This window comes from Pristis pectinata, chromosome 6 (genome assembly GCF_009764475.1).
Source record: "Pristis pectinata isolate sPriPec2 chromosome 6, sPriPec2.1.pri, whole genome shotgun sequence".
NCBI lineage: Eukaryota > Metazoa > Chordata > Chondrichthyes > Rhinopristiformes > Pristidae > Pristis > Pristis pectinata.
Genome location: NC_067410.1, coordinates 7428278 through 8004993, shown reverse-complemented (window position 1 = coordinate 8004993; position 576716 = coordinate 7428278). Strand labels below are relative to the sequence as shown.

The 576716-nt window shown below is 43.1% G+C and overlaps 4 protein-coding genes and 1 long non-coding RNA gene across 12 annotated transcripts; 2 read left to right on the top strand and 3 right to left on the bottom strand.

Moving 5' to 3' along the window:
- Positions 1-42437: 42437 nt before the first annotated feature.
- LOC127571614 (cytokine-inducible SH2-containing protein-like) lies at positions 42438-57705 on the bottom strand. 4 transcript variants are annotated; one of them, XM_052018160.1, is made up of 3 exons: positions 57028-57705; positions 44916-45157; positions 42438-43333 (listed from the first exon to the last, which is right to left on the bottom strand). In XM_052018160.1, the coding sequence occupies exons 1-3, from the start codon at positions 57045-57047 to the stop codon at positions 42852-42854; spliced, it is 744 nt and encodes a 247-aa protein (XP_051874120.1). In that variant the 5' UTR covers positions 57048-57705; the 3' UTR covers positions 42438-42851. The 4 variants fall into 4 exon arrangements, with proteins under 4 accessions (XP_051874120.1, XP_051874122.1, XP_051874119.1 ...); XM_052018162.1 differs by lacking the exon at positions 57028-57705 and adding an exon at positions 55925-56940; XM_052018159.1 differs by lacking the exon at positions 57028-57705 and adding an exon at positions 53825-54798.
- Positions 57706-82176: 24471 nt separating this feature from the next.
- On the bottom strand, positions 82177-150847 carry arih2 (ariadne homolog 2 (Drosophila)). Of its 3 annotated transcripts, none has more exons than XM_052018244.1 (16): positions 150702-150847; positions 142186-142296; positions 136383-136730; positions 117919-117986; positions 115723-115786; positions 115476-115623; positions 112058-112179; positions 100590-100699; positions 95998-96115; positions 93405-93455; positions 93287-93308; positions 91218-91369; positions 90651-90794; positions 87865-87933; positions 86965-87048; positions 82177-84284 (listed from the first exon to the last, which is right to left on the bottom strand). In XM_052018244.1, the coding sequence occupies exons 3-16, from the start codon at positions 136620-136622 to the stop codon at positions 84207-84209; spliced, it is 1470 nt and encodes a 489-aa protein (XP_051874204.1). In that variant the 5' UTR covers positions 136623-136730; positions 142186-142296; positions 150702-150847; the 3' UTR covers positions 82177-84206. The 3 variants fall into 3 exon arrangements, with proteins under 3 accessions (XP_051874204.1, XP_051874205.1, XP_051874202.1); XM_052018245.1 differs by having other exon boundaries at positions 142186-142281; positions 150702-150834; XM_052018242.1 differs by lacking the exon at positions 142186-142296 and having other exon boundaries at positions 150702-150845.
- An 837-nt stretch (positions 150848-151684) lies between these two features.
- LOC127571622 (uncharacterized) lies at positions 151685-161098 on the top strand. The gene is made up of 3 exons (XR_007956495.1): positions 151685-151881; positions 157303-157410; positions 160424-161098. It is a non-coding gene; the product is annotated as an uncharacterized LOC127571622 (long non-coding RNA).
- A 17827-nt stretch (positions 161099-178925) lies between these two features.
- LOC127571372 (rab GDP dissociation inhibitor alpha-like) lies at positions 178926-230160 on the bottom strand. The gene is made up of 11 exons (XM_052017687.1): positions 229988-230160; positions 206930-207037; positions 202299-202398; positions 199744-199878; positions 196653-196851; positions 194654-194785; positions 193838-193937; positions 187665-187836; positions 186985-187129; positions 186357-186411; positions 178926-184145 (listed from the first exon to the last, which is right to left on the bottom strand). Exons 1-11 carry the CDS (start codon positions 230030-230032, stop codon positions 183996-183998), a joined length of 1341 nt encoding a protein of 446 aa, XP_051873647.1. The 5' UTR covers positions 230033-230160; the 3' UTR covers positions 178926-183995.
- A 12752-nt stretch (positions 230161-242912) lies between these two features.
- prkar2aa (protein kinase, cAMP-dependent, regulatory, type II, alpha A) lies at positions 242913-510105 on the top strand. Of its 3 annotated transcripts, XM_052017160.1 has the most exons (17): positions 242914-243137; positions 247563-247655; positions 252275-252402; positions 255581-255671; positions 256992-257109; positions 259365-259441; positions 302049-302280; positions 351849-351884; positions 402227-402282; positions 418541-418624; positions 458727-458833; positions 487386-487539; positions 500226-500327; positions 502191-502265; positions 504844-504909; positions 506602-506740; positions 509614-510105. In XM_052017160.1, the coding sequence occupies exons 1-17, from the start codon at positions 243015-243017 to the stop codon at positions 509745-509747; spliced, it is 1815 nt and encodes a 604-aa protein (XP_051873120.1). In that variant the 5' UTR covers positions 242914-243014; the 3' UTR covers positions 509748-510105. The 3 variants fall into 3 exon arrangements, with proteins under 3 accessions (XP_051873119.1, XP_051873120.1, XP_051873118.1); XM_052017158.1 differs by lacking the exons at positions 242914-243137; positions 247563-247655; positions 252275-252402; ... (1 more) ...; positions 256992-257109; positions 259365-259441 and adding an exon at positions 301620-301827 and having other exon boundaries at positions 302039-302280; XM_052017159.1 differs by lacking the exons at positions 302049-302280; positions 351849-351884; positions 402227-402282; ... (6 more) ...; positions 506602-506740; positions 509614-510105 and adding exons at positions 259953-260062; positions 261312-261436; positions 264251-267932 and having other exon boundaries at positions 242913-243137; positions 259365-259437.
- The last annotated feature ends 66611 nt before the right edge of the window (positions 510106-576716 follow it).

Here is a 576716-nt window from a genome sequence, read left to right as displayed (position 1 = left end):
TGGAGAGAGTGCGGAGGAGACTCACCAGGATGTTGCCTGGATTGGAGGACTTTAGTTATGGGGAGAGATTGGATGGGCTGGGCTTGTTTTCCCCGGAGTGGAGGAGGCTGAGGGGTGACCTGATAGAGGTGTGTATGATTATGAGAGGCATAGATAGGATAGATAATCAAAATCTCTTTCCCATAGTAGGAGTAAAACAAGAGGGCATAGGTTTGAGGGGGAGTTTTAAAGGGGAAGTTTTTTTTACACAGAGAGCGGTTGATATCTGGAATGCACTGCCAGAGGAGGTGTTGGAATCAGATGCAATCACTACGTTTAAGAGGCATTCAGACAGCCACTTCAATGGGCCAGGCATAGAAGGATACAGTCCTAAAGCAGGTAAATGGGGTTAGTGTGGATGGACAGAATGGTTGCCATGGATACGGTGGGCTGAAGGGCCCACTTCTGTGCTGTGCTATGACTCCTGATTTAAGAAACTCCTGTTTCTTTGACAACACTTTAGATCACCTCCCAATATCCATATATCACCACATTGTCAAATTTTGTTTGATAATCACACTGGTTGAAGGGCCTTGGATCAAGTTGCAACCAAAGATGATTTATAAGTGTGATTGTTGCCTTAAGGCAGTAACAATGTTCATGGCTACGTGACTGTTCAATCGGGTCATGGTGTGCACAGTCTGGCTTGTTCCAGGGTATTTCAGGTCAGTGGATAAACATCCTCGACTGCTGCCAGGCCTGAACAAGCTGGGTGTTAACTTGGGCCTAATTTTAGCAACATGTCTTCTGGCTGGCTTCTCAGTTGCTCAAGTCCTGCAAACCAATCACGATTACTGGAAGAGGCTGTTGCAATCAGAAGTCAATCATCATGGCAATAAAGGAAATAAAAGGCACATGTTCTCTGGAGCTGCTCAAGTTACTAAGAGGGGTGTTGTTTATATTGATTGAAGTAAAGTGCAGAGAAATGCTGGACATCTAAAGTAAAACGTGTCAATGTTTGGTGCAAGCAAACCATGCAAAACACAATCAGACCCCATTTACAGGATTGGCTGTGTAGTTGGCCAAATTATCTCCCCACATACTCCAACAATTCTTTCACAAGAGCAGTGGAGATAAAGGCTCCATTCAAGCTTAACAGGACTTATAATTATCCATTTTAAACCCTCTGGGAATGAACATCAGCTTTAATAACAGGCATTAACTCACATCGCTGCCTTTAATGACTTTTAATATCCTTGAGTCAAGAGGCTATGGATTCAAAGCAATATTCGATCATAGCTGATGCTCCAATGCAGTAACAAAGGCAGAGGAGCCATTCTGCAGGTGGAATACTGAACCAAGGGTGATCTCATAATGCCGTTCTAGGGAGTGCTGCAGTCTCTTGACTACCCAGTCAGATTAACTGGTCATATATTGTAATTTGGTCCACATTGTATGAATATTAACTGCTGTACTCATCTTGGGCATTATTGGCAAGGCCAGCACTTGTTGTTCATCTCTAAATGTCCTTGAGAAGGTGGTGGAGAGCCACATTCTTCAACCAGCTCTCATTGCATTCAATTCTGGTCACCCCATTATAGAAAGGATGTGGAGGCTTTGGAGAGGGTGCAGAAGAGGTTCACCAGGATGCTGCCTGGATTACAGGGCACGTGCTATAATGAGAGGTTGGACAAACTTGGGTTGTTTTCTCTGGAGCGTCAGAGGCTGAGAGGAGATCTGACAGAGGTTTACAAGATTATGAGAGACATAGGCAGAGTAGACAGACCAGGGTCGAAATGTCTAATACCAGAGGGCATGCATTTAAGGTGAGAGGGGGTAAGTTCAAAGGAGATGTGAGGGACAAGTTTTTTTACAGAGCGGTGGGTGACTGGAATGCACTGCCAAGGGTAGTGGTGGACACAAGTACGATAGAGGTGCTTAAGAGGCTCTTAGATAGGCACATGGATGTGCAGAGAATGGAGGAATATGGACATTGTGTAGGCAGAAGGGATTAGTTTAGTTATGCGTTTAATTATTAGTTTAATTACTTCAGCACAACATCATGGGCTGAAGGGCCTGTTCCTGTACTGTGCTGTTCTATGTTCTATCTTCTATATTCTATGTTCTGTGTTCTAACCACTGCATTCCCTCTGATGAAGGTGATTCCACAGTGCTAGTGTGGAGGCAGTTCTAGGAGTTAGACCCAATGGCGGTGAAGAAATGCCACTATATTTCCAAAACAGGATAGTGTGTAACTGGAAGGGAACCTTCAGGTGGCGGTGCCCCTCCTATACCTCCTGCTCTTCTCCTTCACAGGTTTGGAAGGTGCTTCAGAGTGGCATGGATGAGTTGTAGATGGTGCACACTGCAGCTATTCCGTGTTGGCGAGGGAGGGAATGATAGTTAGAGTGGTTGACAGAGAACCACTCAAGCGGGCTGCTTTATCCTAGACGATGTCAAGCTTTTTATGAACTGTTGGAGATGCACTCATCCAGGCAAGTGGACAAGTGGAGCTCCTGAAACATGCCTTACAAATGGTGGAAAGGTTTGTCTTGCTGCATGTAGGCATGGGTTGCTTCATTTCCTTAGGAGCTGTGAATGGAACTGAACATAGTGCAGCCATCATTGTGCAGCTGGTGGAAGAAAGGGCTTTGGGACATCAGGTTACAGTGTATAGGACACTGGTGAGACTGCACCTGGAATACTGTGTGCAGTTCTGCTCACCTAGCTATAGGAAGGATGTGATTAAGATGGGGAGGGTGTAAAAAAGTTTCACAAGGATGTTCCTGGGACTGGAGGGCTTAAATTATGAGGAGAGACTGGATCAGCTAGGACTGTTTTCCCTGGAGCTGAGGGATGAACATAGAGGTTTATAAAAATCATGAGGGCCATAGATAAAATGGATGGTCACAGTCATTTTCCCTAGGGAGGGGAGTCTGAAACTAAAGGGCACAGGTTTAAAGTGAGAGGGAAAGACTTAAAGGGGACCTGAGAGGCAATTTTTTCACAGAGAGGGTGGTGGCTACATTGGAACAAGCTGCCAGAGGAAATGACAGAGGCGGGTACAATTACAAGGGTTAAAAGGTATTTGGACAGGTACATGAAAAGGAAAGGTTTAGAGGGATATGGGCCAAATACAGGCAAATGGGACTAGCTCAGGAAGACACTTTGGTCAACATGGACGAGTTAGGCCGAAGGGCCTGTTTTCTGCACTCTATGACTGTGAAATGGCTGAAGATGATCGTAGTGGAAAAATATTCAACTGCAGCTTTCTGAAAGGAGATGGATAAATGTCTGACAAGGCAGAATTTGCAAAGCAAAAAGGAGATGGCAAGGGAATGGCACCATCAGGATTGCTTATCAATCAAGCCGGTGAATGGCCTTCTTCCATTCTATGAATCCGTGACTAAATTTTATTTCTCAGAACTTACAGTTGACCCAATGTGCGGCCTGTGGATAAGAGTGTTCCAGATATTTACAAGTCGCTGTTTGAAAAATGATTCCCAATGCAAAACCACTTGGCTTTAATGAAAGTCGGAAAAAACAGCAGGAGAGACAACTTCTGTGGAAAGAGAAACTGTCAACATGGTGACACTCCATCAGAACCTGGAAAAGAGGGAGATACAAGTTAGTTTTCAGCAGGAGAGAAGGTGCGGAGGGATGCGTGGAACAAAGGGGATGTCTGTGATAGGATATGTTGAAATGGCTTGCTGAGGGTAGTTACCAGCACATTGAGCTTCTTGGTGTGGGTACCATATTGATTACGGTAAAGTTGTGGGACTTGCCCAGCTACCAGTCTTATACAGTAGGAGAATAAAAATTGAGCCAACATGATATGAAGATGGAAAATGCTGAAAAACCATCTTTCCCGGTTCTCAACAGTGGAGCGATTGAACTCAGAGATGATCCGAGAGGCTGGAATCAGGGATTCACACAGAGATCTCGGAGGGTCAAGGCGTAGGGATGGAAAGGTTAAGGAGGTGAGGCATGGATGGGCTTGCAAACAGAGATAAGAACTTTAAAATGGAGCCGTTGGTCAGAAGGGAAGCAACGTAGGAAAGCAAGCACATGGGTGAATATTCGAGCTACCATGTTGAAGCAGAGCATGAGCGGCTGCAAGTTCAGACTCAAGGATTTCACAGAAATGGCAGTTCCAACATGTCTACCTAGAAGGAATAAAGACTTGCATTTATATAGTGTCTTTCACATCCCTTTCAAGACATCCCGAAACACTACACAGTTAATGAAGTTGTAATATTGTAGTTCTGATGATATGCCACACCATTGTAACGAAGGAAGTGTCATACCCCAGTTTCACACCACAGTAGGTCTGAGGGACAGTCACACATGCGATTGCAAGTATACCTGACACATATGAAGGGGGAGAAGAACAGAATCTTCTGTGTCCCTTTCAGTCTGTGGATTAGACAGCAGGTAAGGGGACACCCTCCGCCATGAGCATTCAAATTGGTCAGATACAGAATAAAGCTTCCACTACTCCGCGCTAGAATGTGCCTTGGTGTCCTACCCCTTGCCCCTCCCCACCCCTCCACCAGCTGATCGAGTAGTCATTCTCCTTCCACGCAACCCCAGCTGATTCCCACGCAAGTATCTTCCTCAGCAGACTGTCACTGACCAATGACCGAAGCTGCAAAAAAATTCCCTCACAGGTGGCTTTGTAAATATTCCAGAAATGATAGTGTTCCTGGAAATCTGCGGTTGCTGAATCCCCTTCCAGGAAAATTAACAAGAAGGCTTTTTTGTTGTTTGTTTGTTTAATGAGATTAAAATGAAAAGAAACCACAGCTTTAATTGAGGCTGGAAGGCAAACAATGATTGGTAATTGTGAGATGCCGGTACTTGACAAACCGCAACTAGAAAACACTTGTCTCCATGACAACTGATTGCATTTTGGAGTATATAGCCAAGGCCGTCAGCAGTTGATGATTTGAGATATTTCTCTGGAAGTGAAAAGAGACATACTTTTTGCTTCTTTCACATCCTTACAGACAAACATAACTTAAGCGCTTGTGAGAAAGTTGAACTCTAAAATAGTACCATAGCCAATTTGAATTCAGGAAGTTCCCATAGACAGTGATGTGATAATAAACAGATGCAAGCAATGTCCAGATTACATAAGGGAATCGTTCCTCAGAACTATCCATAATCCAATTTCTCCATAAGTCAGAAACGTTATGTTTTCTATAGTAACCAAATATCATATCACTTTACATACACTTGCTGTAATTCTTCCATTTCGTTGAATAATCACCCTAACACTCCCATTATTAAACTAATGAAATGTACACTGTATCCAGTCATTCATGAACACCATGAAACATTTTATTATCGCTGGTTTGAAAAGTGCTTTAAAATGTATTGGAAGATTTGCCAAAGCCAGATCATCGTAAATCAAGTCATTCGTAACCCAGGGAGCCCTCGTAATCTGTTTCAGTATTGTCGACTGAGAGATAAATATTGGCCAGGGCACCAGGGTAAACTCAGTGAAGAAAAGTTATCGAGATGAAGTATTAACTCTGTTTCTCTCTCCACAGATGATTCCTCACCTGCTGAGTGCTTCCTGCATTCTCTGTCTTTATTTCAGGTTTTCCACAGCCCTCGTACAAGGAGAATTCCCCTGATCCTCTTCGAGTATGTGCTATTGGATTTTTTACATCCATTTGGGTGGGCAGAACAGGCCTCTGTATAATGGTTCATACAAAAGGCAGCCCATTTCATAGAATGTAGAACATAGAACAGTACAGCACAGGGACAGGCCCTTCCGCCCACAATGTCTGTGTTGACCATGATGCCAGTTTAAACTGATCCCATCTATCTGCACATGATCTATATCCTTCTAATCCTGCCTGTTCACATGACTGAATACCTTAAAAACATCACTATCATATCTGCTTCCACCATCTCCCCCGGCAGCGCGTTCCAGGTACCCACTACCCTCTGTGTAAAAAACCTACCTTACGAATTCCCCCCTCTCAGCTAAAAGCTCTACCCCCTGGTATTTGGCATTTCTACCCTGGCAAAAAGACTAGCTATCCTATCAATGCTTCTCATAACTTCGTATACTTCTATCAGGTCCCCCCTCATCCTCCAACACTCAAACCATCCAAGTTTGCCCAACCTCTCCTTATAGCTAATACTCCCCAATCCAGGCAACGTCCTGGTGAACCTCTTCTGCACCCTCTCCAAAGCCTCCACATCCTTTCTGTAATGGGGTGACTAGAACTGTACATAATACTCCAAATGTGGCCTAAGTAAAGTTTTATACAGCTGCAACGTGACTTCCCGATTTTTAATGCCCTGACTGATGAAGGCATGCCTTATGCCTTCTTTACCACCCTATCAATTTGTGCTGCCAATTTCAGGACTTGCACCCCAAGATCCCTCTTTACATCAATGCTCCCAAGGGTCCTTCCATTCACTGTATACACCCCTCTTGCATTTGACCTCCCAAAATGCAACATCTCACGCTTCTCTAGATTAAACTCCATCTGACATTTCCAACTGATATATTCCTGTTATATCCTTTGAAAACTTTCCTCACTATGTACAACTCACTGATTTTCATGTTGTCTGCATAAATGATCTAGATGAAAATGTACATAGTCTGATTAGTAAGTTCCAACAGAAGTCCCAGCACTGATCTTTGCAGAATACCACCGGTCATGACCTCCAGTCAGAGAAGTACCCCTCCATCACTACCCTCTGTCTTTTATGTCCAAGCCAATTTTGTATCCAACTTACCAACTCACTATGGATCCTTCGTGAGCAGCCTACCACAAGGGACCTTGTCAAGTGCTGTACTAAATTCTAAGTAGACAACATCCACTGCCCTACCCTAATTAGTCACCTTCATCACTTCCTCAAAAAAGCTCAATCAAGTTTGTGAGACAGGACCTCACCCCTCAAAGCCATGCTGATTTTTTTCTAGTAAGTCCATTCTTTTTTAAATGCAAGCAAATCCTATCCCTAAGAATCTTCTCCAATAATACCCCTTCCACTTACCGGCCTAGTTTGTCCCTGTTGCCCTTCTTAGGAACAACATTGGCTATTCTCCTGTCTTCTGCTACCTTGCCAGTGGCTAAAGAGTCTTCAAAGATCTCAGTCAAGGCCTCAGCAGTCGCCTCCCTTGCCTCCCTCAGTATCCTGGGATAGATTCCATCAGGCCCTGGGGACTTATCCACCTTAATGTTTTTCAAGTCTCCCAACACCTCCTCCTTAACATCGACATACTCTGATCTCACCATCATCCATGTCCTTCTCCTTGGTGAATGCCAATGCAAAATACTCGTTTAAGACCTTACCCACTTTCTCCGGCTGCAGGCATGGATTCCTTCCTTTGCACTTGAGTATTCATGCCCTCTCCCTGGTTACCCTCTTATTTTTAAGATATGTATAAAATGCCTTGGGAATTCTCCTTAATCCTACTCTCCAAGGACTTTTTAGCCCTCCTGATTCCTTATTTAAGTTCTTTCTTGCTTCCTTTATATTTCTCAAAGGCCTTGTCTGCAGCACTCCCTCAGTACTACACTGGACAATCAACCAAGACTCATTTTCCAGAGTGGAACTTGAACCCACAACTTTCCAACTCAGACATTAGATGAGAGACTTGGGCATCCCGAGCCCAGGTGTACACTACTCTTAAAATCTAGCATTTAAGGTAATCTACTTTAGATGCTAGATTTTAAAACTTTTACTCTCTTTAATAAGCTAGATAGTAGAAATCAAAAATATACCTCCAGAGCCCTTGACATTTGGTTTGTAAATGATGGTGCTACCATCACTAAGATGTGGTTCTCTGTAACTGTCACACTTTATTCTGCATTCTGTTACGGTTTTCCCCGTACTATCTCAATGCACTGATGTGTATGGATGGTTTTTTCACTGTACCTTGGTACATGTGACAATAATAAACCAATTTACCAATTTACAATGGATGGCACTGTGGAGAAGCAGATCGTTCAATCCTGACCTCTGGCACTGTCTGTGTGGAGTTTGCACGTTCTCTCTGTGACGCTGTGGGTTTCCCCAGATGCTCTGGTTTCTTCCCACATCCCAAAGACGTGCGGGTTGATAGATTAATTGGCCGCTGTAAATAGCCTCTTGTGTGTTTGTGGGTTAGTGGTAGAATATTGGGGTAGATGGGGTGGGGGGAGGACTTAATGGAAATGTGGAGGAATAAAATAGGATTAGTGTTAATGGGTACCTGATGGTCCCCATGCACTCAGTGGGCCAAAGGGCCTGTGCTTTATGACTCTATGTCTCTAAGAGGCCCCCCAGATGTTCCCTAGTTAGTCATGGATTAGTTGTGCAGACAGCAAGTGTTGGTGCAATTGATCTGTGCATGCTGAGTAAGAGAGAAAGAGGTATTTCACAGACTCAGGATTTCCTGAAGCAAGCAGCAGCCAATGAAACAACTTGCGCGCTGCTGTAGCGCAGGAAACTCCCCGATCGTATGAGGTAAGTTCTCACGATGAATAACCAGATAATCTGCTTTTGGCTGGTGTGACTCACGACAAATGTTGGTCAATATACCAGAGAGAACTTTCCTGCTCTTCACATATGTGGCAAGAAATTTATTATGGCCGCCTGAGACAGTGCCTCAGGTTAATGGAGACACAAGAGACTGCAGATGCTGGAAGCTGGAGCAAGAAACAAACTGCTGGGGAACTCAGCGGGAGAGAGAGGAATGAGGCAGGGTCTCGACCCAAAACACCGACCATCCCTCTGCCTCCACGGATGCTGCCTGACCCGCTAAGATCCTCCAGCAGTTTGTATTTTTGCTCTCAGATTATAACCAGTCCAAAGGCAACAGCTCCTACAATATCATAGAACATAGAACGGTACAGCACAGAACAGGCCCTTCGGCCCACAATGTTGTACTAACATAGCTATTCCTTCCTCTCTACACAATGCCCATATCCCTCTATTTTCCTCTCATTCATGTGCCCATCCAAGCCCTTCTTGAAAGCCCCCAATGAATTTGCCTCCACCGCCCTATCAGGCAACACATTCCAGACATCCACCACTCTCAGTAAAAAATGTACCCCTCACGTCTGTTCTGAACCTACCCCCTCTCACCTTAAATGCATACCTTCAGGAACAGACAGAATGGGCGAGTTGGACAACAGTCTTCATGACTGTTCCTGGGCGTTAACATATCAGGTGACCTGTCCTGGGCCCAGCACATGGATGCGATCACAAGGAAGGTGCACCAGCATCTTACTTTCTTGGAAGATTGTCAATTTGGCTTGTCACTGAACAGTCCAACAAACATCTGCAGATGTACTGTTGAAAGTAAACTGACTGATTGCACCATGGTCTGGTACAGCAATTTGAACGTGCAGGAATGTAAGATGCTGCAGAGAGTAATGTACTCAGCCCAATACATCATGGGCACATCCCTCCCCACCATTGGTAGTATCTACAGGAGGCGCTGCCTTAAGAAGGCAACATCCATCATCAAAGATTCCAACCATCCGGGCCATGCCATCTTCTCACAGCTACCATCAGGCAGGAGGTACAGAAGCCTGAAGTCCCACACCACCAGGTTCAGGAATAGCTACTTCCCTTCAACCATTTGATTCTTGAACCTGGTAGTGTGGGACTTCAGGCTTCTGTTCCTCCCACCAACAAAACCCTAATCACTACCTCAGTGTAACAACTTATTGACCACTTTGATCACTTTGCACTACAATAGATTTGGTTTTTTTTGTTCTTATTGTATTCTTTTTTGCATAATTTATATTTATGCTTTCCATGTGAATGTTATGTCTCTGACTATGTGCCTGTGATGCTGCTGTAAGTTTTTCATTGCAACTGTGCACACATGGACTTCTGCAAATGACAATAAACTCAACTTTGACTTTGACTCAGAATCAAGAGAGAGGCCCATTTAACTGGAAAGGTAAATGTTTTGCATATCTTATGCAAGAGTAATTGTGCCAAGCCCATGCCACCCTGACTGAGAACAGCCAACATGCGATTGACTGAGGAACAATCCCGGAGGGCTCAAGTTTTTCCTTAAGTTATGCCTTCATTAGTCGGGGTATTGAGTTCAAGAGCTGCAAGGTGATGTTGCAGCTCTATAGAACTCTGGTTAGACAACACTTGGAGTATTGTGTTCAGTCCTGGTCACTTCATTGTAGGAAGGATGTGGAAGCTTTAGAGAGGGTGCAGAGGAGATTTACCAAGATGTTGCCTGGATTGGAGAGCATGTCTTATGAGGATAGGTTGAGTGAGCTCGGGCTTTTCTCTTTGGAGAGAAGGAGGATGAGAGGTGACTTGATAGAGGTGTACAAGATGATAAGAAGCATAGATCGAGTGGACAGTCAGAGACTTTTTCCCTGGGCGACAATGGCTAACACGAGGGGGCATAATTTTAAGGTGATTGGAGGAAGGTATAAGGGGGATGTCAGGTGTAAGTTTTTTACACAGAGAGTGCTGGGTGCATGGAACGCACTGCCTGCAGAGGTTGTGGGGGCAGATGCATTAGGGACACTTAAGAGACTCTTAGATAGACACATGAATGATAGAGAAATGGAGGGCTATGTGGGAGAGAAGGGTTAGGTAGATATTAGAACAGGATAAAATGTTGGCACAACATTGTGGGCTGAAGGGCCTGTACTGTGCTGTAGTATTCTATGTTCTATGTTCTAAATTCCCAACTGAATGGCTGGAGGCGTTTATTTCTGAAGTGCACTTGCTGTTATAATGCGGGAAGTTCTGCATTAAGAACATAAGACATAGGAGCAGGAACAGGCTGTCTGATTCTTTGAGTTTTCTCCATCATTCAATAAGATCATGAAAATCAGAACACTGCACATGCTGGAGATCTGAAATAAAAACAGAAAATGCTGGAGGCACTCAGCAAGTCAGGCAGCATCTGTGGATATAGACACTGTTAACCTTTCAGGACCCCACAGGACATAGAGTTATATACTCATACAGCATAGAAACAGGCCCTTCGGCCCAACTAGTTCATACTGAACAAGATGCCCTTCCAAGATAGTCCCATTTGCCTGCATTTGGCCCACATCCCCCTCTAAACCTTTCCTATCTATGCATCTGTCCACAGAGAGTGGACAGTTGATTTTAGAAGTTGTTACTGTACCTGCCTCAACCACTTCACCTGGCAGCTCATTCCATATACTGCCCACCCTCTGTGTAAAAAAGTTGCCCCTCAGGTTCCTATTAAACCTCTCCCCTATCACCTTAAACCTATGCCCTCTAGTTCTTGATTCCCCAACCCTGGGAAAAAAGACTGTGTGCATTCACCCTATCTATGCCCCTCATGATTTTATACATCTCTATAAGGTCACCCCTCTGTATCCTACATCCTAATAAAAAAAAGTCCTAGCCTGTGCAACCTCTCCCTATAACTCTGTCCCTTGACTCTTGGCAATATCCTCGTAGTTTTTTTCCTGCACTCTTTCCAACTTAATAACACCCTTCCTATAGCAGGGTGACCAAAAACTGAACACAATAGTGCAGCCTCACCAACGACTTGTACAACTGCAACATAGCATCCCAACTTCTATACTCAATACAACACACTCAAAATGCTGGAGGATCTCAGCAGGTCAGGCAGCATCTATGGAGGGAAATAAACAGTCGACATTTCGGGCCGAGAGAAACGTCGACTGTTTATTTCCCTCCATAGATGCTGCCCAGCCTGCTGAGTTCCTCCAGCATTTTGTGTGTGTTGCTCCATATTCCAGCATCTGCAGAATCTCTTGTGTCTCCATTCTATGCTCAATGTCCTGACTGACGAAGGCCACCGTGCCAAAAGTCTTCTTTTCCACCCTATCTACCTTTGACCCCACTCTCGAGGAAACATGTACCTGAACTCCAAGGTCCCTCTGTTCTGCAACAGTCTCCAGGGTCCTACCATTCACTCTGTAAGTCCTACCTTGATTTGACTTTCCAAAATGCAACACTTTGCACATATCTGAATTAAACTGCACTTGCCACTCCTCAGCCCACTTAGCCAACTGTTTAAGATACCACTGTAATTCATGACAACCACTGTAATTCATGACAACCATGTCTAAAATACCATCTATTTTAGTGTCATCCAGGGACACCTAGGTCCCTTTAAACCACCCAAACTCTCACCATTTAAAACCTGAGACGTGATGAAGGGTCTCGGCCTGAAACATCAACTGTTCATTTCCCTCCATAGATGCTGCCTGACCTGCTGAGTTCCTCCAGTATTTTGTGTGTTGCACCATTTTGTTATCAAAGTATATGATTTCACATTTTTCCACATTATATTGCACCTGCCATGTCCTTGCCCACTCCTGAAGCTTGTCTACATCCCCTCGAAGCCTCTTTACATCCTTCTCCCTATTCACAATCCTACCTGATTTTAGATAATCAGCCGAGGTGGAAATATGATATAGATCATGAAGAGCAGGGGCCCAAGCACCAATCCCTGTAGTATCCCCCTAAGTCACACACTGCCATCCTGAGAAGGATGTGTATCCCATTCTTTGCTTTTTGCCTGATATCCAATTCTCAGTCCATCCAGTATATTACCCCAACTCCCTGTGCTCTACTTTTATTAACCAACCTCCTCTGTAAGACCTTATCAAAAGCCTTCTGAAAATCCAAATACCCCACACCCACTGGTTCCTTCTTATGTCGTCTACAAGCCGCATCCTCAAAGAACACTGTAGATTAGCCAAACATGACTTTTCCTTCATAAATCCATGCTGACGCTACTCAATCCTATTGTCCTTTTCAAGGTGTTCTGTTATAGATTCCAGCTGCTGGCATTAGGCTAACACACCAAGGCTCCGAGACCTGGGACTCCACACTTCCCTCTGCAAGATGGCAACTGCCACGCCCAGGACCACAAGAAACTGCAGAGAGTTGTTGACACAGCACATCATGGAAACCAGCCTCGTTCCCCATACCTCTCGTTGCCTTGGTGAAGCAGTCAGCATAATCAAAGACCCCACCCACCTGGGTCATTCTCTCTTCTCCCCCCCTCCCATCAGGCAGAAGATAGAGGAGCCTGAGGGCACATACCACCAGGCTCAAGGACAGCTTCTATCCCACGGTGATAAGACTATTGAATAGCTCCCTTATACGACGAGATGGACTCTTGTCTACTGCAATGCACTTTCCTTTAGCTGTGACACTTTACTCTGTATTCTGTTATTGTTTTTACCCTGTACTACCTCAATGCATTCTGTAATGAATTAATCTGTACGAAAGGTATGCAAGATAAATTTTTTCACTGTACCTCAGTACAAGTGACAATAATAAACCAATACCAATACTTCCCTATTTTCTCTCTCCCTCCCTGCTTAAATAGTGGGTCACCTTTGCTGTTTTCCAATCCATAGGAACAACTCCAGAATCCATAGAATATTTGAAACTGATAACTTGAGCATTCCCTTTCTCTTCCAAAACTCTGTGCATCAATCAGCTCTTTGGGATTTGTTGGCTTTCAGTCTTACCAACTTCGCATGTTCTAATTTTTTCCGAACACTTATTTCTATCAGTTCCTCATTCCCACTAGACCTTTGTTTCCCTGGTATTTCTGGCAAACTTTTTGTGTCTTCTTCCATGGAAACAGATTCAAAGTAATTGTTTAATTTTTCTGGCATTTCCTTATTTCCCCATTATAAGTTCTTCTGTCCCTCTCAGTAAGAGACCCACATTCACCTTCACTTGTCTTACGATTCATTTTCATATTTCTTGCCAGACTACCTCACATTTCTACCTTGCCTTTTTTTTTAATAAATTTCTTGGTTCTCCTTTGCTGAGTTCTAAAATGTTCCCAACCTTCAGGCCTACTGACATTCCAGGTCACTTTATAAGCGTTTTCCATGGATTTAATGCCATCTTTATTTTCTGAGGGTTGACCTTAAATCATGGAAGGGCATTGGTCACAGTCTTTTTCCCAGGGTAGGGGACCTAAAACCAGAAGACGTAGATTTAAGGTGAGAGGGGAAATATTTAAAAGGGGAAACTATTTCACACAGAGGGAGGTGGGTATGTGGAACGAGCTGTCAGAGGAAACTGTAGCGGTGGGTACAATAACAATGTTTAAAAGACATTTGGGCAGGTACGTGGATAGGAAAAGGTCAGAGAGATGTGGGACAAACACAGGCAAATGGAATTAGTGTAGATAGGCATCTTTTCTGTCATGGACAAGTTGGGCTAAATGTCCTGTTTCCATGCTGTATAACTCTGTGAGCACCAAACAAAGGGAGAAATCTAGCTGGGGTTTTCACTTCGTTTGATGTCAGCATAGTTTTAATTTTACTACATATGATTAACAATATGAAATATTATAATCATATAGAACATCAAACAGTACAGCACAGAACAGGCCCTTCAGCCCACAATGTTGTGCTGACATAGCTAATCCCTCCTACCTACAGAATGCCCATATCCCTCTATTTTCCTCTCATTCATGTGCCCATCCAAGCCCCTCTTAAAAGCCCCCAATGAATTTGCCTCCACCATCCTATCGGGCAACGCATTCCAGGCATCCACCTCAGTCTGAGTAAAAAACGTACCCCTCACATCTGTTCTGAACCTACCCCCCTCACCTTAAATGCATGCCCTCTGGTACCGGATCACTCAATAATGGGAAAAAGATATTGCTTGTCCACCCTACCTATGCCCCTCATAATTCTATACACCTCCAACAGATCACCCCTCAGCCTCCGCCGCTCCAGAGGAAAGAGCCCAAGTTTGTCCAGCCTCTCCGGGCAGCAAATATATTTAAAGTTTATATAAAGTTTATATCTAAAAATATATATTTAAAGTTTAAGCAGAATCATTTGTATGAAGGGATTTATAATGAAAATCCATGATCTCAAACACAGAAACTTTAGCAGTATTTTTGATGTGACCAGCTATTGGGAAGTGAGGGGAAATCTCTTCTCTTCCTCTTCCCCATTCATTTCAAAGCATCGTCATCATCCATTAAGAGAATAAGTGATGAAGAACTTTAGAGATCCCCAGAACAAAGTTCATCAGGAAGCCCCAGTAATTTTGCAAGGTTGCTGGGGACCCCCTTCCTCATAGAGTTCCCAGGCGTGGGGGAGGTTTGCACATAGTGAGGAGCATCTGAGGCAGACAGGCTCCGCAGTGAGTGAAATACAATGCGATGAAGCCGCAGAGGAAGAGTACAGCCTTGCTGCCTCTAGACTCTGTGGATTCCTTGGGACTGTGCCCTTTGAGGTGGTGATTCTGAAAAACACAACTTAAAGGGAGACCCTGTTAATGACTACAGATATAGTGGGTGCTTTTTAGATTTTTGACCCAAAGAGCAATGAACTTTGCCTAGGGTGCAACTTCCTTTAAAACGTAAAGTTTTCAGAAGTCCCTCTGCTATTACATGGAGGTATTCCCTGTTCTAGATCTCAGTATGTAATTGCAGAGCAAGCTGGCATGACAAATTTCACAATGCCTTGAAATGTGGTCAGTTGTGCCTCTGAATCACAAGGTTGTGGGATCGAATCCCACTCCAGAGGCTGTTGGACAAAAACCTCGCCTGACCCTCTGTTACAGTGCCATGGGACTGCCGCTGTCTTTGAGACGAGAGGTTAGACCAGCAGAATATAAAAAACATCACTGCATTATCTCTAAAGATCAAAAGGGTCCTGGCCAATATTAATCCCTCATCCAGAAAACATTATTTGATCATCAACATGTTGTTAACAGTGGGAACTTGCTGTAGGGACAAAGAACATAGAACATAGAACAGTACAGCACAGGAACAGGCCCTTCAGCCCACGATGTCTATGCCGACCATGACGCCAATCCAAACCAATCCCATCTGTCTGCACATGATCTATATCCCTCCGTTCCCTGCCTGTTCATGTGCCTGTCTAAAGGCCTCTTAAATATTGCTATTATATAAACGTCACCAAAGATTCTTACAAATTGCTACAGATATACAGTGGAGAGCATTCTGACTGGTTGCATCACCGCCTGGTATGGAGGCTCCAATACACAGGATTGCAAGAGGCTGCAGAGAGTTGTGGACTCACCCAGCTCCATCATGGGCACAACCCTCCCCGCCATCTAGGACATCTTCAAGAGGCAGTGCCTCAGGAAGGCGGCATCCATCATTAAGAACAGTCACCATCCGGGACATGCCCTCTTCTCGTTACTACCATCAGGGAGGAGGTACAGGAGCCTGAAGACCCAAACTCAATGATTCAGAAACAGCTTCTTCCCCTCCACCATCAGATTTCTGAACAGTCCATGAACACTATCTCATTGTTCCTTTTTTTTTTGCACTGTTTATTTATTTTGTAATTTATAGTTTCCTATGTCTTTACACTGTACAGCTGCCGCAGGACAACAAATTTCATGTCATACAAGTCAGTGATAATAAACCTGATTCTGATTCTGTACCTTCTACCACCAGTTCCCCTGGCAGCCCGTTCCAGGCACCTACCACTCCCTGTGTAAATACTTGCCTCGTAGATCTCCTTTAAACTTTTCCCCTCTCACACTAAACCTATCCCCTCCAGTATTTGACACTTTTACCCTGGGAGAAAGACTCGATCTACCACATACCAGATTTCATTTAACATCTAAGGCAGCTGCAAGTTGATTTCACAGCAAAAGGCACTGCTCATTTTTTTCACCCGGGGGGTGGTGTCATTGATATCTGGAACGTGCTGCCTGAGAAAGCGTTGGAGGCAGGTACTCTCGTAACTTCCAAGAGGTGTCTGGACAAGCACTTGAATTGGCAATGCATAGAACGCTACTGACTATGGTATAGTTATGTACTTGATGGTCAGTATGGACATGATGGGCTGAAGGGCCTATTGCTCTGCTGTATGGCTCTATGACTCCAATGTACAAACATTCAATTAACATATCTTCACTGTAACATCGTTGACTTTCTGGAGTATATATCTTTGTTTGATGAATCTATTTTACCTTTAAAAAGTAATGCACCATAGGAATACACTGAGCCAAGCTGTCTATAATGCATTTTATCCAGCTTTTCTGATTTATTGTTCCCCAGGATCACAAGCCTTTTGTAAGTCAAGAAAAGGGTTACATAGAACAGTACAGCACAGAACAGGCCCTTTGGCCCACAATGTTGTGCTGACATAGCTATTCCCTCCTACCTATAGAATGCCCATATCCCTCTATCTTCCTCTCATTCATGTGCCCATCCAAGCCCCTCTTAAAAGCCCCCAATGAATTTGCCTCCACCACCCTATCAGGCAACGCATTCCAGGCATCCACCCCTCTCTGAGTAAAAAACGATATCCCTCATGTCTGTTCTGAACCTACCCCGTCTCACCTTTAATGCATGCCCTCTGGTTATATAAATTCAAGTCTTTCTGTCCTTTCTACTAACCCTTAACTGCCTCTTAATTTGTGGAGACTGAAACTTAATACTTTCTTTGGCAATAGTTAGCCTGGACTGATGCTGCTCATCACTTAGCCAATGGGGAACATACAGACGATATAGACAGATGTTCCTGTTAAGTGTAAACAAGAAAATGTTAAGTAACTCTGTGTTAGGATGAATGCAGGTCGCAGGGAGAGATGATTGGATTGATTCATGGGAATCGGGGGATTTGAAAGTCAAAGCAAAGAGAAGTTATCAGAAGAGAAGGCCAAGGAGGTTTGAGAAGAGGCCAAACAAGGTTGAGCTTTAGCATAGAACATCGAACAGTACAGCACAGGAACAGGTCCTTTGGCCAAACTAAACTTGTAATTAAACACCTAACTGAACTTATCCCTTCTGCCTACACAACGTCCATATCCCTCCATTGTCTGCACATCCATGTGCCTATCTAAGAGCCTCCATTACCGCCCCTGGCAGCGCATTCCAGGCACCCACCATTCTCTGTGTAAAAAACTTGCCCTGTGCATCCCTTTTGAACTTACCCCATCTCATCATAAATGCATGCCCTCTAATATTAGATATTTCAACTCTGGGAAAAACATACTGGCTGCCTACTCTGTCTATGCCTCTCATAAACTTATAAGCTTCTAGCAGGTCTCCCCTCAGCCTCCAACGCTCCAGAGAAAACAACCCAGGTTTGTCCAGCCTTTCCTTATAGCACGTGCCCTCTAACCCAGGCAGCATCCTGGTAAACCTCTTCTGCACCTTCTCCAAAACCTCCACATCTGTCCTGTAGCAGGGCAACCACAATAGCCAAGTAGAGTCACAATAAATTTGAAACTCAATTCCTTTCAAACTCTGGCACCATCAGCCATGACTCCATTGGTAGTCATTTTGCTTCTGAGTCGAAAGTTTCTGACTTCAGGATCACTCCAGAGACTTGGGGTCTCTGGGGCGGCACAGTGCTACAGTTAGCACAACTGCTGCCTTCCAATGCCAGTGACCTGGGTTCGATCCCGACCTGCAGTGCTGTCTGTGTGGAGTTTGCACGTTCTCCCTGTGACCTTGTAGGATCCCCCAGGGTGCTCCGGTTTCCTCTCCTGTGGGTTAATTGGCCAGAGTAGATTGTCTCTAGTGTGTCTGTGAGTGATAGAATATGGGGGGAGTTGAGAGGGAAGAAGTTATGGGGAAAATTAGTGAAGGATCACTCTGCGAAATGGCACAGACACAATGGGCTTCTCCTCTGTCAGAAGGAAATATATTGTGGACACAATGCCAGCTTAGCAACTAGTACTTTCAGAGGGCTGCTACACTGTCAGAGGTGCATTCTTTCCCATTATCTACTAAATCAAGACCTCAGCTGAATCCTTGATAGTATTTTGAAGACAAGTATGCATATCCACACCAATATTTATGCCCAACCAATGTTTAACAACAGATAATCCAATTACCATATCGCGTTTGCTGCACACAAATTGTCCTGGTCCAACCACATAGATGCCACGGCCCAGAAAACGCACAGGTGCCTCTACTTCCTCAGGAGGCTAAAGAAATTCAGCATGTTCCCCTTGACTATCACCAGTTTTTATAGCTGCACATTAGAAGGCATCCTATTCAGATGCATCATGGCTTGGTACGGCAACTGCTCTGCCCGAGACCACAAGAAACTGCAGAGAGTTGTGGACACGGCTCAGCTCATCACAGAAACCAGCCTCCCCTCCATAGACTCTGTCTATACCTTTCACTGCCTTGACGAAGCAGACAGCATAATCAAAGACCCCACCCACCCCGGACATTCTCTCTTCTCCCTTCTCCCATTAGGCAGAAGATACAAAAGCTTGAGAACATGTACCACCAGGCTCAAGGACAGCTTCTATCCCACTGTTGTAAGACTATTGAATGGACCTCTTGTACAATAATATGAACTCCTGACCTCACAATCTACCTCGTCATGGCCTCGCACCTTATTGTCTACCCACATTGCACTTTCTCTGTAACTGTAACACTATATTCTGCATTCTGTTGTTACTTTTCCCTTGTACTACTTTAGATGCACTGATGTGATGAAATGATCTGTATGGATGGCATGCAAAACAAGGTTTTTCACTGTACCTCGGTACATGTGACAATAATAAACCAATTTACCAAACTGGAAGCAGTGTTTCATCTGTCACATGTAATTTGGTCCATGCACAACAATTGTTCCTTTAATGTTATCACCCTTTTAAGGATTGCTTCATTTGATTGGCTGCTGGGCAGTGCTTGGGAACAAAGGTTTTCAGGTGATGCAACAGATTCTTCAGATGCTGGAATCCGGAGCAAAGTTTTCAGGTGGCAGTTTGAACAAGTAACTGTAAATGGCTCTGTAATCTGGTTCATGAATAAAAGCACATTATTGATAGTATAAATGATCTATTTCTAGTATTAGTAGAAGTCCTAAATTGGGGTGAGGCTAATTTTGATGGCACTAAACAGGAACTAGCAAGGGTTGAACTGGAGAGGCTGCTTGCTGGTAAAGGGACGTCTGGCGAATGGGAGGCTTTTAAAAGTGAGATAACAAGAGCCCAGGGTCAGCATGTTCCTGTTGGGGTGAAGGTCAAGGCTGGCAGGATTAGGGAACCCTAGATGACGAGTGATTTTGAAGCTCTGGTCAGGAGAAAGCAAGAGGCAGATATCAGGTATCAGCAGCTAGGATCAAGCAAGTCCCTCAGGGAGTATATTGGGGATTGTACACTTAAGGGGGAAATCAGGAGGGCAAAAAGGGGACATGAGATATCCTTAGTAGATAAGCTAAAGGAAAAGCCAAAGAAATTCTGTAAGTATTTTAAGAGCCAAACTAGGAAGAGAATAGGTCCCCTTAAGGATTAGTGTGGTTGTCTATGCAGAGAGTCACGGGAGATGGATGAGGTCTTAAATGAATACTTCTCATCTCTATTTACCATGGAGAAGTTCGTGGATGCTGGTGAGTCAGGGAAGACAACAATGATGTCCTGAAACATATTGATATTGTGAAAGAGGAGGTGTTAGCAGTCTTGAGGTGCATAATGGTGGATAAATCCCCGGGGCCTGACCAAGTATATCCTAAGACCTTGTGGGAAGCAAGGGAAGAAATTGCTGAGGCCCTGGCAGAGATTTTTGTATCTTCCTTAGCCATGGGTGAGGTACCAGAAAACTGGAGGGTGGCTAATGTTGTCCCTTTAGGGCTGCAAGGATAAACCAAGGAACTACAGGCCAGTGAGCCTAACATCAGTGGTGGGAAAGTTACTGGAGAGGATTCTGAGAGACAGAATCCATCTGCATCTGGAAAGACAAGGACTGATTAGGGATATCAGCATGGTTTTGTGTGTATTTAACAAGATGGTACATTGGTCATTACGGGTACAAGCAAAATTCAGATTTAATTGTCAATAAACCAACTGGAAATCATGATAATCTGTTCTGCAACCATTAAAAGCTGTTCCGTTCCAAGAACAATACCAGTTTATCCAATGAATTCAAATTCATTTCCATTCCTTTTTTTTCACAACGTTCATTTGAAGAGGTAATCCTGACCCAAAAACACTGCAATGTTGACAGTTTAATTCCAGGAATCCTTTGAGGCACAACAGAGTTTAATAAGTTACTTTATTTTAAGTCACTAGCCTGGAGCCAAATTGTTGAACTCCCAGTAACATTCTTCACTGCTCTTCCAGACTGAGTGGATACAGGGCATTCTGAACTTATAATTTATAGGCTCGTGTAGAATTCTTCCCCAACTCAGTCTTTAGTCTTTGGTGATCTTGGTTCTTCTTTTTCTTTACAATATTTTTATTAAATCCATGAAAAAAAATACAGAGTACATGCATCAAGAAAGAGAATACATTGTGTTAAATCGTACTTAGGATTACAATGCTCTAAATCAATAATCACATATAGTAGTTAGTTAATAAAGGAAGAAAAAATTGAAATATTTTATTACAAAAAAAATCTACCCCCACTACCAAAACCCGAAGCTGTTAGAAGAAACAGCAAGGAAAAACCTTAAAAAATGTAACAGTGTCAGCCAACATCTGCGTTTAGTCCCCAAATCAGAGATTTTGAAAATAATTCAAAAAGGGTCCCCACAAGGTTTGAAAGTCTAGGTTAGATTCAAAAATTGAACAGTGAATCTTCTCTAGATTCAAGTATGACATCCTGTAACCTCAGAGCTCAGAAATTTCTTCCCAAAGTCTCTCCAAGCCATTCAACGGGAGCCACCTCTTCGGCCAAGTTTTTTTTTCATCTGCCCTCATATTTGTTCACTTGGCTGAGTGTTAGATTTTAGACTCATCCAGCAGAGAAACAGGCCCTTCAGCCCAAGTCATCCATGCCGACCAAGATGTGCATCTAAGCTACTCCCATTTGCCCGCCTGTGGCCCATATCCTGCTAAACCTTTCCTATCCATGTACCTGTCCAAACATCTTTTAAATGCTGTTATTGTACCTGCCTCAACCACTTCCTCTGGCAGCTCGTTCCACATACTCACCACTCTCTGCATGAAGAAGTTGCCCTTCGAATTACTATTAAATCTCTCCCCTCTCACCTTAAACCTATACCCTCAAGTTCTTGATTCCACAACTCTCGGAAAAAGAATGTGTGCATTCACCCTATCTATGCTCCTCGTGATTTTATACACCTCTAGAAGATCACTCCTCAATCTCCAAAGCTGCAAGGAATAAAGTCCTAGCCTGTCCAACTCTCCCTATAACTCAGACCCTAGAGTCCTGGCACCATTCTCATAAATCAAAGACCCCACCCACCCAGGACATTCTCTCTTCTCTCCTCTTCCATCAGGTAGAAGATACAAGATCCTGAGGGCACGTACCACCAGGTTTAAGCACAGCTTCTACCCCACTGTGATAAGACTATTGAACGGTTCCCTTATACAATGAGATGGACGATGACGTCACTATTACCTTGTTGTGACCTTGCACCTTATTGCACTGCACTTTGTCTGTAGCTGTGACACTTTGTACTGTTATTGTTTTTACCTGTACTACATCAATGGACTCTGTACTATCTCAATGTAACTGCACTGTGTAATGAATTGACCTGTACGATCGGTATGCAAGTTTTTCACTGTACCTCGGTACAAGTGACAATAATAAACTGATACCAATACCAATACCGAATATTCTTTGCATTCCTTCCAGCTTAAAGATGTCTTTCCTATACAGGGTAACAAAAACTCTACAAGATACTCCAGGTGAGGCCTCATCAATGTCCTGTACAACTGCAATATAACTTCTCAACTCCTATGCTCAGTGCTCTGACTGATGAAGGACAGTGTGCCAAACACCTTCTTCACCACCCTGTCTACCAGTGACACTACTTTCAGGGAACTATGTACTTGAACTCTTGGGTCCCTCTGTTCTATTAAACTCTCCTGGGCCCTAACATTTACTGCGAAAGTCGTATCCTGGTTTGACTCCCAGGATAGGACTTTCACAATGAACAGAATTCAACCTTCTTTTTGACTGGAACTCCCAGGTCAACAGTATCGTGGGAGCGCCTTCACTACTAGGGCCACAGCGGTTTGGGAAGCCAGCTGTTCACCACCTCCTCAGTGTCAACTGTGTCAAAGACGGCAGCTTCCTGTGAAAGAACAAAATAAACATAGTGGTGGCCAAAAATCAAAAAAAAACTGCAGATGCCGTAAATCTGAAATGCTGGAAACACTCAACAGGTCAGGCAACATCTGTGGAAAGAGAAACTGCTAATGTTTCTTGTACAGGACCACAAGAACACAAGAAAATAGAAGCAGGAGTAGGCCACTCTACCCCTCAAGCCTTCCTTGCCTTTCAATATCATCATGACTGATCTATTGGACTCAGCCCAATACATCACGGACACATCCCTCCCTACCATCGGCAGTATCTACATGAGGCGCTGCCTCAAGAAGGCAACATTCATCATCAAAGATTCCCACCATCCAGGCCATGCCATCTTTTCGCAGCCACCATTGGGCAGGAGGTACAGAAGCCTGAAGTCCCACACCACCAGGTTCGAGAACAGCTACTTCCCTTCAACCATTCGGTTCTTGAACCAACCGGCACAACCCTAATCACTACAGTTCAGCAACCCTATGGCCCCTTTGATCATTTTGCACTAAAATGGACTATTTTCATTGCACCTGTGCAGACATGTACTTGTGCATCTGACAATAAACTTGACTCTGACTTTGACTTTGACTATCCTAAGCCTATTCTCCTCTTCTGTGCTGATTCCCCATTGCCCTCAATTCCTTGATCTTTCTAACTTTTATCTCCTTCCCCTTCAAATACCCCCGATGATCCAGCCACCACAATCCTCTAGGGTAGAGAATCTCAGAGATTCACCACCCTCGGGCCAGAAGTTCCAATGCACCTCAGTTTTAAATAACCGCGAGGCCAGCACTTATCACACATCCTTATTAGCCCTTGATTGCCATGACTTTAACCCGGTAACAAAGAAAGGCAATATTTAGGCTACAGATAGGTACAATGGGCAACATAGGCATGGTGGGTTGGAGGACCTGTTCCTGTGCTGTACAACTGTATAACTCTTATGGCAAGAAGGAATTTATTACCTCCACTGCAGTAATGTAGAATTATAATGATATGTCAGCTTGTCCATTCTTTCCTGAGAGTGAAAATTTTGCTCTTAAATCTCTTTAGCATGGAATGTAGCTCTAAAGTGGACCCTGGAAGTGATGTCTTCTCATGGCCTTTCCTCTCTTCTTCTTTGAGGCTGGAGGAGGTCACAGAGTTGGAGCCATGTTCAGTGCCTGCAGAAACTGGAGACAACTTGTTGGCCGGGGAGATCTGATCACGTTCTCCAGCAAGGCTTCAATCAAAGGCTTTTGCACTTAGCAGGTTATGGGTAGTTTGCAGGGTTGCAACAAGAGTGTGATGACTTCAGACGATCTCCTGGGAAGACTGTGGTTTTCTACCAAAAAGCACGAAAACCCTCCCCGCCATGCACCTTGGCGGGAGATGCATGAGATTCTGAGCACTTCTGACCCACGTACTGCCTACAGAGTCACTTTCACACAGGCATTTAAGAAGATCAAACAACTAGAACGCTTTGCAACTCGAATGGTTAATCTGATTTTGCATGATGATTCATATTATCCCCTGCAAGTATATTTCTCTTTTTTTCAAAAATATATTGTATTCACAACATATGCAGTAAACACAATCAGGACATGTCCTTCTCAACATTCATTGTGCTATCAATTCAATACATTCTCCTGTATCGACACCTCGTTAAATAATTCATTCTTGGGCATTTCCCTGAACATTGGGTCCTGTCATAAAAGCCAGTGGGGAAGGTTGTCGTTAACAGCACCAACAACTTGTATTCTATAGCACTAGCCTCCCCTCCATGGACTCTGTCTACACTTCTCACTCTCACTGTAAAGCAACCAACATAATCAAAGACCCCACCCACCTTGGTCATTCTCTCTTCTCCCCCCTCCCATCGGGCAGAAGATACAAAAGCCTGAAAGCACGTACCACCACGCTCAAGGACATCTTCTATCCCACTGTTACGAGACTATTGATACAATAAGATAAGATATTTATTTATTAGTCACATGTACGTTGAAACACACAATGAAATGCGTTTTTCTGCGTTACTGAGAATGTGCTGCGGGCAGCCCGCAAGTATCGCCACTCTTCCAGCGCCAACATAGCGTGCCTACAGCTCCTAATCTCTTCGGAATATGGGAGGAAACCAGAGCACCCGGGGGAAAGTCACGCAGACACGGGGAGAACATACAAACTCCTTACAGACAGCGGCGGAATTGAACCCGGGTCGCTAGCGATGTAATAATGTTACACTAACTGCTACACTACTGTGCTGCTCGATAAGATGGACCGTTGACCTCACAATCTACCTCATTGTGGCCTTGCAACTTATTGTCTGCCTGCACTGCGCTTTCTCTGTAACTGTAACACTTTGCATTCTGTTACTGTTTTCCCTTGTACTGCTTCAATGTACTGATGTAATGAAATGATCTGTATGGATGGCATGCAAAACAAAGCTTTTCACTGTACCTTGGTACATGTGACAGTAATAAACCAATTTACCTTCTAAGAGTCCTTGATGAAGCTTGGGATGTTATGTTGCAAGATGTTAGTGAGGCTGCATTTGGAATATTAAGGTCAGTTTTGGTCATTCTGCTATAGGAAAGAAGCCATTAAGCTGGAAATAGTGCAGAAAGGACTTTCAAGAACGTTGCTAGGACTCGAGAGACTGGGTTATAGAGAGAGGTTGGACAGGCTAGGGCTTAATTCATTGGAACACAGGAGAATGAGGTGTGATCTTATAGAGGTGTATAAAATCATGAGGGGCATGGATAGGGTGAATGCACACAGTCTTTTTCCCAGGGTTGGGGAATCAAGAACTAGAGGGCACAGGTTTAAGGTGAGAGGGGAGAGGTTTAATAGGAACCTGAGCGGCAACTTTTTCACCCAGAGGGTGGTCTGTGTATGGAACTGTATGGAAGTGGTTGAGGCAGGTACATTAACAACATTTAAAAGACACTTAGACAGGTACATGAAACCTTCACTGACTCTCAGCACAATCCAGCCTATTCTGGCCAAACCACACAAGGAAATAGTCTTCTTCTTGTATCCATCCACCAACAGTATCACTTAAGAAGCACTTGGATAGGTACACGGAGGGGTGGGGCCTGGGGGGATATGGGCCAAATGCAGGAAATTGGGACTAGCTGGGTGGGCACCGTGGTGAGCATGGACTAGTTGGGCCGAAGGGACTGTGTCCTGTGTCATGAGGGGCATAGATAAGGTGGATGTTCACAATCTTTTTCACAGGGTAGGGGAGTCTAAGGTGAGAGGGAGAAGATTTAAAGGGGACCTGAGAGACAAGTTTTTCACACAGAGGGTCGTGGGGATATGGAACGAGCTTCCAGAGGAAGCTGCCGAGGTGGGGACAATTATAATGTTTAAAAGACACTTGACAGGTACATTGGATAAGAAAAGTTTAGAGGGATATGGGCCAAATGCAGGCAAATGGGACTAGCCTGTTAGATATCTTGGTTGGCATGCATGAGTTGGGCTGAAGGGCCTGTTTCCGTGCTGTCGAACTCTATGACTCTATAACACAGCGGTGGATGGTGAAGTAAACTGAGGAATGATTAAGAGGCCAGAACTGAAGGAGTGTCAAGATCTTGTGGAGATGTAGAGTTGGAGTAGATGACAGTGATAAGTAGAGACAGAGCCATTGAGAGACTTAACAACAAAGGTGAGAAGTTTAATATGAAGGTGCAGCCTAACTGGTGCCATTGGTGTCAGTGGAAGTGGTGAGTGAACAGGGTGTGGGTCAGAACACAGTCAGCAGTGTTTTCCAAGTTTATTGAAGTGTGCAGAGCTTTTACAGAAAGCCAGCAGCAGAGTCATGAAACTCACACTAATCAAGATCACGTTAAGCATGTGCAATTATGTGGGGGGAAGCTGGAGATCACAACACTTTTACTGCCCATCCTAACCATTGCTTGTTGGGTCTGAAGTCACACACAGGTGAGGATGCCAGATTCTCTCCCCAGTAGAACATTATTGAACCAAATGATACAACATTAATAGAACATTTTGGTAGTTTCGTTATTACTAAAGCTAGTAATTAGATTATTATCTGGGATTAAATTCCACAGTTCTCATGGTGGGATTTGAACTCAGATCTCTAGTATAATCCTTTGGGTAACTAGTCCAGTCCAAGCACCCAGACAGTGCTCCCTAAGGGGGCTTGACAGGGTAGATGTTGAGATGTCTTCACTGATGGGAGAGTCACAAACAAGAGGACGTGGCTACAAAATAAGGGGCCAGTCATTTTAAACTGAGGTGCATAGAAATGTCTTCTCTCAGAGGGTAGTGAGTCTCTGGACTTCTCTGCCCCTGAGGGTAGTGAGTGTCTGGACTCCTCTGCCCCTGAGGGAGGTGGAGGCCAGATCATTAGATACAGGAGCCTGAGGGCACATACCACCATGCTCAAGGACAGCTTCTATCCCACTGTGATACGACTATTGAACGGTTCCCTTATACGATGAGATGGACTCTGATCTCACGATCTACCTTGTTGTGACCTTGCACCTTATTGCACTGCACTTTCTCTGTAGCTGTGACACTTTACTCTGTACTGTTATTGTTTTTACCTGTACTACATCAATGCACTCTGTACTAACTCAATGTAACTGCATTGTGTAATGAATTGACCTGTACGATCGGTATGCAAGACAAGTTTTTCGCTGTACCTCGGTACAAGTGACAATAATAAACCAATACCAATACTAATACCAATATTTAACATGGAGATCGCTAAAGATTGGGGAATTGAGGGCTATGGAGAACTGGCAGAGAAGAGGAGTTGAAGGCAGCATTGATCAGCCACGATCATAGTGAATGGTGGGGTAGGCTTGAGGGACCGAGTGGCCTACTCCTGCTCCTGTTTTCTGATGTTCTTACGTTCTTGTGTTTTTACTGTATCATTCTGTTCCTCCAGAAGCAATCAAACGTAAATCCCTGTACACAGCTCTGGGGTGTACAAAAGAAAATTTCCTATTGCTCTATCTGGTTTTGGTTCTTGCCTTTTAAGTGTGGGTGGATATCCTGTGGAACCTCGCCCAGAGCTACAATGTTCAATCATCCAATGACTCATCGATCCCTGACAAGTGAGAGACGGAGGGTTCCTTCTGCTCCCTGTTTCTGGGGGAGGTTTATTGGAGTGTCTGGAGGTGTCAAATTTAACTCCTTTAGGCGAGTTGTTGTGAACCAGAACATGTTGCTCGAAAGGTCAGTGGAAGCAGATGCAACAACAAATTTGAAAGGGCAATTGGATAAATACTTTGCAAAGGAAGAAATCTGTTGTATGATGGAAGAAACCAAAGGATATATTGGACAGAACACACAAAGTGCTGGAGGGAAATGGACAGCCAACATTTCGGGTTGAGACCCTTCCTCTGGACTGGGGATATAGATTGGATAGCTCCTTCAAAGAACCAGCCCAGGAACAATGGGATGAGTGACCTCCCCTGTTTTGTATGATTCAACGATTCATTGATGGAGGTCCAAGTCATGATTAATAATCACCTAATTACTTTCCACCCTCCAGCGGTCAACGTGACGCTATTACAGCGCCAGCAACCGGGGTTCAATTCCGGCCGCTGTCTGTAAGGAGTTTGTACGTTCTCCCCGTGTCTGCTTGGGTTTCCTCCGGGCGCTCCGGTTTCCTCCCACATTCCAAAGACGTACGGGTTAGGAAGTTGTGGACATGCTATGTTGGCGCCGGAAGCGTGGCGGCACTTGCGGGCTGCCCCCAGAACACTCTGCGCACAAGGTGTATTTCACTGCGTGTTTCAATGTACATGTGACTAATAAAGATATCTTATTTTCACCCTCCCTTCGTCAAGTTTCCCTTATTTAAGTTATTCTGGGCTCTTCAAGTGTTCAAGGAAGGATATCTGAGGCTGAACAAGCAGAAACTTTGAATATTCAGAGCCAGGATGAAAATAGAGTCATACAGCATGGAAATGGGCCCTTCAGCCCATCAGTACTGACTATCCGGCATCCATTTACACTAATCCCATTTTTATTCTCCACACATTCCCATCAACTCCTACCACTCACCTACACACTAGGGACAATTTACAGCAGCCAATTAACCTACGTCTTTGGGATGTGGGAGGAAACCGGAGCACCCAGAGCAAACCCATGTAGTCACAGGGAGACCATGCAAACTCCACCCACACAGCACCGGAGGTCAGGATTGAACTCAGATCACTGGAGCTGTGAGGCAGCAGCACTACTAGCTGCACCACTCAGTTGGATGAGGGGCTTCTGAAGTTTAGACCCTGGCTACCCTACCTGTTGGATTCCAGTAGGGTAAAGTGTTTACAGGCATGGTAGTGTAGCGGTTAATGTAATGCTATTACAGCGCCAGCAACCCAGGTTCAATTCTGTAAGGAGTTTGTATGTTCTCCCCGTGTTTGTACACTCCTCTGGGTGCTCCAGTACGGGTTAGGAAGTTGTGGGCATGCTATGTTGGCGCCAGAAGTGTGGCGACACTTGTGGGCTGCCCCCAAAAAAACTCTACACAATAGATGCATTTCACTGTGTGTTTCGATGTACATGTGACAAATAAAGATATCTTATCTTATCATAAAATATTCAGGTTCTGGTGAGTTGGACAGGCTAGGATTTTATTCCTTGGAGCATAGGAGATTGAGGGTTGATCTTATCGAGGTGTAATAAAATCATGAGGGGCATAGGTAGGGTGAACACACACATTCTTTTCCCAGGGTTGTGGAATCGAGAACTAGAGGGTATAGGTTTAAGGTGAGGTGGGAGAGATTTCATAGGAACCTGAGGGTCAAGCTTTTACACAGAGGGTGGTCAGTATATGGAACCGGCTGCCAGAGGAAGTGGCTGAGGCAGGTACATTAACAATACTTAAAAGACATTTGGACAGGTATGTGGACAGGAAAGGTTTAGTAGGATATGGGTCAAACACGGGCAAATGGGACGGCATAGAGTCATACAGCACAGAAACATGTGACTCCATGACTTGTGCTGTTACAACCCATCTCAGTACTTGCTCCACATCAGGATGAGTTGTTTAGGGTTCTCCGTTCTTGTTCCACATTTGGAGATTCGCCCTCAAACAGATCAATTAGAGAGACCATCCGAGATTGCTGTATTTACAGCAAGGGTCAGTTCAGGTTGCAAGTGCAAAGCAAGTATAAGTCCTTGGGCTCCAGATGGGTTCAGATTGGCTGTGGTTAGGTCAGGGTCAGGTCAGGTTTTAATTTTATACACGGGCCGGTCTCTACTTAAGTTACTGTCGCAGACTGTATCCAGCCTCTCGAGCCTGCTCTACCATTCAGTAAGGTAGTGGGCAAACTTTCACCTCAGTTCTGTTTTCCACCCTATCCCCATGTCCCTCAGTTTGTAGGGAATTCTAGAGATTCACAACCCTCCAGGTGAAAACGACTCTATGACTCTAGTGGTCAACGGTGGAATAATGAAACTGAGGCATGATTCTCCTTATCTCAGTCCTAAATGGCTGACCGCCTACACAGGAACCATTTCCACCAATCCTAGACTCCCCAACTAGCCTCTGAGCATCTAACCCTGTCCAATAAGAGGCCCTTCTCACTGAATCCCTGCTCACAGACAACCACGTTGTCTTTGACAAGGCACCCAGATTTATCAAGGGACATTCAGTGGATGCCTACAGTGAGGTGGGCACCTGGGAATGAGGGGCAAACTAGTTGCTGCCAATTTACCACAATCATTCATTTCATAGGGAAATGTGTTTTCCTACTGAGATCGACAACAATAAGCTAGGGATCTGAAAGGAAATGAAAGACAAGGCTTATAGGATCATAGAGTTATACAGCATAGAAACAGGCCCTTCAACCCAACTTGTCCATGCTGACCAAGTTGGCTAACTGAGCTGATCGCATGTGCTTGTGTTCGCCCCATATCCCTCTAAACCTTTCCTATCCATGAACCTGTCTAAGTGTCTTTTAAACATTGTAACTGTACCTGCCTCTACAGCTTCCTCTGGCAGTTCCATACACCCACCACCCTCTGTGTGAAAATGTTGTCCCTCAGGCCCCCTTTAAATCTTTCCCCTCTCACCTTAAATGTGTGTCCTCTTTAGATGCCCCCAACCCTGGGAAAGGACTGTGACCATCCATCTTATCAATGCCCCTCATGATTTTATAAACCTCTATAAGATCACCCCTCAGCCTCCTTCACTCCAGGGGAAACAGCCCCAGCCTATCCAGTCTTTCCTTATAAGTCAAGCCCTCCAGTCCCGGCTACATCTTTGTGAACCTTTTCTGCACTCTTTCTGGTTTAATCACATCATTCCTATGGTATGGTGACCAGAGTGTATGTCCTCTAGTTTTAGATGCCTCTACCCTAGGAAATAGACTGTAACCATTCACGTTATCTATGCCCCTCAGCCTCCTAAGATCCAGGGAAAAATTCCCCAGCCTATTCAGTTTTCTCCTTAAAGCTCAAACCATCCAGTCTCAGCAACATCCTTGTGAATCTTTTCTGCACCCTTTCCAGCTTAATGACATCCTTTCTATGGGTAGGTGGCCAGAACTGAGCGCAATACTCCATGCGGTCTCACCAACTACTTGCACGGTTGTAATATGACCTCCCAACTCTTGGACTCAGTGCCCTGCCCGATGAAGGCCAGAGTGCCAAATGCCTTCTTCACCACCTGTGTTGCCACTTTCAGGGAACTATGTACATGTACCCCTAGGTCACCCTCCAGGGCACTGTATTTACTGTTAGTCCTGCCGTGGTTTACCTTCCCAAAGTGCAACACTTCGCACTTGTCCAAGTTAAATTCCATCTTCTGTCCCTTGGCCCACTTCCCCAGTTGAGCTAGATCCTGTTGTAATCTTAAACAACCTTCTTCACTGTCCGCCTACCACCAATTTTGGTTTCATTTGCAAACTTACCCACCATGCCAAATACATTCTTATCCAAAACATTAATAAAAATGACGAACAACTTGGGACCCAGCACCAATCCCTGCAGCACACCACTGGTCACAGACCTCCAATTGGAAGAACAACCCTCCACAACCACCCTCTTACTCCTACAGTACTACCAAACCTATTTTTAATCCAATTGGCGAGCTCTTCCTGGATCTCATGTGATCTCAACTTCCAGTCCATGCAGGACCTTGTCAAAAGCCTTGTCAATCCTCTTGGTAACCCCTTCAAAAAACTCAGTCTAAGTAGTGAGATGTGATTTACCACATACAAAGCCAGGATGACCATCCTTAATCAGTTCCTGCCCTTCCAAACGCAGGTAGACCCTGACCCTCAGAATCCCTTCCAGTATATGTTAGGCTCACTGGCCTATAGTTGACTGGTTTGTCCTTGCAGCCGTTCTTAAATAAAGGCACAACATTAGCCAATCTCCAGTCTTCTGGAACCTCACCCATGGCTAACAATGATACAAATATCTCCACCAGGGCCCCAGAAATCTCTTCACAACCTCCCCACAATGTCCGCAGATACACTTGGTCAGGCCCTGGGGACTTATCCACCTTTATGTGCTTTAAGGTGAAAAACACTAGGATGCTGGAGGAACTCAGCAGGCCAGGCAGCATCCATGGAGAAAAGCAAGCGATCAACGTTTCGGGTCAGGTCCTGAACCGCTGTCCCTTCTGGTGAAGGTATCCCACAGCGGTGTGGTAGAGGGATTTCCAGGATCTAAACCCAGTGACAAAGAAAGATCAGCAATGAACTTCCAACTCAGGATGATGTACAATGTGGAGGAGAACCTGCAGGTTTTGGTGTTCCCTGGCATCTGAAGCCCTTGTCCATTGAAGCAAAGTTGTGAGTTGGGCAGGTGCCATTGGAGTAACTGCAGTACCTTTGGTAGGTGGTGCATATTGCAGCCACTGAGCGCTAGTGGTGAAAGGAATGCTTAGGCTGGTGGGTGGGGCGCTGGTTAAGTGGGCGATCTCTTCAGACCTCCTGAGAAGTCAGGCAGTAGTGTAGTGGTTAGCGTAATGCTATTACAGTGCCAGCAACCCGGGTTCAATTCCCGCCGCTGTCTGTAAGGAGTTTGTACATTCTCCCCGTGTGTCTGCGTGGGTTTCCTCCGGGTGCTCTGGTTTCCTCCCACATTCCAAAGACGTACGGGCTAGGAGTTTGAGGGCATGCTATGTTGGCGCTGGAACAGTGGCGACACTTGCGGGCTACCCTCAGCACGTTCTCAGTAATGCAAAAAGATGCATTTCACTGTGTGTTTCGATGTACATGTGACTAATAAATAAATATCTTATTATCTTAACATTGAACCTCTGACCACCCAATCCTAATCAGTATTAAATTTTCAGTTTTCCAGATCTAGCCAATGGAATGCCATAAGGGAAATTGCTCATTCTGGCAGGAATTCTTTTTAAGAAAGCATATGATCTAAATGGTGAGAGATTGCGGAGCTCGGAGATGTAGAGGGGTCTGTGTGTGCAAATGCTTGATTCACAAAAAACTGGCATATAGATGCAACAGGTAATTAGGAAAGTGACCGCAATTGTTAAGGGAATTAAATACCACAGTAGAGAGGTCATGCTTTAATTACATAGGGCATTAGTGAAACCATATCTGGAGGACCTTATTTAAGAAAGGTGTTCACACAATGTGTTGGAAATGGTTCAGAGAAGATTTATTGAACTCGTACCTGGAATGGGTGGCTTGCCTTATAAGGAAAGGTTGGGCAAGTTAGGCTTGTACTTGCTGGGGTTTAGAAGAGTTGGAGGCAACTTTATTGAAACAAGATCTTGAGGGTACTTAACAAGATGGATGTGGAGAGCGTGTTTCCTCTTATTGGAGAGTCTAGAACGAGGGGTTGCTTTATAAAAAATAAGTTGCCCATTTAAGAAAGAGATATGGAAAAACATTGTTTTCTCTCAGAGGGTCATAATTCCTTTAGAACTCTTACTCAAAAGGAGGTGTAACAAAGATTGAATATTTTTTAGGCAGAGGTAGTAAGATTCTGAATAACAAAGGGGGTTAAGAGGTTACCACAAGTAGACAAGAGTGCAGAACTGAGGTAACTGTCGGGTCAGCCACAACATTATAAAATGGCAGAGCGAGCTTGAAGAGGCAGACTCCAGCTCCTAATCGGTATGTTCATACATTTGAATGTCCATGTTTGCTTCACGGATGAGCGGCTTTCAAGAGATCGTTTCAATGGGAATTAAGTACCAAAATCGCAGCATATCCCAACGCTGGGAAGGTCAGCAAGTTCCCCTTACTGAGAACCATTGGTGAGCTATCAATCATCAAAGATCCCCACCATCCGGGTCCTGCCATCTTCTTGCAGCTACCATCGGGCAGGAGGTACAGAAGCCCGAAGTCCCACACCACCAGGTTCAGGAACAGCTACTTCCCTTCAACCATTTGGTTCTTGAACCAACCTGCACAACCCTAATCACTACAGTTTAGCAACACAATGACCACTTTGCATTGAAATGAACTTGTTTTGTTCCAATTGTGTTTTCTTGTAAAAATTGTGCATAATTTATATTTAATTCTTGTGAATGCTGTTTATCTGATGCTATGTGCCTGTGATGCTGCTGCAAGTAAGTTTTTCACTGCACCTGTGCACACATATAATTGTGCACATGACAATAAACTCGACTTTGACTCTGAGGTAGCTGGGTTGTTCCAACCATCTGCATCAGGTAGATTCACCTGACAGCTCCTTTCAAACATTAGCCTCACGAGAAAGAGAGTACTTAACGTACAATGCCATGCTGTTAAGGGAACCTGAAGTTTCATTCGAAATCTGAATCAATAAATTGAGGTGATATTGTTAGGTCATGCTGGAATGTGGTCAGAGTTCACCACCAGAGTGAATACATCGAAACTGTGGTCAATATTTTCTGAGAAATTAGATATGAGCAAATTCTGGCTGGTGGTGCATTGTTTCCAGTTCACTGAAAGCACCTGTGGCAGGACCTGGTGTACCATCTGCATGCTTCCAGGCTAGAAGTTAAACCAGCAAAGATCAGCTGCTGTAAACACAAGGATTAGCCAAAGTTAGCATACTCCAGGCAGAGAGGATGTTTACACTGATAGGTAATCCAACAATGTGGGTTGTAAACCGTTGACCAGCATGGGACATAGAACATACAACCTGAAAACAGGCCATTCAGACCACTAGTCCAATGATGTTTAGACTCCAGGTAAGACTCCCCCAACCCCTCTCCATCACACATTTGGGATTACCTTCTATATTTCTTCTACCTGTAACTGTTCCTAATTTGAAATGCACCTCAGTATAAGTGACCATAAGACACCGGAGCAGAATTAGGCCATTCAGCCCACTGAGTCTGCTCTGCCATTCAATCATGGCTGATTTATTTTTCCCTCTCAACCCCATTCTCCTGCCTTCTTCCCGTAACCTTTGATGCCCTTACTAATCAAGAACCTATCAGCCTCCACTTTACTATACCCAGTGACTTGGCCTCCACAGCCATCTGTGGCAATGAAGTCCACAGATTCACCACCCTCTGGCTGAAGAAATTCCTCCTCATCTCTGTTCTGAAGGGACATCCTTCTATTCTGAGGCTGTGCCCTCTGGTCCTAGACTCTCCCACTACAGGAAACATCCTCTCCGCGTCCTCTCTATCCAGGCCTTTCAATATTCGGTAGGTTTCAATGAGATTCCCTCTCATCCTTCTAAACTCCAGTGAGTACAGGCCCAGAGCTATCAATGAAGGGCATGGATAGGGTGGACAAGCAATATCTTTTTCCCATTATTGAGCGATCCAATACCAGAGGGCATGCATTTAAGGTGAGAGGGGGTAGGATCAGAACAGACGTCAGGGGGACATTTTTTACTCAGAGAGTGGTGGATGCCTGGAATGTGTTGCCTGATAGGGTGGTGGAGGCAAATTTATTGAGGGCTTTTAAGAGGGGCTTGGATGGGCACATGAATGAGAGGAAAATGGAGGGATATGGGCAATCTGTAGGTAGAAGGGAATAGCTATGTCGGCACAACATTCTGGGCCAAAGGTCCTGTTCTGTGCTGTACTGTTCTGTGCTGCCAGCACATCCTTCCTTAGATATGAGGCCCAAAGCTACTCACAATGCTCCAAATATGGTCTGACCAGTGCCTTATTAAGCCTCAACATTACATACTTCCTTTTATAGTCTAGTCTTCTCGAAATGAATGTTAAATTTGCATTTGCCTTCCTTACTGTCAACTCAACCTGCAAGTTAACCTTTGGGGAATCCTGCACCAGGACTCCCAAGTCCCTCTGCACCTCTGATTTCTGAACTCACTCCCCATTTAGAAAATAAGTCTATGCTTTTATTCCTTCTACCAAAGTGCATTCCCTACGCTGTATTCCATCTGCCACTTCTTTGCCCATTCTCCCAACCTGTCCAAGTCCTTCTACAGACTCCCTGCTTCCTCAACACTACCTGTCCCTCCACGTATCTTTGTATCATCTGTAAACTTGGCCACAAATCCATCAATTCTGTCATCCAGATCATTAACATATAGCATGAAAAGTAGTGAATCCAACACCGACTCCTGCGGAATTTTAATTGCTGTGTATTAATTTTGGGTCAAGTTTGCCACATACTTACTGGTCTTAATTAAACTCAAAGCACAAATGGACACCATTCAACATGTGACAGACCTCTGACCAAGCTATTGATAATCCCCCATCCAATTTCTTACCTTGTAGCCCTACAAATATCCTTTTTGAAAGTTGCCATTGAATCTGTTTCCATCTTTACAGACCAACAGAACAGATTGGTGTATCTTCGCACGTCCTCAATAGCCTATTTGACAATACTAAATTTGAGAGATCTGGTTTCCAATCTCCCAGCCGGTGGAAGCAGTTCATGTACACTGAGTGTACTGACTCGAAGGCGTTGGGCAGACCACATTGCTTACATGCTCCCGGAACAGACACTATTCTGAGCTTTGTCAGAAGAGGAGATTAACAGATGGGCACAACCTTCCCCACCATCGAGGACGTCTTCAAGACGTGGTGCCTTAAGAAGGTGGCATCCATCACTAAGAGCCCTCACCATCCGGGCCATGCCCTCTTCTTGTTACTACCATTGGGGAGGAGGTACAGGAGCCTGAAGACCCACACTCAACAATTCAGGAACAGCTTCTTCCCCTCCGCCATCAGATTTCTGAATGGTCCATGAACCCATGAACACTACCTTGTTATTCCTTTTTTTTACACTATTTATTTATTTTGTAATTCCTAGTAGTTTTATGTCTTTGCACTGTACTGCTGCCACAAAACAACAAATTTCATGTCATAAGACGGTGATAATAAACCTGCTTCTGATTCTGGGACTCGATTATTTGCAAGGGCTTCTTGGAGGTAAACAGCATCGCCACTAAATGGTGGGAATTTCTGCCCATCAGCCTTCCAAGTGAAGAAGATATCCTCGGGGAGGTATTGGGAACTTTGAGGCCCATCATCAAGAGCAACAGAAGCCTTGCACAGAAGGCAGAAGGAGTTGTCCAACTCATAAACTACCCACACATCCACCCCACCAGGCACCTCCCGCCCTTCTGTGGAAGACCCTGCGATTTCCTGCTTTCCCCAGACTACGATGGGAACTGGAAACCATGAGGGGTCGGGTAGAATGGCTTGTACCCAACTAAAGGGAAGCTTCTTAAACACCTGAAGGAGCGAAACAATGACAAAGCTACTAGGGCCGCTGCCCCAGCGACCCCAGTTCAATCCCGGCCTCCGGTGCTGTCTGTGTGGAGTTTGCACTTTCTCCCTGTGACCGCAAGGAAACTAAATGCTCCGGTTTCCTCCCACATCCCAATGATGTGAGAGTTGGCAGATTAATCCGGCACTGTAAATTACCCTTAGTGTGTAGTTGAGTGGTAGGATCTTGGTCAGTCGATGGGAATATAGGGAGAATAATAAAAAAAATGGGATTAGTGTAGGGTCAGTGCGAATGGGTGCTTGATGGTCACTGCGGACTCAGTGAGCTGGAGGCGCTGTTTCCATGGTGGATGACTCCATGAAGGAGAAAAGAATAGGTGTGTTAATGGAGTTAGATGAATAGTGAGAGGAGGTTTGTTTGGAGCACAAACGCCAACAGTTGTTCGACCAAACGATCTACTTCTGTTCTGTGAATACTGGGTAGTTGTAAATGGTAAAAGGCATGTTAAGGCCTTGCAAGGGAACTCCACGAGTAGCCATGACTGCAGTCCGTGTGTGTGAACGTGCTCACACTGGCATAACAGGAGGTCCGACCTCAAGTCCGCTTGGACAGTCCCCATCCACCTCATTTCACCCCTGGCGGTTGACTGAAATAAGCTGCCGGCCATTTTCTGAGGGACTTCAGTTGCATGGAGGAACTGGAGAAGCTGGGATTGTTTTTGTTGGAGCAAAGAAGGATGGGTTGATGGGGGATATTAAAATTGTCCGAGATTTTCATGGAAATAATAAGGAGAAAATGTTTCCATTGCAAGAGGTTGAACATAAGGTGAAGGCAGCAAGGATCAGATGGAGCTCTTGAGGAATATAGGGTAGCAAGGAAGGAACTTAAGAAGGGGCTGAGGAGAGCAAGAAGGGGACATGAAAATGCCTTGGCGAGTAGGGTTAAGGAAAACCCCAAGGCATTTTTCACTTATGTGAAGAGCAGAAGGATGACGAGAGTAAAGGTCAGACCGATTAGCGACAAAGGTGGGAAGGTGTGCCTGGATGTTATGGAAGTTGGTGAGGTCCTCAATGAATACTTCTCTTCAGTATTCACCAAGGAGAGGGGCCTTGATGACGCCGAGGACAGTGTTGGTGAGGTTAATATTCTAGAGCATGTTGATATCAAGAGAGAGGATGTGTTGGAGCTGTTAGAAAATATTAGGACAGATAAGTCCCTGGGGCCTGACAGAATATTCCCCATATTGTGCTGTACTGTTCTATGATTCTATGATAACACTAAGAGGAAAACGATAATTGGAAAAAAGTTCAGGAGGGGATGGTTTATCCATTTAGTGATTAGGTGCTGCTTCATTCTGAGGGAATGCTACTGGCTGTCAGCATGTGTGGCAAACCTCAGCACTAGAGCCAGGCTCAAGAGGGGGAAGATTGCCTGTAGCCAATAAAATGGAACGGGGCATTGATGAGATGCTGCTTAGGTCCTCTTCCTGCCGGTGAAGTCCATTGACTTCAGCAATGTAAAACTGGCAGCTGATATTCCCACAGCCGGCATTCAAAGCCAAACTTTTCTTGCATCTGATGAAATGGAATTTGTTTTGGTATCAACTGTAAGGAAGTTAGAAAGGATTCTAAGAGATAGGATCTATGAGCACTTAGAGAATCATGGACTGATTAGGGACAGCCAGCATGGCTTTGTGAAGGGAAGATCTTGCCTCACAAGTCTGATAGGGTTCTTTGAGGAGGTGACCAGGAAGATTAATGAGGGTAGTGCAGTAGATGTGGTCTACATGGATTTTAGTAAGGTGTTTGATAAGGTTCCGCATGGTAGGCTTCTTCAGAAGGTCAGAGGCCAAGCGATCCAAGGAGGCTTGGCCGTGTGGATTCAGAATTGGCTTGCCTGTAGAAAGCAGAGGGTTGTGGTGGAGGGAGTACATTCGGATTGGAGGGCTGTGACTAGTGGTGTCCCACTAGGATCGGTTCTGGGCCCTCTACTTTTTGTGATATTTATTAATGACTTAGATGAGGGGGTGGAAGGGTGGGTTAGCAAGTTTGCAGATGACACAAAGATCGGCGGTGTTGTGGATAGTGTGGAGGGCTATCGAAGCTTACAGAGGGATATTGATAGGATGCAGAGCTGGGCTGACAAGTGGCAGATAGAGTTCAATCCGGAGAAGTGTGAGGTGGTACACTTTGGAAGGACAAACTCCAAGGCGGAGTACAAGGTGAATGGCAGGATTCTGGGCAGTGTAGAGGAGCAGAGGGATCTGGGGGTTCATATCCACAGATCACTGAAAGTCGCCTCACAGATAGATAGGGTAGTTACGAAAGCTTATGGGATGTTAGCTTTCATAAGTCATGGGATCGAATTTAAGAGCCACGAAGTAATGATGCAGCTTTACAAAACTCTGGTTAGACCACACTTAGAGTACCGTGTCCAGTTCTGGTCGCCTCATTATAGGAAGAATGTGGAGGCGTTGGAGAGGGTGCAGAGGAGATTTACCAGGATGCTGCCTGGATTGGAGAGTATGGATTATGAGGAGAGACTAAAGGAGCTAGGGCTTTACTCATTGGAGAGATGAGGGGAGACCTGATATCCAAGATATTAAGAGGAATAGATAGAGTGGACAACCAGTGCCTCCTTCCCAGGGCACCAATGCTCAAAACAAGAGGGCATGGCTTTAAGGTAATGGGTGGAAAGTTCAAGGGAGATGTCAGAGGGAGGTTTTTCACCCAGAGAGTGGTTGGGGCATGGAATGCTCTGCCTGGGGCGGTGGTGGAGGCTGATACATTGGACAAGTTCAAGAGATTGTTAGATAAGCATATGGAGGAATTTAAGTTTGAGGGATATGTGGGAGGAAGGGGTTAGATAGTCTTAGGTGTGGTTTGAGGGACGGCACAACATGGTGGGCTGAAGGGCCTGTATTGTGCTGTATTGTTCTATGGGTCTATAGTTGTATGGAAGTGGTGGAAGCAGACCTTACTACTGGCCACAGATGCTGTAAATCTGAAATAAGATCAGGAAATGCTGGGACCCCTCAGCAAACACTCTTAACTCTGTTTCCCTCTCCACGGATGCTGCCTGACCTGCTAGAATTCTCCTGTATTTTCAGCTTTTAATGTCATAAGCAAATTGAATTTCTGTTTCAAAAGGAAATGGGGAAAGAGCAAGATTAATTGAAGAGTTCTTTCAAAGGGACATCATTGTTACTTCAGGTCTTTGCTGTATGTCTATATTCCTACATGAAATTTAAAGGGACAAAGTCAATTAAAGGTGAGGGTCAAGAATGGAGAAAGGTTTAGAGTCATAGTCATAGCACAGATACAGACCCTTCGGCCCGACGAGTCTATGCTGACCACAGTGCCCACCCAGCTAATCCCCATTTCTTGCAATCAGCCCATATCCCTCTAAGCTCCACTCCTCCATGTACTTACCCAAAGTACGTGTCAAACCAAAGCCTAAAGATTTGGGTATAAGAACCATTAAGCAAAAGTGACCAGAAATAAACCCGAGGTGTCCAGTCAAGTGATGGAGTAGCCAAGCATCTGCCTCAGAGTAGATCAAGACCCCTCAAGATTTCTCCACCATTCAGTGAGATCGTGGTTGCTCAGAGAAGTACGTGCAGACTCCTTGCATTGACTTCAGCTGGAAGCTGAGCCTTAACTTGACCATCTCCTTCAGAGTCCCTTTCAGGTTTACTAGTAGATTCGTAGAGGTACGCAGGACAGGAAGAGGCCAGTTGTTCTAAAGAGACTTCTTGGCTGGGTGAGTGTAAGGAAGCAAAGTGAATGAGACGTTAACCTTTTGTATTTTCTGATCCACTGGTCTGGTTTTAATGGCCAGAGGAGAATTTGCCAGGTGATGTTTCCAGGCGTGGACTTGCTTTTCCCCAAAGACGACATTGCTGCAGGGAGGAAGGTCAGAGAAAGTCTGGTCATAATTTCTCAGGCTAGGGGTAGAAATGTTGATGGACCCACTCTACCACCCTTTACTGAGTTCTGGTATCGTGGATCACCGCATTGTGTACTCCTAACCTATGAAGTTAGTGAGGGTCACTTTGACCACTAATGAACGTGCATCAGCCAGGATGGAGGTGATTGGATAATTCCTCTGTCAATCAAGTTGCAGCCATATCACAGTAAGTGACTGAGATTGACTCTATACACATACACTATATGTAATTATTCTGCACTCATTGCATCTGTCTGGGAGAAATTAGTCTACTTTTACTGGGAGGAGTTTGTTTCCTCTGCTTCTGAATTTCCTTTAAAGCAGTCAGTATTCAACCAGCTGATCTCCGCTGACAGAACACAGCCGTCTAATTGATATTACCCATTTTAGACCATTAATTACTTATCACGTGAAATCCTCAAATAGAATTGGGTATTATGGAAGACCATTTGGCCCATCCTGACAATACTAGCCCTTTAAAAAGCTATGCAATTCATCTCTCAGGTCTGCTCTCCCCCCGCAGCCCTTTATGCAATTCTCTTTGGACGTTATTATTGAATCTGCTTCTGCTACCCTTTCGAGCAGCACATTTGAGATCACAGCAACTCGGTGCATTAAAACAATTCTCCTGATCCCATCTCTCCTCCTTTTGCCATTAACCAGGAACATGTGTCCTCTGGTCCTAGTGCTCTACTCTCATTGAAACTGGTTTATCTATTCCACCAAACTCTTTGTGATTTTGAACACTGTATTAACTCCTCAGTGCCCCATGAAGAGAACAGCCCCAAAGGATTTGTGAGACCTTATTTCCCGTCGTAGACCGTCAAACAATGAGACCCTCTTAAGTGATCCTATTTCTTTACAATAGAGCCTCCAGTACAGTAAGAAATAATTGCCTTCACAGTGAATAGACCTCTCAATACAATTTCAAAGTGATTTAATAATACTTTATTAGAAAATATTGCATTTGCTTTTGGTCATTTTTTCTTAAATACACTAACCTTAAAAATGTTCAAAGTGCATTCCTTTTAATATAAAGGCTGTAGAGTTGTGTTTAATTTTTTGCAGATCTGTATTCTGTTCCACATTAATTACATCACTTGATCCACATATTCTGAATATGCATTGGTTCACATTTTAGTTATTGAACAAATCCGCGGGTCTAGTCCACCAAGGCAATAAGTCTATTCAATTGTCCAGTGGAACAACTCAGTACAATATGTGGCATTAATCTGCTCCATGTCAAAGTTATTAAAGCACCCATGAAGTGACCGCCTCTCAGCCAAGAATAAAAAGAAGCACCAATGTTGCACCAATGTCCCCAACACCCCTTCATCCCAAAAACCTCAGAGGAGGAATGGGTACTCTTCCAAGTACCTCTGGACAGGTTTTGGTAATGGGAGTTTGTCCACTTGTCGTGTGGCCTTGTTAATAGTCAATCTGCACAAGTGCTGGAGGGAGGGGAAGGAATCCTTCCTGTGAAGGGGCTTGATGAGTTTCAGGTGGATGGCAGTGTCCTTGGGCGGAAGGGCCGTTGTATCCACTGCCTTGTCGTATCGGTCCACAATGCAAGAGGTGACGTAATGCTGGATGAGGCTGAGGACCTCCCTGAAGGCCAGGATCCTGGGTTTGGCCAGGTAGTAAGAGTCCAAGCAGAACTTGCCATTGCTGTACTCTATGCGGACGTTGGTGGGACCACGGCTGGTCTTCACCGACAGGGTCAGCAGGTAGCTGGGGTGAGAGCTGTCCCGGATGAGGAAGGTTCCCTCCGGCATCTTGTTCAGCTGCTGCTTCGCCTCATTGGCGGTGAGTGAGCCCCAGTACCATCCTGCAGATAAAACGCAAACAGGTCACTTTACTTTACTTCCCACCTGTCCTTGCATCGTGAACAAGGACTCTTGTTAGGAGGGCTGGCCTCCCAAGTTTATCAAGATGTGGTCTGTACAGCGCCAGCGACCCGGGTTCAATTCCAGCCGCTGTCTGTAAGGAGTTTGCACGTTCTCCCTGTGTCTGCGTGGGTTTCCTCCGGGTGCTCCGGTTTCCACCAACATTCCAGAGACGTACGGGTTAGGAAGTTGTGGGCGTGCTATGTCAGCGCCAGAAGCGTGGCAACACTTGCGGGCTGCCCCCAGAACACTCTACACAAAAGATGTATTTCACTGTGTGTTTCGATGTACATGTGACTAATAAAGATCTGATCTGATCTGACCTGTTGTCTGGGAGCCCTGCTGCCAACCTTCCCCCGGCGAGACCCCAGCTCGCCAAGGCTCTGTTCACCCACACAGTCACTGTCCAGGAGCCCAAAGGTCTCAGACACTCAATGAATCAGAATCAGGTTTATTATCACTGACTTGCATGTTGTGAAATTTGTTGTTTTGCGGCAAGTCATGTCACAAAAATAAATAGTGCAAAAGAGCGATAACGACCCTCACCGCCCCTGATCCTCGTTATCCCAGACCCTCGCAGGGATCCACCACTGTCCCAGCCCACAGTTTAAAGCCATCCTGACACTGGTGCAGTTGAAGGCAGTGCTGGGATCACACACTGCAGACTGGCAGGTAGCAAAGATCTGGACAAGAATGCAATGCCAGTGTTTGCGCAGATTCCTCCGCAACTTCCAGCACCGAGCACTGTCTCAGCAGGACTCGATCTGAGGAATGTGAGCTGTGGATCAAAGTCTTTTACCCCATCTCTTAAAGGGACACAGCCCTCCAGAAAACTTCTCCTCACTGTAACTAAACCTTGCTGGAAGGCTTCACTTATGTCACAATCAGAGACAATGGTTCCTGAAGATCTGTGTTTCCCCCAGCAATCCCAAATCCAAGGATCCGGAGGGAAATGTATTTGGATCTAGCCTCAGCCATGTCCCAGAGATGTCCATTGGAGCATCAGCCAAATGATTGCACATAGGAGCACAAGAAATAGAAGCAGGAGTAAGCAATTCGGCCCCTCTTTCCCAGTCTGCCATTCATGGCTGATTGTTACCTTTCTGCACTAACCCCATATCCTTTGATTTGTATAATTATCGAAAGAAAAATACCAACCACTGATTATACTCAGCGACTAGAAGCCTCCACAGCCCTCTTGGGTAGAGAATTTTGGAGATTGACTGCTCTGAAGTTTGTCCTGAGTGGCCAAACCCATATTTTTGGACAATGACCCCTGGTTCTGGACATCCCAGCCAGAAGAAACATCAACATGTCAAGCACCAGCTACAGGAGTGGGCTCAAACCTATGACTTCCCAAGTCCAATGACTGATACTCAGCTGAGCAGGGTTGTTAAAGTTTGGAACACAATAGTCAAAGGGGGGAGCAATAGTGGAAAATGTAATGTTATTTTCAAAAGAGAGTCGGATAAAGCCTCGGTAAGGAACCATTTGCAGAGCAGCGGCTGGGGTGGAGGTTCTGACCTGACAGATTCAGCTGGCGAAGAGTGGTGGTCAGGCACAGCATGTCGTCCTCAGGGTCCCTCCTCGCAGCAGGTTCCACACTCAGCACTCGTCCTGGCGCTACAGAGGCATTCTCCTCCTGGAAAGTCATAAGGGACACGTTCCTGGGGATCTGGTTTGCCTGTTGCTCCAAGATCATGAATATGTCGGATCTTGCTCGGGGTGGATTGATGTTTCCTGCTCCTTGTTGTGCCGGCAAAGGTCTTTAGGGATAGGGAAGGGGTGGGGGTTGGAGTGCGGGGGAGAGAAAAAATGTTTCTTTTCAATATGAGTATCAACATAATAAATACAGCCCACTTACACTCCCCATATTGTGAGAGCAGCAATGTAACATCCACAGCCTTTGTTTCTTGAGCAGCCAGGACCCCATCTCCCAAACCCACCAGTTGGACATTGTAGGGTTCCCATCACTTGAATTCACCCCATCCCATCGCTGCTATAAGACCATTGAACTGTCCCAGAGTACGATAAGATGGACTCTTGACCTCACAATCTACCTCGTTATGGCCTTGCACCTTACTGTTGGCCAGCACTGCACCTTCTCTGTAGCTGTAACATTTTATTCTGCATTCTGTTATTGTTATCGTTTTACCAGGATGCTGCCTGGATTGGAGAGCATGTCTTATGAGGATAGGTTGAGTGAGCTAGGGCTTTTCTCTTTGGAGAGGAGGATGAGAGGTGACTTAATAGAGGTGTACAAGATGATAAGAGGCATAGATCGAGTGGACAGTCAGAGACATTTTCCCGAAGCGACAATGGCTGACACAAGTGGACATAATTTTAAGGTGATTGGAAGAAAGTATAAGGGGGATGTCAGAGGTAAATCTTTTACACAGAGAGTGGTGGGTGTGTGGAACACACTACTGACAGAGGTTGTGGGGGAAGATACATTAGGGACATTTAAGAGACTCTTAGATAGACACATGAATGATAGAGAAATGGGAGGGAAGGGTTAGATAGATATTAGAGCAGGATAAAATATCAGCACAACATTGTGGGCCGAAGGGCCTGTACTGTGCTGTAGTGTTCTATGTTTTCCTCTGTACTACCTCAATGCACTGATGTAATGAAATGATCTGTATGGATGGCATGCAAAACACCATTTTTCACTGTACCTCAGTACATGTGACAGTAATAAACCAATTTACCCAATTAAATCAATTTACCAATTTCAACTTCCCTGAAAAGACACAGCAAAAGCAACTCAGCAGAACCGCATTTTATAATGGATCAAAGAGGAAAGGAAGGTATAAGGACTTAGGGACGGAGAATAATTGGACCAAACCTCATCCGAAGCATCCAATCTCACGCACAATGGTGCCTCTGGTAAAGCTGCTGCCTCACAGTGCTACCCTGGGTTCAACCCCGACCTCAGGTGCTGCCTGTGTGGAGTTTGCATGTTCTCTCAGTGACCGTGTGGGTTTCCTCCCACATCCCGGGTTGGGGGCTCAAATGGCTGCTGCAAATTGCCCCTAGAGTGCGAGTGGGTGGTAGAATCTGGGGAGAGTTAATGACCGTGGGTTACCTCTGGGTGCTCCAGTTTCCTCCCACATCCCAGAGACGTGCAGCTTGGTAGGTTAATTTGTTGCTATAAATTGTCCCCAGTGTGTGGGTAAGTGGTAGAACCTAAGGGTAGTTTGATGAGAGTATGGGCAGGATAAAATGGGTTAGAGGAAGGAGTGAAGGTCTTGGGATGTTTCTTTATATTAAAGACATAATATAAAAAGTTTTTGTTCTCCATAAGGTTGGAGTTTGGGCTCGACCAGGATCGATAACGTTACGTAGTCCTCCCCAGGAGTGTACCCTGTTCAGGGGATGATTGAAGGCAGGAACAGGCATTGGGTAAAATGACCTTCATGGAAGTTTCCCCAAATCCATCCTGAAAAATTCTGAAAATGGATCTTCCTTATCAGAGGCTGACTAACCAGGCCAGCAGGACTTGAGGAAGAGAGGACAGCCAAGTTCCCGTCATCAGGTTTCACCACCAACGGAAGGGGAGGCAAGTCCAGGACAGAGGAGACACAGGGGGACTGCAGATCCCGGACTCAGGAGAAACAAACAATCCACTGGAGGAACTCAGCGGGTCAGGCAGCATCTGTCGGGGGGGAGGAATTCCCTACCGCCCACAGATGCTGCTTGACCCGCTGAGTTCCTCCAGCAGATTGTCGATTGCTCCCGAGTTCAGGACAGACACTGACACATGCGACGTAAACTCAGGCAGCAGCAGCCCGCCTAACATGGGAGATCCAGTGATTCGTGAGACACAATCCCACTCCCAGCAGTCCCAGAACCCCAGCCCTGTGCATCTAGACAAACAGTGATAGTTATTCGACATGCAAGGCTTCACAGCTGAGCCGACTCACGGCTTCCCTTGTGTCTGCACACTTTCTGGATGGTCCCCTGGATGGTGACTACAGTAGAAAGCTTGGATGATGTTTCCCCTGCAGTTATCTTGCAGCTTTCATGGATTCAGGGCTGGTCTCAAAACAGTTTACAGGCCAGCCAAGAAGCATTTGTGAACTCAATTTATTCATTGCGTCCTAGTTTTCATGTCATATTTCAGATGAGACATTAAACCGAAGTCTCGTTCAATCTCTCAAGTAACACAGTGGCGCAGCCGGTAGAGCCACTGCCTCACAGCCCCACAGACCCGGGTTCAATTCTGACCTCGGCTGCTGTCCGTGCAGAGTTTGCGCGTTCTCCCTGCGACCAAGTAGGATCCAAGTAGGGTGCTCCGGTTTCCTCCCACATGCAAATTGGAGATGATTTGGCCCCCTGTAAATTGCCCCTAGTGTGTAGGTCAGCAGTAGAACCTGGGGGGAGTTGATGGGAATAAAAAGTGGGACTAAAGTGGGATTAGCGTAAGTGGGTGGTTGATGGTCAGCATGGGTTTGATGGGCCGAATGGCCCGTTTCTGTGCTGCATCTCTCCGTGACTCTAGCTTAAAATATCCCTTGGCACCAGTTCAAAGAAACAAAGGTGGAATTATCCATAACATTCCATTCACTGTTAAATGCCCCAATGACCTTCCCTGAATTTAATCACCTGGGGGCCGGCCGTTCGTTTGCCAATGGCGCCAGACTGCTGGCCATTACCTCAGTGCTGGTTGTGGGATCTTGCTGTGCACAGACTTTTGCTACGTGGCGGCAGTGACTGAACTTTGAACGTTAAATCTTTGGCTATAAAATGCCTGGTTGGGACAACCCAAGATCATTGAGCAGCATAATGTTAACGCCCACCTCTGGAGCATCATTAGTCTTTCAATGGAGGAAATGCGACCAACAATGTGTGCACAGCAAGATCCCACAAGTAACAGTGCGGGTTTTTTTTTGTTCTATAATATTGGTTGAGGCAGAACTGTCAGCCAAGGTGCTCTTCAGCTGGTTCAAAGGCTCACCTTGGCAGCAACTTCAACATTGCAGCACTCCCTCAGTACCGTCAGCCTAGGCCTTCACAAGTCCTCTGGACAGGGACTTGAACTGTCAACCCTCTGACTCAGGGACAAAAGCACAATCCAGGGAGCCACACTGACACTAAGTGAGGAGCACTGCCACTTATGATGGCACGTGCCCTTGCTGAGCTCACTGGCGGTGTTGAAATCAAGTTCTCTGGACTGCACTGATTTTCACAAAGCCAGTAAAAGATCAGGGCTGAAAAACCATGACTCAAAGTTTCCACTGACATTTAACATTTTGAACTAAAAGGATTAAAATGAGCAGTAGAATGTCAGATCATTGGAAAATGTAAACACGTTCTGGAACAATGAGCCCAGATTTCCACATCACGTCAGATTTCTTCCTTTGCAAGTATTTATCCAATTCCCCTTTCAATGTTGTTATTGAATCCGCTACCAGACAGTCATAGAGTTATAAAGTTGTACAGCAAGGAAATAGGTCTTTTGGCACAACTTATCTATGCCAATCCAGATAACTATCTACATTAGTCTCATTTGCCTACATATGGCTACCTTTCAGATCCATGTAGCTGTCCAAATGTCTTTTAAATGTTGTAATTGTACCTGCCTCTGGCAACTTGTTCCATATACCCACCACCCTCTGTGTGAAAAAAAAACGTGCCCCCCTCTGGTCCTCGTTAAGTCTTTCCCATCTCGCCTTAAACCTATGGCCTCTAGTTTTACATTCCCCAACGCTGGGGAAAAGACTGTGACTGTCCACCTTATCTCTGCCCCTCATGATTTTATAAATCTCTATCAGGTCACCCCTCAGCCTCCTTCGCTCCAGGGAAGACAGTCCCAGCCTATCCAATCTCTCCTTATAATTCAAGCCCTCCAGTCCCGGCAACAGTCCTGTGAATCTTTTCTGTACCTTCTCCAGCTTAATCAGGTCCTTCCAAGAGAGAGTGGTGACCAGAACTGCACACAGTACTTCAGGTGCAGCCTAACCAACCATCTGTACAACTGTAATATGACATCCCAACTCCCATACTCAATGCCTCGGCCAATGAAGGCAAGCATACCATACGCCTCCTTCGCCACCCTGTCTACCTGTGTCCCCACTTTCAGAGAACTATATACGTGTACCCCAAGGTCTCTCTTTTCAACAACACTCCCCAGGGTCCTGCCATTCACTGTGTAAGTCCTGCCCTGGTTTAACATCCCAAAATGCATCGCATCACACTTGTCCGATTTAAACTCCATCATCCATTCCTTGGCCCAGTAGATCCTGTTGTAACCTTAGGCAACCTTCTTCAGCGTCCACCAACCACCAGTTTTGGTGTCATTTGCAAACTTGCTAATCTTGCCACCCTACATTCTCTTCCAAATCGTTAATATATACGATGAATAATAGACGACCCAGTACTGATCCCTGTAGCACATGGCTGGTTATAGGTCTCCAATCTGTAAAGCAACCTACCAATAAACACCCTGTGCCTCCTACCACCAAGCCAATTTTATATCCAAATTGCCAACTTACCCTGAATCTCGCGTATTCTAACCTTCCAGACCAGACTACCATGCAGGACCTTGTCAAAGCCCTTGCTAAAGTCCACGTAGACAATTATCCACTGCCCTGCCCTCGTCGAACCACTTGGTCACCTCTTCAAAAAACTTAATCACATTCATGAGACGTGATCTCCCACACACAAAGCCATGCTGACTATCCCTAATCAGTCCTTGCCTTTCTAAATCAAGTAGACCCTGCCTCTCAGAATCCCCTCCAGTAACTTTACCATCACTTCACCAGCCTGTAGTTCCCTGGCTTGTCCTTGCAGCCTTTCTTAAATAAAAGGCATTATTAGCCATCTTCCAGTACCTTAGCTGTGTCTAACAAAGATACAAAAATCTCTGCCAGGGCCCTAGCAATCTCTTCTCTTGCTTCTTGTAACATCCAAGGATACATTTTGTCAGGCCCAAGGTGCTTATCTAACTTTATGAGCATCAAGACCACCAACACCTCTTCCTCTGCAATGCTGATAGGCTCCAGAATATCACCGTTCCCTCTCCAGAACTCACCAGCCTCCATAACCTTCTCCACGGTAAATGAAGACAAGGAGTATTCACTTAAAACCTCGCCCATCTCTTGTGGTTCCACACATGGACAACCACACTGATCCTCAAGGGGACCCACTCTCTGCCTAGTTACTCTTTTGGTCTTAATATATCTTTCTCTTTCACTTTATCTGCCAAGAATATCTCATGGCCCTTTTCTACCCTCTTAATTTCCCTCTTAAGTGTACTCTTACATCCCTTATACATCTCAAGGGATTCATTTGATCCCAGCTGCCTGTAGCTGACATCTGCCTCCTTTTTCCTGACCAGAGTCTCAATATCCCTCGTCAGCCAGGATTCCCAGATTCTCCCTGCCCGGCCCTTCACTCTAACAGGAACATGCTGGCCCTGAACTCTTTCCCTCTCACATATAAAAGCCTCCCTCTTGTCAGATGTCCCTTTTCCTGTAAGCAGCCTCTCCGAATCAGTGATGTGGAGCAAGCAACAGCTGGACTGATTCTAGAAATTAGTCCAAGCTTTAAATCCCTTTGTTGCTCAATGAAGCCAATTAGATTAAAACAGAAAATCGATGTTGTAATAAAACTGGTACTCAAATCAAATTTTATTCCTTCAGTGATATTTTATTGTTGTAACCTTTCAGACATGAAAGCAACGTAAAGGAGGATAAAACGTCAATAAGCATCAACGAAGCTGAAAAGGGTGTAAATCCTGATCATACTGTATTCATTACTGACTGGAGTATAAAGCATAATTCAATGTGAATTGAAGCACAATTTTCATATATTTTATATTTTTGTAATTCATAATGACAATGAGATCATTCAGTTTCTACAGATGTACGGTGGAGAGCATTCTGACTGGTTGCATCACTGCCTGGTATGGAGGCTCTAATGCATAGGATTGCAAGAGGCTGCAGGGGGTTGTAGACTCAGCCAGCTCCATCACGGGCACGACCCTCCCCACCATCGAGGACATCTTCAAGAGGCGGTGCCTCAAGGCAGCGGCATCCGTCACTAAGGACCCTCACCACCTGGGACATGCCCTCTTCTTGTTACAACAATTGGGGAGGAGGTACGGGAGCTTGAAGACCCACACTTGATGTTTTAGGAACAGCTTCTTCCCCTCCGCCATCAGATTTCTGAACGGTCCATGAACACTACTTTGTTATTCCTTTTTTTTGCACTATTTATTTATTTTTGCAATTCATAGTAATTTTTATGTCTTGCACTGTACTGCTGCCGCAAAACAACAAATTTCACATCATATGTCAGTGATAATAAACCTGATTCTGATTTGGTTCAAGTCTGTGCTAGCCCTCAGAGCAATCCAATCAATCCCATTCCCCACTTTATTTCCCTGCGACCTATACTCTCTCACATGCCTGATTCTCTCGCCTACACCAGGAATAATTCACAGCAGCCCTTTAATTGACCAAGCAGACAGCTTTGGTAGGAAACTAGAGCACCTGGGGGAAACCCACGCGGTCATAAACTCTACAAAGACAGCAGCAGTGGTCAGGATCGAACCCGGGTCACTGGAGCAGTGAGGCAGCAGCGTTATCTGCTGCACCACTGTGCCACCCCACCCGTGATAATGACGCTTACTATGTTACCCAGTGGCTGACATAAATGATCTGGAGTTAGCCTCAGAGTCATGGAGTAATACAGCACAGAAACAGGCCCTTCTATGATAAACCCATTTGCCCAGGTTTGGCCCATATAAGACCATAAGATATAGGAGCAGAATTGGGCCATTCGGCCCATCGAGTCTGCCCCACCATTCAATCATGGCTGATTTTTTTCCCAACCCTCTTCTCCTGCCTCCTCCCCATAACCCCCTTACCAATCAAGGATCTATCAATCTCTGCCTTAGATACACCCAGTCATGGCCTCCACAACCCTCTATGGCAACGGATTCCACAGGTTAACCACCCTCTGGCTGAAGAACTTCCTCCTCATCTCAGTTTTAAAGGGATGTCCCTTTACCCTTCCCCCAAACCTTTCCTATCCATGGACCTGTCCAGGTGTCTTTTGAGATGTGGGTTCAAATTGTACTGCCACACAGCTGACTGAATTAAATTAAATTAATTGTATGATCCTGAAACTTAAAAGCTAAATTTAGAAATGGTGGCCATGAAATTACCAGCCTGTTGCAAAAATTCACCAAGTTCACAAAACTTCCCCATCTCCCAGCCCACAATAACATGGTTGACTCCAAAACTGCCAAGTCATTCAGTTGTACTGAGCAACAACGGGTAACCAGCGCAGCCTGCCAACACCCTGCAGGTCATTAAGAAAAATTACTGGCATTTCCTATGATCCTTCCAGTTGCAGGAGATACTGAAGAGGGAGGGGGAAGTGGAGACACAGTCGTGGTGTTCAGTGCTAGGACAGCGGGAACAGTGTGTTTACTGGGGGGGGGGGGGGGGGGAGGTGGGTGTGTGTGGAGAAGCTAACAAGTGTTTCAATGAGCCAAACAGCCACTTTTTAAATCAGGTCTCTCTCACTTGTAACTAATTAATGCCAGGGCAGGATTGTGCCTTGGTTGTATAGCAGTCAGCACACATAAAAAACTGGTGCAGTTTTACCTTTGGAGCTGTAGTTGGTTAACACTTACGGGAACAGGGGAATTCAGACAACTAAAAAACTAACAGACCTGGTTTGGCTTGTTCCCTTGTTGCATTGTTTGTTGGCACTGAACCCTGGTATTTCACACACACACACACACACACACACACACACACACACAATCAGCTCATGGGCTGCATTTTCTTTCAGGTGCCTTCACCTGTTTAGAAAGAGCTTCAGGACTCATGACAGGTTCATATCCAAGAATATAATGTTACAGCACACCACCATTTTCGACATTGGCAGCTATTCAAAATCAGGGATAAAATACGTCATTTTAATGTTACCTTCTTTCAGTTTACAAAGCCATTGTATAATCCCTTCCACAAAGGAGCCTGCAGTTGTGATGCAGTGGAGCTCAGAGTGAAACTGAGCACTGGTACTAGCAGCGAGTATGAGACAGAGTTCTGTTCACACAGTAGATACCCCGCAGCAGTGCACAACAGTGGTTCCTATTGGCTGAAGGACACCACCAACAGCACCTCACCTACTCCAACCTCAACCCTCTGAACGCACTGCTCTCCACACCAATACCAACCTCACTATCAAACCCGCAGACACAAGGGTGGTGCCGTTGCAGTCTGGCAGACTGACCTCTACTTTGCAGAAGCCAGACAGCAGCTCTGCAACCCTACCCCTGAGCCAGAACCCCACTGAGAAGCGTCAGGCAGGTCTCCCAAACCAGCACTGACCTCATCACCTCTGCAGATCTCGCCTCCACAGCCTCCAACCTCATTGTCCCCACAAACCCACACTGCCCGCTTTTACCTCACCCAGTCCAGATGAAGGGTCTCGACCCGAAACGTCGACTGTCCATCTCCCTCCACAGATGCTGCCTGACCCACTGAGTTCCTCCAGCATCTTGTGTTGCTCCAGATTCCCAGCATCCACAGTCTCCCATGTACCACCAACAGCACAACATCATGGCTGAGTGAGTAGCTGACCTACCCCCAACCCCTAAAAGCTGTTGGTTCAAGTCCCACACCAGAGAAGCACAAAATCTAGGCTGACATTCACAGTGCAGTTCTGTGGGAACACCACACAGTCAGAGGTGCTGCCTTCAAGACATGATGCTGAGTGGAGCCTCCGTCTGACCTCTTGGATACATTACAAGTGCCCTGTGGCTTGATTTCAGGGAAGATCAGGGGATGTGAACCCTGATCGATATCACCAAAGAAGATTCTTTGGCTGTTCAGCTTGTTGCCCTCTGTGGGGGCTTGCTGTGCCTAATCTTTCCCCCTGCTACATTTGAGAAGTGGAACGTTGCTTCTACAGCCCCTTGGGACACCCTGAGGTGAGAATTGAAAAAACAAACTGAAGTAAAAGAAAAAAAAAACAGAAAATGCTGGAAACACTCAGCAGGTCAGGCAGCGTCTGTGGAGACAGAAACAGTGAACATTTCAGGTTGGGGACCCTTCACCTGGTGTAAGTTTGACATGTTAACTGCTTCCATTTCCAGCATCTTCTGCTTTTGTTCCTGAGCTTGGGAGAAACCTTTTTTTTTTCTTTTTCTATAAACATCCACAGTTCACATCTTAACTTTTATGCATCTTCTTCCACATAGTGTTTTACTTTCTACCTCGTCCTTCCCTCCTACCACACAGCCGTGCCGACAGGATCGATCTGTGCTTGTGAGTGGATGAACCGCCCACCGATGAAAAATCCACTCATCCTCATTTTTGCAGGGAAGAATCCATCGTTGACTCCATGTCCTTCCCAACAAGCTCACTCGTGAGAGTGACAGATGCAATGGCCACTAGTGGGGATGTCTGCACTCACTGATTTTTAAGCATTACCAATCGCATTGGGGTAATGTTACACCGGTGCACAATTGCTTTTCTGGCTTGACGAACCTTCCTACACCTTTCAACTAAGGTTAGCTGCACTGTGCATGGACAGAACTTCCATGCCATGAAAGCTTTGCCATGGTAGGAGATGTCCCTGCTTAGCATTCCATACCATCTATAAAATGCACTGTAATTACTCTGGGCTTTGTCAACAGCACCTCCCAAACATGCAACTCCTACCAGCAGACAAGGATGGTGGGCTCGCGAGGACACCGCCTCATTCAGGTATTGGTATTGGTTCATTATTGTCACTTGTACTGAGGTACAGTGAAAAACTTGTCTTGCATACAGATCGTACAGGTCAATTCATTACACAGTGCAGTTACACTGAGGTAGTTACAGAGTGCATTGAGGTAGTACAGGGTAAAAACAATAACAGTACAGAGTAAAGTGTCACAGCTACAGAGAAAGTGCAGTGCAGGTAGACAATAAGGTTCCCCTCTAAGTCACACACCATCCCAACTTGGAAATATATCACTGGTCTCTTATTGTCCCTGGGTCCAAAACCTGGAGCTCCCTCTCAATGGGAGCACCTTCACCAGAAGGAAGCTCATTGCTCATTCTCAAGGGCAAATAGGGATGTGCATTAAATGCTGGTCTTTCCAGCAAAGCCCAGATCATGAAAAATGAAGGTCTGATACAACTGCAGAGATGAAATACAAGGTTTGTACCTAACTTGAGACTTTTTTCAAAAGATGCATACTTTTTCGTTCTGTGTGAAATCTGCTCTCTTAGCGTGCCTGTTCTCTAGAAATGGAATGATGTGTGGCAGTGGGGTCGGGAGAGAAGTGGGGGGGGGGGGGGGGGTGGCGGGCGGGTTGGGAGAGAGAAGTGAGGGTTTAAAAGAAAGATCCGTGAACTCGGAGCTGCGCCTAACAAAGTTTGTTAAACTTTACTGGAAATGAAACCTTCCTTCCCTTTCCCCGCTTCCCGTTCACGATTCAGACCGAAAATTGCAACCTCTTTTGTAATAATTCACAGGCTCAAATTTACATAATTCAAGTCCGCGCAGAGAGTGGATCTTACCGGTTACCAGCCCCGGCAAGTAGCTCCCAGGCAGTCAAAATGGTTTTCAATAATTTCCATTCCAAATTTGCCACCGCTGATTCCCCCAGATCCCAGGCGGGCTCTGTCCACTGCCCTCAATTCCTCCTTCCAACCCTCACGACTTCCTCCGTCATTTCAGTCACTCGCCCTCAGCTACTATATGACACTGAGCTCTGGCTTTTCCCTGTCCTCCTCCTCCAACTTTCACCAACTCTTTCACTTGACAAGCCTCCAGGTGAAGCTTGTTGCGATGTTTGGTTGGGTGGAGGGCGCTGTATGAATGCAACGTGTTGTTGTTGATCCAAAAGTCACCGGCTTCAAAGAGGGTCCCAAATTTCGATTTAGCATGAGGGGGAAGGAGAGGAGGGGCGGGGGTGATCAGAGATCCAACCAATGAGGGAGAACCGGGGGCATCAGTAGAGCGGGGCGGTCTAAGAGCAACACTAGAAGGATATCTACTTCCACAGCCAATGGACAACTAATTGGTCAGCTGGTGACCAGGTTATCTTTTAGTTAACTGGTAAAAGTTGGGTGATGAATGCCGATTGCTGGTAGAGATGTCCCAATGACCAGAACCCAAGGGTCTGCTCCCATCTCCACGGGAGCCCAATTCCAATTTTCTCCGCCGCCCGTGTGTTAACATTACGCAACAAGAACGCGAGTTCACGGTGCTTTCACTTGAATTACCACCGGGCTCGTTCCGCGCTGTAAATTTGTAAAACACCCCACAAACCCGGTTTGGAGACTCATTCCGAAGAGTATTTGTATTATTCCCAAGAAACCCCATGAAATTACTTGAAATGACCAATCCCTTATCAAGTGGCATTTGCCTGGGTTCTGAATCGTGACCTGTGCCTGCTCTTTTGCATTTTTTTTTAGTTAACTTTTGAAACAATTAGCATCATCAAATCCCCAAATTAGTGCCTCTCTTATAGACAGTGTGGGGACATTTAACACCGATTTCACACGCTCGCTGCATCCACCGCACCTGATTGTATTAGGCAAAAAAAAACCCACATATAATGATTCCTCGAAACATGCTTCACACGGGAGACAATTAAAAGGAAAATGTGAATACTCACCCTCGCATACAAAGTAACATGTCAATTCGGTAGGCTTGTTCACTGCTGTAGACGCAAGTTGATGGAGTTTGTTCACACAGTGCGTTCCCCACACTCAAACCTCCTAACTTCACACGGATAATGCTTATCTCCCAACGCAGGGTGGAGGTTGTGACGAAAGAGTGGCAGGAGGAAGACGCTGCAACTATTTTTGTTTTATTTGTAATAGATAATAGTTAAAATAAATAATGTTTACACACCAGCCGTATTTATTTTGTCTCACTTCGCTCTTCTGAAATTCAAAGAGGCAGCTCTGTTGTAAACATCCCAGGTTCTGTCTCCACCAAGTTCAAAGCCAGAATGAACCTTGAGACTGCCAGGCGAAGTCGGCGGTGGCGACTGCCGGTTTTTAGATGCCCTACCAACCTGATTCCAAGAATGAGGAAGGGTTCCTAGAATTGAACGGGTGACCGAGTAACTCAGAGGAGAAAAGCAAAGACTACATTCAGTCCGGGCACAGATAAAAAGGCAACGACGAGCTCTGTCGGATTTGCCATCCGCTGGTTGCGTCTGTCCTTGGCTGAAGTGTGAAGTTGCGTTTAATTCATTGCAAAGCGTACTTTACAGTGACCAGAGTTTCCCCCCCTCCCCAATTCTGAGTCCGGCTTCTGCCCAAGAATGTGTCACAACCGACGACGGAAATGCCTTTGATACAGTTCCAGGAAATTTCCAAGAATTCACAGCTGCGCGTCATGCAGAGGAAGGAGAGCTTGGTGAAGCCAATGAGAAAGCTCGGGGAGTTTTCTACTCGGTTACACCGCGCTGTGCAACACAACCCTGGCCAAACAAACCAAACAGGACTATATGTCAAGTCGCTTCATGCAAATCCAATACAATGAAGGGAAGGGGAGGACGACCTCTAGGGTTTTTTTTTAACCACACGGTGACTTTTTGCACATTGCATCCCTCATTGAGATTGGAGTTGGGGTAACCTTGCACCAAATTTGGGCGACTCAATGGTGTAGCACGGCTGCCCTTCCAGGTTTGATCCTGAGCTCTGGATCTCATTTCAATCATGCTTCACCGCTATTAAAACCTGGTTTGACTGATAGCTTCTAAGGACTCGCATCTTCAGAACCACATGGGCTAACTTCTCCCGTCCATTGCACGGAGAATGATATCAGTATGACTGTGTGGAGTTTGCATGTTCTCCCCGTGACCCTCTGCGTGTTTGCTCCGGGTGCTCCGGTTTCCAAGGACGTGCGGATTGGTGGGTTAATTGACCGCTGTGAGTTGCCCCGAGTGTGGGTGGATGGTTGCGAAATCAGGAGGGAGCTAATGGGCTTGTGAGAGGAAAATTGGAATTAGTGTAGAGGGATGCTTGATGGTCAACAGAGACATAGTGGGCCAAATGGCCTGTTACTTGTATTTACTCATGAAACAGTCTACAGAATCTACCTAAATTGAGTGTCCACCAAGTACAGCAAACATAGTTCAAGGCCCAAACTTCCAATGAATTATTTAAGCACCAAATTGCAGTAGAGCAAAGATAGCCTGTAAGAAACAATATGTCGGTAAGACTCATCCAAGTCATTCACAGCAGTGTCAAGCCAAGTCCAGTCGAGTTTATTGTCATGTGCACAAGTATGGTGAGGTACAGGTACAATGAAAAACTTGCTTGCAGCAGCATCACAGGCACATAGGTACAGACAACACACAGAACATAAATTATACTTAAATTTATACCATACAATAAAAGAAAACACTGTGCAAAAGAAAGACCTAAGTGCAAAACAAAACAAAGACACAATCAGAGACAATTTCATGGTGGTTCAAGAGGTGGTCTCTAGTGTTCTGTTGCTAAGGTAACGTTAGAGCAATGTCAAGGTTAACTTCCAATCTGTGCTGGGGTGGCAAACTAAAAATCTCTTGTCATCTGTGTCATCTAATGGTTGACCCTTATTTTGAACCGTGGTTCGAGACACCCCAATCAGTGAAGTATCATCCCCACATCTAACCTGTCAAGCCCTGGAAGAAATGATATGCTTCCATGAGGTCTCCGCTCACTCTTCCAAACTCAGGGGAGCACAGGTGGAGTCTGCTTAATCTCTTGTCACAGGATAAACACTCTAGCCCAGAAATCAGTCTGGCAAACCTCTGCTTCACTCTCTCCAACCTTCCCCAGGTAGAGAGACCAGAAAAGGCTCAGCCTGCCCATCCAACAGAACCTAATGCAAAATGGCTGTCACTGTCATACACACACAAAAAAAGCTGACTTTAAAAGAAAAGGAAACCAGGTTCTGCTTTCTTTGAATGCTATTTCTCACTGGGATATTTTTCTTGAGGTTTTAGCATGCTCACACATTTTAATTCATTTACCAGATGTTTTTTTTGCTGATATAACCCTGTGACTTTTATAGATATTTCATCAGAAAAAAAGATAACAGAGGAAAGACTGACACAGTGGTTTGCAAGGGATCAATTAGACCATCACTGGCTCTCGCAGCAGGTGACATTGTCTATTGTTCAAGCCTCAAGCCAGACATATGTGTTTGCCACTCAGGTTGATTTTGACAGGCCAGTGCTGAGGGACTACTGCTCCATCACAATGCTGCCTCTGGGGTGAGATGTTAAACTGGAACCCTTTCTGCTCTCTCAGCTGGTCACAGAAGAGAGTGACCTCATCAATTCTTATTGATGGACCATAGAAAGCATCCTATCCGGATGCATCACAGCTTGGCATGGCAACTGCTCTGCCCAAGACGTCAGGAAATTGCAGAGAGTTGTGGACACAGCTCAGTCCGTCACCAAAACCAGCCTCCCCTCCACGGACTCGGGAAAGCAGCCAGCAAAATCAAAGACCCCACCAACCCTGAACGTTCTCCTTCTCCCCCCTTCCATTGGGCAAAGATACAAAAGCTTGAAAACACGCATCACCAGACTTAAGGACAATTTCTATCCTGCTGTTACAAGACTCTTGAATGGACCTCTTGTATGATAAAGATGGACTCTTGACCTCACAACCTACCTCATCGTGGCCCTTGCACCTTACTGTCTACCTGTACTGCACTTTCTCTGTAACTGTAACACTACATTCTGCATTCTGTTATTGCCTTTCCCTTTGTACTACCTCAGTGTACTGATGTTTCGAAATGCTCTGTTTGCATGGCTTGCAAAACTAAGTTTTTCACTGCATCTCACTACATGTGACAATAATAAACCAATTCCCATTCCAATTCCAATATTTATCATACAACAACATCATGAAGGAAGAGGTTGTTTGTCCATGTATTCCATTGCCATGTGGGTCTTAGCTCTGCATAAATTGACATTCTGATTCCTATATTAGAAGGATTTCATTGACAGCAAACAACCTTTGAAGTTATGGAAGTTGCTACATTCTCTTTGAACAGTGAGGCTGTCAGAATATTTGCACTGGTGACATTGAGGTCTGAGCCCAGATCAAACAGCTGTGCTCCAGCTGCTCAATATTTACATCCCATGACCCATATTAGGTACCAAACGTCCACAGTGGACCAACAGTTTGATTGACCTGTATCCAATTAGCCTCAAGCCACACCAGGCAAAATGAAATCTCCAAATTATCGACTCTCCACAATTTGGCTTCCAATTGTCCAAGGATTCACCAAAGCACTTCCAGATCCAGACGCCCAATTCAACTCCTTTATTAAGACATATGAACACAAGAAACAGAAGCAGTAGTAGGATACACAGCTTGCTGCTCCATTCAATAAGGTCATGGCTGATCTTTTTCTCAGTGCCATTTTCCTGCACTAACCCCATATATACCCAAACATTTATCAATCTCTGTCTTACATAGAACAGCACAGGAACAGGCCCTTCGGCCCACCATGTCTGTGCCAACCATGATGCCAATCTAATTATCCCATCTGGCTGCACACCATCTGTATCCCTCTATTCCCTGCCTGTCCACACATCTGTCTAAATGCTTCTTAAATGTTGCTCCCATGTCTGCTTCTACCATTTCCCCTGGCAGTGCATTCCATGCACCTACCGTTCTCTGTGTAAAAAATCTGCCTCATAAATCTCCTTTAAACTTTCCCCCTCTCACCTTAAATCTATGCCCAGTTGTATTTGACATTTCCACCCTGGGAAATAGACACTGACTGTCCACCCTTTCTACACCTCTCATAATTTAGTAAATTTCTATCAGGTCTCCCCTCAGCCTCTGACGCATCAGAGAAGACCACTTAAGTTTGTCCAGACTCTCCTTATTGCTCATACCCTCTAATCCAGACAACACCCTGGTGAACCTCTTCTACGCCCTCTCCAAGGCCTCCACATCCTTCCTGTAGTGTGGCGACCAGAACTGCACTCAATATTGACCTAACTAAAGTTTTAAATAGCTGCAACAATGGCTTTTATACCCAATGCTCCTATGAAGGCAAGCATGCTCTATGCCTTCTTTACTATCCTATCTACTTGTCTTGCCACATCCAGGAGCTATGGACTTAACACAGTGTATTCCATGAGCTCCCATGGCCCTTTTTCAGTGGACAATGACAAAGATTCAGCAGCCTGTAGGCGAAGGACTCTCTTGTCACCTCTGTCCTGGGTAGTCAATCCTTATTTTCAACCCTGGTTCTCCACAACCAGTGAAGTATCGTCCCCACCTGTCAAACCCCATTTGAAATTATTTGCTTCATTGAGGTCACCTCTCACTCTTCCAGACTCAGGAGAGCACAGGTCCATTTTGCTTAATCTCTTGTCTTTGGACAAATACTCCACCACAGAAATCAGTCTGGTGAACCTGTGTTTCACTCTCTCCATCACTGTATCCTTCCTTAGAGAGACCAGAGCCCACACAATAATAGTTCAGCCTGCCCGTCCCACAGAACCTCCTTTTTCCTTCCCTTGTCCACTCACTTCCCAGCTCTGTCCAGGACACCTCTAATCCCTCCTCCATACCGACAGTCTCCAGGTTCGTGGTCTCAGACTGCTCCTTTTCACCAGAATATCCAATTCCTCAACAACCCCCAAACCACACCCGAGGCCCTTCAATTCCTCCTTGGACGGAGACCCGATTGGTCCCCCTCCATCACCAAGCTCCTCTGCTTCTGCCTCACATTGACCAACTTCGCCTTCAACTCCAAACACTTCCTCCAGATCAAAGGTGTGGCAGTGGGAACCCACCGGCGTCCAAACAATGCCTGGCTCTTTGAGGCATACGTGGAACACCAGGACACAAGAAAATGGGAGCAGAAAAAGGCCACTCGGCCCCTCAAGCCTGCCCCGCCATTCATGGTTGTCTACCTCAGGCCTCAGGACCTCTTCTGTCCCAGTCACTTCCCTGATCCCTCAAAACGGTATCCGGCTCCACCTAATGGTCCACAACACTCCAGGGCAGAGAATTCCAGAGATTCACCACCCTCCGCCAAAAGAAATTCCGACACACTCGGTTTTAAATGAGCAGCCCCTTATCTTAGAACTATGTCCCCTCATTCGAGACCCTCCCACGAGTGAGAACAGTCCTGTTTTAGTCCCACTCAGGGTCCCTCACTTGCCTCTTTCTCCACCACATTGGTAACCATAGTAATGCTGCTTCCTGCTCTCATACAGGCCTTGATATTTTCATGGAGACATAAGAGACTGCAGATGCTGGAACCTGGTGCAACAAACAGTCAACTAGTTTCATTACCTCCCACCTGTCCTGCACTGTTACCTGGTCCATATCTGACTGTTCTTTTCTCTTTCTGAGCTTCTCTCCATCTCAGAGTGTTGGACAATGTCCAATACCCATTAGAAGCCCTCAGGCTCCAACATGCCACTCCATAATGACTCCATTCCTTTTCCCAGTTCCTCCATTTCCAACACATCAGATGATGACACTTCCCACACCAAAGCCTCATTTCCCTCCACCATGGTTGGCAGGGATCTCAACCACATATTTCTTTCATTTCTGCCTTCCATCCATCCAGAGGTAGGCTAGGGTTCCCCCTTGTTTTCGCCTTCCACCTTACTCGGCTCCTGCACCCAATGGATCACCATCCATGATTTCTGCTACCTTCAACATGATGCCATCATCAGTCACAACCTCTCCCCTGCCTCCACTTTTAGCATCCCAGAGGGACCACTCCCATAGTGACTCCCTGGTTCATTTCTCCACCTCCACTGACCTAGATTCCCTTCTCAACGTCCTTTCCCACGCAACCACAGGAGATGCCAAACCTTCCCTTTCACCTCCTCCCTTTGCACCAGCCAGGAACCCAAACGTTCCATCCCCATGAAGCAACGAATCACTTACACCTCTTCCAACACAGTCCGCTGCACTTGGTGCAGATGATGCCGTCTCCATTACACTGGAGATACCAAGTGCAAATAGGGAGACTGCTTTGCAGAACATCTCCGTTCAGTCCACAAGGGTGATCCTGAATTCTCAGTCACTTACATTCTCCACCCAACCCTCACTCTGACCTCTCTGTTTTTGACGTGTTACACTTTTCTAACATAAGCTTGAAGGAAAATATCTGATCTTCTACTGGGACACATTACAGCTCCAGAGCTCAGAGTTCAACAATTTCAGATAACCAGCCTTTCCAGTTTCTATCAGAACTCACCAGTCTAATGAAGAGGTGAACTCTGTTTCCTTCTCCCCTCGGATGCTGCCTGACCTATTGAGTATCTCCATCATTCCCCCCTATTTCAGATATCCAGCAACTGCAGTTTTCTGTATCTCAGAGCTCCAGCTTGGTGTGCTTGCTCCTCTTCCCGCTGCCCTCCTTCATCACCTTGAACTTAGACCTCCTCTAAACAGGTCATTTGCATTTAACCAGCCTCAGCACCCTCCTGCAGCCAGCAGCGCCGATATTTGCATGGCTCTCTCTCTTAGTCCCTACCCTATCACCGACATTACCTTGCTCTCTCCACCCCTCTCTCTTCTCTGCAATTTAAAACATGCATGCTTCCTAATCTTGTATAGTGAAAGGTCATCTTGAAAAGTTAACACAGTCTCCCTCTCCACAGACGCTGCCTGACTTGTATCTTTAACCATTCTGTTCTTGAACCAACCTGCAAAACCCGAATCACTACAGTTTAGCAACACTGTGACCACTTTGATCACTTTGCACTAAAATGGACTTTTTGTTCTCTGTGTGCTTTCTTGTAAAAATTGTTTAATTTATGTTTTTCTTGTGAATGCTGCTTATCTGATGCTATGTGCCTGTGGTGCTGCTGCAAGTAAGTTTTTCATTGCACCTGTGCACACATGGACATGTGCACATGACAATAAACTCAATGTGACTTTGACATCCAGCACTTTCTGTTTATACTTCAGATTGCCAATTCCTGCAATTTCCTGCTCTTTGTTGACTGTACATAATATTCCACGGCCATATGTATTTACAGAAAGACACCCTTATTCCCGTACTCAAACCGTCTCACAAAAAGGAAGATGTGTGGTTGTTGGAGGTGTACCTTCCCAGCCCTAGGACATCACTGATGGAGTTCCTCAGGGCAGTGCCTGAGAGTCAATCACCTTCAGCTGCTTCATCAGTGACCATCCAACATTAGGTCAGAAGTAGGGATGTTCACTACACAATGTTCAAATCATTTGCAAGCCTTCAACAAGTGTCTGCGTACAGCAAGACCTAGACAATAACCAGGTTTGGGTTGATAGGTAGTAAGTAACACTCGCATCACAAAAGTGCCAGGCAATGACCATCGTCAACAAGAGAGAACTGTGACCACCTACCCTTGGCACTGAATCCCCCACCATCAATATCCTGGGGTCACCATTGATCCAAAGCTCTTCTGGACCAGCCGCACAAATATAAGACCAGGTCAGAGGCAGGGCATTCTGTGGTGCGTGACTCAACTCCTGACAACCCAAGACCCTTCCACCATTCACAGGGCACCGAGTGGAGTCTGATGGAATACTCTCCACTTCCCCTGTTGAGTGCAGTGTCAACAACTCTCAAGAGTCTCGACACCACCATGACAAAGCTGCCCACTTGATTTGGCACCTCAACATTCATCTCCCGTGCCATCAGCACACAGCGGCTGCTGTATGTATCCCCCCGTGTGTTAGTTGCCTAGACTACTCTGACAGCACCATCTCTACCAACATGAAGGACAAGGGCAGCAGGGGAACACCACCACCTGCAGGTTCCCCTTCACATTGCATGGTGCCCTGACTTGGAAACATCCAGCCAGTCGCTACTGGTCTAAATTGGTAAATTGGTTTATTATTGTCACATGTACCGAGGTACAGTGAAAAACTTTGTTTTGCATCCCATCCATACAGATCATTTCATTACATCAGTGCATCGAGGTAGTACAAAGAAAAAACAATAACAGAGTGCAGAATAAAATGTTACAGTTACAGAGAAAGTGCAGTGCAGGCAGACAATAAGGTGCAAGGCCATAATGAGGTAGATTATGAGGTCAAGAGTCCATTTTATCGTACTAGGGAACCGTTCAATAGTCTTATCACAGTGGGATAGAAGCTGTCCTTAGGCCTGGTGGTACATGCCCTCAGGCTCCTGTATCCTCTACCTGATGGAAAAGAGAAGACAGAATGACCCGGGTGGGTGAGATCTTTGATTATGCTGGCTGCTTCACCAAGGCAGTGAGAAGTGTGGACAGAGTCCATGGAGAGGAGGCTGGTTTCCGTGATGTGCTGAGCTGTGTCCACAGCTCTCTGCAGTTTCTTGTGGTCCTGGGCGGAGCAGTTGCCATACCAAGCATCCGGATGATACATCCAGGTAGGATGCTCTCTATGGTGCATTGATAAAAATTGGTGAGGGTCAATGGGGACATGCCGAATTTCTTTAGCCTCCTGAGGAAGTAGAGGCACTGTTGCACTTTCTTAGCTGTGGTGTCTCCATGGTTGGACCAGGACAGGCTATTGGTGATGTTCGCTCCTAGGAACTTGAAGCTTTCAACCCTCTCGAGCTCAGCACTGTTGATGTAAACAGGAGCATGCGCACCACTCTTCCTGAAGGCAATGACCGGCTCTTTTGTTTTACTGACATGTTGTTGTCATGACACCATGTCACTAGAGAGTCCCCGACTCCCTTCTCAACAGCACTGTGGAAGTACCTTCACCAGAAGGACGGCTGTGGTTTAACAAGGCAGCTCACCGCCATCTTTCCAAAACTAGTTTGGAATAGGCAATAAATGCTGGACTTGCCAGTAATACCAAAAAATGAATAAATAAAAAGGCATATACAGTATACCATCTATCTTCCCATTTGCTTGCTGTACCCATACAATAACTCTCAGTGATTCATGCACAAGGAATTCAGGTCCCTGTGAACCCCACCTTTCAATGGATTCACCCAGGTAACTTTCCAACTTGCCCAATACATGTTCCCCCCCCTTCCCCTGTGCTTCAATAAACTCGAGAATTCTCTCCTCTCAACCTAAAACAGCCTTCAATACCCCACTGCTGTCTGACTCACGCTGGCTCCACACTGTCCTTCCTCTCAAAGGAAATATGTTGGAAACGGAGACACAAGAGACTGCAGATGCTGGAATATGGAGCAACACGCAATCTGCTGGAGGAACTCAGCGGGTCGAGCAGCATCTGTGGGAAACATGTTGGAAGTGGTTGCTTTTAAGTCCCCCAAGGGTTCCACCCTCCCCCTTTCCTGTCTAACTCTACAATCCTCCAAAGTCTCATCTCCAATTCTGACCTCTTACACACTGCTGATTTTAATCATGTCTTCAGTTGCCCAGTCCTGATCTTTACAATTTATGACTCAAACCTCTGCCTTTCACCCTATTTTTTGTTGAGGACTAAAACTTATCCATAGAGCAGGCATTTGGTGACCTGGTCTAAAACTTCCGTATGCAGTGCAGTGTCTGCATAATGCTCCCATGATATGCTTCATTTAGTTACAGACAAACAAGCTCTAGTTGCAATGTACTTTAAATGACTTATGAAGGATAAAGGCACAAGATTTTTGTTTCATTTGATTGCATTTCTTCAATACCTTCTTCAACAATAATTAACATTATTGCAAGGAAAGGGGACAATAGCACGATCAGATCTGTCAGCATCAGGCTAGTGAGGAGTAAAAGTCAATGATATCCTCAATCAATGATACCAATAACTCAGAAATGGTATGGAACATTACTTCAAATAAGATGACAACCAGTATTTAAAAAAAATAGAGAAATCAAAAAATCTGACTCCACACACAAAGTACTGTGTGCAGTTCTGGTCACCACACTATAGGAAGGATGTGGCTGCGCTGGAGAGAGTGCAGAGGAGACTCACCAGGATGTTGCCTGGATTGGAGGACGTTAGTTATGGGGAGAGATCGGACAGGCTGGGCTTGTTTTCCCTGGAGCGAAGGAGGCTAAGGGATAACCTGATAGAAGTAGATAAAATTAAGAGTGGAATAGATAGGGTAAATAGTCAAAATCTTTTTCACAAGGTAGGGATATCAAAAACAGAAAGGCTTAGGTTTAAGGTGAGAGGAAGAAGTTTTTAAAGGAATCTGGGAGATATTTTTTTTTACACAGAGAGTGGATGATATCTGAAACACTGCCAGGGAAAGCGGTGGAATCAGATACAATCACTGCTTGTAAGAGATATTCAGACAGATGAGCAAAGTACAGAAGGATGTAGTCCTAATGCGGGTGAGTGCAATTAGTGCAGATGGGTGAAAAGGTCAGCAGGGACATGCTGGGCTGAAGGGCCTGTTTCTGTGCTGTACGACTCTATGATCCCATGAAATACAGTTGGCGGAGACCAAGCACAGTAGTGTAGGGCAGGCACGGTAGTGTAGCGGTTAGCGCAATGCTATTACAGCGCCAGCAACCCGGGTTCAATTCTGGCTGCTGTCTGTAAGGAGTGTGGGTGTCCTCGGGGTGCTCCGGTTTCCTCCCACATTCAAAGACGTACGGGTTAGGAAGTTGTGGGCATGTTACGTTGGCGCCAGAAGTGTGGCGACACCTGCGGGCTGCCCCCAGAACACCCTACGCAATAGGTGCATCTCACTGTGTGTTTCGATGTACATGCGACTAATAAAGATGTCTTATCAGCCACGGTTTCTATTCGTTGCTTCTCCCTGGTGTCCTGGCCAGTCGTGATCCCTCAGCCAACGTTGTCAAAAATATTTTATCCATCGCACAGCACAACAGCGAGCGCACTTCAAAAACGACTTCATTGCCTCAAGAGCATCTGGAGTGTCCTGGAATCATCACCAAAGCCCTGTCACTGGATGGGTAGTGGTGGGCACTGCCATCTGGTGGCAAATCTGAATAAATGTCACTACAAAGTTTTAAATCCACACTGGGTAGGCAGTTATACGGATAAGATTATACTTCACATCAGCTGACAGAATGCAGCCAAAAGTGTTAGTAAACAACTGAAATACCCAAATTGAGTTTGGGCATTTTACAGAGAGTTGTGGACACAGCTCAGTCCATCCTGGGAACCAGCCTCCTCTCCATGGACTCTGTCTACACTTCTCGCTGCCTCAGTAAAGCAGCCAACATAATCAAATATCCCACCCACCCCGGACATTCTCTCTTCACCCCTCTCCCATCGGGTAGAAGATACAAAAGCCTGAAACCATGCACCACCAGGCTCAAGGACAGCTTCTATCCCACTGTTATAAGATTCTTGAATGGACCTCTTGTACGCTAAAGATGAACTCTTGACCGCACAATCTACCTTGTTACGGCCTTGCACCTTATTGTCTGCCTGCACTGCAGTTTCTCTGCAACTGTAACCCTATATTCTGCATTCTGTTATTGCTTTTCCCTTGTACTACCTCAATGTACTTATGTTTTGAAATGATCTGTATGGATGGCTTGCAAAACAAAGATTTTCACTGTACCTCAGTACACGTGACAATAATAAACTAATTCCAATTAATTTAAGTATCACAATCACACAAAAACCATAAACCATAAATGAAGTATTGTTTGCAGTTCTGGTCACCACAGTATAGGAAGGATGTAACTGCAATGCAGAAATGGAAAAAAATATTTTATTTGAATTGATATTTGGTTTCTGATCTTCTGAGGTGCACAGAGCCACGTGGTGTGATTTATATTCATGGAGCAAGGGAAAGATGAGGTAAACTGGGGTATGGAACATAAATCAGGGTGACTTTGAACTCCTTTATCGCTGTGGCTCAGTTGCTAATCTTCTTAACTTTGGGTCAGATGAATGTAAGTTCAAGTCCCACTTCAGAGACTTAAAATCCTGCTCAGTACTTGGGGAATGCTACATCTGCTCTCTTTCAGATAAGAAGATAACCTGAGGCACTGCAGCCTCTCATCTGGATAGAAAAACAAAACTCCTAGTTCATTTTGAAGAAGAGTATTGGTGGTCTCCTGCCCCAACATTTATCCTTTCACAAGCATTCTATTTAAACTGATGTTGTAGATCCACAATATCAAGCCTCTATCCCAGTGGAATATAATGTCCAAGCTGTCCATCCCACTTCAGAAGGTCACTGCTGCCCCTGGGGTCTCTTGCTGACCTCTCAACCACTCCCTTGGCTTGAAGCCCTCTATCTAATCCCAGATCTCAGCCCTACCTGTTCCTGCAGAAGGCCCCATGACCCAAACCAATCAGGTGGCTGGGAATTGGAGCAGTGAACTGCAATGCAGCAATGGATGAGGAGGAGGGAAAAAAAGAAATGATTTTTGTAAATTACTGCAATGAATAGCAGGCAATAGAACTTTTCTACAATTTAGCCCATCTTGAACAGAAGGACACAGTTTTTGATGTGCATCCCACATTTTAGACAGATCCTTAAATGTCAAATAAAAACAGATTATCTGGTCACTAACAGGTGGCTGTTTGTCGAAGCTACATCTGTTCAAATTGCTGCCTTGCTACTGAGAATGTAACAGGGGCTACACTTCAAAGAGGTACTGTAAAGTGCTCTGGGATATCCTAAAGGGCATTTACTTTTAGTGTCAGATTTAAATCCAGCCCTCAACCCTTCACTTGGGTACAATAGCCCTCTGAACAAAACACGATGATGCTGGAGGAAGTCAGCAGGCCAGGCAGCATCCGTGGAGAAAAGCAGGCGGTCAACATTTCAGGTCAGGACCCTTCATCATCTAATTCCAGCATCTGCAGTCTTTTGTTTCTCAGAGATAAACTACGATGTGAATGTGAAGAATCCCAACTATTCCCAAGGTACATAAGGATGTGGTACAGAACCCCAAGAATCTGAACTATTGCCCAAAGTCACTGCGTTCAGCACTCCTTCAAACCTCTCTTTATTGTCACTTCCCCCAATCTCCAGGTTACCACACCAACACACTTTTAAAAACTAATTCCCAGATACTTGCATCATTAAGACATATTATAGTGCAAATCTACTTGCTTTTGAGAAGATGGCAGTGAGGGGTCTCTTTAACTATCTAGAAGTATCTATTCCGATGAGAATTGGTGAGAGAGCAGAGTCACGCAAAGGCCAAAACCAAGAAGGGTGGCAGATCTCTAGCATTAAGCAACCAGTCTGAAGTTACAAGGATTCTACAGCTTCATGCTCTGTTTTGTTGATCCCATTATACTGAGATTTGGACTCTGCATCTCAGGATTGGTCCAGAGCTCTAGATTACAACCACATCCAATCTTTTACTCCTTGTAGCTGCTAAAGAGAGATGTCAAGTATCCTGACAAGCTCTGGGGGCACAGAGAGAGAGGGGGAGAGGGAGAGGGAGAGGGAGAGAGTCAACAACAAGAGGGAAAGAGAGAGATGAAGAAGAGGGAGTGGGGGAGAGTGAGAGAGGGAGAGGGAGTGGGAGAGAAAGAGTGAGAGAGAGGGCGGGAAAGAGAGAGGGGTGAGAGTGGGAGAGAGAGACAGAATGGGTGGGAGGAAGAGAGAGAGAGGGAGAGAGATAGATGGTTGGATGGGTGGATAGCACAGAACAAAGGAACATAGTGAAGGGCAGTCACGTGATCAATACCCGGTCAGTATCAACGTGAGAACATGGCTGAGACAGCTTTACTGCCCTGTGACGTATCCCACTATCCCGGAGAACAGAACAAGCAGATAAGGATGTTCAGTGAAGTGACAATCTGATAAATGACCAAAGTACAAACAGAAACTCTTACAATTAAAGAACCGACAGTTGAGGTAATTGTGGAATGGACCCAGCAGGAATCTGAAGGGGTTAAAGATACACATATTCATATGGATAAGGATTCTGGAGACCAATCACTGAAGAACACCCTTCAGAACTCCTCAAGACTGAACCCCAGCCAGGTCCATCGAGAGTGGGTAATATCTGAATACAGGCAGTGGGTTCTGGAAGTTGTGAAACTGAAGAGTTAAGTAATTGTTTGAACTACATAGTGAATCTTGGAATTGTTTGAACTAATCATGGTTAATATAGAGGTATAGTTATTAGGGAAAGTCTTTGGTGTGTTTTACCATGTGCTGCATTTAATTGGCAACATCCTCCTCATGGTAATAAAATCCAAATTTATTGCACCAGTTCCGACTCACATTCCATCCCGATTTTAAGTCACTGGCTTACTGCAGCACAGAAGAGCTCTTTAACTATTAAATCTTCAGGCTTTCTAAACCCGACTGTGGGTAAATTGATTCCTACCAGCTGGTGACCCTTGCCTTTCCTCCAGTTAGATCCAGCCTCGGTGGGATGCTGTACTGTGACTATTTGCCCTGTTTTGACTGTGGCAGCCTGTCCACTTCCCTGTACTTCCCCAGGCACCATTGGTATGGCCAGCCCGAGGCCACAGTATTGGTTTATTATTGTCACTTGTACCGAGGTACAGTGAAAGACTTGTCTTGCATACCAATCGTACAGGTCAATTCATTACACAGTGCAGTTACATTGAGTTAGTACGGAGTGCATTGATGTAGTACAGGTAAAAACAATAACAGCACAGAGTAAAGTGTCACAGCTACAGGGAAGTGCATTGCAGGTAGACAATAAGGTGCAAGGGCACAACAAAGTAGATTGTGAGGTCAGAGTCGATCTCATCGTATAAGGGAACCATTCAATAGTCTTATCACAATAGGATAGAAGCTGTCCTTGAGCCTGGTGGTATGTGCCCTCAGGCTCCTGTATCTTCTACCTGATGGGAGAGGAGAGAAGAGAGAATGACCTAGGTGGGTGGGGTCTTTGATTATGCTGGCTGCTTCACCAAGGCAGCGAGAGGTAAAGACAAGAGTCCAGGGAGGGGAGGCTGGTTTCTGTGAGGCGCTGGGTTGTGTCCACAACTCTCTGCAGTTTCTTGCAGTCCTGGGCAGAGCAGTTGCCGTACCAAGCCGTGATGCATCCAGATAGGATGCTTTCTATGGTGCATCGATAAAAGTGAGCTGTATCCAGCCAAGCACCATCGCCACTCACTTCTGCCTCAGACAGGAGTGCATTAGATTGTGCTGGGAGGGGCTGACGGAGGTAAATGTTAGATCGATCAATCACAAGGGAAAACATGAGGCTACTTATTTTCAAAGAAATACCTCTGATAAATTTGTCCAGTAAATGGCAGGATGCTTAGGATTATTGATGTACAGAGGAATCTTCAGGTACAAGCCCATAGCTCCCTGAAAGTGGCAACACAAGTAGATAGGGTGGTAAAGAAGGCATGTGGTATGCTTGCCTTCATTGGTCAGGCCATTGAGTATAAGAGTCAGGAAGTTGTGTTGCAGCCATATAAAACTTTGGTTAGTCCACATTTGGAGTATTGTGTGTGGTTCTGGTCGCCCCATTATAGGAAGGATGAGGAGGCTTTGGAGAGGGTGCAGAAGAGGTTCACCAGGCTGCTGCCTGGATTGGAGAATATTAGCTGTAAGGAGAGGTTGGACAAACTCAGATTGTTTTCACTGGACAGTCAGAGGCTGAGGGGAGACCTGATCAAAGTACATAAAGTTAGAGGAGGCATAGTAGATAGTCAGAGTGTTTATTGCCACGGTGGAAATGTCAGATACTTGAGGACGTAGCCTTACGGTGAGAGGGGGAAAGTTGATGTGTGGATAATTTGATTTTTGACACGCAGAGTGGTGGGTGCCTGGAATACGCTGCCATGGGAGGTGGTGGAAGCAGACACTATAGCAACGTTTAAGAGGCATTGAGACAGGCACATGAATGGGCAGGAAATAGAGGGATACAGACCATGTGGACGCGGATGGGATTAGTTTGGACTGGCATCATTATCAGCACAGACACGGTGGGCCGAATGGCCTGTTCCTGTGCTGTTCTGTTCAATGTTCTAAATGATAACTGGACAGCAACCACCCAAAACTCAAAGGTGCATAGAATAGGTGGTATACCCTGCAGAGAAACAGGCCATTCAGCCCGACCTGTGGGTAGGGTTTATGCTCCACTGAGACCTTCCTCCCATCCTTCCCCTGTAAGCATCACCTCCTATTTCCTTCTCCCTCAGCTTTGTCTGGCCTCTCCTAGACTATTCACCTCAACCACTCTCTGAGGCAGTCAGATCCACATTCTGAACATGACCTGGATCACAAAAAGAAAAGCTTCTGAATTCTCATTATGATGTCTGGGTGACTACCTGAAGCCACTGGTCACAGTCGTGCTCCACATTAACACACTCTTTTTTCTCTTGACTGGGGCATTCACACTGAATTTGTATGGGACCATTACGAGACACTTCACAAACTTGCTATCAGATAAAATTTGATGGAGATAAGATCATGATTGACATGTATCCAGTCAAATTTTACACCAGGTTTTGGGTGACTGAATGGCTTCCTACTAATTAATCTTAATAAAAGGAAGCACTTTCATTTAAAATTTTAATGAAAACATGTCAGTCTGGTTAACCCCTACTTCTTGGTGTTGTTAGGGCTTTAATTCATAAACGAAGTCGACATTCCACAATCTGGGTTAGTTGACTCTTGAGGGATTTGACTTCACTAAATCCAAAAGGATATCGGTTTAAGTAGGTAAAAGGCACAATAGCACCACCTGGTGTTCGATGAAGAAGGGGTTTAACAATGACAGAACCAGCTGCATGGACATTGGGAACCATGGGAGCTGAGGATCAGATAGGGCAGGGGAGGGTGTGAGTTAACGGTGATCTGACCAACTGGCAGAAAAGAATCTGTCTTTACCTCTCGCTGCCTTAGCGAAGCAACCAGCAAAATCAAAGACCCCACCCACCCAGGTCATTCTCTCTTCTCTCCTCTCCCATCAGGCAGAAGATACAGGAGCCTGAGGGCACATACCACCAGGCTCAAGGACAGCTTCTCTTCCACTGTGATAAGACTATTGAGGTCAGAGTCCATCTCATTATAAGAAGAGGCCGGTAAGGGTGAGGCTTTTTTCCCTGAAGTGAAGGAGACTCAGAGGTGTCCTTATGGAGGCTTATAAAATCTTGAGAAGCATAGACAAGGTGAATGGTCACAGGCTTTTCCCCAGGGTAGGGGAGTCTAAAACCAAAGAACGTACATTTAAGGTGAGAGGGGAACGATTTAAAAGGGATCTGAGGAGCAACTTTTCCACATGGAACGATCTGGCAATGGAAGCTGTAGCGTCCAGTACAATTACAACGTTTAAAGGGACATTTGGACAGCTATGTGGATAGGAAAGGTTTAGAGGGACATGGGCCAAACACAGGTAAATGGAACTAGCTCAGACAGACATCTTGGTTAGCATGGATGAGTTGGGCTGAAAGGCCTGATTTCCATGCTGTACAACTCTATGACTGTAATTGGCAATATGATGATCGGCTAATCCATTTGTAGATACACTGAGGAATGAATGTTGGCAAGGAGCAGGCAGAACTCATACACTTGTTACCCTCTGCCATGGTTTGAGAGGGTTGCCTGGACCGGGTTTAATGACCAATCTGAAAACTTGTGGGTGTGTGCATGTGAAACAGGTGACTAGCGAGATTAGTTCATGTACATTTATCAAAAGGCCGGTGCAGTGCTGAGGGAAAGGTATGTATGCCATTTCGTAGTACTATCTTTCTCACTAACATTTTTTTTAAATCAGAAGTGTTGCAATCTCACTGCCTCAGGAAAGCAGCCAACATAATCAAAGACCCCACCCACCCCGGACATTCTCTCTTCTCCCCCCCTCACATCAGGCAGAAGATACAAAAGCCTGAAAGCACGTACCACCAGGCTCAAGGACCGCTTCTATCCCGCTGTTATGACTATCGAACGGACCCCTAGTACGATAAGGTGGACTCTTTACCTCACGATCTACCTCGTTATGACCTTGCACCTTATTGTCTACCTGCACTGCACTTTCTCTGTAACTGTAACTAACACGTTATTCCGCATTCTGTTATTGTTTTCCCTTGTACAACCTCAATGCACTGATGTGATGAAATGATCTGTATGGTTGGCATGCAAAACAGAGTTTATCACTGTACCTCGATACATGTGACAATAATAAATCAATTTAAGCAGGGGCAGGTTGAGGTAACACTAAGCAGGCAGTCTTGGTGACGGAATGGGAGTGGGGTCAGAAATTCATTCCAGCAAGGCTGCAGTCTCGTTCCATTTCAGGCAGGTGTCCGTCGGAGGATGAATGGGGAAGAGAGTGGGGGCAGAAACCCCCCCCCCCCCCGAGAGGGAGGTGAGAGATGCTAAGGTTGTGGCAGTGTCACCATTGGACAAAAGGGGCAGTGCTCCAGCAGGTGTTTGAGAATTCAGAAACCTGCCCCACCATTTAATACGATCGTGGCTGATCTACCCTGGACCTCACCTCTTCTTCTGTGCTGTATCGCCACAGCCTTCCATTCCCCAATCTTTCAATAGAGTACCTACCTTCACCTGAAATATATCCAATGATCTGGCTACCACAGCACTTTGGGGCAGAGTTCCAGAGATTCACTACCCTCGGAGAGAAGAAATTTCAACACACCTCAGTTTTAAGTGACCAGCCCCAAATCTCAAAACTGTGTCCCCTCATTCTAGACTCCTCCACTGGTGAAAACATCTCAACATCTACCCTGTCAAGTTCCCTCAGGATATATTTCAATCATTCTACTGAATACAGACCCAAACTGTAGACACAAGAGACTGCAGATGCTGGAAACCTAGAACAACACAAAAGGCGCTGGAGGAACTCATTGGGTCAGGCAGTATCTCTGGAAGGAAATGGACAGTTGACATTTTGACCCAAACGGTTGAGCCTCTCTTGGCAGGACAATCCCCTCATCTGAGGAATTAGCCTGGTGAATTTCCTTTGAACTGCCTCCAGTTGCATAGATCATATTTGGGAGATTGTTGGAGTATTCTTGAAAAAATAATGAATCTTCACCTCTCCACTTCCATCCTACAACATTTGCGTCACCTTGCAAACTGTCATTTACTGTTTTAATTGTTTATTTCAGCTTTGGAGGTGGGAACAGAGTTGATGCGCTCCAGATTGTCTCAGAGTCTTATTTTTGAAGTACGTTCACTATTGTCACATAGGAAACTCAGCAGCCAATTTTTGCACAAGATCCCTCCACACTAACAAGGATAAAAATGTTGCACATCCCCTGCCCTTTCAAAATACTTCTTTCAAACCTTTTGTGCTCACAGGACCCCAGTTTAACATCTGACCCAAAAGGCAAAACCTTTGTCACTGTCAGTTCCACACTGGCTTCCAGTTGTACAAGACATTGGTGAGACCGCACCTGGAATATTTTGTACAGCTCTGGTTACCACACTATAGGAAGGATGGGCAGGCACGGCAGTGTAGCAGTTAGTGTAACGCTATTACAGCGCCAGCAACCCAGGTTCAATTCCGTCCGCCATCTGTAAGGAGTTTGTACGTTCTCCCCGTGACTGTGTGGGTTTCCACCCGCATTCCAAAGACTTACGGGTTAGGAAGTTGTGGGCATTCTACGTTGGTGCCGGAAGCGTGGCGACACTTGCAGGCTGCCCCCAGAACACTCTAAGCAAAAGATGCATTTCACTGTGCGTTTCGATGTACAAGTCCTAAGTGACTAAGCTAGAGGGTGCAGAAAAGATTCACAAGGATGTTGCCAGGACCGGAGAGATTGGGTTACAGGGAGAGACTGGATCGGCTGGGACTGTTTTCCCAGTTTGGAAGGAGGCTGAGGGATGACCTATATAGGTTTATAAAACAATGAGGGGCATAGGTAAGGTGGACTGTTAGAGTACTTTTCCTCAGCGTAGGGGAGTCCAAAACTAGAGGGCGTAGGTTTAAGGTGAGAGGGCAAAGACTTAAAGAGGACCCGAGGGCAAGATTTTCACAGATAGGGCAGTGGTATGTGGAATGACCTGCGAGAAGTGGTAGAGGCAGGTACAGTTAGTGTTTAAAAGACATGGCACAGGTTCATGGATAGGAAAGGTTTTTGACAGATGAGAGTCAAATGCAGGTAAATAGGACTACCGTAGGTAGGCACCTTGGTGAGAAGGAAGAGTTGGGCTGAAGGGCCTGTTTCTGTGTTGTGTCAGCCCGGAGTTTGTGCTCAAGTCCTCGGAATAGAACATGAACCCAGAACCACAGAAGTATAATCGGAATCATAGAAGGTGCAACCTTACCTGAATTGTATCTAATGTCCTTTCAACTGACGCATTGTGATGAAAATCTAAGGCTCAGAGTACTAGTAATGTCTCTTAAATTCACCCCTCCCCACCCCCAGCATAAATCTCTGCACCTTTTTCTCTAGTCTCTCTATCTTCTTATGGAATTTTAAAAGTTTAGAAAATTCCCCAGAAAATATCTAGAATACATCAATTTTGTGCTCACAAAATTTAAAACATCATTTCTTAAAGTTGTAAGGTACATCAGCTTCCACATGATGCTATGTGCCTGTGATGCTGCTGCAAGTAAGTTTTTCATTGCACCTGTGCCACTGGACAGGGAGGGGAAGGGTCAGGTGAGGAAGCCCCTTAACTATTGTAAATATGGGATGGGGGTAGCACCCCAGGGAGCCAAATGAGTGGCATCGGGGCAGTGATTTTTTTAAAATATATAAAAAGGTAACACTAATGATTGATCCATATACGAATGTAAAGGTTTGCACTGTTTTATTGTTGTATATAGTTTATTTTTTTATGATGAATAAAGTTTATTTTGGAATAATTTAAAAAAACTCAACTTTGACTTGTACGGCACTTAACTGTGGGATGGTACTAAGTTGATTTATTTGTTAAAATAAATATTTACTCTTTCTGACATATTCAATGGAAAACTGGCATTGACTCAATCTGTGATGGACAGTGACATTTGCAGTTATTTATGTTGGTGGCAAGTTATTGTTAACTAGGTCGTCTTGCAGGGTAGAACTTGTAAACCACCTTACATCCTTCGCAAGCCTAATAATCTTGAAAAATCTCTGTACTGCTCTAATTCTGGCCCATTGCTCATCCCCAAGTTCTTCAGCACTGGTATCTTCAGGCTTTGAGCTGCAGAATCTGCTGCATACTCATTACCAGCTCTAGCCCTCTTTCTTTATATTTATTAAAGCCTACCTCTGGAGACACAGGAGACAGCAGATGCTGGAATCCAGAGCAACAATTTGCTGGAGGAACTCAGTGGGTCGAGCAGCATCTGTGGGAGGAAAGAGACTGTCAACGTTTCGGGTCGAAATCCCCCTGCATCAGGACTGAGAGTGGAGAGACAAGAGGACCAGTATGAAGGGTAGTGGCGAGAAAGGATTACAACTCTCTACCCCCACCACCCCACCTCCATATCTGGTTCCAAGTGCTGTTCACCTCTCCCCTAATGGTTCCCATTCTCACCTTTACATATCAGTCTCCAGCACTCGTAGCACTTTGTGTTCCTGCTCATCTCCCTCCAGCAACTGTCTCCAACCTTCACCCTCCCCTCCCACCCCACTCCCCATCTTTTTCATCCCTCTCTCTGTGTGCCTCCATCTATCATTCACTTGCCAACTCTACCTCCCCTACCTGACACTACCTGCCTGTCATCTTACACCCCTCCTCAGTCCACCAATCACCTTGCACTGCTTTCTTGTCACTCCCTTTCTCCTCCTCGAACTGGCCATCTCACCTCTCCACTCTCAGTCCTGATGCAGGGTTTTGACCCGAAGCGTCGACAATTCCTTTCCTACCACAGATACTGCTCGACCCAGAGTTCCTCCAGCAAATGGTTTAAAAAAACTACCTCTTGTCCTTCTGCCCTAATAGTCCAATTGTTTTTTTATGATGATCCTGGGAGTCAATTTGGAATACTTTACCATGTTAGCAGTTGAATAGGTACATGCCAGAGTGGGGCTTAGAGGGATATGGGCCAAACGCAGGAAATTGGGACTAGATGGGTGGGCACAATGGTTGGCATGGACTGGTTGGGCTGAAGGGCCTGTATCTGTGCTGTTATTGCTCTATGATTCTATGTTATATAAATGCAAGTGTTGAAGTTCAGATCTGCGACAGAAGCCTAGGAGTTGATGTTTAGTACACTGGGACTTTGAAAGGAAATCAACCAGATCAAGTTGCTTCATCACTTTAAAAGACTGGCAAAACATAATTCAGGGGTGAGAGAGATTGTCATAGAATGTCCACTTCAACTATAAACAACCAGCCAACATCATAATAGGGTGGCACAGTAGTGCAGCAAGTGGAGCTGCTGTCTCACAGCTCCAGAGACCCAAGCTCAATCCTGACCTCAGGTGCTGTCCATATGCATCCCGTCTGTGACCACGTGGGTTTTCTCTGGGTGGTCTGGTATCCTCCCACATCCTAAAGACATGGCAGTTGGTAGGTTAATTGGCCAGTGTGTATTGCCCCTAGTATGCAGGTGAGTGGAAGAATCTTTTGGGGGCGGGGGAGAGAGAAATCTTAATGTAGGATTAGTGTAAATGGGTTAGCCTGGACTCAATGGGCCAAAGGGCCTGATTCAGAGGCGCAAGTCTCTGTATCCATAATTAAAAGTTGCCTCTAAAGATGGGATGCCACTCCTGAATTATATAAAAAAGCATAAAGCATATTTTCATGCAATTTACTGTCCCTGGATAAGCTCCTGAAAGTAACTCCAATACTAATCCACATTATATTCCCTTCTAGAAAGTCTGTAATCCTGACCTTATCTGATATATTACCAAAGGTCGGATGTACTCACACAAGATGTAGGTGCTGACGATAGTCAATTGGTGAACTGGATCAGTTTGTGCTCCATCCCCGTGACCACTCCAACGACATATTGTTTGACAGACTTGGCAACAAGTCAAATTCTTAAAGAAATATCTCACCAAAATCTGGTTTTATTAAGATTCGAGGAAGCCATTTCTCCAGCAAATCTCCTGCATCAACCCAATTAAATCCAATGCCCCTTGCAACCCCAATCAATCCCGGTGTAAAGTCCATAAATCTCATTTAGCTCTGTAACACCACCACAGGGATAAAGCAGCCAGACTCAGCAAGCTTAGGAGGCTAGATTTCTGAAAACTGAGTACAACATAAAAGAGAAACTACAGCACTGTAATTATCAGAATTGAGCTTACTTACGACATCCAATAGAAACTGAATTAGATTGAAATTTAAATCAGTTTTTGTTCCAAATTCATCTGTTGGTCTCTAACTGTTCACTCTCCCAGGAGGAGAAAATTAGAATTTTAAAAATGGGATTAATGTAGGATTAGTACAAATGGATGGTTGATGGTGAGCATGAAGTCTGTGGGCTGAAGGGCCTGTTTCCATGCCATCCCTCTCTTTGACTCTCTATACCCATCACAAAGAACTGTGATAACGTGCAACAGGACAAAGGGACGGAATTTTAACAGCACAACGCCTCGGCTTTCAACTTTTGCTTTAACTTTTCTTTTGAATAGGATTGGATACTGAGAAGTGTAAATGGAGCTCTACACAGCAATGATTTACAGGGCAATGGGGGAAAGAGCAGGCATTGTGAGGGAGGGAAGCGGACCAACTGGATAAGCTCTTTCAAAGACCTGCCAAAGGCTTGGTGGATGAATGTCCTCCTTTGATGCCAGAAGATTTTGCGATAAGGATGCAGGATAAAAAGTCAACATCATCACAGGAAGTGTTTGAGATTTGTAAAGTCTGCCAGATCCTGCTGCTCGAGGCCAAAGGGCCGTGTTTTTACGCAAACTGCTGGTCCTGGAATAAACTGATCATTGATCCAGATTATATTTTCCTTCCTCTCAGCTGCAGGACTGAATTACTTCGAACTCACTACCCTGCCTTTGTAGGAAATGACACCAGAGGTCACACGTAGTCTAAACATCGGGGCACACACACACTCACACAAACTCACACATACACACAGAAACATGCACACACATGCGTGATCATCAGATTGTCTGGACCATTAGGAGCGGTGAGACACTGATATCTGCTGAACCATCAAATCATCTCAGCAGGGGAATCCAGCTGTCTATTGTTCTTGAGGTTCGTTCTTGACCACTAGGTACAGGACAATCTCAGACACAGAACTTCAAGCACTGCTCTTCCACTTCCAGATGAGGATGGTATGGGATTCCCGAAGGTTAGCTCTGCCACTAGTATGGCATCATCTTAGTGAGGGAGCATTCAACGTCTTGTGGGGGCTGGGGATCACTCCAGTCACAGCACGAGAATTCCCCCAACACCTCCAGAAATCTAAATGTTATTTAGAAGGAAGGAAAGTGAGGAGTAGCACCAGACCAAAGGGGTAAAGAAGAACAGGGGAATGAACAAATCAGATCAAACCGCTGGCACAAGCACCACAGCTAAAGGGCCTCCATCTATATTATATGCACTGCCCGGTGGTCACTGATGAGTCGGACTTTGGGTCACTGTTAACAGTTCCTCAGTAATTACAAAAAAAATCAACATTGATTTTTCTCGACAATGCATTGAAGAATAGCAATCACTAGCCGGTGGACCACTAAATCTAATGCTTTGGACGCAGGGTCACAGATCTCATTAATTGCCGTGACTTGCAGTGGAATCGTCAGCATTCAGGACTCCATAAACTTTGTTCGGATGGCAACACTTCAGAAGCCAAGTAGAGATTAATATTCACAACGCTGCAGCAATTCCATGAGAAAAGTGATGGCGAAAATAAAGTTTAAATGTGTGTAGAAAGTGATGCATTTCAAGGCTTCTACAGTAGAAATACAGGGGCAGGGCTGCTACAGGCAGCATATTACGAGATGAAACTTTCAGGAATACACAGACGACAACCTCAACTTCCAGTCCCCCAGGCAGAGGAGGTCAATTGAAACATTTCCCAACACCAGAGAACAGCCCAAAATCAAAATGGAAACAGGAAGCAAAAGGGTTAAGATTTAATCTACATAGCTGTGAGATTTATTCAATGTTATCCATGTGATTCAGCTCACATTCGGGATAATAGGGCAGCAGCTACAAGGTAATAATTCAATCAAGTGGTTTCAGTAACACTGCAAACCTTGAGCATGCATAGTAACAAGCTCAAAATTAAATTACTTGTTGAAATCTTCCAACTAGTTATGCTGCAGAATAGAAAAAACATTTTTATTGCTTGCAAAGAGTTCCTTGCCATTGGGGAAAACCAGAAATTGGATCTCAAGGGAGCTAAACTTCCAAACTATCTTTGAGAGGAAGAAAAATTAAAATCAAACAGTGGTCAACATCACTGCCACACCCTGCATCAGCTGACCCACAGTTACGGTGATGCCTGCCAGTAAGGCATGTGGCTAGATCATCACTGGTGCCAGGTGCCATCTACCTTCACAGAGCATCATCACTGGTCAGCCTCAAGACAAAACAGTCAATATGGAAACAAATGGCAAGATCAAATTCACCCAGCGCTCAGCACAAACGCAGAGCACGGCATCACACTTGGGAAGGTGCCACTTGAGTAGAAAAAGGTCAGCAAGGTTTCAGACAATGGCAAGCCAGTGGAATTAAATAGTCTTTTATACTAGTAACGAGGATACAGTGGTTCTATTGCTGCACAAAGCACAATTAGTTGAAAACATTACAGCAGTTACACAACCTCTCAGCTGCAACGTTGGGGGGGGGGGGGTGGGGGGAGGAGGGAGGGGGAAGAGGAGAGAGGAGAAAAGATTCACATCATAAATAGTTCCCCTACTCACCAACCCCGAGCAAAACAAATATGAATTTTTCACTCTTCTTACCATTGTGGATCAGAATGCTGAATGCACTCGAGGTAGTGTGACAAATATGAAATGTATAAAAACATACTTATATATCCTGGTAACCCACATACACAACCAGGACCCCATTTTACCAATAGTAAGTACATCACTAAACCGTTACAAGAAGTGGGTCTGGGGAAAAAGCTCAAAACTTTTTTTTCTTTTTAAAAAAGGTATAAACTATTTTAAAAATTGTTGATGCTGATCAGATAACAAGGTTGTAACAAACTGCTGTTGCATGGTAGAGTGCGGGGGGGGGGGGGGGGGGGGAGTGAGTCAGGTATTTCATGAAGCTCATGAACATTCATGAATTTCATTGCCAGTATAAGTCATCAGCTGTTCTGCTCACAATAAGAGATACTAACAGCATACTTAGTGAGTCAGGTATTTCATTGCCAGTATAAGTCATCAGCTGTTCTGCTCACAATAAGAGATACTAACAGCATACTTACTTACGTAATTGTCACTTTCCCTTTTGACTGTGGGGAGAATGCAGGGGATTTTTTTTGTGTGCTCTCCAGAAGGTATTAGGAAGTTCACTACATGTCACAAAGACAGGTCACCTCCTTCATCTACATGTAAATTTATGTTGACATCATTCCCCCTCAAATCAAACAGAAATAAAATTGTTCCCAGCCAAAGCAGGCAACTAACGTTAAAAGCAAGATACCAGAAAACCAAATAATTCCCAAACGACTCCTCTTTAAGCAGTTTTCAATTCCCAGCCGTCGCTTAAGCAGCGTGCCTTGGTGCCAGTGTGCACGATATAATTAGGTTGTGCCTCAGATGTCCCAAATATTCTTGTTCTAGTGAAAACTTACATTAAAAGTCTGTGGGGCGTTGAGGCTTCTGCAGTTCTTCCAGTCTCTGTGAAAGTGTTTGTAAAAGCCAAGACTTCTTAAAAGGTTTAACAATTTCCTTTTTCAATGTTAACACATTCTTTTTTTTAAAAAAAAGAAATACATCTTTTTTTTCTCTCTAAAAAAAAAGTCTAACACTATCATAGCTCATGAATGGAACCATCCATGAGTGTTGCTGACTATTCCGACAAACAAAAGAAAACCAAAGGATGACAGATGATAAAAGAAACAAGGAACTAAAGCCAGTATTTCTTCATCTTCCCCAGCCAAGGCCTTATTCAATGTGTCACCACGTCCAAAGGACTCCTTTAGTCTGATGTGTCGTGAAAATCTTTAAGCAGTGTCCTACGCCTCTGTTCTGCTATATGCATTTGATTCTCTAGATCCTGAAATACAAAGGAAATGAAGGTTAATATATGCTCCTATTCCTCCAGTAGATAAATAGTTTATACTTAATCTCTTTTTCTGTAAGAATAGAAAATAAATCTGTGAGTGCGACTAAAGTACAGCGAGGTTTAGCACCAGCGTACAGTGTCCACTGAGAGCCACATCCATAGAGAATAGTTGGTGAGCAATAGGAGTGACTTAACTTTAAATATTTGTTTTAGCTTTACTGTCAGACTTTCTTAACCTTGTCGTTTGAATTTGCAGTGATAAGTAGTTAAAATTTAGACACAAGAGGCCTAAAGTCTTCATGTAATTAGGTAACCAAATAAAATTAATTAACTAAAGTTATTGTTACTTGACCAAAAAGTTGTGGTATACCTGTGGATATAAATCTATCAGTTAGCACCATATTCAGCCCCACTGACTGCAGTCAGATGATCCCAGCAGAAAGAGGCTGCTGGACTTGCAGACTGCATATCCTGTGCCATGTACAAACTCCTGGATGCTTCCCATGTCAGGACAAACACACATGCAGCAAGTATCACCAGCCACAAGAGCTCCAGCTCTGGATTTTGGCCTGGCCTATAACAGACATCACTGCAAGACCAAGTGTTTTATAGAGAGTGGACACCCACAGCTCAAGAAAGTGCAGAGAGGGAGAAATGGATGACTGCCAGACAGACGGTTCTCCAACTGGTATTTAATTCTGAAAACTGATGTAGAAGAGGGTACCCCTACAACTGAGACCACAATAGCAGAGGTGGCTCAGCTGTACAGAAGGGGGAGGTGGGAAAGGTCAAGACAGCAGTAGTGTTAGGGAATTCTCTGGGTTCCCACCTCTGGAGGTATGCTCGCTATAAATCCCTAGGTCTCGCAGTGACATCAGTAATGGTTTTAAGGCATCCGACAGTTGGGAGACAGTGTTTCGATGATGACAGACGTGGTTCGAGGATATATGTAATTTAATTTAAAATATAAATACCTGATAATTACAATATATGACTTCCAATAGAATTATGCTGGGGTGAAGAAGAACCACAACAAATGAAACAGTTACTTCAAGAATTCCCCAGAGAAGCATTAGACATGTCCTAATATTTAACAATTCAAATCTGGCAGAGTCTATTATTTAATTCCAAGGTTGAAAAGTGCCTTAACTTTTATCTTTCCTTCTCTCACCTCAAAGCTAAAGAGCCAACTAACTCTAAGGCTGTATTCATGAGGTATTTCAGATACATTCTGGTACCGTTTTAGTCTCAAGATAAAGCACCAGCCATGTAGGATTGAGATGAGGAGAAATGATTCAACCCAAAGGCTGCGAACCTTTGGAATTCCCTACCCCCAGTGAGCAGTGGTTGCTTGGCCTCCAAGTACATTCAAGACTGAGATCAATAGACTTTTAGGCACCAAGGGATTATGAGATACAAGTAGGAAAGTGGAATTGAGGTACAAGGATCTTATTGAAGACTTAAAGGGCCATCTTGCCCACTCGTGCTTTCTTTAAATAAACTTGCAATAATATTCACTGTGCATAGTAATACTTGAAACCCAGAGATAACTAGTCAAAGTGCAGATTCCGTTTAAAGGCTTGCAGACTTAAATTTTTTTAAGTTTGAATTTTTTTTTAATTTAGAGCGTGGTAAGAGGCCCTTCCGGCCCAACGAGTCTGGACCGCCTACCTGTACGTCTTTGCAATGTGGGAGGAAACCAGAGCACCCGGAGAAAACCCACGCAGACACAGGAGAACATACAAACTCCTTACGGACAGCGACGGGAATCAAACTCCGATCGCTGGCGCTGTAATAGTATCACACTAACTGCTAAGCTACCATGCCACCCAAGGTACGGTAATAAAATATCCAAACAGTGCCAGTTTTATACATTATACTACAGACAGATGGCTTATAGTAGCTATTGCACATCCCATTTTCCTTATGAAGTAAAAATCTGAAAATAGTTGAAGTGCCAAACTCTGCTCAATTATTACAAAGAAAACCACTTCGTCAGTAGTAATACTGTATATTTTGCTAAAATTAAATTCTCATTTTTAAACAAGTTTTTATTTAATTATTTTATATTAATCCATTTGGCTCCACAAAACTCAGTGGAACGAGTGCACATTTTCTCTGTTGGTTTCTTAAATGGTAATGCTGAATGAATGTTATTGTTTTCTTTACAGAGATCTTGTGATTGAAAGTGCAGCATCAACAAGACCCGAGTCAGGAGTGTGATGCAGTACTCTCCAATGGCTCAGAGAAGTGTCACCCCACCAATATTTAAGCAGCTTAAACTCTTACAGAACAAAGTAGCTGCCTTGAATAGAAACCAATTCATCCACAGAAATATTCGCTCCCTCTGCCACCAATGTTCGAGTTTCAATGTGCAAGATGAATGGCCGTTGATCATCAGGGAGTCTCCACGAGCACCTCCACAGCTTAGGTGAAGGGCAGCAGGTTCATGGGAACGCCATCTCCTGAAAGTTCTCCTTGCAAATCATGACATGCTGACGTGGAATTATTTGACTGTTCCTTCCTCTAAGTCCTGAACCAATGCCACTGGCTCCCCACCCCTTCCAGAGTATTTGGGGATGAGCAGTACATGATAGCCTTGCCAGTGACACTTGTGAATGCATAACGACAAGAGGCTTTCAACAGCAATCTAGTTCAACACAGTGCTTACCCCTCGGTCATAACTGTCTGCTCGCTCTACCTTCCAGGACAGATTCTCAATCTCTGCTTCCAGCTGCGCTTGCTGGTATTCAAACTGGAAAAGATAAGTTTCTCAAATCAGTAAAATTGCAAGATCAGTGTTGTTCGGACATGCACAGAATCAATAGTTCACTGCAGAGGATATTACTTGGCCCTTAGAAGGAGCAGTCATGCTTAGTCTCAATGTTTTGCAAGAACCGGTCAAATGCTCGTTTACAATTAATTACAGGAACAGTAACCTGCACCTGAAACTCTGGGGAGATACAACTTGCACATCTGCCCTCAGGAACTTCGCCAATAATTTTGGATTCCTGGCTTTGGCAGACCCACCACAAATATATTTTTTCTTCCTAGTCTGCAGGAGCCTTCCATCATGTAAACCTTCACTACATCACCTCTTGATTTTTTTCTGTTCCAAACAAAACCAAACTGAACTTTTCCAATCTCTCTTGTAAACCAATTCCCTTATTCAAGACAAAGTAAAACTCTCCCGTATCTTTACTAAGGGCTTTACACCTCGAGATGCCTGTAATTCCTTTGCATTAACAGCTACATCATTGATGATAAAAGAGGAAATGGTGCTATAAAGTTTGATGAGCACAAGGGCCTATTACAAAGGGGGGCAAGTCGAGAGCATTTCCATCTTCCCCACTTTGGCTACTGGTCAACAGTAAAGATACATCTCTGTTGCAACACAAAAGACGGCATGGGGCTTGCATGTAATAGAACAATCCCTCAAGTCAGAAAGATTGTACCAGGAACTGCATCTAAAACCGAAATGATCTATGCTCCACATCCAGTTACTAGATTACATTTTGGCAATTGGATAGAAAACCACACCCATCAAAATGGGTCTGACCAAAGCTCTTACCAGTTTCTTCCTGGGCCCAGACTCCATATAGTATGCGTATGGATACGTATACTGCAAGGTGTACCGACACTTTAGAAAGAGGAAAATAGAGAAAAATAATTAGAAACTCCTGGATAGAATCTCCAGGAATATTTTGCCAAAAACAAGCCATTCAGCCAAGCCAATAATGTTTTTATAACCTCTTTTCCGCCTCTTGAAGTAATAATAACTTGCATGGTACAGTGCTCCTATACTTGTGTTAATGGTTGACTGAATAAATTTGCTTGAAACCACACCTTGGAAGAATCTAACTGGTCAGATTTCATTCCACCGCCACAGAGGAGCCGTGGTTTAGATGGCTGACTGCAGACAACCCAAGTCCTGTGAGTGTGCCAAGCAATTCCGAGAGGTTTCAACAAAGGTCATAAACCAACAATTATATCACTCTTCCTTAAACAGATGACATGCACTCTTGCCTAAGTCCAAGTCTGACAGCAAGGATGAACTTATTTTGGCTTCTTTTCTCTGGCATACAGCAAGATTATAGGATTAGCATCCTCAGAAAGGGATTTTCTTTTTAGCAAAACTTTTTGCTCAGCGCAGATAGTCCATATTTCCTTGCTCCTACCAGTTTCTTTTTCAAGTGTTTTGGAATTTTTTTTTAGAAAAAGAGGGCACTACCTTAACTGTTACAATCTCCCCCTTCCTCTCTTGGAGATAATCCACAGAATCTAATGCTTTGCCCCAATTATTTTTCAGCTTTGACAATGCCAAGGTATTTAAATAAGTAGGCACACAAAACGAGCTGGATCTGGAACAGAGAGAGGGACCACGTACTTTCAATCGATGTCATGGCCAGTAAGAAGCAATCAAGCAGTTATCACTCTTGCCCAACACTGAAAAGCAGAACTTGACCGACTATTGCAATAAGTAATGACAGATTGAGCTAGAACCTTTTGCCAAACTTTAAACACCAGAATTCTTAGAAACCAAACCAGAGACACCCGTCAGTTGGAATTTTCCCCTTTAATTCCACTGTAATGAATACTCCAGAAATCAGAATGATTAATCATTGCCTTTTCCGGAAACAAAAACTGAATCCATTTAAATGGCAGTTGTGACTTTGCAAACAGTGCAGTAAAATTAATTCAGACATTGGATGGTGTAAAGCTCCTGTCCATGAAAGTCCATACACCTCCAACACACTGATAGCAGGGCAACAAGGAATGCCTGTGAGGAGTGCAAGAAAGACCCCAATCTACACACAAAGATGAATTTGATGGTTCAAATGGCCTCGCGGTATACTTTTATTTTTTTCCCAAATAGTCATGAATTCTCAGGACATGAGACCCCTTCTTTTGGAAATGCTTTATTTCGTACCTTTAACCTGGGCAACAATCCAAGCAAAATATGTCACTAAACCATGCTGATCTACATAGTCTAAGGTCATAATTCTGCTGGGTCACAGCAACTTTCCCACTGGATAGTACACAAGAAACTTGACTATGGCTGACTCAGCATACACCTGGGATTAAAACTTGGACAATACTGGTGCGTACGATTACAACTGGTAAGTACATTACCAAGTCATCAGACTTGGCAGTGTACTTACCTATCAGATTACTACCTAGATTTAGTAAAATATCCCCAAGGCAAATCACAGCAGCATAATCAAACAAAATTTCAAACAAGCAACAGGGATATTAGGACAAATGAGAAAAGTCTGACCGAAGATGATTTTAAGGAGCGTCATCTAGAGGAAGTTAAATAGTTGGAATGGATTACTGCAACTTTCAACTCTGTGGTAATGAAAATCAGGAACTGGAAGAACAAAGGAGGCTGGACTCCTGTAGGGAGGGCCAAAAGACAGGGAAACCACTCCTACGCAGTCTGGTGTACAGTGAATTCCAAATACATAGGCCTTTAACTAACTAGCAAGCCATGTGGTTACAGCAAACTGCTATCACCAAAAATATATTTAAAAAAACAGATGTTCACCTTGCACAGATTCTGATTCAACATGGGCACCCAAAATTGTACTCACTAATATCTTAGGACACACCAAAATTGGTTGGGCTGCCCTGCAGTCTAGATTAGCAACAACTGAACAAGTCAAAACTCTTATCCATCACAGGACAAGAGGACCAGTGGTGGCACAATGATAGGCAGTCAGGGGGAGAAACCTTGGGAACCAACACTAACTGAATACCACATCAGGTGAAATGTGGGAAAGAAAACTCCGATTGATGACCACCTACTATCTTTCATTACTGATGAATCTGTATTCCTCCATACTGATCAGTATTCAGAAGAGACATTAAGGGACATCAGGGCCAAAGAATACACTCTGGATGGGGAACTTCAATGTTGATTACATAGTGACTTGGTGACACCATGACATAACCCCATGCTCTGCCAGTGACACTCTTCCTATCACCAGGAAACCATAGTTACAATACCAAGTGTGGTGCAGCAATTAGATAAGGTTTCTTTGACCGCATCTTCAACCTTGAAGGACAAAGGCAGCAAGAGGAAGTCATACCAAGTGGCCCTCCAGGTCACAACCCTGAGCTGGAAGTAAGTCATCTTTCATTCACCGATGCAGAGTCAAAGACTGGAACTTGCTAACAGCACTGTGCGAATACATTCATCACACAGATGGCAGCAGTTCACCAGCACAATCCCCAACGTTATCAAGTACAGGCGATAAATACAACCCTACCAGTAGTGCCCACATCCCATGAATAAGAGAAACAAATTATGTACTCATTCAATTGCATAATTAGCCCATTGGACAAGCAACTTACCTTGGCAAGCAGCTTGGCAGCATTCTGTAAATATTGCCAGTCAATCCACGTTCCCAAATTATTCATAACACGTTCCTGGATTTTTTCTTGAATCCGCTGGTATGTCTGTGCTTCTAGCTGCAGGCTCTTATTGTGGTTTTCCCACTGCAGAAATGGAAAAACAAAGGTAAACCTTTTGTTCACCTTCTAAAACCCCATTTGATGCAGTAGGATGGACTGATAGGACAGGATGTTTATTGGAATGAGTGAATCCCACTACATTAGTCAGATAATGAAAGAATGTACATTAGTCAGATAATGAAAGAATACACTTTAATCACCAATACTGCCCCCAGACTTGTGATACAAAGTCATGGCTCTTAAAATCAGAAGTCCAAAGCTTCCCAACATCAAAGAATGGGAATGTGTCTGAATGGGCACAGGCTTCCCAAACAAAACACCCAACACTAAATAGAAAACACGTTGGATCAATGTATCCATTGGATCTTATCCAGCAATAGTCAGCCAGCTTTGGAAACTTGGTGAAAAGAACAGCAATTTTTGACATCCTTTCAAAACAGCTCTTACCCTTTCAAAATAGAACAAGTATTTCTTCAAGGCTTCCCTGGCCTGCGCCTGCTGGCTCTGATTCACAATGTCAGGATTCTCTTTGTACCGACTGCATTCATAATACTCGCTGCCATGGGTCTTCCAGTCTCCCAGGCACATCCAACAGAAATCTAAGAAAATAAATACAACGATGATATTTGAGAGAGGAAAATACTGCAGGGCTTTGAGGGAAAAGCTAGTGAATGTGTCTGGCAGGATTTCTCAGAGATTTTATGATTCCATGAAATAAAAAGCTTGGCTATTTAAAATTTCAATAGTACCTTACCAAGGTACTATTCCCAATCTGTGTTCCCTGTAAGATTTTATTCTGAAGGGCACACCTAAAATCAAGCTCTTCCTCATCCAAACGACTAAATATACTACCCGTTAAGGAACATGTGGAATGGACATGTTCTTGGACCAATTCATTAACTAACTTTAGCCAGGAATGTGGATACTGTACTAGTGCTCAGGCCATCTGTATTACATATGGAAGGTGAAAATCAGATCTACAATACACAAAATCTTAAACCAGTGAAAATATATTTGCAGCCAAATGTACCCATGTAAAGTTCATAAATGCACGTGAAAATGAAACTATAGATATAAGAGGCCGCAGATGCTGGAATCTGGATGAAGGGTCTCAATCCAAAACATCAACTGTTCATTTCCCTCCACAGATGCTGCTTGACCTGCTGAGTTCGTCCAGCAGTTTGCTTTTTGAAATGGAAGTTATCTGGGTGTGGAACAGGACTCCTGAGCTGCATGGCCTATCCCTGCCTCTATTCCTTACGTAGCATCAGTAAACTACAACACAAGTACACATTGCAGCTTCATAAACACTGAACTTAAAAGAAACATGCAACATTAATGGCGGAATTAAGCAATCAAGCTTTGGACTAATTATGCCCAGCTTCATCCTAAGAGTCTAACTTAGTCTCAACAAAATACAAAATCAAGATACATATGCAGTATCTAAAATTTGTTACATATGCAAAAAAAACATTAATTTAAAATGTTTATGGCATTTTAAGTATGAAGATGTAACTTATGCATGTATGCTTTAAAATTTCTAACGTGGCAAATTCTATACAAATGATGTAATTCAAAGTTCTTGATTTATACCACAATGCAAATACGTGGGTGGTTAGTAATAATGGCCTTCTATCCAACCTATCACTGACACTTTTGTTTGATCAACTTTTCAAATACTTCAGTTCCAAAGTAAAACTTCCCAAAGTACACATCCTTTCCAACCACGCCCAGAGGTTATGGAATGAGAGATGACAAAAATACAAACAGAATCGAGGGAACCTATTGAACTTAGATTGCATCATGTACACTAAAATATTATATACATCAGTAATACCATTCAGTACCTGCTCAACTACAGGAGAAAGGTGGTTAAGTTACTGTACTGGCATGAAGGGGTCTGGGCATCAACTCAAAGTATGACAGCTTGGGAATATAAATTCAAATAATTTTTAAAAATTGGAATTCGGAAGCTTGCTTCATTTTCATGGTCACCATCCCCATTGAATAGTCAAAACCCCAAATGATGCACTAGTTTCCATCAATATATGCAAAGATGCCTATATGAAAATCCAAGCTCAAATCCAACAATATAGTTGACTCTCAGCTGCCTTGTCAGTTCAAGGCCCATTAAGGATGACTGATGAACGTTGGTATCAGCAGCTAGATGCAAATTCCATGAACGAATAAGGAACAAATGCTGGACAAGATGCCAGAATATAGTTATTCTTTAAATACAACCATAAACCACTTTGCATCCACCAGATTAAGGATTTATTTCAAAAACAGTAATAATAATACTCCATTGAAGTACTAGTTCACAGAATTCACAATTATCAAGTCACAATTACAAAGTACAGATATCTTAAGATTCTGTTTGTTTCTCTGAGGCATACAGAGTTAATTTCATACACATGACCTATGGTTCTTACCCTTGCAAACTGCCAACAGTTTTAGTGTGCATTTTCTAAATATACATAGTATAATATTTATTATTTGCCTTTATCATGACTCACCATGCTTGCATTTTGAACATTGCTGAAACAAAAAGAAAGAGATGAAAAGTAATAAAACAGGACATTTAGCACATTGGAAAATCTATGAAGCACACTGAATGATGCACCATTCTCTTACCATGTGATTGCACCCTCCATTTTTCTCAATGCAAATATTGCACTTAGGACACTGTAAAATGTTTTAAAAGAAACAATTAGATCCATCCCCCAAAAAATAGGTCAATGCATTACAGTTTTACAAATCAGGATTTGGAATCATTGCAAAATTACAGTATTTTAGTGGCTCAGTATTCCATCTTTTGATAGTGATGACTGAAACTTGACCTGTGAATACCAATATCAGAGATCTGCTCTGAAGGAACTACACATTTCAACACTGAGAGCTAATTAACAATAGGTACTATACAGTAAAACTCTGATAATCCAGCACATTGAGCTTTGAATTTTCTGGATTACTGGATGCTATTTCTATTAATATCCTAACTTACCCTTTTTTTTAAGATGGTACACAGTATTATAATAAATTTTCCGGTGAACCCAATTAAGTTTTGGAGGGGTGTGGGGACCGAGGCCCTTGAGAGTCTCAGGAAGGATGGGAAACGACACCTGGTGAACTACATTTCTGAATAGATCAGAGTTTTACTGCAAACACATTAAACCAGCTACTTCAGCTTACTTCAGATGCACTGTTGATTAAAGAAATACATGCATTTAAAAAGCACCTTTCACATCTCTTTTAAATAGTCCCAAGACATTTCACAGTCAATTAACCACTCCTGAAGTACAGTCACTATGATAACAATACCCAATTGAGTATCCCGTAACTGTCCCCCACTCAAACAAGCATACCATTTTGGATACTGTTAAGAGGGGGGGGGGGGGGGCGGGGGGGTTGGTGTAGCCTCTCATGAGAAAATGAAAGCCATGAATAGATCTGTGGCACCACGACTGGCTCTGTTGTACTGCAGGGTAGATCAAAGAGAAAGCTAGCAATAAGTGATAGGGTACTCTTTAGTCAGGGTCACAGACAGGTGTTTCTGTGGCCCTGAGTGAGACTCCAGAATGGTGTTGCCTCCCTGGTGCCAGGGTCAAAGATCTCTGAGCGGGCACATAACATTCTGAAGGGGGAGGGTAAGCAGGCCAAAGAGCTGGTGCAGGAGTAAGGGCTTCAGGTACATGTATCATCGGGCTATGTATTAAGAGGACAGGATGCACCTAAACTGGAGGGGCATCAATATCCTCGCAGGGAGATTTGCTAGTGTTACTTGGGATGCTTTAAACTAGCATAGTAGGAGGATGGGAACTAGAGTAGCAGGTCAGCAAGTGGAGGGATTGAGAAGACAAAGGTTAGGTAAAATAAGTCTGAAAGGAAAGACAGGTAGATGATCCCTGCCACTTTTTTTTGCTTCTGAATCTTGGACTAACTATAGGGGGCATATCAAGGCAATGGAGTGATGTCATGAATGCCTTCTCCACAAATTCCTCCGAATCCACTGGAAGAATAAGTAAATCAACATCAGTGCCCTCTCCCAGACTAAATTTTGAACAATTTCATTCATGAAGGTCCTACCAGTCACAGTGAATGCACAGCAGCTCTCAAATATTGGACCACCCCATACATGATCTGAAGAAACAGATGACAACTAACTTGATTATGATGACCCCACTGCAGCTACAGTGCAAAGGCTTCCATTATGGGGGAAAAAGAAAGCAAACCTTCTAATTTCATGAGCCACCCTATCAACTGATAATCTGTTAAAATATCCAAAACATTCCTGGTTAAAGTACCATGTCCAGTTATCTTTTGATTATCATTAAGGTTACCGCAAATAACTCCAAAATCTTTTCTGCTTGACCTTGCACAACAGAAAAATATGACAGACAAAGATAGAACTTCAGTCAACCAGGTTCTGAGCAATAACAAAAACAAAAACAAAGCAAAAGACTATCCTCTGCTCAAGCTCTGATTTTTAATTGAGGAATGAAATGGAAAAAAAGAACCAGGATGTTATGACACTCCATAAAGACAGATACTGGCATTCGTGAATTGTCTTGTGTTTTCTTGTTTTTTGGACATAGGCAACAGTGGTGAGGTTACATTTACTGCCCATCTTCAACAGTTCCAAGAAAGCAGTCCTTAGTAGTAACCACCTCACAACCAGTCCACCTAAAGCATTAATAGTCAAAGTGCAGAGTGGAGGATTAGTGTCGGGTTTGACTGGATCAGCCTGAAAGGTTCCTTTTCACTGCAAGGTATCAGTCACTAAGACAATACGGCTGCTTGTTCCTACTTCCACAAATTATCAGGTTCACTGAATTTGCCACAATTCTGGGGACGATAACATAGAGGTTATGTAATTTGATAACTAATTCAGTGGGCTGAGTGAATTATCTAGTAACGGTAATTTCAAATCCTACCAAAGCAGTTTCAGAATTTTAAATTCAGCTTTAAAAATCTGGAAGTAAAAGCTGCTTCAATTGCAAACTAGTTAGATTGTTTCAAGCATCCTTCAGGGATAGTGACTCTTCCCTGCTCCCTGAAGCGGTCGACGAAGCCACTCAGTCGTATTAGTCCAGTGTTATTCAAGGAGACCCATCAGCCCAGGGTAACGAGGGAAAAGCTTTGCCAGCTACAATTAAATGAACAAAAAAAACCTCTGGAACATTAGACCAGTACACGGTCACTACGCACAAAGTTGCTATCTCCTTACATCTTTTGTATGCGCACTGATGTAATTTGCAGTTTCCGAGTCATCAGCACATTTAGTGAGCCACTTTTTAATGGTGGTGCAGTCGGTGGGAGCATGGTACATCTGGCGACACTTGAAGCTGCAAGATAAGAAATGCTGGTTAGAATTCAAATGATGTCACTACTTCCAGATTTAATCAGGCAACAACTCAGATTAAAGTGAATACATTTCCAAAATTTTGTCCTTCAAAGAATCTATTTCAAGTCCTAATCAAGCCCAGAAGCCAGACTGAGAGGAGATGGAGTGCTTCACTGTTGAGGTGGCATGCTGCAGATGAAATATTAAGTTAAACCAAGATTCCATTTGCTTGCTTCGATGATTCGGGTAAATATGAAAGATCACATTGCACTATTCAAACAGGGGCACATAATTGTGGTGATATCTGTATAATACTTCTTGGTCAATTCACAACACAAATACATCAACATGTTTTTCTCATTCTTGTACGTGGGAAATTGCGTTGTCTGAAATAGCTGCTAAGTACACCCACAGTAACTACATTTAAAAACAATTTACTGTACATAAAAAGATTAGATAGATATATGATAAACTACTACATCAATGCAATAACTTTCTTTGCCTTGAAACATTAACTCTTTCTACAGATGCTACCTGATCTACTGAGTACTTGCAGCAGTTTTTAATCACAGAATTCCAGCATCTAATGTATTTTGCCTTTGCATTCATTTTATTTCTGCCTCTCTCAATTCTCAAATGAATTTAAACTGCATTCCTCCTCCAAAATTTCAATCCAAAACTAACTCTTTCCTGCTGGCCATGAGAAAAAACATCTGCCTCTGAAATTTGCCTTGCTGAGGAAAATACACTGAACATGTAGATAATGGTTGCCTTCTTATGGAGACTGGTGGAAAATGTGGACTGGTTTGGGATAAAAGAGACAACTTATGCCAAGTTTATATTTTCCCTATCAATAGAGTCAACGTTTAGAACAAAACAACTTAAGTGATAAACCATGCTGGAGAATTTTTTAATACTTTTAACGATCATGCACATAAGCAACATTTTAACACTTTAACCCAACTGCTGAAGAATCTCCTTGCCAAGGAAGCAAAGTACTCACTTAACTTCAGGATGCTGCCAAACTATAACACATCCTCACCACTGATTCAGCTTCTGGTTCCTGTACTTGGTTAACTCCTGAAGCAAAGTGAATGAGCCATTCTCATCAAAGCCACAAATGGAGGTACCATAAAAACACACGCTTACAGGGGCCTCAAATTCTCTTCAGTATCCAGCAGTCCTTATTGTTAAATGCATACATATGAACATTTGGAGACAAAAGCCAGGATTTGTACAAGATTATTATTATTTGGGTTGGTACTGAAATCAGCCCCCAAAATGAGTTGGTGCATCCAGAAAAGGAGTCAAAAAGGAGGGAAAAAAGCCAGAGTGACGCAGCACAGAAACAGGCCTTTTGGCAGACTGAGCCCACACCAACCATCAATCACCCACGCATGCTAATCCAACATCAAGCCATTTTTTATTCTCCCCCCCACCCACACAAAAGGGGCAATTAAACCTTTGCGATGTGGGAAGAAATCGGAGCACCCAGAGGAAACCCACACTGTCACAGGGAAAACGTGCAAACTCCACACAAACAACCAAAGTCAGGATTGAACCCAGGTCTCTGGCCCCAAAAGGCAATGGCTCTATTAGCTGCCCCACTGTGCTACCCACAACAGTAATCTCAGCAACTCTCCCACAGGTGTCCATTTACACTGACACAGCTTTCAGTGTATTTTTTTAGTATTTGTGAATTGAATCTCTCAATTTCATGTCTTTGTCATCCTCAGGGGAATTAAGTTTACAGAGCTCTGTAGAAAGCAGACTGGAATAGGCCAACTCATGCGACGAATGCTTCAAGAACCAGGTTAATATCATGGGTCCCCTACTGTTCCCACACACCAGTCAGGCAATATGCTGGGAGAAGCAACAAAAAATGTAAACCTTCCACCACACTGCTCTACTCAATACATTTCTAAGTGCAATTAGCAAGAAGCCAATTACACTATAACAGGAGCAGTAGAACTGGGATGGATGTCAACAATTAATATGTACAGGTACAAGGCCTTGGCTGGCCCACACCTGGGTTCTTGCCTCTATATAAGAGAATAAGTTCTGAAAGTACCAAATAAAGGGAAGATTTACCAATAAAGTACCACAGCCAAGATATCAATACTTTCAGTAAAGTCTAAGCAAGCTCGAGAACAACAGGTAAGAGTTAAAGGCAGAGATATTTAAAAAAATGAATGAGGGGCTTAATAGGACAGATGTGGAGAACATTTCCACTTTTATAGACCAGAAATAGGACATAAATAAAAGCTACTCATGCATCAAATTGGAAATCCTTCAAAAGAAAATCAGATTGCAGTGAGAATGTGGAAGTTAGTACCAGAAGTTGAGGCCTACAAGCCCAATCAGAGCTCATTCACCCAACATGTGCAACCTCCTCCAGCTGGGACTACTCTCATGTCCTCCAAATGTCTAATCTGACCTGCTGTGAACCTCCATCTTCAACAATCTCCTCTGGGATTCCCTCAGAGAACCTGTCTCCCACTCTGCCTTTATATATCTCACTCACATCATTCACAGAATATCTCTCTGGAACTAAGCCTTCAGTCAGCTATTACAGATCTCTTCAGCAGACAGTCAATTGTTTCTTTTTGATATGGGGCATGTTACTCAGAGTAGTTAAATTAGTCCACTTTACCCCTGATGATCAACAGAAATCTGGCATTATTTTCTGTTCCAATGTCTAAGTAGTCAATCATTTAACAACTCCGTGGGAGAAAATAATCAGAGCAAATAAACACAGTCAGTGCCCACTGGACTAATGCATAGCATTATCAAGAAAATGCAAGGCAAAACAATACGCTCTTCCGATTCTTCTGGATTGTACTCAAATTGTTACAAGGAAAGGAGCATTGCTTCTCTCCTAAAGACAAGGGGTGACCTAAGAGGTCTTTAAAATGATGGAAGGATTTGATAGCATGGATACAGACAGAATGATTTGACTTATGAGGAAGAGCATAACAAGAAGCCGTAAATAAATACTAGTCACCAAAAAAAATCCAATGGGGAATTCAGAATAAACATCCAAGAGCAGAGAGAATGGGGATCTTGTGATAAGGAGGGGAGGAAACTGAAGGTTATGCATGTTGATGAGAAAAGAGAGCAGGCAGCTCAAGTGAAGCCTGATTGGGACAAATGATTTGTGTCTTAATCCTAAACCTGAGTTAACTCTTGTTACACTGACTCAAAGCACCTATCTTGGAACAACTGGCAGCAGATAACTGCCATCCAACCACAAGCTCACGTCTGGGAGAGAAAGGAATGGAAACTCAAGACAGAAAAACACGTTGGCATCTCAGATCCTTCCAGATCAATTCAAGGGCCCCCAAGGCATTTAAAACTTCAACTTTGAAAATCTATAAAAAGTTCATTATTATCCTGTGTAAACCATGCCAGAAGGTCTCCTACCTTCTCTCCTTCCCCCTCATTGTGTCAGAAACCTTGCATTCAAATTATTTTGGCTGGTTCTTGGTCCAGAAAAGGGAGAGGATGAGAATAAAATAAAGGGATGGAGGGAGGGGGTACTAACAATTAGAAGCAATGGTCATTATTTAAAAAACAGCGCAATTATTAACAATAATATCTGCTGTGCAGTGCAAATCACATACTTGGGCAAAGGCAGCTGTTAGAGAGGAATCTTTCCTGGTCTTGTTGGTGGCATTGAGGTGAAGTGGCGAACAACAATAACATTTGCAACGCCTGCTTTCACCCATCAGGGCAAGAACACAAGAGTTGAACAAGATGTTGGTGAGACCATACTTGGAGTATTGTGAGCAGCTCTTGTCATCTGGGTGTAGAAGGACATCATTAAGCTGGAAAGGGTGCGGAAAAGATTCACAAGGATGTTACTGGGACCGGAGGGCTTGAGCTACAAGGAGAAACTGGATAAGCTGGGACTTTTTTCCCTAGGGGGTGACTTTATAAAGGTTTATAAAATCAATGGGGAGGGGGGAACATAGACAAAGTGAATGATCACACAGTCCTTTTCCCAGGGGAAGGGAGTCTAAAACATAGGACATAGGTTTAAGTTGAGAAGGTTAATATTAAAAAGGGACCAGAGGGGAAACTTCTTCCACAGAGGGTAGTGGGTATATGGAATGAGCTGCTAGAGGAAATGGTAGAGGCACAGACAGGTACATGGATAGGAATATTTCAGAGGGATATGGGCCAAATGCAGGGATATGGGACTAACTCAAGAAGACAACTGGATGAGTTGGGCCGAAGGGCCTATTTCCATGCTATAACTCTAAAACTCTGCACTAACCCAATGTAACTGCACTGTGTAATGAATTGACCTGTACGGTATGCAAGACAAGTTTTTCACTGTACTTCAGTACAAGTGACAATAATAAGCCAACACCAATAATTTTTTTGCATTTCAAGACACGAATGAGACGAATAACTAATTCTTCGTTTCACGGCAGTTTTGACAGGGTTAAATTTCTGCATCAGTCACTTACCAGAAGACTTCATTACAGCGGCTGCACTGCACACGCCGAGCCTTAGGCTCCTGTACCTGGATCACCATCGGACAGTCAGCACCAGGACAAAGCTGCAGCTGGTAATGGCTCTATTTCAAAAGCAAACAAGAGTTAGCAGAGAGAAAGTAGCAGATCCTTTCAGATTCCACTAAAATAGCTTGCATCCTTATTTTTGGAAAATAGCCCAAGAGCATTCTTGGGCCATAACTTATATCCAGTGATGTTTTCAGACAAAGGATAGGCACAGGTTACGTGTTTTTGACAAACTTCATCCAAACCAAATCTAACCAAGATCACTGAAAGGGAAATGGGAAAATTTGCAGAAATGCAGCTCCACAGCATGTTTTAGAACAACACAAGAAATCACTTATGATTGTATGCAGGGGGGAAAAAAAACAAGCATGTTGCATAAAAAGGAGCCACAAAAATTCAAATAGATTTCTTTGGGGGTAGAGTTGCTGAAAGTTTAATTTTTCAAGGCACAGCAACAGCTTCTTACATCCTAAATCTTAACATGATTTTTATCATTGATATCTAGCATGCAAATTTGAACCTAACTATTCTTTCTGACAAATAAAAACACATGAGCTAAGCCTAGCTGAGCATCAGACTGCTCACCAGTCCAATTAACAAAGGTTCTTTCAGTTATGCACAGCATTTTCCAGTTACTTGTCATTGACTGTTGTCTAAATTGAACAATGCTTGTGCAGCCATTTCCACTGTAACAGTATGCACATATTTAGCACATTTAGCATAATAGAGGATCCCAAGCAGTCCACATGATTTCAGATATTGTTTGTTAATCAAGCTCCAGAGATATCAGGGCAATTGACCAAACAATTAGTGGAAGAGTACAAAGGTTTTATGGAGCATCAAGAAACAGAAAAGCACAGAGGTTTAAGGTTACCATGTATACTGCTTAGTCTGAACTTCATGCGAGAAAGGAACTTCATTGCACCCTGGTGTATATGTCAATAAACTAATCTGAAATCTGAATTGCAGAGCATGGGGCCTTATCAGCTGAAGGTGAAGTGATTGAAATCAGATATACACAGCTGACTAGAATTGAAGCAGCACAGATATTTTCCAAGTTTGCGACGATGAAGCAGGTTATAGAAATAGAGAGAGCAAAGCCATGAAGGAGCTCGCAAAAGTCGATGAGAAGTTTTGTGATCAAGACATTGCTCTGCAGGGAGTCAGAGTCACCAAGCACAGAGCTGATTCAGCAACATAACTGCAGATTCTGTAAATCTGAAAAAAAGACTTGACAGCATCTGTGGAGAGAAATAAACAGTAAATGATGATGTTTCAGAGGTGGCTTGTTATGATACAAACTAAAGAGGTTCATTAACAGAGTTTGTTGAATTCCACATTGAGTTGAGAAGGCTGCAACTTGCCTTGCTGCAAGATGAGGTTCTATCCCTTGTGCTTACATTGGGCATTGTTGAATGGCTAAAGACAGAGGTCAGAATTTGAGTGGTAATGGAGTATAAAAAACGACAAGCAACTGGAACCTCAGCATAACCCTTGAGAACAAAATGGTCTTCTGCAAAGCATTCACTTAATTTGCATTTGGTTTCTCAAACAAGATGACATTGTGAGCATGGAAAACAGCACATTAATAAGATGTACAAGTGAATTGCTGCTTCATCAGGAATGACTGGGTGGATCCCAAATGATGGGAAGGGGTGAGATAAAAGGCAGGTGAGCATCTACTACGGGCACACTCAACATTCAAACTTAAATTCCACTATTTCAGATAATCAGTCTTTCCAGCTTGTATCAGAACTGGGCAGTTCTGATCAAAGGTCATCTAACTGTAACATTCATTCCATTCTTCCCTCTTCATGGATGCTGCCTGAATAATTGGTTATATCCAGCACTATTATTTCAGATTCCCAGTAACTACTTTATTCTGCATCTCACGGTTTCAGCACTTTTTCCTCTGCCTCATTCATTTCCTATTTACATCTCCTCCAGAAAGATCATCTGCAATTAATGGCCCATCTCACCATTTGCATAATTCTTAGTCTCCACCCAACCACAGGTATCATCTCCATCTCTTGCCCTTCACTACAACCTAAAACGTACTCGACTTCTAACGTTCCTCAGTTGTGAAGAAGAGTTATTGACCTGAAATACCTCTCCCCACAACTTTAAAAGACATTTAAAATGTAGTCATTTGTATTGGTAGGCAGCAAGGATCAACATGATGCAAATAATCTTATCATTATCATGGCAGTTTGGAAGGTGCTGTCTAAAGTGTCTAAGAAGCTTCGATGGTATTGTGTTTGGCCAACATGTTACTTTTGTAATGGGGCACTATTATCAAGGGCTGTTTTTATTCTGGTGGCATTAGTTGAGACATGAATAATGGGAAAACTCTTTTGTGAAATTAAATGTTGGAGTGAAGCAAGAGTGGGAGGAGGGAAGAGGAAAAGATGTACTTTTGGACAAACTATATTCCCAAATCCTATTTTAAAGTAACTAAACACCAATATGTAAGAGTCTTGGTATTATGCCAAGTAAAACACATTTGAGACTAACATTTTCATTAACTGCTGCAGAGTCCTTGTATTTTCAGCCTTTCAAAACTGGTTTGTGTTGTTATAGTACAATCTGAAGCTTTGCTTAAGGCTGGCAGAGGATGCAGGAGAGTGTCCCCCTAGGGTGCCCATGATACCTGGAAAACCCAACTCCAGCTAATGGTAGCAATGACCGAGTCTGGCAGCATCAGATTTGGTGTCACATCAGCCTAAAGTCAGCGCTCAATTGTTGAAGGAACAGCTCTGATAGGATTTGTTCACCAAAAAAAACAAAACACATTTGCATAATACCAAGACTATTACAAAACTAACACATTTGCCAAACTCAATACCAAAGCTTCTTAGACTCTTTAGACAGCACCTTCCAAACCAAGGACCTCTAACCAGCTAGAAGGGCAAGGGCAGCAAAAGCACGGGGAACACCACCCTCTGGAAGTTGCCCTCCAACCCACACACCATTCGGAAATACATCAGCGTTCCTTCACTGACACTGGGTCAAAATCCTGGAAGTCTCTTCATGATGACGTTGTGGGTATACTCACACCTCAAGGACAGCAGCAACTCACCACCACCTTCTCAAGAGCAATTAGTGATGGGCAATTAAATGCCGGCTCAGCCGGCGAAAGCCACATCCCTTGAATGAATATAAAAAAAAGCTCTGCAAAGAATTTAGTGTAGTGCGATGACGCAGCAGATAACTTTGCTGCCCTACAACTCCCGTCACCTGGGCTCAATCCTGACCTCAGGATTGCATGAGTTTCTACTGGGTGTTCTAGTATCCTCTTGCGTCTCAAACAATGCCTAATGTAAATGACTCCCCAGTGTAGATGAGTGGCAAAACAAAACACGATCTGATAAGCACTTGAGAATAAATTGCAGGATTTCAGGGAAATGGGATTAATAATGAGAATGTTTTGCTAGGAACTATGTAAACACACTCCTGCTTAAAACGAACTAGCAGTTATTTGTCAGCTATGGCGTGGCTAGTTCCTGTGAATCCAAAGGCTGTGGGTTGAAGTCTCACTCCAGAGCACAAAAATCCAGGCTGACTCCATCAGAGTATTGCACAGACAGAAACGTCATCTTTTGGGTGAGAAACCAAAGCCCCACTTTGTCCTCCAGAGTGGATGTAAAAGATACCAAGGGACTATTTCGAAGACGACCAAAAAATTATGCCTGGCATTCGGACAATTATTTATCCCTCAAGAAACCTCAATGATGCAGCTCTACAAAACCCTGGTTAGGCCACACTTAGAGTACTGTGTCCAGTTCTGGTCACCTCATTATAGGAAGGACGTAGAAGCGTTGGAGAGGGTGCAGACGAGATTTACCAGGATGCTGCCTGGATTGGAGAGTATGGATTATGAGGAGAGACTAAGGGAGCTGGGGCTCTACTCGTTGGAGGGGAGGAGGATGAGGGGAGACATGACAGAGGTATACAAAATATTAAAAGGAATAGATAGGATGGACAGCCAGCACCTCTTTCCCAGGGCACCGATACTCAATACAAGAGGGCATGGCTTTAAGGTAATGGGTGGGGAGATATCAGAGGGAGGTTTTTCCACCCAGAGAGTGGTTGGTGCATGGAATGCACTGCCTGGGGTGGTGGAGGAGGCTGATACGTTGGTCAAGTTCAAGAGATTGTTAGATAAGCATATGGAGGAATTTAAGATAGAGGGATATGTGGGAGGAAGGGGTTAGATAGTCTTAGGAGTGGTTTGAAGGTCAGCACAACATGGTGAGCCGAAGGGCCTGTATTGTGCTGTATTGTTCTATGGTTAAATCAGATACCTGGCCATTTCACTGACCAATTCCTGTTCAAATCATGGCAAGGAAACTTCTTCAGACACAAAAATAAGACCTTGATTTAACACCTTACCCCATCAAACAGTGGATATTAAAGTACCAAACTCTCATGCTTTTGCAGTAAATTGCCAATGCATATTATATGCTCAAGGATCTCCATGCTGAGGCTGGAACTCTTAACCTTCGAGGAGGCAAGAACATTGCCACTGACTCACAACATGTGCTTTAAAGAGCATATATTCTTGCACATGAGCGGATAAGGTCAACACAGTGAAGAGTGCTAATCGACAAGGCGATGCTCAAATCTTCCAACTGGAAGATAATCATTTTAAATAGTGGCTACTGTCCTGGGGAATAATTACCTTCAATTATTACTTCAGTAATTATTACACAAGTAATAATTACATCTGTCAAGAACTATGCACAAGATTTATTACTTGTGTTTTTCTATTGTCTCATTCCCAATGCATGTTTGCATTTATCCATACAGCACATCTATGAACACCACTGCATTTTTATAAATCAGGTTCAAAGCGAGGATGTCGTGGGCTCACCTCTACACTGTGGTGAGCTGCCTTCTTGAACAACTATTTTGTCCTTGTGGCTTCAATCTCCAGTATTTTACAAACTGCATCAGAAATTAACTTGAAAGAAAAGTTTTCTTTTGAGACCCTCACATGTATTTCATGGCAAATTTCCATTGAATCAAATTAGAAGGTCAAGTGAAGGTCATATCATGACCAAGGAATAAAGCGATTCGTATGCCAGCCATTGTGGTTGGTGCTGAAGTTCAGAATGAAAAACAGACTGCAGCAACGGTGTTGGGAGTGCAAACATCTGAAGTGGCAGGATTATTTGCAAATTCCCAGAGAGTTCCATTCTGTGCAACTCTTTAAACAGATGGTCCAACTGAGTCAGGCAGCAAATTTAACAGCTCATCCAGTCAGTCCATCCACATGCTTATGACAATTAAAACAAAATAAACTTCAAATAACAAAGCACTGAACAATCAGTGCTGTACATGAAGGAGTTTTGGGTTAGGGGGGTGAGAAGGCCCCATGATTATTGGCCCTTCAGAGATTTCTCTGCTGCATGATCGATTCACTTCTTTTTGCAACTGTATCAGGTCACGTTGTGTGCGAAACAGATTCAGAAAAATGCACCCTTCTTTGGGTTAAACCTGACCTAGGAAAAGCACAACACTGTCACTCTCCAACTGCACAATCCAATGGGCATTTCCACTTAAATACCAAATCATTTAAGTGTTTTATTTGTTGTACACAATCAAATACTCAATACGGACTCCACTCAGCAGAGGGCAAAACTCAACTCCACTGGTCATTAGAAGTTACTAATCAACAGCAGGATTCATCAGCTGCACACACAAAATGCTGGAGGAACTCAGTGGGTCAGGCAGCATCCATGGAGAGGAATGAACATTTAATGGTTTGGGTCGAGACCCTTCATCAAGACTGGAAAGGAAGAGGGCAAAGCCAGAATGAGGTGGTTAGGGGAGGGGGGAGGAGCACAGGCTGGCAGGTGATAGGTGAGTCCAGGTGAGAGGGGGAAGGTAGATGGGTGGGGTGGGGGGATGAGAGAAGCAGGTGATAGGTGGAAGAGCAAAAGGCAGGAGGAGGAGGAATCTGGAAGTAGACCATGGAATAAAAGGGAAGGAAATGGGTAATAGAAGGGCAGGTCATGAGGGCAGGGTAGGGGAACAGTGAGGGGACCACAGGAGTGAGGGGAAATAAATGGGGGGGGGGGGGGGGGGGGTGAAGAGAGGGGAGGAGTTACCAGAAGTTAGAGAAATTAATGTTGAGGCCATCAGGTTGGAGACCACCAATGCAGAATATGAGATATTGTTCCTCCAACCTGCGTCTGGTCTCAATGTGGCAGTAGAGGAGGCTGTGGATGGACACATCAGTATGGAATGGGACGTGGAATTGAAATGGCTGGCCACCAGGAGATCCCGGCTTTTGCGGTGGACGGAGTGAAGGGTCTCAATCCGAAACGTCAAATGCTCATTTCTCTCCATGGATGCTGCCTGACCTGCTGAGTTCCTCCAGCACTTTGTGTGTGTTGCTCCAGGTTCCAGCATCTGCAGAATCTCTTGTGTCTCAGCAGGACTGATCAGCTAATTTTGAGTACATCAGTGCAAGGTGAGGACAAAGCCAAAAACTTCAATCCAAAATCAAAGCTTATTTTATGTTGGGATTCATAAAAACATAACTTTAACAAGACTCAATGGCTCAACAAATCAATTTCACCTTTCCTTTCTACTGCTTAATATGTACACTTCCTGAAGGGCTGCAGAGATAGGGTGCACCAAGATTAAGGAGACTAGGATAACAATTTTCAATCAACGAGCTGAGGCTGATGAATCAGAATCAGGTTTAATATCACTGACATACATCGTGAAATTTGTTGTTTTGCGGCAGCAGTACAGTGCAAGACAAAGACATAAAAATCACAAGTCACACAAATAAACAAATAAATAGGTGCGAAAGAGGAATAACAAGGTAGTGTTCATGAATTCAATTAAGGCCATTGGTTGCTATCCATGACCCGAGTACCATTACTCTACCTGGGCTAAAGGTTCAATGAATATATCTATGGAGGGTTGAAACAGTGGAGAGAGATTTTAGCAGCAATGCTGAAGTGATAATAGTCAGCAATGCAGCAAATGAAAGTTGAAACAATTCAGGTTAATATATGGTAATTAATTTATACTCTTCTAGAAATTTAATAAGATATTAACTCCTCCCCACTCTAACTTTCTGTCATGTTAAAAATCAGTCTGTGAGAGACAGTTAAGGGCTGTTATCTAATCACCTCATTAGTCATCAGAAACCTTGAGGAGAAGTAGATTAGCAGCTGCAAGACCAATGACCACATTTTATTATGCAAAAGCACTTACAGGAGTAATTTGGAGAAAAGCTAAAATCAATGGGCATAGAAGCTAACACATATGCAGTCAAGTCTTGCTGGCTGGCATATTATATCTTTGGGGTTGGAATAGTTTCCTACTTAAATCATGGTAGTATTTACTTCTTATTTGTTCTTGTGATATATTATAAACTCTATTTCTTAAACCTTAAGAGTCAGTCAATTTGGTGACAAAACGTGAAAATCAAACAAAATCAGAATAAATGTTCACAAATCAGCTCCAGATTGATTGCTTTAAAGGAATGGTTTCAATTTCCAGGTCCTGTAGATTAGGTTTTCTGACATGGATCAATCCAACTGAATAGCAAAAATTGGTGAGAATCCAATTGGGTGAAGTGGAGGACAGATCAATAATGAGAGAGATATTTTAAATATTAACGTTATTTTCCAAATGCAAAATGAGGAAGCAAAAAGAATTAAAAAGTGCCTCCACAGACTATTCAGTCTAATTCGATACATGAATCAAAGCCACACTCTTGATATGAGGTCCTTCTGACGTCAGGTACAATTGTCTAATGGAACAAAAGTGTCATATTCACATTTCATCATAGAGCCTCAAATTATGCTGCTCCTACCAAATGTTAACGTACCAGTTATAAAGTCTTTCCATTGCAAGTTCCCTAATCCAGGATTGCTTTATTACTCATTTTCTTGTACTTATCAATTTGAAAAGTACATTAGTCATTTAAAACAGAGAATGTTCGCCAAGTAATATTATGAAGCTTGAAAGCCGACAAACAAGATCTCCAAAATGTAACAGCTCTGAATTGTCTGACAACTGAAAATAAAAATCAGGTAAATGAGAAGGGGCAGACCACTCAGATTCTCTAGTCTACTCCAATTCTTAATAAATGCAATTGCAATCAAACCATTCTTCAATTCTGCAGTACTTTTCTTGTCTAAAGAGCTGTTCTACAGACTACCACATCCTATCAGGATTATTTTCAAGTTTATTTATAAATCTGTCTTATCATCGCTTCTCATATTGCAGTCAACAATACTCTCAAAGGTTGCTTAAAGTCCACAGAGGGTAATTTTAACAGTAAATGCACATAGAAAATGCATTTGTGGCATTGAAACAGAGGAAGATGCACAACAATTTAGAAGCAAGCCAAGCATTTGCACTTGCCAAGAGTTGACAGGCATGACTGGTTAAAAAAACCTCCCGAGTTGTAAATGATGACAGCAATATTTGGTCATAATTTAAATTCCAGCCCTTCAGGGGAAAAAAATTCTGCACTGCATTTAGGTATAGATATGAACGTGGAATCATCAGCGAATCGCTTCTTCCTCATGTCCAGTACTACAGAATTGCAGCTTCATATATCTAGAAGCCATAATTTACAAGTTATCAATTTTGGGATATTTTTATTGTTACTCAAGTTGTGGTGCAGAGTGAAGAGGAGGAAGAAAGCTATCACAGAGGTATTTTGAAGAACACAAGGAGATAGAACCAAGAACAGGCCACTCAGCCCTTTAGGACTACCCCACCACTGAATACAAGCATGGCTGATCTAGCATGCTGGCCTCTTCTGTGCCATTGCTCCACACCCCTCTATTCCCCAAGCTATCAAATGTTTATCCACCTCCACTTCAAATACTGCCACTGATCCAGCTTCCACCACCTGTCAGGGCAGAGAATTCCAGAGAGTCACCACTCTCTGCAAGAAGAAATTTGTACATACCTCAATTTTAAATGACCCTTATCTTCAAGATTCTCCGCTGGTTAAAACAGCCCTCTGTGGATCTTATATGTTTGAATAAGATCACCCCTCATTCTTCTAAACTCCAAGGAATACAGGCCCAAACTATTTAGTCTCTCTTGGTAGAACAACCCTCTCATCCCAGGAATTAACTTGGTGAATCTCCTTTGTACCGTCTCCAATGTTACTTCAGGTTGAAACTCCCTAGTCTGGCATTCTGTGGTCCAGCAACATCTGTGTAGTTCAGATCTATACTGATTAGCTAATTCTACTAAGGTCCAAAAATAATTAAGATCTGTGCTAATCAAACTATCAGTGCAACTTTTGCAATCTCAGCCAATAGCTTTCTGACTTAGGGAAACTTGGGTTACAGAGAGTTCTCGGAACACATACCTGTCCTGTACTTAAAAATTCTCCTGCTCAGAAAAAGATGATCGGGGCAATTTCTGTGCTCTGGATTTTCTGTGGACCGGCACCAGTCAGGTTCCAAGAGTGCCAGACAAGAGAGTTTCAACCTGTATATTTTCTTGTTAGGTAAGGGGACCAAAACCATATGCAGTATTCCAGGTGAGGTCTCATCAACACCCTGTACAATTGTAACAAACTCTTAAGTCTAAGCTCCAATCCCTTTGCAATAAAGGCCAAAGTGCCATTTACCTTCTTAACTACATTCTGGACCTACCTGCCAGCTTTTTGTGACTCGTACATGAGAACACCAAGATAACTTCATTAGTCACATGTACATCGAAACACACAGTGAAATGCATCTTTTGCGTAGAGTGTTCTGGGGGCAGCCCGCAAGTGTCGCCATGCTTCCGGCGCCAACATAGCATGTCCACAACTTTGGAATGTAGGAGGAAACCGGAGCACCCAGAGGAAACCCACACAGTCATGGGGAGAACATGCAAACTCCTTACAGACAGCAGCCAGAATTGAACCTGGGCAATTCGGTAACAGCATTAAGCTAACCACTCCATGACCGTACCTGCCTAATTATCCCTCGTTACTTGATTCACTTTCAGTCTCTCTCTATTACATAATAATCTGCCTTTTCACTTCCCTTACTAAAGTGTACGACTTCAAATTGTGACCTTGCACCACAGCATAGCTTTCTTTGGCTGAAACTTTAAATCACTTTAGTTTTCAATTACCACAATGTCTCCTGCATTGTAATCTGGAGTACTGATTTGTACTAATTAACTAATAACTTAGATCTAAAATTAACCAAGATCTGTACTCCTGTAGTTCCTGTATCGCAACATTGTATTGTATTATTTTGTTTAGGAATTTTTTTTCCAGCTAAGTTGCAAATAAAAGTTTCTCAAGTAAAGAACATCAATTCACAATAAAATCCAACTCAATTGGAGCACCTGAAGAATGGGCGAAAAGACAAGCGTTTTCATAACTCAGATTGCTTGGATCACACACTTGAAAGCCCTTCTATTTCTGATCTACATGTTAATTTGCAAGTTTAGTATCACTTTCGACTTGGGTCTCACAGCAACATCCAGTGTTGAAGCATGCAATTTTCATGTATTCAAATGAAAGGAATCAAGTACAGTCAGTTGCTATGGGGGAAATAACCAGTTCTTTATTTCACTGCAGCTTATAATATTTCCAACAATTTTTGTTGAGTTGTCTTGAATAATTTAATTACCAAAGAAAATTTATGCTATGTTTAATTGCCTCTTGCATTTAGACTACAAAAATGGAAAATGAGTAATCCAGGATAAAAGAAATATATGAGCAATAAATTTAAGAACAAGTATTCTTGAAGTGCTATTGGTGCAACTGCATTCTCATTATCCAAGCTCTCTCCAGAGATCAGTTCTTGCCACTTTACAGCTCCTCCAGGCTCAATCTACTCCTTTCCCAACAGGCACAGTAGTGTATTGGTTAGCGTAACACTATTACAGCGCCAGCGACCCCGGTTCAATTCCCGCCGCTGTCTGTAAGGAGTTTGTACGTTCTTCCCGTGTTTGCGTGGGTTTCCTCCGGGTGCTCCAGTTTCCTCCCACATTCCAAAGACGTACAGGTTAGGAAGTTGTGGGCACGCTACGTTGGTGCCGGAAACGTGGCGACAATTGCGGGATGCCCCCCCCAGAACACTATGCAAAAAATGCATTTCACCGTGTTTTTCAATGTACATGTGACTAATAAAGATCTTATCTAAACACTTTCCAAATTGGTCAATGGGCAATGATTGGGATTTCAATATAACTTAACATGAATACAAGCACCACAACCAAGAAAATATACCCAATTTAGTTTCACAGTATTGTTTATCTTTGCCTCTGATTTTATATATTATCAACTTAAATCAGAAACAGTTACCACTCCTGTGAATTCTGACAGAGATCTAACAAGTTTATCACTTATCATTCAATCTTTAACAGCTCAATGACCACCCCACCGCCCCACCTAAAAAAACTCAATAATCACTCACCTCCACATAATCTCTGAAGAGGTAGCGCCTATATTTTTCTCTTAGTTCTTCATTAGAGATTAAGGGAAAAGCAAAGTCTTCAGGCGTTCGAAGCAAACAATCTTGCGCCATGCAGGATATGCCTAATGAGACAAAAAAACTAGTTTGTCAACCGTTACAACAAATTTGTCAACAGCTTAAAGGAGGATCTATTTTTCCAGAAAAGGTTATTAATTTTTGTAAACCAATCTTGCAAATCCCAGCCAGCTGCATTGCTCTCCACATAGTGAGTAATTCTTTCAAACAGAACATGTTGAGACGAGGTGCACAGCATCCTGCCTTTTGATGGAAAACAACTACGTCCCAAAACAAACACCACAAGAGACACCCATTTGACTCATGGCATTCGTGGCAGCTCTTTGGCGCATACACCATCAATCCTTGTCATGAAAATTATTGTAAACCCCTTCCAGCTCTCCACTCCTACTCTCAGCTGTCCACCCACCTGAAAGAACCAAACACATGCCAGGCACGTCCCAACAGGGAGACTTCAAATTCAGCCAGTTACTGCTCTGTTCAGACATCAGCAAAAGCTTGGAAGTTCCAGCCTTACTGGAAACCAGAGGAGGAGGTATTCTTGCCCTCCTTAGAGAATAAGTCCTATTAGTTGCAACACACACAATAAATGCCGGAGGAACTCAGCAGGTCAGGCAGCATCTATGGAGAAAAATAAGCAGTCGACGTTTCGGGTCAAGACCCTTCATCAGGACATATTAGTTGCAAACTAGCAATGTATTCTTTCTCTGAAATTTATACCAAACAAGGCAGTGCTGTTTTAAACAAGTTAATAGATTTCAGGCACTGAAATGGGGCTCAGCTTAGTGCTCCGTGGGTTTAAGTTATGGCTGACACTTAAGGTCAAGCATCAAGTAATTAATGGACACTGGGACAAGAGATCAGAACATACAACATCTCTGCCAGGAATCAGCATCAACAGGAGAAAAAAAAGGAGAGAAAAGCCAAGGAATTTACAAAAGTTTTTTTTTAAATTGCTTACCAATGGTCACCATCACATAGAATGCACAGAATGGAGGTTCTCATATATATGGGTAACAGCCCAAGAGTTATGAACTTCAGGAAATTTAGAGCAGGTATAAATTAGGACTCTGCCAAAAGAACTTAAATATGCTACAACAGTCAAAATAGATGATTTTTGAAGTTGGCAAGGCCAGCATTTATTGTCCATCAGAAGGTGATAGTGAGCCCCCTTCATGAATCACTGCACTCCTTACTGGTCAGTCAGGAATTCAAGGATTTTGCCCTAATATTGTTGTTCTATGATCATCACATTTTCATGGCAGGATGGTGCGACTTGAGAGGGGAAATTGCAAATGGTTTGTTCCCATCTACGCTTGTAAATAGTAAATATCTCAGACTTGGACACTGCTGTCAAAACAGCACTGGCAAAGAATCTGCAGTGCATTCTGCAGATGGCACTCAATAGGCAAAAGGCCTCATCCTGTGTTGCAACAAATCCATAAGCTGTAAATTTTGTGTCACTGGCACTCCTTACTTGAAATATTGGAAAGTCAGGACCAACTTTCAAGTCCCCACCCAAATGGGGGAACTGAATCAAACTAATGCCTTTCAGAATGCAATAGACAACGTAAAGCCAATGGGTCTAGACAACAAAAACACCGGTCTTATAACACATTTCATGGGTGCTTGTTAGACAGGATTAACTGTGCTGCTTCAGAGTAAATTTACATTTGAAGACTGCAAGTTTTTTTTCCTTTGTACTTGGTTGCTTTATGCTAGCTGAATGTTAACAGGCTTATTATCAAATATCTAAAGTCCAATATTCGATATATAACAAATACAAGAAGAACTAAACTAAGTCTTCTAAGAAACAGACATAATTTGCATTTGCAAATTGGTTTTGTGTTTACTGGATCACAGTATACACATCACAGGGTTTTACTTCAGCAGCTTTGCTTTACCTGTCCCACCAACATGTAGAAACAGTACATATTGGAAATAAACCGAATCATAATATTAGGCATGGAGTTGGAGGAGGGCTTTTGGATCTTTATTTAGATGCGTTCCTGTTATGCAAAAGGAATTTCATATAGTTTTCTAAAAAAAAAGCCTCAAACTTATTTTTTTCCAGGCATCAGATCTCAATACATACTTTCATTAACTTCAGTCTCAAAGATCTTAATTTTAAGATCAATTATTTCAGATAGTGACTGCAGTAAAAATAGTTCCTTCACTGTCTGAAAACAACTTCATCTCCAATTTAATGGCTTTCTTTACGAGTAAAAATACAGTAAATTTTCTTTGGGAATCATTCTGGATAATTGGAGCTCAAGAATTCAGGTCCTTTCAAGGACAACTCAACCAACTGTTTCAGCATAAACATTTCATCTCAGCTCTGGGATCCAAATGGAATCCAAAACCCATCAATATGACAAAAGGACTCATCCAGTTGCAACACCACAGACTGACAAGATGTCATTTACCTCAGCTCACCACCTGCAGCCATTTCTACACACCCCCAAAGTCAAATTTTAAATCCTAAAAGCTGGAATTGAAGACGCAACAGACAAAATAGCCTCATTCGGACCCATAACAATTCTGCGAATAATGGTGCACTCCACTTGGAAACATTGGGAAAGTGTAATTTATCTAACCCCAGGATGAGAAACTGAGTCAAAAAAAAATGGGCAGTGCAGGCCTGTTGGGCTAGAAGGCCTGGTTCTGTGCTGTATAAATAGTTTTATAAAGTTATTTTTTAAAAATAAGTATGTTGTAGCTAATTTAAAGATTATATTTTGACTTTTTAAGATCATTGCTACAGATAGGTAGAGATTTTAGATCATCCATTGTTAATATTAATGTATAATTTAAACAGGGCTACCACCTCTTTAAAAAGCCTGACCAGTGACAGATTTAATAAACATTACATGGTACCTTTTTAAGGATTGATTTGTGATGATAAAAAATACTTTCACTTTAAGCTAAGTTAAAGGCCAAAATAAGCAGCAGGGACTCTGACAATACTGACCACAGCCAGCAGCAACTGAGAACCAAGCACAGGATGACTGAGCCTTTCTCTTGCTTTAGAAAGGCTTTGTTTCCATTTAACATCTCATGCCCTGAAAGTAAAAACAAATTCAGATACTTGGAGAATCTCAGTTATGAACCAAGTCTCGCCATCACGCTGCCAAAAGGAATGCCTTAACCAGCTGGCTACGTAGCAGCGGTCGGATGAAGTTTCCAAAGACATATGGTCCTGCTAAATTTGAAAAGGCATTCTGGGCAGCAACCCATCCGAACGACAGACAGAAGAACGTTTGCAACATCTGAAATTTGCTGGCCAGCATCAGGAAGAATGACTGTCATGACTCTCGAGCAAGCAGATCAAGTCTTGACTCACCGACTCCAATGCCGTCTTTCACCAGCACTGTACTGTGCTGTTCCCAGCAACTGCGGCAGAACGGATGATGGCAGGGCAAGGACAACAAGTTCTCCTTCCGAACATTCTGCAGGCACACCCCACAGTGATGAGAAGAATGGATATATGTCTGGAAACAAATTAAATACACAAGCTGAGTTGACCAAAACTCTTCACCCTGATTGCCTTCCATATCGAAGCATCGCCAAGCTGGGCTGCAAGCACTTACATTTTTTGTGGTTTTTGGCTGAACTCTGGCTTCCACCAGAAGCTGAGTCGGGTTAGATTTATGCCTGAAAGAATGAAAGGATAAGGATAAAACTCAAATGGTGCCTATTTTACGTCTGCTATATAAAATATTTATGAGAGAAATTGGAATCTGAAGTTATTAAAGCAAACAGCGTTGATGTATTTGAGAACCAGGATGCATACATTGCAAACAGAAGATTATGTTAATAGTGTAACATGAAGTGGGGTGGAAGGATGCTCACAAACATCTGCATGGACCACTTGAGCTGAAATATAACTTGACAATAAAGTAACATTTCCACTGCAGTGTGAGCCTGCAGCTTACAAACGAGACAATTCGGGCTGTGGCTTCACCAAGAACAATCAAAGAACAATATCTAAGTTCTTGAATAATAGGTCCTCCCAACCTTGCCTACAAAAACTGAACAATTCCATTTAATGTGACATGCTCTAATAAAGGTTGAAACTCTCTGGTCCAACGTTCTGTGGTCCAATATCTCCCATGGTCCAGCATGTTTTGAATCTGTAGTGCAGATCTGTACTAATTAACTAATTCTAAGATCTAAAATTAACTAAGATCTGTACTAATATGTAGCTAATTAACCTACCAGTGCAATTTTTGCAATCTCAGCTGACAACGTTTCTGATCTAGGGAAACTTTGGGTAATGGACAGTTCTCAGAACCTTTTCTTAAAAAGAACATTTCTCCTGCTCAAATGATGATGATTGGGGGCAATTTCTGTGGTCTGGATTTTCTATGGTTTGGCACCAGTCAGGTCCCAAGGGTGCTGGACTAGTGAGTTTCAACCCATGTAGTTATTCACTGGACAGGGACGGCACTGTCAAGTCCAGTTATTAATTGGTCTTTCCTAATTAGTCGAGGAAGTGGTGTTAAACCACCTTCTTGAACCATTGCAGTCAGTAGGATGCAAGAACTAATGCAGTTTTGACCAAGGGGTATACTGAAGTGCTGGTTCCCTCACTACTGATGCCTACTTGGCACTCTTTTTGTTAAATAAAACCAAAACTCGTACAAGGCAACAGAATAATTTCCTACGGCCTCTGAGTTAGAATCATCAGTCTGTGACAAGCAGCACTATCAAGAATGCTGCCCTTAAAAAAACCAAATGCAGTTGGGAGACACAAAAATTAACCTTGTCCATGTGGATGCATTACCATTACAAGTAACAGTCCTCCTTGAAATCAAGGACAACTTCTCTAGTCCTGCCAGCTCAAATATTGAGCAGTTGAGCAGACAGCAGTACTGAGAAAGAGCAAGATCAAGGGGAGTTTATAGGCCATGTCTATGACAGCCACATGCCAGTCCAACACACTGTTTGCAGGAGAACCAGTATTCTCCACCTCCCTTTATTATCCCATATTTCCTTAAAACAAAAGGTGACAGTTCAGCCCATTAAATCTATGCCAGCACTCAATGCAATTGCATCAACTCCCCCCTCCCCATTACCTTGTAACCTGTTCTCTCTCACATACCATTAGCATTCCAGTGAGCTCCCAGCAGCAATCTACTGAAGAGAAACTTACATTAGCCCTTTGGGGCATGTCTTTGAGATTTGAGAGAAAACCAGAGCACCCCCAGGGGAGAACCCATGCAATCAAAGGGAGAACATGCGAACTCCACACAGACAGCAGAGGTCAGGTTCAAACCTTGGTCATTAGAGCTGCAATACAGCTGCACTACCTGCAGCATCTCTGTGCTATCCTTTGTTCTGCAATGTATTACTCCATTTATACTTGATTTACCCAATCTGGTTTTGTGCTCCATTAATGCACCTTCACCCTTCCCACTGTTTTTCCAAACTTTAAAAATTAAATAATTTATTTGCAAGAGATATTCTTGGTGGAGTAACAAGAGGGAGCTTGCAAAAGAGTCCCCAAAAGAGAGGGGTTTAGTCACTTACTACAGAGTCACCTGTAAATCAAAGTAAACTCACTACTGAAAAAGAGCATAATGTATTCCACAGCATTAACATACTGTACATATGACGTTACTTCAGAGATGAAGCATGAACAGATTGAAGTCAGGACGGTTGACTTTAAACTAGACATTTTTAGCGAACAAAACAAGGATTAAATAAAAAAGACAAAAAAAGAATCAGGTTACTATGCAAACATAACTCACTCTCGAGACAAAATATCAGAGCAAGGATCTTACCTTTCTGAAATATCAGAGGTCTTCCAATGGAAGTTAACTAAAATAAGCTTGGCTACAGATGGTTGTACCTAAAAATAAACAGAGAAGTAAATAACACCACAATACACTGAAGCTTCAAAGCAAACCTCCAGATCTTCCATGGCTACAATGGAAACCAGTTGAATGGACTCATTTGCCACCATCATATTTGAACATACTTCATTAAATATAACATCCAAATATGACTACCAGACATAGTTACCATTATCCCAAAAGCAAGAAAACACTTGCATTTAAATAGTTCTTTACAGATCAAACCAAATAGTCAATGAAGTACTTCTTGAATCACTGTCATTGTTGTAATGTGGTACAGACTGCTGCCAATTTTACTTATAGTAATATGATAATGGTCAGATAATCTTATTTCAGTGCAGTGTAATGACCTCTTAAATGAGAACTGCACAGTTTCCTTAACTTTTTGAAGATTTCCAAACGTACAGACATTTATTCATTGGCTTTAATAGACGCTGAAAGGAGCATCCATTAAAGCCAATTAATAAACATCCCTACAGAATCCAGGCTGATACAAAGAAAAGCTCAATTGGTTTTAAGAGTGCTGGGTGAACTACATACTTAGCAGCAGATTGCCAGTCCTTTTACGTAAACAAAATAATTTGACATCCAAATGCCATGATAACCCACAACAGAAGTTCTTGCTTTGCGGTAAAATGGTTGGATTTATAACTCCTGCAAGGACAGGCTACCAGAAGTCTTGGTCAGCAATCTGAAGTATGATTAAAGCCGGTAACTTGGTATGCAAAACACCAACATGTTGTACTCCCCAAGACAAGCATCCACTGCAAAACACGGACGTTATCAAACATTCTTTGTAACTGAATTATGAATTTAAAAAAAGCAATACTGTGTGTTTAAGGGAAACTAAGCCTGAAGGTACTTTTCACTCAGCATTTTTCACTTATTTCAAAGACCGAAGTGGAGAATGTGCAGGAACTCATTTTGCCCAAGGTTCACGCACTCCAAGGATGGAGACAGTTTGCAGAACTGATGCCTCAACATTTAAAGTAAAGACAAACAGCTACACACGAGTAAGTTTAATTTTCTACGTAATTAAAAAGAATGAGTGCAGTCTTCTCCATCTGGGCAGTACAGAAAATAACAAGCTTACAGCTGTAACCTGAAGTCTGGTTCTAACAAATCACTCAAGTCTAAATTAATCCTCCCCAACAGACTAAAAACCAGGACTGCTGCAAAATTAATTAAGAAAATAGAAACCAATCACTTCCACTTGCTGAGTAAATCACACCTGAGTGCTCTTTTACGCCATTCAACAGGCAAAGGACATGATCTTTGTTGCTTACCAAATCCAGAAAACATGCCAGGAACAAAAATCAGGATCTGTACACGACGAGTGTGCAGGGGCACACCAGAGGCAGTACCAGGCTCATTGAAAAATGAAGTGCCAACCTGGTCAAACCAGAACTACTGTGCTCAACAACAAAAACAGCATGCTGAGCAATCTCAACCAAAGTAGCAGATGAAAGTTTTGCAGAACTGACACATCTACCAATTTTCCTCAATGAATATTTGACTTACAAACTTTTGTTATAATGCCACTGACTCTGAGGACAGCAGGTCTTCAAGTAATGAACTATTTTTTGCTACAATGAACAGCAAAGTACACGATACGTTTTGCTCAGCTTCTTCAATCTACAAACTTTCATTTATGTTTTCCAGGACTGCATCCTTTTCATAAATCAATGAATGACTTCAGTTGCGATTGATGGAGGGGGGGGTTCCCAGGATATGCCCAATTTTATCAGATTGCTTGTTTTGGCATTCAGTGTTGGATGACCAAAGAAAAATTCCTCCAATAAATTTTGGGATGAAAGACCTCAAAGAAAGCCCAGACAGTATGGTGTGCAGCTAATAGAGCCACTGCCTCATAACACTGGAGACTTGGGTTCAATCCTGACCTCGGGTCCTGTGTGGAGTTTGCATGTTCTCTGTGATCCCAGTGTTCCAGTTTCCACCCACATCCCAAGGACATGCAGGTTAGTAGGTTAAATGGCGACTGTAAATTAACCCTAATGTGTAGTGAATGGTAGGACGAGGGGGGAGCTAATGAGAATAGGGGGAGAATAAATGAAAAATTAGATGTAATATTACTATAAATAGGTAAGCTGATGGTTGGCATGGACTCAGTGGGCTGAAGGACCTGTCTCCATGCTGTACGTCTCACTGATCCTATGACTAAAATCGAATCCTTAACTACCAACTGCATCTTTCTCTGCTGAAACTACACCAGTCTGTAACTTTGGTGCACATGACAGAGATAAATTTCGGTCCACATATCTGCACCATCAACAAAATTACTCATTTCCACCTGTGCCTCCACCCTACTTCAGCTCATCTGCAGCTGAAACCCTCATGTTACCAAACTTGACGATTCCAACATTCTCCTGGCTGTCTTCCCACTTAGGTTGATAGATGTTGGTACTGGTATATTTAAATATCCACAAATTACAGGAGAAAGAAAGGACTAGACCATGCAGTCCCTCAAGTCTTTCCTGCCATTTAATGAGGTCATGTCTCACCACTGACTGAACTCCATTTGCCCACTTTTGTCGCATATATTTAATTCCTTTGGTTAACAGAAATTTATTGATCTGTTTTAAAATGAATTATACCAGGATTAACTACCATCTGAAGAAGAGTTGCAAATTTCTACCGCACTTTGCATATATAAATGCTTCCTAACTACACAACAGAAATGCCTAACACTAATGGAGATGATGCTCCCAAGTTCTAGACTTGCCAAATGGCAGGAACAGTTTATCAAAACTAGCGAATTCCCCAAATCACATCACCCCTTAAACCTGTAAAGTTCCAGGAAAAACATTTTAATGTTTATCATCTCGAGGGAGGCCAAGCTGCAATGAGGTGAAGAGAGCACAGTTGAGAACTGGGACAGAATGAATGCTGTAAGTTTTTATTTCAATAATAAAATGAGAAGAGCCTGTAGAATAAAACGTAGGAAGGGATACACCAGGGACAGAAGTGGCTGAGTAACATTTACAATCAAGTCCCTGCAAAAGTCCAGAACAACTCCCAAACATGTGGCCTGCAAAAAGAAAGTGTGCTGCAAATGACTGAACTTCCTGATCGTGCTTTCAGAAGTCCGTCAGAATCTTGAGCTGCTTGATACTAAAGCATGCGATTTACCTCAAAGATATATTCTCTACTCTTGCAACATTCATTTCAATGTAATGACTAATTTTACAAATGAAAATAGGTTGTCAAGAAATCAAAAACCTGCAGATGCTGGAAATCTGATAAAAAGATGAGAAATGCTACATTTAACAGGTTTGGCAGCATTTAGGAGAAACAGAGAGAAGCAGAGTTAGTATTTCCAGATGATTAACATTCATTAGAATTGGTAGAGATTAAAAATGAAAAACTTTTCAGTTGCAGACAAAGGGGTGCAAGTGGAGAACAAAAACAGAGGAAGTCTCAGAAAAGCTGGGGGTAAAACGTTAAGTTCCTCTCCTTTTCCAAAGACCCTTTTAGATGAAGCAGTCACTTACTTGCAGTACTTTTACTTTAGTATACTATATTTCATACACACAATATGGTCTCCTAGACAATAATGAAACAGAACACTGATTGAAAAACTAGTTTGCACAACATCTCTGTTCAATCCGCAGTTCAATTCCAGCTACCAGTCGCTTTAATCCTCCATTCCTCTCCCATTCTGATCTGTCTTTTGCTTCCACCACTGTTCCAACATTCCCCGATGCAAGCTTCAGGAACAGCACTTTTCCCCCACTTGGCACATTCAGGAATGAACACTGAATCAGAATCAGGTTTATCATCACTGACTTGTACGTCATGAAATCTGTTGTTTTGCAGCAGCAGTACAGTTGAAGACATAAAAATGACTATAAACTATAAAATAAATTTCAAATAATCAGCCATTTTCCCTCCCCTCTGCTGATAATTCAGACTTCATTCATCTCTGATTTATACCTCCTTCAGACGTACCTATTTTATCCTCGTTTAGCTGGCAGGACCACCATCTCTCTATGTGGCATTCTCCTGGTTTCCACCCCCCTCACAAACCTTCCCTTTGTTTTCCTCACCTGTTTCCCCCTTGTTCTCAACTTAAATCTCATTTATTTCCTAAATTTACCCAGTTTTGATAAAAAGGCACTCAAACTGGAATGTAACACTCCTTCTGTCCCCACAGATGCTGCCTGACCTAGTGATATTTTCCAGCATCTTTTATTGTTTGGAAATCAACTCCACTCTTGATTAAACCAAGATCCCCACCTGGACACTGAACACTGATTGGATAACTACTTTGCACAATACCTCCATTCAATTCCAGTTACCTGTCACTGGAGTTCTCTGTTTCTCTCCCATTCTGACGAAAGGTCATCGACCTGAAAATGTAACTGTTTATCACTCCACTGATACTGCCCCACTATGCTTCCAGTATTTTATCCCTTATTTCAGATTTACAGCAGTCACAGTATTTGTTTTTGCATATTTATCAGGTCAAGCTGCACATGTATTTTAAGTAATAATAAAACATGAGAATGAGAAAGCAAAAATGAAGGAGCACGAGGAAAACAATTTACAAAGTACTACTTTTCAAACCTCTTACACTGTATTAAATTGTTTACAGTACAGAAGCCAGCAATTCAAGCTAACAAGTGGGAACAGTATCTTTACTTCACAAAAGGTTCCATCCACCTTTCTTCATCCTACAGTATCAACATATCCTTCTAATCCTTTCACCTTCCAATGTTAATCCCGATTCTTCTAAAACGCACTTATGCCAGTCATCTCAACTCCCTGGGCTGCCATTCCAATTGCATTCACTGTTATACATAGTTAGGTCCCATGGGAAACAAGAAGTGCTCAGGAAACTTGTGGTGTATTTTGCAGGTTAAACGTTAGCCAGTTCAAGTAGTATCATGGGATCATTTAGGTTCATTTAACTAAGCAGCCAGATAGCTTCACAGCCAAGTTTAATTCTGTGCCCAGGTCAATCTACAACAGCATTGCACTGAATAGCAAGTGGCTGATTTTCCTGCCGAACACACTGCAGATAATCATTGCTCCTTCTTCTGAGCTAACTCAGTGACACAAGAATTTCTGCTCAGTATTCCCACAGTGACCCCACATAACACATTTATCAAACGAGGCAGTGGTTTAGAAATAACTTTAAAATTGAACCCCTCCTCCACCTTCAGAGATTTATGTGACAGCTTGACAATAAACAGAATGTTTGCATGATTAATGTAATACAGAAACAAATGCTAAACAAGTACAGTTCACCAATGTCGTTCCTTTAGCTATTTTAATTTCTGCACTAAGATACTTTTGCTCCAGTGCCGACGTGTCGTCCCCCAGTGATCTAACCTCAACCCCTTTTTGTTTCGAAAGATCAATGATATGCTTCCCTTCAGCAATATGTGAACATTAACATGAAATATGACAGCACACAGGCTTTCACAACACTAACTCTCTCCTGCCCCACAGAATGCTTCTAATTGTTACATGCCAGTACTGGATCATCAGAAGCTTTCCCCCAGCTGAACACTCCCAAGACCAAAGCCATTATTTTTGGACGACACCATAAACTTTGTTCCTCAACCATCAAATCTATCCCCTCTCTGACCTCTGCCCGAATTTAAACCAGATGGTTTGTTACCCTGGAGCCATATTTGACCAGGAGCTGATCTGATATTCCCTCCATTACCAAGGCAACCTACTTCCAGCTCTATAATGCCACCCATCTCCATATCTGCCTCAGCTCTTCAGATGTTGAGCCTTCATCCCTGCCATTGTCACACGGACAGACACGGTAGTGTAGCGGGTAGTGTAACACTATTACAGCGCCAGCGACCCGGGTTCAATTCCAGCGACTGTCTTTAAGGAGTTTGTACATTCTCCCTGTGTCTGCGTGGGTTTCCTCCGGGTGCTCCAGTTTCCTCCCACATTCCAAAGATGTACAGGTTAGGAAGTTGTGGGCATGCTTTGTTGGCACCAGAAGTGTGGCGACACTTGCAGGCTGCTGCCAGAACACTCTACGCAAAAAGATGTATTTCACTGTGTGTTTCGATGTACATGTGACTAATAAAGAAATCTTATACCAGTCGAAAGCAGTCCTAGTCAGCACCCTCTGGTATTACTTGGTCAGATATGTGACCAGTGCTTCAGATTGACTAATGAGAACAGAAGCTGGCCATTTGGCGCATAACAGCATCTTCCACTGCACTGTCAACATTGCACAGGTTATACAGCACAGAAGCAGCCCTTTGGTTTACTACACCCATCAAGTTAATCCCATTTATCAGCATTTGATCCATAGCCTACGATGCCTTGGTGCTTCAAGTGCTCATCCATCCAGGACACGCCCACTTCTCGTTATTACCAGCAGGATGAAGGTACAGGAGCCTGAAGACCCACACTCAACAGCTTCTTCCCCTCTGCCATCAGATTCCTGAACTGTCCATGAACACTACCTCATTATTCCTTTCTTTTGCACTATTTCATAATTTAGAGTAATTTTTACATCTTTGTACTGCACTGCTGCCTCAAAACAACAAATTTCACATCATACAAGTCAGTGATAATAAACCTAATTCTGAGATGCTTCTTAAATGTTATGAGAGCACTTGGTTCCAGCACCAACTTTGGAAACGAGGTCCAAACATAATACCAACAAAAAGAAAACCAATCCAAGGAAATTTCCAGCCACCATGTCAGATGTCCCTCTTTTACAGAAGGAGCCCAGGAGACGTTGGAGCAGCGGGTCCCCTTCAGGTACGGTGAGGGTCTTTTAAAAGCTTGTGTGTTTTGCGGGCTTTTCTTTTACAGAAGGAGCCCGGGAGCTGTTGGACCTGCGGGTCCCCTTCAGGTACGGTGAGGGTCTTTTAAAAGCTTAATGTGGAGGGCAACTGAAGGGTTAAACAGTGTTGAGTGGTTGATTAGAGGGAGCAGTACTCGAGGTAATTGGCAGGGACAAATATAAGGAGGGGTATCTGAAGAGGAGCAACCAGTGTGTGAGTGGCTCAGGGTTAGGAATAGAGATCTGAGGCTTCAGCTCAAGAGGCTTCGGTGAGCAGCGGGTGAGGACGAGCTTGCCCCCAGAGAGGTAAGGCCAGTAAGTTCCTTTAATTTGAATAATTTAGGAATAGGTAGTGATGGCAGCAGTTAGGGCAGTCGTGTGCTCTGTATGCAGTATGTGGGAAGTCAGGGACAACACACTTGTCCCTGATTACCACACCTGTAAAAGGTGCATCCAGCTGTAGCTCTTGACTAACTGAGTTAGGGAACTGGAGCTGGATGAACTGTGGATCATTTGTGAGGCAGGGGTAGAAAGAGGCAGGGGTAGAAATAGACAGGAGTTTCAGGGAGATAGTCACCCCTAAAAGTCAGGAAAGAGGTAACTGGGTGACTGTCAGGAAAGGGAAGGGGTATAGACAGAGGTCAGAGCACCCCTGTGGCTGTTCCCATCAACAATAAGCACACTGTTTTGGATACTGCTGGTGGGGATGACCTACCAGGGACAAGTGGCAGTGGTCCCATCTCTGGCACTGAGACAGGACCCTCAGCTCTGAAAGGAAGGAGGCAAAAGCAGAGAGCAGTGGTGATAGGGTATTTGATAGTTAGGTGGACAGACAGGATGTTCTGTGGGAGAGATTGAGAATCCTGGATGGTCTGTTGCCTCCCTGGTGCCAGGATCCACAATGTCTCGGATTGAGTTCTTGATATTCTCAGGAGGGAGGTTGAGCAGCCAGATGTTGTGGTCCACGTAGGGACCAATGATGTGGATAGGAAAAGGGAGGAGGTCCTGCAAAGAGTTTAGAGAATTGGGTGCAAAGTTGAAGGAAAGGACCTCCAAGGTTGCAATCTCAGGATTGCTACCCATTGCCATGAGCTAGTGAGGCTAGAAATAGGAGGATTATGCAGCTAAACATGTGGCTAAGGAAATGGTGCAGGAGGGAGGGCTTCATGTTTCTAGACAATTGGGCTTCCTTCCAGGGAAGGTGGGACCTGTTCCGATGGGACAGTTTGCACCTGAACTGGAGGGGGACAAACGTTCTTGCAGGTAGGTTTGCTAGTGCTGCTCCAGGGGGTTTAAACTAGATTTGCAGGGGGAGGGGAACTAGTGTTAGAACAGATAGTGAGGTGGAGGAGGAAATAGGTCATGTGAGGACTGCAGGTATAGACAGAAATCAAAGGTTTGTATGTGCTAGAAATGTTCTCAGGTGCATCTATTTCAATGCAAAGAGTATTGTAGGTAAGGCAGATGAGCTTAGGGTGTGGGATTATGACATTATTGCTATTAGTGAGACTTAGATGCAGGAAGGGCAGGACTGGCAGCTTAATGTCCTGGAGTTCCATTCTTTCAGACATGATAGAGGGGGAGGGATGAAAGGGGGAGGAGTGGTGTTACTAGTCAAGGAAAGTATCACAGTTGTGCGGAGACAGGACAGCCTGGAGGGCTCGTCTACAGAGGCCATATGGGTGGAGCTGAAGAACAGGAAAGGTGTGGCCACACTAATAGGGTTGTATTGTAGACTGTCCAATGTCAGAATTGGAGGAACAAATCTGTAGTGAGATAGCAGACAGATGTAAGAAACAAAGTTGTGACAGTAGGGGATTTTAACTTTCCACATATTGACTGGGACTCCCACACTGTGAAAGGGCTGGATGGCTTGGAATTTGTCAAATGTGTTCAGGAGAGTTTTCTGAATCAATATATAGAGGTACCAACAAGAGAGAATGCAATACTTGATCTCCTATTAGGGAACCAGACAGGTCAGGTGACAGAAGTATGTGTAGGGGAGCATTTTGGGTCCAGTGACCACAATGTCATTAGTTTCAGGTTACTTATGGATAAGGACAGGTCTGGTCCTCGAGTTGAGGTTCTAAATTGGAGAAAGGCCAATTATGTGGAAATGGGAAAGGATCTAGGAAGAGTGGATTGGGATGAGTTGTTTTCTGGCAAGGATGTGCTCAGTAAGTGGAAGGCCTTCAAAGGTGAAATTTTGAGAATAGTTTGCATGTTCCTGCCAGGATTAAAGGCAAAGTTAAAAAGCATAGGGAATGTTGGTTTTCAAGGGATATTGGCAATCTGCTTAGAGGTGTATAGCAGGTACAGGCAACTAGGAACAAATGAGGTACTTGAAGAGTATAGAAAAAAGTAAGAAAATACAAATGGAAATCAGGAAGGCAAAAAGAAGACATGAGGTTGCTTTGGCAGATAATGTGAAGGTAAATCCAAAGGGTTTCTACAAGTATATGAAGAATAAAAGGATAGTAAGGGACAAAATTGGTCCCCTAGAAGATCAGAGTGGTTGTCGATGTGTGGAGCCTCAGGAGGTGGGGGACATCTTAAACAATTTTTTTGCATCAGTATTTATGCAGGAAACGGGCATAGTGGATATGGAAGGAAGGGAAACGAGCAATAGTCATGGAACATATAGAGATTAAAGAGGAGGAGGTGCTTGCTGCCTTACAGCAAATAAAGGTAGATAAATCCCCTGGGCCAGGTGAGATATTTCCTCAGGACATTGAGGGAGGCTAGTGTAGAAATTGCAGGGGCACTAGCAGATATATTTAAAATGTCCTTAGCCACGGGTGTGGTGCCAGAGGACTGGAGGGTAGCTCATGTTTTGTTTAAAAAAGGCTCTAAAAGTAAACCAGGTGATTACAGGCCAGTGAGCCTGACATCAGTAGTAGGTAAATTATTGGAAGGTGTTCTGAGAGATCGGATATACAAGTATCTGGACAACCAAGGGCTGATTAAGGATAGTCAGCATAGCTTTGTGCTTGGTAGATAGTGTTTAACGAATCTTGTAGAGTTTTTCGAGGAGGTTACCAAGAAAGTAGATGAAGGAAAGGCTGGATGTTGTCTACATAGACTTTAGTAAGGCCTTTGACAAGGTCCCATATGGGAGGTTAGTTCAGAAGGTTCAGACACTATCCATGGAGAGGTTGTAAACTGGATTCAAAATTGGCTGCATGGGAAAAGACAGTGGTAGTGGATGATTGTTTCTCAGACTGGAGGCCTGTGACTAGTGGTGTGCCTCGGGGATCTGTGCTGGGGCCATTGTCTATATCAATGATGTAGTAAATTGGATCAGCACGTTTACTGATGACACTAAGATTGGAGGTGTTGTGGACAGCAAGGAAGGCTTCAAAGCTTGCAGAGGGATCAGAACCAAATGGAAGAATGGACCAGAACATGGCAGATGGAATTTAATGCAGACAAGTGAGGTGTTGCATTTTGGAAGGACAAATCAAGGTAGGACATACACAGTAAATGGTAGGGCACTGAGGAGTGCAGAGGAACAAAGGGATCTGGGAGTTCAGATACATAATTCCCTGAAAGTGGCATCGCAGGTAGGGTTGTAAAAGGCTTTTGGCATCCTGGCATTCATAAATCAAAGTATTGAGTACAGGAGTTGATGTTATGGTGAGGTTGTACAAGACATTGAGGCCAAATTTGGAGTGTTGTGTGCCATTCTGGTCACCTAACTATAGGAAGGATATCAGTAAGATTGAGAGTGCAGAGGAGATTTACTAGAATGTTGCTGGGTCTTCAGGAGTTGAGTTACAGGGAAAGATTGAACGGGTTAGGACTTTATTCTTTGGCGTGCAGAAGAATGAGGGGAGATTTGATAGAGGCTTACAAAATTGAGGGGTATAGACAGTTAATGCGAATAGGCTCTTTCCACCTAGATTAGGAGAGATAAGTGCGAGAGGACATGGCTTTAGGGTGAAAGGGGGAACATTAGGGGGAACTTCACTCAGTGGTGGGAGTATGGAACAGGCTGCCATCTGATGTAGTAAATGTGGGCTCACTGTTGAGTTAAGAATAAATTGGATAGATAATGGACGAGAGAGGTCTGGAGGGTTATGGACTGGGTGCAGGTAAATGGGACTAGCAGAATGTTTCGGCACAGACTAGCAGGGCCAAATGGCCTGTTTTTCTGTGCTGTAGTGTTCTATGGTTCTACATCACACCCAGTTATCTCCTTGGCCTTCTAGTTTACATAGTTCTGCACTAAGCTATCAAGGCAGTGAAGGACAATTACAAATTCACATTTGATATCTGTCTGGGTATTTACATTGAGCTGCAATGTCCAATAAATCCACTTCATTCATATGTCTACCTCTCTCTCTATTACCTTTGTGTTAGACTGTCAAATGACAATGTTATTGCAATTAGCAAAACAGAAACAAATGGCCTTTTACTTTAAGAATGGATTTTCTTGCCACAAAATGTTATACAATGTCAACAACAAATTGATTTCTAACTAGTCATCAGCTATTTTGCTCTGGCATTTGAAATGTTGCCTCAAAGTGCATCAAATTTTGTACGGAGTAATAAAGTAGGTCTTTTGCTGAAGCACCTCATAATCCAGCCCTTAGAATATGCATAAAGGTGTCACATAACAGCACCCCTGACAATTTGCCAGTCCTGTAGAAAAGCGCAATGCTAACCACTGACAACACACTGCTCTCAACCTCCATTGCAATCACCTTGGTGGGAGGATTAGGGGAACAGAAATCTCAGGATTATACCAAGGTCTGAAGTGAATGTAGAATATTGAGTCACATGTTCAAGGAACCCCAAACTCAAATACAAAATCAGTTAAAATATCTTTCTCCAAATCAACCACCTGCCTCACCCAATGAACACAGCCCTGGCCTGCTAAGTGTCCAGAGAGATTACAACTTCCTTTCTTAAGTCAATGACAAGTGGAGACTTTGCTGCTGAATATGACAAACGGTTGAAGACGAGGGGTACAATCACTTGAACTTGCAGCAGATTTGATCCTTCCAAGCATCATGACAGAAATGAATACAATATTTTAGCTGAGGAACTATAATTTCCTTACTTTACATTAAGCCACATATCTCTACATCCAATCACTTGAATGCTTTGTGTATGCACACCCTCAGGTTGATTTCTTCCCACTATTTTCAAAGTTGTACAATTCTATTATTGCCTCTCTATACTCTTCCCACAAGAATGCAATAATTAACACTTCCCACTATTACATTTCTTCATGTACTTATGTTTTACCAGTCTATTTATATTCCCTTGACATGCATTTCTGTTCTCAATATTGACAGTATTTCCAAGTTCTCAAAACTCTCACTGGTGCTTGTACTTTGAAACAGCTGGCACATGCTCAGTTTGAATTTCACCATGATCAAATCAGGGAGAGAAGATCTCCTCTGCAGAGGTGAATGGCAGCATGTGACTTGATGTGTTAACAAGGAAAGCTGTAGTCAATGGGAATCAAGTGCAAAGTGCTCCTATGGCTGGAATCAGACCTAGCACAAAGGGAGTAGCAGTTCTTGAAAGTTTATCACCTCAGCCCCAGAACACCGATATTCCTTCTACCCAAAAGGTCAGAAGTGGGAATGCTTGCTGATGAATGTAGTGTTAGTCATAATTCATCAGCTCTCAGCCCATAAATGCCTAAGGGCATGCCAACACAGTAGTTAAGTTACTGGACAATCAGTTTCTGGACCACTGATCCAGAAACACAAGTTTGAACTCCACCATGGCAGATGGAGGAATTTAAATGCGAATAACTAAATAAATCTGGAATTTCAAAAAGCTAAACTCAGCAATGATAACCACAAAACTACCAGATTGTCATAAAAGCCTATCTGGTTCACAAATGTCTCCAAAAAAAAAAGCAATTTCCAATCCTCACATGATCAACTGAAAAATCAAATCAAATCAAACTGGAGATGCTGGAAATCCAAAAATATCAGAATTGTTCTGCAAGTCAGGCAGCAAATGTGGAATCAGAAACAGATTTAACGTTTCAGGTCTAAGACTGCTCGTCAGGACAGAGAGAAAACAAGCCTGAAAGGTGGGGAGGGGGAGAGAATGGGTAGAACAAAGGGAATATCTCTGATTGGATGAGACCAAATGAGTTAATGTGGGAGTCAGAATGAGATTATGCCTCTGGTGTCTGTTGCTCAACTGCAGGGTTGTGGGACATTCCCAGCCGGCCAGACTATACAAGTGGAGAGACAAAATCACAGGGATGACTGGCAGAAATGGCCAGTCCTGAAAGACTTGCTTAAGGTTTACCTAAAGCTGAAGAATTCAATATCAATTCTGGAAGGCTGCAGTGTGCCAAGACTGCAGACAGGTTGTTGTTCCTCAAGCTTGCATTGGGCCTCACTGTAACAGAATACGAGGCCGCAGACAGATGGCTCACAGTGGGAGTGGGAAGGAAAATACATGGTGCAGCCTACTTGTCACTCCAGACCCACCAATGTGGTCGACTCCGAACTCCGTTTAAGTTTGACTGATGTGGCCAGCATTATTTGCATGACACATGCCAGGCTCCAACAAGCGAAACATTCTCCCAACATCATTAATCAGAAACCTGATTGGACCAGTCACAAACACTGCCGTTACAGAAGAAGATCAAGGGTTGGGTATCCTGTGGTAAGTGACTCATTGTCCAGTTCACCAAAGCTATTAAAAGGTGCAAGTCAAGGGTGTGATGAAATATCCCAGCAACTCCAATTCTCATTCAGTTGAAACAGTCTGGAAAAAGTGCTGTTTACCATGAAAACCTATCCTCCACCCTTATACTTAAAAAGAATTCCATCAAGATGAAAACAAACTATGTTTGAGAAAGTGATGTAATGCTAATTTGTGTTGACAAAACTCCTGCTGCTCCCTCTTGGATTTATGAAAGAAAAACAATGTTTAACAAATCTGTTAGTTTCAAATGATCTTCAATAAAGTACCACCCAAAAGGTTATGAAAAAAAATTAAGCACGTGGGATTGGGCGTAATACACCAAAATGGAATGACGATTTGTCAATGAGCACAGGTCACTTTCAGCTGTACTGTGACTAATGGAGCACTGCCGGGATCAGTGCTGGGGTCCCAGCTGTTTACGATTTACCTCAAAAGATCTGAACAGGACAAAGCATAATAAGTCGAAGTTTGCTGATGATACAAAGCTGGGTGGTAATGTGAGACGAGTGGAGTGCAGGGAGGTTTCATGGAAATAAAGGCAGGTCATGTGAATGGGTGAAGACATGACAAATGAATATAATGCAGAAAAAAGTGAGGTTACACACACAAGACGCTGGAGGAACTCTGGTCAGGCAGCATCTATGGAGGGAAATAAACAGTCGACTTTTCAGGTCGAGGCCCTTCTGATGACCCGAAATGTCGACTGTTTATTTCCCTCCATAGGTGCTGCCTGACCTGCTGAGTTCCTCCAGCACGTTGTGTGCATTGCTCGAGATTCCAGCATCTGCAGAATCTCATGTCTCAAAAATGTGAGGTTACCCCTCTTCTTGATAAAACAGAAAGGACATGTATTTTATAAACAGTGGCAGATTGAAAAGTGGTGGTACCCAGGAGGGACTTCATGTTCTTACATATGTATCACAGAAAGTTAACATGCCAGTACAGCAAACAATTTGGAAAGCAAATGGTAAATCAGATCGTAATTGCAAGAGGATTTGAGCACAAGAGTAAAGGCATTTTACTGGGATTGTGCAATCTCCCTACCAAAAGAATACATTTACAACAGACAAGAGTACCACAAAGGTTCATCAGATTGATTCTTAGGATGGTTGGTGGGGTGGGGGAGGAATTGTCCTCTGGGGAGAGACTATGCAGTCTAGGTCAAAACTTTCCAGAGTTTTGAAGGATGGGGGATCACATATCAACACTGACAAAGTTCTTACAGGGCTTGACAAAGTAGATGCAGAAATAATGTTTTCCTTGGCTTGGGTGTCCAGAATGAGGGGTCATTGTCTCAAAATATGCGCTCCACCATCCAGGACTGAGGTGAGGCAAAATATCTTCACTCAGAGGTAAGTGAATCCTTGGAATTTTCTGCACAAGGTGACTGTGGAAGTCAAGGTTCTAAGTATACTGAAGACAGGGATCACTAGATTTTTGGATACAAGGGAAGCAGGAATATGTTAGACAGGAATGGGCACCAAGGTAAAAGATCAGCTCAGATCATATTGAATGGTGGAGCAGGTGCAAGGTGCTGAAGTGCCTACCGATGCTGCTTATGTTCTCTGTCTGAGTAAAGGCCAATGAATACTTAATGGGAAACACAACTAATCTTAACAGCTGCAGAGCAGGAGAAAGCTATTTAAAGCACTGGAGGTTGAATTGGTTGAAACCACATTTGGTTGAATTTATAGAAAATGCTGGGAATAACGTCAGCTAGCATCTGAACAGTAAAATACAAAATTAACATTTGCTATTTGGCAAAATTAAAAGAAAACACAAAATGCAATCCCCAGACACTGCTGGAAAACAGGTCTTGATTTGACCTATTCAATCATCAAAGACCAGCCACTGGCCAATGATCTCACCTCAAAGTAATAAACATCCATCTATCTTAACAGAATAGTGATAAATCAGCAATCCAAATTGAATTCATGCCCTCAGTTTGGAAAAGTGGAACTGATATCAAAGATAATCATTGACAGTAACAATGAAACTAACAATTGCATTAAAAGCCCAGTGGGTTCAGGAACATCCCTTGGGGAAGGAATTCTGCCATTCCGACATGGTCTGTGCTGTATGTTACTCCAGACCCAACATGGTTGACTCTTAACAGCATCCTCAGTTCAGGTATAATTCAGGATGAACAATCATGCCAGCACTGCAAGTGATGTTCACATCCCACAAAAGAACAAATAAAAACCCTGAAGAAGAATATGGGCCAAACGCAGGCAAATGGAACTTGTTTAGATGGGAATCTTGGCCACCATGGACCAGTAGGGCCAAAGGGCCTGTTTCTGCACTGTATGACTTGAAACACAGAAATTGGGAAGCAACAGGGAATAGTATAGGTTGAAACTCTCTAACCCAGCACCCTTGGGACCTGACTCGTGCTGGGTCACAGAAAATCAAGACCACAGAAATTACCCCTGATTATCTTCCTCCGAACAGAACCATTCTTTAAGTGCAGACACTGCTAAGTTACTGAAGTTGCTGTCCATAACCTGAAGTTGCCCCAAATTGGAAACACACTCTGCTGAGATCTCAAAAGTTGGTAAACTGGTTTATTATTGTCAAAGTGGCACACTGAGGTACAGCGAAAAGCTTTGTTTTGCATGCAGATCATTACAACTGTGCACCGAGGCACTAGAAGGTAAAACAATAACAGAATGCAGAATAAAGTGTTACAGTTAGAGAGAAAATACAGTGCAAGTAGACAATAAGGTGCAAGGCCATAACGGAGTACATTCTGAGGTCAACAGTCCATCTTATCGTACTAGGGGACTGTTCAATAGTCTTGTAACAGCAGGATAGAAGCTGTCCTTGGGCCTGGTGGTCCTTGCTTGCAGGCTTTTGTATCTTCTGCCCAATGGAAGAAGGGAGAAGAGAGAATGTCCGTTGCAATGATAGGTTAATTAGCTACAAATTAGTACCGATCTTAGTTACGCAGAGTTTAATCCAGCAAGTGTGAAGTGTTGCACTTTGGGAGGTTAAATGTAAGGGAAAAGCATACAGTTCATGGCAGGACCTTTAACAGCATTGATGCACAAGGGAGATCTTGGGGTCCAAGTCTATACCTCCCTGAAAGTGCCAATGCAAGTAGATGGAGTGGTAAAGAAGTATGGCATGCTTGCCTTCATCAATATGGGTATAGAGTATGAGTCAGGAAGTCATGTTGCAGTTATATAAAACTTTGGTTAGGCCGCACTTGGAGTATTGCGTGCAGTTCTGGTTGCCCCATTACAGAAGGACGTGGAGGATTTGGAGAGGGTGCAGAAGAGATTTACCAGATTGTTGACTGGATTAGATGATATTAGCTTTAAGGAGAAGATGGACAAACTTGGATTGTTTTCTCTGGAGTATCTGAGGCTGAGGGGAGACCTGATTTTATAAAATTATGAGTGGCATAGATAGGGTAGACAGAATTCTTTCTCCTCCAGGGTAGAAATGTCAAATACTAGAGGGCATAGCTTTAAGGAGAGAGGGGGATAAGTTTAAAAGTGATGTGCAGGGCAAGTTTTTTTTGTTTACACAGAGAGTGGTAGGTGGCTGGAACGCAATGCCAGGGGTGGCAGAGAAAGCAGAAACGAGGCTTTTAGACAGGTTCATGAATATGCAGGAAATTGAGGGATATGGATCATGTGCAGGCAGAAGGGATTAGTTTAATTTGGTATCATGCTCGTCACAGACATCGTGGGCCAAAGGGCCTGTTCTTGTGCTGTTCTGTTTTAAGTTCCAGAATTAGTTAATTGATACAGATCTGTACCACAGATTCAAAACATACCAGACCACAGAACGCCAGACTAGAGTTTCAATTTGTACTGTGCATTAGAAAACAACTGTGACATCATACCTCAGCCATGCCAACCATGATGCCCATCTACTCTAATCCCATTTACCCACATTAGACCCATATCCCTCTCCAATTGCCTTTTAAACATCATAATAGTATCTGCCTCCACTACATTAGGTTACTGTACCAAAATCATAGAACTTGACTTTTCCCCATTTCTATTTCTCGGCCCCCTCCCCCAACACAACTACAGGGGGCATTCAAATAAATTAGTAATTACATTTGCCTGCTCCTACATACTAAATTATTAACACTTCCAGAATGTTTCTAAAAGCATTCAAGATATGTCTATTTAAAATATTTTAACTAAAAGCAAGAATAAAGCTAACATAAATACCATAAGGGTATAAACAGCAGTTCACAAAATTCCCATTGGAAGAGGTTTTTGACCAGTGGTACTGAAGTTATGAGTCATACCCTACCGATCACAATTTACCAATATCCTTGATACTCTACCTGCTGACAACAAGCCCAGACACACCAGTCTGAATACCTGGATTGTCCAACTTCACAAATTTTGCAGCATCATGCTATCAAATTCGTGATCTGCCAACTCAACAGGTCACGTTAGTCCAGGAACCAACGGGAAAGAAGTGGATTTATAACGCAAGAAAGAAAAATCACCAGGCTTTGGGGAAAGATTAGGCTACTGGAACTTACTGGGTAGCTCTTTCAAAGCCCTTGCACAAATGGCCTCATCTTGTCATGTATGATTTCAAATCATTGTAAAATGTCCACTTAAGAAATAAGGTGAAAGCACAAGTGGATAAAGATCTGCCAACAAATTGTCACTGCGAAGTGTGTTGACAGCACAGCAAGTGAAAGCAAGAATCTACCTGACAAACTGCCTGTTATCAACTCAGTGCACACACATTTCAGTCGTTGCTACCCAAGGACTGTGCCGTTGTGAAAAGTAACAAATGGAAAAACATTTAAAAAGGCTGAAAACCCATCTGGTAATTGGTTTGCAATCAGAGATCTGATAGTGGACCCCTGATATTTCAAGATAATCAAACCTGGATTTTTTTGTCACAAGTATGTATTAAATCTCTTCCAAAGCCTTACCTTTAGAGTATCTGCCATTGAGTCAACTTGTTCATTTAGTACATTCTCTGACTCCTTGTACGACAAACACGTGAATTGATATTCTTCTGGATCAAAGGCGTCCGCACCCTGCTGTTCCACATCGCTCGCTACCCCATCGTAATAGTCACGCATGTCCCCCTGATCTTCTTCCTCCTCCTCAGAGTCTCCATTATAGTCATCATTACTATCAGAGCTCTGGCTATTCATATCCACCGACATGGTCAAGACTGCTGGAATTTACCACAAATTTTATGATACCCAAAAGCAAAACGCTGTATTTACAAAGTGTCCCTGCTTTCTTCCACTCTTCATCTGTTTTTTGATTAACTGGAAAAAAAGAGAAACAAACTGTCAATAGTATAAAAGGTGAGGTACCCACAATTAAATATTTATTCCTACTTTACCTCCTGTCCTGAAAACATGAATTGTACTGAGGCACAATTCCACTAGTCCCATTTATAATCTACACCAACACATCATCCAAAAATGAAATAAAACTTGCAAACTCAGTTTAATACCTTCCCCATGCCCAGCAAGTTATTCAGTACACTGGCAGCTGGCAAAATCCATGCACAATATTTATTCTGGAAAAATACAAGTCTAAACTTAATTGAGATTTTTACTTGACTTCAAGCCTGAGAGTGAGAAAGACATGAGTTGAAGGCCAGTGTTATAGTGAGGAAAAAAATCTTGTTCAACTTGTTTCGCAATACTGAGATAATGCTGCACAATCAAAATCTGTGTCTCCCTGCTCACGTGGATATAAAGGATTACAGACCGGCTCCAGGTTACGAACACCTGACTTATGGACACTCCCTACACACGAACGAGCTCCTACATTATCAAATTCAAAAGTCCAATGTACAGACATTCATTCTTCTGAACAGCAAAACTAGTTTCCTCTCTCCCTCTCCACTTTTAGTAATTGTTCTTTCTTATCAGATTTATGTGCTTTTGATACCATTTATTCCAACTGTGAAGGTATGGTTACCATATCAAATAATATCAAGTATCCTGACTGGTTGCATCATGGTACAGCAATTTGAATGCGCAGGAACACAAGAAGTTGCAGAGAGTAGTGGACTCTGGCCAATACGTGGCAGGCGACATCACTCCCCACCATTGGTAGTATCTACAGGAGGCACTGCCTCAAGGAAGCAACATCCATCAAAGATGCCTATCATGCCATCTTTTTGCAACTACCATCGGGCAGGAGGTACAGAAGCCTGAAGTCCCACACCACCAGGTTCAAGAACAGCTTCTTTTCTTCAACCATTTAGTTCTTGAATCCAAATCACTAGTTTAGCAACACTATGACCATTTTACACTAAAATGGACTTTGTTTCTTTTGTTCTAATTGTTTCTTGTAAAAATTGTTTAATTTATGTTTATGATTTTCTTGTGAATGCTGCTTATGTGATGCTATGTGCCTATGCTGCTGTAAGTTTTTCATTACACTTGTGCATACATGTACCTGTACATATGGCAACAAACTCGACTTTGACTTTTGTGCATCTTCCAACTTATGGACAGAATCGAGTTATGGATATCTGTAAAAATGGAGCCCATTTGTCACCCAGGGACTACCTGTACATGGTACCAACTGAAGAGCAAAGAGTTCTACATTTTGGCCCAGGTTTGTCCTTCAATTAGCATCACCAGGAACAGACAGTCCTTTCATATGCAAAGTTGACTACATGTTTGCTTATCCCAAGTTGAGTGCATATTAAAATTTAACTTAATTATGAAGCACTGGAGAAATTCTGAGGATGCAGCATTGCACATATAAATTCAAGTTTATTCTTTAATGTAAGACCTTCTCTGGCACGTACCCAAGATCAACTGTATGGATATATCGACATTGTTAAATATGTGCGCAAGGGAAAATTGACTTAAGTATATATTGAAAAAGGTGAGGCAAATCAGGAGGCCAGACTTAAGCATTAATGCAGCATAATTGGATCAGGAGTTCCTGTCATTTCTTGGATCATGGTTTGTTCAGGTGCCTTCACCTGCTCAAACACCACCCTACTAATATTTTTTGCTCAAGATGAGACAACTTCCACAGGTCAAATATGATGTGCCATTGAAGAGATCTTCCCAACCCTTTCTTGCCCACTAGTCTCAGCAACCTCAGGTGGACAAATACAGCATAAGGGTGACATTTTTCTGTCCTTCCCCCCTTCCATATATAACATACACCATCAACAGAAAACAATTGTTTTCAAGGACTTGAAATGTAACTGACACTTGATAACTTATTTTTGACATTTATAACTCTTGGCCATGTGTAAAGACATGTCAATTTTGGCACTGCTAAACATGTTTAAATGTAACACTGGTAGAGCAGCTCAACTGGCAAATAAGAACAGATAGTAGCTGAGGAACACAGGTTAGGAAAGGGTCTAGTTTAATCCCTAACTAATCCAAATCAATCTGTTGATAGAGGGTTTTTTGATTTGGCAAACAGACATCCCTGAAAGTTGCTAGATTTTCCTGCTGGTAAACACCCAGTGACCTCAATTAGACGTGTATGTGTGTAGATGCCTTATGAGGGGAAGATTAGACTCAGCTAGATTGCTTATCCCAGCTAGATAGTCAGCCTACAACCGTTGTTTCGACTGATGCCCAGAAACTGTCACTTTGGCAATGTACCCGGCGGGGCGGGGAGCGGTGGAGTGAAACGAAGGGAAGGAAAGCTGGCCAGAAAACTAAATCATTAAAGCTAGGTGGCACTTGTCTTGAAAGAATCGCAAGTGGTGGCCAATTGAAACTTATAACACTCGTGGCCTAATAATCTTGCACCTACTGGTATATTTTCTTACCTCAATATTTTTAAATCAGGAGAATAAATTGCTGGCAAGTAAGTTATCTAATATGTATCTGTAGAATACTTATCAACAAACTAACTGCAATTTAACAATTTACTTTCTTTTTTATTAAATCATAGTGCCATTCTACATCATGTCATTTCCATAACTACATCCTTGTCCCAATGCCTCAACACATATTCATTTAATTAACACCAAGTCCTGGAAGATTTAACTTGTTTCTCAATCCACAAGTGGATTGCAAAAGAGTTATGCAACTCCAGCAATCAGCAAAACTGATGTCTGATTTTAGCATAATCCATGTGTATTTTGAATTGATAACCTGATAGTAGGCTGCAATGTACGAGAATCTGACTAGGTATTGGTATATTATTGTCACTAGTACCGAGGTACAGTGGAAAACTTGTCTTGCATACCGATGTAGCTTTTACGTCATTTTAAGCTACATCCACTGAAGAATCCAGCCTGAGCAACAACTTAAATACATCTACCTCAGTTTATTTTAAATCTCAGTTGATCTCTTTCTTCCAAATTTTCATCCTCCTCTCCAATTCATGATAGTGGCTACGTATGCTAACTGCAATTAGCAAAATACAATTTGTATTTCCGTGGCATGCTTCTTGACTTCAGAAGATCCCAAAGCACATTCCATCCAGTGAAGTACTTTTGAAGTATAGTTACTGCAAGTACTCCTGTAATGCAAGAAAAATAGCAGCCAATTTGCATGCAGCAAACTTCTACAAAATAGCAATGAAAACACTGACCAAAGAATCAGTTTTCATTGATGCTGACAGTGGGATAAATCAGCAGAACTCCCCTGCCCTCCTCAAAATTCTGAGGACCTTGCACAGCCACCTAAGGGCAGACTGGTTCACCCACAAATTGAGATCTCTGACAGTAGGGCATTCTTCACCAGAACACCAGTTTTAAACAGGCATACATCAGCGGCACTTGAGCCGCAAGCTTCTAAGAAGTGACTGAGCCATACATAGTATCTTGCTCGAGTGGCAATACTTATCGTGTAACCCAAAGCAGCAAAATACTTGCAGCCACTTGAACGGCATCTGAGGCAAATCAACTCCATCACTCACTCCATATCCTCAAATGAGCACTTGCCTGCCAGAACCATCATTGGAATGGGAGCCATGCCTTTTCCCATGCCCAAGCACAGACAATAAACAGGCCATTTGCTTTTTTAGCTGGCTCAGATCCAGCAGCAGTACAGTCCAGAAATCAAACCTTCGATCTCAATGGTTGGAACTTGAGGGATTCAAGTTGACGAATATAACTTTAAGAATAGGTAACAAAGCATTATTCCCCTGGCTAATGCAGCACTGGGAAAGGCATGCCTAACTACTTTGCATGAAAGGGTTAAGATGCACAACCGTACCATGTTCCCTGATACTCTGAATTTCCAAACCTATCACAGAACTCAAGTGGAGGGTAGCTATTAATCTTCATGTCGAAAAGTGAAGGAAGGAAAAGGAAGAGGCCCCCTAAAATTGACATATTCTCAAAGCAACTGCTTACAAAACTAAAATAACAGAAGTTCAATAGGCATAGTTCCTTGAAAAAGAAAGGAGAAGGTGCTCTTTAGATTGCAAAATACAAAAGAAACGTCATCCTATCCATCTGGTCCACATTGGTGATTATGCTCCATGCCGGTCGCTTCCTATCCTGTTTCGTAATCCTACTTGCAGAAACTTCTCTCTCATTCACATAGACCTATCTTCCGTTGAACATCTCTGCTATTCACCTCACTCCATGTCATAACAAATCTCACATTATAACCACTTCCCTGGCAAAATTTCTTGAGAATTGCTTATGAGATGTATGGGTAATACCCTTGTACTTATGCACTCAATTCTGGCCTCTACAAGTGAAAACATCCCTAAATTATTTCATGTGTATGAGAGTGCCTCAGCCTACCTATTCTAATAAGAGGTTGTCATGTCCACAAGGGGAGGTAAATGGGGAAAGCAAACTTATTTAATTTACAAACTGTGACCATAACGTATAAAATGGTTTTCAAGAAAAATGAATTTCTGCACATTCCTATTTTAAATGAAAGGTAAGAAACTTTAACCAAAGGTTTACCTGGACCCGAGAAGAGACCAGCACATATGACAACAGGAATCATTTCCAACAAGTGCAGACTATACCAGCACCACAAAGAACAATTTGTATCGTATAGGACCTTTAACAGATACCAAAGGAGCTTCACGAGACCAAACAAAAACAGAATCCAAGTTAAAAGGTGATATTAAAGCAGATGATTAGAAGCTTAGACAAAGTTTTAAAAGCTGTCCTTATGGTAGAGGGTGAAGGGTGGAGGGGTTTACTGAGGGAATTCCAGAGCCAAGGGATCTGGCAAATGTAGACACAACCACCAGTGGCGGAAAAATTAAATGCATGTGTAATCAAAAAGCCGGAAGAGGTTGCAGAGATGACGTGGAGGGTTTTGAAAATAATGATGAAAAATTCAAAATGAAGGCAATGCATTGCTGGTAAGGCTGATATTTATTGCCCACCCCTAAATGCCCACGAAAAGATGGTGGCGAGCTGCTTCTTGAAGAGACTTCCAGTGCTGTTGGGTAGACAGCTCCAGGATTTAGATCCGGCAATTAAGGCCCACAATTTATTTCCAAGTCAGGATGATGTGCAACTTCCAAGACAGCCTGCAGATTGTGTTCCCAGGTGCCTGAAGCCCTTATCGTCGTTAGATGTCATAAGTTTGGGAGGTGCTGTCTGAGTGGACTGCACTGGTAAATGCAGTGCATTTTGTAGATGCTGCATACTACACCCACTGTGTGCCGATGGTGGAGGGAATGAATGGTCAGGGAGGTAGATAAGGTGCTTGATCGTGGATAGTGTGACACCTCTTGATAATTGTTGGTGCTGGAGTTATCGAGGCAAATAAAAGAATATTCAATCATGCTCCTGACTTGTACCTTGTGGACGTGGAAAGACTTTGGCGTGTCAGATGAGTCACTTGCCACAGGATATCCAGCTTCACTGAGCAGCAGCCATAAATCGGGTGGTTAGCACTAGAGAACAAAGGCCTAATAAATTGGAAGCAATGAGACAGTGATCAACTGATTACAGCGAGTAAGAAACAATGCATTCATTCTAAAACATCTCCAACAGCATCTAGAGCCTCAACAGTACACAGACGAGCTGGTTGTTACTATTGTAATGAGAAGTAACTAGAACATTACAGCACAGTACAAGCCCTTCGGCCCACGATGTTGTGCCGACATTTTATCCTGCTCCAAGATCTATCTAACCCTTCCCTCCCACATAGCCCTTAGTCTAGAGTCAGACTAAGGCAGAGAAATACCTTAGTAATGAGGCCTGGTCATCAAACATACATGGAGTACAAGGTCCCGACGTGGACTCTCAGGAGAAATCACCCCCACTCTCCTCTGCACCTGACTGGCTCAGTACCAATAAAAGATGCTACACAATCGAAGTGGAAGATGGAGATCAAATTGCAGCAATCAATAGTCCAGCTGCAATGAGTTAAAGATGGATGAAATATTTAGTCCTAGACTAGATGATCAATGATTCATTGGAGGGGAAGAGAAGGAAAAGGAGTAAGATGGGTCTTGCAAACAGGATTCAATTCTTTACTGAACCCTGAAACCACAAGATTCTCAGATCAACAGTCAGAGGAAGAATCCATAGTCTGGGATTCAGAAAATGCTAGATTCCACAAGTCATATACAATACAAGCTGTGAAATTGTTCACTGTCTTTGCAATTAAGAGTTTGAATAAAGCCAAGTATATCTTTCACCAGTTGTCAGTAGTGTTACTAATAACACAAGTACAAATTTGGCACTTGCCTTCTACCCCAGCCTCCGCATTCAATGGATCGTGCTTCAGTTTCTGCCAGCTCCAACAAGATTCCGAGCAGAGAAATTCCCTTTGCTCCACCCACGGCCCTTCCCCACCTTCTGTGCTACCTCGACTAACTTGTTTCTATCTTCATCAGTTCCAATGAAGTCCTGGATCTGAAATATTAACCATTCCTTGTTCCACAGATGCTGTCTGACCTGCTGAGTTTCCTAGCATTTTGTGTTTTTATTTCAGATTTCTAGCATCAGCAGTTTTTTTTTAAAAAACTTTAGAAATATTTATTTTTTCTGCTCTCATTTCCCACGATAATTTCTCCTAAGTTTGCAAGAAGCCTGCACTACCTTTGTTTATTATTGTCACTAGTACCACATCTGTAAAGCTTTTACAACCCGTTTTAATACTTCCCACAAGATTCTTGTCAAGATTTAACTCTTTCCTTATCCATTTCTTGGCCCCTCTTGGTCAAATTTTGAAATTACTCCAGTCCTCAGGCTTACTGCTCTTTCCAGTCACATTGAGGCTTTTCCTTTACACGTAATACTACCTTTAACTTCTCGGTCGCCACGACCGGACCACTTATCCTGTTGGGTTTTTGATTCTTGAAAGGGATAAATTTGCGGTAAGCTATGTGTTAATGTGCTCATTCAACAGGGTTTCAACCTAAAACATTGACAATTCCTTCTCCCCTGCCCCCCACTCACCCAACAAATGCTGCATAACCCACTGAGTTCCTCCAGCAGATTGTTGTTCATTCAACACAGTAGTTTCCCAATTCACACCTTGTACCTTTGTAGTTTTCTTTATTTAGTTTTAACTTACTGTTTTCAAATTGAATTAAACCCCTTTCAATCTTGATATAAAATTCTATCGCATTTTGACCATTCTTTCCGGAAGGCCCCTCTACAAGTATCCTGGTATATTTAATTCCCAATCTTGGTCACTGCACGACTACATTTCCATAACGGCTATTAGATCCTACCCATTTATTTCTACTTCATCTTAATTCATCTGCCTTGTTATGAATACCACATTCATTTAAATAAAGAGCTTTCAATTTTGTCCTTTTACCATTTGTCCCTGCTCTGGCACTAATTGGATCCACACACACACGCTTGTATGCTCTGACCCCTCCCAAGAGATTCTGCTTATCATTACTTATCTCGCTACCCTGCACCATCATCTTGTCCTGTCTCTTCTACTTTCTAAAAATCTCATCCCAGTGCACGAATTTTGGTAAGGGCAACAATGTAGCTATATTATACAACAAATTAAATTAAACTAAGATAGACATGCAATGTCATGCATTGCAGCTATCCCTGCCCACCCACCCCCCCAAATATTTATCTACAACCCAAGTTATTCAATCAACTTGGACAATAGTCCCAGCCTGATTCATGTCCCTTCCCCCCACCGACTACTTTCAAATTAATAATGACTGTAGGGCAAGGCAGAGTCATAACCATTCCACCGTTCCCCACCCGCCAGACAACACTGCACCATAAATACCTCAACTAATTGCAACCCAAGACAAAACCAATTACACATTGTCAAACTTATAACTGGATTGAGAATGCTTGAAATATTTAATGGTTTCCATTACTTTTAAAGTACCCTGTGTTTTTTTTAAGCAAGTAGAGGAGGTGCAGCAACAAGAAATTAAAATTCCAATCTCTAAATCTGGAAAAGGTGATGTAGAGATTGAATGAAGACTTTTCTATCCAAAATTAAGAGGCTGAAGACTTCTTTCATTACTTGAAATGTCTGGCAAATCCCAATGGTATCTTTAAGGTCCACACAAAGCAGTAGCACCAACAGCAATTGTTGGCAGTGAGGAACCTCAAGTCCTAAGTGCTGCTATACACACCGTGTTTGCTTTCTAATGTCATGATACAAATGACATCCCAGGAAACAAGTCAAGGGCTGCTACTCAGAAAATAACAATTTGCCAAAAATTGCCGCAAATATTATTTCTAATCTGTTGACTAGAAAGGTATGCTTCAATGCAACCAGAGAAAAGAACACCTACAAATTCTCCTTGCACTGACCCTGGCTGGGAATCTGCCAAAACCCCAGCACAGACAATGGGCACTGGAGATGATTAAAAAAGCGTTAACGTTATCTAACTGTGATAGGATGAAAAGGTTGGTGTGGGATGCAGGAATAAGACCAATTTGGTTGGAAGTGTCGAAGACATTTTACAGAAAAGCTCAAAATTAACCTGACAAAATTTTCCTTCCAACATGGAGACCCTCAAAAGGACCATCACCCATGTGAGCCCACATTTCAAGGTGAAAGCACCTGGAGGAAACTGATAAAAAAAAGCATCAATCCAAAACTTCAACTCCATTAATCACAGAGTCAGAGTTACAGAGCAAGAAAACAGACCCTTTGACCCAACTCGTCCATGCCAACCAAGGCGTCTTCCTGAAATAGTCCCATTTGCCGGTATTTGGCCCATATTCCTCAAAACCTTTCCTATCCATGAACTTGTCCAAATGTATTTTAAACATTGTAATTGAACTCACCTCTACAACTTCCTCTTGTCACCTCATTCCACATACCCACCACACTGTGGAAAAAGGTCCCCCTCAAGTCCTCTTTAAATCTTTCCCCTCTCATCTTAAACCCAAGTCCTCTAGTTTTACACTCTTTTACCCTGGGAGAAAGACTGTGACAATCCATATTATCTAATGCCCTCATGATTTTATAATAAGGTCACTCCTCTGCCACCTGCGCTCCAGAGAAAACAATCCCAACCTATCCTGTCTCTCCTTATAACTCAAGCACTACATTGCCGGCAATGTCCTTGTGAGACTTTTCTGCACCCTCTCCAGCTTAAGCACATCCCCTTGACACTCACGAACTTTATCGATGCACCATAGAAAGCATCCCATCTGGATGCATCATGGATTGAATTTCATCTCATCCACCATAAAAAGCATTCATTTGCTGAACCACAGCAACCAGTTCAATCCGACCTCTGGCCCAGAGTTAATGGCAGCAGGCCACATTCTTTGACAACTGGTCTAACTGATCCTTTGTCTACCTTGTCATCAGGTTAATTACCTGAAGGTGTTGGCTTAGAGGAGTCAGGTCACACACCAAAATCAAGCAGAATCCAGGATTGTGGCACCAGGGCTCCCTCGATTTTTGCAAAGAACCCAACCATCAGGTGTGAGGTCTTGTCAGTGTTGCTGTACATAGTGCAGCTGTGGCCCATACTCTGTGTCACTCAAGCCATTTCCCAGTTTACCTCAAGATTACACTTCTGTGGACACAATCTCCAGAGAAAGGAGGGAAAAATGTATTGATCGTGGCCCTCATCCTGATGGCCCCCATCATATATGGGTGCATCAAGCTCTACACAAATCCTGGACACCCAAACACACGACATGCTGAGGTTCTATAAAGGGTGGACCTAAGCACACTATCACAGAACACTCACTTCAGCTGACCCACACCACGTCACCTGCCCCTCGGAGAAAAGCTTGTGCAGACCACCTTTGACCATAACTCAATCAGGCAGTGGTCTGCACTGAAAGTCCTCAATGCCCTACATACGAAGGAGGAAGATCATGTTGCACCACACTGCCAAGATAATTTGGTGGAAGGCTTCATCACCAGAACTTTCAAATAAGCACTTTGTTTGGAAGAATACGAGAGGATGGACACCAAGTCCCACCCTGTAATGGGTAAAGGGCAGGAAAGGAGAGAAAAGATGGGGCAAAGCGCAGAGAGAGTTTACCTTATCCATCACCAAAAACATTTACTTGCTGAACCATCCATAACCAGTTCAACTGGCCTCTGGGCACAGAATTAATCACAGCAGAAGCAAGCCCATAATCTTTTGACAATGAGATGTGGCTGCGCTGGATGAGACCATCATCCATTTACTGGAATGCATGCTTGCCAAAGGGAAAGGGATGCAGTGGATTTTTGTTCATCCCAAAATGCTGCATTAGAGGAATGTGTGCTCCACAGGCTGTTCCCAGGGACACATACTGAAACAAACACAAACTACCTCTGGTCTGCTGACACATCATAAGGTCTAGGATGAAGTGCTGAGAGACAGTGAAGCTTAGTACAATTACTGCAAAGGTTACACAGGGAAAGATTAAGTTAAGGTCCTCCTGCTACTGAATATTGAGGGGCTAGAGTTCCTGCAAACAAAATATTCCAATGGTTTGCTCAAGAAATGCACGAAAAGGAAATTTGATGCCATGCCAGTATAATGTAAATGGAACAATAGGGCTTGTAATGATATTGCCAACATACAAATATACAGTATATATTTGCAAATTTTACAAATAAAGTAATTTTTAAATAAAAAAATCTCCATTAACTGCCAGTACTACATGGCTACAGTCTGCTGTCTACAAAAGGAACAGCAGTTGCTAGCCAAACTGCTACTCTAACAGCAACTCCCAAACCTGCTCTAACATCTCCCAAAGCTGCAACCAGGAAGGCCCAAGCCAGCAGGCACGTGGGAACTTCAGAACTGCAGAATCCCCTCTAACTTGACTTGGAGAAACATTACCATTCCCTGATCATCACGGAATGATGATCTCCCTCATCCTAGCCAACACCACAGTGAAAGCACATTCTCTGGAAGGATTACAGCAGCTCACCACCACCTTCTCAAGGCCAATTAAGGATGGGCAATAAGTACTGGCCTTCCCAGTGATGTCCAGATCCCATAAAAAATTAAACAAGATAGCTAGAGAGTTGTGGTGCAGTGACCAGATGGACCTGTGATGAACTCTTACATTGCATAGCTTGACTACACGCGCCAGCTTGGCTCACATGAGGTGCAGCTATTTGGAAAGAGCCAGCTCCTTCAGCATCCACCATAGTGTACCCTAATCACTACAGTTTACCAGCACTATGATCACTTAGCACTAAAATAGACTGTTTTGCTCTGTGTTCTTATCTGTAAAAAAAAATTGTGTATTATTTGTTTAAAGATGTGTATAATTTATGTTTAATTTACGTTTTTCTTGCGAATGCTGCTTATCTGATGCTATGTGCCTGTGATGCTGCTGCAAGTAAGTTTTTCATTGCACCTGTGTATACATGTACTTATGAATATGACAATAAACTTGACTTGACTTGACCCTAGCAATGAAAGGCTACATAAAGGAACTGGAGAAAAGGAATACTGAACAGTGGCAGAGTGGAAAAGCATGAGATTTCATATTTTCAGTACAACTGTATAATCCTTGCTAACCAATCACATTACAATCAAAATTTAATGTTGGAAAATAGCCTAAAACCAGGACTGAAAGTCCCTTACCAAAGCAAAATACCAAAGAAATTGTTATACATCATTTCAGCATTTGATAAAGAATCCCAAAACATTACTTCCTTGTCCCTTTTCAGTTGGTTTTATTTAAACTGGTTATTAACTTGTACTTCTGCTGCATTTCTACTCACTTCTGGTAGAAAAGCAATGTTTGCAATGCTTTGGCAAACCTTAAAACATCAGACTCTTTGGCGTAACATAGGCCACTGACAGAAAATAAATCTCTTAGAACAAAGCAGTTTTGCTGTTACTCTGCAGAGAATGCGCTGAGTTAGAATAATTAATGATGTTGGTCTTGCCACAGTAAATCCTTCTTGACAGTACTAATGCTGTTGACACGACGTTTATTACTGCAGTTACAATGCTTGATGCTCAGTGGCATCACAGAAACACTCAGCAGTTCACTGGAACTTTAGAGGTGAGCATTAATCTATCTCACTGCAGACCTTAATGCTCACGGTTACTACTACTTGGTGAGACTTTAAGGTTGTTTTTAAGCCTACCACTGATGAATTTGCATTACCATTATTACATTAAATAATTCTGGCATCAATACTACTGCCATTTGTTAACTCCTGGCACCTCTCAAAAGATCATAAGGAAGAATGCAAGTAGGCCATTCAATCTTTTCAATAGAATGCCAGCTGATCTGATATTCCTCAAGATCATTTTCCTACCATTTTCCAATAATCTTAATTCCTTTCCTTTTTAGAAATCTCAACCTTAAATTTTTTCTTTTAAATTTTAAATATTTTTTAAAATTTAAATTTTATTTACAGCGTGGTAACAGGCCCTTCCAGCCCAACGAGTCCGTGCCGCCCATTTTAAACCCAAATTAACCTACCCGTACGTCTTTGGAATGTGGGAGGAAATCAGAGCACCCGAGGGAAACCCACACAGACACGGGGAGAACATACAAACTTCTTACAGACAGCGACGGGAATTGAACCTCGATCGCTGGTGCTGCAATAGCATCACTCTAACTGCTACACAAGGACTCTGTCCCCCACAGACCTTGGTAACAAGGAGTTCCAAACATTCAACCCTCAAAAATGATGCCTCATCTCAGTCTTAAATAGGCATCCCCTTATTCTGACACAATGGTCTCTGGTTCTGGGTACTCTCAAAAAGAGCAACATCCTAGTATTTACCTTGTCTAACCTCTCCTAAGAATCTTACATTCCTCAGTAAGACCTTCTAAAACCCAATGACCACAGCCAACCTGTCCAACCTTCCCTCACCTGGCAATCCCTCCATACCCAGGATCATTCATGTAATAACCTTTCCTGAAATAGAGGAACCATGACTGATCACAGTACTCTACATTGTGGTCTCACTAGTGCCTTATACATTTGCAGTAAGACTTCCCTACTTTTGTATTTCAACACCCTTGAATTAAAGGTTAACATTTAGCCTTCCCTATTAGCTACTGCAATTATTTTCTAGCTGAGTCCATTTTGTGCATGAGGATCCCCCCCCCCCTCCCATCCCCTTCTGCTGCAGTTTTTCACAATTTTCCCTCATTTAAATAATACTGCTCTTGCTCCTCTTTTCAAAACAAACTTGATATTTCCCCACATTATACTTGGTTCACTAACTTTTTACCCACTGTGAACTTTTGTTCAATGCGAACCTAAACTGTTTGGATCCTCCTCACAACTTGCTTACCTACCAATTTTTTTGTTCTAATTAATGAGATACAAACTGTTCACACTTCTCTGATGCTACCACGTTTAAAAGACATGGAGAGGTTCATGGATAGGAAAGGTTTAGAGGCATATGGGCCAAATGCAGGGAAATAGGACTAGCTCAGGTAGGCAACTTGGCTGGCATGGACAAATTGGGCCAAAAGACCTGTTTCCATGCTGTACAGCTCTATAACAATAGATCCTGACATTACTGGAAATGTCTACTACATTGATGACAGCAACAAGTAAGGATGCTGATGCCCCAACTTATTCAAGTTATCCTTGGTCTTTTAAAGTTACTGGCAACTATTCCCCCAACTGATCAATAATAACGTGGTTGATACAGGAAGTTTTTGTTACTTAGGTTAGAGATGGTTAATGAAATTGTTGTCATCTTATTCTAGTTAGTCATTTCAGCAGTATTTCTGGTGCCCAATACTCTAATCAATCTGATACATCATTGGGCTGGTTGTTAGAAGAACTAGGTACAAGTTTGGTTAATGCAAATTAGTAACACTGCTGGTAACAGACAAGATACCAACCTCACTGCTCTGGTTAATCCGGGAAACGTTTAACTAGTCTAGGTACGGTTAACTAGTCATGTTTCTGGTGCCTTACCTTATTCCAGTTAATCCAGGGCAGTAATCTTGCAGACGATCTCTCTTAATGCTAGTTATAACTAGTACTGGTGACTATGCTCTAGTTAATAACGACCAGGGATTTTCTTCCCCGGTAAACACTGGAAAGCTTTGCTGCGCTGGTTGGTGATCCTGTCCAATGTCGGTTACTGGTAACCAGCCCCGTCCCTTCCTCAGGGAGACGGGCCCTGGACGGCCGCACTTACCCAGCTCGGTGGTCCTCTGGCCGGGACACGGACACGGACCCCACTCCCCCTCGGGCCGGGACACGGACGCGAACCCCGCTCCCCCTCGGGCCGGGACGCGGACCCCGCTCCCCCTCGGGCCGGGACACGGACGCGGACCCCGCTCCCCCTCGGGCCGGGACACGGACCCCGCTCCCCCTCGGGCCGGGACACGGACACGGACCCCGCTCCCCCTCGGGCCGGGACGCGGACCCCGCTCCCCCTCGGGCCGGGACACGGACCCCGCTCCCCCTCGGGCCGGGACACGGACACGGACCCCGCTCCCCCTCGGGCCGGGACACGGACACGGACCCCGCTCCCCCTCGGGCCGGGACGCGGACCCCGCTCCCCCTCGGGCCGGGACGCGGACCCCGCTCCCCCTCGGGCCGGGACACGGACACGGACCCCGCTCCCCCTCGGGCCGGGACGCGGACCCCGCTCCCCCTCGGGCCGGGACGCGGACCCCGCTCCCCCTCGGGCCGGGACGCGGACCCCGCTCCCCCTCGGGCCGGGACACGGACACGGACCCCGCTCCCCCTCGGGCCGGGACGCGGACCCCGCTCCCCCTCGGGCCGGGACACGGACACGGACGCCGCTCCCCCTCGGGCCGGGACACGGACACGGACGCCGCTCCCCCTCGGGCCGGGACACGGACACGGACACGGACGCCGCTCCTCCCGCTCCCGCGGCCGCCGTGGAAACGCAGCGCGAGCGGAACTCACCAGCTCCCGTCACTTCCGGGGACCGCCGGCCGGAAGTCGCGTCGGCGCCCTCGCGCCCGCGAGGCCCGGGTCCGTGCGCGCGGCCCCGGCTCCCGCCAGGCTCGTGCGCGCGGCCGAGTCGCGCTATTGCGGAGTAGGTCGGGGCGAAGGATGAGCTGGTTCCATTCTATCTGGCTGGGAAGTGGGCCGAGTGTCCTGTGGGGATCTTCAGCAGGTGAGGCAAATGGAGCGTGACAGGATGGGGTAGGATGGGTGGACGGGTGGGTGGGTGGCTGGGTGGACGGGTGGCTGGGTGGATGGACGGGTGGCTGGGTGGATGGACGGGTGGCTGGGTGGACGGGTGGGTGGACGGGTGGCTGGGTGGATGGACGGGTGGCTGGGTGGATGGACGGGTGGCTGGGTGGACGGGTGGGTGGGTGGATGGATGGGTGGACGGGTGGGTGGATGGATGGGTGGACGGGTGGGTGGGTGGATTGGTGGGTGGATGGATGGGTGGGTGGACGGGTGGCTGGGTGGATGGGTGGGTGGACGGGTGGCTGGGTGGATGGGTGGGTGGGTGGATGGATGGATGGCTGGGTGGACGGGTGGCTGGGTGGATGGACGGGTGGCTGGGTGGATGGACGGGTGGCTGGGTGGATGGACGGGTGGACGGGTGGCTGGGTGGATGGACGGGTGGACGGGTGGCTGGGTGGATGGACGGGTGGACGGGTGGCTGGGTGGATGGACGGGTGGCTGGGTGGATGGACGGGTGGACGGGTGGGTGGGTGGATTGGTGGGTGGATGGATGGGTGGACGGGTGGCTGGACGGGTGGCTGGACGGGTGGCTGGGTGGATGGGTGGGTGGGTGGGTGGATTGGTGGGTGGATGGATGGGTGGGTGGACGGGTGGCTGGGTGGATGGGTGGGTGGACGGGTGGCTGGGTGGATGGACGGGTGGCTGGGTGGACAGGGTGGGTGGATGGATGGATGGCTGGGTGGACGGGTGGGTGGATAGGTGGATGGATGGATGGATGGATGGGTGGACGGGTGGGTGGATGGGTGGACGGGTGGGTGGACGGGTGGCTGGGTGGATGGGTGGGTGGACGGGTGGGGTGGATTGGTGGGTGGGTGGACGGGTGGCTGGGTGGGTGGACGGGTGGCTGGGTGGATGGACGGGTGGCTGGGTGGACGGGTGGGTGGATAGGTGGATGGATGGATGGATGGGTGGACGGGTGGGGTGGATTGGTGGGTGGGTGGATGGATGGACGGGTGGACGGGTGGGGTGGATTGGTGGGTGGGTGGATTGGTGGCTGGGTGGATGGACGGGTGGCTGGGTGGACGGGTGGGTGGATAGGTGGATGGATGGATGGATGGATGGGTGGACGGGTGGGGTGGATTGGTGGGTGGGTGGATGGATGGACGGGTGGACGGGTGGGTGGGTGGATTGGTGGGTGGGTGGATGGGTGGCTGGGTGGATGGACGGGTGGCTGGGTGGGTGGATGGGTGGACGGGTGGATGGATGGATGGATGGATGGATGGGTGGACGGGTGGGTGGGTGGATGGATGGATGGATGGGTGGGTGGGTGGGTGGACGGGTGGCTGGGTGGATGGGTGGGTGGACAGGTGGCTGGGTGGATGGACGGGTGGCTGGGTGGCTGGGTGGATGGACGGGTGGGTGGGTGGACGGATGGATGGATGGATGGGTGGACGGGTGGGTGGGTGGATGGATGGATGGATGGATGGGTGGACGGGTGGGTGGGTGGATGGGTGGGTGGACGGGTGGCTGGGTGGACGGGTGGGTGGGTGGATGGATGGGTGGACGGGTGGCTGGGTGGATGGGTGGGTGGACGGGTGGCTGGGTGGATGGACGGGTGGCTGGGTGGATGGACGGGTGGCTGGGTGGACGGGTGGGTGGGTGGATGGGTGGGTGGACGGGTGGCTGGGTGGATGGACGGGTGGCTGGGTGGATGGACGGGTGGCTGGGTGGACGGGTGGGTGGACGGGTGGCTGGGTGGATGGACGGGTGGCTGGGTGGATGGACGGGTGGCTGGGTGGACGGGTGGGTGGGTGGATGGATGGGTGGACGGGTGGCTGGGTGGATGGGTGGGTGGACGGGTGGCTGGGTGGATGGACGGGTGGCTGGGTGGATGGACGGGTGGCTGGGTGGACGGGTGGGTGGGTGGATGGATGGATGGATGGATGGATGGGTGGACGGGTGGGTGGGTGGGTGGATTGGTGGGTGGGTGGGTGGGTGGATTGGTGGCTGGGTGGGTGGACGGGTGGCTGGGTGGACGGGTGGGTGGATAGGTGGATGGATGGATGGATGGGTGGACGGGTGGGTGGGTGGATTGGTGGGTGGGTGGATGGATGGATGGATGGACGGGTGGACGGGTGGGTGGGTGGATGGGTGGGTGGGTGGATGGGTGGCTGGGTGGATGGGTGGCTGGGTGGATGGACGGGTGGCTGGGTGGACGGGTGGGTGGATGGGTGGATGGGTGGACGGGTGGATGGGTGGACGGATGGGTGGGTGGATGGATGGGTGGGTGGATGGATGGACGGGTGGGTGGGTGGATTGGTGGGTGGGTGGATGGATGGATGGATGGATGGATGGGTGGACGGGTGGGTGGGTGGGTGGGTGGATTGGTGGGTGGGTGGGTGGATTGGTGGCTGGGTGGGTGGACGGGTGGCTGGGTGGACGGGTGGGTGGATAGGTGGATGGATGGATGGATGGGTGGACGGGTGGGTGGGTGGATTGGTGGGTGGGTGGATGGATGGATGGATGGACGGGTGGACGGGTGGGTGGGTGGATTGGTGGGTGGGTGGATGGGTGGCTGGGTGGATGGGTGGCTGGGTGGATGGACGGGTGGCTGGGTGGACGGGTGGGTGGATGGGTGGATGGGTGGACGGGTGGATGGGTGGACGGATGGGTGGGTGGATGGATGGGTGGGTGGATGGATGGACGGGTGGGTGGGTGGATTGGTGGGTGGGTGGATGGATGGACGGGTGGACGGGTGGGTGGGTGGATGGGTGGATGGGTGGCTGGGTGGATGGACGGGTGGACGGGTGGCTGGGTGGACGGGTGGGTGGGTGGATGGGTGGATGGATGGGTGGGTGGATGGATGGATGGATGGATGGATGGGTGGACGGGTGGGTGGGTGGGTGGATGGATGGATGGATGGACGGGTGGATGGATGGATGGATGGACGGGTGGACGGGTGGCTGGGTGGACAGGTGGGTGGGTGGATTGGTGGGAGGGTGGCTGGGTGGGTGGACGGGTGGCTGGGTGGACGGGTGGCTGGGTGGATGGATGGATGGATGGGTGGACGGGTGGGTGGGTGGATGGATGGATGGATGGATGGGTGGACGGGTGGGTGGGTGGATTGGTGGGTGGGTGGATGGATGGATGGGTGGGTGGATGGGTGGGTGGGTGGATGGATGGGTGGGTGAGGCGTGCACTCCTCCCACTACTTGCACATGGCATCTCCAAGCCACCGGACTGGAGTTCAATGCCTTCTCGGATGGTTCTCAGCAGCCTGAGTCAGCTATTCCTACAAGTCGATGAGGATCTTACCTGTTTTCAAGGAGGCTTTGAGGACATTCTGTGGATCGTCTGATGAAGATCGCGGCTTGCATGTCTTCATGAAACAAATGGAGGATGATGATGGATTTTGAAAACAGCCAAATTTGAGAAGGAGTCTCTATAATCCCTCTTGGGTAATGGAATGAAAGGCATTTGTGAGGTTCAAAGAGCTATGTACGTTGATTGCTGCTCGTACATTTTCCATCGATTTGCAATGAGGTGAAGACCATGTCCTTTGTTTCTCTTTGTGGATGGAATCTGAACCCCTGGGAGGAAATCTCCAACCCCAGGAAGGAGCAGGTTGAGGAGGTTTCTTGCGATGGCCTTCCCCGTGACAGCAGCAAAACCCCATCAGTAGTTACTACAATGGGACGTCCTTTTTGAAGATAGTCACAATTACATTGTCTCTGGCATACCCTCCTTCACACATATGAGAAAGGTAACATTGTGAATTCACAGCTAAAGTTTTCCTTCACCATGCATAACAACTTAAAACAGGAATTTTGCCAGCTTGGTAATTGGTTTATTATAGTCACATGTACTGAGGTACAGTGAAAAACTTTGCATGTCATCCACACAGATTATTTCACCACATCACTACATTGAGATCGTATATCAAGACAGTACAAGGGAAAAGCAATAACAGAATGCAGAATAAAGTGTTACAGTTACAGAGAAAGTGCAGTGCAGGCAGACAATAAGGTGCAAGAGCCATGACGAGGGAGATGTGAAGTCGACAGTCCATCTTATCATAGAGTTATACAACATGGAAACAAGCCCTTCGGCCCAACTTGTCCATGCTGACCAAGATGCCTATCTGAGCTAGTCCCATTTGCCTGTGTTTGGCCCATAGCTCTCTAAACCTTTTCTATCCATGTACCTGTCAAAATGTCTTTTAACTGCTGTAATTGTACCCGCCTCTACCACTTCCCCTCGTTGCTTGTTCCATATACCCACCATCCTCAGTGTGAAAGAGTTCTCCTCGTGTCCCTCTCACCTTAAATCTATGCTCCCTAGTTTCCAGTTTTGGGAAAAAGATGGTGACCGTTCACCTTTTCCATGCCCCTCATGGTTTAATAAACCTCTGAAAAGTCACCCCTCAGCCTCCTATGCTCCAAGGAAAAAAGCTCCAGCCTATCCAATCTCTCCTTATAACTCACGCCTTCCAATCCCAGTGACATTCTTGAGAAGTCCATATACAAGAGGTTTGTTTGATAGTCTTGTAACAGCAAGATAGAAGGTGTCCTTGAGCCTGGTGGTATCTGCTTTCAGGCTTTTGTATCTTCCGCTCAATGGGAGGGGGAGAAAAGAGAATACCCGGGGTGGGAGGGGGCTTTGATGGCTGCTTTACCGAGGCAGTGGGAAGTGTAGGTAAAGTCCATGGAGTTAAGCAATACACAAAGTGCTGGAGGAACTCAGCAGGTCAGGCAGCATCTGTGGAGGGAAATGGACAGTCGACATTTTGAGACCCTGCATCAGGACTGGAAAGAAAGAGAGGAGATAGCCAGTATGAAAAGGTGGGGGGGGGGGGGGGGAAGGCGTGGAGCAAGAGCTGGCGAATGATAGGTGGATGTAGGTGAGGGGGAGAGTGGGAATGATGTAAGAAGCTGGGAGGTGATAGGTGGAAGTGACAAAGGGCTGAAGAAGATTGAATCTGATAGGAGAGGACAGTGACCATGGAATAAAGGGAGGGATTTGAGGAGGGGAACAGGAGGGAGGAATGTGTGGGTGATGGGCCGATCAAGAGGGTGGGGTGGGGAGAGAGAAGGGGTGATGGGGCCGGTGGGGGGGGGTGCAGAAGAAGGGGACACGAGATTCTGCAGATGCTGGAATCTGGAGCAACGGACACAAAGTGCTGGAGGAACTCAGCAGGGGAGACTTTTTTTTGTGATGCGCTGAGCTGTGTCCACAACTCTCTGCCGTTTCTTGCGGACTTGGGCAGATCAGTTACCATAGCAAGCTGTGATGCATCCATTTAGGATGCTTTCTATGGTGCATCTATAAAAATTGGTGAGGGTCAATGGGAACATGCCGAATTTCAGGCAACTGATGGATGGTGTTTGCAACCTCTTCCCAGCTTTGAAACACCAAGGCTGTTGCAGTTGGAATGCACTGGAATGGAGCTGAGGTCACTCCTGTCAAAGATGGTCTTGGTTGAGGAGATCTTCAGTCCTTCCAGTTGACGGTAACTACCTCATTGTCATTGATCAGCTCTCCTCCTGCAGCCCAGTGTTATGACAAAGCAATGCAAACCCAGTCACACTGCAAAGCAGCACGTATGTAGTCCAATCTCACTCCAGTACAAAATACACAGCCCAGTCTCATTCCGGAGCAATGTATGTGCCAGTGTGATACATGTAATCCAGTGCCACTCCAATGCAGTGCAAACCCAGCCTCGCTCCAGAGCAATGTTGTTCCAGAGCAAATCCTACAGCCCCTGTCACTCCAGAGGAACATATGCATCCCTGTCATAGTCTGTCAATGCATGTGTAACAGATAACTGGGAATGCAAGGGTTAATGATGTGCAGCTATTCTTCCCATGCTGTGATATTGCCTCAACCATGGGGTGACTAGTTATGGCTATAAAAATGTCCAGGTGTGGGTGAGAAAGAAAGAAGTTTTTTCAGACATATCTTGTTTTGTTAAAAGCTTGCTGTAAGCTTCTGCCTTAGTAAGTGCAACTTCCCACAAAGTGGGTATAAAAGTAGGGACACTGACCGATAAATCTCCGAGTGGGGATCAGTACAGAGCTCGGGTTACACTGTATCCCTCGCTCCCGCTAGCGTTAAACTAATAAAGCATTGATCGTATGTTTTTTGGTTCTGCTGTTGTTTGATTTATTACAGTGCAGGTCGACTTTCACACATGATCCCAATGGCAGTCCAATGCAATGCATTCCCTCTCATTCCAGAGCAATGCATTTAGCCCAGTGTTGCTCCAGGTCAAATCATGCAGCCCTCTATCACCACAGAGCAATGTATGATGCCCAGTTGCTTTTGGAAATGCAGCCTAAGTCTTGATCCAAGCCAATATGTGCAGCACACTGTCTCTCTAGACCATCATACATGGCGCAGTTACACTTCAGACAATGCATGCACCACCATATTCCTAGAGTGGTCAGTGGAGTCTCCAGACCAATGTCACAAACACTGGTGTCCACCTAAAGTTAGAAATTCAGTCCTGAACACTAAGCAGTCCCATATACCGTACTGCAATGTGTGCACCCAGTGTCAGCCTGGGTAATCCATGATTCCCAGTGTCAAAAAGATGCTGTGCATAAATCGTCCTGAAGTAATCCTTGCACTACAATCTCAACCCAGGTCAATGCATGGTGCCCTATAACAACAGCCCTACAAGTCATAGAGGGAGACAGCATGGAAACAGGCTCTTCAGTCCACTGAGTTCCTGCTGATCATCAACCACCCATTTATGCTAATCCTGCATTAATCAAACATTTTATTCCCCCCCCCCGATTCTACCAGTGTAGCGGTTAGCGTAATGCTATTACAGCGCCAGTGACCCAGGTTCAAGTCCGGCTGCTGTCTGTAAGGAGTTTGTACGTTCTCCCCATATGTCCGTGTGGGTTTCCTCCAGGTGCTCTGGTTTCCTCCCACATTCCAAAGACGTACGGGTTAGGAAGTTGTGGGCATGCTATGTTGGCGCCGGAAGTGTGGTGACACTTGCAGGCTGCCCCCAGAACACTCTATGCAAAAGATGCATTTCAGTGTGTGTTTTGATGTACATGTGAGTAATAAAGATATCTTATACAAGTGGAATTTACACTGGCCAATTAACCTACCAATCCGCACATCTATGGGATGTGGGAGGAAACCGGAGCACCTGGAGGAAACCCACGCAGACACAGGGAGAACATACAAACTCCACACAGACAGCACCAGAGGTCAGGACTGAACCCAGGTCTCTGGAGCTGTGAGGCAGCGGGTCTACTCTCTGTACCACTGTGCTGCCCGTCTATTTGAGTCTCAGGCTGTGACAATACGTGTAGAAAGTCATAGAGGCAAAGAGCTATATGGCACAGGAAACAGACCCTTCGGCCCAACTAGTCCATGCCAACCTAAATTCCCACCTAAGCTAGTCCCACCTGCCTATGTTTGGCCCACATCCCTCAAAGCAGTTCCTGTCCATGTACTTGACCAAGTTCTTTTCAAGGGACATAAAAAGAACCATTGTGACGCCTGCATCGACTTAGACTGTGATTGGGCTGCACATGAAAGCCTGCAGTTACCCTGGAATGATGAAAAGAGGAGCCTGTCGGTTCAGAGTGATGGATGTACATCAGGATCTGCCTGTGTTGATGCAATCAGCCACAATATGGGCTTCGATTGATGCATTGAGTTCAGTGGCAGCCCAGAGTGGTACATTTAGCCCGGTCTCTCCACAGAAGGTTCTTTGCCATCCTACATAAGATATAGGAGCAAAATTAGGCCATTTGGTCTATTGAGTCTTTTCCACCATTCAATCGTGTCTGATTTTTTTTCAACCCCATTCATCCGCTTTCTCCTCAAAACCCTTAACCCTTTTACCAATTAAGAACCTATCAATCTCTGCTTTAAGTATCCCCAATGACTGCATTAATGCAGTCATCTCCACGTCAGGTGGGAGGGAAGCTTTCAATCTGATTGCGTTGCACGCATTGCTTCGGATGGAGACTTAGGCCGCATCTTCTGAAACAACCAGGCATCACATAATGATTTGGGATTATACAGGGCTGCATGATTAGACCTGGAGCAACATTGGGCTTACATGCATTGCTCTGGAATGAGAGGGAATGCATTGCACTGGACTGCCATTGGGATGCATCCATGGACGTAGACCATGACTAGGCTGCACTATGTGTCAGCTCAGAACAATGCACACCGTCCAGAGACAGTAAAGCAATGCATGCAGCCTCTTGCTAGCAATGCATGAGTGTCAGCTGCAAGGTACAGGAGCCTGAAGACCCACACTCAGTGATTCAGGAACAGCTTCTTCCCCTCCGCCATCAGATTTCTGAACGGTCCTTGAACACATGAACACTACCTCATTGTTCCTTTTTTTGCACTATCTATTTATTTTGTAGTTTCTAGTAATTTTACGCCTTTGCACTGTACTGTTGCTGCAAAACAACAAATTTCATGACATATAAGTCAGTGATAATAAACCTGATTCTGATTCTTCCTTGTTTCCCTGTCCACAGGATCTTCCTCACCAAGGCAGGAGATGGAACTACCACCCCCTCCGCATCCAAAGCCCACAACTCCTTCCAGCTAACACACCGACTTACTTGTAATTTCTCCCACTGAGTGTACATTACTTCTGCCGACAGTAGAGGAGAGACCACATGCTTATTGTGGGATTGCTTTGTGTGGCCCAGCCTTCTGGTCACCTGCCACTACAGTTCTGTGCCCCACTCTCGCTCTGTCTCTTTCTCTTCAGCCTCCTCTGCTGTTCAGTGAAGTTCCCCAGAAGCTGAATGTTGGATTAAGGCAATTTACAGCCTCCAGACTCAGTTGTTTCAGACCATGACCATGTTCATGGACAGCAGTGGTTTCTGATGGATTTGTTGTTACTATTTAAAACCTCTCTGTGTAGCAGTTAGCGTAACACTTTACAGCACCAGTGATCCGGGTTCAATTCCGGCCGCTGTCTGTAAGGAGTTTGTATGTCCTCCCCGTGTCTGCATGGGTTTCCTCCAGGTGCTCCGGTTTCCTCCCATATTCCAAAGACATACAGGTTAGGAAGTTGTGGGCATGCTATGTTGGCGCCAGAAGCGTAGCGACACTTGCGGGCTGTCCCCAGAACACTCTACGCAAAAGATGCATTTCATTGTGTGTTTTGATGTACATGTGACTAATAAAGAAATCTTATCTTGCTTCTTGTGCCTCATTCACGTGCCTTGATTATTCAATCTCTCCTGCCTTCCACTCAATCCAGATTGCCCTTTTGTTTATCCTTCCCCTCATCTCTTCCTGCTCTCTCTGTAATACAAGTACACAAGAAGTGGGAGTGGGCCACTTGTCCCACCTTTCAACGTGATCACAGCCGATCTCCACTGGCCTCAACTCCTCTTCTGAGCCATTTCTCCCTACCCCTCTATTCCTCGATCTATCGAATATTTATCCACCTCCACCTTAAGTACTTCCAATGGTCCAGCTTCCAGCACCCACTGGGGCAGAGAATCACAGAGATTCATCATCCTCTGAAAGAAGTAATTTCTATGTCCCCCAGTTATCTTCTGGTACCCTCCCGGAGTTTAGCGAGTTATGAAAAACTTCAACCAATGGGACAACTATCTCTACAGCCACGTCCTTGAAATCCTTCGTGTGCAGTCCATTGGGTCCTGGAGACTTGTCCACCTATAATATTTCTCCAATACATTATCCCTTGTAATTTGGAATTTTGCATGTTTTACTATGTGATTTGAAATTAGCCTGTCTGATATTAGCTATGTCTTCCACAGCGAAGACTGATGCAAAATAATTTATTCAACATATCTCCATTCAATGGTGGGCCAAAGGGCCTGTTTTGTGCTGTATGGTTCTATGGTTTGTGCTGTATGGTAATTAGTAATTGATTTATTATTGTCATATGTACCGGGATACAGTGAAAAGCTTTTGTTTGCATGCCATCCAGACAGATCATTCCATACATAAATACATATATTGAAGTAGTACAAAAGAAAAAGAACAGTAAAAAATTCACAATATTGTTACAGTTACAGAGAAAGTGCAGTGCAGGCAGACGAATAAAGTGCAAGGGCCATGATGAGGTAGATTGAGAGATCAAGAGTTCATCTTTAGCGTACAGGAGGTCCATTCAAGAGTCTTATAACAGCAGGAAAGAAGCTGTCCTCGAGCCTGGTGGTACGTGTTCTCAAGCTTTTGTATCTTCTGCCTGATGGGAGGGGGGAGAAGAGAGAATAACCAGGTTTGGAGGGGTCTTTATTATGTTGGCTGCTTTCCGGAGGCAGCGGGAAGTGTAGACGGAGCCAGTGGACGGGAGGCTGGTTTGCAAGACGGACTGGGCTGCGTTCACAACTTTCTGCAACTTCTTGCCGTCTTGGTCAGAGCAGCTGCCATACCAAGCCATGATGCATCCGGAGAGGATGCTTTCTATGGCGCGTCTATAAAAATTGGTGAGGGTCATCGGGGACATGCTGAATTTCCTTATCCTTCTGAGGAAGTAGAGACGCTGGCGTGCTTTCTTTGCTGTAATATCACATGGCCAGACCAGGACAAAATGTCGATGATACCAATGTGATCACAACTGACCTGCTCTCGGCCTCGTCTGCACTTCTGTGCCAGTTCCCCGTAGCCCTCAATTCCTTCATCTTCCAAAAAACGATCTCCTTCCTCTTTAAACACCTCCAGTGTTCTCGTCTTCACAATCCTCCAGAGCAGAGAATTCCTTTCCCGGTAATTGTCAATGTAAAAGGTCAGTGTAACTGCACTGTGTAATGAACTGACCTGTACGATCGGTATGCGAGACAAGTTTTTCATTGTACCTTGGTACAAGTGACAATAATAAACCAATACCAATACCCAGGAGGACCACCATCCTTCACTCTGTAATGACTCAAGAAGATGGCTCAACTCAAGCTTCTCAAGAGGTAATCAGCTGTTATCAGCCTTCCCTCCATGGACTCTGTCTGTACCTCTTGTTGCCTTGGTGAAGCAGCCAGCATAATCAAAGACCCCACCCACCCGGGTCATTCTCTCTTCTCTCCTCTCCCATCAGGCTGAAGATACAGGAGCCCAAGGGCACGTACCACCAGGCTCAAGGACAGCTTCTATCCCACTGTGATAAGACTATTGAATGGTTCCCTTCTACAATGAGATGGACTCTGACCTCAAGATCTACCTTGTTGTGACCTTGCACCTTATGGCACTGCACTTTCTCTGTAGCTGTGACACTTTACTCTGTACTGTTATTGTTTTTACCTGTACTACATCAATGCACTCTGTACTAACTCAGTGTAACTGCACTGTGTAATGAATTGACCTGTACGATTGGTATGCAAGACAAGTTTTTCATTGTACCTTGGTACAAGTGACAATAATAAACCAATACCAAAACCAAATTGATTAAAATTTCAAACTTTCCTTCATTCTGTTGGAAGTTTGTGATCCTGGAAGCCATTTCTATGTTGGCAGACTGGTTTTTATTTCACATGGCTCCAGGTGAGTCCAGAGTGTGGTAACTGTGGCAGTGCATGTGTGGATGCCCTTGTGTAATATGGCACAGGAAACTTTGGGAAGCTAAGAGAGAAATAAAAGGTGCTAATTTTAAAAATTTAAAAGCAGGTCAGGCAGCATCTGTGGAGGGAAACGGACAATCGACGTTTCAGGTCGGGACCCTCCATCTGGATCCGAAATATTGACTGTCCATTTCCCTCCAGAGATGCTGCTCGATCCACTGAGTTCCTCCAGCAGCTCGTGTGTTGCTCCAGATTCCAACATCTACCATCTCTTGTATCTCCATGGGTCAGCCACTATACTAAAAAAAAGTCTCAGTGGAACACAGCAGATTAAGGGGTCAGTCCCAGAAGTAACCGAAAATGAGAATTAAAGAATTGCTGGCGATCTGGGATGAAAACAGAAACTGCTCTGAATACTTGGCAGGTCAAGAAACATCTGTGTTAAGGAGTTTCCCTTTCCTCAGAGACTGCCTGATTCGCTGAGTGTGTCTGGTGTTTTCTGCTTTCATTCTCAATCTGCCCACGAGCAGATTCATGGCCAGAGTCACAAAACCTGTCCCCATCAACATCACCCAGTGCTAAATGCCCTGGAAAGATCTGGAGGGTGTTGTTTCCTTGCCTGATCTGTTTTAATGGGGGAAATGTCTAATTCTTTTTGACATCATGGGGTTTAATGGGGGATCTGTTTTAATCTGAGGGAAGTTGTTGTACAGGGAATGACCTTCGAATCTGGACAAATGGGATCTGGAGCTCAGGGGCAGGTTAAACCTGAGAGGACTGGAGGTTTCCAACTTGCTGCAGTCTGTGTCTGCATTTTTTGCAGCTGTTGGTCTCTCCCGTCTTCACCAGAGCCTCGTTTTCTGATGGGATTCAAAGTTTAAGATATCTTTATTAGTCACATGTACATCGAAACACACAGTGAAATGCATCTTTTGCGTAGAGTGTTCTGGGGGCCAGCCCGCAAGTGTCACCACGCTTCCGGCGCCACCGTAGCATGCCCACAACTTCCTAACCCATACGTCTTTGGAATGTGGGAGGAAACCGGAGCACCCGGAGGAAACCCATGCAGTCACAGGGAGAATGTACAAGCTCCTTACAGACAGCGGCCGGAATTGAACCTGGGTCACTGACACTGTAATAGTGTTACACTAACCGCTACACTACCACGCCTGCCCTATGACAGGCCTTTCAAGGATACCAGAGGAGATGGGGGAGGGGCATCTCACCCACCCCTCCACCGCCCACACATCACCCCTGCCCAGTCTCTGCGATGACGAGGGAAGGTAGGACCTGGGGGAGAACTGCTCTCGAGCAGCACAAGAGATGCAAAGCTAAGTGCATCATTCTGCTTGCTTGCTTTCGAAAGTCGGCGGCTGTGGCATATAGCCGGCGTGGTACATTACCACCCATAAATACACATTCAGCACAGGTGCTATCCAATGCAGCTCTGTCTGCACTTTGAAAGGAACCGTGGAACCTTAACACAGCACCGTCCACTGGAGAGATGTCCTACATAACAAAAATGACACTGCTTAAATGCTTCAAGCAAAGCTGCAAAAAAAGGTACTGCAGATGCTGAAAACCTGAAATAAAAAAAACAGAAAAGACTCAGCAGGTCAGGCAGCTTCTGTGGAGAGAGAAACAGAGTAACACCTCAGGTTGATAACTACAGAACTCTGAATCTAATTAGTTGCTTGTAAACCCACTGAGAATCTTATATCCTTACCCATTCTGGCTTCTATGTGACTCCAGACCCACCAATGTGATTGACTCTTACCTGACTCCTCAATTTGGTGCAAGTAGGGATGGATATTAAATGCTGGCAATGCTGGGGATGCCCATGTCCCATGAGAAAATAAATTTAAGTATGCCTTGGTTTAGCTTGAGATGATGAAAAGTGCCGTATAAACAACATTAGATTTTTCTTTACTTTCTCCCTCTTCTTTTTGGATGTCTCATGAAAATTAAACAGCAAGACTCTGGATAAACAACACTTTGATCACTCAGCAAAAAACGAGCTGCTGGAGGAGCTACTGTCTACTATACCACCAATCTTCATGTCATCTGCAAAATTATCAACCTAGTATAACGGTTAGCATAATGCTATTACAGCGCCAGCGACCCGGGTTCAATTCCGGCTGCTGTCTGTAAGGAGTTTGTACGTTCTCCCCGTGTCTGCGTGGGCTTCCTCCAGGTGCTCCGGTTTCCTCCCACATTCCAAAGACGTACGGGTTAGGAAGTTGTGGGCATGCTACGTTGGTGCCGGAAGTGTGACGACATTTGCGGGCTGTCCCCAGAACACTACGCAAAAAGATGTATTTCACTGTGTGTTTCGATGTACATGTGACTAATAAAGATATCTTGTCTTATCTCATAGAAACTTTAGCATGGATGTCCAGTCCTTATACACTTCCATTCCCCATCAGGAAGGTCTTTGGGCTCTTTCTTTCTTTCTAGAAATGTTCTAATGCAGAAATCCATACTCCCGTTTGGCCCATCGAGTCTATGCCAGCTCTCAGAGAAATCCCATTCCCACATCAATCTTCCCTTTAACCTATTCTCCTCACATTCCCATTGACTCCCCTAAGACAGCAGCCCAGCAAAGCATCTGGAAAGTGCTGGAGGAACTCAGCGGGTCAGGCAGCATCTGTAGAGGGAAATGGACAGTCGACATTTCGGGTCGAGTCAGTCCAGGAGGGTCTCAGCCTGAAGGGTTCTTGATTGGCCAGGGGTTAAGGATTACAGGGAGAAGGTAGAAGAATGGGGATTAAAACAAAAACAGCCGTGATTGAATAATGGAGCAGACTCGATGGGCCAAATGGCCCAATTCTGCTCCTATATTTTATGAAACGCCAACTATCCACTTCCCCCCCACAGATGCTGCCTGACCCGCTGAGTGCCTCCGGCAGCTTGCTCTTTGCTCCAGATTCCAGCGTGTGCAGTCTCTTGCGTCTCCATTTTACAGCTCCACTGTGGTCTCTTCAAGGTACACCCATGTTGAAGAGGTTTTCCTCCTCTCTTCAACGGGAGTTCTGTGAGACCCTCTCTCTCACTGCTCCCCCTGTGTGATTTCTGCTGCTCTTCTTCTCCCTAGTCCAGACGATGGGCCCTGACCCAAAACATCGACTGTCCATCTCTCCCCACGGACGTTGCCCAACCCGCTGAGTTCCTCCAGCACTCATTTTGTTGCTCCAGATTCCAGCATCTGCCGTCTCTCCATTGAAGTCATTTTAAGCAGACACAGCTGGGTATGCTGTCGAGATACCGGCTTCCAACAGCTGTGTTCCCTACCCAGTGACTCCCGGTGCCAGAGCCATTTCAATGCAACTTAGTTACGTGCCTGTTATACCAAAGCTCAGTGACGCACGGAACCAATGCAACATTCCATTGGAGTCAAACCAGGGCAGTGAATTCCACTGACCTCTGTGCAATCCTCTGAGTACAGCAGCCTGCCAAGAGTCAGGCTGCAACAGCAGACTCAATTAGCCAGGGCAACGCTGGTCTCCAGTCTAAAGTAATGTAATCCTTCAGACAGGACCAGTCAACGGAGTGTGACTGATGTCACGCAATGTAGTTGTACAAAAAGGCAGCAGTTATATTGGGTTCGCTCAGAGCTTGGCTTGGGTTAATGTGAGTTGACCATTGGGTACAATCATCGTACTAGTACTGGGACTGAGCTACAGTTCTGAAAATCTTGACTAGAATTAGAATGCTTTTATCTGATGGCAGGACCTCCAAATGTCAACGTAGCACCAAAACGTACTATCATCAGATTAGTTTAAACCTTAAAATTGCTCATATAAGTTTGCTGTTTATGTTAAAGACCTCCAAACATTGTTCTAATTAGAATGTGTTGTCCAGCCAAACCTCTGAATGGCCACGGAAGAGTGGCTGAGCACAACCAGCCTATCATCAGCCCAGCACTCGAGCCAATGGTGCTTTCATATCGCTGGTTGCATTTAGGATTTGCTCTCCTCTGGGTTTGGAGTCGAAGGCAAGGAAACAGGCCCTTTGGCCCACTAAGTCCATGCTGACCATCAATCACCCATTTACACTAACCCTACATTAATCCCACATTATGGACTCTGACCTCATGATCTACCTTGTTGTGACCTTGCACCTTATTGCACTGCACTTTCTCTGTAGCTGTGACACTTTACTCTGTACTGTTATTGTTTTTACCTGTACTACCTCAATGCACTCTGTACTAACCCAATGTAACTGCACTGTGTAATGAATTGACCTGTACGATCGGTATGCAAGACAAGTTTTTCACTGTACCTCGGTACAAGTGACAATAATAAACCAATACCAATACCAACTCCATCCAGATTCTACGACCTGGGGCAAACTCACACAGTTACAGGCAGAACATGCAAACTCCACACAGACAGCACCAGAGGTCAGGACTGAACTCTGTGAGACAATGATTCCAATTAATGTAGATTAATTAGCTGCACCAACGTGTTGGCCAGTAATCTCCAGGGATGATGGGCGGCACAACGGGGAGTGCTGCTGCCTCACAGTTCCAGCAACCCAACTTCGATCCTGACCTCTGGGGTCGTCTGTGCGGAGTGTGCACGTTGTCCCCATGACTGTGTGTTTCCTCCGGATGCTCTGGTTTCCTCTTTGATGACTGATTAATTCCGAAGACTGTTTCCTCTTCTGAAGACTGATTAATCCGCTTCCGAAGCAGATTAATTAGCTGCTGCAAATTACACCGAGTGCAGGAGAATGTTAGGAGAAAGATGGTGGAGTTGATGGGCATGTGAGAGAGAATTGGTTATTGGGAAGGAAATGAGGGAAGGGATTGCTCTGAGAGACAGCAGAAACCAGATGGACTGAATGGCCTTCCTATATCCTAAGAAATATATGAAAATTAATCTCCTAGACAATGCTAACAGAGAAACTACAGTGTTGTTATTGGTAATTGTTTTGTTATTGTCACGCATACCAAGATAGTGAAAAGCTTTTGTTTGCATGCCATGCAGACAGATCATTCCACACATAAGTACATTGAGTTCCGACAAAAGGGAAACAAAGAATGCAGAATATAGTGTTACAGAGAAATTGCAGTGCAGGTAGACAAATAAAAGTGCAGGGCCATGATAACGTAGATCAAGAAATCAAACGTTTATCTTTAATGTATAAGAGGTTCATTCAAGAGTCTTATAAACAGTGGGATAGAAGCTGTCTTTGAGCCTGCTGGTACGTATTCTCAAGCTTTTGTATCTTCTGCCCGATGGGAGAGGGGAGAAGGGAGAATGACTGGGGCGCGAGGGGTCTTTGATTATATTGGCTGCTTTCCCGAGGTATAAATTCATCTTTCATCACCAGTCCTAAATGAGAGCCAAAACATCTCAACAATTGGCTTCAGTGACTCCAGAGGAAACCAGCGTCGGAAGGGAAGTACAAGATGTTTCCACGCCTGTTTAGCTCTAGTGCTGTGTTGTTCTATTTTAATTTTTTTGGAAAAGTTTAGGGCATTGGTTTCAAAAATATCAGAGATGGAGCTGGAACAACAGCGTACAGCAGTGTTGGGTTTTAGTAGTGATTCTCTTCTACCTCCTTCCAACTTTGGGTACTGGACCAGTTGCTCAGAAAGTGGGCTGCTCTACACTGGAGGAACCGACTATTGACTGAGCGAGCATTTTGCGGAGCACCTCCCTTCAGTCCACAAGGGTGACCTTGAGCTTCCAGTCCCATCATTTTAATCCTCCATCTCACTCCCACTCCAAGCTTTCAGTGCTTGGCCTCCTGCACTGTTCCATGAACCCAGATTGAGCTAACCTCTCCCCATAGACAGAGATAGAGAGGAAAGGAAAGAGTCAAAGTTGGCCTTGTGAAGGTAAGACTAGGTTAGGAATTGGCAATAAAAGCAAAGCAGTTGATTCAGTCACATGCTTAGTGTTCTGCATTCAGTGCTCACGATACGTCACAGTCATACAGCACAGAAACAGGACCTTCAGCTCACCAGATTCATGCTAATCATCAAGAACCTAGATGCATTCCTATCCGGATGCATCACGGCTTGGTGTGGCAACTGCTCTGCCCGGGACCGCAAGAAACTGCAGAGAATTGTGGACACTGCCCAGCGCATCATGGAAACCAGCCTCCCCTCCATGGTCTATACTTCTCGCTGCCTCAGTAAAGCAGCCAGCATAATCAAAGACCCCTTCCACCCCAGACATTCTCTCTTTTCCCCTCTCCCATTGGACAGAAGATACAAAAACCTGAAAGCACGTACCACCAGGCTCAAGGACAGCTTCTATCCTGCAGTTATAAGACTATTGAATGGACCCCTTATATGATAAGATGGACTCTTGACCTCACAATCTACCTCATTATGACCTTGCACCTTATTGTCTGCCTGCACTGCACTTCCTCTGGAACTGTAACACTGTATTCTGCATTCTGTTATTGTTCTACCTCAATGCAGTTGTAATGAATTGATCTGTATGAATGGTATGCAAGACAAGTTTTTCACTGTACCTTGGTACATGTGACAATAATAAACCAATTTACCAATTTACCAAGAATCTTTCAATACTGCCTTTATTAATTGCCTTTACTAGCTGAGGCACTGAGTTCAAGAGTCGGGAAGTTATGTTGCAGCTTTATAAAGCTCTGGTTAGGTTGCATCTAGAGTATTGCATTCGATTCTGGTCACCCCATTATAAGAAGGATGTGGAGGCTTTGAAGAGGGTGCAGAAGAGATTTACCAGGATGCTGCCTGGATTAGAGGGTATGAGCTATAAGGAGAGATTGGACAAACTTGGGTTGTTTTCTCTGGAGCATCAGAGGCTGAGGGGAGACTTGATAGAAGTTTATACATTTGGGATCTGACTGGTACTGAACCACAGAAAACACAGGACCACTGAAAGTGCCCCCTGATTATCTTCCTCTGAGCAGGAGAACTGTTCTTTTGGTGGGACAGTTGTAGGAAATGGATCATGGGGGGGGGGGGGGGGGGGGGGGGGGAGGGGGTTCTGAGAACTGTCCGTAACCTGAAGTTTCTATAAATTGGAAAAGCTGTGAGCTGAGATCGAGGAAGTTGCACTGGTAGGTTAATTAGCTACAGATTAGCACAGATTGTAATTAATTTTAGATCTTAGTTAGAATTAATTAATTTGTATAGATCTGTTCTACAGATTCAAAATAGAATCAGAATCAGGTTTATTATCACTGACATACGTCATGAAATTTGTCGTTTTGCGGCAGCAGTATGGTGCAAGACATAAAAAAGTCCATGTATGCACAGGTGCAATGAAAAACTTACTTGCAGCAGCATCACAGGCACATAGCATCAGATACACAACATTCACTTGAAAAAACATAAATTAAGCACAAATTATACACAATTTTTACAAGTAAAACACAATTAGAGCAAAAAAAACCAAAGTCCATTTTAATGCAAAGTGGTCATAGTGTTGCCATATTGAGGTAGTGATTGGCTTTCTCAGCTAAGTCCCTGCCTACAGTTGATTTCTTTGGGTTACAGTGTTTCTTTGGGTTATATTGTGGTTGTGCACATTGGTTAAAGACAGAATGGTTGAAGGGAAGTAGCTGTTCCTGAACCTGGTGGTGTGGGACTTCAGGCTTCTGTACCTCCTGCCCGATGGTAACTGTGAGAAGATGGCATGGCCCAGATGGTGGAGATCTTTGATGATGGATGTTGAAACATGCTGGACCATGGGAGCAGCCGGCCCACAGAATGTCAGACTGGAGAGTTTCAACCTGTACCTCCTAAGTTCAGGAGTGGATAGAGAATAAACACTGACATTGCAAGTGAACATTTTAAAAAAAGGCTGTTTGGTACTTGGCTGTCCACCAGGCCACTAGTAACTTGGAGATGGACATACTGAACAGAGGGGCGAGGTGTGGATAAGAACATCTGGAATACATCTAAGCAGAGTTGGGAGTCATAACATAAATTCGGTTGGAAAGCATAACCATAGAACAATACAGCACAATACAGGCCCTTTGGCCCACCACGTTGTGCCGACCTTTAAACCACGCCTAAGACTATCTAACCCCTTCCTCCCACATATCCCTCTATTTTTTTTCTTTATAATATTTTTATTGAATCCATGAAAAAAATAGAGTACATGCATCAAGAAAGAGAATAAAAATACTACTGAATACGTTGTATTAAATCGTACTTAGATTACAATACTCTAAATTAATAATCACATATAGTAGTTAGTTAATCCCTCTATTTTAAATTCCTCCATATGCTTATTTAACAATCTCTTGAACTTAACGAACGTATCAGCCTCCACCACCGCCCCAGGCAGTGCATTCCATGCCCCGACCATTCCCTGGGTGAAAAACCTCCCTCTCACGTCTCCCTTGAACTTCCCACCCATTACCTTAAAGCCATGCCCTCTTGTATTGAGCATTGGTGCCCTGGGAAAGAGGCGCTGGCTGTCCACTCTATCTATTCCTCTTAATATTTTGTATACATCTATCATGTCTCCTCTCATTCTTCTTCTCTCCAATGAGTAAAGCCCCAGCTCCTTTAGTCTCTCCTCATAATCCATACTCTCTAATCCAGGCAGCATCCTGGTAAATCTCCTCTGCACCCTCTCCAACACCTCCACATCCTTCCTATAATGAGGCGACCAGAATTGGACACAGTACTCCAAGTGTGGTCTAACCAGAGTTTTGTAAAGCTGTATCATTACCTCGTGGCTCTTAAACTCGATCCCCCGACTTATGAAAGCTAACATCCCATAAGCTTTCTTAACTACCCTATCCACCTGTGAGGCAACTTTCAGTGATCTGTGGATATGAACCCCCAGATCCCTCTGCTCCTCCACACTACCCAGAATCCTGCCATTAACCTTGTACTCCACCTTGAAGTTAGTCCTTCCAAAGTGTACCACTTCACACTTCTCCGGATTGAACTCCATCTGCCACTTGTCAGCCCAGCTCTGCATCCTATCAATATCCCTCTGTAAGCTTCAATAGCCCTCCACACTATCCACAACACCGCCGATCTTTGTGCCGTTTGCAAACTCGCTAACCCAGCCTTCCACCCCTTCATCTAAGTCATTAATATCACAATAAGTAGAGGTCCCAGAACCGATCCCTATGGGACACCACTAGTCACAGCCCTCCAATCCGAATGCACTCCCTCCACCACAACCCTCTGCTTTCTACAGGCAAGCCAATTCTGAATCCACACGGCCAAGCCTCCCTGGATCCCTTGGCCTCTGACCTACTGAAGAAGCCTACCATATGGAACCTTATCAAACGCCTACCCGACATCTTCCTGACATTGTAACCCAAAGAAACCAACTGCTGGTAGGGACTTGGCTGAGAAAGCCCACAGGAGGTTCTTGCTATTTTTAAGACCATAAGACAAAGGAGCAGAAGTCGGCCATTCGGCCCATCGAGACTGCTCCGCCATTCTATCATGAGCTGATCCATTCTCCCATTTAGCCCCACTCCCCCACCTTCTCACCATAACCTTTGATGCCCTGGCTACTCAGATACCTATCAATCTCTGCCTTAAGTACACACAATGACTTTGCCTCCACAGCCGCCCGTGGCAACAAATTCCACAGATTCACCACTCTCTGCATAAGAAATTTCTCCGCATCTCTGTTCTGAATGGGCGCCCTTCAATCCTGAAGTCGTGCCCTCTTGTACTAGACTCCCCTACCATGGGAAACAACTTTGCCACATCTACCCTGTTTAGGCCTTTTAACATTCAAAATGTTTCTATGAGGTCCCCCCTCATTCTTCTGAACTCCAAGGAGTACAGCCCAAGAACCGTCAAACGTTCCCCAGCTCTGGTAATGCACATTGTGAAAGGTCAGAAAGGGTTAGGTCAGAATTTGCTTCCATCCACCTCCATAAAGAATCATACAGCACTGGACTGGCTTTTCAGTAGAGAGCTCCCTAGCTCTTTTCCTCTGACCCTTTCGAGTGTCTTATCCTGTTCAACATAGCTGATTAAGGGCCTCACTGCTGTGGACATTGGCCTGAGAGAGGACACGGAGATTAGTTCACACGTGGAGGATTTTGCAGATGCAGCATTGGTGATATTTTTCCAGTTCCTTAAGGTGTCTGCATTAGGTAGTCCCGGTTTCAGAAGCCTGGAGGACAGCTTGAATCACGATGGGCTACAAGTCGAGGAGTTTGGTGTAAGGTCTGAACTTCAAATGCTCTTTTCCTCAATCGAACATGCTGGCACATTGAAGGCAGTGGTGAGTTTCGTCATTAATTCTGCTTTTACTGAGAGGTGGCTCCGAAATAACAAGAAGTGGTCCACATTTTCCAGGGTCTCGCATGAACCTTTATTGCTGGAAGGAGGTGTGCCGAAGCAGGGGCAGATTAGTAGACGACGCTTGTCTTGTGGACATTGAGTGTAAGGCCTATCCTCCTGAATCAGTAAACAAGCTGAGGATGGCTGGGAATTCGGCCTCCAAGCACTCGTGAACACAAGGATCGTCTGCACCCAGCGCTGCCCAGATCACCCCTGTGGAAAACTTGTCCTGTACTTTTGCCAATCTTAAAACCGTGTCCTCTGGTAAAAATGTGCAGCAAGGTGGACCACAGTTACTGTACATGTATGATATGTGTAATCTGGTACTGTGGCACAGCACCAGATACACTATATAACAAAGGAGGCCATTCAGCCCATTCAGTCAGACCAATCCAACCAGTCCCATTCACTGATTGACATGCTGTTGAGTGAGAAAACAGATTCGATGGGTCTCAAAATCAAGGACTCTGAACACAGTCTGGCAGTAAATGATTTTATTGCCAAATGACGAGCATGGGAAAATGATAACGGGAATAACAGACACACACGCACACAGTTTATAGCGAGCATGGGAAAATCGCACCAAGGGTAAAATACACACACACCTACACAATGAACTAGGTACATACAATCAAGGAACAACAATACGATGCCTGCCACCCCTTGACTCAGTGCAGGCCCGGCTCTGTGCTACTAGGGACACTAACTAAAACGCTCCCAACCCTTTAACAGTGCACACCCCACCAACGCTTTCTCCAGCACCGTTCCACAGTACTCGGCCCGGAATGAAGCAGGGTGGTCCCTCGAAGATGGGAAAAGAGAGCCAACCGAGCACACGTGGCGCCCTTTATAGTGCTGGAGGGCCGGGGTGGGGTGTCCAGCCCAGGTAATTTACAGAGGGCCAATGGCTTGGTGCCAGCAAGGACTAATCGATTACAAAGGCCAATGGCCCAAGGCCAAGTACAAAGGTACTTAAAGGGACCAATGGTCAGGTGTGCGCTGATGGGTGGGGTAGGGACAAACCTTGACTTGCAGTGGTGTGTCTTCTAACCAGGTAGTGGGCAGTGCTGTCACGTGACAGCAACGACCCTCCGCAATACACGTGCCTATAATCTATTTTCTCTCACATGTACATCGACCCCACCCTACCCCTGCCAATTCTGCTATTGCCCACCTATGCTAAGGGTAATTTATAGCAGCCAATTAACCTAACAACTAGTTCATCGATGGGATGTGGGGGGAACCTGGAACACCCGTGTGGTCATAGGGAGAATGGACAATCTGCACACAGATTGAACCTGGGTTGCTGGATCTGTGAGAATCTCGACCTACTGCTCCACTGTACCAGTCACCTGGTGCCAAGCCGGCAAAGTTGCAGCTCAGATCTCCGCCAGCTGAAAGGACAAGAGCAGCAGGGAACACCACCATCCATTTGTTCTCCTCTCCAGGTCACACACCTCCCTGAGTTGGAAATATTCATTGGTGAAGTGGGCAGATGGGATTTAATCCTGATAACTGCACTTTGGGATGACTAATAATGGTAGGCCACAGACAATGAATTGCAGGGCCCGAGAGAACATTGATTCTTAATGGTGTTAGCACAGGTGGATAAGAAGGCAAATGGGATACTGACCTTCATTCTTCTCATTACCACAGCGGCCTGAAGACCCACACTCGCCATTTCAGGAGCAGCTTCTTCCCCTCCGCCATCAGATTTCTGAACGGTCCATGAACCCATGAACACCACCTCGTTATTCCTCTTTTGCACTATTTTTGTAAATCATAGTAATTTCTATGTCTTGCACTGTACTGCTGCCACAAAACAACAAATTTCACTACATATGTCAGTGACAATAAACCTGATTCTCTGAGGAAAAGAATATAGTAGGGAGATTATGGTACAGTTTTATAAAACATTGTATAGACCACAGCTGGAGAACTGTGTACAGTTCTGGTCGCCACACTATATGAAGGATGTGATCGTAGTGGAAAGGTTCACCAGGGTGTTGCCTGGCATGGAGCAATCCAGTTATGAGGAGAGACTGGATACTTGGTCCCAATCCTTGGGTACAATGTTCAGCTTGCTGGCACTCACTTTCCCACAGGGTCCAAGCACCTGTCAGGTTAATGTGACATTGTCAGTTGGTTAGGATAATGGGTTTCCAATTGAATGGTGTGGTCAGGAGTTCCAACGCTGTGAATCTTTGGTGCACAGCTTGTGGTTGCCTTAGGATTTCCACAAGGCCCTAATACCCCCCTACGTTATTTTTTGTGTGGACCTTTCAAGTGAGCAGAGGAAGACTACAACGCTTAAAAAAAACAGGAGGGGGAAGTTGGTGACAAGATGGGGAGGGACAGTGGGAGAGGCTGCAGACTGTTGCAAGGGAGAGACACAAGGACGCTGACATTTTATTGAATTGTTTTAATTAGTGAAATTCAATTAAATTTGTAAAGCTGTGAATACTTTAAATTCAGCAAATCACTAAATGCACACATTTAATAAATTATGGTATATGTGACTTTATAAACATATCAATATCCAGTTATGTGAAGTTGAAACAAAATACGTTTCTTATGTTAGAGATCATCATGAAGACATAAAAGACTGCAGATGCTGTAATCCAGAGCGAATAACAAGCTGTCAGACAACGCAGGGTCTCAACCCTCCGAGCTTCGGCAGCAGTTTGTTTTTGCTTAGAGATCATCACTCTGGCTGTACGCCATCCAAAATAAGTTGTGCATCACCAGTCTAAGTCCTGGAACCCCCCCACCCACCCACACAGTGGGGTACCTTCAGCAGGAGGATTGCATGTAGCAAGTTCTTCACAATTATCGAACAAAACGTGGCAGCAAATGTGTGCATAGCAAGATCCCAGATATATCAATGCAGTAATACCCATTAAAGACCTAGTCACAAAGCTATAGAAAGATACAGCATGGAAACAGGCCTTGGGCCAAGTTCACATGAGATTAACCTCCCATTTTTATGCCAGTCCTACCCTAACCCATTTTCTCATCAACTCTCTTCTGATTCTATCCCTCGCGGACACAGTGGCCAATTAACCTACCAACCTGCACATCTTTGGGACGTGGGAGGAAACCAGACCCTCCAGAAGAAACCCAGGTGGTGACAGGGAGAACATGCAAACTCCACGCGGACAGCACCAGAGGTCAGGATTGAACCTGGGTACCTGGTGCTGTGAGGCAGCTGCTCCACTGTGCTGGCCACCACAAATTGCGACAGAATATCCACTGAAACCCAGGATTCAAGTTCAAGTTGAGTTTGTCATGTGCACAAGTATGGTGAGGTTCTGGTACAACAAAAAAACTTGCTTGCAGCAGCATCACAGACACATAGGTACAGATATCAAAAAGTATAAAATAAATCATACACAAATCATACAAGACAGTAAAGAGAAAAAAAACTGCAAAAGATATTAATGAAAAAAAAACCCACAGAGACAAGTCCATGGCAGTGCAAGAGGTGGTCTGTAGTGTTCTGTTGCTGAGGTAGGGTTAGGGTTGTGCAGGTCGGTTCAAGAACCTAATGGTTGTAGGAAAGTAGCTGTTCCTGAACCTGGCGGTGTGGGACTCCAAGCTTCTCTACCTCCTGCCCGACGGTAGCAGAGAGAAGAGGGTATGACCCAGATGGTGGGGGAATCCTTGATGATAGATGCCGCCTTCTTGAGGCAGCGCCTCCTGTAGATGCTGTCAGTGGTGGGGAGGATCTTCGGTCTAATGCTATCCAAACTGAAGCCATTTCAGCACACTAATTCTCTCATTAATGCCAATCAAGAGATAGACATTATCCAGGGCAGACACACTGACTCTTCCTGTGAAGGGTACCTTGAGCTTTTACAATTGCCCGATAGAGCAAACTGGTCCACCAATTAACAGCCCGTTTAAAAGACAGCACCTCTAACACTGCAGCAGCATATGCTCTGTATTGTACTGCAGTGTCACTCAATGTCAGATTAAAAAAAGCCATAGAAGGAAGCTCAAAAAAAAACAGGCCAGTGACAAATTAGCTGTCTTCATTGTCAGGGAGGGCTGGTTGGCAAAACTTCTTGCAGCAACTATTTGAATAAACAAGATGATTGTCAGCTGCCTTGTCTAAAAATAAATTAACTGAGGGAAGCATTCAACACAGCTGAGGTTTTAGCTTTTCAGATACACACTGCTTGATAGGTCAGTGTAGCAGTGAGGAATTTGGATCATCATACTGGAAGGAGACTGGGTAACCCAAAGATGCAGGTTTAAGACAATTTAGCACAAGTAGCAGAGCAGGAGGTGAGGAATATCTCACTGCAGAACAAATCGATGAGGACTAGAATGTGCTGCTGAGGGGAAGCAGTGACTTGCATCAGAAAGTTGGAAGTATACTTGAAGCATCATTGAGGCTCTCGGCAATGATTGGGGAGGACAGGGGAACTAAGGGCAGAGCTTGTTCAAAGGGATGTGACAGACATGAGGGACTGAATGGCCCCGAGATTCAGTGAAATTCATTTACTGTTAAGAAAAATATGAATTGCTTTTTACTACCACTCTGCTCACGTATAAACCTCTTGTTTTGCCCAGCCCATGTAGGGATAAACATCTTTTCCTCACTAATAATCAAGAACAACCTATGGTCACCCAGTTGAGAGACCAGTTAACACCCTGACACTTACAATGTTTCAGGAAATCAGAGACAGGTAGCGAGAAAATGTCTTCACAAGAGTTTCTACCTCAGGTGACCCTCCTTTCTATCTCCTTCATCTCACCTGATTAACACTGCTTAACAGGCGAACAAGGCTACTTTTAAGCCCAGCAAGGATGAAGATCAGGTGGTAGCACAGCTGGTACAGCTGCTGTCTTACAGCATCAGCAATCTGGGTTCAAGCCTGACCTCGGTGCTGTAATGTGACTGTGTGGGTTTCCTCCCAGTCCCAGAAGCTGGTTAAAGGGAGATTAATTGGCCACAGTAAATTTCCCAGGGCTTGTAGGTGAGTGGGTAGAATCTAGGAGCGAGTTGATGGGAATGTGGGAAGAATAGCCAACAGGGATAAATTGGTTGGAGAATGGGCTTGCTCTGTGAATCGGCATGGACCTGATAGGCCAGTTTCATAAGGAAATATGGAAAATGTGCTTTATATTAAGGCTTAGAAACTAGAAAGGTTATTTGATCACTGTTATCATATCACCACTTTAAAATTTTTCATAACAAAAACCACAGGAAGCACCATCTTAGTTTTAAATACTTTAATATTTGATAATTCAGGTCAGGGTAGGAGAATGTTCTCAGGTTTTTCGTACAACAACAGTGTTTACAGTACAGAGCAATACACAAGCCATCTAAGACTGGCATTTCTACATCAGAGAGCAACGGTGGACACACAGCAAGCATATATTCCGACAGAACTGTTAGATGTGAACCTTTGAAGTTGGTCATTAGCTTTATCATGTTTATAGCACAACTATCTTTAAAATGAATGAATGTAATTAACAAACAACTGACTGACAGGGCACTGTGATCACACAATTCTGGCCGTCAGTGGTCTCACCCTTTTGTTTCCCGCTTTTGATGGTGAAGGGCCCTAATAAATCAATAGACCACATTATCTACACAACACAGAGCCACACCAAGGAAATCCCAACCTGACTTGGGCACAGTATGCAAAGAGTTGAGGGTACGATGAGGTGGAAGGGTGGTGGTGGTGGTGGTGGGAAAATGGTGGTTCTCTTATCATATCCAAAGTTCTCTGCTGCAAACTGTGCTTGTCTGAACTACAAACATGGTCTTGATCCCTTTTCAAACAAATCAGACTGCCAGCGCACACAGTGTCGAAAACTGCAAGGGGAGGTTGCTTTTACCAGTGTCAATTGAAAATTAACGAGGGGGAGAAAAGGTCAGAGGTGTTACAGCCCAGAACTTCTGCAGCAAGGATTTTTCTGCCAGTTAAGTCATGATTTTGAGAAGCGGGTTCATCATTTCAAGGCCTTTGGGTTTGCATTCAGGTAGTGTCTTTCAAGTCCTCTGCACGTAACATATCCAGAACCAATAAGCATATTTCTAAGTGAATCACTATTATATAAGCCAACAAGACAGTTTGAGACATAGTCCCACAAACAGTAAACTTATGAGTAACCAATTGATTCGTTTTTATTGTTCTCTACCATTACATCAGGAACTCTACTCTTAGTCTTTTGATTGGACCACAGGCCTTTGACAATGTTCTTTGATTACCCATTACACTATATTGTGTAGCTGTAGGAGGTAAAGTAGTCTCATTCACTCTAACAACTTGGTTTAAAAAGTAGTTATGTTACTGACAACAATCTATTGGGTAATGACGGGGATTTGTAGTGATATCATACTCAAACTCTCAGTGAGATCTGAGATGGTGTCATATTGCACCATACAAAAATGCAAGATGGATAGGAACATCTGGCCTTCAACATGAAGGTACGCCAACTCTCCAGTGGTACTCAAGTCTCATTTGACTAGATGAGGTGAAGCTGAAGTGGAAGGTTTTGCCAGCAAAGCTTCAGGAGTAGGGCAACTCGGATACACTGGGGAGCTGAGAGGCCAATAAGATTATTTAAACAGTGACATTTTTGACTAAGTCAATATATTAGGTGGAGCAAATCAGGAACCAAATACCAACATCATTTCTCACTCCGACAGGATAAAAGGAATGAAAAATTTTAAACTTTTAGAATTAGTAATCATGTGACAAGTTTAGCCTTTGACACAATGGATGATCTTCCAAAGGAAAACTCCTCCCCGTAACCTTCCTCCGCAATGATGAAACGTTGCTCCACCAAAAGAAATAAACTTAAAATTATTACTATGAGTTAAGCAACCAATTTTCAACTGCTCACATGAAATTAGCAGTACCAATTAAGTAGCTAACAGTTCTCTTCTTGGCTGTTTTTTGTACAGGTGACTAGTCAGAATTTTCAAGTGGTAGAAAACTCACTTATGCAGATGTTTATCCAAGAAAGTGTTTGAACTATTAACTCTGTTGTCATTTATTAAAGTCAAGGTCCAGAGTATTCAGGATCCCCATCTGGGCTATGCATAGACACCATTGTCAAATTAACCAGATTCATGTGGCTTATCTAAATTCACCCATCCACCAAGATCTCTCAGTTGAACATCCAAATATTTCTTAAGCAATCCACACCGTTTTTGTTTCTACAACTCTTATTTCAAGTTAATTATTCTTTCAGGGTGAGATTTCCAATATCTGTCATAAAATTTCCTTGACCTAATTTGAGCCCATGTCCCCTTATTCTATTCTGACAGTACATTACTTCAGGTGAAACCGTTAACTTTCTCTTAACAGTTTGTCTCTCAACAAACTGTTGAGATGTAAAGCCCCAATCTTCCTAAGCCTGGCTCAGAATTAACCCTGGACACTAGGGTTAGAGGTCAGTGGGCATAATGAGGAATTTGGCCTTAGGGCTGTAATGCACAAAATACCATTTCCTCATTAGGAAAGAGAAATGGATGTAATGCTCAGAACCTGTGACCAGAGCAGAGTTTTGATTATTTCCTCCAACTTGGAATTATAGATTCACAGAGAGACAGAACACAAACAGCCCCTTCACCCCATCAAGTCTGTGCTAACCACCAACATTGACCCCAGTTTTTTCCTCTATACACTCTCATCAACCACCACCCCCACCAGATTCTACAACTCACCTATAACACAAAGGGAAATTTGTGGCGAATAATTAACCTACCAGTCTGCAAGTCTTTGGGATATGGGAGGAAACTGGAGCACCCAGAGGAATCCCACATGGTCACAGGGAGAACATGCAAACTCTACACAAAAAACCTTGGAAATCTCACCTTGAAAGAATAATTAACTTGAAATAAGAGTTGTAGAAACAAAAAACCAACAGCACCGAACCCGGGTCTCTGACACTGGGAGGTTGCGGCTCTGCTCGCTGAGCCACTGAGATGCCCAGTATTTGCGATATTTGTCAAGAAGTTGAGCTTGGTGTTTGTTCACCTGTACTGCATGCATATTTATCATCAATTTTAATAAAATTCTGAGATTTCTTTCAACTTGGTCTTTAACTAATTCATCTTGCATTTTAACTACAAAGTGAAACACTTCCCAATGTCTCATTAATGCATCTTGTCCAGGTCACTGCCTTATTAACAGGTCATTCCTACTTTGGTATCACATGCAAAACTGACCACTTTGCATTCAACTTCCGAATCCAAGTTACTGACACAAAAGAAATACTCCAAATCCTACTCTGACCCAACTCCTCCAAATAGTATTCATTGGTTCTTCTCAGTCTATCAAGAGGTCCCCAGATTGTACGGACAAAGAAAAATATATTATGGTTTACTGTAAATTCCCAATTAAGAATAAATCGCAAGTTAGGAAACTGACCAGAGAACCCAGTAACTGAACTAACAAGACAAATATGAAGGTAATCATAATGACGGTAATAAAGTTATCATTCTGTCACGGGAATATTTTGCCTTGCATGTGTACACGGCTTCTTAGAAGACAGAAACAAAGCAGAACTAGTTAATGCTGACTGGAGTTCCTCTGGTTAACCAGTGTGTGGGCATCGTTAAATTACCAGCTGACTGTCATTTCCAGTTTTACTCTACAGGAGATGTGGGGTAATGTATGTGCAAGGAAGTAGGTGTATCCACCACAGGTAAAATGCAAGCTCTCAGCTACAAGGCAATAACTCTATAAAGGATGAGATACTAAGGAGCTATATCCATACACAGACTCAAATCCAGTTATATCACATCATAAACAAGAGAGTTTAATTCTTAATTAAAACAAGTCTACTTGCTCTTTCACATGAGAAAATGTTTCTGCCATTACAAAAATTAGTCGATTTATAAACTTCTTTGGGATCTAGTTTCTGGAACCCACAACAACTCACAGGATTCTGGTCTTTTCTTCCTGCCTCTGCTTCATTCTACATTTCCAGTATTCAGTTAGATCAGCCTGGTGATGAATGGACACAAAAAAAACTTCTTAATTAAAGTGAAACCTGTTTACAACCAGTGCTCAGCCAATTTAGTGTTAAAAATACAAGAAAATAGTGAGAGAAAACTAAAAGAACAAAGTGGCTTTTTGACTCTTCTTTCAAACAGGACATAATCTATGGACTTGTACACAAACTATTGAGGGCACGACTGCATAAATATTTTTCAACCCATGACAAAAGTCAAAGGAATAATGTTAAGTATCCATTGCTGCATCATTCAGTCCTGGGCTGCTGTGTTGCAGTTAACTTGAGCAACTTGAGAAGGACACTTGAGGCAACTTTTTTGAGAATGAGGAGCTTCAGCTTTCCGATCCTCTGCTCAGTGTTCTTCCCTTGGGTAGCTGCAACTTGCCTCCGGCTCACCTGTGCTCAGGGAAGGGTGGGGGGGTGGGGGGGGGGGGGGCGGGCGGAGAATTAGGAAGGGGAAAGGGTGGCCTTCTTTCAGTAAAACCAAGAAGTGCTAGCCTCTGCCAAAGCATTGAAAAAATACCCCAATGCTTCAGAATATTCCCCATAAAAAGCTTCCGTGTTAATATCACTCTTTATTCTTCAATTAGCACTGATGGAAAGGGGATGGTACACACCTCCACAGGCATTAAATTTGAAAGCTTTGTGTATGTTTCCCAATAAATAAAAATCATAGAATGATACAGCATGGAAATGGACTCTTTGGCCCACTGAGTCTGTGCTTACCCATTTAAACTAACCATACATTAATCACATTTTCCCACTGATTAGAAAGGTTCACTGAATATCAACGGTTAACAGGATTCATCAGTGGAGTTACCCATGCATTTGTAGCGTTAGGTACAAATGTATGGGTAAAAGGATGCCTAGTTAGTCGATCCATTTCTGCATGGAGGCTGGGCCAGAGCAGGGAAGATCCACAGCAATGGTATTGAGCACTCATAGGAAGCAGTAAACATTATTCACATACAAATACCAGGCATTTAGTCAAAGGGAGACCTCATCTTTATGTAGCTGGGCCTTGAGACTGATTTCACTGCAATAGCATCACTCATGTATGATACCCACGCAGAATTTGAACAGGATCCCACTGGCCAAACTAAATTTGGAATCTTGACTCATTTCCCCCTCACCCTCCCGCCCCCAACCTGAAGAGAAGCAGAAGATTTGAAAACCAGATCGAAGAGGCAGGAGTTTCTTTGGACAACTGCACGTATCTCTGTAAATAACAATCTAACCCACTAATAGTTTTGTCAGTATTCTCATGTGAAAGCGCTGTTGAAGAAGAGAGCACGACTTGGAGTACATATACTACGCATCATCTCCAAACACATCGTTCTGTTTGCGTTTCATGTTCTCAAAGTCGAAGTCGGTGCCTGTCATCCGTTTGTAGATGCTCTTTATGTCATCGCAGGTGGTCTCAAAGTGGGTGGTTGCATCATAAGAACTAGAGATAAAAATCTGCAAGCAAAGTCAAAGAACGAGCACTTAGATGGTCGTGGAGACACAAGAGAATGCAGCAGCTGTAATCTGGAGCAAAAAACAAACTGCTGGAGGAACAGTGGGTCAGACAGCATCCGTAGAGGCAAAAGGGATGGTTGAAAAAGTCACTGAATACCAATAGTTAACAGGGTTCATCAATGGAGTTACCCATGCATTTGTAGTGTTGGGAAAAAGGATGCTTAGTTTGACCTGAGACGTTGACTCTTTGCCTCCACAGACGATGCCTCAACCACACAGTTTGTTTTTTGCACTTAGATATTCATTCTTATTCTTGTTTGTGACCCTCAGCGAGTTCTATTGCAATCTCAGGTTCCAGATGCCCAAGATGATGTGGTCAGTTGACAATCATCTACAAGATAGTGCTTGTAAGCTAATTGTAAAATAAACAAATATAGTTCTCCTTCAGCAAAGTTTTGACCACCACTTCTTCCTTCCAGAAAAAAAAAACAAACCAAAGCCAAACTAAAACCAAACCAAAATGAGGGGCATGGATAGGGTGGACAAGTAATATCTTTTTCCCATTATTGAGCAATCCAGTACCAGAGGGTATGCATTTAAGATGAGAGGGGGTAGGTTCAGAACAGACGTAAGGGGCCCTTTTTTTTTACTGAGAGTGGTGGATGCCTGGAATGCGTTGCCTGATAGGGTGGTGGAGGCAAGTTCACTGGGGGCTTTTAAGAGGGGCTTGGATGGGCACATGAATGAGAGGAAAATAGAGGGATATGGGCATTCTGTGGGTAGGAGGGAATAGCTAAGTCAGCACAACATTGTGGGCTGAAGGGCCTGTTCTGTGCTGAACTGTTCTATGTATTATTGCAAAGTTTGTGCTTCATTTCATCAGTGTTCAGCAACAACCAACTCATGGCTCACCCAAAGTCTCTCTCATCTTCTTCTCCACTGCTGGGGGCCTTACAAGCTGCAGAATGATGTGTTAACTCACAAAAATGGAAATCATTTGAGATCAGTTTCCTCTTCATAGTTACTGGTAAATCTTTCCATCCCACGTACTTTAAACAGCTCGTTCATTGCAAGATTGTGATTCCTTTGAATTTTGCATCCAATTGCTGTGCAATTTCTTTTCCAGGTTGCACATTTCCTTATGACATACAAGATCATTTAGCCCATTGAGTCTATACTAACTCAGTGCAATCTCATTCCCCAAATAATTTATCCCTGTTAAATATTCTCCCCACAAGTGCTACCATTCAACTACACACTTGGGGCAATTTACAGCAGCCAATTAACCTACCTACCTGTATGTCTTGGCATGTGGGAGGAAACTGGAGCACCCATGAGGTCACAGGGAGTATGTGCAAACTCCACACAGACAGCACTGGAGGTCAGGATTGAACCTGGATCACTGAAGCTGTTAAGCAGCAGGTCTACTAGCTGCTCCACTGTGCCAGTCCATTTAGTACAACAGTAAACAGGGATGAACAATGAGCTCAGATGAGAACTCAAATTTTATTGATGCTCATTTCACCCATCAATATGTCATAGCTCATGGTTATTAAACCCTTTAATGACAACCCTTTCACGTTCTAACCTAGAACATTGTATCAAAGTACAAGGCAGAATCTGCAATCCACAATTTTACACACCAACATAGTGGGCAACTTGCCAACCAATACAATGGTTACAAAATGGTTCTCTCAGCAAATCCTCAAGCAGGTGGTACAAGTTTCAAGATAGTCAGTCACACAAATCTGCATGCCTCCGCTCTCAACAAATATTCAAGCAGGTAGTACAAGTTTCAAGATAGTCACACAAATCTGCATGCCTCTGCTCATCAATTTCTCTTCTTGGCTGGGCTGCTTCTCCAAACCTCTCAATAGAAGGAATGGGGAGCCACTGATGTGATCTCAGCCAGTGCCCGTGACCATTAACCAAAAGGTCTGCGTGCTTGAACTGGTGGTTTTAGTTTTGTGTTTCTTCACAGTAGAGAACAAAGATCAGAGAGCCTTACCAACTGATAAATACCAGTGGTTTCAGATATCTGAATTTAGGTCTTCCAGTTCTATGACTGATGGAAAGCCATGTAAAATGGCTGAATTCCTGGCCACATTTCCATAAACTTAATTTGGAGTTTCAGCATATTCTAGAGTTGCTAATTAGTTAGCTACTTATGGAAGAAACCCATTTTCATTCATGCAAATATCAACTCCCTACCTGACTTGTTTTTCCATCATCTGTTGGCTGGTACAAGTCACTGATTGAAACAAATCTGGAAAGATAAAACCCAAATTAGAGGTTTTGGATGTTTAATTAAATAACAAAACCTCAGCTAAAGAAAACATACAGCAATCTCATGCCTTTAACACAGCATTTCAGGAAGCATTACGAAACCAAAATATGAAACTCATTCTACTAGGGTAGATGAGGACAGACGACCCAAAGATTCAAAAAGAGTTAGGTTTTTAGTTCAAGTCAGGAGGAAAGAGGTGGAGGTAGAGAAATTTAAGAAGCGACCATAGGACTTGACTGCTGAAGTGTCAGTTAACAATGAAGAAGTTAAGTTCAGAAACAATTTAGAGGCCAGAATTGGAGAAGGTAGCCAGAGAGGGATTTGAAAACATGGATGACAATTTTAAAGTAGAGACTTTAAACAGGAGCCAGTATGGGTGATAAGTAAACAGGTCTTGGAATGTTAAGTCACGGCCAGAGTTTTATATAACTCAGAGATGGGGCAAGGTGGAATGATGGAGACCAGGTAGGAAGGCATGAGGAGGTTTTGTGAAACAGACTGCAGTGCATTGATCAAGGGATTGTTGCAATCTCAGACAGGGAAGTGCCTTACGATTTGTCAATGGGTTCCAGAAGCTCCAATGCTGGCTGAACCTCCTTCTCAGGATTGCTGGTCTCCACAGTGGTGCTAACGATGGCAATATACTTTCCTTCAGCTGCCACGTTGTGCGTGTACGACATGAGGCAAACATAGATATCTAAAGAAAGAATTGATTTGTTGATATTTTCCATAAAACATAAGGAAAAGTTAACTCAGCAAAAATTAAACAATCATTCCCAACTTTTCCCTTCCTTTCAACAGGTCATACATTTCTGTAGAAGTACAAGGCAGGCACCAGCAGTCCTGTGACTACCTGAAGCCACTTATCCTCGTGTTTAAGCCTGGACACCGAGCAACAGAACGTTCAACTGCATGGAGTGAGATTCTGAGACACAGGCAAATTATGACTACTGGTGATCCATTAGGTTTGAGAGTTTCAAGTGTACTTCACTCTCATTAACTCATCCAATGAAGGCCAGTGGTGGATTGACGGATTGCTGGAAGTTTGTTGCTTTAGCAGGGGCTGATGATTGAAACTTCGGTCTTTCGTTCTGCACCATTTACCCACCGTGACATCAGCAGAGTCTTTACTGACACTTTCAACTGTGCTGATATTCGTGTAATTGCTACCCAAGCCTACACATTTCCTTCTCCCTTATTCTAGATGTAAATTATGTTCCTTTAAACATTACCTGACTTCCTGTTAACCTGCATCTGTGGAATGATGATCTGACAGGAATTACAATCATTAGTGTTTTTGATTGGATGGCTGAGGATGCAAATGACCCTGATGACCTTCCCGACTTTCTTCACCAGCGTGGGTGCGTAACTGGGATCACAAATCAGCTGCTTGCAACGAGCAATCTGATAATGCAAGAAAAGGAAAAAGACCTGAAATAATAATTTCCAAACAAGTAACCCTGATATTAAAATCCTTGAGCCAGCTGCACCAGAACCGCAAGAAATGTTTCATTCTCATCAAAAAAAAGTTTTATTCTCAAAAATCTACATGATACATAAAGCATGAAGAAAATTCCTTATTTGAACTGTTGTGCTGAATTCACATTTACATTAGAGTCACACTACCTACAAATGGTGAAAGATATACTTGGCTTTATTTAAGCTCTTAATTGAAAGGACAAAGTCCAACAAACTCCCACACTCCACACTATACTACACATCTAGATCCACTAGTCTTTGTCAGTCCTGAAGCTTTCCTTTGTTCTCCAAGTGCCAGACTTGCTCCCTCTTTGCTACTGTTGTCCCCCAGGGTTTCTCTGTAACGCCACGATCTCACGCTGTTCCGGGATTCAGCACGGAGTGAAAGTCCATTTCCAGGACTCATCTCCCTCCTACTCCTCCTGTTCTCCTCCAATGAGGTGGTAACACATATAGTCCAGTATACACAGGAAGTGGTAACAGTTCAGTACAGGTTCCACCCACCCTGTCTTGTTACAGCTGGGCTGTGGGTTGCCACAGTAACACAATCATTTTCCACTACACTCATTGCTTAACATCACAGTCACCATCAATAAGCCAATCAGGTACAGAGGAGCAGGAAATTGATTGTTCCTAATAGTTAATACAAGGTCGTCACTTCCAAGTGGATCTTACATCTTGGGTACTTTGCAGTCTTAACCTAGGCCTCCAGTTTTCCCTTATTGCCACCAGTAACAGCGAGCTCTTCTGCAAGGCCGTGGATGCCAGGAAACATGCCCTAGAATCAACCCACTGTTTATCTCAGTGCAAGCAGATGGCCACATTGCAATAATTTGGCCCGGGACCCTAAATCTCAATAAAGTGAGCCAACTTCACAATTTATAGCTGCTGCTTAGTGAAACCAAGACCCTGTTACATTGGACTACTGTCTCGTAGAGAATCAGAGCATTGTGGAGCACAGAAATGGGTCCTTTCAGCCCACCTCACCTATACCGACCGTGTTGCCCATACATACTGACCCCATTTCCCCACATTAGGCCCATATCCCCCTATGCCTTTCCTATCCAAGTACCTGTCCAAGCATCTTTTAAACATTGTAATTGTATCTGCCTCAGACACCTCCTCTGAGGCAGCTTGTTTCAGATATTCACCACACATGTGAAAAACATACCCCTCAGATTTTTTTCTAAATTTATCCCGTCTCATGTCAAACCGGTGCCCTCTAGTTACCTCAGGTCGTACTAGTTCATCCTATGATTAACCCTGGAGATTCACCCATTCACTGAAGTCATTATCAATCTCCTTGCTTATATTTTTTTGGTATTCTCAGAGAACTTCATAGACTATTAACCATATGCTGCAATCTCCAAACGTTGGTTCCAATTTAAAGCAATGTCCATTCTTCTGTTCTGCGATGGCTGGTTTAACCCTCTGACTACCACAGAACATGGAACTGCCTTTACCCAACAAGTGTTTCACCATCCCAGTAACTCTAATCAATAAATCACACCTGCCTAAAAAGGAATGTCTTTCTCTCATTACTAGAGTATTCAGCAAAGAAATGCACCACTAAAATAGAAAGCTGTCAGCAATTTTACAACACGGCCAAATGTTTCACCTTGCCCACTCCCCTCTCCACACTTAGTCTAGATGCGGGGTTTCAACCCAAAATGTTGACAATTCCTCCCTCCCACCCCCAGTGCTGCTTGACCTACTGAGTTTATTGGTGCACCATTGCACTTCTTTCTTGCCCCATATGTAGATCTGCTTTGGACAAACATTGCTGTGATGAACCACACAACTCCATTCAGCTGTATCGTGTGACCATCAGAGCAGCAAGAGATGAAAATTATAGAGCAACACACCAAGTGCTGGAGAAACTCAGCAAGTCAGGCAATTTCTATGGAGGGAAATGGACAGTTTCGGGTCGAGACCTTTCATCAGGATCTCGACCCGAAACGTCGACTGTCCATTTCCCTCCAGAGATGCTGCCTGACCCGCTGAGTTCCTCCATCGCCTTCGTGCGTTGCTCCAGATTTCCAGCACCTGCAGTCTCGTGTCTCCAAAAGATGAATTATAATTGTGTTAGGAGCTAATTCCTATATTTGCAGGGAACACTTTAACTCACTCTATTACAAAGTTCCCAAGAGGATGTGTGCCAGCAATTTCAGTGCTGCTGTTAGGTTTGTACCAAGCTCTTCAATGGGAAACAAGCCACTGGGAAAAAAAAAATCAATCCACACTGTTCTCACACATTTCCTGGTAGCCGTGTGACAGGATAAAATATCCCCTGAAGGTTAAAAGCAATTTATACTAAGATTAATATGTTTACAACATTCATGTTCTGAAAGTGAACAGAAACAAGCACAGAAGATAGTTGCAAACAGCATAGAAAAATAAACTGAAAAGTGGAGGGAAAAAAAAAATCAAACTGCTGGAGGAACTCAGTGGGTCCTGATGAAGGATCTCGACCCAATACGTCAACCATCATTTTGCCTCCACAGATGCTGCTTGACCTGCTGAGATTTGCTCCAGATTCCAGCATCTGCAGCGTCTCTGAAGGTTGAAAGGGGGTTTGAACAGCAGACAAATAATGAATACATGAATGGGGAATGCTGAAAGATTATAATGCAGAAAATATAAACAAGGAGGTTTTTGGAAAAAAATATTTGACATGATCAACCATACATTTCTACTTCCAGGCAAACTCAGTGCTTTTAAAAAAAAACTCTGAAACACCATCACATTCAGAAAATCCAGAGCCACCTGTAAAAGAAATTAGAGCACCAACACAATGCCAAAGCAACAACAAAATCTACACAGATTTCTGTATCTTGGTACAATTCTCTGAAAAGATCAAGGTGAGTCAAATTCATCTTTTGTTGTAAAGAACAAGTTTCACTGCTCATTAATGCAGTTCAAAATTTGTTTCTCCCTTCCTCACCTTGCCACAGATATAACTATCTTAAGACATGACAGAATAATCATGCTCAGCTAAGGCATGTACCACACACAAGAAGATTCTTAGAGACAGGATTTATGGGCGCTTGTGGAAGCATAGGCTGATTAGGGACAGTCAACATGGCTTTGTGAGGGGCAGGTCATGCCTCAGCTCTTTGAGGATATGACAAAGCACATTGGTGAAAGTAGAGCAGTAGATGTGGTGTACATGGATTTTAGTAAGGTGTTTGATAAAGTTCCTCATGGAAGGATCATTCAGAAAGTCAGGAGGCATAGGGTCCAGGGAAACTTGGCTGTGTGGATTCAGAATTGGCTCTCCCACAGAAGACAGAGGGTGGTGGTAAATGGAGCGTATTCTGCCTGGAGGTCGATGACCAGTGGTGTTCTGCTGGGAGCCCTGCTCTTTGTGATTTTCATAAATTACTTGGATGAGGATGTGGAAGGGTGGGTTAGTAAGTTTGCTGATGATACAAAGGTTGGTGGTGTTGTGGATAGTGTAGAAGGTTGCTGTAGATTACAACAGGATATTGACAGAATGCAGGCCTGGGCTGAGAAGTGGCAGATGGAGTTCAACCAGGAAAAGTGTGAAGTGATACACTTCGGGAGATCAAATTTGAAGGCAGAATACAAGGTTAATGGCAGGACTCTTAGCAGTGTGAAGGAACAGAGGGATCTTGGGGTCCACGTCTATAGATCCTTCAAGGTTGCCATGCAGGTCGATAGGGTTGTAAAGGCGACGTATGGTGTGTTGGCCTTCATTAGTCGGGGTATTGAGTTCAAGAGCTGTGAGGTAATGTTGCAGCTCTATAGAACTCTGGTTAGACCACACTTGGAGTATTGTGTTCATTCTAGTCACCTCATTATAGGAAGGATGTGGAAGCTTTAGAGATGGTGCAGAGGAGATTTACCAGGATGCTGCCTGGATTGGAGAGCATGTCTTATGAGGATAGGCTGAGTGAGGTAGGGCTTTTCTCTTTGGAGAGGAGGAGGATGAGAGGTGACTTGATAGAGGTGTACAAGATGATAAGAGGCATAGATCGAGTGGACAGTCAGAGACTTTTTACCAGGGCGAAAATGGCTAACACGAGGGGACATAATTTTAAGGTGATTGGAGGAAGGTATAAGGGGGATGTCAGACGTAATTTTTTTTTATATATACATAGAGTGATGGGTGTGTGGAATGCACTGCTGGCAGAGGTTGTGGGGGAAGATGTGTTAGGGACATTTAAGAGACTCTTAGATAGACACATGAATGATAGAGAAATGGGGGGGCTATGTGGGAGAGAAGGGTTAGATAAATATTAGAGCAGGATAAAATGTCGGTACAACATTGTAGGCTGAAGGGCCTGTATTGTGCTGTAATATTCTATGTACAATTCCAAAGTACTTATAACACAGAAACATGCCATTCGTTAAACCTGGGTTACTTTAGCATTTTTGCTCCAAACAAGCTTCCTGCATTATATTGGCTCTGTTTAATGCATTCACCCAACTACTCCACATTGAGTCATATGGCATGGAACAGGCCATTCAGCTCACCACTTCCACTCCAGCCGATGGGCACACGTCCATATTAATCCCATCTTCCAGCACTTGGCCCACTGCCTACTATACCTAGGTGATTTAAGTGCTTGCCCCGACACTTCTTAAATGCTGTCAGTGACTCTGCTTCCACCACTCTCTCAGGCAGTGTATTCCCAGGTACTCACCACTCTGTGGTGAAAAAAAGTCCCCCTCAAATCTCCTGTCTCCATTTCACTGCTGATAAGGAGAGAAGTTTCCTGCAGTGTACCCCATCTATACCCCTCATACGTTTTATATAACACAATGCCTCCTCTCAACATGCTCTGCTCCAGGGAAAACAGAGCTAGCTTCTCCAGTCTCTGCTCATAACTAAAACGCTCCATCCCATTCTGAATTATACCCAAATTCTTTTTATTGAGTTTAATGGAGACAGGTTGTTAACATGGTTAGTAAGTTTGCAGATAATACCAAAATTGGTGGTGTAGCGAAGGTGGTCATCTAACATTACAATAAGATCTAGATAAACTGCTTAAGTGGGCCAAGGAATGGAAGATTGAATTTAACCCTGACAAGCGCAAAGGGTGGCATTTTGGCAAATTAAACCAAGGCAGGACATACACAAACGTTAGGGCCCAGAAGAGCGTTGTAGAACAGAGACACCAAGGGATACAGGTACATCGTTCCCTGGAAGTGGAGACACAGGTAGACAGGGTGGCGAAGAAAGCATCTGGCACACTTGCGTTCATCGGTCAGGGTACTGAGTACAGGAGTTGGGATGTCATTTTGCAAGTGTGCAAGTCGTTGGTGAGACAGCACTTGGAGGATTGTGTGCAGTTCTGGTCACCCAGCTATTGGGAGGACGTCATTAAGCTAGAAATATGCGGAAAAGATTCATGATGATGTTACTTGGACTGGAGGGATTGAGTTATAAGGAGAGGCTAGATAGGCTGGAATTTTTTTCAGTGGAGCACAGGAGGCTGAGGGGTGACCTTACAGAGATGTATAAAAATTATGAGGGTGTGTAGATAAGGTGTATGGTCGTAAGTCTTCTTCCCAGGGTAGAGGAGTCTTAAGCTAGGAGACATAGATTTAAGGCGAGAGGCAAAATATTTAAAAGGGACCGGAGGGGTAACTTTTCCCCCACAAAGAGTGTGGTGGGTATATTGAATGAGCTGCCAGAGGAAGCTGCAGATGCATCTACAATTACAATGTTTAAAAGACATTTAGACATATCCATGGATAGAAAAGGTTCAGAGGGACATGGGTCAAATGCAGGCTAATGGGACTAACTTGGATAGATACCTTGGTTGGCATGGATAGGTTGGGTTGAAGGGCCTGTTTCCATGTTGTATAACTATGACATTGGAGTTCTGGCCACCCAATCTTTCTAACCCATTCCTTATAGGCTCTTAGTACAAACTGATACATTCACAACACTTACCTCCCCTTCAGACTTAACACCAACCACACGCCCCTTTTCAAACACAATTTCATCCACCGGTTTGTTGAGCATATAAGTGCCCCCATAGATGGCACTCAGTCTGTTTAAACAAAATGTGAAACAAAGACACATCATAACCAAATCTTCCAAAACAAACTCATTGATACCTGAACATCTATTCATCTCAAGCTTTATAACGAGACTGGCATTTGATGGTAAAATCATACTTTCCACCAGCTTGCAATGCTGAACCAAGTGACTGACTACTGTAGAATAACAACATGACAATTTCCAGATTGTAGCTGGTAGACCCCTCCGTGCAAGCAGCCTGGACATTATTGATCCAGATGGACTCGTACACAGCCCTATATACCTCACCATCATGAGGCACTAAATGAACAAACATTAATGAACCTAAAAATAATGATGTTATAGGAGAAGAACAGAGGCTATTCTGGAAGTTGTATTCCTGATGTATTATTATCGTATATGGAGAAACTTTCCAATTGCTTTAAAAATACATGTCAAAACAGACGCAGTGCCAAAACTAGGTGCCAGAAGGCTAATGTTCAAATTTGCAGCAAAATTAAAATGTTTGATTTTTTAAAAAAGTGGATCTCACATTGGATTTGTTTATGAAAAAGAGAAACCTTGCCTCCATGTGCATGGATATGAAGGGGAGCTGCTGTTTCAAGTCCATCTGGTGGGCTGGGTGTGCAGTTGCAAGCATTTCTTAATCATAAGATGGTGAAATCCACACAAAGATGGCACCACGCAGGTTGCACATTCAATATATTTCACAGGTGCTTCAGTTACCTAGCAAAGCCTTGAGGCAGCTCTCCAAGTCCATACAGTGGATAGAGGTAGGGACTCTTGCTGTATCGAGCCAATGATTCACTGTACAATTTAATTCGATTGATAGTATCCAGGCATGGCTGATCCAAGTAACTGGAAACAAAAAGGAAAAAAGGTCAAACAGCTTCATGACAAAAATATAAAAATCAAACAATTTTTTTAAAAAAAAATGAAGGCACTTATTTCCCTGTTAAATTCATAGCCAAATGCAACACCTGAACAACCGAAGACCAGAAGGATTTTGTCAGCACATTATAATCAATTCAGTTTGCACTAGCCTTTAGCTGGGGGAGAATACTGAACAGGAGATCAGGAAAACTCATTTCCTTGGAAAAATTACAACCATTAATTAGTTGTCAAAAAGAATTCACCAAAAAGAACCTCATTCTTTTAAACACGAGGATAGTATCTTATCCAACACATGATTTTGAGAGAGATGAATTGGGCAGATTCTGGGAGGATGCCTCCCTGTTTGGAGAATCTTATCTATGAATCATAATGGAAATACAAGAGATTACCCATTTAGGACAGAGATGAAAAGAAAGATCTTTACTTGGGAGCGAGCATATCCTTGGAATTCCCCAACTCAAGAGGACTGTTGATGTATGGTTGGCAAGTATATACAAAACTTTTCCAACTTAAGCCTTGAACATTAAAGAATAAATTAGCCAGAGAAATGAGAGAGAGTCGGAGTATCAACTCTTGTCTCGTTAAAATAGAATCAGGGAGCTGCAGAGCCTTTTCCACTTCTATTCTTTGATGTGTGCTGTGGAATCTTTCATATCCATTTGAATTGGTAGACAAGTCATTCATTTAAAGTCTTATCCAGTGTTGCAGTGAACAAGTCATCAATGCCTCCAGTACTTCCCAAGGAAGTTCAACTCATAAAATGTGCTCAAAATCTTGATAAAGTATCCCAATTCATAATCTTCCATACTTAAAAATTGATTATACCATATCAATTAATACCCCAGAGTAGATAGTGTCACATCTCAACTCTATGAAGCAATTAAATCAAAGGATAGTCCAGCCAAAAGTTACTTTGACATTATTTTCCTGGTAGTCAGGAACTGGTATAGACTTCCAAGCACGTCCTTGGTCCAAATCTTTGGTGAGGAAGTTTGAAATATGAAGGAAAGTGCAAAGAGCAGTTACTATCATTGAGGATGAAGGTGTATTTGCAGCTTCAATGTAATTGTCAAAAAGTTGATTTATTGTCATCGGCAACCTTGATGACAGATAATTATACAGAACCCAAGTGTGTGTTCATTACTGCATTGGAGTGCCTGCTAAGTTATTCAAATCACGGAAATTAAGCACAAAGAGCTATCCATATCACCATGGCATTGCTAGCTCTCCAATGGAATTATTGACTACAATTCCCTTATCCTTAGCGTATACTTAAGTAATCCCATTTTAAATGCTATTTTCCTGTCTCTAAGGAAGCACTCATTGCCCAAGTAACTCTATCAAGGGAAGGTTTCAAAAACTCACCACCAATTTGACCATATGTGGAATTGATATATAACCCCATCTTTCAAATTGTAAAGCCATTATCAAGCCACCCTTCATTTTAAGTAACACTTCAATACTCATGTGATGCTTAAAAAGATAATTCCCTGGTTCAACAGTGACAGCATCGTCAACTGATACAACCACCAGAACAGGAGAGGGCGTACTTGCATTGCTGTATTGTGAACACAAATGTGTTGCTCTTTGATTGAAATAATTCTACCTATTTCTGACTCTCTGACCCTTATTTTGAGTTTGTATCTATTAGCTTTTCAGCATTTCATCACCCAAAGTGAATAATAAGGTAGCAATTTAATCAATCACTATTATAAATTTGGCAACTTCAAATAGACTAGCTCGTCTTCAGAGATAAGCGAGATGCAGGAAAGATTTTGGAATAACTACATTTCCACAAGATGAGTTAAATATAATATCAATGGTAACGCACTCATCTGTTCTGTAAAGAGCCAATGCATGTCCTGTGAAATCAATGACATCTTGCCCCAGGTCAAACTTCTTGTAGACTTCTCGCATCGTGGTCTTTTTGGGCTCAATGCCTTGGTAAGTTTTAGGGTCATTCTCATCAAAGCCAACGATAAATAACAAGAGCTTTCGGAAACGGCGTTTTTCAAACATGCCCATAAGATCTGAAGAGAAAAAGGAAAAATTGAGAGTATTTATTGGTATGTTATATGCTGTTTGATCACCTTGTTCTCTTCTCTCTCCCAAATCAGTTGGTCTGAATGCACATGGATCAGTGAATGATGATGAGATAGCAAAAGCAAAAATTTATAGATTTCAGAACTTAAAGTATTATCCTTGTTCACAAAGTTTAAAAAAAGATTCAGCTTCTGCTCTATTTCTCAGTTTCCTCCTTCTGTGACATAAACTTCTGCGACCTCAACATTAATTTTATTGTGGGCAAATCCAGAAAGTAATCTGAAGTGAAGTACAACTCCTGGCAGCAGGTCATAAATTATTCTACAAATAAATTAAAACTTCACAAAATTATATGGAATTCAGATCTGGACCAAAACTACACTGACAAAGCAAATATCTCATTTCTCCCAAGAGCAAAACAGTAAACCCAGGTTAAATTAGCCTTCAAATTAAGATTCCTTGCTCGATTCTCTCCACATACACACTTTCATGACTGCCCCATTCTTCAGTTGTATTATCTAAAAGAGATAAAACTCAAGGTTGACATTATCTTTGCACGCCCTTCCTCCAATTTCACAAGGGTCCCATGCTCCAGGACCTTGGCTTTCACTCAACTTTCTCAATGTTAAAATAAAGCAATGATGAAAGTGGCAATGTGGACTGTAACCTGCTAACACTAAGCACAACACCCTAGCAACACGAGACTAATAAACAATAGAGTCAGAGTAATACAGCACAGAAAGATACCCCACAGCCCACCACACCCATGCCAACCATCAAGTTTTTGATCAGTGATTTTTAAATCTTCCTTAGACACTGGTGAATTGTCAAAGACCAGGAGAACAGCAAATGTGATTCCTTTATTCAAGAAGGGTAGCACAGATAAGTGAAATAATTACTAGCTACCGAGTCTTACGTCAGTGGTGCAGAAGTTATTGGAAAAAACATACATTAACACTTTTACACATCAACACATTGGATGTGAATGTACATGATCAGCAAGTTTGCAGTTGATATGAAAATTGGTGGTATTGTAGATAACAAGCATGGTTAAGGCTACTGCATATCACCAGCTGGAAAGTTGGGTGGATCAATAGCAAATGGAATTTAATCCCAACAAGTGTGAGGTGATGCATTTTGGGAATGTTGATGAACAGGGGGACCATGGGCTACAAATCCACAGATCCCTGAAAGTGGCAGCACAGGTGTACAAGGTGGTGAAGAAAATATATGGAGTGTTTGCCTTCATTGGCCGTGGCACAGAATATCATGTTAGACTAATATCATGTTAGTCCACATCTGGAGTGGTGTGTGTAGTTCTGGTCTTCACACCATAGGAAGATGTGACGATGCTGGAGAGGGTGCAGAGGAGATTCACCAGGATGTTGCCAGGGTTGGAGCACTACAGTTCTAGTAAGAGACTGGATAGGCTGGGTGTGTTTCTCTTACAGCAAAGGAGGCAGAAGGGTGACCTGATAGAAGTATATAAAATTATGAGGGGGATGAGTAGACAGTAAAAATCTTTTGCCATGGTGAAGGTGTCTAAAACAAGAAGACATCGGTTTAAAGTGAGAGGTAGGAGATATAGAGAGGAGCTGAGGGGGAATCTATTCCCACAGAGGGTGATTGGAGTCTGGAATGTGCTGAACAGATGATGGAAGCAGATACTCTCGCAACATTTAAGCAGCATCTAGGCAAGCCCTTGAATTGCCGTGGCTTGTGGGTTAAATGGGATTTGTGTAGACAGGTACAACAGGCAGCATAGACACACTGGGCCAGTTTCTGTGCTGTACAATCCTATGACTCTGAAATTCTGAAGGACAGGATCAATATACACTTTGAAAGGCGGGGATTGATCCAGGATAGGCAGCATGGCTTTGTTGACAGGAGATCTGTCTGACTAATTTGATTGAGTTTTAACAAAGAAGTACATGGACGAGTGAGTGGGCGAGGGAGTGCGAGGGGTTCCCAGTCCCGGAGTGGGCGAGGGACCGTGTGAGCACATGCAGTTCCCATTGCTGGAGGGAGTGAAATGCTGCCTTAGTCAACTTATGGAATCATTTGGACATTTTCCATCAGCAGATATGTTGATGGAATTGCAACCTGGAGTAGTGCCATGAGGGATGACTTCAAATGGCGACATTTAAAAAACAATGAATTAACTACAACAGCAGATTAAAAAAATTATTCCCACTTCCAGAGGGATAAAAAAGTTTTATTCTTGTCAGCAAAGAGCCACTTTAAACAAAATAATGGAAAAACACCAAATGGTAAACAGCAAATTATATGCATAACTTCTATTCCCAAGTGTGGCTGAACGAGGGGGATTTGAGGGGGTGCACAGTACCATTGATGAATTGTCACAATATACAGTTATATATTAACCATCTGATGTTTTGTGTGCAGATAATCACATCCAGAGAAACACACTCATTGCCAGGCACGTTTCCAAGTAGAAAGATCAGACACTCAAGTATTCAGGATGCAAAGCTGGGGACAAGTGACCAATGCTTCAAAAGGAAGAATTAAAATCAAACCATATTTCCGGCATTTCAAAACACTCACAAGCATATAACCGTAATCCAAAAGTTTCACCTCCCAATGGTACAGAACTCCCTTGGCACTGAACTGAAGTACTAGTACAGATTGTGTGCCTGTGACCCTGCATTTTGTTTGATGCCATGTCCTACTCACTGGGAGCCTCCCCACCATCCCCCAGTTAAGGCTGACAAAAATGAGATTTCATTGCACTTCAGTTCAAATGGATTGAAGGGACACTGCAGTCACAAACACTTTGGGAAAAAAAAACTTCTCAAATGAAAACCCTCTACAAAGATAAAGGAGAAGTAAAAGAAAATTATTCAGGTGTTTCCACTCACCAGTAGCTAAAGCTTCAGTCTCTGTAGAAGGAACTTTGTGGATTTTCCCCATTTTGTAGACAAAACTTCCTTCTACGACCTTGAAGTCTAAATAACGGGTGACCTCTGTGTAAAGCAGCATCTTAACAAGCTGTCCTGAAAAGGAGCCACCAGCAGTTTTGTAGAATATACAAGATAGCCCAGCACCACACTGAAAACACAACTCAATTCCACTGTGATATGCAATCAAACATCATATATTTAAAATGACCTTCTGAAGACGAGTTAGGATCAGGAAATTGGCACAATCCATTCTCCCAGAAACAGTATTTGAGCACCAAACAGTGATAATTGAAAATAATCACAAGCAAGGGTGCCTCCAGGGAGGGCGAAACAGAATTAACCTTTCAGCTCAATAACCTTTCGACCAAGAGAATACCATGAAATGTCAGTGATCTGAAACAGAAAAATCAGATTTTCCTCACCCAAGTATTCTTAATATTTTCTGGTTTATTTCAAGCTTCTAGCATCTGCCGTGTTTGCTTTTCAAACAACGATAGCTGTCCTTAATTCATTCAACAGGCCAAGCGGCAGCTGTGAAGGAGAGTGAAGGAGACTCCGGGTTTCCCCCTGGTGCTCTGGTTTCTTCTCAGTTCCCAAAGACATACTGCCACATTAATTGGTCACTGTAAGTTACCCCTTAAGGTTGCTAAGTGGCAAAAACAAAGGCGAGTTGATGGGCACATGAGTGAATAAGTTCTTGTGCTACAGGAAAATAAGGAGTGGTGGAAAAAAAATCAGACTTATTGGATTGCTCTGCTCAGAGCCAGAATGGGCTAAGTGGCTCCCTCCTGTGTCATTACAAGTCTACCAGGGAGGAAGGAGGCTGCAAGTTAGACTTCTAGTTGACAAGAGCAACATTTTTATGTACAGATCCTCCCTGGGTTACTACAGCCATACTGAGTAATTGGAAAACTGGTGGGATGGATTTGTCAGCTGCTGCAGGAATCTTCTACCACCTGGGAACAGGGTTTGTGGATGCATTTCTGACTTGCAAACCAACAATTCGCAGGAACAGAGCTCTGCCGTAACCTGGGGAGGACCTGTAATGGGAAATATCTTCAATGATTTACATTTTTAGGCAGTGGCTCATCAGGTGAGAAAACTGCCATCTTGATACAACATCACCAGAGACAGCAGTTGAGTCAAAAGGAAGACCTGTGGCAAAGGCAGCTCAGAAATTACCACACCAAAGTCATGGATAATCATCAACTGAAAAAAAAACAAAAGAGAGACAAGATATTCAATGTAACTTTCAAAAGCAAAATTGTGAGTATAAACCCAAGGGCTGCCAGTGCAGGAGAATGAAATGTATTCACCCAAAATTCCATATCGAGGAGCTCCTTAGAACATCCTCATCATGTATACCAAGTGACAATGGCTTGCATTCCCTTTGTTATTAAACAGTGAGAGATTGCAGAGCTCTCAAATGCAGAGGGATACTTAGATATTTGTCACAACATCAGAACATCCTAGTTCATGGCTTGCAAAAGGCTAGTGTGCAGACACAGCAAGTATTTTTAGGAAAGCTAATACAATGTTAATGAATATACAAGTGGGTAGGTTATGTTTTTGTTATATAGTGCACTGGAGTACTGTCTCCTGAGCACTGTTGGTCTCCTTATTTAAGGATGGATGTTAGCGCACTGGAAGCGGATCACAGGAGGTTTACCAGACGAATCCCTGGAATGGGTAGGGTGTCTTACAAGGAAGAGTTGGACATGGTAAGGACATCTGCTGGAGTTTAGAGAAGTGGGAGGTGACTTGATCAAACACACAAAAGCCTTTGGGTTCTTGATAGGATGGACGTTCATCAGATGTTCCCTCTTGCAAGAGAATCCAGAACTAGGGCTCACCTTTTTAAAATAAGTCGTCATCTATTTAAGACAAAGACAAAGCAACTTTTTTTGTCCACAAGGGTTAAAAAGTCTTTGGAAGTCTCTTCCTCAAAGGACAGTGGAAGCACAATCCATGAATTTTTTTTTAAAAAGGCAGAGGTGAATAAATTCTTGGTAAGCAAAGGAGTGAAAGGTTACTCTGGGTCAACAGGATTTCAGAGTTGCAGTCACAATCAGATCAGCCATAATCTTATTAAATAAAGGAGAAGGCCAGTGGGGCTGGGTGGTCTAATCCTACTCCTAATTCCTACATTCGCTGCCCAGTAACAAATTCCAAATCAGTAAACATCCTCTAAAGCTGAGACACTTCCCTCTGCTGCAAAAGTGTGACCTCAAATTATGAGATTCGAGTTGTGTACTCAAGAATAATTATACTGTACATTTCAGTTTTGTCCCGAATCACTAAGAGAATATTACATCTCACATGACACCCCCTCCACACAGACACACTCCACAGACTGGGATTGGGGGTTGTAGCAGAAAGAGTGTGCAACAGATTTAGCCAGCCATACCTGTGACAGTATTCCAAGTCAATGTGCTCTTCACTGGTTTTTATGGTAGGATGGATTTTAATTTAAGCTCTGAATTATATTTAAAAAGTTAATAAAATGTTATTACCATTTGCCATAAGGAATTTGGGTATCAGATCAACATTCCAGTCTCTGCCTCTTCCCATAGATTCTGGAGGACCACCAGCAACTTTGAACCTTTTAAACAGCTAAAGGAAGAGAACATATTTAGTTTTTCTTGGTACCTTCTTATATCAAATGCTATGTTGCTTCCTTGTTTTGCACCAAAGCCAGCAACTCCATTTTGAGGTTAACTCCACAAATATGCTTTGAAGAATTACTGAAACTAAACTCAGGACTCAGAAAATGCCTTACAATTAAATATAACCCTGACTGCAAAGCAGGAAATGCAGCACCCAATGTTGTTCATAGAAAGGTTCCACCAACAACAACTTTGAATGTGACAAGTTCTCTTTTGTCATGTTGGTTGAGGGACAACAATTGGTGTTCACCTGAGAGGGCCCTCAGTTAAACATGTGAAAGACAGCACCTCAAACTGTGCAAAGCTCTCGACACACTCTGGAGTGCCCAGTCCAGGTTGTGGTCTCGACCCTAAACATTCTGCTGTAAAAGTGAAAGTATTATCACTCAAACATGGCTGCCATCACAACAGAACCATGACCTGTGTAATGAATTGATCTGTATGAACGGTATGCAAGACAAGTTTTTCCACTGTATATCGGTACAAGTGACAATAATGCACCCTCAACTGTACCATTATGTGCACTTCAATTAAGTCCAGGCGGTCATGAATAGAAGAGGAAGAAGAACAACAGATGTATTAAAAACAGTTCCAATTTAGCAGAACACATTTGAGATTCTTTCCTGCAAATAGTAATTGAAGTTGTATCAAAAAATAAAGCAGCACAGAAAGATTCCACTGGCTTTAGGAATGATCCATCTAATTTTTAAATTTTCCCTTCATAATTTAGGATTCTTTATTTTATTAATTCTTTTGACAAGGACCCGCACTGTGGGCTGATTTAGAAGGTTGGATCACATGGGACCCAGGGTGAGCTAGCCAATTGGATAGAAAATTGGCTTGGGCAAAGGAGTCAGAGGATGGTAGTGGAGAGTTGTTGGAGGCCTGTGACCAGTAGGGTGCCACAGGGATTGGTGCTGGGTTTTGGATGACAACGTTGTTAACATGGTCATTAAGTCTGCGGATGACACCAAATTTGGCGGGAAACTTGGTCAGCATGGATGAGTTGGGCTGAAGGTCCTGTGTAACTTTAATTTCACGCCCCTTCCCATTCCTCACCCCGCCACCCCCGCCCCCCCCCCCCCCACAACCAACCCTTATGTCCCAGCCCTGCAATGCTTCATTCCCTTTTGAAATTTTGATCAGTTTCCACAGCCTCTTCAACCTCAACAGCACGGCAATTCACTGCATAAAAGAAAATCTCATCTCTCTTCTGGCTGTTTTGTCAATTACCTGATGTCTGTATATTCTGGTTATTAGCCTTCCTACACTATCAATGCACGTCATAACTTCTAATGACTAGCAAATTTCTTCTCATCTTTCACTGCTACAAATGAGAAAAAACTCCCAGCTTACTCAGTCTTACCAGGTAAGTGAAGGCTCTTATCATTGGTACCTTTCTAGCACAACTCCTCTGCACCTTCTCCAATGTCTTGGCATCTTTCCAAAATGTGTATTGCTCAGAATCAGTCTCCAGCTCAGCCCTAACCACTGATTTAATAACGGTTTAGCACTTGTTTTGTATGCTATGCCTCCAGTTAAAAGGGCCAGGGATCCTGGGAACTCACAAGCCTTTTCTATGTCTTGCCACCTTAACAGGTTGGTTTTGCTCCTGCACTGAGGGTAATCAGAGTTAAGATCCAACAAAAAATAATCAATCAACATAGCATTAGTGAGCAGGGGTCAGAGATGACCCACTATCTTAATGAATGGCAGTGCAGCTTTATAAAGGTCTAAATGGTGCATTCACATTCTTTAGAGGAACCTTTCTTTAACCCACATCACCAGCTTTGCTCATTCTCCTGCCCCCATAATGAAAATAAAAGTAATCGTCCTTAAAAGTCTAAAACTTCTTTTGATCAGGGAGAATCGCTCAGCTGGTAAATTGCTTTATTATTGTCTTATGTACCGATGTACATGAAAAACTTGTCTTGTATAATATCCATACAGATCAATTTATTACAACAGTGCATTGAAGTAGTATAAGGTACAAACAATAACAGAGTGCAGAATAAAGTGTTACAGTACAGAGGAAGTACAGTGCAGGTAGACAGTAAGGTGCAAGGTCACAACAAGGTAGATTGTGAGGTCAAGAGTCTATCTTATCGTACTAGGGAACCATTCAATAGTCTTATAACAACGGGATAAAAGCTGTCCATGAGCCTGGTGGTACGTGCTTTCAGGCTTTTGTAGCTTCTGCCCGATGGGAGGGGAGAGAAGGGAGCACATCCGGGATAGGTGGGGTCTCTGATTACGCTGGGTGCTTTACCAAGGCAGCGAGAAGTGTAGACAGAGTCCATGGAGGGGAGGCTGGTTTCTGATGTTCTGAGCTGTGTCCACACCGCCCCCTTTCCTGAAGTCAATGACCAGCAGATTTGTTTTGCTGACATTGAGGGAAAGGTTGTTGTCATGAAACCATGTTACTAGGCTCTCTATCTCCTGACTCATTGTTGTTTGAGATACGGCCAACTACGGTGGTATCATCTGCAAACTTATAGATGGAGTTAGTGTAGAATCTGGCCATGCAGTCTTGAGTGTATAGGAAGTAGAGTAGGGGGCTGAGGATGCAGCCTTGTGGGGCACCAGTGTTGAGAATAATTGTGCTGGAGGTGTTGCTGCCTGTCCTCACTGATTGCAGTCTGTTGGTTAGTAAGTTAAGGATCCAGTTGCACTGGAAACTAAAATCAAAATCTTAGGATATATTGACATTTCAGGCACACAAAGCAGCATAGAAACTAAGAACACATATAAGAGAAAGCCCAACTCGGTTCTGCTCTATTAAAAGTTCATGCATGACTCTTGTAATGGATTAGCCTCCCACATATCCTGTTGACCTAATCTTTTCCCTTCCCAACTAACCAACCATTCAGTTTGAGGGACATTTAAATGCTTTGCAAAGGGCAAGGCTTGACAAGATCCTAACTTGGACCTTGTCCATCATATATTGCTCAGGTCAAAAAGCAAGCTGACAAGAGGTGGTACTTTAATGTAAAGATACTGATTTAAAGGAGCACTGCAATGCTGGGAAACTGAGTGGAATGTCATTTTCATGTAGAAACTGCCTAATAATGTAAATTAATGAACACCTTTGTCAAAAGGCACAGGCATCTGAAAGGGAAAAGCAAAGTTGGAATTTCAGAAAGGACTTCGCATGACTGTTAAAGTCAGTATGGAGAAATCCAGCCATGCAAATGTAAGAGGGAGACACCTCGCTCATAATTAGCATGCAGAAACAGATGAGCAGGGAACACAGAACTGACACACGTTTATAGATCTGCTCCTCAAAAAGGTAGCTGGAATAAGGATTAAATTGTCTGCGAAGGTCTATGACATGACCAAGTTCAAAAACAGCTACTTTCCTTTCACTATACAGTTCTTGAACAGGCACAACACTAACTACTAGAGTTGAGCAGCACGATGACACTTTGCATTGAAATGCATTTTTTGTTCTAAACAGTTTTGATTTAGAACTCACCACCTTTAAGGGGATTGGAAATATAGTCAGTCAGGGCTTTCAGAAGGCAAGGAGATAGGCACTTGAAAGAAGATGATCAGCAGTTACCCATGTGGGGAAAACCTGAATGAATACACTACTCTACCAGGAGCTGGCATGGACTCATGAGACTGAATGTATTTCTGTACAGGAGACCCATGTCAATGAGGGGTTGCGTTCCCAGAAAACCATCCATATCATGATTTTCTGTAACACAAAACCCAATTTCCCACTGAATCTCACGTTATAAGTGCGTTCCTACAGGATATTTCTCTCTCAGCAGTAATGATGAATACCACAGCTGCTGGTTCATGGCTTTGGTGGGGGGGGGGGGGGGGGGGGGGGGGGGGGGAGACACTTAGCAGTTTCCAAAGTAAATCTCTTAAAGGGCCAACGACTGTTTGGATACACAAGTGACTGCAGATGCTTATCACCTTCCAGCTTTCAGTTTGAATGGAGACATATACTGTTAAACACCTATCAAATATAGGTAAGTTAGTTTAATGATATAACTCACAACAATAACAGTAGTCGTTTAGGCTTACAGCTTCCAGTTAACCTTGCCTGGTGCTGCCGTGGTTATCCGGAGGATAAATAATATGGAAAACTCTTGGGAGTCGGGGCGGGGGGAGTGGGGGGCAAACTGCTGGACAGCAAAATTAACTTGCTGCACTAAAATAGAAAAGCTACATTATCTGCATTTATTGTTTCTTTTGCATTTTGTGTTTATTTAATCCCCCCCCCCCCAAACATAAATTCCGTACCTTGGATTTTTGGGTAAACGATTTGTGAATTTTCTACGGGGCGAATTTCAGTAACCCAAATGGCCGTAACACAGGGGTTGCCTTTACTGTGACCCTAAATGGCACTAATACGGCAGTCGCTAAAGAGCAAGGTAGTTATTTACCCAAACAGATGTTCCCAGGTTTATTATTACCACTTTAAAAAAAAATCCTTTTAAAGAGACAAAAAGAAATCTCCTTACTTCCTCCAAAGGTGTTATTGAAGCACTTTCCCCTCCATAGTAGGAATTTTTGTCCATATGCAGCACCTTTTTCCCGTTCACTGACATGATTCCAGACAAGATACATTCCTGTAAAACAAACAGAAATTGGGATCAAACATCTGCTTAAGTTGAATATAGACAGGAGAGAGACAAAAGCACAAAATAATAATACGACTGAAAAAATTTGGTTCCATCACATCTTCAGCACAGTGCAAAGCACTTTCCATTCAATTACTTGTTCAAGTACAGATTTTTTTTAAGCTATGAAAATCACCCAAGTAACAACTTGAAGTGTAACTAATTGTTTCCTCAGCCAGCATCAAAACAAAGCTTGATCGCCAGGAGAACAATTGTCCAACAGCTGAAATCATGAGTGCACACAGGAAAAACTGGAAGATATTCAGCCTATTATTATGTGACTATATTGCTTTATCATCACAAAGGAACAAAATTAATCTCTCTCCAAGGGTGAAGAATTGACATTATCATTATCCAAAGAAGAATGCAAAGATATCTTACACTCAATCTCAATTATACATTAGTCAAAAGAGAGCAGCTGCAAAGCATACTGCACTGAAGCACAAGACTTGCTAATGTGCACAATGGTAATAAGGGTCAGTGTCACTCGTACTCAGATCACTTTCCCTTTTGTTGTTCAATGGAAGCTTCTCTGTCGGCAAAATAACTTCCAAAAGCCCTCTCACCCTTACCCCTAAAGTTCAAGCCTGTCCAAAAATCTGAATATAGAACACAGAAGAGTACAGCACAATACAGGCCCTTCGGCCCACAATGTTGTGCCGACATTTAAACCTCACCTAAGACTATCTAACCCCTTCCTCCCACATATTCCTCTATCTTAAATTCCTCCATATGCTTATCTCGTAATCTCTTGAATTTGACCAATGTACCTGCCTCCACCACTGCCCCAGGCAGCGCATTCCATGCCCCAACCACTCTCTGGGTAAAAAACCTTCCTCTGATATCTCCCTTGAACTTCCCGCCCATTACTTTAAAGCCATGCTCTTTTGTATTGAGTATTGGTGCCCTGGGAAAGAGGCGCTGGCTGTCTACTCCATCTATTCCTCTTAATATTTTGTACACCTCTATCATGTCTCCTCTCACCCTCCTTCTCTCCAAAGAGTAAAGCCCTAGCTCCCTTAGCTGTTGTTGTAACAGGAGTCTCAGCCAGAATCATTACTTCATAGGCAAAAATTAACCAAGCAATTTGATGGGTGAGCCACTTGATTCCATTTTCCTCCATGTGGAATGCAGTACTCATGGATTTTGTTTTAAATCAAACACAACTTGAAGAAATAAAGGTGAAGTCATTTTTCAGCATTTCACACACAAATGTAAGTGGCCTAGTTAACAAGAAATTGATCAACTGATTCCTCACATTCCTTATAACAAAAATTGTTGAATCAATTCAAACATAAATAGTGATAAGGCTACAAGTTGCCATGTTGGCAGAAGGATCCCATGTGTCCATTATTTTATCTGCCTCCACCTCACCATCATGTGATTCATTCTCAACCACAGGCATTGTCCTTGGCTAAATTACTGAACTGCTCGCCGTTATTTGGGCAATCCTCCGCCAGGCAAGAAGCAAAATTAAAGGTGGCAAGGCACAGAGCAGGGAATCATCTGTGCTGCTCTTAACTTTCACCCTCAGAGCTGCCCACTGTCAATTATCAGAGTGTAAAGCCCAAAATAAGCCATCTTTACCTTCCCTTCCTATTGCATGCATTGTGAGAATAACTGGTCAAGGATGTCACAGAACTGCTGGAAGCATTCTAAACAAGATTAAAAACTTAGGGGTCACAGTCCATATTAATACTTGCTACACAGATTAATAAAAAAAGTTCTGCAACATGAATTGAGGGAGCTCAGTCACAGATTAAAGAACAAGACCTCTAAGGTTGTAATCTCTGGATTTCTTCTGGTACCATGTGCTAGTGAGCATCAGGTCAGATGAATGCACAGCTAAAGGGGGATAGTGTAGGAGGCAGGGTTTTAGATTCCTGGACTACTGGGACAGTTTCTGGGGAAGGTAGGACCTGTATACCTGAACCGCAACAAGTTCTTATAGGGACATTTGCCAGCACTTTTGGGGGCAGGGAGAATGGTTAAACTAATTGGACAGAGGAATGTGACGCAGTAGGCATACTGTTGATGAGGAGGTGGAGTCACACGTTGAAGGAAAACTAAGTCAGTGCAGTAGGCAGAGAAGATGTGGGCGCGTTAAGGCACATGGGAGAATTGTTTCTACTTTATTGCGAGGAGTCCAACAAGCAAGGCAGATGAACAGAGTACTAATCAGCACCTGGGAGTATGGGCAAAAACAGAAGTTGTTGGAGGAACTCAGTGGGTCGAGCAGCATCTGTGAAGGCAAAGGGACTGCAGATATTTCAGGTCAAGGCCTTGCACCAGGACTTAAAGCACAGAGGGGAGATAAGTAGTTTGAAGAGGTGAGGGGGAGGGAGGAGGCAGGAGTTGGCAAGTGAGATGTGGACCCAGGTGAGGAGGGACTGATGGAGCCAGGTGGGGGAGGGAAGGGTGCAGATAACTGAGACGAGGGAGGTAGTTAGTGGAGACAAAGGGCTGCAGATTATGGATTCAACTTCTCAACATTAAGTGGAATCACTTTAGTGCAAAAAGGTGCAAAGGAAAGGGATTTTTTAAAAGAATACATATGATTTTTGAGCCAATATATAGATAGACCTACTAGAGAAGGGGCAGTAAACTTGGGGAATGTAGCTGGGCAAGTGGTTGAATTGTCAGATGGAAAGCATTTTGAAGATGGTTACCATAACTCTGTGTTTCGAGATAGTTATGGAAAGGGATAAGAATGCAATACTTGATCTCCTATTAGGGAACCAGGCAGGTCAGGTGACAGAAGTATGTGTAGGTGAGCATTTTGGGTCCAGTGACCGTAATGCAATTAGTTTCAAGATAATTATGGATAAGGATAGGTCTGGTCCTCGAGTGGAGGTTCTAAATTGGAGAAAGGCCAATTTTGTGGAAATGAGAAAGGATCTAGGTAGGGTGGATTGGGATAAGTTATTTTTTGGCAAGGATGTGCTCAGTAAATGGAAAGCCTTCAAAGACGAAATTTTGAGAGTGCAGAGTTTGTATATTCCTGTCAGGATTAAAGGCAAGGGTAACAAGCATAGGGAACCTTGGTTTTCAAGGGATATTGGTGAGCTGGTTAAGAAAAAGAGAGAGGTGTATAGCAGGTATAGGCAACTAGGAACAGATGAGGTACTTGAAGAGTATAGGAAATGTAAGAAAATACTAAAAAAGGAAATCAGGAAGGCAAAAAGAAGACACGAGGCTGCTTTGGCAGATAATGTGAAGGTAAACCCAAAGGGTTTCTACAGGTATATTAAGAGCAAAAGGATAGTAAGAGACAGAATTGGTCCCCTAGAAGATCAGAGTGGTCGTATATGCGTGGAGCATAAGGAGATGGGGGAGGTCTTAAACAGTTTTTTTGCGTCAGTATTTACTCAGGAAACTGGCATCGTGGATATGGAAGGAAGGGAGACAAGCACTAGTGTCATGAAACATATAGAGATTAAAGAGGAGGAGGTACTTGATGCTTTACAGCGAATAAAGGTAGATAAATCCCCAGGGCCTGACAAGATATTTCCTCGGACCTTGAGAGAGACTAGTGTAGAAATTGCAGGGGCCCTGGCAGATATATTTAAAATGTCCTTAGCCACGGGTGCGGTGCCAGAGGACTGGAGGATAGCTCATGTTATTCCATTGTTTAAGAAAGGCTCGAAGAGTAAACCGGGTAATTACAGGCCAGTGAGCCTGACATCAGTAGTGGGTTTAATTATTGGAAGGTGTTGTGAGAGATAGGACATATAAGTATTTAGACAGCCAATGGTTGATTAAGGATAGTCAGCATGGCTTTGTGCATGGTAGATCGTGTTTAATGAATCTTGTGGAGTTTTTTTGAGGAGGTCACTAAGAAAGTAGATGAAGGTAAGGCTGTGGATGTTGTCTACATGGACTTTAGTAAGGCCTTTGACAAGATCCCACATGGGAGATTAGTTCAGAAGGTTCAGTCAATGGGTATCCATGGAAAGGTTGTAAACTGGATTCGAAATTGGCTGTGTGGGAGAAGACAGAGAGTGGTTGTGGATGGTTGTTTCTCAGATTGGAGGCCTGTGACTAGTAGTGTGCCTCAGGGACCTGTGTTGGGGCCATTGTTGTTTGTTGTATATATCAATGACCTAGACGATAATGTGGTAAATTGGATTAGTAAGTTTGCGGATGACACTAAGATTGGAGGTGTAGTGGACAGCGAGGAAGGCTTTCAAAGCTTGCGGAGGGATCTGGACCAAGTGGAAATATGGTCCAGAAAATGGCAGATGGAATTTAATTCAGACAAGTGTGAGGTGTTGCATTTTGGAAGGACAAATCAAGGGAGGACATACACAGTAAATGGTAGGGCACTGAGGAGTGCGGAGGAACAAAGGGATTTGGGAGTTCAGATACATCATTCCTTGAAAGTAGAGTCACAGGCAGACAGGGTTGTAAAAAAGGCTTTTGGCATCCTGGCATTCATAAATCAAAGTATTGAGTATAGGAGTTGGAATGTTTCGGTGAGGTTGTACAAGTCATTGGTGAGACCAAAATTAGAATATTGTGTGCAGTTCTGGTCGCCGAACTACAGGAAGGATGTCAGTAAGATTGAAAGAGTGCAGAGGAGATTTACAAGAATGTTGCTGGGTCTTCAGGAGTTGAATTACAAGGAAAGATTGAGCATGTTAGGACTTTATTCCTTGGAGCGGAGAAGAATGAGGGGAGATATGATAGAGGTTTATAAAATAATGAGGGGCATAGACAGGGTTAATGCAAGTAGGCTCTTTCCACCTAGATTAGGAGAGATAAATATGAGAGGACATGGCTTTAGGGTGAAAGGGGAAAGGTTTAGGGGGAACATTAGAGGGAACTTCTTCACTCAAAGAGTGGTGGGAGTGTGGAATGGGCTGCCATCTGATGTGGTAAATGCGGGCTCGCTCTTAACTTTTAAAAGTAAATTGGATAGATACATGGATGGGAGAGGTCTAGAGGGGTATGGGCTGGGGGCAGGTAAATGGGACTAGCCGAATAATGTTTCGGCACAGACTAGAAGGGCCGAATGGCCTGTTTTCTGTGCTGTAGTTTTTCTATGGTTCTAATGATCCAGAATTTAAGGTCCTGAATTGGGGGAAGGCAGATTTTAATATAAAACAGGATATGAAGCAAGGTCTACATCTGACGTGGAAGGCATTCAAAAGTGAAATAATGAGTGCAGCTCAAAGAATCCAGGAAATGTTGGCAAACTGGATCCAAAACTGGCATGGTAATAGGAGGCAGAGGGCAATACTGCAGGGTTATGTCTGTGATTGGAAGCCTGTGGCCAGTGGTGTACCACAGAGATCTGTGCTGGGATCCTTACCGCCTGTTGTATACATTAACGATTTGGAATTGAAAGTAGTAAGTTTGATTAGAGACAGAACACACAAAGTGATGATATTGTAGATAGGGAGGAAGATAATCTAAGGCTAAAGGATGACATCAATCAGCAAGTAAGATGGGCAGAACAAAGACAGATGGAATTCAATCCTGATAAATGCGAGATGATGCACTTTGGGGGTAGTAATAGTGGTAGGACCAACAATGAATGGTAGGCTCCTAGGGAGTATTGAGGAACAGACAGATCTCTGTATAAAAGTCCAAGGATCCCCATGGGTGCCAGCACAGGTAGACAAGGAGAGCGCAATGTAGGGGATACTGGTCTTCAGTAGCCAGGGTATAGAATACAAGAGCAAGAAGGTTATAGTTGAACTTTTAGAACATGGATCAGGCCACAGCTGGAGTACTGTGTACAGTCCTGGTTGCCACATTATAGGAAATAAGTGACTGCACTGAAGAGGGTTCAGAGGAGATTCACCAGGACGTTGTCTGGTCTGGAGCATTTCAGTTCTAAGAAGAGATTGGATAGGTTGGGTGTGTCTTCCTAGGAGCAGAGACCTGATAGACGTACAAAATTATGAGGGGCATGTATAAGATAGGTCAAAGGGATGTTTTCCCCCTAGCAGAGTTATCTAAAACTAGAGGGCATAGTTTTAGAAGGGATCTGAGGAAGAAGTTTTTCACCCTGAAGATGGGTGCACTCTTGGACACACTACCTAAAATGGTAGTGGAGACAGGTACTCTGACAACGTTTAAGAAATATCTATTGAGTAATATATTGAATCACCAAAGGCATAGAAGAGTATGGACCAAAGGCTAGTAAATGGGATTAATTTGGGTAAGTACTTCATGGTTAGCATGGATACGATGGCCAAAGTGCTTCATTACACCATAAGTACATGCTGATAAAACTGGGATGTTCCTTTGTGGCCTTCACCCAGAGCAAAAAGCAGCTTTGGAAAGAAGGCAGAGTGCCTTACAACATCTGAAGCCAATTCAAACATACACTCAACAAAAAAATCCAGATGAAAGCATCTCGAGTTCCTTAAGATCAAATTCTAGTTTTTTTTTAAAAAAACTTCCAGGTATCTGAAAGCACTTCACAACCATGTATTACTTTTTTTCAGTGAACTCATTATCAAGCATTGGTTCTTCATGGCACTGCTTCTTGAAATTAAAAGCACATGTTCACACTGCATTGAAGAGAAAAGTGCTCTGCTCTAAGACAGTAGTGAAAAACAGGCCAGTTAACCCAAATCAAACTTCGTTGCTCTCTTTTTTTGTTCAGTCCAATCCAAGAGAGTTTTAAAGCAGTCTTTTTGCATTGCCCACCACCCCAGTCACTTGGCATGATTTAAGGAGAATGAACAGTGCTTTCAGAGAGAACTGGTTAATGCCATCCCCAAGATGTAGGAATTAAATCAAAATTGTTTTCCGATCGCTATACACACCTATAAATTATATATAATACACACAAACAACAGGCAAAACCCTTTTGGTCATCGAGATCAGATCCTTGAGGCAATAGGAGCAGATTCAAGTGACTTATTTGTCACTGCATTTAGCAAACAGAGGTCTTGAGAACCAGTACAAATAAAAAGCCGATGTGATTATCATGCAGTTAATAACACCAGCTGCTTGCAGTGCTGACCTTTGCAACTCGTTGAATGAAGGATAATCTGCCACCACTAAATTCCTTCCAAGGAAAATGACAAATGGCATCATACCAGATTACTTTTCTGAAAAAGGAACATTCCTCTTTTCCCTCAAATAAATGGAGTGCCTCTCTTAAGGAAGCAAGTGCCTTCTGACATCTTTTCCAATAAATCACCTTAATACTTCAACCAGAAATGTTTGCAGGCTATTCAACTTCCAGAAGATTTATTGCCATTTCAATCCACCTGCAATGCTCATTCATACAGACAATTTCCAGTAATAGTTGATGGACAGCAGTTGAACAGTGATGACTTGAGTCTGGGTGTGTTTTGTGTTTGACAATATGCTCAATCCACACATACTGTAATATTCTTGATTAATATTCTTACCCATCCTGTTTCCAAGCTGTTGGGTCACAGGCAACAGTTCCTTACTACTGCTCCAATAAGGGTTAAATCACCAAACACTAGAAATTCATTTGAAGAAACGTGGCTTACAAAATGCTTAAAATTAAGTTGTTCATCAAACGTTCAGGTTTTGGGGGAAACTAGAAACTTCTCCTTAAATGCCTCACTAATATTTCAGAGAGATAACTGAGCCAGCTTACTCCCTGGGACAATTGTCCCAGAAGATCGGTTATGCCATTAATGTGGCAGGGGAACAGGGCAAAGAGTGAGGGAGGCAATTAGAAGAGTTGCCAAGTTATACGTCACGACGATCATAACTGTTGCCAAATTGGTCACGGGCCATCTATCTGTCATGCAATGAAACAATCACCAAGGTTTATAATGCATTTTTCTGAATAAAATCATCACCACAGTCCAAAATGGCTAAGCCCTCATCCATAATGAATGCTGATTGAGAGATTGGCTAAAAAAAGTTTGAAAATTATATGAAAATCAAGAAGCTTCAAACATCAGAATATCTGAAATAGAAATAGAAAATGCTGGAAGCACTCAAAAGGTCAGACTTTAATTGTGGAAAAAGAAAAAGAGTTAATATTTCAGGTCAAATACCCACTTTACAAAGTTTGAGTTAAAAAAAAATGCAAAACAAAAGCATCACTTCCAAAAAGATTCTCAGGCTAAGAGTTTGAAAAACATCCCACTGAGCCAAAAACAGAACAAAACAGCTGAATAGCTTCTCAAATTTGGGGAAAGTTGAAAAGAGAAAACAAGGTGGAAAGGTTTGGGTAAGGAATTCCAGATGACAAGCTCTAGAAAATCCAATGGCTTGCTCACAATAATGAGGGAGTGAAGGACACAAAAGCAACTCAAGGAGGACAAAGAATATATTCACTAGAGGTGGTTAAGAAATTTCTCATTACAATTTTCCTTATACAACCATTCTTGGATATCTGTAATCCTTAAACTACAATGCTTAATTACAAGGCAACGTCAAAGTCACTGCACACATATGATGTAGGCCAAGGACACAATAGTATTCATACCCAAGATATTCCTGCACACTAACGCAAGCACAATAAAGCACCACTGATAAAAATAATTACTCTTTTATCAGTGAAGATACAGCAACTGAAAATTTGTTTCATTAATGTCTGACTTTCTTGTTGGTTGAGAAGAGAAATAAAGGACTCCAGATGCTGGAATCTAGATGAAAAACACGATGACGCTGGAGGAACTCAGCAGGCCAGGCAGCATCCGTGGAGAAAAGCAGGTGGACAACATCTTGGGTCAGGACCCTTCTTCAGGACTGAAGATAGGAAAAGGGGAAGCTCAATATATAGGAGGGAAAAGCAGAGCAGTAATACGTGGACAAAAGAGGGGAGGCGGGGTGGGCACAGGGTGGTGATAGGTAGATGCAGGCGAGATCGTGATAGGCAGGTGTGGGGGGAGGAGGGGAGAGCAGATCCACCAGTGGATGGGTCAAAGGTAAGGAGGAAAAAAGGGTGTTGAAAGAAAAAAAAAGAGGAATAGGCGAGGAAAAGGAAAAGAAGAGGCATGGTTGGGGGGGGGGGGGTGGGAAGGGGGGTTTGTGGGGATTACTTAAAGTGGAAGAATTCAATGTTCATGCCGTTAGACTGCAAGGTTCCAAGACGGAAAATGAGGTGCTCCTCCAGTTTGCGCTTGGAATTCTCCTGGCAGTGGAGGAGGCCGAGGACTGACATATCTGTGATGGAGTGGGAAGGGGAGTTGAAGTGATTGGCAATGGGGGATGCAGATCGCGGTTACAGACAGAGCGCACGTGTTCTGAGAAATGGTCACCTAGTCTGCGTTTGGTCTCACCAATGTAGAGGAGGCCACACTTGGAGCACTGAATGCAGTACATGATATTAAGGGAGGTGCAGGTAAATCACAGTCTCATCTGAAAAGATTGTTTGGGTCTCTGGATGGAGGTGATCGAGGGGCAGGTGTTGTACCTATGGCTGGGGCGGGGGTGAAAAGTTCCTGGGGTGGGAGTGGGGAGTGGGATGGATTGGGGGGGGGGGGGGGTGGTGGTGGTGGTGGTGGTGGTGGTGAAGAGTGAACTAGGGAGTCATGGAGAGAGCGGTCCTTGCGAAAGGCTGAAAGGGGTGGGGAGGGGAAGATATGCTTGGTGGTGGGGTCCCGTTGGAGATGGCGGAAGTGGTGGAGAATGACGTGTTGGGTATGTAGGCTGGTGGGATGAAATGTGAGGACGAGGGGGGACCCTATCCCTGTTGGGTCTGGGAGGGATGGGGGTGAGAGTGGAGGTGTGGGAAATGGCAGAGATGCAGATGTGTTGGTTGAATTGATCACACAAGCCAACATTTGATTACAGGAAGAAATGCACGCAAGGTAATACAAATGATATGAAACATGACTTCAGGACTGCCAGGCTACCAGAGAAGAAACACAGATACAGGTCCTCCCCAGCTTATGAATGCCCAACTTATGGACAGCCCATACATACGGACGAGTGTTTGGGAGACCAGTGGGATTTGCCAGCTGCTTCAGGCATCTTCTGCTGGGTGGGAACTCAGCTTGTGGCTACATTTCCGACTTGCAAACTGCTCTGGTTACCAACAGTTCACAGGAACGGAACCCTGCCGTAACCTGGGGAGGACCTGTAGATTACAAGAGGAACATCACATTTTTAAGGCAGAGGCACTTTGCCTCAAAAATCTGGACACAAAACAGCTTGTGATACACATTCCAAGGGAAAATTGCTGAATATTATCCTTTTGAACTACCCCAACTGACTGCTAACTGTTTAGCCAAATAGAAACATTTAACAGTAAATGAAAATAAAAGAAAAATTGCAGATGTAGGAAATCTGAAATTTAAAAAAAAGAATAGAAAATGCTTGAAACACTCAGCCGGTGAGGCAGCATCTGCGGAAAGAGAAACAGTTAACATTTCTGGTCTGGAACTCTTCATCAGTTGTTTGTTCAAATCCAAACAAGGGCCAATTCTTTAGCAATCAAGAAGTTCTCTTGACCCTTGCAGTTTTTTTCATATATTATCTGTAAATCAAGCTTTAAATAATCCACTCCCACCACCAACATCACCACAGAATACTTGTATTATGCATATTCTACACAACTTATTGTAGTTACCTTTCCAAGGTATTGTTGGCAGCATGTCCAAAGTCTGCAACCCTCATATCTGAGGCTAAGGAAGGTGCACAGGAATACTGTATCCTCCGTCACCAAGTTGCCATCCAAGTCACACAATGCATTGATGGAATTATATTGCTGTCCATCAAGTCTGGGTCAAAAATCTTACAACTCCCTACTGTGGGAGAACTTGCACACTGCAATCAAGGCATCAAACTGCCACCTCCACAAGAGCAAAGGAGGACAATTACCCTCCCTTCAGCTTTACGGGCTTCTTTTGACTCCTTTTAAGTTCTGAAAAAGGTATCAGACCCGAAACAGTGTCTCTGTTTCATTTCCCACGAATGCAGCCTGACATGTAGAGTATTTCCAGCGTTTTCTGTTCTGTTTTAGTTTTCCAGCACCTGCAGTATTTTTGATTTTCAATAATAATTGCTGGCCTTGATAAAAGTGTATTTGCCCAGAAGAGGTATTCAAAACAAAAGTTCAGGCAAATGCAAAAAAAAAAGACAAAATTTGGGCTGAAGAACTTCTACCTTTTGCTTTAAATATTAAGCAGGGGGCTCAAAGTGGACTTGCATGCAGCTGCTTTTATATTTTTCCAATAATACATGAACAGACGTTGGTACCAAGCATTCCTTGTCTGGCTTTAACATTCTTTATGCTTCATCAATATGTTAATCCTTGGAATTCTCTACTCAAAAGATGGCTGGATGCAAGTAACAGATTACTGGACACTCAGGAGAGCATGGGATATGATAAATCTAACAGGAAAGTGGACTTAAAGTACAGGAACAGCCACAAACTAACTGACAGAGGTGGTTCAAAGGGACATTTGACTTGCTCCATTTTCCATTTCTTACACAGTCCACCATGGGATGAAATAACTCATCAAAATTAATTAAATGTCAGCTCACTTAGCAGTAACTTCATCTGTCTGTAGAGACACTGATAATACACAGGTCTAAAACAAAACAAACTGTTCAGAATGCAAGGAGGTTTCATTCTTACATTTCTATGTCCTCCTGGTGTATCAAATTCTCTCCAAAACTAAACAAGACCACTTACGGGCAAGGTAGCAGACCCCAGACTCTAACATATTGCATTCTTGTTGTATGGTATACAGCTCTACCAATGAATGAAAAGGATGTTCCTATCAAGCTCAGCCAACATGGGAAACGATACAGGAATGAGCAGGTGGAAAAGGCAGGATACGGAACAGCCTGCTTAACCACTCACTTCAGCCACGGAATGAGACAACAGCATATGCTAGAAACACCGAGCAGCGGAAAGAAACAGTTGGCATTTCAAGTTGATGATCTCATTGATATTAACTGATATTCCTGCTGAGCATATCCAGCATTTTGTTTTTAATTTTAGGATTTCCATCAGCTGCAGTGTTTTGCTTTTTCAGCCAGTGAAACATTACAAATAAAGCAAAGCAAGAGCATCACTTTGGACAGAGGAAAGCATCAACAATTAGAGAATACAGCCTGGTCAAAGTTCTGGACTAGCACAATTGATTGGCAATTATGGCTTTCTCAGAAGGGAAGATAAAAAGCGAACACTCAAAATTGTAAACCATCTATTCTCTTAGTGGGTCTGACCAATACAAACAAGTTACTCAACACCAACAAAAAGTGGTGAAACTCCCAGCTCAATAGTGTGGAATATCTCTACACCGTGGGCTGTTGGCATTCAAGGACCAATGCCACGTTTGCAGAAACAAATGTTGCATTGCCAAAAGGCACAAGAATTAACTTTTCAGCATGCATTATTATTTTAATGAAAAAAAATTTACTATAAAAATATAAACACCAAAGGACTATGAAGATTGAAGACTGATAATTAAATGATGTGAGGCAGAACCAAATAAGTAGATCTGACACAGTGCCTGATGTAATCAGGCAATCATTAAACAGTGAACTTCTCATTGGCAAACAAGCTCCTATTATCATATTGCAAAGCTATGTGGTCATGTTCCTCTTTAAAAAAAACTGTTGCACAAGATGTGCCAGTCATTGTAGGAACTGGCCATATGGGAATTAACGTGCTCACAAAGATCACAGTGACACAGCAGCTGATCCAATGTGGAATCAGCTGATCTGAATTCAAACAATAACACCAATGGTTTCTTTTCAACTCAAATGATAGCACAGTTGTTTAAGGCGTAATTTCAATCAAAGTGCTTGCTTTAGAAAACAAACATATGGAATCACCATTAAAGGGTTCGGTTTTAAGACCTGAGACACAAGTAAAAAAAAACCTAGGAATCTTACAGAAATGTTAAATTCGTTTTAGTCAGATCCTTTCAAGTGGCGGCCCTGTACACAGTATCCAATACTTGGCAGTTCATATCCCAAGTGGGTGTGAAATTTACATCCCACCTCACCATCAACTGTCTGACTCTTCTCTTCAAAGTTAAAAAGACTGCAGATGCTGGAAATGTGACAGTAAAGCAGAAAATATGCATTAGTTCAGGTAGCATCCATGGAAAGAGAAACATAGCCAATGTTACAGGTCAGAGTGGTTGCCAGCATTTCGGCTCTTCAACGTTTTCTCCCTCCATTTCGTGGAACAGGTAAACAATCAGCATCTACTGCAAACAGAGCAATTCCCACAGGAATTGAATATGGCTTGCTCCCACACTGCAGCTGCCAGCACGCCATTCCTCTCTCCCAGTCTACCATACTCCATGTCTGTTCAGACAATGTCACTTTCAAAGCCAGTGCTTCTGAAGCATCTATTTTCCTCAACCATCTGGATTCCCCATGGGTGAGGTCCTCAGGGGAGGCCAATCCCTTCCTGACACTTTTCTCTCCCCCCCCCCCCCCCCCCTTTTACCTCACCAGACCCACCATACTATTTCTCCTGTCCACAGCCAACACCACCACCAAACACATCTCTTCTCCTTCCTTTTCAATATTCTGAAGTCATTATTCCTTTTGGGAAGCTCCGATTCACTCTTCCATCTCCACCTTCCTATGCCACTGCAAGAAAATAATTCTTTTAATTCCACCTTTCTCAGAATCCATGAGCCCAAATACATCTCACATGAAGCACCAATTTACTTGCACTCAGAGCAATTTAGTATACTCTATTTACTGCTCAATGTGATGTCCTCAACAGAAATCAAATACAGAGTGGCTAATAGTTTTGCAGAACACCCATAAGAGTGACCCAGAGCTTCCAGTGCCTTTCACTTTCCCCATCCTACTTTGACCTCTTGCTTTACTGTCTGTTCCACAATTCCAACAAAGCTCCACACAAACTCCGAAAAAAGCACCTCAACATCTAACCAGGCACAGTTCAGCCTATTGGATTCAATGAGTTCAAAATGTTTCCAGATAGAGTTTCCAGCATTCCTGTCCAAAGACTAAAGGCATTATTTAAAGGTTTGAAACAAATATTTTTACGGAAAAGGAAAGAAAGTGTCATAGATTTGTTGGAAGGAAATTGAAGCTCTGGGCCTTGGTAGATGATGAAATATTTTACTAAAAGTACTGGAACAGATTAAAACATATGGAGGGATGAGACCATGTGTAGATTTAAGACATTCCAAGAAGTTTAAACACACCCAGAAACATAACAACTAAAAAAAAACAAATAAAACTCAGTGTTGATGGGCAAGCAGGCCTTGATGAGTTCAAATACAGGACACAAAAGTTTTTAATGATCGCAAGTTTACAGAGAGTACAACAAAAGCATCCAGTAAGAATGCAAAGAAACCAGTCATTTCTAGAGGTTATAAAACCCTGCAAGAATGAGCTGAGGCCCGGGCTGATTCATTGATGTCATGGAACTCAGCATTTTTTGTAACAGAGTGAAAATATAGTTCTCAATTCATAATGCAGCCAGCAGCGACATCAAGGTTTCAAATGGTCCAAGTGAGACTGTCAGCTGTCAGGCAAATAGATGGAATGAGCAATGACAGGGGCACAAGACAACAGCTTTGGTCTTCCCAATAAAAACTGGAGGACATTTCTGCTCATCTGACTTCAGGTCTTCGATAAGCGGTCTGACAATTAGAGAGGGATGGTGTTCAGATAGATCTGCATGTCACCAACATACTTGATGCTACCAGAGGGCAGCATGCAGATGTGAAAAAGTGGCTGAAGGATAGATCATTGGGGAAACACCAGAGATAACAGTACTAGTAAAGGATGAAAACCTGCTGCTGATGATTCTCTGGCTACCAGTGGAGTGATCCCACCCGGCAGACAGCAAAGGATGACAAGTTCACAGGGAGAGTTTGGTGTGCGTGCATATAAAACAATTACCATTTACAATAATCAACTGAAGTACGAACCCTGAAAGCAAGTTGAATTGTTAATACTTTCGGAAAAATAGTGACAAATAGCAGGTTATGAGCAGCTCAGAGGGCAGAGAAAACCACAGAATGATAACTTTAGGACTAAAGGCAGAGTGACACAGTTTTAAAAATTAATGACAATCCTGCACCAGGTTTGGTTTCCAAAAACATTTTGGAATAAAATTAACAAGACTGAACATTTTCTAATAATAATTAGTAATAGTGTAACAGTCTTCACTAATTCCACTCACCAAGAGGAGTCTGCTTCAACTAATTTGTTTTCAGTTCCCTTTGTATTATATTTTATTTTATCAAGACAGTGCCAATAATTCTACTGAATACAGACTTCTGATTCATTGTAATTTGTTCAAGGATGCATCGACCATACTCTTATGTTAAGTGCATCCCCAGTCAATGGGTTTCACTTTTTCACCCAGGTTCCACACTGACCACACCCAACATGGCCAAGCAATTGTGTGACAGGGTGGCAAGGATTAATGGATTTAAACATGGGAGAGGAGGAGGAGCCAGACTAGAGAATGACCTTGTTGTCGCATAAACTCCATGCATGAACAGCATAAAGGCATCACTGGTCAGCAATCTTGAATAGCAACCAGGGCTGATGTTCCTCAACACAGCCCCAATGTTGAAACACCTATAGTGCAAGCATTTGTGATACGCAATCTGACTTAAGACCTCCTTTAGGAACAATTTTTCCAAGGATAGGAACTGTCCAACCGGCAAGGACAGCATCTTTAATTGAGTACCTTGCTGGGCCACATCAGAGAGCATTTAAGGCACAACTGCATTGCTGCAGACTGCAAACATAGGCAGAGCAGAGCAGAGCAGAGCGAGGACACCAGAATTATTTCCTTAAAAGGCAGTGAATGAAGACGATGGTGCAGTTAATTGTGTCATAGGCTTCAGTGAGGTGAGGGAATATTGCAACACAACAAATTTCACAATGTATGTCACTGATAATAAACCTGACTCTGATTGACTATCTTTGTCACAGTCGCATAGAATGTGACATGACTTGGATTGCCCTTTCATACAGCAGTGGAGGAAACCTTACAGGGAGTGGGGGGAAATTCAAAGAATAATTCTCAAGAAAGATGAGCATGGATTTGGCCTGTGACAGCATAGAATAGATACAGGAAAATTGCTAAGGCGGCAATTCAGTCTTTCGAGCCTGTCCTGCCATTCTATAAAGATCATACCACATCTCCCCATCGCCCTGGATGCTTTTTGCGTCTAGAGATCTATTTTACTTCTCAAATATATTCAGTGACTTGCCTTCCACCTGTTTGAGTGATGCAGAATTCCACAGATTCATCACTCTCCAAGTGAAGAAATTTCTCATCAAGTCTCAAGTGTTGTAACCCGTATTGAGGCAGTGACCCCTTGTTCCACAAACTGCAGACAGGGGAAACACACTTCCTAAATCCAGGCTGTCAGAATTTAGTATGCTTCAATGAGTTACTCTCTCATTCTTCTGAGCGAATACAGGCCTGGCCAATCCAATTTCTCTTCATAGAGCAGTCCTTCCATTCTAAGAATCCATCTGTTGAACCTTTGTTACCTCCCTCTAATAGCAAGTAAATCCTTTCTCAGGCAAGGAGACCATAACTACACATAATACTTATGATGTGTGTTTCAAACCCCTACACAATTGTTCTGTAACATGCTTTCTCCTGTGATCAAATCCTTTTGCAAATTAAGGTCATCAAACCATTTGCCTTCCTAATTTCTTGCTGCAACTGCACGTTTACTTTCAGTGGCTGGTGTACAAGGAAATCCAGATCCGTTCATGTATCGACATTTGCCAATCTTTCACCATTTAAATAACACACTGCCTTTTGGATTTTCCCAGCAAAGGGGATTACATTGCATCTGCCATGTATCTGCCCACTCACCCAATCTGTCTAATCTGTCTTGAAGTATCATCCTCAACTCAATACAACTTTGTGCCATTAGCAAACCTGCAAATATCACATTCAATTCCCTCATCCAAACCATTGGATGGATTTCTTTATTAGTCACATGCACATCAAAACACACAGTGAAATGCATCTTTTGCGTAGAGTGTGCTGGGGGCAGCCCGCAAGTGTCGCCACGCTTCCGGCGCCAACATAGCACACCCACAACTTCCTAACCCGTACGTCTTTGGAATGTGGGAGGAAACCGGAGCACCCGGAGGAAACCCACGCAGACACGGGGAGAACGTACAAACTCCTTACAAGACAGCGGCTGGATTTGAACCCGGGTTGCTGGCATTGTAAAGTGTTACACTAACCACTACACTACCGTGCCCGCCCGGTATGTATTGTGAAAAGCTGGAGCCCAAGCTCTGAACCCCATGGTAGCTCACTAGTCAGTACCTGGCAGCCTGAAAAGGACACATTTATTCATACACTCCATTTCCTGTCTGTCATGTAGTTTTCAATCCATGCCATTACATTACCCCCAATGCCCTCATGGTACGCTGATTCAAAAGATCAACATGCATGGAATCCCCAGCGACTTGGTAATTTGCATTCAGTATTGGCTTGCCCATAGAAGACAAGGTAGTGGTGTTATTTTGGCTGGAGGTCAATGACTGGTAGTGTTAGATGACTTGAATGAAAATGTGGATGAGTGAGTAAGTTTGCAGACGACACAAAGATCAATGGAGTTGTGAACAACATAGAGGGCCGTCAGAGGATACAGCAGAATATAGATCAGTTGCAGATATGGGCAGAGAAATGGCAGATGGAGCTTAATAGGAGTAAGTGTGAGGTGTTGCACTTTGGGAGGTCAAATGTAAGGGGAAAGTATTCAGTTAATGGCAGGCCCCTTAACAGCACTAATGTACAGAAGGATCTCGGAGTCTAAGTCCATAGCTCACTGAAAGTGGCTGCACAGTTGACAGGGTGGTAAAGGCGGCATGTGACATGCATGCCTTCATTGGTCAGGGCATTGAGTATTAGAGTAAGGAAGTCATGTTGCAGCTGTATACATATGGTTAGGCTGCACTTGGAGTACTGTGTGCCCATATGTTTGCCCCATTACAGGAAGGGTGGAGACTTTGGAAATGACGCAGAAGAGATTTACCAAGATGCTGCCTGGATTGGATGAACTTGGGTTGTTTTCTCTGGAGTGCCAGAGGTTGAGGGGAGACCTCGTAGAAGTTTATCAAATTATGAATGGCATAGATAGGGTAGAATGTTTTCTCCCAGGGGAGAAGAGTCAAGTATTACAGGACATGCATCTAAGGTGAGAGGGGGAGGTTTAAAAAGGAGATGTGCGGGGCAGTTTGTTTTACACAGAGAGTGGTAGGTGCCTGGAACAGGCTGCCAGAGGTAGTGGTGGAAGCAGATACAATAGAGGCATTTAAGAGGCTGTTAGACAGACATGTGAAAATGCAGGGAATCGAGGGATATGGATTATGTACAAGTAGCAGAGATTTAGTTTAATTTGGCATCATGCTCAGTGCAGATATTGTGGGCAGAATGGCCTGTTCTGTGCCGCACTGTTCTGTGCCATATAGTTAAATTTTGCACATTAACCTCAAAGGCCTTCTTAAAATCAAAATACAACTGGTTCTCTCTTATCTATTATTATATCCTCAAAAAAAACTCCAGTAGGTTTGCAAACATTATTTCCTTTTCATAAATCCATGTTCAATGACCCAAGAAGAAAATGCTAGAGTTGGGCGAGAAGCATCGGTGATCCAGATGGGATTTTAAACATTGTCCAGTTGTTTCACTGTAACTATTATTCATGCTCTACTTTGTTTCCCAATTTAATAACCTAATTTTATATCCACCATCTGCCATGATGCGATTTGAGCTTCTACCTCTGGATCATTAGTCCTGGCCTCAGGATAACTAATCCAATAACATAATTACTCAGCTACCATATTTTTGACTCACAGACCAGGATTCAAACTTGGATATTTTGCTGATGAAATTTAATTGAGATTACTTACAATGGATAGCATGCTTATTAACTATACATGAGGAAGCCATTCCCATGTTTGTATAAGGAGAGGAATAATAAGTAATTACTTGAATGTATTATCCATAATAACTGAGACAAAAGGCATTTTTTAAAAATTCATCCAGTCCTCAGAAGGCAAAGGCATTACATGGTTGACTATTGATCTGCACTGATTAACCATTTTCCAGATTCAATTCACTCCCACGCCTGTTGTCCAATTTCAACCAGGACAATAAAACCTTGAGAAGGAATGGAGCTTTTGCAGTCCCCACTTTATTCCCCCTCCACCCCCAAGAACAGAAAAGACCAATAGTTTTCTGTAGCTGAAGTGACTACAATCAACACTCGGAACAAGGCCCATAGACACTATGCTCATGTGGACAAAAATGCCCATTCTTGATACTGTGGAGAAACAAATTCTGCAATACAAGTCACAGCCTTCAAGACATGTTGTGAAGCTGGAGAAGGGCTACACAGGACTCTTCCTCTTCTCAGGCTGTCAGTCAGGACTTACTCCCTCTCCAGTTTTGCAGGTTCTGAAGTGACGAGTAAGGCCAATTTGGGAACCCCAAACTCTTCCACAGATGGGGCAGATTCAGGCCACAGGGCAGATGGGTGCGTAGTTTGAGAAGTAATCCACTCCTTCTGCTACACATCCGGAGCCTCCGTGCACTCTGATAGATAGCCTCAAGGTCCTCAGTACCATCCCCAAGGTATGTGAGAATACAAGACTGCTCAATGCTAAACAACAAAAACAGCATCCAATAGATACAGCTAAGCAACCTCACAATTAAGGATCAGATCAAAGCTCAACAGTCTTACCAGACCTACATTGTGAATGGTGGTGGACAATTAAACAGGAAACAGCTGCAAGGGCCTCCCTTCCTCTACGATGGCAGGGCCCCACATAGTCTGAAGCATTCGCAACCATGCTTAGCCTGAAATGGCAAATCAATGACACATTTTGGCTTCCTAATGAAGCGACTCTCCAGCCAATTTGATTCATTCCACTTAATATCAAGGAACAGCTAAGAGCAGAGGATACTGCAAAGGCTCTGGGGGAAAAAAAACATATTCCAGCAGTAGTAATAAAGACCTGGCCCCCAGATCTAGTTGCACCTCAATCCAAGGCATTTGAGACAGTTCTAGATATCACAACAATCTGGAAAATTGCCCAGTTGTGTCCATTTCATACAAAGCAGGATAAATCCAATCAACACCCAAATCAATCTACTCCCAATCATCAAAGTAGCAGTGCTACCAAGTAGCAATTACTCACCAATAACCTATTCACTGACACCCAGTTTGAGTTTTGCCAGGACTGCATGGGTCAAGATCTCAGCACAGCAAGAGTCAAATTCTAGAGGCAAGGCAAGAGGGACTACTCTTGACACAACTGAAATCAAGTCAGCATCAGAAAACGCAGCAAGGGAAGACGGTGGTGGTTGGTAGGCAATCATCCCAGACCCACGACATCACTGCAGGAGTCCTCGGGGCAGTGTCCGAGGCCCAAACAGCTTCAGTTGCTTTCTTCCATCATTCTACCACAAGGCGAGAAGTGAGGACGTTCACTAATGACTAAGCCACCTTCAATTCCATTCACAAATGCACAACAAATGAAGTGGCCCATGCCTGCAGGCAGCATGACCTAGATGACATTGAGCCATGGACTGTTAGGTGGCAAGTAACTTCTTGTCACTTCAGTGTCAGACAATGCCCATCTCCAACTAGGGAGAAACTAACCCACTTACCCTTGACATTCAAAGACATTACCATTGACCAGAAACTCAAATGGACCAGCCACCTAAATACTACTGCCACTACAGCAGGTGACTCACCTCCTGCCACCTTCTTTACACCATCTGCAAGGCACAAATCAGAGGCATGATGGAATACTCTCCACTAATGTGGGCGAGTACAGCACAAACAACAGACAAGCAGCACAACAACATCCAGGATAAGATAGTTCATTGGATTGGCCATCCATAACCACACGAGACATTAATTCCCTCCACCAGTGGCACACAGTGGCTTCAGTGTACATCACCTACAAAATGCGCTACAGTTATTTACCTAGGCCACTCCGACTGCATCTGCCAACCCCCTCCCTCTACTGCCAAGTACAAAGGTAGCAGGCACATGGAAACATCACCTCCTGTCGATTTCCCTCCAAGTGGCTCATCATTCTGACTTGGAAATAATTCACCACTCCTTCATTATTGTTGGGGCTAAATCCTGGAACTGCCTAGCCACTAACAAGAGAATACCTAGAGTAGAAGGACTAGAAAGACTGCAGCAGATCACCAACCTCAAGGTCAATTAGGTTTGGGAAATATACAAAGGTCTCAAAAAAATGAATATTAACAAAAAAAAAACATGCTAAAGAACCAGAAGAAAATTGGTCCAGGTATGAAATCCAACTGAATTGATTCAAACCACCCAAGCATCTAACTAGATTGCTTCCTTTTGATACAAGAATTGTCATACTATATGCTATCAGAAAGCATAAGTCAACACCAATATTCCTTTCCCATTCAAAAACAACCAATTTATTCACATCCCAACTATCAATGTATACACTATGCATTGAATATAAAGGAGGAATAAAAAAAATCTGTTGAAAGCTGTTGTGTGTTCCTTCTACAAAAATGGCTCCAGCAACATTGTGTGCATGAGTCCATTTTATAAGCAGGCTCCATATCCCAGTATTTGCTTCAGGTAAGACACGGAATTTTCTGCCAACTAAATAAAAAGATGTCCGGCGCAGTACTTCTTCCAATATACAGTCAACTTCAACACAGCAAAGTTAAATTTAAAATATTATGTGGGATCACAGTCATTATAAAACAAAGTGTGTACTTTGCCTAAATGCAAAGCTATACTTACATTGTAGTAACATGATTATTTTTCCCTTCTCTCCTACTGGAAATAGCAATAAAAACATACATAAATAGCACTTTAAGCTCAAACCAATCTGGGGGAAAACATAGGTAATATTCCAAAGGCTGCAATATTTGGAGAAACAACCAAAAGCTTGATACAGTTGCAGGTTTTTTTGGATTTTATGCAGAATGGTTTAAAGGAGAGAATACCTTTGTGTGGGTGCCAAAGGTGGGGTGAAATTCATGGGGGATTCACAGAAAAAAAAACTAGAATCCAAGGAAATTCTTGAGCATGTGAAGAGGGGGTCCATATCAGAGTGTGGTTACAATCATGGGGATTGGCAGGGCCATGAAGAGGTTTTAAGACAAGGATAAGACTTTAAAATTTAAACCCATGGGGGAAAAAAACAGCTAATGATGAACAAATATTAATTGCAGAACAGTTGACAAACTTATTTTTCCAGAATATTTTAGTCACTGATCAGTCTAAAGTAAACTAAACATTCTGTAGTTTTATATCTCAGTTGTTATTTAATTATAATCCCAAATGCAAATGTTAGTGTCTTATTGATTTGTGATAAAATTACCTATTTTACTGGAAGCTTGAACCATATATGAAAATGCTAATTATTTGCAATTAATAACAATGAATTTCAGAACTGCTTACACAATCAATGAAAAAATTGATCCTATCCTGTACAAAGAAAATAATTCAGTATTTAAATTATGCACAAAGAAAAATTTCAAATGGAATTAACTGTACAGAATTTCTGTAATATTTTAATAAATTACAACTGTGGACAGCACAATCACAATAATATTGTGTTCATATACAATTCTGACTCAAAAAATGTGTATTTATTTTAAGAAAAAGAACAGGAAATACCAACAATACTCATCAGGCCTGGAAGCTTTTTTTTTCCCCTTGTCCCAACCTTGATAATATGATTATGAATGGCTAAAGCATTAAGAGAATTCTGCTATAATCCACAGTTGTAACATATTTTTCCTCAAGGAATCCACAATTATAACGTTTTTCTTTCTTGAACCCATCAAGTATCCTTGGGCTGTTTTGTGCATCAGTTAGCCCTGGCAGCAGAAGCTAGGCTCTTGCAATCTTCCATCCCTCCCTCCCTCCATCTCCCCCACCCATCTACATCAAATATTAATACTATTTTAATTATTGACACAAAGCTTACCTTAAGTCCAGTCCCCAGGACAATCACATCATATTCTTCATCCATGGCTGCTGCTGTTGCTTAGTATCCCAGTGACTTCTGAGTGTTTAGTTATTGCCAAAAGACAATAATTTGATGCAAAGCCAAGGACTGAGCCTCCCTTCTGACAGGTTGGAACTGCACCAGACCGCAGCACGCCTTCCAAAGACACCCTGTCCTTCCGCCCCCAGAAAAGAGTTCGGCCCTTAATCGCATCGTTTCCATTGACCTCAGAATAAATGACATTTTCTCCCGGCGCTGATCGAAGCATTTGGTAAGAGCTTTCGAAGTTAAGGATTCAGCCATCCAAGGGTTCTCTTCAAAACTGGAAAATACCTCCCACCGCCCCCTCTCCTGCGCCTGGATAAAATAGTGCCAAGATGTCCTCCGTCAACAGCCCGGGAGGGGGGTTGAAAGCCGGCAGTGCGCATGCCTGAGGCTTGGGGGGCATTCTGGGAGTTGTAGTCCTGGACGAAAGGGAGGGATGAGGTCGGAGTCTGCGTACTGGATTCCCATGCTGCATGGGAGTTGTAGTCAAATGGTAGAGTCAGGGTTTGATTGCAATGAGGAAAAAGTTGTGGCTGAGGCAGAGGGTTCTGTGTTGAAGTCCTCCTCTGGAATACTTGAATACAAAAGGTTGAAGGAGTGCTACGCTTGAGATACTAAATTAAGCACCTAACTGGTCTCAGGTCAATATGAAGAAGAGCAAGTGGTGTGCTGGTCAACATTTATCCAACAAACAACGTCAGACCATTATTACGTTGTTGTTTGTTTCTCCCCAAAATATATTTTCTTTGTAAAATATATAATTAATACAATCAGGGCCGTGAATTCAATGTATCAATGATTCAACACGCTCCCTGACAATGCAATTCGAATTCACAGGAATGTAAGAAGCTGCAAAGAGAAGTGGACTCTGCCCTATACATCACGTCCCTCTCCACCATTGGTAGTGTCTACAGGAGGCGCTGCCTCAAGAGGGCAACATCCATCATCAAAGATCCCCACCATCCGGGCCATGACATCTTCTCGCAGCTACCGTCGGGCAGGAGGTACAGAAGCCTGAAGTCCCACACCACCAGGTTCAAGAACAGCTACTTCCCTTCAACCATTTGGTTCTTTGAACCAACCGGCACAACCCTAATCACTATAGTCCAGCAACACAATGACCACTTTGATCACTTTGCACTAAAATGGACTTCTGTTCTTTTTTGTTCTAATCGTGTTCTTTCTTGTAAAAATTGTGTATAGTTTATGCTTAATTTATGTTTTTCTTGTGAATGCTGCTTATATGATGCTATGTGCCTGTGATGCTGCTGCAAGTAAGTTTTTCATTGCACCTGTGCAGACATGTACTTGTGCATATGACAATAAACCAGACCTTTGACTTTGATCAACACTGCTCATATTTCCTCTTTAACAATGCATCAATAACACGTTTGAGAGCCTGTTATACGAGTTTCAGAGAGAGCAGAGTAGCAGCAGTTAATATTTGTCTCATCTTGGGACATTATGTTTCTTTTGCTGTGTTATTTTTATTTCAAAAATAAACTTTATTCATAAGAATATATAAAGGAAATGCAATACAATGAGTACATGTCTTTCTTTTTATTCATATTGTCATCAAATTAATACATTAATTGTGTCATCAAAACAATACATGCTATTTACAAAGCACCAATGCCACTCATGTGGCCTGTTTGAACAATACACCCACCAAGTGTCTGAGAGGCTGTTACACCAGACCCAGTCCCTCAGTGTCCAGTCGTGGCAGGATCTTAGTTTGCAGTCCAACCTCACAAAGCCTTTGCAGTGGCTGCACCGAGATTCACTGCATCCCTTATCACATACTCCTGCAGCCTGGAATATTCCTGTCAGCAGTATTAACGTAATGATGAATCTGACAAGCTTTGGGCAGACCAAAGTGCACCTTTCACTGAGTTGATGATCTTCCAGCAGCAGTTGATGTCTGTCTGAGTATGTGTCCCTGGGAACATTGATCAGAGGGTCTTTTGTTGCGTAGCTGCTCGGCATGAACCTTAGCAAGGACCCCTGCATCCATTTCCTGTATTTCAATTCCAAAAATAAACTTTATTTGTAAAAAATATATACAAGAAACATAAAAAACGCAGTGCATGGCTCTCTTTACAATCACGGTGCTGTTCACTCTGTATAGTCACAGTGTTATCAGTTCTATACTCTGGTAGCATTAGCACATTTTGTGTACAGAGCACCTTTGCCACTTATGTGGCCTCCTGGGGCGATAATGATGTCAAGTGTTTGAGACACTTCTTGGTTGTGGGAATCTGCTAAAACATAGAACAGTACAGCACAGGAACAGGCTCTTCAGCCCACAATGTTGTGCCGAACTAGTTACATTACTAATAAAATGCCCAACTAAACTAATCCCTTCTGCCTACGCAATGTCCATATCCTACCATTTCCCTCACATTCATGTCCCTATCTAAGAGCTTCTTGAACGCCCCTATTGTATCTGCCTCCACCACCACCCCAGGCAGCACATTCCAGGCACCCACCACTCTGTGTGTAAAAAAACTTGCCCTTCACATCTCCTTTGAACTAACCCCCATCACCTTAAATGCATGCCCTTCGGTATTATACATTTCAACCCTGGGGAAAAGATACTGGCTGTCTACTCTACTGTGTAGAAATTAGCTGCCTGCATTGCTGCTTCTGAGTCAAGGCTTACCTACAGCAGGCACCTCAAGGCACTGGAGGGGTTACCACCAACAGCATCTCCACAAAATTCTCCAAATCCACTGGCAGTATAAGTGAACCACTGCCAGCATCCTCTCCCATGCAAATTTCCCCAGCACTGAGGTTCTAATTACACTCAGCTCCAATGGCAGGCCATGTCATTTGCATGCCTGACACCAGATTCCCAAAACAGACACTCTGAGTTCCTTCACGGTAACAGATTACCTGGTAGACAGAAGAAATGACTTAAAGCCTCTTTAGAAACAAACACAAGGGAATCTGTGGCTCATGATCACTTAAAAGGGTGAAGGAGCACTCTAACTGGCATTGAGAGCAATTCTTTCATCAAAACCTCCAATCTACTTGTGTCAGTAAGTACCTCCTCTCCCAGTCTGCAGGAAGGTCATCAACCCAGTGAAAGATGCCCTTTGGTCTGCCAGAAATTTGTTGGTCTCCCAGCACTGCGAGATGTCCATAGGGGAATGCTGCCCACTGGCACGTTCCAGGCTGCAGGAGTACGTGCTGAGGGACGCACTGAAGCTGGGTGCAGCCAATGCAAGGGCTCGATGGGGAAAGACAACAGTTTAGGGTTCTTCTGCCACTGAAGAGGGAGGGGTGTGGTCAGGCAAGAAAGCCCCTTAAATATTGGGAGACTGGGTAGCCCCCAGGGAGCCAAACGAGTGGCATCGGTGCTGTGTTTTTTATATAAAAAGGTAATGCTAATGATTGATCTGTACAAGAATGTAAAGGCTTGCACTGTTTTACTATTGTACATAGTTTGTCTTTTATTATGAATAAGGTTTATTTTGGAATAAAAAAAAGTCTGCAGGTATCACATTGGTCTCATCAGCAAACTCAGAACCCAAAGAACTGGACTGGAAGCAAATCATCCTCAACCCCAAGAGGCTACCTAAAGCTAAAAATAAAATACAATGGATTATGAAATGTTTTGGAAATGATACAAAAATGGTTTTCCTTTCTTTCAAGGCAAACCATAATGAAACTCCAAATGCTTGGAATACCACCTGCATAATGCAGTGTTGTATTATTCAGCATTCTGCAATTGAAAATAGTTGTTAACGTGAATTACAATACCAAGATCCCCACCATCCAGGCCATGCCATTTTTTCTCAGCTACCATCGGGCAGGAGGTACAGAAGCCTGAAGTCCCACACCACCAGGTTCAGGAACAGCTACTTCCCTTCAAATATTTGGTTCTTGAACCAACTGGCAAAACCCTAGCACAGTAGTGTAGCGGTTAGCATAATGCTATTACAGTACCAGTGACCCAGGTTCAATTCTGCTGCTGTCTGTAAGGAGTTTGTACGTTCTCCCCGTGTCTGTGTGGGTTTCCTCCGGGTGCTCCGATTTCCTCCCACATTCCAAAGACGTCCAGTTTAGGAGCTGTGGGCATGCTATGTTGGTGCCAGAAGAGTGGCGACACTTGCAGGCTGCCCCCAGCACATTCTCAGTAACGCAAAAAGACACATTTCACTGTGTGTTTTGATGTTCATGTGACTAATAAATCTTATCTTGTCTATCTAGCACTACAGTTTAACAGCACTATGGCCACTTTGATCACCAATTGGTATTGGTATTGATTTATTATTTATCATACTGCCCCCTTTCCTGAAGTCAATGACCAGCACTTTTGCTCTGCAGACATTGAGGGAAAGGTTGTTGTCATGACACCGTTCCACTAAGCTCTCTATCTCCTTCCTGTACTCCGATTCATCGCTGTTTGAGAAACGGCCTACAACGGTAGTATCATCTGCAAACTTGTAGATGGAGTTAGAGCAGAATCTGGCCCCACAGACATGAGTGGATAGGGATTAGATTAGAGGGCTGAAGATGCAGCCTTGTGGGGCACCAGTGTTGAGAATAATCGTGCTGGAGGTGTCGCTGCGAATCCTCACTGATTGCGGTCTGTCGGTCAGAAAGTCAAGGATTCAGTTGCAGAGGGAGGTGTTGAGTCCCAGATCTCGGAGTTTGGTGATGAGTTTGCTTGGAATTATAGTATTGAAGGTGGAGCTGTGTTCAATAATCAATAGTCTAACATAGGTGCCTTTACTGTCCTGAAGCTCCATGACTATAGGGCCAGGGAGATGACATCCACCGTAGACCTGTTTCGGCGGTAGGCTAATTGCAGTGGGTCGAGGTTGTCTGGGAGGCTGGAGTTGATGTGTGCCATGACCGACCTCTTGAAGCACTTCATGATGGTGGATGTCAGAGCCACCGGTCAGTAGTCATTAAGGCACATTACCCTGTTTTTCTTAGGTACCAGGATGATAGTGGTCTTCTTAAAACAGGTGAGAACCTCAGATTGAAGCAGGGTGAGGTTAAATATGTCTGCAAGTACCCCCGCCAACTGATCAGTACAATATCTGAGGACACGGCTAGGGACACTATCTGGGCCAGCTGCTTTCCGCGGGTTCACTCTCCGGAAGACTGATCTTATGTCCTCAACGGTGACCACAGGTTCAGTTACATAGGAGGCTGCCAGGCTGGGTGGTAGCAATCCATTTCCCTTCTGTTCAGGATGTGCATGGAATGCATTAGGTTCATCATGAAGGGATGTGCTGCTGTTGACTATGCTGCCCGACTTGGTTTTGTAGCCTGTTATAGCATATAAGCCCTGCCACAACTGACAGCTGGTCTGGGACTCTATTTTGAACTGGTATCGTCTCCTGGCATCTCTAACAGCTTTACAGAGGTCGCATCTCAATTTCTTATAAAGGTCAGGGTCACCTGATTGGAATGCTGCAGTCCTCAACTTCAGTAGGGAGTGGATCTCCCGGTTCATCCATGGTTTTGGGAACACCTATATTGTCCTCTTTGGTACTCAGTTCTCGACACACTTGCTGATAAAGTCTGTGATGGTGGTGGCATACTCTCTAGGCTGGCAGCTGAGTCTTTGAACATGGACCAGTCCACTGACTCAAAGCAGTCACGTAGAAGCTCATCTATTTCCTCAGACCAGCATTGCATGACTTTCTGTACTGGATCCTCTCGTTTCAGTTTCCGTTTGTAAGCAGGGAGCAGGAGCATAGCCTGGTGGTCTGATTTACTAAAGTGAGGGCGAGGGGTGGCTCGGAAAGCATCTTTGATGTTTGTATATCAATGGTCAAGGGTGTTTGGGCCCCTGGTGGGACAGGAGATGTGCTGGTAGTACTTTGGTAACACACTCTTGAGGTTGGCCTGGTTGAAGTCACCTGCAATAATGAAGAGGGCCTCAGGGTATCCTGTTTCAAGGCTGTTGACCACAGAGTATAGTTCATTGAGTGCAGGCTTCATGTCCGTCTGGGGTGGGATGTAGACTGCCATCAGGACAGCTGAAGTGAAATTGTGTCCTTTCTTGTAAAAACTGTATGATTTATGTTCGTTTTTCTTGTGAATGCTGCTTATCTGATGCTCTGTGCCTGTGATGCTGCTGCAAGTAAGTTTTTCATTGCACCCGTGCACACATTTACTTGTGCATATGGTAATAAACTTGATTTTGACATTTTCAGGTCATCTTGCACCATTTGGAAAATTCAACCAGACATATGCTGACATTTGGAGCATTGCAAAAAAAACTTGGACCACGCTATCCTGGGGCTTCTGCTCTCCTGGCACAGCAAGGATTCAATTGCACAGTGCCAGACACCCAGGCAAATTAATTACTCCCCTACATCCTTGGCTGCCAGTCCAACACTGGAAACAACTCCACAAAAAACCCATGATCTCAATGGAGACACAAGAGACTGCAGATGCTGGAATCTGTAGCAACAAACAAGATGCCAGAGGAACTCAGCGGGTCAGGCAGCATCTGTGGAGGGAAATGGATAATCAACGTTTTGGATTGAGCCCCTTCATCGGGACTGAGTTCCTCCAGCATCTTGTGTGTTCCCCCAATCTCAAATCCACCTCAGCCCCCCAACCTGATCTGAGGAGCCCAATGATCTGCACCCCTCCCAACCCACATTTGGAACTCTACTCATTCTCCCCCCCAACAACACAAGTGCTGAACATCCCACCTTCAATGTCTTCCCCAACAGCTGGTTTCCCAGTCTGATCCCCTGCCTTACCCAATAATCTCTGCCACTACCAACTGCTGGCCCTTCCTGATCCACAATCTCCTGTCCCCTGCCCTGACACTGGGCTCCAAGAGTATTCCCCATCCACTGCCCACCCCAACCTTTCCCAGATCCTGGCTACAACCTCCAATTGGACAAGTGGCCAATGACCTCGTGAGCCCAAGATACATGCAACACCCAATGCGTTGCTTCAGATGCAGCTAATATTTTCCTTGGAAGACCAACAACCAAAAGAGTTGCTTTGCACCCCATTGCTATGGCTCTCTAGCACACTCTAATGTTTAAAAAGGCAGAGCGTAATATACCATATAATGTCACCTGTGGGAATGGAAATGCAGGGTGAATTAGGGCCTATAATGTACTCATTCTGAAGTTTCTGATTTGATGAAAGTAGTTCCAGAATGTAATGCCAGGTGTTGTTAGAGATTAGATTTCTTATTAATTTAAATTGCTACCTTCACCAAAGTTCATGTGAAGTTAAATTCTGAAAAACTGACATAATTTATGAAAGAAGACCTAAGATTCAAAAAAACTGCAAGGTATTTTAAATACATGGTGACACTTACTGGAGTGCAGAGGAGGTTCACCAGGATAAGACAAGATCTTTATTAGTCACATATACATCGAAACACACAGTGATCTTTCTGCATAGAATGTTCTGGGGGGGGGGGGGCAGCCTGCAAATGTCGCCACGTTTCTGGTGCCAACATAGCATGCCCACAGCTTCATAATCCGTACGTCTTTTGGAATGTGGGAGGAAACCAGAGCACCCAGAGGAAACCCATGCAGACACGAGGAGAACATACAAACAGTGGCCTTACAGACAGTGGCCGGAATTGAACCCGGGTCTCTGGTGCTGTAAAGCATTATGTTAACCACTACACTACCGTGCCTGCCTGGATTGTTGCCTGGATTGGAGGACTTTAGTTATGGGGAGAGATCGGACAGGCTGGGCTTGTTTTCCCTGGAGCGAAGGAGGCTGAGGGGTGACCTGATGGAGGTATATACGATTATGAGAGGCATAGATAGGGTAGATCATCAAAATCTTTTTCCTTTGGTGGGAGTATCGAAAACAAAAGGGCATAGTTTTAAGATGAGAGGTAAGAGTTTTAAAGGGGATCTGAGGGGTAAGTTTTTTTTTTACACAGAGAGTGGTTGATATCTGGAACGCGCTGCCAGATGAGGTGATGGGATCAGTTACAATTACTAGATTTAAGAGGTATTTTGATAGCCAGTTAAATAGGCAAGGCATAGAAGGATATGGTCCTGATGCGGGCAAATTGGATTAGTGTAGATGGGTGAAAAGGCCGGCATAGACATGATGGGCCGAAGGGCATGTTTCTGTGCTGTATGAATCCATCTGAGATAAACTCCAACTATCAATCCCAAAAGAGGTGTAAGGGCCTCTTCGATACAGACTTATATTGCTCACTGCAAAACGAACAGTGCTAATTACGAATCTAAATGATCATTTCATCTGTAATTTTACACATTTATTCACAACAGGGAAACAATGTAATGCACATTAAGACAGCAATTATGTGCAACTTAAGTCGGTGAAGAGCACAGCAGCAGTTCAAAGAAAAGGTTTTGAGAGACTTGGAAAAGTCAGGACTTGGAAAAACAAATTGGGCAACAATATTTGCAAATAATAATTCATACATGCCTACGTATATTGTCTCTTTAATTAGGCACCTGACATCCTGAGGTGTTTAACAAGAGCATTATCAAAGAGAAAAGGTTGTGTTCTAAAAACTGTAGAACAGGAAAACAATTTTTTTAAAAAATCAGCAGGAGCCAAAAAAAAATACTGCTACAAGAAGAATAGAGGTGAGGCAGCAGCACAGTGGTGCAGCCAGTAGAGCTGCTGCCTCACAGCTCCAGTGACCCAGGTTCAATCCTGACCTCAGGCACTGTCTGTGTGGTGTTTGTACGTTCTCTCTGTGACCATTTGGGTTTCCTCTGAGTGCCCCCAAAAACCTGCAGGTTGGTGGGTTAGTTGGTCACTGTATCTTGCCCCAAGCGTGTGTGAGTGAAAAAATTTTGGGGGTGGGGGAGAGGGGTCAGTGGGAAAGTGGGAAGAACAAAATGGGATTAGTGCAGGACTGGTGTAAATATGCGCTGGATGGTCAATGTAGACTTAGTGGACCAAAGATTTCTATTGCAGTATGACTCTAATTCTCTGACTTTATGAATGAATAAAGAAAGACAAGCTTTTCGCACAGAGGATGAAAAAGATAAAATTGTTTTATTATTGTCACGTCTACCGAGGTACAGTGAAAAACTTTGTTTTTTGCATGCCATCCATACAGATTATTCCATCACATCAGTGCATTGAGGTAGTACAAAGGAAAACAAGAACAGAATGCAGAGTAGAGTGTTACGGTTGAGGGGGTGACAGCTAGAGGGTGATGGGTATATGGAACGAGCTGCCAGAGGAAGTGGTAGAGACAGGAACAATTACACTGTTTTAAAGATATTTGGACAGCTTCACAGCTCAGAAAGATTTAAAGGGATATAGGCCAAACACAGGCAAATGGGATTAGCATAGATAGGCATCTTGGTGGGCATATATAATTTGGGTTTAGGGGCCTGTTTCCATGCTGTATAAATCTATGAATTTCCATGAATCTTAAAGTGCAGCTAAGAAATTTCTCAAGGAAAATCACAGGTAGCACTGGCGAAGTGGTGTAAAAATGAAAAAGAATAGAAATGTTAACTAATATAACTGAAATGGAATAAAACTGCTAGTTCTAAAAGATTATTTAACAGATATTTATTAATAATACGTTAGTAAAGTGTACATTGCCAGAGGACTGGCAAAGAGCTGATACAAGATACATTTAAGAGAGCTTGAAGACTGTTGACCTATCAGCTTAACATCAGCAAAATGAAATACAATAGAATATAATTAAAGAACAGCTATAATTAAAAAAATATATATACTAAATGAACAGTTACTATGGATTTCAAAAGGGAAAGTCTTGCTTGGCCAATCTCATTGAACTCTTTGAAGGAATTACAGACTGATTTGGTGAGAGTAATGTTGTTGATGTCCTTTATACAGATTTCCAGATGGCCTTTGATAAGGTGCCAAACATACACCAACAAAATCCTAGCAGCCAGGGCCAGTGGGGGGGGGGGGGGGGGGGGGGGGGTGGGTGCGCGGGGTGTTGGACACTAAGTAGAGAGTAGGGATAAAGCAGAAGTATGTGCAAGACTTTAATTTTTCCAGCTTTTGCAGGCAGTCATGCCAATGGTGATTTACACCCATAAGTATATGTATTTTTAGCTGATTATTAGGGGAGGTTGCTATTTAGAGAACAACCGGTAGGAAATGCAGTCCCAAGCAGGGGCCAACGGTGGTCACAATTCACGTTAATTATTTAGGCTTGGAATCTAAAACACATCTAACTCGTGGGGTGGGAATGGTTGGTGTGGTGGGGGATTGTCAATAAATTCACGCTAGGCAATTGGCAGATTGCAAAATGCACCTGCAAAGATGACAGCAAATTTGAAGGATAGTAACAAACAGGAAAGTGTGACGGGACTGAATGTCTTTTCTCAAGAGGTCTTTAACACTGATGGAGTACTTATGGGGGGAAGAACAAAACTGAATGCAACACTGACAACATGAGCAAGCAATTAAATAAATCTGGGATTAAAATGCTGGTCTTGCTAATAAGCGCAAAACTATTGGATTGTTTTAATCTGGCTCATTATAGTCCGTCAGAGAAGGATATCTGCCATCCTTATGCAGTCTGACCTTTCTGTGACTCTAGATCCACAGCAATGCATTGGATCTTCCCTCTCAAGTGGCTGAGGAGGCCACTTAGTTGAAGGGGCAATGAGGGAGTGAGACCTTCATCCCACCATCAAATAAATAGAACAGCCTCATCCTTGATTCCAGTTCCCTCCACGGTTTCACACCTCCCTGTCACTGTCTCAGCCTAAAATCCTCAAAGAAATCAACACTCCCCCAATTCTGTTCCCTGGAGCATCTGGAAGTTTAATTTGCCCATTATAAAAGACTATGCCTTCAGCTGCCAAGGGCTTGATCTCTGGGCTTCCCTCCCTAAATTTCACTGTCTGTTGTCCTTCCTTTAAGGTAGGAAACTTTTCCCCAAAAAGAGGTATCTAATACTAGATGGCATAGGTTCGGGCAAAAGGGAAAAAGATCAGAGGGCATCTCAGGAAGCACCCAGTAGACAGTTGGAATCTGGATCACACCGCCTGAGTGGGCAGTGGAGACAGGTACTCTCACAACATTTAAGTATCTAGACAAGCACTTGAATCGCTGAGGCATAATAAGGCTAATGATCAAGAGCTAGCAAATGGAATTAGTATAGGTAGGTGAAAATCAAAAAAACTGCAGATGCTGGAAATGTAAAACAAAAACAGAAAATGCTGGGAATACTCAGCAGGTCAGACCACACCTGCGGGAAGAGAAACAGAGTCAATGTTTCAGGCCAGAGACACTTCCAGTTCTGACGAAGGGTCTCCGACCTGAAACGTTAATGCTGTTTCTCTTCCCACAGATGCTGCCTTACCTGCTGACTATTTTCAGCATTTTCTGTTTTTGTTTTGGTATAGTTAGGTACCTGATCGCCAGCATGGACATGATAGCCTGAAGGTCATGTTTCTGTGTTGTACAATTTCATGGCTTTATGACTCTAGGACCATACTTAAATATCATATTGATCAAGCCTTTAGTCATTTGCCCCAAATGTAGTGTCATTTTTTTTTGTTTGAACACAGTCCCCTGAAGAAAGGGTGTTTTTTGTTTCTTTGAAATGCTACATAAATTAAAGTGTCTCTTGCAGTAAAACTACAGGCTATCAAGATAGTCAGCAAGAAATCCAATAAGGAATTCAGAAGAAAAAAGTATCAGGAGACCAGTGAAAATGCAGAATTTGCTCCAAAAGGGAGACACAAAAGACTGCAGATGCTGGAATCTGGAGCAAAGAACAAATGGCTGGAAGAACTCAGTGGGTCAAGCAGCAACTGTGGGGGGGGGAAGGGATGGTCAACGTTTTAGGACGAGACCCTGAACCAGAACTGAGATAGCCAGTTTGAAGAGGTGAGGAGGACGGGTGAGGCAGGAGTTGGCAAGCGATAGGCGGATCCAGGTGAGGAGGGCTTTATGGGCAGATAGAGTCAGGTGGGGGTGGGGAGGGTGCAGACAGCGACAGGGCTGGGAGGTGATAAAGTGGAGACAACAAAGGGCTGCAGATTATGGATTCAACTTCTGCAATATTAAGTGGGTTCGCTTCAGTGTAAAAGGCGTAACAGAAAGAGAATTTTGAAAGCACACAGGAGAATTATTTGAGCCAATACATAGAGTAAATTTTTCACACAAAATGTAGTTGGTATCTGGAATGAGTTGCCAGAGGAGGTGGTGGAAACAGGAACAGTAACAATTTTCAAGAGGCATCTGGACAGTTAATTAAATGAGCAGGGCACAGAGGGATATTGAATTAATGCAGGCAAATGGGATTAGTATACATAGGCATGATGGTTGGCATAGATGAAGTGGGCCGAAGGGCCTGTCTCTATGATTCTAATTTTTTTTCTCACAAATATATCGCAGTTCCTAGCTATATTGATAAATACTTTTGAACAAGACAATAATTTAAAGGAAAATAAAAACAAAATTGCACCTGCTGGAAATGTAAAATGAAAACAGAAAATGCGAGATATACTCACCAGGTCAGGTCACATCTGTGGGAAGAGAAATTTAAAATGAACAGTTTTCAAATTTTTGGACTTCCAAAATTAAAGTAAGCTTTGTGCATAAAAATATCTTAGTAATATAATTTATAATGAACTGTTCTTAAAATACTCCTGAAAACAATGCAACTGTAGAACTGCTGCAAGATATTAAGGTAATGAAATTAGAACAGATTATCAAAGTGAAATGTGGTTGCTTCCAACTAAGGCAATTTTGTTCATCAGGGGCAATGCCATTTTAGCTTTATGAATCAAACAAAGGGTTTTAAAATCTGAAATTATGTGAAATAAAAAAAAACAGGAACAGCTTTGATTATGCAAGAGCTGTGCTCAGTGTTGGTCGACGCTGCTCGGGGGAAGTATTTGGTGGGGAGGACAGCGCATCGGTGGACGTGGCTGGTGTCGCAGCAAACGGTGTCCGCCGTGTTGGATGTAGGCCCGGTCCGGCGTCGGGTTCTGCCGCCTCCCGTCTCTCAGGCCGCAGAATGTCGGTGGAGGAGAAGCGCGGGCCCCGGCCGCCCACCGTCAACCCCGTCAAAAACTTCTTCGCTGGTGGTTTCGGCGGGGTGTGCCTGGTGTTCGCCGGACACCCGCTGGACACCATCAAAGTAAGTCCGCCCCCCACCCTCCGCCCCATTCCCCCCTCCACCTGACCTTCACGTCCCTCAGCTCCAACCCTCCCCCACTCCCCCCACCCCATTCCCCAGCTCCTCCACCCCCATTCCCCAGCTCCTCCACCCCATTCCCCAGCAGCCTACTCCTTCCCCCAGCTCCAACCCTCCCCCATTCCACCCCACCCCCATTTTCCCACCCACCCCATTCCCCTCACCCCCACCTCATTCCCCTCACCCCCACCTCACCCCCCATTCCCCCCAGCGCCAGCTCACCATCCCGCCTTCCAACCCCCATCCTGCCCATCCAGTCCCCACTCCCATTCCTCCCACTCCCCCCATCCCATTACACCTCCTATCCCCCCAGCTCCTCCACCCCATTCCACAGCAGCCTACTCCACGTCCCCCAGCTCCAACCGTCCCCCATTCCACCCCCTCCACTCCCACCCCACCCCCATTACCTCCCACCCCCAATTCCACCCCTCATTCCCCCACCCCACATTCCCCCCAGCTCCACCTCACCATCCTGCCTTCCAATCCCCATGCTGCCCATCCAGTCCCCATTCCCTCTCCCATTCCCCCCACCCCACCCCCATTCCCCCTCCCATTCCCCCCACCCCACCCCCATTCCCCCCACCCCACCCCCATTCCCCCTCCCATTCCCCCCACCCCACCCCCATTCCCCCTCCCATTCCCCCCACCCCACCCCCATTCCCCCTCCCATTCCCCCCACCCCACCCCCATTCCCCCTCCCATTCCCCCCACCCCATTCCCCCTCCCATTCCCCCCACCCCATTCCCTCTCCCATTCCCCCCACCCCACCCCATTCCCTCTCCCATTTACCCCTCCCAACCCCCATTCCCCTCAGCTCCAATGCCTATCCTGCCCATCCACCCCCCAGTCCCCCTCCACCCTGTATGCCCTTCACCCCACCCTGTCCCCCCCACTCCCCCATCTCCGCTCCGCCCCACTCCACCGTCCCCTGTTCCACCCCCCAGCCCTCGTTCCCTCACCCTCATTCCCCCTCACCCCCAACTACCTCTGCCCCTCATTTCCTCCCTCCACCCTATCCCCCTTCCACCCCACCCCCCATCCCCCTTCCACCTCCGTCCCCCTCCCCTCCACCCCAACCCCCAGCTCCACCCCAACCCACATCCTGTCCTGCCGCACCCCTCCACTCCACCCCTGTCCTGCCACCCCCAAGTCCCCCCTGCCCCCACCACCCCTTTCCCATCCCCACTCCTTCTGCCACCTTGTTCCCCAAACCCCCTACCCTCAAAACTCATGGCCTTCTGGGCAGCAGTGATCCCTGCCCTCTGATATGCTCCTGGGCCAACTACAGTGGTCACCTCAAGGCACCGTAAAAATGCCACCGATGCTTTCTAAAATACTCCAATTCACTGGAAGGATGAGCAAACAAACATTGGTGTCCTCTTCCAGGCCAACATTGAGGCCAACTTAAACTCATTTGGCTATGTTGGACGTACCTGGTTGCTCACATGCTTGACATCAGACTCCCAAATCAGATGCTTTTCTGAGATCTGTCATGGGAAAAGGTTACCTGTTGGAGAGAGGAAAAGACTTGACAATGTGATCAAAATCTCTTTGAAGATATGCCACATCCCCACCAGCTCCTGGGAGTCTCTAGCCAGACTACCTAAGGGAGAAAAGGAGAAGTCAGGATGGTATTGAGAACCTCAAGGCCATCCATTAGGTGCATATGAAAGTTTTGTGTAAGTGGTGAAGGAGCACACCACTAGTTCTTCTCACCCACTCAGTCCATTGGGTACCTCCAACCTCAATCGTGGAAGCGTCTGCTTTTCCCCCATTGATCTCATTGGTCACTTCATAACCCACAAAGCCACCATGGAAGCAAGTGGTCCTGGATTCCAAGGGACTACCTAGAAAGGGCAAGAGTCTTAAGGGGCCTATCAGATGGATGGAGAATTGATGTTTACCTGTGTGGGGAATTTTGATCCAGAAGTCACAATCTCAGAATTTGGACATGGCCACTCATGATAGTTGAGAAGAAATGTCTTCACTCAGTGTCCAGTGAATCTTTGTAGTTCACTCTCCAAGAGTGCTGTGGAGGCTCAGACACTGAGTATATTCAAGACAGAGTAACACACAAAGGTGCTGGAGGAACCAGATGAAGGGTCTTGACCCAAAATGTCGACTGTCCATTTACCTCAATGCTGCCTGACCCTCCAGTGCCTTTCTTTGTTGCTCCCTATTTCCAGCATCTGTAGCCTCTTGTGTCTCCATATTGAAGACAGAGATTGATAAATTTATGGATATTAAGGGAATTGAGGGATATGGGATTGGTGCAGGAAAGTAGCACTGAGCTAACAGATCAACCCTGATATTGGATGGGAGAGCGGGCGTAAGGGGGCAAATTGCCCACGCTGATTTCTTATGTTCTTAACACCGTGTTGTGGGAAGTATTGTTGGAGTCCTGTTGTAATTATTTTGTTGCCTTTTGTTTCTCTGACATCTTCAATTACATTCTGTTAGACTGGAAAATTATTTTAGGAAGAGGCAAAAAACTGGAAATGCTGAAGTTTTCAGGTTTCATATTGATGATTGAAGAAGAAAACAAATTGGCCGGTACTTTTGAATTGTTTTAGGAGGCACAATCTGTGGTTAGCAAAGAGGTAAAGGAGTATTAAATTGAAAACTACAGTATATAAGATAGCAAGGGCTCATAGTAGACTAGAGGACTTAAAAGTTTTTAGAATCCAGTAATAAAAGACTTAAAAGCTCATCGGAAGGGAGAAAATAAATTTTGAAAGAGAACTTGCATGTAGTATGAAAACAGTAAAAGTTCCTGTAGATTTATGAATAGGACAAGGGCAGCTGAGATCAATGTAGATTCTCTAAAGAACAAAGCTGGTGAACTAATAACAGCGAAGAAATAGCAGATATATTGAATAGATTTTTTGCATCATTCTTCACTGTGGAAGACGTTACGCTAATAACCCTAAAATATCAGATGGGCTAATTTCAAATAAGATGGCAGAACTTACAAAAATCTCATTACAAGGGTTAAGATAACTCTGGGCTAAAGGTGGACAAGTCACCAGGACCCAGTGGATTGCCTGCAGAGACAGCGGACTCATTGCTTGAAATTTTTCGTAACTCACTAAACTCGAGGTGGGTACCAGAAGATTGGAAAAGAGCCAATGTGACTCCCTTGCTTACAAAAAAGGAGAAAGGCAGAAGGCAGGAAACTAAAAGCCAGTTAGTTTAAAAGCTATTATTGACAAGATGCTAAAGTCATAGAAAACAGAGAGGTAGAATAAATGGGTCCCTTTCAGAGTGGAAGGAGGTACCTCAATGGAGCACAGCAGGGACTAGTTCTTGGTCCGCAATTGTTTTCTACGTACATTATTGACCTGGAGGAAGGAACAGTACGTAAGGTTTCCAAATTTGCCGATGATAAGAAAATGAGTGTGGAAGAGCATGTTGTGAAAAGGTTACTGTGATTCTGCGATTGGATATAGATCGATTGAGTTAGTGGGAAAAAATACTTTAATGTGGGAAAGTGTGAGGTCATGCACTTTGGTAAGAGAAGTCAAAAGGCAAATTATTATCTAAATGGAGAGAGACTACAAGTGAGTGAAGTACAGAGGGATCGAGGTGTTCTCGTGCATAAATCACAAAAAAAACTAGCAGGTAGGTCCAACTAGTAGTTACAAAGACAAACAGCGTTTTGGCCTTTGTTGCAAACGGGTTGGAATTTAAAAATAGGAGATTTTGTTTGCATTTGTACAGTGTGTTGGTGAATACCATGTCACCTGGAATACCGTGTACAGTTTTGGTCCCCTTGCCTAAAAATAAAAGATATAGTAACATTGGAGACAGTACAAAGGAGATTCCCCAGGCTAACTCCTGGGGTGAGAGGGTTGTCCTACCAAGAGAGTCTGAACAGTTTGGGCCTGTGTTCCTTGGAGTTTCGACGAATGAAGGGATACTTCATTCAAGCAAACAAGATCCTAAGGGGGCTTGACATGGTGGGTGTTGGGGTGTTCTCACTGGTGGGAGAGTCTTGAACAAGGGGACATAACTACCAGTGATTTAAAATTGACTTGCAAGGAAATTTCTCTTTGCAGAGGGTGGTGAACCTCTGGGATTCTCTACCCCAGTGGGTGGTGGAAGCTGGATCATTGGAAGTATTTAAAGTGGAGGATGGATAAATATTGGATAGATCGAGGATTGGAGAGGTATGGAGAAATGGCTCGCAAGAGGAGTTGAGGCCAGCATAGGTCAACATGATCATATTGAATGGTGGGACAGACATGAATGGCCAACGACTTTCTTGCGTTTTACCCCGGATGTTGTTTGCTGATGAGTGAGTCCCTTGTCCAGTCTCCTCAAGCCATCTCTGAAGCAAATCTTAATTCCTTCCTCCTTGTTGTTTAGGTGCGGTTACAGACGCAGCCGAAGCCCCTACCTGGCCAACCTCCCAAATTCAAAGGGACCTTTGACTGCTTCCGCAAGACCCTGGTGAGAGAGGTAACGTGTCGTGTTTCTTACAAAGACATTTTTGCAAATTAGAACAAAAAGTGCTGGCGTTGACCATCAGGTCAGGCAGCAATAGTGAAAGGAAGAGCAGTTAAATGATGGATGATTTTTCATTAGAGCTATAACAAATTTTACAGAGGTTGGGAAAGTGGGTACAGTAGAATAGAACAGAAAGAAGCTATTATTTATATTTACTTTTGGCAAAACAACAAATTCCATTTCATTTAAGTTAGAGATAATAAATCTGATTCTGATCTCGGCAGCAGCAAGGTCAGTGTGTCTTAGACAGTGGAAGGCAAGAGTGATTTTTTTTGGCAAAGTCAAAGTGATGATGATACAGTCAATAGAGTGGTAATTGTGTAAGTTAAACAAAAGGTAGTTCTCAAGGAGTTATAATAGGGAAAACTAAAATTATCAACAGCCACAGAAGTACTGGTTATCATCTGAAATTACCTCAATCGATATCAAGCTGAGAATGTTGTCAAGTATCCAATCAAAGGCAAGGTATTGTTCTGCTGACTGCATTGAGCTTGATGGGAACGGTGTGGAGGTCAGAGTGAGAGTGGACTGGAAAAATGACAAGCAACTGGCCGCTGCAGACTGAACGGTGGTGTTTGGCACTGCAACCCTCCCTTGGATTTTGCCGTCCCACAACTGTATAAAAGTTGCATTAGTTGGTGGAATTTGCTGTGCTCCTCTCTGTCCTCCAACTGACACGGTTCCATGTAATTCTACTTCTGATTCCATAATTCTATTACTTTCAATATAGTGATGGCAAACGATAGGACTGGTCTTCAAGTCAAAGTCCTAAATTGGGGGGAGGCTAATTTCAATGGCGTCAGACAGGAACTCGCTAAAGTTGTTTGGGAGAAGCTGTTTGCACGTAAAGGAACATCTGGCAAGTGGAAGGCTTTTAGAAGTGACATAAGAGTTCAGGGCAAGTATGTACACAAAATGTTGGAGGAACTCAGCAGGTCAGGCAGCATCTGTGGAGGGAAATAAACAATCGACGTTTTGGGTCAAGACCCTTCATCAGTCCTGATCAGAAAGAGAGAGGTTGCTGGGGCCTTGCCAGAGACTTTTGTATCTTTGTTAGCCACAGGGTGACGTATCGGAAGACTGGAGGATGTTTAATGTTGTACCTTTGTTTCAGGAGAGCAGCAGGGATAAGCCAGGAAACTACAGTGAGTCTTACATTAGTGGTGGAAAAGGTATTGGAAGGAAATCTGAGGAACAGGACTTCCTTGCATTTCGAAAGGCAAGGACTAATTAGGGATAGTCGGCATGGCTTTTTGCATGGGAAATCATGTCTCGTGAATTTGACTGAATTTCTTGAAGAGATGACTAAGATGAGGGCAGGGCCATAGACATTGTCTACATGGACTTTAGCAAGGCCTTTGTCAAGGTCCCGCAAGGTAGACTGGTCCAGAATGTTAAAACACATGGGATCCAGGAAGAGCTACCCAATTGGATACACAATTGGCTCAGTGGTAGGAGGCAGAGGGTGGTAGTGGAGGGTTGTTTTTCAGATTGGAAGCCTGTGACCACTGGTGTGCTGCAGGGATCAGTGCTTGGTCCCCTGTTATTAGTCATATATTAATAATTTGGATGAAAATGTAGGTGGCATGTGTTAGTAAGTTTGCAGATGATGCCAAAGTTGGTGGTATATTGGATAGTGAAGAAGGTTGTCTAATGTTATAACAGGATCTAGATCAACTGGAAAAGTGGGCAAAGGAACGGCAGGTGGAATTTAACTCGGACAAGTGCGAAGTGATGCATTTTGAGAAGTTAGCCAGGCCAGGACATACACAGTGAATGGCAGGGCTCTGGGGAGTGTTGTTGAACAGAGAGACTGAAGGATACAGGTTTGAGGTCCTCCGAAAATGGGAACACAGTAGGCAGGGTGGTGAGGAAGGCTAATGGTAAACTTGCCTTCATTGGCTGAGGTTTTGAATATTAGAGTTGAGACGTCATGTTGCAGTTGTACAAAACGTTGGTTAGGCCACACTTGGAGTATTGTGTGCAGTTCTGGTCACCAACCACAGGAATGATGTGATTAAACTAGAGAGGGTGCAGAAAAGATTCTCAAAGATGTTGCCTTGATTAGAGGGCTTGAGTTGTAAGGAGAAATTGAATAGGCTGGGTCTGATATTCCCTGGAGTGAAGGAGGCTGAGAGGTTTCAGGACAGAAGTTTATAAAATTGTGACGCATGGAGAGAGCAGATAGTCGGTGTCTGTTTCCCATGGTAGGGGTGTCTATAACTAGAGGGCATGGGTTCATGGTGAGAGGGAGAAGTTTTAAATCTGAGGTAAACTTTTCTCACACACAGTAGTTGGTAGTGGGAATGAGCTGCCAGAAGAGGTGGTGGAGGCAGGAACAGTAACAACATTTAAGAGACATCTGGACAGGTACTTGAATGAGCAGGGATATGGAATTAATGCAGGCAAGTGGGATTCGTATGGAAAGGCATAATGGTCACCATAGACACAATGGGACAAAGGTCCTGTTTCTATGGTGTGTAACTCTATGACTCTAATTCATGTTGGAAATAGGAAAATAAAACTGAAGATGATGGAAGTTTTGAAATCAAAATTGCTGGAAATTAATTCCCTCAAGCAACTCAGAGTGAACAGTAAATGTAGCCTTGCTTATGTTGACCATGTCCCAAAAACAATAATTAAAACGCTTGTCTCCTCTCTAATGTTTCTTTACCCGATGAAAATGCTTCCTATTTTCGTAGCTTTTGAACTACATTTCAAAGCACTGAACAGTCAACACTGAGCATTTACAGATCTGATTCTTGTATTTTTACTTTGTTCCTGATTTGACATATTAAGAGCCTGAAATCTTGATCCCAAGTTGAAGGTTGGGAGAGTCGTAATTCACCAGAAATGTTCTGTCCACTTAGCACCTAGTGCCAAAATCTGAGAAAACATTGCTCTCTTGGAAGCACTGCCAATTGGGGTGGGGTTGGTGGGGGGGGAATGGTTGGCAGCGGTCGTGGGAAGGGTCCTTAATTTACATCAGTAAATATTTTTTAATTGGAAACTTCTGAACAAAAAGATTTTGTTTTTATTCAGCTAGTTGGCTTGCATTCTTTGGAAGAAAGAGGAGAAAATGGAAGCCATAAAATTTAAGTGACTGTCAACAGTCACTGGGATCTTTTCCCGTGTATTGGCTCTGGCATGTGTCATTGTAAACAGCTGACGGTGGTGGCGGTGTTGCACAAGAGGATAGAAGTAAACAAGCTGCAATGTGGGTGAGAGGTTAAACCTTGCTCAGTGAGGATTGTACACACGGGTTTTCTGCTGATTCCCCAGAGTGCAAGATCTGAGCTATCAGTTTTATCGAGGCATATGACTGGGGAGACATTTTGGCCAATATTATGGTTGAATTATGAAAATAGGGGAAAAAACCAATTAAATCGAAGACAATTGGTCAGTGATGAGTAAATTGAACCATCTTGATAGTCATTAAAAAGTGAAAATCATGGGAGGAAGATTCAGCCCCTTAGAACCTGTAGCTTGAAGTCTCAACCCACAATAAGCTCATGAAGCATTTGCTCTATTTTTCTGTTACAGTGCACCCCAGTTCGTGCTGTGTAGAATCCTGTCCATCTTGGGTGCAAGCCAACCTTTACCACTATAAATACCTTTGTCTGAAGCTGTCCTTGAGCCTTTCCCATAGTTTGTTGACATCATGGCCACCATGTACCTTGTGTCAATTTATCATTCTTTGAGATCAGAGTATTTAAAGAATCAACTTGTACTTTTAAAATAACATAACGTGCAAGAAACAAGCTTGGGGAAAAAAACATACTGAAAGAACTTAATCTGCATACAACTATTAACATCAAGTTAGTTACACAAACAGTCATTTACTGGAATCTATATAGAACATGAATGTCTTGTGACACATGACGGGAGGAGGAGCTGGGCACCAAGGAAGAGAGAGCACAACTGGGGAGGGAATGGAGAATGTACAAATATACTTTTAATTTTTCAAAGTTAGGACAGGGAAGTGATGAAGCACAAGGGAAAGCGAGAGTGTGCTGAATAATTGGTCTCTCATAGTAGAACAGAAATGTAATTTCAAAACAATAGACATGGCATGTAACTGGGGAAGATGCACTTGATCAGCACAATATTATCGCTGTATTGAGGGTGAGATTGAAAGCTGGAGTTTGGGAAGATGTTGACAAAGGTTCAATGAACTTAACCTGATTTCATTATTATAAAAAGAGAAGCATGTGATCTCTTAAATTTATCCAATTGGAAATTTGTGCTAAGTTAGTGAATATAACTTTATGTGTAAGATGGTAATGGAAAGTGGTCTGAGTTCATTCTCAATGTACCCAACGCAGAAGGTCCTGCAGTCACCTCCTTATAGGAAGTTTTATATAGCTGTAGTTTCCATGATAAATAATTAACTTCAATATTGGATCTTGATATCAAAGTGTGACCAAAATCACATTGCCTTTGTGAGAGCTGCCTTAGACAATTATGTAGATCCTCATTTGGAAATAAAATCACAATTATTTTGAGCGACCTTCAGCTTCAGATGAAATTGCAGCAGCCTGCAATCTGAGTTCTGTCCTGTCTTCCTTTAGGGTGTGAGAGGGTTGTACAAGGGAATGGCTGCCCCGATTATTGGTGTTACTCCAATGTTTGCTGTCTGCTTCTTTGGCTTTGGCTTGGGCAAGAAACTGCAGCAGAAACATCCCAACGACATCCTCACGTGAGTAACCTTTGAGATTGGAGCACAATTTTGTTTTTAATTGGTTGTAGGTTTCATAGAATCATACAGCAGTGAGAAAGGTCCACCTCGTCCATGTCGATCGTGATGCCTACCTACACTAATCCCATTTGTGCAATTAACTTCTTAACCATTAATGTAACAGTGTAACAGAAATGGCAAAATCCAGCTTCAGAAAAGAAACAAAAAACATTAAACCATGCAGGATGAGCAACAAGTATGAGTGGAACAGCAAATTTTGAAGTCCACCAGAAATTTGTCAGGTGAATCCAGCAAGATACGAAACCTTTAGATGTTATTTGCCAGGATCCTAATCTTTTCTACAAACTCTTGGATTGTTTGTGTTGGCCTTGATCCTACTATCTTGATTTCTACAGTCCTGTAAACTTTTACCTCCCATGCGGGGTTATTAATGAGTATGGTTTCTGTTTCTGCTAAGGTGGGGCATAGTTCAGACTTTCCAGTGACTCTCCTGTCATTTGAAGAGTGGACACTTGGGTCCGTTGCTGTAGGTCTGCCAATGGTTGTGGAAGTACTTCAGCAAGAATTGTTGCTTTTGAGGAGAATTATGATTGAAGGGGCATCTGTGAGTGGGTTTCACTGTTGTAGGACACAACTCTTAAGGTTTCAGAACTTCCAGTGGAATGGATACAGGGCATGTTTGCTTATTATAGGACTGTTTTGCTCACCAACCAAACGGACTAGACCTTTAACACAGAGAAGGGGATGTTGCCTTCATGTCTCTGGTGTTGTGACGCACCAAATCACCTCAAAAAATTAAAAAAATTTGTAAAAGTGGGAGAATGCCAGAGGAAATAAATCAGAAATGTTTTGATTGAATCTATGTAAGCCAGGAAGGATTAACGGCTTCCTCTCTCTCCATAAAATAACAACATTGGCTGCTCAGATTTGCTGAACCAGATCTGTTATGACAGACAAAGCAAGTGGTCAGATAATTGTTTGATCAACAAGAGAAACAGCTGAAGTCACTCTCTACTGTCGATATGAACATAATGAGCCATACTTACATAGAAACATAGAAACCCTACAGCACAATACAGGCCCTTCGGCCCACAAAGTTGTGCTGAACATGTCCCTACCTTAGAAATTACTAGGCTTACCCATAGCCCTCTATTTTTCTAAGCTCTTAAACAACCCTATGGTATCTGCCTCCACCACCGTTGCCGGCCGCCCATTCCACACACTCACCACTCTCTGAGTAAAACTTACCCCTGACATCGCGTCTGTACCTACTTCCCAGCACCTTAAACCTGTGTCCTCTTGTGGCAACCATTTCAGCCCTGGGAAAAAGCCAGGGCTGTTCTGATTCACTCTGAATGTTAAGTGTACTTGTTCTGATTCACTCCAAATGGGCATTGTGTGAGGGATAAGTGTCCGTCAGTTAGCTTGACATGTTTTGTGCTCGTGATGTGCATGTTTTCCTTGCAAGGTTTGCCGTTCCAATCCATTGCTAAGCAACAGTGGACTGTCGCTGTGGACAGAATTAACAACTGAAGGATTATAAAGCAGGGCCTCAGTGGTAGATAAATCACGCCATCTCTACCTCCTACACACAGAATTGCTGTGCCTAAATGGTGATTTGCAGACACTTTTGGTATTTAAATTATTCCTGACATTACAGCAAAGCTAAACATCATGACCAATTAATTTTATTCCTTCTTTGTCTCTTTTCCTCCACTGTTTAACACCACCTTCCTCCACACCCCACGATCCCTCAACCACTCTGCCGCTCTCCAAACCCATCTTATTGCATGCCTTTTTCTTCCCAAGATACTCTCTTTTTGGGAATGAATTTTTTTGCAAGTTACTCTGTAAAATAATTGGGTTAAACCAGATTTATTGACGTTTGTAGGAACCAGTCATGTTGTGCATAAAAATCATAGACTTGAGAATTTACATTCTTGATTTTAAAAATTCAACACTGATCAGACCGTGCCAAATTCTCAAGAATGTTTGAATCCCACCCGTATGTTAAGTCTTTCTTTCATGCTGCCTAATTGATAATCAACGTAATCAATAAACTGCAGTTATTTTAGTTTTAACGTCACTCCCCAAGCCTGTACCCATAGTGATCTGTCAATGATGTCAGTTTTAGGAGACTCAAGACCCTCTGGAGGAATGCTATCAGTTATCCTTTGAGGCAACTTCATCTTAACCAGAGATGTCCGGAGATATGCAGGGGCCGAGGAAACAAAGGCTGCTTGTGAACTGTGGTTTGGCCGCAATTCTGCCCTTTCTATTTATTTGTAACTTAAAGCAAAACAGGCATGATCAGTCTTCCACCAGCATTTAACAGCAAACGATTTCCGGCTACTTGACCCAAATGACTGTTGCTCATGTGAGGTCCTCAGCCTCGAGATCAGCAGCCCTTTCAATATGTGCATTGTGCAATTTGTTCCAAGAGTACAGGAGATCTCTCTTCCCCTCCTCTCCCTCTTCCTTTCAACGTGTTTCCCCCCTATACCTGAAAGTCGAGTTTATTGTCATTTGCACAAGTACATGTATGCACAGGTGCAATGAAAAATTTACTTGCAGCAGCATCACAGGCACATAGCGTTAGAGATACAGCATTCACAAGAAAAATGTAAAATACACATAAGTTATACACAACTATACAAGAAAGAACACAATTAGAACAAAAAAAAATTCATTGCAGTGCAAAATGGTCATAGCGTTACTATACTGAGGTAATGATTAGGGTTGTGCAGGTTGGTTCAAGAAGCGAATGGTTGAAGGGAAGTAGCTGTTCTTGAACCTGGTGGTGTGGGACTTCAGGCTTCTGTACCTCCTGCCCATTGGTAGCTGCGAGAAGATGGCATGGTCCGGAGGGTGGGGATCTTTGATAATGGACGTTGCCTTCTTGAGTCAGCGCCTCCTGTAGATACTACCGATGGTGGGGAGGGTGTGCCCATGGTGTATTGAGCTGAGTTCACCACTCCCTGCAGCTTGTACCCACACCTGTAACCTCATCACTTGACTGAATTTGAGCCAGAGATTTAACTAAACAACATGTCCTTGTAAACTACCTTTACCAATGAATACGAGGAAAATTTGCTGTTTCTCTTTCCTTGGTGTTCTCATATTCCAGCCAAAGGGATTCAGAGTGACTGATTCTCTCCATTTGTATTTTACTGCTCAGATATCCACAGCTGTTTGCTGCAGGGATGCTCTCTGGGGTTTTTACCACTGCTATCATGGCACCAGGAGAAAGAATCAAGTGTCTTCTGCAGGTAAAATGGGTGACGAGATGAAGAAATTCCTCAAGATGAAAGCATAGAATGACTATTTGGGAATGTTTAACATTCTGAGTGTCTAGTTGCAATGTGATGTCCTTTCCTGATAGTTCTGTTGTATCAGCTGTAGTCAGTTCTGCTGTAAAGTTATCCATCTGTAATGTTAACTCATTTTGTCTCTCTCCACAGATGCTGTCCGACAAGCCGGGCATTTCTTGCGTTCTCCTTTTGGTTCCTTGTTGAATAGTGTGTGTGTGCACAAGGTGGAGATGTTAACTGAGTTGAGAAAGATCAGACTTTTATTCTCACTTTAACTCTAAGTCCCACTCCCACTCTAATCAAACTGTCTGTTGCCTCTTAGACTGTTACAACAAAACTAATGTAAACTTGAATATAATCTCATCTTCCATCTGGGTATGTTGGATTTCTGGACTCAGTATCAAATTTCAACAGTTTGGGATGACTTGCTTTACCTGTTCTGTCAGATCTGGCCAGTTCTGTTGTAAGGTTTGCCATCTGTAGTATTGACACAGTTTTTCTCTCTCCACAGGCAATGCCTAATCTACTGGGTACTTCCAGCAATTTTCTTTTGATTTTGGGTTTGAACAACAGTTCTGACCTGAGTTTCACAGCTTTAACGTGTGCCTTTGTTTGTGCGCACTCTCGAATAGGCCTCATTCTTAACCAAAGAGATAAATGTCGGAATCACCGAGGCCACCCTAACGTCACCTTATCAGAGATCCTATCCATTCCATCACCCAACCCCCTACCCCCACAAACTGCACTCTCTGCAGCGTTAAGCTAACTTGCTTCCTCTCTTTCCCAGTTCTGTTGAAGGGTCTTCGATCTGAAGCATTAACTCTGTTTCTCTTTCCACCGATATTACCTGACCTTTTGAGTGCTTCCAGCATTTTCTGTTTTCATTTCAGGATTTTACTAAGTCTAGTGCTTCAACCAAAAAAGAATTGGTACATCCTGAGATGCAATCTAAGATGATGGTTAAAAAGTGAAATGCGCAAGTAGAAATGTCCTCCTTGTGCTAGCAGACCTTGAGAACTTCGGTGACGCAGCCATTGTATGTCTGTGCATTTGTCTGTGCGCTACTGAGACCAGGAGTTGGAACTTTCTGCCACTATCCTTGCTGTCACTAGCAACTCCAGCAAGACAGGGATATGAGATGAGCAAACCTGACAACAATTCATAAAATAACAATACTCTTCTAAGAGGACAGAATGTATGTGATTGGTATCTTGTGCTGCTTCTTTCCTTTTGGGATTTCCTTTTCCTGATTTATATTTTTAATATGCACATTTTCAGATTCAAGCGACAACTGGAGAGACCAAGTATGCTGGCCCAATGGATTGTGCAAAACAGATCTACAGGACATTGGGCATTCGGGGCATCTACAAGGGGACTGCTCTCACCCTCATGAGAGGTATGGTAACCGAGAGTCATTGGTTCATTTTAGACCATAAGATATTGGAGCAGAATTAGGCCATTCGGCCCATCGAGTCTGCTCTGCCATTCAATCATGGCTGATTTTTGTTTTCAACCCCGTTCTCCCACCTTCTCCGCATAACCCTTAACCCCCTCACCAATCAAGAACCTATCAATCTCTCGCTCTATCTTCTCAATCTATTTTATGCCTATCAATTCTCAATCTAGATTTCACCATTTCCATTCTTGACAATTTTGTCTTGTTAAACCTGAATTATATGTGTCTGTTGGAACTGTATCAGGAAATGATACTTGTTGAATGATTTGTTGGAAGTGTGCCCAGTCTAATTATTCCATCGGTTGTTCCTTTGCTGGCTCCGAGTCCCAATTTGGCTACCTCGCTTATGGTTGGGACCACTGACCACTCTTGGTCACATCCATAACGCAATTGTGCCCTTGCTCCACTCTTTCAGCTACAGAGAAAACTAGTTTGAGCCAGTGTCTGTCGTGTAGGATGCAAAGATCAAGAATAACAGGGTCAGTAAAGAAGTTATAGCTTTGGGAATTGGATAGAAGGAGATAGAGAAAGAATGAAAAGGGTGTGACATATTCAGTGGTTCTTAGTAACATTTAAAATATCGATAAAGCAATTTGGATAATAGCATGAAATATTTACTCACTGTAGAATTCAACTTCAACAGTGATGCAGATTAAAACAAAAACTGTGCTCTGATGTTAACCTTCATTGCAAGCAGGGTGGAGTCTAAAAATGAAAAGATCCTGCTTCAGTTGCCTAGGGCTTTGGTGAGATCATACCTGCAATATTGTGCCCACTTTTGGTCTTAATTTATGAAGGATATACATGCCTTGGAGGCAGCCCGGTAGAGGTTTACTCTTTGTGATTTCTGGTATGAGGAATTTGTATTGAAAAATGGTTGAGCAGAGTCAGCCCATTTTCTCGAGAGCAATGTGATATCATGTACAAGATCCTCAGAGGGTTTTTACACTGTAGATTCTGTAAAGATGTTTCCTGCAGAAAAGGAGTCCAGGATCAGAGTGCATGGTCTCAGGATAAGCTCTGGCCACTTTAGACCAGATGAAGAAGAATTTCTTTTTTCAGAAGATTGAGGCTTTCGAACTCCTCTACTGCAAAGAGCAGTGGAGATTGAGTCACGAAGTATATACGTGGCTCAGTTCGATTTTTGGGTTGTAGTGATATCTGTGATGATTGGGATTGGGCAGGAGAGTGCAGTTAAGATCAGCCGTGAGCCTTACTGAATGCAGAGCAGGGTTGAGAGGGGTTTTATAGCCTATTGTGGCTGTATGTTTGTATTCTTTGCATCATTCTGTGAAGGGTGCATGGACTTCCAAGGGTGTTCATCAAGCACAACCATTTAAACAAGAATTATTTTTTAATCAGTTCTTTTGGAGATTTTTTGTTCATTATGTCCATACTAATTGTTGCGGATTTAGGGTGATCACATTATTGTTACCTTGCAGACAGGTTCTGGAACAACGTCCATTTGGGTGACATTTGTATAATACAATCCATGCTGCTTTCTGGTATTGGGTCTGAACTTTAAAGGATACTAGAAGCACCCTCTCAATCCATGTGCTCGTATGGAAAGGGTACGATGCCGTAATGCCCCATGTTTATGTTGTGGCTATGATTATGTTCAGTATTAATGAGTGAAAAATTGCATCAGGATGTTGTTAAGCTTTTAATTCATGTCTGTGAATGCATTTAGTTTGTGGTTTCAACTGCAGACTAAAGTCAAAGATAGCAAGGTTTGTCAATTACTTTTGCACAGTGACAACGTTTTCCATTGTGTCCTTGGCCAGTGCTTCTTGGGCTTGCCTTGAAGCATGAGAGAGATATGAGTAAACCTGTGAATGTAACGAGTTATACCGTGTTGATGTACCAAGAAGTAATTTAAAGTGGGAAATTGAGGGTGGAGGCTTTCAACTTCTCTTTCTGCTCTGGACTGTCTGCCTCGTCTCTCTGTTTATCTTTGTTGCCAAGGTTATTGTTTCACTGATCAGCCCCCCAATGAGGGCGGAGGAGAGAAGATGCTTATAAGAAAAATGTGGCAAGTTCAAAGAAGCCATGACGATACTAGTATTGAACAAGATTGGGCAGAGGGAGAAGGTCGAGAGCAACAATGTGAGAGGGGTTGTTAAAATAATACAAGCCCTCTTTTTATTATTTCAGCTGCATGAATGTTTTGCTTTTAACCTTCATCCTCTTGTTAGATGTCCCTGCAAGTGGAATGTACTTCATGACATACGAGTGGCTGAAGCATTCACTTACTCCTGAGGGACAGAGGTTAGTTGTCTCTTTTAATATTGCATTTCCACTGAAGGCCTGATTTAATTTAGAATACATATTGATCCCACTTCCCAGATTCCCAGTTCAGGAAAAGAACTCTGGATATTCTTGCTGTGCCGGGTTGGATGTTTCATTGTTCCTGAAGACCTCGCACAAGTAAAGGATATAATTGTCCTTGGCAATGTTTGCAGCCACATTCTTGGAAAGGAGCCGGAGAACAGTTGGAGAGCTGCCCTTCGCTGCTGTTAAGACATTTTGCCAATGACTTGTTACATGTGAACATAAGGAGAGGTTTGTGGGCTAGTGCTTAATTCCCTGCTGTGCACTGTGTGAAAAGCAAAATTAAGAATCGTCAGAAATGAAGACAGTCGTGAGAAAATGGAATGGTTACAAGAATCTAATTGCTCTACCAGAGCCCGCGTAATCTCGACAGGCCGAATGGTGGCCTCGTGTATTATTAATTAAGTGATTCTAATTCCACAAGTCCCTGTGGTTTTTCACCTTCACTGCAGTGTGACTGATCTCAGTGTTCCCCGAATTCTGTTCGCTGGTGGAATGGCTGGAATCTTCAACTGGGCAGTTGCAATTCCTCCAGATGTACTGAAGTCCAGATTTCAGACAGGTCAGTTTATCCTTAACTTCCTTTCTAGTCCCTTCATGACTTGAGCTGAGACTGGGTGTGGGTGGTGATTTGTTGGAAGCAGCCTGGTGTTTGAAAGCTCTGCTTACATGAGCTGTAAACAGAATTGAGTTTCCCAGTTTACATTTTTATTATACAGATATTATACAAAATCTGGTGCAGGCATAATGTTTCCTGGGAGTAGTTAGGGGACAGAAGTAATTAGTAATGGCCCTTGCTCCTGATCACAATGCACTGATTACTGTTGTATCTGGAGATGATATTGTCCAGAAGGTTCTCCGGAAGGCAAGAATGAGGCACAAGTCACACCCGTTTTAATAGATGTTCATAACAAGCAAATAGCAGTAAAGAGCTGTGAACAACTAACACTAACTTTGACTGTACCAAATTCACTCTCACTCACTCTAACAAAGAACTAACTAACTAAGAACCTGTCTTGCGGTCTTTCTTTATACTGAAAACTGGTTCAAGCTGGATAGATGAGGGAACATTCTCTGATAAGGACAGCCTGTGAGACAACAAGGACAGTCTTGATTTACGCTGCTATGACATCTCAGGCTTGCAGACAAAGAAACTACAGAAGTACAAAATCAACTATACTACAAATTACTGAAAATCCACTGAACATTTACAGACAAACGGGTGATTATACCAACATACAAGCAAGCATAAAGAAAGTTGAACTACAAGGACAATAACAATTTAGACCCTAATCCAACACTGCTTCTTAGAAGAGTCCTGACCCGAAACGTTGACCGCCTGCTTTTCTTCATGGATGCTGCCTGGCCTGCTGAGTTCCTCCAGCATCATCGTGTTTTTCATCTAGATTCCAGCATCTGCAGTCCTTTGTTTCTCTAGTATTACTACCTCTTAGAATGAGTGCTTGTGTGTGGACTCGAGGGGAGCACAGGATTAAGCTTTGCAATGTGCAGACACATCACTCGACGTTGATGGATTCTCCTTTGAGGAATGGCCTTTAGAACAAAGCACAGAAAACTGCATGATTTACCAGTATAACTGAATAAATAAGTGACCCTTTGGTTATTTTGTTTTCCTTTTTAAGATCCAAAAAATTCTAGAGGGAGATGTGGGTAGGTTGAAATCAATCAGAAATTCATGTGGTGGGTAATTACCTGTGTAGACAATTTGGGAAGCAAGGCTTGTTTCTATGTTTTTAAACGGTCTGTAGTTCCACTAACTAATAATTTTCCTTACTTTGCTGAACTCCTAGCTCCTGAAGGGCAGTATCCCAATGGATTCCGAGATGTTCTCCGAGAGCTGATTAGGGAAGAAGGCATTGGCTCCTTGTACAAAGGCTTCACAGCCGTTATGATTCGAGCTTTCCCTGCTAATGCGGTGAGGACAAACAATGTATCATCTCAACAGAGGCAGATATAGAGTCATAGAGTTGTACAGCATACAAAAAGGCCCTTTGGCCCATACTTGTCCATGTTAATCAATATGTATATTCATCGTATATACATATGTGTGTGTGTGTGTACTTGCATAATCTCGAGGAGAATTGTATAGCACTCAAAGTGGGAAATATATACTGTATATCCTGTTTAATTGTTTTTAAGTACCACATGGTGTATGGCTTTTTATTAACTGTTTGATGGGCTTCAGTTAGCATTGTGAGATTATCCAAAGCCTTTGCTTCAGATTGGACGGCACGGTAATGCAACTGTTAGCGTAACGCTATTACAGCGCCAGTGGCCCAGATTCAATTCTGGCCACTGTCTGTAAGGAGTTTGTACATTCTTCCCGTGTCTGCGTGGGTTTCCTCCGGGTGCTCTGATTTACTCCCACATTCCAAAGACGTACGGGTTAGGAAGTTGTGGGCGTGCTATGTTGGCGCCGGAAGAGTGGCGACACTTGCGGGCTGCCCCCCAGAACACTCTACACAAAAGACACATTTCACTGTGTGTGTCGATGTACATGTGACTGATAAATAAATATCTTATAATAAAGGAGTTTTGGAAAATTGGCTCTTTTCCTGCTCCCCTTTTCTGAAAGCATCAGTTGAGGGTCACATTGGATTTTATTATCCTTCACCACCACCCCTCAACTCCCAATGTGATACAGGCAGCAAGAGAAGCTTTCAAAGGTGGGATGAAGGATTATTGGTGTATTTTGAAGATTTAAAAGTAAAATTGAATTAATAGATTCTGATCATTAAGCAGCAGGACAGTGGATTCTGCCTACGATATAGAATTATACAGTAGTCCTACCAAGTCCACACCAACCATTAAGCACCTATTTGCATTAAGATAAGATATCTTTATTAGTCACATGTACATCGAAACACACACTGAAATGCATCTTTTGCGTAGAGTGTTCTGGGGGCAGCCCGCAAGTGTCGCCACGTTTCCGGCGCCCACATAGCATGCCCACAACTTCTTAACCTGTACGACTTTGGAATGTGAGAGGAAACCGGAGCACCCGGAGGAAACCCACGCAGACACGTGGAGAACGTACGGACTCCTTACAGACAGTGGCTGGAATTGAACCCGGGTCACTGGCGCTGTAATAGCATTGCTCTAACCGCTACACTACTGTGCCTGCCCCATTAATCACATTTTATTCAACTCCCACCCTTTCCCTTCAGCTCTGCCCAGAACAACATTCACTACAAACTTGGGCCAGTTTGCAATGGCCAATTAACTTGCCAACCCACACGCCCTTGAGATGTGGGAGAGAACTCACACAGTCAAGGGGAGAATGTGCAAACTGCGCACAGGTAGCACCGGAGATCAGGATCAAACCCAGACTGTTGGAGCAGTGGGGCAGGAGTGCTCGTCAGTCTGTTAGTTTTCAGGCTGGATTACTTTATGAAGAGATGTGAAGGACAAATATTTTACATTTTCAAGGACAGAGAATCAGAGAAACAGCTGTACCGACTGCCAAGAAAATGCAGTGCTGATCTGACAGCAGTTATGTTGCTCGGTGATTGCAGAACAAATGGGAGTGACAGAAACGACACCCAGGAGCTGCTCTCGTCTGCCAGGGGGTTGAAAATGAGGAGGTGCCATTCTAGAAACAACAGCCAAGTCAAATCAGTTAGGCTTCTCCGCTCCGTGAGTTGAGGAATCTAGAAAACACAAAACCCTTGCACAAAAGTTCTGTCAATGTTGGGCTTAATGGGAGCTTTTAAATTCAAGGTGGCTCGATATATCAAGCTCAATAATGTGGTTTATTGCAGTTCAGGTGCAGATTTGATTGATCTAACTGGTGGAGCAGGTTCAATGAACTAAATAGCCTCTTCTTCCTACTCGTCAAGACCCCTTCCTTCAATTGTAAAATGTAGTGTTGGGTACCTGAAGGATAGCACTGCTGTTATTCCAGAAGTTGTTCTCATTAGTGTGAACCAACCAAAATGGTGTTCTAGTAGAAGTGTGGCCTCCTCTACGTTGGTGAGACCAAACGCAGACTAGGTGACCGTTTCGCAGAACACGTGCGCTCTGTCCGTAACGGCAATCTGCATCTCCCCATTGCCAGTCACTTCAACTCCCCCCTCCCACACTATCACTGATATGTCAGTCCTCGGCCTCCTCCACTGCCAGGAGAATTCCAAGCACAAACTGGAGGAACAGCACCTCATTTTCCGTCTTGGAACCTTGCAGCCTAACGGCATGAACATTGAATTCTCCTACTTTAGGTAATCCCCTCAACCCCTCTTCCCCACAACAACCACCCCCCCCCCCCCCCCCCCCCCCCCCAAACCATGCTGCTTCTTCCCTTTCCTAGCCCTTTTTTCCCCTCTCTTCTTACCTTTGACCCATCCCCCGGTGGATCTGCTCTCCCCTCCTCCCCCACACCTGCCTATCACTATCTCTTACCTGCATCTACCTATCACCTCCCCGTGCCCACCCCACCTCCCCTCTTTAGTCCACATATCACTGCTCTGCTTTTCCCTCCTATATATTGGGCTTCCACTTTTCCTATCTTCAGTCCTGAAGAAGGGTCCTGACCCGAAACGTTGACCGCCTGCTTTTCTCCACAGATGCTGCCTGGCCTGCTGAGTTCCTCCAGCATCATCGTGTTTTTCGTCATGGTGTTCTGATGACACAGTTTGAGAGAGGTTTTGAAATTGGCTCTCATTTGAAACTAAAATCAGATTTCCAAACATGCCAACGTTCACCTTGGATGTTTTTTGTGCTTTACTTTCAGGCCTGTTTCCTTGGCTTTGAGGTTGCCATGAAGTTTCTCGACTGGCTTGTACCTGGTGTGTGAAAGGGAGCAAAAATGTATCGTTGTTGGAATTCTGAAGTAGCAAACCAGAAAGGTGTGACCAATCTTCAACAAGTTCAATCAGGAATGCGATTTTATCATCTGATAGTTAAAATTAAAATTTTATAATTTTCTCAAGGAATATACTTTATATATGAAACGTATACACTTGCCTTAACAATGTTCAGCAGGTGACTGGGTTCCAAGTAAAGCCCTGGCATCTAGCTGGTTTTGAGCCATAACTTCTAAACAACACATGATACACCTGCATGGAGGTATTATGATCTCGCCACATCAGGCAGGTGGAAAAGTGGTTCTTGGTCATAAATCTCATTGCCCAGGACTTTATTTGCACTGATACCTATTGTCATTGTTAAACCTGCTTTGGGAAATGCTGGATGCACACTATCAGAAAGGAAAAGTTGATTGATATTTTGTCCATTGCCATTCATTAACTAAATTGTTTTGAATGTAACTTTAGGCATGATGTTGACCAGGGTTTCCTTTAACATGATCGACCTTGCATACAGGTTTTAGACTTCAAGGAACATTTACAGATTTGCACTATGGGCAATGCTCTGCAGCTGCACTGTTGGGTCTGAGAGGAGAGATGGGCTTCATCTTCTCAAGATTCTTAAGTGAGAATTATTCCCAGTCTCCTGTACTACAGTTTGTTTGAGCGTAAGGATCTGCGCTAAGTAGTCCTTCATCAATCTGGAACTGAACGGACCAGCCCGCTGTCCCTCAGGAGCAACACCACAGCCTGGCCTTAACATGAACCTGCAAATTCTAACCTTATTGGAACCCACACATGCAAATTTTATTTTATTGATTTTTAACTGCCTCCTTGCATTAGGCTTAACCCTGCTGTTTTTCCATTATGGATTCAAACTTGCCATTTCCACAGCAGTCAAGGTTTTAAGTAGTATTGGATTATTGCTAGAATTTCATGTTGGTTTATTAATTTGTTCATTATTGTGATATCGTCTTGGTGACTAAACATAACTTCCGCTGAGCATTAACATACTTGAGGTTTGATCTGCATTGGGTCCAGTTGGCACAGTGGACAATTGGAGCTTTGGCAGTGGACACTGTTCCCTGAGATGGTTGGTTAGGTTGGGACTGTGTCGAATACCACTGAGCCATTGCCTGTGGAATCATGTGATATGAAATTGCAATTCTGGTTTTGCCACAGGGCACAGGAAGCCCTGTGCTTTCTTACAAACCCAGAAGAGTTGGCGTGTGGCTTCCATCTACGTGAATATGTGCCTTAAGTGCCTGGTAACTACTGCTCAATGACACTACCATTTGTGGAGGGAGATTGAGGAGATGGGATGAGAAAGTTGCAATAAGACAAACTACCCAGTGCCAACACAAAATGCCTTTCATAGCTGTGCTGAGCATGTAGGCTTCTCAAAACTGAGGTGCTGATATATCACCTTCCACAGACAAATTGGTACTGAATTATTGACTTGGTATCATTTGTGGACCATTTCCCCAAGTGGTTCTGTGCTTACCTGATACCCTCATGGTCTATCTAGTCAGATGATGATAAAGGCAGTGAGTCACCAGCAAGCCTGAGAGATGCAGTGTCCCATGATCAGCGAAGCGAATACTGACCAGAGATCAAGGATCTCCACCCATGGGCAATGACCAGCTGGGCCGTTGATCTGGATTTCTGACCCTTGAGAAGGTCCTAATTGCCTCTGCATGAAGCAGGGGGACCGGAGAGCTGGTGGGGGGATGTCAAGGTGATTATGGACAGAGCTAGAATCAGGCGAACCTGTCCACACTATTACTTTATAGAATTTGCTTTCTTTCTGGGTTAGCTTGTGATGCTCCACTTCATAGTTCCAAAATCACGATATGGTGAATTAAATTATGTTTTTAATCAAAAAGTCGCATTTTTTTGAGAAGCATAGACTGTGAAGCACTTGGGGATTTGCTGTCTGCCCCGAGATTTAATTCTCTGTGTTCAAATGCATTAGTGAAATAATTTGAAACTGATACTTGAATGTAATTTTCATTGAATGACTTCAGAACTATTTCAATGTTTTAATCTGTGCCTTTGTTTTAAATATTAGTCATAATTTGTGATTATATCTAAAGCTGTGTCTCTGCTTTACACAGTGGAAAATTAATTATATTTTGTGGATTGCACTTGAATGACCAAACGATGAAGGCTCCCTTATTATTCAGCATAGATCCAGGTGATTAGCTTTAATTGAAACTCGGGATATAACCACTGGATGATAGGATGAAAGGAAAAATAAAGAAATCACTTGGTTTAGCCACTGTTATTTAAGGCCACCTTCTGAACTGTAATGAATCTCTGGGCCATTATCTGGAGATCGTGTTTTCCATTATGAACCAATACTGGTTTCCATTAGAAATCAATGGCCTTGGGAATGATCCTTCCTGTGAAGCACGTGACTTGTTTGCATCGTCTGTTTAAAAGGAAGTGCATGTTTTATGTAATTAACAAGGTAAAATCAGGGAACCCTTCTGCCTGTGATTCCGTTACTCCAAGGGGAAAGATTGATTCTGAGACACCGTCTCCATTGTTGTCCATGCCGAATCATTGTCTGGAATTGTAGCTTTATTCAGTCAGTTGAGGGGGAAGGAACTGCTTTGGCCCCTCTCCATTCGCTCCATAGTTATGCATCTACATCCCCCTCAAAGTCAGGGACCCAGTGACTTATTCATTGGTAATTTTATTACAAAGTCAGCAACTGTGTGGTCCTTGAAAGTGAGTTGTGTGGTTTTCCCTGCTGGATACAGAACCTGGTCTCTCTTCTGCTCTCATCCTGCCAACATCCTGTAAACTGTGTCCAGCCACCTGTTGGTGAATAGTGAGAGTGGGCATGAGCAGAGTCAGGTAGACGTAAAAAGCATAGGGTTATACTACAGTGGTCTAAGTACTGATACCTAGCTTCCACTTTAATGCTGAATATCCCAATAGGTGACTTATGCTGCTTATGAAGAGGGTTCAGATGTGTTTACAAGCTGGAGCTTAAAAGCACAAAATTGTCCCAGTTCAAAGTTAGATTGGCTGGCTAACCCAGGCCCCTACCCAGTGAGCACTGCACAAGTGCCGGCCTTCAAAATAAAACATATTGAAGCCCCTGTCTCTCCTCTTGGAGAGACGCACAAGGTTCCAAGCAGGAGCGTTCAATCTTCTTGGTGCCCAAGACAATTTTATTCCTATATTCGTACAACCAAAACAGATTAGGTGCTGATGTTTCTGGAATGCCAGTATGTTTCTTACATGACAAAAGTGAAGCACTTACTCTGGGATATCCTACAATTGCAAAAGGTTATTTTGAGGTGTCATTTATTTCATCTGGTATCAACTGTAGATTTACTTGGGTGGTGGTGAGATTTGCCTAATTTGTCTAATGTCTAATACGCTATAACTGAAGCAGTGTGACAGTTGTACTAATGCCCTGTGTAACATAATGGTTTAAGTTGCCAAGGCTACCTTTGGATTACCTCTTGAAATTAGGCCAGTACATCCACAGTATTCTTTTGTACAGAAATAAATTACCTCATCTATTACTGAATTAATATGCCTCTGTTGTTTAATATCCTTTCACACCTCAATAAATCTGATTTCATTGTATCTGCTGTGTGTGTTTTGGGCAACTATTGCAAAGTTTTGGTGCTTCCAATGTACCCCTGGATCAGCACTGATGTGACTGAAGTTTAACCAGTAAAATCCATGCTTCACACTGCTTCACAAAATCGCAAGAGGCACCTTAAACCACTCTGAGGGTTCATGGTAGTTTTCAGGCTGTTAATCTCTCCTTAAAGAGAGCACAGGTTTTATTGACCAGGATAACACAGGTCTTCCCCATTTTAAAAGTGCCCTACTTGTGTACAGCCCGTACATGCGAGCGAGGGTTTGGGAGACCAGTTGAATGGATTTGATGGCTGTTAAGGGCCTGCAGGCTTCTACCAGGTGGGAATATGGTTCATGGCTGCATTTCCAACCCGTGAACTGTTCAGGTTACCTGTACCTGAAGTGTCTATTTGTACCTTCCCTGGATGGCAACATCCTTGACAAGGCTACCACTTAACTGCCCCGAATTGTCTTCGAGTAGCTTGTTAGCCCATTTCAGAGGACCTTTCCTACATTCTTTTGGAAAGAGTATCCCAGAGTTGGCCATTCAATTCTCCATCCCACTCTTGGCCTCCTACAGTGGTCCAACAAAGCTCAATCTATGTTTGAGGAAGAGCACCTCCTCTTCGGATTAGGTAGATGACAGCTTTGTGGCCTCGACACTGAATCAGCTGTCCCAGCCTTTCAAATTTCCAATGTCGGGCCTTGTTGCAACTTCAGGCTTCATTCACCTGCAATCCACACCCCATTTGTCATTCACTGCATTGTGCCCCTCTTTTATTGGCCAATTCCTCCGCCACTCTTATTCAAGCTCTCCTCGTCACCAACGTATCATAGCCCCACCTTGTCTGCAACCCCGTGTTACAATAGGGTTCCATTCCTGGTGAAGCCACAAGAGACTGCAAGTGGGCTATGGGCTAAACGCGGGCAGATGGGACCAGCTCGCTGGGTAGCACAGTCGGCATGGACGCGTTGGGCTGAAGATGAATGGCATTCAACTCTTCCTCTCACATCCTCAAAGAATTCGAGCAGGCTTGTCAATATTCGAGATGACGGGATCTGCAACTGATCGGTGAGACAGATCTCTCAGGAAACTTAACTAAGTCCAGGAGGGGGTACTCTGGTCTGTGGAGGCTCAGATTTCTTCCAACTTCAGCAGCTAATTCCAACATGCTGGGTACTGTATGACTCTATAACTAAAGCTTATCTCTAACTTTCTTGAGTTCTGACGAAAAGTCACTGACCTGAGAGATTAACGCTTTTTCTCTCTGTTGATACTTGGCCTGCGGTATTTCAAACATCTATTTCTTGATTTGCAGCATCTTCTGCGTGTTGTTCTCACTATTTTCCCCAAACCAAGGGTGGTGTTTATTGCCGGTTTCTGGTTCTCCTGAGAAGGTGGCAGGTTTTGGGTACTGCACACTGCAGTTTGAAATATTCCAAGTAACTCACTCAGGCTACATCAGTGGGTAGTTAGGAGTCAAACTCAAAGATATAAGAATGTAGTTACCTACAGACCATCCTGAACAAGGAATTTTGTTTTTATAACCGAAAAAAAAATACATTTTCCAAAAAATATATGTCTTGAGTTTTCTTTTGCTCAAAAGCAGGCCAGACTTAAGAGGAGCAGAATGAGGCCATTCAGCCCATCAAATCACCATTCAGTCATGGCTGATTTTCTTTTAACCCCATTCTTCCACCTTCTCCCCTTACCAATCAAGAACCTGTCAATCTTGGCCTTAAATACTTAATTCAAATCTTTTTTAATTTTATTTTTAGGCATTTTGATTTTTGTCCATTTTAAATATTTTAGTGACTTGGACTCTGGGGCCAGACAGTTTATCAGTGACAATATGCCATTTATGCTTCATTTAATAACCAGTTGAGGTATAGAAAATAAATAATGTATTTATCAGTGACCGGGGTTCAATTCCCGTCACTGTCTGTAAGGAGTTCGTACGTTCTCCCCGTGTCTGGATGGGTTTCCTCCGGGTGCTCCGGTTTCCTCCCACATTCCAAAGATGTACGGGTTAGGAAGTTGTGGGCGTGCTATGTTGGCGCCGGAAGCGTGGCGACACTTGTGGGCTGCCCCCAGAACACTCTACGCAAAGATGCATTTCACTGTGTGTTTCGATGTACATGTGACTAATAAAGAAATCTTATAGAGGCAATTCTCCAACTCTGGCCAAACCGTTGTTTTATGATGGTTCAGGCATTCTGTTCATTTGGCACTTGCATTAGGGGAAGAACAAATTAAAAATACAAAAAGTTCCCAGTTTTTCAATGCAGTCACAGAATCATTGTGAGGAAGGAAACATTGAGTCCATACTGTGCGTAAGAACAGTGCGGCTGGTCCCACTCTCCCTGTCATCTCCCCGAGGTCCTGCAAATTCTTTCCTTTCAGGTACTTGTCCAGCTCCCTTTGTGATGCTGCAACTGAACCTGCCTTCACCATGACCCCTGGCAGTGCACTTCAGACGCTAATTCGTCGGATTTCAAAAAAAAAGATTGACGTCATTTTAGTTCTTTTGCTAATTACTTCAATCTATATCGTGGGTACAATAACATTTAAAAGATTTTTGGACGGGAAAGGCTTAGAGGGACAGGGCCCAAGTGCTGGCAAATGGGACTAGCTCAGTTGAGCAAATTGATCGGCATGGACAAGTTGGGCCGAAGGGCCTGTTTTCCTGCTGTTTTGCTCTATGACGCTCTCATCTGGTGCTTGACCCCTCCACCAATGGGGACAGTTTTTCTCCATCTACAGTGTCCATATCCTTAATAATTAAAATATCATTATAAAATCTCCTCACAGCCACATTTATTCCAAAGAGAACAATCCCAGCTCTGAGAGCGATCCTCAGAATGCTGGAGGAAGTCAGATGGCATCCATGGAGGGAAATGGACAGTCGATGTTTCAGGTTGAGACCCTTCATTGGTGTTGGTATTGGTTTATCATTGTCACTTGTACCGAGGTACAGTGAAAAACTTGTCTTGCATACCGATCATACAGGTCAATTCATTACACAGTACAGTTACATTGAGTTAGTACAGAGAGCATTGAGGTAGTACAGCTAAAAACAATGACAGTACAGAGTAAAGTGTCACAGCTACAGAGTGCAATGCAATAAGGTGCAAGGTCACGACAAGGTAGATCATGAGGTCATAGTCCATCTCATCATATAAGGGAGCCATTCAATAGTCTTATCACAGTGGGGTAGAAGCTGCCCTTAAGCCTAGTGGTACGTGCCCTCAGATGGAAGAGGAGAGAAGAGAGAGTGTCCCAGGTGGGTGGGGTCTTTGATTAAGCTGCCTGCTTCACCAAGACAACGAGAGGTAAAGACAGAGTCCAAGAAGGGGAGGCTGGTGTCCGTAATGCGCTGGGTTGTGTTGACAAATCTCTGCAGTTTCTTGCGGTCCTGGGCAGAGCAGTTGCTGTACCAAGAGCCATGATACATCCAGATAGGATGCTTTCTATGGTGCATCGATAAAAGTTGGTGAGAGTCAAAGGGGACAAACCAAATTTCTTTAGCCTCCTGAGGAAATAGAGGCGCTGGTGAGCTTTCTTGGCCGTCTACGTGATTTGACCAGGACAGGCTGTTGGTGATGTTCACTCCCAGGAACTTGAAGCTGTCAACCCTCTCGACCTCAGCACCATTGATGTAGACCTTCATTAGTCCAGATGCAGGGGCTCGACCTGAATCCTCAACCATGCATTTCCCTCCACAGATGCTGCCTGATCCACTGAGTTCCTCCAGCATCTTATGTGTTGCTCCAGATTCCAGCATCTGCAGTCTCTTGTGTCCCCAACACTGAGACCCAAGTTACTCTCAATCAGCTGAGTTGGGCTGGGTACTTAGTTCACATATGTGACACCTGAAACGTGCACTCTGTTGTGGGGGCAGAGAGAAAGATTCAAGGATGTGTCCGTGGCATCCTTGGAGAAATCCAACATTCTTAGTGACTCTCGGGAACCTCTGGTCCCTGACCGCTCAAAGCAGAGAAAGAGCATTTGGGATGGTGTTGAGAACATCGAGCCTATGCATTTGGAGCACACAGAAGCCCTGCTGAAGTAGCAGAAGGACTGCACCATTTCAGAAACATCATCTTCCTGCCCCATCAGACACGACTTGCCCCATCTATGGAAGAGTCTGGGGTTCCCAACATCATCCTCAGAACCCGCAAAACCAGAGTAGAATCAAGTCATCCTCAATCCCACAGAACTGGCTAAGAAGAGAAAAAAATAAATTCTGGGGTTTCAACAGCACTGGCCAATGATACTATTTTAATTCAATTGCTCAAATTGCTCACATACTTGGAGTATTGTGTTCAGTTCTGGCTGCCTCATTATAGGAAGGATGTGGAAGCTTTAGAGAGGGTGCAGAGGAGATTTACCAGGATGTTTCCTGGATTGGAGAGCATGTCTTATGAGGATAGGTTGAGTGAGCTAGGGCTTTTCTCCTTGGAGCGAAGGGGGATGAGAGGTGACCTGATAGAGGTGTACAAGATGATAAGAGGCATAGATCGAGTGGACAGTCAGAGACTTTTCCCAGGGTGACAATGGCTAACACGAGGGGGCATCATTTTAAGCTGATTGGAGGAAGATATAAGGGGGATGTCAGGGGTAAGTTTTTTTACACAGAGAGTGGTGGGTGCGTGGAACGCACTGCCAGCAGAGGTTGTGGGGGCAGATACGTTAGGGATGTTTAAGAGACTCTTAGATAGACACATGAGTGATAGAGAAATTGGGGGGGGGGGGCTATGTGGGAGGGAAGGGATAGATAGATCTTAGAGCAGGATAAACTGTCAGCACTACATTGTGGGCCAAAGGGCCTGTACTGTGCCGTAATGTTCTATGTTCAAATTTAAATTCCCCAGCTCCTGTGGTGGGATTGGAACTTTTGATTCTGTATCAATGGTCCAGGTCTGAACACCAATCTAGCAGTTAGTTCCTGTTCTACCATACTAGGCATTGCAATTCTCTGTCAAAATCACCCTGCTTTGACTGAAGGGAGCTGCAGGAGTTTGTTTCCCCTGCTCTTTAAGTGGATTGTTTACTGAGCAAATTGACTGTTCACTCTGTGTACACTCCAGCTTCTGGTCCTGTGTCAAGTTGAGTTTAGAAGTGGGGATTGAGACTCTGAAATGCAATTCAATCGCACAAGCTTCTTCATCTCTGCAATCTTGCATCGTTAAAGCTGAGCTTCCAATCAAAAAAAACACTTGTTAAGCTCTGTCAATTATCACAAACAGGACTATGGCTTTGATATACTGAGTTTATGCAGAGTTTGAGTAAAATTCATGAATCACGGAATGGTTGCCAATGGAAGAAGGCCATTTGGCCTGTTGAGTCTATACTGGCTCCATCCAGAAAGTCCCACCCTCCTGACCTTTCCCCAGTGCCCTCCAAATTCTTCCTTTCAGATACTTACCCAACACGCTTCGGAACCGTAAAATTAAATCTGCCACTACCACTCCCCTGGCGTTGCATTCCAGACCCATCTACTTGTGTCATTTCCTACCCTCTTTTTGACTCAGAACTTGTAACCTTTGAGTTCAGTGATGCCACTAGGTGCCAGTAAAGATCTGCAAACAAAAAAAAATCCCACTCCTCTCGATGTTTGCCTAGCCTCGAAGACCGAGTGTAAGAAATAAGTGCAGGTGAACCTGTGGACGGTAAAGCACTTCCATGTTAGTTGATGCCAGCCCTTGCAAACTTCATTGTTAACAAACTAATCAGCACAAGTTGAGTTGCTTAACTGGCAACATTATAAAAAGGGTTCTCTGTTATTGTAATGATCTCTCTGCCTCCATCTCACACTGGTCTTCTATTCAGTTTCCCTCTGGTGAAATGCCACACATTTCTCCTTCCAATGTGAGTCCCCCTTGTTCTTCTTTCTCTGACCCTCACCTTCACCAAGTGTCTTCTTGCACTTAAACTTGTTTCGCACTTCCCCTGTGTGCCTCTTCCAACATATTCTTTACTGATTTACCTTCGGAATGTGGCTTGCAGGAGGAGTCAGCCAATGTGTCTGTGGTTGTGGGTCACCTGCAGTGATATTCCAATATTTTATCATTGTTTTTTTCCCCAAGATAGTCCATATAATGTTATCTCAATGCAAGCTGCAGGGATTGAGGGTAGAGAAGGGCTTTAAGGTGTTAGGAATCAAAGGACATTCAAGCTTATCTCCTTAGAGTAAATACCAGATTATGAAATAAATTAATGAACCTAAAGATTGATTCTTGTTTTGTGTGGCAGCCTTTCTTAAAATATCCTTTCCTACGTCTGCCAGGGGATTGTCACGTGCACAGGATTGGAGACCCACAGGTTTGGAAGCACTAGGTCCCGTAAGATATAATCTTAATTTCATTTAAAGGGGAAACTCAAAAGTGGAGACCAAACAGCACAGTCACATCGACAGAATGGACTCCACTTGTTCCGTGGCCACCCAGGAGCTGGATTAATGTTGGCAGCTAGACACATACCTCTCAAGAAATGACACCGCATTAAAAGCCAAATGTGGATCTTTGACACTCACCAATGTTTATTGATGCACCATAGAAAGCATCCTATCTGGATGCCTCACGGCTTGGTACGGTAACTCCTCCGCCTGTGACCACAAGAAACTGCAAAGAGTTGTGGACACAGCCCAGCACATCACAGAAACCAGCCTCCCCTCCATGGACTCTGTCTATACCTCTCACTGCCATGGTAAAGCAGCCAACATAATCAAAGACCCCACCCACCCCAGACATTCTCTCTTCTCCCCCCTCCCATCAGGTAGAAGATACAAACGCCTGAAAGCACGTACCACCAGGCTCAAGGACAGTTTCTATCCCACTGTCATAAGTGGGATATGACAGGCCCCGGTTCGATAAGACGGACTCTTGACGTCACAGTCTACCTCATTATGGCCTCGCACCTTATTGTCTGCCTGCACTGCACTTTCTCTGTACTGTAACACTACTGCCAGGCGCAGGTTGGAGGAACAACACCTCATGTTCCGCCTTGGGAGTCTCCAACCTGACGGCCTCAACATCGGTTTCACTAAGTTCCGGTAACCCCACTCCTTCTTTTTCTTCCCCCCCTCAACCCCCACTCCTTTGTCTTCCCTTATTCCTGTGGCTCCCTTCTGCCACCTTGATGACCTGCCCATCTCCTCTCCTCCCCTCCCCCATCCTTTATTCCATGGTCCACTGCCCTCTCCTACCGGATTCCTTCTTCTTCAGCCCTTGGCCTCTTCTACCCATCACCTCTCAGCTTATTACATCTTCTCCCCCTCCCCCACCCACCTACCTTCCCCCTCTCACCTGGACTCGCCTCTCCCCTACCTGCGTGTGCTCCTCCCCCTCCCCCCACCTTCTTATTCCGGCTTCTGCCCCCTTCCCTTCCAGTCCTGACGAAGGGTCTCAGCCCGAAACGTCGACTGTTTATTTCCCTCCGCAGATGCTGCCCGACCTGCTGAGTTCCTCCAGCACTTTGTGTGTTGCTCCAGATTCCAGCATCTGCAGAATTTTATTTTGCGTCTCTGTAACACTTTATTCTGCATTCTGTTATTGTTTTCCCTTGTACTACCTCAATGCACTGATGTGATGAAATGATCTGTATGGATGGCATGCAAAACAAAGTTTTTCACTGTACCTCAGTACACATGACAATAATAAACCAATTTACCAATTTATCTTGGGGCCTTCGATAGGAGGAAATGGAACCGGAGGTTGAGTTCTTGACTTGCATCCAGTGAGCTGGTTACATGAGGATAGGAGCAAGTAGCAAAGGTTCACCCTGGCAGTGACCAACTGAACCTTAGAATCACAGAGAGATACAGCACGGAAACAGGCCCTTCGGCCCACTGAGTCCGTGCTGACCATCATCCACCCACCTACACTAATCCTACATCTTCACTCAAAGGGGAACTTCTTCACTCAGAGAGTGGTGGGAGTATGGAACGGGCTGCCATCTGATGTAGTAGATGTGGGCTCACTCTTGAGTTTTAAGAATAAATTGGATAGATACATGGACGGGAGAGGTCTGGAGGGTTATGGACTGGGTGCAGGTAAATGGGACAAGCGGAATAATGTTTCGGCACAGACTAGAAGGGCCGAAGGGCCTGTTTTCTGTGCTGTAGTGTTCTATGGTTCTATGGTTCTACATCAATCCCATGTTGTTTTCATCACCTCCCCCCAGGTTCAACCCATCCACACACTCAGGGAAATTTACAGAGGCCAGTTAACCCACCAACGCGCGCACACCTCCGGAGGAAACCGGAGCACCCGGAGGAAACCCAAGTAGTCCCTGGGAGAACGTGCAAACTCCACACAGGCAGCACCGAAGGTCAGGATTGAACCCAGGTCTCTGGCACTGTGAGGCAGTGTCTGTACTTGCTAGACCACTTTTCCACCCCGGGCAGAGATTTCCACATGGTCTGTGTGAGCTGGCGTTGATGGTTTTCTCATACAGCATGCCTCAAGGGAGCTGCATATTCACAGCAGCTATTCTTCTCAGCCGAGTGGACACTACAGCAGGGTCACCTTGCTGGGCATGGCTCAGGAGTAGGACGTGGCAGTGTACTCCAGCAAGGGGTATTCCAACAAGGTTTCAGGCAGACCAAGGTATGTCTTTCACCGAGTTGATGATCTCCTTCCGGTGTCAGTCAGCTGCCTGCAGCCGTTGAAAACTCCTTTGAAGGGGTGGTGTTTATCCAAACTGTCACTGGCTGAAACTGCGGCCACTCGGCGTTGAACAGGACTTTCTCCCCTCGGTTACCCTGCTGCATAAACTTTTACCTTGAGCATTCACTTTCAGATGAAAATCCCATCCTATTGCAATTAAGTGCAGTTATTGTCACTGACACTCCCTACTTCCTTGGTCAGTGACCTGAAAGTATCAGACAAAGAACCAAATAGCTTAAAAGCAGTGGGCATTGTCACCATTCAATGCAGCTCTTTCCAAATCATTGCATTACTACAAAGCTCCTTTTGCTCATGCTATGCACCATGCTTACACCTTGTCATCTGTTAGCTAAGTTTTTTACACAGAGAGTGGTGGGTACATGGAACGCACTGCCGGTAGAGGTTGTGGGGGCAGATACATTAGGGACATTTAAGAGACTCTCAGGTAGACACATGAATGATAGAAAAATAGGGGGCTGTGTGGGAGGGAAGGGTTAGATAGATCTGAGAGCAGGATAAAATGTTGGCACAACATTTTGGGGCAAAGGGCCCATACTGTGTTGTAGTGTTCTATGTTCTATGTTCTAAGATCATTTCATGCCCTTATCTTGCTGTTTATAATTTTGGGCAGTGTTACATAGGAACAGCACAGGAACAGGCACTTCAGACCACGATGTCTGTACCGAACAAATTAAACTAATCCCTTCTGCCTGCACGTGATCCGTATCCCTCCATTCACGTGCCTGTCTTAAAGACTCTTGAACGCCACTATTGTATGTGATTCCGCCACCACCCCTGGCAGCCTGTTCCAGGCACCCACCACCCTCTGTGGTAAAAAAACTTGCCCCACACATCTCCTTTAAACTTTCCCCCTCTCACCTTAAATGCATGTCCTCTAGTTTTGACATTTCTACCTTGGGAGAAAGATTCTGACTGTCTACCCTATCTATGCCTCTCATAATTTTATAAACTTCTATCAGGTCTCCCCTCAGCCTCTGACGTTCCAGAGAAAACAGCCCAAGTTTGTCCAACCTCTCCTTGCTGGGGTTTCTCCCCGGTTTAGGAAGGAAGTCAACGTCCTGAAGACGGTGCAGAGAAGTATTACAGTTCCACAGGTGAGGGATTGCACAGTTCAGCACAAAGACAGGCCCCTCAACCCACAGAGTCCACACGCACCCATTTATACCCATCCGACACAACGCTGGAAGAACTCGAGAGTCAAGCGGCGTCTGTGGAGGCAGAAGGTGTTTTGGGTCGCAACCCTGCATTGGGACTGAGAAGGAAGGGGAAAGATTGCCGGGTCGTGGGGGGGGGGGGGGGGGGATAGAGGCTGCTTGGTAATAGGTGGAAGCAGATGGAGGGTGAGGGGGAGGGGGTGAGGCAGGACCCACAGTCCCTGTGCTCTCCTCCCACACACACTCACCCACCCATATAGTTTCCTTCTCCCATTCCCCTCCCCCCCACCCGTCCCATCTGCCTGTTGTTATATACCAGTAACAATAGAAACACAACGAGCCATGTATAAGTGTTAGAACCTATTTTATTAGTAACTACTTGTAATAATAAGAAAAGTAAAAATATTAGATATTAAACATTAACCCCAAAACTAAACTCAAAGTGTGTGTGTGGCAAATTCCCAAACCCCAAGTCTAGGAATAGTTCTCAAAGTTCAGTTCAGCAAGTCATAAGGCAGAACGTGAGCAAAGGCTTTTGCAAAACCACCGTTGACTGAAGAGAAGATGTAGAGAGAATGTAGAGAGAGTTTACGAAATCCACAGGTTCCACAATTGAACCCATACGACTCCTCAATCACTGAAGATCTCCACTGCTTTATTCCGAAGTATCTGCCACCCCGAAGGCATTCGAGATGTGGCCGCCCACAGAAATACCCGCTTTCCAGTACAGGTTAACGACAAAGTGGACTCCACTTGATTGCTCCAAAAATCCATACATGGATTGCAGTGACAGACACAGCTATAGTTCTTCATCCATTGATGCAGAGACCGTCTCTCTCTCTCTCTCTCTCTCTCTCTCCCTTTCTCTCTCCCTCTCTCTCTCTCTCTCTCTCTCTCACACTGTCATCCCTGGTTCCACCTATCACCTGCCAGTCTCTGTCCCAAAGCCCTCCCCTCTTTCTGTTCCATCCACCCATTGTCCCCTCCCTATCTGGGTTCCACCCTTCACCTGCCATTTTCTATCTCACCCCCTGTACTGCGATGTACTGGCCATCCTTCCCCTTCCCTCTCAGTCCCGAGGTAGGGGCTCGACCCAAAACGTCGACTTGCACCTTTTTGCCTCCACATATGTTGCTTGACCCATTGAGTTCTTCCACCATTCTGCCTTTGCCGTAAAAAAAACTGCTGGGGGAGCTCAGTGGGTCGGGCAGCATCTGTGGAGGGAAGTGGACAGTCGACGTTTTGGGTTGAGACCCTTCATCCGAAACATTGACTGTCCATTTCCCTCCACTGATGCTGCCCGACCCACTGAGTTCCTCCAGCAGTTTGTTTTTTGCTCCATATTTCAGCATCTGCGGTCTCCTGCGTCTCCGTTCTGTCCAGTGTGCCAGATTCAGCATCTGCCCTCTTTTTTCTCTTCCCCCTCCACTAACCCCATTTTATTCTCCCCACAGTCCCATCCACTCACCTGCCCACCAGGAGCAATTGACAGCAGCCAGTTAACTGTCCAAACTGGGTGTCTTTGGGATGTGGGAGGAAACCAGAGCACCCAGGGGAAACCCATGTGGTCAGAGGGGAGAACATGCAAACTCCACACAGACAGCAGCGGAGGTCAGGATTGAACCTGGGTCACTGGAGCTGCGAGGCAGCAACACTACTTATGGCTCTGAGGTGAGACTAGTTGTTCTCCTGGTTGAGAGGAGATTTGATTGGTGTGTGTGGGATTGTGGCCGGTTCATCACATTGCGACTGGTTACAAAATAAGGGGCCAGTCTTTTAAAATCGAAGTGCATGGAAATCAGGCATGGTAGTGTAGCAGTAAGCGTAACACTTTACAACGCCAGTGACCCGGGTTCAAATCCGGCCACCGTCTGTAAGGAGTTTGTACGTTCTCCCTGTGTCTGTGTGGGTTTCCTCTGGGTGCTCCGGTTTCCTCCCGCATTCCAAAGACGTACGGGTTAGGAAGTTGTGGGCATGCTATGTTGGTGCCGGAAGCGTGGCGACACTTGCGGGCTGCCCCCAGAACACTCTACACAAAAAGACGCATTTCACTGTGTGTTTCGATGGACACGTGACTAATAAAGATATCTTATCTTATCTTATCTCTGGAATTCTCTGCCCCTGAAGGAAGTGGAGGCTGGATCATTAGATGTACTTAAGGTGGAGATAAATGACGTTTCAATGATTGGGGAACTGAGGGTTGTGGGGAACTGGCACAGAAGAGGAGTTGAAACATTGATCAGCCACGATCATATTGAATGGTGGGGCAGGCTTGAGGGGTCAATTGTCTCTGATTGTGTCCTTTTTTTGCACTAATGTCTTGTTTTTGCACTTTCTCTCTCTCTTCACTCGTAGAATTGATATTCAATCCTCCCCCCCCCCCATCCCCCGTCCCACCCATCCCGCTCCCACCCTGGGAAATTTCCACTGCCCCCAACATCGGTGCAACACCTGCCCCTACACCACCTCCATCACCTCCATCCAGGGACCCAAGCAGTCCTTTCAGGTGAGACAGAGATTCACCTGCACCTCCCTTAATATCATCTACTGCATTCGGTGCTCCAAGTGTGGCCTCCTCTACATTGGTGAGACCAGACGCAGACTAGGTGACTGTTTCGCAGAACATCTGCGCTCCGTCCGTAACCGCGATCTGCATCTCCCCGTTGCCGGTCACTTCAACTCCCCCTCCCACACTATCACTGATATGTCAGTCCTCGGCCTCCTCCACTGCCGGGAGAATTCCAGGTGCAAACTGGAGGAACACCTCATTTTCCACCTTGGAACCTTGCAGCCTGACGGCACGAACATTGAATTCTCCCACTTTAGGTAAACCCCACCCTCCTTCCCCACTGCCCCCCCCCCACCACGCTTCTTCTCCCCATTCCTCGCCTCTTTTTTTCAACCCTTTTTTTCCTCTCTCTTCTTACCTTCGGCCCATCCCCCGGTGGATCTGCTGTCCCCCTCCTCCCCCACACCTGTCTATCACTATCTCTTACCTGCATCTACCTATCACCACCCTGTGCCCACCCCGCCTCCCCTCTTTTGTCCACCTATCACTGCTCTGCTTTTCCCTCCTATGTATTGGGCTTCCCCTTTTCCTATCTTCAGTCCTGAAGAAGGGTCCTGACCCGAAACGTTGGCCACCTGCTTTTCTCCACGGACGCTGCCTGGCCTGCTGAGTTCCTCCAGCATTGTCGTGTTTTTCATCTAGATTCCAGCATCTGGAGTCCTTTATTTCTCTCTATATTCTCTGTACCTGCAAGCCTGTGATGCTGCTGCAAGCAAGTTTTTCATTGTACCTGGACCTCACCGTACTCATGCACATGACTCGACTTGACTTAAATTGACTTGAGACACAAGAGAGACGGCAGACGCTGGAATCTGGTGCAACACACAAACTGCTGGAGGAACTCAGCGGGTCGAGTAGCATCTGTGGGAGGAAAGGAATTGTCAATGTTTCGGATCTAAACCCTGCATCAGGACCGAGAGGGGAGGGGGGAGGTGGCCAGTATAAAGAGGAGGAGCGGCGAGAAAGGAATCCGAGCTGATTGGTGGGCTGAGGTGGGGTGTAAGATGACAGACAGGTGGTGCCGGGTAGGGGAGTTATGGCTTGACAGTCAGAGACAATTGACCCCTCAAGCCTGCCCCACCATTCAAGTCATGACTTGAGGGACCTACTCCTGCTCCTATTTTCTTGTGTTCTTGTGGTTTAGCTCAAGTAGATGGAGAGAAGCAGGTACCTCGGCAGAAGGTCTGAGGACCAAGGGCACAGATTGAAAATTTGGAGCAGAAAATGTGAAGGAAAACTGCAGCACAGAGAGTGGTCTATTAGCTCTGGAGGCGGGGGAAACAATGAAGCAAAAAGAAACAAGCCCTGCGTTTGAAGGGAAATACTTTCTTGGGCTGCAGGGAGAGAACGGAGGCAGTCTTAGCGAGATGGGTGGAATTACCTCCTGTGTTGGAACGTCTATCATTGTATTTGTTCCTCCTTATTCCTTTACTGATGTAGTTGTCATACCTCATGGACAGGAATAATTTCCCCATATCCCTGTTTCCATAATAAGAAGCCATTTATCCCATGTCTTAAATCCTAATCATCTGTTTCCTGTTCCTGAGTGGTCACCTCTGTCCATTAAGCTTTAAAGAAGGAACATTTTTACGATGCTATGAAAAATTGGCATAAGACCACCATCTCTGGGTCAGAATATCATGAGTTTTAAGTCCCACTCTAGAGCTTTGAACACAAAATTCAGGATGACAAAATCATGCAAAAAGGCAATAAACGAGGGCCCTGTTTTCTCCCCGTGACATGAAACCTTTGACCCTTAGAAAAAGAAGTGCGGGATTTTCTCTTGATGATCAGCCCAATATTTATCCCTGGATATACGAGCTTGTTGTACACACATTTATCGCTGCATTTCCTACTTAATAATAGTTGCTACATATCAGTAATATTTAAATATGGGAGAAGTGTTATATTAATGCAAATGCTTTCTTTTATTTAACAGACCATTGCTCTCTGGATCTAGCATCGCCCTCTCAAGGTGAGTAATAAAAATATGACATGTTTTGGGAATCAAAAATACTGCAGATGCCAGAAATCTGAAATAAAAACAGAAAATACAGGAAAAACTCAGCAGGTCAGGCAGCATCTGTAGAAAGAGGAGCAGTTAATATTAACTGTATTTTTTTCCACAGATGCTGCCTGACCTGCTGAGATTTTCCAGTATTTTCTGTTTTAATTTTATATTTTGAGAATAATCTTCTGAAAAAGAATCAAAGTCTAACGAGCACCAGTATAATACAAGGGGGTGACTTTAGTCTGGAATGGGATATTCTCCTCAAGTCTGTGTGGCTTTGAACAGGATAAGTAACAGACTGGTGCCTGCAATGTACAACTCTCCACTGTAAGTGGAGTCAAGTCCCTCTGATACAGATTGCCACTGTGATGAATGTTTTTGCACCTGCCACTGGTACAGCTCAACACTGCGATTGTTACCATTACAATTATACTTCTCAACGGCTAAAATAATTCAAATTAATTTTTATCTGCTGAAAGTGTTAGAAGAAAGAGGAGTCTGTGGTGGGCCACACCTTCTGGGAGAAACTCACTGGGCTCCTTGGGTTGTTTCCGTACTGAGGTCAGCAACAAACTAACGAGCAGCCTTCACATTCTTCTCACCTTGAGATCGAGAACGACTTACTTCCACTCCGGTTCAGTGGGTCCTGAGGTGGTTAATGAGGACAGTGCAGACTCTTCTATAGCTATAAGGAGAGGTTGGACAAACTTGGGTTGTTTTCTCTGGAGTGGGGGAGACTGAGGGGAGACCTGATAGAAGATTGTAAAATCATGGGAGGTATAGAGTCTTTTTCCCAGGGTGGAAATGTCAAATACTAGAGGGCACAGATTTAAGGTGAAGGGGGGAAATTTAAAGGAGGTGTGCGGGGCAAGTTTCTTACACAGAGAGTGGTGGGTGCCTGGAACGGGCTGCCAAGGGAGGTGGTGGAGGCAAACACGATAGGAACATATAAGAGGCATTTAGACAGGCACATGAACAGGCAGGGGATGGACGGATACAGACCACGTGCAAACAGGTGTGCAGTTTAAATTGGCCTCATGGTTGGCACAGACATTGTGGGCCGAAGGGCCTGTTACTGTGCTGTACTGTTCTATGTTCTAGGAGGTGTTTGACAGATGGGTAGGTGTGTAAAATATGCAAGGTGGTGCACTCCTTCCACTACTTAAGTGTAACTGCTGCATGGGCTCGAGCTTCCCAGTTCCTCCAATGCTTTCCTGGAGGAAACTGAGGCTCATACAGGACAGGACGTCAACGAGCAATTCGACAACACAAAGCCACTGAAGGGGTCAAGAGGTGGTGGAGAGATGGAGTTGGGCATCCCCGACATACATGTGGAACCGTGCTATTGAGCTGAACCGCTGTAGCCATTCCAGACTGACTGGGGGGGTGTTACCATGACTGTGGCCACCTGCACAACAATCAATCACAGAGACTGCCTTATTACAGGGGGAAATACCTTCAGGAAACTCAGCCTTTGGATACAGTGAGAAGGGATCTGGTTGAAGGGATCTTACACAGGCAATGAAAAGGAATAATGACCCAGAAAAACAGTAAATGATCAGCAGACCTTCACTTCAATATCAAGTATCACTCTTTTGACCAGGTCATCATTTTAATGCCATCTGCACTTTCTCTGTAGCTGTTACACTTTATTCTGCATTCTGTTACTGTTTTACCTTGTACTACCTCAATGCACTGTGTAATGAGTTGATCTGTATGAACAGTCTGCAAGACAAGTTTTTCACTGTACCTCCCTACATGTGACAATAAACCAATTCCAATTCCAATTCCGATTCCATCCAGAATTCCCCTTCTCCACTTTGATTGGTCCTGGACCAGGAATTGCCAGGAGCCAGTGGACGTGTTGCACTTCTTCTGGGAAGCTTTCAGCACATCTTCAGATCTTTTCCTTCATCCACCTGGCAACCTCTTCCCGTCACAGAGTTCGGAACAGAGTGCCTGTTTCTGGAGTCTGGCATTGAACGTGCAGGCAAACGTGTCCTGTCCACCGTTACTGACTGACTCTTTGTTGGGGATGTTGGCAGTATGCAGACGCCGGCTGTGTGTGTGCAAGCTCGAAGACTGATTTTCAAGCCATCACTGACTTCTTTACTGCAGCATGTGAGAAGATGGGCCTTGCACTCAACATGTGTATGACCAAAGTCCTCGACTAACCCGACCCTGCTTCACAACGCCGTCCTCTGACCACAAAAGTTCATGGCAAGACCTGGAAAACGTGGACTATTTTCTTTATCGTGGTAGCCACCCTTGGTGAAGGCAGACACCGATAATGCAACTCACCACTGCCTTCAATGCACCAGGACTGTCTTTGGTCAGTTAAGGAAAAGAGTACTTGAAGATTAAGTACTTAGACCTGACATAAGACTCACGGTCTACTGGGCAGCAGCCTCTCCTCTACACTTCTGAGACCTGGACTACCAACAGCAGGCATCTAACAGTGCTGGAAAATACCACCTACAGCAGGTATCTAACAGTGCTGGAAAATACCACCTACATTGGCTTCACAAAATCTTCCCAATTCACTGGAAGGAGAAGCAAATCAACATTAGTGTCCTCTGTCAGGCTCCGAATTGCTTTCTGAGATCTAGGCAGAATTCAAGTGGAAGTAATATTCCTTAATTAAGTCAGAAATCTTTTACTTTAAATGGTGTACAGGTTAAACCTTAAATACATACTATAGTCATGGTTTTGACTAATCTATGTCCAAAACAACAACCATTTACAGGACTCCCCGGCTTAGAAACACCCAACTTATGGACACTTGTACATACGAACGGGCATTTGGGAGACTGGCAGGAATGGGGATGGATTTGCCGGCTGCTGCGGGGCTGCAGGCCTCTTCTGCCGGGTGGTAATGGGGCATTTCCATGTTCCTTCTCTCCCCTCACCCCAAGCCCCAACATTCAGGTCAGTGAGATCGGCTGGCAGCCACTCTTCCCACGCCTGCTCACTCTCTCGTCACCGCTGTTTCTGGGATCGTCTCCTACACACGGTTGTTGTTCATTTCCAACTTACCAACAGTTGGGGTTCCGGACAGTTATAAGGAACAGAACCCTGTCGTAACCTGGGGACTTCCTGTATAATTATGTAACATGGAGAAACTTTTCAAGGGGTTTTACGAAGGGAAGTAACAAAAATATTCATACCTCGCCACACTAGGGCATATTAATGAAAATAGGCAAAAGCCTGCTCAAAGTGTGGGCTTTAAGAAAGGTCTTAAAATGAGAAGAATGATGATGGGTTCCATCACTTGCTGGTGATTGAGTAGAACGATTGGGTGGTAATTAATTGGATTGAATTTGTCCTGCTTTTTGTGAACAGGACATACCCGGGCAATTTTGGGGAAATGGCTGTGTTGTAACTGTACTGGTACGGCTTGGCTAGAGGCACAGCTAGTTCTGGAGTGGAGGTCTTCAGTACCAGAGTTGTCTTATCTCAAAGCCTTTGTGGTATCTGGTGCTCTCGGTCATTTCTTGACATCACGTGAATTAAATTAGCTGGAGACCGGCTTCTGTGTTGGTGGGGGGCTTAGGAGGAAGTCGAGGTGGATAAGTAATCGTGGTTCAGCCTATTTTTTAGCACGCACGTTCTGGGTCCCGCCATCACTGAGGATGGGGATCTTCTTGGAACCTTCTCCTTCCATTAGCTTTTCGATCACCTCTCCTGACTATATGTGGAAGGACTGCTGAGCTTTGATCTCATCTGTATTAGTGGATTAATAATTCAGAAGCTAGAGACATGATTAGATATCCCACAATGGGCAGGCTATTTAAATGGAAAACGTTCTTAAAATCTGGAATTCACAACCTAATTGATTTATTAATGTTCTTTAAAGAAAGCAAGCCAGCCTCATTATCTGATCTGGTCTATGTAGAACTGTAGAGCCATACCCTAATATGGATAACTTTAAATGGTCTTGGAAGCCTAGTAGAATTAAGAATCAGAAATAAATGCTAACCTTGCCTGGAGCACCTAGACCCTGCAAATGGTAACAAAAAACACTCTCGTACATTATGTCGCTAAATTCTGTAGTGGTGATTTAACCCAGAACTTCTTCCCTCAAGGAGCGAGTGCTCCCTTCAAAGTCAAAGAGTTTACTGACTGTTGTATCTTCACACAATTGAGAGAAAGTCCACTTGATTTAGCAGAAAAACGAATTTCAGCAAATAACATACGATCAATAACTTACAGCTTTCTACTGACCTTTCCCAAAGTCATAAAAGCCAACTTTACTTAAGACCTGGTTCGAAGTTCCTGACATGTTAACAAGAAGGGGACTTCAACTCACACTGAAGTCATTTATTTACAGCTTCTTGTTTAACTTTTCTTCCATTTGTAGCCAAGGAAAGTTTAAAATTTTAATTTTTTATAAGAAGGAATGAATTTTGATCACTTGGCAGAACTGAATGCTCGGGGGTGCAACGTTAAACATTACTGGATTAAGCTCTGTTACAGTGGATAAGTTACATGCTCCACAAAACTTCCTTGAAAGCTGCAATCATAGCCAAGGGTGCTGTTGGTCCAGCTGGAACCCAGTGCAAATGTCTTCGAAAGGGAGAAGTATATTGTAAGTCTTCCCTTCTTGGGCTGAGATAGTGGGAACAATAAGCAGCATTGGGATTGGTTAATCTTCATTGCATCAATGAAGCAGTGAAAGGTGGGTTCTATCCTGTTTGTTTTGGATTTAAACAGATGCTCTTGAGGTGAATTTCTGAGATATACTTATCCCATGCCTGACTCAGGGTTGGTACATCAGCTGCATAATGCTCTCCATGGACCTTAGCTCGTCCCATTGCACCTTGGGGATATTTTCCAACTCAGATCCACAACCCCAGTCCATGGAGTCAGCTGTAATGGGGTGGGTAGATTCCTTCCTCTGATACATCCAGCTTCAGGTTGAACTCTACTCAAGTAGCTAGTAATTCATAACTCAAGGAGCATGTCATCTGACTGAGCCTCCATTGCAACACTTCCAAGGGACATGTTTAACCAAGGCCCTGTCTGCTTCTGAGGTGGACTTTAAAAAAAATTCAACGGCACTATGTTAAAAATGGGGAGACCCCCCATAACTTAGCCATTACTTATCTGTTTAGCTGACACCCAAAAATGATCATTGTCATGATGCTGTTTGCAGGAGCTTGCTGTGTAAAAATTGCCCACTGCGACAACGGTGGCTACACTTCAGAAGTATTTATTTGGCCGTCCAACAGTGAGCATCCTGAGGTTGTGAAAAGGGCTGTAAAACTGTAAGTTTTCCATCGAACATAGAACAGTACACCCTCTGGCCCACCATGTCTGCTGAACATGATGCCAAATTAAACTAAATCTCTTCTGCCTGCATATGATCCATATCCCTCCATTCCCTGCATGTTCATGTGTCCATCTAACAGCCTCTTAAATGCCACTATCCACCACTCCCCCCACACCCCCCCCCCCCCAGCAGCTGTTCCAGGCACCAACAACTTTCTGCACATGAAAACTTGCCCCACACATCTCCTTCAAACATTCCCCCTCTCACTTTAAATGCATGTCCTCCAGTACTTGACATTTCGACCCTGGGAAAAAGATTCTGTCTGTTGACCCTGCCTATGCCTCTCAATTGTTCTCCTTCCTGGGGAGAATCAACCAGATTAATGGGAACCACAAACTGCATTAGGATTGGATAATCTTCATTTGCTTTGCACTTTCATCTGCCACCAGTGGTTTTGGATTCACACCCATTCTGGAGAGGTGAAACCACCTTCTTTATTTTCTGTGCCACTCTGTACCTTGTTTTGTCTTGGATCTAAATATCCAATAATCCATTAACAAGAACTCATTGTTATTGTGCAGTCCAGCAATGGAACTGCTGCTGAAGACCAGTGCACCAAGCCTGTGACCCTCACACTGGTCAAAGTGACCCACCTGCAGCTGCAGTGATATTTTGTTCAACAGTCCAAGTGTAATAACCATCACATTTGAAATTTAAAAAATGGACAGTAGAGCCAAAAGGGAGAGAGCAAGTCATTCACCCATTTCACAACTCAACCAGGTTTCTCTTTTATTGAAGCTTTCCTTAGTCTTGATTTTTTTACATTTCATTCATGGCACGTCACTGTTTATTGCATAGCCCAAACTGCACCTTGAACTTGCAAAGCAGTTCAGATAGCACATAACTATCAGGACAGATACATTGGATGGCAGGGATCTCAGGGGACACAAGAGATTGTAACTGCTAGAATCTGGAGTTAAAAAAACAAGCTGCTGGAGGAACTCAGCAGGACGGGCAGCAGCTGTGGAGGGAAATGGACAGTCGATGTTTCAGGTTAATCCCTTCATCTGGACTGAAAGATAGAGGGGAGATGGCCAATGTGGAGCAAGAGCTGGCAGGTGATAGGTGGATCCAGGTGAGGAGGGGGTGATAGGCAGATGGGGGAGCGGAGAGTGGAGACAGCGACAGAGGCCGGGAGGTGACAGGTGGAGGTGGCAGAGGGCTGCAGATGATGGGATCTGATAGGACAGGAAGGTGGAGCATGGAACCAAATAAGGGAGGTCAAGAGGGTAGACAGGAGCAGTGGGGAGAGGTCTAAAGGAGATCTGAGGTGTAAGTTTTTCGCACAGAGTGTGGTGGGTATATGGAACGAGTTCCCAGTAGGGGTGAATACAATTACAATGTTTAAAAGGCAGGTTCTTGGACACGAAAGGTTTAGTGGGATACGGCTCTAATGCGGGCAAATGGGACTAGTGTGGAGAGTCATCAGGGTCAGCATGGATGAGGGTCTGTTTCTGTGCTGTACAACTCTTTGACTCTCTAAACTGGAGTCATGTATCCATCAGACTGTGAGGAAGGCAGCTGTCTTTCTAAAGGACATTACTCAACCAGATGTGTTCCTCTGGTGTTGACATGGTCGCCCTTATTGATGTGAGGTAATTTTTCCACATGTATAAAATTGAATTTCAGTAGGTGGAGTTACCTCTGCTTCAATTGTCCATGCTTTCAGATAAGAAGTCCTGCAACATAACCATGAGAAGCAAAGGACTGCAGATACTGGAATCTAGATGAAAAACACTATGGTGCTGGAGGAACTCAGCAGGCCAGGCAGCATCCGTGGAGAAAAGCAGACGGTCAACGTTTCAGGATCCTGAAACGTTGACCGTCTGCTTTTCTCCATGGATGTTGTCTGGCCTGCTGAGTTTCTCCAGCATCGTGTCTTTCATCTGTAACATATCCATGGCACTTTTCTACCCTGTGTACGAACTGTTAAAATTACTGAAAGAAACGGTTTAGGCTGATAGTTTAATTCTTCTGCTGAAGTGATGGGATTTGGGAACTGTTTTATCTTTTTACTTTTGCCCTGTCACAGTTATTAATAAAAGTTATTATATAGATAAGTTCCCAGGGCTGGACGGGATAAATCCCAGGATACTATGGGAAGTGAGGGAAGAGATTTCTGAGCCCTTGGCAATGATCTTTGCATCCTCACAGGCTAAAGGAGTAGTACCAACTGATTCGAGGGCGGCAAATGTTAATCCTTTGTTCAAGAAAGGGAGTAGGGATAACCCTGGGAATTATGGACCAGTGAGTCTTACTTCAGTGGTGGGCAGATTATTGGAAAAGATTCTAAGGGACTGGATTTATGAGCATTTGGAGAAGCATAGTCTGATTAGGTACAGTCAGCATGGTTTTGTGAGGGGCAGATCATGCCTCATGAGCCTGACTGAATTCTTTGAGGATGTGACAAAACACATTGATGAGGGGAGAGCAGTGGATGTGGTGTATATGGACTTTGGTAAGACGTTTGATAAGGTTCCCCATGATAAGCTCATTCAGAAGGTTGGGAGGCATGGGATCCAGGGAAACTTGGCTGTGCGGATTTGGAATTGGCTTGCCCATAGAAGACAGAGGGTGGTTGTAGATGGAGTGTATTCTGCCTGGAGGCTGGTGACCAGTGGTGTTACGCAGGGATCTGTTCTGGGAGCCCTGCTCTTTGTGATTTTTATAAGTGACTTGGATGAGGAAGTGGAAGGGTGGATTACTAAGTTTGCAGATGACACGAAGGTTGGTGGTGTTGTAGATAGTGTAGAAGATTGTCGAGGGTTACAACGGGACATTGAAAGGATGCAAAGCTGGGCTGAGAAGTGGCAGATGGAGTTCAACCTGGAAAAGTGTGAAGTGATTCACTTTGGAAGGTTGAATTTGAAGGCAGAATACAGGGTTACTGGCAGGATTCTTAGCAGTGTGGAGGAACAGAGGGATCTTGGGGTCCAAGTCCATAGATCCCTCAAAGTTGCCACACAAGTTGACAGGGTTGTTAAGAAGGCGTATTCGTGTTGGTCTTCGTTAGTCGGGGGACTGAGTTCAAGAGCCACGAGGTAATCTTGCAGCTCTATAAAACCCTGGTGAGACCACACTTAGAATATTGTGTTCAGTTCTGGTCACTCACTATAGGAAGGATGTGGAAGCTTTAGAAGGGGTGCAGAGGAGATTTACCAGGATGTTGCCTGGATAGGAGAGCATGTCTTATGAGGATAGGTTGAGCGAGCTAGGGCTTTTCTCTTTGGAGCAAAGGAGGATGAGAAGTGACCTGATAGAGGCGTACAAGATGATAAGAGGCATAGACTTTTTCCCAGGGTGGAAATGGCTAACATGAGGGGGCATCATTTTAAGGTGATTGGAGGAAAGCATGGGGGGAATATCAGAAGTAAGTTTTTACACTGAAAGTGGTGGGTGCGTGGAATGCGCTGCCAGGGGTGCTGGTAAAGGCAGATACATTAAGGACATTCAAGAATCTCTTCCATAGGCACATGGATGACAGGAAAATGGAGGAGTATGTGGGGGGGAATGGATGGATTGACCTTAGAGTAGGTTAAAAGGTCGGCACAACATCGTGGGCCAAAAGGCACGTACTGTGCTGTAATGTTCCATGTTCTCTGTTCTATGATCCTTTTGACCCGAAAGGTATCGCAGGTAGATAGGGTTGTAAAGAGAGTTTTTGGCACATTGGCCTTCATACATCAGGGCATTGAGTACAGGAGTTGGGCTGTTATGTTGAAGTTGAACAAGGTGTTGGTGAGGCCGAATTTGGTGTATTGTGTGCAGTTCTGGTCACCTACCCACAGGAAAGATTGAAAGGGTGCAGAGAAAATTTACACGGATGTTGCCAGGACTTGAGGGCTTGAGTTACAGGGAAAGGTTGAATAGGTTAGGACTTTACTCCCTGGAGCACAGGAGAATGAGGGGAGATCTCATAGAGGTATACAAAATTATGAGGGGTATAGATAGGATGAATGCATGCAGGCTTTTTCCCCTCAGGTTGGGTGAGACTAGAACTAGAGGTCATTGGTTTAGAGCGAAAGGTGAAATATTTAAGGGGAATCTGAGGGGGAGCTACTTCACTCAGAGGGTGGCGTGAGTGTGGAATGAGCTGCCAGCAGAAGTGGTGGATGTGGGTTCAATTGTAACATTTAAGAGAAGTTTGGATAGGTGCATGGATGACAGAGGTGTGGAGGGCTATGGTCCAGGTTCAGATAGATGGGACTAGGCAGAAAACCAGGCCGGCATGGACTAGATGGGCAGAAGGGCCTCTTTCTGTGCTGTAGTGCTCTATGACTCTATGAAACCAATTTGCAAGTGGCTCAGGTAGTAATCCAGAGATGGTCATCTTTGTGGTTCTGCTTTTTAATTCGGACCAGAGCTGTTCATAATCTTTCAGCAGAACCTCCTTCTTCATCTGAGCTATGTCATTGGCTCCCACCTGGACCATCACACCTTCCCAAGTTCCTCTCCAATCCTAAGAAGATGTCCTTCACCCCAGCACCAAAGGGGCAATATAGCCTTTGGGACTCCCAGCTGTAGCGGCAGAGATCAATATTTACTCTTCCCACCACACTTACTTCTTCACTTGTCCATACCACAATGCTGTGGTCAGTCTGCTCAGCCACTCTGTCATCTCTGCTCCCAACCCCACAGGCTGCTTAAGCCTCTTTCCCATTGGACCGATCAAAAGGCTGAGGCTCCAGTAAATCATCCTTCTGGAGTCCCCATACCTGCCTCACACACAGTTCCCCCTCTTCCTTCTCGACAGACCAATTCTACAGCACTTAATCTAAGAGGAATGACCGTCTCTTTAAATGAAAATTAAAAAATACCGCAGATGCTGGAAACCAATACCAATACCAATCCCAAATCTGAAATAAAAACTCACAACGCTGGAAACACAGCATATCAGGCAGCATCTGTGGAAAGAAGAACAGAGTTAACATTTCAGGTTGGAGACCCTTCATCCTATTTTTGTCTACGTAACTTTTGCCCTCACTAATACATCATGGCATCAGACTCTAGCTGAGACACAAGAGGTTCTGCAGATGCTGGAATCTGAAGCAACACACACAGAAAGTGCTGGAGGAACTCAGCAGGTCAGGCAGCATCTATGGAGGGAAGTAAACAGTCAACGTTTTGGGTTGAGACCCTTCATCAGGACTGCATCCAACTTATCACTTCTGAGCCAAAAACCCTAGAGCCCACAGACATTCACTGCAGATATTCTCCTCATGTCGCCCGCACCCATCACTCACATTTGCTGACCTAAACTGGCTCCCAGTTAAGCAATCCTTCCACTTAAAAATATTCATCCATCTTTTCCAATCCACCCATGGTCACTTCACTCCTTACATTAGTTAGTGGGTAGTGGAGGAAGTTAGAACATAAAGAACAATACAGCACAATACAGGCCCTTCAGCCCACAATGTTGTGCTGACCTTTAAACCTCACCTAAGTCTATCTAACCCCTTCCTCCCACATGTCCCTCTATTTCAAATTCCTCCACATGCTTATCTAGTAATCTCTTGAATTTGACCAATGTACTTGCCTCCACCACCGTCCCAGGCAGCACATTACATGCCCCAACCGCTCTCTGGGTAAAAAACTCCTCTGATGTCTCCCTTGAACTTCCCACCCATTACTTTAAAGCCCAGCTCCCACCACACATCTGGCCCACAATGACCCCAGCTCCCACCACACATCTGGGCCACACTGCGGACCTCAGCTCACACCACACATCTGGCCCACAATGTTGACCCCAGCTCCCACACATCTGGCCCACACTCTGGAACAACCTCATAAGTACAGGCTACCTGCACTTTTCGTATCTCAGGAATAAATTTGAAATGACACCTGGGACCGACCTTGCAAGTGTATGAATCGGCGTTTGGTAAGTCAGCGGAAAATGTGGACCTAGTGTACATCCTGAAGCCTTTGCCAGCTACCTCAATCCCATCCATCCATCCTGATGTTTGCCTTGCTGTTGTTCTTTCTCTTTCCACTCTACCAAGTGTAGAGTATGTGTGGTCAGTGAGCTCTTAACCTCAAGTGAAGCCCATTGCAGAGTACAGAGGCTAAACAAACCAGACACATGATGTGTGTATTTTATTGAAGGGATTTTCACAAACCACCTCTGGAGCTTTCTATACACAGTTAGTTTTTTGGCAAATAAGCAATGACAACCTTAGGACATAGAACATAGTACAGCACAGTACAGGCCCTTCGGCCCACAATGTCTGTGCTGAATATGATGCCAAATTAAATTAGTCCCTTCTGCCTGCACATGAGCCATATCCCTCCATGTTCTAAAAGCCTCTTCAACACCACTGTCGTATCTGCCTCCACCACCACCCCTGGCAGCCCGTTCCAGGCACCCACCACGCTCTGTGTAAAATACTTGCCCCACCCATCTCCTTTAACCTTAAAGCATTAATTATTGTTGACAATCAATATTACATTTAGTACACAGCTTCCCTTTATTGACAGAAAGGAGACATCAACTGACGTAAAATGTTCACAAATTTTATTAATTAACCTGAAGTTCTGATTTCCACACTCTCTGCCAACTGCTGTTACTTTCGTCGAAATTGCAGATTCACCAGATGTTGTTGGAGTCTCATCAGCCTCTGTACTCAAGGAAATACTCTGGTCAGAAGCATTGCATGTGGTTCTTCCTGAACAATTGTGGGACGACCTCAGGGTCGCCTCTGGTTTTAGTCTCATTCTCCCTGCTGAATCCCTCACCAATCATGAGATAATTCTTACAACTGTTAAACTTCTGCTATTCTGACGGCGGGTCCCAAACCTGAAACGTTAACTGTTTATTTTTCCGCAGATGCCACCTGACTTGCTGAGCGTTTCCAGCATTTTCTGTCTTTATTTCAGATTCCCAGAACCTGTATCTGCAGTTTTTTATGATTTTCACCTTTACTATTGATCCTGTCTTTATGTGGAGTATCTATCTGTAAGCATGAAACATACGTTTCACTGTGCATCTTGTGATCTTATTGGACAAAGAGGCTTGAGTTGAAACTGCTTCTCAATAATGTAAGATTGTCTCAGAGGCTTAAACATAAGAACAGTACAGCACAGAACAGGCCCTTTGGCCCACAATGTTGTGCCGACATAGCTATTCCCTCCTGCCTACAGATTGGTATTGGTATTGGTTTATTATTGTCACTTGTACCAAGGTACAGTGAAAAACTTGTCTTGCATACCGATCGTACAGGTCAATTCATTAAACAGTGCAGTTACATCAAGTTAGTACAGAGTGCATTGATGTAGTACAGGTAAAAACAATAACAGTACAGAGTAAAGTGTCACAGCCACAGAAAAAGTGCAGTGCAATATGGTGCAAGGTCACAATAAGGTAGATCGTGAGGTCAGAGTCCATCTCATTGTATAGGGGAACCATTCAATAGTCTTATCACAGGGGGGTAGAAGCTGTCCTTAAGTCTGGTGGTATGTGCCCTCAGGCTCCTGTATCTTCTACCTGATGGAAGAAGAAAGAAGCGAGAATGATCCAGGTGGGTGAGATCTTTGATTGTGCTGGCTGCCTCACCAAGGCAGTGAGAGGTAAAGACAGAGTCCACAGAGGGGAGGCTGGTGTCTGTGATGCACTGGCTGTGTCCACAACTCTCTGCAGTTTCTTGTGGTCCTGGACAGAGCAGTTGCCGTACCAAGCCACGATGCATCCATTGCTCAATAATGGGAAAAAGATGTTTTGCGTGGGAAACAAATTGATGCCTCTTTTGGATGTATATCTGGTGCATCTCAGTTAATTCTTGAGAAGGAGATACAGGAGACTGTAGTTGCTGGAATCTGGAGCAACAAACAATCTGCTGGAGGAGCTCAGCAGGTTGAGCAGCATCTCTGGGGGTGGGGGGGGAAGGAATTGTCGACGTTTAGGGTCAAAACCCTGCATTTCTGAGAAGCCGTGACTGAAGGACGTCAGACTCCAGTGGGGTTGCAAAGAACAAGAGAGGTCCAGCAGGAAGCGTCAGAGTAAGGCAGCGAGAGAAGGTACAGAGAAAGGATTATGAGCCTCCTGTGGTGATTTTAAGAATGCTCTTAGAGTTTCCACATTCCTCTATGTGATCTGAATGTAATACCATAACTACACTGACAATGCGTTTGTAAAGCATCTTTGGAACAGCGAAACATCCCAAATTATTACATAGGAATATTATAAAACATAAATTATAAAATTAGACATCGTCACCTACAGGTGATTAAAAACTTGGTCAAAGAAGTGGGTTTAAAGAGCATCTGAAAGGAGAAAAGGGAGGGAGAGAGGCAGGAATGTCCAGAGAGCAAACTCCAGAGCTCACGGAACAGCTACTGAAGACACCACAGTGGATGAACAAGAGGTTGGAACTGAAGGAGCGTCATTTACCATAAATTGTTGGGAAGATGTGGAGCCAGCAAATCCAGTAGCAGCTCATACCGACCCTCCTCTCCCACAAGATTTTAACTTTCCTTTTCCTCTCCCTATCTGCAGCTGCTATTTTGAACCACCATTGATGAACCCATTTTAAAGCATGTATTGCGGAGAGACACGCTGCAGAAAATAAGGAGGTAGATTTAATTGACAGCAGAACAATGAGAGATTCCTATAGACTTATCCTTTGTGCCTAATTATAAGCAGAAAAATGCTTTAAACAAGATGGCAATGGTTTTATTGCAGGTGATATGTAATAAAATATGATTGAAAATCAAGGATCCCCCCCACAGTGAATAGCAATGTACCATCTATTCTTCAGGAGTTTCAGGCAAGTCTAGCCTTCCTCATCTGGCTACAGATTTCAATACATTTGTAGGGATATCATTCTGGAAATAAATGTGCCAATTGATCCTTAAAATACAGCACGGACATTGCTTAATGGTGATTTGGTCACACATCTCGAGAATGATTCAGTTGTGTCACTTGTACTGAACAGCTGTTACACTTGCAGTGACATGTGCAATGAGAATGTACAGGGGTCCCACACATCCTGTTGCCAGGCTGCTAGTTATATTTAGGTGTGTGTCCAGGGGAAGCTTGCATGACTTGCCTCGGTGCTCTCTGGATAGTCACTGAGAATCCTTTGACAGCCCACCTTTGCAAATTCCACTATTAATTGCTCACGATTTGGCAATGTGTTCATTTAAATACATATGCCTTGTAAAATTCCTTTCCGCAGTTATTTTCTTCTGAAGGTATCAGCTGGTGCTGGGGTATCAGGTCCATAGGCATCACCAATCATGCAGTAACTCACACCAAGAGATCTTTCTTCAGTCATGAACCGTCTCTTTGTTTCTGCAGAGGACGTCACCAAGTCCAATCCCTTACACATTCCAAGTCCACATGTAGACACTTCCCAAAAGGGAACTTTTCATCTGGAAAACAAGCACAACTGCAGATGCTGGAATCCGAAACAAAAACAGAAATGGTGGAAGATCTCAGCCAATCAAGCAGCTTCCATGGATGCCTGAACTCCCACACCACCAGGTTCAAGAACAGTTACATCCCTTCAACCGTTCAGTTCTTGAACCAACCAGCAAAAGCCTAAACACTACAGTTTAGCAACACTATGACAACTTTGATCACTTTGCACTAAAATGACTTTTCCTTTTTTTTCTTATTGTGCTCTTCCTTGTAAAAATTGTGTATAACTTATGTTCAATTCATGTTTTTCTTGTGAGTGCTGCTTGTACGATGCTATGTGCCTGTGATGCTGCTACAGGTAAGTTTTTCATTGCACCTGTGCAGACACGTACTTGTGCCTATGGCAATAAACTTGACTTTGTCTTTGAAAAACCAGTGAACGATTCCACTTCATCAGAACTGAGAAAGAGAGAAAACAAGTTACAGTTACTTCCCAGGTTACAACAATGTTCCGTTCCTGGGAACTGTTCATAACATGAACTTTTGCTGAGTTGGAAATCAACAACCACTGTGTGCGGGAGAGGATCCCAGAAACAGCGGTGACAGGAGGGCGAGTGGCCGCCAGCCGACCTCACTGTCTAAGTGAGTGAGCGAGTGAGTCTTCTCAGTGCTCCAGGCTCTGCTCAGCTCCACACACCCATGACTGATGTGGCTTGAGGGGAGAGGGGGTAGGGAGAGAAGGCACATGGAAATGCCCCATTCCCACCCAGCGGATGATGCCTGCAGCCCCGCAGCAACCGGCAAATCCGTCCCCATCCATTCCGCCGGTCTCCCAAACACACGTTTTCTTTTGTACAGGGTGTCCATAAGTCAGGTGTTCGTAACCCGACCTATAGTCTATGTCGCAGAGAAGGTGGGGGATGACAACAGGTGGAACAAATGCAATGTCTATAACAGGGTGATGATGTAGCCATTGAGTGGACAGTTAGCTCCGTTGTCTGTGTCTTGTGTTGCTGATGTTGTCCATTATCAAAGATCCCCACCATCCGGGCCATGCCATCTTCTCGCAGCTACCGTCGGGCAGGAGGTACAGAAGCCTGAAGTCCCACACCACCAGGTTCAAGAACAGCTACTTCCCTTCAATGATTTGGTTCTTGAACCAACCTGCGCAACCCTAATCACTGCCATTTAGCAACACTGTGACCACTTTGATCACTTGGTCATAATGTTGCTGAACTGTAGTGATTAGGGTTGTGCCAGTTAGAACAAAAAAAAAACAAATGGACCTTTCTTTGTTTTAATTGCGTTCTTTCTTGTAAAAATTGTGTACAGTTTATGCTTTTCTTGTGAATGTTGTGTCTCTGACTATGTGCCTGTGAAGCTGCTGCAAGTAGGTTTTTCATCACACCTGTGCACATGACAATTATCTCGACTTTGACTTTGTGAAGTCTGAGTGATTTTGTATCGTCCGGCCTTCTGCCTGCCTTCTGGGATGTGCCGAACAGGTCAGATATACAAATGAAGAGGAAAAGTGTGGGTGGGGGTGAGCGGAAGGAATGGCAAGCACAAATGGCCAGTCCTGACACAAACAGAAAGATAGAACAAGTTACTTGAAACTGGGGAATTCAAATATTGAGTCCTGCAGGTTGTAACATGGCCCAACGAAAAATGAGGTGTTGTTCGTCAAGCTTACATTAGGCCTCATTGTAGCACTACAGGAGATCACAGACAGAAAGAACATGGTACAGTACAGCACAGGAATTTGGCTCACCATAAGTACGAGAGGACATGGCTTTAGGGTGAAAGGGGAAAGGTTTAGGGGGAACATTAGAGGGAACTTCTTCACTCAAAGAGTGGTGGGAGTGTGGAACGGGCTGCCATCTGATGTGGTAAATGCAGGCTCGCTCTTAACTTTTAAGAGTAAATTGGATAGATACATGGACGAGAGAGGTCTGGAGGGGTATGGGCTGGGGGCAGGTAAATGGGACTAGCAGAATAATGTTTCGGCACAGACTAGAAGGGCCGAATGGCCTGTTTTCTGTGCTGTAGTTTTCTATGGTTCTATTATCAGAGAGGTCAATTTTAACCTGACACATTTTAACCTTCTCTAGCCAGAATGTGTTGAGGTCATTTGCAATACCCAAATTTCAACAGCCTGAGAACTTTGCTTGCAGACTCCAGGTTGTATGGTTCAGTGTTATAGCAGCAACAATATTATTTCCTCTCCTGTCTAATGCTTAGAACTCCCTGCGGCCCAGTGGGAGAGTGGGAGCACTTTCCTCATTAGGAGTATTGATCAGTCAGAAACTTAGTCCAGGGAATTAACAATCAAAGAGGTGGCAGGTGAATTATATTGGTATTTTGCATTAGACTTTAGTATAAAGGATATAAGTAACATCCTAGAAAAAGCAATAAATTGGGAATTGGAAGGGAGGGGGAAACAGTAAAATTACCATCACCAGGGCAGAGGTATCGAGCAAACTGCTGGAGCTGTGGAAGGGCAAGTCTTTGTGTTCTGTTGGGCATCAGCCTTGGCTCTTAAAAGAAGTTATTGGTGAGGTGGTTCTAATTTTCCAAAATTCCCTTGGTTCACAGAGGTGCCATTAGCTTGTGAATCATGTCAGCACATCGTGATGTTAAGCTAGTTTCCTACCTGCTGCTTTGAATAAACTAGCTTAACATCAGCCATGGGGAAAATATTAGAAACTATGATTAAAGATATTGTAGCAGAACTTTGTGTAGTTTTAAGGCAGAGGAAGATAGACGTTTGATAAGGAAAGGGGTAAAAGATTAGCCAAGGTAGATGGGGAATGTGGAGTTGGGATGACAATTGGATCATTTATGGTCTTACTCAATAGTGGAGCAGGCTTGAGGGACTGAGTAGTCTACTCCTGCTCCTAATTTGTATGTACGGATATACCCTGTCAAGTCCATTAAGTATGTTTCAATAAGACCATCTTCAATTCTTCTAAATGCACGAGTACAGGTCCACACTGCTTATCTTCCCTTATCCGTCTCTGCCTATCGCCCACCAGCCAGTGTCTCCCAACTCCATTTCTCCAACCTCCCCCCCCACCCCTCCACCTTCCCCAACCTGGCTCCATTATCTCTCTCCTCACCTGGTTCTACTACTCCCACCAGCCCCTGCCTCACCCCACCCCCTCATCTCTTTATACTGGCTATCTCCTATCTACACTCTCAGTCCTAATGCAAGGTCTAGACCCGAAGTGTCAACTATCCCCCTGCCTCCACAGGTGCTTCTTGACCCACTGAGTTCCTCCAGCAGTTTGTTTTTTGCTCCAGATTCCAGAATCTGCAGTCTCCTGTGTCTCCACACTGCTTATCTCTACTCAAAGGAGAACCCTACAATCCTAAGAAACAATCTGGTGATCCATCACTGCACTTCCTCAACTGCAAGTAGATCCTTCCTTAGCTAGGGAGACCAGACCTGTAACATAATATTCCAGCTGCAGTCTCAGTGGGGCCCTTTATAATTGCAAACTCAAGTGGAATATAATTGTATAAAATATTACATTTGATTTTCATCTAGGTTTCTTCGCAAAACACAAGCAATACCATTTATAGTTTGAGGGAATTAGAAATCTCACTATCTTTCAGTTCTCGTGTTCTGCAGCTGGGGGTTGGGAGCAGGGGAGGGTGAGGCCCAGAGGAGGGCAGCCAAAGACCAACTGGCTCCAAGGTCACCCTGAACTGGTTCCTATAGTGCACGCCAGATTAATGTCTAAAGACTGACGATTGTCCTCATGCCATAAGTGGTCACCATCTCTTTTGCGTTTCCCCAAAGTGGTGAGTTACATTGGGACTTTACTCTTCAGTTATGGCTGTGGGAGCCACAATTTTCAATTGTTTTTAATGCAGCATCTGAAAGAAATGCCTTTTAGACTAATATTTTGTTTAAAATCACACAAGACATTACTGTAAAGATGAGATCTATTGTTGACACTTTGGTCTCTTTTTCACGCTAACTTAAACCCAATTTCAACATTTGCTTTTGACATTTCCATAGACTGCGTGGTGATTTCATTTTAAATTAGATGCAAATATATCTGTCAACGGGATTTGCTTCGGGAATGTCACTTGCCTGTTGAATCTTGCTATTTTGTTTTGATATTTTAAACATCTTTGCATTGAAATAACCTTATCATAAATGGCAGTTTTAAATGCAACCCTTGCAATATTTGACGAAGAAGAACTTGCACAAGGGTAGCTCTTTCTGATTTTTTTTAAGGCTGCAGGAATTCCCATTTTTTTTTGCAAGGGATCCCCCTTGTTTTTTGAATAGCAGTCGCCATAGCAACAGCGGAGGGTAAGCCAGAGGTGCTGTCGGTGACGTCAATGGCGGAGCTGCGCCGTGATTGGCTGGAGGGGGGAGGGGCGATCCTTGAGCGAGGGAGAGGGGCGGGAAAAAAACGGAGGAGGGGAGGGGCGGGGCCGGTCCACCTAACTTGTTGGTGCCTGGCTCTCCGTCGTCCCACGCTGATTGGTCCCGCCTCGGCCGCCGCCAGCTCCCCCACTGGCTGGCCGCCACGCCAGTCAAGGGTTGCCCCGGCCGCTTCCTGCCAACAAGTTTGATTGGGCGGCGTAACAGAAGGGAGCGAGCGAGAGATCGCGCGCCCAAGTGAACGAGGCAGAAAATAGCGGAGATTAAATATTATTTTATATTATAAATATAAAATCAGCCTTTTTTTAAATGAAACTACTGAAAGTCTACGAATAAAACTAAATTTCTTCCCCTTCAATGGTTCGATAGCGTTTTGTGGAGGTAAATGCAGACTAATCGGCGACTAATCGGGAAGGTATCGGTTTGATATCGCGGCTTCTCTTGCTGGTTAATCGGCCGGTGATCGAGTGAGTTGGCGGCGGGGTTGAGGAGGAGGAGGAGGAGGAGGTGGGTGAGGGGGGTGGTGGCGGCGGCGGGGGTCCGTCGACTAATCGCCTGTTCGCCAATCGCCACTAATCGGTCCACTGCCCAGTTGAGGAAAGATGAACATCGAGATCCCGCCCGGGCTCACCGACCTGCTGCAGGGCTACACCGTGGAGGTGCTCCGGCACCGGCCCGCCGACCTGGTCGAGTTCGCCATCCAGTACTTCACCCGGCTGAAGGAGAAGGAGGAGCAGGCCGAGGGCCGGCGGCCCAGCGATGCCGATGCCATGCAGACCGAGTCCAACGGCGACAACGGCGGCACCGACACCGACACCGAGTCCGACTTTGAAGGTAAGGCGGCCGGAGCGGACTCCACGGCACCGGGGGGGGGGAGGAGTGGGGTGGGGAGAGAGGGAAGGAAGGAGTGGGGAGGGAGGGAAGGAAGGAGTGGGGTGGGGAGGGAGGGAAGGAAGGAGTGGGGAGGGGAGGGAGGGAAGGAAGGAGTGGGGAGGGAGGGAAGGAAGGAGTGGGGAGGGAGGGAAGGAAGGAGTGGGGAGGGAGGGAAGGAAGGAAGGAGTGGTTTAGGGAGGGAAGGAAGGAAGGAGTGGGGTAGGGAGGGAGGGAAGGAAGGAGGGAGGGAAGGAGTGGAGTGGGGAGGGAGGGAAGGAGGGAGGGGAGTGGGGAGGGAGGGGGGAGTGGAGTGGGGAGGGAGGGGAGGGGGGAGTGGAGTGGGGAGGGAGGGGAGGGGGGAGTGGAGTGGGGAGGGAGGGAAGGAAGGAGTGGAGTGGGGAGGGAGGGAAGGAAGGAGTGGAGTGGGGAGGGAGGGAAGGAAGGAGTGGGGAGGGAAGGAGGGAGGGGAGTGGAGTGGGGAGGGAGGGAAGGAGTGGAGTGGGGAGGGAGGGAAGGAGTGGAGTGGGGAGGGAGGGAAGGAGTGGAGTGGGGAGGGAGGGAAGGAGTGGAGTGGGGAGGGAGGGAAGGAGTGGAGTGGGGAGGGAGGGAAGGAGTGGAGTGGGGAGGGAGGGAAGGAGTGGAGTGGGGAGGGAGGGAAGGAGTGGAGTGGGGAGGGAGGGAAGGAAGGAGTGGAGTGGGGAGGGAGGGAAGGAAGGAGTGGAGTGGGGAGGGAGGGAAGGAAGGAGTGGAGTGGGGAGGGAAGGAAGGAGTGGAGTGGGGAGGGAAGGAGGGAGGGGAGTGGAGTGGGGAGGGAGGGAAGGAGTGGAGTGGGGAGGGAAGGAGTGGAGTGGGGAGGGAGGGAAGGAGTGGAGTGGGGAGGGAGGGGGGGAGTGGAGTGGGGAGGGAGGGGGGGAGTGGAGTGGGGAGGGAGGGGGGGAGTGGAGTGGGGAGGGAGGGGGGAGTGGAGTGGGGAGGGAGGGGGGAGTGGAGTGGGGAGGGAGGGAAGGAGGGAGGGGAGTGGGGAGGGAGGGGGGAGTGGAGTGGGGAGGGAGGGGAGGGGGAGTGGAGTGGGGAGGGAGGGGAGGGGGGCGTGGAGTGGGGAGGGAGGGAAGGAAGGAGTGGAGTGGGGAGGGAGGGAAGGAAGGAGTGGAGTGGGGAGGGAGGGAAGGAAGGAGTGGGGAGGGAAGGAGGGAGGGGAGTGGAGTGGGGAGGGAGGGAAGGAGTGGAGTGGGGAGGGAGGGAAGGAGTGGAGTGGGGAGGGAGGGAAGGAGTGGAGTGGGGAGGGAGGAAGGAGTGGAGTGGGGAGGGAGGGAAGGAGTGGAGTGGGGAGGGAGGGAAGGAGTGGAGTGGGGAGGGAGGGAAGGAAGGAGTGGAGTGGGGAGGGAGGGAAGGAAGGAGTGGAGTGGGGAGGGAAGGAAGGAGTGAGTGGGGAGGGAAGGAGGGAGGGGAGTGGAGTGGGGAGGGAGGGAAGGAGTGGAGTGGGAGGGAAGGAGTGGAGTGGGGAGGGAGGCGGGGAGTGGAGTGGGGAGGGAGGGGGGGAGTGGAGTGGGGAGGGAGGGGGGGAGTGGAGTGGGGAGGGAGGGGGGGAGTGGAGTGGGGAGGGAGGGGGGAGTGGAGTGGGGAGGGAGGGGGGAGTGGAGTGGGGAGGGAGGGAGGGGTGGAGTGGGGAGGGAGGGAGGGGTGGAGTGGGGAGGGAGGGAAGGGGTGGAGTGGGGAGGGAGGGAAGGGGTGGAGTGGGGAGGGAGGGAGGGAAGGAGTGGGGAGGGAGGGAGGGAAGGAGTAGGGAGGGAGGGAAGGAGTGGGGCGGGGGGGAGGGAGGGAAGGAGTGGGGCGGGGGGGAGGGAGGGAAGGAGTGGAGCGGGGGAAGGGTGGAGTGGGGAGGGAGGGAAGGAAGGGGTGGAGTGGGGAGGGAAGGGGTGGAGTGGGGAGGGAGGGAGGGAAGGGGTGGAGTGGGGAGGGAGGGAGGGAAGGGGTGGAGCGGGGAGGGAGGGAAGGGGTGGAGCGGGGAGGGAGGGAAGGGGTGGAGCGGGGAGGGAGGGAAGGGGTGGAGCGGGGAGGGAGGGAAGGGGTGGAGCGGGGAGGGAGGGAAGGAGTGGAGCGGGGGGGAGGGAGTGGAGTGGGGAGGGAGGGAAGGAAGGAAGGAGGGGAGTGGGGAGGGGAGGGGAGTGGGGAGGGAGGGGAGGAGTGGAGTGGGGAGGGAGGGAAGGAGTGGAGTGGGGAGGGAGGGAAGGAGTGGGGAGGGAGGGAAGGAGTGGAGTGGGGAGGGAGGGAAGGAGTGGAGTGGGGAGGGAAGGAAGGAGTGGAGTGGGGAGGGAAGGAAGGAGTGGAGTGGGGAGGGAAGGAAGGAGTGGAGTGGGGAGGGAAGGAAGGAGTGGAGTGGGGAGGGAAGGAAGGAGTGGAGTGGGGAGGGAAGGAAGGAGTGGAGTGGGGAGGGAAGGAAGGAGTGGAGTGGGGAGGGAAGGAAGGAGTGGGGAGGGAGGGAAGGAAGGAGTGGGGAGGGAGGGAAGGAAGGAGTGGAGTGGGGAGGGAAGGAGGGAGGGGAGTGGAGTGGGGAGGGAGGGAAGGAGTGGAGTGGGGAGGGAAGGAAGGAGTGGAGTGGGGAGGGAGGGGGGAAGGAGTGGGGAGGGAGGGGGGAAGGAGTGGGGAGGGAGGGGGGAAGGAGTGGGGAGGGAGGGGGGAAGGAGTGGGGAGGGAGGGGGGGGTGGAGTGGGGAGGGAGGGAAGGAGTGGAGTGGGGAGGGAGGGAAGGAGTGGAGTGGGGAGGGAAGGAAGGAGTGGAGTGGGGAGGGAGGGGGGAAGGAGTGGGGAGGGAGGGGGGGAGTGGAGTGGGGAGGGAGGGGGGGAGTGGAGTGGGGAGGGAGGGGGGAGTGGAGTGGGGAGGGAGGGGGGAGTGGAGTGGGAGGGAGGGGGGAGTGGAGTGGGGAGGGAGGGGGGAGTGGAGTGGGGAGGGAGGGGGGAGTGGAGTGGGGAGGGAGGGAAGGGGTGGAGTGGGGAGGGAGGGAAGGGGTGGAGTGGGGAGGGAGGGAAGGGGTGGAGTGGGGAGGGAGGGAAGGGGTGGAGTGGGGAGGGAGGGAGGGAAGGAGTGGGGAGGGAGGGAAGGAGTAGGGAGGGAGGGAAGGAGTAGGGAGGGAGGGAAGGAGTGGGGCGGGGGGGAGGGAGGGAAGGAGTGGAGCGGGGGAAGGGTGGAGTGGGGAGGGAGGGAAGGAAGGGGTGGAGTGGGGAGGGAAGGGGTGGAGTGGGGAGGGAGGGAAGGGGTGGAGTGGGGAGGGAGGGAGGGAAGGGGTGGAGCGGGGAGAGAGGGAGGGAAGGGGTGGAGCGGGGAGGGAAGGGGTGGAGCGGGGAGGGAGGGAAGGGGTGGAGCGGGGAGGGAGGGAAGGGGTGGAGCGGGGAGGGAGGGAAGGAGTGGAGCGGGGGGGGGGAGTGGAGTGGGGAGGGAGGGAAGGAAGGAGGGGAGTGGGGAGGGAGGGGAGGGGAGCGGGGAGGGAGGGGAGGGAGGGAAGGGGTGGAGCGGGGGGGAGGGAGGGAAGGGGTGGAGCGGGGGGGAGGGAGGGAAGGGGTGGAGCGGGGGGGGGGAAGGGGTGGAGCGGGGAGGGAGGGAAGGGGTGGAGCGGGGAGGGAGGGAGGGAAGGGGTGGAGCGGGGAGGGAGGGAGGGAAGGGGTGGAGCGGGGGGAGGGAGGGAAGGGGTGGAGCGGGGGGGGAGGGAGGGGAGTGGAGCGGGGGGAGGGAGGGAAGGAAGGAGTGGAGTGGGGAGGGAGGGAAGGAAGGAGTGGAGTGGGGAGGGGGGAAGGAGTGGGGAGGCAAGGGGTGGAGTGGGGGGGAGGGAGGGAAGGGGTGGGGGGGGACGGAAGGGGTGGAGTGGGGGGGAGGGAGGGAAGGGGTGGAGTGGGGGGGAGGGAGGGAAGGGGTGGAGTGGGGGGGAGGGAGGGAAGGGGTGGAGTGGGGGTAGGGAGGGAAGGGGTGGAGTGGGGGGGAGGGAGGGAAGGGGTGGGGGGGGAGGGAAGGGGTGGAGTGGGGAGGGAGGGAAGGGGTGGAGTGGGGGGGGAGGGAGGGAAGGGGTGGAGTGGGGGGGAGGGAGGGAAGGGGTGGAGTGGGTGGGAGGGAGGGAAGGGGTGGGGAGGGAGGGAGGGAGGGAAGGGGTGGAGTGGGGGGGAGGGGGGTGTAGTGGAGTGGGGAAGGTGGGGAGTGGAGTAGGGAGGGAAGGAGTGGGGGAGGGGAGTGGGGAGGGAGTGGAGGGGAGTGGGGAGGGAGTGGAGGGGAGTGGGGAGGGAGGGAGTGGAGGGGAGTGGGGAGGGAGTGGAGTGGGGAGGGAGGGAGTGGAGTGGGGAGGGAGGGAGGGAAGGGGTGGTGTGGGGAGAGAGGGAGGGGTGGTGTGGGGTGGAGTGGGGGGGAGTAGGGAGGGAAGGAGTGGAGTGGGGAGGGAGGGGAGTGGGGGGGATTGGGGAGGGAGGGGAGTGGGGAGGGGTGAGGGGAGGGAGGGAAGGAGTGGAGTGGAGGAGGGAGGGAAGGAGTGTGGAATGGGGAGGGAGGGAAGGAGTGTGGAGTGGGGAGGGAGGAAAGGAGTGAAGTAGGGAGGGAAGGAGTGGGTGGAGTGGAGGGGGTGTGGAAGGAGGGATGGGGGTGTGTGGGTGGAGGGAAGGAGGGATGGGGGTGTGTGGGTGGAGGGAAGGAGGGATGGGGGTGTGTGGGTGGAGGGAAGGAATGGGGGAATGGATGGATGGAGAGAATGGGGGCGTGGATGGAGGGAAGGGAGGAATGGAGGGGTGGGTAGCTGAGGGTACAGAATATTGGGGGCCACCAGAAAAAGGATGGGAGGGGAGGCAAAATCCGGCACTGAAGAGTGAATTGAATAGGGAAGGCGAGGGGGAGCAAAGAGGGAGAAGCAGGTACATTGTGTTGAAGATAATGCGGGAGGACAAGGTTTGGGTGGAGAAGCTGATGAGAGGAGAGGGGGAAGCAATCAGATATCCAAGAGTACACTGGTTTGGAGGATGAGGTCAGTTTGTGTGTGTGGGGGGTGGGGTTGGTTTGGCATAAAATAGAGGGAAGACTCTAATATAATTCTACAGAATAGTGAGGTCTGAGGAGGGGTGAGGCAGTCAGATTGTATTGGGTAAAGAGGTTGAAGAGGGTTTGGAGGTGGAAAAGAAGAGGATGGGATTTGGGTAGAATTGGGAGAGGGCAATCTGTGCAGGGTGATGAGGATAAGGGGAAGAGAAGATGGGGCAGTGAATCAAATTCTCGAAAACTGGGGAGGTTGTGGAGGATGGCGGTGAAAGGAAAGGAGAAAGTGGAAGCAAGGAAGATTTACTGAAAAACAGCAAGGAAGAATGGGTGAGCAGTTAGAAAGGAGGTGGAGAAAGATAATCACAGAAAATCCACAGAATAATTATTACCAAGAGGAAGATTGTGAGAGGGAGAGCAAAAAGAGGAGGAAAGGAAAATTAGAACAAAACTGCAAGGAGGAGGGCAAGAGAGTAGTAGAGTTAGGCTTCATATAAAGTCTACAGCATATTTGGGAATGTGAGAAGGGTGGGAAATAGAGGAAAACTGGCTTGGGAAGCGTGGGGAATGCAACTGGAGAAAGTATTCAATATAATTGGGAGCAAGAGGAGGTGAAGGGGGTGTGGGATGGGAAGACTAGAGAAAATCTTGATAATTTGGAGTGACAGGAAGGGAGAGGTCTACAGAAGGGGAAAAAATAAACATGCTCAAGTAGAGGAGGAGAGCATGAGGGACCTCCCATGAGGGAATGGTGTTCATCCAGAAAAGTGGCACTGAGATGGAAGATCAGCCATAATCATATTGAATGAAGGCACAGGCGTGAAATGGTCTTCTACTGTTTTTATTTCTTGTGAGTGAGGAAAAGATGAAAAAATGGAGAACTAAATTTATTCATTTTTTGGGATTAGTGGCTCTGACAACACCTGTGTTTATTGTTAAATTCTAAATGATAAATAAGGAAGTAGGAAAAAGAAGCAGAAGGGATAATGGTCATCAGAGAGATGACACTAGTATTTGAAGATATGATATATATTTGGAAGGTGAAGGGCTGATAAGGGGAAACTCTGAAGAGAAAGTCAATGGAATAAAGAAAAAGATGAAATTTGAGTATTTGAGAAAAATGCAGAAAAAAAGAAACGCTACAAACTGTAGCTAAGTGTAAATTAATTTTAGTATATCATTTTAGGTGTGGAATTTTATACTTTGGGGGTGAAGTTCAGTGCTTTGTGCTAGTTGCTTGTAATTCATTGGTAAATTCTATGTTCTATTGAATCGTCTTCCCTAGATAGAAATCAAAATCAGTAAAACCTGTCATTTGTTTCTCTGTGCAACTAAATGGTTAGATTTTGAGCAATATAATAAGACAAACGCTAGTTCCTGTAAAGTACTATGTCCATTTTAAGCACAGGTATTTTTGTTCAGAGGGTTGGAAATGCTGCAGTTATTTTGTCACGGGATCATCATGTGCAAGACCAACTCTTGGAGTTGCATCATGACATTACTGGCATAGCTTCTTTGCCAGTTTTTGATAAAGGCTGAACACCTTTTAGGCTGCATTGTCTCCAGAGATCATTTTGAGCACTTTGACATATTGTCTCAGTAGCTTGTACCAGTAATCCTGCAAGAAGTAAAAGACATTGTTTATGTCAGTGTTTTAATCCATCTGCTAGATGAGTCCTTTCAGTCAGTTCATTGGCTTTTTGTAAACCATATCCTTTTAAATTGCTGCAGAAAAGAAAAAATGAATAAGTTGACATCTTGAGTTGGTCACCTTGATGTCCTTGGTTATTAGGAGGGAAGCACTTAAAATCAATTTTAATTTTTTCCACCAAGATAAAAACTTGCTGTAATTCATCCACATGGGTGAAATAGTACACCCAATTTGGATAATTTATGACGATCAATAAAAATACATGGATGTACAGATAGGGAATGTTGTTTTTATTTTGGAAACTATTAGATCTTTGGTTTTTCAGGGCAGGTTGTTATATGTATTCAGAGTTTTAGCATGGATGACCAATTATTTATTGCCAAGCAACTGGTGATTACCATACTAATGTTTCTGAATATTGTAAATGGTTAGCCTTCTAGTCCTTCATACATTACAAAGTGGTGTCATTGCTTGAAAAATATTCAAATAGTAAATCTTGTTGATGCTTAATTCTGGCATAATTTTAATGAGAAATTGCACACTGGTTGAAAATAAATTTCTGGTTAAATCAACACAAGTCGACTTCATTTGTAATCAGGTTGCTCTTATGTTCAATGTACAATATGAAGTAGACTATTGATAATGAGTTTGTTCAAAAGAGTTACAGGTGACAATATTTGACTTCAAACTGCTTTGTTTAATTATGTCCTTTTGTGCTGTGTTGAGGTATCGTCTTTGCAGCCAATTGAAGTACCAACTGCTGCTAAGCACTTCTGTCAGAGGGTGAATGAGTTAGAAGCTGAGTAAAGCTGTCTTGACTTGACTGCAGTAACATTGCTCAGTCGTAACTTGGGAGGAATTGTGCTGTCATGCTTATGTAACATTCAGTTTCACATGCCTCCTGTGTTTTCTGTGAGCGATTAGTTTCAAATAGAATGAGGATTCTGTCATAGGCCCAAAACTACTGAGAGCTGAACCACCAAAACCATTTGACCTGGATAAGTATTGGTTGCCTGAGGGAATCGGTAACTTTTCAGATTTTTTTTTCTCCTATTGTCTCTTGGCTTTTGTATATTTTGCCTATTTCGGGCTTGTATATGTGGAGGGGAATGGATGAGCATGCAGAGGAATGGTCTTCAGCGGCTTCAAGGCAACTTTAAAAAAACATCTTGAGCGAGTGGACCAAAACATAGCAGATGCAATACAGATGTGAAGTTATCCACTTTGGCAAAGCAGAATGGTAACCTATTACTTAACTGACATGAGATTGTGAAATGTTGATGTCTCAAGTAACTAGGGTATTAACTCTACAACAGTCAGTGAAAGCAAACATGTAGGCACAGCAAGCAGTTAAGACACATGATATTAACTTTCATAGCAGAGAGTATTTGAGTACAAGAGCCAGCAAATCTCCCTACACTTATACAGGACCTTGGTGAGACCAGGCCTGGAGTATTGTATGCAGTTTTGGCCTCCTGACCCAAAAAGGATGTATTTGCCATAAAGGTTCACCAGATTAAGATTGGTGGGAGCACCATAAAATGCAAGATTAGTTTGATTAGCTTTGCATTCAGAAGAATGAGAGGGGATTTAATTTTAACTTGTGAAATTCAGACAGGGCAAAACAGACTGAATGCATGCAAGATGTTTTCCCTGGCTGGGATGTCTAGAACAGGGGTTTATGATCTCTGGTTACAGGGTAGAAGATTTAGGACTGAGATGAAAAATTGTGAACCTGTGAAATTCACTGCCAAAGAGAGCTGTGAGGTCACGTCACAGAAAAAAAATTACGAAGGAGACAGATAAGTTTCTAACCGCAGTGGGCACCAAGCAATTATGGGGACAGAGTAGGATCATGGTACTGGGATGGAAGATCAGCCACGATCACATTGAATGTCAGAGCAAGTTTGAAGAGACTTGCTTCTCTTGAAGAGACGTGAAGAGACATGAGCTCCTTCTCATGTTTTCTACATTTCTGTATTGACTAAAAATGCTCGATCCACTTTGTTTTTACTGGCTTCTCTAGTTCTACCATAAAAGGTAGAGCCATTCCACCTGGCTGGGTTGGATTTGAAGCGAGCTTCCGGAGGTGAAAGGGAGATGGATGACTTGCACCGTTTTGCAGACCAATACTTTTGACTGTAAATGTCTCTGAAAAATTCAGTAAAATTGGTTAAAAAGGATCTCTCCTAAACAAGGCTGCACTGATTATCTTTAATTAATCTCTCCCTTTCCAACTGTAGATAACTCCCACCACTTTGCAAGAGATACTTTATGATATTGTAAGTCTGAATTTAAAATGATTGAGTTCTTGTATGGCTTGGGCATTTCTTTTGTGGTAGCTGCTATTGGAGATGTGTTAATTTTTAAAACTTTGAGCTCTGCAAGTGATATTTAGTTTTGCTACTTTTTGTTTTGATGGGCTTCCAGGATGGAAACGCTTCTTCAAAGTTTGTTGGCTTGATGGTTCAGTATGGAGGCGGAAAGTTCAAATATTTAGGGTTGACCCTTGTTTTTGTTGTCAGCCAGAGATCATTTTAAGGACTGTTATTTTCTGGATCTCCAAGCTTATCTGTTCACTAAATTTGGTAGTGTATATGCTGAGGGGTATAGCCAGCTGACTGCTTTAAGATTAAACCACCTTCATATAATTTTTAGTGGAAACTGAGGTATGCCTGGTGTTTTAATTCCCTAGCTCCAACAATCTAGGGGCTTTTTTCAGAGCTGAAAGGTACAGTGGTTGTGCACTTCAAGCAGTTATAATGTAAACGTTTCAAGTGCCTGTCATTGTATTTAGTTGAAACATTTTGGATAACTTTTTTAAACAGTGTGGCTGCATCAAAAAATTAGTCTGTATAGAGTTTGGGAAAAATGAGAGGACACCTTATTGAAACATGAAATTCTTAATGGGCTTGCCGGGCTAGATGACGAGAGCACAGGGCAGTTTCAGAATATAGAGTAGACCTTTCAGAGCTGGCGTGAGGAGAAATTTCTTCATTTACCCCTGGAGGGCTGTGAAGGCTCAATTATAAATGCATTCTTTCAAAATGCAGATGGATAGATTTCTACCTACATGTTAATGCTAGGGTTATGGGTAAAATGGTGCTGAGGTATTACATATGTCACTGTGGGCTGGATCGCCTATTCCTTCTAGTTATGTCATGAGCATTCATATTCATGCAGAGCGAGTAATGACATAAGTATTTTTTTCCCAATACTGTCCTGGTAGTACTTGTGATAGAACTGAAATGTATGCAAGGTGTTCCTTCTACCATTTATGAGTTGCATCCTTGTTTTATCTCTGATTTAAAAGAAAAATCAATTTTGTCTTCTGCAGAATATCTGCTGTGTTGGTACAGTCTAGTGAACAATCAATTGCTTCATTGGCTCCAATCATTTGGAGAAAAATTAAATATGAAGATAAGTGACTGGAATGAATCACCAATATATTTTCATAGTAAATCGACAGAACAGCATGTTGGCTCGGACAATATGCTGTTGTGGTGAGGTGATTGTTCTTTTTAGAAGGCATAAAAGCTGTGTGTTAATAATAAAGCCAAAAGCTATGGTGGAACCCCAGTTGAAGGTATATATTTGTACAGTATCAGTGGACCTACTGAAGCTGCAAAATTCTGTTAGCCAATGGTTTTGCTTCAAGCAAACAACATCCCATTTCAAACATATTTACATTTGGACAAACAATTTGTGTTGGATTTTATTGCTAGTTTTTGCCTTCAGTTTAGAGAGCATAGCAACCTGTGTTATGACTTTGACTACAGTTTTGATGGGATACCTTTGCCAATTCATCTTATTCTTAGATGCAACCTTCTGCTTCACTAAAATGGTAGATCAGTTTGAGTGGGATAAAATTACTGCATATTTTGCCTAAGAAGATTAATTATTATAGAAATATTAAGAAATCAGTCTGTATTTGAATGTAAATAGGTAAATCAGTATACTGCCTGACACAGATCATTATTGTAGCTACTTAAGTTAAATTGTATTCTTTGAATCTCCAGTACTGTAAATACTCCAAACATTGTGATAGAATGTTACAAATAGGACGGTGGTGTGCAATTGTAAAATTGTCAGGCAAGGGTCGGTTTTCTGGAAAATACTCATAAATTACTTTAAAATATTTTTAGAGCCACTTGATTGGTGGCTTTTTAGGTGTTATTTAAAATAGTGGTGTGTGTGATATAGAAACATTTGTTTACCCTTTGGATGCCCTGTATTTGTTAGCAGCGTGCGTTACTCATTTGTAACCACAGGTTCGATTTCTACAGCTGTAGTGATAGCCATCGAGGTCTTTTTTTCTCACGACTGACCACAGGGCAAGTGCACTGTGTGACTGAGCTTAGTTTGCTAGTAGGTTCAAATTTTCATTTCCTCTACAATGCTGAAAGAAACATTAGATTCTTGCAAAAAAAAAAACAAAATACTCAAAATATCCAGCAGGTGCTGCAGTCTGTGGAAAGAGAAATGGAGTTAGGGTTTCGGGTGGATGACTTTTAAATGGAACTTCTTGGACTTTTTGCAGGGAGTTTGTGGCTTTGAGTTCTATTGCACTAGCTCTTTTTATGCTAATTGAACCTGAGCCATACTCAATACACAGTTAACTTAATTGACACACTTAATCTGTTATAAGATTTCTTTATTAGTCACATGTACATTGAAACGCACAGTGAAATGCATCTTTTGCGTACAGTGTTCTGGGGGCAGCTCGCAAGTGTCGCCACGCTTCTGGCGCCAACATAGCAAGCCCACAACTTCCTAACCATACGTCTTTGGAATGTGGGAGGAAACTGGAGCACCCGGAGGAAACCCACGCAGACATGGGGAGAACATACAAATTCCTTATAGACAGCGGCCGGAATTGAATTCGGTTCACTGGTGCTGTAATAGCATTATGCTAACCGTTACACTATCGTGCCTGATAGATTTTGATTTTCATGTTGGGATCATTGTCCTTTGCATTGCAACTCTTCTTCAACATTGATGAACTTATTAGTCATATTGTCTTCACCCTGTGACGAATAGAATACTTGTTTCAGTAATCTGGTGTCAGGCATCCAGAGCTGGTTTAGTGTTGTCAGAGCCTCGACACTGGAGATGTTGGCCTGGGAGAGGACACTGATGTTGGTTTGCCTGTTCTGCCTTTGGATCTGGAGGATTCTGTAACATCTTCACTGACGTCTTGCAGCATTGTAACTGATTCAGAGCCCTGAGACTTAAGCTCATTTTTATGTGCCAGACACCCCAAATCTCACCAAGCAGCACTGGTTCTTTTGTATCCTTTAAATCCACTTCAAAATACCACCTTCAATTCTTCCACATCCTTGAGCTAACTGATCCAGGAAATGTCCTCCAGCCCTCTGGCTGAGTCTCTTTGATATTAAGTCCTGCTCATTCTCTGCTCCTTTGCTGTATCATTAAAGACCGTGTTGAATCATCACACTCCAGAATTTCAATCTATAGTTACTTTCACTTTATATTTCCCTTCCCTGAATTTAAAAATTCACTAATGACATTGCACATTTGCTCTTTTTTTCCTCTTTCAGCTTCCAAGTTCCTCAATCACTGCCCTTTTGCAAAATGTCCTGAGATGTATGTATCTGATAAACACTATGTATACATGTGAATTTTGTCTTGTATTTAATTTGAGTTTACACCTATAAGTTAAGAAGGCTTATGGAATGCTTGCATTTATTAATCGGGGTATTGAGGAAAGGAGTCAAGAAGTTATGATGCGTCTCTGTAGAACTCTGGTTAGGCCGCATTTAGAGTATTGCGTGCAATTCTGGTCACCTCACTATAGGAAGGATGTTGAGGCTTTAGAGAGGGTGCAGAGGAGGTTTACCAGGATGCTGCCTGGATTAGAGGGCATGTGATATCAGGAGAGGCTGGACAAATTGGGCTCTTTTCTCTGGAGCGGCAGAGGCTGAGGGGTGATCTGTTGGAAGTGTATAAAATTGAGGGGCATAGATAGGGTGGACAAGCAATATCTTTATCCCATTATCGAGAGATCCAATACCAGAGGGCATGCACTTAAGGTGAGAGGGGGTAGGTTCAGAATAGACGTCAGGGGCACCTTTTTTACTGAGAGAGTGGTGGATGCCTGGAATGCGTTGCCTGATAGGGTGGTGGAGGCAAATTCATTGGGAGCTTTTAAGAGGGGCTTGGATAAGCACATGAATGAGAGGAAAATGGGCATCCTGTAGGTAGGAGGGAATAGATATGTCGGCACAACATTGGGCCGAAGGGCCTGTTCTGTTCTATAACAGCAATCAGTGGAGTTGTGCACATGAGCTATTTTACTGTATTTTGTTTGGTGCTGCCTCTTCACTTTTGCATCATTTTAACATTTGACAATTGACTTTTTATAAACCTAGCGAGGCACTGTACTCGGTTGTTTTATTATGCTAACCAAGCTTCCGAACCAGTTTTACACTCTTACACAATCCCTCAGGTTTGAGATTGAATTGCTTCTGCTCCTTTTCTGTAGATCCTGAGGAGATGAGCTGCTTGACAGGGTGAGTGGGTTTTTTGGAATGTTGTGTACTCCTTTTGCTGTTGGCTTCTGCATATTCCTTTCATAATGGTTCATGCTCAGTGCCTTCCTCGATGCTTCTCCATTGAGTTTTCATGGGAATTCATTGCCCATGACTCAATATGGATGAGGATGTCATTATTTTCAATGTCCTTTGAACTGGCTTCTCTCTCCTTCTGGAAGTGTTTGCCTTGATAGAATACTTGTTTCGGGAATTCAATGTCAGGCATCTGGACTATGCGGAGTACTCACTGGAGCTGCTGGATGTGTCTAGAGCCTCAGTGTGCGGATGCTGGCTTGGCAAAGGACTGCGACGTTGAGTTTGCCTTTTCAGATAACGGATTTGGAGGATTTTGTGAAAGGATAGTCAAAAACTAAGAGCTGAAATTGGATCCCAAACTGGCTCAATGATGAGAGGTTAAGGAAACTGACTGGATAATTTTGCAACTGAAGGGTGCAGTGGGGTTCCAGAGGGCTCAGTACTTGGTTGATGATTTAGACTTAAGTGCAGTGGCATGATAAAGAAGTTTGCAGAATGGAAACATTGGCTTTGTGGTTAACTGTGAGGAGTAAAGCTTTAGACTGCAAGAAGGTAAAGATAATGTATCAATTGGGGAGAAAAGTGGCAAAGTGAATACAGTATGCAAAGTGTGAGTTAATGCACTTGGGAGGTGCAGAGAGGAAAGGGAGTATGCAATAAGTAGGAGGGTATGGAGCAGGAGAAAGGTTTTCAAATGCATGTCCACAGATTCCTTGCAATAAGTAAGAGTGGGAGAGGTTATGTTGGAATACCACTTAGATCACAGCTTAAGTATTGCACACAATTCTAGTCACATTATTTGAAAGATGTGATATATGGGTGAGAGAGCAGTGGGCGTTTAAGAGAATGTTGCCAGGAATGGAAACTTTCGCTTTGAGAAAAGTTGGGATGGATGGATTGCTTTTTTTTAGCTGAGAGAATTCTGGTTGGAGACATAGTAGACAAGTATAAAATTTTGATGAGCTTCAGAAGAAGGAAAGAAAAGATCTCTTCCCCTTAGAAAAGAAGGGACATAGTTTCAAAATGATTTGTCAGAAGAATAATCAGAGAAATAAGATATCCAGGCAGTGGTGGGGGTTTGAAACATAATTCCTTAAAGGGTGGTAGTAAACAGAAAATCTACATATGTTTAAAAAAAATTACTAACTGTATTTGAAGAGCTGTGAACGTTAGGCCATGGATCTTTTGTTGGAACTTGGGATAGGGTATTTCTTTTTTGACTTTGCAAAGTAACTGTTACTTTGTAAGTTTTTGATTCTAGGATTGTACAGAGTTGGTTGTACTTGTACACGACTCTGTGAAGCATTGCAGTTGTCAATGTGTCTAAAGCATACAAGAGGGCAGGGATCACTGCTGCTTTCTAGACACTGAGAATATCAGGCTTGAGACTTTGCAGGAATGGTGTTGTGCAGAGTGGGTAAATAGAAAATCTTAGTTTTACAGATGTTTAGTATCAGGTCTGTCCTTTAGTCTGGTTCATTGAAGGCAGAGGTCAGCCTCGAAGTATGCTAACTTTTTTATAGTTCCTCTTTTTCTCTTCCTAATTTCTTAAGAGTGTGACTAGATTTGCTACCTTTTAATCTGTGGGAACAATTTTAGAATATATGGAATTTTGGAAGATGATAACCAGTGCATTGGCAATCTCCATAATTGTCACCGTAAACCTTGGAGATGCAAGTCATTAGGGTCTTGGACATTTATGGTTTCAGCCCTATTAATTCCTCTAATACTGCTTTTATTTCTGTTAGATTATTTTCAGTTTCTCTTTCACGTTGAAGAGAAAGAGGATAAGCCGTGAAAGAATAGGACCCGTCAAGTATAACAGTGGGAAAGTGTGTATGGATCCGGAGGAAATAGCAGAGGTACTTAATGAGTACTTTACTTCAGTATTCACTATGGAAAAGGATCTTGGTGATTGCAGTGATGACTGCAGCAGATTGAAAGCTTGAGCATGTAGATATTGAGAAAGAGGATGTGCTGGAGCTTTTGAAAGCATCAAGTTGGATAAATCGCCGGGACCGGATGAGATATACCCAGGTTACTGTGGAGACGAGGGAGGAGATTGCTGAGCCTCTGGCGATGATCTTTGCATTATCGATGGGGACGGGAGAGGTTCCGGAGGATTGGAGGGTTGTGGATGCTGTTCCCTTTATTCAAGAAAAGGAGTAGAGGTAGCCCAGGAAATTATAGACCAGTGAGTCTTTCTTCAGTGGTTGGTAAGTGATGGAGAAGATCCTGAGAGGCAGGATTTATGAACATTTGGAGAGGTATAATATGATCAGAAATAGTCAGCATGGCTTTGTTAAGGGCAGGTCCTGCCTTACGAGCCTGATTGAATTTTTTGAGGATGTGACTAAACACATTGAAGGGAGAGCAGTAGATGTAGTATATATGGATTTCAGCAAAGCGTTTGATAAGGTATCCCATGCAAGGCTTATTGAGAAAGTAAAGAGGCATGGGATCCAAGGGGACATTACTTTGTGGATCCAGAACTGGCTTGCCCACAGAAGGCAAAGAGTGGTTGTTGACGGGTCATGTTCTGCATGGAGGTTGGTGACCAGTGGTGTGCCTCAGGGATCTGTTCTGGGACCCTTGCTCTTCGTGATTTTTATAAATGACCTGGATGAGGAAATGGAGGGATGTGTTATTAAGTTTGCTGATGACACAAAGGTTGGAGGTGTTGTGGATAGTATGGAGGGCAGTCAGAGGTTACAGCGGGACATAGGATGCAAAACTGGGCTGAGAAGTGGCAGATGGAGTTCAACCCAGATAAGTGTGAAGTGGTTGATTTTGTTAGGTCAAATATGATTGCAGAATATAGTATTAATGGTAAGACTCTTGGCAGTGTGGAGGATCAGAGGGATCTTGGGGTACGAGTCCATAGGACGCTCAAAGCAGCTGCACAGGTTGACTCTGTGGTTAAGAAGGCATACAGTTTGTTGTCCTTTATCAATCGTGGAATTGAATTTAGGAGCTGAGAGGTAATGTTGCAGCTATATAGGACCCTGGTCAGACCCCATTTGGAGTACTGTGCTCAGTTCTGGTTACCTCACTACAGGAAGGATGTGGAAGCCATAGAAAGGGTGCAGAAGAGATTTACAAGGATGTTGCCTGGATTGGGCAGCATGCCTTATGAAAAACAGGTTGAGTGAACTCGGCCTTTTCTCCCTGGAGCGACGGAGGATGAGGGGTGACTGATAGAGGTGTATAAGATGATAAGAAGTATTAATCGTGTTGGATAGTCGGAGGCTTTTTCCCAGGCTGAAATGGTTGCCAAAGAGGACACGGGTTATAGGTGCTGGGGAGTAGGGTACAGAGGAGGTGTCAAGGGTAAGTTTTTTTTTACTCCAGAGTGGTGAGTGTGTGGAATGGGCTGCTGGCAATGGTGGTGGAGGCGGATGCTATAGGGTCATTTAAGAGACTTTTGGATAGGTACATGGAGCTTAGAAAATAGAGGGCTATGGGTAAGCCTAGTAATTTCTAAGGTAGGGACATGATGGTTACAACTTTGTGGGCCGAAGGGCTTGTATTGTGCTGTAGGTTTTCTTTGATTCTTCTATGATTCTGGACCTGTTGTTCTTCACTATTTCCAAGCAGATTTCTGTTTTGCCTCCTGTGAAGATAAACACAGGATTTTTTCACTAGTTAATTTCTCTACCATTCCTTGCTCCCCTCCATCATATCTTCTGTCTTGGTCTATAAAGGACCCATAATCTATTCCTACTTTCATACCAAGAAAAGTTTTCAAAATCTAAAATCTCAGAAGTTTTCTAACTAGGTGAAGTCATAGAGAGATACAACACAGAAACGCCCACTTTGGTCACCTCAGCTCAGCTATGCCGCATTACTGGTGGAATTTCTGTACTTTACACAAAAAAACACCAACGTTGTCAGCTGTAAAGAATCAATTGCAGTAATGGCATCATTACTATTATACTCCAGGCCTTTATCTACATGCATTTTCCTTTACAATCTCCTGTTGTAACTCATTGCTTGACGAAAGTAATTGAAACTTGTAGTGAACATTTCAGAATAAAAATCCTGATGTGACCTGTTACTAGTGACGACATTGTTGCAAGTTTTAAACACTGTGTAGTAAAGTGGAGCACACCAGTGTTGTGTTTGAACATCAAGGGGAAGTGCTTTGACTTTTCCTCTGTTGTTGGAGTTAGGACATATTCAGGCATGAGCAGTCAGCAAGGAATGTTGCCATCGCTTTTTGAATGTTGTCCATCGCTTTTTGGGGACTGCATCGTTAATAATCACCATTGAATCTGCTTTAGGTATCCTTTAACTCTTTGCTGATCTTAGCTCATATAAGATGATTTTTTTTTTGTTTAAACTCGTTTTAACTATGGATTTACTTTTTAGCAATAATCATGTGTTCTCCAGTTATTTATACTCCTACCAGTGCATATGGTTTCTTCCTATCTACTTGATTAAAATCTAGAACAATATTAATGTATGTCTCTTAGTATTAACAGCTTGGATATTTAAACACTGATACTTCCTGTTTGCATATCTTTGTTGTGGCTGTCAAAGTTCTTGATTAGCAGTATTAGGTCAATTGACTGTGGCATAGCACAAATGCAACAGCAGTGGTCAGATTGTTTGAAATTATACAAGAACATGGTAAAATATTTGAGTTGGGGTTCTATAGAGCAATTTTAGAACATTTTTTAAGTCAAAAATTTAGTCTTTACAAATAATAATAGTCATTTTTAAACGTTCTTACAATTAAAACGCAAAACAGTTTGGATATATCACAACAGTTTGGGCTAAGGTTTTAAGAGATGCAAAACTAAAGTGCTACTTCGATGGCAGGAGGGCTATTGTGACTAGTGGAAGAATTGACAGCAGTAATGAAGGTTTTGCAGGTAGGGGATATGCTCACATAAAACCTCATGTACTTACAGTGTAAAATGTATTATCAGTATTGATAATGGGAATATCTGTATTATACAAGCTTCTCAGCTCTCTCTGCATTCCCTTTTATTTAAAGCCATATTTAATTTTGCTTGTTCTCAGCTCCTTTATCTCTGTGGAGCTTGTGGGCACCATCTCTTCACTTGCTGAAAGCTTCCTCTGTTGCTTCCTGTTCCCTTAGCTGGCATTTCAATTTCTGCTGCTGACCTGAAAGATCATAGCTCTGCACCTATTCCATTGCAAATTCTTAAATTCTGTGCTCATCCTTTTTTTTCCCTGGCTAACTCGATCTAAGTGAATTTTAAGTTTTATTGCATAATGAAAGACTTGATTTTACACAGTCCATTGTAGGATGGTCCATCATGTCCGCATTGGCTCTATACTGGAGCAACTCTCATTCCACCCACTGGCTCCTTCTTAGCCTTGCAAGTTTTTATTCATATATATTTGTCTCCCTGTTGAGGGGCATAGTGGAACCTGCCTGCACCCACCTCTGAAGAAAGTGCCTTCCAGTGTCTAACCACATACTATGTTTTTAAAAAGTTTTCTCATTCCACTGTTAATTTTATTTTCCTTTATTTTGTATGTGACTTCTCGCCCTCTATCTGTGAACCAAAGGGAACAGCTTCCCACTATTCACTCTGCCTCGACCACTCATCATTTTACAGATCCATAAGATCGCCCAGTCACCATTTCCTCCAGACAAAACGTTTCCAGCCTATCTAATCTATCCTTTTACTTGTGGTGTCTTGTCCCAGGTGCCATTCTTGGAAATATTTTCTGAATCCTTTCTGGTATCTTCACAATCTTCCAATAATAGTGACCAGAAATGAACGGAGTATTCCATTGTGTTCCGATATTTCCCATGTTTATTAAGTTTCAGTATGACTTCATACTCTGTGCTTCTATTGAAAAAGCCCAGAACTGTGCATGCCACCTTAATTGCTTTCTCAACTTGCCTTGCCACAATTTGATGATTTAGGGACACCTCCTTCCAGATCCCTTTGCTCCTGCTGCCCTTTTGGAACGGTATCCATTATTTTTATATTGCCTCATCATTCTTCCAAGCAAAATACATCAGCTCATACTTCTCCACATTGAACTTTGTCTGCCTATGTGTCTGCCCATTCCACCAGCCTGTTTATATCTTGGTGCAGCCTGACACTATCCTCTTTGCAGTTGACAGTATTACCAAGCTTTGTGTAATCTGCAAATTGAGAAATTGGAGTTGCAACCCGTCCCCATCAAATCTAGGTCCTAAATAAAGATTAAAAAAACAATTGTCCGAACACCATTCATTGGGTTTGCCATCGTTTACCATCCTCCAGTCCAAAACAGCCATTCATCACAACCTTATTGTATTTCTTCAACTGTATCCATACTGTCAATGCCCCTTTTATGTTACATGTTTCGTTTGTTGATCAGCTTGTAAACTTGTTTATATAAAATAAACAAATTTTTAGAAATCAAAGTATACCTCATCCAACTGAGCATACTTCATATATACATGTATACCTCATCATACATTACTTCAGTTGGGCCAACTCTTTCTAATTCTGCCATGCAATCAATTTTTAATGCATTCGAATGTCTTATCTAACTCCTCTTTCAATATTAATTTGGAAGCCCTTCTTCCTTGGTGAAGATGGATGCAAAATTACTTAGATCTTCAACAGTGGCCTCGGTATTAGAGGAAGTACGTTAGCATGGATTAAAAACTGGCCTATCACATAGAAAACAGAGTTGAAATAATTAGATTCTTTTTGGGCTGGAGCAATGTAACCAACCAACTTTTCTTTTGCGATGTGGGATGAAGTGGAAACACACAGAGGGAAAGCCACACAGTCACAGAGAATGTGTGAAGTCCACATAGGCAGCATTGGAAATCAGGATCAAACATGAGTTGCTGGAACCATAAGGCAACAATATTATTGTGCTGCTTCAGAAAAAGACCAAGCAATGCTGCCTCTTTTTGTTGGACCAGAAACATACTCCTCTCAGATTTGTATCTGGACATGATCTCAGTTTACACTGGGGATAATTAAAGTTCCCCATTATAACTATCCCATAATTTTGCACTTCTTCTGTAATCTCCCTGCATATTTGCTTCTTTTATATATTTCCCACTCATGGTGATCTACAGAATACACCCAGCAGTCTAACGTTTCCACTACTATTTCTTGTCTGCAACCAAGCAAATTTCCAGCTATCCGTTTTGCTTTGTCTATCTTCACTGGTTCCTAGTCATTTCTTCTCCCATCCTCCCTGCAACTTAAGGTCAACTTGTTTTCTTTCTTTCCTTGTTCTGAATGCAGGATTCCTGTCTGTCTCTTTTGCCATTTTCACCCTTGGTAGTTTCTAATACATTCCCTTTCCCAATCTCCTTTTAATTTAAAGCTACTTGTTTTCTCTCTCTTCCCAGTTCTGACAACGGTTCTTCAACAAGAAATATTAACTGTTTCTCTTTCCATTTCTATTGCCTGACCTGCTGAGTGTTTTCATCATTTTCTATTTTCTATTCAGATTTTGAGCATCTGCAGTTTTTTTCAAGTTCTATCTTGGCTCCTCTGCAACAGCCTCCCCTCTTTAATCAAGCTGTTCCTTCTTTCTTTCCTTCATATCTGTGGACACTTGGAATCCAGAAATACTAATACCCAGTCTTGTCCCTTTTTTCTTTTATCCCCACTACATCATATTCTGCGTGGCTCTCGGGCTGTAGTTCACCAGCTTCATTTACCACACTTTGTGTATTCACATACTTGCATATAAACTGAATTTTGTTGTTCTATTATTTTCATTTTCACTGACACTGACCCCAGTGCAATACTTGTGTAATCTTGTATGAAACTCTCAGGGTAAGAATGAGGCCAGAACATAGAACTTTTTAAAATTGAGGTACTGCAGACTGATTTTGTTTGTGATTTTTGGACCTGAACTAACATTCTTGGACATGAATTTCTATGACTCCCATTGCAATCTGTATTATTTTGATCAGTTTTCAACTGTACTATACACAAGTCAAGTCAATTAAACAAGATGAATAGGGAGAAGATTTGTGTTTAACTGAGTTATCCAAAGCTGTTAAATGAGTTTAATTTGTTTATACAAAGATGCAAGAGATTCTGCAGATGCTGGAATCTGGAGCAAGCAACAAAAAGTGCTGGAGGAACTCGGCAGCTCAGGCAGCATCTGTGGAGGGAAATAAACAGTCAACGTCTCGAGTTGAGACCTTCATCAGGACTGGAAAGGAAGAGGGCGGAAGCCAGAATAAGAACGTCGGGGGAGGAGAAGAGGCTGGCAGGTGATGGGTGAATCTAGGTGGGGAGGGGGGAGATGTGAGAAGCTGAGAGGTGATAGCTAGAGGAGGCAAGGGCTGAAGAAGGAGGAATCTGGTAGGAGAGGGCAGTGGAGCATGGAATAAAGGGAAGGAGGTGGGCAATAGAGGGCAGGTCATGAGGGCAGGGGAAAGAGTGAGGGGGCCACAAGAATGAGGGAAGACCAAAGGGGGGGAGGCGGGGAGAGAGAACAAAGGGGTGGGAGGGAAGGGAGGTCACTGGAACTTAGAGAAATCGATGTTGAGGTCGTCAGGTTGGAGACTACCAAGGCGGAATGTGAGGTGTTGTTCCTCCAGCCTGTGTCTGGCCTCAATGTGGCAGTGTTTATAGTTGTGTCTCTGCAAATTGATTAGATTATTGGACTGTTGAGCAAATGGACTGCAGGAAATGATTTTATTAAGTATTGCACAGGAGAAATATTAAAAGTTATGGAAATGAGAGGAGATAAGCAAACTAAACAACGAGAAAATGGTAATTAATCATAGGTTTTCCAGAGTGGTGGTATCACAGCTGTAAATAATCTGAATATCAATTTACGAGGACCTCCAGAATCCAGAAGATGCACAAAAAATCTCAAACCTTTTTGAGATGGGGTGATGCTGTTAAAGTTTCATTTGGTCTTCTGGTACATTGCAAAGAATTCTGAGATTCCCCCAAGTACATCTGATTAAAATCACATGAGAAATCCAGGTTTCAATACATATCTGAAATAATGATCTATATTGGATATTGCATGCTCGATGAGGATAAGCTTTGAGTTATTGAGCAAGATGTTTTAACCAGAGAATGCAACTGGGTAATAAATACTGGTTCTAAAAGGGATTGGATCAGAAGCACATTTCATATATATTAACTTGTCCAGCAACCAGTCTTTCAGTTAGAATTAGTGGAGGATGTCGGTTTCTAAAAATCAGATTCATCTTCCATGTACAGTGATTGCTTTGTCTCTCATTAAAGAATATTTCATATAGGCAGGTGCTGAAATCAAACTTGATTTTTTGACCATTTGCCACAAATTAGTTACCAGCTGATCTCTCTATGCCAGCTTAATTTGAATTAACATTTTGAATTGTCTGTTAGCTGGTCTCGTTTCCTAATTATTTGTCTCCCTTAGTCTTCACTTCTGTCTTTGTAAGTTTATCACTCATAATTATATTGTCAAGACTGTCAAACACAATTCCCTCTTGGTTAATTTGCAAAACAACTCACAAGCACGTATACCAATCATTTGATATGCACTGCTCTAAGATTTTTAGCATGGAGGTGCATCATCTTGCATGAAAGGCCATCATTTTATTCTCTATCCTTTTTATCTTGGGCCACTTTTCTTCACCTGAAAAGCCTTGCTTGGCTGGTCCAGAGAGCACTTGAATGCTATCTGTGTTATTGGAGTTGCATAATGTTAAAAGTGGGCAGGGAAGATAAATTTAGCTCCCTGAAGACATTGGTTAAAATTAAAGGCTATTCGAGCAGTACAATTTATCTTCACAGCAAAATAATATTGCTCTTAATACCTTAGGAAAGGCATTCTTTTTCTGAACTTGTGGCTCTTGCTCTCTCCAGACATTTTCTGACTGCATAAGGAGATCAAGTAGTTGCAGGTCCAGGATGAGAGAGAACATTTAAAGTCTTTTTGAAACATCACATTGATTTCTACAATGTAATCGAATTTTCAGGTGAAGATCAATTTACAGTGTTACCATGGAGTCCAGTTTGCATATGAGATTTTAATTTGTCGAAGCAATGAACAGAATAAGAAAGAAAATAAAATATGCTGAAAATAGGTGTGCATGTTAAAACTGTGTGTCATAAAGACTTGCTCTAGTTGAACCCATCAGAACTGAAAGCTGAACATATTAGTATAATTGAGAGTAAAACATCTCGGGGAGGGGGGGGTGGTAGTGAGTTAACAAATACTTCACTCTCATAATATAAATGGATTCAGTGACCAGTTTACTTAAAAACAAAAGCAGGTCAGAACTAAATACATTTGTCTTCAGTCCACGTATTCTGAAGACAATCAGTCAGGCAAGAATTCCCTTAACCTTTTTCCCCTCTATTCTACTTTTGAGAAGCTCCTTAAAACCAAGTGCTCTACCCTAATATTTCATGTGGTTCAATGTTAAATTTTGTTCCAAAACACCCTTGTACAGCATGTTGGATTATTTACAAATTAAATTGAATATGTAAATACAACAGTAATAATTAAATGATGTGAATATCTCAGTAAGGAAATAAAATCAATATTGAAGCCTATAATGACATTGTGCAACCTGTGGCTGAAAGTATGCTGCTTTAAAAGCTGTACATGTATCCCCAGTTTTCTCGTGCTGATATTTATTTCCATGTCTACAAGTGGATTAAAGTTTTTTTTGTATGAGTAAACTTTGCTTTTTGCTGCTGATCTTAATCATATGTGTTTCTTCTTGAGTTGTAGCAGTCAGATTTAAAGAAAATTTTAAGTAATTTTTTTTGTTTTTTAAACACTGCCTGAGGTGATTCCTCCTGCCTTATTCTTATTAAATTATATTTTTTTCTGTCACAATTGTCTTTTATTGATGTTTGAAATTCCCTCTTTCTTTGATCCACCCCAATAATCCAATACCCATACAAAATTTTCTTCCAGATTGCACTAAACTTCTTATGTTGATGCCATATAGTATATCATCAGCTAATTTTGTACTTCTGTTTAATTCTGTTCAGCATAAAGGCAATTTACTCAGCTGACTGCTTTTCCTCTTTCTTTTCCCTACTCATTGTTTGCCTTGCCTCTATTTATTGTGGCGACTTACCGGTATCGAACTGGCTACTGAGATAACGAGCGTTGTCGGAGGCCCCGACGCAAGATGGCGTGGGGCCCTCCTTCTCCATCGTTGGGCTAGGAAAGCCCGCGCGTGGGAAGGTCAGGTGACTCGCGCGTGACATCAGCACGGGAACTGTAACGCGGGAGGAGTTTTGGTATTAAAAGGTGCACCGCGCCCCTGTTGAGCAATTGACTTCTGACTCCAAGGAACAGATTCTGTGTCTTTATTCTATAGTAGTGTAGCTAGCCGCTACATTGGTGACCCCGACAGGCCCAAACGTTTTTGGACCCATGATGTCTGCGCAACAAGAGGTACAGGCAGTAGCCCTTAAACTGCTCACCTTTTGGACCCTCCGGCCACGTGTCTGGTTTGACCATGCCGAGGCCCAGTTCCAGATTCACCAAATCACCAGGGATGACACCAAGTACTACTATGTGGTGAGCGCCCTCGACCAAGACACCGCAGCCCAGGTCGAGGACTTCATGCAGGCGCCCGGAGGAGAAGTAGTATGATGTTCAAGACCCTCTTTTTCTTGAGACTTCCGGCCTTTCCTGACACGGACGGGCCTCCCGCCTCTTCCACCTCGATGGGTTGGGTGACAGACCACTCCCTCCCCCCGCGCTCATGAACGAGATGTTGGTCGGCAGACGGCTACAAACCCTGCCTGATGTTCGAGCAGGCATTTCTAGAGCAGTTACCCAACAACATCCACCTGATCCTGGCGGATGCCGACTTCAGCGACTCCTGGAAGGTGGCTGCCCGGGCTGATGTCCTTTGGCGGGTGAAGAAGAAGAGTGGGGCATCTGTCGAGCGCGTTGCCACGCCATGTGCCCAGCGGCCCAGCAGGCCAGACCCGGCAATCGATCGCACCCCACCCGCCACCAGGTCTGAGACACCGACCGACCAATGGTGTTTCTACCACCAGTGGTGGGGCGCAGGTGCCGGCCACCATGCAGGTTTCCAGGAAATGCCAGGGCCAGCCGCCGCTGATGGCTGCGGTGGCTGGCCACCCAGATAGCCTCTTGCATGTGTGGGACAGGCGTTCCGGCTGTCATTTCCTGGTAGATACCGGGGCAAAGGTCAGCGTCGTGCCTCCCAACAGCCACGAGACTCGCAACCGCACACCAGGACCCGCCGTCGGAGCTGCCAACGGCAGCGCCATCCGGACCTTTGGCACCTGTTCGGTGCAACTCCAGGTCGGCACCGCAACTTTACCTGGAAATTCACCCTGGCCGCCGTTGCGCAACCACTCCTTGGGGCAGATTTCCTTCGCGTCAACAGTCTGCCGGTTGACCTGCGGGGTAAGCGTTTGGTACATGCCAGGACCTTCCAAATGTTCTCGTTGGGTGAGAGTTCGCCAGGGTCCTGGCAGAGTTCTCGTCTGTACTAACGCCCCAGTTCTCCACCACCTTGCCCAAGCACGGCATCCAGCATCACATCCCCACCCAGGGCCCACCTCTCCACGCCTGCGCCCAGCGGCTACCCCCGGACAAGCTCCACCTCGCGAGGGAGGAATTCAAGAAGATGGAGGAGTTGGGGATCATCCTCAGGTCGGACAGCCCATGGGCCTCTCCGCTGCACATGGTCCCCAAGGCAGCCGGAGGCTGGTGACCCTGCGGTGATTACTGATGCCTGAATGATGTAACTACCCTGCCGCATATTCAGGACTTCGCTGCCAACCTGCACGGGTGGTCCATTTTTTCCCAAGTCGACCTTGTCTGTGGCTATCACCAGATCCTAGTGCATCCGGAGGACATTTCAAAGACTGCACTGATCACAGCTTTCGGCCTCTTTGAATTCATCCGGATGCCCTTTGGCCTCACGAACCATCAGTCCAACGACTGATGGACGCGGTTGGGCGCGACCTTGACTTCGTCTTCATATACCTCGACGACACCTTGATCGCCAGCAGCAGCCGCCAGGAACTTCTCGCGCACCTCCGCCTGAGGGATTTCAGCCAGACCATCAACCCAGCCAAATACCAGTTCAGGCTCGAGACAATCGATTTCCTGGGCCATTGGATCGACAAACACGGTGCCTTGCCCCTGTCGGCAAAGGTCGACGCCATCCCCCACTTTGCCAGACGCACCTCCATCAAGGGCCTGCGGGAATTTCTCGGTATCGTAAACTTTTATCACCGGTTCCTACCATCTGCGGCCTGCATCATGCGCCCGTTGTTTGCTCTCTTGTTGGGCGGAAGCAAGGACCTTGTTTGGTCAGAGGAGGCGGACGCCACGTTCGTCAAAACCAAGCAGGCCTTGGCGGACGCGGTCATGTTGGTGCATCCTCTATGGACGTCCCGACTGCCCTCACGGTCAACGCCTCCAGCACAGTGGTCGGAGGTGTTCTAGAGCAGCTCATCGAAGGGCATTGGCAACTGCTGGCGTTCTTCAGCAGACACCTTCGACCACCAGAGCTCAAATATAGTGCTTTCGACCGCGAGCTGTTGGCATTGTACCTGGCCATCAGACACTTCCGATACTCCTTGGAGGGCAGGCCGTTTACAGCTTTCACCGACCACAAACCGTTGACCTTCGCTTTCAACAAGGTCTCAGATCCCTGGTCAGCACGGCAGCAGCGGCACTTGTCGTACATCTCAGAGCACACCAGTGACGTCTGCCATCTGTCTGGGAAAAAGAGTGTGGTCGCGGATGTACTTTCACAGCCCACCATCCAAGTTTTGTCCCGGAGGTGGATTTCGGCGCCTTGGTAGAGGCACGACAAATGGACATGGAGATGCCCAGCTATCGCACCGCAGTGTCGGGCCAGCAACTGCAAAACCTACTGGTAGGTCCTGGTGAGCACAGCCTGCTCTGTGATATCTCCACCGGTAAACCCCACCCCCATCGTTCCAGCTGCCTGGCGTCGACGGGTGTTTGATCCATTCACGGCCTGGCACACCCATCCATCTGGACAGTAGTCCGGATGGTGTCTGACAAGTTCGTCTGGCATGGCCTGCGTAAACAGGTTTCCGAATGGGCCCGGTCCTGCACACACTGCCAAACCTCGAAAGTAGAGCAGCATGTCAAGGCCCCCCTGCAGGACTTTCAACCTACCCACCTGAGGTTCAGCCATATCCATGTCGACCTTGTCGGTCTCCTCCCAGTCTCCCGAGGAGCGCTGTACCTCCTCACAATTGTCGACCGCTTTACCCGCTGTCCCGAAGCCATTCCCCTCGCAGACACCTCCACCCAGTCCTGCGCATGGGCCCCTTTTGTCAACTTGGGTGGCCCGTTCCGGTGTCCCCAGCCCATATCACCTCAGACAGGGGCGCTCAGATCACCTCCGGCCTGTGGTCTGCCGTCGCCGACTTGTGAGGTTCCTAGATCCACCTCACCACCGCTATCATCCACAATCCAATAGGCTGGTGGAGAGGTTCCATCGACACCCGAAGTTGGCACTCGCGGCCTGCCTTAAGGGGCCCAACTGGGTGGACGAACTCCCCTGGGTCCTGCTGGGGATATGTACCGTATGCCTCGTCCGCGGAGATGGTCTATGGAATGCCCTTGGTGGTCCTGGGCGAGTTCCTACCAGCCCCTTGGGGGCCAGAGGAAGAACCTGCTGCGACGCTTGACCGGCTGCGCGAGCGGCTTGGCAACCTGGCCCCGATACCCACCTCACGACACGGACAGGCCCTGACCTGTATGCTGACATCCCTCCGAGACTGTAAGTTTGTCTTTGTCAGGAGGGGCGCGCACCGAACACCACTGCAGCAGCCGTACAAAGGGCCATTCCAGGTCGTCAAGAACAATGGGTCTACGTTTGTGCTGGACATTGGGGGGCGTGAGGAGGTTTTCACAATTGACCGGCTGAAGCCGGCTCATTTAGACCTGGACCACCCAGTAGCGGTCCAGCGAGCGCGACACGGGCAGGCCACCCAAGTCATAGTTTATTTATTTCTGGCTTTTGCGACGGTATCGCAGTTCTTGGTGGGGGGGGTTATGTGGCAACTTACTGGTATTGATCCGGCTCCCGAGATCGTGAGCGTCGTTGGAGGCCCCGACCCAAGATGGCGCGGGGCCCTCCTCCTCCATCGTTGGGCTAGGAAAGCCTGCGCCCGGGAAGGTCAGGTGACCCACGTGTGACGTCAGCGCGGGAACTGTAATGTGGGAAGAGTTTCGGTATTAGGAGGCGCACCGCGCCCCTGTCGAGCAATTGACTTCTGACTCCAAGCAACAGACTCCGTGTCTTTATTCTATTAGTAGTGTAGCTAGCTGCTACATTATTATCTTTATTAATGTGTAAAGCCTTTGTTTCTCATCCATTTTGTATGATATTTGAAGAAAAATTCTATTCCACTTTGATTTCCAAGTTTACAGTTCTTTATTTCATCCATAAAGATTATGGTTTCATTTTGTTTGATGAAGCTCATCTCTTCTGTACAACTTGCCCCTGACTGACCCACATGTTGTCTCACCATGCTTATAAAATCATGAGGGGCATAGACAAGGTGGTTGTTCAGTCTTTTTCTCAGGGTAGGGGAGCCTAAAGCTGGAGGGAATGGGTTTGTGAGTGGGGACCCAAGGGACAAGTTTTTCCCATGGATATATGGAATGAGCTGCCAGTGGAAGTAGAGGAGGGTTACAATTACAAAGTTCAAAATGTTTGGACGGGTTCATGGATAGGAAAGGTTTAGAGGGATATGGGGCAAATGGGACTAACTCAGGAAGGCACTTTGGAAACAGGCTTTTTGGCTCAACTCATCCTTGCCAACCAAGGTGCCTAACTGAGGTAGTCCCATTTGCCTGTATTTGGCCCATATCCCTCTAAACCCTTCCTATCCATGAACCTGTTCAAATGTTGTATAAATGTTATAATTGTAACCTGCATTCACCACCTCCTCTGGCAGCCTTTTCCATATACCCACCACCCTCTGTGAGGGGATAATCTTTCCCCTCTTACCTGAAATCTGTGCCCTCTTGTTTTAGACCCCCCTGTCCTGGGAAAAGACTGTCTACCCTGTTAATAGTTATTTTCTGTGTTTGCTGCATGTGGTTAATTATTTTGCATTGCCGCTAATTCCTCTGACCACAGCTGCATTGCAGATTTCTGACTTTGCACCCTTCTTGGCATAGACCCAGATTGCTGGGGAATTGCTACCTAATCTTGTTTCCTTTCCTGCTCAGTTGATCAGTTCTTTTACTTGATTTGCTTCATCTAATGTATGTATTTCAGAAATTCCTTCTATTCATTTATGATAGTGTCTCTAATTCCTGCTAAGCAAGAGTTTGGGCATTTGTATTCATTAGCTTCAGGAACTCATCCAATATACAAGTCATTATCGTATTAATGTTGCATGCTTGTCAGTAATCTTTACTGGAAACTGCATATTTGGATGTTGTGAAAGCTTATTGATAGGTCTTCCATCATTCAACATCTTGATGGCACTCCGTCAGGCCTAAAATACAAAGTAGTTAATTTGGTCAGATTAGAAGTTTGCATTCATGCATTGCATTGAAACCTAGTCCTAAGTAGCTAAAAGATGAGTTGAATATTTTGAGATATTTAAAATGATTTAATTCTTCAACTGTTTTGAATGGAAAAGGCCAGACTCAGAATTTAAACAATTATATTTTTCCCCAAAGCTGGAATGAAATTGTGTGCTGTAGTGCCAGTAAGCTGTGCAGAGCCTCCAGTTCTTTCCACAGACTGGTGACTTCAGAATGAAGTCCAGGTGTTACTGATAATAATCCTTAAAAGAAAAAGTTACATATATTTTAAGGCTGATCATACTTGAATGATGCTTTTTGGTCATAAAAATGTTAATTTATGGACAGCTGTGAAATGTAATTCTGCATCTGCTTCTCACATTAATAGGAGGGGGAGGGAAATGCAAAATGGCCTTGGGCGATTTATTTCAAGAAGCATAAGTGGTTATCAAAAAGTGCTTCAACGTTGAATAAACAGATTTCATCTTGGAGCAGTTTGCAACACAATCAAAGTTATGTAGCACTTTGTGCTAAATCTTCTTTCTACTTGGGAGTTTAAATCTGTGGCTTATGCCTAAGTGAGATAAATGTTGAACTTCAGAGTTCTTTTGCTTTGAGTTATATTTAGATTTTCATTACCAATTTACCAAATTCTGATTTGTGCTGTTAAGTAAAACTGAATGCACAAATCTGAGGGACTTCTATTTGTGATATGTGTAGGAATAATTGGCACAGATAAACTAGCCCCAACCAAAGTGGAAAAATAAATTCTTCAGATTAAATCAAAGTTACAATTTTAATATTGTGATTTTGTTGATCTTTGGCTCGAGTCTAATGGGAGATTTGTGGTGTATAAGTCACAGGGGCTGCCAGAATCCAAATCAAATTTATTATCACTGATATATGACGTGAAATTTGTTGTTTTGTGACAGTAGTACAGTGCATAGACACAAATTTATAAATTATAAATATAAATAATGCAAAAGAAGACTGAATAATGAGTTGGTGTTCATGGATCGTTCAGAAATCTGATGCCTTATTTGGAATTTTGTTTGCTGCCATTATGATGGCCATGAGGTTTATTTAAGTGGGTGCCCAAAAATTTCTCTGTAATTATACCTGTAATGCATCAAAGCGCACACATGTTACTGAGACTGAGGAACTAAAATATTGTACATCCAGCAAAGGGAATGAACTGAATAAAACTAACTCCATGTTGGAGCTGGAACTGGTTTTTGGTCACTTTAGAGGAGAAAGTGTCACAAAAAAAATACTGAAGAAGGGCATTGTGCCTGTGCTGGCTCTTGAAAAGGGCACTTGTGCTTTGTCCCATATCCTTACTTTTTGTCCATACTCAATACATCTATTCATAAATAGAGTAAAATCCTTTGTTTATCTCCAATGTAAATTCAGTCTTTGCATGCTGACTCATTAACCATGGGGAATATGTTTCTACTGACATTTCTCCCTAACTTGAAAGCCTTTTTTAAGTTGCCTCTTAATCATTCCTAACTTTTCTGACTGCTTCTTCATCCTTGGTAATAGTTTGGTAAACCATCTCTGTACCGTGTGTATGACCTGGATACAGTATCAGCAGCATGGTTCCCAGAATGGTCTTGCAGCTGAAACCCAACTTGGATTCATTGCAAGCTGTCCACCAATCTGAAAATCATTCATTCACTGCTGCCCCTCCTGCCCCTGAGCAAATTTTTTCCATGCCACACTCTTCTCTAAATTGGAATTTGCATTTTCTTAAACAGCCTTCAATACACTGCTCTGTTGCTAGCTAGCATTTATCGCACTACCTTGAATAATCTTCTTTGTTATCTTATCGAAAGGTTAAATAAAATCGGTTAGTCATGATTTGCCTTTAAGTGCATGCAGATTGTTCTCTATTAGCCCATATCTATCCAATTGAGAGTTTATTTTGTGCTTAATAATGGCTTTCAGTAACTTCCCTATCGTTGATGCTAGTCTGATTTGGGTTATTAGTTTCCTGATTTAACCTATGCCACTTTCATTACAAAAAAATTCTGTAACATCAGCAGTACTTTAGTCCTCTGGTCCATTGAACACTGAAAAGAGATGAACAATTCTGCTGTTATAATTTTTGCCTTTTGTTTCCATTGCTAAACTCTGCTTCTGGCTGAACTCTGGCTCACCAACATTTTTCTCAATAAATTTTAACATTAAGATGAACTGTGGCAGATGAACTGAAACTATTCTCAAAATATCCTTTATTATTACCTGAATGTTGCTCAGTTTCGTTCTGGAGAAAACACCTCTGACAGTTAGATTTCCCTTAAGACTGCACTCAATACTCAAGTTTCTGGAATTAAGCCGGAACCCACAAACTATAGGGACTGTTCTCATTTTAGACAATAGTTTGTACGTATAGGATCAATTCCAGAATCTTGAGTACTGAGTGTAGGACTGGGGGAGATCTATCTACACCATCAGAGGTGCTGTTTTAAGAATGAAATGTTATACTTGAGCCTGTGTGATCCCTCTGATGAAGGTAAAAAAAATCACATAGCACAATCTGGAAGGAGGGTGGAGGAAGTTCTCCCATGTGTTCAGACCATATGAACACCTCAACCAGCATCAGAAAAGCAGATTGTTCATTGTTATAATGAGGAGATTTACAAGAATGTTGCCGGGTCTTCAGGAGTTGAGTTATAAGGAAAGATTGAGCATGTTGGGACTTTATTCCTTGGAGCGGAGAAGAATGAGGGGAGATATGATAGAGGTTTATAAAATGATGAGGGGCATAGACAGGGTTAATGCAAGTAGGCTCTTTCCACCTAGATTAGGAGAGATAAGTACGAGAGGACATGGCTTTAGGGTGAAAGGGGAAAGGTTTAGGGGGAACATTAGAGGGAACTTCTTCACTGAAAGAGTGGTGGGAGTGTGGAACGGGCTGCCATCTGATGTGGTAAATGCGGGCTCGCTCTTAACTTTTAAGAGTAAATTGGATAGATACATGGATGAGAGAGGTCTGGAGGGGTATGGGCTGGGGGCAGGTAAATGGGACTAGCAGAATAATGTTTCGGCACAGACTAGAAGGGCCAAATGGCCTGTTTTCTGTGCTGTAGTTTTCTATGGTTCTATAATGCTGTTTGGACCTTGGTGTATGCATGCTATTGGATGCCATGTTCCATCTTTGACAACAGTGGTTACAGAACTGGTCCATCTGCTGTGAAAATGCATTAGGATATATTGTGCAGTGAAAAGATCAACATGAATGTGAATCTCTTATGAGAAAGGCAGTTAAAACATCAGATTGTACGTAAGGCTTTCATTGTTTGAGTTGCAAAAAGGGCATGTTTCATTTATTTACACAATCTACACCCTTTTGTAATGTTGAAGATGTCAGTCCTTTTAGTTCATGAAGTAAATTTGTAATCCCTCAGTCCTTGTTTAAAATGCGACAAAAAAAAACTTTGGGGAAATGAACTAAACTGTGACAAATTAATGTTGCTATGTAAACCATAACTGAGCAATATTTACATAAGAACATAATTATGCAGGTAAGGTGGTCAGCCCCTTAAACTTGCTCTGTAATTCCAATGACTGATTTAAATCTTGCCTTAAAGACCACTCTTGTGTTTTCTGTATTCATACTACATGTCTGCCTTGAAGTCTAAATGTCTGTTGGACTCGAATATATTTAATGAGTCGACCTGCACAGGTTTGTGGGGTAGAGAATTCCGAAGATGCACAAACCTTGGAGGAAATTGCTTCTCACCTCAGTATTAAATGGATGACCCCTTGTTCCCTACTTGTTCTAAATATTTGCACTAGGGGAAGCATCTGAGACTAAGGTCACCTCTCAGTGGCAACCCCTTCATTCCACGAGTTAACCTAGTGAGTCTTTGCTGTACTGCCTCCAATGCAAATATAGATATGGAGATCCAAATTGCAGAGTGTGCCAAATGCAGTCCTACCAGCGGTGAAATGTGTCCTTAAGTGTTTTCCACTGCTCATCTCCTATTTTATCGTTTAATCTCCTTTGTCCTCATGCCATTGTAACTACCTTCATTAAAAATTCTGGATACTAGTTTCAGACTCGATTCTCACCCTCAAACTGCTCTTGAAACTCCACTATGCTAAGATTGCTCTTTCCTGGGGGATCCTCTCTTATAAGCCCCTGTTATTTCTTGATTTTATACACTGCACTACAGTATAGCTAGTTGGGGCGGAGAGGCAGGAGGTATATGTACGACACCTGCCAGTGACTGAGTATTCGCTCCACCTAAACCTATTCTGTATTTTGAAGTTCAGAGACAATATTATCCATTTCCTAAATGGGGAGAGAATTCAAAAGTCGGAGGTGCAAAGGGATTTGGGAGTCCTAGTACAGGATTTCCTAAAGGTTAACTTGCAGTTGAGTTGGTAGTAAGGAAGGCAAAAACAATATTAGCATTCATTTCAAGAGGACTAGAATATAAAAACAAGGATGTAATGCTGAGGCTTTATAAGGCATTGGTCAGACCACATTTGGAGTATTGTGCGCAGTTTTGGACCCCAAATCTAAGGATGCGCTGGTGTTGGAGAGGGTTTAATTCTTCCATTGCTCAGTTTAATTTTCTTTTACTGATGATTCGCATTCAGTGAAATATTCTGTGAATAGACTTGCGATTTCTGGTATCCTCAAACAGTTTCGTATTCGCATATCTTCTCATTTTTATGATGGTGTTTTCAAGTTAGGCTCTGCGATTTGCTTTCCAAATTTCTTGGCTTCTTTACCCATGTGCTTTTAAGTATTTGTTTAGCTCCCAAATTGTTTGTCATTTTTATTTTGCTGATGCTCCTCAGAACTCCCTTGTCTGCATTGTTAAGCAGGTATATAAAAGGAATTGTTTTGTAGGCCACAAAACCCTTTGCAGTTAATATAATGGCACTAAAATAAGAATTTCAACCAGCTGCCACAATAAACACTGTTATAGGTAAAATGGTAAGAGTTGCAAGGCAGCAGGAAAAAAACTGTTGCAGTGCTGTGTTGAGAGAAAATTTGTGCTATGACTAACTAGTAAATGCCCTGTGTTAGGAAAATCTGTAAATAAATTGGTAAAGATTTTCCATTTTGCAACTTCAGCACAAAAATATAAAATAAAATAAAATTGAATTCACATTGGAACTCTTAGAATAATTTATTTTTTGGCCTTGTTGGTTTGTGGATGGAGCATGTGCTGCAGACCTGACCTTGTAGATCAGTGTGATAGTAGATCTGATTTAAAAAGTAGAATCTGATTTGCAGTGTGAGAACATCCACTACTCAAAATTGTGGAAAAGGTAAAAACAAGTTCCCCTAACTACAATAACCAACCAAGCAAGTTCTATACTCTTCACAGCCACCTCCATAACCTTAAGATGAAGATAATGAGGCCCTGAGAATTTAACAGCTTTCAATCCCATCAATTTTCTCCAATGCTATTTTTTTTCACTTGTTTATTCCATGAGCTCTAACTTCTTTTTGGAACTGTAGTTCTCCACGATTATGGTGCAGTTTTCTGTGTATTCTGTGAACACAGACACACGCTTTTTAATTTCTTTGCCACGAGCTTCTGAAATATGTTGCAGGATGTGCTGATTTGCTCCATACTGTCAGGAGGGCTGGACTGTTTAGTTATGGCTCAAATCATGCCAAGTCTGTAGAGGAAAATAAATGGGTTGAATTGAGTGGGCAAAATTGGTGGCTTTGTACATGACACAAAGTTGGCTTGCAGTTGTAGCTAGTGATTGGGAAGGCAAATGTAATGCTGGCTTTTATGGCAACCGGCTTGATTGAGTCTTAGATTTGTTACAGTTGTGAGGGTTATTGGTGAGATCTCGTTTGGAATACTGAATGCTGTTCTGGGGGATGCATTTGCATTGAATGCCTTTGAGAATAGATTGACTTGGTTGATTCTAGGGATGAAGGGACTGATGTGTGAGGAAAGTGAGCAGGTTGGACCTGTACTCATTGGAGTTTAAAAGAATGAGAGGTGACCTGATTGAAACACAAAAACTTCAGAGGGGCATTGATAGGCTAGGTATTGAGAAAAAGTTTCCTCTGGTGGTGAGGATACCTGGAAATAGGCATAGTTTCAGAATAAAAGGTCCCTAGATGGCAATGAGAAGAACCTTTTTCCTGGGAATCAGGAATCTTTAGATTCTCTACCACCAAGAACTTGAGTCATTGAATATATTCAGGGAGGATGTACATTTTTTGGACTGTTTAGTCCAAAATAGTCGAGGGTGATGGGGAATGGATAGGAAAGTGGCATTAAATATAAGATCAATCAGGCATTTTCTAAATGGGGAAGTGGGCTCTGTGGTTCTGTATGGTTGACTCCTCCTTCTGCTTATGTTAATTACTGTATGAAAGAAAATGAATTGATAGTTTATGAATAGCATGATCTCCTTGATTACTTGCATCTCTTGAAGGGCATAGAGAGACTATCATGTATTCTTTCTTTACTGACCCTCTTTTTTTTCTCTATGCCCCTCTCAGGAGATTAAGTTACTTACTGCAGGAAAGTGAAAAGTTGAATTGTGTAGTCATAATACTTTAGCCATCATGCGTATGGGCAGGCTTGATGGACCAACTGGTCTTATGAAAAGTTTGATCTCCACCTGCTTGTGGTTAGGCCGTGTAGTTTCAATTGTATTTAGATTTTCTTTGTCTGAATAGCCTGGCCACACACTTTGGATATGAACAAGTGGCTTCGACATAATAGGGAAGTCCAAGTCTTAAAAACGTGCTAAAATCATTGGCCTAACATTCTTTTTTCACCCTTTATTACTTGTTGACAAACAATCCTGAAATACTTAATGATTCTGCTTCAGTGCTTGATGGTTGACAGAGACGTACGTGGTAGGTCAAAAGGCCTGTTTCCATGCTGTGTCACTCTAAAGGAAGGATCCAGAATTCTTGCTTTCATGGATTAAATCCTCACCAAGCAGTCTTGATGGCTGACTGCCAGACTTTGACTTGTTATATAATTCCTTGGGAGAATAAGACTGGAGTTTACCATCACTGCTCTTTTTTTCATAAACCAATTGTAAGCCAGAGTCTAAGGAATCCCATTGTGATGGTGCATTGTGACTATATTTGTATCTTGAATGGAATGTAACGGCAGTGGAGGTAGCTGACAATGCCAGTGATTTGATTTGTCATTTATGTGGGTAGATATAATTCCCAGGGATGATGAATGTTGCTGGAGTTTATCATTACTGCTCCGTTTTAAGCCAATTGTAAGCCAGAATCTGGAATGCCATTGTGATGGTATACTGTCATTATATTGATATCTTAAATGCTATCAATTAGCACTTGTATCTTTGAGCCACTGCAACAAAAAATAGTCTGTAGGGTTTCACTAGGATTTCACCACTGCAGAATCTAATCTCTCTGTGATTTCCAGTTTGTTTAATCTTACATCTTCTCAAATGGATGATGAAGGTATGTGTAGCCCACCAACTGCAAACTACATGGACTGGTGCCTTTGAAAAACCGTGCAATGTTGTTATTGCTGTCAGGTCTTGCCTAATCTTCAGAGATGTTTTTGGAGAGAAGTAACCTTTCTTGGACCTCCAGTAATCACTTCAGGAAAAGTAACTTTTGGGTTTGTTTAATTTACTGCATTGCAGCTTAAATTCTGACTATGTGTTGGCTGACTGTAAATTATTACTGCATGTGACCATCCATTGATAATACTTGGAGAAGCTGGGCAATATGCAATATTTTTGATGTCCAGAAACTCTAGAAGAGTACAAAAATAGTTTTCTGGTTAAGTATAATTGGTCATGTGTTCATGTGTCATTACATAAAAAGATCAGGTGGGTCCATTGGATTGAAACCTTCAAGGATTTGATTTCAAATCCATGATGTGAATGAATTATCCTCTTCAGTGAGGTACCTTTGAATGAAATGAAGTTGGCAATTCTAATAAGAGGTAATGTTGACACAAATGGCGACAGTTTGAAGTTTGTATTAAGAGCTGGAATCCAGCCCTTAAGATGTATTCAGCTGCAGAGTTGGAACTTGAAGACATTCAACACAAAGCAGGGTCCTTCAGTCTACAGTTACCCAATCGTATGTGATGGTGATTATGCACATTAATTATGATGGGAGTAATGGGATCTTGCTTTTGGAAGTCTTGGAACATAAGATGTCTTTTATTAGTCACGTGTACATTGAAACCTTTAGACTTTTACAGGACCGGAACGTGCCCATTGCATCTGAGCTGGCCAGTGGGTATCTATCTGTATTAATCCCATCTTCAAGCACCTGGCCTCAAACCTTCCACCCCAATCTTAGAAATTGCCTTCTAACCATTTAAACTTAATTTAGCAGAGGATTTTTTTTTAAAAAGTGCATTTTGCCAAAGAGCCCAAGGATTGCAGATAACACAGAAGAGATGAGTCCAGAGTGCTTGAGCCGGGCACGCAAGAGGCTCAGGGAGTAGGGCTCTGCCAAAATTTCTATGTTTTATTTGAATGAAGACACAATTTTTACCTGCAGCCAAATACTTGATATTTCAATGGATATTTTATCAGCTACACTACATTGACATTTTTGTTACCCTTGGCCATGTTAAGTAAAGCCAACTTTGATAAATTCTAGTTGATAAAACCTGGTGTATTATTCAGATTAGTATTTTTTGAATTTTTTCCAGTGGCATTTTAACCATACAGTTCAGCCATGCAACCCACAATAATAATTAGGGAACTATAAATTTAATGTTAGATGCCATCAGACCACTTTAGTTAAGGCAGTGTCATGAGAAATGAGATTTCATATATTTCACTGTTTTAAACGTTGTTATGTGGGTTTAAACTAACCAGGGCAGACACAGGATATGCAGTTTTCAAGTCGGCAGACCCCTACTCCCTGGGCCTCTTGTGTGCTCCGCTCAAGAACTCTGGATTCCTCTCTTCTGTGTTATCTGCAATCCTTGGGCTCCACGTTATTGACCCTTACCTGATGCATTTTAGTGACTTTTTAAACATTTTGCCACCTACACTTTGAAAACAGCCAATCTGGATGAAAAGTTGTACAGTTTAAACAGATGAAAGGCCAAATGATGTGGATCGAATTGTTCCTTTAGTGAAAGGTGGAAAGGTGTTTCAGCACTCTGCAGGTGCTCCTTTGAAAGATTACTAATGTTGCAGATAAACTTTTACTAAATCTTGGTAGAAATTATTTCTGCTAATTTTGTAAATCTAGGATTTTTCAAATTGGATTTGTCTTTAATTCTGTCTTGAGATGTGGAGGATTGCTGGCAAGGCAATAATGAATTGTGCATCTCTAATGCACTGTGCCATTTGATTTGGTACAGGTATTCTCTCAAAGCTATCAATGGGGGAGTGTCAGGATTCCTTCAGAGTTAGAACATATAAAGATGTCCACGCCAGAATGGACTGAGATTTTTGAGGGGAAGATTGCAGTGTTCCCATACACCTGCCTTTGGATTTTGTAAGAGTTAGAGGTGTTCAATTTGTGAAATGCTGTGAAAGAAGCCTTGGAATACTGCAAAACCTCATGCAGATGATGCATGTTGCAGCTGAGTGTGCTGGTGGTAAAAAGGAATGGTTGGATAGGGTGCTGGATCTGCACACATCGAACAAGTGGCAGGTATTCTATCACAGTTATAACTTTTACATTTTAAAGAAAAGCTTTGGTGGGGAGGTGTGGTGTTGAAAGGTGAATTTCTGACAGCCTCTCAACTGTTGTTGTAGCAGTTTTAATGTGATTTGAAGTTTAAAATGCTGACTCCTAGGTCGTTGATGGTGCTGAACTTAATGATAATGCTGTTACATATCAAAGGGAGATTATTAGCCATTGTCTTGAGGGAGATGGTCATTTTCTGGCATTTTTATAGGCATTTAATGGCTCAATTTGGAATGTTCTCATCTTGGCATATTTGGGTTGATGCTCTTGGAGCTGCTGCCTCGTGTTAGTTGATTAATTGCCCATCGCCATTGACAACTGGATATCAAGAACTGCAGAGTATTGATTTATTTTTGTGGTCAATTGTGTGATTATTTTTGTGGCCTATAACATTGTGGTTCTCTTAAGCATATGAATGCATTGCTATTTTCGTCTGGCACTTTTCATGAATTGGCATTGGTGTCCTGATTGGATGGTCATGGTAGGAGGAGGCAAGTGGCAGGCTTTAATGTAACAGATTGTGGCTGACTGGTTGTGCTGCTGATGGCTTGCAATAGTTCATGAATTTCGAGTTATGAGATCTGTTCTGAGTCAATTTTATTTAGCATTGTGATAATGCACTAAACATGTACAGGTTAATTGTGTGAAGGCTGAGCTTGGTTTCCACAAGGTCAGTGAGGTGGTCACTTCTACCAATGGTGTGTGAATAGATGCACGTACAACAATTTGGATTCACAAAGCTGAGATGAGGTAGGCTGCCCGGGTTCCATCTGCCTTGTGTTACTGAGTGACTCTTAGCAATGCATATTGGAATTCCCATATTCTGTGTATTCATATTCAGAGTATATTTTGATCTCTTTGCATTACCAGTGTGTCTTCCAAATGATGTTGTACACAAAGTGGCATACCGATTCATCACCTGAGGGATGAGTGTGTTTGGAGTCATTGCTGAGGGGTCCTAGAGCTGATGTTGGGTGATTATATATTGAGAGTTAGGATTGGAGGAATCTGGGATTTTTGATTTTTGTTTCCATGCTCTAGCAGTCCTGTTTTGGCACAATCGTGTTCTGACAATTCATTTGTACCTTGATTGATGTTATGCATGATAGCTCATTGTCTGATGCGCTGAACTTAAAACCAACCACAGCAGCTGAAGAACTTGAGGTTATTTTGGATCACTTGTCCAAGCCTCTTGATTACCACTGTTCCATCATAACTTGTGTAGGTGCAAAACAGCACTAGTTTGCACTGGTGTTGCACTTCTGTTTAACTGGATCCCCGGAGGTCATTCAGCTGGTCAGCTTGAACTGTTATCCATATTTTTTGTTTGAAAACTGTATTTGATGGTGTGAAATTTACACGATTGATACTGGCAGGCATGAAGATGAACTGTTATTTTGGTGATAATTCTGCAGCTTTGGGAGAAAAAAAAAAGTGAATTTCTCTGATAGTATTACCAAACAAAACATAACAAATGTGTAAATTTTTTGGCATAATATAATGCAGTCATGCATGGTTAGGATTGATTTTTTTTTAAACTTGTTCTGGATTGTAGCTTGAAGCATTATAATAGTATTGTGACTTTTCCAAGTTTTATTACAGTGAAAGTACTTTTTCATGTTCGAATTCTTTTAGAAGCCCATTCATGTTTAAATTTTAAAAAGGTAGTGTTACGAATTAGGTTACTATTGGTGAATGTCCCTTTAAGATAGTAGTGTGTGGCGTGCTTACGTCAACAGAAGAGAAGGATGTAATGATGTTTTTGGAGCAGACAGTCAGAGTCAGAGGAGAAAAGAGAGAGACACCAGCCTGCTAGTCTCTATTGATGGATGAAAAACAATAACTGTGCCTGTCACTACAATCCACGTATGGATTTTTGGAATAATCCGGTGGAGTCCACTTTGTTGTTAACCTGTAGAAGGAAACGGGTATTTGTGTGGACGGCCATGATTCGAATGCCTCTCGGGGTGGCAGATGCTTCGGAACAAAGCGGTGGAGTAGTCTCTGCTGAGTAGACACTGAGGGTGTCATATGGGTTCCACTGTGGAACATTTGGATTTCGTAATTACTCTCTATTTTCTCTCTACGTTTTGTCTTCAGTCAATGGTGGTTGTTGAAGAAGCCTTTGGTCACATTTCACCTTAGGGCATGCTGAGCTGAACTTTGAGAACTGTTCCTGGACTTGGAGTTTGGGAATTTGCCGCACACACACTTCTGGTTTAGTTTGGGGTTAATGTTTAAGATCTAACATTTTTACTTCTAACATTCTAACATTTTTACTTTTATTTTATTATTATCATAAGTAGTTATTAATAAATTAGTTTTAAACACTTATACATGACTTGAGTGTTTCTTTTGTTGCTGGTATGTAACTGTAGTGGCAAGGCAGTGACATTTGGAAAGATTGTGAGGAGCAATATAAATAGATATTTATATTTAACAAGAAAGATAAGAAAGTCTTAAATCGTTGGGGGAACATTGCCAGTCCTTCACTTTCTGCATCTGCTGCATTGGAGTTTTTTCGTGAGGCTCCTGGCTAATTTTATCTTCTGTTAGTACTTTCAGTAATTTACCAAGAAACTGTTGCACTTAAGTACATATCGTTTAGGTCAAAAGACATACATGATTTAGTTTAGTGTCCAAGAGTGCAAAAACGAGGCAGTCAATCCACCATGTCCATGCCTGTCATAAACACCCACCTGTACTAATCCCATTTCCCACCACCTGGTCCATTGTCTTCTGTCTTGACAATTCAAGTGTTATCTAGATAAAATCTTGCTTCTGCCACCCACCAGACAGTGCATTCTAGATTCCAGCCACTCTCTCAGCTTGGGGGGAAAAGAAACTCCCAGATACCCTCTACCTCCAGAACCTTGTCTTAAACCTATGCACTCTTATTTTAGACATTGCTGCTAAGAGGAAAAGTTCCAGCTATCTACCCCATCTATTCGCTGCAAAATTGTTTATACCTTAATCAGGTCCCTCCCAGCCTCATCTATGTCAAGGAAAATGAACTTAGCCTATTGGTAGTTCTTGTAACTGAAATGCTCCATCCCAGGCAATATTATAGTGAACCTGTAATGAGCAGGATTTGATAAGAGAACTCGAAGTAAAGGAGCCATTGGGAGGTAGTGACCATAACATGATAAGTTTTTATCTGCAATTGGAGAGGGAAAAGGGCAAATCAGAAGGGTCAATTTTGCGGTTGAACAAAGGAGACTATGGAGCCATGAGGGAGGAGCTGGCTAAAGTTGACTGGGCGGGCATCCTAGCAGAATTGTCAGTGGAACAGCAATGGCAGGTATTCTTGGGAATAATGCACAAAGTGCAGGATCAGTTTATTCCCCAGAGAAGGAAAGACTCAAAGAGGGGAAAGGGGCCACCGTGGCTGACAAAGGAAGTCAGAGATAGCATTGTGTTAAAAAGGAAGAAGTATGGCAGAGCCAAGCTGAGTGGGAAGATAGAAAATTGGGAAATTTTTAAGGTGCAGCAGAATTTAAGTAAAAAGGTAATTCGGTACGAAGGCAAGCTAGCCAAGAATATTAAGGAGGATAGCAAAAGCTTTTTTAGGTATGTGAAGGGAAAGAAGTTAGTGAGGAACGATGTTGGGCCCTCGAAGACCGAATCGGGTGAAATTATTACGGGGAACAGGGAGATGGCAGTCGAATTTAATAAGTGCTTTGGATCAGTCTTCACGGGGGAAGACGTAAGAAATCTCCCAGAGGTAAGGATGGACAAAAGGCAGAGGGTGACAGAGGAACTGAAGTGGATTGACATTAGGAAAGAAATGGTGATGGGTAGACTAATGGGGCTGAAGACTGACAAATCCCCAGGTCCAGATGGTCTGCATCCCAGGGTACTAAAGGAGGTGGCTCTAGAAATTGTGGATGCATCGGTGATCATTTTCCGATGTTCCTTAGATTCGGGGTCAGTTCCTGAGGATTGGAGAATGGCTAATGTTATCCCACTTTTTAAGAAAGGAGGGAGGGAGAAAATGGAGAACTATCGTCCAGTTAGCCTAACATCTGTGGTGGGGAAGATGCTAGAGTCCATTATTAAGGATGAAATAGCGGCATATTTGGATAGCAATGATAGGATTGGGTCGAGTCAACGTGGATTTACCAAGGGCAAATCATGCTTGACTAATCTACTGGAGTTTTTTTGAGGACGTAACCAGGAAAATAGACGAGGGAGATTCAGTGGATGTTGTATACCTCGACTTTCAGAAGGCGTTTGATAAAGTGCCGCACAGGAGATCGGTGGGTAAAATTAGGGCTCGTGGAATTGGGGGGCGGGTATTAACATGGATAGAAAACTGGTTGGCGGATAGGAAACAAAGGGTAGGGGTGAATGGATGTTTCTCGGAATGGCAGGCCGTGACTAGTGGGGTGCCACAGGGCTCGGTGCTGGGACCGCAGCTGTTTACGATCTACGTTGATGATTTAGATGAAGGCATTGTGAATAACATTAGCAAGTTTGCTGATGATACAAAGTTGGGTGGCAGTGCGACATGTGTAGAGGAAGTTAGGAGAATTCAAGGTGATTTGGATAGGTTGGGTAAGTGGGCAGATACTTGGCAGATGAAGTTTAATGTGGATAAGTGTGAGGTTATCCACTTTGGGAGCAGGAACAGGAAGGCGGATTATTATCTGAATGGTGTGGAGTTAGGTAAGGGGGAAATACAAAGGGATCTAGGAGTCCTTGTTCATCAGTCACTGAAAGTGAATGAGCAAGTGCAGCAGGCAGTGATGAAGGCTAATGGAATGTTGGCCTGTATTACAAGGGGAATTGAGTACAAAAGCAAAGAGATTCTTTTGCATTTGTTCAGGGCCCTGGTGAGACCACTCCTGGAGTTATTGTGTACAGTTTTGGTCTCCAGGGTTAAGGAAGGATATCCTGGCTATAGAGGGCGTGCAGCGTAGGTTTACGAGGTTAATTCCGGGGATGTCGGGACTGTCTTATGCTGAGAGGTTGGAGAGACTGGGATTGTACACGCTGGAATTGAGAAGATTGAGAGGGGATCTGATTGAAACATACAGGATTATTAAGAGATTGGACAAGATAGAGACAGGAAATATGTTCCGGATGTTGGGGAAGTCCAGGACCAGGGGGCATGATTTAAGAATAAGGGCTAGGCCATTTAGGACAGAGGTAAGGAAAAACTTCTTCTCCCAGAGGGTTGTGAATTTGTGGAATGCACTGCCTCAGAGGGCAGTGGAGGCCAATTCTCTGGGCACTTTCAAGAAGGAACTAGATACGTTTCTTATAGATAGGGGAATCAAGGGATATGGGGACAAGGCAGGAACAGAATATTGATTGTTGAGGATCAGCGGTGATCTCAAAATGGCGGTGCAGACTCGAGGGGCCGAATGGTCTACTTCTGCTCCTATTGTCTATTGTTCTGCACCCTCGAGTGTATTCATGACCTTCCTAAACTATGACGATCAGAATTGAACTTGTTACTCTAGCTGTGGCCAAATTAAAGGTGTATCAGAACCTCCTAACTCTTGTATTGTATGCCTGGCTATTGAAGGGCAAGTATTTTGCATACTACCTTCACTGCCATATCTATATGTGCTGCCACCTTCAAAGATTATAGGGCTATTCACCCTGTTCCTCAACTTTCCACCTTTCACTATGTATGTCCTATTCTTGCTAGTCGTTCCAGAATGCATCACGTCACGTTTAACGGAATTAAATTCCATTTGCTGTTGCTCTGACCATCTTACAAGCATCAAAAAAAACAATTTTAAAGAGAGACCTTGTCATTCACTGTACATCTTATCTTGTTGTAGGTGCTGGCCTGAAAAACCCAGCAAGTCGCTCTGACAACATTATGTGCAGTTTAAGTAATTAGTTAATCAAGAGCTTGTTCAGCTGGAGCTTGTGAATTAGTCATCTTTCAAATTCACAAAATAAACTCAGTTCCTGCACTCAATGTATGTATATAGTCTGTTAGATTTCTGCTACATTAAATGAACAGATTGAATGTGAGAATATTTTTGCATTAATTTGTACTTGAGTATTGTTGCAGAGGTAGATGAAATAGTTTATGAATCAATTAATATTTAGAATGCAGATGAACTTCAAGGTACTGTAGGACAGTTCTGCAGTGCTGATTTTTCAATTTTTTGGATATCGTATTATAATTTGGTGTCTTTTGCTTTTTCAGTACAGTAATTGGTTTCAGGACATGCACATGTTAAGACAAATGCTAATCATTACCTAAATTTCTGTGCTGCTAATTTTACAAGGAATGTTATTTAAGTTAGAATGTTGGGAAAATGTAGGTTGATGAATTATAGATTATTACTTGGAGGGGGGAAAAGTTACTTGATCTTGCGGAAGTACAGTGAGATTAAAAGTTGCCTAATGTAGCTGTATTCAAAAGGGCAAGAAAGAGGTGCTGGTAAATAATAACCAGTAAGTCTACATGTAGCATTGCAGTAAACTATCATGATCAAATTAGTGTAAAACCATACAAAAGTCTGGTTCACCGCAGTTAGGAATCTGCAGCAGGCTACAGTATAATCCAGCAGAGCAGAATATTAAATAGAATTTGAAAGGAATGTATTGACAGAACAAGCTGAATTAGGGTGGGGAGGCTGTGAAGTAGAGCACTCAAACTATCTTTAAACATGTACCTTGATCGCAGATGGTGGGGGAGAAAAAAATCAACTGTTTAGTTGAGGCAGGGGTGGTTGAATTGTGGAATAATATTAGGGTGTGCCAGGAGAAAAGCAATGGAAAATAAGGATAGAATGCATAGGAGAACTTAATGTGGAACTGCTAATCTGTAGCCCACTTTAGCAAGCAGAGACAAGGTGAGATCATGATCTCTGGATGGGTGGATAAATTAAGATTACATTTTGTGTTGGTGCATGTCCTTTGTGAGAACAGGAGTCTTGATAGTCTTTGTGGCTGTTTTGTTTCACTAACTTTCATTCTCCCTGTACCATGCCGAGTTTACACATGCCTTTTTTTGTTTAAAAAGAACAAATAAAAAAATAATTAATAGGAAATAGCTAAAACATTTGATAAGTTAAAACTAAGCTGAACTGTAGATAGGGCTGGTGTTCAGTACAGGTTATATTGACCTTGGATGGCAGAGCACAAATTGCTCAAAGGGCTGGTTATTGTCATGATGTCAGCCTCAATCCTTGGTCCAGAGGCCTGGTGCTCACTTTACAAGAGCACCAGGCTAATTTTCCGTTTGCTTAAATCTTCCAGAGTTGTTCTCGACAAAAAAAGTGGAAAGATTCTAGACAGTCTCAATGCTAAATGGGATCTTTCTGAAATCTTGTCAGGGGTTCCCTCATAATGAAATCTATTGCAGTTAAACCTTGCAGTTTAAGGTATTCTGGTGCTATTAGTTCTTGGGTTAATGGCTCGTTGCACTGCTTTTAAAGGAAACTTGTTTTTGCATTTTAGTACTAGCTTTGCAGAGTAATTAAAATATGGTTTGAAAGAACATAAAACAGAACTTTACGGCACAGTACAGGCCCTTCAGCCCGTGATGTTGTGCCGACCTTTCAAACTAGTCTAAGATCAACCCAACCATTCCCTCCTACGTACCACTTCATTTTTCTATCATCCATGTGCCTATCTAAGAGTCTCTTGAATGCCCCTAATGTATCTGCCTCCACCAGCACCTTTGGTAGCACGTTCTGCGCACCCACCACTCTGTGTAAAATAAAAACAGCTTGCTTCTGATATCCCCTCTGTACTTTCCTCCAATCACTTTAAAATTATGCCCCCTCATGTTAGCTATTTCCACCCTGGGAAAAAGTCTTTGGCTGTCCACTCGATCTAAGCCTCTTATTATCTTGTACACTTCTATCAGGTCACCTCTCATCCTCCTTTGCTCCAAAGAGAAAAGCCCTAACCTATCCTCATAAGATATGCTCTCCAATCCAGGCAGCATCCTGGTAAATCTCCTCTGCACCCTCTCTAAAGCTTCCACATCCTTCCTATAGTGAGGTGACTAGAGCTGAGCACCATATTCTAAGTGTGATTTAACCAGGGTTTTGTACAGCCTGTGACTCTTGAACTCAATCCCCCGACTAATGAAGACCAACTCGCCATGTGCCTTCTTAACAACCCTATCAACTTGCGTGGCAACTTTGAGGAATCTATGGATTTGGACCCCAAGATCTCTCTGTTCCTCCACACTGCTAAGGAATGTTCTTATGTTAGTGATCTGCAACCTACATTTTCATTGTAGGTTTCATTGTTGGAAAACATTGCTGTAGGCACCCAGTCCTATTTGTTTAGGTTGCATATTACAGGCTACTTTTCCCAAAGTGGCAATCTTGGATGATCTAAAGAGGGAATCTTTGCACAAAGTGCTGTTCTGCTTCTAATTAAGAAGCAGTTAATGGTGGCTTCAAGAAAATGGCAAAGGTTATTGAAAATCAAACAGCTGTAAATGCAGGGAGTCTGAAGTAAAAGTAGAGTATGCTTGAAATACCCACCAGGTCAGGCAGCATCAATGGATAGAAAGGCAAAGTTAAGACTTCGGGTTGATGACCTTTAATAAGAATATTTCTGATGGAAGGTCATCAATGTGAAATGGTAACTCTTCTCTCTCCAGACAAGGTTGAACCTTTCCTTTGTCCCGAAACAACTGCCTGAGACTGTCTGACCTGCTGATTCTGAATTGAGTGGCAGGTTTTAGGACTATTGGATACTAACAGATTTAATTGTACGAAGCTTGTAATTAACTTAAGGAATTAATATCAAGCGCAAATTTTTTGATGCAGTTGCACTTTTACATATTTTCAGGTACTAAAATGACTTAACAGTTGAAGTGAACTTTAAAATTCTGTTAACAGGAAAAGATGATTGAGACTAGAATCTCCGTGAGGAAATAATGCACTGAATTGCAGTGCTTTTATATCGGTGTCACTTAAAATGGTTACATATGGATTTTTAATAAGAAATGTATTAGGATCTCAGACTGTCATGATCAAATTTATACTCTAACTCACTGTATTAATCACTACTAATGTACCTGTACTTTAAATAGGTGTTCTTCCCATTGAGAAGAAAATAAAAATATACACAAAGGGAAGGGAAAGTGAGCTTTGTGAGTTTCAGCAGTAAGTTAAGAGGATTGCCCTGCTTTCTTGATTTAGGTTGTGAGACAAATGCCAATTTTTGATTTGTGTTCATTTGCTTGAGCTGTAGTGATTAATTGTTTTTTAAAAGGAAAATAATGGAGCATTGGAACACAAAAGTGAAAGTGTTTCCCAGATAACATTAAATGTTGTTACAAAGAAATTTGTTCACTAGTTGCTTTTATTGAAATTCCAGTTAAGTATGTTGTGCTAAAGTTACTTTCTTCAAGTGAAGGTTTTTGAAATTTTGATTTGCTGGGATGCTGTCTGCTGGACAGTACCAATATGAGAGAAGCCTTGAAATCTCAACAGCGATATCAAGTCAGCAGTGTGATGGGTGCACTGCACCTGCCTGGATAAGTGCAACACAGCTACAGGAGCTCAACAGAGCCTTTTTGTTTGGAATTCTGACCGCCACACAAAACATTAGTTCTCTTTTTGTGCACCATCTGCAAAATGCATCACAGTTACCTTCCTAGGCTATTCCAACAATACCTCCCAAACCTGCGACCTCTTATAATCAAAGAGGGTCAAAAGCAGCAGGTGTAGAGAGGATAAATATTTAGTAATTTCCTCTTCCAGCCCTGTAATGCATATTAAATTTGCATACCACATTGAACACGTGTTGCCTTTCTTCAACTACAGTAGGAATGATGGAATTGAGAAATTAGCCAATCAATGTACTTGGTTCTACGTGCACAGAGTTTCAGTACATATATTACGTTGACACTGACACAGTGATTGCTTTAAATTGGTGATGCCTGAATGTAGTTTGACCTCCTTGTTTTTGGAGCTGAAGGCAGAATGAGTTAGTTGGTCTACAGAATTTTTAAAAATTTGACACTGTCTTCTTTGTGTTTTACTTGAATTAAAATAAGTAGCAGCCACTGTTAATGTTTGCAGTTATTTGTTCTTAGATGGTGTGATGTCAATTGTAAGATTACTGTATACTGTAAATACTCTTTGCGTTATGTATGTGTTGAGCAGAAACTTGATTTTGTTTTCTTCATTTTTCACAGAACCGGTTGTTAACAGATTAAACAGAAGGGTTTCAGGTAAGCTCTTTATTATATTGAATTTTGATCTTTAAATACCAGACTCGAGTTAGCTTAAAAATTGTATTTAAAAGAGTGATTTGAGTGGAGCATGATGTATGGGTTATGGAATTAGTGTTTGGGTTATGGCAAACAGAAGCCTTTGTATGAACCTGCAGTGACTTTTAAATCTTTATTGTGAAAGGTTATATTCTGGCCACAGTTTGATTCATTGGTTTTATAGTGACGCCTTGTACCTTGTATGCATTTCTTTAAGTTCTGTTTACACTGTTATTTCAATCCTGATTTTGCTTTGTGTTGATCCTGGTGTTTTATGGCAGATTTTTTTATCTGAGTATGCTGATAATTTGAGTGCAGTAAGTGAGAAAATTATAGAATTGGATAGTTGGTCAGCTGGAGATTGGCAGAGAAAGTGGTTATTTTCTTTAAAAACGGGGATCAGTGTTGATCTGTTGGCTGCTTTATTTAAGGTTCTCACTAACTTGGACAGAGTCAAAGCCATACAGCACAGAAACTCCAGAATTGCATGATTTAGTATGTCAGAATTTGACAAAATCACTCATTTTGATTTGAAGATGTTACTCCTTTTGACAAAAACAGGAAATTGTAGGAGAACCTTTGAATTCAATTTTACAAGTTTAAAATAAACATACTTTGCATATCTGTTTTGAATTCCCTCACTCCATACAAGAGCATTTAGCTGTCGTGGAAGGCTTTGGCCTAAATGAATAGAATTAGCCCATTGTTAATTGTTCCTTGAAGGACCACAGGTTGATAATTAGATGCAAATTTGCAACATTACAAATACCCCCTCCCATTCTCCACCTCAAGTGGTACGAGTAAGTCACAAAAAATGTATTTTGCTGAGGTCAAAGCGTGTTGATTCCAAGATTGGGAAGGTACCCCTTCATTGAAAATGAGAATTAAAATAAAGGGAGAAAATATCAACATAAATTAGCAAGAAAATGTTAGTTATTAAGCAATTTATGGATTACAATATGTAATTAAGCTTTCAGTGTTTATGCCAATACTAATAAGGGACCATGTGTTTATGAAATAATGGGAATAGTTTTCAGTTTGTGGAGTGACATATTACTCAGGAAAGGGGAGGGTTGGGGATGGGAATTGTGAATGTTTGTTATTGTTCATTGTACTCGTATCACAGCCCAATTTAAATCTTGGCAAATAGTGTTTTACTCCAAGTCACTCCCATCCAGATTTGGAAATGTATTACTTGGTCTAAATCCTGGATCGAACAGTACAGTAGGATTACTTGCAATGGGTCATGTAGATGGCCCACCACCACTACCACCACCTCGAAGGCTATTATGGATGGGTAATAAATACTGATCTTGCCAGTAATATCGAGATCTAAAAAAAAATGAAGAAATAATTTGAGAGAGCTTTTTAATCAGGGAGAACATTTTTATCTTTGCTCTTCCTGAGCCCCTGCCTCGATGTTATATCTTGGGTGTCTGAAAGCTAAACATTCCGTCTAGATTAGTCAATTCTGCCTTGTAAAATTAATTTTGGTTGAGTATGCTATACTGGAAAAGAGAATATAAGTAGGACATAAATCCATACTCAGTCCTATCCTACTATGATTACTCATAAAATAGACCTGGGGAATATCTTTGGGTGAGGCCAAGGTTGCCTTGGTGATATATTGTTTACAAAATTGATAGGAAACATCCTATCACCGTGGCAAACCAAACCACGCAAATCAGAGATATTCCCTTTGTCCTGTTTGTTCCCCTTTTTGCAACTTAAACCTGATTTTGTTTTACTTGCTGTTCTGACAGAGGATCTTCGATCTGATGTGTTAACTCTCTTTCACTCAACAGATCTTGTCTGACTTGCTGTGTCTCTGGCATTTTCAGTTTTTATTTCAGTTTGCCAGCATCTGCATTTTAAAAGTTTTTATTTACTGGTGAATCTTTTTCTTGGATGATTGAGGTCCATGTGCCGAATTTGTTCCTGCTGTTAGAGATTTGTAGATATTGACCCAAACAGGATGGAGGAATTGCAGAAGGTGTTTGGATTCCGGGCAGAACAGCACTTGTATGAGTTATGGAAATAATTGGGTGTGTATCATTTTATCTGGGGCCGAGCAAGTGGGGTCAGTTAAAATTCAGAGATGGAAAATTTTTACCTTTTTGTTTTGGACACATTTTGCTCAGGGGAATCGATGTGTTTTAGCCCTTAGTGTTTCCTGTGGAATTATTGAATTACTTAATTTTGCTAAGAGATAAGCATTTTATTTTTCACTTAGTCTGTTGCTTTTGATATTGCCAATATATATGCGGCCAAACCATAAATATAGGCATGCAGATAATGTAAATATTTCTAATAATTGAGCAGATAGGCAACTCCTTGCATTGGTTTCTTCATAATAGCTATCTTACAAATTACTTGATATGAATTAGATTGTTTAGTCAGCCCACTGCATAGTACATGGCTTGTGTCATAGTTGCTTTTAACCAGGTTTAAAAGCTACACCCAATAATTAGTACTGCCAATATCCCAGATTGCTATGTAGTAAAACAATGATCTGGCATGCTTGGGACTTTGGTGCAGTACTGGTGGATTTTCCAGTTTATTATATTAATTTTCCAACACAGTTCGAATTTATTTTTATGATGTCACAGGGTATTATAATAAGCATTCTGGGATGGCATGGGAACCAGGTCCACAGGACATCTTCGTGTTGCCTGGGGTGGGGAGTGTGGTATTGATATTGGTTTATTATTGTCACTTGTACCGAGGTACAGTGGAAAAACTTGTCTTGCATGCTGATCGTACAGGTCAATTCATTACACAGTGCAGTTACATTGAGTTAGTACAGAGTGCATTGAGGTAGTACAGGTAAAAACGATAACAGTACAGAGTAAAGCGTCATAGCTACAGAGAAAGTGTAGTGCAATAAGGTGCAAGGTCACAACAAGGTAGATCGTGAGGTCATAGTCCATCTCATTCCATAAGGGAACCGTTCAATAGTCTTATCGCAGTGGGGTAGAAGCTGTCCTTAAGCCTGGTGGTACGTGCCCTCAGGCTCCTGTATCTTCTACCTGATGGAAGAGGAGAGAAGAGAGAATGTCCCGGGTGGGTGGGTGGGGTCTTTGGGGATGGAAGGGGGAAGTGCAGGTCCCAGGGTCTCTTATGGGGATGGTGGGGGGGTCATAGTCTGGGAGAGCATGTGAAACAGGGCTTGGTGAGCTGGATGCCGAACTATGGATATAGTAGATTATCGGAGTTGTACTGTAATCTGTACTTTAATGAGGCAACCTCTGCGTACAAGTGAACGTATGTGAGATTGTACATAATGAGGCTGGTTCAGATAGAGTCTTTGGGTGTGGTGAGTGGGAGAGTAGGGGAAATAATCAGACCAGGTTATGAAAATTAAATAAGTTCCCATGATGTATGATGCTTATTGTGACAGTTTGGTTAGCAGAGTTAATTGGGAGAAAATAGCCGAGTTTTAGTAACTTTGCCACTAAAGTTCGGGTAGGATTACAGGTTAGTAAATTTAGTTATGCAATTTCTTCACAAATATCAATCAAGGAATTTGTAATGTTCATGTTGACGTCTTGGAACATTTGATAAGTAATATTTTGAGCTTGAAGTGCAACAGACGTGTTGTAATGTTCTAAATCATGGAATTTTTGCTATTGTCAAATACAAAAATGCACTATTTTAGGATAGTATCTTTCCCTGGGAAACTTGCATTTGGTCTACAGCAGTTTTTGCCATTTATGTGTGCAAATGCAGACCTTTTATAATTAGCCAGCAACTTGGCATGCCAATATCTTTGAAAAGATTTTTTTAAGGTTTGAATTTCCTGTTTTGGAAGAACAATTTAAAAGCATGGCTTGAACAAAGACTGGTGGAAAAATAAAAAAAAATACATGAAATGGAAGACAACTTGTTGACTTGAGTAGTGTATCTGATAGGGGTGAGAGACCAAAGTGCAGGATAATGAATCTGGAGCTGATACAACATGATTAACCTTGTCTTGCTAGAGACCTGCACTAGGAGCTCAACTTTTCAGTATATACTTTCCAGAGACCATAGGATAGAAGGTCTAAGTTTCAAATATCTTCTCAATGCACATTTGATGGCAAAGATTTGTCAATTCAAAGTTGGTTTTACTTGGAAGATTTAATTTAACTTGACTCGAGTAGTTTGTGACTGCAACAAACTGCTATAACCCCACACTATACACTTCTTCACTCCAATCTTACTAGCAATTTTCTGATCTATTTTACCACTTGTCCTTTTTTTTGTGATTCTGTGTCATCCTAATTAGGCAGGCATGCAGTTCCTTGGGATTGAGGACAACTATCCTATTGTGGGTCCTGGGATTGCTATTGTGGGAACCCAGATAAAGCAGGTGGTGGCTGGTAGGGCGCGCGGGTGAATCATTTGTGAGGTAGTCTTGTTCATCTGTTTATGTAGGGCCTCCTTGTGCTCTTGTGGCCTCAGTACCGTCCTACATGTTCCTTCTTCGCTTTGATCAGTTATGGGCCAAAAATTCCCAGCAGTTTCTTCAATGAGATGTTGAGCACATTTTTGAATCTGTTCTGTCCAATTGGCAATCTTTTTCCCATGGTAGACATCTGGATAGTGTGTTTTTATGGGGTTCTGATGTTGGGTATGTGAACAATGTGGCTTGCTTAATGTAGCTGACTGAGTGTAACAAGGACTTCAGTACTGGGGATGCTGGCCTGGGAGAGGATGCAGAGGTTAGTTTGCTTGTGAGTGCATTTCTCCATGTTTAAGTTTAGTTTCCCAGAACTTTCTGGAGGATTGAGACCATAACTGAGGTGGAAAATGGGGACACTGGCAGAGGGCGTGGCCAGCAACCGCTGTCACTTAAGCTGAACTTCAGAAAGAGCTTTAGCAGAAGATATAGGGATGAAGAACCGGCACAGGTTTGTCCAATGGATTTTTTTAAACTACAGATCATGAAATGTATCTCCCAACTTGGAATACCTTTAAGATTGGCCTCTTCCACAGCAAATAGAGTGGGTAGATTTTGTGGATTTTGAAATGTGATGAAGTTGCCAAAATTATTGCAGAAACATTAACTTTTTTATGGTGAATCGCTCTTGAAATGTCCGGTTGTTCCACCAGAAAAAAGTACACCACAACTTTTTAAAGTTTGTGACAGAATTTTTAAGAAGCCTGCAAACCCAATGGTTGGTCATGACAACCAGAAATGAACCTTGAAACAAGAGAAAATTTAGTCAAAAAGACACGAGAAAGAAGGGTGGTTGTAAAAAATGCTTGCTCGGAAAGGAATTGACTACGCCTTTGCTAGTTTTGCTGCATTGCTGCCTCAAAAGAAAAAATGTATTTCCACAAAATTGAATGATGTAGTAAACAGCACGTGCACTGTTCTGAAATAATGCCAGTTTTTTTAAAGGGCCTCAAGTGATATAGATGAAGTCATATTCAGAATATCACCCTCTGAAAAGACAAACCATGTCAAGTTGACAATGTGGAAAAACAAAACAAAGAAGGTAAAAAGAAAAATTCCAGATAAAAGAGACCAGAGAGACATACCAACAGGATATTGGGAACTGGCAATTATTAATGCCCTTGTTTTGTGGAAGGTGGTACTAAAATTTTTTTTAATGCATTTTGTGGTGAAAAAATATTCCCCTAAGGTGCCCTGTGGAGCTGATTAATGTGTTTGGAAAGTTAAAATTTATATGGTTTAATCAAGTTTTGTTATTTAATTTTGTACCTCATCTTCAAAATTGAGGGGCTATCTTAAAATGAATGGTTTCCCACCTGCTCAGAATTATTTGAATACAAATAATGTCAATAATAAAAAAATGCTGGTGATAAAAAAGAAAATGATTCAGTTACATGATCAAGTACCACATTTCATTAGCACCTTCTTTGTGGTTGAATTGTTCTGCCCAGATCATGTCTCCTTCAAACATAACATTATTGTTTAAAATGGTGCTCTAACTTTGACATTTTGTGAATGTTAAACATTTTTACCATTTTTAATACTGAGTTAATACATGTGTTTGCTCTAGCAGTCTTTACATTTTGTGTTACAATATTGGGGTGCTAAAACATGTAAGAAATACCTTAAAATAGGTTTGTATATATAAAATATTTTACAATTTGTTTAAGCTACTTAAAGATGACACGTTAATAAAAATAATGAAGCTAATGGAGTGAAAACAGAAAATGGTAGAAATACTCAGCAAGTCTGTGAAGAAATGTACATTTTTATCATGAATTACATTTTGACCAGAAATATTCTGATGAAAGGTGATCCACCTGAAATATGAACTCCTTTTCTGTCTCCACATTTGTGGCCTGACCTATTTCCAGCAATTTCTGTTTGTTTCAGATTTCCAACATCTGGTTTTTTTTTGCTTTTCGAATACTCAGGAATGTTTGCTGCTTTACCAATTTACAAGAATACAAAGGAGTGTTAGTTTCACCAAGTACAAAGCTCTGAGAGTACATCTGAAATACTGCTTTCAGTTCTAGTCTCCTAAGTAAGGAAGGATAGTTTGGCCTTGGGTTGCATTGCACATTCAGAGAATACTGGAGCTAAAAGGGTGAATGTTTGAGGAGAAAAAAAATGTGTAGATCAGAGTTGCATTTGTATGAGTGATCTTTGTGTTTAAAATGATTAGGATCCAAGACCTTAATTATGGTTTTCCTGAGGTAGATAGAAACTATTTCCGATCATTAGGGAGTCCAGAAACAATTGGGACGCACCTTAAATTTAGAGCTAGGCTGTTCATTCATGATGTTCTATCGTACTTTGCAAAAAAACTAGTGGAAATCTGGAACATTCCCAAGAAAGCTGAGGTTGAGGGCTAAGTGATAAAGTTGTGACTTTTGTTGCATTAAGTGTTGTGGAGCTAAGGTTGGATAGTTTTACAGATCAGCTGTGTTTGGAAACATAGTGATGGAGGATGAGGGGGGGGAAACCTGAAAGAGGTATATAAGATGATGTGAGGTATTGATCGGGTAGATAGTCAGAGGCTTTTCCCCAGGGCTGAAATGGTGGCCACAAGAGTACACAGGTTTAAGGTGCTGGGGAGTAGGTATGGAAGAGATGTCGGGTAAGTTTTTTACTCAGAGAGTGGTGAGTGCGTGGAATGGGCTGCCGGCAATGGTGGTGGAGGCAGATACGATAGGGTCTTTTAAAGAGACTGTTGGATAGGTACATGGAGCTGAGAAAAGTAGAGGGTTATGGATAAGCCGAGTAATTTCTAGGGTAGGGACATGTTTGGCATAGCTTTGTGGGCTGAAGGCCCTGAATTGTGCTGTAGGTTTTCTATTCCAAGAGATCTGAACCACATTGTTAGTCTTATTACCTTGTAGCATTTTCCTATGTTATTTAATGTAAATTTATGGTGATGAATTTCTCACTTAGGCAAATACTATTCAAATTGTGCTGAAGACTCAGCTGGGATATACAGTGGCATGCAAAAGTTTGGGCACCCCTGGTCAAAATTTCTGTTACTGTGAATAGCTAAGAGAGAAAAAGATGACCTGATTTCCAAAAGGCATAAATTTAAAGGTGACACATTTCTTTAATATTTTAAGCAAGATTACTTTTTTATTTCCATCTTTTACCGTTTCAAAATAACAAAAAAGGAAAAGGGCATGAAGCAAAAGTTTGGGCACCCTGTATGGTCAGTACTTAGTAACACCCCCTTTGGCAAGTATCACAGCTTGTAAACGCTTTCTGTAGCCAGCTAAGAGTCTTTTAATTCTTGTTTGGGGGATTTTCGCCCATTCTTCCTTGCAAAAGGCTTCTAGTTCTGTGAGATTCTTGGACTGTCTTGCATGCACTGCTCTTTTGAGGTCTATCCACAGATTTTCGATGATGTTTAGGTCGGGGGACTGTGAGGGCCATGGCAAAACCTTCAGTTTGTGTCTCTTGAGGTAGTCCATTGTGGATTTTGAGGTGTGTTTAGGATCGTTATCCTGTTGGAGAAGCCATCCTCTTTTCACCTTCAGCTTTTTTACAGACGGTGTGATGTTTGCTTCCAGAATTTGCTGGTATTTAATTGAATTCATTCTTCCCTCTACCAGTGAAATGTCCCTCGTGCCACTGGCTGCAATACAAGCCCAAAGCATGAGCGATCTACCCCCTTGCTTAGTTGGAGAGGTGTTCTTTTCATGAAATTCGGCACCCTTTTTTCTCCAAACATATCTTTGCTCATTGCGGCCAAAAAGTTCTATTTTAACTTCATCAGTCCGCAGGACTTGTTTCCAAAATGCATCAGGCTTGTTTAGATGTTCCTTTGCAAACTTCTGACGCTGAATTTTGTGGGTGAGGACGCAGGAAAAGTTTTCTTCTGATGACTCTTCCGTGAAGGCCATATTTGTGCAGGTGTCGCTGCACAGTAGAACAGTGCACCACCACTCCAGAGTCTGCTAAATCTTCCTGAAGGTCTTTTGCAGTCAAACGGGGGTTTTGATTTGCCTTTCTAGCAATCCTACGAGCAGTTCTCTCGGAAAATCAACTTGACCTCCACCGTTCCTGTTAACTGCCATTTCTTAATTACATTACGAACTGAGGAAACGGCTACCTGAAAACGCTTTGCTATCTTCTTATAGCCTTCTCCTGCTTTGTGGGCATCATTTATTTTACTTTTCAGAGTGCTAGGCAGCTTCTTAGGGGAGCCCATGGCTGTTGATTGTTGGGACAAGGTTTGAGGAGTCAGGGTATTTATAAAGCTTTGTAATTTGCATCACCTGGCCTTTCCTAACGATGATTGTGAACAAGCCATAGCCCTAACAAGCTAATGAAGGTCTGAGACCTTGGTAGAAGTTATCTGAGAGCTCAAATCTCTTGGGGTGCCCAAACTTTTGCATGGTGCTCCTTTCCTTGCTTCACTCTAAAATTGTACAAAACAAAAATAATACACTAAGCTTGCTTAAAATGTTGAAAAGAATGTTTCACCTTTATGACTTTTGGAGATCAGTTCATCTTCTACTCACTTAACTATTCACAGTAACAGAAATTTTGATCAGGGGTGCCCAAACTTTTGCATGCCACTGTACATGGATCTCAAAAATACAGGAACAAATGGAATTAAATGTGTGAAAAGACCATGAGTCCCACACAGATGATGTGACCATGTGGAGTCTCTTGTTGGCTAATTGGTAAAATGGATTAAACTGGCTGGGCAAAATTTTGACCAAGGTAGGAAAAAAGTGTGATATTTTAGTAAAAACACAAGGAAATTGTTCAACTCCATATTCAAACAAACTCCACGGGTTATGTTTGACAAGGGTCTAAATCCATGTAATCTCGAATCAGGGACTTGCACCACGGCCAAATATACAGTGTAGAATTATAATATTATATGCATTATTACAGGAGAACTTTCCCATCCAACAAAATTTATTCTGAGATAACAGTTGCAGACTTGAACCATTCAAAAAAAACTGTTACAGCATCTTTCAACACATGCTAACCCATCCAAGCTTTCTAAAAATATTTTCTTGACCCTCAAAATGATAAATATATTTACTGAACTACAGCAATATCTTTTTGAAAAACTGTTTTGACATGCGTATCTTCGGAATTGTGTTTTGAGTGATGGCTAATTTAATTTTTGGTACACAAGTTGATAATTCCAAGTTGTGCAAATCACAAATTGAATTCAATTGTATACATGATATGTCAAAAGGTTACCTTGAGACAGGATGATCAAGTCATCATCTTGGGGCGGCAAGGTAGCGTAGCAGTTAGCGTGACACTATTACAGCACCAGCGATCAGGGTTGAATTCCTGTTGCTGTCTGTAAGGAGTTTGCACTTTCTCCCCGTGTCTGTGTGGATTTCATCCGGGTGCTCTGGTTTCCTCCCGCATTCCAAAGACGTATGGGTAGGTTAACATGGGTTTAAGTGGGCGCTGCAGATTCATTGGGCCTGAAGGGCCTTTTACTGTGCTGTAGATAGTTTTCTTAAAATTCTGACTCCCTTAAAGCTTCAATAGATGTTTAAAGTGATTAGAGTCATTAATTGCAATGTAATCAGATAGGAACACACAAATACATTGGCTTTGTATGTCTTGGGTTGGTTTCAGTAACATTTGAGTTTCATGATAGATTATTCCTTTTCTTGTGTGTGCAATTTAAGATGTTGCTTCAAGCTGGATGATCTGTACTACTTGCATTGAAATTGATGGCATGTAATAAACTGAAGGAGAATTTAGTTTTGACTTGAAAGTAGTTTGTTGCTTCATAAGTTGCATGGACATTATTTCCCATTGATCAACCTGCTTCTAGGCTTGGCTTTGAACTTAATATACTGAGATTGTGGAAATGTTCAAAGATTGCAGGTCATCCCAGATCATTTAAGTGTTGGATATTTTACAATCATCTTAGCACTGACTTTTTCTTGCCCCATCAAATTTATCTCTTTATAGCTTGACTCTATCCTGTTTCCCCTTGTCTAGTCCCTTCCCACCTACATCCACAACACCTCTCATGCCCTCCACCATTTTGACAACTTCCAATTCCCTGGTCCCAACCCTTTCATTTTTACCGTGGAAGTCTTGTCTTTATACACCCCCATCCCCCGTTAGGAAGGTTTTGGGGGCCCTCTGCTTCTTTCTGGAATAAAGACCCAACCAGTTTCCCTCCAACAACACACTCATCTGCCTGGGCAGAGCTTGTTCTTATACTGAATAACATCTCTTTCAATTCCTCCTACTTTCTACAAGTCAAAGGTGTAGCCATGGCCGCTCACATGGGCCCCAGCTACGTCTCTTTTTGTTGGCTGTGTGGAACAGACCTTGTTCCAAACCTCTTCTGGCACCCTTTCTCAACTCTTTCTCCACTACATCAACGACTCTATTTGTGCTGCTACCTGCACTCGTGTGGAACTCATCAATTTTATCACTTTTACCACCAACGTTGTCCCTGCCCTCAAATTCTGTTGGATTATTTCTGACACTTCTCTTCCTTTTCTCAATCTTTCTGTCTCCATCTCAATGACAAACTGTCCATGATATCTACTGTTACGGACTCAGTGAAAGTCCCTTTAAGATAGAGAGTCTGTGTGTATGTGTGTGTGGGGCGTGCTTACGTCAATAGAAGATAAAGGACGTAATGACGTTGTTGAAGAGGTCAGAAGAAGAAGAAGAAGAGAGAGAGAGAGAAGGGAGAGAGACACCAGCCTGCTTGTTTTCTCTATTGATGGATGAGAAACAATAACTGTGTTTACCATAGAAATCCATGTATGGAAGTTGGAAGTAATCCGGTGGAGTTCACTTTGTTGCTGACCTGTAGAAGGAAACAGGTATTTGTGTGTGGACGACCACGGTTCGGATGCTTTTTGGGGTGAGGGAGTCACTACCGAGTAAACACTGAAGTGTCTTTTGGGTTCCATCGTGGAACATTTGGATTTCGTATTTACTCTCTCTATGTTTCTCTACGTCTACGTCTCATCTTCAGACAACGGTGGTTGTTGAAGAAGCCCTTGCTCATGTTTCACCTTATGGCTTGCGGAACTGAACTTTAAGAACCATTCCGGAACTGGGAGTTTTGGACTTTGCCACACACACACACACACGAAGAGTTTAGTTTTGGGGCTAACGTTCGAGGTTTAACATTTTTGAATTCTAACATACTAACATTTTTACTTTTATTTTACGTATTATCATAAGTAGTAATTAATAAAATAGTTGTTAACACTGAATCATGACTCAGTGTGTTTCTTTTGTTGCTGGTTCGTGACAAAATTGGGGGCTCGTCCGGGATTTGAACCCGGGACCTCTCGCACCCCAAGCGAGAATCACACCCAAAGCCACCTCAACTACACCTTCTTCCATATGTTTCCTGCAAAGATGCTCTTCCCTTCTTTCAGTTTCTCTGTCTCTGCCATTATCTGCTCTCAAGATGAGGCTTTCCACTCCAGGACTTATGAAATGCCCTCCTCCTTCAGGAAATATATGGCTTCTCCCTGCCACAGTTGATGGAGTCCTTGCTTGTGTTTCTTCCATTTCCTGCACATCTGCTCTTACCTATCCCCTCTCCCCAGCCAGAACAGAGATATAGAGATGGTCATCGCCTTTCACCCACTAGTCTCTGCATCCAGCACATCATCCTTCACCACTTTCACCAGCTTAAGGGGATCCCACCACCAGCAACATTTTCTCCTCTACCACCACCACCCCCTCCCTCCACCCCACCCCCCCCCCCCCCCCCCCCCCGCCACCCCCAGCCTTCTGTTTCCCACAGGGACCATTCTCTCTGTCACTCCCTGGTCTGCTCCTCCCTTTCACCTACCCCTCCCTGTTCTATGTACTGTAGCTGTAGCTGCAGGATGTGCAACATTTGTTCCTACACCAACTCCCTCACCACCATCCAGAGACCTAAGCTGCCCTTGCAGGTGAGGCAGAAACTCGTATGCACCTTTTCCATCCTTGGCTGTTGCAATGTGGCCTCGCCTTGCTTTTAATTTACATTGGAACATTGTATTTCTTTCTGTGACACTTTTATGGAGACCAGTGGACTGTGATGCACAAACAACTTTACTGTGAGCTATTTAAAACTTTGGTTTATGTGTGTCAGCATCAAAGCATTAAGAGTATAGCAATGACTTTGCTGAAACATACCTTGTTTTCTCAAATTGTTGACAAATTCACAGTGTTATCTGTGTTAACTCTAGAGTGAAATAGTTTTGTTGTAGGCCGGCTAAAGATCTCCGGTTGAACAACTTCTAATGGTCAGTGGTTCAGGTTTAGAAAGCTGCTTTGAAAACACATTGCTGCTACATCTTTTTTCCCTATCCTTCGTGGGAAGGGTCTGGGTTATGTTCTGAATTTAATTAATATTAACTGTTGCTTCACCCTATAAATTCTGCTTGCACTTTTTAAGGTCACAATAAACACTCTCATCTGTTAGTTGATGGATTAATTTGAATTACGTAATTCTGCAACAAGAGCCCAGGTTATTCATGTTGATTTGTTCTCAATATGCTCATTCTAATTCTAATTCTATCTGTTTGTTTTTTCACATTTTAACTCCCTGTCATATCTCATTCTTAAATGTTGATTTAAGTGTCTGCTTCAATCACTCGCTCTTGGGGAATTCCACAGCTTGCAACCTTATGTTTGCTGCAATAAGTCTCTTGCTTTTAATCTTGCATCTGTTTGCTAGCTATATTTATGTACTGATCCCACAGGATGAAGGATTAACTTTGGTATTGTGGATGCTAGTCCACTGTGAATGGGTTTAATGCTATTCTGACTTGCACAGGACAATAAATTCCATCTGTATTGAGTTTTCAACTTACTCTTTTTGAGATGAGTTCTCTAATTGATGTCAGAGTAAGAAGGCATAGATATGCAATACATTATGCTATTAACTTCTAACATTGTATTGATTTTGTCCTCGAGAGAATTAAAAAAGCATATCGTCTTTCTCATTAAGCACACAGTTAATAGAAATAAATTGTACCTAATGGAAGAAATGACTTGTTATAAGAGCAGCATTTGAAAGTCAGATGTTTTGCTTCAACATGCACGTGGAAATGTATGCAAGAACTGTCCAAAAGATGGGTATTCTGAAACACCTATTACAAATTTGTTGAGTCAGAATGTCATAGATTTAAATCCAGCTCCAGAAACTTGGCCATTAAAACCAGGGTAACACTTGGGTAGGTCCCAGAATGCTGCACTGTTGAACGTATTGTGTTGTGGATGAGGTGTTAACAGCATCTCTATTTGCTCTCAGGTAGATGCAAAAGATCCCATGGCATTAGTGTAGATGAGTGAACTGGGAAAAAGGTTGGCATGGACATGGTGGGTCAAAGGGCCTTTTTCTTTGCTGGGCCACTCTGACTATTTTAAAGAGCAAGAGGGAGCAACTGAATACTGAGCAATAGTTAAATCTCAGCCAACATCACAAACGGAAGACCCAATTGTTAACCCACTGATGTTAAAGCAGCTAGTTATGTTCTGTGCTTCAACAGTGGCTGTGTCTCTGAAGAACATTGGACAACCTGGAAGGGATATCAAAGATGATAGGTGTTATTCAAAGTTAACTTTTTATCCTTAATCGATCATGTTAAACAATTGCTTACTAAATGGTCCCCATTGTCTCTATCATTGATTGGTCGAATTAATGTGGTTAAGATGACTATTTTACCAAAATTTTGTATTTATTCTGGGCAGTTCCAACCTTCATCTTGAAATCCTTTTTTGATACTATTGATTCTAAAATTCTTCCATATATATGGTAGAATAAAAACCCAAGGTTAAGTAAGAAATATTTACAGAAATTAAAGGATGGGCGGTAAGGCTTTGCCTCACTTTAGATTTTACTACTGGGCAATTAATATTAGATATTTAATTTTTTGGATGCAAGATTTCGATGTAATTTAACGTCCCTGATGGGTGTATGTTGAGCATGAGTCTGTGCAAGGGTTTTCATTAGCTTCTATTTTAGGAGCCTCACTCCCTTTTGCACTTGCTAAATTGAGTAAACAAATGATTAACCCAATAACTAAACATACAATACGAATATGGTTTCAATTTTGTAAATTTTTTGGATTGAATAAATTCATTTCATCGAGTCCTATCTAATCCAATTTTTTCTTTCAATCATCCAGAATTGATTTAGCTTTTTCTTTAGGGAAAATGAAGGGAATAACATGTTTTCGTGATCTATTCATTGATAATTGTCTCTTGTCTTTTGAACAGTTTTCTAATAAATATACAATTTGCCTAGATCACATTTTTTTCGATATTTACAGATTAGAAATTTTTAAAGTTATTTTACCTACTTTTCCGATAACACAAAATTGAAATTACAGAAAAATTTTTAGGTCTTAATCCTTATCAGAAGGGCTTGGTAGCATTAATTTATGATCTGATTATGAAAATACATCTAGAGACACTTGATAAAATTAAGAATAAATGGGAAAGAGAACTTCAGATACTTTTACCTGTAGAGACATGGAAGAAAATTCTCCAATTAGTTAATACATCTTCGATGTGTGCTAGACATTCTTTGATACAGTTTAAGGTGGTTCACAGGACCCATATGTCTAAGGATAAGTTAGCCCATTTTTATCACCATATGAATCCTATATGTGACAGATGTAATTCGGAGATGGCTTCCCTGACACATGTTTTGGTCCTGCCCTCTTTTGGGAAAAATATTGGAAAGACATCTTTAATACTATTTCAATTGTATTGAATATTGATTTACAACCCCATCTTATTACTGCAATTTTTGGGTTACCAATGATGGATTCTGGTCATCTAGCCGCTTCAGCTTGTCGTATGATTGCATTTGTTACATTAATGGCCAAGAGATCCATTCTATTTAAATGGAAGGATCCTATACCCCCTACTACATTTCAATGGTTTTCTCAAACTATAACATGCTTAAACTTGGAAAAAATTAGGAGTGGTACTGTTGATCCTTCGCTTAAATTTGAGGAAATCTGGAGTCCACTTATCCAGTATTTCCATATGATGTAAGCAGACCTTTTTCGAATCCCTTTCAATAACCTTTTATTTGAATATAGAGGAGCAGAGCTAATGACATAATGTTTTTTAACTGAAGAAATAACAGTCCAGCTTTTTTTTGAAGTTTTTGGTTTGCTTTAGTTTATTATTTTTTAATTTTGGGGTTCTCTTTTCATATAATCAAATTTCTTTTCAAATTCCTTTGTATCATGTTCACTTAGCAAGAGATCGGGAGGTTCAGATTATATATTTTACTCCCTGTGTTTGAATATGTCAACTGTTATTATCGTAATCCCGATCGCTTCGCACCATGTGTATAATCACTATTACTATGTGTATTAATTTGAAATTTAATAAAAAGATTGAAAAAGAAAAAACAAGGAAAGATGATAGGTGCATGTTTGTTATTTTTTTCCCCTGATGTGGCTAAAAATCCTTCTGATGCAAGGTGGGACAAAGCAATATGCAGTTGGTACTGAAAGAACAAAATACATGTGGAGCACTGCAAGTTGTCAGAATCGTGATGCAACAAAATGAACCTGTTTGGTTTGCAGGATCTGAACATCTGCTCCCACTCATAGAAAAGAATAAGAGATTCCCTATTTGTACATTAGCAACCAACCAAGATCAGTGGTTCCAGGTTTAGAGATGAGGGCTGCCATCCAGAAAACCACTGAAGGATGGTACTGGCAAGACTCACAAGAAATTCTGATCTGAGAAGGAGGGCAACTTTGTCGTACTGATGGGATTAAAAAGGCATTTAGTCCAAGTTGTAAATAGATGACAGATCCGAAAGCAAAAGATGATGCTATCCTGACTGAGGAGGAACAAATATTCAATTACTGTGCATTATCAAGCAGCATCATTTTCTATCAAATTGCCAGCTTCAAATGATGTTGGAGCTGTCCAAGCACAAAGATGAAGTGAAAGTTCCTTAAACTATTTCTTTAAGAATAGAAAGACTGGCATTGGAGATGGTCTAAAAGAAATTCACAAGGCTAATTCTTGGGATAAGAGGGTAGCCCTATCATGAGGGTCTAAAGAATTTAGATCTATATTCTTTGGAGTTTAGAAGAATGAGGGGGACGGGGGATAGATTTAACTTATTGAACATGTGAAGTCCTGACAGGGTAGATGTTGAGTGGAAGAATCTCAAATGAGAGAATGTAGCTACAAGATTAAGGGGCTGTAATTTAAAACTGAGGTGCAAAGGAATTTCTCGCAGAGGGTGGTGAATCTTTCTCTCTTTTTCTCTATCCAAGGGTTGTGGTTACTAGATAATTGAGGATATTTAAAGAGAAGGTAGATAGTTCTTTGGGAGATCAGAGAATTGAGGGCCAGTGAGGAACAGAAGAGGAGATGATGCCTGCAAAGATCAACCTTAATCATGTTGAATAGTGGAGCAGGCTTGAGTGTCTGAATGGCCTAATCCTATTTTCTTTTGTTCTTGTATTGATGGAATCAGTGATGCTTGTAACATCTTCAACACAATGATTTCGGAAGTTGCAATTCTGCTCTTTGCAGGTCATGCTGAATTTGGTCTCCAACTTGTCTAAGAGATAGAGCTCATGAACTAGTTTGCTGCATGTATAGTACAACTCTTCGTATTTTGGTGCCAGACCAGCAGACTTTCTGGACTATTCATTGTATAATAATAATTTTTTTTTGGTGAACCTGATGAGGTTAAAATGAATGGGAAACAAAACACAATGAGGTTTAGCTTGTTATGACAAGCTGAGATCTGCAAGCACTCCGAACCCTATCCCCAGCCACAAACCTACTCATGATCCTGGCACCCCATTGTTTTCAACCCTAGCTCTGGCTGCACACCTGACCCATATTCTGGAGTGAGTCGGATGCCCATCCATCGAATTTTCTGACCAATTGGATAACTGATTATGTCAATTTTACTGTGTGAGATCAGTATCCTGACTGGCCTCTAAAGAATGTGGCCATGTCACAGGATCCACTGTCCCACCCAAATCTATGTCAGTAATGAATCTGGACAGTATTGATCACTTATGCTTTCTCAACTTGATTCTTATGTATTCATAATTGATAGACAACTTGGTGTGAAAGCCAGCATAGCTTGTCACCTTTTTGCAATTTGATCTGTTTGGAACAGTTGCCCATCTGTCAGGTAGTGTCCTTGATATTCTTTAAGGCTGTGAAAATTGATAGATGTATTTCAAGCAGGAGCAGAGATTGAACAGCTTCCATGAGCATCACACAAAAAAAAGTCCTTGGAAACATTTTGGACCAATAGACCATGAGCAATGAGATCCTTGAGAGGACCAAGTTACTGTCGATGCAGATAACACTGGACTCTCTTTGGCTTCACTGGCTAGGACACAGTGCATGCCTCAAGTTCCTCGACTGTAGACTACCCTCTGGCCAACTCAAAAACTGCCTGTGGCCGAAAGGATGACTGTTCTTTGAAGATCAAACAAAGGTCTCAAGGAATTTGTAAGTCTTACAGACATCTGAGAGAACTTTGCCACAAGAGAAGCCAGGAGAAGCTTGGAGCAATCACCAGAGAGCTATCACACATCCCAGGGAGCAGATTATAGTGCAGCCTCCATCTGTTGCCACTGCAGTAAAGTTGCCACTCATTGAAACTTTTGGCCCACACCACTAATGAGCATCATTGCCTGACAGATGTTGTCAATTTTAGTCCCATTTGTCAATATGTTGGTTGTGTGCCTTAGAGTGGTATATGACTGGCATTTCAAAGAATAAGAAGGGAAAATATAACAAGGCATTATTTTCTAATATCGTGTTATAAATTTGAATCATTTAACGGTTTCATTTGACAGAAATAATTGCATCATAATCTTTAAAGAAGCAAGATAGTATTTAGATTTTGTGTAATTATGCTACAATTTGTGTTATTACAATTTGCAATTATGCTACAACACTGTGCTTGTAGGTAATCCAAAACCAATGGAGAGCAGTTGCTGGAAATCAGAATTTACAAAAAGGAAATGTTGGAAATATTCATCAGGTCATTAACTTAAAATGTTAATTCTGTTTCTCAGATATTTTAGATGCAATATGACCTGCTGAATATTTCTAGCATTTTTTTTTGATACTGTGTAATACCTTTTGCCTTGTTAATGGAGTTTCAAATTATTTTGTAAGATAAGTTTGAAGGCTAATGTTCTGGTTACTTTCATGTGTCAAATTGTTCCATTAAATTGCTAGTTAAGGGTTCATTGGCTTCATCTTTCTGTGCTGCATCAACATGAAATATGAGCTGCTGAGCCAATAAACAAGTTTGCAGTGATGCTTTTCTTTTTACGCAAGCACAACCTTTCAGCTCTGCAATGATAGCATTAGATCTTTGTTTTTTGATCATGATTGTGTAGCAGTTTTTGTGGATCCTTGATTAAGTATTATATGGAGTATTTCACAGATTATATTTAAACTATTTCTGTAGAGGCCAAAAGGACCTTGATGTCCATACTAATCTTAAGTATCATAAATAGCTGTATCTGCTCTACATACTTAATAACATTCACACACACATTATATGTGTAAAGTGGACCATTATTTTCATTTCGAATTTGGTGAAAAGGGATAAGATGCTGGCCTGGTGAACAATTATACTTACACCAACTTGAAGCATGATCCTGAAGGTATCAGTATTTCTGCAAAGAATTGTCATGTGTTTCATAGTTTGTCTCTGATGATTGTAGCCTCAAACCAGAATCACTTATTTTGCATTACTGCCATGGTTTTTGAGGATCCATTTTAGACATCCCCATAACCTACATTGAAGATCTTGAGTTTCATGTAGTTTTAAAGTTATACAAAGGTTGGAATTACCTGTCTGAGTAACATGCCTTCAAATGACAGCAAGAGGTGTTCGTAGGATTTTTGTCCATGGGAGATGTTTATTTTCCTTGATTCACTGGCTTTTACAGTGGATGACAACGTTGTGATGGATGTAGGGTGAGTGCTGTTTGCCAGGTTTACAAACAGCCAGGCTGTTGAAGTGAATTTGAGTGTTCTAGTGAAATATTGCATTATAGTGTTCCTTTGGAAATGAACAATTGCTGTATGCCAATATTAATAATCAGTTATTGAGTCAAAAAGGACAACCACAGATGTTTGCAGCCCTGATATATTGATGTTCACAGCTTGTACTCCTCTTGCCAGGTGACTTCATTTAAATATTTTTTGAAGGTAAACAAGCTGTCCAGATTGGAGTGATGTCATATCTCACATTGCTGCTGACAAAATCAGTTTGTCTTGGTTTCTCAACAATGATTTCTATGGGGATGAGAACTTGCACCTGCATTTTTTAACATCCGCACAAAGAAGGCAGTGAGTTGCATCTGCTTGTGTAATTTTGCACTGCAAAAATGCTGCTTCTATAATGCAAGCACCAAGTCCACAGCCCATGGCCAATGTTTGTGCTTATTTTCAAGTTCAAGTTGGTTCATTGTCATAAACATACATACACAGGGTATAAATGCCAAGAAAATTAGCTTTTCACAGCAGCAGCTCAGTACATTATCGTCATGACAAACATAAGTTTACATTAAATTATACATGCATGACAAAATAAACGTAGCAACACCAGTACAAATTGAGAGAGAGAAAGAAATATAGCCCGAGGTAGTGTTAGGGTTGTTCAGATCAGTTCAACAACCTGATGGCAGTGGGGAAAAAGCTGTTGTTGAATCCTTTCAACCTTTTTTTGTATCTTCCATTTAACCATCGTAACTGTTTATTGATGAACTAGTTTAAGTTTGCAGATGGGGTACAGGAAACAGTGAGGGTGTTATTAGTTGACAGCAACAGGAAGTGGGCTTATATAAAGGGCTGCAAGTGGCTGATCGAATTTAGCACAAGTGTGAGATGATGTATTCCAAAAGAAGGGATGTGGAGAGGCAATATCGGCTTACTGACAAAGAACACACTTCTAGAGTAACAGCAGGTTAAGCAACATCTGTGGAGGCAAAGGGATAGCTGATGTTTTAGGTCATGGCCCTGCATTCGGACTGAGAGTGTGGAGGGTAAATAGCCAGTATAAAGGGGTGAGATGGGGGCTGGTAGAGGATGGGTGGAACCAGGTGAGGTGGGGGATGATGGGTAGATGGAACCAGGTGGGGGAGTGGATGGGGCAGGGAGAGAAGCAAACTAATCTATCAATACAACTTTTGCTATCCAAGGTGGCGTGCATTTCCGATTTATGGAAACTTGGGGTTATGGACAGTTCTCGGAATCCTTGCATGACCCGGGGAGTGTGTAGACTTAAAAAGAACAGTTCTCCTGCTTATTGGAAGATGATTGGGGGCAATTTCTGTGGTTTGGATTTTCTGTGGTCCAGCACCAGTCAGGCCCAAGCTGTGCATTGGTTATGATGTTTGAAAGTGTTATTTTGGTGCAAATCATTTGATTGTAGAGATGGAATAAATTAAAAACAACCTAATTGTGAAACATTAATACTGTCACTTTTTTTTTTACTCACTTCAAGTCTACACTTGTTACCATGTTTGTGGCCTTTTTTGTGTCTTTGGAAATACAAATTGATCTTTAATAAATGGGGATTGTGGAAATCTTAAGCCCTGTGTGTCAAATTCTTTGAGGCCGTATCCTCTTCTTTGCTTTCCCTTGACCAATTTTTTTGATGCAAGTGAAACCTCACTCAAAGCCAGTACATGTGGTTCAAAAGAACATTTGTCTGGCATGTGATGTTGACAGCTTATCTGTCATGATTGAAAATGTCTTTGTTTATAGCAGACATTCATTGTGGGATTATTTCAGTTATCTCAGCAACTGTATGAAAACCTAGCCCTCATAGATGTATTGTGAAGCATTCAATGCAAATTAAAAATATTAATATTGAATTACTGTTTAAATGGCATTCCCTTCTGAGGGATCTGCTCTGTTAGTGGAATAAAACAACACAGATGCTTAAATACGTTTTTTGGGTGTGTTTATGGATGAAGGAATTTGCATTAGAAGTTTGGGTTTAACATAATTGCAGTATTTTTATCCATTGTTTACAGTCTACTCTTGCTGGTATTTCTGACAGACTTGTAACTTTGGTATCCTATTTGATCCTGTCAAGCTTTGATCACTAAACTCATGCCATCAAAAGGGACTGCCTTTTTCCACCCCTGTAGCATTGCCCAGCTCCTTGTACTCTCCCTGCTGCTAACTTCCTCCTGAAAACCTGAGCTATGCCTTCTGTTACTTCTAGGTTTGAATAGTCCTAGACAGTCCTGAGCAGCCTCCATTGGTAAACATGAGGCCACCCAAAGTGCTGCTGACTCTGTCTTAATTCTCATCATTGGTTTGGTAGCATAATGGTTAAATTACTGGGGGTCTATCTTTATAAATGATATAGAGAGGCAAGTTTCAATTCTGCCGATTTTAAATTCAGTTGTTTAATCTGAAATAACTGGTAACCCTGATTTATCAGGTTGTTGTTAAAGCCCATCTTATTCATCAATATTGTTAAGGGAAGGATATCTCCTGATATATATCCCGGACTCTGGTTAGTGTGGTTGAATCTAAATGTCCTCTGAAATGGCATGATGTGTTTAGTTCAAGGGTATCAGTAAATTTTTTAAAATCCAAAATAAGCTTTATTCATCATTTAAAAAAAACAAACTATATACAGCAATAAAACAGCGCAAACCTTTACATTCCTGTATGGATCAATCATTAGTGTTACCTTTTTATATATTAAAAAAAACCACAGATGCCACTTGTGTGGCTCTCTGGGGTGCTACCCCAATCCCATATTTACAATATTTAAGGGGCTTCCTCGCCTGACCCTACCCCTCTCCAGTGGCAGAAGAACCTTAAACTAGTCCTTCCCCACTGAGCCCTTGCGTTGGCTGCACCCAGCTTCAGTGCGTCCCTCAGTATGTAACCTTGCAGCCTGGAATGTGCCAGTCGGCAGCATTCCCCTACGGTCATCTCGCAGTATTGGGAGACCAACAAGTTTCGGGCAAACCAAAGGGCATCTTTCACCGAGTTGATGACCTTCCAGCAGCAGTTGATGTCCCTCTCTGTATCAGTAAATTTTTTTTTCAACAAAATATTCATAAAGTTCTCTGTATCAGTAAGTGCTCATTTTGCCGTTAGCATCCTCATCTCGTGAAAGAATATATTTATGAGAAAAAGCAATCTAGTTTACCCTTCACCCTGTACTTTCTGACTTTTAAACTGACTCCTGGTGGAGCAAGCTTTGATTTTCAAAGTGTCCATCTTTGTTTTCCAATTTGTCTTTCTTGTAACCCTTGTTATTTTTGTCCAAGCACTTCCAGCACTAAAGATAAATAATTTTCTGAGATATCCATGCTCCTCCAGTCCTGACCTTTTACATATCCATGGATTTAATTGCTTCACAGTTGGTGGCTGTGACTTCAGCTCCCAGTGATTAAAGCTCGAGAAATCCTCCCCTAATCCTCTCTACCATCTTTCCATTATCCATTAAAATATTCTTTAAAACCTAACTCTTTGCTTTTTTTGAAATTCCATACCATCTTCATATGTTTGATTTCATCCCTGTGGAGTAATCCATGAAAAGTGCTATAGAGATATTATGTAAGAAACTCCTCATGCTCAAAAAGGCTGCAAGTTCGCTCATTCTTGTAGTTTTGTGTGTTATATTTAAGTATTGAAGGGATCAGGCTCTGTTATCAATACCTTTATCACAATACTCAGAGATGCAAAACAGGATGTAAATCATGTGGGTAAGTAGTCCTGATTTTCTTGATTTGAAAAATTATTTCTATAATTTTTAAGGTTGATTTGGAGAGTAAAACATCAGAACCATTGACGTGTTCCTTGAAAATTCTTGAGTAAATTTGTTAAAAACTGCTTTGTTAATATTCTGGCATCTTCATGCTGCTGTTGCTAGTTTATGAGTAATTTAAAAAATCTAAACCAAGCTATTAGATATTGTTGATCTGCAATGCAAGTGACTTACACTATTTGTCTTTCAAAGAATGTGGCTACACGTTTCAAAATCCAGTACCTAAGCTAGAGACCAGATTCTTGGTATCACATGGAGTGAATAGAAGGAGATCTCAATTACCCAAATGTTAACTGGGATAGTCAGTATAAACTGTTTAGCTGGCACAACATTTTTTAACTGCATTCAGGATAATTTCTTAACCAATATGTTGCAAGCACAAAAAAAATGTGGGGAGCAATTGTGGGTTTTGTTTTAGAGAATGAAGCTGTTCAAGTGGAAGGAGTATAAACGAGAGTGCATTTTCATGGTAGTGATGATGATAAAGTCAGATTTAGCATAGTTGTGGAAAAGGAACTTGGCATAAAGCCAATTTTACTTGACTAAGAAGTGATTTAGCAAATGTTAATGAGCCAGGTTGCTACTTGGTGAGTGTCCCTTTAAGGCACCTGGACAGTAGTGTGTGTGTGGTTTTATCTGACTACTGCAAGTTGGGGGGAGAAAAAGACTATAACTGGGGCGTACTGGCAGCTGCAGAGAGAGAGAGAGAGAGAGTTGGTGGCACTGACTGCCGGTCTCTGTATCTATGGATGAAGAACAATATTTATGACTCTACAATCATAAAAATCCATGTATGGATTTTTGGAGCAATCTGTGGAGTCCACTTTGTCATTAACCTGTACTGGCAGCCACGTATCGAGTGCTCTTGGTTTGACAGATACTTTGGAACAAAATAATGCAGATCTTCGGTGATTGAGGTGTTGTACGGGTTCCATCTTGGAACTTGTGGATTTTGTAAATTCTGTCTACTTTCTCTCTATATTCTGCTGTGGTTTTCAGAAGCCTTGGCTCATGGTACTGCTTCATGACTTGCTGGACTGAACTTTGAGAGCTGTTCCTAGACTTGGGGGGGGGGGGGGGGGGTTTGGGAACTTGCCACACACACACACACACACACACACACACAGTTTATTTTGGGGTCAATGTTTAATATCTAATGTTTTTTGTTTCTCTTATTATTACAAGTAGTTATTAATAAATAAATTCTAATATTTATACATGGCTTGTTGTGTTTCTACTGTTGCTGTTATGTAACATAAAATAAAACTGGGAACAGCGACTTGAAGGTAAAGTTAGGAGCAATGGAATACTTTTCAGGAGGAGATTCAAGACATTCCCAAAAAGAAAAAAAGCTGGGACTTCCAAATCTAAATGACAAGGAGCATGGAGCATTGCAATAAATCTAAGCTGATGTCAGGAACCAGGATTCAATGCAGCATAAAGCATGGAAGAGTATAAAAAGTAGAGGAGTGAAATTCAGGGAGAAATTTCAAAACATATTTGAAAAAAAAATTGATAAGTGAAATCAAAGAAAATTCAAATTTGCAAGTATGTAAGTTCTAAGGGGATAACTAAGGAGTGATCAGAGCATAACTGGCAGCAGAGGATATTAGTAAGATTTGTAATGGTTATTTTAAGATTGACCACATGAGGGGATTGATATTGATTTTATAGTTAAAGTGAACAAGTGCAAAATATTGGATGAGTTAAACATAGCCTGGATGAAATGCATCCCAAGCTGTTAAAAGAAGCAAGAAAGAAAATTGTGGAGGCTCTGACTATAATTTGTTAATCTTCCCTGGGCACAGTGTTATGCTCGGATTCCTAATGTTATTCTGTGTTTTTTAAAAAGGGAGGAAGTGATCAACTGAAAATTGCAGGTCAATTAGTTTAACTTTGGACCAATTATTGGAATACATCTGAGGGACAGTTTTAACAGTCATCTAGAAAGGTGCAGAATCAGCGACAGTAAATATCAATTCCTTCAGGGGAGGAAGTGTCAGATTAACTTCTCTGAATTAGAGGAGGCAGCAAGGAAGGTGGTTAAGGGCATAGTGTTTGATTTGGTCTATATGAATATTAGTAAGATCTTTGAGAAGGTTCCATGAGATAGGTTGGTCAAACAAGTAAAACCCCATGGGGTCCAAGGGAGAGTGGTAATTGCATCCAAAATTGGCTCAAGAACCAATGGGTAATATTCAATGGGTACTTATGGTGTGAACAGCTATTACTCAGTAAGCTGTGTAATTGGTCCCCTGCTTTTTGTAATATAAATATGTTAATGACTTGCAGGGAGTCCATAAGGTTGCAAATGATACAAAAATTGGCCAGGTAGTTGACAGTGAAGAAGAAAGCATTGGATTGCAGGAATATGAAAAGTGACAAATAGAATTGCATCCAGAGAAGTGTGAGGAAATGCATTTTCCAGGGTACAACAATGCAAGAGAATATACAATAAAAATGGGAGGATATCGACTGGTGTGGAGGACAGGTAGATCCTTGACATATATATCAGCAGAATCTAAAGTAGCAGGGCAGTCTATGAGGTGGTTAAAAAGGTGAAGATGCTTTACCTTGTTAGGCATAGATTATAAGAGCTGATGATTATACAGGGATCATGTGCAGTACTAACTGGATCACTCCTTGACTGTTATGTATAGTTCTGTCACCATATTTGCAGGAAAGAGGTGATTTGATTGTCGATGGTGTGAACAGATGTACAGAAATGGCAAGGAATGGAAAGATCCTCACTATGAGGAAAGATTGGGTAAAGGGGAAATTATTTTTTTTGGGACAGAAAAGGCTGAAGGGAGATTGAGAGTTGTAGTCATGGAAAAGCACGTACCACTAGGTTCAAGGACAGCTTTTATCCTGCTGTTATGAGACTATTGAATGATTCCCTAGTATGATAAGATGGACTCCTGACCTCACAATCTACCTCGTAGCCATGCACCTTACTGTTTACCTGCACTGCACTTTCTCTGTACTGTAACACTTTATTCTGCATTCTGTTATTGTTTTACCATGTACTCCCTCAATGCACTGTTGTAATGAATTGATCTGTATGAACAGTATGCAAGACAAGTTTCTCACTGTATCTTGGTACATATCAAAATAATAAACTAATTTACCAACTTACCAGAAACCAAGCCTTTGCTGACCTTTTTTTTACCTATCTACGCTAATTTTATTTGCTCTCATTAGGACTGTATCCCTCTCTGCCTTATCTATTTAAGTGTCTGTCTAAAGGCCTCTTAAATGTAGTAATTGTATCTGATTCCACCACCACCTCTGACAGCATTTCAGATATCAACCACTCTCAGTGTAAAACAAAACTCCTCTCAGATCCCCTTTCCTCTCACTTTAAACTATGCCCTCTCATTTATACCTCATCATCTTGCATACTTACTGTCTCCTCTTACAGGTCACCTCTCAGCCTCCTTTGCTCCAGTGAAAACAAGCCCAGCCCATCCAGTCTCTCCCCATAAGTCTACCAATCCAGTCAGCATTACGGTGTTTCTCCTCTGTGCTCTGTACAGTGCAATCACATCCTTTCTATAGTGTGGTGACCAGAACGGCACGTAATTCTTCCAAGTGTGGCCTTACCAGCATTTTGTAAAGTTGTAATGTCCCCACTCTTGTATTCTAAGCACCAACTTATGAAGGCAAGGATACCATGTTGCCTTATTTACCACCCTATTGATCTGTGTTGTCGCTTTCAGGGAATGATGGACTTGGGATCCCTGGGTCTTTCTGTTAATCAATATTCTTTAGTGCCCTACTGTTTAGGATATGTGTTCTACCCCTATATAACTTCCCAAGTAAAGTGTTTAATATTTGAGGGACCCAGATATATTTGCCCTATGCAGTGGGGTCAAATATCAGGGGCACAGATTTAAAGTAATCGGTTGAAGGATAAGAGCTATAATGAGCTTTTACACCTTGAGGGTGATAGGGGTGTGGAACTCAATGCTTCAAAAGATAGTGGAGGTGGAAAGCACATTTAAACAGTACTTGGATGTGTACTTGAAGAAATGCAAACTGCCGGGCAATGGACTGAATGCTGGCAGGTGATGTTACCTTGGTTAGCTCTTCAGCTGTCACACAAGATGAGCTGAGTGGTTACTCATTTTGTAGTATTTCTTTTGGATTCTGAGTAATTTCCAGAACACAAACTTCAGAAGTACCTCTGGCTATCATCAGTTTGGACATTGAACAGGACTACATAAATGCAAATGAAAAGAAATGTTGCATTACTGCCTCAAAACTAATTGAAAATATTTGTTCAGTCTCTCAAACTTTTAAGATTAACTTGGTCCACTGGGTGATGTAGCTCTATATTTCATTTCCAGGAAGACAAAGTAGAATTTCTCCAAGACTTGGCCAATGAATCTGCATTAAAGTTGGTAAAACTTCTTGCGAGTAGTTGAATTAATGTTATGTGAGAGGTTGTTAGGTTGTCATTTTGTGCAAGATAGTGCTGTACCAGTGTTTGGAAACAATAAACTGACCCTCAGAGAGGTGAACATGTAGTAGCACTGTCTTTGGATGGTTAAGTTTTGATGCTTCAGTTTGCAGGATCTTTGATTATAATTATCGCTCAAAAGTACAGGATAAGGAAAATAAACTTCTGCCTATCCAGATGGCACACACTTTGTTCTTGATGTGCCTTTGCACAGGTTTTTAGATTTCCACTTAAGTTTTGAGAGATGTCTACTAGGAAATTGATGTAACTGGCATTGAGTATGCTCAGTGCCATACTCTGGAATTCCCATTTTGGACCAGAGCAAAAGATCCTAGAAAGCTACTTGAAGAGTAGCCACATCTCCAGGCCATGTGTCCAGGCCACATCTCTCCCACTGTCTCCCCAGCATCAGCATTACCTTTGTAAACGGTCCCTCAGGATTAAGGATCTCCGGTTTCCATTTCAGTTCTACAGGTTCTAAGGTGACTAATAAGATCTGTGCAGGATCTGTAGACTGCCACAAGTGAGGCACGTGGAGCTTGGCTGAGTGGGTTGTTTGGAATGTCATTGACACTAATATCTCTGAAGAACTGATTGATAATGATTACCACTGTTGTTTGAGGAAACGTACTAGCACAAATTTGCTGTATTTCCTACTTCAAAAATATGTCGTTGGCCTTAAAAATGCCCGTTGGAGATTATATGGTTATGCAAGGTGCTATCGAAATTCATGTATTTTCCCCTTTTACTTTTTGAAGAACACTGTTTGGTAAAGCCATTGTAAAACCTCAGCAGCAGTCTCAATATATAGACTTAATTTGGCCTTATTCTACACATATAGTGCACTCTCAGATGGAGTAATTGCCTTTATGGGAGCAGACTCATTGAGACTTACAAAAGGTAGTTGGAATTTAGGGAAAAATAAGAAGGAAAAGAATGTGGGAATGGTTCTTGATTGCTGTGCAAGGAGCAGGCATGGACTCTGAGTGAATAGCCTCAGGATTCTGAAATATATCTGAAATTATACAGACTCTTGGTGAATTCTATTAATGATTAATCTGCAGATATGTCATCCAGAGGTCTGGGTAATCCATTAACAAAATATCACTGCAGATATCACTACAGCAAGTATGGAAATTAAAATTCAATTAACTAAGTAATCCAAAATTTAAATCGTATGGAATTTTTAAAAAAAATTGATTTTGCTTTGACTGTGCCTCTCAACCTGTAGTTTCAACTATGAGGGCAGCAGGTTTATGGGAACACCACTACCTGTGAGTCCACTCCAAGTTGAACACCATCTTGAGCTATAGGTATATTGATGTTACTCCCTACCCAATAGCACTGGTTGAACTAGCACCAGAAAGACGATGACAACATCTTCTCTTGATCACTTTGGGATGACAAAAAATGCCTGCCATGTCATTGACACCAAGGTCCCATTTAAAAGAAAAATCATGGAGTTAAATTATGCTGCTTCAATTTGCTGAATTAAGTTGGACATTGGTTTGGTCAGTTATCAGATTAGATTGATATGAAGGTGCAGTGCTTTAAGGCAATTGGCCATAATTTGATGAAGAGATGGAAAATCTTTCATCTTTGAAGTAATTATTCCGATAATGATTGTTTGCTAAATTGCTGAAGTATTAGTTTGAACTGGTTACATTTTTTCATGTCAGACTCTAGATAATTAATAGAATGCAGCTGATGCAAACACATTGAATCTCAATGAACTGAGGTTATTTGCAATGTATATTAATATGAGAATTATGAAAATATTTGCAATTCACAATCAAGCCAACGTTTTTTTGCTTTATAGTGTTTATTATGCCCTTGTATTTTTGTACGTGCCCGCAGCACTTTGCGAGGACAACATGAAGGCAAGTAACTGAATCTCTTAAAACACAAAAAAAAGCTCATGGAAAGCCAGTTTACCTGGTTATCCAATGTTACTGGATGCGGGTGAGGGTGACTTTTGTTTTTTTTAAAGCAGTACCAATTATGTGCTTTGTTAAAGGTTCCACATCCTCTGGGGGTGGGGTTATTTACATTGAATTGTGCCATTAATAGCTTTCCCTTTAACTTCATACGTTCTCTATTCTAGATGATCTTCCCTAAACCTCTCCAAGTTTCAGTCGAGTTTGTCATGTGCAGAAGTACCTGTAATAACAGGTGCAATGAAAAACTTAATTGCAGCAGCATCACAGGCACATAGCATCAGAGACGCAGCATGCACGAGAAAAACATAAATTATACAAGAGAGAGCACAATTAGAACAAAAAAAAGTCCATTGTAGTGCAAAATGGTCATAGTGTTGCTATACTGAGGTAGTGATTAGGGTTTTGCCAGTTGGTTCAAGAACAGAATGGTTGAAGAGAAGTATCTGTTCTTGAATCTGGTGTTCTTGAACATGGTAGCTGCAAGAAGGTGGCATGGCTCAGATGGTGGGGATCTTTGATTATAGATGTTGCCTCCTTGAGGCAGTGTCTTGTGTAGATGGTGGGGAGGGATGTGCCAGTGATATATTGGGCTGAGTCTACTACTCTCTGCAGCATGCATTCCTGCACATTTGAATTGCCATACCAGACCGTGATGCAACCAGTCGGGATACTGTCAGCAGTACATCTGTAGTAGTTTGTTAGTGTTCAGTGACCTGCTGAACCTTCTTAAACTTCTAAGTATGGGTGCTGTCATGCCTTCCTTGTAATTGCATCTATGAGCTGGGCCTGTCTAATTCCCTTGCCTCAAAGAATGTATTTAAACTATCACTCTTAGATAAACTATTTGGTTTCTATTTGTGATTTGATATCAATTTTGTTTTGTTTGATAATGCTCTTGTGAAATCCTTGGTATGCTGGTGTTGTGTACATGGAAGCTTTTCATATTGACTTTTGAGTATATTGTAGAGTGATAGAGTTACACAAAATGGAGACAGGTCTTTGACCCAACTTATCCATGCTGACCAAGGTGTCTTCCTGAGCGAGACCCATTTGCCTGCATTTGGCCTATATTCCTCTAAACCTTTCCTATCTCTATACCTGTCCAAATGTCTTTTAAGTGTTGCATTTGTACCTGCAAATACCAGTTCTTGTGGCAGTTCATTCCATTTACCTACCACTCTCTGTGTGGGGAAGAACTTGACTCTCGGGTCCCCTTTAAATGTCTTCCATTTCACTTAAACCAATGCCCTCTAGTTTTAGACTTCCCTAGCCTGGGAGAAAGAGTATCACCATTCAGTTTGCCTATGCCCCTCATGATTTTTTATATATATTCACTCCCAGCCTCTTTCACTCCATGGAAAACAGTCCCAGCTGATCCAGTCTGTCCTTGTAACTCAAGCCCTCCAGTCCCAGCAACATCCTTTTGAATCTTTTCTGCACCATCTCCATCTTAATCACATCCTTCCTACAGTAGAGTAAACAGAACTGCACACAGTATTCCAGGTATGGTCTCACCAACGTCCCTTACGGCTTCACATCGGCAATAGGAGTTTTTTTTTAAAAAGTCTTCAAAATGGATATGCTGAGAAACTTAGTGATAAAAACTTGCCCAAATAACATAACCACTATGAGTCTGGAATGTATTAATATTTCCGTTTTGGCAGCCTAAAGTGGACAGGTGCTCAATGAATGTAGTTTCACCCAAAAAATTCCTGAATCCTTTGAGGGTTGTTTATTGTTCTGTACATCCTCTTGTTCAATTTTGCAGCTGTGTACTCTCAGCCTAATGTCTGTGCCTTTTGCAAATGAGATTTTAAAATGTCATGAAGCATGTTGTAGCTTAACATCATTGTTTCTTAATTGTATTAACAATGCTATATCTACTACATGTGCAATGTCTTCCCCATTCCTGGAGTTTTTTTCTGTCTTTCCATTTGCTACCCTTAAGCAAATCTGCATGCTATTGCCTCATGTCTCAGGTTAGCAATTAGTATTCTGAAATCCTCATTTAAAAATAAGCAGAGCTCTTTGATAGTGAAATATACATGACAATATTCCAATCTGTAATTTTGCTGAGGTATTCAGCTTTTATGAAAAGCAACATGACAGTTAAGCCATGCTTCAAATCTTGTGCATGTAATTTCAAAGAAAAGGATGCATTGAATTTTGTGGGTTTATTTTATTCTGATTTGCGTTAGTTGAGTTTCTTTTTGCTCCAGGCTGTCATGGAAACAGGAACACTTTGTGTAATGATCATTGTTACACTTAAGTGATGGATTAGCCCTTGTGATAAAATCACTACAGGTTGTTGAGTAATTAACATATTTCAAGAAACGCTATGTGTATGGGTAACCGCCACATTATGAGGGGTGGTTACGTTCCTGGAAAATCGTGGTTTTCCGTAGTGCGAAGCTGCATTATTTGCGCTTTTGTCAAGAAATGCGGGTTGAAAAAAATAAATTTTGTTTATACTTTATTTTTTCCCCACAAATTCCGTGAGGGCAATTTTTATTCTGTATCTCAAATTTTGGGGCAGTGATCTTTGTGAACTCTGTAAGAGTGGATTTCCATGACCTGAACCACTGTAATGCAGGGGTTGCTTGCTCTGACCCTGCAAATGAGGATATAATGGGACAGAGTAAAGGTTACGTGGAATGATTGCAAAAAAAAGTATTTAATTGACATTGTTTGGATATTTTCATTGAAGGTGCCAGATGGATGAGATTTAATTGGCCCAGCTCTCCATTCTTTTATTTCCTCTTCTCCAGATTGAGGTGTCCTGATAGTAATTCTGTTACCAACATTATTTCTCCTATTTTTGTCCCATCAAGATCCATTGGCTGTCATATCCCCAGGACCTATGAAATCTCCTTTAACCATTTAGTTGAAGAATCTCTGCTTCTCTTTTCTCATATAATTGTAATTCTCCTTTCCAGATGCTGTTCTAGTAACTAATTTCTGCTTTCACTTCAAAGACCTTGATTTTGTTTTTAAAGTGAAGTGCACAGAATTGGAAGCAACCACAATATGGAGTGGAATTGTATCTGGTGATTTGGTGGTTGACTAATACTTCCTTGCTTTTGTGGATATGACCTCTTTGACAAAACTAAGAATACCTAATGAATTTTCATTAACTTCACCTTGTCTTGCTACTGTTAAGATTCTATATATTTGAAAGCTGTCCCACAGCTCCTCAAGGTGTCAATCTGAAAAAGTGACTTCAATTTATGCCTCAGCTAATAAAAAAAAACTTGAGCTTCAATCTTGTGGTCTCTAATGCTGTCAGGATTTCTTTATCATCCTCTGAATGAATGCTTGTGTGATCACAAGTCATTTTGTTCATATCTGTATTTTGGACTTTCACTTTCAGTTTGTGCTCACAGGTAATCTGGTACCATATGGTACATCAGTGAGAAGAATAGCTATACTTTTTATACTTCATGACTTGGATGCTGAATCTACAAAAATTATTTAAATTTCAGCAATGTTTCAAGTGGTTGAACAGAGAGAAAACTTGGCTTCTATGAAGAATTGTAGTGTTGTTCTATACTTGTTTAAAAAGAATGCTACTTAGGTTTCCAGTTTCAATCTTTGATAAATAATCTTAAAAAATCAAGATATTTCAGGTTATTTTTGCCTCATTTGCTCAGCTTCTCTGTATCCATTGATTATAAATTCGTGCACAACCTGGCTGTACAATTATTAAACCTGTGGCCAATGTTTAATTTGATGTAATTTCATTATCTCCACAGCAACTAGTAAGGCATTACTGAAACTGTTGTAGGGGTTGAGAGAAAAATACTTGAGGGAAGCGATGCAAGGTCATTGATCTGAAACAAACAGTTTCTCTTTCCACAGATGAGGCCTGACTTGCAGAGTATTTGAAAGATGCTGTAAATATGAAAAAACTCAAAACATGCTGGAAATACTCAGCAGGCCAGAGAGCAACTGTGAAGAGGAATTGTGTTGACAATCTTGCATCAGAGCTGGATGTATTTAGAAAAGAGGCATGTTTTAAGTTGCAGAGAAATGGAAGAATTGGAAGAACCAAGGGAAAGACTGTGATAGGATGGAGACCACGAGAGAATGGATGACACAAATTGGTGTCAATTGAGAGAGGGTAGATGAAGGCTTGTTCATGGCTCTGAGTATTTCCAGTATTTTCTCTTTTTATTTCATATTTCCAGCATTGATTTCCATAAGAGATACCCCAGTTCAGTCAACATTGTGATTAAGCACATTCTGCTAATATATGCTTATGGATGTTAGACATTTTAGTACTTCTAAAAATGATGAAATAATTGTCTTCATTTGTCAGTGCCAGAGATGGCACATCATTTACATTATTATGCAGTAACTTTGGAAGTATTTTGTGTGCATAGTTTAACACAATACCAAAACTCTTGTCAATGTTCCAGCCCCCCTTCATAGGGTGCATTCAACAAAATCAAGGGTATTTCATTATCATGAATCAAAGCTGCTTGTGAACTAGTGATATTGTAAAATAGTATTCAATTGTTACCTTGCATTAGTTCTATTAGGTCTGAGTAATCAAATTCCTAGATTATAAAAGGGAATGCATTTTGTGAGTGATTTATAATTCCTTAAGGAAAAAAATGAAAATACCATAGATTTTTAATATTTTCATTTTTAAACATTTATCTGGTTTTGACCATGATTTTTTATGTTCCAATGCTTAACTAGCACCTGAAGAAATTAAAATTGAGCCTTTTCCAATTGGTTTGCTGTCCTGTGTGTTCTCTGGTGTGATTATTTGCTTTGGTCCAATGTGATTATTTGGATCTCAGGTGTTAAATTTCATAACTTTCCTTGAACTCCTGCTAGATAGCAAATGTTGGGAAAGGAGAAGCTGGAGTCTGAGATTGCCTAATGTTTGTGCGGAGCTTAATTCTGGAAAGTCAGTGTAAAAGATTGGCTGTTGTTGGCCTATACACGATTTTCTCCTGATATATTCCACTGAATTGACTTTGAACCATATCTAATGATTGTCTTATTCGTGTGAAGTGAATGACTTGTTTAATGGGCATGGAGCACCTACTTAGTCCTATTTCTAATCTGCTAATCAAAGAAACCACAAAACTGATTACTAATCAATTATCTGACGTCCTTTTAGGAGCATATTATACAGGTGACCCTTGAATCACGACCATTCGGGTTACAGAATTCCGAAATTAAATGTGCTCTCTCGGAATTTGTGTGGGGGAGAAAACGTAAATCAACACAAGATTTACTGTTTTCAAGTCACATTTCTTGATGTATGTGTAGATGCTGTGGCTTTGCATTGCAGAAAATTGTAATAGAACCCATTTTCTCTGAATGCAACTCCCCCATAACACATGGGGTCGCCTGTCTTGGAAACAACTGTCAAAAGTTTGAGAATTTTTTTCCCCCTTAATCGAGAACTGAAGATTGAAACATCAGTGCCTTTAACTTTGTGGTCCAGTTTTGTTTCAAGCATTGTTTTAATATATCTCAATTAATCCAGGTAGATGAGATTGGAAAGCTTAAGTCTTAAATATAGCCCTTTATATTTTGCTCAAATGCACTTAAGTGGTTTGACATAATACTGACCTGGGCAAATTGCCAAAGTTTGTTATTGACATGGTAATGAGCTAAGTGCAAGTAAAGTGTTTCTGCACTGAAATCATGGCCAAAGCCATTTGTTCTTCATGCCGATTTAGGTGATTGGAAGCTGGACGTGAGAGAGCTATAGGGTTGGTTGTGGTGATTGACTAAAAAAAATATACAACTTCAGTGTAACATAAGGGATGATAATGAAGTAAGTATTCTTTACAAGGTCAAATAAATCATCACATTAGATCCTCAAAGCAGATTGTGCAAGGCAATGTAGCAACACAATACGTTGCTCTTTGTGATTTAATGTGTAGGATAAAGTAAAAAAACTGCAGATGCTGGAAATCCTCAGCAGGTCAGACCACGTCTGCAGGATGAGAAACTATTAACCTTTTAGGTTGAAGACCTTTTGTCCGAACTTGGAGAAAAATTTGTTAAACTGCTGGGCAGAGGGTTGTCTCTGATAGGATTTAAAAACCAGGTGACCATGCGATAAGCTGTAAACAAAGTTGTTCGGTCAATGAATGAACGCGAGCAGTTAGAGAGTGAGAACATAGACAAAAGAACGAAGGAGGTGTGAAATACACGGCAGGAAGACATACTTGGTAGGACTGGCTGGACGTATCCTCGACTTCGAATGAAAAAACAAACTGAGCCACTATCACAGAGGAGGCAACCTTCAGATATGTTAGAGTGGGAATATGAGTACAATGTTTTTTTAAAATTTTATTTACAGCGTGGTAACAGGCCCTTCCAGCCCAACGAGTCTGCGCTGCCCATTTTAAACCCAATTAACCTACCCGTACGTCTTTGCAATGTGGGAGGAAACCGGACCACCTGGAGGAAACCCATGCAGACACGGGAGAACGTACAAACTCCTTACAGACAGCGACGGGAATGGAACCCTGATCGCTGGCGCTGTAATAGCGTCGCGCTAACCGCTATGCTACTGTGCGCGTTGGTAAATGCCAGGTCATCCACTCTGGGAGGAAAAATATAAGATCAGGTTATTATTTAAATGTTGAAAGATTGCAGCATGCTGTTGTGCAGAGGGACTTGGGAGTGCTGGTGCATGAATTGCAAAAGTTTAGTTTGGAGGTACAACAGGTTATCAGGATGGCAAATGGAATGTTTGCCTTCATTGCTTGAAGGATTGAATTTAGGAGCAGGGCGGTTATGCTGCAACTGTACAGGGTACTGGTGAGGCTGCACCTGGAGTACTGCGTGCAGTTCTGGTCTCCTTACCCAAGGAAGGATATACTGGCTTTGGAGGCTGTGCAGAGGAGGCTCACCAAGCTTCATCTGGAGACGAGGGGGTTAGCCTATGAGGAGAGATTGAGTCTCCTGGGGCTATACTTGCTGGAATTCAGAAGAATGAGAGGGGATCTTATAGAAGCATAAAATTATGAAAGGGATAGTTAAGACAGAGGCAGAAAGGTTGTTTCTACTGGTAGTTGAGACTAGAACTAGGGGACATAGCCTCAAGATTAGGGGGAGTAGATTTAGGACAAACGTGAGGAGAAACTGCTTTTCCCAGAGTGAAGCTTTGGAATTCTCCGCCCAGGGAAGCAATGGAGGCTACCTCATTAAATATATTTAAGACACAGTTAGATAGATTTTTGCATTGTAGGGGAATTGAGGGTTATGGGGAAAAGGCAGGTAGGTGGATTGAGTCCACCAGAGCAGCCATGGTCTTACAGCAGAGCAGACTTGATGGACCAGATGGCCTACTCTTGCTCCTATTATGTTCTTATGATGGATGGTTTAAGTGGCAGGCAACAGAAAGCTCCGGGTCACCCTGCAGACTGGGGACTGGTTCTCTGCAAAGCAGTCACTCATTGTTTTCAACAATGCTGAGGATAGCACATTGTGAACATAAATACAGTACACTAGATTGGAAGAAGTCTGAGTGAATCACTGCTTCACCTGGGAAGACTATTGGGTCCCTGAATGGTGGGAAGGGAAGAAGTGAAAGGACAAGTGTTGCATCACCTGCAGTTGCAAGGGAAAGTGTGTAAGAAAAGGGGATGTTTGGTGGGAACAGACAAATGGACCAAGGAGTTGTGAAGGGAATGGTCTCTGTGAAATGCTGAAAGGGGAGGAGAGAATGATCCTACAGTTTTAGAAAGGAGGGAGAGAATAAACAGGAAACTGTCGACATGTTAGCCTAACGTCAGCAGTAGTAAAGATGATAGAAACAGTAATGAAGCATGTAAAAACAGAACTTGTAAAGAATTAATAGGATTGTGCATGGATTTGAAGAAGTGAAGTCAAATTTGACTGCAGTTCTTTCAGGGCGTGAATTGTAGTAGAGGTAAGGGGGAAGCAGAAGACATGGTGTGTTCCGATTTTCAGAACGTTGTTGATAAGGTTCCACATTTGGGATTGGTCAAGTAGCTTGGAGCATTTGGGATAATATACTGACGTAGATTCAGAATTGATTATTGGACAAAAATTAAAGAATAGTGATTAGTGAGTGAGGGGACCAAAAGTCAGGTATCCACGTTTGCTAAGGTAGGGGTTGAGAATAGAAAAGATGATATGAAATGGCTTTAAGGAGATGTAGATAAACTGAGTGATTGGGCAAGAACTTGGTAGATGGAATGTAACGTAGAAAAATTATGTATAAATTGTAAATGCAGAGTATTTATTAAGTGGTAAAAGATTGGCTAACATTCATGTTCAAGGAGATCTTGGTGTCCTAGTACACAAGTCACTGAAATCCTGCAGGCAGGTTCAGCAAGTGATTTGGAAGGCAAATGGTATGCTGCCCCTGGTTATGGGAGGATTTCAGTATGAAACTGAAGATGTTTACCTGCATTGCATGTGGCCTTGGCATGACTGCATGTGGAGCATTGTATGTAGTTTTGGTCTCCTTAATTAAAGGTTATACTTTTCATGGAGAAATTGCAATGAAGATGTGACTAGACTGGTTTCAGGGATGGTAGGTTTGCCAGGGAAGGAGAAATGAAGAGGATCTGGGCCTGTATTCTCCAGAGTTTAGAAGAATGAAATGAGATCTTAATGATAGCAGAGCAAGTTTGAAGGGCCTACTCCTTCAATTTTTTTTTAATATTCTTGTGTGTTATATTTACTCTTGTACTCAAATCTTGCATTGTAGACCAACATACTGTTTCCCTCTCTAACTGCTTGCTTGATCTGTATATCATCTTTCCGTGATTTCTGTACAGGAACATCCAGTCCTTGTGAGTGGCAGAGTGGTGCTGCAGTTAGTGCAGTTGTTGAACAGCTTCTGTAACTCAGGTTCAGTCCCGACTTTGGGTGCTGTCGGTGTGGAGTTTGCACGTTCTCCCTCTGACTGCATGGGTATTCCCTCGGTGCTCAGGCTTCCTCTCACGTCTTCATGACGGGTTAGTAGGATAATTGGCTACTGTAAATTACCTTGTAAAATACATGGTTGGTGGGAGGATCATGGGGTTACCAATGGGCATATGTGAGAGAAGTTACAAGGAAATAGTGGGGAATGGACCCCCAGACCTATGTTCTTGTATTTCTTTTAGAACAGTACTCTCCAGTTCAGGGCCATATCCCAAATAGCGACGGGTCGGAGTACAGGAAGGAGATTGAGACCCTAGTGATGTTGTGTCATGACAATGACCTTTGCATTGATGTCAGCAAAACAAAAGAGCTGGTCATTGACTCAAGGAAGGGGGGTGCGGTGCACATGCTCCTGTTTACATCAACCATGCTGAGGTCGAGAGGGTTGAGAGCTTCAAGTTTGTAGGAGCAAACATCACCAATAGCCTTTCCTGGTCCAAACACTTAAATGACATGGCCAAGAAAGCTCACCAGCACCTCTGTGTTCTCAGGAGGCTAAAGAAATTTGGCATGACCCCTTTGACCCTCACCAATTTTTATCAATGCACCATAGAATGCATTCTATCCAGATGCATCATGGCTTGGTATGGCAGCTGCTCTGCCCGTGATCGCAAGAAACTGGAGAGAGTTGTGGACACAGCTCAGCATATCATGGAAACCAGCCTCCCCTCCATGGACTCTTGTCTACACTTCTTGCTGCCTTGGTAAAGCAGCCAGCATAATCAAAGACCCCACCCACTCTGGACATCTCCCCCCTCCCATTGCCTGAAAGCACGTACCACCAGGCCCAAGGACAGCTTCTATCCCGCTGTTATAAGGCTATTGAATGGTCCCTAGTGCGTTAAGATGGACTCTTGACCTCACAATATACCTTGTTATGAGCTTGCACCTTATTGTCTGCCTGCACTACACTTTCTCTGTAACTGTAATACTTTATTCTACACTCTTACTGTTTTACCTTGTACGATTCAATTCACTGTTGTAATGAATTAATCTGTATGAATGGTATGCAAGACAGGTTTTTGACTGTATATGTGACAATAATAAACCAATTTACCAATTAACAATTTAGATTACCTCTTCTCATTCTTCCTACTACAATGTAATGTTTCACGTTTTTCGGCATTAAATTTTGCCTGCCACTTATCTGCCTTGTCCATCACCCTGTCTTAATTACTTTGAAGTTTATTGCTGTCCTCAATTAATTAGACAAACAAATTTTGAGTCATTTACAATCCAAACACTCCATTAATTTCATGGTCATGATTTCTGATGGACATGATTTAGTCTAGTGTTTTTATTTAATTAAAACAACTTTTAATCTCCAAGCTGCCGCTTTGGGTTTGAACATGTGTCTCTGGGTCATTATTTCAGTCCTTGGAGTTACTCATCTAATTATTGAACCATTCTGTTACTATACCTAATATATCCTATAGACAGTATCATTTTCTTCCTTGGATTGAAGTATGCCAAGATATATGTGTTCTTGGAGATGAGAGAAGCAGGGATTCTTCATTGGAACAGAAAGCTGAGAGTAAATCTGATAGATGTGTTCAAAATTAAGTTTTAATGACATAATTTAGGGGAGAGAGTATTGCCATTGAATTGTAATACAAGGACATGAATTTAATAAAACCACAAAGAATGAAGGAAAGGATTAGGAGTCCTCTTGATGGTGAGGACATGGAATGTGCTCTCAGATTCTGTAATGACAACAGAATCCATAATGGATTTCAAAATTGAATTGAATAAATGTTTGGATAAGAAAAACATTCAAGTATATTGGGGAAAAGGCAGTGAAACAGGATGAAACAGTTGTGCTTTCTGACATCACACACACTAAAATATGAACATCTCCATCTGCATGACAGTTTTTTTTGTCAGAGTTAATAGATATTGTATTTTTAAGTAATGCATATGTTTCTTAAAATTTATTAGTGTGAATTGCTAGCTTTGCCTAAAAAAAATTCTGTAAATTGTCCAAGTTATATTTCCAAATGGACAAGATGGAAAAGCTCATACTTTGATTAATAGTGGAGCTTAAGTGTGGGGAATGCATTGGGTCAAGAATTTTGTTAAAGGCAATTGTGTGATATTACATTCTGCAGTACAGCCAGCCATCAGTTTTAAACACCATAAAAGGTAACCAAAGAAGCTCTTAGAATTGAAAGGATGCACATTAGTAAAGTTTTAACCGTTTTCCTGATGGAATACATTTAAAATTTATCCAGCACACCTAATGTTGAATATAATAAATGTGAATTTGGAAGATGTTAAACCCAAGAGATTCTGCAGATGCTGGAATCTGGAGCAAAACACACAGAGAAAATGCCGGAGGAGCTCAGCAGGTCAGGCAGCATCTCTGGGGAGAAATAAACAGTCGACGTTTCGGGCCGAGACCCTTCATCAGCACTAATGAAGGGTCTCGACCCGAAACGTTGACTGTTTATTTCTCTCCATCGTGCTGCCTGACCAGCTGAGCTCCTCCAGCACTTGTTGTGTGTGCTAGAAAATGTTAGTGTTCTTTTTCTGTGACTTTATTATTTTTGAAAAATGATTTGCATTTCCTGTAAAGCTAAACGGCTTTGATTCTGATACCACTGAAGTTCAAATCCCATCAAGGCAAATTGTAATATTAAAACTAGCAAAGTCGGGGGAAAAAATGACAGTGAGATTTACCAGATTGTGGTTATAAGGCAACATGGTTCACTCAGCAATTTAATGTACATGAGCGAGTACATGAGTGAGAAAACAGTGGACGAAAACCCTAATACTGAGATATGGATTTGAAAGAAGCTCATTGGGAGTATTAACACTAACATTTTAGATACCATTTCTCAGCAATGTTATGGCAACATCTGTGGTGAGAGAAATTAAAAGATGACTAACCCGAAATATTAACTCTAATATTTCGGGTTAGTCATCTTTTAATTAGTTTGTGCTTTTTCCATAGGTCTGTATAAACCACAAGTTTAATTGGATAAGCAATGAAACAAAATGACTAGATAATCTTTTTCAGAAATGGAAGTTGATGGATAAATATTAACTAGACGACTGGGGAGAGCTCCCCTGTTCAGATTTGTCACGAGGTTGTTAACATCCATTAGAGGGTGCTTAGTTTCATCAGAAAACTGGCACCTTTGGCAATGCCTCAAATGACAACTCAACCAAATATATGCACTTTTGATGCTCAGTTTTACATTACTGTCGTCAACTCCATTTGCAGTGTTGTTTGGCAGTGTCACTGACATCAAGGCATGCATGAGCAAAGCCTATCTGCAGAAAAACATTGGCATAATTTCTATCATTTTTTTCCTCATCACTTTTGTACCATTGTCTATGATGCCTTTCCTCTGACTGGTCAAATCTCAGTGTGATGTTGTGTGCACTAAAGTCCTCTGTTCACTCTTGAGCTGAACCCCATTATCAACATCATCTGTTTCCATTGCCGTAATTCTTATCTCTGCATACATTATCTGCCATTGCTTAAATTCTTATCTGTCCTTCTGTTAATATGATACTTAATCTTATTGAAATCCTTCCAAACTCTACACTGCAAAGCTTGCAAGTTATCCACCTCCATTTCTTAAAAGAATTCTATTCCCTTGATAGCAAAATTATAATTTTTTTTTAGTGGGTTATTGATTTAACCAAATTAAATAGGTTAAATGCCGGAAGCTGACAAACAAAAGATGCACCATAGTCCAAATTGAAGTGGTAAAATAAGAGATTTTGTTCTATAATTAAATTTGTTGTCCTGCCTTTGCACAAGTCTATGCTGATGTTCCCAATAAAGATGTTAAATAAGCAAAACTAGAGTCATTTGAAGTATTCCTTTTCTTGGAATTAGCTTTGTTGAATTGAATGATGTTCATTGGAATGAAGCGGTGAGAATGTGCACTTGATAATTGTTACAGAAAATTTGTGGTGAGTTCTGAGATGTCATGAGATTTCAAACCAGAGTTGATTAATCCACATGGTTTCCCTGTGTCGTTTGCATACCCTCAGACTAAGTGATTCTCTGCCTTGTTAATTAGCGGGTAATATGCTAAATTCTGTATACAGAAAAAAAAAGAATCATAATTTCGCTTTGAAATAAAATTTCTATTTTAATGATTGTGATTGACATAGTATTTTGCTAGAAAACATATTACAATGATTAAACTTTATACAGCGTCAAGGGTGGGTGTTTCTTGGTTGTGGGTAATGTTGGCTCTGATATGAGTTTTACAATGAAAGCATATGATTTGCCATTGAAGTTTTGCATGGGATCGAGCAGAAAACTAGCATTATTACACTATCAAATTCAGCTTGGACATACAAAGGAAAGGGTGTAATCTGGGATAAAAGTCAGAGCCATAGAGAACAGAAACAGGCTCTTCAGTCCAACTGGTCCTTGCCAAACAAGATTTCCATCTAAGTTGGTCCCATTTGCCCATGTTTGGCCCATATCTCTCTAAACCTTTCCCATCCATGTATCTGTTCAAGTGCCTTTTAAATGTTGTTAATGTATCTGCCTCAACCACTTCTGACAGCTCATTCTATATATGGACCACCCCCTGATGGAAAAAGTTGCCCATCAGGTTCCTATTAAATCTCTCACCTCGCCCTGAACCCAGGCCCTCTATTTCTTGATTCCCCAATCCTGGGAAGAAGACTGTGTTCACCCTATCTATGCCCCTCATGATTTTATGTACCTCTATAATATCACCCCATCTTCTACACCGCAATGAATAAAGCCCCAGCCTGTACAAACTCTCTCCATAGCTCAGTCCATAGCACCATACAACACTATAAGCACAGAAACAGGCCATTTGGCCCTTCTAGTCTGTGCCGAAACTTTATTCCGCTAGTCCCATTTACCTGCACCCAGTCCATAACCCTCCAGACCTCTCCCGTTCATGTATCTATCCAGTTTATTCTTAAAACTTAAGAGTGAGCCCGCATTTACCACGTCAGATGGCAGCTCGTTCCACATTCCCACCACTCTCTGAGTGAAGAAGTTCCCCCTAAACCTTTCCCCTTTCACCCTAAAGCCATGTCCTCTCGTACTTATCTCTCCTAATCTTGGTGGAAAGAGCCTACTCGCATTTACTCTGTCTATACCCCTCATAATTTTGTAAACCTCTATCAAATCTCCCCTCATTCTTCTACGCTCCAAGGAATAAAGTCCTAACCTGTTCAATCTTTCTCTGTAACTCAACTCCTGAAGACCCGGCAACATTCTAGTAAGTCTTCTCTGCACTCTTTCAATCTTACTGATATCCTTCCTATAGTTAGGTGACCAGAACTGCACGCAATACTCCAGATTTGGCCTCACCAATGCCTTGTACAACCTCACCATAACATCCCAACTCCTATACTCAATACTTTGATTTGTGAATGCCAGGATGCCAAAAGCCTTCTTTACAACCCTGTCTACCTGTGAAGGATGACAATTGTACCTCCCCTCTTTTTAAACAATGAGCTCCTACAGATCAGTACCAGCTCAACAGTACTCGTCCATATTGCTCTCAAAAACACAGGGCTAAAAATAAAACATGCACAATAGCATTGCCATCACACTGGGGGATAAGCATAGATGAAAATGGCTTTAATTTGGCTGCCTAAAACTCACTTCATTGGAAGTTTCCCACATTTCTGGAACAGCACAAGAGCTAGGAGCATGGGTAAGTGAACTGGCCTTTGAGCTTGCTCCATCAGGATGCTGATCTTCTCCCATTTTCCAGCATTACATCCCTGGAGTCCCTCGAGTCCTGGCAATATCCTCATAAATCTCCTCTGCACTCTTTCCAGCTTAATGGCACTTTTCCTATAGCAAGGTGACCAAAACTGAACACAATATTCCAAATGTAGCCTCACCAACATCTTTTACAACTGCAACATAACATCCAGACTTCTATACTCAATACTCTGGCTGATGAAGGCCAGCATGCCAAAAGCTTTTACCATCCTGTCTACCTGTGACACCACTTTTGGGGAACCATGCACTCCTCGGTCCTTCTGACCTACAATGTTTCTCAGGGCCCTACCGTTCACTGTGAAAGTTCTACCCTGATTTGTCTTCCTAAAGTGCAACACCTCGTGCTTATTTGAATTAAACTCCAGTGGCCATAAGTACAAAAGTACAAAATTCACTGTTGGAGGTTGTCAATCAAGCTCAGTCTGGCGATTCTTGCTATTTAGGTATTTGACCAGCAATTATAGTAGGCCAAACCATTTTCCTCATTCTGCAAAAGGCAATTTCCTTGATTGTTCAATAATCTTAATTATACATATTTCATTGGTTTAGGGCAGATTTTTTGGTTGGTATTTCATGCTGATGTCAGAATGTTTGATGTTTACATTTCTCACTCTTTGAGGTGGAGGTAACAGATGCCTGTGTAGGGACTGCTACACACTAAATAAGTTTGTTTCCTGTCTTTATCCATATTTAATTGTAACGTGTGAAATAAGTTTTGTCACTATCAGTCCAACTGAGGAGTTGCCACAACGCACCTGGCGTTGTTAATGCAAATATTTAAAGCCAATAAAATTAACTGGTCTAGTGACAGTGAGGATCACATGGATACTGCAAGTAATGGAAGCATTTTCTGGGGCACAACTGAAGGAGTATGACTGTCCATTTATTTGAACTGGAACAGCTGACTATTAATATAGGCTGTTAGATAGTTCAGTCTTGCCTTGATAACTGTTTTTAAAAGCTGATTTGTAGAAGAATGCTTTTAAATTGGACCTTTCAACATTACTGAAGTCAGATGACAAAAAAATACAGGTGACCTCTGCATTATGGCTAATTGGATTAAGGAAATTCACCCTTACTAAATTCACAAATCATTACTCATAAATTTGAGATGCAGAATAAAATTTGCTCTCTTGGAATTTGAGTGGGGCGGGGGGAATCAACGCACATTTTTTAAACTTGTTTTCCTTGACGCAACTTGTATTTCTTGACGCATGCTTTGCGTTATGGAAAATCACAGAATAGCTTGTTCACATTAATTTAATTGGTAAAATTACAATATTTCTATTCCACTTTGAAATGTATTTGGAGTTCGTTATCAAGTAATGACTCCCATGTGCAGTCATGCTTTTGTAGAATGGCTGGAAAGCCGTAAAAGAGATTATTTGTCCAGAAGGATTACTTTAGAACTTTAGCTGAATGGAAACTTTAGGACATTTAAACCATGCAAAGATCCAAATTTGATTACAATTATGTGCAAAGCTTCCGAGTGCTGCAATTAGTGTCAGCATCCTTGAGTTCAAGATAAGAAAATGTTCAGTTTTTTATTTTCATTATTTAGCTACTCTATGGTTATAGTGAATTCTTTTGAAGTGCTTGCATGTTTCTGTGGATATACTTCCTCTGCCATGTATTTGAATGCTGCAAAGTCCTTATGGAGATCAAATGTGAGAGGAGTTATGTATAGGAAATAATATTTTTTTTAAAAATGTAAATATTTGAATAGAGAAATGGTCATTCCTAATTTTGCAAACTATTTGTCAAAATGACTGAAGGTTCCCGTGTAACATTGCTGACATTTTGTACATTGGCTTTAGGGTATGTTGGGACATCGTGCAGTTGTGAAATGCAGTTTTTTTTTGTGTATTTGCAAAATATGGTTATTCATTAAAGGTGTCATAACAACCTTTTGAAAATAATTGGTTGCTTAGTTTCAGGAACAGGAGTTCAATCAGCAAGGTTGTGCCTGAAATAACTTGTTGCTTTTGTGCAACATAAGATTCCTCTTTAGTTCCTTTCAGTTTTCAGATATGCGCAGCAATTTTTGAGATTCAGATAGAAGAAACCACAACTGTCCCTTGCCAAGAAAATTTTGCTGCTTAAATTTGAATCTTCAGCATCAATTAACTTCACTTTGTAGCTGGCAGGCCAGACATGGTGAAAAAAAACAATAAAGCTCTTGTGTGATGTCATGGTTTCCCAGGTAACAAGCCTGACCAGAGTTTTGTAACCTGTCTGTTGAAATCCCATTGGTATTTTAAAATCTTCAAACTTTAACATTCACACACTACCAGGATATAGACTTGTATCTGCTATGTTATAATAATTCAAATATCTCCATATATAGTGTTAGCTTAATACTTGTTGGTAGAAAGTCAATGCCAATTAGTATACAGGCTTCAAAAAGCATAACTAAAAGGTTGAACCAGTTTGAGTTATTGCTGCTTTGGATTTAAATTTCATTCTCAGTTGATGCTCAGTTGTGATTGTAACTTTCAAAACTTTTTGCTAGCTGCTTCATTGTGATATTTAGTTAAATGAATGGCTTTTTTGTAAACCTACTGTATCTGGTTTTGCATTGGGTCAATCACTTAGTATTTGGTACCTGACATTTTTACTTAAGTTTTCCGTTCTGCACATCTCAGGTTCTAACAACCAAGTTATATCTACCATTTGAAAGTATTACTGTACTTTTACAGAATTGCATTAAATGTATATCACAAGTGCCATAATCAGTGATTATGCTCCACGATTATGCTATCCTGCCTCCCTTCTTCCAACACCAATCAGTATAACCTTAGCAAAAAAAACAGAAGCATACCTTCTAAATTTGTCAAACTTCCATAAATGCATTGTATCTTTACAACCTTCTTTATTCATTTTCTGAGAAACAGATGTTTAAGGAACTGCACAGCTTTTCTCTGCAGAGAGCAGCTTGCAACGAGTTGCCATGCTCTGGGATTGGTTTGTCACCACCCACCTCAATAGCCTCCAATGCACCTAGATCCATGGTCACCGTTGAGGACATAAATCAGTCTTCCAGAGAATGAACCCGTGGAAAGCATCTGGCCTGGATGGTGTCCCTGGCCATGTCCTCAGATCTTGTGCAGATCAGCTGCCCTGGGGTATTTGCAGACATTTAACCTCTCCCTGCTTCAGTCTGAGGTTCCCAACTGCTTTAAGAAGACCACTATCATCCCGGTACCTGAGAAAAACAAGGTAACGTGTCTTAATGACTACTGCCTGCTGGCTCTGACATCCACCATCATGAAGTGCTTTGATAGGCTCGTCATGGTGTTGCATTAACTCCAGCCTCCAGAAAACCTCAACCCACTGCATTTCACTTACCATTGAAACGGGTCTACAGCGAACGCCATCTCCCTGGCCCTACGCTCATCTCTGGAGCATCAGAACACTAAAGGCACCTATGTTAGACTAATGTTTATTGACTACAGCACCGCCTTCAATACTATAATTCCAAGCAAACTCATCACCAAACTTCGAGACCTGGGTCTCAACACCTCCCTCTGCAACTGGATTCTTGATTTCCTGACCAACAGACTGCAATCAGTAAGGATTAGCAGCAACACCTCCAGCACGATCATTCTTAACACTGGTGCCCCACAAGGCTGTGTCCTTAGCCCCCTACTCTACTCCCTGTACACTCATGACTGTGGTCAGATTCTGCTCTAACTCCACCTACAAGTTTGCAGATGATACCACCGTAGTGGGCCGTCTCTCAAATAATGATAAGTCGGAGTACAGGAAAGAGGTAGAGAGTGTAGTGACATGGTGTCATGACAACACCTTTCCCTCAATCTCAGCAAAATAAAAGAGCTGGTTATTCACTTCAGTAAGGCGGGCGGTGCACATGTACCTGTCCACGTCAACAGTGCTGAGGTCAAGAGGGTTGAGAGCTTCAAGGTCCTAAGAATGAACATCACCAATAGCCTGTCCCGGTCCAAACACATAGACGCCACAACCAAGAAAGCCCACCCAGCACTTTTACATCCTCAGGAGGGTAAAGAAATTTGGCATGTCCCCTTTGACATTCACCAACTTTTTATCAGAGCACCATAGAAAGCATCCTATTTGGATGCATCACGGATTGGTATGACAGCTGCTCTGCCCAGGACTGCGAGAAACTGCAGAGAGTTGTGGACACAGCCCAGCACATCACAGAAACCAGCTTCCCCTCCATGGACTCTGTCTACACTTCTTGCTGCCTCAGTAAAACAACCAGCATAATCAAAGACTCCACCCACTCCGGACATTCTCTCTTCTCCCCTTTCCCATCAGGTAGAAATACAAAAGCCTGAAAGCACATACCACCATGCTCAAGGGCAGCCTCAATCCTACTGTTATAAGATATTGAACCGTTCCCTGGTACAATAGGATGGACTCTCGACCTCACAATCGATCTCATTATGACCTTGCACCTTATTGACTACCTGCACTTTGCATTCTGTGTTGTTTTACGTTGTACTACCTCAGTGCACTGTGTAATGCGTTGATCTGTATGAATGGTATGCAAGACAAGTTTTTCACTGTACCTCAGTACAAGTGACAATAATAAACCAATTCCAATTCTCTGAAAAGTAGCAGGAGCTCTAACAAAAATCAAGCAACTGTTGCCTGTGCAAATAAATGAGTTAAGCCTCTCACTCAGCTGCAATCAACTGCTTGTTTAATAGAATCTACCTTCTGTTATTCCCCAGCCTCTCAGTAACCAGATGTGAAGAATGCAAGTTATTTCTACTTGTGCAGTAGCTGCTTATAGTTTAGTTAAGTTTTCTCTGGTTATTTACAAGCATGTTCTTGTATCAACTTGCATTACTTCACTGAGTATTTTGGGACCTTTGCAACAAGTGATTATGACCTTGCACTGCTCAAAATTTCTCCACAATTTCCCACTCATGATACAAATTTTGCGTGTGGTTGTTTACTCCCAGTTTTGCATTCTTAGGTACACGCTGAATCCCATTTGCACCAGGTCTCCACCATAAGCTCTGGCATTTATATTTTCTGTGCTACTTTGTCATAGCCCTCAGTTTCCAGGGCTATAGTTCAGATAAAAAGCTTATACATGATTTAGGAAAGGTTTCAAGAATAGGATGGCTTAAAATAATAGAATGTCATTATTAGGTACAACGTGTATTACCTACAAAATGTAACATTGTTACTTGGCTACATTACTCCTATACCACCTTCCAAGTCTGTAACCTCTGCCACCAAGAAGGAAAAGAGCAGCTGGTGCTTGGGCACATCGTTGCCTGCTAGTTGCTTTCATAGTTGCACACCATCCTGACTGAAAGAGATTGCAATTCCTGCAGCTGTGTTCAAGAAGGCAACTCGGCACCATCTTCAGAAGGACAAAGAAGGATGAGCAACATCATGTCAAGATCCCCAAAACTGAATAAAAGTATCGAATTGACAGTGGGCATTCTCTTGCTCTTACTCTCCGGGCAAAAAAAAAGTTTATCTCTTCTGCCTGTTGTGGCATTCTAAGTGATGCCACTTTCAGGGAATGTTAAGGAGTGTGCTGAAAGATAATTTGTATATGGATTCAGAACCACTGAAAGTATTATGGAGAATGCTTGCAAACTCATTTTGTTTTAGGTGTCTGGAAAAGATGCTTCTTTCATCCCACTAGTCTCTGTTGAATTTGAGTTCCTTTTCTTTGAAGTTAAAAGGACCGGTGTTTTAACCCTCAGTAACTCACTTTGGAAATGTGGATTTTGCATGATTTTCAGTGTTTGGTATTTTTTCTTTTGAGCCAAATCAAGTAATAAATGAAGAGGGTGGGTAACTGCATCAAAGGTATGAATCTTAATATGAGGGACTGTAACATTAACTGAAGTAACTTCGTTCATACTTTCTTTTGCTTCTGTTATCACAGTTAAATGGAAAAAAAATATTGTAATCCAGGCCAATTGTAATTAGTGATTGCTTGTCAGTTATGTTATCATTGATTCCCATTTTGTTTCATTCCCTAACAGTTTGTGCAGAAGCATTTAACCCTGATGAAGAGGATGAGGAAGATATGGAACCCAGGGTAAGACCTTCAGTTATGATATCCAAGTTTACATGGGATCAGTAAATTACAATAATTAGGTCACAAATTTTACTTTTTTTCCATGCTGTTCCTACTGAGGCATTTACAGAAATGTAAATAAAATTTAATGGGAAGAATCACACTTGGGCAGTCCCTAGTATACTTATGACTGGTAGATACTGAGGCGGCCTGGGTTTTAGTGAAGTCCTGGGCTTGCGTCATGGCTGCAGACAAGGCTGATGAATGTTAATAGAAAGCATTCTTGCTTTAAGCACCCTCAAGGGAAAAATAGCAAACACAATAGAAAGTATTTTCAGAAGCTTGTGACTTTGCATGTAATTTTGATTTGTTGCCTTAGCTGTCAAGAATTGCTGCTTTTTAAAAAAAACATTTGATTAGGAATGGATCCATCACTCTTCAGTTCAAGATGAGGTTCTTTTGCTGGATATCGTGACAGGCTTTAACATGTCTGGGTTTAATTATCACAACTGGTGGTGAGTAATTTCAGTGAACAAGGCCACTGGTTTTTAGTTAATTACTCTGCCAAGCTATTCTTTAAGCACAATTAGTGTGATTGATGGGAGTCAGGCAGTCTAGGTGGGGGTGAAGCAATTAATACAGCATTCTGTTGTTACCTTATTTTTGGCATTAAAACTTTCTTAGCTGAGCTGCTGACCTGAGGTTTTTAAAATGATCATTTAATTATTTTGGAAGCCTACAATCCCTTAAGAGCAAGAGCTTTATGAAAGAAATTGAAGAAAATATCTAACAGATTTATTTTCCTATTGTAGGGGTCGCTACTGCGAAATAAAACAAGACGCTAGTCAAAGGATTGTCAAACAAGAACTGGTTTATTTTCTCGCCTTGCGCGGGCCTTTTAAGGGAGACTGTTCCCGCCCAATGCAACTGGCAATGACGTAAGTCCTACGTCATAAAGTCTTTCCTGCGCGCAGGTTCTCCCTGTCGCTCGGGAAAGACGAGGCCCACCGCCATCTTGGGCCTCGTCGCTCTGACACCGCGCGACCCGACTGCCGAGCCGGTTTGCCTGACCGGACGGTGAGTCGCTACACGACCCCCCACCCCCCCCCCCCCCCCCCCCCCCAGAACCAGCGATACAGTCCCCAAGGTCCGCGGGCTGTGCCAGCCGCCGCTTAGGGGGCCGGCCTCTGTGTTGCGGCGTTGAAACCTCGACCGGTTGTTGCAGATCTAAATGGGCCGGTTTGAGGCGGTCCGTCGTGAAAACCTGTTCCCTGCCCCCAACGTCCAAAATAAAGGTGGATCCATTATTCCTTATGACTCGGAACGGTCCCTCATATGGTCGTTGCAACGGCGCCTGAGGTGTGCCCCTGCGAACGAAAACAAATTTACAGTCTCGTAGTTCTTTGGGCTGGCAGGATGGGGCTTGACCATGCTGTGAGGTGGGAATCGGGGCCAAGTTGCCAAGCTTCTCGCGCAGTCTTTGTAGGACTGCTGGGGGTTGTTCCCCTTGGTCTCGAAGGGCAGGTATGAAATCCCCTGGGACAACTAGGGGCGCCCCGTACACAAGCTCAACTGACGAAGCGCGGAGGTCTTCTTTGGGGGCAGTGCGTATGCCGAGCAGGACCCAAGGCAGCTCGTCAACCCAGTTAGGACCCTTGAGGCGGGCCATCAAGGCTGATTTCAGAAGGTGGTGAAAACGTTCCACCAACCCGTTTGATTGAAGATGGTAGGCCGTGGTGGTGTGCAGCTGCGTCCCTAGCAGGTTCGCTGATGGAGCCCAGAGACTGGAAGTGAATTGGGTGCCTCTGTCTGAAGTGATGTGGGCCGGAACACCAAAACGTGAGACCCAAGTTGTGAGCAGTGCCCGGGTGCAGGAATCAGTCGTGATGTCAGTCGGGGGGTTGCCTCTGGCCACCTTGTGAACCGGTCCACAATGGTAAGGAGGTACCGGGCTCCTCTTGAAACCGGCAGAGGGCCCACGAGGTCGACTTGTATGTGGTCGAACCTCCTAGGGTAGGCTCGAACTGCTGTGGCGGGATTTTGGTGTGTCGTTGGATTTTCAATGTCTGGCAGTGCAGACAAGTCCTGGCCCACTCACTGACCTGTTTGCGCAGGCCATGCCAGACAAACTTGCTGGCGACCAGTCGGACAGTTGATCTGATGGACGGGTGCGCCAACTCGTGTACCGAGTCGAAAACACGTCTCCGCCAGGCTGCAGGGACTATAGGGCGGGGCTGACCTGTTGCGATGTTGCAAAGTAGGGTCTGCTGACCTGGACCAACCAAGAAATCTCGGAGCTGCAGGCCCGAGACTGCGGTTCTGTAGCTGGGCAGCTCGTCGTCGGCTTGCTGTGCGTCAGCTAGAGCCGCGTAGTTGACACCCAAGGATAGGTTGTGGATGGTCGGTCTGGAAAGTGCATCAGCAACGACATTATCCTTTCCGGAGACATGTTGGATGTCTGTTGTGAATTCGGAAATGTAGGATAAATGTCTCTGCTGACGAGCTGACCAGGGATCGGAGACTTTGGAGAAGGCAAAGGACAAAGGCTTATGATCGGTGAAAGCGGTGAAAGATCTGCCTTCTAGAAAGTATCGGAAATGCCGGACCGCCAGATACAGCGCTAGAAGTTCCTGATCAAAAGCGCTGTATTTCAGTTTGGGTGGTCTAAGGTGCTTGCTGAAAAATGCCAAGGGTTGCCAGCGGCCTTCGATTAGCTGTTCCAGTACCCCACCCACCGTGGTGTTGGACGCGTCCACTGTGAGGGCGGTTGGAACGTCTGTCCTAGGGTGTACAAGCATCGTGGCGTCTGCCAGGGCGTCTTTGGCCTTAACGAAAGCAGCCGCAGCCTCGTCAGTCCAGGTGATGTCCTTGCCCTTACCAGCCATCAGCGAGAACAGAGGGCGCATGATACGGGCTGCCGCAGGGATGAACCGATGGTAAAAGTTGACCATCCCAAGGAATTCCTGTAGGCCTTTGACCGTGTCGGGGCGGGCAAAATAGCGGATAGCGTCTACCTTGGCGGGTAGGGGTGTTGCCCCGTTGCTGGTGATTTTGTGGCCGAGGAAATCGATAGAGTCAAGTCCGAATTGGCACTTGGATGGGTTAATCGTGAGGCAGAAATCGCGGAGACGGGAATACAGCTGGCGGAGGTGGGAAAGGTGTTCTTGGCGGTTACGGCTGGCGATCAGTATGTCATCTAAGTAAATGAACACGGAAGTCCAGGTCTCGGCCTACCGCGTCCATCAGCCGCTGGAAGGTCTGCGCGGCATTCTTAAGGCCGAACGGCATTCGAACAGGCCGAATGGGGTGATTATCGCAGTTTTGGGGACGTCATCCGGATGGACCGGGATTTGGTGGTATCCCCGAACGAGGTCCACTTTGGAAAAGATGCGGGGCCCCATGTAAGTTCGCTGCGGTCCTGGATGTGAGGGATGGGATAGCGGTCCGGTGTGGTGGCATCATTCAGCCTGTGGTAGTCGCCGCAGGGCCTCCACCCTCCAGTGGCTTTGGGGACCATGTGCAGGGGGGAGGCCCAGGGGCTGTCTGACCTGCGAACAATCCCCAGCTCCTCCATGCGACGGAACTCTTCCTTTGCCAGGCAGAGCTTGTCTGGAGGTAATCGTCGTGCTCGGGCATGAAGGGGTGGCCCTGTAGTAATGATGTGGTGTCATACCCCGTGTTTGGGCCTAAAATCTGTAAACGAAGGTGCCAAAATTGATGGGAATTCGGCTAGGAGCTTGGTGAACTCGTCGCCAGAAAGGGAAATGGAGTCCAGGTGCGGGGCTGGTAGGCTGATTTCTCCCAGGGGATAGGTCTGGAAAGTGCTAGAGTGGACTAACCGCGTCCCTCGCAGGTTGACTAACAGGTTGTGGGCCCGAAGGAAATCGGCTCCTAGGAGTGGTCGGGCGACGGTGGCAAGGGTAAAGGTCCAGGTAAAACGGCCGCCGCCAAATTGTAATTGAAGTGTATGGGTGCCGAAAGACCGTATCGTTGTACCATTGGCGGCATTGAGTACCGGACCTGGTGGCCTGTTACGAGTGTCACGGCTGGTCGGGGGCAAAATACTGACCTCTGCTCCAGTATCAACGAGGAAACGCCATCCAGATTTCTTGTCCTGAACGAATAGGAGGCTCTGTCGATGGCCAGCCGCCGTAGCCATCAGCGGCAGCTGGCCCTGGCGTTTCCCTGAAACCTGCAGGGTGGGCGGCATCGATGGGCCTCCGCACCCCACCTCTGATGGTAGAAACACAGCTGGTCACCCGTGTCGTCGTCTGTATTCCTGGGGTGTGGCTGCTCGGTTGCTGGGACTGGGCGAGGCGGGCGTTGGGCTCGCGGCCTGGTGATTTGGCCGATGGATGAACCGCTCTTGCGTTTGGCCTTCCACAGGACATCTGCCCGGGTGGCTACCTCACGGGGGTTGCTGAAGTCGGCGTCAGCTAACAACAGGTGGATGTCATCAGGGAGTTGTTCAAGGAAGGCCTGTTCGAACATCAGGCATGGCTTGTGTCCCTCGGCCAATGCCAGCATCTCATTCATGAGGGCGGATGGGGATCTGTCCCCCAGCCCATCCAGATGAAGCATGCGGGTGGCACGCTCACGACGGGAGAGGCCAAAGGTCCGAATCAAAAGGGCTTTGAAAGCCGGGTACTTATCTTCCTCCGGAGGCGACTGGATGAAGTCCCCGACCTGGGCGGCTGTCTCTTGGTCCAGAGAGCTAACCACATGGTCGTACTTCGTGGAGTCGGAGGTGATCTGCCGAAGGTGGAATTGCGCTTCGGCCTGGTCAAACCAGACGCTGGGCCGAAGTGTCCAAAAGGCGGGCAGCTTGAGGGCCACTGCGTTGGCTGCTGCGTTGTCGTCCATTGCGCGGGTCCAGAATCCGTTTGGACCGTTGGGGTCACCAATGTAGCGGTTGCTACCGCGAAATAAAACGACGCTAGTCGAAGGATTGTCAAACAAGAACTGGTTTATTTTCCCACCTTGCGCGGGCCTTTTAAGGGAGACTGTTCCCGCCCAAAACAACCGGCAATGACGTAAGTCCTACGTCATCAAGTCTTTCCCGCGCGTGTGTTCTCCCCGTCGCTCGGGAAAGACGAGGCCCGCCGCCATCTTGAGCCTCGTCGCTCCGACGCCGCGGGACCCGACTGCCGAGCCGGTTCGCCTGACCGGACGGTGAGTCGCTACACTATTATAATTTTTTGCTTCACCTGCTACATTATTTAAAACACTAAATTTTTTACACATTTTGGAGAATATTGAATTTAGCATGTATTCTGTTATTTAAAGCTTTGAATGTAAACTGGGCATTGGAGATTAATGTTTCAAATTTGCTCCCACCCAATGGTATAACCTAAATAATTATTGTTGCTCTAGGGATAAAGGGAGGGAGTTGTAATTGATTAGTGAAAGCACTGGTGAGCTAATTCCAATTAGTTGTTCTGCAGGTTAGACCTCCTGCTGTGGTTTTTGCAGCTCCATTCCATTTGTTCTCTCTGAAAACTTCTGAGTTGTTCTTGTGAAATTGATTTTCCTTCAGCAAGGTAGATATAAAAGCTGTATGTGATGACCAAAAGGTAAGGTCATTGCTGAGTCCTCTAAATGATTATCAGCTATGCTTAAATTTACAAACTCCTGGGACTGGCAAACAAATATTTTGCAAAGACATCTTTAGACTCCAGTGGTAGCGTAGTACTAGCTGATGAAGATTCTACAACTGCATTGTTAAAGTTTTATACTTTAATAAAAAAAACTTTGGTCAGGTGACTTGGCAACTGGGATTTTGAATCATAATTAACTCATAGATACATATTTCAATCCTGTTTTTAATTGTTGTGATGTCTTCTGTTTACTGTACAGATATGCTCAGAGCTTGGGCATTCTAGTACCATTTATATTTTTGTTGCCTCTTTCACAAAACAAAATATACTTTCCAGGAGGGAAAATTGAAGTGAATTTTACAATAGTCTGACTTCAAAAATATTGAAATGTAAAATAAACTTCACGGACAGTTTTCTATAAAGGAGACTAGAAATTATATAACATGATCTCAATTATGTTCTTATACATTGCAGAGAGGATAAAATAGTAATAGAAGCGAATATAAGTATGAAATTTTTTAGCTTGCATAATAAATTAGACATCTGAAGTTTTTGGAAAAAAAAGCAAGATATTGACAATATAAAGCACGTTGGTCAACTTTCATCTAAAACTATTGGTTATTTCACTGAAAGGAAACATTTAGGCTGGTCATATTTTTGCTTACATGAACTTTAGTAATGGGGACTGTGTATACTCAAGTTATTTTTTGACTGAAGCTATCAAAGCAATTTTCTCTATAGGCCTGTTTGCTGGTTAATAGAGCTTTCATAGTGCTCTCTTATTTCTCATCCATATTTTGCCCCTCAACAGTATCATCTGTAAACGCAGTGCAACACAACTCAACCCTAGAACAACCTCTCACAGTTTCTTCATTGTCAGACTGGTCATCTCTGACATTTAACAGTAGATGAGCATATTTCCTCCCTCCTATATATTGGGTAGACAGAAAGCATTGTTTTTGGTTGCCAGCGCAAACTGTACTCCAGCAACCAATTCTTTCCCCTTTTCTAGTAACTGTATGAGACCCAGATGGTTTGCAATCTTGATGTCATATTTTGGATCACATCTATGCCATCACAAGGACTCTTTCCAACTCTAAAATTAATGGGCACTGATATTGCCTCAGCTAATCTGCTTCATCAATACATTTATTGATTCTAGAGATAACTAATCCAATGCAGCACTGGACAGCCTTCAAAGTTCTACCCTTTGTAAATGAGGTTGTTCGAAATAGACAATAGGAGCAGAGGTAGAGCATTCGGCCCCTCGAGTCTGCACCGCCATTTTGACATCACCGCTGATCCTCAACAATCAATATTCTGTTCCTGCCTTGTCCCCATATCCCTTGATTCCCCTATCTATAAGAAACGTATCTAGTTCCTTCTTGAAAGTGCCCAGAGAATTGGCCTCCACTGCCCTCTGAGGCAGTGCATTCCACAAATTCACAACCCTCTGGGAGAAGAAGTTTTTCCTTACCTCTGTCCTAAATGGCCTAGCCCTTATTCTTAAATCATGCCCCCTGGTCCTGGACTTCCCCAACATCTGGAACATATTTCCTGTCTCTATCTTGTCCAATCTCTTAATAATCCTGTATGTTTCAATCAGATCCCCTCTCAATCTTCTCAATTCCAGCGTGTACAATCCCAGTCTCTCCAACCTCTCAGCATAAGACAGTCCCGACATCCCCGGAATTAACCTCGTAAACCTACGCTGCACGCCCTCTATAGCCAGGATATCCTTCCTTAACCCTGGAGACCAAAACTGTACACAATAACTCCAGGAGTGGTCTCACCAGGACCCTGAACAAATGCAAAAGAATCTCTTTGCTTTTGTACTCAATTCCCCTTGTAATACAGGCCAACATTCCATTAGCCTTCATCACTGCCTGCTGCACTTGCTCATTCACTTTCAGTGACTGATGAACAAGGACTCCTAGATCCCTTTGTATTTCCCCCTTACCTAACTCCACACCATTCAGATAATAATCCGCCTTCCTGTTCCTGCTCCCAAAGTGGATAACCTCACACTTATCCACATTAAACTTCATCTGCCAAGTATCTGCCCACTTACCCAACCTATCCAAATCACCTTGAATTCTCCTAACTTCCTCTACACATGTCGCACTGCCACCCAACTTTGTATCATCAGCAAACTTGCTAATGTTATTCACAATGCCTTCATCTAAATCATCAACGTAGATCGTAAACAGCTGCGGTCCCAGCACCGAGCCCTGTGGCACCCCACTAGTCACGGCCTGCCATTCCGAGAAACATCCATTCACCCCTACCCTTTGTTTCCTATCCGCCAACCAGTTTTCTATCCATGTTAATACCCGCCCCCCAATTCCACGAGCCCTAATTTTACCCACCGATCTCCTGTGCGGCACTTTATCAAACGCCTTCTGAAAGTCGAGGTATACAACATCCACTGAATCTCCCTCGTCTATTTTCCTGGTTACGTCCTCAAAAAAACTCCAGTAGATTAGTCAAGCATGATTTGCCCTTGGTAAATCCACGTTGACTCGACCCAATCCTATCATTGCTATCCAAATATGCCGCTATTTCATCCTTAATAATGGACTCTAGCATCTTCCCCACCACAGATGTTAGGCTAACTGGACGATAGTTCTCCATTTTCTCCCTCCCTCCTTTCTTAAAAAGTGGGATAACATTAGCCATTCTCCAATCCTCAGGAACTGACCCCGAATCTAAGGAACATCGGAAAATGATCACCGATGCATCCACAATTTCTAGAGCCACCTCCTTTAGTACCCTGGGATGCAGACCATCTGGACCTGGGGATTTGTCAGTCTTCAGCCCCATTAGTCTACCCATCACCATTTCTTTCCTAATGTCAATCCACTTCAGTTCCTCTGTCACCCTCTGCCTTTTGTCCATCCTTACCTCTGGGAGATTTCTTACGTCTTCCCCCGTGAAGACTGATCCAAAGTACTTATTAAATTCGACTGCCATCTCCCTGTTCCCCGTAATAATTTCACCCGATTCGGTCTTCGAGGGCCCAACATCGTTCCTCACTAACTTCTTTCCCTTCACATACCTAAAAAAGCTTTTGCTATCCTCCTTAATATTCTCGGCTAGCTTGCCTTCGTACCTCATTTTTTCTTCCCGAATTACCTTTTTAGTTAAATTCTGCTGCACCTTAAAAATTTCCCAATCTTCTATCTTCCCACTCAGCTTGGCTCTGCCATACTTCTTCCTTTTTAACACAATGCTATCTCTGACTTCCTTTGTCAGCCACGGTGGCCCCTTTCCCCTCTTTGAGTCTTTCCTTCTCTGGGGAATAAACTGATCCGCACCTTGTGCATTATTCCCAAGAATACCTGCCATTGCTGTTCCACTGACAATTCTGCTAGGATGCCCGCCCAGTCAACTTTAGCCAGCTCCTCCCTCATGGCTCCATAGTCTCCTTTGTTCAACCGCAAAATTGACCCTTGTGATTTGCCCTTTTCCCTCTCCAATTGCAGATAAAAACTTATGTTATAGTCACTACCTCCCAATGACTCCTTTACTTCGAGTTCTCTTATCAAATCCTGCTCATTACACAGCACTAAATCCAGAATAGCCCTCTCCCTGGTCGGCTCTCGTACCAGCTGCTCCAAGAATACATCCCGGAGGCACTCTATAAACTCCCTTTCCTGGGGTCCAGTACCAGCCTGATTTTCCCAGTCCACTTGCATATTGAAATCCCCCATAACTACTGTGACATTACCCTTGCCACATGCCAACATTAACTCACTATTCAGCTTGCACCCAATATCCATGCCACCGTTTGGAGGCCTGTAGATAACACCCATTAGGGTCTTTTTGCCCTTACAGTTCCTCAGTTCTATCCACACTGACTCTACTTCTCCTGATTCAATGTCCCCCCTTGCAAGGGACTGAATCTCATTCCTCACCAACAGGGCCACCCCACCGCCTCTGCCCACCTTCCTGTCCTTACGATAGCATGTATACCCTTGAAAATTCATTTCCCAGGTCTGATCTCCCTGCAGCCATGTCTCTGTTATCCCAACAACATCATACTTACCCATTCGTATCTGAGCTTCAAGCTCGCCTACCTTATTCCTGACACTCCGTGCATTCAGATATAGGATTTTTAACCCATTTCTCCTCTCTCCATTCGTATTAATGTTCCGAAATTGTGTAGTTCCTACCTGTCATCTACCCTCCATCTTGCTATCCTCTCTCTCATTCTGGATCCCCTCACCCTGCAAATTTAGTTTAAACCCCCCCCGAGCAGCATTAGCAAACCTTCCTGCAAGAATGTCAGTACCCCTCCAGTTCAGGTATAAACCGTCCCGTTGGAACAGATCCCATCTTCCCTGGAACAAATCCCAATTATCCATAAACTTGAAGCCCTCCCTCTCGCACCATCCCCTCAGCCACGTATTAATCTGCCTAATCTTCCTATTCCTCTCCTCACTTGCATGTGGCACAGGTAGCAATCCTGAGATTGTTACCCTGGATGTCCTGCCCCTCAACTTAGCACCTAACTCCCTGAACTCTTTACGCAGGACCTCCTCTCTTTTCCTGCCCACGTCGTTAGTCCCTACATGGATCACAGCATCTGGGTTCACGCCCTCCCTCCTGAGAATAACCTGAACCCGATCTGAGATATCCCAGACCCTGGCACCAGGGAGGCAACAGACCATCCGGAATTCCCGATCATCCCCACAGAATATCCCATCTATCTCCCTGACTATAGAATCCCCTATCACTACCGCTCTCCTCTTTTCCTTCTTCCCCTTCTGAGTTGAGGGTCCACTCTCGGTGCCAGAGACCAGACCTCCGCAACTAGTTCCTGGTAGGTCATCCCCACCAACAGTATCCAAAGAGGTATACCTATTATTGATGGGGACAGCCACAGGGGTGCTCTGCTCTCTCTGCCTGCTCCCCTTCCCTCTCCTGACAGTTACCCAGTTACTCTCCTCCTGTCTTATCGGTGTGTCTATCTCCCGATAACTCTTATCTATCTCTGCCTCCGCCTCCCGAATGATCCGTAGTTTGTCCAGCTGCTGCTCCAATTCCCTAACTCGGTCTGCCAGGAGCTGCAGCTGGACGCACCTTTTGCAGGTGTGGTCATCAGGGACAACTGTGCTGACCCTGACCTCCCACATACCGCATACGGAGCACATCACTGCTCTAACTGTCTCCCCCATATCCTGCTCCCAGATTAGTTACAACAAATCAAGGTTAAAAAGTACCCACCAGACCTTACCTTATATCTCAGCAGCACGTACTCAGGCTTACCGGCTTCCTCTTAGCGAAGTCCCTGTGTGCCAAAGCCCGACCACTCTGCTTCCCTCTCACTCCTGTCCTATGTCAAAACTTGCATCAAATACTGTTTATCATTACCTTTGCACTCAATATCCTGCAATCACTTGAGACTCAGCAGTGTCTCAGTTTAAAAATTCTCATCCTTGTTTTGAAATCCCTGCACCTCCCGATGCCCGAAATCTCCTACAGCCCGATAACTCTCATTGAAATTGGTGCTTGTTGAGATCAAGCTTCTTGAGTATTGTTGATTTGAATCGCTCTGCAGCAGATTCCTATGATGTCAGCTGCTAAGGTTAAAGATCAGGAATTCCGTAAGCCTCAAATCTCTCTACTCCATGTGACATGCTTTTTGAAACCTCCTATTTCTGACCAACTATCTCTTTATGTGGGTTGGTATTAAAATTTATTTGACAATGCTCCAGTAAAGTGGAGCAATTGTTATTGCATTAAAAATGTTGCCGAGATGTTGCTACCTCACCTATTGTCCTTGACTACATGCAAAATAAGGACAAACATTTAAACCATCAAGTCAACTGGCACTTTGGGATGCTAACTCAACATATTATGATATTGTCCATACCGTAAGCTAATTTTTAAAAATTAATTAATGTAAGGGAACATTTGGACCAGGCATGTTTACTATTGTAGAATCAGTGTGAAGCAATAACCTATGAAATGTAGTAATGGTGTGGCGACTCACCTTACCGGTATCGAACTGGCTCCCGAGATCGCAAGCATCGTCGGAGGCCCCGACCCAAGATGGCGCAGGGCTCTCTTTCTTCTCCATCGTTGGGCTAGGAAAGCCCATGCACGGGAAGGTCAGATGACCCGCGAGTGACGTCAGCGTGGGAACTGAAGCGCGGGAAGAGTTTCGGTATTAAAAGGCGTACCACACCCTGGTCGAGCAATCGACTTCTGACTCCAAGCAACAGACTCTGTGTCTTTATTCTTTAGTAGTGTAGCTAGCTGCTACAATGGGTACATTATTCTAGTTCTCTTTCTCTTAGAACTAAACTATGTAAAGAGTTTCTTCAGTGTATTTTCTGTAGTTGCTGATAAACAAGGAGGCTTTTGAAATTACCATCAAATGAATCAATTGATATAGCATTGTGTAGGAATGGGTTTTTCCTGTCACATCTTTCTCATTTATGACACTGGCTGTCATCTTTATCTTATTGTACTGTCTGTAGCATTCAAATTTTCATTTGCCTCCCTGCTCAAGGACGAAAGGCAGTAATGTCTGCACAGGACTCTACGCAGTTGGATCAGACTTTATCTGATTTGTATTCCACTGTTTCTCTTGGATTTACGACTGCTGTGCTTCAGTTGGATATGTTGTTTGCTGAGACTATTAAAAATACCCACGTCTGCCTCAGCATCATCACCTTTAGTTATATTAACATTCATATGCAATGTATGTCACATTTTTTCCAATGTGCATGATTTCCACTTTGCATGATTTCCACTTTGCATTTAAAAGTATCCTTTGGAAATTTTATGAGCTAATTCTATAGCTGTTGCTGGTTCGATATATTTTGAAAATTCAGCTACTTTGTATTGTTTCTGAATCAAAGTCCTTTAGATACATTTGAAACAGCAGTACTCCTCAGAGTTGGCCCTTGGGCACCTTACTGCTTCTTAGATAAATGTAAAAAAAACCTGCAGGTTATTACTCTTAAAGTTGCATCTTATTCATTTTGCATAAGCTACATCATACTTTCTACTCGAGAGTTATTTCTTTGGTGAATTAAGTAGGTTGGTCAAGCAAGTTCTTCTGATTTCTTGATTACTCTTTACTGTCATAATTAATTCCCTTAATTTCTGTGGGATGGAAGGAGGTCTACTGTATCTTTTATTGCTATAGTTATTTTTTTATGAACTCTATTATTTTCTCATTGTTCTCTGATTCCCTTGTAATCTCATAAATCTTGCTTCCACACAACCTGGAATTAACATTAAATAACTTATTTGTCCTGGTACCTGTAGAACTACCATTGACATTAAAGTCTTTGATTTTACTTGACAGCTCTGTGACATGTGGTCAGATCCTTCCTCATAAATGTTCTGAAGGAAATAATTTGGTAATTTACTATTTGGTATTTCGCCCCTGCCCTGAATTTGGGCCAATTTATATATTTTAGCATTTTAATCTCTATTCTTACTTTTTAAAAAAAAATTGCCACTTCACCACTTAGGCTAATCCTGTGACTTGACCTGAAACACTGATCATCCATAGATGCTGCTTGATGCACTGAATTCTTCCAGTGGTTTATTTTTTGCTCCAGATTCAAGTATTTGTATTTTTTCCACCACAAAGGCTATGCTCTCAGTGTCTGTTAGAACATAGAGTGGGAGGATGGGAACCAATGCACCGGGTCGGAAAGTGGAGGGATTCAGAGGAAGGTAGAAGTCAGGATCAGTATAAACAGGCAGGAGCAAAGTAATGGGCACTATGCGACGGATGGGTTGAAGTGTGTGTATTTTAATGCTAGGAGTATTACAGGTAAGGGTGATGAACCTAGAGCATGGATCAGTACATGGAACTATGATGTTGTGGCCATAAACAGAGACTTGGCTGAGAGATGGACAGGAATGGACGCTTAATGTTTCAGGGTTTCGATGTTCGAAAAGAGAGGGTGAGTTGCACTACTAATCAGGGACACTATCACAGCTGCACTCAGGGGACATAGTGGAGGGCTCATCCACTGAGTCTGTGTAGGTAGAACTCAAAGATAAGAAAGGTACAATCACTCTGATGGGATTATATTACAGACCCGCCAATAGCTACTGGGACATTGAAGAACAGATATGCACGCAGATTAGGGAAAGGCGATAAACCAATAGGGTTGTTGTCATGGGGGACTTCAACTTCCCTAATATAAACTGGGACCTCCTTAGTGCCTGAGGTTTAGGTGGGGCAGAATTTGTTAGGCGTATTCAGGAGGGTTTCTTAAATCGATATGTAGATAGTCCAACGAGAGCAGGGGCCGTACTGGACCTGGTGTTGGGTAATGAGCCTGGTCAGGTGACTGACCTTTCAGTGGGAGAACAGTTAGGGAACAGTGATCACAACTTAAGTTCTAACATAGCGATAGATGATAATAAGTATGGACTTTGTGGGAGAGTGTTAAATTGGAGCAGGACAAACTATGAGAGCATTAGCCAGGAACTAGGAAGAGTTAATTGGGAACAGCTGTTTTTGGGCAAGTCCACATCTGACATGTGGAGGGTGTTCAAAGACCAACTGCACAGAGTACAGGACAGGTATGTTCCAGTAAGAAGGAAGGACAAGGACGGCAGGGTAAGGGAACCTTGGATGTCAAGAGAGGTGGTGAATATAGTTAAAAAGAAAAAGAAAATATATGTAAAGCTTAGTAAACTAGGATCAAACAGCCCTTCAGGATTATAAAGAAGCCAGAAACAAATTCAAGAAGGGAATTAGGAACGCCAGGAGGGGCCGTGAAAAGCCCTTGACAAATAGGATTAAAGAGAATCCCAAGACATTCTATACATACATCAAGAGCAAGAGGACAACTAGGGAGAGGGTAGGACTATTCAAGGATGAAGGAGCGAACATGTGCTTGGAAGCGGAAGATGTGGGTGAGGTCCTAAATGAGTACTTTGCGTCGGTATTTACCAAGGAGAAAGACGAGGAGGATAGGGAGATCAGTGTGGAGCATACTAATATACTAGGGCACTTCGAGATAAAGACGGAGGTAGTGTTGGTTCTCTTAAAGAGCATTTAGGTGGATGTTCCCAGTACAGATGGGATATTTCCCAGGTTATTCCCCAGGCAAGAGATGAGATTACTGGGGCCTTGACCAAGATCTTTGTGTCCTCTAGCCACAGGCAAGTAGCTAATGTTGTTCCATTATTCAAGAGGGGAAATGGATGATCCTGGAAACTATAGATTGGTGAGTCTCACATCAGTGGTAGGGAAGTAACTGGAGAGGATTCTTTGGGATAGGATTTGTGAGCATTTGGAAAACCATGACGTAATTAAGGACAGTCAGCTTGGCTTTCTGCAGGGCAAGTTTACTAACTTGATGAGGGTGATTGATGAAGGTAGAGCTGTGGATGTTGTCTACATGGATTTTAGTAAGGCGTTTGACAAGGTCCCTCATGGGAGGCTCATCCGGAAGATTAAGATGCAAGGGATCAACGGTGAGTTGGCTGTTTGGATTCAGGATTGGCTTCCACATAGAAGGCAGAGGGTAGTGGTCGATGGGACGTTCTAGCTGGAGGTCTGTGACTGGCGGTGTTCCGCAGGGATTCGTACTGGGACCTCTGCTGTTCGTGATGTATGTAAATGACCTGCATGAAAATGTGGATGGGTGGGTTAGTAAGTTTGCAGATGATACGAAGACTGGTGGTGTTGGAGAAAGCATAGAAGACTGGCGAAGGATACAGCGAGATATAGATCACTTGCAGATATGGGTGGAGAAATGGTAGATGTAGTTTAATTCTGCCAAATGTGAAGTGTTGCACCTTGGGAGATCAAATGTAAAGAGACAGTACACTACTAATGGAAAGGCCCTTAACAGTGTTGCTGAGTAGAGGGATCTTAGGGTCCAAGTTCATAGCTCCCTGAAGGTGGCTGCACAGGTTGATAGAGTGGTAGAGAAAGCGTATGGCACACTTGCCTTTATTAGTCGATGCATTGAATTCAAGAGTCGGGAAGTTATGCTGCAGCTTTATAAAACTCTGGTTAGGCCGCATCTGGAGTATTGCATTCAATTCTGGTCACCCCATTATAGAAAGGATGTGGAGGCTTTGGAGAGAGTGCGGAAGAGGTTCACCAGGATGCTGCCTGGATTCGAGGGCGTGTGCTATAAGGAGAGGTTGGACAAACTTGGGTTGTTCTCTCTGGAGCGGTAGAGCTTTATAAGGTTATGAGAGGCATAGATAGAGTAGACAGCCAGTATCTTATTCCCAGGGTTGAAATCTCAATATCAGAGGACATGCATTTCAGGTAAGAGGGGGTAACTTTTTAAAGGAGAAGTGCGGGGCAAGTTTTTTTTTACACAGAGGGTGGGTGCCTGAAATGCGCTGCCTGGGGTGGTGGTGGAGGCAAATATGATAGGGGCATTCAAGAAGCTCTTAGGCACATGAATGTGCGGGAAATGTAAGGATATGGATATTTACGCGGAAGGGATTAGCGTAGTTGGGTATTTGATTACTAATTTAATTAAATCAGCACAACATTGTGGGCTGAAGAGCCTGTTCCTTGCTGTACTGTTTTATGTTCTAGCTGGAAAAATAATGAAACCTGGAAAATACAGGAAAACATAATTTGTATGAAACTACTTTGGGAGGTCACTTCCTGTTATTTTTATTGTTTTCAATTTGCTATGTTTCTAAAAGTGTTGCTTTTCCTGTTTCAGGTGGTTTATCCAAAGACAGATGATCAGCGATCTAGATTACAGGAGGCCTGTAAGGATATTGTTCTGTTCAAAAGTCTTGACCAGGTAAGTTAATCATAATTTATTATGTCTTATCCTGGCTTTAGACAGTTGACTGAACTGTGACTAAATTTAAGCTGTTTAACCAAATAAAACTGAGTGTTTTGGGGATATTTCCAACATGACCTTTCTACTTGGGATAGCTAACTGTGCAACATATACAGGTTGTGAGCTGAGACACCAGAGCTTGAATTGGAACTTGGCAAATGAAACATCCAGCTCGTCCCAGCTCTCTTCCTACTTGGGTCACCTTAACGAAAGTGTGTAAAATGGACTATTAACGTACAGCCCTTTTGAGGACCCCGTGAAGAGAGCAGGAATATGTTTGTGTTGCACTATTGGATGCAATTCTGTAGTTTCTTTCTTTTTGGTGGCAGGTAAAAGTATAATACTTAATCATTTTGCTGACTACATACCTCATTGGGAAAGTCAGTTTTCACCAAGATTTAGAATTTGCAAATTGATTGGCTAATTGGTGAGTAAGTTTGAATTTATTCATTTTTAGGAGAAAAGATGGCAAAGGTTAAAGGTGATTATTTATTGGCTTCCAAATCTCTGCACATGAATCAACATGCATGCAGGCATAGCAAGAAATTAGGAAGGTAAATAGTTTGTTTAACCTTTGCTGTAAGGTTGGTGTATGGACATCTGAAAATAAATACAGAGCATTGGTGAGACGACACCTTGAGTACTGTGTGCAGATTTGATAATATAGATGACCTCCACATTGCGGTTGTTAGGGTTATGGAAGTTTGCTCTTACGGAGTTCACAAATTGCTACTCAGAAATCCGAGATAGGGAATAAAATTTATTCTTATGCAATTTATGTGGGGAAATAATTAAATAAAAACAAAACGCAAAAGAAACAACAAATTCTTTTTTGTTGCAACTTGCATTTTTTAACGCATGCACAGATAATGTTCCTTTTTTTTTAGTGTGGTAGGTTTATTTTGCTGTCGAGCTTTTTTCACCCAAGTATTTTTTATATTATTTACCTTTTAAGATGTCTGAAACAGAGCCAACAAGTTTTAAGTGCAGGTTGTAAACCTAAATGACCACAGTTGTTTGTGGTGAGTTAGGTCATTAATCTATCTTACCTATATTCGATTATGGGTATGTCTCCATTCAAACTGAAGGCTGGAGGGTGATAAGTATCTGCACTTACCTGTGTCTCCAAACTCCCCTGCTGGCTACTTAAGAGATTTGGTTTGGAAACTGACAAGGCAATCTCTTAAGTGACCCGCTGCTGTGAACCAGTACCTGTGGTATTATCATTGCTGTTGAGAGAAAATTATCCACTTTTGACATGGGATTCAATGGGAAATGGGGTTTTTCTGAGAACCCAACCCTCTGGTGCAGTGGTTGCCTGTACATTTATTTATAAATAAAAAGGATTTGCCAGAGATACACAGCAGGCAAGGCAGTACCTGTAGAGAGAAAGAATTAATGCAGGAAAGGCAGTACCTGCAGAGAGAAAGAATTAATGCTTCAAGTAGATGACCATCACAACTATACCTTAGAGGAGGTGAAAAGTTGTTCCATTGATTTAGAGTATCAGAGGGGATTGTGGAGAAAAGGTTATATTCTCAGGATTTAAGAGAAATGAGAGGTAAACAATAAAACACAAAATTCAAGAGCTGGCCAGGATAGATAATGAAATGTTCTTCACCCCCCTGAATGATCTGCAAATAATGGACATAATCTGAGGAGACAGAGCTATTTAGGAATTCCAAACTTGGAGATTTTTGAATTTTCAGGGTATTCAATATCAAAAGTTTATGAATCATAGTTTTGAAAACATTGAGAATTGAAAAGGTGAGTGGATCTGGGGTGAGGGGACAGAAGGAAAGGATCCTATGTTAGCCTGGATCTAAATGGCAGGGCACACTTGAGCTGTGTGTCTGACTCCTGTTCCTAATTCTCTTTTTTTAACTTCATAACCTTATTCTCTCAATTCAAGCTTAGAGTGTACAAAATTATGAGTTTGACACTTAATGTTTTGGATTGATAAACTTGTATGTGAATTTAAACAATATCTGTTAACACTGTGTTAGGAGTTGAACAAGGAATGCACCAAGGAAATTGTGATTATATGATTTATCTATAAGAGAATTATGGATAGTACAAGATGAAAATAATAGTTTGGATAGAAGGTAACAATGTGAATAAAAGAAGTAAACTGAGGTAAAATATAGGTAGAGTTAATAAATGGAGTGGAGATTAGTGGACTCAATGAGAAATTTACTCCATTGAATGAAAATGAGTAAGAATGGGATGATCAAATAGGCCAGGGTAAAATTAATTCCCATTGCCAAGGTACTTAACATATCTGTATGGTGAAGGACAGAATACTCAAGGTAAATTTGATATCAGGAAAGAGATATAAAATGGATGCAATTTGGAAGGTAAAGTAAATAAATGAAATGAAAATATATGGAAAGACATGGCATGCTTTTCTCAGTGTTGCTTTACGTACATTTGAAAGATATAGTGGTCTTCAAAGTATCCTTTTCTGACAAAATCTTGATAATGCATAAACCTCATGGGTTATAATCTTAAGGAAAACTATTGAAAAAGTTCTTTGAAATTTAGTGCAAAAGTAAGCAAATAGCATGCCGATACAGCAAGCATTTGGGAAGGCCAAAGGTGTTCTGACTTGAGTACAGGAGTGGAGATGTTTTTGCACAAGGTCTTTTGCTACTTAAGGAAGGATATACTGACAATAGAGGAAGTGCATTAAAAACTTGCTGGATTGATTTCTGCTGTGGGTTACTTATATGAGGAGAGATTAAGCAGACTGGACCTATACTTTGGTTAGGAGAATGAGAGAGAATTTCATTGACATATACACAAAGTTGTTAAGGTAGATAAACAGATGATGTTTTCTCCTGCCTGGGATGCCTACAACCAGGGGTTACCATCTCAGGTTAAGAGATTGGCAATTTGGGATGAAAAAGACAAATGTTATCACCCAGAGGGGAGTGAATCTTTGGAATTCTCTGCCAAAGAAGGCTGTGGAAGGTCAGTCAATGATTATAGATTGATAGATATCAAGGGAATTGAGGGACATGGGATTCTTGAAGGAAAGAGGTGGTGAAGTAAAAGATCAGCTATAATCTTACTAAATGGTGGAGCAGGCAGAATGGGCCAAATGGTCTACTACTGCTTCAATTTCTGATATTCTTTGTGCTGACTTTGCTGTGGGAGGATCTTGCTGTTCCCTACTTCAGTTAAATCTTATTTTTGCTCATGCAAATAGCACAAACTATGACAGCTGTGCAGAATAAATTGAAACCTATTCTGGACAACACTCCTACTTATTGTCTTTCATTTACTTTGTGTGTACAGCTTGCTTTGGATGTTTGAACAGGAAATGTGAGAATATTTGTCCCAATTTTATCAGTGCATTTCCTGATGCCCACATACCCATATGATGCCCGGTGGTATAGAATGGCTTTACAAGAGGCATCAAAATCAAATCTCTCATAGAATTTGTGGTGACAGCCTAGCATGTTGTTTGGATTTTTTTTGGAAAAAGTTTGTTTATCTCTAAATAGTTGATATAACTGATTATGTGACCAAAAGAGAGAGATTCTTCTATCCTGTTATTAAAACACTGTATTGTGAAAGTGCCATGATTGAACATCACATTGGCATTGAGATCATGAAAAAATCTTGGTATATTTGGGAGGGAATTACCTTTTTCATTGAATAATGTAATGGTATTTAACAGCAAATGCTGGAAATCTGAAAATAAGGAGAGAAAATGAAGTGACAGCAAGGATCGGCTGGATGGTTTGCTGTGGGATGGAGTTAAGGGTGCTCACATCGTATTGGAGCTGAGGAAATATTTCAAGTGTTCCTTCCAGCGGGCGCTGACTGCCTTTTGTAAGCTTGATAAATTCACTTTAAGTTCTTCGCTCTCAGTGGGGTGGGCCTTGGGTGTTGGGTCCATAGACGGCCTTCACTGAAGAATCCATGCATTTCGTTGAGCTGCATGTTTTTACCACTTGTTTAGGTTGTCTGTATTTACATGTTCCATACTCATAACCCCACTTGTTTTTTTTATCATGAGTTGACCAAACATCAGGTTTCCTAGTTATCTCAGCCAAATTGTTGATGTATATTTTGAATAGCTTGTACCCAAGCACCTCTCTCTCTGACACCCCATTAGTCCCACTCCCTTCTTTCTGTTAACTAGTTCTAAATACATGCCAGTATATTACTACCAGGTCCATTTGCTCTAATCTGGTTGAACAACCTACTCTGTAGGACCTTACTGAAAGCCTTTTGAAAAGCTAAATCCATCATATCTACTTGTTCCCCCTTGTCTATTCTATGTCCTGAAGAACATAATTAAACATGATTTCCCTTCCTAAAGTCAAGACGACTCTCTGCAATCTTATTATTTTGTTTCTAGCTGTTCTAATATTACATCCTTTATGTTTATATTTTTATGTTGCTTGCTAGTTTTATCTTGTATTCTACCACCCTTTTCATTACCAATTTCTTGGTCATTGTTTGCTGAATTTTGAAATTCTCTCAATCATCCATCCTGTGGTTATTTCTGGCCTTATCTTTTGATTTAATATATCCTTAATTTCTGTTAGCCTTGGGCAAATCAATTTTCCTGTTACCTTCCTGTGCCTTAAAGGATTTTTTTTTTGCATATTATGCATTTTTTTAAGATGCTGGGGGTTAGTGCCTGGATTGAGGTGTTGTCATGAAGACTTGTACATCTATTTGGTGGAACATGGTGTTGTTTTGTCAGATGAAGGGTGAAGACTAATTAACTCCTTCCTTACAAATCATTCCTTGCTTGAGGATTGAGTCTTTTCCCATTGTGGCATTCAAGTCACCCAGGAGGATTAATTTGTCTCTCTCAAGGATGTGGGCCAGAATTTTTCAGGTTTGATGTAGTAGTGGGTTTGTATGCTGATGGCTGCAGTGTACTGATTTCACGTTAGATTGAGCCTAAGGGTTATAAATATAATAACATATGATCCTTTTCAACCTTGCATGAAGCAGGAGGGACTCTTCTCAAATTTTGGCTACCCACAGAAATTAGTCTCCATTTGACATTTGCTACATAATGGCATGCATACTGTGTCCCAACCAATAGGTCCACAGCAGTTCTAATCTCCGAGCAGATCAATGTCAAGCAAGGCTGTCTCACTGTCCTAACACTTTTTTTCCATCGCCTTCACTGCAGTGCTGCAGCTTGCCTTTTAACCAGGTTCTTTCCAGAATAGCAGAAATCTACAGGACCAATGGAAACTACTCAACATACATGGCCTTCACTCCAGAACCAAGGGCATCCCTTCCTCAGGTGTTAAGCTGCAGTATGCAGATGATTGCATGTGCATAGGTTTGGAGTCCAAGCACTATGTTATCGTCGACTCATTCATTGAAGCAAACCGGGAAAATGGGTTTAATAATATACACTAGCAAAGGTCTACCAACCAGCCATAATTGTATTATTCTACTCTCCAACAAGAGGTTTATGGTAAGACTTCAGAAAATGTTGATCACATTCCATGGCTTGGGAACCATCTCTAGGCAAAGACAGAAATCTCATTTACTCTCATTGACCACACAGCCTGAAGCCATCTAAATTAAAAAAAGAAGTGTTTGAAGATCAAGATTTCAATCCTGGTGCAAAACTCGGGTTTACCAGGCAGTAGTGATCCTTACCCTCCTATACACTTTAGAGACATAGTCTACCTACAGCAGGCTCCTTAAAACTGGACGGAAATGACCAGTGCTGTCTGCGCAGAATCCTCCAATTCCACTTGTGAGATGGGTGAACCAAAATCAGCATCTTCTACCAGGTCAATATCCCCAACGTTATGGACCAAGTGCAGCTTGCTTGGCTCCGTTTGATATGCCGTGTTTTATACATGCCTAACACTTGACTCCCCAAACAGACACACTTTTCCAACCTGTATCGTGGCCTGAGGTTGCCAAGTGGATGGAAGAAAAGATGTTATCAAAATCCCTTGAAAGTAGAGCAGAATTGCCATTGACTCCTGGGAACTGCTGGCCTATGACCACTTCAAGTGGAAAAGGTGCACCTCCCAAGCTACTCGCCATCCTGCCCAGCTGTGGCAGAGCCAGCAAAGCCCCTCATTGATCTCATCAGTCACCTCATAGCCCACAGAACAGCAATGGAAGCAAGTAATCCTCAATCTTGAGGGACTGCAAGAAGAATGAAATGGTAAGCCAGAAAAGGATGATTGAAGGCTTCAATGCAGTTTTATTTTTGAAGACTTGTAGAGCGATAGAGAATAGGTAGGGATTAGAGTGAGAGTTCTAGAATATCAGCTCAGGTTATTTGGAAGGTGCACCATGCCCAGAGTCAAAAGACTAAAGTGTGAAGTGAAGAAGGATTTTACAGACATAGCATAGAAAAAGACTACCATAAGACGGTGTGGAGATGAAAAGGATTTGAAAATAAATGCTTGGAGTGAGGAGACCAATGCAGATGGAGGAAGTAATGAGTTATCAACTTAATGGTAAACAATCTAGAGTCTTAATGGTGTACAGCATGGAAACGCACCAATTGGCCCACCAAGTCCGTGCTGACTCATGGGCATCTATCCATGTTAATCCCATTTTCCAGCATTTGGTCCATAGCCTTCTGTGCCTAGGCAATTCAAGTGCTCTTCCAGGATCACCTTAACTGTTTTCAATCGTAATTGTGGATATGGGGACACAATGTTGCAGGCACAGTTAGAAAGGAGAGTTTGAGGTGTATAAGACATGAATATAGATTGAAGTGGTGATGGAGTTGAGTATGTGTTATCAGGCTGGACCTGAGTGCTGTTGGTACTTGAAGTTTGAGGCTTGAAACTTCTTTCAGGTTCAAATAGAAAGCAGAAGCTTTGCATAATCTGTTTCAGCCTGGCTGAGGAGGCTAGAATTAGTGATTGAACAGATGTTTATGGGAGGCACCAAGAACGATGTTTTTTATCTTCTGCAGTTTATATGCAACTTACCAATAACATGCTGTCAGACTGGGAAAGAACCTCATCCTTGTCCAGATCCCCCCAGAATCCAAAGGCATTTGCTATTTTCAGCACCCAGTAATCCCACATCCCTTTTACCTTTAGTTGTCTATTCGGGGTGCTTTCCTACAGAGAATAATTTGACCTGTCCCACTTTCAGGCTGTTCAAAGTTTGATACGGTCATGTACCTGCAGCTAAATATTGCAGTTGTGCATCAAGCCCTGAACTATAAGAATAATTGCTAAACGAAGTGCAGGTTAAATTCAGCCCTGAATCAGGTAATCAAGTTACAAGCCTTAGCCCAGACTTGAAAAACATCTAATGTTTTGATGAGACATAGTAAAACTCGCAGGATTCAACATTGAATTCAACAGCTTCTGTCTTTTCACTTTGTTTCATAACTGGCCAGCTCTGATAAAGATCATAAACCTGTTTTTTTTTCCTCTTGACACAGATGCTGCCCAACCTCCTGAGTATTTCCAGCATTCTCTTCTATTTCAGTTTCTCAGCAACTGCAATGTTGTGTGTATCTTGGTTTCTGCATTTTTTTCTCTGTTCTTGTTCATCTTCTATTTAAATTTTCTCAGCACTGATTGGCAATATCTGAGAAAATCTTCACTGTGCTCTCTCAGCTGACATCACCACCACATGTAGTTTGATTTCTGTTAGTCACAGACATTGCATTTGTTACCTCGACCCCTCCGCTTTGCAACTTCAAACTTGTTTGATTTTACTTTTCCCATTTCGGATGAAGTGTCTTCAACCTGAAAGATTAATCGTCTTTCTCTCTTCACAGTTGCTGCCTGACCTTCCCCTCTCCATAGTTGCTGAGTATTTCCAGCATTTTCTGTTTTTATTTCAGATTTCCAGTCTATGCAATGTAATACTCAATCAGAATCAGGTTTATTATCACTGACAGATGTGAAATTTGTTGTTTTGTGGCAGCAGTACAATGCAAGACATAAAGACATAAAAATTGCCATAAGTTACAAACAAAAAAGTACAAAAGAGGAATAATGGGGCATGTTCATGGGCAAATTGTCAGTGGCTTCAATAACGCCTTAACCTTCCGATGGCCTTATCAGGCTGCATTGTCATCGCATTGTGCTAAACCAGAATAGTTAAAGATGAGAGGCCAATGATAATCCTAATATTGCAATCCTCAATTGCATTTGAATCTATTGGCAGTTCTCTTGTCGAGCACAGAACTAAATGTTCAAGAAAAATTGAACATGGGTCCAACAATTATCTTGCACAGAACAAATTGAGGTAATCATAATACAAAGGGACTAGTACATTTTTGCATTTGTGCTCGGACATGATGGATCAACTTGATGTTTCTGACAAAGAAACAAATTGACTGCATCAACTCTACAACTTTTCATTTTAGTTTGAGATGATCATGCAGTGCAAATTTGTAATTTTCTGGCTTAATTGTGACAGATTGAGCCAAACCTCAAGCCAATAAAGTACCAGTTGTCAACATTGTAAGTACTGCTGAATTCTTTCTGCCACTTGAGTCTTTAAGTAGATTATTTTGCATGTAAGATTTAAAGAAAATAGTGCTGGAAGCTCTCAGCAGGTCAGGCTGAAGTAGAGAGAGAGAGAAATGTAATTAATGTTGCAGGTTAATGACCTTTCATCAGAACTAGTTAGTTCTGATCAGAAAGTTCTGATACAAAAAGGAAAGGCTAGTTACCAGAAATTGAAGATGGTGATCCACTGTATGTGGAAGTTGGTAGGGTAGATGAAAGGGATCCTATCCCTGGTTCGGATAGGAGAAGTGGGAGTCAGAATGGAAATGCAGGAAGGAACAGATGGGACTTACCATTGATAGTCCAAAAAATGTGTTGATAAATAAGCTCATAAGTGCCAGAAACTAGTTTGGTGTTGCTCTGACTTTAAGTTTGCAAAAGCTGACAAGTCAGCAACATCTATTTGTTGTTGAGGATGAATGTGGCACGGTTAAGTGTATTATCATCCAGCCTAGTCTTGTATGGCTTTTGAGCAATGTTGCCTTCTAAATCAAAGTGAGATATTCCTTCTACTAACTTTCCACTTACCTCTCTCATTGGAATGTTTGTACCTGCATGATTAAAATCTTTTCCTGGATGGCTGTCCTTTGCAATAGAACTCTGAAAGGTAAAGAGTGACCTGATAGAAGGCTTCAATGGGGAGAATAAAAATAGTGTTTGTTGCAATTGTTAAAGGCATAAACTTTGGATAAAAATTGATGATAACGTGAGAAATATTCTTTTGCGGGTTCAATTGACAACCCTTTTATCTCCCATTTTTTTAAGCTCCCGAAGAACTTTATCTGCATCCCAGATCCTGCGGTCCCATTTGTACAAGACACAGTGTTATAACTTGGATCTATTCTATCTCTTTCATGTAATAGTAAATGTAATCTAAAGTGGCAAGGGAAAAAAAGGGTATGTTCTTCAGAAAAAGAAACAAGAAAAAACAGGTCAGCAATGTTTCACCATTTTCCTCTTTTGATTCCCAGTTAAGCAATGCCTTGGATTTTAAAATTCTCATACTGAGCCTTTCCTCTGCTTATCTCTGTAACCAGCTCCACTCTCGTAACCCTTAGATATCAAGATTAAAGATGTTAAGTAAACTGTTAAGATCCAACATGCAGCTAGAAAAGTGAAAGCATGTTGAGGTAACCTGAATAATTATGTTTTATAGAATCTAGACCAGGAGGAGTTCTGACAAGTCGGTTTCAACAACGCCTTTTCTGACGAGTTTGTGCCTCATGCCATGATTCAGTGACTACATGCTGTTCTCAGTTCCCTAATGTTGTCAACATTATTTTGCATCACTTTTGAAGAGGGAAAATATTTTCAGATTTTGTGGAAGGAGGTTGAGGCATGAGGGCAGCTGTGGCACTGGGATATGGGTGGGCTGATAGGTCAGCAATTAGTTATCTCAGAGTTGGGATAAATGGGCCATTTCTAGGTGAATCAAATGTAACTAGCAAGGTGCTGCATAGATTCAATCTACATCATTGACTTGAAGGGCCATTGAGTGTAATGTTGCCAAATTTGCCTGTTGAACCATAGAACAATACAGCACAATACTGGCCCTTCGGTCCACCACATTGTGCCGACCTTCAAACCACGCCTAAGACTATCTAACCCCTTCCTCCCACTTATCCCTCTATCTTAAATTCCTCCATATGCTTATCTAACAATCTCTTGAACTTGACCGACGTATCAGCCTCCACCACCACCCCAGGCAGCGCATTCCATGCACCAACCACTCTCTGGGTGAAAAACCTCCCTCTGACATCTCCCTTGAACTTCCCACCCATTACCTTGAAGCCCATGACGAAGAAGATGGGTGGAAAGCAAGATGCTAGGAGGTGCCAAGGAGTCCTCAAAGAGATATTAATTTCAAGATATTAGGGTATTAAAAGAATTGTGAATTTTGGGGTTAGTGCTGGGAAGATACTAGTTCCGAGTTAAATGATCAGCCATGATCTTATCAAATGGTGAGCAGGCAGAGGGGCTGAATGGTCTTCTGCTATTTCTTATTTTGACCTTATCAGGAATTTAAAGTTGACATTGTTCCTAACTATGAGGATCAGGCATATGAAAATTGGTGAAGGTAAAAGCCAGAGGAAACAGAGCTGGTGCAGACTCAATTAATCTTCTTCCATGCATACTCTTATTGAGTGAGGTTGGGGGATGCTGTTAAAAAGTTATGGGCTGATGGATGTTTTATTTCTGAAATTAGGCTAAAGGTACCAACGTGAGAACAATTAGGAGTTCTGCTAAGTAACTCAAATGTAAGCTTGTAATAATCTTTTTCACTCTGCTACCTGAATTTTGTTCGCAGAAGTGTGTCATTGCCATAGAAATGTCAAATGTCTACAGATCAATTCAGTGCAATCATAGAAAATACTTGGAAGCACAATTGTTGAGACTGGATAATGTCTCAAGGTTGGTTTCAGCTGTGGAGGAGGGGATATTGCATTGATTCACCTGTGGAGAAATTAAATTTTTGCTTTTGAATGGATTGAAAATTCACAGGAGCTTGGAATATGAACTAAATGTTGGTCAATACATGAAAGACAAATTAAACTTTCGTCATGAAAGCTGCTGGTGTAATGCATTAAAAATATTTATGTGAGCAAGCTCTTTCAGTTGCAGCAGTTAGGAGCAAGATAGAGAAAAGATTAATTTCATCTTGAATCTCACAACATATTCTTTAATTTATTGTCACAGTCCCTCTGCATTTATCTTTATTAATTGATTCCTGGTAATTATCTTAGTTTGTATTCATATATGAGGAATTGAAGGCTGTAGGCTGTAAATCAGACTTAAGCAAAAAGCTAAATTACAAGGCTTTTTCTTTGATCCTTGTTCTGAATTTCTTTCTCATCAGTTGCCCTTCTAACCGCATTTGCCTTGCTACCTCTTCATATCTTTTGAGAAAAAATAGCTAACCCTGTCCCCCAATCCTTTTCCTTTTGTTCAGTGATTTTCACTGTTAACCATGGCAAATCACTGTGCCAGCTTACCTACAGCTAGGTGAGCAACTTGAAATGTCACCACAATAAGAATTGCAAGTTTTCACCTGAATATCCTGCTGGATCGGAGTTAAGAAAAAAGCAAGATAAACCCTTTGTATAAGATTGAGTGTTAGCAATAAAAATGCAATGTGTAAAAATTGTGCATGTTGTATGGTTCTGAAGTTTCCAAATTTTATCACATGCAACTTGGGGCCAGTCAATTGGCCACTCCTGATCCGTGTGAAAAGCAGGTAGTTTATTACAGGAACGGCGCTGTCTGTATAAATGTACATGACTGGTATGAATAAAATCAGAGACTTGTTCCATTATTTCTGTGGTTAAAATATTGTAACCATCTTAACAGAAAGCTGCTTAGTTTTATGGAAATTGGAAACTTACTAAAAGATAAATTAGACATGCAGTTTTTAAACAGTGCTTGTGACTGTTTAGTGTACTTAGTAACCATCTGAAAATGTAACACAATTTATCTTTTGTATGAAATGTATTGTTTCTGTTAAGTCTAATCGCAAAACTCCCCTTGGAAAAATGAATCATTACTGAGTGCTTTTGACATCTTTCAGAGCAATCCTTCTCATTTTTTAAGGAACTCTGGGCTTACTCAATACATGGGAGACATTATTTGTCATTGATTAAATTCAACTGTCAAGTCACAATTTGAAATCAAGAATGTGGTTAATATTCACAAATGTTAGCCAGTTCCTATCTTCTGGCTAGCTGTTGAATGTTATACTGTGAGATCTTCCAAATGTTATACATGGAATTATTCACAAATGTTAGCCAACTCCTATCGTCAAGCTACCTGTTGAATCTTATACATGAGATCTTCCAAACTTACCCACTTAAATTTGCACCATTTATTTGAAGAATTTTTCTCATGGTTTTTCCTTTTGCAGAGTTCAGATGAATGTTTTTAACATTGTTCTGCAAAAATGATTTGAATTTTGTTAGATAGTAGGCAATAAAATTTTGTTTATTCTCTGAATTTTATTAAGGAAGTTAGAGAATCTTTTATTTCAAGGTAGATCAGGATAAGAAGCAAGTCACACAGTATCTTAACATACAAGAAAGATGCAAATCCATTGTCACTGAGTCTAAATTCTGAAGCTCTTTAAACACAGGCACTGAGGTAGTTAGCTTCAGCATAAAGACTGCAAGGCAGTAAGAATTGAGCAATAAATGTTGGCTTTGTCAGTGATGCAGTGCAGATGGGACTAAGCAGAAGATCAGGTTGGCATAGGCTAGATGGGCCAAAGGGCCTGTTTCTGTGCTGTAGGGCTCTGACTATGACTCTATGATGCCTTTATCACATATTTGAATCAAGTATGAATGCAATTTCAAATATTAAACTAATTCTGAATTATGACCAATACAGAAAAGTGATGCTGACGTAAAAGATCAGCCATGAAAGGCAGAGCAGGCACGAAGGGCTGAAATCCTACTCCTATTTCTTATGGTCTTGTGTCCCAACAAATCAGTTTCAGTTTTAAGATCTCAACCCCTCCTCGCGTTCATTGTATTATGTTGGAACTTGCAAATCTCAAATTTGTCACCTAGTTCTAAGAATAAATAGTTTAAACTAACTGTATTTTTTGTTTGCAGTTATGTGGCTACGTGGCCTGTGTATCTTCTATTCACTCATCTCTTTAAGATGTTTGATATTACTGCAAAGTTTTTCATTTATTGCTCATCCCTAATTGCCCTTGACAGCACGTGGTGGCTGCGAAGATCCTCCCACTGCATTGTGCGAGTGAGTCCCTGGATTTAGACCTATCAATACTGAAGAAACAGTGATGCAGTTGCGAATACAGAATTCAGCAAAGGAGAGCCAAGACATTGAAAGGGGAAAGTAGAATATGACAGTAAACTGATGAGAAATACAAAACTTGACTGTACATTAGCAAAAGTTGATGTAGCTCCCTTACATTGTGGAATAAGCAGAAGTTACATTGGGGAATAAGTCAATGGCAGGAAAACTTCACAAAAGAAGATGCATAAAACCACTGGGGAAATAGTGGGAAATGACAGGTCCAGAGCCAAGGAGGAGCTGAAAGAAATTACTACTTTTTTTTAAAAAAACAATGTGACTGAAAGCTGATAAATCCCCTGGCCTGATGATGCTGGATCTGAAGGTTTTGAAGAGTCACTTATCATCCAAAATTCCACAGCTGTTGGAACAATTCTCACAAAGGCAGCAAGTGTAACCCTATATTTTAATGAAGGAAGTAGAAAGAAATGGGGAACTGTGGACCAATTAGCCTGATTATCAACAGTAGGAAAATGGCTGGAATATATTATTAAGGAAATGGTAATGGCACAGAGTTAAAATGCATATATGAAAGCAAAACCATGTTTGACAGACCTGTTAGTTTTTTGAGATTACAGCAACAAGAGTAGGTAAGGGGGAAGAAACACATTTGGTTATTTGGCCTTTCATTAGGCCTTTTGATAAGGTGCCATTCAAGAGGGTATGAAACAAAATTGAAGCACATGAGATCGGTAATATACTGACATGATTTGAGGTTTGGATAATGGACAAAAAACAGAAGAAATGAGTGGATCCTTTCTTTTGAGGGCAGAGTAAATGGGTTGGAACCTGTAGATTTCCAAAAGCCATTTGACTACGTGTCACATAAAAGGCTGGTGCACAAGGGTCCTTCCTTATCAAGGTCTTGGCTCTCCTTTGCTGAATTCTGTATTCGCAACTGCATCACTGTTTCTTCAGTTTAGGAACTCGTGGTATTGGAGGAAGTTGATTACAAATTGATTATCTATTGGTTCGAAGGATGTGACAAGTGGAATATCCCATGGATCTGTTCTTGGCCCTCACCTATTTACTAGTTATCTTGATGACCAGGAGGAGGGAGCAAAATGTAAGATATCCAAGTTTACCAGTGCTGCCTTTTTAGGTGGAAGAACAAGTGTGATGAGGATATTGTGACACGGCAACAGGACATAGATAGATTGAGTGAGTGGGCAAAATCAATTTGGCAAATGGAGTTTTACATGGGAAAGTGCGAGGTCACGTACTTCGGTATTAGTAATCAAAATGCAGATGATTATCTAAATGGAAAAAGACTGCAAATGGATGAATTGCAGGGGGATCTAGGTGTTCTTGTGCATGAATCACAAAATGAAACAGACAGGTGCAGCAAGTATTGCAAAAGGGTTGGAGTTTAGAGATGGGGAAGTTTTGTTACAATTGTACAGGGTGTTGGTGAAGCTACACCTGGAATACGGCGAAGTTTTGGTCCCCCTAATTAGGAAACAATATAATAACATTGAATGCAGTTCACAGGAGATTCACCAAGCTAACTCCATTGATGAGAGGGTTATTCTAACAAGAGGTGAAACAAGTTCTGTCAGCATTCTTTGGAGTTTAGAAGACTGAGGGTCATTTTTTTCAAACACGTAACATCTTAAGAGGGCATGACGAGGTAGATGTTGAAATGTTTTCACTCGTGGAGAGTCTTGAATGAGGAGTTATTGTTTTAAGATGAGGGGCTGGTTATATAAAATCAGGTTCTCATAGTGGGTTGTGAATCTATGGAATTCTCTATCCCAGAGAGCTGTGGAGGCTAGTTCATTAGAAATACATAAAGTAGAAATAGGTACATTTTTGTAGGATGAGGGATTGAAGGCAATGGGGATCTGGCACAGAGGAGGAGTTGAGGCCTGGGATATATCAACCATGATCATATTGAACGGTGGGGTAGGCTTGAAGGGCCAGGTGGCCAACGACTACTCCTGTTTTCTTATATTTTTGTGCATTTTCAGATTGGGGGCTGCTGAATGATGCTGTAGCCCAATCTGTTCATAATCTATTTTGGTGATTTGAATGTGGGATCCAAATCTGATGTGCTCATATCTGGAAATGACACAGTTGGGTGGCAGTTTGAATTGAAAGGAGAGGCTTCAGGAGAATATCAAAGGGGTAAGGGAACTGGCAAAGTGGCAGACGAAATACGGTGTGAAAACTTAGCAAGTCCAAATGGAAACGTGGATTTTTTTTAAAATGCTGAGATTTAAATGTGTTGGTGCTCAGAGACCTTGGGTGTGCTTGTATGCAAAGCACTGAAAATAAGACATTCAGGTGTAGCAAGCAATTAGGAAGGAAAAAGTTGTGTTGATCTTCATACTAAGAGTCAAGATGGCTGGTATGCAATGGCTTCCCCAAGATAAAATAAGCCATACAGGTGGAACTTCTACTCAACAGTATGAAGTTGGGAATCTTGAGTTTCAGGACCCTCAGGAACAACTTCAGTAGTGACAGCCTTGAACGCCTCCTGTTATCATTGGTCAAGGACTCAGATACTTTAACATCAACATCACCACACTGAACGTGACACATTGGACAGGAAGGAGGTGGTCAATTTAAAGATCAAGGCATTAGGTACATCACCTCTGGAGGGGCAAACTGGAAAATTGCTAACTTCACAAACTGGAGACACAAGAAATTCTGCAGATGTTGGAATCTGGAGCAATGCACAAAGTGCTGGAGGAACTCAGCAGGTCAGACAGCATCTATGGAGGGGAAATAAGCAGTGGATGTTTTGGACTGAGACCCTTCATCAGGACTGGAAAGGAAGAGGGCAGAATAAACAATCACTGTTTAAGAGACCTATAGAATAGGGTCTTCTGTGCCCGGCCTATTTAGACCTATTTGCACTTTAATAGGGAGGGCACAGAAGGCTCCGGACTTGATGTGAGCAAATGGGATTCGTGCAGATGGGCAATGAGTTTAGCATGAATGTGGTGGGCTGAAGGGTCTGTTTCTTTGCTGAACAGCTCTGACTCACCAGGTTATTGTGATGGAGGTGAGGGATTGAAGCTCTATCATTCAAAGCATCTGAAAAGTGTTTAATGCAGGTTAGGATTTTCAAAAACAAAGTGGTCCAAATAGCTTTACAGAGTGACAGGGCACAACTCATCAACAGTTTCTCTTTAATTTGTGATCTTGGTTAATATGTCTTGACAGTTGAATTGAAGCAATGTATTTCCCAGAAAGTGGAGATCATGCAGGCCAAGTTCTTTGTATGGTGGTGTGTGAAGCAGTGCTAAGGACAAGCTGCATTTTTTCAATAGCAGGAGGGAGTAAATAGACGGTGGGGTTTATGGTAAACATGGAATTGTTTGGTTCATACTTTTTTGAAAATTTAGAAATTCCCTTTTGTTAACATAGAACATACAGCACAGAACAGGCCCTTCGGCCCACAATGTTGTGCTGACGTAGCTAATCCCTCCACCCTACAAATTGCCTATATCCCTCCATTTTCCTCTCATTCATGTGCTCATCCAAGCCTCCCTTAAAAGCGCCCAATGAATTTACCTCCAGCACCCTATCAGGCAACGCATTTCAGGCACCCACCACTCTCGGAGGCACGGTAGTGTAGCGGTTAGCGTAACACTTTACAGCACCAGCGACGCGGGTTCAATTCCGGCCACTGTCTGTAAGGAGTTTGTACGTTCTCCCCGTGTCTGCATGGGTTTCCTCTGGGTGCTCCGGTTTCCTCCCACATTCCAAAGACGTACGGGTTAGGAAGTTGTGGACATGCTATGTTGGCGCCGGAAGTGTGGCGACATTTGCAGGCTGCCCTCAGAACAGTATGCAAGAGATGCATTTCACTGTGTCTTTCGATGTACATGTGACTAATAAAGATATCTTAAAAACGTACCCCTCACGTCTGTTCTGAACTTTACCCCCTCTCACCTTAAATGCATGCCCTCTGATATTGGCTCTCTCAATTACGGGAAAAAGATATTGCTTGTCCACCCTACCTCTGCCCCTCATAATTTCATACACTTCCAACAGATCACCCCTCAGCCTCTGCTGCTCCAGAGAAAAGAGCCCAAGTTTGTCCAGCCTCTCCTGATAGCACATGCCTTCTAATCCAGGCAGCATCCTAGTAAACCTCCTTTGCACCCTCTCTAAAGCCTCAACATCCTTCCTATAGTGAGGTGACCAGGATTGTACGCAATACTCTAAATGCGGCCTAACCAAAGTTCTACAGAGATGCATCGTAACTTCTTGACTCCTATACTCAGTACCTCGATTAATGAAAGCAAGCATTCCACAAGCCACTTTTACTACCCTATCTACTTGTGTAGCCACTTTCAATGAGTCATGGACTTGCACCCAAGGTCTCTCTGCTCTTCAACACTGTTAAGGGTCTTGCCCTTAAGAGTGTACTGCCTCTTGGCATTAGTCCTACAAAGGGTTATCTTAAAAGGGTTAATATAAGAAGCTTTGCAGTTAGGAAAGTGAAACTGAATGAGATAGATTTAAGGTCATAAAAAAGGAATGGAAATGAATATCATTTGCTGTTCCAGTCTGGAAAGCACTACCTGAAAGGGTGGTGACGGCGTGTCCAATTATAATTTGCAAAAGGATAGTGGAAAAGTAGAAAATTTGCAGTGTTATGGGGAAGAGGCAGTTGGACCAGTTGGATGTTTCTATCATAGAACTGACACGAACATGTTGAACTGATTGCATACTTGTGCTCTGTGGTTGCTGTTCTCTTTTCTTTTATTGGTATTCTATTTTATTGTACTTCCTAACAATCAGAAATGTCGTATATTTAATTACCAATCTGTAATTAAAATAAAGGGTTGCAAAAATGTGGTGTAATTAGCATGACTCACTTCATGGAATGTTGTGACAAACGATGTTGTTGAATAGTCTAAACTTGCAATCAGATCAAGAAGAAATTGATTTGTGTTCTGTTGTGAGTTAACAGAAATCTTGCTTGTAGTATGGTAAGCAACTCTCTAAGAATATTATATTAAACTAATAACTGCTTGCATACATTTGAAAGCAAATTAGCATTTGATTTGATATGTTTTTCTTTTCCTGAAGGGCCTCATAGCTTTCTTCTTCCTTTCCTGCTGAGGCTAAATCTAAAGCTGAACTTATGAAGGGCTCAATGTCCAGTAATCAGCTCTGATCAGTCAGGGGTGCAGAAACACTACTTAGCTGCAGCTTCTTGCAGAAAAGTGTAATAATGTATGAATCCTTAAGACTGCATTAAGATTTGAGCTCTAGATTGTAGGACAGCAAGTTAGAAAGGGTACGTGCAAATTCATTTGAGTGGTGGCTGTAGGGGGAAATATTTATTCGAATAAAGACGTGAAAATGTAGGCCCAACGCTGCTACAAGAAGGCTGATTTACAGGCCAATGTGTTAATACTTTAAATAATAGGTTGTGACATGCAGGTTTCTTGTGGTATTTGAGAAGTCTTGAATACAAGATTAAATATTCAACAGAATGGTGCACAGTGCAAGCAAAACTCCTTTATACAGAATTTTCAGGAGTGAAATTTGCTTCCAGGTTTAGTAGTCCAGGTGCAGGAGCAAAATTGTTCACATCTTCAGCAGTCCCTTGAGGTTAAGGGTGACCTGGTTCCTCAACAAATCTGTGGGTTCATGGGTGACTTGCGAGTGATATGTGGGATCTTCTGATACTTCCACATTGGTGCATTCCGTGCTGCGATTAGGTCCGTAATAGATTGGTTGGTGAGGATCTCAGTTTGAATGTCATAATGGAGTAGACGGAGGATAATGAAGAATTTTTGGTAGCTGCTAAATCTGTGTTGGATCTGCTACATGATTGGTGGGGTTAAAGAAAGCCACATATAATGGTTACTGCACTTTGATTTATTGTGCTTTAAAGACCATGACCACTCTGTCTCGTGATGGATGGAATCCTCATTGCGACTTTAGGAGGAGCTCTTCAGCCAGTGGAAGAAGACTTTTTCTATGGTTGACAACAAGGAGACTTCTCAGTAATTATGTTTTCCTGAAGATGGTCACAATTATGGTATAACTGAGATTTCCTGGCATGTTCTAGTCATGAATTTGCACTGGAAGTATTTCTCTGGCATACTTCAGTACTATAGCAAGGACTTTGTCTGCTCCAAAAATCTTTGTTATTTTTGTGCTGATGGATGACATTTTTAACCACTTTCAATCTGGGGAAGCCTGAAGATGTGGTCAGTTGATTGCTTTGGGATGGAGTCAGGGCCATTTTAAGGCAAAGGTGGTCTTTGAGGAGATTTTTGAAGTGTTTCTTCCAGGGGGAACTTGTAGCTTAAATGTCCTTGACCAGCTGTCCTCCATTCTTCGCTGAGAAGATTGGGTACTTGGGTGTTTAGGCCATAGATGGTCTTGATAACATTGAAGAATCCATACCAAGTGGCATAAGCCTGTGGCAGACCAGAAGACTGGGTGGGAATTTTTCTGGAAACACCAGCGAGAGACTGAAAAGCTAATAAGGAAGGAGAAAATTGATTATGGTAGTGAACTGTTATTAATATCAAAACAAACAGCAAGAGCTTCTTTGGATCTCTAAAAAGGAAAAGGGTAGCTAAGATAAGTGTGAGAACCCTGGAGAGTGAGACTGGCAGGAAGGATGGAAATGATAATTCATTTAAATCAATATTTGGCATAGCCTTCATGTTGGATGATACTACATATATTGAAAGGGTAATATATGGGTTACTTTCGAATAGCATGGAAGAACTTGTAACGATCCCTATCACAATGGGCAATGGAAAAATTGTGGGATTAAAAGCAGACAAGTCACCAGGACCTGGTGGCCTGCATCCAGCCATTTTAAGGGAAGTGGCTGCAGAGATGATAGACGTGGCTGAAGTCTTTCAAAACTAACTGAGTCCTAGGAGGAAAACCACAAATTTGACATGATTTCCTTTTCAAGAAGGGAGGGAGACTAAAAGCAGAAAACTATTGCCCAGTTAGCTTACATCTGCTTTTGGCAAGATGCCAAAGTCTAGCTTAATGTAATCAGACCAAGTCACCATCATTTCATGAAAGAAATTTGGCAAATTTGATAGGTCTTCAAGGATATAACTGAGTCAGTAGAAGGGAACCTATAGATCTGGTGTATTTTGATTTCCAGGAAACTTTTGATAAGGCGCCACAAAGACTGGTGTACAAGATGGGCTCACGGTGCTGGGGGAAGTGTGTTTACATGAATTGAAGACCGGTTATCCCGTAGAAGACGAGACATTGAGTCAGAATAAATGAATATTTTTCAAACTGGAAAGATGTAACTTATGGAATGTCCCAAGGATCAGGTCATGTCCTCAATTATTTGCTATCTATATTAATGACTTGGAGGAAGGGACAGAGTGTAATATTTCCAAAGCTTGCTGATAACTTTAAAAATAAGTGGGAGAGCATGCTGCAATGAGAATATTTAGACTTTGCAACAGGACTTTGATGGATGAGTGGGTGAAAACTCAGTAAATGGACTTTAATGCCGGAAAGTGCTGAGATCATGCACTTTGGAAGGAAGAATCAAAAGGCGGGCAATTATCAACAAGTGAGTGGACTGCAGAGTTAACACGAGACTGCAGATGCTGGAATCTGGAGCAGAAGCTGATTGTTATTTTTACTATAGAGGGGTCTGTAGTTGGTAGTTATAAAGTGAGTAAGTAGATAACCAAGTGATTAAGAAAGCAAACAGCGTATCAGCCTTTATTGCTCAGTTTTGGAGTTTAACAATGGAGAAGTGTTGTTACAATTGTACAGAGTGTTTGTGAGGCTGCACCTGGATTTCCATGATTAGTTTTTGGTCCCTTTATTTAAGAAGGGATATACTAGTATTGGAGGCAGTCCAGAAGAGATTCACTGGGCTAATTCCTGGGATGAGAACGTCATGGCTGAAAGTTGAGTCTATATTCTTTGGAGTTCAGATGAATGAGCAGTCATCTTATTGAAACATAAAATCTTACGAGGGCATGAATGGGTGGATGTGGATGCTTTCACTAGTGGGAGTCTCAGATGAAGGAACGTAGTTATAAGGAGCGATTATTTAAAACTGAGGTGCCTAGGAATTTCTTTTCACAGAATGGTGAATCTCTGGAATCCTCTACTCCAGAGGGTTATGGAGGCCTGATCACCGGAGGTACTTAGAGGAAGAAGATAAATCTTTGAAAAATTGTGGAATTGAGGTCTCTATGGAAGTGGCACAGAGGAGGAGGCCTGAGGTAAACCGGCCACGATCATATTAAATGATGGGACAGGCTTGAAGGGCCAGATGGTGTACTCTTGCTCCTATTATCTTGTGTTTTCACATGCCATGGTTATTGGCTGGTTTCTGGTTGTCCTATTCTCTTTCTGACTGTTAATTTTTTTTAGGTCAGAAGGTATTTTTGTTGGACCCTTGCCTTCAGATGCCTGCAGATCTGCTTTCCGTCTTTGAGCTGTGAAGGTGCTCTTGTTCCAAGAATATTTGTGTTTAGGATTTGTTACATCTGATTTCTTTGTTATTCTCATCAAACCAGTCTGTTTTTTAATGGAGATACTGTGAGTATTGTCACAGCTGCAGCTGTGTGGATTTAAGGGAAAAACAGCCGATAGGTTGATTATGTTGTGGAGGATGATTGAATAGAGCTTTCTTTGCAGGGTCTTTGAGTCTTTGGATATTAATTTTTCTATGGCAGCATTTCTGTTGCTGCTGTTGTTTGGCCTAGATTGATGGAGATGACAGAGCAGATTAGATGTTGGACATGGTCTCCTGTCCTGGCACAATTGGTGTGGACATGATTGTGATCTTTTGCTTGAATGATGACATAATCTTGGAAGAGTGTGGCCATAAGATTTTGTACTTGTCAAAATTCTGATCTGTCAGAGAGACAACTCCATGTTTGAAGCATTTCTTCAGGAGGAGGACTCCATTAGATTTAACTTTGCCTAGTCATTCCCCGTCCATCACACTTCTGCATATAATTTTCATTTGTTCAAGTGGCCACGAGTCATAGATACTTTTAAATATAAAATAGGAGCAATTTAGTGCACAGAGAAAGCAAGAATTTTTACATGTGGGATTTGCTTTCATGTCTAATGGCTGAAAAACAGAAGTTTTGTGCTGTTAAAAGATGATGAAAACATCTTGAGAAACTTATTTCTTCCATGCACGTGAATTTCCAAATTAGCTCATTTGCTTTTCATTTTATGGCAAAGATGCTTTGTGCTGGGTTAGGTAGATTGGAGCAACTCTTCTACATTTGTGCCAACCAAAATTACTTGCATTAGTTTTGCACACATGTTGATGCTGTTCGAAATGGGAAACTCTTGGAATCATATACAACCATGTGTCTATTTTACCTGCAAATTATTGGAAAAAATTGTTCAGCTGAACAAGCTAACACAAGCTTCTCCACGTTTGGGGAAAAGAGGTTGAATCATCCCATGCTGGTGACCAACTTCAAGAAAGTTGGCTTGTAAAGCCATGGAAAGCTGTATGGTGGTGAAAGGAAAAAAATTGGGACTCAAGCACTAATTAACTCCAGTCTCTCAGACAACCTCGACCCGCTGCAATTCGCCAGTTGTCAAAACAAGTCAATGGCAGATGCCACCTCCCTGACTCTAAACTAGTCTCTGGAGCATCTGGACAGTAAAGACACCTAAATTAGAGTATTGTTTATTGACTACAGCTCCACCTTCAATACTATAAATTACAAGCAAACTCATCTCAAAAACTCTGAGACCTGGGACTCAACACCTCCCTTTACAACTGGATCCTAACTTCCTGACCAACAGACCACAATCAATAAGGACAGGCAGCAACACCTCTGCCACGATTATCCTCAACACTGGTGTCCCACAAGACTGCGTCCTCAGCACCCTACTCTACTCCCTATACACTCATGACTGTGTGGCCAGATTCTGCTCTAACTCCATCTACAAGTTTGCAGATGATACCACTGTAGTGGGCTGGATCTTAAATAACGATGAATCAGAGTACAGGAAGGAGATAGCGAGCCTAGTGACATGATGTCATGACAACAACCTTTCCCTGCATGTCAATAAAACAAGAGCTGGTCTTTGACTTCAGGAGGGGTGGGGTGGGATGCACATGCTCCTGTCCAAATCAATGGTAGTGAAGTCAAGAGGACTCAGAGCTTCAAGTTCCTAGAAGTGAACATCACCAATAGCCTGTCCTGGTCCAACCACTTAAATGCCATGGCCAAGAAAGCTCACCAGTACCTCTACTTCAGGAGGCTAAAGAAATTTGGCATGTCCCCTTTGACCCTCACCAATTTTTATCGATGCACCATAGAAAGCATCGTATCCAGGATGCATCGTGGCTTGGTATGGCAAGTGCTCTGCCTTTGACCGCAAGAAACTGCAGAGAGTTGTGGACACAGCTCAGCTCATCACGGAAACCAGCCTCCCCTCCATGGACTCTTGTCTATACTTCTTGTTACCTTTGTAAAGCAGCCAGCATAATGAAAGACCCCACCCACCCTGGACATTCTCTCTTCTCCCCCCTCCCATCCGGTAGAAGATTTAAAAAAAAGCCTGAAGTACATAGCACCAGGCTTAAGGACAGCTTCTATTCCACTGTTATAAAACTATTGAACCACAGTGCGATAAGATAAACTCTTGATCTCACAATCTACTTCATTATGACCTTGCACCTTATTGTCTACCTGCACTGCACTTTCTCTGTAACTGTAATACTTCATTCTACATTCAGTTATTGTTTTACCCTGTGCTACCTCAATGCACTGTGTAATGAATGGTATGCAAGAAAAGTTTTTCACTGTACCTCGGTACATGTGACAATAATAAACCAATTTAATTTACCAATTTTAAGAACCTTGCATATATTAGAATGTGTTGCTCCTGCAAAAAAGAGAATTCCCTATGCTTGTATCTAGTGAGACATGTAAATCTACAGTTTGGGTGCTAGCAGAGCAATGGAAGAATTTAAATTTTATTGATTTAAAATGGTTTTAATGATTTACATTGGATCTTTGTGTCTGGATGTGCTTTTTTGTTTGCTTTGCAAAGAAAATAATTTTTAACAATACATTTGTTTCTGTATCTTGACTGTTAATATTTGTGAGACTAACCTGGAGCATGAAAGCTGGCAATGATTTGGCAGCAACAGCAAATGTGACCTTTTCAAATGTTAGTCAAATTGCTTATGTGCAGTCTCAAACAGGAGTGGGGTAACTCGGAAGAGAAGCTGAGTGCGATAGAAGTTGTGTGGGACAGATGTAGGGGTGGCACAATGGTGCAGGAGTTAGAGTTGCTGCTGCACAGCTCCAGTGACCCCTCGTTCGACTCTGCCCTGGGTGCTGTCTGTGTGGACTTAGATTGGCTTAGTGACTGCATAGGTTTTCTTCCATGACCCAAAGATGTGTTGGTTAATTGGCTACTGTAAATAGCCAACTGCTGTATGTGGGTGGCAGGAGAACTGGTAATTGTTGGATATATGAGAGAGAATAGCTTACAGGGAAATAATTGGGGGGATTGGACTAATGGGATTGTTGCAAGGTATGGCATAGTCTTGATGGCTGAATGGTCTTGTATGTCATAAGGAGATTTGAAAATGTGACAAAACTTAAGGTGAACAAATAACAATGATAAGGTGCGAGTTAAGCTATCACATAGTAGAAGTACATTTGATATATGTGCACATATTTCAGTATCAAATGTTTTAAATTAAGTTGGTGAGTTAAGGCTATAAGACATGGATATGACATTTGGTCTTGAGGCTGGGCTGGGGCTAAGGCAGAGCTGGAAGCTAAACGTAACTAGTTCATAAATATCCTGGGTGGGAAAAAAATGGGAGGAAAGTTGAAGATAGCTTCGTGGCTTCCATGATAACAAACGCAAACAAGCGTGTATAAGGATGGTGCAGAAGTGCATTCAATTTGATTTGGAGTTAAGCAAGAAGATAAAAACATGCTAACGTTATGGATTCTGGACATTGAAAATGAATCAAAGCAGTGAAATATAGATGTTAGAGAAAATGTGCGAACAGAAGTGGATAACTGTTGTTGTCCTGGGATAATAGCTGAGTAGAAAACAGGGGGTTTCTACAATACTTACATGACTGCTTTTTGGATTATCCTGTTTCCATTCTCAATAAAGACAGCAGTAATACTGTACCTTATTCTACCATATGAAATAAGTGAGGCAAGTAACTTATCTGAAAGGAAGGAAGGAAAATTTGGTATCTGCCATGACGGTTAAAGGTAGTTTGGGCCTACCAATAAATCAGAACAAACAAAACAAAATAAAATGGAAAGAAGTATAGCAGAGGTGGCTGAAGATGTGAAATATATAGGCAGCTTGAATTTCCTGAAGACAAAGTGCAATTGTTAAAGTGTAGAACCATCATGTTCTTGAACCAACTTGCACAACCCTAATCCAACAGAACATTGCAGACCACCTCTTGCACTACCATGGACTTAGTTCTGATTGTGGGTTTTTTTTGCACTAATGTCTTGTTTTGCACAGTATTTTTCTCCACTGTTGTAGAATTATTTGTCCCTCGTGTTGTCTGCATCTGTGCTTGTAATGCTGCTGCAAGTTTTCTTTTATTGTACCTGTAGCTCACTGTATTTGTGCATATGACAATAAACTCAACTCAACAATCGGGGGTAAAAAAAAAGGAATTTTGTGATGGAGTAGCAGAGAGGTTAATTGTACTCTAAATTATCTTGCTTTCAGTGCAACATTTGCCACAGTACTAATGCAGCTACTGATTGATGTTCTTTTCTGCAATGAAAAGAATGATAAGCTCTTATAGTTTTTTCACAGCCTCAGTTTATCCAATAAGGTGCTTCTCAAGTGTGGTCTGTGTGTAATGCAGGATGTGAAGCAAACAATTTGCACTTGGCAATATCCCGCAGGCACCGATGTCATTGTGTTTGGATTTTTTTTCCCTCAGAAATTTTGATTGAGAGAGGTAAGTTGATCAAGGCACCACAGTTAACTCCCCTGCTGTGAAATAAATTTGAGACCTTTTACATCCAACTGAGAGGCAGGCATTTCCTGAATGACAGTGCCTCTGATGGTGCTGCACTCACTTAGTACAGAATGTGAAAGTTGCCCTTCAAATTTCTCAAGTGGTATTTGAATCAACATCTCATTGGTGAGACTGCTGGCAGCTGACCGATAGTTGGTTGTTTAGTTTGACGTTTCCCAAGGGACGTGGTTTTCAATGTATCTGGTATAAAACATTGTCATCCTTTGCCAGATATATCCAAACCATGTCAAGAATCCTGTGCCTTCCCCTCCTCTACCAAAACTGCTCATTCCTTGAATCATCCTGGAAGACAAAAGTAACCTCCAACACCTTTCCTGAATTGCCTGCCATCTTTAAACCTTCCTTTTCCTTGGGATCACTAATAAGTGGGAAGAACACGTATTGAGATAACAATGTAGCGTGGGTCAAGTTTCCTTTGCCTGATTTGGTCCTTAACTTAAATTTTAACTTTTAGTTTTCTGGTGTCAGAGCAGAAATAACCATATCTCTTGCATCTGGTTTTGTAGTTTTCCCTGATGGATTGTTTCCCTGATGGATTGTAGTTCAGAGATTTCTGCCATTCTTGGGGAAACTGCTGCATCCATTCATGATATGAAACAATCTTTGTGCACTGCTCACCTTGAATTCTGTCAACAAACGTTTGAAAAAACAGAAAAAAATTGCAGATCCTAGAAATGTGAAATAGAAACAGAAAATGCTGGGGCCTAATCTGATGAAAATCCCTATTCTTTTATTCTTTTATTATAGAAACCTTTGCCTTTTATGAAATCCCTCCAAGTCTGCTATCAGTCATCATTTCCAGTTACATTCATGTTCTCTCTTGCTAACTGCCTTCATTAAAGTATCTACTGGAAGATTTCATGTTTAGCTTTTCCCCCATAGCAATCCTGGCCTTCCTCTTTGTTCTGTCTGTTCCTCTCCACCCTCAGTGCAATTTAAATCTAACTTGATTTCTCCCTTTCCCATTCCTGAGTGTTTCCAGCATTTTCTGTTTTGAACACTTCCATTGCACTTGAAGATTTTACTTGAAGTCACATAAGTGTGATTAGAGTAAATTTCAGTGTCACTTTTGTTGTATTGGATTTACTACTTGGAGGTTCACCAGGATGTTGTTTGGGATGGAGAATTTCAGCTAGGAGGCCACTGTATAGGCTGGGTTTGTTTTCCTTGGAATGAGGAGGCTAAGGGGGGAACCAGACTGAGATACGCAAACTTGTGAGTGGCAGAGATGGGGTAGATAGTGAGAAACTTTCCCCCTTAGCAAAGTTGTTTAAGGTAAAGGGTGGGAAATTCAGGATTTAGAAATACTTTTTTCATCCAAAGGTGTTTGAGTTCTTCAATGTGCTGTCTGAGTGATTGGTGGTAGCAGATACTCTCACATTAAAGAAGTATTTCAGATGAGCACTTGAAATGCCATGGCATAGAAGGTTACTGGCCAAGTGCTTGAAAATGGGAAATCTTTGGGCAACATGGATACAGTAGGCTGCAGGGCCTGTTTCTGTGCCATCTGTTTGACTCTCTGAATGTGAGAGGACTGTGAAGTTGCTGATGTTGTACTTGCATTTAAATGAGGTGGAACATCGCAAAATGAAAGCAGAAATAGGCTAAAAGGTGCCTTGAACCTCTTTCATTTAGTAAGGTCATAGCTGATTTTGTATCTCAAGCTCCTAAATTCACTTAGTAGCCAAAAGCCTATTGATCTTGGCTTTGAAAATTCTCAACAAATGAGTATCCATTTCCTCTGGTAGAGAATTACTAAAATTGATAACCTGCATAAAATCAATTCCTTTCATCTCAGACTAAAATGGCCAACTCTATTTGTTTATTCATATTTGCTATTGTCAGACTTTCAGCCAATCCTCTATCCATGTTTGTATATTACCCCAATTCCATGAGCCTTTATGAAACAATTTTTATGTACTACCTTATCAAATACCTTTTGATATTTTGATTATAGGCATTTGATTATTGCTCTAATGTACCCAATGTTGCATCTTCACACAAATTCTTAATTAGATTCATCCTTTAATAAAATCCTGTTGACTCTGCCTAATCATATTCTGATTTTCTCTACACATTGTTACCATGTGCTTAATAATGGATTCCAACATCTTGCCAGCAGCCACCATCAGGCTAACTAGTCTCTGGTTCCCTATTTTCTCTCTCCCTCTCTCCTTTCTTGAACAAGTAGTCCTTTCTTTCTTTTTAGTTCTTTAATTTCTCAAGTACATATAACTAAAAAAAAGCTACTGTAAGGTTCTCTCTGACATTGGGTTCACTATTTCTGTTGTATTTCTGCAATGACCAGTGAACTGTGGACATTTTTTTTTTAATCTTGTTGAAAAATAATGAAATCTTTCCCATAGAGGAAAATAAAAAAACCCTCTAAAAACTTATATTGGTGCAGTTATTATAGATTTTATACGAAAGCATTTTCTAGATTTGACAACTTCAGCCCAGTCTAATTCACCTACCACCAAAGCAGGTCTATGGCAGACACCATCTCCCTAGCCCTAAACACATCTCTGGAACATCTGGACAGTAAGGACACCTACGTTAGACTGTTGTTTATTGACTACAGCTCCGCCTTCAATACTATAATTCCAAGCAAACTCATCTCTGAACTCCTAGTCCTGGTCCTCAACACCTCCCTTTGCAACTGGATTCTGGACCTCCTGACCAACAGACAGCAATCAGTAAAAATAGGCAGCAACACCTCCATCACGATTATCCTCCATACTGGTTCCCCACAAGACTTCATCCTCAGCTCCCTACTCTACTCCCCATACATGTGACTGTGTGGCCAGATTCTGCTCTAACGCCATCTACAAGTTTGCAGATGATGCCACTGTAGTGAGACATACCTCAAATAATGATGAGTACAAGAAGGAGATAGAGAGCCTAGTGACATGGTGTCACGACAACAACCTTTACCTCAATGTCCACAAAACAAAAGAGTGGTCATTGACTTCAGGAAAGGCGGTGGTGGACATGCTCTTGTTTACATCAATGGTGCTGAGGTCAAGAGGGTTGAGAGCTTCAAGTTCCTAGGAGTGAACATTGCCAATAGCCTGTCCTGGTCCAGCCATGTTGACGCCATGGCCAAGAAAGCTTGCCAGCACCTCTACTTCTTCAGGAGGCTAAGGAAATTTGGCATGTCCCCTTTAGACCCTCACCAATTTTTTATCAATGCACCATAGAAAGGATTCTATGTGGATGCACCACAGCTTGGTATGGCAACTGCTCTGTCTGTGACCGCAAGAAACTGCAGAGAGTTGTGGACACAGCTCAGCACATCTTGGAAAGCAGCCTCCCCTCCACAGATTCCGTCTACACTTCTCGCTGCCTTGGTAAAGTACCTAGTTTAATCAAAGACCACACCCATCCTGGACATTCCCTCTCCTCGTCCCCCTCCTCCCGCCAGCTTTGGGCAGAAGATACAAAAGCCTGAAAGCACGCACCACCAGCCTCAAGGACAGCTTCTATCCACCTGTTACAAGACTACTGAATGGATCCCTAGTATGATAGGATGGACTCTTGACCTCACAATCTACCTTGGTATGACCTTGCACCTTATTGCTACCTGCACTGCACTCTCTCTGTAATGTAGTACTTTATTCTGTATTCTGTTATTGTTTTCCTTGTACTACCTCAATGCACTGTTGTAATGAATTGATCTGTATGAATGGTATGCATGACGAGTTTTTCACTGTTCCTCAGTACAATAATAAACCAATTTGCCAATTTAGATTTATGGCAGGTACTAAATTCGGGCAGATGTTGCAGTTAGTCAATATTTAAAATAGCTGCAGCAAAATAAAAGGACACATTAATAAAAATGTCAGAGGGACAAAATACATGTCTTTTTTTTAAAGAAAAGGCAAACCAAGCAACATTTTTTTGAAGGCTAGAAATGAAATGTTGGGACATTACAGTAATGTATCCTCAAACCTTTCTCAAACCACATTCAAAATCCTATGCGTCCTTCTTGTCATCCATATATTGGAGTAGACAGAGTGCATAAAGCTTTTGTAATTATGGCACCAGAACTATCATGTTATACCTATCAGGAAAGGATACATAGACTGCATCTTTTTGTTGGAGAAATAGTGACCTTCATCCAAGTCTTCAGACTTGACAAGAGTATAGGCACATTTCCACTTGATTTCTAATCGAGTAGGGAACTCAGAATAAAACATTGTAAATGTTGTGAATGTTGAACTTATTACTGCAGAGAGTTTTTGATTAAGCTATTAAAGATATATTTAAGGGGAAAGTAGAAAAGCATAAGATGATCTCAGCACCAGCCTATATTCTATCACTGCATAGTGCAATTGTATACCAAAGCTCTGATCAATCTTAGTTTAATTATTGAAGTAGAAACTTCCTTTCAATCCCTCTGGTTGAAGATGACTTGTTTTTACATCAGTTGTTTGAGGTTGCTGAAGAGTCCCTTGAGGGAAATGCAGATTCTGCAGTAGGTGCTGCTTGATGGCGGGGTGAGTTGTTTGAAATGTTGTGAGCTTCTTCCACATTTCCATATGGTCTCTGTGAGCTCCCGTCACATACTCAAACCTCTGCAGAATGCTTCTGCTCCATTTTGAGAGGTCATGGGTCAGGGATTGCCATGAATCTGTAAGGATATTATATTTCTTTAAGGAGACTTTGAGAACATTCTTAGTGTTTTCACCATGGTAGTGTACCGTTTAGCGTAATGCTTTATAGCGCCAGCGACCTGGGTTCAATTCTGGCCACTATTTGTAAGGAGTTTGTATGTTCTCCCTGAGTCTGCGTGGGTTTCCTCTGGCTGCTTCGGTTTCCTCCCACATTCCAAAGATGTACAGGTTAGGAAATTGTGGGCATGCTATGTTGGCGCCGGAAGCGTGGCGACACTTGCGGGCTGTCCCCAGAACACTCTACGCAAAAAGATGCATTTTACTGTGTGTTTTGATTGTACATGTGACTAATAAAGATATCTTTTCTTGCTGTGACAGAGTTCAAAGTAGAGTCCTTGTTTCTGGGGTCTGGTGTGAGGCAAGTGGATAGTGTGGTCTGTCCACTGGAGGTGGTTGTGTTCATGAGAGCCCTGATGCTTGGGATCTTGGCCTGGGGGAGGATATTTATATTGGTTTGCCTATCCTGCCTTTTGATTTGGAGAAATTTGTAGAGGTAGCTTTGGTACTTCTCCAGTGGTTTGAGATTCCTCCTGTAGGTTGTCCATATTTCAGAAACACTGGGGGCAGGGATGCTATGTAGACCATGTTGGTGCTGGATTTGTTGTCTTGGAACACTGTTTTTCCTCAATTGACCAAAGACTATGCTCACACATTAGAGGTACTTGTGAATTTGTAATCCATATCTACCTTGGCTGCGAGGTGTTGTCTGCATACAGTCACTGAAATAAGAACATAAGAGAATGGGAATGAGAGTAGGCCACTTGGCCCCTTGAGCCTGCTCCACCATTTTTATGATCATGATGGATCTGCCTTGGGCCTCATCATCTCTTCTGTACCAGTTGCCCTTAGCCCTCAATTTTCTGATCATTCAAAAATGTATATACTACTTTCACAACAATGATTGAGCCTCCACAACCCTCCAGGGTAGAGAATTCCAAAGAGTCATCACCCTCTGTGAAGCAAAGATTGGCGTGATCATTATTCTATGTTAAACAGCTTCCCTTTCAGCTGGTAGCTCAACTTTGCAGCAGGAATCTTATTGAAAGTGAAGGGCCGTATTACATTGTGGAAAATACAAGATTGGTGTGATGAAAACAGCCTTGTTTTACCTCAGTCTACATTTGGATTGGGTCTTGATTAGTATATCATCATGTAAGGATGAGTAGAGAGAGGAGCACAGAGTGTGGTGTGGGTGATAGAGTAATGTTGATAGGTTTATGAGGGCAGCTAAATTTGCAAAGATTTTTTATAATCGCTTTCATTCAACAGTCTAAAGCTTCTATGAAGTTTAAGGCCAGGTACTGTGGTTGTTGACATCTGCATTTTTATGGATTTGTCAAGTGGTGAAGACTATGTCCAATGTGCCTCTTGATGGGTGCAATCTGGATGAGCTTCTTGGCTACTGGGGGGAGGTGGTTGAGGAGGATCTTTGCAATGATGTTACCTTTGGCAGGGGGCAAGGAGATCCCTATGTTTGTCTACTTTTTGAAGATGGCTATAATTGCAACATCTTAGAGAATTATTCTCCTGTACCACCCCCACCCACCCACCCACCCAACAACCTCTTCCAGATGCTGTCTTGGATACCTTTATTTGCTCCATAAACTTTGTTTTCAACTATTTCATGTCCTTTGGCTGCAATGTGGAAGTTCTGAGGTTGCATCAGATAGCATGCTGTGTGGGATGAATTCAATGACTCTAATGTTGTCTTCAAGAGTCTTCGCTAAGGGGGTCTTGGGGCTCCTTCCAGCAGGTGTTGACTGCCATCAGTGCTTGAAAATTCTTTCGTATTCTTGGCCATTGCAGAATGGAACTTGAGGTGTTTGATTATCTTGAAGAATTCTCGCAGATCATAGATTAGCTCATTGCTAGATTTCCTGTGCTCTCTTCACCCACTATCTTATTTTTGATTAATATATTTTTTATTGGACATTTAGCCATCAAGTCCCTGGACATCTTTTTGCTTTGAGAGAGGTTTTTTTTGAGTCCAAGCACCTTGCATTTACATTGATCAGTTTCTGGATCTCCTGGTTGATCTCAAACCAATCTCAGAATTTTCTCAATGAGAAATTCAAGAAAACCTGACAATCTTAGCATAATACTTGAAATGGAATAGCTGCAGGAAATGCCTTAAAAGAAAGCAGCTGCACGTCTCTTGATCTAAGTGAAGATAGTACTGCAGTATGCTTTATTAATATCCTCCACTGAAGGCTTCTTTTGGATAATGCAAATGATTGCAAATATTTGGTAGGTTTTATGATGGATTAATAGACATAAGGAATTTAGTTAACTGTGTTCCAACATCATAGTAATTCTGCTGACTTTATGTGGGTGCTAATGCAACCTGACATTTGCTACAGGCAGAAAGCATTTCTTTACGGAAACTGTCCCCTTTGATTTGATTAGCTGAAATGCAAAGAATGCAACTTGTTTATTTTAGTGCAGATCCATTTAAAAAAAATCAACTTTCTTAAACACTTTCAGGTCTGTCACTAATTTGCTATTTTCACTGTGTAAAATTGTATTAAAGTTAAATAAGGAACCTGTTCATAATCAGAAAATCTGCATATTTTGACATAAATGCACGTGACACATTTGTGCATATGAGGTGGTAAATTTTTGGGCTGTTGGTTACGCATACCAGGGACATCTTTAAAATTGTTTTTGTTGATTTTGTGTTCTGATTCTTTAGTGGACGGTTCAAAATAGAATTTGAGCAGTTGTTTAAAATGTGGAAATTTCTGAAAGTACGGTTTTTGAAATTCCATTTAAAGTTTGTTTCCATGTCTGGACAAAGCACAAAACCTCTGAAGACTTGCATGTGTAGTCAGAGAAACTTGAGTGTAAGTGCCAGGAAACTGACATTTGCTTCTCCTGAGAATGTACTAATATGGTTGATTAATTTGCTTCAACAGTTCTACTTGAAAAAATTATCCAGTTGAAGTCTAACCTTCTGAGTCAGGCTAATGTTGAAGTGAAAACAAGGTGCTTAAAGACACAAATGATATTTGATAAATGTCATCATGTTATTGTAAATTATGTGAATTTGTGATGTTTGTCTTTTGTTAAAACCTTGGGCAATTAAAATGAATTACTGGGAGAAAAGCAGCAGGTGCCAAAAAGTTTCTTGATTTATGTTCACTCCTTTTGGAACTTTATGATGATTTGGGATTGTGGTTTTCGTTTTATTGCACCTTTGTTTAGAACGCCCAAAAATATCTCAAAATATGGTACAGATTAGGGAATTTAGCTAATTTGCTCACATCAAGTCTCCAAAATAGCAATGTGATAATAACCAAATCATCTACCTTTTTAGTGATCTTGGTTTAGGCATGAATGTTATCCAGGGGTTCGGGTAATTCCCCTGCTCATCTGATGGTGTAATGGGAGGTCAAGTTGTCTTGATTTAATTGTTTATCTGAAGGATTGATTTAATCCTTTTGTGGTGTATCTTGCCAAGATTCTGCTTTCCTTGCTTTTGATTTAGTTAAGAGTCATAGAGCACTTTAGCACAGAAGCAGGCCATTCAGCCCACCTAGTCCATACTGACCTGGTTTTCTGCCTAGTCCCATCTAATTGCAACCAGACCATAGCCCTCCATACCTCTCTCATTCATGTACCTATCCAAACTTCTCTTAAATGTTATTATTGAACCCGCATCTACCACTTCCACTGGCAGCTTATTCCACACACGCCGCCCTCTGAGTGAAGTAGTTCCCCCTCAGATTTCCCTTAAATATTTCACCTTTCACCCTAAATCTATGACCTCTACTTCTAGTCTCACCCAACCTGGGGGGAAAAAGCCTGCATGCATTCACCCCATCCTTACCCCTCATAATTTTGTATACTTCTCCTCTCATTTCTCCTGCGCTCCAGGGAATAAAGTCCTAACCTATTCAACCTATCACTGTAACTCAGGTCCTCAAGTCCCGGCAACATCCACTTAAATTTTCTCTGCACTCTTTCAAGCTTATTGATATGTTTCCTGTAGGTAGGTGACTAGAACTGCACACAATTCTCTAAATTTGGCCTCACCAACATCTTGCACAACTTCAACATAACATTCCAGCTCCTGTACTCAATGCCCTGATTTATGAAGGCCAATGTGCCAAAAGCTCTCTTTACGACCCTATCTACCTGCGATGCCACTTTCAAGGAATTATGGATCTGTATTCCCAGGTCCCTTTGTTCTACCACACACCTCAGTACCCTACCATTCACTGTGTAAGTCTTGCCCTGGTTTGTCCTCCCAAAGTGCATCACCTCACACTTGTCTGCATTATCCCATTTTCCTACCTGGTCCAGATCACTTTGCAAGCTTTATTAGCATTCCTCGCTGTCCACTGTGCCCCTCATCTTGGTGTCATCTGCAAATTTGCTGATCCAGTTTACCACATTATCATTTAAATCATTAATATAGATGATAAACAACAACGGACCCAGCACCGATCCCTGCGGCACACCACTAGTCACAGGCCTCCAATCCGAGAGAACCATCTACTACCACTCTCTGGCTTCTCCTGCTAAGCCAATGTTGAATCCAGTTGACAACTTCATCCTGAATGCCAAGCTACTTAACCTTCTGGAGCAGCCTCCCATGCGGGACTTTGACAAAGGCCTTGCTAAAGTCCATGTAGACAATGTCCACTGCCTTCCTGGTAACCTCCTCAAAACTCTATGAGATTGGTTAGACATGACCTGCCACGCACAAAGCCATGTTGACTATCCCTCATCAGGCCCTGTCTATCCAAATACTTGTATATCCTGTCCCTCAGAATACCTTCCAATAATTTACCCATGACTGGCCTATAATTTCCCAGCTTATTCTTAGAATGTTTCTTAAACAACGGAACAACATTAGCGATCCTCCAGTCCTCCGGCATCTCACCCATGGCTAAGGACGTTTTAAATATGTCTGCCAGGGCCCCTGTAATTTCTGCACTAGCTACCCACGAGGTCTGAGGGGACACCTCGTCAGGCCCTGGGGATTAATCCACCCTAATTTGCCTCAAGACAGCAAACACCTCCTTTTCCATAGTCCGGATACGGTCCATGACCTCCCTACTCTTTTTCTTCTGTCCTTTTGACTCTGTCCCCCAAGTAAACAGAGATGCAAAAAATCCATTTAAAGTCTCTCCCCGCATCTCTTTTGGCTCCATGCATAGATGATTACGCTGATCTCTTGCTATCCTTTTGCTCTTAATGTACTGTAGCTATAGAAACCTTTTGGATTCTCTTTCACCTTGTCTGTCAGAGCAACCTCATGTCCTCTCTTTGCTCTCCTGATTTCTGTTTTAAGTGTTCTCTTGCATTTCATTTACTTCTCAAGCGCCTCATTTGATCCTAACTGCCTATATCTGATATGCACCTCCTTTCTCGTTTCTTTACGAGGACCTTGATAACCAAGGTTTCCTAAACCTGTTAGCCTTGCCTTTTATCCTAATAGAAACATACAGATTCTGTTATCTCAATATTTCACTCTTGAAGGCCTCCCACTTACCAAGCATCTCTTTGCTGGAAAACAATCCCAATCCATGCCTGCCAGATCCCTTCTGATACCATCAAAATTGGCCTTCCTCCAGTTTAGAATCTTAAACCTAGGACCAGTCCTATCCTTTCCCATAATTATCTTGAAACTCATGGAATTATGATCACTCTATCCAAAGTGTTCCCCTACACTCACTTCTGTCACCTACCCTATCTCATTCTCTAAGAGGTGACCCAGTATTGCATTGTCTCTAGTTGGGACCTCGACATACTAAGGAAACTTTCCTGAACACAGTTGACAAACTTGATCCCATCCAGACCTTTTACAGTGTGGGAGTTCCAGTCAGTATGTGGAACGTTAAAATATCCTTCTATCACAACTCTATATTTCCTGCAACTGTCTATCACTCTACAAATTTGTTCCTCTAAATCCCACTGACTATTGGGAGGTCTGTAATATCGTCCCATTAACGTGGTCCCCTTTTTATTCTGCAGTTCCACCCAAATTGCCTTGGTAGTCGAGCCCTCCAGTATGTCCTCTCTGAGCACTGCCGTGACATTTTCCCTGATGAGTAATGCCACTCGTCCCCCTTCAATACCTCCCCCTCTATCGTGTCTAAAACAACAGAACCCCGGAACATTGAACTGCCAGTCCTGCCCCTCCTGCAACCAAGTCTCACTAATGGCTCTAACGTCATAACTCCACGTACGGATCCACGTTCTCATAAGTTCATCTGCCTGACCTACAATACTCCTTGCATTGAAATAGACGCAACTCAGAACATTAGTCCACCACACTCAACCTTTCGGTTTCCATCTTTGCTTGTAGTCTTAACATCTACTTTCCCCTCAGGCTCTCCACTTGTTGTCCTGCCGCTCTGGTTCCCACCTCTCTGCAACTCTAGTTTAAACCTCCCCGAGCACCACTAGTAAACCATCCCATAAGGGTATTGGTCCCCCTCCAGTTAAGGTGCGAACCTTCCCATTTGTACAGATCCCACCAGCCCTGGAAGAGAGCCTAATGATCTAAAAGTCTGAAGCCTCCCTCCTGCACCATCTGCTTAGCTACGTGTTAAACTGCACTATCTTCCTATTTCTTGCCTCACTAGCATGTGCATGGGTAGCAATCCTGAGATCACCACCCTGGAGGTCCTGTCTTTCAACTTAGCAGCTAACTTCCTGAATTCACTTTGCAGGACCTCATCACTTTTCCTGCCAATGTCATTGGTACCAACGTGTACCATGATTGCTGGCTGCTCCCCCTCCCCCTTAAGAATGCTATGGACGCGATCTGAGACATCTCTGACCCTGGCACCTGGGAGGCAACATACCATTCGTTCGTTCATTTTTATTTGCCGCTACTTAACTTTTTACTGATCAACAAACTAGCATGAAGTTACTGAGACTATGTGATTCAGCTATGTGCATGATTGCAAGTGTTATTGTTGGATTAAAGTGGGTGAACATATGTATTAATTGAATAATCACAATGTCTGGTGGGTAAGATTTTGTCATGGATTTTAAAGGAGTTGTATAAATGTTTGAAGGTAAAACAGAGTTGCAGGACTATTAGGAAAGGCCCTGGGAACAGGACTGAAAGGATTTGTCTACAAAGAGCTGGTGAATGGATTGGATGCCTGTGATTTGAATGTATATTCAAGTTTCAGTTGCGCTTATGCCAACTTCTTTAGATTATTATTTAGCATTTGTATTTTGTTGGCAAAGCCATCGTTAATTGCCCCTATCTGATTGCCTTCAACTGAGATGCATGCGAGGGCAGCTGAAAGTCAACCGGATTACTCTGGTTTTGTGGGTGAATTGCAGAATAGCTGTAGTGTGAGAGTACACCATTCGACCATTGAAGTATCTACTGGCTCTGTTTAAGAGTCATCCAGCTAGAATTGAATCTGGCTCCACCACTACACTTGGCAGTACTTCTACATCCTAACTACAATAAAACTCAGATAGTCCACTATCCTATTTAGAAATCTTTATGGCTCGACATTTGGCTCACAAGAGCCACATTCACAAACTCACTTTAAACTCACTGGGGCCCTGTTTGCCTGCTCCCTTTAAACTCACAGGGACCCCATTCCTGCACTCCCTTTTAAGCTCACAGGGACCCTGAGTCCTGATGGTCTTGACCTGAAATGTCGACTGTTTATTTCCCTCCGTAGATGCTGCCTAACCTGCTGAGTTCCTCCAGCATTTTGTGTGTTGCTCCAGATTCTAGCATCTGCAGAATCTCTTGTATCCCTGTTCCTGTCCTCCCGTTATGCTTACAGGGACCCTGTTCTCACGTTCCTTTTATGCTCACAGGGATCCTGTTCCTGCATTCCTATTAAAAGTACTGTAGCTCCATTCCAAAAGCTCCTTTTAAACTCACCAGGTTAGTATTCCCACATTCCTTTTAAATGCACCGGTTCCCTGTTCCTGCACACTTTTTAAACTTACTGGGTTTTGTTTTCTGTGCTCCCTTTAAACTTGTCTGCTTCACTAGAAAATTTATTATACCTCTGTGTAACATCTAAAAATAGATGAATTAAACATAATTGATGTCTTAACAGGAGTAATGTCCAATAGTCAGGGACACCTGCCAATCTGGCACCAAATAAAATGTTGGCAATCCACTGCCATTATTTTAGCAGGAACAGATATATGAAATCCTTGATGCAATGTTTGAGAGGAAAGTTGAACCTTCAGAGCACGTCATTGACCAAGATTATTGGAGGTTTGTTGTATTCGCAGTGGATTGGAAAAGCAGTTTCCTTTAATGATATTAGCATAGAACACCACAGCACAGTACAGGCCCTTTGGCCGACAATGTTGTGCCAACATTTTATCCTGCTCTAAGATCTATCTAACCTTTCCATCCCACATAGCCTCCTATTTTTCTATCATCCATGTGCCTATCTAAGAGTCTCTTAAATGTCCCTAACGTATCTGCCCCCACAACCTCTGCCGGCAGTACGTTCCACGCATCCACCACTCTCTGTGTAAAAAAAAACTTACCCTGACGTGCCCCTTATACCTTCCTCCAATCACCTTAAAATTATGTCCCCTCATGTTAGCTATTGTCTCCCTGGGAAAAAGTCTCTGACTGTCCACTCGATCTATGTCTCTTATCATCTTGTACACCTCTATCAAGTCACCTCTCATCCTCCTCCTCTCCAAAGAGAAAAGCCCAAGCTTGCTTAACCTATCCTCATAAGACATGTTCTCCAAACCAGTCAACATCCTGGTAAATCTCCTCTGCACCCATTCTAAAGCTTCCACATCCTTTCTATGATGAGGAGACTAGATATGATTTCATTACCGTGCAGTAGCAAGATAGTCACCATTGTTGATACCAGAATTATATAAAAATCCCAATCTATTCCAGTGAAATTTCACCTTGCTTCACCAGGCTCCTGAATTGCTAAAGAGAAATCTCACATTCATGGTTCATGAAATATGTCCATTATGGTTTATTTTTGATTACAGTCATAAGGGAGGAGATAAAATTGGGGTACTTCAACATTGAGAGAAAGGGAGTATAAAACATTAAAAAAATATATATATCAATTGATGACTTGCCATTATTTTAACAGGAACAGATATACGAAATCCTTGATGCAATGTTTGAGAGGAAAGTTGAACCTTCAGAGCACGTCATTGATCAAGATGATGATGGAGACAATTTCTATGTAATTGAACGGTAAGGAATTTTGCAGTGTGACAGGGTTTCTGTTTGAGATTTAATATTTTATATTGTAAATTAAGATCTCTTGTGAGCCATGTTGGGTGGCATTTACTGGAATGTAAAGTTGAAGATTACTATACATATAAAACTATGCACTCATTAATGTAAATTATGTTTGGAGAAGATTATTTTCCACATTGGAGTTTAGTTTTATGGTTAGCTTTGAGTTCCAACCTCTGACATGATTTTTAACATTTATATCCAATAAAATGGAATTTGACCCTTTTATTGTCTTTGCCTCTTAAAAATAAGTGTTTCCTCTTTATCTGTCCTTGTGCATTTTGAAGTAAATAACAAACTGCTGGAGGAACTCAGTGGGTCAGGCAGCATCTGTGGAGGGAAAGGGATAGTCTACATTTCAGGTCGAGACCCAGCATCAGGACAGTCTGTTGCAGTGTCTTGACCTGAAATGCTGACTATCCTTTTGTCTCCACAGATGCGGCTTGACCCGCTGAGTTCTTCTAGCAGTTTGATTTTTGTTCCATCTGCAGTCTCTTGTGCATTCTGAATGTTTAAGAAATGAAGTACAAAATAACATTTTATTACAGTAATTGGATGTTTACTTCAAACAAGGTTTTAATTTTTGGGTGGCTGTCTTTTCTACCTACGTTTAGGAGTCGGTCTGAATCTATCCAGGTTAGGGGTAAAACTGAACAATGCTCATAGAACAATACAACCCAGAATGCCTTCAAAGTTTTCTTCAGACTGAGCAAACGCAAAAATGAGTCAGTACAATACAAACTTTACAAACTTTACAATTTGGAAGATGAGGGCAGTGCGTGCATGGGAGCACCATTACCTGTGATTTACCCTCCAAGTTAGATACTGTTCTGACACAGAAAAACATTTCCATTCTTTTGCTGTTGTTGCTGGGTCCAATTCTTGGAACTCCCTCCCTTGTAATATTGTGGGAGCAACTTCAGAAGGAGGATTGCAGTGGTTCAAGAAGGCAGCTTACTGCCACTTTCTAAAGGTATTAGTTTATTATTGTCACTTGTACATTGAAAAGGTTGTCTTGCATACCGTTCGTACAGATCAATTCATTACACAGTGCACTGTGGGTACTACAGGGTAAAAGCAATAACAGAATACAGTAAAGTGTCTCACAGCTACAGGGAAGTGCATCGCAGGTAGACAATAAGATGCAAGGTCATAAGGTAGATTGAGGTCAAAAGTCCATCTCATCATATAAGGGAACCGTTCAATAGTCTTATCACCGTGGGATAGAAGCTGTCCTTGAGCCTGGTGGTATGTGCCCTCAGACTCCTATATCTTCTGCATGTTGGGAGAGGGGAGAAGAGAGAATGACCCAGGTGGGTGGAGTCTTTGATTATGCTAGCTGCTTCACCAAGGCATTGAGAGCTATAGACAGAGGCCAAGGAGGGGAGACTGGTTTCCGTGATGTGCTGGGCAATGTCCACAACTCTCTGCAGTTTCTTGCGGTCCTGGGCAGAGCAGTTGTCATACCAAGCCATGATGCATCCAGATAGGATGCTTTCTATGGTGTATTGATAAAAGGGGACATGCCAAATTTCTTTAGCCTCCTGAGGAAGCAGAGGTGCTGGTGAGCTTTCTTGCCCATGGCATCTACGTGGTTGGACTAGGACAGGCTATCGGTAATGTTCACTCCAAGGAACTTGAAGCTCTCAATCCTCTCGACCTCAGCACCATTGATGTAGACAAGTGGATGTACACTGCCCCCTTTCCTGAAGTCGATGACCAGCTCCTTTGTTTTGCTGACATTGAGGAAAAGGTTGTCATGACACCATGTCACTAAGCTCTCTATCTCCTTCCTGTACTCTGACTCATCATTATTTGAGATACAGCCTACTACGCTGGTATCATCTGTAAACTTGTAGATGGAGTTACATGCAGTCATGAGTATATAGGGAGGAGAGTAGAGGGCTGAGGACGCAGCCTTGTGGGACACCAGTGTTGAGAATAATCATGCTGGAGGTGTTGCTGCCTGTCCTCTCTGATTGTGGTTTGTTGGTCAGGAAGTCAGGGATCTAGTTGCAGAGGGAGGTATTGAGTCCCAGGTCTCGGAGTTTGATGATGTTTGCTTGGAATCGTAGTATTGAAGGCGGAGCTGTAAGGCATTTAAGGATTTGCAGTACATACTGGAGATTTCACTATGCCTGCATCCCATGAATGAATATAAAAATAATTCTTCAAGCTTTAAAGTGTGACAGTCTGTTACATATTTAGTAGAGGGAGCACTTTGCAGTACCACTTCTAGAGTGCCTTTGTCTGCATGAGTTGTGAAGTTACATTACAGCCTCTTTTGTTGCAGTAATCCATCACTGTAGTTCACAACCAATCATAGAATGGACAGTTTTTCTTCAAAATCTGCAAAGTATTTTGCCTCATTTTGAAACAAATGAAAGTTGAGCATTTTCATAATGCATTTGCCAAATAAGGTAGTTGAGAGCTGCCTCCTCCAGTTACTTTTGTAGTCACACCATGATATTCTTTGCAGCTTTTCATCCTCCTGTGGCAGAATGCAATTCCTTCATCCCAAAAAGATTTATTCCACCCCTTTATACCTCCATATTTGTTTCCCTGCCAGCTCAAGTTGATTGTGTTATATCTCACTACTCCCTCTTACTTATATCAATAATCTTCTATATCAGTCCTTGGTTGATAAATTTCCCTTTAAGATTCTCTTAAATCACTTTTATATTTTTGCTTTTTATAATTTAAATGAATAACATTTGATGGGGAAACATTATAGGCCTGAAAGAAATGCTTTGGTGGAAGAGACATTTAAATGTTAAGTTGTAATAATATTCAGATAATTACTTCAACCTGATACTTTATTTATATTGCAGGTGAAAAGAGAATTTGTGTGTATAGGTAAAATGAGTTGTGCAACTAATATAAAATTTTCTTTTGCAATTCAGTGCCATAAAAATAAACTACAGTGCATTTATTGCTTTCCTTTACTGCCAATATTTTATCTAGTGTTGTTTACTTAGCATAATATGAAATTTGCTGTCACTTGCTGCTGCCTTACACTAAATGTGATGTTCAGTCATTTTGAGGTAAACATTTTGTTCTGAATAAAATACATGATAGTTAATTTAAGATCTGCATCATGCAGATTGAAATGAATAATATTGTTTTAGGCAATTGATTTTGTTTTTGACAAATGAGCATGATTTTTTTATGGCAATCCTGCCTGCTATGTGGCCAAGAACACATCAATTAAAATTGTGCCTTTCATGCAAAATGAGTGAATATTGCTCATTAGAAATCACAGCAAACCAATTGCACCAGCATATAGAGAGCACAGCTTGCATTTTTCAGAACTGCTTCTTGTACATTCTGTCACAATAATGCTAGTGCAAGCAAATGGGACAGGCATCTTGCAAATACTAAGAATCCATCAATGAAGAACTCACCAGGATGATCAGATTGGCCTATTTTTATTTTGGCTAATGTTGGTTGGATACCTGGAGAATGCTGTTTTCAAATATGACTGTGAATAAAAGCATTTGGAGATAGAATTACTATGCATGCAATCCATAAAAAAGACCAAGCAATGCAGTAAGCCAATGTGAAGTACATTTCAGCACATTTAATTCATCCTTTGTAGTGTAGAGCTATTTCAAGAAATGATTGTAAATTTACAGTTTTTCCCTCAAATTGCCCTCGTGAGGTATTTTTCCTAATGAGCAGAAGCAGTGATGGACAGTGCCCTCCTGTGTTTTATATTGCAGCTAAAGTGCTTTCCTCCCCTGGAGGACATTTGGCTTTGGTGTGGCTCATGCATTCCCCAGTAAAATGGTTAAAGTGCCAATAGAAACAGAGCGTCTTAATATTAGAAAAAATTGAATGGACTGCAGAAAAGAGAATACTAAGGCTGGCCAATTTATTGATCTTTAAAGTAACAAAAAGGTTTGGAAGGATAGATGAAGGGAAGATATTTTTACTTGCAGGGGAGATGAGAATCAGGGATCATAAATGGCCACAAATAATTTGAGGAAGGATTTTGTGCCATTCAGTGCCATCTTCAATAAAGTAGACTGCTTGATTGGCACCCAATCAACTACCCTAAACAATGATTCCCTCAATCAACTGCATTGATTCCTGTAGTTACTTGCCCGGGCTTCTCCAACAGAGCCTTCCAAACCCACAGATAACTGCAGGAATCAATGCAGTTGATTGAGGGAATCAATGTTTAGGATAGTTTGGGTGCCAATCAAGCAGTCTGCATTATCAAAGATGGCACTGAGCTGCACACAATCCTTCCTCAAATTATTTGTGGCAATCTGTATCCCTGATTTTCATTCCCCTGCCAGTGAAAATATCTTCCAAAGACAGCTAGCAATTTGGAGCACCACCACCTTCAGGTCTGCTTCTGAATGGCATGTCATTCCAAACTGAAGATACTGGTCCTACTTTGTCACTCGGTCTAAATCCTGGAACTCCCTACCCAAAAGCGCTGTAGGATCTTCCTCAGAAGGACTTAAGTGGTTCAATAAGGTGGCTCACCACCACCTTCTTGAGGGCAATTAGGGATGTGCCCATATCCCATAAATTAATAAAAATGGATCTTTCAACCTCAGTTGAGCTGAAATAACATGGTTGCATTTAAGGAGGTGTTAGTATAGTACGAAAAGGAAAAAGTGGAAAGTTAAGCCTAAATATGAATAGGTTTAAGGTGAGAGGGGAAAAATTTAATTGGAACTTGAGGGGCAGCTTTTTTTTTAACACAAAGGGTGGTATCTATGTGGAATGAGCTGCCAGAGGAAGTGGTCGAGATGGCTACAATAACAACTTTCAAAAGACAATTGGGCAGACACATGGATTGGAAAGGTTTAGGAGGTTTTGGGCCAAACGCTGGCAAATGAGACTAGCTTGGATGGGGCATCTTGGTCGGCATGGACCAGTTGGGCTGAAGGGCCTGTTTCCATGCTGTATGACTTTATGAGCCAAATTCTATTTTGGAGCATAAATGTTACCAGTGACAAGTTGGGCCACTGACCTGATTTTTTTCATGTTATATGAAACATGAACCTTTACTGTAGCTTTAGTACAGCCAATGAGAGGAAGCTTACTATGCTTAAATGGAGATGTATTCTTGGAATCTTATAAATGCGTAGAATGTATTGTCAGAATAGTTTGTTTAATTCCTTACTGAACTATTTAATCATATCTGTAACTTCTGTTGGTACTGTAGTTCATTGAGTTAATGGCTTTCATTGAGTTAATGGCTTTGTCCATTTGCAAATAAGTGGAAGAAAATGGCTGTGCTACCTTTGACAGGGAAGACCTGAGGGAAGGCTAAAGTATTCTGCTGATGAATTGAAAATCATACGACAAGTCTGTTTTATTGAAGAAGATTTGAATGTATTGGTGAAGGCCATTAAGGCCAAGTGATATTTAAAATGTTGAAAAGAATGAATAGTATAGATGCAAACCAGTTAAGTGTGATACTACATGATGTCTTGATGAAACTGAGAGAAAATCAATAGAAGGTAATGATGAAAAGTAACTGTTGTCCCATTGGGAATTGAATATATTGCCCGTTCTGTTGGAATGCTGTGTTGACTGAGATCTTCAGGTTGATGTCAAGTTATGATTAGAATTAATGGCTTTAAGAATTAATTTTGGAAGTGATAATAAAATGCAATGGAATAAATGTATCCAAGCTGCTGAGGCCTTGAATGTGTGAAGCCAATGGAGTTGATTGATAGTCATGTTGAAAGGCATAGTTAGATAATAGAGCAATCTGATGTTTCTATTAAAACACAAAAAAAAGTCATTTAGTGTCTCTAAAATTTACAAGCCAGTAATCTTATCTTGTGAATAATTAACTTGAGTTAATGTTGGTCTGTCATCTAAAGTTTTTCGCCAGGTCATTTTAATGAGTCATTGGTTTCTGCTTTGTAATGTTATTTTTGTGATTGGTATAATCAATAGCATGCTTCAGTATGATTCAGTAGTGATAGACTTTCTCACTGCAGCTCTCCAATGTGACTTCAATCTTAACTTATGAAATGTTTCAGAGGGCTTTGTTGCCTCCTAAAGGTCTTCTAATATTGAGCAGATTTCGCATAGCTTCTTAAGAAGATAGCCTTTCATAGAATATTATCCCTGTTTCTCTCTCCACAAATGCTGCCTGACCTGCTGAGTAAGCCTAGCATTTTCTGTTTTTATGATGTAGAACTGTCTCCTGTGGGAGTATGAGTCCCCTGGTACAATTAAGCCCATCTGGCACCCAATAATTTTTGTACTTGTCAACCCCACACTGACAATAAAGTGTAGCTAAGGCTTTTGATTTCATACTTTTGCATAGTTGTCAATTTACTTTCCTATAGAACTTTTATTCTAGGCTTATAATATAAACAAAAACAAGTGTTTATTCTAAAGAAGGCTGTCAAAATATCTCTCAGGGCGGGGAGGCAGCAAAGCAATGACATTCGATACAGACAGAAGATAGAAAATTGCTTTGAGTAACTAAGAAATAACAGGCTTATAGCATGAGATTGTTGCAGTCAACCTGAATAAAGATGATTGGGCAATTTTCTTTTCAAGTTCAGTGACCACACTGCAGAAGTAGCTATGATTGATTTTTAAGAAAATAACTTAAATGTAATTGTTTTCCACCTACATCATTTTTCTGGGGAAATTGCCTTACTCTCATTGGGAGAAGTTACTATAGTTCCTCTTTTCTCTTTTTCTTTAAGTAGGCTTTTTTTTACAAGTATATTGACTTAGTTTCCAGTAGTGTGAATTAAATGCTTCACCCTGCTTCCAACTCATTGGCCGATGCAATGCAGTCAATAAGTACTCAAAGTAAAAACAGAAAATGCAGGAAATACTCAGAGTAGGCCTGTTTCCAGCATACTGTATTTTGTTTTTTAAACACTCAATGTTTAAAATGAGGCTATTTAAGTTATTCAATTTAAAATGTTGTTATTTTATACTACAATATTAGGTTTCAATTATCATTGACCTTGTTACTGTTTTGCGTACATGTGACATTATAGACTTGATGTTTTCTATATAATGTCTAAGAATCAATTTTTGTGTCATCTGCAAACTTACTAATCAGATCACCTACGTTTTCATCAGGTCCCAGCATTGATCCTTGTGGAACACCACTAGTCATAGACCTCTAGTCGGAGAAACACGCCTCCACCACTGCCCCCTATCTTCCATAACCAAGCCAATTTTGTATCCAACTCATCATGGATTCCGTGTGACTTGATCTTCTGGACCAGTCTCCCATGAGGGACCTTGTCAAATGCTTTACTAAAGTCCATGTACACAACATCTACTGCCATACCTTCATCAATCATCTTTGTCACTTCCTCAAAAAAAACTCAATCAAATCCTGCCCCCACTGCCCCCCACCACCACAAAGCCATGCTCACTTTCCCTGATAAATCCATGCTTTTACAATATGTGTAAATCTTCATTATTTTCCCTGCCAACTGATATGAGGCTCACAGGCCTATAATTTCCTGGATTATCCCTGATGTCTTTCTCAAAGAACAACATTGGCTATTAATTGCATTTGGAAAACCATGGCCTAATTAGGGACTTTCGGTACGCCTTTGTGCGAGGGGCAAGTTGTATTTTACTAACTTGATTGAATTTTTTGAGGAGGTGATGAAGGTAGAGCTGTAGATGTGTCTGTGTGGATTTTAGTAAGGCGTTTGACAAGGTCTCTCATGGTAGGGTCATCCAGAAGATTAAGCTAAATGGAATCCATGGTGACTTGGCCATTTGGATTCAGAATTCACTTGCCCATAGAAGACAGGGTAGTAATTGATGGGACTTATTCTGTTTGGAGGTCCATGACTAGTGGTTTTCTGCAGGAATCTGTACTGGGACCTCTGCTGTTTGTGATGTATATAAATGACTGGATGAAAATGTAGGTGGGTGGGTTGGTAAGTTTGCATAGATTGCTGGTATTGTGTATAGTGTAGAAGATTGCCAAAAGATATAGCGGGATATAGATCAGTTACAGATATGGGCGGAGAAATAGTAGATGGTGTTTAATCCAGCCAAATGTGAAGTGTTGCACTTTGGGAAATCAAATGTAAAGTCGGTGTTTATGGCAAGACCCTTAACAGTGTTGATATATAGAGGGGTCTTGGGGTCCAAGTCCATAGCTCCCTGAAAGTGGCTGCACAGATTGATAGGGTGGTAAAGAAGGCGTATAGCATGCTTGCCTTTATTAGTTGAAGCACTGAGTTCAAGAGTCAGGAAGTTATGTTGCAGCTTTATAAAAATCTGGTTAGGCCACATCTGGAGTATTGCATTCAGTTCTGGTTGCCCCGTTATTGGTATTGGTTTATTATTGTCACTTGTATCGAAGTACAGTGAAAAACTTGTCTTGCATCCCATTTGTACAGATCAATTCATTACTCAGTGCATTGAGGTAGTACAGAGTGCATTGAGGTAGTACAGGGTAAAAACAGAATACAGAGTAAAGTGTCACAGCTACAGGGAAGTGCATTGCAGGTAGACAATAAGGTGCAACAAGGTAGATTGTGAAGTCGAGTCCATATCATTGTATAAGGGAACCGTTCAATAGTCTTATCACCGTGGGATAGAAGCTGTCCTTGAGCCTGCTGGTATGTGCCTTCAGACTCCTGTATCTTTTGCCTGATGGGAGAGGAGAGAAGAGAGAATGACCTGTGTGGGTGGGGTCTTTGATTATGCTGGCTGCTTCACCAAAACAGCGAGAGGTATAGACACAGTCCATGGAGGGGAGGCTGGTTTCCGTGATGTGCTGGGCTGTGTCCACAACTCTCTGCAGTTTCTTGCGGTCCTGAGCAGAGCAGTTGCCCTACCAAGCCGTGATGCATCCAGATAGGATGCTTTCTATGATGCATTGATAAAAGTTGGTGAGTTTATTGGTGAACATGCTAAATTTCTTTAGCCTTCTGAGGAAGTAGAAGGACTGGTGAGCTTTCTTGGCTGTGGCATCAATGTGGTTGGACCAGGACAGGCTATTGGTGGTGATCACTTCTAGGAACTTGAAGCTCTCAACCTCCTTGACCTCAGCACCATTGATGTAGACAGGTGGACATACACCACCCCCTGTCCTGTGTGAAAGTTGGCCCGCACTGTAATGTCAGACAACAGCAGAACCAAGGAGCGTACAAAAAATTCTTTATTGTTTAATGCTAGCGGGAGTGGGGGTACATGGAGGAGCAAACAGTCAGTGCTGATCTTCCCTGCACATGGCCCGACTCAAGGAATGCAGGGTGCTAACAAACTTAAATACATTGTTCTCCGGTGGGTATCCACCTACTGCACAGGCATACCCATATTTGGGTATGCTTGACCAGCTCACGCTACCATTGGTCAAGCCGAGGCTGCTGTGTGCAGCCAGACAGGTTAACACATCTTTCACAGTTAGTCACACCCCTATTTCCTTGTGGCCTTGAGGCCCCACAGCTCAGCAACTTTTTATCACGCCAAGCAGACTACACGAGCAGGTGGCTCAAGCTATTTACAGTGGCTATATAACCAGTAGAGAGAGAGAGTAACCCTTTGTTCACCAGAGCTCCCTTCCCATTATCTTCTACACCTGAAGTCAATGACCAGCTCTTTTGTTTTGCTGATATTGAGGGAAAGGTTGTTGTCATGACACCATGTCACTAAGCTCTGTATCTCCTGCCTGTACTCTGACTCATCATTATTTGAGATATGGTGTACTATGGTGGCATCATCTGCAAACTTGTAGATGGAGTCAGAGCAGAATCTCGCCGTGGAGTCATGAGTATATAGGGAGTAGAGTAGAGGGCTGAGGACGCAGCCTTGTAGGAAGGATGTGGAGGCTTTGGAGAGGGTACAGAAGAGGTTTACCAGGATGTTGCCTGGATTCGAGGAGCGGTTAGACAAACTTGAGTTGTTTTCTCTGGAGCAGTGGAGGCTGAGCGGAGACCTGATAGAAGTTTATAAGATTATGAGAGGCACAGGTAGACAGCAGGGATCTTTTTCCCAGGGTCGTAATGTCTAATGCTAGAGGGCATGTATTTAAGGTGAGGGGGGTAAGTTCAAAGGAGATATGTGGGGCAAGCCTTGTTTACAAAGAGTGGTGGGTGCCTGGAATGCGCTACAGGGGTGGTGGTGGAGGAAAATATGTTAGAGATGTTTAAGAGGCTCTTAGATAGGCACATGGTGTGTGCAGAGAATGGAGGGATATGGATATTGTCTAAGTAGAAGGGATTAGTTTCGTTGGGCATTTAATTAGTTCAGCGCAACATTGTGGGCCAAAGGGCCTGTTGCTGTACTGTTCTATGTTCTATTCTCCAGTCTTCTGGGACCTTGCCCATGGTTAGAGAGGATACAAAGATCTCTGTCAAGGCCCCAGCAATCTCCTCCTTTGCCTCCCTCAGTACATATTTTTTTTCACATTTTTACTCTTGCTTGGAAAGTTCGGTCCTGATGCAGGGTTTTGACCCAAAACCTCAACAATTGCTCCCCCCCCCCACACAGTTACTGCTCGACCCACTGTTCTTCCAGCAGATTGTTTATTGCTCCAGATTCCAGCATCTGCAGTCCCTTGTGTCTCCAGAATAGCACAGCACTTGCTTTTCATTAAAAAAAATGTTTTTTCTGTTTTCCTATTTTTCCTACCAAGAGCATAACTTCCCATCTTCTCACATTGTACTTTATTTGCTATCTTCTTTCACACTTGATTAATCTATCTATGTGTCTTTGTAGGCTCATTTTGCCATCCAGCATTGTATTTTCAGAAACTTGAATATATTACAGCCTGCCTGAACCTTCATCTGTGGCTGTGGGCTATAGTGAGTGGGTGTGCTTAATTTCAATGTGATGCCTGTGGTAAACTTGGGCCATTTAAGCTACACATTCCAATTTAGCTTATTATGTTTGCATCTTCTGCAGTGCCTAAAGGCTTGTCATTGTTCTCTGCCTGCTTAGTACCTTCTCATTTCTTATCATCCTCCATTTCTTCATTAAGATTTTACTTTCCTGATCTTGGAAATGGAACAAGGAGATTATTTATAAAGTTGTGCAACTAGCCACTAAATTTAAGTTAGGCAACAAGTTGTACCTAATACAATGGTATCTTTGTGAGCCTGTGGTCTTTATGCATTGGAAGGACAAAGTCCTTTGCTAGCCATAGTTTTGTTTTGATAAGTAGTCCCAGAACCCTTTGGACCATCTAGTCCGTGCCAGCTTGGATTTTTGCCTAGTTCCATCTACCTGCACCTAAACCATAGCCCTCCATACCTCTCTCATCCATGCACCTATCCAAACTTCTTTTAAATGTTACAATTGAACCCACATCCACCACTTCTGCTGGCAGCTCGTTCCACACTCTCACCACCCTCTGTGAAGTAGTTCCCCTTCAGATTCCCTTTAAATATTTCACCTTCCACCCTAAATCTATGACCTCTAGTTATAATCTCACCCAATTTGAGAGGAAAAATGTTTGCATGCATTCACCTTATCCATACCCCTCATAAGTTTGTATGTTTAAATGTTTAAAAAAAACATTCTGAGAAATAATACTAGCAGTGGTAATTATGAGTTTGGATTATATTGTCATTCATGAGTCCTTGCCTGACAGTAAAGTGCCTTGTAGTGAAGGGTGTTGTGCTAATCTTTGCAGCTAGTATCTGAACTGAGATTAGCAGTGAAAAATCAGTGGTAAATTATTGTTGGGGATAATATTTGCATTTTTTTTTGTTCACAGCAATTTCCTCTCTCTTACGCTCTGACTTCCTGCAATGTTTGAATAAAACTCTACACTCTCCTTTTATTTGGCATACTCAGAAGAAAATACATTTACATCTGCCTTAAGCCTTTGCAGTCTTGTGTAACTTCTAATTGACTATTTCAGGCACTAAACTAAGCTTCTATCTTCCATGGAATCTTCAGCTCTTAACAGCTCTGTGTGATTGGAATGTAGCTGGCAATAGTGAAATAGCAATGTGTTTTGCTATTCCATGAGCTCTTAGTGTGAGCCCAAAGTTTGTTTATCTCATAACTTCAAACTGGACAAGGAGATGAAGTTTTGCTGAAGCTTACAAATTTGAAAATGAAATCAAAGTCAAATTTATTGTCATATGCACATGTATGCACAGGTGCATTGAGAAATGTATTTTCAGCAGCATCACAGGCATCTAGCATCAGATACACAATATTCACAAGAAAAACATAAATTGTACAAGAAAGAATACAATTGAAGGGAAGTAGCTGTTCTTGAACCTGGTGGTGTGGGACTTCAGACTTCTGTACCTCCTGCCCGATGGTAGCTGCAAGAAGACGGCATGGCCTGGATGGTGGGGATTGTTGATGATGGATGTTGCTGCCTTGAGGCAGTGCCTCATGTAAATACTACTGATGGTGGGGAGGGATGTGCCTGTGATGTACTTTGCTGTCTCCACTACTCTCTGCAGCTTCTTATGTTCCTGCACATTTGAATTGCTGTACCTAGACCATGATGCAGCCAGCCGGGACACTTTCAACAGTACATTTGTAGAAGTTTGTTTGAGTGTTTGGTGACATGATGAACCTCTTTAACCTTCTAAGAAAGTAAAGACGCTGGTGCACCTTCCTTGTGATTGCATCTATGTGCAGGGCCCAGGACTGGTCACCTGATATGTTTAATGCCCAGGAATTTAAAGCTGCTGACTCTCTCTGCCACTGATCCACCAATGTAGACTGGTGTATGTTTGCCCTTCTTCCCCTTCCTGAAGTCAACAATCAGGTCTTTAGTTTTACTGACGTTGAGTGAGATCTTGTTGTTGCAGCGCCACTCAACCAGGTGTCATATCTCTCTCCTGTACACTGACTCATCACCACCTGTGATTCGTAATTGTGATAAGTAACTAAGTTGGGGAATGGGATTGCTCCGTGAGGCAAGACTTGATGGGCTAAATGGTCTCTTACGTTGTATGGAAAAATAGAATCAAATATTAGAATAATTTGCAATTTATTATGAGAACAACTGAGAAGATGCATTTGTATCTGGGTACATATAAATGTTTTATAAGTAAAATTGTTTACATTTGAAGGATTTCTAGTGAGCTCATTGAGCAGCTCCACTATCTGCTCCTACCTGAAGCAACAACTTGTCTCTGCTGACTTCCAATTGATGATTTTAAATAGCAAGCTCTGTCCCCAGAAGTGTTTTGACAGTTGGCTAAGCTGCACCACCAGGCAGTAGATTTTGAACGTGTGAGATGTTTGGAAGCATTAAAAAAAATACAGAAGGTATTAAAAGTTAATCTTGTTATTTAATAAGAAAACAGACATTATTGAAACGTATTTTTTTAAGATTTATAAAAATAAAAATACAAATAACTTAAGTAGAATTAATCAATTTAAAAGTATATATTAACTGAAACTTGACTATCTTCCTCAGAATTCTTGCTCTCCATTAAATGAAAAGAGTTCCTGAATCTGTGCCAGATATTTAAGGTAGAGTTTCCAGCATAATTGACAGAAATTTGCATGAAGTTGACTCGAATTGCAGCAGAGTTACAATGACAGCAGAGAGGACTGGAGAGGAAGTTTTGGGGTGACCTCATGGAGTTCAGATCCACAATGTGCATCTTTTAGCCCTGATGGGTTCTGTGGCTGGATGTTGGCCTCATTTGAGAGGCTTGGTTTCAAATTAGGCAGGGAAAGTTTCAAAACGAGCCTCAAGAATCCCAATCCCCAAGGGGTGGGGTGGGGAAGTTGCTGTTCAAACTGTCCAAACAAGATAGGTGAGGGGAAGGAATTGAGGAATGGCTAGGGTTGACACAAAACAATCCTGCTCCTCCTGACACATGCTTGGGAAGATTGGGAAACTGGTCTGCTTACTGTTAAGGTTAAATTTGGGGCTGCCAACATCATTGAGATATTTAAATTGTCTTTATGAATCCTGGAAAAGATAAGATATCTTTATTAGTCACATGTACATTGAAATACACAGTGAAATACATCTTTTGCGTAGAGTGTTCTGGAGGCAGCCCACAAGTGTCGCCACACTTCCTGCGCCAACATAGCAGGCCCACAACTTCCTAACTCGTATGTTTGGTTTTGAACGTGGGAGGAAACCGGAGCACCCGGAGGAAACCCACGCAGACACGGGGAGAACGTACAAACTCCTTACAGACAGCGGCGGGAATTGAACCCGGGTAGCTGGCACTGTGAAGCGTTACACTAACCACTACACTACCGTGACTTCCTGTTAGGATTCATATTTAACCATTGGACCCTGAGTAGTTAAGTTGTTTCTGTGTTCTTGGCTTTCCTCCATTGCACCTTCATATTGAATAATCTTTTGCACCGTACACAAGATAATGCATAGCTATGTGTTGGTAAGGCCACTGAAGTCAGATTGTGTGTGTTTAGTTTTGTTAGGTTTGAATGCTTTCATAAACCATGTTAATAGTATTTAGAAATAGTTGATGCTTGCTCTTAAGTCAGGCTCGACCATCTGGACTAATGAAACGGCTTCACCCCACTTCCAATATCGCCTTATTGCCTTTAAATGATTTTTAAATTTGACAGGAGGGTTGTAAATTTTTGCTGTTAACCTAACAACCCTCCCCCACCCAAATCTGTTTCAAATGCACAAAACACACAGACTCTGCTTGCTTTTTTCAGGAAATTATGGGTGTTATATTAATGTGGTATTTTGATTGATTGCAAAATTAACTCTTAATTTTATAAATGCACGTTTTCTGTTCCACAGAAAACAACTGCCTGTTGACTCAGTAATAGGCCCTTTGATGCTACTGCTAAGAGCAATCTCATCACCTCCCCACCAGCCCATGTAATTTTGCATTGAACGTAAAAATTTGATTTGCTTGGTCAATGTTTCACATTTCCAGTCTGATGCAATTGAATAGATGGGAAAGTATAAGAGCAATTCATGACTCATCCTTATTTCATAGAGCGAGTAGGATGACCTGCTTGATAGCTCACAGTCTGTGTAATTTCGATTGATTTCTATGCATTTTAACTGCAAATCTATCTCAACATTCAAGCTGCTGCTTTTTGGTTTAAATGTGAATATGCAAGAAGGTCCAAGTTTACAAATATACAAGGAGATCCTATTTTGTAAATATACATAAGAGTCAAGTGGACACTTGCTTCAGCAGCTCTCTGAATCAATTCAAGGATTTTTGTTGAATTGAGAGCATGGAATCGAGAGACAACACCATTTGTTCATTCTTAGACTCGAGGGAATCTTGGATTTTGCTCGAAAGTCCTATGAAAACACGAAATGCAACTTAGGTGAAATCTTGCAATTCACTTGCCCCCTTTCAAGAAATAATTTGGTGAATGTCGGAGGAAACTGGGAAATGTTTTGTGCAAAGGTGGTGCATGTGCTTCAGAATTAAATTTTTAATTCTAGAGACTGATATTCTGCAGTCCTCAGTAACAGACGACAGTGTTGTTCATGTCGACTAAATTCTCAGAGCTGTCATGGTATATTTGCTTAAAAATTGTCTGAGGAAGAATGAAGTCACAGGTACAGTACAGAAATCCACATGATTGTGAATACAGTTGTGTAAGAGCACAGTTGTATAAAGAGAACAAATATATAGTAACACATTCTTTAACCCTAACCAATACATGCAGTATCAATGGTAGTGGCTGCAATGGCTCCTGCAAACCTTGGCTATTTTAAAATACGTTAAAATGGAGTAGTTCTAGTAAATCACAGAGAACATCACAAGTCACACAAAGGTTAAGAAAAATCACAGTATCCATGCCACCTGTCGCCTCTGACCAAATCACAAACTTGGACTTTAGTGTAAATTTCTTGGATATAGTGCAACAGTAATAAAAAACATTTAAGTTAGTTGATCAGTTATTTTTTCATTCACCTGTTCCACTGAGTGACATTAGGGGACTTGAATCTGTGACACCTGCCACTGGCAAAATTGTGAGTGAATATTTAACGTGGTAAATTTCACTCTGCTATTTATAGAACAAGAAAAATTACAGCACAATTCAGGCCCACAAAGCTGTGCTGAACATGTCCCTACCCTAGAAATTACTAGGCTTACCCATAGCCCTCTATTTTACTCAGCTCCATGTACCTATCTAACAGTCTCTTGAAAGACCCTGTCATATCAGCCTCCACCACCATTTCCGGCAGCCCATTCCACGCACTCACCACGCTCTGAGTAAAAAAAACTTACCCCTGACATCTCTATATCTACTCCCCAGCACCTTAAACCTATGTCCTCTTGTGGCCACCAATTCAGCCCTGGGGAAAAGCCTCTGACTATCTACCCTATCAATACTTCTCATCATCTTATACACCTCAATCAGGTCCCCCCTCATTCTCCGTCTCTCCAAGGAGAAAAGGCCGAGTTCCCTCAACCTGCTTTCATAAGGCATGCCCTGCAATCCAGGCAGCATCCTTGTAAATCTCCTCTGCACCCTCTTTATGGCTTCCACATCTTTCCTGTAGTGAGGCGACCAGAACTGAGCACAATACTCCAAGTGGGGTCTGACCAGGGACCTATATAGCTGCAACAATACCTCACGGCTCCTAAATTCAATTCCCCGATTGATGAGGGACAATACACCATATGCCTTCTTAACCACAAAGTCAACCTGCGCAGCCGCTTTGAGCGTCCAATGGACTCGGACCCCAAGATCCCTCTGATGAAAGTAATGAATGCATTGAAGTGGTTAAAAGGGCAGTCTTTTATTTTTAGATTGAAATGATGGTTCTAAACCACTTGAGTTTTGCATTTCACAAATTGATGTTAGTTCTCTGCTGAGATTTGATCCACATCTGTACATTTATTCTACAACTGGGGAAAGATGAGGTTCAGCCTTTTTAAAAGGGAGCATGTCAAGTGAAATGAAGTAATTCTTTGTAGGTTGAAGAAGTTGTCACTCAAATGAGTAAAGCAGAATTTGACGATTTCCTCATCACTCATTCAGGTTTGTGTTCGAGGGTGTTGTGGGATTTGGTGCTTAATTTGTGACATGATTATTGAATCATTTGCAGTGCCACGAAGGAGCCATGGCCTTGATTCTTATCACTTAATATTTAGCAGCTGGAGCTTGGCTACCAGACCAAACTTGAACACAAATGCAGATATAAAATCACAAAGCTCAGATCAAATAAGGATGAATTATATTAATGAACCAGATTGATTTTTTTTTGCCACTAGTTTGATAGAATCAGATTTATTTAATCGCTTGAATTTAAATTCCCATTCTGCTGTGAGCCAGAATTCTGGGTACTAGTTCATTAACTTAAACATTGCGCTACTGTACTCTGCACGGAAGTGTAGATCTGTTGTCCTCAAATCTCTATCTTAGTTTGTCTTTTCTCAACTGCATGTTGCTGCCATGTCCCACTTTCTCATCATAATTTGGCAGTCAGTTGTAAAATAACATTGGCAATGACTTCGGAATATGTTCCATACTTACCATACAAATTAAAGGGCTGATGCGTGAGATGAATAGTGTGCGTTTTAGGAGAGAACATTGTCAGCCAGAAAAAAAAATTCTGACAAATGTATTGAGGTAAATGCTGTGTCAAAGTCAACACTTCAAAACACAATTTTCAAATCTTAATCTAAACCTGGAATGGAAAGCATGTTCAGTCCATCATCCCAGGTCCTTCCACCATCTTGCATATTACCATCGCAAGCATGAATCAAATTAAAAATGGGCTGTTTTTTAAAAAAAAATATACCGCTCTTACCCTACACAATGAACTATTTATCTCCATTATTCTTTCTTATTTTTAATTTCCTCTTATCTTCACACTCTTAAACCAAGCTCAGCACTGTGGTAGCTGCTACTGTTATTTTTTCTCTCTTTCCTTAATCTTGCTAACTGCACTTCAAAAAGTACATCATTGGTTTTAAAATACTTTGGAATAATGTTGTGAGAAATCCTACATACATGCAGATGTGTTTTTATTTATTATTTATTTCCTTCCTAGAATCATGGTATCATAAGAATTGTTACAGAGTGCAAGAATGTTATTTGGTCCTTCAAGACTATGCTGGCTTCTCAGAGCAACGTAATCATTCCCATACCCCTGGTCTTCTCCTGTAGCCTTGCAAATTATTTTCCTTCACATGTCTATCCACTTCCCTTTTTTGTAGGCTATAATTTTCTTCATTCAAGGGCACGGAGTACTGTGTGCAGTTCTGGTCGCCACACTATAGAGAGGATGTGATTAAGCTGGAGAGGGTGTAAAAAAGATTCACAAGGATGTTGCCGGGACTGGAGGGCATGGAGGAAAGGAGGCTGAGGGGTGACCTTACAGAGGTTTATAAAATCATGTGGGGCACAGGTAAGGTGAAAAGTTGCAGACTAGGGCTAGTCAACGTTTTGGTTTGAGACCCTGCATCAGGACTGAGTGTGTAGAGGGGAGATGGCCAGTATAAAGAGGTGAGAGGGAGGGGTGGGACGGGCTAGCAAATGGTAAGTACAACTAGGTGAGGAGGGGGATGATGGGCAGATGGACCCAGGTGGGGTGAATGGAGGGTGGAGGTAGAGACAGGCTAGAACGTAATAACTGGAGATACAAGACATTGCAAATGCTGGAATCTGGTAAGTAAGGAAGGTGATGTGGGGTCAAGTGAGGGAGGGGTGATGGGCAGAAGGAACCTTTTGGGGGAGGGGATGGGGGACCTGGTAGGTTAAGTGTGCAGGTGATAGACAACTGGGAGCTCTGCATGGCCATTGCAGGCAACACAAGTGTTCTGCAAAATGGTTGCCTAGTCTATGCTTGGTCTCGTCAATGTAGTGATCACATTGAGAACAGTAGACAAGGTTGGAAGATGTGCACGTGGGTCTTTGCCTGACTTGGAAGGGCAGTTTAGCTCCTAGATGTTGTTAAGGGAAGAAGTGTAGGGATAGGTGTTGCAGGGGAAAGTGCCAGGAAATGGGGAGAGTTGTGTGGCTAAGGATGAGCAAACCAGGAAGACATGGAGAGAGTGGTCCCTGTAGAAAGTAGGAAAGGGTGGGGAAGATGTGACTGGTGGTGGGATCCCGATGTAGCTGACGGAAATGATGAAGGATGATGCGCTGCATGCAGAGGCTGCTGGGCGAAGGGTGAGTACTGGGGAAATTCTGTCTGGGGGGAGGGGTGGGATGAGAGCAGAAGTGTGGGAAAAGAAGGAGATGTGGCTGAGGGGTCCATCAAACACAGAAGAGGCGTAGCCAAGTTTCTTGAATGTCCTGGAAAAGAACAGATGCAGAGGAGACAAAGAAACTGAGAGAAAGGAATGGCATCCTTATAAGAGACTGGCTGGAAGGAAGTGTAGTCAAGGCAGCTCAGAGTTGGTGGGTTTATAGTGAATATTAGTAGATAGTTTATCTCCTGAGATGGAGACACAGACATCCAGAAAAGGGAAAGAGGTGTCAGAAATGATCCAAGTGAATTTAAGAGCAGGGTAGAAGTTCATAGCAAATGTGATAAAATTGCTGAGTTCTGTATGTGCAGGAGCTAGCACTAATGCAGTCATTAGTGTAGCAGAGAAAGAGTTGGGCAGTGATAAGATAAGATCTTTATTCGTCACATGTACCTCGAAACACACAGTGAAATGCATCTTTTGCGTAGTGATTTTTGGGGGGGGGGGGCAGCCCGCAAGTGTCGCCACGCTTCCGGCGCCAACATAGCATGCCCATAGCTTCCTAACCTGTACGTCTTTGGAATGTGGGAGGAAACCGGAGCACCCGGAGGAAACCCACACAGACACGGGGAGAACGTACAAACTCCTTACAGACAGTGGCCGGATTTGAACCCAGGTCGCTGGCGCTGTAAAGCATTGTGCTAACCACTATGCTACCGTGCCGTCATGCCAGAGTAGTTTTGAAACAAGGACTGTTCCATGTAGCCAGTGAAAAGACAGGCATAGCTAAAGCCCATGCAAGTGCCCGTGGCTACACCAACATGGGTAGGAAAAGTTTAGAGGGATATGGGACAGATGCAGGTAAATGGAAAAGCTTACGTTAACACCTTGGTTGGCATGGACCAATTAGGCAGAAAAGCTGTATAACTCTACAGCACTGAGTTCTAGATCATAAACCCTTTATTATTTTTAAAGAAAGGATTTTCTACACATCCCCATATCATTCTTTCTTTCCCTTCTCCTCTGTTCCTTTCCTTGTTTGTTTCTTCTTTCCTTTCTCTGTGTCCCATTGTCCAAAAAAAACAATTCTGAATCCAGCCAATGAAAATAAATAAGCTTCAGCTACCGCAAACCTGAAGTAAAAGCAGAAAATACTCAGTGGGTCAGGTAGCATCTGTGGAAAGAGAAGCACAGTTAAGGTTGAAGACCCTTAATCAGAACTGGGAGATGGTGAAAGCAGCGATTTTTGAATTACAGAGAGGTGGGAGAAGGCCTCATGGGATAAAGGGAGTATCTGTGATCGGCCAGAGTTACTATGGGGATAAGCTGTAAACAGAGTCATCCCGATGATAGATTAATAAGGGCATTTAGAGGTAACACGAACAAAGGATCATATAGGCTGTAAAGTACAGAGCTGTAAGGAACGCTCAGCCAGTCAGATTGTGCTGGTGGAAAGCAAAAAACTGACCCAATATTTGGATTCGTGACATTCAGCATCATTTGTCAATTTGGGGAAAAAATAGAGAAAACAAGTTACCTGAAATTGTTGAATTAAATACCGAATCCGGAAGACTGCACTCACCCAGATGGAAGATGAGGTGCTGTTTTTCAAGTTTACATTGGCCCTTGTTATAATAGTGCGGGATGAAGAATTACTGTGGCAGGCAACTGAAAGTTCAGGGCAGCCCCTGTCGTCTGGATGCAGGTTCTCAGTCCACCACCTTTAAAGAGATTCCACCACCAACAACATGATTGCCTCCCCTTTCAGTATTGTGAAGGGACCATTCCCTTGCCGATTTGCTGGTCTATTGGTCTCCCTGAACCAAGAACTTCCCATACCGCACTTTCCTGTGCAGGAGATCCAATACCTGCCCTTTTATTTCTTCCCTTCCTAACTTCTAGGAACCCAAACACTCCTTCCAAGTGAAGCAGCAAATTCACTTGCATTCTTTCATAGCATTTGCTGCTCATGATATTGTGACATCTACATCAGAGAATCCTAACCTGTGCTGAATGTGCAGGGCCTACCCTGAACTTCTGATAACCTGTGACTTAATTCTCCATTTAACTCCATCTCTGACCTGTGGCCTCTTGCATTGTTTAACACCTCATCACCCATCTGCAAAGCCTTCCATACTCTGTCAAATCCAACACCTTTAGGTAACATGCTTTCTCTGTTTACATTAGAACTGGCTGTATCTGTTGTAGGTCATCCATCTGTCACATGAGCTCAGGTTTTCTCTCTCCACTCGCTTGGCCTGCCGGGCATTTTCAACAGCCCTGCATTTTGCAGCTTTTGCACTCTGTTGTTTGCATTTTCTCCCATTCTCACTAACTTCCCTCATTAGCCTATCAACCAAGTACCTTCTTCAACAGCATATCATCACAGTAACTCTGGTCTTGCCCTACCAGAGAGATTCCCCTTGTCCTGCCCATCATTCTCATTCCCTCTCTGCAACTTAAAGCTATCTTGTTTTTTTTCCCTTTCCCGGTTCTGACTTGTGACTTTGACCTGAAATGTTAACTGTTTGTCTTTATACTGATGCTGCCTGACCTGTTGAGTGTCTCCAGCATTTTCTGTTCTTGTTTCTAAATTCAGCCATCTTCTTATTTGTATTTGACATATAAATGAAGTTTGTTTTATTCAGCCCCAATGTTGGTAATGCACAATAGTTTCTGTCCTTTGGTTTTGAACAAAATCCATCAGCAAACCAGTATAATAATTTTAATAAAGTGCCTACTTCTTGACTTTCAGTAGTGTAAGATTCCTCATGAGCATTTGATTGTGAACAATGCTTGGGAAACAGGATTAAGGAATACGCATGTCAAATTACCCATTACCTTGTTTAAACAGCATGATTCCGTTATATGAGGGAAATGTAGCTTTTTTTCTGCTGATCATTGGCAATGCATACAACAGATAATGTGAAATTCCAGTTTGAGTGAAGGTGTTATCTTTTAGCTTACAAGAGTAGTGTTAAAGACAGCTGCTCTTCATTTAATGCCTTCGTGCCACTAAATTGCCAATGACGTCAAGAGCATAATCTGTGGTGACCTTGTACATGAATAACTCTTGAATGGAGTTTTCACTCAATGCCTTTAATGTAATTCAGTTTGTGTGCAGTCTTGCATCCTGTTTAATCCTGAGCTAAGTATCACATCTGTTTAGTAACGTCTGGTTATTCCACCATCACAGCTTGCTTTTGACCCTATTTGAATCTTTGTTGAACCTTTGTCACGTACAGACTCAACAGGGTAGAAATTTGCCTTCTGTCTCTCGATTCAGAGTCATAAAATTATACAGCATAGATACAGGCCCTTCGGTTTATGCCGACCATCATGCCTATTAATGCCAATCCCATTTGCCTGCATTAATTCCATGTCCCTCCATGCCTTTCTCATTCAACTACCTGTCCAGCTGCCTCTTAAATATTGTCACTGTTCCTGCTTCCACCGTCTCCTCTGGCAGCTCATTCCAGATACCAGCTACACTATGTGTGTGAAAAATTTACTCCTCAGATCCTTGAACCTCCTCCCTCTCACCTTAAACCTCCTCGCTCTCACCTTAAACCTTTTCCCTCTAGTTTTAGACACCCCTACTGTAGGAAACAGTCTTCAGCTATCTAACCTGTCTATGCCTCCTCTGGTATCTGTTTAACACTAGACGATTGGCTGTCTATTGTTATTCAATCTCTTCACCCAATATTGGGAGAAGAGTACAATGCACAATGATAATCTAGTGTTCAAAGACTAATTTTTAACCCTATTTCTCTAAAAATGCACTTCATTATCTTACCAACATCCATTATCACACACAAAGGAGGAGGGTACTCTATACTTTCTGCTCTCAGACAGAGCTATTCAGTTAATTCAATTCCCCCTTGATCATACTTGGCAGTTGGAATGGAGTTCAGGTCTGCTGTATTTTGTTTTCTTGCCACAGGTGAACACCCCCAACTCCCCAACCACTGACTTGTTGGCCTGGACTGGAAATGCATTTCCCACACAAATTGAATTAGTGTTCTTTGTTGCCAAGTCTGCTGTGGTATATTAAGTGGCTAGATTCAGCACCCTGGAAACCTGTATTTAAAGCACTTGATTTAAAACCACCTCTATTAATGTAAGATTGGTCTCAGTTTTCATTGCACAACAATTCTTGCTGCCGTGGCGATTTATACCACATAGAACATAGAAAACCTACAGCACAATTCAGGCCCTTCGGCCCACAAAGCTGTGCCGAGCATGTCCCTACCTCAGAAATTACTAGGCTTACCTATGGCCCTCTATTTTTCTCAGCTCCATGTACCTATCCAAAAGTGTCTGAAAAGACCCTATAGTTTCCGCCTCCACCACCGTTGCCGGCAGCCCATTCCACGCACTCACCACTCTCTGAGTAAAAAAAACTTACCCCTGACATCTCCTCTATACCTACTCCCCTGCACCCTAAACCTGTGTCCTCTTGTGGCAACCATTTCAGCCCTGGGGGAAAGCCTCTGACTATCTACCCGATCAATGCCTCTCATCATCTTATATACCTCTATCAGGTCCCCCCTCATCCTCCGTTGCTCCAAAGAAGAAATGCCGAGTTCCCTCAACCTGCTTTCATAAGGCATGCCCTGCAATCTAGGCAGCATCCTTGTAAACCTGCTCTGCACCCTCTCTATGGCTTCCACATCCTTCCTGTAGTGAGGTGACCAGAACTGAGCACAGTACTCCAAGTGGGGTCTGACCAGGGTCCTATCTAGCTGCAACAATACCTCTCGGCTCCTAAATTCGATTCCCCGATTGATGAAGGACAATACACCATATGCCTTCTTAACCACAGAGTCAACCTGTGCAGCTGCTTTGAGCATCCTATGGACTCAGACCCCAAGATCCCTCTGATCCTCCACACTGCCAAGAGTCCTACCATTAATACAAAACTCTGCCATCATATTTGACCTACCAAAATGAACCACTTCACACTTATCTGGGTTGAACTCCATCTGCCACTTCTCAGCCCAACTTTGCTTCCTATCTATGTCCCGTGTAACCTCTGACAGCCCTCTATACTATCCACTACACATCCAACCTTTGTGTCATCCGCAAACTTACTAACCCATCCCTCCACTTCTTCATCCAGCTCGTTTATAAAAATCGCAAAGAGTAAGGGTCCCAGGACAGATCCCTGAGGTACACCACTGGTCACCGACCTCCATGCAGAATACGACCTTTCAACAACCATTCTGCCTTCTGTGGGCCAGCCAGTTCTGGATCCACATTGCAATGTCCCCTTTGGATCCCATGCCTCCTTACTTTCTCAATAAGCCTTGTATGGGGTACCTTATCAAACGCCTTGCTGAAATCTATATACACTACATCATCTATTCTCCCTTCATCGATGTGTTTAGTCACATCCTCAAAAAATTCAATCAGGCTCGTAAGGCAGGACCTGCCCGTGACAATGCCATGCTGACTATTCCTAATCATATTATACCTCTCCAAATGTTCATAAATCCTGCCTCTCAGGATCTTCTCCATCAGTTTACCAACCACTGAGGTAAGACTCACTGGTCTATAATTTCCTGGGCTATCTCTACTCCCTTTCTTGAATAAGGGAACAACATCTGCAACCCTCCAATCTTCTGGGACCTCTCCTGTCTCCATCGATGATGCAAAGATCATCGCCAGAGGCTCCGCAATCTCCTCCCTCGCCTCCCACAGCAGCCTGGGGTACATCTCATCCGGTCCCCGTGACTTATCCAACTTGATGCTTTCCAAATGTTCTTACACCTTCTCTTTCCTAATATCCACACGCTCAAGCTTTTCAGCCTGCTGCAAGTCCTCACTACAATCCCCCAGATCTTTTTCCGTAGTGAATACTGATGTAAAGTATTCATTAAATACCTCCGCTATTTCCTCCGGATCCATACACACTTTCCCACTGCTGCACTTGATAGGCCCTATTCTTTCGCATCTTATCCTCTTGCTCTTCACATACTTGTAGAATGCCTTGGGGGTTTTACTTAATCCTGCCCGCCAAGGCCTTCTCATGTCCCCTTCTGGCTCTCCTAATTTCCTTTCTTAAGCTCCTTCCTGTTAGTTTTGTTTTAGAGATGTTTTTATAGACTATTTTTGATATTTATCACTGTTCTTTTTGTTGCACTGATATGAGCTGGTGAGAAACAGTATTTCATTTTTTTTGTGTATGTAAATACTCAGAGAAAGGACAATAAAGTAAATCTTGAATCTTCCAGATCTCTAACATCACCTAGCTCTGTGTACTTTTTGTAAGCTTTTCTTTTTGACTAGATTTATTATATCCTTTGTACACCACGGTTCCTGTATCCTCTTGTGACTCCCCTGTCTCATTGGAACATGCCTATGCAGAACGCCACCCAAATATCCCCTGAATATTTGCCACGTTTCTTCCGTACTTTTCCCTGAGAACATCTGTTCCCAATTTAAGCTTCCAGTTTCCTGCCTGAGAACCTCATAATTCCCTTTACTCCAAGTAAACACCTCTCTAGTCTGTCTGCTCCTATTTCTCTCCAATGCTATCGTGAAGGGGAGAGAATTACAATCACTATCTCCAAAATGCTCTCCAACTGAGAGATATGACACCTGATCAGGTTCATTTCCCAATACCAAATCAAGCACAGCCTCTCCTCTTGTAGGCTTATCTACATATTGTGTCAAGAGTCCTTCCTGAACACATTCAACAAACTCCACCCCATCTACACCCCTCACTGTATGGTGATGCCAATCAATGTTAGGGAAATTAAAATCCCCCATCACAACAACTCTCTTATTCTCACATCTTTCTAGGATCTGCTTCCCTATCTGCTCCTTGATATCCCTGTTACTATTGGGCGACCTATAATAAACACCCAGTAAAGTTATTGACCCCTTCCTGTTCCTAACCTCCACCCACAGAGACTCCGTAGACAGTCCCTCCATGACATCCACCTTTTCTGCAGCCGTGACACTATCTCTGATCAACAGTGCCACTCCCCCAGTTCTTTTGCCTCCCTCCCTGTCCTTTCTGAAATATCTAAAACCCAGCACTTGACGTAACCATTCCAGTCCCTGAGCCATCCAAGTCTCTGTAATGGCCACCACATCATACCTCCAAGTATTTATCCAAGCTCTAAGCTCATTGGCCTTGTTCACAATACTCTTTGCGTTACAATAGACACACATCAAACCGGTCTGAGCACATCCCTTCTCTGTCACCTGCCTATCCTCCCTCACGTACCTACTACTAGCTTTCTCTGTTTGAGAGCCAAACACCTCTGCCCCAGTCTCTCCAGTTTGGATCCCACTCCCCAACAGTTCTAGTTTAAACTCTCCCCAGTAGCCTTAGCAAACCTCCCCGCCAGGATATTGGTCCCCCTGGGGTTCAAGTGCAACCCGTCCTCTTTGTATAGGTCATACCTGCCCCAAAAGAGGCTCCAATGATCCAGAAATCTGAATCCCTGCCCCTTACTCCAATCCCTCAGCCACGCATTTAACCTCCACCTCATTCTATTCCTATACTCACTGTCACGTGGCACAGGCAGTAATCCTGAAATTACTACCTTTTGAGGTCCTGTTTCTTAACTTCCTTCCTAACTCCCTATAGTCTTTTTTCAGGACCTCATCCCTCTTCCTACCTATGTCATTGGTACCGATATGTACCACAACCTCTGGCAGTTCTCCCTCCCTCTGCAGGATATCTTGGATGAGATCTGAAACATCCCAGACCCTGGCACCTGGGAGGCAAACTACCTTCCGTGTTTCTTTCCTGCGTCCACAGAATCGCCTATCTGCCCACCTAACTATAGTCCCCTATCACTACTGCCCTCCTCTCTCCTTCCCTACCGTTCTGAGCCACAGGGCCAGACTCTGTGCCAGAGGCACTGCCACTGTTGCTTTCCCCAGGTAGGCTGTCTCCCCTAACAGTACTCAAGCAGGAGTACTTATTGTCAAGGGGTACAGCCACAGGGGTACTCTCTGGTACCTGACTCTTCCCTTTCCCCCTCCTGACTGTGACCCACTTACCTGACTCCCGTGGCTCCGGTGTGACCACCTGCTTATAACTCCTTTCTATCACCTCCTCATTCTCCCTGACCAGATGAAGATCATCGAGCTGCATCTCCAGTTCCCCTTCCTAGAGGCAGGGAGGCTCTGGGAACTCCCAGATCTGACACAGAGTGCAGGAAACTGCACTCATACCCCTTCCTTAACTCAAGTCACCTACCTTTCCTCGCCCCTTTACGCCTAAGCCCCTTGAGCCAAAGCTCTGCATTATACTTGCATATTGCCCAAATGTTATTTGGGAAGCCAAACACAGATAAGCCTTATTGATGATGTTGTATTTACTAAAAATCTTTTTCCTAGTTTCTCCTTAAGCATATTGTATCTTGCTTTGCTGTAAAAGGATAAATGCTTGTCCACCTATTTCTTGACATTACAAGGATGTATGAACTGTAAGCTGCTGCTATTTGATCTTTTAATGAAAACTTGCACTTCTGGAATATTGAATGGCACCTCAATACATTTGGAGAGATTTATTGGCTATTTCATTGTTTCAAATCTCTTGTCCTATCTTTGTCACTTTGTGCTGAAAATCAAAAGGTGAGAACAGCAGGACGGGGTTGTTGAATTGCTGACTTTACAATGCAACTTTTCTTCCTGAAGCTATCTTTAGTCAGATGTGTTGGTCTTCAGATTTTTGCTGACCATCCTTTTATTAAAAACAAACAAAAAAATAAATTCTAGACCACTGCTTTGTACCTTCCTTTGATTCATTAATTCATTATAAAAGTCTATTTAAATTTTAGACTTTCGACATGAGAGCACTTGGATTCATTTCCTTGTTCAGGTTCATCTTTGGTTGCTGAACGCTACAGAAGCTATTCAACTGCTAAAGGCCCTCTGTACCTTGCCCAAATCACCAAATCTATGAGGCATTGTTGGATGATAGAATATAGCCTCCTCTGAAATAGCTCAGTGGTCCAATAACTCAGTAGAATGGTGATTGAATTTTTATACTCTGGACAGCATTACACATTAAACTTACCACCTTGCTGAGCCATTGGAAGAGCTTCCTCAATAATTTAATCAGTAGTTTTTAGTAAATTTCTGTCACAGAAATGGCCACTGAAGACATTTTCAGTCGCTCATTAACTGTTGACATTACTGGCAATGACAGCATGTATCGTCAATCAATAATCACCCTTGAACTGAGGAAGCAATTAAAAGTGAATCTCATTGGTGGGCCTGGAGTTGCAGGTTAGACAGACAGGATATGCATGGTAGCTTTCATTCCCCAAAGAACGTTTGTGGAAATAAAAATAGCAGATGTTGCATATTTACTAAAGACTCCATTGAATGTTGGAATGTTTAAACTTGAAGGATGAAATGTATAAGACGTGAGTTTGTCAAAACCCTCAAACCTTTTTTTCTTGCATCTTTTTTGACAGAGGTACATATGATATATATGTAACAAAGGGTGGGCAGCCTCAGCTCGTTGGCAAATATGACAACCACGGAAGCTTCGGTGAGCTGGCACTGATGTACAACACTCCAAGAGCTGCTACTATCATTGCTACCACGGAAGGAGCTCTTTGGGGGCTGGTAAGTAACATTAAAGCAAAGAATTCATGGAAGCCTGTCAAGTATTCAACTATTATTGAAAGCACAGTGTTTCTTATGTAATGAAATTGTTTTTGTATTCACCTCTAAAATATCTAAAATTCAAAAATTGATTTTTAAATTAAAGGAAGTCTTATTCCTTAAGTAATTGAAGAGATGCATCTCTTTTGGTGTATTACTCATGGCTCAAGGATGAGGCAGAGTGTACTGTGACCTGTGGCAGCTGGAGTTAGATCAGTAGCAGGGTTTAGAAAGGGCTGTTGGAGGTAGGTCTAGCTTTTAACATGGAGCTTAAGGAAGCCAGGATACAAGGACTGAAAGTGATTTAAAAGAAATAAAAACAATTGCAAATGAAATTAAAATGTAGTTAGAAGAAAAAGCTGCATGAGAACGGCAAGGCTGTCAGTCTGAAATATTTTACCTGTTTACTATATCTTATATCTTATTTTCCCTGTCTGGGGAGAATTGTTACTGTGGAAATACTGGTAGGAAATGAGCTGCTAGGTTAGATACAGGTGACCCCTGTGTTAGTTTGGGGGGGTGGGGGGTGCGGTGGAGGTTGAGTAGTGGTGGGTTGCTTTCCTAGAAAACAGTCCAAAGGCCATATCACAATTTTCTGTAATGCAAAGCTGCGTCATCTGCGCATATGTCAAGAAATACGAGTTTCGTACCCCAGATTTTTTGATTGTGATTTGTGAATTCCATAAGGGTAAATTTCTATTATCCAAACTGCAGTAACGTGGAAGTCACCTTGATTTAAGATATTGCAGAAATGGCTGAGAGATGTTTCAGAGCCAAGTTTAAAAATACGGTTTACACATCGATTTGTGTCTTTGCACTACCTTTAATGTAGTGAAAATGATCCAAGCCATTGCAGAGGGGTGTAATCAGACAAAAACGCATCTTTGGCTATCTGTTGAGATTAATGCAGGAATCTGTTGTAGCAGCTGCAAGTTAACAAAATCTTAATGTGAACTATAGTTAGTATCAGTTATTGAAGAAAAATACTCTATGACATTTTGTTATGGGCTAAAATATTAGAAGTGCTGCACAGATGGAAAAGGGAAAGTAGTAGTATACACATACATAAACGGACACATTGCTAACCAAGTAAATGATAAGAAGGAAAATCTGCACATTGGTTAAACTGCTTTCAGCCATGTGAGTAGTTTTTGACGAATTTCATGAAATGCATGTTTCTTGTGCCCACCCAAAAGGTGCATAGTTTTTCCCAAACTTTCAATCAAAACTAGAAGAAAAATCTATTCAATTTATTTAACAAAGCTGGAAGTTCTTAAAAGTTTTCTGACTTGAAATTTTGTTTTATTTAACTGTTATTAAGTCATTTTAGTGTGTAATGTAAGGTCATTATATAATTTCAGATCCAATGCTAGATGATTGGGAAAGTAGCCTTGTACGATGGAAATTACAACATTCTCGCAATAAATTGAGCACCAGTTTTGATACTTGGCAGCTTCTTCCAGTATTTGGTTTAAACTCGGACATAATCTCCATCCAAATCCAACTCATTGACAGATAGTGATATCAAGGGATCCTCTGTACCTGGATTGGTGGGTCAAGAGCTGACATGGGGTTCATACTACAATAGCCAAGACCTGCAAATGCAGTGAGAGGGTGACCATGTCTTTTCATCTGTTCTCTGCGAGGAAGGCCCAGTTTGGGATCTTACTGAGGTAACTCACGGCATTTACCCATTAATAGAAAGATTTTGGTGGATGGATACAAGCAGCAGCAGACAATTCCATTGTATACAGATGAAAAGACAGTGTATGGTCATCCTCTCACTGAGATTATGTCTGAGTTTAAACCAAATACTGGAAAAAGAAGCCAAGTTTAGCATCTTTTGGCCCCACAGGAAACTGCAATTGGCTGCAATGTATCAAGACTGGTGCTCAAATTATTGGAAGAATGTTTTGCACCTTGAATAAATCCATGTTGCTTGTTAGAATATGCTAAATCCAGATGCACACATCTCCACTCGCTATACATGTCAGTCTTAACGTCTGAGAGTCCAGCTGTCTTTGATCTGTTTGACAGCGATAGGGTAACTTTTCCCCTTTGTACATATCTGATAATGAGTATAAAATTTCAAAATCTGTATGAGCCAGCCAGCACTCTAATATATGCCATCTTGTTACCTTGAACAACATATTGTCATTGTACTACAGCGTACCAGTTGAAGATTGGATCACATAATCTGGCTTTTTTTCTGGTACTTCATTTTCAATTGAAATTAGATCTCAAGCTTTGATGAAACTAGAAATCCTCTCCAGCAGCATCAGCCACTGGACATTTTGTTATATGGTACCAATTAATTTTGATATGAGCACTTCAGTTTAGAAGAACTGGAAGGACATCTAGTTTCTACATGTCTTTTGAAGTACAAATGCTCATGTATCATTTTCTTTAAAACTAATCTGAATGCTAGAATTAAGGCCATGGGAAAATACTGTGTTTTCAAATGCCAATCCCGAGATTGGTCCCCTGATCTGAGCACAGGCAATTATGTGTGCTTCTTTTAATAACAAAATGTAAGACAGATTGTGAAGGTTTTAATCATTTATGCCAGAGCTCACCAATGCATAGGCATCTGCAAATAGAGGCAGTTGCCATGTGTCTAGACAGTGTAGAAATAGGTGTCACAGAATATGTAGTGGAAAATTAGGCTGATTTGCAGTTTCTGACCTGCACAAACAATTCAGATGTCTTTTATATAACATGTTGATTGTTGTTTGTATGTTATTGGTATGTGTTTGTATGTATGCATGTGTGGGTGTGTGGTTAAGTTGCCTTTTTTTGCTGCACTCATTATTTCATATTGCTCAGTCTGAATTCTAACCATTGTCATCTCCAAACTCATTTAATCCAATGCTTTCATACCTGGTTCAGTTGTCTTTTTACCTTTGCCTATCAGTGCAGCACCTGAATACAAACTGCTTTTTAATTCAAAAATACAGAAGTCGAAGGCAAATGTTTCTAAAATTCCAACAATTATTAATGTACAGACAGATGGTTGTGAATAAATGAAAGGAAATAGAAAGAAGTCACTACTTTTTTTAACAATATATAATTTGCGTAACTATCAGAATAGTGCATACTATATGTATTATGTATTCATCTCCCTGAAAAGGTGCATTACCAAAGCACAAAATTTATTGACAATATTCTGGTGGTGAATTGGAGACAGGTAGTGCTCACATTTGGGCATTCAGCGGAGTACGTAGCAATTAAAATCAGTTGCGTCAAAAGATTAAAAGATTAGGGGAAGCAGAACTTATGACAGAAACCATAGCAATTTCTCTCAATCACATCAGAGTCATTTTGCCAGAAAATGCTTCAATTGGAGGTTAATGGAGACACAAGAGACTGCATTCAATGTGATGGAATGAAGAGCAATTTCTTTAACTTCCAGTAACCACTCCCCTCTGCCCCCTTTTATTTTGCCTTATTCCACCGGCCCATTACCCTATCTCTTTCCTCTCCCTCACCCTCTCGATCTGCCCATCACCCACACATTCCTCCTGGTTCCCCTCCCCACCTCCTTCCCCTTTATTCCATGGTTCACTGTCCTATCCTATCGGATTCCACCTTCTTCAGCCCTTTGTCACTTCCACCTGTCACCTCCCAGTTTTTGCATCATTCCCATTCTCCCCCTTCCCTCACCTGCTTATCAACCCCTCACCTGGATCCACCCATCACCTGCCAGATCTTGCTCTAGCCCTTCTTCCCCCCCCCCCCCCCCCCCCCACACTTTTATACTGGCTATCTCCCCGCTTTCTTTTCAGTCCTGATGAAGGGTCTCGACCCAAAACGTCAACTGTTCATTTCCCTCCATAGATGTTGCCTGACCCGCTGAGTCCCTCCAGTGCCTTCGTGTGTGGCTCAATTGGAGGTTAGTTGCACAAAAATTGTCCACAAAATCAATTGGTCAATGGGCTTCATTTGCACTCTGTCGGGGATTAGCATTGTCATTACATACAGCCTTAGAGATGTAGGAAGATATCTTCATGATTAGGTTGCATTAATTTTGTTAATTTTGCATTCAGTTAATTGCATTATTTTGGTTTACATTTGTTTACATCATGTAGAATTTGAATGTGGGTAAAAACATGATCAGTTTGAGATTTACCAATTTCCTTTGTTCTGATCAACCTTCCATTGGACAGTTTCATGTTTGCTGCTGTGATGATCTTTCTTTAATCAGGTTTTTATTACTGTAGTACCATGAGGTGTTTTCTAAAGAGATTTTTTCAAGTGTTTTTTGGTATATGCTTGAAATATGCTTGAGGGGCAAAATAGATGACCTTTCCTATGATCTAGATGTTTTTTCCACATTGTTGAAATATTCTATTTATTTTCCTTGGCATTACATTTGTGGATTCAATTTCCACTGTAGTTTGAGGGTTTATTCATTCCACTCTGTTAGCATGAAGATTAAGCACAGTGACTGATTTTTGAGAAGGGATCGGCAAAGTGGAAAAGAAGACAAGAATGCCCTGATACTGAAGAATGAAATGAAGGCAGTAAAAAAAAACAGGGATCTTGGCTCAGCACAAACCAAACATAGAATCAGTTTGGATGGAGCTGAGAAACTAAAGGGGCAGAAACATTGATGGGAATAGTATGTAGGTATTCAAACAGGGTTTGAATCTGCAAACTAATGTAGGGTGAAGTTTAAATGAGGTGATTATAGGTGTATCTAACAAGCCAATTATAATAGTCAGGTAATTTAATCAACATATAGAGTGGGCCAACCAAATTAACAGTAATGGTGTGGAGGATTCATTCATTGACTGTATAAGAGAAGGTTTTGTAGATCAGTGTGTTGGGGAACCAATGAGGGAACGGGCTATTTTATATCTACTAATGGGGAATGAGGGAATGTTAATTGGTGACCTACTGTATAGTTAAGGCCCCTTTCAGGAATATTGATCACAATATAGTGGGATATATATAAAGGTTGAATGATATTTAGTTGAATCTGACTAAGGGAAACCATGAAAGCATGAGGCATGACTGTGGTAGATTGGGAAGCTATATTATGAAGGGTTACAGTAAATGAGTAATGGCTGACTTTTGAAGAATTACTACATAGCTTACATGTGATGGATATCCTTTTGAGGCAAAAAAAGTGGTCCAGCTGTGATTTTAAGGAAAATATTGAGATAGCACGAGATCAAAGGAAAAGCCTTGTATTTTTGCCAATAAGTATATTAAGTCTTGAGGATTGAGAAAATTCCAGAATTCAACAAAGTGGCACTAAGGCATTAATGAGAACAGAGAAAGTAGGCTGTTGTGAAGCATAAAACATGGTTAGAACTCTGATAGATTTGTGCACACAGACTTATTAGTAAAAGTTGATATGGGTCCATGCAACCTGCAACAGGAGGAAGTATATTGTGGAATAAGGAAAAGGCAAAAAAATTATTAAAAATATTTTTTCATGGAGGAAGACACATTTGTATCATATGGACATAGATTAGACGAATGGACAAAGCTCTGGCAAATGTAGAATAATGTGAGAAAATTGAAATTCTTGGTTTTGACAGGGAAGAATAAATATGCTTTTCATGTAGACAGTGGGAGATTGCTGAACTCGAGATGCAGAAGGATATGGGTATCCTAGTGGATGATTCACTGAGGGCTTTTGTGCAATGCAGCTTGTATTCAGAAAGCTACTTATCATTCATTGCAAAAGGAGGTGAATACAAAAGTACAAAGATAATAATTCAGTGTACAGAGCATTGGTGTGACCAAATCTGGAAGACACTGCACCATATTGATCTCTTTATTTACAGAAGATTGGAAGCAGTTCAGAGAAGGTGTACTAGATGATATCTGGAATGGGCAGGTTGTCTTAAAAAGAAATGTCAGACAGGTTAGGCTTGTATTTTCTGGAGTTCAGAAGAGTCGGGGCAATTTGATTAAAATGTATAAAATCCTGAGGGGCTTTGATGGACTAGATTCATAGAGGACGTTCGCCCCGTGTCTGCGTGGGTTTAATCCGAGTGCTCCGGTTTCCTCCTACATTCCAAAGGTGTACGGGTTAGGAAGTTGTGGTCATGCTATGTTGGCGCCGGAAGCATGGCGACACTTGCAGGCTGCCCCCCAGAACACTCTACGCAAAAGATGCATTTCACTGTGTGTTTCATAGAACCATAGAACAATACAGCACAAAACAGGCCGTTCGGCCCACCATGTTGTGCCGACCTTTTATCGACCATGTTTCAATGTACATGTGACTAATAAAGTTATCTTGCGTTTCCTCTTATGAAAGATTCAACAAAGAGCAGTGAAAAGCAGTCACATATTTAAGACAGATGAGGTGAAACATTTTCTCTTTGAGTGTTGAGAGCTTTTGAAAGTCTGTTCAAGGAGGTGAAAGATTACCAGGTGTAGACAGGAATGTGAAGTTGAGGTTACAATCATGTCGGCTAGGATCTTATTCGATAACAGAGCAGGTTCAAGGATCAAAGGGGCCTACTCCTGCTCCTTGTCCATATGTTAATTAGATTGATTCCTGGGTTAGCGAGTTTGTTGCATGAGAAGTGATTAAGCATTACTAATCCTATGCTGTCTTCGGTTTAGAAGAATGAGAGCTGTTCTTATTGAAATAACAACATCATTGTGGGCCTTCAGAGGACAGGTCTAGAGTTAATGTTTCCCCTGGTTGGGGTGTCTGTAATTAGGGGTCACAGTCTCATACTAAGGGATTGGCCATTCAGTACAAAGCTGGGAAGAAATTTTGTAATCGAGAAAGCAGTGAGTCTTTGGAATTATCAGTTCAAGAGGGTCTGAAGGCTCAGGCACTGAGTATATTCAGGATGGAGATGGATAGATCTTTAGATAATAAGGAAATTATGGGATATAGGTTAATTCAGGAAAGAGGTAAATGATCACACCTGATCTCACTGAACCACAGGGCAGACAAAAGGGACTTTTTCTTGCATTTAGTTTGAGTGTTTCTTGGGATATTAGATCAAGACGACTAAACTTAGAGAGTCATAAAGCATGGAAGCAGACCCTGAGGCCCAACTGGTCCATGCCAGCCAAGACATCCGTCTGAGCTACAATCCCTCGAGTCCCAGCCACATCCCTGTAAATTTCCTCTGCACTCTTTTCAGCTCAATGACATCTTTCCTATAGCACGGTGACCAAAACTGAACACAATATTCCAAATGTGACCTCACTACATCTTGTACAACTTCAACATAACACCCTATACACAATGCCCTGACTGATGAAAGCTGCCTTCACCATTACGTCTGCCTGTGACACAGCTTTCTGTTCTATAACACTCCCTTGGGCTCCACCGTTCACTGTGAAAGTCCTACCCTCATTTGTCTTCCCGAAATGCAACATTTTGCACACTCGAATTAAACTCCAAATCCCCAGTTTAAAGTCCTATATTTTGTCCTTGGTTTTATATTTTCATTATATCCTTTGCAAAATTTATAAAGGGAATTGCTTTCTTTAAGTTTATCAAGTTGTAAATGGCAACTTTTGCCCATGGCAATGCAGCTTATAAGCAAGGCAATGCTGAGTTAGAAACTTGGAGCTAATTAGATCGGCAGAAATAATCTTCTCTAAATATTCTCTTGCATTATGCCCTCGATCAATGCTTGATATTATTTTGTGTTGTGAAACCACTTGCAACAATTTGGAGAACCAAGAAACAGGACTGACTAAACGGTATGTTTTTCTTCGCCTTTCAGGCCTAAGAACTGGGAGATGCAAAACTGTGGTCTGTAGTACCACCACTGGCTGAATACTAGAATTACAGTATGATCTGAACATGAAGAATTTGTTACAGAGGAAATTTGTACAATGAATGTCTTGTGGCATTGCAGACGATGAGTCTGAAGCTTTGCTATTTTAATACCATAAAGCTATTAATGCATTGCAAGAGACTTATCAAGGAAAATCAATTTGCAGTGATTGAACTTCAAATTCAAATAAAGTGTATAGAGTCATAAAGTCATACAGCATGGAAACAGGCCCTTTGGCCAACTAGTCCATGCCAATCAAGCTAGTCCCATTTGGCCCAAGACCTTCTGAACCTTTGCTGTCCGTGCACCTGTCTGTCTGTTAGATGTTGTTATTGTGATTTTATTGTACATTGGTATTTTTACTTGTGCCTTAAGAATAGGATTTTGCAACTAGTTTATTCCAAAAACAGTAAAAATAAAGGAATTATATATTCCGTATGTTTTAATGGGGTTTGTTCTGCATTTTCTTTTAGAATAGAAGTCCTTTCTTTTAACCATTTATTGTACCTAGTTGTTCTTAAAATGAAGTTACTGTTTTATAAACAGAGTTCCTTTCTCATGAAGACCCGTGGATATTTGGTCCACGATCACTTGATGTGTATTTGGTAAACTTCTCCAGTTTACGTGCCTCCCGCATATGGAGAGGTTACTTTCCTAGAAAGCCATCTGTAACATGAACCCCTGTTCCTGTTGAATCCCAAGTTATAAGTAGAGATGTGTTCATACAGGATGTTTTTCTCATATATTAAGCCATTTATCGGCAATGACAAAGTGACCCACCACTGTTATTTAACAGTTGAGACCAGCATTAGACTTGGCTTGCGCAAAAGAAACAACAAATTTTGTCAGTTTTTAATTTATAATCACTAAATACTGTGGGTCGATAAGATATGGATGTGATATCACCGTGTCGATTGGGTAGGCAGCCACAGCCGAGTCCCTCCTTTGCCACGTCCTCTCCAGTCTGAGGACATGAACAGACCTCTCAGGGTGCAGTGCTGCCCCAGCCTTCACCTACGAGGCGTTTTCTCTGATGTATTGCATTATGAGGAGCTACAGAAGCCTTGGCCAGCTCCTTAAGTAATCCTTCGGAATTTACTCCACTTCCATTGTCACCATGCTTTAACCCATTATCCCCTGAACTCATTCTACATCACCTTTCTCTCATGAACCCCAATCCTCAAATCCCATCCCTTTCCCTGATATCCCCACTTCCTATACTATTTCCTAATTCGTGCGCCTTGTGCATCAGTGAAAATACCTCACAAATGAAGAGCATGCGGTGCTACACCCTGAGACGTCTGTTCGCACATCCTTGTACTGAAGAGGGTGTGGCAGAGGGGGGACTCAGCTGTGACTGCCAACACAGTCGACGCGGTGACGTCATGTCCAAATCTTATTGCCCCACAGTACTGAGTGACTACAAATAAAAGTTAATAAAATTTGTTGTTCCTTTTGCATTGTGTTTATTTATTTGTTTCCCTCCCTGCCCCCACATAAATTCCATAAGGGCGAGTTTCCTTAACCCAAATGGCCACAATGCAGGGATTGCCTGTATTCATGTACTGGAGTGAAGGAGGCTGAGGAGTGATGTGGCAGAGGTCTATAAGATAATGAGAGGCATTGACAGAGTAGGTAGTTAATATCTTTTTCCTGTGGTAAGGATACTAAAAACAAGCGTGTGTTGGTTTAAATTGAGACAAAGGATCTTAAAGGGATCTGAAGGATAAGTTTTGAACAGTGGTTGATATCTGGATCGTGCTGCCAGAGGAGATGGTGAAATCAGACACAAGCATTGTGTTTAAGAGGCATTTAGACAGACACTTAAATAGGCAAGGCACAGAAGGATACAGTCGTAATGCAGGCAAGTGGGATTAGTGTTGGTGGGCAAAAAGGTTGTCATGGGTGTGATGGGGTGAAGGTCCCTTTTCTGTGCTGTACAACTCTGTGTCTTTGACTATGAGATGGTTGTTGATAAGACCAGTGTTTGTTGCCTCTTCTTAGAAAGATGGATGTAAACAGCCTCTTTGAAGATTCCACCACAGTTCTCGGAGTAGAGTTTCCCATGATTTAATCCAGTGGTGATGAAAGATCAACTGTTTTTCTTACAAGTCTGAATATTGTGGAATTTGTAGATGATGGCTTTCCCATCTGCATTTGTCTTAGAATGGTAGCAGATGTGGTCTTGGAAGGTGCTGCAAGGAAACTTCACAAAGTTGTGGCAGTGCATTTGTAGGAGGCATGCAGTCGTCTTGATGTGTTGGTGGTGGGAATGAATATTTAGAGTAATGAGTGAGGTTTTATTCAGGCAGGTTTGTTGGGTGTTTTTGGAGGTAAGCTCATCAGGCTTCCATCAGACTCTGCCTTGTAGTTGGTGAAAAGGTACTGGGGAGTTGGGAGAGGAATTGTCTGCATTAAATAAGCCAGTCTCCGTCCTGCGACTGCTCTGGTTCAGTAGTTACTGAACGGTGACCCACTCGAGATCATATAAGGGAACCCAGCACTGATAGTTCCAGTTCTGTTGAATGTGAAAGGGAGATGAAAAAAATAAAGGTAAGTTTGTGATGGGGTGGTATTTTGGAAGAACAGGCACTTGGTTCCATTATTAAGAGAGAGCTGGGAGCTAGAGCATTACAGGCAACTGCTTCTCTTCCCGTAACCTCACAATTGTCCCTAATGTCCATAAAAATCTAAATCTGACCCTCTGATTTTTGACCTACATACCCTGAGTAATATAACCATAAGCACTGCCTCACTTTCCTCATGTATGCTGTCATCATCAGTTGTACATCCCCATTAAAATGCTTTACTACCCCACTGTATCTAAATTTTCATTCTGTTTGTTCAGTATGCAGTATTGAGTAATCAGACATTTTTTCCAACTAAATATTGGAAAAACTAAAACGTTATCTTGAGTTTCCATTAAAAACTCTTTCCTGGCCTCCAATTCCTGGCAGATGTCTGAAATTGAACCAGATTGCCTGCAACCTTGTTGTCACAATTGATGCTGAGATGAGCTTCGGAGCACACATTTATGCCATCACTTTGACTTCCTATTTCCACCTCCTCAGTATTGCTCATTTTGCTTCTGACACTGCTGAAGTTATGCAGAAATCTTCCTCTGTACCATTATTGCTTATAGATAATTATTGCAACTCCTTCCTATGTGGTCTTCCTCATTCGTTGTCCTAATTCACACTGTTATGTTCATACTTTGCTCTTATGGATGCCAGCATACGTTGGCGCCTACTTAAATTATTATCTTTATTTTCAGATCCCTCCATAGCCTTGCTCCCTCTTTCTCTGTAATCTTCTCTACCCCTACAGTCTTCCTTCAAACATGCTACCTTGGCCATCCCTGAACTGTGATTGCTCCACCATTCACCGTGGCACCCTATGCTTAGGAATTCACTTTAAACCCTGCCACAATTCTTTTTTAACACCAAGCTTGTGGATATCTGTCCAAATATCTCATGTCACTTGCTGTCAAGTAATGTTGCTATGAAGTATTGTGGGAAGTACAGTGTTAAAGGCACCCCATAAACGCAAGTTGTTAGAATGCAAACAGAAAATGCTGGAAACGCTCAGGCTGCATCTGTGGGAAGAGAAACAGTTAACGTTTAGGTCAGAACTGAGAATGAGACAAAAACATGTTAAGCTGCAGGGAGGTTTGAGTGGCAATGTCGTTAGATAGGGAAAACTGGGGGGGGGGGGGGGGGGGGGGAGTGACCATGGAGATAAACTGTAAACAAGGTTATCTGGCCAATAAGTGAATGGGAGCAGTTAGAGTGAAAACATAGGCAAAAGAACATAGACGAAAAAATGAAAGCTTTGCAAAATGCAGTGCAGGAAGACATGACCAGCAGGTCAGGCTGGGCATGTCTTCCACTCCAAGGGAAAAGAAGAAAATAAAAGAAAAATAAAAGCAAAAATCTGGGCTGATGTCACAGATGGGTGACTGATGCAGACTGAAATCAAGTTACCTGAAGTTGAATTCAATATTGAGTCCAGAAGGCGACACAAGCTGTTGTCATTGTGTAACAAAGGGGAAATGAAGCTGCATAGGCAACTGAACTGATGGCAAACTTCGCAGCAACATCTCCTTGATCACTCAAGATATTTAATTTCAATTTTGCTGTACATGGTTTTAGCAGCACATGGTGGTATTCCTAGGCTTTGGTTAGTAACACTGGGAGGTGGTTATTGGAAGTGTGACTGGGTTGCAGTGTATTGTTTGAATTTATCAGGACTTTGGTGGGTCAGTGAGGGTGATGGAGAGTAGTGAGTTAGTGATACTTTGCTGCTGTAGATTGTATCTTCGATCTTGCATAATAATGGAAGGGAAACCCAGGGTTTGTGGAACTGTGGAAAGCAAATCTGAAGATTGAATGCACTATATTTCAGTAAGGCAGGCCAGAATGAGGGTACACGAACAGCCTTAGTCCAATTGAGTAGTAGAAAAGGCTAGGAGAATTGAATGGCCTTCTTCTATTTCCTAATTCTGAATCTATTTTGATAAAAATATTTGATAAATATTTTTAAAAATACTTTTTATATGCAGAGTTTTCATAGTTTTGAATTTTATGGCCTGTCCACACAAAAGCCAGCTACATGGGCACCCTTGAGACTAAGATTTTAATGCTAAAAAGAAACAGGAGAATTTGGAAAAACAGTATCTCTCAACTTGCACAAATGAAGGGCATGAGCTTCTGATACATAATTGCATTGTTATAATTCTTTGTATGTGCCCCAATAAAACAAAAGCTAGTTATTTGAGATGTGTGGGAGCTGTAACCTGAAGTTTTCTGTGCTTCAAAAAAAATAGATATTTCCCTGGTTTAGATTTCTGTTGGTTCATTTTCCTATTCTCCTTTGCAGGACCGTGTTACGTTTCGGCGAATAATTGTGAAAAACAATGCAAAGAAGAGGAAGATGTTCGAATCATTCATTGAATCAGTTCCCCTGTTGAAATCACTGGAGGTACAGTTGTTTTCTTCTACCCTTGCATTACTTGCTCCTCAGAACATTTAGTTAGTATAGTAACACTTTATGAAGCACCTTAGGAATTATTATTTAGAATTGATGAGCTGTGTAAGGTACCAGAGCAGTTGATCAAAAGCTTGGAGGTACAGAAGCCAAGACCCACACTCAACATTTTAGGAACACTCCTTCCCCCCTGCCATCAGATTTCTGAACAGTCCATGAACGCTACCTCGTTATTCCTCTTTTGCACTTTATTTATTTAAAACAACAAATTTCATGACATATGAAATGATGAGAGGTATTGATCAGGTGGATAGTCAGCTTTTCCCCAGGGCTGAAATGGTGGCCACAAGAGGACATAGGCTTAAGGTGCCGGGAAGTAGGTACAGAGGAGATGTCAGGGGTAAGTTTTTTACTCAGAGAGTGGTGAGTACGTGGAATGGGCTGCCAGCAATGGTGGTGGAGGCAGATACGATAGGGTCTTTTAAGACACTGTTGGATAGGTACATGGAGCTCAGAAAAATAGAGGGGTGTAGTTTTTCTATGTTCTATGTCAGTGATAATAAATCTAATTCTGATTCTGACTGAAGAGATTTTTTTTAAGGAGGAATGAGGTGCAGGGGCAGAGGCATTTTAAGGGAATGCATTCCAGTACTTGGGAACCTGCAGTTGAAACACACAGGCTAATAATGAAAGGGTAACAATGGAGCCAGAGCAAGAGGGCAATGGTCTGTTGACTATTGCTGGTTAGAACTAGGGCAGCATGGTGTAGGTCGTGCTGCTACCTCACAGCTCCAATCACCCAGGTTTAATCCTGAGTTGTGGTGCTGTCTGAGTGGAGTTTGCATGTTCTCTGTGTGTCCACATGTATTTTCCCCAGGTGCTCTAGTTCCCCCTCGCATTTCAAAGACATGCACGGTGATAGATTAATTGACTACTGTAAATTACTCTGGTGTAGTTCCCTGGTAGAAGAACCAGAGATGTGTTCAAGGGCATATGTGAGAGAATAGATTAACAATAAAGTACGTGGGGGAATTGGTTTGATGGGTTTTGTCTGAGAGCCAGCATCGACTCGATTGGCTGAATGGCCTCTGATGTCATAAAGAAATATGTGAAAACTAAAACGAAGTGCATGAATGCAAAACTTGCAATTCCATTCTCTTAATCCCTCTCCATCATCCTTTGAAACAAGGCTTATACACTTGTTCAGATGGTAAACATTATGAGCAACTTTGCAGTACAGCCTGTTTTCATTCCAGATCTAATTGCTGTCTGTGCTACTTCAGTTCATTTAAGCCAAGAAATCTGTAGAAATCATTTGGAAGTGATTGAACAATGTCTACAGACTATTTTTCTGGACATCTTGAAGACAATTGGTTAAGTCCTCTGCTAGAAACTGTCAGCTAAAATTAAAGTTCTGGCCAGCAAAGAGTCTCTGTCAGGGTGCCAGCAATCTCTTCCCTTGCCTCCCCAGCAGCCTGGGATGCATCTCATCAGATTCTAAGGATTTATCCAACTTTATGCCAGCTAAGACACCTCATACCTCCTCTTGAATATTAACATGTTCTAGAATTTCACTGTCCTTCCTGAGTTCTCCAACTACCTTGCACTTCTCCTTAGCGAATACAGATGAATACAGTATTCAATTACGGTCTTGTTCACATCCTCTGGCACAGATCATCACTTTTGTCCTTAATGGGCCCTGTTCTTGCCCTCTTGTCGTTAATCTACAAATAAAATGTTTTGGGATTTTCCTTAATCTTGTCTGCCAGTGATCCGTATTGCCTTGGTATCCATTGAGCCACAGTTAAGTCATTAAAGTTTGCCAAGATTCTCTGTAATATCTATTTGGTGTTTCAGCTTTCCGAAAGAATGAAGATTGTTGATGTAATAGGAGAGAAACAATATCAGAACAACGAACTTATCATTAAACAGGTAAGAAGTCAGTTCATTACAACCTTTATGGCATTTATTTTTAACTACTAAGTAACCAACTCGCAAACTCTCTTGTTCAGCAACTTATGTTTGTTTTTCTTTTACTTTTTGGCACTTTTTTTGTAAATTATTGATTTCTTTCAGGGCAGGTTGATAGAAAACCTTTGTTTATGTAGTTGTTTAATACAAGGCTCATTTTTGTGTATGCTCCACTTAACCAGTCTTATTGGCCTCCGAATGTGTGCATGTGCAAGCATTGTCATAGAGCCATAGAGAGAGAGAGACACACACAGCATGGCAGAACCCTTTGATTTGACAATTCCCCTCTCCTCGCTCGTTTTTCTTCTCCTCAGATTCCCATCAACTCCCACCAGATTCTACCTCCCATCCACAGACTATAAGTGGAATTTATAGTGCCATTTAACCTACCAACTCACACTTTTTGGGCATGTGGGAGGAAACTGGAGCACCCGGATGAAACCCATGCAGTCAAGTGGGTGGATGTGCAAACTCCTCAAAGACAGTGCAGGAGGTTAGGAATCAACCTAGGTCGCTGGAGTTGTGAAGCAGCATCCCTACTAGTTCTCCCACAGGGCTGCAGCTTCATGACTGAAGCTGGGTTCCAGATCAGAATTTGAATAGTTACCCATTTGTCTTGAAGGTTACTTCCCTTATCATGGGAAGCTTCTTGGAGGTGAGGTGCAGCTTTGTGATGAGAAAAGGTTAAGAAAAGTGTTAAGACAATGACTCGGTCTTGCTTGATTGCAGGGTCTGACTTAGGGTCTGTTATGGACCCCTTGTTTAAGAACACTTGCATGTAATCATGTAGTAGATTTGAGACGGAGGTGAATTTCTTTCGGCAACCAAATCTGAGAAAGATGTTCTTCAGTTCCTCTTGACATTGAGAAGGGATTGTAGTGTACTGCATTACTACTTGTGCTCTTTTAGTGTTAGCAAATAATGTCCAATGCAGACAGAACATGTTGAAAATACTCAGCTGGCAAGACATCGTAAGTGGAGAGAGTTAGCCTCTTCAGGTTGGTGACCTTTCATCAGAACTCAGACCAGCTGAATGTTTCCACTATTTTCTGTTTTACTGCAGATGCTGGAAATCTGAAATAGTAGTTCTTTCATTATCACTTACTGGCATTCTCATACCTCTGAAACAAAAGGAGGCCATTTGGCTGATTGAATCTTTGCTGGTTCTCAAAGCATTACCATCAGTTCCATTGCCCCCTTGTCTCCCTGCAACTTACCATCTCCCCACATGGACTATGGGGCAATTTACAGTGGCCAATTAACCTGCCAGCTCTTTGGAATGTGGATGGAAAGTGGAGCACATGGGGAAAACCCTCGTTGTTACAGGGAGAACGTGCAAAATCTACACAGCATCCAAGGCCAGGATTGAACTTGGGTCCCTAGAGCTGTGGGGCTGTGCATGTGGATGTTTAGCAATTGTGTAATCATGGATGAGGGCCCATGGAGTATGCAAATGAGAATTACACCAGAAAATCAAATTTCATAAATTGGCAACTGAATAATGTCTGAATAACGTTGAGCTGGCTGGGGTGTGTAATTGGTTTCCCAATTATTCTCCTTTGCCATTCTCCTTTCCAGTTGTTGATTACATTGGATCCAGGTCTGGATGGTTCCAAGCACTTCCTACAGAACATAACTGTAGCATTCTGTGGAGTGGGTAGAAAGAATCCTTGAATCAATTATACAGTGATCAGAACATACTGTTGGCAGTAGCCTTGAAAGCTAAAGGAATGTCAAGCTCTAACTTATTGACCAGTTCAACACTTGAACTTTGCCCATTATATCTGGCAGAGCAAAAATGAAGCAGTGCCGACTTTCCCCACAGACAATTTGCTATTGCATTGGCAGTGAGAGAACTTGGTTATTGGAACTTACCCCTCCCATTCCACAGTACCACATACACCACCTGAGAACCTTAGCTATGTAGAACAGGTTATTCATTTCCTTGAACCTGTTCAGTGCTGAATTTCACCACTATTTGCCTGTCATCTTTCAAATTTTGTGATGCCTCAGCCAAACAAAAATCTGTTTCACAGTCTGGAAATTTTTGTGACTTGGCATCTACAGCCTTTCGAGGGATTGAATTCTGGATTTTCACCATATTTTGTGTGATGTGGAGAATTCCAGATTTTTGCTCCTTGGTGGCCTAGCTCCTATTTTAAGATCATGCCCTTTACTTCTGGAAGAACAAAGAATCAAAAGTACTCCATTATCCACTTCACTGACAATTTTAACATCATTCATAAGAAGTCATTTAAAATATTTTGTGGAACAGAACTTTTTCTCTAAAATCCAGCTTAATTTTTCAAGCTCAAGCTCCTGGATTCTTAAAGGCACTTTTCTTTAACAACGTCTCCAACCTTTCCACCATGGGCAGAAGCAATCCTGGAATTAGTTCTATAATGACCACAACATGCTGATGGTAGTAGCCTCTAACGCAGGAAAGACAGTCAAACTCTGACTAAATTATTGTATACTAAAACAAGTTGCTGTTAAGTTATAATTTTGAAAACTGAAATTTTTCTCCACTGTTATGCAGGGAGATACGGCAGACTGTTTCTTCATTGTAGAATCGGGTGAAGTGAAGATTATGATCAAGAGCAAGGTAAGAAACTTCACTGGCACAAGCAGAGAAATGAACATAAACCAAAGTAAAATAGCTGTAAAGTGGAAACTATAAATATAGCAAAGTGCTGTAAATACTGTAAATGTACGTGCCTGAAGAGGGAAATGTGTAATGTATCAGGTTGGTAACATTTCATCAGAGTTGGCGGAGATGTAATTTTTAAGCAATTGCAGAGTCAGTGAAAATGGGTAGACCAAGGTCTTTAATCGGGTGAAGGGCAGGGGTGATTAAATGACAAGAAGGATGACAGTACTGAGATAAAATTAGTTAGGGGACGAATAAATATATAAAGGATACAGAGAGCTATGATCAATACATGTCAAAAAGGAGTAGCAGTTGTGATATAAAATTATTGATCTGATTGTTCAGAATGGAAGGCTATAAGATGCTTTATCAAAGAATGTTCCTTGAACTTGCATAGAGCTTCACTGTAAAACAAATTGGAGTCTGAAGGGAGTAGAGAATTAAAATGGTAAGTGATTAAAAACTCGGTGTCATGCTTGTGTACTGAGGTGGAGGTCTTCAGTAAAGCAATCTCTCCATCAGTGCTTGGTCTCCCAAGTATAGAAAGGACAGTATCATGAGCAATAAATAGTGAGGTGAAAGGTCAGCTGCACGTTCTCCTCTGCTTGCATGGGAATGGTAGGAGGAAGTGTAGGTAATTAGAGTGTGTTCCAGTTCCACAGATTTATTGAGTGAACTAGCCGTTGCATGCTGAAAGGGAATGGGAGGGAAAGCATTAATTGTAGCATCACAGCGGAGGTTTTGAAATTAGTGGGGAATGATTGTTTAAGTGTGGAACTTTGTGGGGATAGGAGGTGAGGGCAAGGAGAACTCAGTCAAGGGAAGGAGAGTTGTGAGGACAGGGCTGGAAATGCAGGAAAGGAGATGATGTGTTCAAGGGTTCTATCAACTTGCAATGGAGAGGAATGCTGAGTTGAAGCAAATGAAAGATGTGTTGCAGCATTGGTATGGAACGCGACGTGGTCTACCAGATATGACAGATGCTATGGGAATGGAATGGAGTATTTTATGGGAAAATTGAGTAGGAGGAAGTATGGATGCAGTGGATAGATGATAATCCACATAAGAAGTATTTACCTTACAGCCTTCAGAAGTTCTGCATTTACAGCATTTTCTGTTTCTGTCCAGGAAAGCCTTGATTATTCCTTGTTCAATATGAGTGGTGATTACTACTTTATTGCAGGAATCAGACCACATCAGTTAACTTCTAACATCTGAAAGCCATTTTTTATTGGCAAATGATGATGCTCTTGTGTTTTCCACACTCAATTTCCAAACAATAGATGAAAATCAAACAAACTGCAGATGCTGGAAATCTAAAATAAAAACAGAAAATTTCCTGTTTTGATTCCAAACAGTAGGATTGTGCTTTTAGGACTTGGCTCTGGCTGAAATTTTTTTTTATAGTTTCTGAATGTTCAAACATCAATTTTGGAAAATTAATTGTTGTGTTTATAGTTACAATGAAGTACGGAACTAAAATGTGAGTTTGGGCCCTCCAAGGCTGAACTTTTGTGTGCAGATTACTTCAGAGATCCCTGACATAGCAGCATAGTTCCATGCTTTCTCCAACTTGTTTAATTCAAATTGATTCTGGTGCGGTGTTCTTTACAATTGAAACGAAGCATTTGTATTTGCTTTGCTTAGACACTGGCGGATCAAGAGGACAATGCAGAGGTGGAAATTGCCAGATGTGTCAAGGGGCAGTATTTTGGAGAATTGGCACTGGTGACCAACAAACCTAGAGCAGCTTCAGCATATGCAGTTGGAGAAGTCAAGTGCTTAGGCAAGTATTCATTGCAATTGAGCATAACATAAGAAATAGAAGCAGGAGTAGGCCATTCGGCCGCCTCAGCCCACTCCTTTTGACAACATCTCCTTTACTCCAGTGCCACTTTCCTGTACTAACTCCATTTCCCTTGATTCCCTTAATATCCAAATTTCTATCAATGAATTGAGTGAACTTGGTAACTGACTGTCCACAGCCCTCTTGTGGAGAGAATTCCAAAGATACACTGGCCTTTGAGTGAAGAAATTTTTTTGCACCTCATTTTGAGACTCTGACCCTCCTTGACACATCACTCAGAGAAAATATCATCACGGCATTCCCCCTAGTCACGTCCCATCAGGAATCTGTATGCTTCAGTGAGATTATTCCTTATTCTTCCAAAGTCCAGAAAGTGTAGACACTGCCTGCTTAGTCTCTCCTCATTGGACTATCTCCTCCCCTCCCACCCCCATACCAGGAAACCATCTGGTGAATCTTTCTTGCATTCCCTTTATCAAAGTACATCTTCCTTGGTTAAATCAGCCATTCCAGTTGAGGTCACACCAGAATCCTAAATGATTGCAATAAAACGTCAACTTTTCTTTTGAATAATGGCCAGCATTACATTTCATCTATCCAACTGCTTGTGTACCTGCATGTAAACTCTCAAGGATATGCAGCTCCCTCTGAACACTTCACCATTTAACTTTGCTTTCTATTTTTTCTCTACCAAAGTGGGTGACATTACATTTTTCTACATTACATTCCATATGCCATGTCCTCACCCATTCACTTGGTCTGTCGTATCTGCTTGAAGCCTTTCCGCATCCCCTCACAGCTCATTCAGCTTTGTATCATCAGGAAACTTTGATACACTTGTTTCCCTCATCCATAACATTGATATTATTCATGAACAGCTGGGGCACCAGCACCCTACTAGTTATAATATCTCAACTGATAAAGACTCATTTATTCCTTCTCTTTTCTGTCCGTTAACCAATCCTTGATCCACATCATGTTGCCCCCAATCTCATGTGCTCTAATTTTGTTTCATAACCTCATGTGCGTCACCTTATCAAAGGCTTCTGAAAGTCCAAATACATCACATCAACTGGTTCACCCTTATCTACATTGCTAGTTACAACCTCAAAAACCCCTATCATTTTGTCAAACATGATTTCTATTGCATAAATTCATGTTGACTCTGCCCGATCCTATTATTTTCTAAGTACCACATTACTATTTTCACCCTCCTTTCCAAAATAATGCAGTTACATTTACTACCTTCCAATTTCTGGGAGCCATTCTAGAATCCATTGAAATTGAAGATGAATAGCACATTCACTATCTTCATAACCACCTCTTTCAAAAACTTAAGGTGTAGATCATCAGACGCTGATGATTTATTGGTTTGCTGACCTAATAATTTGTCCAATACTGTTTCATAATTATTACAAATTCCTTTTATCTCCTCGCTCTCTCTGGACCTGTTGCCCTTCATTACTTCCAGAATATATTCTGTATCTTCTGTGAAAACGGTCACAAAATATTTGTTTAACATCTCTGCCATTCTCTTATTCCTCAGTATTATTTCTCCAGTCTCATTAAATTTTTGTCAATCTTTTCCTATTGATCAATGGAAGCTTTGGCAATCTGTTTTTATCAATTATTCTCATTCAACTTTTCTATCCTTATCAATGTACTCCTGGCTGAATTCTGAAATTTTCCCAAGCCTCAAACTTTTCAGCAACATTATAAGCCTTTTTTCTTGATTCAGTAGTATTTTCAGCTTCTCTTGTTAGCTATGGTTGGATGATTTTTCTTGTTTTATTTTGTCATATGGATATATATTTGCCGTAAAACTAATTATGAGCTTCCCAATCTGCACTAGCCAACTCTCACCTGATGCGTTTATAGTTAGTTTGGATTTAAGATCATGATTTTGAATTGAACTAAATCACTTTAAATCTTAATATAAAATTCTGTCATGTTATGATCAGTCCTCCCAACAGCAGGTTATTAACTAACCCTTCCTCATAACAAAATACTTGATCTAAAATTACATTTTCCGTTAAAATTACAGTTCATTTCTCAACATACTCCATGAATTCAGTCCTTACAGTATTATTGCTAGTTTGGTTTGCCTAAAAGTAGATTAAATATTCCCACAACTATTTTGTTGCCCTTATTACATACATCTCTAATTTCCTGATTTACTTTCTATCCTACATTATCACTACTGTTTGAGTGCCTATCGATAAGTCCCACCACTGTTTTCTAACCCACCCAAACTGATTCAACTTCTTGATTTTCCAAGCTAAGATCCTTCCTCTCTTGTGCCTTTCTCGGTCTTCAATACCACGGTTGCCCTGCCTCCTTTTCCGTTATGTCCAACCCGCACGTCTTTGAGATGCGGAAGGTCACGGAGAACGTACAAGCTCCCCCAGCACCAGAGGTCAAGATTGAACCTGGGTCGCTGAAGCTATGAGGCAGCAGCTCCACTCGTTGCTCTGCTGTGCCGTTTCATAAATATATCAATGTTCTGGGCTCCACATTCCCAAGGAGATTCCCAGAAACTAGTTTGAAGGTCTGCTGGTGGATTGTAGGTGAAATTACGTTCAAGGTGTTAATGCAGGATTAATTCTCAAAATATTTGGGTGTGTACTGTTTACTTAATAGTATAGATGATATTTTGACAAAGATTATGGGTTGATATTTCATTGCTATATTGAAAGAGTATTTCATTTCCGTACAATACAGGGGCACAGTATGCCCTTTTTGATCTTGCCCTGAAAGTTTTTCCCAATCATGTTTTCTGCATTTTAACATGTGCAAAGTATCTTATTGTTGAGTTAAGGTTTTAAGTGACTGCTTTCTTTTTGCCTCTACAGTGATGGATATCCAAGCATTTGAAAGGTTGTTAGGCCCTTGCATGGACATCATGAAGAGAAATATAGTGAATTATGAAGAGCAACTTGTCTCCTTGTTCGGTACCAGTTTGGACTTGGAGAATCCTGGTTTATAGGCACGATGTTATCTCATGCCTTTTCAGTTTGATGGAAACAAAGTGGAAAAACACCCATAAACACAAAAAAAATTCCCCACAAAGAAAAAAAAAGCAGTAAATGAGCAAAACAGCATTTTCTGCCTCTTTCCATGCCGTGGGGGCAACCACTATGATGAAATACATTACCACCCAGCCAGGGATGGAGAAAATTTGTGGCAAAGTTCTGTTTTTTTTTGTTATCTGCCTTCTTGGTTTAAAAGCATATTCTGTATCTTGGGTTGATTTTCTTCCAAAAACAGAAAAGAAATGTTGATTTATGAATTATCAAACTGAACCACAAAGACAAATACTAAATGTAATTTTTGATAAGATGAAATGAGCAGATTCTGTGTTTCTTTGTTACTTATATAAGTAGGTGACCAGTTCTTGCCAAAAAAAACCTCAAAAAAAAAGTATGATTGTTGTAAAGCTTTGATTGCTTCTGTGGTTTCACCACTGGGTGTTACTTTGAAAGTATATGGATAGGTTTTAATGTTTCATATAAAACTGGCTTTAAAGCTCCCTGAATTGTGTTGAACATAGATTACCAAAGTTGCTTTGAATCAAGAGGTTTCTGAAATGAAAAGTTGTGCATCTGTAGTAGGTTTTCAGTATAATATCGTTTTACAGTATGAAACAATTCATAAGTCAGATGAAATGTGTTGATGGGGTTATTAAGAAAAAGCCACTTGCACAATTATAACAGTTCAATTGTATGGCTAGCCTCCATTTTATTACTGTGCAGTACCAAACAGACATTGGAACAATGCTGCTGTTCCCCCAAGTGTCAAATCATTACATAAATTTCACTTACCACTTCTTTTCCCCCTTTTGTTGTGTTGTTGTAATGGATGAGTTGAAATATGCATTTTTTTTAAACGTGTGAGCCTTCTCAGGTTCACTGTGTGCATGCTACGTGGGCACCATAAGTAGTGGTTTACGCAGAGACAACTACCAAAACTGGATGTAGAATTCCGTGTCTCTTTTGGTTTCCATCTTGTTGCTTTTCCTTATTTCCCCATTGCCCAATGTTCAGATCAGGACTCGGTTGGAGATTTTTCAGCTCAGTTGTGTGTTCAGGAATTGGCAGGCTAGTGTGAATTTTTCAAGTCATCACTGCCCAGTTATTTTACCCCACCACTAGCAATCCCAATCCTAGTCCAAGTCCAAAATACTCCTTGACCTGCCTGCTCCCTTCAGAGAAGTGTTGAGCAGATCAATTGAGGTTTGCATTTGAGGAGTCACAGCTCTTAACTGAAAGCTCGACACTCATTCAGTATTTGAGAGATATGACATGATAAACTGTACAAAGAAAGTTGAAGATTTGATGTATGAACAGATTCATTTAGAATCCTGACCTAGAATATAGGTGTATCAGCAGACATTGAATCACGAAGGTTATTGTTGGCCTTAGCTTAAGAATTTTATAATTAATGTGCAACTAGTCACAGTGAGGTGATTATGGTCACCCTTTTATCCTGAACCCAATGATATCTCCAAACATCTCAGGCTGAGAAGACCCCAGGTCCAGAGGTGTAGAAATATTTGATTAAGGGCACTTTTTATGTTTAGTGTATATTTCCTTCCATAAATCTGTGGTGCACCCTTCAATAAATTTAACATACAATCATCTGAGTTTTTCTTACCGGACCACATCAATGGTAGATGTAGTTGACTGTTGTTTGTGCAGAGAAACTGGTAAGTATACAAAAAGTTGGTATGAAAATTCACCAATGTTGGCAAAGTCTTCTTGAATCCTTTCTTACTCAGTAAGTCATTGGTTTGTGAGAATGGCACTGGGTTTTATTCTGCAGTCCATGCTGAATTTGTTTCTCTGAGTCACCTCATGCAGGATGTGAGTAAAGGGCTCATCACCCCTTGGTTTCACCATGGTCGCTGTCCTGCTGAGAATGGAACTGCAGTTGAAGGCAGGATCACACTTGGCAGGTACGATCATCCTGTTGGCATTTACTCTTCAGTGAAACATTGCCACAAGAGTGATGTACAGAAGAACAACTTGATGCCTGTGGAACCATTACCTGCAAAGTTGTTATTGCTGTCAGGTGAAGAAGAGGTGCAAATTGGCAGAAAAAGTTAGAAGGGAACTTAAGTTTTCTTCTTCAAAAACAATTTTTTATATTTTTCAGTTTTGAGTTGTCATTATTTCAACAAGATGTGCACTTGCTGCCTTTACTCCTGATGGAGCAACACCAGGAGTTGCATGCTGCCCAAGAGAAGCGCTCTGTGGATATTGGGAAGTCAGCTGTCTAGCATTTGTCTTCTTTAAGCTGCATACTGTGCATACTTCACAATGCATGAAGTGGCAAGAGCAGCTCGTCAAGGCTGGCTGGTGATTTGAAGGTAACATTGAGAAAAGCAGGATTCGAAAGTACGATTCTTTCTTAGGAGAAGGTTGGCACAAGGTATTTAGTATCTAAAACAGTTTTATAAGGCCAAAGTCTTAGCAAGTTTACTGCCTGAGACCATCTGAAAGGACTAAATATCCGAGTAAGTAACTAACTTTAAAGAGTGACAGTTCTGTTGCACTCCAGCTGCATTGTAGCTTAGTCCCTTAAATAAACCTTGCAAATGGTGCAAGTAGGTGGGTTGAGAATGCCAACAGCATGTTGTCCCCTCACCTCGGCACTCTCAAACATGGTTGTAACGATGAGCTGCATTGCTTGACATTTTGTTCTCATGTCATGTTCTGTTCAGCTTTGGATCCATGATTCTGCCAGGGATCATCATAGCTTTGATGCTGCATTAAGCATCTGGTTTCTACCATTGTATGTGTGCTCCTTGTGCTGTTTCCATGCTTCACTTTAGTTCGAGCTCATTGGTTTAAAGCTATTTACCTTCAGTTTTTACAGCTTATAATACAAACCTTAATATTCAGAGCTCAGAGAGAACAGAAAGATGCAAGTTTTGATTGTATACAAATGCATGTTATATTGAATGCAGTACAATATTTTAATATTTTTAATATCTTAACTATGTATTGAATAACATTCCAACAGAATTCTAAGAGGCCTGATTTGATGATGGTTGAATGGGTTAGTTACCTTTGAAAGGGAAACTGTTTTGCATAGAATTTTTTAAACAACCCTTCATAAACTTTTAAGGGCTGAGGTTTGCTGTGGCTGTACAATCCTTTAGGCTGAAGCCTGCCCTACTTTTGTGTCCCGAGATACATTTTCAATGGCTCTTGACTTTTGGAACCTTGTCTAAGTGACCCCTGACTGTAAGTTCTGGTTGGATAGTAGGGAATGGAATACATCACAGCTGAGCTCAATCTGTTTCCGTCAGGAATGATTGTGGTAAAATTGTTTATCTTTCCAGCCACTGACTCAGTGCCGTCAAATACAGTTGTAGTATTGCAGTTGATCTCTCTGCTAAGAATTTGCATATTTTATAATTTAGCTCCTGATCTATAATGAATCGGAAGTGTAAAACCTGCAGGAAAATTGCAGTTAAGGTGAGATGCTACACTGCACAGTTATTTATGTGGTTCACGAGAGGTTTTCCTGTCTAAAGCCAGTAATGTTGAACCTGTGGGCTAAATATACAAAAACCTGCGGCATTGTGACAGGTGACACTGCAAAGCTGAACAGAAAATGTTGGAATAGTTCACGAGAGCAAATGTGACCAGAGATAGTGGTAAAATTTGTGGACTGGAAGTCTGTTGTTCAACGTGTACATCATTGATCTGCAGGCCAAAATATGTCTCCATTTATTATTCCAAATTTGAGTACCATGTGCTACGTTTGCGAACCCCATCTTATTGATGTGATGTTCCAATTTTTCAGAATATTTGGCTTGATTTCACCCAATTTCACATCAACAGGTTTCAAAATTGATATCTAAATTGTTAAGATTAGGCACCAATATAATAAGATAGGTGCGTCTCAGCACTGGTGCCATAGAGCACCATTAATCACATGCATGATTTCTGACCTCTCTCCATCCACCACTATAGGTCCATGCACCTTGCCATTAGTCACTTAGGTAATACCAAATGCTTTTTTTTATTTCATGTTGTTTAATACATAGTTCTGTTATTCTCAATAAACCTTCATAGAATTCCATATGATTAATAAGCTATTGATTGACTTTTCAGAGATCTGTTTTATCTGATTCTAATTAACCTGCTTTTCTCAAGTGTTTATCCTCTTCATCCCATATTGTAATGTTGGCTACCATATCGATAACAACTCTGGAAAACATTCTCAGTGAAAAGGCCCTAAAACAGAATGATCTGTATCAATGAACACCAGTATATGGTACAGAAATTATTTTTTAAAAATTCATAACATGATTAGAAGCATTTGATCTCATTTGCCTTTTAACTGTTTGTGTCTTGGGCTTCACTGTGATGGATTTAGGCTGCAATTTGAGCTGATCTGCCTCGTGAGATTACTGCTTTGTTATCATGTTTGGATATCAATTACTTTTACTCCAGTTATGGGCGGGGGGGGGGGGCTTAAAAAGAAGGATTTATATCGATGGCAGTGTTTTTACATCAAAACCTTGTACCGTTTCACTTCACCAGTAAAATATTTGATTATTAGGGTTTAACTTGCACTGAAAACAGTCACTCCATCTGTGAAATGTTCATTACTGTTTAATTGTAATGCAGTGGTGGGACATAGGAACAGTAGGTGGCGAATAGAACCTGTTTGTTGTTCTGTTAGATCAAGGCTGATCTGAAATGCTCATCAGATACTCAGACACTGAAAAAAGGAAAGAAAAGGTTAGTCTCTCAGATGAAGCATTTCATTGGGATTGTTGCTTGAATCTTGTACTTCACTGTTTCAGTTACTTTTGGCAGATGATGCATTCCATAGAGGGTAAAGCCAAGACTATAATGTACATGATAAACCTAGAGTCCATAGCCTTGAGCGGACTCCAAATCGTTTACTAGATGCTGTTTAGTTGATCATTTCCTCCTCTTCAGAGCTGCTATTTCTGTTTGCTATTGACACTTTGCTGAATCTTAGCATATTCATCTACACCTATGTGGGGGAAAACTTTCCAACAAAATGATGTCAGATCAGAGACTTGGTAGAATCAATTTTAAGAGAGTTTACACTGAGAAATAATATCCTCTGTTGTATAGAGGTGCAGCATTCCTGTTTATGTAATATGTAATTTACTGACTGTTGCACGTTGTGCTCTGTTTGGAAATAGGGTAAATAGTTTAAAAGAACAGGGAATCTACCATCTATGGAATGTTGCCTCTGCTGTGTTGCTTGCTTAAACCTTCCTGATGGTTCAAATAAACAGGACAGATTCTCAGATTCTCTGAATATTTGGTACATTATTCTATTCACGGTGACATAAAATAACTTGCAAACTTCTCTCAAAGGGAAAAACTAATAGCAGTTAACACAACTAAACCGGGTGATTTTATGTCATAATGTTAATCCTGCAAGTTGGCCACTTTGCAAAACAAAATGCAGCGATACAATAAGACTTCAATGGTCATCAGAAATTCAATTTTAAGGTGACATCCATCACATTTTCTGGAAAAGGGAGGGGTCTGGTCAAGTAGTCTGTTGACAACTACCCTGTTTAAATTCTGCCCCCACCTCCTCTCAAAGTTCTGTTGCATGTTGACTTAGTGCAGCTCTGTTGCGTGTGTGCTGGAGTTTCGGGTATCCGTGTTTGCCATCCAGTGTTTCTGCCACTGGGATCTGCAGGCATGTGGGATGGTTTGTGTTATTCTGCTCCAAGCAGCGACCTCCCTCTAGCCAAGGAATGTTTTCTGTACGATAAAGCAATTACCACCTCGCTTTCTCGAAGCTTCCTTTCTTCTACCCATTTTTTTGGGGAATTGAAAGATTGTTCTTTACTAAGACTATTCAATTGAAAATAAAAAAAAATCAAAATTCTATGAGTGTTTTGTTTTATTGAAGAATAAAATTGATTTACTTCTGTGTTCAAATCAATTCTCTTGTTATTTTAACTGCTGGGATCTGTTTTAACTTCAGTTATCCTTGTCAAATTCATGATACGTTGGGTTGATCTTTGCGAGGAAAAATAGTGTATTAATGATGCCTGTTGTTACTTATGTATAGTTCTGGCAGCAGGGTCCTGTGTTTCAAGATTTGACATAAGCTGTGAATTTCCTATAATTGTTAGTCAATTCATGCTGCCCTGCCATTTCCAACAGTATCTCACCCTTACCCTTGCTGTTATTTTCAGGAACTTGCTGCGTTTGCATTCTGACTGCTGATTAAACTCTCTGCAGCACATTAAGCCTGCTGAATAATCTTTTAGTGATCCGGTTCTTGTTAGTTTAATGCCAGGCAAACTTCCTGTCACATAGGGAACTATTTAAGCTGCTCAGAATCATCTATTGTTGCCAATCTTAAAAATGTATACTGCATACACTTGTGGTCAGAAAGGATAGAGGCAGTAGAGAGGGCACAGAACAAATTTTACTGGGAAGATACCAGAAATGCAGGGGTATGCACATCAGGAAAGGGTTAACAGACTGGATGGCACAGTGGTGCACCTAATAGAGCTGCTGCCTCACAGCTCCAGTGACAGGTTCAATCCTGACTTTGGTGTGGAGTTTGCACATTTTCCTTATGTTACGGACTCAGTGAAAGTCCCTTTAAGATAGAGAGCGTGTGTGTATGTGTGTGTGGGGCGTGCTTACGTCAATAGAAGATAAAGGACGTAATGACGTTGTTGAAGAAGTCAGAAGAAGAAGAAGAAGGAGAGAGAGAGAGAAGGGAGAGAGATACCAGCCTGCTTGTTTTCTCTATCATTGGATGAGAAACAATAACTGTGTTTGCTACTGAAATCCATGTATGGAAGTTGGAAGTAATCCGGTGGAGTTCACTTTGTTGCTGACCTGTAGAAGGAAACAGGTATTTGTGTGTGGACGACCACGGTTCGGATGCTTTTCGGGGTGAGGAAGTCACTACCGAGTAAACACTGGAGTGTCTTTTGGGTTCCATCGTGGAACATTTGGATTTCGTATTTACTCTCCCTATGTTTTTCTACATCTACATCTTATCTTCAGACAACGGTGGTTGTTGAAGAAGCCCTTGCTCATGTTTCACCTTATGGCTTGCGGAACTGAACTTTAAGAACCATTCAGGAACTGGGAGTTTTGGACTTTGTCACACACACACACGACGAGTTTAGTTTTGGGGTTAACGTTTGAGGTTTAACATTTTTGAATTCTAACATACTAACATTTTTACTTTTATTTTACATATTATCATAAGTAGTGATTAATAAAATAGCTTTTAACACTAAATCATGCTCAGTGTGTTTCTTTTGTTACTGGTTCGTGACACTTATGACCTCTGGAACTCTGGTTTCTTCCCACATCCCAAAGATGGGCAGGTTGGTGGGGCGGTTGTAAATTAACCCCCTGGTGTTGTAGGAGTTAATGGGAATGTGGAGAGAATAAACTAAGTGTAACTGGATGCTTGATGTTTGGGACAGGCTCGCTGAGCTGAAGGGCCTGTCTCTGCTGTTTAACTGATTTTCTCTTCAGATAGGGAGGCTGAGGGCTGACTTTGAGGGTCTGTGATGGACTGGATGCAGTGAAGATGTGAGAAAGGATAATTTGTAGCCATCATTTATAAGACAGTTTCCAAGAAATCCAATGGAAATTTAGAAGAAGCGTCTTTACTCAGAGTAGTGAGAACGTGGAACTTGCTCCCACAGTGAGTGGTTGAAGGCTGTAAACTGGCAGCTGGAAAAAGGAGAATGGAATGGTTAAACTGGTAGATCTAAATGAGAAAAATGGGAGGAGGTTTAAGTGGAGTACTAACACCAAAATGGCCAAGTTCTACTGAATGGCCTGTTAATTAAGAAGTCTTTCCTCATTTTACTTGATCTGTTCTTTTTTTAAGTTTCTTTTCAGCTTTCTAGGTGAACAATATACGGTGTTGGAGACGTAAGGGGACTACAGATGCTGGAATCTGGAGTGGGAAAAAAAAGAAACCGCTGGAGGAACGCAGCATCTGTGGAGGCAAAGGGACCCGAAATGTCGACCATCCTTTGCCTTCACAGATGCTGCTCAACTCACTCAGTTCTTCCAGCAGTTTGTTTTAAGGTAGAAGTATTGGATCCGCCGGTTGACAACCTGTACAAGGTACTGAAGGATGTATGAAAAGTCCATGGCATTTGAGATACCCCAGTCCAGCAAGAGGTGACTAACTGTACAGGTGTTTCACTGGCCTGTCTCAGATTATTAATTTTATGACTATCAAATTCTGGAAAGTGGGAAGATAAAGTTCCTGAAACATTTTTAAGGAGACCAAGGAAAATCAACGATAGAATAACCCTTGCCTTGCTTCAGGTCTGTTTCCCTTCTCCATAACTGAATTGAATTGTTTGATTATTGTCACATGTACCGAGGTACAGTGAAAACTTGTCTTGCATACCGTTCATACAGATCAGTTAATTACAACAGTGCATTGAGGTAGTACAAGGTAAAACAGTAACAATACAGAATAAAGTTACAGAGAGAGTGCAGTGCAGGCAAACAGGTGCAAGGTCATAATGAGGCAGACTGTGAGATCAAGAGTCCACCTTATTGTACTAGGGAACTGTTCAATAGTGTTATCACAGCGGGATAGAAACTGTCCTTGAGCCTGGTGGTACCAGGACATCACAGACACCAGTGTCCCCTCCTTGGACTCTGTCTTTACCTCTCGTTGTCTTGGTGTAGCAGCCAGCATAATCAAAGACCCCACCCACCCGGGACATTCTCTCCTCTTCCATCGGGTAGAAGATACAGGTGCCTGAGGACACGTACCACCAGACTTAAGAACAGTTTCTACCCCACTGTGATAAGACTATTGAATGATTCCCTTATACAATGAGATGGACTATGACCTCACGTCACTTGTTGTGACCTTGCACCTTATTGCACTGCACTTTCTTTGTAGCTGTGACACTTTACTCTGTACTGTTATTGTTTTTACCTGTACTACCTGAATGCACTCTGTACTAACTCAATGTAACTGCACTGTGTAATGAATTGACTTGTACGATCGGTTTGTAAGACAAGCTTTTTCACTGTACCTCGGTACAAGTGACAATAATAAACCGATACCAATACATGCTTTCAGGCTTTTGTATCTTCTGCCCAATGGGAGGGGGGAGAAGAGAGAATGTCTGGGGTGGGTGGGGTCTTTGATTATGCTGGCTGCTTTACCGAGGCAGCGAGAAGTGTAGACAGAGCTGCTGAAAGAGGTAATGGCACGTGTTAGAGTGATTTTTCTACCTTTTAAATATTGTGTCCCTTGTTATGCTGATATAGATATTGATGTTTCCTTTCATGGAAAGAAGACTGCATCTTGGTTCCTTGTCTGAATCCCCCATGTTAATATCTGACAGCAAAACATGGTTGTGACTGCAGTTTTCTGAAAGGCGCATTATCTTTCCATAATGACCAGCCTGTAAGATGGTAATTGCCCTCTATTGCATTTGCCCTCTCTTGGTTACACGTATACTTATCCAGTTCCCTGCATATAAAAGCAGGGAATGTTGAACCTGTATAAAAACTTCAGTTAGGCCACCACCTGGAGTGTTTCGTCCAATTTTGATTACCGAACATTGGGAAGGTTGTGAAGATGCTAGAAAGGGTTCAGAAAAGATTTACAGGAATAATTCCAGGATATTGCAGCTACTAATTTAGACTGGAGAGCCCCGGGTTGTTCTTGGAGCAAAGAGGATTGAGAAGAAATGGATTTTGTTTATTCATTTCACAGGATGCAATTGTTAACATTCAATATCCTCAGAACTGAGGAAGCAATTAAGAGCAAACCACATAAGCCAGTCCAGGTAAGCACAGATTTCTTTCCCTGAAGGACACGAATGAACAAAATGGATTATAATAATCCAGCAGTTGTGTATTTACCATTACTTGGGATAACAGTTTTTAAAAAACTTAGGATTTATTTAATTTTGCAGTTGCCATTATGGGATTCCTACCTGTGCCTCTGGGTCAATGGTCTAGAACTCTGGCTACTAATCCAGTAGTTTAAATGCACCGCCTCCTGTCATCACTTGCTTAGACAGCGTAAGTTGTTATCATTTGCCGATGGTTCAAGGCTAAGCGGCAAACATTTAAAGGGTCCCAGATCTAGAACATTAACTGTTTCTCTTTCCATGGATGCTGCTTGACCTGCTGAGATTTTCCAGCATTTTCTATTTTTATTGCATAATTTTAGTTATGGGAAAAAGATACAAGGACGGATGAGGATTTTTGTTTTAGTCTCGGGATATTTATGATCTGCAGTTCATTATCCTATTAGGGTGGTGGAAACCAGACCACTTGGTGCTTTCAAAAGAGAATTGGAGAGGGTTTGAGGGGGAGAAATATTCCAGGACTGGGCAAAAAAGAGGGGAGTGGGACTGGACAAAGTTGGACTACCAGGAGCCAGCATAAACTTGATGGGCTGATTGGCCTGTGCTGTCATTTCTTATCTCCTTTTGTTTAAAGTATGCAAGGGTGATAATTGGGTCACTTTTCACCCAGTGAAGCTGAGTAAGTTTCTGAAATACATTGGTGTGGTGAATTGTGGCCCTCTTTAAGCTTGGAGCAGTGGCTGAACTGGTTCCTAGCAGGGACTTCATGATATGGAGAACAAGTTTCTTTATAAATAGCACTTGGTCCGTGTGATCTGGAGTACTTCCAGTGGCCTGAGGTGGTCCAGGAGGGATTGTACAGAGCACTTTTCACTGTCATTACATTGGTTTCTTTTTCCCTACCCTGGGAGATTACATTACTGTGCAGAAGATGACCAGGGTTGCAGGATCAGGGCAGAAGTGCTTAGTCACAACGCTCCAAGGATTATCATGTTGAGCAGTCTCGATGAGCCAGCTGGTCTCCTCCTGCCCATCACTCCTGTATGTTCAGTAACTGTTCCCCTTCGGTGATCTCATCCACAGACCTTGTGTCAGTTTTCAAATGTATACTGATGACAGGGTTTCCCACCTTCATCTCTTGACCTTTTACATGGTTTCTGTCTTGCCAGACTGCTTGTCTGACATCCAGTTTTTTTTTGATCAGCCATACATTTCTCCAGCTAAACATTGGAAGATTAATGCCGTCCATCTCAAATTCCATACGATCAACACCAACACCTCGGCATCCTGTTAGAGCTGGAGCTGAACTTTCAAGTCCCCAATCGTAGATTCCACCTGAAGTACATTACCTGCCTTGGGTCTAACCTCTGCCCCTTTCCTCCTGATGCCCTCAATCTTCCCACCTCCAACCTTGACCACCTGGGACACGCGTGTCATTCTTTACCTTAAATGAAGTTCCAAAACACTGCTGACTGCATTCTATTGCACTCTTAAATCCTACTAATCCAGTACCCAATGACCAGTATTTACTACTTAATGTCACGTGTAAAGACTTATATTTTTCCATTTAAAATTATTCCCTGTACCAACACAATTGTGAACACCTCCAGTCCAAACCTACCCCTACTGCTCCCACACTCATTCTTACTCTGCTTCAAGCACTAGTATCATTGGTACACATTTCTTCAGTCACCTCGGCTGCACACTCTGGAATTTCCTCCTCGGATATCTGCACTGAATACAACTGTGTAAGGTGGACCACTATTATAGCACCAATCAATCAAAATTCTTGACTTGTTGTTGGCTAGTATTACATATCTCATTTCCACCAGCATACTTCTCAGCTGTTGCCTGTCTCCACCAGCACTGGGATATTTAAATACCATCACTCGCCCCTGGCTTTGTTCCAGACACCTGCTGTTGATTCAAAAGCTTTCTCCTCTCTCAGAGCTTCTGGGGCTTGTTTACAATTTCAAATAAACAGCAGGGTACTGACGCAAGTCTAGAGTGAGAGTGGCCATTGAAGTGTGGTTCCTGGAGGAGTGTAGAGTTGATGGATGTGCTCCTTTGAGGCTTTTTTTCTGTACTTGCAGTTAATAACACTCTGGATTTCGCTAAGTTGAAGGTTCAAGTCCCTTTCCAAGGACAAAAATTTAGACTGATGTAGTGCGGTGTCATACAGAGTAACACAACATGGAAACAGGCTCCTTGGCCCAACTGGTCCATGCTGACCAAGGTGCCCACCAAGCTAGTCCCATTTGCCTGCATTTGGCCCATATCCTTTTAAACCTTTCCTATCCATGTCCTGATCCAAATGTCTTTTAAATGCTGTTATTGTACCTGCCTCAACCACTTCCTCTGGCAGCTCGTCCCATTTACACACCACCCTCTGCGTGAAGAAGTTGCCTCTCAGGTCCCTTTTAAATCTTTCCCCTCTTACATTAAACCTATGCCCTCTTGTTTTTGGTTCCCCTTCCCTGGGAAGAAGACTGTGTGCATTCACCCTATGATTTTATACACCTCTGGAAGGTCACCCCTCGGTCCCCTACGCTCCAAGGAATAAAGTCCTAGCATGCCCAACCTCTCCCTATAACTCAGGCCCTCGAGTCCTAGCAACTTCCAAGTAAATCTTCTTTGCAATCATTCCAGCTTAACGGAATCTAAACTAACCCCAGCCATGAGCAAAATAATACCTGGACTTTATTTTGAGGAAGACCACAGGAGTTAACCTTGGATAAATATTGGCATATAAACAGAAAATGCTGGAAACGCATGGCAGGTCAGGAAGCATCTGTGAAAATGAAAATGGAGCCAGTGTCTGGGGTCAGAAAAGTCTCTGATGTGAGATGTTGTCTCTCTGACCACAGATGCTGACCTGCTGAGTGTTGCCAAAATTTTGGTTTTTTTATTTTAGATTTCCAGCATATGCAGCTTTGTTTTTGATTTTCATTAATGTTAGCATACTGCGTTCAATGTTGCCAAAACAGATTATCTGGCCATTATCCCACTGCTATTTGTGGGAGTGTGCTGTGTGCAAGTTGGCCATCGCCTTTCCTTCATTGCAAACACTTCAAAAACAAACCATCTCAACAGGCTAAGGGGGCCAGCGATACTTAAGTCCATGGTTGCCCTGCAGGGGTGGAAACCTGAAAGAGCATCGAGGCACCTGAGCCTCAGAATCCAATTTCCTGCCTAATGAGTGTGATTATATTTCTGTGCCGATGTAAAAATAATCCATTTTCTTTATCACAACAAAAAAAATTACTCTTTTGACTTCTGGTTTCCATATTTCGTACATTTGCTGACTTGCCATTAAAAATTTACAATCCAACCAGCCTATACTGATGTTTACGCTTCACAGGTCTCCTCCCACTCTATTAACTTCACCTCGCCCCTTCCTGTGTATGGGTCTCTCCTTTGCATGATCTTGCAGCTTTCACCAAGTCCACAAGATGTCACTGTCTCTCGCACTGAGGTTTCATTCACCCCACTGGTACTGCAACAAATTAATGTTATCTCATCAAAACCAGCACTCGTTTTGGTAGATAGCTTCTCATGGTTAATTCTGATGAATGGAATGCTGTCTGTTAAATGCCTATTTCAACTTTTACAGGGTAATACATCTAAAGTCGAATATAAGGCAATCTTGCAAAGCAATGTAGTTAAATACAATTACAGCAGAGGGCATTAAGTGCACCAGTGTTAGATTTTCTTTAATGCTTTTAAATATGATTTTAATACTGCATTGCTTACTATTATGTATTTCAGCAGCACAGATAATTTGGCAGTAATACAGCAATATTTTTGTAAAAATTCACCTTTTCATTGAAACATGTTATAATTTAATCCATTTGGTTGAGTTTAACAGTCTCGCTGATTTAGTCATGAGTTTCTTGTGTCCGTCTCTATGAGCAGCCGGTTGAAGTTCCAATACAGGATTGTGAATTCACTCTGGCTTCAGGAGGAGCCATGTGGACAGGTGCCATCCCACCACCGAAGGATGGAATCATCAAATGGCTACAATAAAGGAGTAGGCCATTCGGTCCATTGTGTTCGTACTAGTTTTCTACCAGAGCAAGTTCCAGCCCAGGCCCTCTTACTGTAGCTGTGCCAATTTTTCTCCAAGGCCACAATGGAATCAGTCTCCATTGCATCTGGATTGTGGTTAGGTTACTTAGTCAGCTTGAACCATCATCTGAATGGAATGGCCACAATTCCAGTGAGGACCTCCTCTCATTTTCCACCTGTGGCCATTATCTTCCCTGACCCATTCTCAAATCGTTCGAAGTGTGCCAGGTTTTCAGAGGAAGGTCACTTATTTACTCATTACTTAAACTATGGAGATATAAGGACTTTTAAATTGAAATCCAAAAGAGAATGGCCATATTGCATTTCCCTTTGGGAACATGGTTGGGAAGTGGGCCTTGGGCACAGATTCAGCCATGATCTTATTGAATAACAGAGCAGGGTGCCGGGGTGTGTGACTAATTCCAGCTCCCATATCCTCTGGTTTTGTGTATCCCCTTTCATTCCAATCTGTCTGATTCCAGGAAACATTTTTCACAGTCAAAATACTAACAAGAAAGAGAGGGAGGGCAATTTCTTTCAATCATGTTTGAGGACCCCAATTTACAGCCAACTAAATGATTTTTGAAATGTGATCAGCTGTAATAATCAAAACCTGGGGGCCAAATTGTGCACACAAGCTCCCACAACCAGCAATGCACTATGACCAGGTAAACTGAAAGATAAGAGAAGATTTCTTTATTAGTCACATGTACATCAAAACACACAGTGAAATGCACCTTTTGCGTAGAGTGTTCTGGGGGCAGCCCGCAAGTGTCGCCACACTTCCGGCGCCAACACAGCATGCCCACAACTTCCTAACTCGTACGTCTTTGGAATGTGGAAGGAAACCAGAGCACCCGGAGGAAACACACACATACACAGGGAGAATGTACAAACAGACAGTGGCTGGAATTGAACCTGGGTCGCTGGCGCTGGAATAGCGTTACTCTAACCGCTGCACTACCGTGCCTGCCAAAGGATTCAACATTGGCTTAGCGGGAGAAGCCAGAGAGTGGTAGTAGATGGTTGCCTTTCTGACTGGAACCCTGTGTCTAGGGATAAGTATCGATTCGGATCACAAAGCCCTCCACCGCCCCTCATCACCTTGAGTCCTGCGATCTTTCATGCCCGTGTGGAAGTGGATGTCAGCCTAGACTTACAGCTTTGTACTTCTGATTCCAACCTTCCCTGCTGGTGACCTGGGTTTGGTTGGCTGCCCTCCATCCTTTTCATAGAACTTCAAACCCAGAAGGTGGCAATTCTACGTGTAATGATTGCACTAGCTTCAGTACAGTTGTCCGATTAGTCCCATGGTCTGCACTTTCTTCACACCCCTTCACTTTGTTCCCTTCAATTACTCATTTATGGCCAACACGAGGGGACATAATTTTAAGGTGATTGGAGGAAGGGGGATGTCAGGGGTAAGTTTTTTACACAGAGAGTGGTGGGTGTGTGGAATGCACTGCCGGCAGAGGTTGTGGGGGCAGATACATTAGGGGCGTTTAAGACTCATGAATGATAGAGAAATGGGGGGCTATGTGGGAGGGAAGGGTTAGATAGATCTTAGAGCAGGATAAAATGTCAGCACAACATTGTGGGCCAAAGGGCCTGTACTGTGCTGTAATGTTTTATGTTTATTCAATTCATCTCAAAAGTTACTTTTGAATCCAGTTCCAAGCAATTGAAATAAGCTTACCTCACCAATAAAGCTACCCCCTACCTCTGGATTCTTAATTTTTCTGTCTCCTATGATCTTCATTTTTATCACTTTGATTCAATCTTCCTTTAACCTTCCTCTGCTCTAACCCAACCTCTCTACTGCGTCCACGTAACTGAAATCTTCATCCTTATTACCACTTGAGTAATTACCATCACCCTTCTGCTCTCAGTATGCATTGATGGCTAAGGGAGCATCGAGGTTCCCTGATAAAACTGGCCAAAGGAAAGCAAGGAATGTGGCTGTGATCATTGAAGGATTAAACCGTTCGGTTCCAGGACGTCCTTGCGTGGGCGGTGATCTTCAGCTGCTTCATCGGTAAAATTCCCTACACAGAATGGTGAGGAAAGGGACTGTTCTCTAGTGATTGTGCAATGTTCAATTCTATTCCCAAGTCTTTAGATAATGAAGCAATACCTGGCTGTCCCTTGGGTATAGGCTGATCTGTGGTGCATAAATCTGGCAGTCAGTAGCCATCTCTAACAAGTTCAAATTCAAGTTTACATTCCCAGAGGATAAATGTCATGAAAGTTGGCTTTTTGCAGCAACAGCACAGTACGTTACAAGCATCAATTACACGTGCACGACCCAATAAACAAAAACAACATAATGACATTAGTGAGAGTTGAGGGAAATATAGTCCGAGGTAGAATTGGGGTTTTTCAGTTTGGTTCAAGAACCTGATGGAAGAGAGAGTCGAACTGTTACCTCTTTATCATTTAGTAGAGTCGCAGAGCAATAAAGCAATGACACAGGCCCTTTGGCCCAATCAGTCCATGCTGACCATGGTGCCCACCCAGCTAGTCCAAATTTCCTGTGTTCGGCCCATATCCCTCTGATCCCTGCCCTTCTGTGTACCTATTCAGGTGCTTCTCAAATGATACTGTTGTACCTGCCTCACCCACTTCCTCTGGCAGCTCGTTCCATATACTCACCACCCTCTGCATGAAAAAGTTGCCCCTCAGGTCCCTTTCAAATCTTTCCCCTCTCACCCTAAATCTATGTCCCCTGGTTTTGGACTCCCCTACCCTAGGAAAAAGACTTGCCGTCAAATGATGTTACCATTACCATAATGACGTCACCATTTACGCATCCTTCACACCACTGACTGGAACCTCAGCCGCAGCAGCCACGTACCGTGGGTGCACAAAGGGATTGGAAGCTGGCTTTAGTGTGCTGAGTGATGTTCCCAAGTCTTTCTACGATCTACCAGACACAAGGCAGGGGTGCGATGGAATGAGTGCAGCTCTAAAGCACTCAAGAGGACAACGCAGTCAACAAGAACACAATAAGAACAGGAGTAGGTGCTCAGGCTCTCCAAGCCTGCCCTGCCAATCAATACGAGCGTGACTGATCTATGTTGGCCTCAACTCCTCTGCTATTTCTCTTTATTCCTCGATCTATCAAATATTTATCCGCCACTGTAAATACTTCTCGTGATCCAGCTTTCACCACCCACCGGGGCAGAGAATTTCAGAAATTCACCTTCCTCAGCGAGAAGAAATTTCTACCTCATTCTTGAGTGGCACCTCATTTACCAGCCTCGACGTTCACTCCTTCCAGCACTGGTTCATCGTGGCTGCAGTGTGGGCCATCTGCAAAGTGCACCACTGCAGTTTGCTGAAGTTTTGTTAACGGCACCTCCCAAACCCACATCTTCTCCGGGAAAAACAGGGAGAGCATTGCAAACAAGCACCAGCACCCATAGGTTCTCCTGCAGGCTGCACTCCATCCTGATCAGAAGATACAGCACCATTGCTTCATTGCTATTGGGTTTAAATCTTGCATGTCCCTACCCAACACCAATGTGGGAGTTCCTTCACCAGAAGGATTGCAGTGGTTCAAAGTGGTAGCTCAGCACTGCCTTCTCCAGGAAAGAGCTGGTCATTGACTTCAGGAAAGGGGGCGGTGTACATGCACCTGTCTACATCAATGATGCTGAGGTTGAAAGCTTCAAGTTCCTAGGAGTGAACATCACCAACAGCCTGTCCCGGTCAAATCACGGAGATTCCACGGCCAAGAAAGCTCACCAGCGCCTCTACTTCCTCAGGAGGCTAAAGAAATTCCATTTGTCCACTTTGGCTCGGACCAACTTCTATCGATGCCCCATAGAAAGCATCCTATCTGGATGTATCACAGCTTGGTACAGTAACTGCTCTGCCCAAGACCACAAGAAACTGCAGAAAGTTGTGGACACAGCCCAGCTCGTCACGGAAACCAGCCTTTCCTCCTTGGACTCTGTCTTCACCTCTCGCTGCCTTGGTGAAGCAGCCAGTATAATCAAAGACCCCACCCACCCGGGTCATTCTCTCTTCTCTCTTTCTTCCCATCAGGTAGAAGATACAGGAGCCTGAGGGCACGTACCACCAGACTTAAGGACAGCTTCTACCCCACTGTGATAAGACTATTGAACGGCTCCCTTATACAATGAGATGGACTCTGACCTCACGATCTACCTCGTTGTGACCTTGCACCTTATCGCACTGCACTTTCTCTGTAGCTGTGACACTTTACTCTGTACTGTTATTGTTTTTACCTGTACTACATCAATGCACTCTGTACTAACTCAATGTGACTGCACTGTGTAATGAATTGACCTGTACGATCGGTTTGCAAGACAAGTTTTTCACTGTACCTCAGTACAAATGACAATAATAAACCAATACCAATACCAATTGTGAGTGGAGGATACATGACGGTATTGTGATCAGCACTAACATCCCATGGTTGAGTAATAATAAATCTCTCTGCACTCTCTCCAAGGTCTCCTATGTGTGTGGAGCACAGAATCAGGCATATCACGCCAGCTGAGGTCTAATCCTTGACGTACAACTTCCTTCATTTCTCAGTTTACAATGGAGCATTGTATTGTGTCCAAATCCAGGTACTGCATTTCAGGAAAGATGCCAGAGTTGTGGATTGGGTGGCTGAGGAGATTTCGAGAACTGCAGATGGGGAATTCCAGTTATGTGGAGAGGTTGGAACTGCTCTCCGCTGAACAAAAGGGTAAATAGACGTGTTCAACATCCCAAAGGGTTTAGAATGAGTATTTTCCACTGGCATCACAAGAGTTAAGTTAATTGGTTATAAAAACCATGCTTTGGGGGAGATGATAAAGATTTTGTTTAGGCCAGTATTATTATGATCTAGAATGCATGCACTGCCTGGAAAAGGATGGGGTTACGAATGGTAATTTTCAAAGGAGAATTAGGTTTATGCCTTTATGTGATTAATGGCTTTTGTCCGCGCTGTCAAGTTCTGGGGCTGGTCGGTTCATTGTCAAGTTACTTACACTTGAAACAATTCTTCCCCTTGAGTATTAAAGTGCTGATGGCTAATTAATTTTTCCACTCCTTAATGAAGAAGGAGAGGTCCTGAAGGAGGTAAAACAGGTACTTGCAAGAATGGTACCAGTACAGGACCTAATTAATGTGTCTGGAAAGGATGAGCATCTGTCTCTCTTTTCTCCTGACCGAGGGTGAGCTGACAGTGACCTTTAGAAGCGTTTTGACTGAGGGTTTCCAATAGAACAGAAGGCTATCAAAATGAGGTAGAAACAAGAATCAAATGTGGAACTTGGAACAGTTTCTTCACCCAGAGAGTAGTGAGAAAGTGGAACCTCCCTCCCACAGGGAGCAGTTGGGGCAAACAACTTGGCTGAGGCAATTCATTAACCAATTCTGTCAGGGAATTCATTAGTCAACTCCTTCTGGGCAATTCATTAATCAACTCTGTTCGGGCAACTCACTGAGGTGGAGGTTGGTGGGTGGGGCGTGTGGGGAGCTCAAGAAACACGGGACAGTTAGGCCAGATGAACTATGTCTGTGCTGAGTATTCAAACTGAAGGAACTGTCAATTCCCAAACACTCTCCTGTCCTGCAGACAGGAACACGAGATGTGAGCCCATCTATACACATCACCCTGAGGCCATACCCCGGTGGGAACTTGTGAGCTCAACGAGGAGGTCTTTAGACTTGCAAGTCACAGGGCAGCCAATGTTAGTTTTGACCTTCACATAATTGCCAACTGGTCAAGTATCAAACAGCAGCTGTGTTTGAATACTACCTCAGCCCAGTGTAAATACATGTAGAATCCGACAACACAACAGCACAGTCCTATTAGCTTCACAGCTCCAGAGACCCAGTTCAATCCTGAACTCAGATGCTCTCTGTGTGGAGTTTGCACGTTCTCTCTGTGACCACGTGGGTTTCAGGGCAGGCACGGTAGTGTAGCGGTTAGCTTAACGCTATTATAGCGCCAGCGACCCGGGTTCAATTCCGGCCACTGTCTGTAAGGAGTTTGTATGTTCTCCCCCCATCTGCGTGGGTTTCCTCCGGGTGCTCCGGTTTCCTCCCACATCCCAAAGACGTGCGGGTTAGGAAGTTGTGGGTATGCTGTGTTGGCGCCGGAAGTGTGGTGACACTTGCGGGCTGCCCCCAGAACACTCTACGCAAAAGATGCATTTCACTGTGCGTTTTGACGTACATGTGACTAATAAAGAAATCTTAGCTTATCATTGACCTAACAGCCAAGTTGCACACAGGAAGCTCCCACATACAGCAATGTGGAAATGACCAACTGGTCTGGTTTGGGGTGACTGTTTGGGGGACACAATCCTGGAGGGAACTTGAATGTTTTCCTTTGACATAATACTTTGGTGTTCTATCCATCTGTGAGTCCACCAGTTGCTGAATCGCAGTTGGAAGCCCCAAGCTATGAACCAAAGACTCAACAACGAAGCAATAACAGGGCAGAAACTACACAGAACATAGAAGAGCACAGCACAGGAACAGGCCCTTTGGCCCACAACGTCTCTGCCAACCATGATGCCAAATTAAACGAATCCCATCTGCCTTGCACATGATCCATATCCCTCTATGTTCATGTGTCTATCTAAATGGCTCTTGAACACCTCTATCGTATCTGCCTTCACCACCACCCCTGGCAGCGCATTCCAGGCACCCACCACTCTCCGTGTAAAAATAAACCTCCTTTAACCCCGCACACCTCCTTTAACCTTAAATACTTGTCCTTTAGAATTAGACATTTCAACCCCGGGGATAAGGACTCTGGCTGTCTACTCTATCTCTGCCTCTCATAATTTTATAAACTTCCATCGGGTCTCCCCTCAGCCTCCAGAGAAAACAACCCAAGTTTGTCCAACCTCTCCTTATAGGTAACACCCTCCAATCCAGGCTGCATTCTGGTGAACCTCTTCTGCACCCTCTCCAAAGACTCCACGTCCTTCCTGTAACGGGCCGACCAGAACTGCACACAGTACTCCAAGTGCGGCCGAACCAAAGTTTTAGACGGCTGCAACACGACTTCCTGACTCTTACACTCTATGCCCCTAGTGATGAAGTATGCCATACGTCTGCATTGTCACTTTCAGCAAGGTATGGATTTGGGCCCCAAGATCCCTCTGTACTTGTTAAATTTTTAAGAGAAATTCTTGTCCAAGTGAGATGCATGGAGATTTAGTGGCAGTGTTAGCAATGATACATAAAAAAAGTTTTATAATCCATTCTGTTTCCTTTATGTTTCCCCGCTGCAAGATGTTCTTCGTCTCAGTAGATGACTACGATGGTTCATAGTTATTTGTAGATGGACCAATGTCCATCTCTGAGTAGGGAGTGTGCTTGCCTCTAAATCAGGCAATTATGCTCAGGTTATGCTGCCTGTTCCAGGCTGGTATTGGAGAACCAGGCCAGTCAATAGAACATACAACATAGAAAAGTATAGCACAATACAGGCCCTTCGGCCCACAATGTTGTGCCGACCTTTAAACCTTGCCTAAGACTATCTCACCCCTTCCTCCCATATATCCCTCTATTTTAAATTCCTCCATATGCTTATCTAGCAATCTCTTGAATTTGACCAATGTACCTGCCTCCACCACTACCCCAGGCAGCGCATTCCATGCCCCAACCACTCTCTGGGTAAAAAACCTTCCTCTGATATCTCCCTTGAACTTCCCACCCATTACTTTAAAGCCATGCCCTCTTGTATTGAGCATTGGCGCCCTGGGAAAGAGGCGCTGGTTGTCCACTCTATCTATTCCTCTTAATATTTTGTACACCTCTATCATGTCTCCTCTCAACCTCCTCCTCTCCAAAGAGTAAAGCCCTAGCTCCCTTAGTCTCTCCCTGTGTCAACTCATGCCCATCCAACTATCCATCAACATGACCAGCTTTTTGAAATACTCCTGCTTGACATAAGTGACTGCCGATACTTGAATCTGGAGCAAAAAGCAAACTTTATACCAGCTATCTTCCCTCGCCACCCTCAGTCCTGATGCGGAGTCTTGACTCGAAACATCGACCGTCCCTTTCCCGCCACACCCTCTGAATTCCTCCAGCACTTTGTTGCTTCAGCATGAGAGAAGGTTTCCTTCTTTCGATGATGTTGGTGTAAGACTGGACCTGTGCATGGTAGGAATAGGGTATTCCATCCCTGGTGGACGATACTCCAACAGCTGAGGTGACAGCAGCCTGACACTCTCAGTGGGTATAGGTCCTTCCCTTCTGATTTGTTTTTTTTGAAAGACCTCAGAACTTTATGTGGGATTTGAACCCACGTTGTTTAATGACTAATCAAGGCTTCTGGACCAATGACGTAGCAAGCTAACCACAATATTACTGCTTGCCTAACGGCCACAGTGATGTAACTATTTAGGCAACTTCAGCTACCAGAAAACAAATAGTGGATGTTTTTCTGAGATGAATGTGTTGTGGCTGAATGGAGGCTACGTGGATCGGTGAGTGGTGCACAGATTTATGTGTTCCTCAATACGTCATGATTTGATTTTCTGATTGGAGTTGCAAACTAGTGAAGGTCTTCAGCGTTGTAAGTGAGGTCACCTTAACCACCAAAGAATGATCACTAAATCCCTCTCCTCATTCCTCATGTGATTTGACAACAGTACAAACCGCGTGAGTGGAGAAACAACCACGCGCCAGTAAATAACAACCAGTTTGCTCGGCTTTAACCCTTTCCCTTCCTGCTATCTGCTGTTTCAGAGCCTTTCCAAGACATGCTCCCAGCTGCAGACTGGCGTTGGAGATCCAGTCCAACTCGTTGCCTGTGCCAACTCACACCCATCAAAGTCTTCATCGATGTGGCCAGTTGTTGAACACAGTAAAGGTCCGTTGAACCAGCACATTTGGGACTTTGGTGGGGCAGGACTTCACGGACCATTGGACTTTTTTCCTATTAATACCCCAACGCATTTTTTTATTCACTTTTTTTTCAATGGTTCAATTTCCAGTGCTCCTAATGAGTTTAAAGAGAGTGTGGGAGCCGGTGTCCCGGTGAGTTTACGGTGGGAGCCAGGGTCCCAGTGAGTTTACAGTGTGGGAGGCAGGGTCACGGTGAGTTTATAGTATGGGAGCCGGGGTCCCGGTGTTTATGGTGAGGGAGCCGGGGTCCCGGTGAGTTTACGGTGCGGGAGCCGGGGTCCTGGTACTTACAGTGTGGGTTTACGTCGCCATGCTTCCGGCGCCAACATAACATGCACACAACTTCCTAACCTGTACGTCTTTGGAATGTGGGAGGAAACCGGAGCCCCCAGAGGAAACCCACGCAGACGGGGAGAATGTACAAATTCCTTACAGACAGTGACCGGAATTGAACCCGGGTCACTGGTGCTGTAATAGCGTTATGCCTCACCCTTCCCTTTCTCCATAAGTCTTCAATAATCTACAACCCTGTGAGATACCTGTCCTCCTCCACTCGTGGCCTCTCACTGATCCACACCTTTGATCACTGAATGAAGGGCAGCACTGTCATGCCTTAAGCTGCCTGGGCCCTAAGTTCTGGAAATGCCTCTATCTCTACCATGAACTCCTCCATTAACCAGTTCTGGTCACCCTGCAATAGGGAAGATGCCATTAAGCTGGAAAGAGTGCAGAGGAGATTTACGAGGATGTTGTCGGGACTCGAGGGACTGAGTTATGGAGAGAGGTTGAGTAGGTTGGGACTTCTTTCTTTTGAACATGAGAGAATGAGGGGTGATCTTATAGAGGTGTATAAAATCATGACAGGCTTAGATAAGATGAATGCACAGGCACGGTAGTGCAGCAGTTAGCAGCGACCCGGATTCAATTCCGGCCACTGTCTGTAAAGAGTTTGTACGTTCTCCCCGTGTCTGCGTGGGTTTCCTCCGGGTGCTCCGGTTTCCTCCCACATTCCAAAGACGTACGGGTTAGGAAGTTGTGGGCATGCTATGTTGGCGCCAGAAGCATGGCGACACTTGTGGGCTGCCCCCAGAACACTCTACACAAAGGATGCATTTCACCATGTGTTTTGATGTACATATGACTAATAAAGATATCTTGTCTTATCTTTTTCCCAGGGTCGGGGAATCAAGAACTAGAGGGCACAGGTTTAAAGCAAGAGGGGAGAGATTTAATAGGAACCTGAGGGGCAACTTTTTCACCCAGAAAGTGATCAGTACGTGGAACGAGCTGCTAGAGGAAGTGGTTGAGGCAGGTACGTTAACGACATTTAAAAGGCACTTGGACAGATACATGGGTAGGAAAGGTCTAGAGGGATATGGGCTAAACACAGGCAAATGGGACTAGCTTAGATGGGAATCTTGGTCAGCATGGAGCAGTTGGGCTGAAGGACCTGTTTCTGTGCTGTATAACTCTATAACCGCTACCTGATTCTGCCTTGTGTCATCTGACTTGGTTTCTCCATGTGTGCTTTGGTGTTAAATTATGTTTGTTATCACTCCTCGGATCTTTCATCATTAAAGACTGTAAATTTATACCTCCTTGTAAAAAGGGAAGTGAATGAGCATACTTTGGGCTTTGAAAATTCAATGTTAAACCTGTGCAGTGCCTGAGTAAATAAAGGATAAGAGCAAGAGGTACAGAAGCCTGAAGTCCCACACCACCAGGTTCAGGAACAGCTACTTCCCTTCAACCATTCAGTTCTTGACCCAACCTGCACAACCCTAATCACTGCAGTTTGACAACACTATGACCGCTTTGATCATTTTGCACTAAAATGGACTTTTTTTGTTCTAATTGTGTTCTTTCTTCTAAAAGTTGAGTATAATTTATTTAATTTGTGTTTTTCTTCTGAATGCTGCTTATCTGATGCTATGTGCCTGTGATAAGATATCACCGGATCGTGGCGACTCATTGCAAGCTGCTCTCTACAGATCTACTCATTACCTTTACTGTAATCGTTCTACACTTTTAAACTTAAATTCTATGTCACTTACTATTACTAATGATGTTCTTTTACCTCAATGCACTCTGTACTAACTCAATGTAACTGTACTGTGTAATGAATTGATCTGTACGATCGGTATGCAAGACAAGTTTTTCACTGTACCTCTGTATTGGTACTAGTTTATTATTGTCACTTGTACCGAGGTACAGTGAAAAACTTGTTTTGCATACCGTTCGTACAGGTCAATTCATTACACAGTACAGTTACATTGGGTTAGTACAGAGTGCATTGAGGTAGTACAGGTGAAAACAATAACAGTACAAAGTAAAGTGTCATAGCTACAGAGAAAGTGCAGTGCAATAAGGTGCAAGGTCACAACAAGGTAGATCGTGAGGTCAGAGTCCATCTCATCGTATAAGGGAACCGTTCAATAGTCTTATCACAGTGGGGTAGAAGCCGTCCTTAAGTCTGGTGGTACGTGCCCTCAGGGTCCTGTATCTTCTACCCGATGGAAGAGGAGAGAAGAGAGAATGACCCAGGTGGGTGGGGTCTTTGATTATGCTGGCTGTTTCGCCAAGGCAGTGAGAGGTAAAGACAGAGTCCAAGGAGGGGAGGCTGGTATCCGTGACGCACTGGACTGTGTCCACAACTCTCTGCAGCTTCTTTCGGTCCTGGGCAGAGCAGTTGCCATACCAAGCCGTGATACATCCAGATAGGATACTTTCTATGGTGCATCAGTAAAAGTTGGTGAGAGTCAAAGGGGACAAATGGAATTTCTTTAGCCTCCTGAGGAAGTAGAGGCGCTGGTGAGCTTTCTTGGCTGTGGCATCTTCGTGATTTGACCAGCACAGGCCGTTGGTGATGTTCACTCCTAGGAACTCGTGGGGGGGGGGGGGGGGGGGGGGGGGAACATTCGGTCTGTCCTGATAAACAAGCAGCTCAGCAGAGACACCACCCAGTGCAAACATCCAACCATCCCCCGCGAATCCTGGTGAAACCTAGCTCATCCTCTGTGCCGCATTGTCCTGTGTGGGGGGCAAGTGAAAGCACTTTGTGCTCAGTCAGGGGTGGTGGGACGGAGAACATTCATTGTCCACTGTGATGCTTGGAGACAAATCACACTGTTCTGATAATCCAGAGGGAGCCACTCCTGCAGCACAAGGTCATCGCTGAGTGATCTCGATACAAGTGAGAATAATAAACCAATACCAATAGTGCTGCAAGTAGGTTTTTCATTGCACCTGTGCACACATGTACGTGTGCATCTGACAATAAACTCAACTTTGACTTTAATTCCACAATCAGGCAAACTCAGCAAGCACGTTATTGGAGGTTGTAAAGCTCACATGGTTATTCATGGGTTAGGGCCGAGGTTTGCAGGAAGCATGTGCATTCACTGGGCTCACTCAGCGATGACCTTGTGCTGCAGGAGTGGCTCCCTCTGAATTATCAGAACAGTGCGACTTATCTCCAAGCATCACAGTGGACAATGAACATTCTCCGTCCCACCACCCCTGACTGACTGAGCACAAAGTGCTTTCAATCCCCCCACCCACACAGCACGGGACGACGCGGCACAGTGGATGAGCTAGTTTTCACCAGGATTCGCGGGGGATGGTTGGACATTTGCCCTGGGCGGTGTCTCTGCTGAGCTGCTTGTTTATCAGGACAGACTGAAAGTTTTCTGCTGAGCCCTGTCCTTCCTAAGGAATATAAAACCGCAGCCTGCTACCTGCAGATCCTCAAAGGAATTTATCACATATTCAGACCAGAGTAAAATTAGAGAAGCACTCAGTTGTGCAACAAAATGGCTGGTGTTGCAAAATCAATAATCTATTTTAACAACCATCAAAAATAAAGCAGAAAGTGCAGGAAATATTCAGTATGTCAGGCAGCATCTGCGTGGTAAAGATCAAAGCAGCTTTGCAAAAACGCAATGGCATCACCCTCAACAGCATTGATGTTCAGAGGGAACTTGGGATCCAAGTCTATATCTCACGTAGCCATGCAAGTAGATAGGATGGTAAAGAGTGCACACCCTATCTAAACACAAAGAGTGTACGTTCTCCCTGTGTCTGCGTGGGTTTCCTCCGGGTGCTCCAGTTTCCTCCCACATTCCAAAGACGTACGGGTTAGGAAGTTGTGGACATACTATGTTGGCGCTGGAAGCGTGGCGACACTTGCAGGCTGCCCCCAGCACACTCTACGCAAAAGAGGCATTTCACTGTGTGTTTTGATGTACATATGACTAATAAAGAGATCTTATCTCTTATCTTTTTTCCCAGGGTTGAGGAATCAAGAACTAGAAGGTATAGGTTTAAGGTGAGAGGGGAAAGATTTAATTGGAACTTGAGAGGCAATTTTTTTACACATAGGGTGGTCAGTATATGGAACGAGCTGCCACAGGAAGTGGCTGAGGCAGGTACAATAACAAATTTTAAAAGACAGTTGGACAGACACATGGATAGGAGAGGTTTAAGAGATATGGGCCAAATGCAAGCAAGTGGGACTAGATTGGATGGGCATCTTGGTCAGCATGGACCAGTTGGGCCGAAGAGCCTGTTTCCCTGCTGTATGATTATGACTGTGACAATTCGTTTCATTCTGCAGTTGATTTCACCCAACCTTAGGACATCCCAAAATATTTTATAGTCAAACCTTACCCAGAAAATGCTAAAGACATGGTTTATTTTTCATTGTTTGAGGTTTAAATATTGGGCCAGGGCATGGGGACTGCCCTGTGTAAGGACGCAGAGAGGGCAGGTGATGGGATGAATGAGGGGATTGAACTTGGAAAAGCCTGGAGTGTGGGAGCAGGTTACTGCCTCTCTCTGCTGAGCAGCCAATGCCGCCAGAGATGCAGAAACAGTCTGTCGGTCTCCACAAGGAGCGAGTTATTTAAAGATAAAACAGAATAAAAACAATGCTGGAAGATCAAAGTGATCGGCAGAGGTTCAAAAGCAGTGGCAGGATGGCTTTCAGCAGGAAGACTGTGCTGAGCTGTTAACACCAGGTGGTGGAGAGGTTGGAATGTGCGAGTGGTCCCCGTGGGACACCGATGGATGAAGCGGGAGGGAGGCAGTGGGCCACAGAGCTCAAAGGCAGGAGAGCATAACAGCAGCGAGGGTCGGACACACAGCCGCTGGAGTCTGCTCCACCATTTAATAATGGGAGGTTGTCAGTCAGTGTGGACTCGATGGGCTAAAGGGCTTGTTCAGTGCTGTATGACTACGAATTTAGGATCATGGCTGATTTTTCTCTTAAGATATCTTTATTATTCACATGTACATCGAAACACACGGTGAAATGCATCTTCTGCGTAGAGTGTTCTGGGGGCAGCTCGCAAGTGTCGCCACGCTTCCGGCGCCAACATAGCATGCCCACAACTTCCTAACCCGTACGTCTTTGGAATGTGGGATGTCACAAACCAGCAACAAAAGAAACACACTGAGCATGATTCAGTGTTAAAAACTATTTTATTAATCACTACTTATGATAATACGTAAAATAAAAGTAAAAATGTTAGTATGTTAGAATTCAAAAATGTTAAACCTCGAACGTTAACCCCAAAACTAAACTCGTCGTGTGTGTGTGTGACAAAGTCCAAAACTCCCAGTTCCTGAATGGTTCTTAAAGTTCAGTTCCGCAAGCCATAAGGTGAAACATGAGCAAGGGCTTCTTCAACAACCACCGTTGTCTGAAGATAAGATGTAGATGTAGAAAAACATAGAGAGAGTACATACGAAATCCAAATGTTCCATGATGGAACCCAAACGACACTTCAGTGTTTACTCGGTAGTGACTTCCTCACCCCGAAAAGCATCCGAATCGTGGTCGTCCACACACAAATACCTGTTTCCTTCTACAGGTCAGCAACAAAGTGAACTCCACCGGATTACTTCCAACTTCCATACATGGATTTCAGTAGCAAACACAGCTATTGTTTCTCATCCATCGATAGAGAAAACAAGCAGGCTGGTGTCTCTCTCCCTTCTCTCTCTCTCTCTTCTTCTGACTTCTTCAACAACGTCATTACGTCCTTTATCTTCTATTGACGTAAGCACGCCCCACACATACATACACACACACTCTCTATCTTAAAGGGACTTTCACTGAGTCCGTAACAGGGAGGAAACCGGAGCACCCGGAGGAAACCCACACAGTCACGGGGAGAGAACGTACAAACTCCTTGCAAGACAGCGGCTGGAATTGAACCGGGGTTGCTGGTGCTATAAAGCATTACGCTAACTGCTACACTACTTTTTGTGTAATGTTCCCTTCTGTTCAAGAATGGAGCAATCTCAGTCTTAACTCAATGACTTGGGGTTGACAGTTCTCCAGAGTCATAGTGTCGTACAGCATGGAAACAGGCCCTTCAGCCCAACTGGTCCATGCTGACCAAGACATCCATCTAAGCTCATCCTACTTGCCCATGTTTGGCCCACATCTCTCTAAACCTTTCCTATCCATGTACCTGTCCAAGTGTCTTTTACATGTTGTTATTGTACCCGACTCAACCACTTCCTCTGGCAGCTCATTCCATATACGCGCCACCCTCTGTGTGAAGGAGTTGCCCTTCAGGTTTCTATTAAATCTTTAATAAATCATCAAAGTCAAAGTCAAAGTCAAACTCAAGTTTATTGTCGTGTGCACAAGTCCATGTGTGCACAGGTGCAATGAAAAACTTACTTGCAGCAGCATCACAGGCACATAGCATTAGAGACACAAAATTCATAAAAAAAATATAAATTAGACATAAATCATACAAAATTCTACAAAAAAGAACAGAATCAGAACAAAATAAAGCAGAAGTCCATTGTAGTGCAAAGTGGTCACAGTGTTACTATACTGAGGTAGTGATTAGGGTTGTGTAGGTTGGTTCAAGAACCGAATGGTTGAAGGGAAGTAGCTGTTCCTGAAGCTGGTGGTGTGGGACTTCAGGCTTCTGTACCTCCTGCCCGATGGTAGCTGCGAGAAGATGGCATGGCCCGGATGGTGGGGATCTTTGATGATGGATGTTGCCTTCTTGAGACAGCACCTCCTGTAGATACTACTGATGGTGAGGAGGGATGTGCCCTTGATATATTGGGCTGAGTCCACTACATTCCTGCGCATTCAAATTGCTGTACCAGACCATGATGCAACCAGTCAGGATACTTTCAACAGTAGAACATAGAACACTACAGTGCAGAACAGGCCCTTCGACCCACAATGTTGTGCCGACATAGCTATTCCCTCCTACCTACAGAATGCCCATATCCCTCTATTTTCCTCTCATTCACATGCCTATCCAAGCCCCTCTTAAAAGCCCCCAATGAATTTGCCTCCACCAGTACATCTGTAGAAGTCTGTTAGTGTGCCGAACCTCCTTAACCTCCTAAGAAAGTAAAGATGCCGGTGCACTTTCCTTGTGAGTGTATCTATGTGCTGGGCCCAGGACAGGTCATCTGATATGTTAATGCCCAGGGATTTAAAACTGCTGACCCTCTCCACCACCAATCCCCCAATGTAGACTCATCTCAAATTCTGCCAGCCACTGCATCCCAGCTTCCCAGGGTGTTGACAGTGGGAAAATTCAATGATTTTGATTCAGGTTCGCTCCTTCTTTTAAAAGTAATCTCCGGAAATGTTATCAAAATCAAGAACTCATTTGAGTCCAGTGATTCATTCGGTGAGCAGAGAGGACATGTTCCTGCAATACCTGTCACAGCCTTGGCAGTAGACGCATTTAAGCAGGGTGAAGTTTCGTGGGAGCTGCAGTGTTACCTGTGAATGGGATCAGTCTGGTGTTGACAGCTGCTGTAGCCCTTGACAGACACTGTGATAAGCTGAATAACATGGTGTCAAATTCATCTCCATAAGGACAACATTCAGCTTTGTTACAACAGGCCTTTCCTTATCTTAGAATCATAGAAACTGATCGCATTGTTCTATGTTCCCACCCCTGTTTCCAGAGCCTTGTCCTTCCCCCTCTTGCTGAAGTACTCCACCTCTGATCCTCTGATTATCCCGGATGTGATCACTCCGCTGTTGACAGCCCCTAGCTATTGAAACAAAAAGTGGGTTGCTAGGCTAGAGGGCATTTGAGAGTTAACTAGGTTTGGTACTTGCAAAGTAGAGCGCTATTGTAATTTAATAATGGTGACTGCCAATCTGCACACAGCAAGATCCTACAAGGAGCAACTGCAAAGGATGACCAGGAGACATTGAAGGTGGAAAATTAACTTCCCAATGTGTTAATGAGCTGGAACCAGACACTCAGCAGGTCAGGCAGCATCTGTGGAGAGAGAGTTTTCAGGTTGATGACCTCTCAGGTTCAATGAGCTGCTGAAGAGGAGGAAAGCAGTGGTTAGCAGGATCCCACGCCCTGTAATTTCCTCTGGGCTTTTGTGGCCTCCTGGGGATGTTATAGGATCTCACGGAAGTGGGACTTGGGACGGCACCCATTTACATCACGTCTCAAACAAACTGCTGGAGGAAACCAGTGGGACAGGCAGCATCTGTGGAGGGAAATGGACAGTTGATGTTGTGGGTTGAGATCCTTCATGTGGACTTCACCTGGACCAGTCCAGATGAAGGGTCTCGACCCAAAACATCGACCGTCCATTTCCCTCTGCAGATAAAGCCAGAGAGTCATACAGCACAGTTGCAGGCCCTTCGGCCCAACCAGTCCATGCCGACCACAGTGCCCATCCAGCTAGTCCCAATTTCCTGAGTTCAGCCCATATCCCTCTAAGCCCCGCCCCTCCATGTACCTATCCAAGTGCTTCTTAAATGATACTGTTGTACCTGCCTCACCCACTTCCTCTGACAGCTCGTTCCATACACTCACCACCCTCTGCGTGAAAAAGGTTGCCCCTCAGGTCCCTTTTAAATCTTTCCCCTCTCACCCAAATCTATGCCCCCTAGTTTTGGACTCCCCTACCCTGGGGAAAAAAACTGCTACCGTCCACATTATCTATTCCCCTCATGATTTTATAAACCTCTATAAGATCGCCCCTCATTCTCCTACGCTCCAAGATGCTGCCTGACCCCCTGAGTTCCTCCAGCATCTTGTGTGTTGCTCCAGATTGCAGCGTCTGCAGTCTCTTGTGTCTCCATCATGCCTCTGCCCAGCTTTAGAATTTAATTTCATGGGGTGTGGGTGTTTCATGTCCTCGAGGGTGTGATGAGGTGAGCTGTTCTCTTCAACCTGGGCTCTTGAGGCTGCTTTGGAAACCGCTGGAGTTCATCTCTCCAACACTCCCATCCTCCCGAGCCCACTCATTTTCATGCAAACAAGAAGTTCTACTGGTGTTCAGGGAGGCACAGTCCCTGTTGCATAACCAGGGCACACAGTGAACTCTGGCTGACGTAATCTGTTTATAGTCTGCTATGAACAGTCAGTTCCAACTTTAAATACAGCAATTGTGTCTTCCAGGAAGAGCAGGGTGAGTGTTTCAATTGCTGAAAAAAACAGCTAGCTGCTTATTTTTAATCAACTTAAACCACTTTCCTGACGGCTATAACTCCTCTGCAGTCACGGTGATTAACCATTTGTTGTCTGCCTCTGTTTACATTCAGGACTCGTTATTTTCCTTTAACCATTGCCATCTCGATTTGGAGGTCTTCCTGGAGGTTTCGTTTTGTGAGATCTTGCATCCGATTGGTCCACTCCTACCGTCCTGCTGTTGGTCCCCAAAATGTTCACCCTCTTACTGCCAATTAGGAAGCTAATGGGTTTTGGATTACCCAATAGGGTGGTGTTCAACACTGCATCAGTCTCTAGGTCCAGCTAATAAACCTTCAAAGGAATGCAAACAGTCTCCTTTAGTGCCCTGTGATTTTTCTCCTGGCCCTTGTTCATTGTGCTGCCCCAGGGATTCCCACTTAGTTCCAGGAGATTCCAGGATATTCCTTGAGATGGCAACTGGCTTCCATCTTGGAAGTTGCATTGACATCAGCTGCAAGTCTGATCAGGAAATTTTCACCTCTTGACAGCTGCCAGAAGATTATATCACATTCGTGGTTCTCAAAGAGTTATAGACCCTTACTGCATAGAAACAGGCTCTTCGGCCCACCACGTATTGGTATTGGTTTATTATTGTCACTTGTACTGAGGTGCAGAGGGCGGTGCGGTAGCATAGCGGTTAGCGTAATGCTATTACAGTGCCAGCGACCTGGGTTCAAGTCCTGCTGCTGCCTGTAAGGAGTTTGTACGTTCTCCCTGTGTCTGCGTGGGTTTCCTCCGGGTGCTCCGGTTTCCTCACACATTTCAAAGGCATACGGGTTAGGAGCTGTGGGCATGCTGTGTTGGCGCCGGAAGAGTGACGACACTTGTGGGCTGCCCCCAGCACATTCTTAGCAACGCAAACAGATGTATTTCGCTGTGTTTTTCGATGTACATGTGACTAATAAATAAATATCTTTTCTTATAATATCTTATAAATAAATATCTTACAGTGAAAAACTTGTCTTGCATACCGATCATACAGGTCAATTCATTACACAGTGCAGTTACATTGGGTTAGTACAGAGTGCATTGATGTAGTACAGGTAAAAACAATAACAGTACAGAGTAAAATGTCACAGCTACAGAGGAAGTGCAGTGCAATAAGGTGCAAGGTCACAACGAGGTAGATCATGAGGTCAGAGTCCATCTCATCGTATAGGGGAACTGTTCAATAGTCTTATCACAGTGGGATAGAAGCTGTCTTTAAGCCTGGTGGTACGTGCCCTCAGGCTCCTGTATCTTCTACCCGATGGAAGAGGAGAGAAGAGAGAATGACCCAGGTGGGTGGGGTCTTTGATTATGCTGGCTGCTTCACCAAGACAGCGAGAATCCAAGGAGGGGACGCTGGTTTCCATGACGCGCTGGGCTGTGTCCACAACTCTCTGCAGTTTCTTGCGGTCCTGGGCAGAGCAGTTGCCGTACCAAGCCATGATGCATCCAGATAGAATGCTTTCTATGCTGTACTTTTTGTCCATCTACACTAATCCCACTTAGAACCATAGAACACTACAGCATAGAAAACAGGCCATTCGGCCCTTCTAGTCTGTGCCGAAACTTTATTCCACTACTCCCGTTGACCTGCACCCAGTCCATAACCCTCCAGACCTCTCCCATCCATGTATCTATCCAATTTATCTTAAAACTTCAGAGCAAGCCCGCATTTACCACATTTGGACCATATCCTTCCACGCCTTGTCCATTTAAGGGTCTCCCGAAATGTTTCTTAAATGTGGTAGTTGTATCTGATTCTACCACTTCCTCTGGCAGTGTGTTCCCGATATCAACCGCTCTCTGTATAACCCTCCCCTGAGATCCCCTTTAAAACTCACACCTTTCACCTTAAGTGCTCTCTTGTTTTTGGTACCCCTACCATGGGAAACAGATTTTGATTATCTATTCTACCTATGGCTCTCGTAATCGTATCTACTTCTATCCAGTCACCCCTCAGCTCCGGGGAAAACAAGCCCAGCCTGTCCAATCTCTCCCCATAACTGACGTCTTCCAATCCAGGCAACATCCTGGTGAGTCTCCTCTGCACTCTCTCCAGCACAACCACATCCTTCCTATAGGTGTGGTGACCAGAACTGCACACAATTCTCCAAGTGTTTTGTAAAGCTGCAACATGATGTTCCAGTTTTTATATTCTGTGTCCCGATCTATGAAGGCCATATGCCTTCTTCAGCACATTATCTCCCTGTGTTGCCACTTGCAGAGAACTATGGACTTGGAACCATATCTCTCTGCTTCTATTCAAAACAGTCAGTGTTTCCCATTTAACAGCAGTAAGTCTTGGAGTTCTGCCCACCCTCAATGGACCTCTTGATAAAGTATCCAGAATGCTAAAAGAAGTCCCCAGAAGGGTTTGAAGAGCGTGGGTTGCTGTTACCTTCTTCAAAATGTCCTCCTCCTCCTTCACAGTTCTTTAACGTTGCCAGAAATGCTGCCAACACCCAGCAGGTCAGGCAGCGTCTGTGCAATGTGAAACAAGAATTAGTGTTGTCATCTGATGAAGGGTTCCCCAGGCTGAAATGTTAACAGCCTCTCTCTCCACAGATGCTGCCTGACCTGCTGCGTGTTTCTAGCACTTCATGCTTTTATTTCAGATTTTCAGCATCTGCAGTTTGTTGACTTTCACAGGCTGATTAAAGTCGCTCAGCACTCAATCTTCTGCCTTCCACTATCAACACCCACGCCTCTTGAACTCATGGGATCTTGCTGTGCTCAAGTTGGCAGCTGCCTTTACCAAATTACAACAACAATACGCCTCAAAAGTACCCGATGTAGTTAACCCTTAACTGTCCTGTTGGCTATTTAAGGGTTGACACCCACTTTTTGTTGTTCATTTTGATGGGGATCATTGTGCTGAGGTTCAGTTTATCAAGTTTATTGCTATCTGCACAAGTCCCTGTATGCACAGGTGCAATGAAAAACTTACTTGCAGCAGCATCACAGGCACAGAGCATCAGATACACAACATTCCCAAGAAAGACAAATTAAACAAAAATTATCCAAAATTATATAAGAAAGAACACAATTAGAACAAAAAAACCCGAAGTCCATTGTGGTGATAGTGTTGCTATACTGAGGTAGTGATTAGGGTTGTGCAGGTTGGTTCAAGAACCAAATGGTTGAAGGGAAGTAACTGTTCGTGAACCTGGTGGTGTGGGACTTCAGGCTTCTGTACCTCCTGCCCGACGGTAGCTGCAAGAAGATGGCACGGCCTGGATGGTGGGGATCTTTGATGATGGATGTTGCCTTGTTGAGGCAGCGCCTCCTGTAGATACTACCGATGGTGGGGAGGGACGTGCCCGTGATGCATTGGGCTGAGTCCACTACTCTCTGCAGCTTCTTTCATTCCTGCGCGTTTGAATTGCCGTACCAGACCATGATGCAACCAGTCAGGATACTTTCAGCAGTACATCTGTAAAAGTTTGTTAGAGTGTTCAGTGAAATGCTGAACCTCCTTAACCTTCTAAGAAAGTAAAGATGTTTGTGCATCTTCCTTGTGATTACGTCTATGTGCAGGGCCTAGGATAGGTCATCCGATATGTTAACATCCAGAAATTTAAAACTGCTGACTCTCTCCACTGCCGATCTGAGGACTGGCACATGTTCACCCTCCTTCCCCTTCCTGAAGTCAACTATCAGTTCTTTAGTTTTACTGACGTTGAGTGAGATCTTGTTGTTGCAGCGCCACCCAACCAGGTGTCCTACCTCTCTCCTGTACACTGACTCATCACCCGATATTCGTCCAACAACAGTGGTGTCATCGGCAAATTGGTATGTATCATTGGAGCTGTGTTTAGCCGCACAGTCACGTGTGTGGAGAGAGCAGAGCAGGCGGCTAAGCACCCAGCCCTGAGGTGCACCTGTGTTGATGGTCAACGAGGAGGAGGTGTTGTCAGGAAACAAAAGAGACAAATTAAGTTACATTTTAAAATAATTTCAGATTTTTTAAATTTATAAATATTTTAGATGTTTCAGTTAACTTTATTTTTAAAAGAGTTTTTTAAGTTGTTCAATTCTTTAATGTTAATGGTTTTCAATAGGTTTTTGTTAACTAAGGGTTTTAGAGTATATGGTGTACAAACATGTTTTCTTGGAATAGTTTCAAGTTTATCAGCCTTTTTGAAGGGTTGATGAATGGGTTTCACTCAACAATAACCTGAGCACCAACAGTTACGAAAGCGTTTGGAGATAAATCCAGATGTGTTGATTTCCTTCAGCTCACAGTCTGTTCCTCAGAAAATATATTGCAGAACTGTTGTTGTAAAATGTGGAATCAGAGAGAAGCCAAGATATTGCTTCCAGAGGGCCATCAACCAAAGCAATGAAAACTCTTTCCCAACGCCCCCAGACCAGAATTTTAGATGACCCACGGAAAGCCATGAAGTAAAAACAACCATAAAATAATAAAATAAATCAAGAACTATTTTGGAAGCTGGTTTTGGCTTGTTTCTTCAGCAGCTGGAGATTTAGGCTGTGCTGTGGTTACATCTCAAGCAACATTATCTCTGTTCTGAATCTCTTCTCTAAGCAAACCCTTGACAGTGCATTTCCAGGGGGATTCAAAAATCTATTTTTGCAGCACTTTGTAAATTCATGGAAGATTAGATAACAAGTTACATACAGAGACGAAGAAAAATTTATAAGGCATTTTTGTAAACTGGTCTCTGGGACAGAAACCTGGTTGACAAGCTAGTGTTCGATCGGAGACCAGTTGCATGATTCTACCTTACTGTTACAAGTAAAGCGTGAACCATCCAAGTAGAATGCACCAGCACTGCTAAACTCCCAATGGAGTTTGGCAATCCATCTAATCACTGAATCCTGCACTGATGATGGGGTTGACTTAGAACATTGAACAGTATGCACAGGGACAGGCCCTTCAGCCCACAATGTCTGTGCCAAACATAATGCCAAATTAAACTAATCCCTTCTGCCTGCACATGAACGAAAAGTTGTTCCGTATCTTAGATATTTTGGTTGTGATCTGTGAATTCCAAAAGGGCTGTGTAAAAAACTTGCCCCACACATCTCCCTTAAACTTTCCCCCCTCACCTTAAAGCTATGCCCTTTAGCTCTAGCAGGCACAGCAGTGTAGTGGTTAGCGTAATGCTATTACAGCGCCACCGACCCAGGTTCAATTCCGGCCGCTATCTGTAAGGAGTTTGTACGTTCTCCCCGTGTGTCTGCGTGGGTTTCCTCCGGGTGCTCCAGTTTCTTCCCACATTCCAAAGACGTATGGGTTAGGAAGTTGTGGGCATGCTATGTTGGCGCCGGAAGTGTGGCAACACTTGCGGGCTGCCCCCAGAACACTCTACGCAAAATGATGTATTTCACTGTGTGTTTCGATGTACATGTGACTAATAAAGATATCTTATCTTATCTTATCTTATCTTCGTACTTGACATTCCTACCCTGGGAAAAAGATTCTGACTGTTTACCCTATCTATGCCTCTCATAATCTTATAAACTTCTATCAGGTCTCCTCTCAGTCTCTGATGTTACCCAACTGTTGTAATGTGGGGGTACACCGTATTTCATTGCAAGAAACCTTCGGGCTGGTTCTAAGAAACAGCATAAAAGAAACGAGCCTTTATTTACAAAAGAGCTTGAGTCAGCCTCAGATGTTTCTCCTGCTGTGGGAACCTTGTCCACCCAATGCCGAAAATGGATGGAGTCACGAGACTGCCCTGGGAACTGTTATTGCTGTTCATCGTACTCGAGTGGTTCAGACATCCCTCTCTCCCCGCCCCTATTCCCATCTGCCTGCCCTTCTCTCAAGGCAGCCCAACCCCCTGCAGGACATTCGTGGAAAAAGTGCACTCCTTCTTAAAAGAAACAGGTCATACACAAGTCAAGTTGCTTTTCAGACCATTTATAACCATGGCCAAACATGGAATTTACGGGCTTGTTTTTAAGAGTGTACTCAATGAACCATTGTGTTTGCTTTTTCTTACAATAACGATGATTTCCTTAACTCTTTGTGGGCCAAAGAATCTAGCTACTGCCTGGCATTTCAACATTAATGATAAGCAAGAAGTCAGGTTAACTGAAGTTGGTGAATTCGATATTGACTCTGCAGGAGATGCAACATTTTATTCGTATCTTATTTTCCCACCATCCAGGGGCCCAAACAACAAAATGTTGATCCTGCCATTGATACCAGAAGCAAAAGAAACAAAAAAATGTCAGAATTCAATTAGCTATTAAATTTTTGTGAGCTTTCTGCTTACAATGTTTGTGTGGTTCAATGGGCTTCACTCTTACACCCAGACATAAGAAATAGAAGCAAGTCAAATCAAGTCAAGTTTATTGTCATGTGCACAGGTACGGTGAGGTACAGGTACAATGAAAAACCTGCTTGCAGCAGCATCACAGGCAGGTAGGTACAGACAACACACAGAACATAAATTATACAAAACGATGAAATTAAAAGATGTGCAAAACAAAACATTAGTGCAAAAATAAATGCAGAGACAAGTCCATGGCAGTGCAAGGGGTGGTCTGTAGTGTTCCGTCACTGAGGTAGGGTTAGGGTTGTGCAGGTCGGTTCAAGAACCTGATGGTTGTAGGAAAGTAGCTGTTCCTGAACCTGGTGCCATCTGTCTGCACATGGTCTATATCCCTCCATTCCCTGCATGTCCGTGTGCCTGTCTAAATGCCTCTTAAACTCCACCGTGTGTCTGATTCCACTACTGCTCCTGGCAGCACGTTCCAGGCACCTCCTGCTTTCTGTGTAAAAACATGCCCCACTTATCTCCCTTAGACTTTCCCCCCTCACCTAAAAGCTAAGCCCTCTAGTATTTGACATTTCTACCCTGGGGAAAAATTGTTCACCCTATCTATGTCTCTCATAATTTTATAAACTTCTATCGGGTCTCCCCTTGGTCTCCAACACTCCAGAGCAAACAACCCAAGTTTGTCCAACCCCTCCTTAACGCTAGTACTCTCCAATCCATGAATGCATTTAGGACGTTTGATGGAGTACCAATAAAGTGGGTTGTTTTTCTCCTGGTTGGTGTTGGCATCTTGAGAAATGTTGGTTCTGCATTCTTCCAGGCAAATAGAGAGTATTCTATCATGTTGTGCCTTGTAGATGATGGAAAGGCCTTGGAGCGTCAGGAGATGGTCCACTGTCCTCTCCTATCAGACTGCATCTTCTTCAACCCTTTGCCTCTTCCACTTATCATCTCCCAGCTTCTCACATCATTCCCATGACAGGGTATACTTGTCGCTGGATACCCAACCTCTGACCTGCTCTTGTAACCATGGTATTTATGTGGTTGCTCCAATTGAGGACATTGATGGTGGGGAATTGGTGATGGTGATGCATTGAACATCAAGGGTAGTTGGTTAGACTCTCTCTTGTTTGAGATGGTCATTGTCTGACACTTCAATCATATAAATGTTACTTGCCACTTATCAGACCATACCTGAATGTTGCCCAGTTCTCATTGCACGCAGGCATGGGCTGCTTCATTTGGTGTGGAGTTGTGAATGGAACTGAACATTGTGCAGTCGTCTGATCTAGTATTGGAAGAGAGGTCAATGACGAAGCAGCTGAAGTTGGTTGGGCTTCAGACATTTCCCTAAAGAGCTCCTGTGTGATGTCCTGAGATGATTGACATCCAATGACTGCACCATCTTCCTTTGTACAATATATGACACCAACCGCTGGAATGTTTATACTTTGATGTAGTGACTAGTTTTACCTGGGCATCTTGATGCCAGACTTGGTCAAATGCTGCCTTGTTGTCTACATAAGCTAAAAGTACATGGAGTTAGTGGTAACATACGGGCAGCAATAGTGGTCTGGCTAACTGACAGAATTGAGATGAAAGGGTCATTCCCCCACCCTCACGACCTGCCCAACCCCCACACCTTCCTCCCTCTGGTTCCCACCTCCTTCCCTTTATTCCATGGTCCACTGTCCTCTCCTGTCAGGTTCCATCTTCTTCAGCCCTTTGCCTCTTCCACCGATCACCTCCCAGCTTCTCACATCATTCCCACTCCCGCCCTCCCCCACCCACCTACCTTCCCCCCTCACCTGGACTCACCTATCACCTGCCAGCCTGTGCTCCTCCCCCTCCCCCCACCCCTTTTATTCTGGCTTCTCCCCTCTTTCTTTCCAGTCCTGATGAAGGGTCTCAGCCCGAAACCTCGACTGTTCATTTCCCTCCACAGATGCTGCCTGACCTGCTGAGTTCCTCCAAGACTTCTTGTGATGCTCCAGATCCCAGCATCTGCGGAATTTCTTGTGTCTCAATGAAAGGGTCATTCTCGGATGTTCGGATTGATGCTGAGGCTTCAACTATTGGCATTGGTATTGGTATTGGTCCATGATCTACATGAGTAATCTGGATGAAGGGACTGAGGGTACTGTAGCCAAACTTGTTTATGGTACCAAGATAGTGGGTTAGCAAATTGTGAGACAGAAAGAGCCTGCAAAGGTTGTGTGAGCGACACCCAGGGAGAGGTCCGTATATGGAATAATCTGCCAGAGAAAGTGGTCAAGGCAGGTACATTAACAACATATAAAAGGCACTTGGACAGGTACATGGATAGGAAAGGTTTAGAGGGATATGGGCCAATCATGGCAAATGGGACTAGTTTGGATGGGAATCTTGTTCACCATAGATCAGTTGGGCTGAAGGGCCTGTTTCTGTGCAGTATGACTTTATGACTCTTTGACAAGAAGTTGGAGTATAATATGGGAAAATTTGAGGTTATCCATTTGGAAGGAAGCAAATTATCATCCAAATGTGTTCAGTTCTGGTTGCCTCATTATAGGAAGGATGTGGAAGCTTTAGAGAGGGTACAGAGGAGATTTACCAGGATGCTGCCTGGATTGGAGAGCATGTCTTATGAGGATAGGTTGAGTGAGCTCGGGCTTTTCTCTTTGAAGAGAAGGAGGATGAGAGGTGACTTGATAGAGGTGTACAAGATGATAAGAGGCATGGATCGAGTGGACAGTCAGAGACTTTTTCCCAGGGCGACAATGGCTAACATGAGGGGACATAATTTTAAGGTGATTGGAGGAAGGTATAAGGGGGATGTCAGGGGTAAGTTTTTTACACAGAGAGTGGTGGGTGCGTGGAACACACTGCCGGCAGAGGTGGTGGAGGCAGATACATTAGGAACATTTAAGAGACTCTTAGACACATGAATGATAGAGAAATGGGGTCTATGTGGGAGGGAAGGGTTAGATAGATCTTAGAGCAGGATAAAATGTTGGCACAACATTGTGGGCCAAAGGGCCTGTACTGTGCTGTAGTGTTCTATGTTCTAATGGAGGGAGACTGTAAAATGTTGCAGTATGAAAGGATCAGACATGACTCGAACATGGAATGAAAAAGGTTGACACGAGAGAGACTGCAGACACTGGAATCTGGAGCAACAAACAATCTTCTGGAAGAACTCAGCGGGTCGAGCAGCATCTGTGGGAGGGAAAGGAATTGTCACACAAGAGAGATTGCAGATGCTGGAAATCTGGAGCAACACACACAAAATGCTGGAGGAACTCAGCAGGTCAGGCAGCATCTATGGAGGGAAACATGCATGCATTGCAAATAATTAGGAAGACAAATGGAAAGTTGGTCTTCATTGCAAGGAGGATGGAGTATAAAATTAGGGACGCTTGATGCAAGCTTACAGTGTGCTGGTGAGATCACACCTGGTATTTGCATGTCTAAAGAACTTCTTCTGGGACAGTCCGTCAGGAGTGAGGATGACTTACCTCTACTCCGGTTCTGTAGGTTCCAATGAAGCCAATGTGGGAAGCGCAGCCTCTTCCACAGGAGGGGTCTGACGGGAGGGGTGGGTGGGTGGTTTGTGGGGTGGAGGGCTTCATACAGTCTTTACGGAGGCTTCTGTGCGCTACCAACACATGGAGTCGAGGTCCTCACTACCATCCCAAATGCCTCTTCACCACTTTGGGTGGGCATGGGCCAGGGATTCCCAAGAGACAGTGGGGATGTTGCGCTTTTGGTTTTCACTGCATCTTTGAATCGTTTCCTCGGACAATCTGATGGGGCTCTAGTCCTTGAAGTGTAGGAGATTGCGGGGTGACCTTACAGAGGTCTATGAAATTATGAGGGGTGCAGATGAGGTGAACACACGCAGTCTTTTTCCCAGGGAAAGGGAATCAAAAACTAGGGGGCACAGGTTTAAGGTGAGAGGGGAAAGATTTAAAAGGGATCTGAGGGGCAACTTCTTCACTCAGAGGGTGGTGAGTATATGGAACGAGCTGCCAGAGGAAGTGGTTGAGGCAGGTACATTAACAACATTTAAAGGGCACTTGGACAGGTAGATGGATAGGAAAGGTTTTGTGGGATATGGGCCAAATAAGGGCAATTAGGATGAACTATGGATATCTTGGCCTGATGAGTTGGGCAGAAGGGCCTGTTTCCATGCAGTATAATTCTCTATAACTCTACTTCTTCCCTTGACAGAGCTCAAAATAAAGTATCCGTTTCAGGAGTTTGGTGTTGGGCATGTGAATGATGTGACCTGCCCAACTTGGCCGACTGCATGCAGCAAGGGTCTCAACGCTGGGGATGTTAGTTTGGGAGAGGTCACTGATATATCCTTCCAGTGAACTTGGAGGGCTTTGTGGAGGCAGTGTTGGCGGTATCTTCACCAGTGCATTGATGTGGCTGCTGTAGGCAGTCCGCGTCTCAGAAGTATGCAGAAGGACGGAAATCATTGCTGTCTAACAAACCGTGAGTCTCGTGCTATGTCTGAGGTCTTGATCTTTAAAAACTCTTCTGCAATCAAACAAAGGCCTTCCAAGCTCTTTCTGTGAATATTTATAAAATATTAACAGTGGGAGAATTGGTGATGGTGATGTCATTTGAACAACAAGGGTAGTGATGGTAGCAGTGGGGGGGAAGTTGGTCTAGGAGTTTTGTCTTATGAATGTTCAGTGTAAGGTCCATTCTCTTGTTTGCTTCGTGGGACACAGAACATAGAAGAGAACAGCACAGGAAGAGGCCCTTCGACCTACAAGGCCTGCGCCAAATTAAACTAAACCTCTTCTGCCTGTACATGATCCATATCCCTCCATGCCCTGCCTATTCATGTGTCTATCTAACCTCCCTATCTAACCACCTCTACCCTGGCGGCCTGTTCCAGGCACCTACCAATCTCTGTGTAAAAACTTGCCCCACACTTCTCCTTTAAACTTTCCCCCCCCTCAACTTAAATGCATGTCCTCTAGTACTTGACATTTCTACCCTGGGAAAAAGATTCTGACTGTCTACTTTATCTGTACCTCTCATAATTTTATAAACTTCTATTAGGTCTCCCCTCAGCCCCTGACACTTCAGAGAAAACAATCCAAGTCTGTCCAACCTCTCCTTATAGCTCATACCCACTAATCCAGGCAGCATCCTGGTGAACCTCTTCTGTACCCTTTCCAAAGCCTCCCCATCCTCCCTGTAATGGGGTGACCAGAATTGCACACAATACTCCAAGTGTGGCCTCACTAAAATTTTATATTGTTTCAGTAAACAATGAACGAGACAGAGGTCTGAGAAAGTGTCTCAGACATGAAACATTAACTCAGTTTCTCTTTCCACAGATGCTGCCCGACCTGATGAGTGTTTCCAGCACTTTTTTGTTTTTATTTTCAGGCAAGCTGTACAGTAGCCACAGGCAAAGCTAAGTAACAGTAAATGACTAATAAGTGTGAGCAGCTCCCTCTTACTAACGCAGAGAAATTAAATCTTTTCTCTGTGTCGGTCGTAAATGCGAAACCTATTTTGAACAGCTAGTCACGTTGAGGAATGCAGGAACTAGAAAGGTATCTGCCGGAGTCCGTGCTGAGGGATGCACTGAAGCTCAGTGCAGCCACCACAAAGGCTCTGTGGGGAAGGACTACAGTCTCGGGTCCTGTTGCCACTGGACTATGAGGGACAGGCCTGTAATAACCTCTCAAACAATTTCACCAATGCAATGATTAAGGAGGAAACTTTGGTGACTTTGATATATTGGAAGGGAATGTATTGGATTGCTTAGTAGAGTGAATGGAGATGAAATGTCCTGACAGTATTTACTGTATATAGTCTGAATAAAGTGTATTTTTGGGAAAAGGAATATTTATTTACAAAGAGCTGCAAGATTTCTTTATTGATGCATTTATAGCAGTGGTTACATCTAAAGTTCAGGTACCCCACCCAATATCATCTGCAGTCCCTGTTTTCTGAAGGCTGGTTCTTACAACTGGTGCAAACTTTGCAAAACAATGAAGACACCTATGCTCAGGGAGCCGAAGAAAGTGATTAATTAATCGACCAAGTTCTGCTGCGTGTGTTGATCTCAAAAGAGTTGCATGACTAGCTATTCTACTTTTAACAATCCTATTAACATCATACTTCCATTCAGAGTGGCACGCATTCTAAACAAGTACTTGACATTCAAGTACAAAACCTCAACTCTGTTTTAACCTGTTATTAACTTATCCACTGTCTATGGGATTTGTCCCCAGATTGAATCAGAATGCTGAAATTCAGCTGCCTGACCCGCTGAGTTTCTCCAACGTTTTGTGTGTTGCTTCATCTGGAATTATCATTTGCCCTCATGATGTGACCAGTGGTAAATTGGTTTATTATTGTCACGTGTACCGAGCTACAGTGAGAAACTTTGTTTTGCATGCCATCCATACAGATCAGTGCATTGAGGCTGTACAAGGGAAATCAATAACAGAATGCAGAGTAAAGTGTTACAGTTACAGAAAAAGTGCAGTGCAGGCAGGCAATAAGGTGCAAGGTCATAAAGAGGTAGATTGTGAGGTCAACCATTGAAACTAAAGTGCTATGAGAGTTATAAAAACGCATACACCCAGTATACAAACTGAGGTTGAGGGATAGGTTATTTCTCTGTAACACCCTATCGAGACACTATTTTTTACCTAGAATTTGACAGTTTCCATGATTATTCTTCTGGTTTTATCCACAATTACCAGACGTGTTTCATATCTGGGTGAGATTTGAACTCACAGCATCTGGGTGACTAACTGGTATTGGTTTATTATTGTCACTTGTACCAATTTAATACTACAGGAGTGGAAATTTTCTCCAATTATGTATTGGGAAGCCATTGATTTTGACTCCTTTTACAAACTCCATTCTCTTTGTCGCTCCCCTTGCCAACTGGAGTACCTGCCATGTTGCCCATCCACTCGACCTTCAGGACACACTTGGCATGTCGTCACCAAGACTGTTTACCTCCACTTTGATAACGTCAACACTTTGGCTTTTCTGTTGCTGAAACCTTCACCCATGCCCTTTGTATCCTGTCTGCTAACCATTCCAATCCTCTTCCACCACTCTTCCCAAACTTGGGCTGATCCAAATCATTGCTCTTCATATTCCAACGGCACTGGATTCCAGTTAAATAATGTCTCGGTTTGAAAAATTTCATCCTTGTTTTCAAATCTCTCTTTGACTTTGTGACACAGCTTAGCACATCACGGAAACCGGCCTCCCCTCCAAGGACTCTGTCTACACTTCTCACTGCCTTGGTAAAGTAACCAGCATAATCAAAGACCCCACCCACCTCGGACATTCTCTCTTCTGCCCCCTCCCATCAGACAGAAGATACAAAAGCCCTAAAGCATGTACCACCAGGCTCAAGGACAGCTTCTATCCCACTGTTATAAGACAATTGAACGGTTCCCTAGTATGATAAGATGGACTCTTGACCTCACAATCTACTTTGTTATGACCTTGCACCTTATTGTCTGCCTGTACTGCACTTTCTCTGTAGCTGTTATAATTTATTCCACACTCTATTATTGTTTTACCCTGTACTACCTCAATGCACTGTGTAATGAATTGATCTGTATGATCGGTATGCAAGACAAGTTTTTCACTGTACCTCGGTACATGTGGCAATTATAAATGAACTTACCAATTTACCTTTCATATCTCTGAGACCTCCTCCAGCCCTGAGATGGGGTGAGTCTTCTCATTCGAAACTCTTTCACAGCAGTGAATTTAATCTCTTTACCTCCAGTGTTTATCTCCATGTTGCAGTTGTACAAGATGTTGTTGAGGCTGCTCCTGGAACATCGTGTACATTTTGTTTATAGGGAGGATGTCATTAAGCTGGATCAAGTACAAAGAAGATTTACGGGGATGCTGCCAGGACTCAAGGGCCTGAGTTATAGGGATAGGTTGGGCAGGCTAGGACTTTATTCCTTGGAGTGTAGGGGACTGAGAGCTGACCTTGTAGAGGTGCATAAAATCACGAAGGGCATAGATAAGGTGAATGCACAGTATTTTACCCAGGGAAGGGGAACAAAAAATGAGAGGGCATAGGTTCAATGTGAGAGGGGAAAGATTTAAAAGGGACCTGAGGGGCAACTTCTTCACACAGAGGATGGTGCGCAAATGTGTGTAGGAGACTGAGGGGTGACCTGATAGAGGTGCATAGGTAGGGTGAACGCCCACAATTTGTTTCTCAGGAATGGGAATCAAAAACTAGAGGGCACGGGTTTAAGGTGAGAGGTGAAATATTTAAAAGAGACCTGAGGGGCAACTTCTGAGAGTGGTGCGTATATGGAACGAGCTGCCAGAGGAAGTGGTTGAGGCAGGTACAATAAAACACTTAAAAGGCACTTGAATAGGTATGTGGATAGGAAAGGTTCATAGGGATGTGGGCCAAATGTGGGCAAATGGGACTAGCTTAGATGGGAATCTTGGTCGGTTTGGACCAGTTGGGCCGAAGGGCCTATTTCAGTGCTGTATGACTCTGTAACATACCTTAAATGTCTTTGTCTCTTGACCTTTCTTCCCTTAAAGCGCTCCTCAGAATCTATCCCTTTGACCAAATTTTTGGGCATCTGTCCGAAGTGTTACATTGCTTTGGGAATTTTTAATACATTAAGGATGCCATATAAATACAAGTTTTTGTTGCTTCGGGATTATGAGTTGGTTGCCGTGAGCGATTCGATTCGATTCAACTCAACTCAACTCAACTCAACCCAACCCAACTCAACCCAACCCAAGTCAATCCAACTCAACCCAACCCAAATCAACCCAATCCAAGTCAACCCAACTCAACCCAAGTTAACTCAACTCAACCCAACTCAAGTCACTCAACCCAACCCAAGTCAACTCAACCCAACCCAATCCAAGTCAACTCAACCCAACCCAACCCAACTCGTCAATTCAACCCAACCCAACCCAACCCAACCCAACCCAATCCAACCCAACCCAACCCAACCCAATCCAAATGTTGTTTCCCCCAGACTCACACAACAGAGGACACACATAGAACAGGGGACATACAATGACCGCAGACAAAGATGTTGTGCAAGTACAAATAGTGCAAAAAACCATATATACAGAATAAAAAATTAGTGCAGGGTTAGTGCAAAACCGAGTTGGACGAAGAAACAACAGAACTCAGTGTGTTGCACTAATTGTATAAACATGTTCAGCAGCAGCCAAGGTTCTTATACGCCGTTGTGCAAACCAGGGCTCTTGACGTGGCATTTGTCTGAAACTGTCTCCTGGGTATTCAGGAGCCTGAGAGCCTAGGGGAAAAAGCTGTTGTACAGCAAACAACAGTTCAGTGTTGAACTGAAGCTGACTTCAAACACACGAAGGAGAGCGATTGTGAGGGCGAGATGGAGAGGAGGCAAAATGACTTGGGTTTGTACTTCAGTGTAACCTGGGACAGTTCAGCATCACTGGAACCAAAGCCCATCAGTGGAGCCAACTGGCAATCATACCAACAGAGCAAAATAGCAGCAGGAGTAGGCCACTCGGCCCCTCAAACCTACCATACTATTCTGCAATTTCATGCTCTGCCCCAGGTCTCAAATCCTCCTCTGTGTCAGATCCCCACAGCCCTCAATCCCCTCCCCCACATCTTTCAAAACTGTATCCACCTTAAGTATGTCTTCCACTGCTCCCTGAGGTAGAGAATTCCGGATGTTTGCCACCATGTGGGAGAAGAAATTTCCACATACCTCAGTTTAAATAACCAGTCCCATAGCTTATAACTATGTCCCTGCATTCAAGACTCATAACATTTACCCTGTTACGCCTACTTATGATCTTGTATGTGTCAATAAGATTGCCCTCATTCTTCTAAACTCAGACCGTTCTCCTATGGCGCCAATGTAGACAATGCAGACAGCAATTTAAAGGCACCATTGCCATAGGCACAGATACAGGTGACATGCCTCACCTATCCAGTCGAGCTGGCCAGAGTCTGGCTCTCACTCCTACCCCGTCAGTCAGCACAAAAAGATGTACTTAGTTAGCAAGGGGGGAGGGGAAAGATTTAAAAGTGATCTGAGGGGCAACTTTTTCCACACAGAGGGTGGTGGGTATGTGGAACGAGCTGCCAGAGGAAGTGGTAGAGGTGGGGACAACTACAATGTTTGAAAGACATTTGGACAGGTCCACGGATAGGAAAGGCTCAGAGGTATACGGGCCAAACTTGGGGAAGTGGGACTAGGTCAAGTAGTCAGCATGAATGGGTTGGGCCAAAGGGCCTGCTTCAATGACGTATAACTCTGTGACTTTAATGATCCCCAAGCAGGCATGAATTGGAATTGGTTTATTATTGTCACAAGGTACAGTGAAAAACTTGTTTTGCATGCCATCCATGCAGATCATCTCATCACATCAGTGCATTGAGGTAGTACAAGGGAAAACAATAACAGAGTGCAGAATAAAGTGTTACAGTTACAAAGAATGCAGCAGGACGTGTATATAAGGTATAAGGTATCTTTATTAATCACATGTACATCGAAACACACATCTTTTAGCGTAGTGATTTGGGCACTGCAACTCAGATGTGACAGGGCATAGCTTTAAGGTCAGACGGGGGAAAGTTTAAAGGAGATGTGCAGGGCAATTATTTTACACAGAGAGTGGTGGGTGCCTGGAACGGGCTGGCAGAGGTGGTGGTGGAGGCAGATACGATAGCGGCGTTCAAGAGGCTTTTAGATAGACACGTGAATAATGCAGGAAATGGAGGGATAGGGATCATGAGGAGGCAGAAGGGATTAATTTAATTTGGCGTCATGGGCAGCAAAGACAACCTGGTTCGAAGGACTTGTTCATGCGTTGTACTGTTCTACGTTCTATGTCCAATGTGACACTTTGCAGTTTGTCATTAACTTCAGTCAGAGCTAAAACCAGACCAGCCTTCGATATCTCCTTCATGACCTTCGGTCATTCCAAGGTGTTTTGCAGCAACTTAAGTACTTTTTAATGTGCTGCATCTGTTGAGTGGAATGGCGACTGCTGATACGTAGATAACGAGGTCCCATGATCGTGATAATGACCAGGACATCTGTTCAAGCAATAAATAATGACTTGGACACAGGGAGAGTCGACACTGGGTGGCTGAGATCTGCTTGGTCAAAGATGTACTGCCCCGGGAACATATCGGGGGCAGTTGTCTCTCTGATATTTGCCCATATTTCTCAGAAACCAGTTTTTTTCCAACTCTGATAAGTGCCCTAACTCCTGTGGAACATTCCTCACACGCAACAATTAAAATGAAGCAATCTGCAATTAAAGTCCAAAGGGTCTGCAAGCACTGAAGAGAGGGCGTATCCATTGAACATTATGGTTAATCAAGGCATTAAACATCAGAGTATTTAATGACCCATATTGTTCCTTGCAGCCTTGGCGATAAAAGATTTATGACAGTTGTAAAGAACAAACAACCAATTCGTTTCCAGTAAGGCAATACACAAAAAGTGCTGGAGGAACTCAGCAGGTCAGGCAGCATCTATGGAGGGAAATAAACAGTCGACGTTTTGGGCCGAGACCCTTCATCAGGACTGGAAAGGAAGAGGGCAGAAGCCAGCATAAGAAGGTTCCCCCCATCCCCCACCCACCTACCTTCCCCCTCTCACCTGGACTTGCTTATCACCTGAACTCACCTATCATCTGCCTGCGTGTGCTCCTACCCCTATCCCCACCTTCTTATTCCAGCTTCTGCCCTCTTCCAGTCCTGATGAAGGGTCTCAGCCCGAACTGTCTTATCTTATCTGTTTATTTCCCTCCATAGATGCTGCCTGACCTGCTGAGTTACTCCAACATAACAGATTCCAGCATCTACAGAATTTCTTTTGTCGCACTTTCTAGTAAGGAGCAGAATTTTACACTGGCTATAACTTTCTGATATAATTTCCCATGTTATGTGAAAGTTATCAGTATCTCATCTACATCAAAAGGCTGTAAACTCTCTCAGCTGCTTTCAAATGACAGTAAAACTCTGTTAATCTGTCATGCTCGGGAATTTGATGGTGCTGGATTTGACAGATATTCCATAAGACCATAAGATAAAGGAGCAGAATTAGGCCATTTGGTCCACCGAGTCTGCTCTGCCATTCAATCGTGGCTGATTTTTTTTCAACCCCATTCTCCCACCTTCTCTCCGTAGCCCTTAACCCCCCTTACCAATCAAGAACCTATCAATCTCTGCCTTAAATACACGTAGTGACTTAGCCTCCACAGCCCTCTGTGGCAACAAATTCCACAGATTCACCACCCTCTGGCTGAAGAAATTCCTCCTCATCTCAGTTTTAAAGGGACATCCCTTTATTCTGAGGCTGTTCCCTTGGATCCTAGACTCTCCCACTACTGGAAACATCCTCTCCATGTCCGCTGTATCCAGGCCTTTCAGTACCCAGTAGGTTTCAATGAGATTCCCCCTTATCCTTCAGAACTCCGTCGAGTACAGGCCCAGAGCCATCAAACGCTCCTCATACATTAAGCCTTTCATTCCTGGGATCATTCTTGTGAATCTCCTCTGGACCCTCTCCAGGGCCAACACATTCTTCCTTCGATATGGGGCCCAAAATTGCTCACAGAATTCCTCTCGAAATGAATGCTAACATTGCATTTGCCTTCTTTACTACTGACTCAACCTGCAAGTTAACCTTAAGGGAATCCTGAACTGGGACCCCCAAGTCCCTTTGCTGGCACGGTAGTGTAGTGGTTGGCGTAACACTTTACAACGACAGCGACCCGGGTTCAATTCCGGCCACTGTCTTTAATGAGTTTGTACGTTCTCCCTGTGTCTGTGTGGGTTTCCTCCGGGTGCTCCGGTTTCCTCCCACATTCCAAAGACGTACGGGTTAGGAAGTTGTGGACATGCTATGTTGGTGCCGGAAGAGTGGCAGCACTTGCGGGCTGCCCCCAGAACACTCTACGCAAAAGGTGTATTTCACTGTGTGTTTCGATGTACATGTGACTAATAAAAATACCTTACCTTACCTTATAAAGATACCTTACCTCTGATTTCTGAATTCCGGACTGTTGGATGTTATTCCATTCATAGTCCAACACATTTTTAATTCACCTTTTTTAGGTGTTACACGGTAGGACAATAACTTTTCCAGTGAACCCAGTAAGTCCAAAAAGAGCTCAGGAAATAGGACCCTGACGAAATTAAAGGAAGAGTGGGAAACATCATCACACGAGGCAGATGCCGAAATATCAGGATTTCCAAATAATAATAGATTATTAGAGTTTTACTGTATCTGGAGCAAATTGATAGTCCTTAACTATTGGTAAATTTAGCTGTTTAAATACAAATGAAACCTTGTGTGACCATTACAATAATGTACTTTCAATCCAGCTCGCTAACTAGGATGACACAGACCATATATCCACTGGTTGGAAAATTCCAATGAAAAAATAAAGTGGGCACACTAATTGGAGACACAAGAGATTCTGCAGAGGCTGGAACATGGAGCAACACACAAAGTGCTGGAGGAACTCAGCGGGTCAGCCATTTCTCTCCATAGGTGCTGCCTGGCCCGCTGAGTTCTTCCAGCACTTTGTGTGGGAACACCAACTGGTGTTTTATTTTTAAATAACTCCCTCCTGAGCTTGTGTTGGCCCTTGCAGTTGAGCAGATCCTGATTCCTCTCTCTAGTGACCGCTCTTTATGCTGTCAGAACAGTTTACAACCAAACAGGTATTGCAACCCCCACCCATTTGTTCCCAGTCCTAATATGCAGTGCAGGGTACTTGAGTTGTCAACTAATTTTTTTATCATTGGAGAAGCAAATATCAGAAGATAAATGAAGACAAATTTATGTTCTGTACAAGATGCAATTCTTCCACAGATCCTCCCCAAACTGTACCCTCTACCACCAGAAAGGACAAGGGCAGATAGAGTCATAGAGTCATTGACTCATACAGCATGGAAACAGGCCCTTCGGCCCAACTGGTCCATGCTGACCAAGGTTTCCATCTATGCTAGTCCCATTTGGGGCAGGCATGGTAGTGTAGAGGTTAGCGTAACGTTTTACAGCACCAGCAACCTGGGTTCAATTCTGGCTGCTGTCTGTAAGGAGTTTGTATGTTCTCCCCATGTCTGCGTGGGTTTCCTCCGGGTGCTCCGGTTTCCTCCCACATTCCAAAGGCGTACGGGTTAGGAAGTTGTGGGCATGCTATGTTGGCGCCGGAAGCGTGGTGACACTTGTGGTCTGCTCCAGAACACTGTACGCAAAAGATGTGTTTTGATGTACGTGTGGCTAATACAGATATCTTATCTTATCTTATTTGCCCACATTTGGCCCATATCCCTCTAAACCTTTCCTGTCCATGTACCTGTCCAAGTACCTTTTAACTCATTGTTAATGTACCTGCCTCAACCACTCCCTCTGGCAGCTCACTCCAGATACTGACCACCCTCTGGGTGAAAAAGTTGCCCCTCAGGTTCCTATTAAATCTCTCCCCTCTCACCCTAACCCTATGCCCTCTAGTTCTTGATTCCTTAACCCTGGGAAAAAGAATGTGTGCATTGACCCTGTCTATGCCCCTCATGATTTAATACACCTCTATAATATCACCCTTCATTCTCCTATGTTCCAATGAAAAAAGTCCCAACCTGCTCAATCTCTCTCTGTAACTCAATCCCTTGAGTCCTGGCAACATCCTCGTAAATCTCCTCTGAACCCTTTCCAGCTTAATGGCATCTAATTGCAGCAAGACCAGCTGGCACGTTGAATGATGTTGCAGAGCACAGCAGACTTGAAGGACTGAACGGGCTCTTTTTTCCATGTTCACCTCCACATTACTTACCATCCTGACTTGGACAAGTGCCAGTTTTTCTTCATTGCTGTGCGGTATCGATGCACCATAGAAAGCATCCTATCTGGATGCATCACGGCTTGGTACGGCAACTGTTCCGCCCAGGACTGCAGGAAACTGCAGAGAGTTGTGGACACAGCCCAGCGTGTCACGGACACCAGCCTTTACCTCTCGCTGTCTTGGTGAAGCAGCCAGTGTAATCAAAGACCCCACCCACCCGAGTCATTCTCTCTTCTCTCCTCTCCCATCAGGCAGAAGATACAGCAGCCTGAGGGCACATACCACCAGGCTCAAGGACAGCTTCTTTCCACTGTGATAAGACTATTGAACGGTTCCCTTATACGATGAGATGGACTCTTGACCTCACAATCTACCTTGTTGTGACCTTGCACCTTATTGTCTACCTGCACTGCACTTCCTCTGTAGCTGTGACACTTTACTTTGTACTGTTATTGTTTTTACCTGTACTACCTCAATGCACTCTGTACTAACTCAATGTAACTGCACTGTGCAATGAATTAACCTGTACGATGGGTATGCAAGACAAGTTTTTCACTGTACCTCGGTGCAAATGACAATAATAAACCAATACCAACACCAATACCCAGGAGGACCACCATCCCTCACTCTGTAATGACTCAAGAAGATGGCTCAACACAAGCTTCTCAGAGGTAATCAGCGGTTATCAACATGGGAAAAGGGAGATCAGGCTCTCTGTACAATGGATGGTTGAATTGGTATCATATGCTTTAAGATGTTACTGATGTTTGAAATTACCTCACAACCTGCCCATTTTCACTCTGACACCACATGCAACTCCATTTTGATGGCACCCAATTTCTGACTGGTCTTTGGTAAATACATGGACAGAGTTAGTGAGGAACTGGTCCCTTTTCTCTCAACCCAATCTGAGCTCACTGTTTTCACCGTAGCATTTCTTTCCTTCTCGAGCTCATGTCCACCCCTTCTAGAAAGAGCAGGCACAGAATATTCCTTTCACTGACCTTTCCAACAGTGGGTGAACATAAAAAAAAGTTCAGACTCTATCCCCACAATGTGCTGTTATTTTTACTCTCTACATGACCTTGTTTTGCAGTACTTTAAAATGAGACAATAACGTCACTCCCAGGCGCAGACACTCTGATGATTTATTTGCAAGCTTGAAAGTTCTGGATACAGTGGACATGGAGAGGATGTTTCCATCAGTAAGAGAGTCTAGAATCCAAGGACACAGTCTCAGAGTAAAGGGACGTCCCTTTGAAAATGAGATGAGAAGGACTTTCTTCGGCCTGATGGTGGTGAATCTGTGGAATTCGTTGCCACAGAGGGGTGTGGAGGCCAAGTCCTTGGCTGTATTTAAGGCAGAGGTTGATAGGTTGTTGACTGGTAAGGGGGTTAAGGGTTACAGGGAGAAGGCAGGAGAATTGGGTTGAAAAAAGGTCAACCATGATTGAATGGCGGAGTAGACTCAATGGGCTGAATGGCCCAATTCTGCTCCTATATCTTACATTCTTAAGGTCTTGTAAAGCATTGTTCTATGTTGAGCTTGGGTTGATTAATACATTTTTATCAGGGGATTAAGGTGTTAATTTGTCATTCTTGTGGACATCCTGCCCTCCCTTGTGGTTGCAAAGGCAACTCCTCTCCAAGCCTCTCTGGTTCTCTCTCCTCCATTATGATCCTTCAGAAGTCCAACTCCTTCCCAAGCCTTTGGTCCTCCTTTCCTCTTATCACTGCCTTTGCCCCAGCAACTGTTTGTGAGGTTGTTTCCTTGTGTTGAAGGTTCTATATAAATGCAAGTTATTGTTGGTAAAATCCTCCGCTTTTAAAATGTTGCTTAAAAGCTGCCTGGTTGATCAAGCATTTGTTCACCTGCCGTAGTAATTTCTATCATGACATTTTGTCTGGGAGTGTTGCTATGAAGCTCCAAGGGAGCTTCACTATGTTAAACATACCACCCAAATACAAGTTGCCATTATTACTGTGGCTGTAAGTGGTAGGGGTAGAAAAGCCGAAGGTTTATATTCAATTTTTGCAATGCCTTTGGATTGACTATAAGACGACACCTCTGAGTCTCCAACCTGATGGCCTCAACATCGATTTCTCCAACTTCTGGTAACCCCACCCTTTCTCTCCTCCCCTCCCCCACCCACCTACCTTCCCCCTCTCACCTGGACTCACCTCTCACCTGAACTCACCTCTCCCCTGCCTGTGTGTGCTCCTCCCCCTCCCCCCACCTTCTCATTCTGGCTTCTGCCCTCTTCCTTTCCAGTCCTGATGAAGGGTCTCGGCCCGAAATGTCGACTGTTTATTTCCCTCCACAGATGCTGCCTGAGTTGCTGAGTTCCTCCAGCACTTCGTGCGTTGCTCCAGATTTCAGCACCTGCAGAATCTCTTGTGTCACTAGTTATTGGTATCGGTTTATTATTGTCACTTGTACCGAGGTACAGTGAAAAACTTGTCTTGCATACCATTCGTACAGGTCAACTGCACACAGTGCAGTTACACTGAGTTAGTACAGAGTGCATTGATGTAGTACAGGTAAAAACAATAACAGTACAGAGTAAAGTGTCACAGCTACAGAGAAAGTGCAGTGCAATAAAGTGTAAGGTCACAACAAGGTAGATCGTGAGGTCAGAGTCTATCTCATCGTAAAAGGGAACTGTTCAATACTCTTATCACAGTGGGGTAGAAGCTGTCCTTAAGCCTGGTGGTACGTGCCCTCAGGCTCCTGTATCTTCTACCCGATGGGAGAGGAGAGAAGAGAGAATGACGCGGGTGGGTGGGGTCTTTGATTATGCTGGCTGCTTCGCCAAGACAGTGAGAGGTAAAGACAGAGTCCAAGGAGGGGAGGCTGGTTTCCGTGACATTGTGGAGGAACCAAACGCAGATTGGGTGATTGGTTTGCAGATCATCTGTGTTTAGTCCATGCGAGAAACCCTAAGCTTCCTGTTACCTGCCATTTTAATCCACCATCCCATTCCCACTCTGACCTTTCTATCTGTGATTCCCTACACTGTTACAATGAGGCTCAATGCAAGCTTGAGGAACAACCCTCCTTATCCCTTGGTATGTTGCAGTCTTCTGGACTGAATTCTTCAACTGAAGGTAACTCGCTTTCTTTGTCTGTATCAGAATTGGCCATCTCTGTTGTTAGTCACACATCTGTGATATAATGGATTGAACTTTCACTCTCCAACAGCCCTGCTATTGGCAACACATAACTAAGGCACAGAGGTGAGAGCACCCTTTGATGGCCCCGTTGACCAACTGACCTTCTCACAGATATTTGCATTGGCCTAGCCATCCTCTCACTAACTTCTCTGCAACTTAAAATTATCTTTTAATTTCTCTTTCTCAGTTTCCAACATGACCGATGCACTAAATCAATGAGTGACCCAGTGATTTGGCTGCAATGCTGAGGGAAACTTTGAGATGCTCCTAAAAAAACCAACCTCTTTTTTTATGCCACCTATTCTAATATCTTGTAATGGGGCCAGGGGCAGGTGTTGAAATAAGAGCCCTGTTGTCTCTGAGACAGTAACACACCATCCATTGCATTAATGATTAACACCCACTCAGAATTAATAATGAAACAGGCCATATCGTACTTCCAACACTTGTCCTTTGTTGAAAGTGCAAACAAGCTGCATAATCTGTGAATTTTTTTTTTTGGCAACAACATTTTCAATTAAAACATCTTGTTACTATAGAATTTTGTACTTAAAGCATGAATTCCTACCCAGTTTGTTCATAATGACATGCTTTCTAGCTTCAACTTTCAAAAGAACATTCATAGAACTGGGCATCATAGGAGGAGGCATCTCACCCACCCTGCCTTTTCTGGCTCTTTCAAAGACCTTTCCAATTCATTCCACCCCCCTTTTGTTCTTCCCCAAAGCCCTGCACGTCCTCCCTTTTCAATTACGGATTCAAATCTCTCTTGAGCATTCACTGCCCTTTCAAGTAGCACATTCCAGATCAGAACAGCATGCTCATTAAAAAGAAAACTCCCTTCTGGTTCTTTTGCCAATTAACTTAGATTTCTGTGCTTACTGATCCGGGTAAGTGCGTATTTTCCAAAAATAATGGATGGAGGAGTACTCTAGCCAGTGTGGTATTTGTTCAGTGATTATATTGATAGACCTGAGCTGAAAAGAAGTTGTTTGTTTGCTGCCTCTCTGAGAAGTAGATGTCCTCCAGGTCCTCATTAGCAACTCTCTTTGCACAGCAGGTCATAGCAAGAGCAAAATACTCTGGTGAACAAAGCCTTTCTCGTGGCAAGCGTCGTTAGTTTGGGAGTGGTCCGTGCATGGTTCAGAATGTGCAGAGTTCAGGTGCGCTGCCCTCAATGATGTCTTCTGACCCTTGGATCGCACCTTATGTATGATGTTTGCAGGACAGAAATCGGCCAACTTATCTCTCAATGTTTGTGTTCCATGGAGGCCTCCGTCCCTTCTTCACCCATCCTCACATCCCCTATTCCTTCCACTTGTGGGTGGCCCCCAGAACACTCTACACAAAAGATGTGTGTTTTGATGTACATGTGACTAATAAAGATATCTTAACTCATTTATCAAGCTTCCCCTAAAAGACTATATGCCCCAACAGCAACACTTTTCTCATTCAGACCACCGTCTGGGTGAGGACGTTCTCCTGAGTTGCATATTGGATACAAGGCCTCATCTTGCCCACCTTCCTTCTGCTTCCCCCGTTAGTCTTCTGCTCAGCCACCTCTTTCCCTTCTCCTTTTTCAAAACATCCCAACTTGTTCATCTTTCCTGATGGATTCCAAATTCTGCCACAATTCTCGTCGAGACGCAAGAAACTGCAGATGCTGGAATCCGGAGCAACACATAAGAAGCTGGAGGAACTCAGTGGGTCAGGCAACATCTGTGGAGAGAAATGGACAGTCAACATCCCAGGTTGAGGCCCTTCACCTGGACAATTCCAGTCAATCTGTTTTATACCTTCTCCAGACTATCTCAAAGGTTTACGGAAAAAAGAAAAATACCCAGGATTATTAGCATTCCCAGCCCTGGTACACCTAGTAGGATAGAGTTGGCTTTGACTACACAACGCACCAACTGCTTGACACCCATAGTCTATCAATAAATGAAATGGATAATCATTCTGTTGGTACATTGTCTCAAACTATTCATTCATGGTGGCTATAACTCCAGCAGAACAGGACTTCCCGTTGTATCTCTGGTACTGGGATAACTTTCCTGCTGTTTCACATCTGTAGTTCTACACTGATTGAGTCAAGTGCATATCTCATGTTCTCTTGATTGTTGAACTAAGCTTCTATCAAAGACGTGGAGTGGCAGTTTGCCATATAGTGATGGTTTACAATATGAACTAGAGTCATAGAGTTTTACAGCATGTAAACAGGCCTTTCGGCCGAACTTGTCCATGCCGACCGAGATGCCCATCAGCAATCTCATTTGTGTGCATTTGGCCCAAATCCCTTTGAATCTTTCTTATCCATGTACCCGTCCAATGTACCTATATATAATTAATTTTAGCAAAAGCATTGGATAATAGGATTAGGATCAAAAGGTATCTTTTGGATATGTAATAGGTTACAGTACATGACACCTGCTTGAACTTTGAGGTTTCAAAAACTTGAAGAAAATCAAGGTGGTATCTCCATTTAACTGGTACAGACATAGAAAGATAATGCTCTTCCTCAGGGACCTGGATTCAAAGCTTGCATTTAATGTTACAATCAATGTTTCTTAGCCATGACGAGTAGGCTACTTAGTTTGGGCTTCTGGTGATAATCACAAAACTGTTCCAAGTCCAGCCCTGTAGCAACAACCTAACTCAAAGACAATGGATAGCTTCTTAGGATTTGGATATCCTTGGTAAGGGAAATTGCCTCTGGCTGTTTCTGGGGTGTCCTAGCTAATAGTTTCTCTTACAAATAGCTGGCCCTCTGAGGTAGGCCACTCACATTGTTGTGGGGTGGGAGTTATAGAACTTAGAAACATAGAAAACCTGCAGCACAATTCAGGCCCTTTAGCCCACAAGGCTGCGCCGAACATGTCCCTACCTTAGAAATTACTAGGCTTACCCATAGCCCTCTATTTTTCTAAGCTCCATGTACCTATCCAAAAGTCTCTTCAAAGACCCTATCGTATCCGCCTCCACCACCGTTGCTGGCCGCCCATTCCACACACTCACCACTCTCTGAGTAAAAAACTTACCCCTGACATCTCCTCTGTACCTACTCCCCAGCACCTTAAACCTGTGTCCTCTTGTGGCAACCATTTCAGCCCTGGGAAAAAGCCTCTGACTATCCACATGATCAATGCCTCTTGTCATCTTATACACCTCTATCAGGTCACCTCTCGTCCTCTGTTGCTCCAAGGAGAAAAGCCCGAATTCACTTTACCTGTTTTCATAAGGCATGCTCCCCAATCCATGCAACATCCTTGTAAATCTCTTCTGCACCCTTTCTATGGCTTCCACATCCTTCCTGTAGTGAGGTGACCATGTTATGTTTGGGATATGTGGTGAAGAGGCTAATTTATTTGAGATAAAGTCTTTAGAATTAAATAGGAAATGGTTAATTGAACTGTGAAATGACAAGCTATAGGAAGTATGCAGAAAATGGAGGACGGGTCACAAACACAGCTCACAAAAGTGCAGGCTGCAACCTAGGCAAAGAGCAGTCTAGATAGAAAGATGTAAACAGGAGACAAGGTGCCGTTATCTCTCCTGAGAGACAGACATCGGGTGTCTTCTGAGGATTATTAATCATCTCGAAAGTAATATCTCTGCATTATAATGTCATGGTGACTTGTGTATCTACAGCCGCCCTGATAAACAACTCCAATGCTTACAAAACTGATGTTGAGTCCAGGGAATGTTATGTGAAGAAGCGAAGGCACCATATGCATTGGTGTTCCTGTGATTGGATAATGGGTCTAGGATGTCAGCCAATGGTAGTCTTAGTGAAATTAGTGGTTGCTGATCTAGGAATGATCTTGCAGGCCACTTTATAGGTACATAATTTGTGTGAAAATCTAGACAGGAAATGTTAGTCTCCATACTCTGAGAAATGAAGTACGAACGAGATTTGCTAACTGCCTAACTCTTCTCAAAGATCTTACAGATAATTGGTAAGTGGGTAAATTGGTTTATTATTGTCACCTGTACTGAGGCACAGTGTCTTGCATGCTGTCCATACAGATCATTTCATTACAACAGTGCAGTGAGGTAGTACAAAGAAAAACAATAACAGAATTCAGAATAAAGTGTTACAGTTACAGAGAAAGTGCAGTGCAGGCAGACAATAAGGTGCAAGGTCATAACGATAAGATAAGATTTCTTTACTAGTCACATGTACATCGAAACACACAGTGACATGCAACCTTTGCATAGAGTGTTCTGGGGGCAGCCCACAAATGTCGCCACACTTCTGGCGCCAACATAGCATGCCCACAACTTCCCAACCCGTACGCCTTTGGAATGAGGTAGATTGTGAGGTCAAGAGTCCATCTTGTCATACTAGGGAAACATTCAATAGTCTTATAACAGTGGGATAGAAGCTGTCCTTGAGCCTGGTGGTACGTGCTCTCAGGCTTTTGTACCTTCTACCCGATGGGAGGGAGGAGAAGAGAGAATGTCCGGGGTGGGTGGGGTCGTTGATTATGTTGGCTGCTTTACCGAGACAGTAAGAAGTATAGACAGAGCAAGATAAAAGCAGGACTGAGAGAAAGATAAAGGATGACACGCACACATAAAGACAAGAGCATGCAAGGATAAGAGGTTTTTCTTTCCAAAGCACCATTAGTGAAGCAATGTTGTCACCCGCCCTCAGAGAGTTTTCTAGGTATATTGTCTATCCAGAGACTTACCCATTCTCCTCCTCTAGAGATGTCTGGATCTTCTTTAATATTTCTGAGTGCTTTTCTTAAATTGGACAGAAACTTTGGAACTCATTTGGATTACGAATTTGTATTCTGCCCAGCTCTTATGTAATGCATTATTTCAGCTATCTTCTCTGTTTTTTTGGCATGTTCCATGATCACTAAAGAGATTCACTATAACTTCATAGGTTTAATCAATTTTTTTTATCAGGACTTCATCAGGATCCATCATTCCCAGGATCACGACTGGTTTAGATAAGTGGAGTGAACCATTAGTAAATGGTTCAAGGACCAGAGGACATGGATTTTAAACTTTAGATAAAAGTTACATGGTGGATTTGAGGGATTTTTTAAGCCATTAGTGGTTATGACCTGGAACTCACTGCCTGTTGGGGAATGAATCAATCAGAGTCTTCAGAAGGGAATTGGACAGGCATTTGAGGAAGAATAATATTCAGGACTATGGATAAAATGCAGGGGAATGGGATTAACCAGATTGCTCCAATAGGAGCAGGTATACACTTGACGGTCCAAATGGCCTCCTTCTGCATTGTAACAATTCTATGGTTTCATTATTCTATGCTTATAGCGACTACAGTGGCTGGTGTGTCCAGAGTGAGTGTCCAGAATAGCTCCAATGATCAAAAACATAATGATAAAGCACATGCTGCGAGAAGATAATGCAAATGCTTGATGGTACTAATTGACAACAATGGAAATGAATAACTAGTGTCCTCAGCAGGAGTGAACCAAGCTCTCATCCTCCCTTTTCAACCTCTTCCTCACACAAATCACATCAGATGCCTTAAGATATTTCACTGGAAGTGTATCAGTTGCAGGACAGAAGGTCAAAAATCTGGGCTTTGTCACTGATTTGACTGTGGGACACCTCAAGAGCCTTAACAACTTAAGACATGGCCAGGAAACTTGGAGGGAACTCCAGAGCAGATAAAAACATACTGAGAAAGCCGAGATGGTGACAAGATCCAAGACTGCTGACAGCAATGTTGGTGCGGAGACTGGAAATGAAAAACAAGAAAGAGTAGCATGTTTTAGGGTGTGTGAGAGTTACCATTATGGAAGATTTTGCGGAGGATTTCCACATAGTTCCTCAGTAAGTCATGGGGATGTAGCGACGTCACCTATACAAGATGCACCAAGTCCTTGTTGATCACGAGGATTAAGGGCACTGACTTCCCATGGATTACAAAAATATCACGATGCCAATGACCCAAGCCTGCAAGGTCACCACGTCAACGTCATAGTTGACGTCAACAAATAGCGGTCGATTTCTCCACGGTTATAACAAATCCATCAGAAGCTTCAGCATGTCAAAACTGACTGCTCTCTGGACCCTGGTTCCAGCTACATACTCCAGATTTTGGCTCCAGCCACACACCTGTACACACACCTGACCCCGGTGTTCCTCACCCTGACCCTGGTGTTCCTCACCCTGACCCCAGCTCCAGCCGCACACCGACTATTGATATTGCATTACTTGCCAGAGCAAGGCATCAAATGTTATCCATCTTATGGCAAACAATGTTCACCAGACACCAAAGGAGAGGGCTGTGGAGGAATGCACAATGTTTACCAACACTCTCAGTAAAACACAGCCAACCTCACGAATACGGGGATCAGTGGATAGTAAGTCAATGGATAATGACAATGTAGTGTATATCACCTATCACTTGCCTGTGTGTGCTCCTCCCCCCACCTTCTTATTCTGGCTTCTGCCCTCTTCCTTTCCAGTCCTGATGAAGGGTCTCATCCCTCCATGGATGCTGCCTGACCTGCTGAGTTCCTCCAGCACTCTTCGTGTACTGCTCCAGATTCCAGCATCTGCAGAATTGTTTGTGTCTCGGTCTGGAAGTCTGTTTATCCAAAATCATAACATGGAGTCCTCTTCAACTGAGCCTTGCCTTGGAGGACTCAGTCCTGACACTGAGTGCCTGCAGTGGAAAGTTCCCCAGCGGTCACACAAATTTGAAAAATGTAAGGCCTCCATCTGCTCCTGAAGTTGGAGCCAAGCCTTTGGCTTGTGTACTGTGAATAGAGGCCAACTGGCTGGTTCTTGGAATATTACTAGGATCCTTGCCAGAACTTCTTCTGCGAATTGCACCCTAGAACAGTGCCTGTGGCACAAACATGTGTTGCTCTTTGAAATCCAGTTGCTTTTGGGAAGTTGTTCAGACTCTGAGCTTTCCCCTAGATTTAACCAACAAAGCAACAACATTAAATTATGGTTTTGTGGAGTAAACTTTATATGGATTAAGAATGCTTCCTGGTAAAGTGTAGACTGTCACAGAGGATCTTAACTGAGCCAGTTCAAGTTGAAGTTTATTGTCATCGGCATACATACCCAGGGTATAAATGCCATGAAAATTAGCTTTTTACAGCAGCAGCACAGTACATCACAAATATGACAGCATAAGTTACAGAAACTTAAATTAACATAAATTATACATAACTTAAACGAGAGAATAAACAAAACTAATCATAACGACATTAGTACAAGTTGAGGGAAATAGAATCCGAGGTAGAATTAGGGTTATTCAGGTCAGTTCAAGAACATGACGGCAGTGGGGAAGAAGACGTTGTTGAACCTTGAGTTGTGGGTCTTCAGGCTCTTGCACCTCCTGCCTGATGGCAGCAATGAGAAGAGGGCATGGCCCGGATGGTGGGGGTCCTTAATGAAGGTTGTTGGGCTCTGCAGGATACTTTGGTTCTGTTTTCAAGTCTTATTTAATGGGATGTGGGGGTTGCTGGTAAAGCCAACATCTGGAACCAAGCCTTTGAGAAGGTGATGGGATGCGGACTTCTTGAACTGCTTCCGTCCCAATGACAGAGTTCTAGGATTTAGACCAGAGGTATCTGAGGAAGTGGTGATATATTTTGAAGTTACAGTGTGCAGAACCTGGAGGGGGACCTGCAAGTGATGATGGCCCCATGTTCTTGCTGCCCTCGTCCTCCTTGGTGGTAGAAGACACACGTTTGGGAGGTGCTGTAAAGTCAAAATCAAAGTTGAGTTTGTCATCTGCACAAGTCCATGTGTGCACAGGTGCAATGAAAAACTTACTTACAGCAGCATCACAGGCACATAACATTGGAGACACAACATTCACAAGAAGGATATAAATTAAACATAAATTATACAAGAAAGAACAAAATTAGAGAAAAAAACAAAGCCCATTGTAATTCAAAGTGGTTAAAGTGGTCACGGTTTTGCTATACTGAGGTAGTGATCAGGGTTTTGCCAGTTTGTTCAAGAACCAAATGATTGAAGGGAAGTAACTGTTCTTGAACGTGATGGTGTGGGACTTCAGGCTTCTGTACCTCCTGCCCGATGGTAGCTGCGAGAAGATGGCATGGCCCGGATGGTGGGGATCTTTGATGATGGATGTTGCCTGCTTGAGGCAGCGCCTCCTGTAGATACTACTGATGGTGGGGAGGGATGTGCCCGTGATGTATTGGGCTGAGTCCACTACTCTCTGCAGCTTCTTACGTTCCTGTGGTAACAGTCGAAGTAGCCTGGGTAAGTAATTGCAGTGCATTTTGAAGATGGTGTACATTGCAGCCACTGTGTGCTGGTGGTGGAGGGAATAAATGTTTAGGTGGTGGATGAGATGTCAGTTAAGAGGGCTGCTTTGTCCTGAATGATGTTGAGCTTCCTGAGTGTTGTTGGAACTGTACTCATCCAGGCAAATGGGAATTTTTCCATCCCCATCTCTATCTCCCTGTAAATGGTGAAAGGTTTTGGGGAGCCAGGAGGTGAGCCACTTGACAGGGGATATCCAGCCTCTGATTTGCTGTAATCCAGTCAAGTTTCTGGTCAACGGTGACCCCACAGAGTGGTGGTTGGGGATGGTAATGGTGTCAGCAATAGCCCCCTTTGCCTTCAAATACACTCAAACACCAAGTGCAGAGTCTGAGATGACCTTTCAGTGCAGTTGTCAAGCCTCTATCTGTGCTGTGATTTGGACATGAAACATTATTTTTGGCATCCTTCCCTGTGCCCTGCACAACATTTAAATGGCTATAGCAGTGATGAAATGTTTCACGCTGTGTGAGATGCTTTCTGACAACTTGAGGCATTGCTGCGTGCTGCTGTGGAAATGCAGATCCTTCCTTCTTTCTCCTCTTGACAGAGACGCCCTTGCAAGGTTTCCCTGAGGGGTTATGTGGAAGGGGATGGGGGTACTTTTAAGTTAAGATAAGGTAAGATAACTTGATTAGTCACATGTACATCAAAACACACAGTGAAATGCATCTTTTGCGTAGAGTGTTCTGGGGGCAGCCCACAAGTGTCGCCACACTTCCGGCGCCAACATAGCACACCCACAACTTCCTAACCCGTCCATCTTTGGAATGTGGGAGGGAATGTGGGTGACCTGATAGAGGTATATAAGATGATGAGAGGCATTGATCGTGTGGATAATCAGAGGCTTTTTCCCAGGGCTGAAATGGTGGCCACAAGAGGACACAGGTTTAAGGTGCTGGGGAGTAGGTACAGAGGAGATGTCAGGGGTAAGTTTTTTACTCAGAGAGTGGTGAGTGCGTGGAATGGGCTGCCGGCAACGGTGGTGGAGGCGGATACGATAGGGTCTTTGAAGAGACTTTTGGATAGGTACATGGAGCTTAGAAAAATAGAGGGCTATGGGTAAGCCTAGTAATTTCTAAGGTAGGGACATGTTCGGTGCAGGCTTGTGGGCTAAAGGGCCTGAATTGTGCTGTAGGTTTTCTATGTTCTATGCTCTGAACTGGAGCACCTGGAGGAAACCCACGCAGACACATGGGGAGAACGTACAAACTCCTTACAGGCAGTAGCCGGAATTGAACCCGGGTCACTGGAGCTGTAGTAGCGTTACGCTAACTGCTACATTACTGTGCCTGCCCATCACCTGCCCAAGATGCTGAAAGGATTTATCCTTTGATTCATAAATGCGAGTTCCATTGGCTGGGTGAAGGTTTAACACTGCTGGACATACGCTGTCTGGTTAAAACGTGCGTGGTAAGTCGAAGCCACTAATCCTACTAAACTGAAGACTGGGTCACGTAATGCTGCAGGGACAGCTCACGGCTTTCCAAGGATTAAAGCTGTTTCTGGGAAGCAAAGAAAAAAATATCTTATTCAGAGAAAAGAAAACAACTCCGTAAAAATCTAAAACAAAATCAAACCACAAGTGTCACTCTTTCCCATAATCAGAACCACAGTAGTGTCTGCCTGACTGTGGGCTTAACGATTCCCATCTTTGTCAGCACGCTGGAGGGCATAGATTTAAGGTGAGAGATGAAAGATTTAAAGGAATGGTTTTAAATTATTTTTTATATAAATTTCCGAGGGGCAACATTTTTTACGCAGAGGGTGGTATGTGGAACGAGCTGCCAGAGGAAGTGGTAGGGGCGGGTACATGGATAGGAAAGGTTTAGAGGGATATGGGCCAAATGAAGTGAAATGGGACTTGCTCAGGTATGCAACTTGGCGCTGGCATGGACGAGTTGGGCTGAAATGCCTGTTTCCCTGCTGTATAACTCTATGACTTTGGAGGGTGTGTTGCAGAACTCACAGGAGAAGTTTAGCACCAAATCTGGCCAATTGAAGCAACAGGTCCACACCAGTATTCCTGGACCATCTCACCCCATCTCCATGCATCATTCGCAACAAATGACACAGACGTT

Bases quoted from the DNA above. Each gene is read 5' to 3' on its own strand.
- prkar2aa (XM_052017160.1), top strand. From the start codon at position 243,015: ATGTCGGTGGAGGAGAAGCGCGGGCCCCGGCCGCCCACCGTCAACCCC. The intron at 247,656-252,274 runs GTAACGTGTCGT...GTCTTCCTTTAG, and splicing joins GCAAGACCCTGGTGAGAGAG to GGTGTGAGAGGGTTGTACAA. The intron at 402,283-418,540 runs GTAAGACCTTCA...TTCCTGTTTCAG, and splicing joins AGGAAGATATGGAACCCAGG to GTGGTTTATCCAAAGACAGA.
- LOC127571614 (XM_052018159.1), bottom strand. From the start codon at position 53,976: ATGATGTTGTGCTGTTGGTGGTACATGGGAGACTGTGGATGCTGGGAA. The intron at 45,158-53,824 runs GTGAGGTAAAAG...CTATCCCTAAAG, and splicing joins AGACCCTTCATCTGGACTGG to ACCTTTGCCGGCACAACAAG. The intron at 43,334-44,915 runs GTCAGAACCTCC...TTTTATCTGCAG, and splicing joins TCGCCAGCTGAATCTGTCAG to GATGGTACTGGGGCTCACTC.
- arih2 (XM_052018244.1), bottom strand. From the start codon at position 136,622: ATGTCGGTGGATATGAATAGCCAGAGCTCTGATAGTAATGATGACTAT. The intron at 112,180-115,475 runs GTGAGTCAAGAC...TTGTCTCATTAG, and splicing joins GAAAGACGGCATTGGAGTCG to GCATATCCTGCATGGCGCAA. The intron at 100,700-112,057 runs GTGAGTGATTAT...CTTTTGAAATAG, and splicing joins TCTTCAGAGATTATGTGGAG to AGCCATTACCAGCTGCAGCT.
- LOC127571372 (XM_052017687.1), bottom strand. From the start codon at position 230,032: ATGGATGAAGAATATGATGTGATTGTCCTGGGGACTGGACTTAAG. The intron at 202,399-206,929 runs GTAAGGAGATTT...CTCTTCCTTTAG, and splicing joins CAATAACACCTTTGGAGGAA to CTGTTTAAAAGGTTCAAAGT. The intron at 194,786-196,652 runs GTGCGTTACCAT...TTTTGTTTCCAG, and splicing joins GCTCTTTACAGAACAGATGA to TTACTTGGATCAGCCATGCC.